General features: G+C 41.1%; 3 protein-coding genes, 1 long non-coding RNA gene and 1 other non-coding gene across 8 annotated transcripts; 1 reads left to right on the top strand and 4 right to left on the bottom strand.

Annotated features, from left to right (window-relative positions):
* Positions 1-132,007: 132,007 nt before the first annotated feature.
* Positions 132,008-135,798, bottom strand: LOC146768288 (uncharacterized). Its single transcript, XR_014952723.1, has 3 exons — positions 134,456-135,798; positions 133,541-133,703; positions 132,008-133,313 (listed from the first exon to the last, which is right to left on the bottom strand). It is a non-coding gene; the product is annotated as an uncharacterized LOC146768288 (long non-coding RNA).
* Positions 135,799-195,203: 59,405 nt separating this feature from the next.
* Positions 195,204-195,293, bottom strand: TRNAY-GUA (transfer RNA tyrosine (anticodon GUA)). The gene is given in 2 exon segments: positions 195,204-195,239; positions 195,257-195,293. It is a non-coding gene; the product is annotated as a tRNA-Tyr (tRNA).
* Positions 195,294-214,382: 19,089 nt separating this feature from the next.
* Positions 214,383-245,442, bottom strand: LOC146768287 (uncharacterized). Its single transcript, XM_085561344.1, has 3 exons — positions 245,431-245,442; positions 244,594-245,292; positions 214,383-231,725 (listed from the first exon to the last, which is right to left on the bottom strand). Exons 1-3 carry the CDS (start codon positions 245,440-245,442, stop codon positions 231,678-231,680), a joined length of 759 nt encoding a protein of 252 aa, XP_085417470.1. The 3' UTR covers positions 214,383-231,677.
* JARID2 (jumonji and AT-rich interaction domain containing 2) lies at positions 245,271-455,599 on the top strand. Of its 4 annotated transcripts, XM_085571501.1 has the most exons (19): positions 245,271-246,149; positions 287,509-287,579; positions 335,771-335,906; positions 364,675-364,816; positions 395,550-395,719; positions 409,720-409,896; positions 419,330-419,559; positions 427,393-428,410; positions 432,390-432,892; positions 437,996-438,088; positions 438,526-438,644; positions 438,777-438,847; positions 439,674-439,788; positions 443,104-443,209; positions 443,997-444,179; positions 448,995-449,125; positions 451,180-451,363; positions 452,829-452,936; positions 453,660-455,599. In XM_085571501.1, the coding sequence occupies exons 5-19, from the start codon at positions 395,623-395,625 to the stop codon at positions 453,834-453,836; spliced, it is 3,312 nt and encodes a 1,103-aa protein (XP_085427627.1). In that variant the 5' UTR covers positions 245,271-246,149; positions 287,509-287,579; positions 335,771-335,906; positions 364,675-364,816; positions 395,550-395,622; the 3' UTR covers positions 453,837-455,599. The 4 variants fall into 4 exon arrangements, with proteins under 4 accessions (XP_085427627.1, XP_021408905.2, XP_021408916.2 ...); XM_021553230.4 differs by lacking the exon at positions 287,509-287,579; XM_021553241.3 differs by lacking the exons at positions 245,271-246,149; positions 287,509-287,579 and adding an exon at positions 246,161-247,657.
* A 626-nt stretch (positions 455,600-456,225) lies between these two features.
* DTNBP1 (dystrobrevin binding protein 1) lies at positions 456,226-518,494 on the bottom strand. Its single transcript, XM_021553254.3, has 10 exons — positions 518,410-518,494; positions 515,619-515,669; positions 512,681-512,731; positions 511,928-511,988; positions 509,252-509,384; positions 502,829-502,961; positions 491,490-491,512; positions 461,501-461,656; positions 459,512-459,655; positions 456,226-457,124 (listed from the first exon to the last, which is right to left on the bottom strand). The coding sequence occupies exons 1-10, from the start codon at positions 518,463-518,465 to the stop codon at positions 456,877-456,879; spliced, it is 1,056 nt and encodes a 351-aa protein (XP_021408929.1). The 5' UTR covers positions 518,466-518,494; the 3' UTR covers positions 456,226-456,876.
* Positions 518,495-576,716: the final 58,222 nt, after the last annotated feature.

Raw genomic sequence — 576,716 nt, 5'->3', positions numbered from 1 at the left:
TAAACAGTGGAGTAATATAAGTAACTCTCACACAGAAGAAATACAATATATCAAGAGTAAGACCATCTGAACGAAAGATCCCAAATAATGGAAATGACCTGTTAGCTGGCCTATGAGCTCCACACATCTGTGCTCTCCTGAAGTGCAGGAGGGCCCTAGGATCAGCTCCAGTTTCTTGACTCCTAGGTTAACCCACATCATCTGCACAGACAAACCACAGAGGGAAATGAGCCAGGCAACTCTGCAGTGATCCTTCTGGCTGATATATGAGCTGGAGGAGTAGCCACTGAGCAGAGCTGAGTGACAATATTTTTGTTGGTCCCATTGGAATTGCTGTCATATTTAATATTTATCTCACCTCATAAAGGAATGGAAAAAAATCAAATCAACAAGCGAAAATTTGAGGACAGGAAAAAGGGAAAGAGATAAGTCAGATCTGCTGAATCAAAATGCTTGGGAGATTTCCAAGTGTTTCCCCTAAAGTATTACAAATTTGTTTTACTGTAAATTAATTTGGAATGTGAAATGGGAAGGCATTTCCAAATTGGAGAAGTAATGTTCAACTTAGCCTTTAAATGAGGCATGTGGTGGTTAAAAAAAAATTTACAACTTTTTCTTTATCGTCTGTTTTCCCTACGATTAGGAGAATTCAGTCCTTGGGATAAAGGGGAATTCAGCTGTGTATTTGGGATAGACTTGGTCTTTTCCTGTATCCAGACAAATTTCCAAAGAATTTCCAACGCTAAACACCTTTCAAGAGGTCTTGAAGCCACTGCAGTCTGCTGTCCCTTCACTTGCAGCATCCTGCCCTTTCCTCTCTGGCAACATGGGCCAGATGGGAACTTTCCATGGGCCATCTACAGCACTCTAAAGATGAGCCTTTGTGGCAGGCACTGCAGGATGCTGTCAAACCCATGGAGACTGACAGCTGCCTCTCCAACCTGAGAAGTGGCTGTGTTTGCAAAGATTGCTTCAGGGAACAGCTACTGTCCACAGAGAAGGGAAGAGAAATGCTTGAAAGAGGATGGACTGTCCTGGGCCCAGGGTAGGTCTTGGTGCCTGCAGATGACTGATAAAATATTTCACACGGTTTGGAAATGGAGAAACAAGACAACCAGATGTGAAAAATACCCAACCATTTGCATGTGTGTAGGAGACAAGAAAAGCTGTGGAATCCCTTATTCCTAACAAAAGATTGCATTATTCCTGTGGTGAGAGCATAGAGAGACCCAGTCCTGTGGGAGACACTGACTGTGAAAGTAACCTGAAAAGCAACACCAGTGGCCCTTCTGCCCTGGACCCTTCACTGGATGTGCCACAGTTGCCCTTGCAGTGGACCATGGGGCTGCACTGCAGCGAGCGCCCTGCATGGCTGGCCATTTCCATCCCATAGCACTTCCCCAAGCATGCAACCAGATGCAACAGCAACATGCCCTCCCACAACCTGGCATGTGTCACAAGATGTTGAGAAGCCTTTGTGCAGCCCCGGTCTGTCTTCATCTGTTAAAATCCAGAGCAAAATGTGCACAACAGCATTAACATCAAGTTAAAATAAATCAAAATCGGCATCATTTTCATCCTGCCTGGCTCATGTAGCAGCAACAAACTAACAAGTACGAACCCCAGAGCTGTGAACATTTTGTTGTTAGAACCACTGGTGATTTATAAAGAAACAAGAAAGACGTTGCTTGTGCTGGGAAGACTCAATGCAAAAACAGGAGATAAAACACATCAGTGTTATCCAGTACCACAGGAAGGGGTTGAGGGGGAAAGAAGATATTTTTGCATTGTGGTCATGCGAAAGGCAAATTTCACATGGATTTTCAGGCAGACTCATAAATCAATCCATGTTCCCTCTAAAGTTCATGGTCTTTCACAAACCTCCCAGTGAACCAGGGCTAAGCTTGGAGACTGTAAAGAAACCTGAAGCCAAGCAAGTTTCAACTAAATTTAAATTTTGCTCTGAATATTTTCTCAAGTCTAACTAGTTTGTTTAGGAGTTTAGGCAAGTACAACTGTGTCTTTCAGGAGTAAATAAAAGAAATAAAATAGAGATATCAACTACACCACACAAAAAATAAGTACAAAAAAATCTTTACAAAAATCTAAATTGTTCTCTGATTTGTGTTCACTGTATTATTTGCAAAGGTTTCAGTTAAGGTATGGATTCAGCTTTCGTTTTTATTTGTTCATGATTTTTCCACCTCAGGAAACTCAGTGCACTGGTCTTAGTTGTAGCATGGCCTGCTTGCTTTAGTTCAGGAAGGTATAATGGTTTCAGACCTATGTTAATAAAGCAGTCAGAGGAAAATCTTCTCTGCCTTAGCTGCAAAATAAAAATAAAATTATAAACTCACCTCGAGAGAACAATTTAAATACATCAGATCTTGCAAAAGTAGTCCTATGCTTTCTATGTTTGCCAGTGCTCACCTCATCCTTCTAGTCTTATAGTTACAGTGGGAGTGCTTTGAAGTAGGAGCTGATTTAAGGGTTTGACTCCATGGTGCTTAAAACACAAAAACACAGTCTGTACCCACATCTGAACTTCCAAGGCGGATTGCCATTAGGCTGAAGTTCCAGCAGCATTTAACTGGGCAGGTCTGTAAGGCCAGCACAGATGTCCCCAGGTGCAGCCCCGCTGCACTGCTGGCCCCGCTGCACAGGGGCAGGCTGCCACCTGCCTCCCTGCTGCAGCTGCAGTGCCTTTGGGGGGTTTGGGGTAAGCCTCAAGGCCAGGAGTTAATGAAGGGCAGGGAGCCAGTGTGTTTGCAGCTCTGGCATGCCCAGTGCTGTGGGCAGTGCAGTGGGATCACAGGTCCAGCTGCCTGCCTCATCACTGGCCTCCTTGCAGCCCCAGCGCTCAGGAAGTTTGTAGATGAAATATTGAAAGCAGTATCATAATGATAAAAGATTTTCCTCCTTTAGCAAGGAGGAAAAGCACTGACCTCACCACTAACACCCCAAACACACAGCCCTGGTCCCTGCACCTGCTGCCGAGGTGCGCACCAGGTTCCAGCTCTGCGGGATGCTGAGTGGGGCATATTGGGACAGGGAGACAAGGGAAATGGGTGATGCACAGCCTGTGCTCCTTCACCAGCTCCGACTCACAGCCCAGGCTTTCCTCCCACCCATCCTCGCAGCACCACATCCCTTTGGGCACCAGATGAGGATGGGGAGGGAGGTGGCCCTTGGCCCTGCTCTCCGGGCTCTGCTGAGATGGTGCTTTTGCCTGCTGAGTGCGATGATGAGTGGGTTTCCCCACACCTCCCGCAAAAGTTGTTTTTGCAAAGGCTGCTTTTATTAGCCCAGCCTTTAAAAGCAGAAGTTATCAGGGCATAAATCATCCTGTGACTTGTCGAGAAGGCTGCGAGAGGAGATAAAGGCAAGACAGTTTGACAAACCGTTGGGAGAGGGAGGAGGAGGAGGGGGCCAGGAGGGAAGGGGGAGGTGAAGGAGGGAGCCAGGCTGCCCCGACCGATTATGTCATAGGTCAGCCAAAAGGATGCAAAAAAGATCGAGGAGCTGTTTCCAAACTTTCTGAGCCTGGCTCTGACTGCACGTACCCACTACAGAGCTGGGTGTAAGAAATACCGCTCTCACAGAGAGGATTACATCACGTACAGGGAAAAGCCAGCAGATGAACTCACACCATAAACCCTTGACTTGGGACCTAGCCAAGCTCAAGCAGACAACCCCGTTATTACGGAGCTGACAGAGCTCTGCATGTTGCTGTGGCCTCACCCTTCCACTTCCTGCCACCTCCTCCAGCACAGCCAACACTTCCTCAGTCCCCTCTGTGCTGCTGCAGTCCATCCTGGGCACCCATAGCCAGCCATGCAGTGCAAAAGAGCAACAGCAAACCAAACATTTGGCAGATTTTAAAAACACTATCCTCTATTTCCAGCACAATTTCCTCACAGTCGCTCCAGTTTGTTTTTCTAGTTTTCCTAGTGAATTTGTCAACCAATAATGGCTCTAAAAGACAGAGTAAAATTTATAGGCAGAGATGGTCTGATTCTCTTTTAAATTAAAGCTCTCATATCTGTTGTGTAGCACTGACGTTTGTAAAGAGGGGCTAAATCTCACTTAGCAAACAAAATCCCTTTTACAGCAAAAGGAGGGTTGAGAGTTAAGTCCATATCTGATGCTTCTCCATGGAATTTCCCAATACCTTACAGGGGCAATGCTGTGAAATACTGTAACAGGGAAAAGTGGAGTGAGAGTCAGATCCCAGCACACCCAGTCCCTCTTTTCAGAGGCCTTGGTGAAGAGGAGAGGGACAGGAGCCCTTCCCACTACCTAGCCCACCAGCCCAGGAAGGTTGCTGCCAGCAAGCCTCAGCCCCATCACAGGGCTGCAGGCACTGCAGCTCTCATTCTAGTTCAGCCTCAACATCTTATGGTGCTGTGACATGGCCTTCTTTAGGGGTCTTCTGAAAAAAAGTGAAATATTGGGCTCTGGATGAGCCAAACTCGCCTGCTGGGGCCCTTTTTGTCTAATGTCTTCATTCTGTCAAAATTATACTTGATCAGGTTTCATTATTGTTGTTTTTAACTTTCACCTCTGCCTCAGCAATTCCATCTGGTAGGTCATATTCCTCTCTCTGATTGCTTTTTGGATAAAAACATGCTCACTGGGGCCTGCTTGGAATTAGTTTTTATTTCCACTAGCTGCTCAGCTCAACCCTATAGTTTTCCTGACTAAACACAGACAGGGTCAACCCACCTTTGCCTTCTTGGCACATGCATTTAAGTACTGATTCCCATGTGTTACAACAACCCCATTCCATTTCTAACAATCTCCAAGGGGGAGTCATTTACAGGGACTTGAACTGAAAAGCACAAGTTTCATATCATCTTCTTGCGTGTGCACTAGTGCAGATACTAAATCAGCTGTGATAAGAGGAAAAAAAATACTGTCTTGGCTATGTCCCCAGGACATTCTCAGAAGACTGATGATGTACATCTGCCTAAATGGTCTGGGTTTGAAATAATTAAAGACCACTATTCTTTCCCTCCCATTAATTTCACTGAGTATCTGGAAACACTTTTTTTAAAGTTTGAATTTTATGCCTGCTTTGTAAGAACACCATCCCCAATAACCTCACTAAGGTATAACAAGAGGCTGAAACGCTACTGGCCACTGCACCGCTGCTATTTACGCTCACTGGCACTTTATGTTAGGCCAGGGCGGAACAAAAGATTTCCCACCTTGACTGAAAGAAAGGCTTCTCTTTAAGGTTACATAACTGGCTTTCTCTTCATGTGGTTGCAACATTCAAAGGTCTGGAGCCTTTCCAGAAGGTGTACAGGCAGGGCAGCACTGCAAATTCTCCTCCAGTCATAAAGATGATAAACTGGCTTGAAGAAAGCAGGTCTTGGGCAACAAACCAGTTAAACAACCAGTCAACCAGTGGATGGGTTAACTACAGATGATAGACCTAGTAGCTTCTTAGAGCTTATAAGAAGGTAGAGGAAAACAAAACAAAGCAGGTGTTTTAAAGATGTTTTCAGCTACTTAGGTGATGTGTGACAACCAGGTGTCACAGTGGCAGACCCCAGGGAGACAAAACTCTCGCCTGTATGAGAGAGGGAACAACAGCTAGTGGGACCTGTGCAGCTCTGCATCTCCCTGAGTGATCTGGGGCCAAGCAATGCACTGGCAAAGTTACTGGGAAATAGGCCTGGACTCCAGCTGAGGTTAAAAGGTATTCTTGTGGAGATCTTAAAAAGATCCTTTTTCTGGTGGGAAACCAGAGAAAAGTGCAGTTTCCCTCTGATCTCTTCTGATTTTCACCTTGCATTCACTTCCTCTTTCCTCAGTCTTCTCTGTAATGGGTATTCCTATACCCATGATATAGGAAGAGATAACACAGAGATGAAGGACTAATGCTCACTGTGGTCCCAAAGACTGGAAAGGAAGACTGACCCTCAAATATAGATGCTGTCTTGGAGAAACAGCAACACGCCCCTTCCAACACCTAAAGCCTTCTGATTGAAAAACATTAACTCTTCTAGACAGGATGCTAGGTAAAAGTAGATTTTTTTCCAAGCAATAACCTGAAAAATAGCGATTCCCAGCCCATTTTTTATTTTGCCTAAGTTTTCTTTCCTTGCTTGTACATGTCAATATTTACAAGCTCTACCACTTCTTGGATTATTTATTTTCCCTGGTCTATTTCACTGAGTGAAAAATCTCTCCAGCTCAGGACTTGACAGTTTGTTGCTGATATCCATCTTTATTAACTTCACTGCTGCAAAAACCCAACAACAACCATATATAGTCATAAAAACCCCCCACCTCACCCAGGATAATGCTTAAGTAGGGGGGGGGGGGTGGTGGGGGGGGGGGCGGGATGGAGAAGGCAGAGCAGAATTCTCCAAAAATAGCCAGTGGTTTTCACACATTCATTTTTGTATGGATATCACTGAAAGTCACTTCTCCCTCCACTTCATTAGCAGTCAGTAAACTCACTGATAATCAGCAAGAGAGCTGCTGTCACCACACCTGGGGGGATGGCAGGAAAGGTGGCTTTTCTCACCTCCCTGCATCCCACCTTTTTCTGCTGAGGGGCAGATCTGAGAAAGCTCAGAGCTACCAAGCTCCTCATCAACCCCAGTGAGCTCTGAAACGCCAGAGCTGGGCAGACAGTAACTATCTTTCCAGATGGCTTTTAAATTTGGCCTTTGAATGACAATGAACTTCCCACTTTTAAAATATTCCCTGTAATTTAGGATGATGGAAAAGGGTTTTCCCTGTATATTAAATTGCCTGCAGCTCAGGCCCACCTCCATTTCACAGCTCGCCCCCAACAAAGGGCACTTCAGGATGATCTGGACTTCCAACAAGGTGTTTTCAGCATTTTCCAGCTGGCAATTGTTGCTCTCTAAGAGGACCTATTGGAACAACAGGCTGTGCTGGTGGGTCTATCCTCTTCAGCTCAACATCCACCATTTTGGCTTAAGCAGAGGATTTGGCAGAGCCTTGCTGCCTTTGCACCAAAATGAATCAGAGCCCACCCCCGTACTACATCTGCCACTCAAAACGTGGGCAGAGCCATCTTTAATCGATCTGGCTAGATCAAGCTCATCCTTTCACATTTTCCCTGTATTTTCAGAGCCAGAGCACAGGCAAGACAGTCTGGCATGCACAGACCTCTTTACACTGATTCTTTTCATCTCTCTGTCCAGACTTTACAGAGTAATCTAAAAAAAAAAACAAAGCCTCTTGCCCTGATAGTGGCAAAGATAACCTCCCTGCCCTGAGCCACCCCCCAGCCCACAGGGGTGGGTGCAGCTGGGCAGCAGAGAGGTTAGGGGAGGTAGAGGTGAGCTGGTTGCTGGGTGCAGACACCCCTCACAGTCTCCTCAAGACCCAGTGGGTCACAGGGCAGGGACCTGCCAAGCCCCTAATGTCACCAAGCATTGCATGCCATGAAAGAGTGGCATCAAACCATTCAGCTGCCTTGATATGAACAGGACTCAAAGACCTGTCTAATCCCAACAGGAGAGACCACCAGATGGTCAGCAAGCTGGGAGGCTGTAACACGCTCACAGAAACAGCATGATGGTTTGCTAGCACAGGTCAGCCTTAGCCTTGTGAAAGCAAGCACTCATTTCTCAGTGTGGGCACACTTGAGAGAGGGTTTGATTAAACCAGCTGGCATCCCATTAAGTCTTACCTTGCCGCTGTGTATTTTCTCTCTTGCCCACTTTTACTTAAGCTTTTTTGAAAGCAGAGACATGCCTGGATATTCAAAACTTTTCTGTGAGTTCCTGTACTATCCCTCCTTTGCAGCACTGTCTGCACTGTGAAGGACAAAAAGCCAAAGGGTCTGGCTTGCACCCCAGCAGCATGGCTCATGCAGACTGACAAGTCATAGCACAGTGTGTTTCCAAGTTTGGCAGACATTCACTCCAAAGGGGTTTCCAAATTTCCTCTCTAGCCTCCTGTGACAGCCTTGGATTAATTTTGTCTGGAACAAAAGATTTATTGCCTTTGAGTCATTGTGGTTCACTTATCTGCTCTACATCTTCAACCCAAAGTTCAGGTGGCATTTATCTATCACCCTTCTTATCTATTCGCTGTGGGAATACCCTTGTGAGACCCTCCTTCTTTCCACTCACTGCTCATTGCTTCTTGCCTGACTTTCAGCTGCAGCAATCCTACCGGGGAGCCCTTTCAATAGAACGACTGAGGCTATGTTGGCTGTAGGAGTTTAACAGTATGGGTGGTGAGATTCACAGCATCCCCAGTGCTTCCTCTGAGCATTTCACACATGCTAAGGCCAAACTATCAGAAAAAAACTCCAAGCTTTCAAATAAAATCAGCTTGATACCCAAGGGCCTGACTGCCCCAATGGCTTTAGCTCTGGTTTACAGCCAAAGTTTAGAAAAATCTGTTTTCCACTTCCCATTCAGATGCAGCTGAAATCCCACTAGCACGGTCCATCCTGGGAGCAGGCTGCGTCTCCACGCCCTGGGACCTGGCACCAGCCCAGATGGCAGGAGTGCTGTGAGAGAGGTTGTTCTTGTGCAATTCTCATCACTTTGGGCAGAGGTTAGTTCGTGGGATTTGGCATCTTCAGATCCAAGTCCAGGCAATTCAATTCAGACTTAAATATGTTGCCTAAACCCAGTTTGGATCTAATTGTAAATGTCTCTGGACAGCCCTGGAGAGCGTGGGAGATTTTATCCTTTCTCCCTGAGTACAGCTACTGCGAACATTGTGTTGTCAGGTAGCCCATACGTTTGTTTATTTGCCTGCTCACTTCTTCAGACCTGTTGTGATTAATTTCTCGATGGGTAGTTACGCCTGGCTTCTGACAGATCCTTCCCACCAGCAGCACTGTCTGGGGACACCCATAAGCTGCTCAGTGGGATGCGTGACTGCAGGAGGGGGAGGAAGGCAGCGACCTACAGCTCATCCTCCTTCGAGGCTGTCGAAGGCAGTGCGGGGCTGCGGAGGATTTTTCCGGTGAGCTGGGAAGTGTCCTCACGCTGCGGCACGGAGTCATCCCGGCAGCGCGCAGGGGAGGACCGCTGTGAGCCAGCGCTGCGCGGCGCGGAGCGGACCCGCGGGACCCTGCCTGGGCACAGCCTCGCTTGCAGCCGCGACACTCGCAATGGCAGGGCACTCGCAGGGGCTGAGGATGCGGCGGGTTGTGGTAACTTGTTATTTTAAATGGAGGGGTTATTTTGGGAGCTCAGTGTTTAATTTCCCATCCTTTATGACTCGTTAAGTCAGGTGAGCCACCTCTATTATTTACTTATACCTTTATATTTCAAGGGCAGGTCCTAAATTGATATTTGTATCAGTTGAGCACCTTCTGAGACCAAGCTCTCTCATTTATCTCTCTGCTTAGCTAGGGATTTATCTTGTGTTTATATGCATGCCTCCTCCTAAACAGCAGGTTTCTGGGAATTTGCTTCACAGCCAACATCTAGCTCCTGTGTTCTGTGCTTGCCTGTAACTATATAGAAAAGAAAACTTCCACATCTTGGTTAGCATCTTTGTTTAAAAAAACACAATTAGAAAAGGAAAAAATAATAGTAAAAAAAAATGTGAATCTTGGGGAGTGGAAATGTTGCCATGTGGCAGAAAAAGAGACATTGCTCATGCACTGAACAGCTGAGAACAGAGAAAACTACTGGACAAATATTTTTTTAAATCATAAGATCATGACAAAATGACGGCTAAATAAGACCAGCTAACCCCCACTTCAGTTTACACATTTCCTTCTCACAAAATCATTTGAGAGGAAAGAGGGGGTCTTCAGAGATTATATCCTCTCCCCTTCCCCTCCCCCAAGCATTTAATCAGAGATTTACAAACCAGTAAATCAAAAGGGACTGTGAAATTCCAGCCAGAGAAACGAACAGCAAGATTAAGTGGATTAGTCTACTGTACAAGAATCCAAGGAATGCAGCCCGCATGTGCTTTTGTTGTGGATTACTCAGCAGCAACATTATGGTTTTACATCTCCCAGAAACATATGGGCATGTGCACTTGTGCAAACCAACAAGAAATAGCAGTCCCCAACATGCTGCTTTGCTGTACCAGCTGTGCTGATTTCAGCAGATACGGCATTTTCCAGGGAAAGGAGGAGAGTGTTCAAACACTTTTTTGTTGTATTGGTTGAAAATTAAACAGCAAACAACCTACTTCCACCAGAAACAGGCAGATACATCCACTTACTTCACTGGCAAAGAATAGACATCTCCCTCTAACTATTGGCCATCTACCTGTTAATTGTCCAGTGAAATCTTGCAATTTAGATACTGCAAAACTTTCAGGAAAGTTGGGTCCTGATCAAAACCCAGCATCTCAGACTGATAATAGTTTCGATGTTGTTTTAATTTGGTCCAAAACCATACATGCATTCATAGGCTGAGCAGACTGCTGAAAGGGGGTAGGCAGAAACACAGGGAAGAAGCAGTAAGTGATGGATAAATGAACAAACTATTACTAGACAGAGTTAACAGTTTGTGTTAGCAGTCAGTAATAAATAATTAATATGGCCCTAGGAGATATAAAGCCATGGTATCTTGTGCTTGGCTCTAAATGGAACTCAAGATAACTTACTTTGAACAGTAATGTGTTCACAGTATGTGGGAATTAACTGCTCAATGTAATAAGTATTATTGAATTTCCCATCTCTGTACAGATAAAGGGCAACTGCCACCAAAAAACACAGTAATAACAGTAACCAAATGATAAAAAAAGCAAACAAACCTGCTTTTCATTACATCCTTAAAATGTTATAGGTTGAAATAATCTTAAAAGGGCTTAAAAAACAGCAATTAGATATTTCCATTTCTTGTTTTCCAAGACTGAAGCTGAGAAAACGAAAGAGGCCTAAGTGCCATACTGTGCTAGCCTTGCTAATAACTCTCTGTGAAAAATCTCATTAATTCAGTCTGGCTCTTCAGATCAGCCGCTAAGACCTTGTATTGTCAGTCATCCTCTGGCCTTTTCAGGATTTCCACAGCCTAACTAGCAGAGTCTCCATGGAAACCATGCAGTCATGCTTTGCACATCCCCAGAACTTTTTGTTCCTGACAAAGCTTGAAAAATCACATGCAGCATGGAGAGTTTAACACAGTGAACTAAACCCTGACCCACACTTATAAATGATAAACCCCAGCATACTAGCTTTATTATAAATGATTTCTTTACAAGATACTTAGCCAAGCTGGCAAAATGCTAAACCAGACGACATAGGAGGAACGCAGCTCCAGAAGAGAGGAAACAAACAAACCAAAGCAAAACACAGAGTTTGGGGCTAGTTCTTTCTCCTTTGAAAGTGCTGGAAGCACACAGGTGTGGAAACAAGCAGAGAGCAGGAGTGGGACTTTGAAGTTGCCTTTCCTCAAACCCAGCATCCCTGTAGCCCTCCTAGGAGGAGTCAGCTCTCTCATGACTGTGCATCACAGTGGTGCTGATTCACTTCTCTGGTTGTGCATCCCAGCTGGCAGAGGCAGCAGGATCTGGGTCTCAGCCCTGTGGCTGCCTGGTGCCCCTGACACCCTGCATGCACCTGGGATAGCCCAGGCACTGCTCACACCTCCAGCCCTGGAGCAAGTATTTGGATTGACACAGCAAAATTGATACCAAAAGCAGTACTGGCATTGTTCTCAAAATTGGAGTCTCTGGCTTGCAAGTGGGAACCAGCAGGTTTAGAGTGCATGAACATGTGTGAGGGAAGGCATAAAGTTGGCAACCCATTCAACCCATCCCTACCTGTCTTCCCCCCAAGCCTTGGTGCTTCTCACTGGGCTCTGCCAGGATGATCAGGCACAGTGGTCACTGGTTGCACTGACCCTACTCATCTCCACTGATGCATGGGAGAAGAACTCACACCAACAACATCAGTGCCCAATATAAAGTATTGATTAGAGCCAGCAGGGCAGGGGCAAACTGCCAGGCATTGTCTCCAGAAATGAATTCATGGAAAGCCCCACTGCATGGTCAGCATGTGGCTGTCACTTTTTCCTTGGCACTGCAAGAGCCCCACAGGATTTTCCTTCTCTCCTCTCAAGCATGGACTGTTGCTGGTCCATGCTTGGGGAAGCAGTTGCACAAAGATGCTCTACATAGGAGGACTAGCAAAAGTCAGGAAGGTCACATACAGAGAAGGAATCACGGCAGGCCAAACTCACTTTGCTGCAGTAAATTCTCAGCACTGGCGCAGATGAGCAACTGCCTGCTCTGTGCAGCGTCTGGGCTTGTGAGAAAAGAGGTGACTCATAGCTGAGGGTCATGCTGTAATCTGGGAGGACTGCCAGGGGAGGGAGAGACACACTCAGCCTCCATGGTGAGCTCACTCCTTTTGTGGGGCAGAAGACGCAATCCACCTCAAGAGGATCAGAGAGTCCTGAGTGGGCTGAATCAGTCATTTGGGAGCTGGCAGCCACATGCTTCCACCCCTGAGTTGCAAATAATGAGTTTAGGATTAGGAAGTCAGCCTCACATGGGATGGCTCAGGAGGCGTTTGGCACATGCAGTCCTTCCCCAGTGGGATTCAAGAGTTCAGAGAAGTCTTTGTTTCCATGAGGTTCCCCTGGCGTGTCACCACAATGGATGGAAAACATTTCCTCACCTTCTCCTCCCCCAGCAAGGAGTGGTACACAATCAACAGGAAGCCTTGGATCTCTGGGGCCTTTCAGAGGATAACCACAGGCATCAGAGCCAGCGTGGTGTGGGGCATGAAGGCCTGATGGATGTTGGCTGAGGTGGCCAGGGCCTCCTGGAGCTACAAGATAGCAGAACGACCGTGCCACTGCTGTTCTTGCACTTGCTGATGCTCTCTCTCACAGCCATTCACCACAAATGCCAGCCATCTGTGTCACTCACCACCCAAGCAGCTGCTGCTTTGCCACAGAACATATGAGCATCTTGGGTACCTGAACAGTGGATACAACAAGTCCTCATCCTCAGGTGAACATCCAGCCCACCCTTCCTGGTGAAGACCTTGCTGTGTCCTGCAGGCTGTTTGCAAGGCCAGAGGAAGCAGATGGTATTGGGCTGGAGCAGGCTGAGCTTGGAACAAATCAAGTCAAATTACAGCCATCATTTGTGACAGCTTCAGTTTATTTGTTTGACCATAAGAACTGAGAAGATCAGAGATTAGGAGACATCCTTGGATGATGATTTTATGCAAAAGCCTTGATTCCTCCTTGTCATGCTGTGAAATTGTACATGAGCTCACTTAAAAGCAATAAAGCATCTTGTTTGATTCTCTTGCTTTGATCTCTTATTTTCTTTGGCTTTGTCGGTCTTCTGGTCAGAGACCTTCTGGCAGCCCAGTAGCCATGGTAGCTTGAAGCACTGCCTTGAAGGCCTTAGGAATTATCATGTCTGTTTATCTGCTGAACACAGTGTAAAACACAGTTGTGACTTAAAGGGCCATATTATTAAAATACAACAAGGCAACCACATGTGTCCCTTCAAAACTCTGGAAGGTGTGGAGATGTGTAGAGAACAGGATTTGTTGCCATAATTGCTGAGGTGAAGCAGGTCCCAGTGAAGAAGTAAGACTGGTTCTTACCAGTCTCACTTGGCTCCAGTCCCTCTTCCTGCTCTGAGTATTGCCGAGTGAAGGAAGATGACACCTGAGCTCAGTAAATACTTCCTAGTCTCATTCTGTGGTGGCTGCAGATGATTCCCAACCCTGGATGGAGCAAGCTCACATAGCCACCTTCTTTCTGCTGTAGTCCACCTCGAAATGTGCAGTTCTCTTTCAACAAGAATACTCAAAATGTGTTATCATTTTCCCTTTCAGTCTGATAAATATCTTCTCTTTGCCATGTCAGTGGCCCTTCTCCCCTTGTGCAGTACAGAACAGTGATGGTTTGACATACTGGGAGAGGGTGTTCCCCAGAGGATTAGCTTTTTGTTTGCCATTAGTTCAAGGTAAAGTGGAGAAAAGTTGGTTACGGGCAATGCCAACCTGTCCTGGCATAGTCCCCAAAGACACAACAGGAGGTGGATCAGCCAATCCTGCTGCCTGCTGCTCTGGCTTTTCCATGTGACACCTGTGGCACACCAGGTCTACAAAAGCACCTTCAAATGCAAATTAGGGCATTCAAACCCATATGCCCTGGTCCCACTACTGCACAGTGTGTTTGGACAAACTGAGGTCCTGAACAAGAGCAACAAACTATGGCAGGCCAGCAGAGATCCCCACCATTCTTTTCAATATCTGGGAATGACAATTCATCATACTCAGCTGTAGCCCACTAATTAAGGGCTAATCAAGGTTCAACTGATGAGTGCTAAAAGGACAAGGGAAAGTCTGGAAGCTTGAAGTTACTGCATTAAAATTAGAATAAGCAACAACTGCTCTTTTGCTTTGCTACTGCAACTGCATTTACTTTCCTGAAACTGCATCCTGAGCCTGAAATGGGTACACCACCTGGGACAGGGCTGTAAAGCAGGAGTCCTTTGCCTTGGTCAGAGCTAACAACACTGAGCACTGCAAGGAGATTTCAGTCCCCAAGAAGGGCTAGCGTGGGGTGCTTCCTAGTCAGTGGTGGTTTTTGAGGAAGTTACTGGATCTTGCCAGCATACCACAGAAAGGATAAAAACTCCAGAGAGGAGACAGAGAAAACATTTGCTCTATCCAGGAGCTTGTTGCTCACCTAGTTTTAGCTTGTCCTTGCCCACCACTTTCAGCTTTTCAGGGGACACCTGTAGGAAAAAGCCCTTGCTTGTCAATCTCAGACCACTCCTCTGTGCTGGAAGTGGCAAAACATGTTCACGCAAAGGGGATATTTGCCTCTGGATCATCTTTCAGAAAGTACCTGCTTGCTATCCTGGTGTAGAGGGAAGCTTGTGGCAGAGAGGAGCAGTCCCAGAGTCATCCCCACTGCTCTCTACTTCCTTCTGCATTCAGCCCATGAACAGCCACAAACCTCACTGGTCTCTGCAGAAAAATAATGTGGCCAATCACATTACTTCAGGCACTAACAAGTCAAACTTTCTACATAAAACCCTTTTTCTATGAGGTCTTTTATTTTCACACAGGCCCAGTATGGATTGTGATAGACCAGGCAAAGGGACATCAGTCAGTTCTCAGAAGTTTTCTGACTTGGAGCTTCTAACTCTGTAATAACACCTGCTAAAACTCCTAAATATAGCAGAGATTACACAAAGTCTAGATGAAAATTACCTCCTTAGAATCTTTTCAGTAAATTTAAGCCAGGATCAAACACAAACCCCAGTCCATCAATTTTTGCCATAGAGCTCCTGTGGTTTTGATTTAGCAGTAGATACTCTACAATATTGCAGAAGCACAGCCCGGCGTTCCCTGTAGGTCTGGGCAGGCTATTTACCATTTCTTTGACTTCACTTTCTCCATATTGACAATGTTAATAGCAGATACTTTATCAAGCCTTTCATAAAAGATATTTATTGGTAACTCTCATGAAGAGCAATGTATGATGGCCATCTTCCTCCATTTTTGCCTGGAAGCAATAGCAACTGTCGATTTTCAAGTTAAAGTTTCATTGATGTTTAGATTCTGTGAGAGTTAAATATTATTCTGAATTGAACCAGCAGCTAAGCAAACAGATGATAAGCTTTTAGTGAACTCAGGAGTAGTATAGGAAAAAAACCTCCCATGAACTTTGGCTACAGGTGTGCAATGTTTATTCTCTTCCATTAAGTTGTAACTGAACTTTGCAGTTGTCTCCACAGTGTTTCAGTTGCCAAAAGATTTTGTCAGGGGTGCAGTCTGTCTCCTATTTGGCAATACGAGGGCCAAATAGACCAATGGAAAACCCACCTCTAGCTGTCTAGCTTTTCACTACTTCTCTTAGCAGTCAAAGCCTAGCTCATACTTAATTTTACAAAGTCCAGTGACAGCCATGCCTGGCCCACCTCTGTTATGAACAAAGTCTGAATAACTACTACCATTAAAAGAAAAATTCTTTTCCTCCTATGCCTTAGATACTTCACAGATATTATCATTAGAGATGAATGAAGAAAAACTCTTCACACTAGCCCCCAGGGGAGCCTTGGGGTCTTATATAACCCTTTGAGGCTCGAGATAATTTCCAAGTGCCTTCTGAAATACAAAGAATCGAAAATATGTCACAAGGTGACAGTGGGATGACAGATCTCATCCATCCCTCTCAGATACTGCCCTCCACCTGCCCTCAGCCTCATTAATGTGCATATATGAAGGAAGTCCACCCAGGAGACACAGACACTGCTGAGATATTGTTTAGGGTATATAGAAATCATATTTCCACACTGAAAAGAGAATTGCTTGTTTCTAAATATGATTGTTTCTAAATATATTATGGAGTGAAAATTCAGAAGCCAAGAATTAGTTTGCAGTCATCTAAAAATGCCATTAAAAAACAGCTCTCCTGAATCTAGGAAATATATTTTTCTTGTCTCTGAGGAAAGGCTGTAGGCCAGACAGAAAAATGGCTTTCTGGTAAGTTCATCTGTAACCATAAAATCCCTGTTCCTCCTTCTTCTGGTGCATGTTCCCTTCTCAGTATCGAACTAGGCATTCGGCTGGAAGATGCTGGCATGAATTTACCAAGGTTCTCCTTGAATGAATCTTCCAGCATGAATCCAGGCTGGAAGTTATTGCTAAGCATGCTCTGAGGAGGCTATGAAGTTTACATCCTGTAGCTGGCATGTTGGACTGATGGATGAAAATTTGGCCTCAGCATTCAGGCTCTCACCTCCTAAGCAAAAGTAACAGTCAGAAACTTTGGAGAGATTTCTGGTCTCCAGCCAGAAAAGGCCATCATCATAAAGAGGTGGGAGAAGTAAGGAAAAACAAACAAAAAGGAGGGAATCTTGAAAAATCACATATTCTTTTTGCATTTCACACAGAGAAGGTTTCTTGTGGATTTCAACACCCAGCTGCTTCCAGGAACAGAACAGACATGCACGTGCCTGCAAAGCAAAACACAGCTGGGGAGCTAATTTTAGGCCTAGAAGTGTTGGCAATGTCCCTTTAACAAATGAAGAATAAATTATTTTCATGCGTATGTAGGAACACCAAATTCTTACAGTTAATTTAGATGGTGGCTGACACAGTTTGGTCAGGTACCACCAGGTGTGCCTGTCTCCCTAAAGTATTTTACTTTTACCTCACTGGTAAGATTACCTCCTCCTATTCACAATGCACCTCCTATGTCTGAAAAACCCAGTAAAGAATCCCCCAGACAGCGGCTATGCCTCAGCAGGATGGAAGAGCTGGGTTTCACAAGTACTTTTCAGCTTAAATTACACTGACATTCATCCAGTGTAGGGCTGCCAAGTGATTAAATTTTTCCTTTAATTAAAAGAAAAGTGGTCTTCCTCTTTCCTTCAAGGAAGCAAATGCCAACACATTTGAGGAAAGGACTGGATTTCAGAAAGAACAAGACCAGCAAGTTACAGACAGGTTTTAGAAAGGCATTATCTTGCTAGTAAGAACTTCTCTTTCAGGTTCTGTTTGTAATACAGATACCAAGATTTATTTGGTCTCAAAACTCAAGAGTTCTCTGGATTTTTAACCATTTCCCTGATCTAACCCACACTGGAGACGCTTCAGAAGTTTTATGTTTTGCTTTCTAATTGTAAAACTAACTTTCCTTCAGAAGTGGCCAAATGTTCCAGTGCTTGGAATCATTAGGTTAGTACCAGGATTCAGAAGAAGAGGAAAACTTCCCATTTAACACCCATTTATGCCTCATTCTAATTTGTTGGTAGTTCCTGGCCCTGTCAATGCTCCCTTTCATTTCTCAGGAGTAGCAGTAACTTTGGTTTTCACAATAACCCCTTCTGAACTGGTTGTAATGGGACATGGCCTCAGGTACTGAAGGGCAGGTTCAGAGCATTCTGGCTGCAACCTCCCTGCACTACCCTCCACTGAAAAAGGACACCAAAAACATAATGCAAACCTTCCTTTGCACATCACTGAGGTTCTCTCAGAGACAGATCACCCCAGTCCCTCATCCATGCTGTCAAAACAAAAATGCAGACTTTATTTTCTCTATTGCCACTTGCCAATTCATCTAATATGGGTGACACCCCTTATTCACAGTAGTGGGGGCAAAGGTATAAGATTCATCAGCTTGTACCTGAAACATGGAGTAAGTCCAATAATACACTGAGCTGGGATCAAGGGCACTAAAAGTTACTCAGAACAGAAAATACAGTGCCTTTTGTCAGTCAACAGAAGATAAGCTAAGAAAGTTATTATGACAGGATGGATTTCTGTCCTAAGTGATTCATCTGCATTTTGAGAAAATGGGTAAAATCAAAAGCTGGATGTGCAGCTTCACTGTCTGCCCTGCTAGTTCCAGTTCAGACTTGTTCTAAATGTATTCATCAGACACTTCTGCAAACTCTTCTCAGACTGCTACGTAATAACTTGCATGACACTAAAGGTAATCTCAAATATATCTTTCCTTCCCTTTTTATCTTCCTTAACACCAGAGGCATCCATCCCATCATTTATACAAGAAACAGTCTGGATAATTTATGGAAACAAAAATAGTCTGAATTGAAATAAAATGCTTCAATATGTGGCAATAATAATGATTGAAATAAATCCTGTCATCACACAGACCTTGAGTTTTGAAAAAAATGTGTCCACACCCTGAGCAAATGAAAATATTAATTCCAGACAAAACTGCCTCCTCCATGAATGAGATAAGAGCAGACCCTTTTGACAGTCCATGTGTTAAAAGATTTCAGGATTAAGTAATGCCTTCATCCTTGTAAAAAGCTATTACCTAACTAACTTCTAATAGATAGGAGCATTTCACATAATAGCATGTCTCCATCAGGTAAAACAATGCTTGATATAGATGCATGCAGAGCAGTTGCATTTCAGCTGTTTCCAGCTAAACTAAACCCACAAAAACTGAAATTATTTCATGCTCATGGTCTGCACTTGTGGTCATTAATTTTACAATTTCCTAGATGCAGGGAATATTGAAAGTATCTCTTATTATTACCATTATTATCTGAGGTGAAATCTCCCAAACTTGATCCAACTTGCAATAGACACATTTCCTCTGAAAGGGAGTGTTAACACAGGGGTGCATACAAAACTTTCCTGCTAATCAGCTAGTCATAAACTATTCATCAAATCAGGCAGATTTCAAATTTTCATTCATAAATCTTATTAGCAAATATCTACTTTTTTCATATAAAATATCAAATCAGATCAACATGATGTGGCATTCTGGAGTCAGTGTGAACAGCTGGCAGCAGAATAAAATCTGCACCAGAACTACCTGTACAAGTTTAAAACAGAGGTCCAAAAATCAGATAAAAAATTTAAATATGACAGCTGCTTGGGTGCTTTTTCTTGATAGTTTGATCTAGGGAGAGAATTTATAAAACTAGTTGTGATGCATACTATGATCTCACACCTATTTTGTCCAACAGGGTGCAGAAAAGGGTACTGGCAGAGCTCAGCAAAGAATATATTTTTAAACTCAGGCGGGATGTTGAAGATGCAATGAAGAGGTAGCTAAGGCTGAACTTTTTGTTAATGAAAAGATTTTCTATTCATTTGACTGCAGTCATTTCACTCAAATCTAAACAAATTCTGCTACATTATTTGTTTTTTTTTTTAGTGCTTATTTTACAATAAAAATGCTGACTTCAAGATGAAAAAATAAACACTTCATTTCTACATATATAATAAATGTATAAGTAGGAAACAGTTCTATTTAAAACTGTTAAAATTAACATTTTTAAGTTATTATTAGGAGTCATGAGACTTCCTTTCCCTTCCCTGTTCTATCAGTAATGCAGCATGTCAATCCCTTCTGACAGGCAGACTCAGAGTCAGAGGGAGACAGCCAAGAGCACTGCTCTTACTTCAGGCATGTTTGCTCCAAATAATCACCCTGTTAGGGGCATTTCAAGGTACAGTTTGGTGCCAAATGATGCTGTCATTGTTAATTGTGTCCTTCCCCAAAAGCAGTAACTTTAACCGAGCAGCTTTACACAAATACAAACAAAACATGCCCAGCAGGATTCTGACCAAATAACTTCCAGATTTTGCTAATGTTACTGTTTTGATGCCTGTGCAGTGCAGTTTTGACCTGTGCTTGGAAGAGCACAAGGCTCCACAAAGATACATAAGAGGAGGAGAGATATCAGGGGAACTGAACTCTTCCAAAGCCAGACCCAATGATCCTTACAGGGATGCATCCTCAAGCTCTTATATATATCCCACCATATTATTACCCAAGAATTTGCTTTGGATCTCAGCCAAGCAGCTGAAGCACCTTTGGGCTTCTCAGGTTTTATGAGATGAAATTAAAGGACTCCATATATCCAAAGCAGGGCTCCAAGTGGGAGCCAAGCATAGGCCTGCACTATAGATGGATCCACAGTGTCAGAGGTAAGCATCACCCATGTATTTGCACAGATGGGTTATTAACTTCAAGCATCTAATTATGTCAATTTAAGTGTCAACATTGTTAATGATGTCACTGCCTGCTATTTTAAGAGAGGCACCCAGCTTCTATGACTTGGGAATTTGGGGTTGCATGTCTCTCATTTTTTGTCTTTGGTCCTAGAAGACAGACAAGATGCCTTTAGCTGCCAAAATCTCTAACTTCCATTTCTGGCTTTGGCTTTGCTCCACAATGAATTTTAATTTATTTCTGTATCTATTTGCCAGCCCACTGGAAATCATCAGTTTAGAGGCAACATAAAATTAGTGTCAAATTAATCAAGAAGGAAAGCTATACCATTTGTTTTTCTTCCTTCTCTACTCATTCAGTAAAGGAAGCCACACAGCTTATTATCTGCTGTCTTAGAGGATAACTTATCCCTGGACCTTACTGCAGAAAGCACTTTGTCACCAGGTAAAAGGGAAAATGTTGTTCTAACTTACAGAAATTCATAGTGAATTCTGGTCACGTCAGTAGGGATTTCTTTCCCAAATCTGTATTTTTTTAATGTGCATAATTTTTCCTTTTCCTGTGTTGTGGCTCAACCATTCTGTTTTTATAACCTGCAGGAAGCATATTTCAAACATATTTATTAGCTTATTAAATCAAATTACCCTTGCTCCTGCTGGACCAAGTTTTATAGAGTGCCTGCAAAAATCAAAGAGCCTATGCTAGTCTGACAATTTGTAGTCATGGCAGAGACAACTACTCCATAATATTTTTAATTAGCAACTGCAAATACTTCAATTTAATAAATCAGAAATTATTGGCAAGAATTACTCTGTCCCAGTTCTGTGGCTCAAAACTGGAAAAGTAAGCAGTTTTGTGGAAGATGGGCCAAAATGAATAAATGTATTTGTTGAAAGCTCCTAGTAAAAAGATGAACAATGAAACAGTTAAAGATATTGACCTGTAATTATGCTTCAAATTTTAAAAGCCATTGAGTAAATTAGACAATTTAATGTTTCTCTTTCTGCTGTTTCTTGTCTGCCTCTGGACTCAGTTTGGATAAGGAGAAATTTATCTCTTGAGATGCCTGCCACAGTGTACAACAGGGATCAGCTTCTTGTATGATCAGTTGCCTCCAACCCCAGCTACCCTCACAAGGCAGCTTAGCTATCACCCTGTGGTTTTATTTCACCACTATCGAATGTTTGTGTCATATTAGCCACCTCAACCTTTAAGCATCTTCTTTTTAAAGTTCAGATAAGTCCAGACTGCAACAGCAGATTATATGTGCAATGTAAATTGATTTTAAGATTAAAATTTATATGCGAAAAAGACGGAAAAAATATGCTGTAAGTCTGGGAAGAGACCATAAATCTTCAAGGTGCTGTTCAGTATTTTATATATACCATTTGTGCCTATATTTGTATATATATTTATATACATGAATATGAAGTCAAAGGATTTTCAGGAGTCCAGTACAACAGCAATAGGAAAAGCAAATTTGCTAACAGTGTAAATTTTGCACTTAGGTTCAGAATGCCAAAGTGTCTAGGAGAACGGTTCCTGAATGCTGGACCTTTGTTAAGCTGATTACAAGCAGACTCATCAGTTGCAAGATTAGAATTGATTTTAAAAAGGCTTACACCTACACAAACTTAGAATTTGGAAGAAATGAGATACGAACATACAAGTTCATATTTATCTGCAGCATTAAACCAAGATGATTTGGAGAGTTTCCTCCTGCTCTTTGCTTTGCCCCACTACTTAAGTTTTATATTATAAATTCAAGTGTTTCATGTCATCCCTGCAGGCATCCCTTGGTGCTCCATAAATAAAGATGGTTAAATAAAGTGTTTTGTGAACTTCTGAAAACTGAAACTTTGGGGTTTCAAAGAAACACTTCTTTCTTTTCATTTTCGTCACCCTTCCTGTAATTGTATTTCAGTATTTAGCTCCTTTATAACCCAATCTTAGATTACATTGTTGATTTTAAAATCCAACGGCTTCATAAGAAGCAGAAACAAAACCTCTCTTTAGGCGTTGCATGAAAAATAAGGATTTTAATTTCATCCCTGACTTTGCTCAACATTGCAACCATAGAGAAAGTCAAGATATTCCATGCCACACCTGAGTTAACGGTAATTTAACATAAGTAATTCAACATAAGGCTTGTGGCTGCGTGAGGGGGAGCTGCTGATCCCGCAGGGAGGACCAAAACAAGACATCAGTGCGTGGAGGGCAGCCTGCCTCACCTGCTGTCCCCTGGCCAGCCCACCCAATGCCACCAGCCAGCACACTGCCAAGATGACAGCCAGCCCTGCGAATCTGGGTAAAGCTGAAACTTGCTTGCCCCACCAAAAAAAAAAAAAAAAAAAAAAAAATTAAAAAAAAAAAATCACAGCAGACTCATTGGCATAAAATCTTATTCTGAATAAAACTTTGGGAGAGAGAGGGCTGAGCCCGCAGGTGGCTGATGCCCAGGCAGCTCCGTGCCCTGTGCCGGGCCCGGGCATTGGAGCAACAGCGGACATGAAGGTAAAAGCACCCGTGGGCAAAGGCCAAAGGGGGGAAAACAATTGTGTGTGTTCTGTGGCTGCTCTCGATGCTTTCCTGCCCACCCTTCCCGTGCCCACAAGCTGTTCCTTGTGCCACGGGTGCCTGGCGAGCAGGGAAGGATTCCTCCGGGCGCAGCCGGCACAGGAGGCCAAATCAAAGCAGACACCAAGCAGGCTGGTGTTCCAGCATCTGCATTCCTATCGATCTGGAGGCTTAGTCTGCATTCTGGCTTTATCAGCCAGTGGCATCACGACTGCCATCTCCTCTCTCTCATCCTTCTAACCTGGGAAACACTTCTGAGGGTGCTGAGAGACACTTATCAAAGACCCACTGCCTGAGAAAAGAGCAACATGCCTCAGAAGAAACAGCTGCCTGGCACCTTTGAAGAAAGTTTCATGACACTTTCTCTATTTAATTAAAAAAAAAATCCCCAATATATACATGATATTTCGCCTTGCAGATCATTTCAGAACAGCTTCTGACAGTGGTGGATAATAATGAACCTCTTATCAAGACATTGCCAGCTCGAGACAGACAATGTGTATCTGTATACACATAGATCTCAGTCTTGTTAACATCAGAGAGTGAAAGGGATGGTGTGCAGGAAGATTTATTGCAGGGAATTATCCACATACACAAAATAAAGCAAAACAAGACCGAATCTTTCGCATGGAGTTTTTTGCTCCTAATCAGTTTGTAAGCTGGGAGTGTTGACCCAAGGAGCAGAGTTGATGAAAGGGTGATCTGCCGAGATTTTGCTCCATTTGATTTAATTATACCTCTCCTATAACTGCCACCTTGAGGAATAAAATAAAATAAAATAAAATAAAATAAAATAAAATAAAATAAAATAAAATAAATAAAATAAAATAAAATAAAATAAAATAAAATAAAATAAAATAAAATAAAATAACAATGGAATAAAACCCCAATGACTATGTCAAAATGGACCAAGAGAGAGATTTCATTTTTCCACAGTGCTACTGTATTTCAGGAAGCATAACTACACCTTCATATGGGGAGTGAAGGTTTCAATAACAGTATCATATTCAAGCAAGAATAAAAATTATCCTGTACATTTTCATATAGCACATTGAGGCAAAAAGATACCCTGTTGAAGTTATCTAAACTATCTCACACACTGCTACAAGGTAAAACAGGAGCAGGCTCTTAAAACTGTGCTCTCACCCATAGCTTTTTACCAGGGTCTCAAAGAGAAGCTGTAATTAAGCTCAAAATCTTGAATATTTAACTTTTAAATCCAGGACCACAGAGCTCAACTCTGATGCTATCAAGGCTGGCATTTCATGGCAGAAGACATGGGACCACAGCTGTCATGCTACTATTATTCCTAATATTAATTCTTATTGAGGAGAATTGCTTACAAAGAAAGGTAAACCCCAGATATTTTCTGTGATTCTCACAACTGGTGGGTGAGTTGAGATAACACCAAAAAACAAGCAGTCTATGTATCAGTGAGGTTTTACCTAGTCAAATGTAAGCTACTTAGTTCAAGTCTAATATTTATGATAGGCTTAATCCAGTAAACAGATAAACTAGTAAAAGCGCAAAAAGACCACACAACAGCATGTAGGCAATGAAGACCACACACATACCTTTTTTCAGACTTTGGGCATTAAGAAAATAAGGATGCACCAACAAAAATTTAGACTATTGGCCTGAACAAATAAATTGTGTCATTAGAGTTGAATAATGGACCACAAATCCAAACAAATAGTTAAACTTACCAGGCAAAAGCTCCCACAGTTTATTTTAGCATTACTTTAACATCATTTTCATGCTAACATAACGGGTAAAATAGTAAGTACTTTCCAATCTATAGAAGGTTTTGTCATCGATTTCTCTGGGGCAAGAATTTGACCATATGATTTATAGGATACAAGATCTACAGCAGCTCTTCATAAACTTATGTGACATTACTCCAGAGCTGGACAAATACAACCCAAACAGAAGAAGCAGAACAGAAAAAGTCAAGTCCATATTAAATACACGAACTCCAAGAAAAAAAGGTCTAGCTTTAAGAAAAATTTGAATAATTGTGAGAGACCCATGCAGACATTGGAAGACATTCTTCTTTTGAAACCTTTCTGTTAGAAATATGGGGTTAAATCTTGCTGACATGAAAAGTATTCACTCAATAACAGAAGTTTACTTCAGAAATCAAGACAAAATACATTTCTGAATATCACATTGAAGTAAAATGGTTTTAAGCCCCTGTGAACTCTATGCGGTTAGTGAGAGATAAATGAGAAAAGCAAATCAATTATAAGAGAGCTTAAAATTTCCTCTTCCTGTGTCCATGCAGAGACCTTCTCCAAAGGTAAATAAATGGGGAGGAAAACAATTTGCAAGAGTACTATGGCTTATTACTCAGGCAGCCACATTAGATAATTCCAATGGTAATTTCTGGCCTCATCTTTTACAGATAGCACAGGCAGTGATATACTAGAACATATAAAATCCTACTGTTATTGCACTATTCCACATCTCTAATTAAAACTTATCTGCCTAAAATGCTCCTACATTACTGTATATATGTAAGTGAGCAATGTGGTATTTGCACAGAGCTTTGTAAATTCAAAAAGCTTTGCAAGCAGTAACGAAGTAAGCCTCACAAATACCGTGTGCAGGAAGAAGGGAAGTCAGACATCCCACTTTTACAGGTAAGGAAAGTGGAGCAAACACATGCTTATGTCTGTGCAAATATTCATAAAAGATGACTGAAGTTGTAAATTCACAGTGCAGTGCAATTCACACCAACTGCCCATCCCTCCTCTTAGCATTAAAACTGCTGCACCACAGCACAATGCTACATATTTTACTCAGATGTACAAAGGGGAAGAGGAGGGGCTAAAACCCTCTGTGACTTTGATGACCACATACAACAGCACTAATTACTTTTTAGTGTAGCACCTGGCCCACTTGTGTTATGCCCAATCAAGGTCTGTATTTTTTCAATTAACCAGCGATTTCTAATCACCTTTGGGTTCAGCTAAGCCAAACCTGGTACCAAGCCATATCTTCAGGGCTAGTTCTCAGCTCTTTCTCACAGGAACTCAGACCTCTTGAATCTTCAGGCAGGATATTCAAAAGCAGATGCATAAGAAACTTGGTAGGCTTGAAGCATAACTTTCCCAATGAAAGACAAACTTAAAAACTTCTTTCAATTATTGCTGACCGTCAGAGAAACTTTATGAAATTAAAAGAAGGTTTGCTTTCCTAATGAAATAACATTAACTTTCTCTATTCAAGTATCAATCATTTTCTCTTCGGTAATATCATCCACAGTATTACCAGCTCTCATGATGCAATTATACATCACAAGGTATTTGTGTCTTTGCTTTAGTTTTTATGTATCCTTGCAATTTTTACCCTACCTTGAGAATGGAAAATGCTCATTTTCCAAAATGGTTGACACCTCCTGAAAGGGCCAATGGGCAGAAAACATGAGCTGGCCTCACTGCCTAAACTGCTTTGTCCTTGTAACTGTTGTAAAGGGAAGCGACTCTGTCCTTTGGAAAGAGCATTTATAATTCATGCTGCAATAGTGCCTGGAGGAGCCCTTAGCAGATAGGGCTCAGGTTATAGCTGGCACTCCACATCCATGTAAACAAGACATACATCTCTGCTTAGCAAGTAAGCACATGGTTAAATACAACAGAGGAACAAAATACGTGGTAATGACACAAGCTTTTGGCTCCTCAGGGTGCTCCCTTACACCAAGCACCTAAGCCCAGTTACTTTGCAGGGTTTATGGTGTTCTGAGAAGAGGCAAGAGAGCTTCAGTGTGAAAGACTGACATAAGGAAAATCCAGGAGACTCTGCAGGTTATTATTTGGGGTTCCTTCTGACCCAAAGCCCAAGGCGGGGCCTTCACCAAAGGCCTTTGTTGAGGAGGAAAGTTAATGAAAATGTGATATAATCCAGCCTCCTGGACTGAGCAGCTTGCTCTTGGGCTGCAATGGGAGCAGGAAAAACACCCTAAGGGCACGCAGGGAGGGTGGGTCTCTGTTGGTTAAAGATGGAGGGTGTCAAGAGCAGAGAAGCAGCAGGTCTTTGAGCATAGCAGAACAGAAGAGGTAATGATGAGAAAATAGAGGCTGCTCTATGTGTGCACATGCACACCTGGGAGTACTTAAGATGAAAAAAACTGATCCAGAAAGCAACGTTCAACACCACATGTTTCAGTTCACTGGTATCTCAAAGTGACCACCTCACATAATTGACCACCTCACATAATTAACCACCTTTGGTTAAGAAATTTGGTGCCATAAGAAAGTCGAAGAGACTATTTGCTCCGACTCCTACAGGACAGCTGCTCTGGAGCCTCTTTCCAGAATGGTTGGGAAGCCTTTGTGAAGTTCCATCTGTATCTAGCTAATATCCATTAATCTTCAAAGTAGCACTGCCCTTTAACTCTTAGTCCTGCTGCTGCACCCTGTATCTTTGGAGACAAAAAGTAGCATTAAATAATCTTTTCCTAGATTGAATAAGTGCAACTCTTCTACCCTCCTCCTGGGACATAAACTTCCTATTTTCCCAATTGCCCTGTTTCTGCTATAGTCTGAGTTCAGCCTTTATCAGTGCAGATGGTCAGAACTAGACAAAGCCTTCTTAAATGGGAGCCTGGTGGAATACTATTCCCTAATATTCCCCTTTTCCTCGTCTTTGCTGAACATCATTGTCAGATACACTTTTGCACTCTTTACCTGTTTTTTTTTTTCCTGGCCACATCACTTCAGAGGTTCACAGACATTCTGTGATTGACTAATAGGCCAGTCTTGTCCTTCTCCTTCTCTGTCATTTACAATTGATGTATTCCCATTTAACCATAAATTCTTATTAGCCCCTAAGTGATTGCCTATGCCATTACATTCTATCACTCAGTTTCTCAAGATCTCATTTCACATAGCTGAAGGATATTCCATTAATTCCTTGCATTAAGAATGCATCCCAAATTTATCATTGGTAAAGGAAGAATACTTCTTTAAGTTATGAAATGATTATAAACACAGGTGCATGGCTTTAAAAACAAAACAAAACAACAATAAAAAAAAAAGCAAAGACGAGGTCACAAGAAAGGTGACACATTTAAAATCTTGTAGGCTGCCTGTATCTGGTCTTATTTTTTAGAGTGTTTGGTGACTTTGTTTCCCTCTCAATAGCCTAAATCCCTTTACTATGCTCGGCAAAAGATTCCTGTGTCAGTTCTGAGAGATCTTTCTGTCATCCTTTCTGTTCATCTCTTCCATCTCCTTCATCTGTGGAGAAAAGACAGACAGAAAGCTATTAAATGTTTTGGCCAAGGTTTCCTGAACAGGCAAGGGTTTCCTTAGGAAAAGGGTGCTTATGTATGAAGACCCTCCTTTCTCTAGAGAGACCCTTATTCCAGACCTGCTCCACTGAAAACTGACAGCTCCCCCCCTCTCTCTTTGCTCAACCTCTATTCAGTTTTGGCTCTCAATTAATCATGAGAGATATCTAGGCTTTAAAGGGTCAACCAGAAACAAATCTCCAAGTGTCCTTCAGCCTGGTGTGGGAGGAGGGCATGAATATTGTAGCAGATTCAAAGGAACAGCTTGAAAGCAGCTGGAAAGCTGTGCAAAAAAAACCCATACACAGAGCAGCTGCATAGAGGGTGCCATGCACAATATTAATTATAAGCATGTTATGGAAGACAACATTCAACATTTCCAGTGCAAAGCATTCAGCACAGGAGCAGCCAGTGACACTATTTCACACTCCCTAGCACACCTCCACTAGGACTTGATTTAACATTATAAAGTTCCAAGTCTGTCAAGCTGTGACAATTTGTATGAGTGAGATTTTGGGTATCTCACTGAAACACGCATTGCAAAAAAAAAAACCCAACCTCTTCATCACAATCCTGCCTGATTTCAAAGTCTGCCTTTAAAAATGAATAATAAAGAGTAAGAGAGTGTCCCTAAAACAAATCAAACTTGGCAGAGCTAACTTTCCTTGTAAAATTAATTTTTAGCATCTTCTCTCCAGCGGCCCTGCCTCAGCTGTCTCCCCCTGTGCATCGTTAATGATCTTGTTGAGCAGATAAACAATCTCTGGTTGATTTACAAGGTCTTTTATTGTCTTAACTGTCTATATTTTTTTTAATAGGGCTTCAGTTGATATTGCAGTAAAACAAGGTTCATTTTACATATTTAATGAAAAAATGAAAATAAGCCAATAAAGACACCAAAGGACCAATTTGCCAAACTGTTGTACACAGTATGAAATATCTTGCATGCCAAATATCTGTAAAGAAAATGCACAGGCTCTCAATACTAAATCTTAAGCCTAAAAAAAAGAGAAAACCTAATAGCATACTTAACACCTATTTCATGTCATGAATTGTTGATGTGTTTTCCCACTTATTATCCCTAACTACATTAAAAGGATTTGCTCCATTTCTGTTTCTAAGCAAATGGCAATATATATATGTATCTATTAGCAGGGTAGCGTGAAGATTTTAATTGTGCTCTGCTCCAAGGGCCCTACCTGATGGGAGCACAAAGTGTCGATACTCAAACGAATCCCCCTGAACTGATGTAACTCAGCACAATATACACCACACCAGGGAAGCAAGCACTGGGAGCTAGGTATTTTAAAGTGATTGATTACACACTGTGCAAGCACAAATGAAGTCAGTGCACAGGGAGTGCATGCATTCTCAGGCACAGTTAAGTCAGGTTTTCTGTTAGCACGAAGTAAAACACACAGGAGCTCAGAGAACCACTTGGTTATTTGTTACAAACCCCAGCATCATGCACCTGAGAAGGTGTTATTAAGAAAATATAAAGGCATATCAGTTCCTGATCCTTCATCAGCTTCCCCTTGGATGGAAGTTGCCCCAGAGGTGGGAGGCAACACGAGGTCTGCACCAGCCTGCAGGACCAGAGCTGGGGCTCACCCTCCTTGGCAGCCACGTGCCACACATGGCTCACACACGCATGCTGTCCCAATCCCTCCCAGGCTCTCTGTCATACTACATAGGAGCAACACACAAGACACCACACCTCAAATATATCAGATTCTGGCCAAGCATCTCAGACAAGTTTCTAATCATAAGAGCACAGCCGGAGCAGAGAGCTTCTAGCAAGCTGGTAAGGCTTTTCAGACAGGTCCTTGGAGCCAGCTTTTTCTCCCTGTCACCTCTGTGTTTTTAAGCTGCTGCACACTGTTGTTGCCTTATGGTGATTATTTTCACTGCCAGCACAGTCTTTTGCATATTAGCAGCCTTTAATCCATTGCATCAGCCAACTTAATTGGGGTAGGATGTTCTGATTTCCAACCTCTGTCCTCTGCTCCTTCCCCCTCTCCTACCCCATGATATTTAAGGGATGTACAAAATCTATAGTGTTTCTACATCTGAATGGAGCATATAAAGGGTATTTGGCCAGATCTGGTTAATTGGGAGGACTTGTGGTTTAGTGGTTAGGAATAGGCCTAATCAGGGATAGAGGAAGATGGAGAGGAGGAAGGAGGGGAGGGAGAGAGGGGGCTTCTTTTTTTATGAAAATGTGGACCTCCCTACAGTAATTCCCCTTCAGCTGCTGCCTCACAGATGGACCTTTTAATTGAATTTTCTTACAGGCCTGAGGGAGGGAGTTCATTTCAGGTCAGGTGAGGCAATTGAAGTGAATCTAATAGCTCTAGTTTCTTTTCATTGGGAGCAGAGGGAAGTGTGTTGCTTTGTTTTTTCCCCTTTCCCTCCCACCACCCCCACCTTTCAGCTCAGCTAAAAAGTTTCAATTAAAAATTGAAACACACACATGGTGATTTCCAAGGATTTGTTGTCTTCATTTTGGCACAAGTGGCAGCAAGGTCAGCAGTGGGAGAAATCTGAAGCAGTTTGCATCCTGTTCTGGTTTTGTTCCCCACACGAGGAGGAATGCAGCATGTACAGTGTCCACAAAAACAGCACTAAAGCATCCTCTTAACTTGTGCTGGCAAACATAAGAATCATCTTCCAGATCTAGAAACATGTTACGAACAAGTTACCAAATTACACATCCCTTTGTTTGTTTTAAATACTGTGACACTTTTTCAGGCCTCAGTGGGTTTGGTTTTAAACTAGAGAAAATTAAGAGGGAGCCATCATAAAGGAAGCTCTCTTGAGCACAACTTGCTATGTCTGTATTGGATAAGAAAGGTTGGGCTTAAAATTCAAGTTTTTTGAATGCAGTTTATAGCATCAAAAAGTCCTTCCCATGTTGATTTTTCATCTTCCAGAGATTTCCAGAGCCAAATTAGCCATACTAGCAAAAGAACATTTATTCTGACATCATATGTCTCTATTTGGGTATTTTTTTTTTTTTCCAGAGAAAAGCTGCAGAATTTTCTGGTGTGGGTCATGCCTTTAGCACATCAGACCATCAAGGGGATAGTCTCTACTAGCCCAGGGCAGGTACAACTCCATGTAGAGCCACAGACAGAGGAAGGGCAGCAGGTACACCCTACAAGTTGACCTTGTCCTCTGGGAAAATTGCTGCCAGAAGCAGAAGAGCCAGGATGGCTTCCAGGAATCTTGCCAGCAAAGGAGGCAGAATTTTCTCAACAGGCCATCTGGTCACCTATGGCTAGGGCAGACAGAAAGCAGGATGCCCCTCCAGGTCATTTGCAGGGAATGACAGGGTGTCTGCAGTGGGAAGGGTACTGAGATTCCGTGCAGCTGTCAGGACAGAGCCTAGGGGGTCCTAAGTGGCTTTCAGGGAAGGGAAGATGGGTGTATTATGGTCAGAGAGGTCTGGTCAAGGAGCAGTGCTTTCCCTTGGCTGAAAGGCTTTTGGCACATCACGAGCCCCAGCCTCATATATGTTTCATTAGCCAATGTACAAGGTTTTCAGATCTCCCTTCCTCCTTAGTCTCTGTGGCATCAGATGGGGGCTGGGAGGGCTGCTGGCCTTTCAAGGTGAAAAGCATCTTCCCATTGCTGCTCAGACAAATGCAACTTGAGCCAAATGAGAAGTGTGGAAGTGAATAGATCTCTGGGACTCGGCACCAGCCCAAAAAGCAAGCACAGCTGTTCCTAAAAGGAGACCCACCTTACCTGCAGCTGTGTTGCTGCTGGGACCAATTGTCCCTCCTCCTTCACTTCAACTTTAGACCTCTGGGGAGTGATAAACCACCTGCAAAACTGTGGGGCTACATGTGGAGCCTCTGAACAAACTCATTCCTACCAGCCAAAAATTCTCTGTGCAGCACTTTGCACCTTCACTAGAAAACTGAGGGATTTAGCACACTCAGAATGTTTGAAAAATGCTTCTTTAGGGATTGTTTGATGAAAAGATAGCATCCATGTTTGTTTTGTTGCTTTGAACCTAATATAAATGAGAAAATCAAGAAGTGCTAGTGGTTTTTAGATATGAAAGGGTGAACCTAGGCAAATATCAACCCACAGAGGAAGGGGACCCATTACCGCTATATGTGAGATAAATAGCATAGTGATATGAAAAGGGTAAAAATTGAGAGAGGGGAAATTTAGATTAGAGATTAGGAAGAATATTTTACTGTGAAGGTGGTGAGATCCTGGAACAGGTTCCCCAGGGAGGTTGTGGATTCCCCAAACCAGGCAGTGTTCAAAGATAGATTGAGCTTTGAGCATCCTATTTAGTGAGAGGTGTCCCTGCCCATGGCAGTGTGATTTGAAACTAGATGATTTTTCAGGTCCATTCTAAACCCTTGATTCTATGATTCTATGAAAAGCAGAGCACTAAGGCCACAGCCAAGCTAACAGAAAGATTGTCTGGGTTACTTCATAGCTTAATCTTGCTTCTCCTGAATTGCTTTGACCACAATTTATAACTAAAAATAAGTAAGACCCTGTGTCAACATTCATATGTTTCAATATTTCAAATGTTGCAATGATATTTCCTTTCTAAATGCAACTTGATTTAATTTTAAATTTCCAAATGCTAGAGCTGCAATGAAATTATTTTGAAACTTTTTTGAGGAGGAAGAGGAAAGGGAAGATCTTACTTGGCATAGATCTACTTGCAATATCAAATAGCAAATGTCTGTATCTGTGTAATGCAAATAGCAAATGTGTGTATCTGTGTAAAGGAAATAGCAAATGTCTGTATCTATGTAAATTTAAGCTAAACCACAGTTTAAAGAAGCTCCTTTTGCAGTTGGGTCTTTCATCTTAAACCATTCTGGGTGTTGTAAGACACGTGCACCTAGCATTTGGCTTCCCTGCTGGCTTTTCCAGCATCATCTCATTCACATGCTTCTGTATTTTAATTTTTTTTAAGACCTAGCAATGTACATAAAAGCAGCTTGGCCAGTGGGGTCTGGGCACAGATTAAATTTGGGGAGAGGGTCCAGCAGAAGCCTTGGTTCTTCCTTATTATTGTTCTCTTTATAGAGCCCCATTTAAAGGCCCCAAGTGGAAACAAAGGTAGCAAGCCATCCCAATCCTGCTGCCAGGAAAAAGGAAGGGTGGTTTAATCAACCATCCGTGTAGTGCTGTAGCAGAAGGGGCAAAAAAGCGCACATTTAGGACCAGATGCTTCTCCTTTAGATGAAAGGATGATTAAAGCACTTGTGCTGAGAACTGCAGCAATCCTTGCGTTATAAATACAGCAGTGCATGGCTGACCCTGCCCTTTCAAAGGCAGATTTTGTGGCTGTGGTAAAGGGATACAGAGGTGAGAGGGGAAGAAACAGCAGCGAGTAACATTCAGCTAAAAAGCTCAGCCCACATAGAAAAATGTAAGTGCTTCATTTGCTCCTCTATGGAAACTGGCTATAGTTTCAGAGCATACCATAGGTGCCCTAAAACTTTTCTAACCAGAAAGAAAGGGCACTGATTAAATCCCTGTGTGGGATTGACCATGGATAACATATTTGTATCTGTCTTGAGATGCCCACAGTTCCATGCATAACCAGAAAGATTTCTTTCAAATGCAAGGAAGAATTCTGAAAAAGCCACTGCTTATTACAAACAATCAGCTGAATGTTACAGGACAGCTGCTTCTGCACATGCAGGACACGATGCTGGGAAGCTATCACAGTTCTTGCTACAAGAAATGGGTTTTGTCTACAGCACCCCTTCAGCATCTCTAGCAGTGTGAAGAAAGCTTTAACATGCTGCATTAGAAATGCCTGCTGGACAAACATTGCACATAACCATTCTCTAATAAAACATTATTTTGAGGTATTATAATGTTAACTTTATATATCAAAAGGCTTTTTACTGCCCGGGCAGCTTTGGGAAAAAAAAAAAAAAGAGGACAGGTTGACAATAAAAGATGGCATTTCAGTCTTAAAAGGAAACAAAACACAAGCTTGGTTTTCCTCATTGTTCCCCCTATTGTGAAGCATCCACGCCCATAAAACTGCCTGGTACTGATAGAAAGGATTAAGTCTTTATGCATGAGATATTTCACATCTTTCTGGATCCTGAAACAACTATGATATCCAAGCCATTTCAAGCAAAGGACAGTAGCAGCAGTTTCTCAAAAACAGAAAGAGTTTGTAGAAGCAAAACAGAAGGCAAAGCTGTTTCCGGGCACGGCAATCCAGACATAAATGAAAGTACACAATGTGACATGCACTTCACTGTTCAGAGACTGACATAGCAGTCTGCTCAGTCCAGAAACTCTAAATGCTTCTGTCAAGTGAATTTCCCATATAATAATCTTGTAGAGATGCAAAGAACTAATTAAAGGAAACACCTAACAATGGGAAACATAAGCTTTAAAATTGTTAGTAGATAAAAGGCAGGGAGCTACAAGATGAAATATTTTGCATTGGGCATTTCTTTTTTTTTTTTAATTTCAGTGTGCAGGGATGAGAAAAATGGGTACAGTTTCCCTTTACATGACAAGAACAATAATTGAGTAGGATTATATGTCATCCATGAAAATACTATATTTATGCCTCATTGTAATCCATTCATTGGTTTATGGATCCAAAGTCCCACGGGTAGTGTCACAAATCCACATAATGTCCCTGAGTAGTGGATTTTGCATTTGGATCTGAGATGTAGCTGGCCGACACAGCAAATGACATGTAGCCAGACAGCTCCCAGGAGAGCGCACAGACGGGAATGCCAAACGTGACGGTCGCTCCCAGCTCAGGTGGGAAACACAACCTTTGGCTCCCCAGCCTGCCAGCTCCAGAGAGGTGCTCTAACATACAGACCATTTTCTCCCCAGTCATCAGAGATTTTACACATCTACCACTTACAAGTGTAAAAAGTGACTATCTCCTGTGTCATATGCAGCCATTTCTTCTTTTGCCAAAAGATGGCAGAAGCCTGACCCTGAGTATATCTCTTGGACTACCTAGAGATATCTCTATAGTCAAATTTCGTAAATGTGAGAACCATCATTATTTCTTTCTTCTGACATTAGGAGCAATCCTGAAGTAGCACAGTAATATGAGATAACCCTCCCTGTACAAGATTTCCCGTGTGGCTTTACACCAGATCTATACTCCAGCTTCCCCCTGGAAATTTAGGGGTTTTCTTTTTCCTGTCAGTGCTTTCCGTAGTAAGTCTGTTGGGTTGTCCATTTCCTGAGACAGATACCATTTTTTATTTCATGCCTGTGCCAGACTCAGCCAGGCTCCAGTTTCAGATGAAGATTTAAGGCAATATCATAACAGCAATTTAAAAAATTGCTATACAGTCTTTGACAAGACTGTATAGCCACTGTTTCTGTAGATTCCATGTGTCTGCTGGTAGAGGGAGGTGCACTTTGGTAAAAAGCTTTCCTCACAATTCATTAATTATGTATTTACAAATATCTCAGCTGCCAAACCTTTGAAGCTTCTCAGTCTTTCATGAAGAGGGGAGGAGCAGTTGAAGAAGTTGTCACATTTCCTTAGATGTGCATCTCAAGACAGTGATATTGGGTGTTAGTCCATATTGAAAGTTACAGCAGAGTAATAAAATTGTTCATTCAGATATACAGTAATGCTCTTGTCACACTGCAGCATTATTTCTGCAAACCCCCAGTGCCAGGGCAGAAGCAGCAAGATCTACCTACCAGACCACTGCAGCCAAACTGGCAAGATGCAGCTGCATGGTTTCTGTGATGGAGCACTTGAATCTCAGACTTTAAGTCAAAAACCAAATGGGTCATTTCAGACCAGAAGTCTTGAATGTAACATGGTTTCAAAGCACATTAAAACTTGTGCAACAATTATTCCAGCTGCTTGGGTGTCACTACCATGAAGGCCCTAGGACTGATCCAGAGTGTGGGCCTGACCAGTGTCAGTAGTAACACAGATAACTTTCTCCTGGCTATCTTGGCTAACCCTTTCATATAAGACTATTACACACCACATCTGACACTTGAGGCCTTCAATTCTTTTCCTGGTAATGAGAACCTGCAGAATAAAGTAGACAGATTGCTGTTCTGAAATAGGAGTCTACACAGAAAATGATTCCCCAGTTATGAGTGAAAAGACTGATGACCCAGAATTTAAACAACATCTCAATTTTCAAAGTCCCTTTGCTTTACCTTCTTCCAAAATTACATATTTTGCAAGATTTTACTATATAAGTGGGTTTACAGTCCTGGAACTTGCATTCCTAGTACACATTTGGCTCTGATTATACCCTTCCATTTCATTTGGGTCACATGATAGTTAACACATCATCTATTTCAGCCACTACAAAACTTGAAGAATCTAACCCTTCAAAAGGAGTTTTTTGACCTCAGCAACAGCTAGCACTGCACACATTCTGCAGCAGTATCAGTGAAGCAAGAGTGCAGGTTTTGGTCTCAGAACAATACTTAGGAAGAAGATCTCCACATTCCAAGATGCCTGCTTGCCTCTGGTGTGCCTCTTGCACAGAGTATTCCTTAAAGGACCAAGGATGATGTGAAGCAAGCCCATCTGAGGAGGAGGACCTTTTAGGAAAACATAGAAGTTTATTACTAGAATTGCATTGTATGTTTTCTCACAGTTACATCAGTGCTGGAGCTGCTAAGGAGGTTAATAAAGGAGAGCAGCCTTTCAGGTACCAACCTGCCTTTTGTAATTATTAAATCTACCAAGGAAGCAGATGAAAGAAATGTTGAAAATCTTACTCAAAAAAATGCATATATCAAATGGAGCTAGGGAAATTTTCTGTGTTACCTTGACCTTGCTGGCTCTCTTTGTTTAAAAAAAAAAAACATACCCCAATGAAATTTCATTAAGATTTTATGAAAAGTTATAAACATGAGTGTCTGTGTACCATGCAAACTGAAAAATAAATGGTAATACCTGTGGCCTTGCAGGATTTTGAGAATGTATTTAGACTTATTTAGGCTTGGACAGGAGCACTCTTCACTGGATTAGGAACTGGCTGGATGGATGGGCCCAGAGAGTGGTGGTGAGCGATGCTGCATCCAGCTGGGGACAGTCACCAGTGGTGTCCCTCAGGGGTCTGTGCTAAGACCAGTTCTATTTTAATATTTTTATAGACAACATGGATGAGGGCATTGAGTCCTTCATTAGTAAATTTGCAGATGACACTAAGCTGGGAACTTGTGTTGATCTATTGGAAAGAAAGAGGGCTGTGCAGAGAGAGACTTAGATTGGTTGGATGGATGGGCAGAGTCCAATAGCATGAAGTTTAATAAGTCTAAGTGGAGAGTTCTACATTTTGGCCACAAAAATCCCCTACAACGTTACAGGCTGGGGACAGCGTGACTGGACAGTGCCCAGGCAGAAAGGGACCTGGGGGCGCTGGTCGACAGCCAGCTGAATGTGAGCCAGCAATGTGCCCTGGTGGCCAAGAAGAACAGTGGCATCCTGGCCTGTGTCAGGAATGTTGTGGCCAGCAGGAGCAGGGAGGTCATTCTTCCCCTGCCTGGCACTGGTGAGGCCACACCTTGAGTGCTGTGTCCAGTTCTGGCCCCTCAGTTTAGGAAGGACATTGAGATGCTTGAGTGTGTCCAGAGGAGGGCAACGAGGTTGGTGAGGGGCTTGCAACACAAACCCTATGAGGAACATTTGAAGGAGCTGGGGTTGTTTAGCCTAGAGAAGAGGAGGCTTAGAGGTGACCTTATTGCTCTCTACAGCTTCCTGAAGGAAGGCTGTAGACAGGTGGGGGTCAGTCTCTTTCACCGGGCAGCACTGACAGAACAAGAGGACACAGTCTCAAGCTACATCAGGGAAGGTATAGTTGGATATTAGGAAAAAATTTTCACTGAAACAATAATAAAATATTGGAATTGTCTTCCCAGGGAGGTGGTAGAATCACCACCTCTGGATGTGTTTAAAAAAGGACTGGACATGGCACTTGGTGCTATAGCTTAATTGAGGTGTTAGGGCATAGGTTGGACTTGATGATCTTAGAGGTCTCTTCCAACCTCATTATTCTGTGATTCTGTGCTTATGTATGATGGTATTTTTCTCAACTGATTTCTACAGAGCTATCCTGAACACTAGAAACAGAAATGTGAATGGCTCAGTTGTGGATGGGTTCAAGGGTCCAACCTCCTCACCCTCAATTTTGTCTCAGGTCCAATCACAGCTTCAGTGTCTCCACCCTGGACACAAAACCTTGTGTGTCCTCCCCACGGCCTGAAGAAGGGCTTCTTTCCCTGCTTAGGTGGGTGCAGCCAGCAAGGAGCCAGCACTGCAAGGGTTAAAAAGCAGACTTTTCCACCCAGAAGGCTGAACTGACTCCTTTGAAGCCATTAGTCTTTTGTATAAACACCTCCCAGTTTTGAGGATTACAGAATAAATACATTGTAATGGCTCCATAGGAACCTGGCCCATGAGGTCACCCTGACTTTAGTTTGTGCATTATGTCCCAAGTGGCAAAAATCGAAGCACATTAAATGCTTCATGAATGTGAAATGTCCAGAGTTTTAATCTTGGGAGCTTTTCAGCCTTACAGTTTGTGTTGGATGTACCTAAATCCACTCTGCAGGCTGATTAGAGAGGAGCCGGCTTCAGCTGACACATTCACACCAGGCAAATTCAGACAGTTTCAGATTTAGAGCAATAATTGCTCTGTGTGTGTTGGGGTGGGACTTATCTAGTTTTATGCATTATAGCAGAGTTCATTCAGTATTTATGCAGAAAAAATTCTCTTCTATTAAAAGATACTCTTTAAAAAAGTAGGTTGGCCTAATAAGATACTTACAGACCCTTCATAGCTGAATGACACCAAATAACTACACAATTTCACTCCACTTGCCTTCAGGTGAGAAAGATATTAATGGAATTTACAAGCAAGGAGAATAACTTGCAAACTTATCCGACTCCGTTCAAGACTGTCACCTGACAAATTATCTTAAAACAAGTCTCCATTTTTGAGTAAAAAAAAAAAAAAAGAGATCCTTTCACTTTCCACCAACTAATGTAGGCAGTGGAAGTACAATTTCTGCAGCCTCCCTTAGACTCAGCTCTGCCTTGTTCTATTTCAATTTTTCTTTTTTTTCTTTTTTTTTTTGGTAAGCTAGCACAGCTTTGTGTCAACTTGAAACTGCCTTTGATAGGTAAATTCTGGCTGATTTATCTGCTGCTTAGCATACTCTGTCTTATTGTACTTTTCACTAGATATTTTGGTCAAGCAGGTTTTTGTTCTTGGCTTTTTTTAACAAGAGAATTTCCATTCCTGGCAAAGCCAGAGACCCCAGTAGCACTTACTGAAGAATGAAGGAGAAAAGGAATATAAGAGAATTGAAATGCTGCCATTTAGTATTTGAAATAGTTAATAGCAACTGAAAAATACTAACACTTTCACAGACACACAAACATATGCTACAGTATTTGGCTGTTTGCTTTAGCGGTTGTGTTGCATTTGCTAATCTTTTTAATAGAAGTATTCATAAAATTACTGTGATTTAAAAAAAAATATTTTTCCTTTGTTTTACTTATCCTCTAGAGAATTACCTGCTGCACTCTGTCTCATAAATGTAAGCCTTTGACATTTTGGAACAAACAAGCATATATTCTGTTAAATTACATTAGAAAAAAAAAAAAAACACAAAACACTTTAAAAGTTGAATTTCGCTTTTCATTGTGATACCAGGGCTTTTCTTTACTCCTCCTGAACTCCCTTTTATTTTAGAGAGTTTATAATTTTAAAGGCATTTTCTGAATTTATTCTCTATGGGTTTGCTGAAGAAAAACAAGTGTTTCTTCCCAAGCCAAAGATTTGCAAAATCATATGGCAGTGGATATTATCAGTCAGTCTGACATCTTCTTACAAGAGCATCATAACATAACCTTATCCCAGTGGGGATGGAAATGTGTCAGCACATTCTCTATCACCAGGATTCCCCCGCTTTGCCCGGATGAGTTTCAGTCCTTCTAATCTCTTTCACTCAAAGATCCCACGAAATAGCAACCTTGCTTGAAAAGAGGAGAAAATTATGTTGGTGTGCCCCAGTTTCTTGCACACCTGGTGGCACTGACACGATGCCCATGGGGCTGGGGCTGTACAAACGGGTAATGGCAGTACCCTCCTGCCATTACTGCTGCCCAGGGGCTGGGGAGAGGCTTTACAGATTGTTACCAGGTCTCAGGGTGTATCTCCCCTTGTGAAATGATGGAGAAAAGCCCAAGCAAGAGCCCAGGACTGGAAGCAGTGCAGCCACATTAGCGAGTAGCTCACCTGAGCACTCGGGCTTGGCTGTGCTGCTTTCTGAATCTCTGCTACCACCTTCACGTGGTACCACCCTGAGCTGCGTGCCATGTATTGTCACAGCTGCTGTGCAACTCAGCTGGGCTTGTAACCTGCAGCAATTCTCTTCAGCCATTCCTAAGGCTGGGATAAGCACCTCCCAGAGGTGCTGTGAGCTTTCTGTAAGCATGGGTAAGTGCTGAGGACTGCTCCTGTGCTGAACAATGAGTACCCAGCACACAGCTCCCTGAGCTCCTGCCACTGTGGGAATAAGGAGTCAAGCAAAGAGCAAAGAGCAGGGATCACAAGCCTCTCATGCTGCAGTGATTTAATTTCAATCCAGTGCCCTGTATCTCCTCTCCTTGCTATGGACAAGTCCATGTTTATTAAGGGACTCCATTAGGCTTCCCCTGTGATTCCACCTTTCTGCAAAATGTTTTTTTTCCCTCCAGGGCTATAGCAGCAGCTGGCACACTATTTCCTTCTGAGGTGTAGCCAAATAAGGGCCTTTTGGAGGGGGATATGTTTCATCTCTCTTCTCCATATGTTCCTTTCAATTGAGGGGTTTAATACACTCATTTTCACAGTAGCTATCTGGGTGTTTTTCCTTTTTTGTGTCTATTACTGAAATGAATAAATGTGCACAAGGCAATGAGGCACATGAGTCAGGTCAATATACTAGAGCTTTCTTTTGGGAGTAATTTTCCAGGAGACCTGGAGAGAGGAGGGGTTTGCCAGGGTTGGCCAGAAGTTGATCCTCTTGTGTGGGGCACAGGGACATTAGTCATGTTTATATGAGACAAGACAACATTCTCCTACAGTATATAGCTGCTTTTCCAAATGGATGCAGCATCCCTGGTCAATAGGACAGCATTTGTTGTAGTAAAACGACTTCTTTTGGGCTATGATTTTTTTACCAAGATGGACCTACAGCAAAGCAGATGTAGATAATTTTGCAAGCACTAGATATGCAAACAGATAGATAACTGGATAATGCTGGAAATTTCAAGGCAGGAGCAAATAATAAGCGAAGCCTGCAAATGAGTACAGCTGTGCTGTCAAAGCCCTCCTGTTGTAGCCTGGCCTAGGAGACCTATTACAGCTGAACCTGTTTCAATATAACTGGATCCATGCTCAGGGATATAATCTGTTTAAAATATACATCACTGCATTCAAATTGCTATGTATCTGTACATAAAGCCCAAAACCAAAGGAGCAAGTTAAGGAAATAAGAAATCTGAAAGAAGAGGTGGAGAAGCTGGCAGGGGATAGCAAAATGCACACTGCGTCCTCCCCTCACCTGCCAGCATTACAGCACCCCAATAACAGTGAACAGTTTGGGGGAACATGGAGCAAAGCAACCCAGGAAAGCCATCTTCTACTAAAGAATGTGACAGAATGGCACTTTGAGACTCTTTGCCTGGGAATTTGGGAAGGCAAGATGCAGGTGGCCAGGTAGCATCAGACCTCAGAAAAAGAAAAAACTGACAACCAAGCACTAGAACTAAGGAAGCCTGGGGTGCAAGAGCTGATTCCCTGGGGCACAAGTGATTCCCTTTTTGTTCCGTAACATCAGTAACACAGTTTCTCTCCTTCAGTTAAACACCTATTTCCACAACACCTATTTCCATAGAAGCATCTGATCTTGGAGACATCCACCATTGTGTCAAATTTCACTGAAATCATTAAGTGGCTTCAAAATTTAGCCAGATGTATAGCGGTGACATTATTTTCTAAGAAATTAAGACAGATAAGCCAAATGAATTTAAAAAGGACAGTGCAATAAAGAACAAGTAGCAAGGGCACTTGAATTTGATGTGAAGCATATAAATCATAGAAGGAGCTTGACATGGGAACAAGAGCAGATTTCAGAAGGTAAATCTTTGCAGTGATACAGTGATACTTTACCTGGAGGGAATGTGAAAGTTGAGGGGGCCAAAGAGAAGAATGAAGGTATGGAAATGAAGAATTGCAGGACTCTGCCTCTGCCCCCAGTGATGTGATCAAAATTAGCAGAGTTAGCTTTTACTTCAGGGAAGGAGGAAGGAAGTGCTTGCTAATCTGGCCAAAACTGCTGCTGCCCGTTCTGGCAAGACATTAAGGTGCTCACTGCCAAATGCCAGGTGTCCTGCTTTTCCTCTGCAGAATTGAGAATCACTAGATCTTTATTTATGGGCTGTACAAACAGATCAGTCAAAACAGCCCAAACAGGGAAAAAGCCCCAATTCATACCCTGCAGAATTTATAGCCTAGAGAGGGTACACATGAACGCACTTGAAAATATCTGAGGCATGCCAAGATGCATTTCTTACACCATTCAGAACTGACTTCACTGCTCAGTTTGCACTCCCTGCAGCATGGCTTGTGAAGAGAAAACAAATGGTATACCAGACCACACAGAGAAGCAATATGGTTACCAGCAAAACATTTATTAATTTAGGGAAAGAAACACAAAGGCTTCTTTTCAGAATTTCAACCTCTCCTTGCTATCCTCTCCTCTCATACATTATTTTCCTTGCCTGTACTGTTATTTACAGCTATATGCTGCATAAAGTTGCAGTTTATTTAAAGAAGCATTTTATAGTTAAATCCCACTCCCATTGTTTAAAAGCAACTATCCTAATTTTCAAAAGCAAGACAATAAATGCATGTCCAGAACAGGCTCTACCAATACCACAGGTTTTGAATTTATCTTAATCAGCAGAGGTCACCTCATCACTCAGAAGAACTGCACCCAAACAAAGACAAGGGGATGGCAAATAGAGCCACCCATGCCAAGAAACCATAAATTCAGCTTTCCTTGCAGTGCTATTACATATTTACCCCTCATAGTTCATACTTTTCATTTATATTCCTGCTGGGTGGACTTTTAATATTTCTCACTCTGAAGGTTCTTTAGACTTTCTTTTTGCTTTCTATCCAAACCTACCTGTTCTCTCTGTACCTTGTGCTCTCTCATTTAATCCTGTCCACCTCAGTCTCCCTCCCTCTTCCCATGTCTCTCCAGCTTCAGCAGTTCTTTCTCTTCTTCTGGCACATCATTGCAGGGTGGAAGCTGAATAATAAACATGCATAACACACTAAACCACTACTTAATCAGCATACATGCTGTCAGTACACTCACTGACTACCCAGCTATTTCCAGAGATCCCTAAAGAGCTAAGGAGGTTTGTGCTATTAATATACTCTGGAAAGAGGGAAAATTCCTACCAGAGGCCTTAAACAACTCCATGATGCTGCAGCCAACCATCAGCCCTTTCCAGCTTCCACAGCAGGGTTTGCATAGTTTTGCAGCTTGTCCAGGTATTACATTCAAGAGGAAGTTCTCAACCCCCGCTCTCTGTGCATGAGAGCAGTCTACAAGGAGCCTTCACAAACAGCAAACGTAATGCCAAGGAGGGAGAAGAATAACCAAGGAGACAACGCACTGCATTGGCTCCTCTGTTTCTCTGGCAGGACTCCCTGGCTTTGCTCAGAATATGACTGACTTTGTTGCTTTCAACATTTTCTTCCATTTCGAAATATTTTACTCATTAGCAATCCTCCTTATGCTCAGAACAGGAGATACCAATCAAGTTCTCCTCTTGCTAGCTGCTAAATGCCTCAATACCAGCTCTTGAAAAGCTGCCCTTTCCACCATGTTTATCTTCCCAGGATTTTTGCTCATCTTGTTTCATCCTCCCTGTTTGGTGAATCTCACCTGCCCTCAGATGTTTGCATACTGTTTCCCAGGCTGATGATTCATACATATAGTCTTATGCTGCTTTTGTACTTCCCCATCCTCAGCCCTGCCTCTATATCACACGTCTTCCCATCAGTTTTTACTTGCCTTCTTCATTCAACCCTTCCTGCTGCATCTTCCTCCAAATTAACTTTTGACTCACTCTGCTCTTTTTCTCCACAAAGTCTGCTCCTATCCCAAAGCCTGATGCTTCTTCAGTCTCAGCTTCATCTAAAAGCCATCCTTTGGGTTTCATGTTCATAAATGTGTCTCTCATTGGAACTTTAATTTTTCCTAACTTGCTCCTGAAGCACCATTTTGGCTCTTTCACTGGTACCACCATATTTCAATCCTGACTTTAGACAGCTGCCAGAACTGTTTCATTTGATCCTGTTAAAATTCCCTTCACTGAACCTCACTGCTCACTCCTATAACAAGCATAACATGACCGTCTAATTCTGAAATCCAAAGCCTTCTGGTTCAGATTCTCCTTGGTCATACCTCCCGGCACCCCTTCTCCACCAGCTACTTGAAAGGCAATCATTGCAGTGCACTGTGCTCTGTAAGGTCTCCTAAAATGAGAAGTCTGTACTTAAGTTTTTCCTGATACCCTGACTCTGCCATGCCCCAGTACAGCAATTGATTTGGTCCATGTAAGCTGTCCCTTTTAAGCCCTTCCTTAGCTCCCTCCTGGCATCTCCCATCTCATTTTCTTGATCCAGCTTGTGGCTGCATCTAGTGTTGTAATGGTCACAAGCACGTTAACACCATCAGCACCTCTAGACAGACATTGCAGTAATGATCCACCAAAACGAAGCCTACAGAAGTTAGGGGCACCTTCCCAAACCTACCACAAGCCAAACAGAAAAGTAACTTCTTACCACACTGAAGACCTCCAAAACCACAGTGAAGCCTCCAAGAAAAACTATTCAGTGGGCATGACTAAGGACAGGAGAATCCCTTTAGATGAAGACTAACTGGCAGCCCAAGGGAGACAGTCACTGTGCAGCAAGAACATCACACTGTGTCAGCTATCATGCTAAAAAGCCAACCTTCCTTCTCCTCTTCCAGGCAGTTTGATGGAAGACACAAAAAATATGTGGAAGAGATGCACATTAGAGTATTTGTGATGTTGGCTGGATGTAACTGTGGCAACTGAACTGCATGGCAATCCAAGGACACACAACAAAAAGTCAGGATCTGCCAATCATTTATTGAGTTTTCCAGTAAAAAAAAAAGGCAAAGGACCCCCCTCCTTCATCCCTGCTCCACAATCTCATGTGAGTGCTCTTGTAAAACAAATCACACAGAAAAACAGGATTTATAGGATCAGGCTGGCTTGTTTCCAAAACACATACTCAGTGCAGAAAGCTGCAAAAGAAAAGAATAGGTACTGAGAGGAATGTGATAGATTACTGCCCTGAAAAATCAACAACAGCACTATTTAATGGGGAAAAACCCTTGCTAAGCTACTTAGGGTAATTTATTAATATTATTTTCATAGTGATAATAAATAGATAAATGTATCCTATAGTAACTTAAATAAAACCAGGAACTCCAACCCAAGTGAAGCTATCAACAAAAAACCAATGCATCACAGTATCTCACTACCAACATCTCATTTCAAATATCAGAAAAATCCCACATAACTGACCAATCATTTCTGAAATGCAGTTTCAAAAAAGCAAACTTTGGAGCATTTTTGCTCTACTGGAATACAAAATAAATCTCCTTGAACTTCTCCTTTGACATATCTTTAGACATAGGTAACAAAAAATTAAGGGGCTTTCACATTTTGTTAAAGAAAACATTTAGGCTGAGAGTTTGCTTTTTGCTTTTTAACAGCCAGGTTTCAATGGAGAAGTAGTTTTTATAGACACTATCAAACCCTCTATAAACACAATGCTATCAAAGGAAGCAATAATAGATGTTGTCTTACAGTTGTAGTGAACACTATCATTTTGGGGGTGGCACTAAAGCCCCGAGACCCAGACAATGACCCAGACAGAAAGCATTTTAATCAGTGAACTGCTGATGGATAAGCCTCCTCTTCTCTCGTGGCACAGTAATCAACACATTGCTTCTCTCATCTCCCTTCTGAGTTTGACTCTTCATATGGGAGAAGGATGGCATCTAAGCTCTCTCCGACAGCAGCACTGTACCTCCAGGACTTGCGTGCCCACTAGCTCAGTGTGTTTACCCATCTCCATGGCCTGGCTTTTTTCCAGTGCCCCACAGAGCCATCCTTCTCCACACTGCTCCTCTGATGGCTCTCACGGACATGCAACCAAGGTGGCTGTTTAATGCTAACCTCTCTCTCACAAGGAGGGCAATTAAATTAGTTTACTGGAGGCAAAATCAATAGCAAGCATCTGGGGGGCACACTAGCTATTGCTAATTAGGGCTTTTAGACATTATTTGAATAAAATGCATGAGGTTGATCAACCAAGGTGGAAAAAATCCATAATGTCCCATGCCTGCCCTTGGTTTGTCAACCCCACTCACTTTGGAATTAGAAAAGGAATGAAATTCCTGAAGAAAAGGTAAGCTTTTCTAGACTGGGATAGATGCAGAGAGGGGTGGTGTTATTTATTACAGGGAAACGGATTTTTCTATGTCAGATCAGAGGTACAACACCGGGTTCTAGACAGTTAACTCAATTTGCAAAATATTCAGAAGCTGTTTTGCATGAATCTGATAAAAACCAGAGCCATATATTTTGAGTCTACTTTACTCTTAATGAATTATTTTAGTTACAGATATCTATTTTTAAAAGACATATTTAAAAATTGTAGAATTATATATGCAATGAACCTGCCATAATTCCATGAAAACATTTTGCCAAATTAGCCATTTATTTATATTCATTTAAATAGTTGGGGTTTTTTTAAATCTGCTACTACATTTAGCATGTAAATTCCTGTTATGATGCCTTCTTCATGCAGTAATTTTCAAGCCATATAATGAATTACTTTCATATCTTCAGATTAGGTTGCAATTGGATAATGTGTTCAAATGTGAACAATACATTTTCAGGGTAGCTTTCTTTGAGTACTCATCCATAGGACATTTTACTTGATAGGCATTTCCTCTGTAGACTATAGGAATTCTCATTTCAGGAAAGGATTATTTCTCCATGCAATGAAATATCTTTTCCTCAATATAGTGTTCTTAAGTAGTGACTTAAAGTATGGTAGGAAGATGAGCATAACGCCTTAAATATGAACAGGAGATGAGCATGTCATCTATAATATGCCTGAAAAATGTCTTTCTGAATCTCAGAATAATCAGAAATGTATAAAGATAGAAGATTGGTCTTATTTTAGATGTCTAAATAAATAAATGTTAAAAATAAATGCAACTATGTCTTCTAAGTAAAATTATAGAAAGCACAAGCATGTGAACACAACATAAAAGAGGTTTTTTTACTACAGAGGTAGAAGAAGGATTTATGTGTTTATTTAATTTTGGTGGGGGTAAATACAAAACAACAAACCAACACCCTCTGTTGGACCCCCCTATTCAATTCAGATTGTGCAGTTCACCACAACCAGTCTAAATTAGCCAAACACCTCAAAATTTTTTTTCTTAAACTATCTGTATCCAAACACATCCTTACAATATTTGAACTATAATGTAGTTAATTTTTAAGTAAAATTTCAGATTCTTAAGTTAATCATGTTTTGGTGAGGAAAAAGTAGAGGGAGAAGTGAGAGACTGGAGTCTTACTTGAGTCTCTGTATCCAGTGGATTGAAATCCAAGCCCAGAGACTGTTCTCCCCTGTTTGGATTAGGATTCAACAGCAATACATTTGTGAATGTACCTTAAATTTTGCTGTAAAACAGCAGAGACCAAACCCTGTCACATTGCCACCCTTGTGAATATTGAAAAATAAAGGCATTTGAGTGATATGAAGGAGCCTTAAAGGACCCCAAGCTAATGCTGCTATGTATAGCTTAAGTGTGGAAAAGCAATCAGGCGGACAACAAATTTCCTAATTCACTACAATTCTTTGCAGTTTTGGGTAGGCAGAAGCAAATGCCTGCCAGTGTGTGGGATGCTTGTCACCATTAGCTTAAAAAATATACTGAAAACATGTTTTGTTTAAACTGAAGATGGTTTTTCAGATCAGCCTCTGAGATCATACTGAGCCGTGGAGCAGTCCTCTCTCTCTCACAGGTACCACATTGTTGCTGGCCAGGGGGATGCTGCACTGCTGCACAAACAACAGCTGCATAGGGGCCTTCCACAGACCAAGGGATGGATTCACAGTCCCAGAGGTAGATGGAGGTCAGGGAAAGAAACACAGTGCTCCTGTCACATGCCATTCCCCATCTGCTGGGCCATCCTCTGTATCTAGGTACATGCAGTTTTTTCACTGGGATTTAACTTCTAAACTGTTTTTCCAATTCCTTTACCTTGCATGGCATCTTTTAGACTGTGGCACCTTTTCAGCTATTTGCAACAGCAATTTTTAGTAACACCTTCTTTCCTTTACAAAGCAGCAAATACTTTTGAATCACAAATGCAAATGCCAGTTTCAAGGTGGTTGAGCCCTTTTTGGCTCCTCACATACATCACCTCTCATAGGGATTTGGTACCAACTACAGGAACTTGAATGCCAGAGAAGAGTCAGGCTATTAACATTACACCATTACAAATGGCATCAGAAACATAATTTTATTTAAAAAACACATTTCCATATCTCCAGTAATGTGCTGTCTGCATATTCCATTTCTGTTTCATATTAGCTCCCTGAAATAGTACAGCACAGTAGTATGATTATTACTATATTTATGCCCTTTTCTTTGGCTGCATTATACCTAACAGCAGAGATCTTGGAGAAATTTATTTCCAAAAACTGAAGTATTTTATTGTTTGCCAGTGAAAGGGGTGGAAAGAATCTAATGTTAAAGATCAGAAAACAATGTCTATAATAGTTATATAGGGTTTACTCCCTACTGCAGCATCTTCAGCATTTACCACTGTATACATAATAAAAAACACTTTATTAGAGGACCTTCCTTGTCTGTTGGTAGCTGGACATACACAATTAAGAGCAAAGGTTCTGGATCTAATAACCAAGTGAAGCTTTCCATCTTCTAACTAAACCATTTATTTGTAAGAGACCAGAGTAAAGCACTGGAGCTTCTACATAACACTGGGGATCTTGCTTGAAATTTGGCAACTGAACTTGAGGGAACTTAAGCTTTTACCTTCAATTCAGTGAAACTCTCTTCATGAAATTCAGTCATCTCTCAAAACACTGGGACAGCAATACACAGAAAAACTCACTCATCTTGTAACCACTGACAATTCAACACATATATTTGAAATAAAACTACATAGAATTTCTCTAATTCAGTACAGGTATTAAATGCATTTATTTGACATTAGGATATAAATGATAATAAAAATCAAAACCCAGAGAAATTCTAAATAACTTCTTTAAGTCATAGCAAATATTTTAAAAGATAGCAAACAGAAAAAAAACCCACAACCAACCCACTCGAGGGTTTCACTTTGGTGGAAAACATCCAGAAACAGTTTTTGCATCCTGTAAGATCTTTCACATTGTCAGAACATTTACTGTGATAGGATGCTCTGAATTATGTTTGGTTCAGAGAAGAATGTAAATTTGCCTAATTGGGAAGGGTTGCAGTAGTAGCTGTTACACAACTCATATCCAATTGCAAAACAACAGTGATACCAGTTCAAAAACTATAACGACACTGTTCTTCCTTAAAAAATCCAGACCACTCTATTGTCTCATTCATCCAAAATATTTCAGCTGACAAACAGTCACCTTCTGATGAAAATCAATATGCTGAATATTTTTAGTTATGTTCTCCATAGGTTTACTATCCATCTTTCCTGAGGGCTTGCAGAGATAGAGCACTGTCTCTGAAATGAGACTACTGAAAAATCCAACCCGGACACATTTACTATCCTCTTTTGTCTTTCCTCCTTGTCTCTGGTGGTCTTAGCTTCTTATTTTAGACACCCCATGAAACCCTGTGTTATGCTACCTTGTTCAACCCCACAGCTGGGCCTGGGAGCAGATCTGAAGGGGATTCCCTAAAGATGACCCACATTTGTCTGTGGCAGGTAAAGGCTCTCAGGATATAATGTGCACTAGATGAAGTGTAACATTTTGAAACGAGCACCCTGCAATGGGGCTTAAATGTCTACCAAATATTAACAAGAACAGACTCAATAGAAATAGTGAGTTTTATAAGGTAATAATTTTTTCTTTTCCCACTAACCTCTGTCACAGGCTATAAATTACTTCTTTCCTCTGGTTTTCCCTTAGGAAGCAGCCACCTTACCACTGCTTTCTTTACTGGCATCCCCTCTGCTCCACAGGTGCCAACCACATTTTCTCTCAGACATTTTAGCTGATTAACATTTCCAGTTAATCTCAAAGCAACTGCTCTCAACCTGGATTTCTGTTTGATGTCTGCTGCTTCTCTGGTTTAGACCTGATTAAGAACTTCCATGTGCCAGAGAGCTGCTGCTTTCTCCTTAGAGAACCAAGCTGCCCTGAGGAAAGGTCCCAGCTCTCTGACAAACCCTGCCTTGCTCCCGTGCTAAACATCCGCCATCAACCCAAGATGGGGCTCAGGTGCAAAGGATTAATATGCCCCCTAAACCCTGCCATGTGAACGGCACAGAGGCTTTGCTGCAGCTTAATTGCTTGCTGGCTAACTACAAGTGGCTCGATGGCCGGCCACCGCACCGCTGCTGAGCTGCGCTGAAAGAGCGCGCTTCTCAGTGTGACTTAGAGCGTGTAGTTCAGGCAGTTCCCGTCATCCCTTTGTCCCTCATATGTCTGACATGTGCATGAAGCCTTCCCTATTGTGCCTTCTCTTTTCTGGGAGAACAAAGGGGAGCTGACAATGAAGTGGCTGCCAGCCCATTGCCACAGTCCATATATCCATGCAGCTGTCATTACATAGTCAAAGCAGACGTGCTAGCAGGAGAGAACAAGCGGCCTATGTGAAGCACAAGTGGGTTTGGCTAAAAAAGATATATTATCATCTACAATGCACATACTGCTATTAATATGCTATTAAAGGGAAGTAAAAAAAATCCCGACATACAACCCCATGACCTCAGAAAACTTTGGTTGCAAAGTGCACTTAAAGAGCAGGCTTGGAGTGATTCTCCTTCATGTCCTCTTGTCTCCAACTATCCTGAGCAGGCACCTAGCCCCTGCTCTAAAAATAAGCGAAAGCAATTGTGTCATTACTTAGGTATGCCTAACACCAGTTTTCCATTGAGGAATGCATCAGTTTAGTAAGGTAGCCAGGACTCCTCCTGTTGAGCGCTGACATGTCACATCAGTAGATTTCTTGTTTACAGAAGTGGCAGATTGTTAATGTGAAGGCAATTTCCTGCATTACAGCAAAATCCCATGATATATTTCAGTTGTTGAAAACCTGGAATGAAGCAACAGCTCTGTGATATGGAAATGCCACTGAGAGCTAAGTGGTAACTGGAACTAAATTTTATGAAGTAACTAAGCGAAAAAGAAGGAAAAAAAAAAAAAAGCAGCCCTCTGTATGAAATAAAGTCCCCTCTTGAACTACTCCTCACTTCCATCCCAGATGGTGAAGAGTATACAAGCCATGAGTTTGCTGTTCCTGGTTAAACTAAAGAACAGGCCAGCTGTTCAGGTTAGGGTGAAACCTCGAGAAACCTCTTGGAAAATTGCTTATATGACTTTCAATGCATATAGTTTGTGTTGTATATATAAATGCAAAAAAATAGGGAGGAATATAGATTGTAAGTGGTACTTAGGTCACTGGGACTTCTGATGGTGCTGTACAGACACTTCCCCACCTTGGGGAAGTCATCTCAGCATTGAGTGCCAGCTTCCATTTGTAAGATGAGAATAGTGATATTTCTCTTTGGATATCATCTCTTTGGATTGCCTTAACATTTACACAGTGGCTCTAACACCCTGGGCCCCCAGGGATCTGCCTGGAGCCTGGCCAAAACTAACCCAGTCACTCTCCAGCCTCACAGACAACGCTAGTTAGGCCAGGGGGAGGCTGGAATTGTGCATGCTGGACTACCTAGTCAGTGCTGTTCTGTGACCCACACAGCCACCCTGTAACCCTGGCTGGTTCAAGCAAGCCAAGCTGCCTGGCAACACTGGGTCCCCATCCCTCCAGGTGCTTCCCAAATGCTTAATTGCCAGAAACAATAAAAGTTGCTGTGTAAGCTCAGAAAGGGAAACAAAAACGCTTCATTAAAATAATGCTCAGACTGATCCTGAAAATTTCTGTATCTGGATGCGCCTTGGCACTGACACAGAAAGAAGTTGAGCAGGATACTGGGACCCTTCCAGAGTTCATGCTGTCTGGTGTGAATTGAACCCCTGAGTCTGATTTTGCATCATGCTTCCAGTAGAGAACTATGCCAAATGATCAAAAAAGATAAAAATGCATGTGAACTAGACACTAGCTTATCCAGCCCTTTGCTCTGGTCATGCTCCCTCCTTTCCCCTACAAAGCTCACTGTGCTCTCTGCATCTGAGTGGCTTCACAGAGATGGCTCATGGTGTCTTAGCTCCTTCCTCTCCATCTATGCTGTCCTATCTGTACACAAGCTAAGGGCCTAGGTTTATCACAGCACAATGCCATTCATCTGTATCTGTTTCTGACATCATCAGCTTCCCTGTGTATTCTTCCTTGTTCAAGCACCTCTTCAGGGCAGTGATGATGACAGGAAACTCCCCTGTCCCTCTGCTGATCTCAGGAGTCTTCAATTGCCATCACCTTCCCTGCCATTTCAAAGTCATGATCTCTTTGAGATTTTGGGTTGCTTCATGCCCACTCCCTATGTCTTTGAGTATGAGCCTACCACTGCACCCTCACCTACTCAGGGTGAAAGAACACCCTGCTTAAATCTCCCACAGTTCAGGCAGCTCTTATGCAACAGAGCTGTGCTACTTCTGCTTCTGTCATCACAAAAAATGTGTTTTCCTGCTTGTTTCTAGCACTTCTTGATTTGATTTCATTCTATTTAATTTTCCCTAATTATTCTTTACTGATAGTAGGTCATCTGAAAATTGTTAAGTCAATGTACATCGTGGGAAAGAATATTATCTTTCACTAATCAAGCTACTTCTTTGACAATGGAAAGACCCCTTTAGGTGTTTTTTTAGAAAGGATTTTTCCAAGCTCTCAAAGCAAGTATGAAGTCACTCCCACATCCCTAAAAGGAGGATTTAAAATTGTCCTGAGGAGATTAGCATCTCAGCTCATGTTTCAGACTTCTTATCAGGTTAAGTCTGTCTTCAAATGTGAGCTTCATTTTCCACACTAAACCCCTTTCTTCCCCCTTCCTCCTCCAGGCCCCTGCCACCCCTTTTTTTTTTTTTTTTGTCCAGGATGATCCCCAGTGATATAATATCTTTGTGGTTTCAGTAAACCCAAGAAAAGGCTTTATTTTCTTATACCAATCTACTTAAGATACACTGAAAGAGAAAATGCTTTGTGCAAGAATGTCACTCTGCCCTCCGCCAACCTCATCAAAACACACCAACACTGAGGTGATTTTCTTACCAGTTCTCATCTCTTTCTACAGAGATTTGCTAGCAAAACAAAGGCTGCTTCAGCAGCTTGGAATGGGGACTTCATAGGTTTTGTTTGAAGCATGAAAACTGAAGTGATTTTTTTTTCCTAACAGTTGCTCAGTAATATGAATTGAGGGTACCAGTACCTATTTGAGGATGAAGCACGGTGAGTCATTTAGCAGCCTGGACTTCCAGGGGCTCAGTACAACCAAGACAAAACCCTGAAACACAGACCAGTTTTCACGAACATTTCATAGTCTACTAAAAAAATGACACATTGCTTGGAGCCATGCCAATCTATACCAGCATTAGGAATGTTTCTGAGAAGAAGTCTCTTTGGGAGACGGAACCATTACTGGCGCCAGCAATTGCACTTGTGCAGTAACTAACACAACAGCGGTCTGCGTGCTGTGCTCAGCATGCAGCTGAGTCAGGTTAGGGATTTACCACCACCCAGAGAGAGATCTCACTCCTCTCTGCTCCCCTCCTCAGCTTTACCCCTCACCAGAGACCTCTGTGTGTGGAGCTCTCTGGCCCCACTGAGGACCACCTGGCTCTGTAGACCATCTCAGCTGGTGCAGGGTCCGAGAGAAGCCATGCTGCCAGGAGGTGGGAGTGGAGGGGTGCTGCCATTTACCTGTCCACAGCACCCAGTCTCTGGGCATTCACCCTCTCTCCTACGCTGGAGGAGAGGCAAATCTTCAGCCATGCACCGTGGGAGACGGGACTTGACTTTACCTGTAGTTTTTCCCAGAGATGAGCAAAGGGAAAAGAGAAGGAGGGATGTATTAATGAAAAAGAAAGCTTTTGAAAGCTTCTTACAGTTTCTGGGAAGAGACCTTGCCTCCACCTAGGTTTATTGGTTTTGAATTTGGGGTTGTTGCTGCTGTCATATTTGGTTTTTATTTGCTAGAGCAACACTTTAAAAGCCCAGAATCATACAGATTCAGCAGAGGTCAAACAAATTGTTTGCATTTTTGCTATAAAAGGGGCGTGCGGGAGAGTGAGACAGATGGTAAATTGGCTGCTAGGAAGCAAGGCTTGAACTTTTTCAATCATGTTTCCCTCTTAACTCACAGCTGGCAAAACTCTCAGTTCTGTGGCAGGTCTTTCACTGGGCAGATCAAATCCAGCAGCACAGAAAACAAAACTCACCAGGAGCCACACAGGGTGAGAAATTATTTCCTAATAAAACTACAAAGCCCAGAACAATAACTGGGCAACACTGACATGTATTGTTGGCCTTTATCACAATTCCTTTATAAGCCTGGGTTAAGAACAGAGATGCAGTTGTTCTTTGATGTCCTTGTTCAAAGGACTTTACACCCGCTTCCACCAGTGATAAGCCAGGGAAGGGGGAGAGGAGAGACTGAAACAGAGCAGAAAAGGCTTGGCAAATAAATAATTTGTCATACTTCTGTATTTCTGGAGACACTGCTGTAAAAGATACAGTCACAGAAATCGCAAGTCGGATGCCACTCAAGCAGAGCTGCTTATGCCTGCAATAGCTGCTTCAGAGCCAAGAGCTTCTTGGAAACTCACTTGCACTTCAACAAGGGAAATGGAGAGGTAAACTTAGCCTTGTTTGTGGGCATCAGGGTTAGCTCCACTTAGACCCTCCCTAGAACTGAATTTTTCCTTGTGTTACACCAGCACACGACTGGGGCTTCCCAAATCCTCTCTGGTGATTTCTCAGCTCCTGATGCCGAGCCTATTCACAGTGAGCTGTGGGAGAACTCACTTGTTCACAAACACAGCTCTAGCACTCTCACACCACTAAACACTTGCCAGACCTGGAGCAGAAGCAGCTCAGGGACAACACTTGAGCAAATCCCTAGTTTTTCACCACGGTGACCCCAAACTTCTGGGGATTGTGTGAACAGGAAGAGCATGGAACTGTCTCCACTAGGTTCACAGTGGGACACTTCTTAACACTGTGCTTTCTTCTTGCTCCACACCCCTGCTATGAGGCAGTAACTTTTGGCAGAGGTGCTAGAGGAGATAATGTTCTAAACAGTTAAATCTACCAAAGATCCTCTGTGAGAGCCCTAAATTCCGTTTTCAGGAGCAATGTAAACACTTAGCAGCCAAGAACCAGATGCTCTTGAAAATTCTGCTTCACATCATGCACTGCAAAAACCTAGCAATTGCAATACGACACACCAAAAGTAACCCCTCATTTGGAGTTTGCTGCTGCTGCTGCCAGAATTAAGAGAAATTCCAGCTTGGCTCCTGCTCTTGTTCACACCACAGTAACTCCATACAATAGAGCATTCAGCTGCATTTAGATCATAGAGACTTTTTCAGGTAACAAATTATCTGCCACAATCTGAAGAGTCAAATAATCAGTCTGATCCCAGGTATTACCACTGTCATTTTATTCCAGACACAAAAAGAGCATACAACTTAGCAAAGGTCAGATGTGAAGTATGTGCCAGACCTAAAAATTGAACCCATATGTTCCAAGCTCTAACCCTTCAGAGCAATCCCACCTCTCCTCAGGGAGTATGTTGGCCACAAAGATGTGGTCACAGTGTGTGAAGATGCTTCACATTTATTATCACGTCATGGTTGAAACCTGGTTTTGAAAGCTGTTCGTAAATAAGGTCAAGTTTCCCAACAACATAGGCCAAACAAACAGATGTCACAGTTGCTTAAGTGTTTTCAGCATGTCTAGACACCACGTGGTGATTAACACCAGCAGACCATGCTTCCATATGTGCTAGGAAGATCAGAGTCCAAGATGTGATAGATGTACAGTGGAAGAATTCTGGAAAATGCATATGAAGTTAGAGAGAGAACCAAGGGCTTTCTCACGTCTTGCAAATAACTGATCCTCAGCAGCACCCAATTAAGAAAACAATTAAGACTGAGATAGTCACCAACCACAACTCCTTTGTCAGAGTCATTGTGAAGGGTTGCCAAAACATTAGCCTCCCTTGATTTCAAGCACAGCCTGGCAAATGGCAAAAAGATGATTCCCAAGAGTAGCCACAGCAAGCGCTCCAGCTTCTGCAGGCTTTGGAGCACAATAGTTTGGAAATTGCATTAACGCCAAGAATGAGGGTTGTGAGCTAAAGCAGTAAAATATCGTACTTCCTAAACAACAAGCAGGAAGGGGAAACTGGATCCTAGAGGAGCTGTCAGAGGCAAAGAATGTGCTATCTAGTACTTCTGCTGCAACAAGCCCTGCTGAGACCCTGCTGGGAACAGCGTGGTTCCCCCTGAAAGCTGGGTACTTCATGCCAGCATTGACAGATATGGCATCAGTTCTGCTTATCCCACACTCTCCCGCTCCAAGAAGCATCCTCCTCTTGGAAGTCAGTTTCCCTCTTCAGTCAGCCATGAGTCTCACATGGTCAGACATGCACTGCAGATAGTGTTAGCTTTATGATTAGAGCTGTCTGCTGTGAGACACATTTTAAAATTCATGACCTTTCCCATCAGGGTTCAAAACCGAACTGGCCTGAAGATGAAAGGCTGGCTTAGACTCCTGCTGTAAGCTGCTTCCCTTCTTTCCTCCCCCCAGTATTTCTCCTTCAGCATTTACTTCCAATTATTTTTCAGACAGTCTTCCACTAACTGTGGGTTTAAAAATTGCTAATGAATCGAGATAAATTAAAGTTCATCAGTATCTGAACCAAGCATGTGTTTCAACTTTACAGTCATGCCTGACTATCAAAGGTATCTTCTTTGCTCAGGTAGAAGATGCTCTAGAAAGGCTGCAGCTGGCCAAAAGAGATAGAGATGAGTTTTGAAGGAAAAAAAACAAGAAGGAGAATGCTTATGTTGCCTGTGTAAGAGGTATTTGCAGAGGGATTTGCCATAATACCAGTAAGATGAAGGAGGGGTTGGAGGAGGGGAAGAAGAGAGGAGGAAATGCAAAACCAACCACAGCACACGCATTGGCACTTGCAGAGCACTGTAGACTTTGCCAATGGAAATTAGAGAGGAATGTGTTTGCTCCTTACCACAATTAGAAGCAACCAAACTGAAAAAAAAAATACTCCTCTCAGTGGGATTGTTGTCATGAATTGTATTTTGCCACTCTAACACACTCCCACTGCTGGCTTTTTCTCAAGGAAAATCCATGAGAATAAGAATGCAGTTTCATAATTTACACTCTGAAAACCAGGATGTTTCTGCCAGTTCCCAGCAACTGCATGAATCGTGTTTCCTAGTCAGGCTGGCCAGAAAACAACAATTCATTTCATGAGGCACTTGAGGACTGAAAACAAGGCCTTCTGAACACAAAAAGGGGATTCTCACTAAATCTAAACCACGTGGGACCACTCATCGCCAACCACCCAGCAGGGCAATGGCTGCAGACACCCGCCAGCCTTTGCAGAGCTCGCCAGGGCACATGGCTCAGCAACGAGGATGCCCTGAGCTGTGGGGAAGCTGCACACCCCCCGGACAGCACTGCTGCTTGCATATTCCTCCTCTCCTTCACTGTCACCTCAGCCCTGGAAAAAGTCCCCAGCCACTGCTGGGATGCCACTTGCCAGCTACCAACATGTGCCTTCCCAGTGCTGCCACTCCTCTCCCTTCCCTCTTGCCATTTGCAGGCAGTGCCACACAATAGCCTGGACCCACCTCAGGCACAGCATCTCCAGCTGACCCCTTCTTGGCCAATCCCTGGGACTGGGACCACAGTCACTGCTGCAGGGTGGGGGGCACCTCAGGGAGGCTGGGCAGGGGCAGTCACAGATGTGGTGCCCTCAGCGCCCCTGAATTAGCCACCATTGAGATGATGCAGTGTAGAGCCCCGCACAACCCACGCTACCAGCAGGTGAAGGGTGAAACTGCAGTAAATATCACTTTCACCGGGTTTACCTACTGCATGAAAGCCATTACACATGCACCTATCATTAGCTTCACCCTCTTCTTTGCTGATGATGAAGCAAGTCTTTACAGACAGCCTCCATTACCCTTCAGCAGTGGCAGCCGTGGGTGTGTCTACAGAGCCTATAGCAAGACACGTGGCCACCTAAGCTCTCCATCAGGGCTGCGTGGGGGAGAGCAGAGAAGTGTCTCCACACTGGCACTGGACCTATGGAGATTAGAAAAGCCATTGTGCTGCTAAGTAACGTGGAGGAAAACCATGGGCAGTCACCCCCATGAGAACCTAGGCCGACAAAAAGTGCCTGGTGCCTGACTTGCATGCTGCTTAGTTGCTCTGAATGCAACAAATTCTCACACATGTGTCTCCTGGCCTTGGTCACCAGTATTTGCAGATCCTGACAGCCTTGGAAGATAACCAACATTTTTTCAGCCCTGGGACTAATAGTTCTTCTTCCCTCTCATCCTTTAAAGCCCAGCCTTCATGATTTGCACTCCAGACCTCCAGAATTGCCAATAGGACATGCCTGGAGGATGAGAAGCCTAGGGCTTTTGTATGACACCAAGGAGAGCAAGCCTTTAAGCACAGCTCATCTATTGAAAGTGAACAGACATCACTGGTCCCTCTTCCCCCCAGGAAAGGGCAAGTTCTGCCAGTTGGTGCCAAGGGTGGCACTACTAATGCATAAGCTCAAAAGAGACACAGCTGAAAAAGGCAGAGGCTATCTGGAAGACCTGTGTCTCTCTAGTTCAGCATGACAAGGAAGGCTGGCAGCATTGCAAATCATTGTGCAGATGCTACACAATGAGAGATTGATTCATGTCAAACCAGGCCATGTGAAAGCCACTTCTTTATCTCAGCTGAGCAAGAATCCCCTTGCCTTTACTTTGCATAATGCAGAATGAATGTACAGACAGGGGCAGTGACTGATGCCACAACATGCAAGAAGCTTATTCTCCTGGAAAACATGGAAGGTAAGGGGTGTAGATTCACTTTGCGGAGTGGAAGTTCAAATTTATCACCCTTGATGTCTTGCCAGGGGTCCAGTGTTTGATTGATGAACAAACCCCCAGGGAACGGCAGAGGATGGACATGAAGGTCTCCTTTTGTGTGTAGTTCCGTGTGCCTTTTTCTTTTAATGAACAATGTTAATAACAGTGCCTGGTTTTGCTGTCTCAAACTTCCCATACCATAGGATGGTATGGAGAGAAAGACCTGAGCTTCCCAGAATAATTAAGTTCAGGGTGGACCACAGACCAAGGAAGCAGTGCACAGAGCTGTGTATCAAGAGAAGAAAAGCAGAAACTGTGATATAAGCCAGTGCCAGTCTATTTGACCCTTGGATTCGCACATCTGCAAAATCCAGGGCAAACTGGGGACATGACAAATGACAGATTAAGGGGCAACACTCTGCCTGGCTGCTGGTGCTCCTTAAAACTGTCAATAAAGCCTCTCAATTCCCAAATAAGATGCAACCAAAATAGGCAGGGATAGCTTGCATTGATATGTGACCCTGACCCTTCAATGTGTGACAGGTAGCAAAGAAACACCCACAAACCAGGCTCTTTCAGTTCCCAAGGCTTCTTTTCAAGTGCCTGTTACTTAAAAAGAGTCTGGATCCCAGGAACAGTGGGAATTCTCCTCTGTTCCTCAGAGCTTCTTGCAGTCCTTGAAGGTAAAAAAAAAAAAAGAAAAGAAAAGAAAAAAAAAAATCAGCCCTTAGATAAAGGGAATATCTGATTTCTGTCCTGTAAAATACATCCTCTAAAACAGCACAATGTTCCCATTTTGAGACATACCCAGTTTCTGCTACTGCTGTGTCCCAGCATTGTCCATTATTATTTTTGGCTTTCCTACTGGTCTACCACAGGGTGTGTTGTGACTACAGACACCTGCTTTTTCCATACAGTGCTGTCTGGCAGAGGACAAAGCTGCTGGGCTTTTCAGCTAGTGCCACTTTAAAAGTACTCCTCACCTGAGTAAGCCCAGGATCTATCCAAATTATGCTGCTGCAAACAATACCTAGAAAAAACTGTTTTCCTGTGCTCCTCAAGAATGGCTTTGGATTGAAACTTTACCATGTGCCTAGTTTGTCTTGGAAAAATTGAGTTGTTTTGTGTCAACATGGCTGACATCCAAAAGGGAGGTTCCTGACAGAGTAACTCCTCAGAAAGTGGATTTTCCTTCAGGATCCAACTAAAGAGAAATATAGGCAGAGCCCAGCCTGAACTCCTGGTAGCAAGCCTACAAAAGTGCAAGCACAGAAGTCACCCAACAGAATGGCAATTGTTGTCATCTCACAACTACTGATGAAGAAGGATATAAACATCTGACATCCATTAACTTGAAGAACAAAACTCAGAAAAGGAACAAGGAAGGATTAAAAATACCAGCCTGGACTATGTGAGAGTCAACAAGGCATGCCAGTCAGCCAGTGGGGAATACAGTAGCAAATTTCTATTGTGACTACAGCTGATATTCCCTTACCCTCAGAACACTTTTTAAACAAATTTGACACAATATCACCAAGATACTTGTCTCATATTGCTGAGGTGTTTCTAATGTGATCCTAGGTATCTTACCAGAGGTTTTATCCTAGCAGGAAATGTACATGTTATTCTACTGGTTAGGGTTCTGGCTTTTGATATTGGATACACAGGTTTGAAATCCTGTCTTGAATTGAATAGAGGGCACCAGGTGGAATACCCTCATTAAGCATCGCTATGAAAGTGAGATACTAAAAATACAGTAGTTTAAAAAAAAAAAAAAGACAAAAAAAACCCAAACAAAAAAACCCACAAACAAACAAAACAAACAAACAAACAAAAACCAACAAAAAAAACCCCAAAAAAACCCAACCCAAAACAAATCACACACAAGGGAAAAAAAAAAAAAAAAAAAAAACCAACAAAAAAACTTACCAAAAATCCCCAAAATTGTTCCAACACTAACTTGGACAGGCAAAATGACTGGCTTGTATTAGTAAACACAAGAAGTTTACACCAAAATCACTATTTGCATCCACTTCCACCTAGGCTGGACATGGTTCTAAGAATCTGAAGATCTTTCCAATGCAAGTAAAAAAGAGAAGCTTTATATTATTTAATCTCACATGTCCTTAACCCACTTGCTTTCATGCTACTATACTAGGAGATAATTATGTTTAAAAGGAAAAAAAAAAAATCAAGTCACCAAATGGAGAACAAAGATGTCACTGTATAGAGGTTTGAAAATAACCTAAAGAAATTCTGAACTCTGGAAGAGAGCTCTATTGTCTGCTAAACTCCACAGGGCAGTTTGAAAGCTCAGCAAAGAAGTTTGTGTCAGTCTCTCACAGAATTTACAGCAATTTTAATAGCCCCTATTTAATTACCATACCTCTCCACTTGTTTCTTCTTCATTGTATTCAATAAACGATTTTCAAATGGAATACCAGTATTTCATTGCTCTTTCATAAAATGGCAAATTGATTGTAAATTACATCTAAAAATTACATGTAAAATACATGATGGTTCTCCATTATGGATATTTGATTTACTAGCATTTACAGTACAAAACACCATTACCAAGGAAACTGTTGAATTTGGTCTGAAGGATATCAAATAAGGCTCAAAATATGGAAGCTCTGAGAAGGAAAACATTTTATACTTCTGTGCATACCAAAGCACACTGACATGACAGCCACAGGGCAAATTTCTTCTTCTCCTGTGCAGATGGGATGCACCAGATGCCTTGTGCATCTTGTTCCCTGTCCCTTGGAACAACTACAGCAGAGGCAGCTTTCTGATGCTCTTTGGTTAGAAGTCTTTGACCTAAACCCAAAAAGACCACTTCTAAAACCCAAAGACCATCCCACTGTCCCCAACGCCTCAGCAGGAAGGTTTTCCGCTCTGAAGCTAACTGGAGCATCGGTCAATGCTAACTGGGGTGGCTGGTGTAGGCACCTTCACTGTGAAGCAAATGAAGGTGAGCATTTATCAATCAAATAGCAAAATACATTATTTCACCCACTTCTTGTACAAAACAAAGATTTGAACCTAAATTTACTCTAGAAGGTAGGAAAAAACCATGAAGCATTCACTGCATCAGATACATGCCTCCTCAGCGCACGCGTATTTTTCAGGTCTCTGTTTCTTCTTTTAATGGAAACATTTAAATTTTCTTTAGAGACACACTGTTCATCTGTCTCCTCACCAGAGACTGAATTTGGGGAAATCTCAAACACCACCAGCATTGTCTTTCCAGACAGAATATCACTGGTGGCTTTTCCTGTGTTTGTAAGATTTCTCCCAGCATGTGTATTGATCACTCACAAGGGCTCATTTCAGCTCTTCTCTAACAAAAAGCCAGATGCATTCTGTGCTGAGTAAGAAAAAATGAGTGGCAGAGATTGTCTTTAGTGTAATCTGCTGTGTTTGCCATCACTTGAGCCTGTCAAGTCTTTTTTTCCACTCTGCCCTTGCCTCCTCTTGCACCTTTGAGTCTATTAACACCTCTAAGAGGAAGAAAAATGTCCAGCTGTTCTCTCAGATTGGAAGACACTTGACAAATACCTTCTACAAGCAATATTATACCATCCTCACAACCTTCTCAGAAAACAAATGTGTCAAATTCTGCTTGTTTAAAAAATTCTGCCCTCTCCTAATTTTATTAGCTAAACGTTAGCTCCCAAAGGACTTAATGAAGACCTAATGAAGACCAGGTTATCAGGGTTCCAGAGAGTGGAAAACAGGATTGGGGCACAGCAGCACTTGCTATTAAAAAATGTACAGGCTGTAGCCTTGTTCACGCTCCGGAGTTTTACAATTAATTACAGCAGAGTGAAAATGCAGTGTACATTAGCAAAAAGGTGCTCCAGTTGCAGCCAGTTTCCTGCACAGGATAAGCAAGAAGGCAATCGGTACCACTACAACCATTTCCTTTTTAGAGCCTTTCACATTTGTCATTGAGGCAGGGATGCTGCTCTCTAGTCTACATTGCTACTCAGGAAGTGGCTGGGAGCATATGATGAGTGCAGAGCAAGTCCAAAGCAGGCAGAGGGAACTGAGATGGACAGGGATATGGGGTGATGCCCAGTGACATTGAGCCAGCCTGCTAAAGCTAGAGATAGCAGAGTCTAGAATTTCTGAGCATCGTTTTGGAGGCACAACTGGGAAATTCTCACTCTCAGGACCAGACAGAGGGCCTGCAATGTATCAATAGGATAGTAAAGGGAAAGGATTGGGAAAAGAGGAAGGAAGAAATATCATTCCTGGGTACACATGGCCAGAGCATGAGTGGTACCCTATCTCTGGGCCCTGCATGGCTGGTACATGTGGGTGTGGTGCTTCAGACCCAGCTGTGCTCACCAGGGAGCCTGTGGTGCACTGGGGCAGCTGAGCACAAGCTCTGCTGAAGCCAGCACGGCGCTTCTCCCTGCTGTACACAACTGCTCTGCCCAAGCTGCATATTTCTGCTCCATTTCCTAAGTTTTAGCTTATGTCTGGCAGATAAAACAGCATCCATCAATCAAACGCAGCAAGGCTGTTATCTGCAAGAGCAATAAGTCTCTCTCCATACTCTCTCCTCCAACTGCCTTCTCAGCCAAACCAACTAAGCCAAACCAGCCTGGAGCTCTCAGGACAGGCCCATATGCCCAGCATCTGGAGAAGGCATGCAGAGAGCACAGCCTGTGCCTTGCCAGGGCCATGGTATCTGTTGGAGATTTTCTTCTCCAGCACAGTCTGATCTGGATCCAAATGCAAACCATCAAGGCAAGCAGACGGCAGCCACCTCTGGGTTCCTGCAGGAGCTCCCAGAAATCCTGGGACAACATGACAAATGCTGTCTGGAAAAGCATCTCTTCTCACTCTTTGCATAGAAAGGATCCCCAAGTGATGCATATCCTGAGATGACAGATAACATTGACTGTTGGAAACTCTCCTGAATGTTACTCTACTGGGATGTTAATATTAGCCATACTGTCTTGTATAATATACTTAACTGTATCCAAGAGAAAAAAGGAATACTTAGGGACTCTTGCTACTAAAACCTGTCAGAAAAATCATTAAGAGCAGTAAATTATGATAATGAGAGATAATTTTAAAAATGAAGGCCTGAAAATGTCTGTAACTTCATGTTATGTTGGAAAAAGTAACTGAAAATGAAAAATAAAATGTTCATAAACTTAAGTCACAGAAATGAAAGGCCACATGGAGATTAAAAAAATAATCATAATAATAATATACAGGGGGAAAATACATATGCACACAATTTTAGGAGTCACAGCTCCTATGAACAGGGTTAGCAAGATGCTTAGGTCAAGCAAGCAATTGCCTGCAAAATAGCCTTGCCCATCCTTCCTTTGCTGTGCCAGCACCTCAGAGCCAGGGAGGCATGTCAGCCCCCAGCCACTGTAGCTGCCTCACAGCTCCCTTTCCATGGCAGTGAGTCCATGGAGCCCCCACAGCAAGATCCATCTTTGTCCTGGCTGTGCCCACCTTCCCCTGCCTCCTCCAGGAGCTCCCTATCCAGGCCCCGCTCCAGCTCCCATCCCTCACTCCACATGGAAACATTCTATGTTGTCTTCACAGCTGAGGAGTTTGAGCAATTAACCATTGCTATTTCAGAAATAACATTTGTAGTGTCGGCAGGCCAAAATAAACCATACCTTCCAAACTGATTTACTGTCTTTAATTTTTTCTGGAGGAGAAGGGCAAAGCTGTGCCAATAGTGCATTACTCAGTGCTGAAATTACTGGTCTGGTCACCATGAGTCTTGTGCTCTTCCCATGGATTTGTTACCTTCTAACTTTGACCCCAACAGCCTATTTAATCTCTACATTTTAACAAACTCACATTTAAAAGGAATTGAACTATTCAAAAAAAGGGCTTTGCATTGTGGAGCTGAAGACATAGATTAAGTTAGTACAACTATGTAAAATTAATTTTTCACTTCAAAATGAAGGGGGCACTGACTTAGACAACTTACACAAAGGACTATGAATAAATACACACACTTAACACTCCACGTAAGATGCAATTTGTGCTTGAGTTGGAAAAAAAAAATGACAGTAAGAAGATCAACATAAAAGGGATTAGGAGAAGTTTGAAGAAGAGGTTTGAAAAAGAAATGTGATTGGCATGCTGAAGGTGGGCAGATTTTCCAGACACAGAAAACAGCATGGGGAAGACTTCCAGAGCCAAAGGAAACAAGATAAACAGCCTACCAAGCAAAGAAAAGTAAAAATGGGAGCTGTATTTCCAGCAAGATTGATGTCACTGTTGCTCCCACAAAATATGTGCAAGTAGTTTGCAATATCTGTTCTCATAATGTCACATTTCAGCAAGAATGGGCACTGCCCACATGTGTAAGAACCTAAGTGTGCATATTTGTATTTTTCATGGGCTCCTTGTGTTGGTGCAACTAGAAACTGATGTTTGAAAATTTGGCCCCAAATAGCTTCACTAGAAGCAGAATGCAGACAGATTTCTATGAATCTCAATGTGTTTTATTTTTATGGCACTATCTTTGCTGAATCCAGCAGAAATACCATTACCATGATAAGCGCTGTCATGTGGTGTGCCTAACCAACCAACATAAAAAGCAGGGAATCTTTATTTTATATTGCAGTTAATCCCTATATTATCAGACTGTATCCATCTATGTAGTTGAATATCAATATCTTAATCAAATGTGGTAGCAGGACTACCACTTCTTGAAGTTGCCATTGCATCAAGTGGGAATGCTGGCTGGTCGGCAGGGTGGGACAAGAAACCACATGGGGAATGGAGAAGAGGAGCAGGTAAAAAATGTATTTGCACAAGGAGCTCATGGGTCATATCTATAGCAAACCCTGAACAGTATCAAAAGAAATGGACTGAACTGGGATTTTGTTAGGCAGAGCAAGAGATTCTTATTTTCATGAGCATCTACTGTGCTCTCTCCATAGGATTTCTGCCTCAGCTGGCTATGAGACATTGAGAATGAATTAAAGCTCCTTGCATTGCTCCCATCTTGCCTGTTGTTGCCCTGAAACTGAAGATTACAGTAGGAGAAAGTTGAGCAGACAAATACCAACCTGGGGAGAGACATCTGCCTGTTGTAGGACTAAGTGAGTCTCTTTAGACCAAACAACTTGTGGGACTTAACCAGTGCAGTGCTCACACAGTGCTGCCTCTGAACTTGGCAGAACCATTCTCTGGGCAGCAGCAGCCAAAATGGAACTCAGTGGGCTGTATAAAATGCAGACATAGAAGTAAGGTGATAAACAGAATGTTGTCTGGAAAAAGAATTATTACGTGTCTAAACCTTGCATTCTCTTTGACCTTGATCCTGCACTCTTTGCTGTTGCTCGCAACTACAGTGTGAAAGCAATGCTCTTCCATCTTATGGTTACACTATGAAAATATATCCATTAATATTTTTAAAGCACTCAGGATACTGTCATGCTGAATGACAGCAAAAAACCCTCTGAGGAAATTAATAACTCTGTCTTCAGTGCAGTATCTGAATAGGATGTTGGAATTAAGGGATCAGCTACTCCCTCCTCTGCTAAAAAATTATGAAGAAAAACTACTGAATAGCTGCTTAGTGAATGAGCACTGTCAATCCCATGGCCTGGATGAGGTACCGTCCTGTGAAGCTTATCTGTAATTGTGTCCTTTAAGCCTGTGCCATAATTCACCTCTACAGGGCAGCCAAGTTGCACTGGCAGCTCCTCTCTGGATGCACTCCCAGCAGGGACTGGCAGGATGAAGGTCCACATGCACCCAGCAATGGGTGACCAACTAGGAAAAAAAACGTTCCCATCTCCAATTCTTTCATTCTCTAGATTGACTTCCAATGTAAAGTATTCTTACACATTTACAGCCTTACATTTACAAGGCAAAATGCCAGTAACAAAAACCACAGGGAAAAAGACAAAGCAATGGAGATGGAAGGGGCTGAATGACAACAGGTAACTCACCTGGCCAGTGGGGACCTCCCTGGGGAAGTAAAGGCAAGGGCAGGAAGCCCAAGGCACAGATGAGGAAGCCTAGAGGGAAGCAGGGAAGGGGATCTGAAGCAAAGGCAAGGACAGGCTGGGTAGGCCAGTGCTGGGGGAAGGAGATGGCAGAAGGGGTAACCAACAGTAGCCAAAGCAAACTGCACTCCATGGGAGCAAGATATGCAATTCAATCACATCTGAAAAAAAAATCTCTTAAAAGCCTAAAAGCTGTGACAGGCAGGGAGAGCAAGACATCTCCTGGGCAGTTTTTAAAAATTACTCCCATTAATGTCCAAACCATAAAACTCTACCAATTGATGCTAAAACCCTGCAAGGAAAGGCTATGAGGACTGAAATCCAGGTGAGAAGCAGAGGTTGTCACAAAGCTAAATCTTTCCCTGGCATTCTTGGGATCCTTGAGCTTCTCTCCAAAGGCATACATATTTCCCCTGCCTTGTCCTGCAGGCAATAGTGCAGGGACCTTGCACTTGGGGCAGGATGCCCAGCCAAGGCTGTCACAGAAGAAGTCAAACATCAGAAATTAGCACCCGTCATAAATAAACCACCACAAGCTGAACTGAAAGGAGCTGCGACCCTGAGCCTAAAAGCAGAAAGCTGTTGTTGTTTCAAGGGCTGGGTTTTTTTCCTATTGTGAGCATGGTAAATTTTTATATACAGATCTTCCTTTCAAAAATGCCAGCCCTTTCCTAGCCCTGCACTTTGAGGTGATTGTTGCTATTTGTGAATGACTTGGGAATTAATTAATGTAAAGCCAACTGGCTTATAAATGGTTGGCATTGTGAACAGCCCCAGAATCATGGGGAGTGCAGTTTATGTGGTCAGAGCCACATTCAGTGCTGTATGTCAAGGGAGAAGATTTATAATCACTGTAGGTCCATTTTCCAAAAGTTTGCAAGGGCTGTTTCATAATGAAGGGGCACTGTTCACAGCAGAGTCAGCACCTATTTTTTTCTGGGGTGTATTATAAATCCCAGCTAGGAAAATAAGGTGGGGGAGGGTTATTTAGCACTGAGGGCATGAAATCTGAGCATTGATAATATATTAACTAAGCAAAGAAAGACAGAAAAGAAAAACAGAAAAAAATACCCTTGTAAAGAAAAATTCAAAAGCATACAAAATATGTAAACTTATTTCTAATCTAATGACAAGAGTTAAACTCCCACATTATAGCTAATTAAACTGAATGAGTCTACAAAGCTGAATTAAACTGTATAAATATTTTTGGTCACTTGCCTCCCTCAGAAATTATCTTAGATTTAAAAATATCACAGAAAAATAACAAACAGATCCTAATAATTTAATAATTAGAATAATTATTAAATAACTTTATAATTAGAAGCAGAAGGAATGAAAGGCATATGTACTTTCATACAGAAAGCCAGCTGAGTGTTTTTAACTAAAAGGCAATCCTGAACAGACCAAGGTAAAATGGACAGTGTCAGCACCCAACTGAAACCTCCTCATTGATCTCCAAGGGAAGGAGCACAAGGAGCCTCTGCAGCTGTGATCAGCCTTACCATTGCTGTTCCCCCACAAAGAGGCTGTGGTGGCAAGGGGCAGCTCTCCTGTGCCACAAAGCTGCTGAAGCCAACACAGCTGGTACCCACATTACCCCTTTTCCCAGTCATCCCATTCCCTCCTCCAACCAGTGTTGCATCCTCCCTGCAACTGGGATGCTGTAAGGCTCAGGGACATCTGTCATGGGGTTTTACCCCATTATAGTCTTGAGTGATACACGGATCAAACAGGTCTTGATGACTGCGTATGCACAAAGGTATTTATAAGAAATATTCTGTGATTTGCCTGACAAATATTGCACCAGGAAAATATCTATAATTAATTCTCCCAGCTAAACTGCACGTGTTACAATCTTCTCCACCTCCCTATTGTCGTGCTTTCTAGAAAAGACAATCAGAAACTATGATGACAGCAATAAAAAATTATGATGCTGCATGTTCTCTTGCCTCTTAGAGCAAAAGAGCCATTTAATAATCATCCTGTATTTCTACATAGCTGGGAAGAAAATGAAAGGTAAAGTGAAAGAAGCCAGGGAAGTCCCATGAGGGAAACTTGAAAATTCATGCTTTTACCAAACCACAAGTGAGGAACCAGATAGCGTAATGTATATAAATGAGAGCAGCAGCTCTATTTCATGCTAGTTAGACCATCAGATGTAGAGACCATCATCACCAAGAACTCCCATGTAGTTAGTTTTAAAAAGAAATCTCATATATGATGAAGTAATTTTCTGAAAAGATGTTTTTTGAATCACTTGTCTAGTGGGTTTCCATAGAAGCCATCCTGTTCTCAGAGCAGCTTAAGAGTCACGTTAAGATCCTGACACCATTCATGATTGCCAGAAAATTCAGAAATTGAAGATACTGCTCGGTCCCTTGGTCACACCATGTGCTCATAGTTGTTTACATTCAAATACTATCTCACTTTAAAGGAGAATTCTGACAAAAGCTTTCCACCTCTCTCTGATAATGATAAGAAAATAGAAGGGAAAAGGCATAAACACTGTAGAGCTGAACAGCATGAAGGGCTTATCTCCTTCTTCAGACACTTTGAAATTTGTGAAATTTCCCTCACATTTCTAACAGGATTAAATGCAGCACTTGGAAAAAAAAAAACCACACACACACAAAAAAATCAAAACAAACAAAACTCCAAAAAGTCCCTGTCGTACTGCCATATATGTTTGCTTTCTTTGAGCTTTCTGACTGACTATAAAACTGCACATACCATGTCGATTATTTTTACCAGTGAAAACCATGGGTGATTCTTCTCCCCATCAGTGCAGAGGAGAGGCAAAGGGGTGTGCAATGACAGCCTTCAAAAACCATCAGATCCTCTGCTGCAAAGTCACCTCACACTAGAGAGAGGAGCAGAAATTTTAGCTTCAGTCTGCTCCTAAGCAGCAAGTTCAACCAGCTGCTCTCTTATTAAAAAAAAAAAAAAAAAAGGAAAAAAAAAAAAAAAAAAAACAACAAGAAAGAGAGGTTTAACTGGAGTATTATCAGAGATTTAAAGTATTAAGAGCCCATTCAGCTGTGCCCTTGCTAACAGGTGTCTCCAGCAGTGAAATGCAATTAATATGGAGAGGATTTCTGGGAACATGGGGATGGATAGGTCAGCCAAATAATCCAACAGTAAAATTAGTGGGTTGTTTATAGCAAGTAGCACAAAAAAATAATGATTAAAAAATACAACACTGAGGTAGCGCTGGGCTTGCTGAAAGGTTTTATAAAAAAATTATTTAGTTTTTGACACCAGAGTGGCACTGACATTTCTGTAAAACTCTGGAAAGGTTCCAGCAAAGCCAAAAATGCCCTGCTCCACAGCATTACATGCTAAAACACACTCTTTTCCTGACTACCCCACTCTCCATCACCTTCCTGGGCATCCTGGTCTTTACCCTCTCTCATTTTCTTTGATGTCATTCTCAAGAGAAGAACATCTGATCCCAGTAATCTCAAAAGAGCAACAACAGTGGGAGGCCTATTAAATCTCATTTTCAGCTTGTTCTGAGAAATTGAGAGGAGGGAGAGGACAAACAAGAGAATCCCAAGCATGGCAGTTGCTGTAAATAAGAGAAAACAGAGGGCACATCAAAAAGAGAAAAGGTTGTTGAAGGATCAGTGGTCCCAAACTAGAGATTATTAAAGGGGAAAGAGAGAGAGACACCCCAGCTGGTTTTCCACAAGCAGCAAATGTTTGTGGTGAGGGAAGCATGAAATAAAACACGGGGCAAAGTCGGCACTAATACGACATGAGGATTGCAAGTGTGAATGCAAAGAGGCCTTTGAGAGCCATCATTACACATCCTGTGTGTTAACACTGAAGTTGGACTAAAGAAGGAATTGGAAACCTGAGCCCTTTCAATTATATTCAGCTCTGAAGGCTCACAGACACACCTCCATCCCAGGGGCTTGGATGCCCTTAGTTCTTAACACAGAAGCTGCAGATTAAACACATTTCCACTTTGGATTCAAACATGAACAGATACAAGAGAATACCTTTGGCAAACTAGTTTTATTTTAAAACATTTTTTAGGAAATAACCTTGCAGAGCTAACTAGGTGCATTGGAGACACTATATAAGATTCCTGGGGGTGGAAAGGAGGTTGCAGTAAATTAATCCCTTTATACTGCAGTACTGAATACACCTATTTACTAAATGTTACAAAACTAAGCTATTGCTACCAAATTCAATAAATTCTATGCTTGAAGTTCTGATTCAGAGAAAGGGTTTTGTAGATTAGAAGAGACCACACAGATTACTTCTGATCTTCAAAGTAAGTTTGGAGCTCAGACAACCTACACATTTGGGATGAGCAATCCTGGGAGGAACATGACTCCATGCGCAGTCTTGGTGTGAGCTTGAAAAGCCACACGCCTGGGACCCCATCAGCACTTCCTCTCCTCCAGCACTGTGGTGGCAGCTGATGAGGCTCAGCAACCTCTAGTAATTAAACAGGTGGAATAACATCACACTATCACCCAGGAACTTAGCACGCTTCTTTTTCTGTTGCACTCGCACTCAGATGCTTTTCTTTTATTCCCCTCCTGCCCTCCCCCCGTCATCCATCATGAAAAGCTAATTTCCCTTTACTGGAGTTCACAGGCAGGAGGTGAAGTTAAAAATAAATAACTTACATGCATTCATTTGTACCAGGGAAAAAATCCAATAATTTCAGGCCTTAGTGCATCTGAAATTATGTAATCATGTCCACTAGTGGTGTGGAAACATTTTAGCTGGCCAACAGGGGTGCAGAGCAGGCATACCACTGGAAGCTTGAAATAGCAAGTGGCAGACACTCAAATAAAATAACCATAGTGAAATGTGTAAGATTAGAAGGGAAAAGGACACAAACCAGCTATGACTTGACCTTGGTTTCAGTTTACTCCAGATGAAATGACTGAGATACTTATAGCCCTAAGCCTCATCATTTAGTCAGGAATTGCCTGTGATGAAAGCAGTTGGAGGGAAACATTTTTACACACATTTGTCTGCTTTAATTTTTCTCCAGCTGCTGCCTTTCCAAATTTGATCTCCAGACAAAGAGCATTAAGACAGGTGATTTAACAGACCAAGCTAAACTGAAGATATTCTGGCAGCTAGCACACAAAAATTATATCCAGCTACCTGGAGTGAGGAGACTGTTCTGTGTCAGAGAACCGGGAAGGGAGATGATCCTTGGATCAGGAGACACTTTGGACAGTCTAAATCAGTCAGAAACACCATTAGGTGTTTCCTCATGGAAAACCATGGTTTCTCTCTCTGCCTTACCTGCTGCTCACCACCCACTCAGGTCCCCATGCCCACCTCACAGCTTTGGAGCCCCCAGGAAGTTCCCAAATGCCAGGATGCAGTGTCACAATCTGTAATGATCTGTTATGTCCATCCCAGGTAGAGCTGCTGAAAAACAAGATGGTCCTGCACCCCTTTCTCCCTGTTCTCTTCACCTGGTCTGCTTCTCTCCCCCATCACCTTCTCCTCATCACAGCTCCTTAGCAACACCCTACAGACACTGTGTCAGGGAGCCAAGGCATGGAAAACTGACCTTACCAGGACATAATATGTGACTTGGCCAACCTGTCACTTTAGCCCCCTAAACAAAGGACACAGCAGGAGAGCTGCATAGCGATGGGGGTGGGAGGGGACAAAATGCCCCTCAGATTAAGGCATCTGCACCCTTAACTTTCCCTAGGAGATGTCCTGTGTTCACCATGCAGCCATCACGGTTAGTACAGAGGCCATGGCAGGAATATGAACATTGCTTTCATCTGTGAGTGCTTTCACCTTCATCCTTTTTGTCTAAATAAGCACTGAAACTGAGCCAGAAAATAGACAAATCCCTGGTCTGAGAGCAAAGCCTACTCAGACTGAGGGTTGCCAGGCTGATGATTCCCACTCAAGCGAGCCAGCGGTGTTACATACACACACCATGCCATGAACAGCCACAGAGGCACTGGGCAGGAGGCAAGGGTCAGCCTCCATCACTTCCATAAGCCCAATATAAACTCAGGTTTCTCTCCCTATTCCTCCTGCCCCTCTGTAGCATCCCCTACTCTCCAGCAAAACTGTCTCCACACCTTGAAGCATTTGGGTATAAGCAAAGCCGTGCACGCTGGCAAGCAAATTCTTCCCATAGAGAGTCCCTTGGCTCTGGCAATGGCACATTTCTGTTTTGCTGAAAGGTACAAGCCGTGCTGTTTATCCCACGCTTGGTGGGAGCATGTTTACATTCTTAAGAGCAGTGGTGCAAGTCACTTTCCCTGGGTATTACCATAAAAAGCTAGGTTCCCCCCAATTGCTTTTCTGTTCTTCACAAGATTGCCACTTTGGGTTTTGTGCTGGGGCAGCAGGGGTGAGATTAGCTTCCCAAAGAGAATTAAATCCATAAAAGATGTAGAGGAGAGCCTGCTGATGCTATTCAGGGGCAGTGGGAAGATACACTCTTCTGCAGATGGAGCTTCAGAGCACAGCCCCCCTAACCTTTATTATTATTCTTTCACTGCTGGGGAATTTAATTGATCAAAGCAACCCAATTTTTGGCACAAGTGCTTGAAGCTGCAAATCTGTTCAGACCTTGAGCCTACAGCCAAAAACCCCCTAAAGTCACTAGCAGGTTTTGCACTCAGCTTCTTCAGGGAGCATGTGTCAGCACGGCAGTAAAGAGGTACTGAGAGAAAATGCTGAGAAAAAGGAAGGGAAACGGCTGATTAGACAAGCTCATAAGGATTTGATCTCAAGGAGGCCCACTAGGCTCAGAAAGTTTGGACAACTGGGATTTTCTCAGCCCTGCAAAGCAGGAAGCCAGAGATGGCATGGAGCACTGCTGTTTCCAGCACCTCCTGCCTGGCATCATCATTTTGTCACATTTGTTCTAGCACATGATGGGATGAGTCCTTACCTGGGATCCAAGGTCAGAACCACAAACATGGAGAAGATGGCTGCTTTGAAGATGCCTCTCACAAATGACTCAAAACCTTGGGAACAGGCACAAAACAAATAAATTGAGAAAAAAAATCCCATCTGGAGAAACATTGAGGACACAGGTCTGTACAGCAGCATTGCCAGGCAGGAAAGCAGATCCCAGGCAGTGCAGCCACTGCAAGGGTTTGATGTGGAGCCCTGGCCACCAAACACGCTTGTTGCCAGTGAGGGCAGATGGCAGCAGCAGCCACTGGTGGCTGGGGCGCTGCCACCAACCCGCGCTTGTTTCTGTTTCTGTGTCACCAGCGCCCACGGCCCTGCCAGGACATCCTGACTGGGCTGCTTTGATTGCTGCTTGGCTGTTGCTGGTATCTATAAAAACCACCCAAATTACAGCTCCCCTTAAAATACCAAACTAGTTACTAAAACAGCCTGAGACCAAGAGCATGGACCTGGCACCGACCTAGAAGCAATTGGCAGGGGCAGGCTTTTAAAATTATCTACCTAAATATGGATTTCTAAGAGAGAAACCAGAAATTAAAAGGGTCTAAACTGTTCTCATAAATATTTGAGTGAGAAGCAGCCTGGAACAAGAGTCTTTTGGTCTGTTAGCTGTAAGGATGCCTTTTACATTACCAAAACATCCTCTGTCACTCTCTTTCCCTGCCCGTTCATTGCTTCTGTGGCTTTTTCCAGACTGACTTTATATAGAGTTGATGGCATCAGAAAGGAAAGCTGCTTGTGTTTTATGCTTTCCTAATTTGCAAGAAAAACAAATGTAAATCACAGCTCACATTTGCTGCACTGCAAAAGAAAATGTTAGATTTAAGGCTCTGATATGTACAACAGCAGAATCAGAAAGTATAGTCACAGTGATTGGACACCAGACAAATTATTTTATATTTATTTTAAGGTCTGCTAGAGAAAGAGAAAGGCTTGAATATGAAATAGCATTTCCCCTTGACTCACTTAGTATTGTTTTGCATTAAAAAGGAAAAAGCCGCATGGTACAAAGCATGCAGCAAGCTGTGTGAGTGGAGCGCGTGTGTTACAGCAATGCACTCAGCATCAACGCTTATTTATTAAAATTCTGATACGAGGTGAAACTCAATTTAGTTGATGTCAGCAAGCCTCCTAATGAGGCCTCTTTTTATTTTTTTAATACTTTTATTATGAAAGGGCAGCTTTGTGCCTCCTCTAATCAGCCTGACAAAGGACATATAAAAATGCAAAGAGACATAAATATTACTGTAATTACCAGTGAGAAACACCACGGAAAAATACAGGAAGTAGCTGCAGATCTGCCTGCAGATGTAATGGGTGAATATTGTGGGTTACTTGTTCTGCCCTGTAAAAGACGGGCATTTTGTAAACCAATAGCCACTTTGATCAAAATCTAAAACCAGCCCCAAATTTGCAGCTTTTCCCCCAGACTCAGACGTATTCAGAAAGTACCTCTGACTAAGCATGATCTACTTTCCTGATGTCTAGTTTTGCAAACACTGATGTGTTTCAGTTTCTGAGCTTTCTGCTAGGCCCACACAGGGGCTTTCTCCTGATGTAGCAGGTGAGTAACACTGCCCTTTGGTCCCAAGCCCAGAGCTCAAACAGTCAACTCTACAAAGATCTTAGAGGTGGCAGCAGCAACATCAAAGGTAGATGTAAGGGAAGGTATCACTACAAACCTAAGGGTTGTTATGCAAATTAAATGATGCAATGTAAGGGTATGTTAATGCCTACATTAAGCCTCTGAACATGCCCAGTGTGAACCATTTCCAGAAGCCTAAGCAGATTCATTCTCAGCTGGAGGCTTGTATAATTAATAAAGGCACCGTGCCTTCTCTCCTGACCTAAGTGGCTAGGTACCAAACCATTTATAGCTTTATAGGTTAACACCAACATCCAAAAATGTATTGGCAGCTTGTGCAGATCCTGGCACATTAGTGTGATGTGTTCCCAGCATGAAACACTCCTTAATAAGCAGGTCACTGCATTTTGCATTAGCTTCAGTTTCTGAGTGGGCTCAACGTATAGCCCCATGTAGAGTGTATTATGGCAACCACATCTCAAAGGGACAAAGACATGGATAACTGCAGTAAAGTCCATTTGAAAAAGAAAAAGTAACCCTGTTCTCACTGAGGATACAGGCATTTTGAAAAGGGCACTGTCACTGTTCAGGCACTATGGAGCATCCTTCAATCTAACACACTGAAGAGTTTCACTTGTTAGAGGGAAAGGCGGTTGCTCCTTCACTTAACAGAACCCATATGGATTCAACCTACTCCTGCCATGGCCCCACTAACAACAATCCCAGTTTCACCCACATGAACGAGCAGCCTTGCTCATCCTCAATGCCAGTCCCAAAACAAGCTAGCCCATGGGCTGCTTTTGCACTGGGATAGAGGATTTGTAAGAGTAGATGTTATAGATGAAAATTTAATGTCTAATCTTCTGCCTGTTCTATCTCCTCACAGTTCGGGAATCCCTTGTTAATTACCCCATTTATACATCCACCCCTATGCCCAAACTGTATTCCCCTAGTTAACTCCCTAAGTCTCTGTACCTCTCCTGTTATAAGTATTTTGTTAAAAATCCCCTTATGAAGACCTTCTACTTACCGGGTGTGTTGTTGTTAGCAGTTTAAAAGCATTTTCTGACCCCTTGTCCCACTGCGTCGGGTAGTTCCAAAGCCGCTCCCAGAAAACCACTCCCAGAGGAGGCCTCCGATTTCCCAGAGGGCCAAGCGAGCGTTGACTAATAATTATCAGACTGCTACGCACAACAGAATGGACTCTGACAACGAGCCAAGGACAAAGAGGACCAAATAATCTACACGCACCTGTGGGGAAACCTTCAGAGGACTAGAGAAGACTCTTAAGAACTCTGAAGGTAATCGCCATGAACTTAAGAGAGCAGGAGTACAAAGAGACCCCTAGACCAGCGAGCTACGAACGAGTCTCGGGACGTATCCCGTGAGGGCGCAGACTCCGACCCTGCCGGAATCGACAGGCTCGCTGACCCCTCCTCTGGGACGTCGACTCGTCTGGGAGCAGCGGCGGCGTCGCGAACCCCGCACCCCCACCCCCATAGGCTTTCCTATTAAATAAAGGCCTGTCAAGAGAGGAGCACAAGGTCTCCTGGCCCTTTTATTTCCAACAATTTGGGGGCTCGTCCGGGATCGGCCACGCCTACGAGGACCGGAGAGGACTGGCCACCCTCCTCGAGCCTTCGTGGGACAGCTGGCCCCATCCGGACGACGAGGACAGCCTACGGAGGAGGAGCCGACGACCAACGAGCGCCGGACTGGTGAGACCCTCCGGCGGCGGGATACGGGAGACGAGCGAGTGTGTGTGTGAATGAGACGGGGGCCGGCAGCTCGGACCCCCGAAGCGAGTGGGACCCCCTAGTACCGCGGTTCCGGACTCCCGCGAGGGGGCCGGCCGGGAACGGGGGAAAGCGAAAGAGGTCCGGTTCGGGGCCCAGAGAGGCGAGTGAGACGTCTCCCTCCAGGGATAGCTGGGTGGCTTCCCTGTGTACGGTGTGAGGTGGAGGGAGGGAGGACCCCGGGCCCCCGCTAAGACCGAGCCTCACGGGAGGTACGGGGAGGGAGTAGGGGCCAGGGTGTGCCCCCGAGACCTCCGTTAGGACCCGGCCTCATAGGTCAGGACCCAGGAGCGGCCGAAAGGGGGTAGCGCTGACCCCGCTGGGATCGGGCTCTGGGTTTCTGGGAAGGGGGGTTGCGGACTGGGGGAGGGATTAGCCCGTTTGGACCCCACTCCAAAAACTTCCCGACCGAGGGGTAGCCGCTAGGACCCAGCCTGAGGAAAAGGGTGTGGGAAGGGACCCCTGGGTTTTATTTAAGTTCAGGCAGTGTTCTTGGGGAAGAGGCCCCGGGACGGGAGACTGCGGGTTTTTAGTTTCTGTGGACCGGTCAGTGATAGGCCACAGGAGGTAGACTTTTTTTCGTTGAATTTTAGTTATAAGAGGAATAAGTTTAGTTTGGTTTTTGTTTGTGTTGCCCGTCAGTTGTTTTGCGTTCGGGTAGGGGCACGTTAGATTTTCTTTCGATAAGATGGGACAGTGTGGGAGTAAGAAGTCTTCCCGTGGAAAGAGAGCTAAGAAGGTCAGGAACATTCCCCCGGATAGCCCCCTCGGGAGAATGTTAGATGAGTGGGAAAGGAATGAGTTGACACGGGATTTAGACAAGATTAAAATGATTCATTTCTGTATGGAAATATGGCCAAAATTAGGTATCGAGTGGCCGTGGTTCGGGTCAGCAGATGTTTGGATGTGCAATCAATTGAAGGAAGGATTGAGTAGCCAACCCGAACCAGATAGGGACCAACTAGTGTATGCGGAATGCTGGGTAAGGGAAAGACCTGGTGTGAGGTCAGCAAGAATGTGCAAATTGAAGGAACATAAGGAGGGAGAAGAAGGGGAAAGGGAGGAAAGAAGTAAAAACTGGGATCCTCTGGATCATTTGCCTCCTCCCCTCGAACCTCCCTCGCGACCCCGAAACCCCATTCCACTACCCCCTCCTCCGGACTCTACCCCCGTACCTTTGTCTCCACCCCAGATCCCACTCATAACCCATGTTTCTTCTTCACCCAATTTTTCACAGTCCCAGTCCGACCAGTCAATACCTGCTGTGCCGCCTCAGGCGATTCCTTCTGCTCCCCAGACGCCTCTTGCTCTAACTCTTGTCCCAATGTTCTCTTCCCCCTCTCAGGTTCCCCATCTTTTACCCCCACCACCTATCACTCCCATAACCTCTGTTCCCCTAACTCCTAAGGACCAGTCCCAAGTCCCAGCTTCCTCCCTAGTTACCGATTCTCTCTCTACCCCCGTCCTTCCCCCATATACCCCGAGTCCCTCAGTTTACTCTGGACACCTATCGACGAAATCGACCACGCAAATGTCTCAATCCCCCTCACCGAAGGTGGTCCCTAAGCCTCCCTTATTGTGGGAAAAAACTCAGCTGGTAGCAAATAACAGGATTGAACCAAAAGAGCCATTACCGCCCCAGACCTGTAGTGAAATCCCAGGAGAGAGTTTAGACAAGGGCCCGTATTGTAATACTCGATCTCGGACCCTACAGACCGACAGACTATTCCCTCTGAGAGAGGTACCCATGGGGGGAGTTCTTGGGGGAATAGGGTATGTAAATGCACCTCTAACCTCTTCAGAGGTAAGAAGTTTTAAAAAGGAGTTAAGTAACCTGGTAGAAGATCCGGTCGGGGTAGCACAGCAGGTTGACCAATTCCTGGGCCCCAATATCTACACCTGGGGGGAGCTCACCTCCATTTTAAGAATCCTGTTTAGTCCGGAAGAAGTAAAGTTAGTTCGGGCAGCAGCCGTGAAGATTTGGGACAGAGAGAATCAGACCGGGGTCGCTGCAGAGTATAAGCTACCAGTCAATGATCCAGGCTGGGACCCCAATAGGGAGCGGGACAGACGGAATATGGAGGAATATCGGACATTAATGATCAGGGGAATCAGGGAAGCTGTGCCAAAAGGAACCAACTCAAAGTTGGCATTCGATTGCTGCCAGGAAAAGGATGAGACCCCAGCGGCTTGGCTAGGGAGATTGAAAAGGAGTTTCCAGCAATATTCCACCATAGACCCAGAAAGTAGAGAAGGCCAAGTACTGCTAAAAGTTCAATTCGTGTCCAAGGCATGGCCGGATATCAGGAGGAAACTAGAAAAGTTAGAAGACTGGCAAGAGAAAGGGATTAATGAGTTGTTGAAGGAGGCTTTGAAAGTGTACTTGCGTAGAGAGGAGGAGAAGATGAGGAATAAGGCCCGTATGATGGTGGCGGTGGCAAGGGAAAGTGTGGGGACAAAGGAAAGTGTAGGGATGAAGAAGGAACCAGCAGGAGGAACGGGAAGTTCGAATCCACCTGGAGGACATAAAGCTTCAGCAGCACATGGCCATATGAAACCTAGGCAGCCCAGAGATCTAAAATGCTATTACTGTGGAGAGAGTGGACATTTTAGGAGGGAGTGTGAGAAAGCCGCCCGAGATGAGGTTATGATAAGAGAACAGGACGCCTTGGAAAAAGTGCTGAGGGGGGAAGATTAGGGGTGTCAGGGGCTCTACGTTCTGGGGGACCCCGTGTACCATCCTATAGAGCCCTTGATAACTTTAGAGGTAGGTCCCCACTTTCAAGAGTTTGAGTTTTTAGTTGACACTGGAGCAGATCGATCTAGCATAAATGCAGTTCCACGCGGAGTAAAAATTGGGGATAAAACATGTGAGCTCGTAGGGGCGGAAAGCAGACCTTTTTTTGCATCGGTATTGGAGAAAGTGCTGGTAAGAGGGAACTCCCAAATAAGCCGAGTAGACCTGGTCTACCTCCCAGATCTAGACACCAACCTGTTGGGGAGGGACATCCAAATCCAACTGGGAATAGGGATAATTCCCCAGGGAGGGAGAATGGTAGTGAAAATGTTTAAGCTGACTGAAGTGGAATTGAGGGAAATAGATCAAGGAGTCTGGGCTGAGACAGGGAAATATGGAAAATTAGACATTCCTCCCTTGAAAGTACAAATGACAGAAGGACCCCCCGTACAAGTCAAACAATATCCACTATCACTAGAAAGTAGAAGGGGGCTGGAGCCCATTATTCAATCCTTGCTGAGTGAAGGGATCCTGGAGCCTTGCATGTCACCCCATAACACTCCGATTCTGGCAGTCTGAAAGGCAGAGGGAAAATACCGATTGGTACAAGATCTTAGAGAGATCAACAAGAGGACCATCACAAAACACCCTACGGTACCAGACCCGTACACCCTCCTAAGTAAAATTCCTTGTTGCCACGCCTGGTTTACGGTGGTAGATCTGAAAGATGCTTTCTGGGCCTGCCCATTAGCCCTGGAGTGTCGGGATTGGTTTGCCTTCCAATGGGAAAACACCGAAGGGAGTAGGAGAATGCAGCTGAGATGGACTCGGTTGCCGCAGGGCTTCTGCGAGTCCCCTAACCTTTTTGGGCAAACTTTGGAAAAGATCTTGGAAGTATTTGCCCCAGAGGAAGGAGTCCAGATCCTACAATATGTAGATGACCTTCTGGTCTCTGGGGAGAATCAAGAACAAGTCCGAAGGACTAGCATAAAATTATTAAATTATTTGGGGGAAATTGGATTAAAAGTATCAAGAAATAAATTACAGTTTATGGAACCCCAGGTAATATATCTAGGACATATGATTGGACCAGGGTACAAGAAACTAAATCCTGAAAGGATATCAGGAATTACCTCCCTCCCACCCCCAAAAACAAAAAGGGACATCAGAAAATTATTAGGCCTATTTGGGTACTGCAAATTATGGATAGAAGGTTACACACAAAAAGTCAAATTTTTATATGAAAAGCTAGTTCTCCCGGACCCAGTAGGATGGACAAAAGAAGATAATGAAAAGCTAGAAGGGCTCAAGCAGGCACTCATTTCAGCGCCAGCCCTGGGACTGCCAGATCTGAAAAAAGAATTCCATCTATTTATCAATACAGAGGAAGGGATAGCCCATGGGGTATTAGCTCAGGATTGGGCGGGTTTTAAGAAGCCCATTGCTTATTTGTCAAAACTCCTAGATCCAGTAGCTCGGGGATGGCCCACTTGCCTCCAAGCCATTGCAGCCACGGCCCTTATTGTAGAAGAAGCCAACAAACTAACATTTCAAGGGAAAATTAAAGCATATACTCCCCATGACATCAAGGGAACCCTTAGCCAAGGGGCTCATAAGTGGCTCTCAGACGCCCGAATATTGAAGTATGAAATCATGCTGATGAGCTCAGACCACCTAGAGCTAACGACCACCAAGCTAATAAACCCGGCCCAGTTTTTGTCAGGTGAACCGGCATCAGGCTTTGAACATCAGTGCATGGAGGTGATTAGCCTGCAGACGAAAGTGAGGGCAGACTTAAGTGATATACCCCTAGAACGAGGGGAAATATATTTCAGTGATGGGTCATCAAGAGTAGTAGATGGAGCACGGAAATCAGGATATGCAATAGTGCAAGTATCTAGTAAAGGAGATCTAGAAGTTCTGGAAAAAGGGAAATTGCCAGCACAGTGGTCGGCACAGCTATGTGAAGTATATGCTCTAAAGAGAGGGTTAGAGCTCCTAGACAAGAAGTGTGGAACCATTTTTACCGATTCTCGGTACGCTTTTGGTATAGTCCACACCTTCGGAAAAATTTGGGAGGAAAGGGGTTATTTGAACTCCAAGGGAAGAGATTTAGTACACAGAGAAATGATCCAATCCCTCCTAGAAGCATTAAAAGGGCCTGAAGAAATTGCGGTAGTGCATGTGAGAGGACATAGGAAAGGTGATTCCTTAGAGGTAAGGGGGAACCGAGCGGCCGATTTAGCGGCAAAAAGAGTAGCTCAAGACCCAGAGGAGTCGATCAAAATCCTGAAACTAACCCGTGTAACTGAGACAAACAGGGAAGAGAATACTATGCAAGAAAAACTAATATTTACTGAGCAGGAACAAAAAGCAATAAAAGATCTAAAATTACAACAAGGGCCCCAAGGGGAGTGGGTACTTCCAGATGGGAGAAAGTTTATATGTAAGGCCCTGGCACGGAGACTCCTAGCTGAAATGCACCAACTTACCCATTGGGGGACCCAAGGGCTCTGTGATCATTTTTTGAGAAACTATGCGTGTAAAGGGATATATGACATCGCAAGAGCTGTCACCCAGGGCTGTATAACGTGCCAAAAAGTAAACCAGAAAGTAATGAGGAAACCTATAGCAGGCGGGAGAGAACTGGCCGAGAGGCCATTCCAGAATGTGCAAATTGACTTTACAGAGATGCCCCCAGCAAGGGGATATAAACACCTTTTGGTAATCGTAGATCATCTGACCCACTGGCCTGAGGTTTTCCCCACTCGCAACGAAACCTCAGGGACAGTGGTAAAAATATTATTAGAGAACCTTATCCCCCGATACGGGCTAATAAATAACATCGACTCCGACCAAGGCCCTCACTTCACAGCCCGCATTCTGCATGATATTACTGGAGCCCTGGGCATTCGATGGAGGCTACATACCCCGTGGCACCCCCAAAGCTCTGGCAAAGTTGAAAGAATGAATAAGACTATCAAAACCACTCTTACAAAACTAGCTCTAGAAACGGGCCTAGATTGGGTACAGTGCCTTCCTCTAGCGTTACTACAAATAAGAACCCGCCCTAGGGCAGACCTAGGAGTATCCCCCTATGAAATGTTGTTTGGCCTCCCATTTTTACTCTCCCCTTATAGTACTGCTCAATATGTAGAAGGGGAAGAAGCCTCTCGGAAGTACTTAGAAACTATTGTAAAAACGCTAGAACAACTTAGGAAAAAGGGGTACCTCCCTCAGACTCCTCCCTTAGAAGTATGCACCCATAACATTAATCCTGGTGACTGGGTTTTGATTAAATCATGGAATAATGCTCCTCTTACTCCCCGATTTGAAGGACCATATCAAGTCCTGCTCACCACTCATACCGCGGTTAGGACTCTGGAGAAGGGGTGGACACACATCTCGAGAGTCAAAGGGCCTGTGAAACCCCCGAGTGAGGACACCGATTCCACAGAAACCACCCCAACCTGGACTGCTTTTCCCGCTGGAGCTCTAAAGGTGAAACTGAGAAAAACCCCTAAGAACTGATAATAGCAAACCACGCCAGTAACCTCTGCTACCAGTATAATTTCTACAGACAGAACTAGTTATAAATAAGGAAGTTCGTAAGTTTTCCGAATATATTTTAACTGTTATTAGTGTTTAAAACCCCCAAGAAACAGCTGCACTTTCTTAGAAATATATCGCATACCTTTCCTGGGACAAGTACCCCTGAGGAGAAAACAAATTCCAAAAGAGGGAGAAACGGGAGGGAGGCAGGGAGGACAAGGTTCGGCTCCCCAGTACAAGACCCAGGAAATAATTCCAGGAGGCAAGACCGGGGGAGGTCGAAAATAATGGCTCCTACCGGACTCCTGAGAAAAAGGGGTCAACCCTCCGTGAAAACACTGATAATAGTAATGATGTGCTTATATGGCACGGGAGGAATAGACTCCTGTATCAAGTGCTACCATCCATTGTACGATGGGGAGAACCTGGAATCTCTGATTAGAGTACACAGCAACCTGAGCCCTTCCTGCTATAATCAGTCACAATTAGAGACCTGCCAAGAGGGAGGGAAGATCTATTGGATCACCAAGAATACAGCCTCGTTTAGGCAACGGATCCTAGGGGAGTGTCCCATGAAAGATACTTGGTTATGCTTTGAAAAGAGAGGAATAATAAAAGGAGAAATAGACATCATTAAAGAAAGAAAGGTGGATATGACAATTAGTAACAAAGAGTGGGAAGATTTAAGTGGTAAAAATCTATTCATTGACTTAATAGAGAAGATCAGTAAAGAACTAAATATTACCAGATGCTGGGTTTGTGGGAGTACACAAATGTCAGATGTATGGCCTTGGGAAGGCATAAGCCTTAAACCTCGGGAAATTTTAGGACTCCAACTATCAGGGGAGGGACAAATGGTGCCAGGCTATAGAAGAAAGGAAAAATGGGAATTGAAAGGCGAGGTGATCGGGGAAGAGTGTATCCTACGGACGGGAAACCAGTTTCGCACCTCAGTAGGCAGATTAGCCTGTAAAAGATACTTGCTAACAAAAGGAACACCTTTCCTTACTCGATGGGTCCCCCAAGAACCCAACAGATACTGGAGTTTAAATAAAAAGGAGAGAGGGTGCATATACCACGAAGGTTACCGTTTATTCGAATGTGCAGAAAAAGGAACAAATCCATTCAAGGGAATTCGCTCCATATCAAAATATTGGGAGCTTCCACACATAACTGATGAAAGTTTCTGGAGAGCTCCAGGGAACTTCTTCTGGATTTGCGGGAAAGCAGCTTATACCCAACTACCAGGGGATTGGACGGGCAGCTGCACAATGGGAGTTATAAAACCAGCTTTCTTCCTACTCCCCAAAGAGGCAGGTCCGGGGTTGGGAGTCCCTTTATATGATGATCTAGAAAATCATACAAAAAGAAAGAAAAGAAGTCTTATTAACCTAGGAGCAACCCAAGAATGGAAAGGAGAGACCTGGACGCCAGAGAAAATTATTAACACCTATGGGCCCGCTACTTGGGCACAAGACGGCTCGTGGGGGTATCGAACCCCTATATATCTGTTAAATCGTCTAATAAGACTACAAGCCGTGATAGAAACTATTTCAAATAGGACGGCCCTGGCCCTAGAACATGTCAGTGACCAACTCTCCCAGACTCGAACAGTAGTGTATCAGATAAGGCTCGCCGTTGATTACCTATTGGCTGATGAAGGGGGAATATGTGGAAAATTTAATACTACTGAGTGTTGCCTTGAGATAGATGATAAAAGTGAAGTCATCCGTAACATCTCCAAAGAAATTAGAAAAATTGCACATGTAGGAACCCAGGAGTGGACCCCACTAATTAATTCAGACTGGTGGGATAACTTTTGGTCTTGGAAAGGTAACTGGTGGAAAAAAGCAGCTTTCTTGGCTATAGCGGGATTAATTGGATTAATGTTTCTTCCTTGCCTCATACCCTGTTTAAGCAAAATAATTATATCAATGATCCGATCTAGCTATATAATTCCCACTACCCTAGGAACCTCTCAAAACAATAAGCAAACCAAAGTAATGATGCTAAAAAGTACAGAACAGGAAGCAGCAAAAGAAGCATATGAGCAATACCAGAGGGCTAAAAAGGTTCATGTTCAGGAGCCAAAAGTGGCTAATTGACGCGGGCTTACGCCCGGTCAAAATAAGAGAGGGGGGAATTGTTATAGATGAAAATTTAATGTCTAATCTTCTGCCTGTTCTATCTCCTCACAGTTCGGGAATCCCTTGTTAATTACCCCATTTATACATCCACCCCTATGCCCAAACTGTATTCCCCTAGTTAACTCCCTAAGTCTCTGTACCTCTCCTGTTATAAGTATTTTGTTAAAAATCCCCTTATGAAGACCTTCTACTTACCGGGTGTGTTGTTGTTAGCAGTTTAAAAGCATTTTCTGACCCCTTGTCCCACTGCGTCGGGTAGTTCCAAAGCCGCTCCCAGAAAACCACTCCCAGAGGAGGCCTCCGATTTCCCAGAGGGCCAAGCGAGCGTTGACTAATAATTATCAGACTGCTACGCACAACAGAATGGACTCTGACAACGAGCCAAGGACAAAGAGGACCAAATAATCTACACGCACCTGTGGGGAAACCTTCAGAGGACTAGAGAAGACTCTTAAGAACTCTGAAGGTAATCGCCATGAACTTAAGAGAGCAGGAGTACAAAGAGACCCCTAGACCAGCGAGCTACGAACGAGTCTCGGGACGTATCCCGTGAGGGCGCAGACTCCGACCCTGCCGGAATCGACAGGCTCGCTGACCCCTCCTCTGGGACGTCGACTCGTCTGGGAGCAGCGGCGGCGTCGCGAACCCCGCACCCCCACCCCCATAGGCTTTCCTATTAAATAAAGGCCTGTCAAGAGAGGAGCACAAGGTCTCCTGGCCCTTTTATTTCCAACAGTAGAGAAGTGATTTATGACCCTACTAGCCCTTCTTCCAACTGGAGATTGCTTGCTAGACAAGCAAAACTTTGTCTTGCATGAGTGTCCACAGTTGAGTGCAGAGTCAGCCCAGTTTTTTGTGGAGATGATCCAGTAAGAACCAAGCTGACTTTGCAGTGTGATGCATCAGAAAGCTCAAAAAATTAATTACTCAGCCAATCCTGTGCAGAAACCACTGCAGAATGTGCACAATGTTAAATGCTCATATTTATGCAGTGACACATTGGCAAATGGAAATGGTACCTACCAGCACAGCCCAGTATGCTCGAGTTCCCTGGGCCAGATAAAGTCATGAAATAAAGAAATGATCTATTGCACATGTAGTGCATTAGAGCTCTTCATTAACAGAGAGACTAATCAATTTATGGAACTCATGAATCAGTAAAGCTATTACTTATAATGATTATTGGCAAATTAACATATCACAGTGTGCTGACCCCGATTCATCTCCAGTGTACGCCTACCCATCCACAGCCAGTGAAGGGCTCAGCACTGTTTCCTGCCTTTCCACTGTACCCAGACTGACTGGGTCCACTCAACTCAGGGAGTAAAAAACCATAGCAGAGTCAGATTCCAAGGTTTCCACTTCAGTAATCATACACCTGTATTGTAGTAAAGTAAAAAAAAATGTTAAATGTATGGAAGAGTACAAGCCTTAGCCTCTGGGCACAAGTTCAAAATCCACTCAAGTGTTACATACTAGAAGACCCAGTGATGGGGCTCAACTCATGACAGAGAAAGAGGTCCCCTGACAAATTCTGATGCTGATCTCATTGCCCATTTAATGCTTGCTCCTGTTTTGGAGGTAATAATCCAACACATTAATTTGGATTCAGATTTTGCCCAACAAGGATCCTAAACAGAGGAAGATCACAAAAATCACAGGGCCAGGCTGCCTGTACCCCTATAGTCCAGAAGCCCTATAGACAAAATCAGCCAGACTGGGACATATGGAAAACCTCAATGCAAGATGAAAGAAAAAGAGAGGGGGAGAAAGGGAGAAATGGCATTATTCGACTTACTCTCAGTCACAGAGCTCAGTAGGGCACATGTATGAAATGATCCTTTATTAGTGATCCTGTGGCTTTAAACCAGAGGAGACATGGGCTTTGAAATCCTACAGACAGATGATCATTCCCTAGTTAATTCTACTAGGCTTTTTCACAGAAGCTTTTTACAGTCTAAACTGACATTCTTCTCTCTATTCATTACTGCATTCCTGGCCTAAAATCTGTATGACAAGGGAAAGGAAGTGGAAAATTAGGTTACAGCGCAAACAAACATACTGAAAACATTGCACATTTGAAAATAAATTAAGTTTAACTATACTTCCCAAAGGTTAACTTCATAGGTTTTATTATTAGAAAATATCAAAACATTGTTCATTTACTGCAGGGCTCTTCTGCCTGCTGCTTTGTTTCTGGGTCATGCAAGTGTCACAAAGGGTCAGCTCCACATTACTTACAAGCCACGCTTGCTTAACAAAGTAATCCACAATCTTTCCAACACTCATCCACTGTTAAGTGCTCATGCACAGGGTATCCTGGACACCAACAAAGCACTCATAGGTTCACCAAAAGAAGGAAGCTCCTATCAGCTGAATCATTGGCTTGCTGAACATAATCACAAAGGGCAGGACACTCCAGCCTGCCTTAAATCAACATTTCCTTGCTGAAGTCAATGGAAGCATGCTGCTCCAGGCCAGTGAAAAGCCCATCCTTGACATCACTCATATTGCTGTTTGCTGATTTAAGGTTTAATCCGAAGTTATCATTGCCTTTGTTAATTCATTATAGCTTATTTTTGTCGTCAAAGCAACAACCTCACCAATACAAAGAACAACCAAAACTGCATGATATTAGTTCAGAGCTCTGTACACTTTTCTGATCTATGAAGGTGAGTTTGGGGTTTTGGTTATGCCTGGATGCACCCTCAAGCTCTGCACTGATGCCACAGCACTGTGCAGTCATAGCTATGCTCCCTTGCTCTGCTTCAGCTTTCATGGGAAAGGAGTATAGGAGCCAGCAACACTTGCATGATTCATCCAGGTCCCTAGCCAGGGAGGTCAGGAGATGACAAACCTATCTCCACAGGTCATTTTAGAATCTTTGTGTCTCCACTTCCTACACCTTAAATTTGCACAAAAATACTTGAGACTGCATGTGCCTTAATGCGATGGGGGGAAAGCCCACGTTAGCAGTCTGGTTTGAGGCAATGCACCAGACAAGATGACATAATTGGAAAAAAAAGCTCAGTGTCTAGAGCTATGCTGGGTCTTAATGGGTTTCATCTTTGTGTGTGAGTTAATTGTCAGTCCCCTGTCCTGCTGCCATCACTCCACAGCTTCCTCTTGCTGAAAGCTGTCCAGTCTCTTGACTAGCACGACAAACATGCACGTCTTAATCATCACCATCTTAAATGGACTCTCCAGAGTAAACAACAGAAGCACAGCTGCAATATTTACTTTTCTACAATGAAAGGCCCCTAGGGGAAAAAAGAGGTGGGATGGGGAAGGGACACTTGTTTTCTTTCTTCTGAGCACTCAGTTTAATTACATTCCTAATGGGGAATTTGTGATATCTTATCTTGTGTGCAATGAATACTCTATGTGAGTCACCAGATTTGATATGACACTAAAAAGAAAGAGTGGCTCACAGTTCAGCAAAGCTGGAGAACTGGATGACCATGTTTTTTTCTGTCGCACCAACATTTCATCACCTTGAGGGCATTATTAAACTTGCCAACCCTTTTGCTCCTCTTATTGGTAAGACATTTCCTGGAGAACAGGAGAGGAGGAGGGGAAGAGGCACTAAAACATACTTTCTAAAGATTTGAAGACATTTGTCCATTTTATGACTCTTATTTGTTCTTGCTTTTTCTGTTCTTCCCATTGTGCTTCTCCCCATTTAGATCTTGTTAACATCACTCCTTTGTTATCATACTAAATGAGCTGCAATGAAGTTCTTTGAGCTACATATGCACACCTTATTTCTTCAGTTTTTGCTTCTCTGAACTGTCCCTATTCACTTTCCTTCACACCAGAGCCTCCCTTCTCCCAGTCCAAAACCTGCCTTCTAATCTGCTTTTCATTTGCTTCTTTTCACCTTTAGTTTCCCACTGGCCAATAGCTAGTGTACTTTACAAAATAAATTACTTTATAACTGATTCTCAGTGAAAAGTGATAGGTATATACATAGATAAAGCTGAGCATCTACAGCAGGGGCCATCTGAAATTTCAGTGCCCCAAAAGACAAGGACAAAGAGAGGAATCAAAAGGAGATAGCACAAAAAAGCCCTGAAGGAGCACTCATAATTTCTGGCGCGTGCAAACAAGTCTAAGGGATGTTTATAGACATAAAACCTGGACTGCAGATCATGTAGCTGTACCACAGCAGCCGGTCTGGCCACCTGACCATCACCCAACTAGACTGGAACCTGTTCTTTTGTAGAATCTTTTGTAATTGTGATATTTCACAGCACTTTACAGAATAATGAGTTGGCATACTACAGCTATTATGCACTTAGCAGTAGTGCACAGACAACCTTGCACATCTAGAATCAATTTTATTGAAAAACTGATGGGCAGGGCAGACAGGTTATTCTCTGGCTTTTTTTTATGAGAAGTGCCATGGATCTTGAGCTTGCCTCTTGCAAGGCAGCATAAAAACTGGCCTTTTATATATATGTTGAGGTTTTTTCAAAAGAAAAAGAAAAGTTGTGTTTTTACTGAGTGATAGCTTGCTTAAAGTATCCCAAGAACTGCCTCCTAGTCCCTATTAGGATGATAGGAATATTTTCAGGATTAGCTACTATGTCAACATGATTTTCATCATCCTGAATCTGCTTGAGAATTTTCTTCAAAAAGACACAAAGACAAAAAGTGGAACGATTCAAGTGGAAGATGAAGATGGCACTGTCCCTGAATGGCAAGTCCCAGAGGCAACAGCAGTTCCCTACACAGTCTATGATTTGTCTCACCCTATTAGCCACCTTGATGAATATTTACATATCATTCTTTTATGCATGACTGCACAATTGTACCCACAGGTAATGGCACATTGTGTGGCATGCACTATGAGCTTGTGACACTGGACTCATCCCCCCTTCTCCACTCTCTGCTCAGTGTAGGAGCAAAGCACACCACCATCCAGGATCTCTTTGGAAAGTGGCTTAGTGGTGAATCCCTCTCTTTTTCCCTTCCTCAACAAAGTAACTGACACACTGTCTTTGAGGATGGGCACAAATTCTACTCCTGGAATTGGTCTCAGCCTCACACATCTCCACTGTCTGAAAAATTAGATGAATCACCAGCAACTATGCCTTCCTGGCCACTGTCCTGTCCTGGTAAATCTGTGTAGGACCCAACCATCTGAAACATTTGTTTTGGTTGAAAGTTAACTCACAAAAAAACAAATTAAAACATAAACCACAACTTTCAGCACAGGCTCATAGTTGGACCCAGAACCTTTTTTTTTTTTTTTTTGGCTGAAGTTCTTCAATGTGTTTTTTCTTGCTTAAATGAAAGAAGAGATCAGTACTAACAGCATGCTACTTTTTAATTTCTTTTTTTTTCCCCAAATGTAGGCTGCATTCAGAATTTTTCTTATCACACCATTCCACAGTGGCTTTCTAATTCTCCTTGGTGTTTCCCAGGAGAGTCATAAATACCTTGCAAGACCCCAGCAATGTTTGTAACAGTGATTACTAGGAGGGGATCACAACTGCTAACATTAGATATTCTTTAATTTAGAAACAATTGACATCAGAAAGGCAACATGGCCCAGCAAGAGGGAGTTTGAGGGACTTACTCCTGTGTCTGTTCCTCTTCCTCTTACACTTTGTTTAGCTTATCCATTTAAATGCTGACCTCAGCAGAACAGTTGTCCTCTGTGTCTATGGAGACATAGAGGATGGAACATGTGGAAGCTCTTCTACAGAACATCAGAAGCCTTTATCCTGGTACAGTTATGTAGCCAGAGTGATGACAAATTTCCAGCCACACTGATAGTCCACTTTCAAAGGATGCATACTTCTTCCTATCTATGTTGGATTTCATGCGAGGAAGGTAACTCCAGCTTACATGTTTACAGCAAAACTTTAAAAATAAATACAGCACAGGAAGATGTTGTGACAAGTTACCTGCAAACCTGGAAGATAATAGCTCTCAGAGGTCAAACTACTCTGTTTATCCAAAAGAAGCATTAAATCTTACATCTGATAAGAATATCAATGTCACTATTCAATATATGACACATTCTCTTTGCAGAAATACAAAGACAATCCATTTGTCCATTGTCACAACAATTACTGGGATAGATGCATCAGGGAAACTCAATTGCTCTCATAGATTTTTCCAAGCATTACAGTTGTGCTTCCCTTAACTGCAAAGAAAGGGAGAGCATCCTTTTCTCATTATTTAAAATCTCCTATGCCGCACAAATTAGAAATCGCAGCCAATTTTCACAACTCCACGTGTGCAAAATTCCTCAGTAGTGCCAAGTATGTCCTTAAGGGAGCTGCAATCATTTGTGCCCAGTTTCAATACTACAGGTGTGAAGTCTTTCCACCACCTACCACAGACAGACATTTTCACACAGGTGACAGAGCAGCACCCTCAAAGTCTGTGCTGTTCGCACAGGTCTGCAGTCATTGCAAAAGCTGATCTCTGCTCAGGTCAGATAGTTTCTCAGTTCATGCATGGAACTACTAGGCCAAGTGAGAGGTGGATACACAGAACAGTAAAATGGTTTGGAGGGGCACTGGAGCTCTATTAGGTGTTTCTAATCCTGTTAGCCCCATTTTATGGTTTGGGAGTCATACTGAAACACCTCCAAGGGCCAAGGACTTTGACCAAACCAGCACTCCCTTACTGGCTCTGATGCAGTATCCTGGATCCATTAAATAAACATTCTTTATTAGCCTCTGGAGTTACAGATGACAGAATGCTGCAAGCAAGGCTAACACTGCTTTTCCAGGATTGGCAGATGTCAGAAACACTTGAAATCTGGTGAGAAACTTCCATCTCATGACACTTCTTCAGACCTGGGAGCTCTACATAACTTGTTTAACTTCTTCAAGCACAGCTCAGCTTTCAGGCCCTGACCTTGTCTGGAAAAAGGTACCACAAAGGCAAATATGAGACGTAGAATTTGAGAAGCAGCCAAAATTTTTCAGAGTGCAGAAATACTTTGCTCATTCTGAGTTTGCAGCTCAGGCCTCTGTTTTGCTCTATTTAGAACAGTTCACTAAATGAGGGAGGTCATATTTTACAGAAATACTGCAAAAGGACAGAAGTCAAGCTGGACTTGTCAATCTTTTCCATCCTATGCCCTCACAGGAGGACCACTCTCTGGAGAGCTTATTCCTATTTCAAAGGACAGGCTGTGATTCCTGAGCCGATTTCAGTCTGTATCATTTTGGTCCCAAGAGTGTTGGCACAGTTAACAAAAACACTCCCAGCAGCAAAGCAGCTCTGTTGCTAACACAGCACCGTGTGTATGTGAGGCACGCACATGCACATTAGTCACAGTGCTACACGGCACCCTGGGACCTTGCGTGCTTTGCTGGCACCAGGCGCACTCCTTTAGATTTTTGATGCTACTAAAATGACCTGAAAGATGCAGTTTCAGCTCGCTTGTGAGCTCCTCTGCTTGAGGAACAACTCCTGCTAGGCTCCCCACCCCATACACCCCCAGCCTTCTTTTTGATGATCAGGAGGGGATGGAAAACACATCAGAGACACTGGAATGATATCGTGCTTCTCATCCCACAGTCCAGTGACTCAAGCAATCTCCCAGGAGGCAGGAAACCCACCTCCAGTTCCCTCCTCTGGACCACCTTAGATGATCCCATTGCGGAGTACCCAGTAAGGCAGCGGGTACTTGAGGATGCAGATTTGGTGCGAACCACTCAAATTAGTGCCCACAATTTAGCATGGCAGCTGAACAGGGAACAACCACACAAGGTTCTGCAGAGCCCTGGTACTTGTACGTCACCTTGTCAAACACATTCGCCTAACTCTGAACTTAATTTTACCACCCGTTTATTAATCACTGACTTCCTAATCAAGCGGCAGCAAACAAGGCATTAAATAAACTGAGCAGCAGTACCAAGGCATTTGATAAACTAGAAATAACACATCAAAGGCTACAGTCTCATGGTAATACAAGTTCTAGTTAAAGGCCTCCCCATGCATATATGCCTTGATCTGTTAAGGTTATTAAAACGGCAAGCACAGCTGTATTTTTATTAAAATAATTAGCTCCTTCAGTCTGTTTTGAGTGATGTTTCTCATTTTAGATTCAATTTAAGCTCCATCCTATCCAAAGCAGCGTATGATTGCAAATTATCTCTATCACAAATGAAAGTTACAGTGGTATTTAAAACCTAATTATTAACTCAATATTGTAATGGCTTGAGCCTGTAAGGCGAAGAGTTCTTGAAGGCCCCTGTAATTCACAGGCATCAAGGTGCTATACAGCGTCCTACAAAAACCCACAAACGTGTCCCACTGCAGAAATGTTCCCAGAAATTTCCCATTTGAAAGCATTTGACAGTTCCTACAGACAGCAGGCAGCCATCTAGCACAAGTTTGTGAACTTCTCTGCAGCAGGGTTAGTTTAAGTAATAATAATATTTATATTCTAAAGAACACTGCTTAAATGCACCTCCCACACAATGAGATTTACTATTTTCAGATGGAAGATGTCTGCACATCAGAAAAATAGCAAAGATCAGAGCAGGGAGTTTGAAGTCAAACCTCCAGTTTTATGATTTTACTGGGGCTCAAGAAGGGAATGTTTGATTATAATTTTGTTTTAGCCATCTCTATTTTCTAATCATCTTTTACACAGAAGTCAGTAGAAATACTGAAACTCCAAGAGAACTTCATGAGGTCTGCCACAAGCACTCACCACTGTTGGGCCGAGCCTAAACTCCCTAAGTATCACATACTGAAAACTAGCCTATCTGTAATGTACATAAAACTCTTTGCATGATGGAAAAAGGACCAAATTGAAGTTCCTTCCTGCCACAGTGCCTAAGGGCAATGCTGCATCTTGCCTCACCAGTATGAATGTGGTGTTACCCTTGGCTCATCATTCAGCCCCACGCAGAGCTAGCGGGGCCTGGGGCATCACTACTTGGAAGCAGCCCCTGGCCTCTCCAGCTCTGCCATCCCACCTTTAGGGCAGACATGCCCTATTTTCTCAGGTCAGTACTGAAGCCATGGCCTTGCACAGCACTGGGAGGCTGTGGTGCTTCAGGCCAGATGGAGGAGCACAGCTGAGAGTGTTTCATGCAGGAGAGCTTGTGGTGCTGCCCTGCCCAGACACTGTCCAGAGGTGCCTTCCCATGCCAGATCCATCATCCCTGCACTGGGAAATATTATTTCTCACTGGTAGCACCATGCTTTCCTCCAGGCAAGTTGCCTCCCAGCTTTCAGGGACTGCCTTTCATGCTGGGAGGGAGGAAAAGAAGACATCGGAAGTCCCTACTAAGCCCACTTTCCAAATCTGGGACAAGTCATTAACTATTTTACAATAATAATGACAGAGAGTCAAAGATGACCAAAAAGCCTGCTGAAATCAGAGGGGTTTATCATAGGGGCAAAATGGAGGGGTATTTAGGATGTAATTGCAGTTAGATGTTCTTTGTTTCTGTTCTCCTTGATGGGGTTTTTTCCTGGCTTGTAGGTCACTGACCTTCCCCCATTCTTTGTAGGGATATATGGCCATCACTCTCATGTCTGTAATAAAACTCTGCACACAGGGTCTTAAACAAAAACAAACTTTCCACCTTGAGCACAGCAAGTAATCACTGCTGTTCGAGCACTTTTCACAATTGGCTATTTTTGCACTTTGGCAATTTTATTCTCTGAGTCCAAAAGAAAGTAATATCTTGGCCTGGATAATATATTGAGAAAGGTAAGGTGATTATAAAAATTGCTAAAACGGAAAAAGTGGCAGGTAATGGCATCAAAATGAAGGCACAAATTTCCTGCAGGTAGGACTTCAACAAAGAAAGGAAAATAGGCTTTTCAATGAATGTAAGCAATGAGAGAGACAAAGGCACAAAAAAAGTGCTCTTAAAAAATCTGAACCAGATTTCCAGAATTTCTGAGATACTGTTTATATTTACATGCTCATCTAAATTCACCTCAAAAGTGCTCTATACTGTAAGCAGCCTGCCAAGAAATAATAAAAGAATATATATATATTTCTCTCTATTTACTCTTTTCTGTCAGTATTTCACATCAACAGACCATAGGAGGGGGGTGGGGGGGGGGAAACACACACATGCATAAATAAAGTACTTGAATACTGAGCAATCCTTTAAGGTTTTTGGCGTCAAGATTTTTTGTAGCTGCCAAAAAAAAAAAAAAAAAAAAAAAGGCAAAATGTTTTCACTCAAGCAATCAAGCAGCACTTAAATCCTATTTAAACTCCAGTGACGGACTGCCAGTGAATGCTCTGTGCTAACACCAAAAAGATAGAAGACACACATAGACCATTTTTTTTACCCCACTTATCAGTGGTTTTACTCCACTGGTTAGTGTTTTCTCTTATCTTCTTATTTTCCACAGTTTCCTATGCACCAAGAGAGGTTTTATTGCTCCTTCACATGCTAACTGTGCTCAACTTTTACAGATTTCTGCACCCATGAAAACATGCACTGGTATTCAGCTGCTTCTCTGTTAGTTATCCCAAGTGAGCCTGCACTGGAAGTGATTTATTCCATCCCCTTTTATGCCATTTCCCTGCAGACAGGCTGCACACAGCCGTGCGGAGAACTCCCATTTTCCCTTGCTCACCCGGTCATCAAAACAGCTTCTCAGTTTGTCAGTGGGCACCACAGATCATATGCAATGGACTGGACCTGTCAAATAAGGGGAAATGCTGAAAAGATCAGCTTTCCCTCTATAATACAGCCCTGTCATATCAAACTATTGCTGTGATTAGCCTAGAGTCTTAGGACCATGACACATGGGCTCACCTCTGTATTTTACCACTTGGATCTTCTTGTGGTTATTCTTTTCATATCTCAACAAATGTAAATCCCCAGGAATAAAAAATACTAAGGGACTCATCCCTCTTGAGTTCATGAATGTTTCAGAAATGAAAAGACAACTCTGGTGTACAACTTCATCAGAAAAAAACACCTTCCTTTCGAAGGTTTCTGCATAGAACATTTTAGCAGAAGTATGTTGAGGTATTCAGGAAACATCACTTCTGTGATGTAAGACTTCAAAACAGAGAAATATATTCTATTTTTCTGAAGTTCTGCTCTGTGTATGTGTTTCCTCCCTCCTCCCAACTAAGCTGTTGCAGTTCAGTGCTGTCAGCTTTGTTTCATTCATGGGTCCTGGCCCAGCTCTAGAGAACAGGGCTCTTTCTGATAATGCTGGATACTTTTTTAGGAGATGTTAAAAAGCTCCATCAGGAACACAGTGGTCTAAAAGCTTGCCAAAAATCTGACTGACTTTATAAGCTCTATTAGTGGTCAGCCTCACTAGCAGAGTTTGTAAGCACTGCCAAGCTGCTCTGGCTGCAGTTTGACATGCTGTGCTGGCTGCAGCTGATGCAGGCTAAAAAGTGAGTCGTGAATACTCCACTCCCCCCAGGTTCTCCCCGAACATGTAACTACCTTCCTATCAAAATTTACCCTGGCTCATATCTGACAGAGCAGCTCCACAGGCAATCAGCCTCTCGGCCAGCTGTGTTCATACAGGCCAGGTTGAGAAATGCCATGGTTAGAAATGCTTCAGCTAACCAAGGTAATATAGCCAGGACTGGGGCAAGAGCAGCTACGAAGCAAGGCAAGGTTTGGGGACAGCAAGGAGCTCATCAGTGTCCTGTTTCAGGAAGACCTGAAAGGAGAGAGCTTCTCTCCTTGGAGTTTTCCAGCAGCTCCATCCAACAGAGCAAGCCTTCAACCTCTGCAAGGGACCCTGCTCTGATGTTTCCAATACATCAGCCAAAAATACACAGTCAAAAAGCTTCGCACAGAAAGGCAAAACTTCTTGTTATGTCCAGGCAATTTTGGACACCAGGAAGCCTGCATAAGTTTCTATTAATAGCAGTAACAGATTATCTAAAAGGAATGAAAGGCAGCTAATACTAAACTCAGTGCATGGGTCAGTCTGTAGACAAAACATGTTGCTTGCTTTGTGGTAACAGTTCTAGCATAAACACAAGATATTTAAAGAACAAACCCTGTCAGTGCATTTGGGTGGGATTTTTTATTTCCCTTTCCCCCTCTAAACATGTAGAGCTTCTCCACAAATTTCAGTCCTGCTGCTTCCCAAGAAATACAACTTGAGAGGAGAGGCTATGTATCACCCCATTGGCAGGGCCCCAGGCAGCATATGCCCTACACCTCTGTTTCGACAACAGGATGCAGTAAGAGTGACCAAAGTTGTCCAAAGGCCCCAGGGATATAAATCTACCACAGAAAGATGCCTTCTGTCCCCTTCTCCCTGTTGGGGTAGTTTTACAGAATTGGCTCTCAGTCTTAACTGTGACAGTGTTTTAATGGAAAAATATTGCTTGGATTGGCCATCTGTCTTAACTATTGGATCCTTAACAAGTAAAAAAAAAAAAAAAAAACAATAACAATAAAAACTACAATCAACCATAAAACACAAGGAAAACCCTAAATTTAGTGGAAGTTTTCTCCAGGACATCTTCCATTGCCTTCTTCAACACTGAAAAACTGAAACAGAATAAAAATCCAGCAATCTCTTGCCATTATGGCTCCCCAGAAGAGGGGCTGATGCCTGTAATTGTCAGAAAAAGGTGAAGATATTATACAGCGAATAAAGATGTCTGCTGCATGGAGAGACTCTTTCCCTGAAAGAACACCCCTGGGACCTCACCTGGCAGTGAGGCATAACCTGTTTTTATAGGACTTCTCACTGTAGAGCAGGAGCACGAGGTATGACTGGGACTGACACTCCCCAAGGGTACAGCACCCTACCAACCAACTCGCTCACTCTTCCAGGATCAGCAGCCTCCCTGATGGACAGTTTTGAGTGGAACACCTCTCTTCAGCAGGGAGATCACCAGCCATTAGCCCTCCCAGTTCTTCACCACCAGAATAAGGACAACACCTTCCTGGCTCACAGGAGAAAGGAGGGAGTCTTGCGATTTAAGGAAGTGAAATCATGGCAGTGCTGAGCCCTGTGGCGACATAAATCCCACAGATTTGTGGTTCTGGTGCTAGTGATGGTGCCCAATGTTTGTATGGCATGTATCAGCACATCCAGCTGTGTCTGGGATGCACTCAGAAACCAAACCTCTGTGAGCTGTGGACTGCTGTCCTCATCTCAAGATGATTCACTCAGATGCTAGAACTTTAAATGTCACTATTGTTAACCCACGGCTCAGCAGAACACGCAAGAAAGACTGGGGAGGGATGGATTAAGAAAGTCTGCATGATTAGCATGAGTCATAGCTCATTTTAGCACCACCAGCAAATAGGCCATGCACCCAGCACTTCATTGCCTTCAAGAATCTGAACCTCAAGGCAGACGGTCTGAACTCATAAAGGGCCTAGGCTTCAAAGCAAAGCCAAACCAAAGGAGCCAAGTAGAGCTCATGGGTGCATTCCAAGCCCACAGAAGGAGAGCTTAAAGTGCCTGAAAACACTTGCACAAGACAGTTTATCGTAAGAGAAACATATGATTTTCCAGCTGTAGCCATCTTCATGAAGGGGTATGGAGCCCTTGTTCACAAAAGGCTTCATTTCTGCTCCCCTGCAAGTCAGATACTTTTTACAGTCTTGTTTTTGCTGAGCTGATTTCTAACTGGACTATTCCCAGTGCATTTACTGCAGTGTATGCCCAACTCCAGTCTTCCTTGAACCAAATTTGCATCTTACATCAAAAAAAGAAGGTACAAGCTCAATACCCTCAATACTGGATGGAAGCTGAGTTTGCTAAGCTGACAGTGTGCCAAGCATGCATGGTTTTGCTGGGAAGCGGGCAACACAATGCCTGTTACTTTTTGTTGAGTGTGGGTGAAAATGCAGGGTGGAATCTCTATCAAGTACAATAGAAACTGAGATTTTGTGGCAATGAACAAGGAGGTTATTGCTGTAGGCCAGAGAGCAAAAATTCATACCAGGCAATGGATGCAGAGCAGAGCAAAGTGCATGGTTTGGAGAATATGAACAGAAGAAAATATTTTATGTTAACTGCAGGGCATGTCTTAGACGGGAGCATGTGGACAGGAAAAGCCCTCCTTTTTCAATTCAGGACTGCCGCAACAACAATACAATTTTGCTGAACACCATAGCTATATTACCAGAGGGGCTGAGAACTTGGAAAGCTTAGAAGCAGTACACCCATTCTCACATTTTGAAAGAGTCTTACCATGACCATAGGAGACTGTCAGTAAATAAATTTGGGATGGCATCAGTAGGTATGTCAAGGATGAAAGAAAATGGGGCAGGAGACAAATGAATGCATTTACCTCTGGTTTTCATCTAAGTTATCAAGGCTTCCAAAGGGAAAAGAGCCAGTTTTTCAACATCCTCACTATCTCTTTGTTCAGAAAATGTCACAGCACTGTTGTAGGAAGTGCAGTGCTCGTGAAGGTGTTATATTTATATACTGTATTTTCACAAGTCCAGAAGCAAATCAGTCTCATGTCCTTCCCAATGCTTCATTATCATTTGCTTTTATTCCAACTCCAGCTTCACAGCTAGAACAACTAGTCCATTCCACTTGCCCTACAATGGTACACAGCATTCCTGAAATGCAGCACAGTCATGGGACTGAGTCTGCAGGTTCGTGGAGACCTGAATCAGCCCAAGACAAGTTTGTGGCATGCTGGTGCTCATCCCACTCATGAATTCCCCCTTTCTCCTTCAGTGCTGGGGGTTATCTGCTACAGTGTCAGCCTGGCCTGCCACCCATTGCAGGAAACTCTGCTTTCTGGAGCAGCCCACTCTGCAACCACAGGAGCAACAGTGTGGATGCTAAGATGGAAGTTAGCTGGTCAATACTTCAGTTATGGTTCCAGAAGGAGGTGGCTCTGGAGTGGAGTCAACACTGTTTATATAACTCCAAAAATATACTTCCTAATAAAAAATAACTCTCATGTAATAAATTAATAAATAAATCAAAGCATTTACTCAGAAATATATTCCCCCAAAGCCTTTCCCCATCACTGAAGCATGATGTTTCATATTGTCCTTTGCTTTTTGATACGCTGGGAAGAAAGAATTTGGAGAAGAACATTTCCAACATGTTTCCTGTACAAAGTCATGCAAGCACTGTTGATATCTCTTGCAGATGTGCAAGTTATGTTTGGATGCAGATTCCAGTGCCTCACAGCTTTCAGTCATACAGACATTGACAAAGCCAGAGTCAAAATAGCTCATTTAATTTCCCACAGCCCCAGTGTCATTCACCCTAACACAGATGATCAGCATTTCCCCGATTCCCAGGCATCAGCAACAGTCTCACAGACCTGAACACTGTGTGTGACAACAGTGGAAGAGAGGATTTCCCAAAATCCTGTATGATGTTTGGGGGCTGCAAAGTCTCCATGTGTACCTGTCATCAATTTCTTTATCTTTAGCACAGCATAAGCAACCACCAAAAAGTTGCTGCTACCACTCTTTGCAAAGGGCTGTCTTTTTTTCTGCTATGCAGAACATCAACATGAGAGAGCAAGCCCCTGAGCAGGTGCAGACCAATGTTCCTTGTAAAGAAGACACCACCATCCCCCAGCATCTCTAAAGTTTGTGCACACAATAAGGAGCTGCTGTGCATTGGTAGGGGGTGAGGAAAGGCAGGAGGACATTTATTCGATGTTGTTAAGTCCTATAAAGGCATTGGTTAGGTTTATCAGCAATGGATGGATTTGGGGTAAGGATCATCAGGATAGGAGGATTTAGAGAGTCCCTTATTTCCAGTGTCCTTCCCCTTATTTATGGTGACCTTTTCTTTTTTTCCACAAATAAATTAAAAATGTTGCTGCAGTATTGCTGACCTCTTTCACACAGAGCATCAAATCTCCAAAGAATCCCTCAAAGCCCAGTCCTTTCCCAGTGCAGTATCCTATTAGTGCGCTGACCCTTTGTGCATCCAGCAGAGCTGCTAACCAAAAATGCCTTTGGAATCTGAAAACTGTGGCACAAAGGCAGTCCTTAGGTTTGAATAGGCCAGAGTGGAGGATTTATTCCTCCTTGGAGTGAGCTCTTCATGGCATGGGGGTTACAGCAGAGTAAGCAAGGAGAGAGTGAGGGCTCTTCAGCTAACATAATTCTCTTATTAAAAAGGAAACAAACTGGAGTTCATACCAAGGACTTCCTAAAACAGAGCTCTTACCAGCTGACTTCAGTTGCATAAGCAGCCTCAGATGTAGCCAACTTCCCAAGCCTAGGTCACCATGGGGAAAAAACCCTGGGAGAGAAAAAAATAAGAGTTTGAATATGGATCAGAAGAACAGCAGTCCAGTTGTGCATCACAGAAGGGCATCCCATTCAGAATTCAACAAAGGGAGTACTTGAAAAACAAAGCATCTTTCAGGTATCAGAGCTATGAAAGCTTTTCTGAAACATTCCTTGAACTTTAAAGATGGGAGCAAAGTGCCTAGGAGCTCCATCAAGCTAACTTTTAAATAAGTTGGTGTGAATTGGTATAGAAAACAGTTCCTTCTTTTATGCCTCCAAAAGTTTTGTGAAGGAGAAGGAGATGCAGAGGGCAAATAGGTATGGTAGATTATCTGGGACAGTCTCAAAATATTGTGACTACTCTCATGAGCATAGCTGACCCTCAGAAGAGAAGTCCAATGAAACAGGATCCCTCACTAATGAATTTGCTCTTACACCCTATCACAAATCAAAGGCACTGAGCTGAATTATTTCCACTACTACAGGGTAAGACTGATAAGACAGACACTGAACACACTCACCCATGCCAAATGCTTGTTTTTCTTTCCCTTCACCCACCCAACCAATGAATTCTATATGCAAGATTTTTTTTTTCTCAGGAAGAAATTTGGGATTACCATACTGTCATGAACAAGGGTTCACAAGAACATAGCTGCATTTAGCATTTCACTTGAAAGTTTTTGTATCTATAATTTTGCCACAATTACATTTGCCCTTTGTTCACAGATAATTTAAGACTTTTAATTTTTCTTATCCTTCAGTTCAGATACTTAAGACAGGCAATAAAGACTTAAAGATTGGATGAATACACATATTACAATACTTTCCATGATCTACCCTTCCCATTGTTATCATCACCTTCTTTCAACAGGTAAGCTGGGAAACTCTGCCAAATCTTCAGCCAAGTTACCAGGAGGCTTACAATGACACATCCATCACTACCACTTAAGTCAAAACAGAACCCTGTTTTTCCTCCTTTCTCCACCCCAACACTTATTTATGTATTTGACTAACCTACCCGGTTTACTGACTGTGTGCCTCAGAAAACAGAGATTTCAGTGTCTGGTCCCTTCCCTTGGTGAAGCCCAGAACAACCCTGGCTCACCTAATTCCTGAATCACCTTATGACAAATACTATGAAGCTAATACTGAAAACAGAACACTTAGAAGAGCACTTCAGGTACAGAGGCCTTGAATTTTCTGTAAAATATTTTTTAAATACTGAAAAAAAAAAAAAAGGATTCTTTAATATTTGACTTTGGCAACAATGTTTTATCTTCAAAATAAAACTTAAATATGAATGTTTAAGTGGATATTTACAGCTATTTGCTCCCATGTGTGCAAGGAAAATGAAGCAAAAATACATACTGTGGCCCCTATGTCATCTAAAAAATTTACTTTTTATTGGAAAGTTAACTGCTTTAAACAAAGACAGGAAAGAGATTGATAAAATAATATTGAAGGTAATAATGTGAAAATAATTGATGCTTTCCCTCCCTTCTAAGTATTTCTACTATCATCAAAAAGGGTAAACTTAAAAAAACAGACAGAAGGAGAATTAGATATGCCACTACTATTGCAAGTTTAATATCTTCACACAAAAATCTTTCCTTACTGCTCACTTGTTTCTCTCAGCAGCAGACCTGCCCTTACAGGAAAGGCCTGTCTTATCCACAGCTCTGTGCTCATGTAAAGCTTCTTTTAAACAGAAGGGCTGTGCTCCCTTAACTATTCTGGAGTGTTTCAAGAGTCAAAAAGAAAGCATTTGGACAGCAAGAGGAAGTGATGCATTTTCAGTCTCCCTTTCCTTTGGACTCTATTGCCTACATTAGTCAGCCTACATGCAGCATGCAACTCTCATATCATTAATAAAATAGTTTGCCCACATCCTTGGAGGCAGGAAAATAAACCTGGAGCATTGATTTCAAGCTTCAGCTGGAACAGGCACCCAGCATCAACTGCACAAAATGAAAGATGAAAGTCAAAGCCTTTGGCAAGCTGCACACAGCAGTGTCTCTAGCAGACAGCTCCCACCTGGTCCTGTTTGTTACCTGAGAACCACAGGACATCACACGTACTCCAAATTGACAACTCTAGTTCAACAAAATCTGTACCATAACCATAGCTGTCTTTGCCTACAAGCACAAATGCTGGCCCATCCTTCCCTTCCAGCCTCCCCTACTGCTAGCACACCTTCAGCAAACAATACAATTTCACAGCCACCCTGAGGGACCTAAAAGGCTATAATCACATTCAGCTGGGAGCATAAAGTTAAGAACTACAGCTAACAAAATTATCATGGAGATGTTTCACCCAGGACTGACACAAGTGGAATACAAGCTTCAGAAGTATTTTTTTTTTCCATTCTGTCTTCTTATTAGGCATTTAAATAATTGATGACCTAAACAGCAGAGAGCAAGCTCATCTCAAACTTACCTGCTCCTGTACCCTCTGTATAGCAACTTTTCTACTGCAGCTCACCTGATAGCATTTAGGCATTTCCTTCATGCTAGAAAACAGGCATAGGCATTTTTGTTGTTTCAAGGTAGGCAATGCACTTGTAGTAAACCTGATCTGAACATGGAAAGCAGAAAGGCAAAGTGAGGCCTTCACCAACATCCACACTGGCCCTAGCAGAGGGCTCCCACCTAACTGTATTTGTTACCCCAGAACCCTTTTTGCTTCATTTTCAGTGCAATCAGTTCATTTAGGTGAGCTGCAGAGAGGCAGCACTGACCTCACAGTAAAACTAGAGAGCTTTGTTGTTGTCCCTGTACCACAGGACAGGTAATATGCACCAGTTACTTTGGGGTTTAAAAAAAAAAAAAAATATATATATATATATATATGTTCTACATGTCTTGATTAAGAGCAAAGAGCCTACCCCAGAGCATTCTCTCCTTTCTAAGCTGTAGAAAAATAAAGGAAGGAAAAAAGCACAAGCAGAAGCCATAGAAAGGCTGCCAGCAGAGCACCTCAGTGATCAATGCAGGTGAAAAGGACGAGGCGGTTTTCATCACTTTATGGCAGAGCTGGCCGCTGCAATCAGCAGAGCGCTCCTCCGCCCGTCACTGTGAGAGGCCTTGTCTTTGACCCCCTTCCTGATAATTATCCCCTCAAACAGCTCACAGGTGTTCCAGTTGCACTCAGTCACCATCTTAGTGTACACATCTTATAAATTCTTCTGAGGACAAGCAGGGAGAAGCCAAAAATAGCTTCCTCATCTTATTTACACAACAATCATGAACACTATAATAAACAATTAAGCTCTGATGATGCTGCTTTATAAAATTACTTCAAATTTAAATATTTTATCTTCCACCAAGAGGGATAAGCAGAAGTGATAGCACTTTCTTTAGAACAACAACCAAAACAAAATAATATCTGCTCAATTGTTCATTTCTAATGTTTGTGTGAATATTGACAATAATCAGAAGCACAGAAAAATAATTTTTTGAGCTTTTTTCCCCCCCTTTAGTTCTTACTAAGAAGTCTCAATCAAATATATTTCATTCTTTCCCTAGCTGGCAAAACATATGCTTTAGTTCTACTGACATTACTAAAACTTAGGCAAGCACTTGCTTTAATCTTTTGATTGAAGTCTTACCCTCAAATCAGAGTGCATAGCCAAATGCAAAATCAAAGTGCAAAGAAGGCAAACTGCAACAGAAGCGTGATCCCAAGGGTGAAGTTGTCTCTTGTCGGATTTGCTCTCTGGTTTGTCCAGCAAGTCAGATCAATGAGCTAAAGGTCTGCAAGAGAGTGTATGCTGGAAAACTTCAATTTGCTTCTGCTGCTTGATACAACTTTATCAAGCTTCCACTTCAAGAAATTGATGGGCTTTATGACCAAAATTTTGGAAACAAGGGATAGAAATTCTCATATAAATTCTCATAGACATCTTGAATTCAGATGTCTGACTATGCATGGCAAAGATGACTGGCCTTACTCCATTGGCTAATTATCTTCTGATGTTGATGTGTTTGGTATCATGACTGTGGTGAGCAAGTTTCTGTAAAAGAGACACTCCTGCAGCTAGAGAAACCTCATACTTCACAGACACAGTGGAAATATCACACTAGCTTGGAAGGAGTATCAATATCTGATTGTTTGCCAAAAGGTGAGCAGTCACTAAAGCCAAACGACATCTGAAAGTAGCAGACAAACTTGTTGGAAGATCCTCATTTTATTTGTTGGTGGCACTATGAATGTCTTAGGGCCACCAACACTGAAGCCCCAATTTAAAGGAGACCAATTTGTTTCCTCTCCATGATGTACTCTAAAAGTGCAAGTGGACTGGTTGAAGGAGATTGTGGAGACTGTGTTTACATCAGCTTTGAGGTTTATGCCAGGGAGCAGACATGGAAGACTTCTTTTGGTGGAGCTTGCATGGAAATCTTCTACAAGAATCAGGTCCCAACAGTGGACTCAGGTTCACAAATCACAGAACCATTCATTTCCACTTCAAGTATTTCCTAAAATCTGAAAGACTCAGAAACTGAGCATTGCCTTTGCACATTTCTGTGCCAGCACAACACAACATATGCTTGACACATCTAGAAACATTATGGTGCTGCTCCCATTTCCTGCCAACTACTACAACTCTTTCTTTTCTTTCCTGATTGTAGGTTTTGGGAATTGTTTTAGTGAAGGAAGAGGAGGAACAGAAAAGCATTTCAGTACCTGGGAAAAGGAAGTGTTTCGAGGAAAGAGGCAAAGCATGTATTCTCAGGATCAGTTGGAGGCAGAAAATACCACAGAGCGTGACAGAAACTGAGAAAAGATTTTGTACTTGCTTTTCATTTGTTCCCACAACAGATGGGTGCTGGCCTGACTCAAATTCTCCATGAAGTAGCAGTCATTGCATATGCTTCCAGATCCGTGTCAGCCTAGCTGAAAGCAAACGCGCCACTAGCCAAGCATGAGTTGAAGAATCAGTGCAGTGGCTACAGCCATGATGGTTACCTATCCTCAGAGCCCCGAAAGGTCCTCTCCCAGTCTCTTAAAGGCTCAAATCACTTTTGGTTGTCTCTCCTACAAGAAGCACTCAGGTTTAGTAAATAGCAGTGTTGATAAACACTTGGTATGCAGTTTTAGGAAGACCACAAATGGAGGATCCACCCTTCAAACATGTTCAGATTTGGGAGACAGTCAAACATCTGAGATTTGATCCTTATCTAGGCAATTTGAAACATCTCAGGACCACCCAAGTCTGCACAAATGGACTGAAGCCCCTAGGGAAAGCCCTTTCTCATGAAATTTTGAGTATTTCCAAGCCTGGCTTGGGAGGAAATTAACATGAAAGCAGATTCCCCTGTGGTGTTTTGGTATTTCTGATTTCAAACAGACGAAAAAACAGAGCAAGAAAATTAATTTTGATGTATTATCTGAATTTTCAGACATGTAGTTTAACTTTTTTTTTCTGATGACAAACTCTCTAATACTTTTGAGCACAGGCCCCTTAATCTTGACCTATGCAATGGCTCCATTTTACTATCAGATTTAAAGCCTAACTCTAGGCATTTGAATTCTGGGTTATTTTAAAATTAAGGGCATCACCTCACAAGGCACCATCTCTTCCCTTCTTACAAAGAGTTAGCCCAGAACACTGACAGACCACTGCTCAGTGGGAGGTAACACTAAGACTCTACTACCTTTTTACAAGACATCCTCTGCCTTTTACCCTATTGGCAAAATAGATCTAGCAAGGGTTGGTGGAAAACCATGTACTCTCAAAGGCCATAGAGGGACTGTCATCCATAAATCTCAGAGCCAGTTTAAACAAAGTAATAAAGAGCATAGTGTCGCCTACTGAGGAAGTAAAAACAGCGTGATATTTCTCTGTAAAATATAACAAAGGTGCAAGCAACACCAGAGATTACCACACTCCTCCTGACTGGCTGTAAGGGAAAAGCCACATTTTGGAAAAGAATGAGGGAGGGTGTGTATTTATATCTAGCAGCTACAGGAACAAAAAAAAAATTGTATTTTACCCAGAGTCTGATCCCGGAAGAGGCCCAGAGTGGCAAAAATAGGATAACTGTAAAATAATAGCTCACAGTCTTCTCACACTTTTTTTTTCCATGCTGCTAAAAGCAATTCACTCAATCAGCAGTTGGCTATCATCAAAATTCCCTCCTTCATCTCTGTATTCCACTTAGGGAGTAGCAAATATAGGGCACTCGGCTCATAACTTTTGTTTCTTTCAAGCAAGGAAATTCTTATAAAAATGAAATAAGCCTCTGGTTTAATGGCCATCGACTGAGCACAATAGCTATGCTGGGAACAAGAGATCTTGAAGAAATTCCCTCCATGACTATAGGGTTGATTCTTTCATATTAAATGATCATGGCGTGATTCCAGATGCAGAAAAGCCAACTCCTTCAGGATGGTTTGTTCTTGGTTTTAGCTAATCCTCCCAGACTACAGAGTATTCTGTAATAAACCAATCAGCAAAGGGGCTCCCAGGGTGCAACACCCCACTTCTCAAAACTTGGATCTGTACCCAGTCACGCAAACTAGTCTAATCCTACACGAAGGCACATGTCTGTGCACCCACTGGTAATTTCCAGAAAGACTTTACCAAGGATGTTCTGGGAAAGCAGTTATCTTCCATCTGCAGTTTCTTTCTTCAGCTGGTCTTCATAATGAGTTGGCTTTCCCTGCACCCCTGTTGATCACAGCCACTATTTCTGCACAATATATAAGACTGCTTTAACCTGGCATGAGTCTGGATGTTTTCTACTTTTTCCACAGACTCCTTGACAAAAGGTCATTCCTCCCAAAATATACTAGGGTGACCCAGCCTCAGTATAATTCAGGACCCAACCATCTCATTAAAAACAAACAGGACTAGTTAAAAATAGGAAAAAAAAGTAATTTTTTTTTGGAGGGGGGGGGGGTTTTGGAGTTTTTTGGGTTTTTGGGGTTTTTTGTTTGTTTGTTTGTTTTTTGTTATAAACACACCCAAAAGACACATCTGTTAAATTGAGGTTAGAGAGATTCAGTTTGGGCCTATACAGCAAAAAGCTTCCTGCAATTACAAAGACCAGCTCTAGTATAGAAGTCATCATCTCTTCAGACACCCTGTCAAATAGGCAGTTTCACCTTTCTGAAGTTTCATTTTGTCTCATTGAAATAACTGTACTGCTACTATGCTCTCCTGCAGTTTCCATGGATCAGATATTCCTCCCCTCTTCTCAAAACATTCTGTGACATTATTATGCACAATTAGCATGTTGTGCTCTGTCTCAAAGTCAGCTGAGGTCTTTGAGGATTATGAAAAGATGCAAGGTAAATGTTAGATATGTTATTATTACTTTAATTACATGTCCTTCTGCTAACAGCTCCTCACTGAAAGCATGAATTTAAAACTGAATCCCACCAGCTTCTTGCTCCAAGCTGCCTGTCACCTTCCAGACATATGAGGAAATTAGCTGAAGTCTGGGGAAATGGGTGGCAGAGAAGGAATCTTTGACCACACAGCAAATACTAAAGCAGAGAAGAAAGGACCCTTTCCAGAAGCAGCATCCTGGTTTTCTGGATTCCACATATTTCATCTCTTAATGTACTCCCTCGTTCATTAAAAGCCCCAACAGCTGAAACACGTCTGAAACAAGGGATTCCTGGAATCAAGTCATTCTTCCCCCAACAGTCCCAAATACTTCCAGCACAACACACCAGGGTTGTCAACATTTTACCTTTCCTTCCCTATTCCCTCCATGACAGCCCACCAAAATAGAACTGTTTCTGAAATGCCACTGAAAGAGACCATGCCAATGGAGCAAAGGCCCTAACTTGAGCACCAGCCAACACTCTCAGAATTACCACCTGACCAAGCTGGCATGAATTTAATTTGAGCTAGCTAAGTTTACCCATAATTTGCAAACATTCTCAATTCATAAATCAGTAATTATTCAGAAGTGATTATTGCAGCATTACATCATTTTCTAAAAACAGCATCACAATGCAGCTGCTTGCTACATCTGTGAGTATTTTATGGATACTATCCACAAGTCAAGGAAAATATTTTCTGCCAGGACACACCAATTATTAACATGCTGAGAGAGTAAAGGTAAGCTAAACTGAGGTCTGCTTTACCCTTTACCTCTTATGAGTTACATTTCTCTCTTTTACAGCTCTGAGTGAAAGGAGCCTGGCACACCCTTTGAAACAGTTCATTTGAATTTCCATCCCCAAATCCATCCTTTCCAATTTGGCACAGTGGGAAGATTCTCTGTAGAGGTGCAATGCAAGTTGCTGCAAATCAGGACTCAGGTGCTTGGCAGGTATCTACATCCAAAGTTCAGATAACACCTGGCCGTATGGTCCTGCCTGTAGATAGAATGATGATTCTTTATCTATCATAAGTTTAAGAGAAGAAAAATGCAGATACCTAGATAAGAAGTAAACAGCAGATGCACAGAGGCCACTGGGTCTTGAAATCTTTTAGGAGGCAGAGAAGCAAGCAAGTCACATGGTGTGGCAATGAGCTAATGTATCTTGCACTCTTCTTGCTTTTGGATAATTTGGTTTTCCTATCAAATTTCTTAGTAGTCTTTTCTGAATGAAACATATGAGGTTTTAAGGATTTTGCTCTGACCTGTCATGTGATTTGTATGTCTTTTTGAGGTTTATCTATGTAATTCCCTTTGGCAATTTTTTGTTCTCTTTCATTCTAATACTTCTGGAGATGATATCAAAATTATGCTTGTACTTTTGATTATGTACAAAGCTGGCATTACACAACTGCAAGTCTGTAGCCAAGAGAAGAATGGAAATTCCCTTAACCAAAGATGATTTTAAAAATAAATTCCTTTCAATCATACAAGATCTGGTGCAGTTTAGGTTGCCTTTTTTCCACTTGGTCCTTCTGCTTTATGTCTATTCCCTGTGGACTGACACCCACACTCCACTGTTTGATCCTTGTACCTCTGCCCATATATTTAGGCTGCCATTAATATGTAAGAGACTAGCTGGAAGAGACACACTCTGAGGAAAGCAGAGCCAGAACATGCCCCTTCTCTGCAGCCAAGGGCACCATGCTGCCAGCACTTCTGTTCCCCACCAAGCCAGTGAGTGTCAAGGTTATTTTGGGACCTGCAACTACATGAGATGGTGGCACAGAGCACCAGGAGTATGAAATGCAGGGAGGACTACATAGTTGAAACCTGCAACTCAGGTACCAGCTAGCACCAAGACAACTAACCCCTGCAGAAACACAAAGCAAAAATGTAGTCAAGGACATGGGCCACCATGAAGTATTAGTCCCTGATACACTGAGGTGGAGAAAGCAGGCACAAAAAAACATAAGAAGGATGATGGGTGACACTACAAGGTCCTTCTGTCAATTTTGGCTGACACTACAAGGTCCTTCTGTCAATTTTGGCTGTGCCTTAATTGAGGCAAAGCTTCGAACAAGAAAACATGATGTGCAGGACTTCAGGCTGTTGAAGACCAGCTATGGAGGGATCCAGGGCTGACAGGCTTTGTCCCTCTCCCCAGCAGAGAGGTTGCAGGCACCTTGAAAGTTGCCTTTTCCTTGGGAGAACAAACAAAGCCTGCCACCAGGAGCTCATTTGACCCTCCAAGAGGGGCCTGGAAAGGGGGAGAGGAGCATGTGGTGCTGGGTATCAGCTAAAAGGTTTTGCACAAGGAGGGACAAGGAGAGCTCAGTATGGAGCAGCCATCCCGCAGGGAGGACACCCAGGCTGAGCAGTAGATGTCTGTTGCCTTCTGGCAGGCAGAAGGCCTGCTTTAAAACACCCACACTTTTGTTACTCTTTCTATCATTTATTTGCCATGGGGGTAGGGAAAGCTGTGGCCGGGCGCAGGTTTTGGGGAAGAGCCCATTCCTGGTGGGCACTCAGCCTCTGCACAGGGATTGACGTACACTCCGTGGTGAGGAGGGGCTGCTGCCCGAGTCCCTGTGGCAGCAAACACTACTGGGTCCCAGGCCCACGCACCTTTCTGCAACACTCCCAATTCCCCACCTGAGCACAGAGGTGTCTAGGGGTAGTAGATACCTCCATGTTCTCAAGCACCACAAACTCATCCCCATCCTCACAGTGACTGGCTGGTACAATTTGAGCTCTGTCTGCCAGCAGGGTCAGCACCTAGTAAAACAGAATGAAATGTGGCTTTGGAGGTGGGAAGGGAATTGCAGGGAGACATGTCAGAATGCCATGTCTGACAAATACTTAACCACCTCTCCAGACAGAAAAATGGGAATTCCAGGGAAAGTTTAGACTGGCTATTAGGGATGCTTTCTTCACCAACAGGGTTATCAAGCACTGGAACAGGTTGTCCAGAATGGCCATCCCTGGATGTATTTAAGAGATGTGTAGATGTGCTGGTTAGGGTCATGGTTTGTGGCCAATTCATGGTGGACAGTGCTAACATTCCAACTCAATGATCTCTGAGGTCTTTTCTGCTCACATTGATCTATGATTCTATGAGTTGCAGTAGTTAAAGCTGCAGGGGGCTTTGCTCCCTTCCTCCTAGAATTCTGCCCTGTCTCTTCCATGCCCAGAGAAGTGCCCATGGGCTCCAGGGCACACCTGGATATCTGCATAGTGACATAACCTTCACCTACAAGAACACAGCCCTCCCTTGATAGAAACCTTGTTCATTTATGGCCGGACATCCATCCCAGCAACAATGCTATGACTAGAATTATTTTGCTCATGGTGAAATCAGTAGAAACTACACTTAGGGAAACAAAGTAATGCAAATCCTGAAACATGAGTACCTTAAACTTTACTAAAGTTCAAGTCTCAGGCCCTTCTGCAAAACTTCACCAGCACATCAAGACACATGACCCAAGAAAAGTAAAAAGAGAAGATACCTAAGGAATAAAAATGCTCCTTTAGGATCCATCATCAACAGCTTTTCACATCCCTCAAATTTCCCTAAGGGCTACATCCCCAGCCAAGACCCTGCCTGCTGTGGGTGGCTGGAGTGAAAAGTGGAGGCAGCACCTGGCCAGGACCTAACCCTTGGACAAGACTTGGGGCATGCTGGTCTCCAGCCTGATTCCTCCAGGGAAAGCTTTGATTTTCCAGCAGGTGATATTTTAACAGCACATTGAAACTGTATGAAGAAAGCAAGTGTTCTGCACTGTTACTTGCCCAGATACTGAAAAACAGGCTCCCCCACGCCTCCCAAAAATATGTCAACAACAAAATAGTCCCGTGAAACCAACAAAACTTGCAATCCCCATGAAAACATGAACTGCTTTGGAAACTGTTTAAAACTGTAGTTTATATAATTACATAATGTTATTGGAGCCATTCTGTGCATCAAGATCAGATCAGATCACAGTACCTATCTGCTGCTGGATAGTCTGTGATTTATAGGTTACTGTTCTATGCTCACATAAAAATAAACACTAAGAAATTACTCAAATAAACTCTGGATTCTAAGTGTTTAAAATTTAGATGACAACCTAAATAAAGCCTTGATCTAGCATGAATTTATATCCAGTCTGTTGTCTGAATGGTCTTTCTGTTCATCATCTGAGCAGAAGTAGGTATTTCTTTGTTTTGTTTTTAAGTCATAGTCCAAAAGCATGCAAGTCACAGTTCCACCACTGCATCTTGGACTATAACAGTCTGTAAAATAAAATAGTTTCCATTTGTTTCCACTGGAGAAAGCATCCTTTCTTATTTTTTGCCAGTCTTCACACTCAGATATCAAATGGCTTATACAAGTATTACAGCAGCTGATTGACTAAGAATTATTTCCTAAAATATCCTGTCTCACTCAGTTGTTTATCACAGACTTACTTTTGTGGAAAGGAACACCTTTTAATATCCATTTAGAACCAAGACAAGCTGAGGTTCAAGGCAGGTGGCTCTACTAGGTTCTACTGCAATATGAACAGCTAACAGCATAAACCTCTACCAGCTGGCGTGTGCAAAAAGCAGGTATGTTACACTAACAAGTATCAGCTGGGGTCTTCAACCAGGGAAGTATGCCAGCTATTCACTCATTTTTCAAAAAATAAAAAGTGTTTTATCAGAAAGAGTTATTTATTAAAAAAACCTCGAAACCTATGTTATCCAAACTTAGAGGAATGGTGCTTAATTCTCACAGAATAAGCCTGTAACACAAAACCAGTTAAACCCTGCAAAGTCTCCTAGTAAGAACAGGGGTACAGCAAAACCACTGCACTTGACAGGACAGGAAACAAGCAGACAAAATTACTAAGACTGTTCCTTCACTCAGCTCTGATGAACTATCACAGGGGAGGTCAGGTCATCCTGTAGCCAACAGCGTGCCAATAATTTCAATTAAATTCCGGTGGAAAAACTTAACATCCGGGCAAAAAAACCCAGTTTCCTTCAGCTATTGTTTCCTTTCCAAAGATCACTCCTTCAGCTAGGGAAGAGGAAAGAAAGGGACTGGGTGAATAATGCTCCATGACTAATAGCCGTGATCTGACCAGTTTGAAACAGCTTCAAGTACCCATGACCTTTCAAAGAGCCACAAGTTAGACGCCAACAAAAACGCGTAACACAAACCCTCAACACCCCCTTCCTTTTATCAAATGGGCGTCGGGGTGAATAAGCTGACAAAAACAATGTGGAAGTAATCTGCTGAGTAATTCCCCTGATATTCCACCGTGGGCTGGCTCTGAGAGTTTGAGGCACACAGCTACAAAGGTGCTGTGCTGACTGTATTTCAGATGACAAATTCTCATTCATCACACACAAATACTACACATTGTTCCACAGCTTACACAAATGTTCTCCTGAAGAAGCACTCGAGTCATTAACAAATTGCTGAGCTCATCCGTGTATCTCATTATACAATCGCTCCAAGAGGACGTGAAGGCTCTCGCCCAACTACTCCACGCATCCCACTCCCTGTTGTCATCCTATGGGACTTCACTCAGTGCACGAACTCCCCATGTCTTTTAAAGGTCTTCAGGATAATTCTGCTCTCAGGAGGTGGCACACCAGTTAACTATTGAGGAGCTGTTTTGTGCGTCTCTTCTGTCAAGCAACACAAATCTGCCTCCAGCTGCAGCATCATTAGATCAAGCTTGGCAAAAGCAGATAACTGCAATGACATCCAAGCCTTGAAAGACTATTTTAGCACTTTTCAACAGCAGACTTCAAAGAAGGTCACCTAAACTGTACAGAGGGGTGCAATATCTTCTGTAGCTCTTCCCTTCAGATTCCCAGCCACATGAGAAGTCCCTCACATCTTTTATATTGCTGTTCCATGGAGAGATATTCCACTAAAGCAATACATTTCAGTCCTGTGTAAATGGAAATGTAGTAATTCTAGTGAGCATAATTTTTCAGTGAACAATAGACAAAAATCCATCATAAAATTGTACTGAAAAGGAAGAAATAGTTCTAAGGGCAAGCTTGAGTATTTTTCAACTCACAGAATATATAGCAGTCCTAGCTATTATTCCAAGACTTAGTTTAGCATTTAAAGTTTCATCTGTTTTTATTCCAAAATCACTTTTAAGACATTGAGTTTGACCTATTAATACCTACATTAAATGATCAGAATTACACAAAACACTGCCTTATTTCTTGAGTAAACAAGTACACAATTCTTGTACAAATACTGAATTTCACAGAAACATTTCTTGAAACAATAAATAGCAGAAAGCAATATGATGCATTCTACAAAGAAAACAAATACTATGCTGATTGCATTTTGAACACACACTTCCACATTTTCAAATAACTGCATGATTAGGAAAATAATGCATACAATAATTATACAAATACAAATAATTACAACTAGTTATCAAATGTAACTCAGTAAAACTTAATAGAAAGTGCCCAAAACTCCCACATACGTAATTTGCTAGCTGTACCAATTCACATATGAAGAGATTCCTAAGTATTATCTAACTAACACTGAAGCTGAGGACAAATATCTATCTTGGGGAAAAGTAGCTTGGGCTAAAGCAAGAATTGTAATGTGATATGATTGCCACTCAAACCTTTCGGGAAAGTCTGGCAGTGCACCCAAAGTTCAAACCTAGCACGTCTTGTGTAAATCAGAATCCTATAATCTGGATGTAACAACTAAAACATAAGGGAAATTCAGATTTCAGGCCATCCCTGTCTAGAGAGAAACTTGTTTATAATTGTGAGCAAAACTCATTTCCCTAAAACCATGGAAAGGCACTAATGTGAAATTCATGCAGCTACAGAATTAATTATAGAGCAACAAAGCAGATCTTGAAGGTACAGCCTGAGTGGTGAATACCAGAAGCCAAGACCACTCCAGTCCTGGGGAAAGTTGAAGCAACAAGCCTACCTGAAATAACAGGATGGCAGCAAAACAAACTGCAGGGACCCTCTCAATTGCAAACTCATGGACACGAATTAGAAGCCATGGATGAGAACAAAAGAGAGGCAATGAAATTAATGTCTTGGGCACTGACAATTCTGAAGATGAGAGGTGACAGGGAAGATTTTGAAGACAGAAGTAAACAGAGTGGAAGTCACAAACAGGAGAGCTGACAGCCAGAAACTGTTTGGATTTTAAATGAGCTCAGTGGACAGAGAGGGGAAAGATCATTGAACTGTTACACATGAATGACAAGGATGGAAGTGGAGCACTGTGAGAAAGAAGACATCCAGCATATTTGGCAGCAATAGCTTTAGGAGGGTCTTGAAAGGGGACAGAGTGGCAACTGATTCTGCTTAGTCTCTGACACGTATCAAAAAAGAGGGAGATGGGGATAAGTGGAAAATTGTCCATCCTAGCAGGAGAGATGAAGAAGAAAGAAGCACCAGAAAATTCAGCAAAGAAAAGAGAGGAAAAACCCTTGGGCATGTGCAGAATTGCTGATGAAGTGTTTACTGGTGAGTGGTGAAAGAATCTCATCATGTCAGCTCAGCGAGCTGGGAAAAGCACCTCAAGACTGAAAAGGGGCAGAAGCAGTCCCTAGCAGAAAGGCAGCAAAAATGAAAAAGGACCTCAATGCATTCTTCAGACAGCATTTTAGTACAGTATGGGGAAACTGACTGAGGGGGCATGTTGCAGAGTCCATAGGGAATACAGAACCAATTGCTTTTCTTCTGGTCTACAAAAGATAAGTTTCCTTTCCCATCCAGCCCAAATATCACCTTCTAAACGTAAGATCAAGCCTCTAAATGTTTTGGTAGGACATCAAGGATCTAGGGAATAACAGAACCTAAGAAAACTTGTGCAGTGTGGCTAAAAGCCTTTCTAGCTCTATGGAAAACATCTTGGCAAACATCAGCTAAAAAAAGCCAGCAATGGCCAGAAGCACATGCAGTGCTCCAGCTGACCCACTACGCAGTGTTTGCTGAAGTAATTTTTTACACACATTGTTCTCAGATAACATTTGCCAACAGATTTCACACTCCCTGTTTGTCCCCTCATGAGTAATTTCAAGGTGGTCCCCAGAGGACTGGATCTCAAACAGGAGGGCTGAGACCATTAGTTTCAGTTTTCACCATGGGTACTCTGACACATTTTGCAGAGGAAGATCCAGGAGGAGCCTCCTTCAGCTGCCACCAGGTCATTAGCTACAGCATGACCACACCAGCCCTTTGGGTTTTTTGAAGTGCATAAAGACTGTCCTGCTCTGGGCCTGTGCAGAGGATGCTACTTTTGTTAATTCTGGAACTTGCTTACCTAGGGCAGCACAGGAGGTTTTAAGCAGTCAGTGTGACAGGAAGGGCAGGGCTGAAAGGAAGAAAAGAAGTCTGGTTTCTCTAACAAGAATGCCTAGGTCTTAGCTGCTTCATACGAAAATTTGGCTCATGTCAGTTCACTGGGAAGGTCCAATGGCATCAAACAGGATAAGGCATCTGTAACCACAGCCATACTAAAAGGTCCGTGCTGAGGCACCTGAACATGCCACAAAAACTGCACTGACCTGTTGCAGTTAAGTTTTCTTCTATTCTGACCAAGTCTGCCAGCCTCTCATGGCACTCTGTGCTCACCAGTGGGCAGGAGCCATCTTCCTCACAAGCCAGCAGATCCTGAGCACCCCAGAGGGCTTGCCAGACACTGTGGGACAAGGTGCTCCATCCTCCTCCCCGTCACAGGGAATCCACACTTTGCTGAGCTAGGGAGAGCAGACACCTTTTCCATATATAATGAAACCTCTCAGCCTTATAGGCATTAGGGACCCTGTAAGAGGAGCACTGGAAAATGCAAGGTGGTATTGTATTGTATTAATGTCACTTAATGGTAACTGTCAATGATTGTGATGGAATAAATTTGGAAAAGGAAATTACTGTAATTGATTGACAGTCTGGAAGCTTCCACATATGATCTAATGAGAGAAGCCTGTGAGAAGCTGCTGCAGTAGAGGCTATTAATGCAAATCATATGCACCATGCCTGCTCTCTGAATTATGCAATGCCATGTGAATGTCTAATCCATTTCACCAGGCTTGTCTCTATCCAGAAGGAATATTCTACTGACATGCTGATTAGTATATTAGGGGAGGTTTAGAAGTTCAGTGCTAGAGTGAGGCCATCACAGTGCTATTAATTTAGTTCAGAACAAAACAAACAGGTCTGTAAAGCCATCAAAATCACTACATAGGTCTACAAGATAAGTTTGTCATGGCTGATAGGAATTTGCAGGAATTCCTTGTGATACATGGTAGGAATCAACAAATAGATAAGGAGAGTATCACTTTTCTAGGAAACTACTGTTAAGAACTCAAGAATTGAAGACAATGCAAAAAGCTTAACATAACTTTATGATATTTTGCATCTGGATTTCTAGAAAGAACATTGTGATAACAGAAAAAGGCCAGAAATTTGGAAGAGGTAGTTGGCATATTCATAGTGCAGTAGAGCTGTAGACACAAAAACTGGCATGCAAACATGTTTGAAGATGGAGTCTGTCCCCAGGTTTCTGGGCTAATGCCATTGTATTTTCCCTCTAAAAGGTATACTTAGATCAAATGCCATTTAGATCAATTCTGGAAATTATTTTGATGGAGTAATCTTGGTCCCTGGGGACCACTTGTTCTTCATGCAAAGCAGTAACACAATTAGCACTACAGCGTCTATTAGAGGGAAGCACAGGTCTGGACCACAAGAGACCTCACACAGTTTCAGATTAAGCTTGGGGATGTGAAGAAAGATTGCATACAGCCTCCTATGTCTGTGCTGGCTGTCTTTCCCACATTTCCACAAAAGTAAAAATCATACAACTTTACCAAGAAATTGAGAGAAGGATCTGTATAGGAGTCCTCACTACTTTCTAAAAATGGCCATTTTACAAGACTGCAACTTAAATAATAAAGCAGAAAATTAGCCCTGAGTCATTTACTCTCACTAAAATGAACAATTAGAGCAACCATTTTGCAACAATATTCTTTGCATCAAAGGTTCTAAAAAAGAGGTGGAGAACCTATGAATCTAGTGACAAAAGCTAAAAAAAAAAAAAAAAGAAAAAGAGCTTTGTCTGAAGACAAGTGTTGTTGTCTTATTATGCCAACAATGTCCTGATCCTGTGAGACACCTTGGCCTGTAATACCCACCTAAAGCCCGCCAGGAGACGGAATGGATTCATTTAGGACAACTGCAAGGACAAGGAAGGCCCAGGACAAAGCCAGGCTTTCCAGTGTTGAAGGCACTTGCCTCAACTCATGCAAGGTCAAGAAGAGCCTTGTCATGAGCCAAGTCACCTCTGAACCTCTTACATGGAAAACAGGACAAACACCAGGCAAGTGATCCTCGGGATCCTCTACACCTCTCCAGAGGTCCATACTGGATCACTGTTTTCCACCAGTTTGTCTGCAAAGCACAATAACAATAAACCTCCTCTTTCATGTGAGTGCTAAGATTTCATAGAGTTATTACTTGTGCAGGGACATTACAAAACAATGTCCTCATTACTGTCTAGGCATTATGGCACCTGGACATGCCTACAGATAGATGCTGAGAGCAGAGCCAAAGAGATCTTGAAAAAAAATACAAGAATCAAGGCAGGGTTTCATATTTGGTAAGTCAGCACTGGGGCAGCAGGGATCCTGGGGTCACTGTAACATTCCATATTCTTGTAGGGGAAAGCTGTCCACAGCCCCCCTGGATCCAGGCATTGGTACTGCGTGAGGGTTTTCACAGTGCCACAGCAAAGTCTCAGCCACATAAGTTGTGCAAGTACAGTAGAAGGCAATGAGACCTTGACCCAAGAGACCTGCAAATACCCCAATAGCCCCTCAGTAGAGGACACTCATTTTCTGAGCTGGGTGCAGTGATCAGTTCTGAGGATTTGAGTTTGGGCAATACTTTTGCAAGGAGATGAAAAGCTGCCTTCACCCATACAGGGAGCCCATGGGCAAGAAAGTTCTGAGCTAAAAACTGAGCATTTTGGGCTCAGCAGGGCCCTGGGTGCTGCCTGGGACTCAGCAGCACCATGGTGGCTTCACTCCCAACCCTAATGGACTGCAAGATGTGTCTTTGCAGGGAAATCTCAAATCTTCTCCCTTGAGATAAATGCATTTGGTGGTTTAAAATCCCTTCACAGTGATTTCAGAGAAGAAATAGTGTAAGTTTGTAAGCTCTAAAGAAATCACTACATTTTCCTGTCAGCTACACAATTCTTCAGGAGGATGCAGGCACCCTGGGACCTGCAGACTTCCATCTGGGACAGAAGCATCTACACTGGCACAAAGCATTTCCCTATTTTTTCCTCTTTTCCTTACTGCCTCACCTCAGAGATTGCTCTGACAAGGCAAAGATTAAGGACATTTTGATCAGACTTTCCTTACTAACAGAAAGGTTTAACTGTCCATGACATTTTGATGTTTTTAATTCTCACCACAAAAATTTATTAATTTTTCTTGGGAGGTTGAATTTGTCTGAAAGAGGCAAGAATGGGGAGGGTATTTGCAGGAAACAGAAGGCTTCTCTAGTTTTGGAGGAGTTTTTTTGCCATATTTTTGCAGAGATTGATATTTTCAACCTGTAGAAACACTCTGAGGGAGAAATCGTGTGCATTTTCAGCACTCATGATTTCACTATTTTACTTGCAGAACAGCCTGATCCTCTCTGAGCTCATTCAATGCAAAAAGTTTGCTTTTGGGCAGGAAAGGCAAAACCTATGTCCAGATTTCAATTGCTCCCAAAAGTGCAGGCACACGAGGTCTCAGACTGCTGTGCAGCAAGTAGCCAGCTGTGAATTAACACTTCTGACATTGCAGCATGCTAAGCTTCCAGGGGAAAACCAATCCTATACCTTAAACCACGTGGAACACCACTCCACAGAGTCTGGTAATGAAGGAGGATGGTATTAACATTCCAATCAAAACATCCAGGAGGAGGAAAAGGAGAACTGGTACTTCCAGTGTCAACTCCAATTAGGAGGAAATAGAAGCCACAGATGAGAAATAGGAAGCATCTGTATGTGAAAGCATATTTAGCTTTGAAGCTGGTGTGGGAATATTGGCTTAGTCCTTACTTTCCCCAAGTGTTATGTCATCTCATGTGTAATGTTGACACTTACAAGGATTACTTATTAAATAATTCCTTTACAAACAACAGGGAATAATTCTGGCCTTTGATATAGACAGATTATGATCTCAGATGCTACTATAAAGACCTTATATTCATCTTAACAGGCTAAGCACATTAAGAATCTGGGAAGAAAATACATGAATGCAAAATACGGAAAGCAAACCTAAGAACAGGAAAATCAGAAAAGCCATGCTGAGCCACAGGTTTTAGTACCTGAGAAAGGGAAATTATTAAGAGATTAAATCAGTCCACACCAGACTTCAATTAAGTAAAAATTGTATTCTATGCCAATCTGGGGGAAATGTCTCTTTTTTGGTTTTATTTTTTTGTTGTTGTTGTTTTGTTGGTTTGTTTTTTTTTTTAATATTAAATAGTCCTCCATTTTGGGACTGCAAAGGAAAAGGCTTTAAGAACAGCCTGCAGATGTCTAATTAACCTGACACTGCCCTCCGGTCAGGCACAGCCAGCTCGGAATTACCTGCAGGTGCTCTATCCAGGTTGTTGATGAAGCCTGGCAGGATGCAGAGACTCCCAGGCCTGCTCTGTATGGGTGCAATGCTCCACATGAACTGCTGTCCTGCTCCTCCTAGTCCTGGAGCACTTTAGACTGTTTCAAACAGCACAGACCCAGAGTTAATACGCTTTTTTGGGCTTGAACTGGCTCTCTGAGGAGCTGGCCTGGATGCTGCATAACCAGGAGCACTGGAGGAACTTGGCACCCATCACCACCTCAGGCTCCCAAGTGCTGTGAGCAGATCAGGGTTGCAGACCAGTGACTTCCCCGGAGCTGTTTGTCCCAGCAGAGCTCATTATTCAGGCAGAGGGATGGAGGGGCACAAGCCCACCAAGCTCAGACCCTGATATCCCACCCAGGTTGCTGTGTCCATCTGTGTGCTGCAGAGTGCTCAGCAACTTCCCCACCATCTGGGGCTTCCAGAACAGAAAATAAAGAGCTGGCCATTACCTGTGCCCCGAGTGCTGCAGTGTGTTACAATCAACTGAGTGCCACAAGCCAGATTACCACTGAAAGAAAGTCAGAATTACATGCTCAAATCGGGCCTGAAACAAAGCTGCATTTTCTGTGTCAGGATAATCTGGACCCAGTATCATGGTCTTTCTCTGGAAATCTTTCTGCCTGGAGCCCTGAATGGGCAGAATCAAGGGATCAAAGGATCCTCCCTGTTAACAATACACCTTGGCTTCAGGGAAATTGTACCGAGTCACCCGGGCATCTTTTTTTTTTTTTTTAACAAAAAAACAAACAAACAAAACAAAACAAAAAAAAACCACCCTAACATTTCATAGGACATTTTTTCAAGCTGTCCCCATTTGAGCATCTGCTGTAACATGCATTGGGGTGAATGAATCCTTTAGAAAAAAAGGTGAAATAGAAAAAAAAAAGAATACCACTAATTTAATTTGTTTTCTCAAATTGCAAATCCTTGTATTTGTAAGTGATGGAAGCAAATGAGCCATTAAAGCTGTGCAAATGCATCCAAGCCCTTCAGTAGCACTTCCTTCTGAGGAATGAGAATAGGAAAGCCCCTTTTCATACTATCCCGTTGTCCCAGACAGCCCTAGGTGTTCAGCCCTGGAGCTCCAACTAGCAGCATAGTGTGGGGTTACCCAGGGCAATGAACGACAAACAATTTAAAACTTTTCCATAAATCTGAAAAACAAAGAGGCTTTTTATCTCTGCACTGAAAAGAGTAAAGGAGCAGAGCCTCCATCCCCAGAGCCCACTGCACTGGTGTGATCAGAGCAATCAGGCTGATGGTCTGACAGCAGACCTGCAGCAGGCAGCCCTGTTCTTACAGCAAAGAGTAATCACTCAAGAAATCCTTCCCAGTTGCCTTCTACAAAAGGGAGGTCCTTCCCTCCGAATCCCAGTATCCTTCCTGCTGGCAAAAGCACGCTGTTGCTTCTCCTGCTAGTCACACCATCGAGAGGCACAGGTCCCTCAAACCCTAAAAAGCACAGCAACATGACAAAGGCAGAATAAGGCCTACTATTAGCCTCTTCCTAAGCATTAAGGAGCAGCTCTTGCTCTATAATAAAAGAAATCAAGCCAGAAACACTTTTTAAAGCAGTGAGTGGAATAGCAAAGCGAGAAGAACTTTTTTCAAACCTAGAGAGCGGCACAGAGGAGAGAATAGAGACTGAAATGACTGAAAGCCTGCAGAACATTTTATAAAACAGTTATTTTTCCCCCCAACAATGGTACTCTGTCCCTGACATGAATCAAAAATGTCACAAGGCAGTTTGGTGAGGCCGCATGTGAATGCTGGGTATTGAGCTGCAGCAGCTGCAGGCAGACTTTGTGGTTAACCCTGTGAGACTTTCACTGCTACAGCTGGCTTCGATTCTGTCGCCGCATCCAAGTGGCCACTCCTTCCCACTGCGCTGCTGTTAAAAATAATCACAGCCTTATCAGGGTCTGCATTTCATTCCACCGCAGGAATCACAGGACCAGCCCAATGGTGAAGATGTCAAATTAGGAGTGTTGTCTATATACATACTACATAGAGGCCTTCTGTCTTTTAAAGTCTTACATTTGGGCTGTTAGGTTTCTAAAACATACAAAGCATAAATGACCTGAACTCAGGCCTGTGCTTCCTCAGGAAGCATCAGTTCAGTCTACAAAATCTTCAAGAGAAGAATAAATCATCTTTGCCTAAGGAACACCTCTTCCTATGCTACTGGGAAGCCTTCTTTCTGACACCAATACTAAGAAATCTGTTGCCATTTCTTCACAATCCAAAGCACTAAGATGGGCTACTCACTTGCATTTTTATCCCCATGGTAACCAGCTCTACAACAGGACAATTTTCCTAAAACTTTCAGCATAAGTGATAAAAGCTCTCTGCTTCTGTGGTGCCAACAGTAGTGACAACAATGCAAGGCACTGAAGATCAATAAGCAAAAAACAAGTATTTTATGTCTCGAGTGTCATGAAAACTTCTGCAGTTTTTCAAGCTATTGTTAGAAGTCTAGATTATTTTCAGCTCACCGTACATAAATTTCTCTTCCTTACAACATGCTTTCCCTGCAGACAAACAGTAAGGAAAACAGAGCTGACAGGAGAGGTGCCATTATCAAGAAACAGAAGACTAATTGGCATTGAAAGTTTCAGTTCAGAAAGAAATAATCTTTTAAAAGGTTACTGTCTAGCAATCTGTAACCAGCTCCGATCGCCATATCTTTCCCAAGAAATCAGTTTGAATAGGATTCAAGTAGGATTCAAATTTGAAATAGAGGTCTTGACGAGTATCTTTAAATACATTCAGAATTGCTCTAGTGACTCTGAAGTAAGCACCTCATGGAAAAAAACAAAATACAGTTTTAACTGGTTTTAAAGTCTAATCAAAACAACTTGGTCTAGTGCAGTAAGTTGCATGCACTTCTATGCACCAGAACAAGTCTTTGCATAGTGATTATTGTCATTATAGTACAGGCTACTGCAAGTGTATTGGACCAGAGACTCCTGTATTTGATAGCTGGGGGTGGAGGGGGAAGAAAAGAAGAAAACTGAAAATCTTGCATTTCGTTGTGGATTTACACACACACAGGGATTTACTTACTGGGTCAACCTTTATGCACTTGCCTCAGCATAAGCCCACAGCCAGGTTAACTGAGTGAAAGATGTGTTCACTACCACAGAAGCATTTTAAAACAAAGGCCATATAATCCCCATCCTGAGATATTTGCAGGAAGTTCTGCTGTGGTCCTGCTTTCTGGTTGTGCGAATTTTTCCTTACAGAGCAGGCTCAGCCTTCCACAGAAGGGAGGCTGCAGTCCTAATAAATTTTCGGCAGCTTTTTGCCACTGTATGCATCAAAGTCCTCTCCCAGCTCTATCAATTTGCTGACACCTCCCCTCCCACTAAACCCCCTGTTCCCTGCAATCCAGCCCTTCACCAAGAGTTCTTTCCAGTACAACTATGCAACAGACAACTTTAAGAGCGAGGCACTAGAAGACGCACATCAACTCAAAGTAGAAGGCTTCTCAGATACAGCCTCCCAAAAAGACACCAAGGCATGTGAAAATGCATTAGTAACAGTCACCCCCACTGTCTTCTCAGAGTGTCTAACAACACAGGCAGGATAAACCAAAAAGGCAAATTCCAGTGCAATAAAACTGCTTGGAAGCACACCCTGTGTGTGCAGGATGGCAAGGCAGACGGGAGAGATCCTGCTTCCCTCCATCACCCTCTGCTCCATCTGACAGTGTCTTAGCCTGGAGCATACCTAAGGGCTACAGCACAAACTGCCCACAAGGAAAACAGCAACATGAAAAACTTCATTGCATCATTAGGTCACAATTTATGCTAATCCCCCAAATTCTGTGGGCAAATGTAAGCACCTAGAAAATAGTCTGCCTTTGAAGAGGAGAAGTCATGGCTGGATATATACCACCTGCCATCCTTTTCCTTTACTTAATCCCCATCCCTCAGCCCCATTTTCTTTACACTAGGAAAGAAAATTACAGCCCTCCTTCCCTAATACTAACGCAAGCCCCCTGATAGCAAGCAGCATTGTTTTAATAACCCAAGTCAGTTTTTAATCACACAGTTTAATCAATTTAAAAAGAGAGAGAGGAAAAACAGGAGAAAAGGGGACTCAGGGCTGCACAAAAGCAATCAAAAGTGGAACACAGTGCCATTGTAATCGTGGGGATCTCCTCATGCCAAAAACAACCTGTGGTGTCCACCAGGAGGTCCCAGGCTGGAGTCAACAAATAAAATCAAGAAGAGAGGAGTGGGCAGGAGAAGTTGCAGTGACAGAGTGGAGCCCCTCAGCATCTCACTGTTTCCCCTAAACCCTCACTCCTCCACTGCCTGCCAGGCACTGGACTATGCTCACAGCTCAAGCTGTAGCACTACCAGAGGATTTGTGGTGGATGTAAGTAACCCCTTCTTTTTCCCCTCCTGATTTTGGCTTGGTGAACAATCCTTTGCCATCCAGGAGTGGGGTTTTGTGCTGCAAGGCCCCTGCTTTTCACAGGAAAGGCAGAGTAGAGAGCTTATCTTTCTGTGGGCTGGAAGCCTCCCACAGCATGTGCTGAAGAGGAGGAAGGGTGTTTACCCTTTTGCCCTAGCCAAAATATGCTTTGATTAATAATATCTGGCAGAATAAGCACTCCTCCACTGCTGCAGACAGGCCTCTCCTCCTTGCCTTTAGCAAGAGATGCCACCCACCACTGCCTAGCCCAGGGAACAGAGGTGACCAGCATCACCTCCCCAGCACCTTGGGTGCACCCTAGAAGTAAAGAAAATATTCTGAATTGCCCAAAAGTTTTGTGGCTATTCTTGAAATTATCAGTCACCCAGAAGTTATCAGGAAGCAAGAGAAGGATCCCAAGAGTGAAAAGCAATTGGGTAACCCTTGAGCAGTACTGTTGAAATAAAATACCAGCATTCCCCTCAGCCTCCCCTCTCCTTAGGCACCAGCTCAGAGGCTTCTGCCTATATCTAAATTTTTCAGCTCTGATTTACCCTGTGAAATCAGTGAGGCCACTCATGAAAGTCAAGGCTAAACACTCACAGGACTACAAAAGTCAGCTGTGCAGCATCACTGGAGGAATTCAAGACAAGCATTATCTTTGCAGAAGTGTGTGTGCTCTGGGTTCACTCTCCACAAGGACAAGAGGTGCATATTGCATTAATTGACCAACAAATTACCTTAGTAGATGCAGAGAGACTTATATGTCTGTACAAAAGTCTGCAATTTTGTCCTCATTGTGACATGCACATTAGGGATACTTCAAAAATACTGTTAAATAAAAACTTACATTTAATGTAAGTACAACTATTTGTCAAATTGCACAGTCTCTGATTTTAAAAACAATTTTCTGCTGTAACATAACATTCCACAAGAGTCCAAACCCCATAAAACTTCTCACAAAAACTATCTTGGTCAGCTCAACACTGCCCAAAATGAAAACTACATCTCAGTGAAGAAAGGTTATCCTGTGACAGAGCTGTGCCAAATCTCTAAAGAGTTAAGATTCTGCTTTCTGAAAAATTATTTTGACACACAGGATTTTAGTCACCAGTACATTTTAACCCTTTTTTGACAGTGTAGATGATGAACAATCCATTTTTTTTCCAAATCTGTTCTGAAATCTCCCACATTTAGCACACTCTGCACAAAAACAAGTTACTGGACTCAGAAACAGTCTAGACCAATTATGTTCCAAAGGTTTCCTGCTGCAAGTTACAGGAAAAATACATTAGCCAGTCACATGTAAAGACTGTGCCTGAGAAGCAAGAAGTTCATCACTTCAAGTTGTAAAAGGGAAAAAAGAAGAAAAAATAAGTTGTTCAAACTCACACCATTGCAAAGTTCTACTTAAGTCTCTTTATGGTAATAGGAATTACCCAAATCCATTGATGCAGCTGATGAGTATCTGCTGAGATACCAATATCAGTAAAAACGGACCCTTGGACCTACTTCAGTTTTTTGACACACTTTTTGAGGAAACATTGCACAGCTTGCATTCAGAGCTCAACTGATAAGCAGTGCTTCTCCTTGCCTATTTTTAAAAATACCCAAGTGGGAAGTCTAAATGTGAATGTCCATCAATGTAAGCTCACATGTTTGTCCTGTAGGTGCCAAGTGCCTGGCATCATAAAGTTATGGTTGATAGACAGACCTCCTGGAAGGTGGGTAAGGAACAATTAAGAAAGCCCAGAAAGCCACTGAAACAAAGTTTTGCTATTGAATCAAAACAATGAAAGAAAAACTTAACAAAATCTGCATTTCAATGGATTTGAGATTCCACAGGAAATAATTTCTTGAGACTTGCTATATATTTCTCTTTCACTTAAGTTTACCAAACTCCAGAGATGGTATGACCAAGAAAAATACCCTCATACAATGAAAATCAACAAGGAAAATTTTCCTTGCTTAAATTATGCTTGAAAGGCAGGAGAGAGCATGTAATCTTTTTGCTTCTTGCTGCTTCAGATCAGAAGAAGCATACATTTGCTTTCTAGCAGTAGTCACACTCCTTGGACCCTCTTACAGTCAACAAGGGAAATGCCAGATCTCTACATCTCTACTCTGTTTCCTAAAGGTCCACATCAGCGACCCTTACAAAACCCTTGTTTTGTAAGAAAATAAGGGAAAAAAAAAAAAAAAAAGGCTTATTTCTTTACAGAGGTCTCACCCCAGAGCCCCAGATGCTCCCCTAGCACAAATTCTGCCAGTTCATCCTCAATCCTTCCCCACAGCTGGTACCTCACCCACCCAGAAAGGTCCTCCCCCATTCTCAGCTTCTTACAGCCAAGGGGCCTCAGTAGTCAGGGTGCTCCTAAAGGACCATAGCTGGTCCTGCAGCTCCAGCACACTCCCCCAGCTGGGAGACCTTAATCACAGTATTTCTTACTGGAATTACCTGGTAGCTGAATGAGCAAGAAAGCCGGAGTGAAATCTTTATCTGTTGCCACATCCTTCCTAAGCCTGGCCACTGTTGAGAGTTTGTTTCTCATTAGAATGAGCACATCCTGCCATCCATCCTCCAACCGGCCCTGCGCTTCCCTGGGCTGATGTAGGCAGATGAAAGGCAGATATGGGCAATGCCCAGCCTAAAATCCCACTGCTGCTCATTTACCAGCTGCTCAGCCACAACTTTACCCCAAAGACCACCGTGTTTATGGTGGCAGCCCAACCACCCAGTGTCCCTCTCTAACAGCCACCACACATCCCACTCATTGTCCCACTGCCATTGTCCCAGTTCTCCTTCTGCAGAACAGGTCGCAACAGCACTTTTCATCCCTGAAATGCACGGCACAAATGGGGAGCACAAGTCAAACAAAAGCTACAGCCGCTCTGTTTACTACGGAGAAAGATCAATGGCCTTCAATGAAAGGACAGGAAGCTGATGTTCTCACTGTAACTTGTTGGTAAAACAGTGAATAGTGCTATCGAGACTGACAAAAGCTCTTTTCTTCCTCCTCTTACTTTTTTTTTTAAATGAAGAATCCAATGGAGAGTGTTATCGTGTAGTTATCAACAGGCCATGAAATGGGGAACATCAGCAAGGGTATTCAACTCCTTTGTTTGCTCTTTGAGAGCGTTAAACAGAAGAATCAAAGTGCACACAGGAGGAAAAAAAAAAAAAACAAAAAAAAACAAGAAAAATCACACAAGCAAAAAAGACAAACTGCTAAGATTTTTTATAAATCCTAAAAATCCCACCAAACCACAACGGGAACATGGATCTCAAGCATTTGAAACCACATTTTTTTCAGTATCTTTCCTGTGTTCAGTCTGTATAGAGCATGCCAGTGGATTGGCAAGGAAGAACACGGCTGACCTAAGGAAACAGCCAACCTTTCCTTATATCCCTGCATGACCACTGCTATGGCAAACCAGCTCCTGGGGTCTACAGAAGCTCTACACCTGGTGTTGACATGATTAGACCTTCTTTCAGGTACATCCTGGTTGCTCGAAGTTCAGTCATTACCCAAATCGCAGCATTTACTGGGTACCACGAGATCCAAGCCTAGTCATAAGGAGTGTGTTGCCCTTCTAGAGATTAGGCCCCTTCTCTCTTACTCCAGCAGAGTAATCTTGCATCATTCTGCAGCTACTCTGGATTTCTTAAACAAGTTAATATGACTGACATCAAAAAGCACGCTGCTGGAAAACAGGCAAATGTGTGTGCAAATAACATATTTCTCAGCACATTCGAGCTATGGGAATCTGTCATACAGTCTAGATGTATGCTTTCTGCTTGTGCATTAAAAACAATACACCTGAATACTTAGGTATATCCCACATGTTGTGCCCATGACATGCATCACACATGTGCATAAATCTTCAATGCTGGTGAACAGTTAAAATGCTATCCACACAACTAATGCCAAGTGTCTCGCAAATATTTTTTGGTCTCCCAGGACTCCCTCACATTATCCTAAATATAAAATTTCAGGCTCCAAATTCAAAGCAAAGCTTTACACAGGGGAAATTGTGATTTTCCTTGAAGGCTCAAAGGAAACTTTAGGATTATATGAAAGACATGAGGTTAGTTATTAGCAATGTTGTTCTTCAAAGGACTATAGAAGCTGAGAGGACTGATGTCATGGGAAAGCCAAGTAATTGGTGAAAAGGTTTTCAAAGGTTAACCTTTTTTACTCCTTCTGAAGATCTGTAAAGAGACTCAATAAGATTTTCTTCCCACTTGTTTTGTGCTAGAAGTATGATCCCTTGGACCTACCGCTTGAAGTGAACCTGTTTCCCTACCGAAAGGTTCTCATTCCCATTTTATACACTGATATGAAGCTGTTTGTCCAGCACCCTGAACACAGCAGCACATCAGCCACAGCTGTCCTCCTCGCTGAGCACTCACTGTCTATTGCAAAGCCATCAGGAGCCTTCCAGGTCACACTAACCCCAGGGGTCCCTAACAGCCAGGGCTTTTGGAATACATAGGGCATGGCCACTCTTGCTCATGACATGGGAACACTACTTGCTGTCCTGAAGTTGGATTGAACCAGAAGCATGTGGATCCTGCACTGTATGGCCCTAACATGAAAAGCAGGTGGGACAAGTGCTGGCCCTCCCCCAGGCTATCCTCTGATGTTGCCTGCAGCCCACTGGTCTTGCACAAGATGTACATATAGGAAGGGATGCAAAGGGGGGTGCCTACATTCATCTTTGCCCAGCTCTGCCTCCTGTGTCAGACCAAAATGGAGCCAAAAGGAAAGGGAAACCATAGTGCTCCCTCAGAATTTGCAGCATGTGTCCATGCAAACAGGTAGCAGAACTTGCGCCTCTTTCCATTCCTTCTTCTAATGAAAATTGACAGGCCAGTGGGTCCATTACAGTGACTTGAATCAGAGATAGTGTGGATAGTGTGTAGCAGAGATTCACTCTAAATAAAAGACAATAATTTTATTTTACTTGATAAAAGCATTGCTTCTGCTAGCCTTAAATTTCAAATTCTCTACATTCCTTAGTATCATCCCAGTTACACATCACTTCAAATTTTTCACTAAATAATGACATAAATCAAAGCATTATCTTCCACATATAGTTAAGATTCATTTTGTATACATACAGAAATAGCATCAAAAATAGTTATCCCTTAACATCTCTGAATGCGAATGCTCCTTCTAGAATAGGAGTTTATTTAACAAGGTCTTTAGCAACATTTATTGCATTTTAAGTGTATATCCTGTCTTAATCCAACAGAACTTTCAGCTTTCTATTGGAAGCATAATAGTTGAATTGATCTTTTATGCAGGGGGACAAATTTAATTTTCCGGCTCCAATTTGGATAAGAATGCCTATTCAAGACAGCACTTAAGCCTCACAGAAGTCAATAGGACCTAAACACATGTTTACAATTAACCATTTGCTGAAGTGGTGGTCCAAACTGGGTGAATAAATGTGAAGTCAGTAGGCCTGCTTGCATATGAAGGAATTACCAGTCTGGAAGAGAATTACAGAATTTGGCTATAAGAGGTTGGAGGATTAGTAACAAATGTGTCATTCCTGTAAGTCATTTACTTAAACCAAAGCCATGGCAGAACTGTTTAAAATATGCACTCAGATTAATTTGAGGGGCAGACTTAAAACATAATTATCAACCAGGGACAACTGTAAAGTTTTAATAATACATGAGAATCACCAACTGATTTTCAAATGAAATCTACAGAACTGAACATCCTGCTCAGATTTAATGAGTTCCAGCCCATTCCAGAGCTAGGTTGTGACTTCACACAGAAAACTGAGTAACTAGCTATGTAGGCCAAAGTAGTAATTATGGCTCCAAAAAATGAAACCAAAGAGCATGTGTAAGAGTCTCCAAGCCTTCCAAAATTATTTTTGCAGTAGCAATTTATGAGAAAAATATGAGAAGCCATCAAGACATCTTAAGGGATTTAAGTTCCCAGGTTTCATTTACTGATAAGGGTCCTGTAGACTGTCAGACGTTTCTCTGGGTACTCTTAAGATACTTAACAGTGAGGATAAATCCCTTTATTGACCATATTTAAAGAAACATATTATGATTTGCAGGTAAGCTTATCACATACATCATTTACACTCTTTCTTCCCAGGCTTTCTCAGTATTTCTGATACATGAATGACTGCTATGTCCACATTTGATGAAGCTGGCACACTCCTACATTACATAGGAGAGGAAATGGATGCTCACGCAGATCCAGATGTCACTCCGGTCCTGTAAAATCAATCAGATTTTTAACAATTAAGAATACCTGGACCAAATAGCCCTTATTGGCAGGGGGTTTGTTTGTTTTTAAATCAGTGTTCCTATTGTACTTCTAATGCATTGCAGTCATAGCTGGCTATGGAACATGACCCTCCAAAGTAGACTGATACTGCTTTTTGCAATACAAGCAGCTAAAATCAACAACAAGAACTTGAAGAGCACACAAATGAATGTACCTCTCCATGGCAATGCAGGCCTTCAGCAGCTCCAGCTCAGCTCACTCCAGGGCAGCTGCATCCCACTGCCATAATGACAGAAGTCTACAACTCCCCACAGGACTCCAGGGCAGCAGTGAGAGCCATTGTATCAGGGTATTTCCCTCCTCTTCATCTTCAAGAGCTGCAGAAACAGCAGGCCAGGCATCTGTGCCAGCTTTCCCCTTTGCAACAGATGACACTGGTCTGCTTGTGCTCACAGAGTTGTGTGTGACCACTCTAGGGCTTGCAGGTAATAACCCAGCTCTGGAAGTTACCAGCTAATTCACTGCAGCTGCTCTGCCCTCTTCACTTACTGGCAACTAAGTCTGCTAAATGTGTGGGCTGTTGGGCTAAGAAGTGCAGGACTCTGAGGTGTGAGGAGGGATAGGCTACTTCCTCAATTTTTCCTCTACTCAGCTCAAGGTACAACTCTCCAGAGAGTCAACACATTAAAAAAAATATTCCTTCAGAAGCATGCCAAGTGCCTATTATACAAACAACAGCACATGTGAGCAGGGATGTCATTACTGCCACTGAAGTGATTTAGATGCTCCAGAGCTCTGGTAGGGCTGCTGCTGCTGCATTCACCATGCCCATGTGTCTCTGGTTTCCCTGGACTGCCTCCAGCACAGCATCATTCTTGGGACCCTCTGGAACACACTGCTGTCTGCCTGCAGACCCCAGCATGAAAAGGGGCCTGCCCAGCTGTCCTGGGCTCACAGGACAAGACCTCCAGTTATATAAAAGTTTTTTAGCCCCAGAATTTCAGTCTTACATACAGGAGAGATTACAGCTGGTCTCAGAAATACAAGAAAACTGAAGCAATTAACTTGCTTCTTGGCTTTTAACAGATTAAAAAATTCACCTATCTAAATAGTAACAATATACCAGTACCTGTTTATGTGCTGCCATTCCTTCATGACACTGAGATGCTTCTGAGGCATTGAAGACATTTTTTCCACAATACAGGTCTAATCCTACTGTTAAATCACTCAGCATCATACCCCCCTCTACAATCACTATGGTCCCTTTCCTGAAACATCTCCTAAGGAGCCTTTTTAAAGACATTTCAAATTCTGTTCCAGCTGACCCACATGACTGCCATTAATGGATGATCAAAGCCTGAGGCACATCATCTGTTGCTTAATTACCAGCATCTCAGTCTAGGAAAACAGGTCAGGACATCCCTTTACCCCAGCATGCTCTGCCCAGTGTATGATCATGGAAATGCCATGACCATCACTGGGGCTTTGGGACAGGTGCAGGATTTTCTGTGGCTGTTTGCTACAGAGTTTAGATCAACAGAGAGTCAAAAAGCAAAGAGAGAAGGAAGAGAAGGCCTGTGCTTAACCCTAGCTTTGTAATCTGACACAGATATACCCAGTTCAGTATCAACCTCCCCAGACAATTCCTCAGTTTGCCACACTGCATTCAGGACAAACCAGAATGCAATGAAGGCTCTGCATATACCCTCCTATTTTAGGGAGTCCTTGCTGTGCCAGGAGTGGACAGAGAGCAGTGTAAACCCCTCAATTTAAGGGCTGATCCACACATGAGGGTCTGTTTGCTCCCTGGGCATGGGATGCAAGCATGGAGCAGAACGTGAGCATGGAGCAAGACTCTGCCCTGCGCCAGCCCAACCTGCATGCTGCGACAGGCAGCAGTCACAGAGGAGCATACGCTCCAAAGCCTCTGGCTGGCTTTGGATACAGCAGATGTAGCTGGTCAGCAGGCTGATCAGCAGTATTTGGCACATGGTCTCCCAAAGCTGGAGAGAAACCACAGAGCAATGCTGGGAATATATGAGTTGTCAGCACCACAGCAGGAGAGAAAGAGACAGGGATGAATGGAGGCCTCTCAGCTGGTTAAGTCTGTGTCTGCAAGCACAACTCCTGCCAGAGGACAGACCAATATGGGCATGGAGAATGGGGCATGAGGGGTTGGGAAAGCTCAGCCCAGGACATTCAGTGAGTTGGTGGCACAGCTGGCCCAAGAATAACATGATGGAAGGCATTTAAGTATCCTGGGTTTGAGTCCCCTCTCCTTGTCCCCACAAAAAAACAGTCCCTGTGGCCATAGCATGGCTTTCCTAATTTTGCTTTCTCTGATCCTCATTGTAAGACAGGGCCCTGGCTTTCAAAATGCAGTATCTCTGCTCAGCCGATCCCATGCCATCGTTGCCTGCTGCCTCACAAAACTCCATGTGCCAGAACGCCGTGCTCGGCACGTCCTGCTGCCGCAGAAGTTGCTGCCGTCAGTGCTGGCTGTCACTCAGCACGAGCACCGAGTGCTGGTGGGCTTGTGGCAAGCAAGGGAAGGGAAAACAAAACAGGCTGAAGTGGCAGAGCAAGCCCCTCTGGGAAGAAGACTCTTTCTTTCATTGAGATGTGACATGTGGCACTGGCTGCAGCATATTTTAGAAGTAGCATAGGCTGTGCCAATATTGGAGGACCACTCATCACCCCAGAGTGGATCCTTGCAACTAGTATTCTTATTATTCTTTCCTTTTTTTCCCATTTTTCTTCTGCTTTTTGGGGAAGCAGACTTAATGACACTGGGCATAAAGTGAGCCAAGTCACTCCTGGCATGATCTGACACCTCCTAGACCTCCCCTGTCTGAGATGCTGTCACATATTCTGAACAGAAATACAGCCCATGCACTGTCCCACTTTCTGCTCTTGTGTTATGTAACTCTTCTGTACCCAGAATCTATCTGTAGGTTCTCCTGCAGGTGCATGGTACCAAGATGTTTTGTGTCTCCTTTGTCTCTCCCACAGCATCATTTTGGATACTTCATCCTTCTCCAGAAGATGGATGAAGCACTAACTCACATTGGGCATTAATGCTGGAGCAGGGAAACTCCTTGTCACGGGATGCTGTGAGCACCAGGGGCTGGTAGGGGTTCAAGAGGCAACCAGGGAAATCCATAGCCAAGATATGCAGGGCAAGCTACAAGTTACAATTATGTTGGTCCTTGGTCAGGCAGTCCTTGAGTCACAAATTGCTGGCCACTGAACTAAAGCTGTGCACAAGTGACAGGATCTGCTGGCCAAGTCCTCCAGCTGCATCCGTGCGAGCCGTGCAGAGACCGGACATTGAGCTAGGTGGACTGCTTCTCTCAGTGAGAAAAAGGGACTGGGCCCAGCATTTTTCCAGCCTCTTCTTGTTCCAGACAGGTGTCTTATCCCCCTGGGGGCCCTGGGAAGCAGGGGAACTTTGTAGTGCTGCCAGGGACCCAGTGCTGCCAGCACGAGACAGGGGAGAGCGTGCCCCTGCACACGTGTTCCTGCTGCACTGTGCATCCCCAGGGCAGCCAGGGATGCAGCTCCTGCAGCCCGCTGCTTGCTGGCAGGAGGATAATGTGGATGTGCAACACTAATGACTGGCTGGGGCAGTCAAAGCTCTTTTGAGGCAGCTCATGTCCTGTGAAGACAAAAGAGAGACTCAAGACATTAGATCACCAAATTCAGGCCCTGGCCCAAATTTTGAAATAAATTTTCATCCAAGTGAGAAAAGTAAGGGAATGACACAACTCTGTGCATGCACATACATGTGTGATCCAGGCAACCTTCTTTTGCTTCAAACCACCACCTCTCACAGGGCATCTTGATGTCCAGTAGGGTTAGGCACATTTGGAGGCTTCAGGATTTGTATCAGCAATTGGGGTGTTTTATGAAGCAGAATCAGTCAAATTTATGATGCAGCCCTGAGCTATTGGTCTGGTCCTTCCCCTGTTGATAGGGGGAGCTGGCAGGGTGAGAAGAGAGGCAGGAATGGAAAAGACCATAGAGAATGTACTGCCAGACACCTTTCTTTTGAGTTACTGCTGAGCACATTTAACACTGCAGCATTTAGAAAGTGTCCATGTGGCACATGCAGGCTGTTAGAGACATATAAGAGCAGTTTTCCGACCTGGTAGCAGTCACAGTGCCAGTGCTTTTATATAAAGTTAGTTAGTTAGTTAGTTAGTTAGGCTATTATTTACTTGTCTGTTCCATATCTGAATAGGATCTTCTTCCAACTAGCCATTTGCAATAACCCTGAAAGTCAGGAAATGGCATGTTCCCATGCTGCAGACTGACCATGACATCACACCAACTGATAGGAAACACTCCCTGCCCTGCCAGCACACACAGACCAGCTCACTCAGGCTCATCTGGACAATGAGGACCCTCTGGGGTCACACACTCCCTGCAGCCCTGACCAAGGAGACCTGGCAGTGTTTTGTACAGATGTGCATTTCTATGCCATGGTCAAAAGCAGTTGCAAGTTGTATGGCCTCAGCATCACCAGCAAAGGCTCCTGCTTCCCCTCCTGACCCCGAGGGAAAAAACACAGAGGTAGAGAATTTCATTTATCAGCCAACTTGTGCTGAAAAATCCTATATCCTCCCTGGTGGGTGAGCAGGTGCTAAGACAGCACAACTTAAGTCAGAAAAGAGGTATGTATGGGTGATGGAAATAGCCTGGAGAGCCTTTCACTGGTGAGGTTATTGTTCTGCAGCTGGACCTTATCAAGCATAGTCACCACATAGTACTTATTTCATGACCACGAGTTGGTTGTTAGGCTCTTCAGGTTACAGCTCTTTGCACTATTAAAAATACCACTGGCCATCTTAGCAGAGACACCAAGGATTTAATTGGAAAGGACACCTTAAATTTTCTCTTTTTGTCAGTCTAGATGATCTGCCTCGACCAGGCTTAAGGCATTTTGATGGAAAAGCTGCAACGACCCTACCCTCCACCTAAGAGTTGCTGGAGTGATGAAAGGAATGTATCGGTCTCAGGGAAGTATTTGTTTAAATGGTAAAGGATCCCCAGAAAATTACTAGCTAGCATCTGCTGAACTGCTGGCAGATTGATTTATCTCCCTGTTTAGAAAACTGTCTATTTAGAAAATAAAAGACATTTATATTTTAAAAAATTAAATTACAGCTGCTATGTCAAAATACTGGAGGGGCTTTGAGCAGCAAATCCTTGCTAGTGCTTTTTTATAATTATGCTGGCATAATTGTACAGCTCCTTCCCTAGCAAACCTGGAAGACTACTCCTCAAAGAAGCCTTGCTCTGGTAACAGTGAGAGCTAATATGTTTTTTCACTAGAGATTCATGTGAAGTAAGCTTCAGACTTACCTTATCTTTTGCAGTGTCTCCTACTCAGATGTCTATCTGGTCTTCCTGCTCTGGGGGAGGCCTTCACCTTTGGAAAAGAAACTGAAAATAGAGAATTGGGAGGTTAGTTTCAGAAGATTTTCTTAAGTTTTTGCCTCCCCTTCTTTCCTCACCTACCAGACAGAAAAATTCATGTTAATCCCTAAATGGCAATATGCCTCTCAGTCTTGATCAATTCTCTGCACTAAGGAAGTGGCCAGGATTTCATTTCAGAGAGTAAAGCTTTGAATGAATAAAATTTTCATTTCATTTCATTTCAAGGGCACATGGATGTAAAAAAGCACTCAGTGCTTGCTAGTGTTTGACTTCAGTAGTCAAAATATGAACATAAATACCTCATCTATAACAGACACTTTGCTCTACTCGAAGCTGTTCATCTTTACCCAGAATTTTAGAGTAATCCTGCAGTTCTGTTCCAGTTAGCTAGACTTTCAGTACTTTTCCACATATAAATATATTACAATAATATATATATTATAATGAAGCACATGTATCTAGTCTGTCTATATCAGACCATGTATATATTTAGTACCTGTATTCACATACTGTACATAAATATTGTTTTGTTTAGAAATGTAGTATATAAATACACTACATTGAGTTGCTCTTTCAGTCATGAGTATACGGAACTGCAGCTGTAGAAATAAGGGGAATAAAAGTCAATATTATGATGTGTCATCACTTACTTGTTTTCCTGTTTATCCAATAACTCACAGTGTCAGAAAGGTTATAAGGCATCCCCAGCTGTTAGTGTGAATTCACAAAGTTCCTCCTGTACACATTGACTTCACTTATACTTGTTCTTGCCTTGAGTTCTCAAAAATGTAGTGGCCAAGGATCTGAGCAAGATGGCTGGGAGTTTTCTCTCTACGGGAATAGCCCATAGCACCCAGGACACTGTCTGGACCCAAAGCTTGCCTTAGAAATCAGTAGAATCATTGCAGGACCAACATATCTTCACCTGGCACTCCCCATCTTCTGGCAAGGCTTCCTCACCCCCAGCCTTGGTCACCCACCTCTTCCACCAGCACCCATCAATCAACTCAGGACACCCCTCTGCTGCAAAACACCTCCTGGGGCACCAGCACTACCACAGTCCCTCCTTTTCAAGCCCAAAATTTGGGCAGGTACAGGGAAGTTGCATTTTTACCACACATGACATGGGCAAGGGTCACTCTGGTCATCTGGTGCAGACCAGGGCCAAGGTGCAAAGCTTTCCCCTCTGGTAAATTTGCACCCTTTGCCTAAAGGCACGGCCTGCATCCCATGTGTTTATAGTTGCTCTGCACAGTGGTGGTGGAAAAGAATATCTGTAGATTATTGCTTCTGACTTAGATCACTCCAGCTACAGAAGCTGTTTCTGGCCTGCATCTGCCTACGTGTGATGTGGAGAGGCTGAGCCTGGGTATGTGCTCTGTGCTCCCCTGCTACAGGGGCAAGCCTCAAAGTAATGTTTAGAGAGCATCTGTCCCTGACACTGAGTTGAGGCTAGTTATTAACCCTCAGTCCAGTCTTAGTGATATGTTCTACCTTGGGACAATTAATGGGCACAACACACCGTAAGGGAAGAAAACAGCAAAGAAAAGGCCTTAATCTTACTGTAAAACTAAGCCAGGCAAAGCTAACACTGTTCCTATGAAGGAGGAACACGTCCTTGTGGATGATAAGACAATTGAGACAAGCATTCTTAGGAAGATGACAACTTTGTGACGATTCTATTTTTCTGGGTTCTTTCAGGTTTTTTTCCTTCAGTCATGTGTTGCCTTTCCAAATGCTGAGGACTGAGCTGAGCAGAACCCAGCAGTAATTAACACACAGCATCGAGCTCTGCTTTTGAGATGAAGGTGAGGAAATGGGCTGGCTATTATGCAGAGCACAGGAGACAAGAGTCACACTAATGAAGACAGGAAGGATGAGGAGCTCAGACTCAGGAAAGTGAATAAAAAGCATCAGGCTGAAACTCAGCAGCAATTTTATTCTTGTTTATTCTGAAACCAAAATTGTGACTAAAACCATGTTTACAATTAATTACACCCCTCCTGCAACCCAGCAGTGCTCACATGGAGAAGAGATAGCAGGGCTAGGATTAGTCACCAGCAAAATAAGAAGCTGCAATGGATGGTAGAGCCTCACAGACCCTGCTCAAAGCAAACCCCATCAAGAAAGGGCAGAGGCATCATGTCCCAGACTGAGAGCTCTCCCTGAGCCTTATCATCAATAAAATGTAAGAACAATAAAAATCAGGACAGCAATTCACATGTTCAGCTTTTCATTCTGGCCATCAATATCACAGGGAAGTGACCAACAATCCCAGCCATAAAATATGACCCAAAAGGGAACTTTTGTCCTTTCTACTTTTTTCTCAGCTGAGACACCTACATGGAGAAATCACTTATCTCTGATGTTCCCTCTGCTCCAGCAAGCAAGAGCTGGCAATTCTTCTGTAGGCATTGAGGTCCTGATCTTGCTCCCAGCAAAGTCAAAGGCAAAATGCTCATTGTATAAAGGATCACAACTAATTTCCTGCAGGCTCAGTGAAGTTGTTCGAGTCAGTTCCCAAAACAAGCCAATGTATTTTTAAAACCACAGTTGGGGTTCTACTGTATTACAACATGACCCCAGAGAGGGTAGGAATTGCTTCGAGGTGAGTGCTCACAGCTATTGTTTTAGGCTGCTGACTCAGGCAGACAAGGCTGCTTTGTTTCACATCTGAAAGGACTTTTTTTTTATTTGTTTCAGGACCACACAGGCTAGAAATGGCTTGGAGTTGTTGGTTTGTGGGTGGAAGGAGGAGTGGGAGGTTTCCTCCATCAACACAGATACTGAGGAAAATCAGAGCACATGAGAAGTAGTTTTCCAGTGCCTCAGGAAGGTGGAGGGCCATCAGGGCTCCTGCCAGGGCTCCCCATGGGCAGCAAGGTTGGAAAACAGGGTTCCGGGGGGCAGGTGCAGCTGGTAAACTGCCCCCAGGACAGCAGGGTAGTGGGAGTGACCTTCTGGAGAAATGGGAACCAGATCAGAGGGCACTGCACAGGAAAATGCTGGGGCAGCCAAGCTAGGAGAAGAAGCTGGGGTTGCAGTAGGCATCATGCAATTCCTCCAAACCACTAATAAACGCCAAAGAGAAAGGGAGTTGAATCGGGATGCTGATTAAGGGCCCCCCTGCTCCCTGGAGGGCAGAGGAAGGAGTCAAATGATGCGCCCTTGATCTGTGAAGGTCTAGAAACATGGCAGCTGGTGAGGTCAAAGCCATAGTGTGCCACTGGCACAGCCCTCACCATGCTTTCTCCAGGTCCCCTTGGCATATGACCACCAGCAATTCACATGGAAGCAGGGAATGGTCAATTTACTGCAGGCACAACTGCAATCGTTGAGGAAGCTGTTGCCCGAGCCAGTTTGACTGGCCTTGAATTAGCCCCCTCTTAAACACATGGAGAAATAAAATAAGCCTATCACTTTCCTATCAGCAATTTATGGAACATTAGAGTTTGGACTGGCAAAAGTCCCACTTTGCTGAACGCAAGATCGGGCACTCGTGTGGCACTTTGTGTACAATTACTTTTAATTCAGCTCAGTTACCAGTGAACTATAATATCTGCAAGAATTTTTAAATTGATCATTTTGTCAGTTTTTCTCCTTACACTTGGTCTGCCTTAGACACTTGTCACCAATTTTATTTAATTAGCACCACAATTGTATTAACACTACTTTTTTTTTTTTAATTTAATTATGCTTCTGCAGTACCCCATCTTGTTTTGTGCAATTAGCGCTCTACTTTCATACAAATTAATCTCCCTGGAGAACAGCATCGAAAAGAGAGAAAAGAAGAGGCCTCATTTAATGAAAATAACAACATCAACTCACTATATATGTATATAGCCCTCATATGTTGCCAAACACAAAATTTGAGATTTGTTCCTCCCATACACATGAAATGATCAAGCAGTTTTCTCTGCAGTGAATTGAGTAATTTAATTTTGTCAAGAGCTTTCTTTCCTGGTCATAGCACAGAGTTAACTCTGTCTTTTGCTCTATCAGGCAATTTAATCTAAAGGGGACAAGAGGAAGACTGGTTCTTGTGTCTGGTAAACAGTTACTTTATCAGGGACTTTATGAGTGCCTCTAACAGCCCTTTCTCACTTTAACTGCAGCCACAGAGAATTTGAGCTGAATTTAGGGTATTTAAAGCCACTGAGAATTTAGAGTATTTAAAGCCACTGGCTGCTCAGTCTCCTTGATGGTCTTCCCATGCTGAGGCTTATTTAGTGTTTTGACTGCCTTCCACATAAATGGACATGAACGTGAACCACTAATTTGTATTCCATCTTGCTTATATGGGGAACAGCAAAACAGCTAATTCTTGAGGAGCGGAAAAAACAAGCCAATTTCACTCATTATCCATTTTTGTGCCATGGTACCAGAAGTGAGCAAGAAACATGGCTTAGCAAACAGTGTTTTGCCCAGCTATTTGCTTCAAACTTTTTAAACTTCTTTTATATTAATTTGCCATTCCCTGCACTTGAAAGTCTTTCATCAAACAGAAAAACTTGTGGAAAGCCTGTATGAGAGAAGTGTACAGGGCCAAAGGAGTGTTCATGCACATACATAGTCAAGTGAGTGGAATGGGATGAGATGGGATAATTTATCTGGAGTACCACAGCTGGGAGACCAACAGAGTATGTGGGGACAGTCTGCAATGCCAGTGTAATGAAAAAAATGGTTAGCATGATGGCATGGTGACCAACCAGGTAGCACCCATTCAGCACAACTCAAAAGCTATTTCTGAGTTTTATGAAAAAATCAGATAAATTTGACCTAGGGTGAATACTTGAGGCCATCACCAAAATCACCAGTAAATCCAAGATAGGATGCATTTTTGCATGTTTCTACCAGCTGGGTTTCATAGGAGCTGATGCCCTTGCCACTGCCCTCAAAGAAAGAGCACAGCAGCAAACTCTTCTAGCCCCCACAAATCTGTTAGGGTGGCAGAGTCACCTCATCTTCAAGCATCCCTCTTAGAGATCCCTCTGGAGCCCCAGCTTACTGCACAATGAACTGAGGGCCCACAGAGCAATCCAAGCAGGGTGTCTTGGCTGAAAGCTTTGTGGTGAAAGAGAGAGGGAGGAATTTGTACCTGAAGCATGTTTCCTCACACTCCTTTCAGCTCTGAAGCCATGGTGCTTTTCTGCCAGCCTTCAGCAGGATGTGTTTGAGGAATCCCATACTGAGTAGCTGTAAGAGGCTTCTCCTGCAAATGCTATCTGAAGTTACAGAGGACTGGAAATAACTGCAGAGAAGGGGAACTTCGAGCTGCTCAGATAGTATCCCAAAACCTTTTTGTCCTGAGGAATGGTACTAGAAATTTTGCACAAAGATGCATATACACTTGATCAGAAATACTACAAAAATACCCTTGCTATTATAGCTTTCTGCTTGCTCAAACTGTGATGGAGAACAGATACATTGAGAAAAAAAAGCACAAATGGAAAGCTGGTAAAAAAACTTGGGGATGAGTCAATCAGCTACACAGAGCTCAGAAGAGATCAAAGACTGTATCAATGATTAACAGGAGTATATCAGGGGTTTGGGGTTTTCAAAGCTGACTCTTAGCCAGTTTAAAGTGAAATGTGATGTGCTACAACCTTCTGTTGTGTTTTAGAGCAAAAGAAGGTCCTGCCTAACATACATCAGCAAACTACAGGCTCAGTATTTCTTTTCACATCTGCCCTCTTGTAACTTTACTCTTTAGACGGTCAAACAGGCTATTTTGAGTATCTGATAAGCCTGCCCTAACCACATCAAATTAACTGTCAAAGAAATTAAAGCCCAGACTTGGCTAAACATCTGTGCTGTGAAATAGCTGGACATTAAAACACTGCCAGAGTAACACTTGACATTGTTCCATTGCCACTAGCCTGTTTTTTGTTGGTTTGACATTTTTTGGTTTTAGGTATATAAGACAGAAGGAAATAGATTACTTGATGACAGAGGAGTTTAAAAAGGTAGGGAGACTTAGAGTCTTGTGGAAAAGCAACCAGAAGTTCAGGAAAAGTCTCTCTCACCATCCCATGATACTCGCTGGAGGAGACAGAAGCTGTGAAGAGCTTGGAGAGAACAAGCTCTGAGATAGACCAGCACTGTTCATACATGGATGAGCTGTGGGTTCTCCAGCACAGTCCTTACATGGGAGTTGCCCTGTGCCTGTGGCAGAGGCAGAGGGGCTGTTGGCTGCCCACCTTGGCAGAAACCGACATTCCTGAGCTGTTCTTATGGGCTTCAGAAGCAGGACATGTCTTGATGTGGGAAATCAGGAATGTTTTAAAACCACTTTTTCCTCTGTGTTCCTAACAGACTATGCTGCAATTTGACCTTAAATCAGTCGCCAGACCTTCTGTCTCTGTGACATCCACAATATCTGACATGGGCAGCTTCTCCCCTGTTTTACCATCCTCTCCCAGCCTGCAGCAGGTTTGCCATCATGCATATGTTAAAATGGCTTGTGCAGGGCTTTTCTGCTCCTGGCCAAGGTACAAACAAAGACCCCATTTTGTGGGGTCAGTGTGAAACGATTCCCGTGTTTCCTACTGCAGCAGTGTTGTCTTTCTAAACCTTGTTACCTAGTATGTTTGAGTAGTCCAGCGAAGGGCAGAGTGCTTGTGCCAGCGCTGCCCTCCCTCGGGATGCTTGGTGGAGGAGAGGTGGAATTTCATCCCTCTTCTCTGCTTGCCAAGCTGAGGAGGAGCACATTACCCCTCCATTCCAGGCAGCTAGCAAGCTAGAAAGCTCCCAAGCTTTCCTGAGTGCACCACGAGCACAAAAGGCTCTGGCAGTTAAACTGTAATTATTCCCAGGGGACAATTCTCCGGAAGGGCCTCATCTATCCTGGCCATCTGCCTTGGTCACAGCCAGCAATGCTCCCAGCAGCAGCAGCAGAGGACTTCAGCGCACAGACACAGCCGTGCCAGGGCTCCGTGGCTCATCTGGCCCGAGCAAAACTGTCAGGTTTGGAATTCCATGTCAGGGATCCCGGTGTAACGCATTATCGCAGCCCCTTCTTCCCCGACCCCGACCCTGGCAGGTGTTTGTGCTTCTGATTTCTGGGGAGGCTGTTTTGGATTAAAACTGTGAGCAGGAGGTTTCTGCCACCCTCACAGGGCTGGCATTCCACAGCTCGGGCACAAGCCTGGGTGATACCTCCAGCTACAGCCTTCTCCTTAGCACATTAAAGCCCCAGTGGCTAAAAGCCCCTTGTTAGCACTTGCTGCACGGAGCAGTTGATCACTTCAGCAGTAGAACATGTTACTTTGGAAATTAATGACACGCTCGTTCAGCTTTGTCCTTTCTATTTGTTAACTAGTTCCTTCTGCAAATAATAAATATGGAGGGGGGGGAAAAAATCCCAACCCTATTCTTCCAGAACACCACTGAGAGGAGACAGGATTAGAATGACATCAAGTGGCTTTCAGCGTGACTTTGTGCAGTGTCAGGGTAGACATTCATGCTGCAGCACAATTATTCAGTCAATCCCACTCCCTGTGAAGTCAATGGATACTGTGCCAGGGACTTCAAAGGAAGAAGGATCATGCCCTCCTGTGCATTTTAGGGCTTTAACAGAGGTTGCTAAAAGCAGTTTTTAAACAAAGTAATCCCATTTACTTTTTAAGAGAAGCATATAGAAACACTAGACTTGCTAGCTGCTAAGGGAATTCAATCTTTTTCCACTTAACTGTGCTCCTAAGCAAAACGAGAAAGAAAACTAAGATTTTTTTTTTTTAATATTCTGCAAAATGAAAATTTGAAAGACCACAAAGCTCAGTTTGGATCAATGAAAACCTTGTTTTCTAGTAACATCAAAATATCTGCTTCGTGAAAGATTATGTTTTGTCACAGAGCATGAAAAATGAGAATTTCAGTGATATTTTAGTTAAATGGGACACCAGAATGGTCCAGTCTGACAAGGTCTGTAAGGAATGTCTGGACCATATTTTCAAACTTTTCATTCTGATGTGTTTTATTTGTAAGTGAAATCCATAATTAATTGTCTTTTCATTCCCTTATACAGAAAAAAAATAATCTTTTGTGTAATTCTAACCATCATATACAAACTCACAGCTTGCCTTAAGGGAATGTTTATAAAGAATTAATAAATGAGCAACAGATACTACAGGCTTGCTACAGAGATGAATATTAGATATTATAAATGCTCATATGCACACAGGTATTACAGAAATTGAGAGAAGCCCATTGACCTCCTGTCCTCTATAGTAATTGATTAACCATATACCAGCCCATCTGTTTATTCTGTACTGACCATGGGCCCAGCTCACTCTATTGATAAAACCTACCTCTCACATAAAGAAAGGCCATTTATGTGAGAATTACTTTGCACCAGCACCCAGCGTGACATTTCAGATGTGAAGGCCAGATTCCACAAAGGCTTTTATAGGATCACTGAAAGGTTTGGATTGGAAGGGACCTTAAAATCCATCTCTTTCCAGCACCCCATGGCCATGGGGGCCATCCAGAGTAAAGTGCCCTGTGTGAGATGCCAAGTGCAGTACCAGGAGGTGTTTATACACCTGCTCACATCAGTCTGGGTATGACACTGGAGGAAATGACAAATGCAAAAGGGATGGGAGCAGTGGAGAGATTTATGTACACCAGGTCAGGAGGCTGGTAGTTCTCACATTGTCTAACTTAATGTACTGTTTAAAGGCCACTGCTTGAGCTTCATCTGTGAGATGCAGAGCTCTGATGAGAACCTGGGACATTGTTAATTATGTACTTCCAATACAAAGAGCCAGCTCCCCTCAAACCCCCTTTCAGATACTTCTCTTACAAAAATGGAAACAAAAGATGATTGCAAAGCCTGGGAAGCTGTCAGGGCTCTGCTGCTCAGAACAGCCATTTCCTACCCAGCAAGAAAAGGAGAGCCAGAGAGGGAGGGTGGCAGAGATAACACACAGTACAATTTACTGCCCCAAAACAACCTCCTCGACTAAAGGCACACTGTAATCATTGGGGTGAAAATACACTCCCTGCTAACATGTGAGTGTGATTTACAGCGTGGTTTCATTCTTAGCAGAAGGGCTTTTGGCAGTCAGGAACACTGGCACATCAGCTCTGAGCTGAAGCACATGGGGCTGTGTGTAGGTTAGAGGGGCATCTCACAGAAAGAGGGGTGCTTTCTCCTGACACTGCACAGCCACAACATTTCAAAATGCCTCCACTAAAACACAAATGCAATTATGATAACAGCAATGATCAACAGTGCACTGAAATAGTTTTAATTTTTGAGATGTCCCAATGAATGCTTCTGATTTACAGAAATCTTAAGAAGCTTATTGTATTAGTTCTGTTTCCTCAGTTAAACAAGATCAGCTTTCAATCACTCTTCCCCAAGAGAGGAAAATTGAAAGCATAGGTGGTGTATATTAGAGAAGCTCAGATTTTACCAAAATCAGTTTAAATTAACACTTAAATTTTACCACAAATATCTGCTTGCTGGTTTTAAATGGGGCTTATATCAGTTTAAATTGAGCTCTCATAGAGGTTTCCTTCAGTTATCACAGAACAAACTAGTCACATAGACTGCCATCTAGTCTAACAACGGCTAATGTTATTGTTACTTCCCAACAGAGCAAGATATGCCAGGCTCAGAGTTCGATCTGCTGCTGAAGATGTAAGATGTCTAATGTCATCTTTCAAATTTAAATACCAAAGGTATAAAGGTGGGTGTCTTGAGAAGGGATTGCAACACATGCAAAATTTAAGAAAGAGTCCCTGGCCAGATCTAATTCTACCAGACTTTAGCTTTCCTAACCCAGTCTCTGTCTGCTTGGACAATTTCTCTGGAATTCCTTTGTGCTGATTTTCAGGTGCTTTTCTGCTGACCTGTGATCCCTCTCCAGGCTCTATGCATCTACTGCTGGCACTGGCATCAAACTAGTAGAGATGGGATGCATTGAGGTTCCCCTGCCCCAAGAACTTTAAAGTCCTCCTCACCATCTTGGCAAGCCTGAGGCCAAAGCTGCCCCTCCCTTTCCCTGACATATGGACCCCATCAGCCCCCAGTAGCCCCGTGGTCTAAGAGGCAAACCCCTGGCACCATTCCTGTAAGCATTTGTTGATTCGCCAGATTCAACTGACCCTTTCAAACCTTTTCCCTTTGACTGGGAGGACCAATGAAAAAACTATCTGTGCTTCAGAGTCCTTTACATCACAGTACCATGAACTGTCAGAGTTCTTCATGAAATTTCATAGGCGGGTGTCTATACTTTTGCAAAAGCAACATGGCTCAGGTCAGTAAAAATAAAGCAACTACTCATAGCTTTGTTTAACAGAATGAGAAAAAATTTGCACAGAATAAAATAGGAGGTAAAGGGCAAGGTGGAGCTCCATATCCTAATTCTCACTAGTCCATACATAGGTCTCCATATATTCCCCTACAAAGATCTGTTGTATCCAAGTCAGTCCCTACTCTTTCTAGTTGTCCCTTATTTTCCTGCAAAATCATTCTCAGTTTTTCACAAAAAGGGAAACTAAGATTCAGAAAGACAAAAAAAGGGAAAAAGAGCCTTGCCTAAATTCCAGTGTTGCACTTCAATGAATAGATGGCATGCTTCCAGTCCTAGTGAACACAAACCTCATAAAAATTATCCATACGAGCTATTTCAGAATTTTAATGGCTGCCTGCTACTGTTATTATTAGTATGGAAACTAATTTACTGCCACAGGTAAGTAACAGCAGTGGCCCTGAAGTGCAGCATCAAGAGGCACCAAGCCAAATTTGCTAAGAGTGTGCAAAGAGTAGAGCCACAGCTCCATACCATACCACGCCACGCCACGCCACGCCACACCACGCCACGCCACGCCACGCCATGCCACGCCACGCCACGCCACGCCACGCCACGCCACGCCACACCACGCCACACCATACCATACCATACCATACCATACCATACCATACCATACCATACCATACCATACCATACCATATCATACCATACCATATTCTGGTCGAGTGTTCCCCATTCCGCTTGTTGCCTGTCTCTAGCTGTTTCCTACACAAATACAGTCATGTGTCATTTACCCCTGTCATGGTTTGACACTGGCACAATGCCAGTGCCCCCATGAAAATGCAATCTCCCAATTGAATGTTGTGAAATGCAATTGAGAACAGAGCAAAGCAGGCCCAAGCTTAATAACAGAAAAAAACTTTATTAAGCTATTACTATAAAAGAAAAAAAAAGAAAGGGAAAAAAACACACACACAAAGATCAAAATGAAAACCTTGCAAAGCATTCCTCCTCCTACCACCCAACTCCAACAAACCACAGTGAGACACAATCTGGACCCCAATCAGGTTTCCACCCTCCAGACAATTGATACCCAGTCCATTGAGGGAGAGAGGAGTCTCTCCTGTGCCACAGAGCCCAGGAAAAACAGCTGCCACATCCTGTGTTTCCATGTCACACATGGCACTGCCCGGAGAAAAAGTTTGCCATTGTGATCCTTCTCCTTTCCATGCACAGTTCTCTCACCACCAATGCATGGATGGACAGACTGCTTTTAGGATTTCCTTTCAAGGATGCCCTGCCAAGAGGGGGAAAAAAACAACAGTTCAGTTTTTCATTTTTGGGACCACAGTCCCTCCCATTTTCCCCTGTGGCCGAGGGTCCACGAACAGAGATCTTCTCTTCTTCTTTGAAGACAGGGGGCACCACCACAAACCCTCTAACTTTCCTCTGTTCACTCCACTTCTGTCTTTTCCCAGCTGAAGCAGGTCTCTTGGCTCACTGGCATCCTCCTAAAATACAGTCTCTCTTGAAGGAGAAAAATTGGTTCAGATTGTGGCCAACAAGGAAAAAGTCCAGCCAAAAAAGCCACTCCTCATCTCCTCCCACCTAGAATTCCTCCTTTTAACATTCCAGGGTCCAAGCCGTCTCTCTTCCTCTCTTTCAAACCGAGGAGGGGAAAAATTTCACAAAGCTTTCATTTCTCAGGAAGGGTTAAAAGTCCCGACTTCCAAGGATGGCTCTCTGCCCGGATTCTCCGGCTCCCACAGCAGCTGGGCACCTTGTGGCCCCCCTCACTCTTCTCCTTCCCCGTGGTGAACTGCTGATAAAAACTGCTGCTGCTGTCTCTTTCTCTCTTGAGAGAGAGAGAGACTCTGAGGGGAACGGAGACATCCCAGATTTCTTCACCCTTCCATCTGCAGGAGGTTCCAGTCCCTCCACCCTTGGGCCCACCTCAGTCAGGCCATGGGCCTTCCCCTCCCCACCAGCCACGGCCGGGCAGGGGAGAGGCTGCACTGCGGCTGACCGGAACCAGAGAGAGCGAGTTCTCCTGGGAATTCTGCTTTTAACCCCTCTGTGCTCTCAGAGGCGTGTCCACCTTCAATTGGTCAATATCCAAATTGACCTCTTCCTTCCATAAAAATTCTTTTTCCGTGTCAAACCACGACAACCCCGAAAGTACTTTTCTTCTATTGATCTATTTATCATTTGTCTTTCTTCATGAAAATATAAGGTGATTGGGTAATTCACAACTACTTTTAGAAACAGGTAATCATGCTGAATGAGTGAATTAGTGGTTTATTTGATGTTAATAAATCATCTGCTACTTCCTTGTATATGTCATGGGAGAAGCTTCAGAGATGCCTAGAGGGTTAAATTCCCTCATCAGTGGCAAAGATCCCAAAAAAGCTAGTTACGTTTGAAGGTCTGGGAGGTAGAGGAGGAAATTGTAAAGTTGGGTCATCATCCAGGGTCAGCTGTACTTAGAATGTGGAGAGCTCAAACCGATGTGTGCCACGTTGGTCCTGCAGGCAGCTGGCAAGGGAGGGAGGAGGAAGACACCTGTATGGCATGGCTGGGCTCCAGGAAGGTCCTGGTGCTTTCCTGCACCATTGGGAAGCACCACAAGAATCAAAGAGCCAAACACCAAAGTAAGCACATGCTGACTAGAGATTAATTGTGTCCACCAGAGATGAGTGGTCACATTAACTCGCGTGTTTCAAATTAATGAGGCATTTATTGGTTTCTACAATTCTTTAAAGAAGACGTTGCAGAAAATTAGGGAATTGCCTGAAAAATCAAAAAATCAAAACAGCGTTTTTTCTTCTGAATGAGACCATGTAAAGCAGGCAGGAATAGACAGATACCTTCTCATGAACAAGAAACTTCACTGAAGGTCTCAATGGACTAAAAAAAAAAGTGCTGACAAGAGCCCACTGGCGTATAAAATGTGCGCTATTCAAGACACCCAGATTGTTCTTCTTTTGCAGAACACTTAGCTCTTCTAAGGAGCCTTCAAAGAAGAAAGCAGAAAAAGAATAGACAAGAACCCCCTGCTACCATGGCTCCTTAAAAAAACATCTCTTGTATGATGCCAGCTAACTATGGTGGGCATGGCAGCAGTTGGACACCATCTTAACCACGCTGATCTGCCATGCAGCCAGGGAAACCAAATCCTCCTGGTGCTGCTTACGGAAGGAACAGGGCCTCTTCTTCCTGCTCACCAGTAAATTGATGCCTGCTGTTGGGAAGGCAGTGGGTGACTTACTAGAGGGTGAACCAGTCGTTTACTCAATCCTGCTGTGCTGCATAGGAGAGCAATGCTTATGTGTTTATACAAATGAAAGCTGCACTGCCTTGGATTGCTGCCGAAAATGAGGAAGATATTTCCACTCAACCTTTTAGACTAACTTTCTTTTTATGTTTTAATTCTGTTTGATGACCTAGTCCAGCCTGCAATTTCGTGTTCCTGGAGGTACTGTAAAAGTATAAAATAAAAAGACAGGCCCTATGTCAAGGAGTTTACAGTCTAAACACAAGTCAAAATGAGAACAGATGAACAGACTAAGTAGGGAGCACAGCTGAGATTAACCAGGGATAAGATACAATAGAGGAAGAAGTGAGGATAAAAGACTCAGCCCGATGAAACCCATACATAAGTTGGAGGAAGATAAGAAGGTCCTCCAAAGGACGTGGTGAAGGAGATTAAAGAGGTAGGAGGAGAGGCAGGAAATGATAGCACCATGGAAGCCAAAGCAGAAGAAGTTTTCCAGAGGAGCAGCAGTGACTGTCTGGACTGGGGACATTTTTCAGTGAAAGTTCAGGGGTATCTTTTGCTGTAAGCCATCAACAGGAAAGGGATTGTTGGTTTTGGGGTTTGGTTTTATTTTACTTATACAGGGATAGGGTTTGAGAGATTCCCTACAGCATACTCTCTTTATAATCCTTTTGGGATTAAATAACTCCAGACACATTTCCCCGAGGGCTGGATCCCCTTTCAGTTTGGCAGGCTGGATAGGCAGCTGCAACCTCTTCCCAAAGAGGGAGAGGATGTTAACTGTCTCCCTGCCACAGATTCCGTGGCATGCCTGGCTTCCCTTAGCCTGGGATCAACCTGAATTTTACTTCTAGGCCATCTTTGTCAAGCAGAACAGCAGAGGGTGTGCCATCATCCTGTGAGAAGACAAGGATCCAGTGGACTTTGGCACATCCAGATAGGAAGCAGAGGAACAAATGGCCAATGGAGCCTTATTTCCAAATGCCAAGTTGAATGCTGCAACCATGGCTGCTCCATAGAGAGTCAGTAAGGGAACAAGCAAGCAAAATATGTGTGTAGATGAACATTTCCTTCTGTAATACATGTATATTCAGGACATTTAGACTGTCCTAAATCTCTGGGCAAATGAGGCCTGTTTTATTGGGATGTGGAAGAGAGCAGAGGAATCTTCTCTCCTGCCCTGACAAGACAAAGCAATCATGAAAATGTAAAACCATACCATCTAATCAGATATGGAAGCTTATTAATTTACCCCAAATTACAAGTGTCCTGTTAGGGATGCTCTGCTGCATGGCACAAGTGCAGTCCAATCCCATGGATTTCACAATATATTTCATGATGAGTCAGTCTGGAGGAAGTGCATTGAAAGCTGAACTTCCCCAGCTCAGGGATCATCAGATTTATTTCTCTATTAAAAAAGAAAGCTTCTACTTGCCTCAGTGAGGAGAAATCTAGTCTAACCCAAGTTAAAATCTTCTCTGTATTATTTTAGTCTTTCTGTTAGCAGCTTTGTTTTACATCTCCTTTCAAGAAGCTCCAGTCTTACAACATACTCACTTACTTAGGTTAGTGAAAGTGTGTAGCTAGCAATGAACCTGTCCAATACCTGCTAGGAGAAGGGAAACATAACAAACCAGCAATGGTGATACACTGAATTTTGCAAGGATGCAATGGAATCACCTACCAAGACAGCAAGGGAGAATTGGAAAATGAACCTTGTGCTCCCTCAACATAATACCTTGAGGGGAGTAGCTAGGATAATAGTTTACACAAGTCACTAAACTTCATTAGTTGAGGAATAAGTAAGCGTTGGTAGAATCTGATCAGACCCTGCTCTTTTTGGTTTCATTCAGAGAGCTCAAAGTACTGGAAAACAACAGAGCAGAAGGCATGTTTTTCTGATCTGAACTGGAATGTCCCCACATGGGGACTCACATCTTTCTCCATTCTCAAGCCAAGCAGTGTGTGTGGGATCTCAGCTATCGCTGCTTCCCCTTTACTGCCAAGATGGGGGGAACCAGCTGTAAATTTACAAAAAACTTAAATTAAGGAAATAAATGTTTCAGCAATACCAGCCACACTGCATGAGGTGTCACGTGCCCATGGCCTAGCACATCAGTCATTTGACTGATGTTCCCCTTATAGAATGCAGGGAAAGTCAGCATAAGCCTCACACATCTGAAGCCATGGGGCTGTAGCTTCCTCCTGGTCCAGCCATGCTGACCAAAAAGGCTAGGATTCCTTTCCAGGGAGAGGTTTTCACCAGCTAGCTGATTCTGTCTGATGTGCATTTTGGGAGTCAGCGCACTGAGCCAAGAGGGGGAAAAGCTCTGCATGGGAGAAAGGACAGGCTGCACAAGGTGGTGAAGGTGGACAGTGCAGCCTCTATGGCACCCAAAGAGGACAGATGCCCACAGCTCAAGACATCTGGTTTGGTGTCTCACCAAATGTGAATGTGAATGCTCAAGGCCACAGTGCAGCCTTACTGCAACAGGGTATGCTCAGCCCTGCTCCATGTTACTGGATTCCTGCAAATAGCACAGTCTTGATGGAAATGGCAGATATATCTGTTTATCCTCTGCGGGCACAGGGTAAATCTAATTAAACTTGGAGGCTTCCAAAGTGCCATTAAGGCAAATTGGTGAAATGTATTAAATTACACTCCCCCCATTTTCCTGTGGTTTTGGCCTCCCCATCTGAGGGACAGGATTTTAGAACACATAAACTGATGGAAAGTTCCTCAATCTCCAAGGAAAGATGGGAGAACGAGTGGTCTGTTCATATTTTCCCATAAGTATCACAGTAGCAGTCTGTGAGGAAAGAGTTTATTTTAGGAAGAGCTATTTTGAAAACTAAAGTGTCACATCCTGGCTGGCTCTTCTCATGGTGTTACTATAATCATCCAGTTATGACAAGCTTAATGCAGAAAAAGCAACCTTTTTTTTTCTTTTTCTTTTTTTAGGGAAAAGAAACAATGTAGCAAGCATATTTTTGGACAAAGGCTGTCATTTAATTTCTTTTTTGGTACTCTCTTTACTTTTCCCTGTCATCTAAACCTATTTATAAAGCACCAGACACTAGATCTGGGAACTCTCTGTCCTTTTTGATGCAGAAGTCCATGCTGGCAGCTCTGCCTAGCTCTGCACGTTTGAGAGGATTTTCTGAGTCTAACACAGAAAGCACTTTTCTGGCTGGCACGTGCTCTCCTGAATTCCCCTGCTTTCACCCAGCTGTGGCTGAGAGTAGGAAACCACGGCTGATGAGAGCTCAACATCTCCACCATACAAGTTAGCAGTTTTCAGTGTTGAACGGATGTATCTAAAAATCAAAATCACCCCACAGGTACCTGTCACCCTCCCCAGGGCAGTGCAGCTAGGTGGGGAGATGTCTTGCTATGGAGTCTGAGCTGGAGGAGCCAAGTCTCAGCTTAGCAGGCATTGGAGCTGGGATGTGACCAGGCTGGCTGCTCCTGCCAGTGCCACATGCAGCAGCGGCCAGGTCTTACACCTCCCTCCTCTGCTCTGCTGTAGCTGAAGGCCAGAGTAGCTCAGAGCATGACTAAAAGACTGGGTGCTTTCATGAAATAAAATTATTTTTGCAGCTGGAGTTGAAGTACCATGGCTCATTCTGACTTAAACTGTATTTTCTATGTAGCAGACAGACAAACAAGGCAAACATAGATTGTGTCTCTTGCACTTAAGTAGCCCCTGCTTTGAATTCAAAGGGCATAAGTAGGAAATTGATATACTTTCTAATTTATTGGAGAGAAGATAACTCTCAGAAAACCAAGGAGACTGCTCTCAATTTATGGGAAGCGGGCGCTTTTAAACACTGATTGAGAAAATGTTGAAAAAGAGTCCTGCTTATAGAGCTTCATGCATTTAATATTCAGAAGACTCACAGGAGATGCTAAAGTGCCCTCAGCTCAGAAAATTAATAAAATATTATCTCATGAGTGAACTTCAAAAGCTTTGGCAGTTCCATTCATTCCACTTCAGATAAGCAGCCAAAATATTGCAATATCCTGCTAACCTGATGTGAAACATCCAGCTTTCCTTGGCCAGTAACATTAATCTGGAAATGTGTGAACAATCTTTATTATTAAATATTTAGCCATTTCATCTGCTGTGTTGTGTCTCTCTATGCATGGATCCAGTAATTCCTGTTTCTAAAGGTGGATCTAGGCCCAGATACTCAGCGGGGCTTTGATGAAACAGCAGGGATTTGAAGACACAGCATTTAAAGACTGCTTTTGGCACAACTTGCAGCTCTGTATTTAAGGGATGGCCTATCCAGAGATATCTCTCTCTCGGGGCGAAGGACCAGACTTGGTTGGTAGACAAAATAACCAATTCTGCAAAAGAAAAAGACATGACAAGAGAACACCATCTGAGCAGAGGACACTTTGGAGAGAACCTACTTTGGTGGCTTTGTGTTCCCAGGAGCAGCTAGGACAGCCTTGAAGCTGGGCTCTCAGTTATTTTATTCTCCCTTCGCAGTTTTGGGTTGGTTTTTCGATTGTTTTTTTCTTTCTTTCTTTTTCTTTTTTTGGTTTTTGTTTTGTTTTGTTTTTTTCCTCAGACTCTTCTTATCATAATAAATTATGAATGATGTTAGAATGTAAGTTATTGGTACAGGCTGAACCATTTGACTTTGAGCCATCAGATACCCTCAGGCCAATACAACAAGTCGGGTTCATGTTCCACAGCAGTGAGGCCCGATGCTTGCTGAAGATGCAGGCAGGGGGACTAACACTGAGATCCCAGATTCACCTGATGCCTGTGGGAGTCAACATGTACTAAAGTTTCTTTCTTCCCTGCTGCAGTAGCAACTCACCCAAGCAGCAGTGAGATGACACAACAGCCTACATGCAGGGTGTGTATCAGGAACAGTATGGGCAGCAGGACCAGGGCAGTGATTGTCCCCTGTACTTGGTGCTGGTGAGGCCACACCTCAAACCCTGTGTTCAGTTTTGGGCCACTCCAAGAAAGTCACTGAGGTGCTGGAGTGGATAGAAATGGAGCTGGTGAAGGGTCAGGAGCACAAGTCTGATAAGGAATGGCTGAGGAAGCTGGGGCTGTTTAGCCTGGAGAAAAGGAGGCTCGGGGGGACCTTACCACTCTACAACTGCGTGAAAGGAGGGTGTAGCCAGGTGGGGGTCGGCCTCTTCTCTCAAGCAACCTGAGTCAGGAGAAGAGGACATGGCCTCATGCTGTGCCAGAGGAAGTTCAGACTGGACATCAGGAGGACCTACTTAATGGAAAGGGTAGCTAAACATTGGGAGGGACTGTCCAGGGAGGTGGTGGAGTCACCATCCCTGGAGGTGTTCAAGTGAAAACTGGTACTTAGTGGTCTAGTTGGCAAGGTGGTGATCAAAGTTTGATCTTGACCTCAGAGGGCTTTTCCAACAGAAATGATTCTGTGATCCTGTGATCACCATTGAATGACAGTGTTATTCTGGTAGCGTAATCCCGGACAGAGAGAATCTGTGTTCCTCACCTCCTCTATGTCTCGGATGCCACTTCCCAGCAAACATAAGGAATGGCTACTTCCCTCCAATTTCTGCTGGAAAAGAATACAGTCTTAAACAATGGTGAACGCATTTACAGAAATTCCACTGCCCATGACTGGATGCTGCTTGGAAACAGAGATCCATTTCTACGCCACCAGTTCAACAAGAGGCAATAACAGCTGAGAACCAGCATAATCACAGGGCTGCCTGGTTATCCACTGCCATCAGTTGTCTCTGTTAGCCCAGATATTCGCTTCACCCCAGCCCAGACTGACACTCTCATCAGTGTAGTCTACAGGCAGAACAAAAATTTAATCCCTCCAGGATCTGACTCTCTTCTCATCTCTGCTGCCGGTCCCTCCACACAAGGAAGGGAGCCCAGGGGAAGAGTTATTAGTCTGTCGATGAACTTAAAATGATAGTGCTTGCAGTACTGTCAATCCAGCACAAGTAATGAGTTAAATATATAGATAGATAGATATATTTATATTTAATTGCCAATTCATCAGTAATTCCTGACAGATGGAATCCTTGCATTTCAGGTCAACTTGACATCACCAGCACTCAAAAGGTCCAAGTGAGCATTGCCAAATTTAATGAGCTGCAGTAACAATGTCTCCACATTATTGGACTAATTACTAGCTTCTGAAAAGAAAATAAAAGAGGAGAGGGGGAGGAAGAAGAAAAAAATCCTCTAAACAGATGAAACTTTAATTAACAGCATTTTGAGACATTACTTATTATGGAGCAAATGCCACTTCAAAGTGAAAATAGCCTCTAGGTGGATAATAGATCTAATGAGAGGTACAGTAGTCAATTTAGTACTAACTTGTTTCATATATACAGCTTTAAGTCTTCAGAATAACCAGACTTCATGGCAACAACCAGTGCACACTGCTTCTCGTGATGCAAAGTCTCCAAGTATATGTTTTCACCAACCAGGGACCATCCAGACAGGTTTGGCATCAAGGCAGCCTGCTGCAGGTAGAACCCATCTATCAAATCCAACTGGAACACACGGTCACTTCAGCTGGTGACCAGTGAGGCATAGGCCTGGCAACTAGAGAAGCATGTCTTGAATTTCCAATGCAAGATTGTTACAAAAAAGAAATTGTTCTCATTAAAAGTAGTGGTTACAGCCTTGGACTTCCAGGTTGAATGTACATGTTTCATTAAAGACAGTGCAAAAGTTTCATGTTAAATTTGTGAAATTAATAATAGAATTCAGCCTCAACTGAAGTAAATGCAAAACTAATTTCTTCAAATCAACTTTCAGCAACTTCCATTCCTCTCATACATACACACAACACATACACTCATTCACTTATCTAAACAGACATGGGAAAAAAACCCTAAAAATCCCAGCCTTCAAACCAGTCAAAATATTTTTCCTGTGAACTGAGCAGGAAGAAAAGGAAGAGGTTTATTGCTATTTCTATTTCCAAATGCTGAGCATTGCTCAGATCTGCCATGATGAGGGGCCATGTCAAATTGCCTAGATCAGGTAACAGCAGGCTGGAAAAACCTTCCCTTATTCCATAGAGACCTTCATGAATCTATTCATACCTTGCCCACTTCACTCACCACATTTATGAACCCCACTGATAGGAACTGCAACCACAGCAGCTCAGGGCAGGCTGTCACCTCCCTGCAATAAATTCCAATGATCCAGGAAGTGTAAATCACACGGTTTTGTGCTGGGAGAGCTCAGCTGATATAACCATACTTGCATGCATTTAGGTGCATTTCCCAGACAGGGACCTACAGAGTGGAATTCAGCACTCGCTGCCGTCCTGTGCAATCCTGCAGGATTCAACCAGCCTATTGCTGCCTTCCAGGCAGGAGGCAGGGGATGATAAAACTTGGCATTGTCTGGATGTACAGAATGCAGGCTTGAATATTGCTGGGAGGCGGGGAAGGGGGGAAGGGGGGAGGAGAGGCATCAGATTTGTTTAGGCATAAGGACATATCTCAATTTACTCCTTGGTTTTCTTCCCACTCCTACCCTGGTAGGCCCATTATTTCCCACTTCAGAATTAGCACATTTGCCAGCAGAACATAAAGGCAATGACTAAGGAAAGCTGCAGTCTCTGCCCTTGGAGCATTTTCTGCCCTTAGGAAGGGACCTTAGTTGAAGCCATTTGGAAACAAAACAGCAAGCGCTCTGCTGACAGTGAGTGGAAACACGGGGGACTCTGTGAATCCGTGTTTCCCAGGATGCTGCCAAGGCACAGGCTGGCAGGGTGAGTGAATTCCCCATCCCCAGACCATGCTCTCCTGCTCACTTTCAGTGTTGCCTCTGGTAGCACTGCTCTTACTGCCTTAGAGTAGCCCTAGTCATGCATCACATGTTCTTACCTTGTTTTTTTCCTTGCACAAAGCTCTGTCCTTCCAGAACAGCATGTATTGTGTCCCAGCAAGCACCAAATCAGCAAAATTTTTGCACTTTGGTAAAGATCCAAGACCACACCTACAAACAGGCTAGTCAGAATCCAGAAATTTAATAGCCTAATGGAGAGTTCACTTTCACCTCTCCCACCTCTTCCCTCCAACCAAAACTTTTTAGAAAAAGAGGCAGCAGCTAAGAAAGAAGCTGGTGGCTACATTTAGCTGGAACAGGATTTGAGATTTTGAGGGAAAACCCCTGGCTGCAAAGCACTTGGCTGATGCAACCTGAGAAAGAAATAGGCTTCTACCTATCAGAAGAGGGATCCTGACATCAGTGGGTCTGCAGCAGCTCAGTTACTGAGAGGAGGAGGATCACAGGATGCACAGGCAAGGTGTGCAGTAGGAGAATACACCCCAAGGCCTGACTGTCTTGCAGGGATGCCTTGTTGGTGGCTTCCATGAGCTGCACTTGGCTCACAGGGTACTGTGGCTGTCATGGTCATGCTCTGCCTTAGCCTCCAAAATAGGTCTTGACTAGGTCCTAGTCCTTAAGCTGTGATTTTCTATCTAGCAACCTAATGATGACAGCCAACATTTAGCGATGTTTGACTTGACTCCAAGCTCAGCCCAAACCTCTCACTCATGCCATGCCAGCCCAGATTTCACATATGAACCCAAGGTTCCCTTCACTGCTGGGCTGCTGGCTTTCATGAGTGTTCTTGCCAGTGCTTTTGTGTACATGGGAGCTGGTTCCTCTTCCAGCCATCACAGTCTCTTCCAGCACCCTCTACTTAATTTTGCCCATGACTTTTAGGACACCATGACCGCCAGAATAGAAGCTTGCATGGCAGCCAGTGGGGTCCTAGCAGCTGTCAGGTTTCCAGGCTTGTGGTTGCCATCTTTTGTTACAGGAAACACCCTAATTATTTGGGAATGCACTGCACTAATCTGACAAGCACCTAACTTCAGGCCTGTTGGCTTTTTCAAGTCTTTTTTTTTTTTTTTTTTTTAAACCAACAAAAAAAAAAAAAAAGAACCCAAAAAAAAAAAACCACCCACTGACTGCAGACTGCAAATACCTTTCCCAGTGCAGCACTCCTTGCTCACAGCTGAAGGAAGTGCGTGAAGATTCTGCACAAGGAGGAGTGGGTTTGAGTGGAGAGCAGGGCATGGGGCTGGTATCTCCTACAGCTTTTCAACCAGGCCAGACAGTTGTATCTACATTGGCCATTACCTTTCCCTGACCAAGAGCTGGTGGGAAGTAGGGGACTCTGGATGGGGAGATCTGTGGGGTGTCCTGGCGGTCCCTTAAAACACCCATGCAAAACCTCCACTACTGAGGCACTTTCTCTGCAAAGAGAGGAGGTCAAAACTCACCTGGAAGGAGCACTGAGTCAAGCAGGCAGATTATGTGTTTTAGCAGGTATAAGCAGAGGCACTGCCAAATAACCAGGCAGACTTTAAGCCCTGGGATAATTAAGAGTCCTGTACTCTTACCCTAACTTGCAGATTTCTTGTATTTTTTTCTCCCCTGGCCACATTCAGATACAAACTTTTCACAGCACAGAAAAACAACACATGAACAGCCTTCTTTTATTCTCCTGCTTGATCCTTTAAAGCAAAAATAAAATTCAAATTACTCTCCCTCACCCAAGAGAGAATGAGAGAGATCTCCAGTACAAAGAGTTTCTCCCAGTCCTCTGGTATCTGTGAGGCACAGTCCTGCCACCGGGATGTGAGGTTTGGCAGCTGTTTGCAAAGTTTCCCCCTGGACCATGGTTCATATTTCAAGCACCTCTCAGAGACCACGGGTCTGAGACATGGTCTTGAATCTTGTCTAGTTAGCTTTTAAGTCTGAATTGTTATGAAGAAGGGTGACGGAAAAGATGGATCAAACAGATGACCTTGACAAAGGAGGTGCCTGCTCCTTGGTTTACTTCAAATCCTTGAAAGACTGTTATTGAATGTAAAAAACATGCCTTAAAACTCAAAAAAACCCCAGTAATAAAAAGCAGCTAATGTATCCAATTTTTCTGGCCAAAAAATAAGGCACTTGAAGGCAGGCTTTTTAATGGCTATCATTTCTCCTGTGTTATTTGAAGATCCCCTTGTAAACGGGAATCCTGGGTCTGTTTTGCCATCTGTTCCCTCCACTCCTGCCTGGGAATCCTGAAAGGGTATTTATTGTATATGCAGGTTCAGTGAGGCCCACTTACTATAAACAAATACTGCATGAAATATGGTGGGGCCAGCTTTTTCTGCAGTGCCTGTATTTATAAGGAAACAGTATAAAAACAAATATGTAATCTGGAAATAAACCTGTTAAATGAATAAAAAGTCCTATGGAGCAAAACATAATGATTAGCAGAGCCATTGAGGGAAAGACACTGTTAAGGGAACACATCTGCTGTCATCCACTTTGCTTTTCCCCCCTGATAAAAATCCATTTAGAAGCAGCCATCAGAAAATCACGGGGGAAGGGACGGCAAGAAGGAGGAGATGATCCAACCTAAAAGCTACAAAACTGACCATGGCACTTTTGCTGGTTCTTGAAATGCCTCTTGAGTCCTGCACCCTGCTGTCCACCAAATATAATCTATGTTATTTACAGCATGTACTTGGTACAGATTATAGTCACTCAGCTGAAGGGGGACAAAACGGGAACTAGAAGTAATAATAAAATTGCAAAAAAAAAAAAAGAGCAGGAAAGCAACTGAAGGCCAGCATCATGTGCTGAACAAAGATTCAAATAAGGAACTTGCAGTGCAGCATGTTTGTGCACACATGCATAGAAAATCATATTTTGCTTTTGACCAATTGCACAGAGTGAAAATACAGAAGTTATGTAGAAAAGCAGCACAAAATAAACCTGCTGTAGAAATGTAGCTCAATCATGACCTCTGATTGCCAGCTTCTCCCTTATGCAGCATCGCTGACTCAGAGGCAGGAAGTGCTATTCTAGCTACCTGTTCCTACCCACTCTGTATTTACAGACCTCAAGTAAAATCACAACCTGCCCTGCACCCACTTCACCCCACCCACATAGCCAAAGCCAGCTACAGATTGGCACCGAGTAGCGCTTGCTGTCACGCTCCCTCCCCATGGTTTACATTTGCTCCAAGATCTTCTGGGTATTTCCCATCCCAGTTTCTGCTTTCCACTGTGGGTTAACTCCCCATGGAATGAGTTATTAATACTCCAGTCTCTACCAACAGCACAAACAAAGCAGGTACGAGCTGATGCAACCCTGGAAAGTGGTGCACCAAACACTGATGCAACCTCTCGGAGAGCTGCAATTACTCCCCCGGAGTGCGTGGGATGAGGATGCCCTGCTTACTCTCGTCTTGACTCTTGCTTTCACCTTTGCCTGCCAGCACAAAACCTGGCGTCACTCTGTAGCTCACATCTTCCCAGTCTGTGGTTCTGGTTGTGCCCTCTCGCCAAATGTTCCCAGGCAGAATTATTGCTGACAATGTGCTTTTCCTCCGTCACGCGTGTGACTTCACTGGCAAACTGAAGTGCCTTGCCTTGCTCCTGTTTTTAGCATCGGGGTCCTTTTGCCTCTCGTCCATCAATCAAAGTAAAGCAATAAAACCTTCACCCTCGTAGCAAGGGACAACGCCAGTGCATTGACTGAAGAGATGAGTAGCAGATGATGGGCCTGTGGCTTCCTTTCCCCATCCAAAGCATGGAGTAAGGTGTCACGTAGCATAATTTGAGTACTAATTGGCAAAACAGGCATAATAATTTGCTTGAATATGCACTATGATGCTGATGTATTGTTTGCAAATTATTAACCAGCATTGACTTGCTGTCTTCAGTGTATGTGAGCTGTGCCTAAATGCTTAATGCATTTATATCACTACAGTTACTACTACTGCTCACTGACACACTTTAGTATTTTCATTGCTTTTTCATAGCTGACATGATTCTGATGGTATGTAATTAAATATTTTACAAAGATAGGGTCTGATCCGACAACCTTTATGCACATGAATAACTTAATTATATTCAGTGCCTCTACACATGTACCCAAAGCAGTCAGGCTGGGTTCCTACTGCTACAAAAATAATTTTTTCCCCTTCTGTATTCCTCTTCTAGGATTTTGATTGAATTAATAAGGGTGGAAGAAAAAAGACCCTTAAAACTCCTTCACATTTATTTTGTGTATTGAAACCTTCACCTAGGATTTAAATAAACTACAAGAACACTGTTGTGGCAGTTATGTTTGGCCAGGGATAGAAAGGAGTAAGAGTTTTTGTTTTGTCAGAGACTGAAAGACATATTGCTTTTTTGCCAGCCTATATCTCAGTGGGGTTTCTTGGGACTGATTAGGAGTTAGAAGGGGAGACTTGTTTTTCAAGAATTTATGACTCACTATAAAATGTGGTAGATTTCAGGCATGAGGGTGTTTGCCCAAATGGTTTTTTCTTTATATTACCAGCAAAACATGTCACAGTCATATGCTTCCTTCAAATTGATACACATGTAAAATGCTGATGCACCAGTATCTTACAGGCTGGGAATGTCCTGTTCCCCACTGACATATTTACATGTTCACAGGAACGTTTTACTTGGCTCCTGCAAGAAGCAAATCTGACCCAAAGCTAGACTGGGAATTGAAGACCTTACTTTGTCATAAAACCAGCTTTTCAAGTTTGGATTCGTATCTTCAGCCTACAGGCAGACTTGTCCCAGCTGCATTGTCATTCTGGCACCTGGTGCAACACATTGCTACTTATCTAGAATAGCCAAAACAGTCAGGCTGGAGGAAAAAGGCGACAGCGGATCTTGGGATTTGAAGGCTTGGATTCATTTAAGAGAGACATAAATAAAATATTGCAGCCATAACCAAAGCATAAGCAAAAAGTGAGTGCATCTGGGCCACTGTGAATCCCAGGTAAAACACAACCCTTAACAAAACTTGGCACTTCGCAATACCTCTGCAGCTGAATTAAGGTATTTTTCTGGTTTTCCCACAGCAGGGAATGCGGGAAGGCTCTGAACTCAGCCAGCAAGAACCTCTGGTCATTTTATGCACACACCCTTACTTTACTACCTCATGGACCCCTGAAAAAGCCTCTCTTCCATCTTTGGGCAAAAAGGTAACCAAGTACAAATTTCTGAAAACAAACAGGCCCTTTAAATTAAAGTCTACAAAATTATTAGCTTTGTATGAAAGCCAATATATTGCATAGTTACACCTATGTGTAACCATGCAATATATTGGCTAGTCACCTAGTCACCTAATTTGTGCCTGGGAAAGATTAACCCCAACCACAGCCCAGCCCAACCAGGGCAAGGACAGCCAACCTGGCTTTTGGGAGCTCTGCTGGATGGGCAACTTTGAGTGTCACTGAAATACAAGCCATGACACGAGGTGAAACCTTTATGGCACACAGACTGCAGGAGACCTTTGGTATCTGGCCAGGAGTACAAAGACCTTTACTGGTCCTGTTTCCACAGCAGGGGTCACACCACAGGTAAATCCCATTACCAGTCCAACCTAAATTCCACTCATGGTAGCAATCACAAATGTGTTTTGAGACTAAGTTTTTGAGCAAACGGAAAGAAAAAGTTTCTTATAAATGATGTGATGCAGCAGTTCCAGCCTGCCAGCTATACAGTAAGAGAGCATTAACCTGCCCATCAGTTAAGCCCAGAAAGGGGATGCTCCTTTTGAAATTCATCATCCTATAACAGTTGGGCTCTCTTCCTCCACCATCAACTGTTTTTCCAGGATCTGTTTAGAAAAACCACATCTATCATTCCCCTTCCATCTTGCCCATCTCTTTATTTTGCTTCGTGTGCGAAAACAAGGCTGTCAGACCTGCACCTCCTCTCCTTCCCTCCCTTCTGGATAGAGTGCAGGTTTGGGTTTCAAGTCTGCTTCTCTTGGACTGACATGCTCTGCCAAGTTGCCATCAGGGACAAAATCAAGAGCACTGAAAAGGGAGGAAAAAGTTGATCCCACATGCACATGGGGGAAAGCAACACACATCAAGGCCTCTGGAAAACAGACTCCTTCCTGGCTTTCCAGCTATGTGCACATTTATGAGGTTTGACTAAAATTCAGCTGAAGCATGCATGCCAACGACTGCTTGTCCAAAATGAACTCAATTGCTGGACTTTTGTCCATTTAAGAGTCACCTGATCCCTCTCTGTGCTGCCTAGGTTAAGCCCTGACAACATCTGAAATGCCTCAGGTAGCATTAACCCTTTTGATGGCACTGCAATGCTAGATGAACTTTTAAAAAAACTTTTTAAAGCATGATAAAAACACAGATCAAGACAATCCATTGACCCCAGCACATGGATGGGTTACAGCCCTTTGACTAGTCAGGAATGGCACTTAAGAGAAGCGGAAGCAGGCAGTTAATGAGACACAAGGTTCACTTGCCCATGTGCACCTATGAATATGAACATATGGATTTCTTTATGTCTTGACCCCAGAGAAGGGGCATCAGACTAGAAAGCTGCCACCTGGTTTCTGTGATTATTTCTCCATTTAGGGATTAAACAACATCCCAACCTCTCTGCATGTATTTTTATGTTGCAAATAGGGAGCACAGACCTTTGCAAAGCAAGGAGAGGGGTGTGAGAGACAGGATTTCTAGTGACCTAGGGGAAAAGAAATAAAGGGATGAGTTTGGGCCTGCCAAACAGCTGGTTAAACTTCAGACCTCAGTTTAAGACTGTTTTGAGGCTTGTCTACCCACAGCAGAAAAAGCACTTTCTCCTTTGCCTGCCTTTGTTTTTGCACAGTTCTCCCAATACCACAGGCCATAAACTGCTCCATGCAGCAAGATCAAGACTTGTCTCCTCACCTGAGTGAAAAAACAATGTGTTTATAAACACTTGGCTTAGGAGAGAGGTACAGGCGCCTGGTCAGACAAGCGCTCAAATGCTTTTAATGTGTTGCCACTCCTTTTTTTTCAGCTGTTGCCGGCTACTCCCATCCCCCTGAGCCTGTACACGCTGCTAACCCATTGCGGTGCAACCTGTGGTGAGGCTGTTGAGCCCATCTCGGCACGGCGCCAACCCACCACTGCCTTCACCTTGGCTGGGATACTGAGAAGAGGCTGCAATACCTATTAATCATAAACCCTGGTGATTAAATCCATATAGCTATTTCACTCAGCTACAAGCAGGGGCAAGAGCTGTCCTGGAAGCAGCTCTGTCCTGCTGTCCAGCTGCCTGGCCATGCACACAAAGCCAAGGAAAAAACTGGGTCTTCATCTCTGTTTAACTTGTTGCTGGTCGTGGGATTTCCACCATGGTATAACATTGCCAAGTGTGAGATTTCAGGATGACAGAAGAAGCTAAAAATGTCCATCAAGCCTGCTAAAACCTTCACTGAACATAGGCAGGGGTGAATGAAGAAGGATGGACCCTGTTCCTGTGCTGCAGACACCCTGCTTCACGCCCTGGGAAGAGGGTATGTCAGGATCGCAAGCACAAGTCCAGAACTGTTTAGAAAATGAAAACCAAAGCTCCCTTGAACATCTTTGTTTCTATTCCTAACCACAATTTCATTTGCATTGATGTTTCCTGACCAATTCTCTCCTCAAAATAATTGATGGGAAAAAGATCAAGAGATGTAATTAAAAGAGAAACAAACAGAAAACAAAGGGAAGAGGGTAAATGGGCATGTGACTTTGGGTCAGGGAAGGAAGAGGAGCAGGTGGTAGAACTGATGAGGGAGATTTAATGAACTGCAATTGACTTCAAATAACAAAGGAGGAGGAACCTAATCCTACCGTTGGATCTGTACACATATGGACTTATCATAACAAATGGTAATCAATCCATCAGCCTTAAATTAAAGATAAGGTGGGCAGGAAGGAAGGGATGGAATTTATTCTCTCCTTCCCATCCCTCCCCCACCAAACAAAATCTGTTTGCATGTGTCCATGTCTTTGTTGTCATAATTAGCATCTGCCATCTCTCCACTCTCAATGAAAGCAGTCACCTTCCTGTGCTTCACTATGCCACTGAGGCAGGCCCCTTTAGAAGCTTCCCCTGGAATTCAGACTCCTGGTTACCCTGATTCTGCAGTGTGTTTCACTTGACACCGATCAAGGCTCAGCGGCCTCAGAAATATGCTTGTAGGACTCTGCGTGTAAACGCTCGCTGAGCTTTAATCAAATGCACATCACAGAGAGTCCTGCGTGACAGAAAGCAGAACCACCACTCCTCAGACCTGCCAAGAAGAGCCTCATCTGCAATACAAGCACTTTTCCTCTTCTGTATCATTTTGGCCCTCACTTTCTCATTCTAGTACAAGCTGCAGAAATATTCTAGGGTTTATATGTTATCTCCTTGTTTCAAGCTGAAGACAAGTTCACTATGCTTTCTAAATATATACGCAGGTTTTATGAATCCTCATTAAGTTTTCTAGGATAAACTTTCTATTTTAAGGCTTGGATCATCCAAAGAGAGCAACAAAGTTGGACACCCCTTTCCCACATATTCAGGCAAGCATGTCCGTGCACATGGGTTTTTTTGCAGGATTTGCCTTGCATTTGGCCTGGCAGGAAGTTTCTCCCAAATAAAATGCTTCTAACGTGGTGTCTTCATGGTCAGCAACTAGTACTTATTTCTCCTTGAGCTATAGCAGCAAATGCATGAGCAATTCATGAAGATCATTGATACATGTTTTAAAGAGTAAAAGTTTGTTAATTACAGGGTAATATCAGTGACTAGGAAACACAATTTTCTGTTCTTGCCCTAACTTTACTATGTAATTTCCCAGCATGTTTCCTACTTCAGTATAATTCAGTTATTCCAGGAGGACACTCCCAGTTGAGCTGAGAGGTGGCAGGGAAGAGATGCTCAGACATGCAGAGTGGGACCTATATAAAGCTGCATTGTGGAGACAAGGGCTGGATGACCAGGAGAGTCCAGAGCTGGTAGAAGGAACATGTGGGCCACTTCATTTCCAGAGGCATTTCCAACACAGCTACTATTTGAACAAAGCATTTATCAATTCAAAAATTTCAATCGCATCTCCTAAGGAAAAGACAGTACAGGCACAGATGTACAAGCACTTAATGTTGAGCCATGACACATCAAATTGGGAAAGGGGGAAGAAGCAAGATAACAGAAATTTGTGAAACAAACACCCACCAAACTTCAGTTCTGCTCCCAATTTACAGCTCTGCAAGAGGACTGGGAGGGACACAATCCAAGCACCACTTTAACTATCTTTCACATTTCCCTGTTGGCTCAGGTCCTCTTAACCCACACATCGATGCCCTGATGGTCCAGCTTCACAGCAGCTGAGAAGCTTCCACCAGAAGCACCACTGGTGTTGCCAAAGCAGAGAGAAGCATCCCTCACCCACAGCAAGCACTCAGCCCTCTCAGTGGGGACTTCCCAGCCTGAGAAATCCCCCATGTTGAGCTATTCCTACCTGGCCATCAGAAGAGGGACTCAGCCTGTTTGGTGGGAGTCATGGGAATTTGGGATACTGCAGGCACACACCAAGGAAGCACAGTCAAACACCCAGCACAACAACACGGTTATATCTGGACAATCTAGCTTTTGCAGGGTTGTCCATCACTGTTTTTGTTCTCTCAGACCTGGGGACAGGGAACACCAGTGACAGAGAGCACCTGCCATCTTCACAGAATCAGCTGAGTTGGAAGGGACCCACAAGGATCATTGAGCCAAACTCCCAGCCCTGCACAGCACCATCCCCAAGAGTCACATCATATGGCCAAGAATATTGTCCAAAATGCTTCTTTAACTCTATCAGGCATCTTGTCTTTGTGTTAGGAATAACCTGAGTGTGTTGCTGCCAAGCAGCAGGATCTGCCATCTTGTTTTAGCTTTGGCAGCTACAGGGGACTGAGTTGAACACTTTCTATGTGTAAACCACCTTTTCTTTTTGTGTACTTCTGTTGCTAATATTGTTGCTATGCATTTCTTATTCTAGTGCTGTTTGCTTTCAGTAAATTCTTACCTCAACCCTGCCTTTGTCCCTCTCTCACCAGAAGGAGGCAGGACAAAACGGGCAGTGACTGGGGTTTAATTCCCAGCCGTCTTTTTAAACCACCTCACCTGTTCCAGATGGCACTGCAACTGGAGCATGGATTTGCACTGCCTGGGTGTGTTCACTGCTCTTCAGATACCATGTGGGCTGATGGGGAGCTGATATGGCACAACCCATAAAGCCTTCCAGCAGAGCATGACTACCAGAGGGCTGCCTGCCCTGTGCTGCAGCCTGCCACATTCCGAGCTCATTTTGCCTCCACCAAAGGCATGGATCCCCTCAGCCCACTGAAATGTGACCACAGAGCATCCCAAGAAGTATCACTTATCACCACCGGCTCTTAAGAAGACAGACATTTTCCAATAATGCATCACTCTGCTGCTCCCACAGGAACCAACACCAGGGTTCCTGGAGGAGCCATCAGACACATGTCCCCCCACACACATTAGTAATTCAGCACCTCACCACCCTCTGCTTTCTTCTGTTGGTGACTACAGTTTTACTCAGACTTTTTGCTAAAGGGCTTCTTCTCTTGCTTATTATTCCATGGGAGCCTGAAGAAAAGTGTGTCAATGGCAAAGGAGGAGGGAGGAGGTCGAAGTGAAGCTTGGTGGTACACAATTCCCCTCTCAGTCTGGCAGTTTTGGGATCTCTCTCATCTTCTTTTCACCTATGAAAACCTGGCTGCTGGCCACAGCATAATATAGCAATGGGGGAAAGAGAGGAAGAAGGCTTAACTTTTATTTATTTTAGTGTGATCATTAGGATTATGTCAGGGGGAAAAAGCATTAATACATAATCTTTTCCCTGTGCTATACAACACTGGCTGCTTTTAATTTAGAATTAAATTGAAACACTCACTCAGAACAGCTTTGAACAGCAGCCAAGGCCTTCTCTTGTATTGTGTGAGCAGCTGGGTAGCCTTTCCACTCTCTTTTTTTGGTTCACGGTGCCCTTTTTTGAGACCTGTGCTGAGGGTTGATCACTGAAGATATTTCTCACCCTTGCTCAAGTGTCAAGGGTCCCCCTGGCTTGGAGCTGGCACACCAGTCACAGGCAGAGGGGGAGGCCCAAAGCACGTGACAGAAGCCCCCAGGAGACCAAACTTCAGCAAATAAAGCTGCACAGCTACAAGTATTTCACAAATTAAAGCAAGAAGGGACAGAAGGGACCTATCAGAAAGCACACCGAAAAGCACATTTAAAAAAAAGCTAACTAGCAGTGATTTATGGTTTTTTTTTTCTCAGTGGTGCACATTATTTTGTATGCTTTGTCGCACACGATGGGGCAAGTTCACACAAGGAGGTTTGGAGGTATAAACAGGACAGACAAGGCTGGGTGGGGTAAAGCCAAATTTAGTTAAGTGAACTGGTCATCCTGTTTTGCTCATACAATAAACCTGCTCCAGAAAGTTCTCACCAAGCTGATGAGAAATGTACCCTGGTTCATTCCCTGTTCATTTTAATCTATATAAATACTAGGTTTTGTCAGGCTAAAGAATCCAGTGCAGACTCAAGCGCTTTCCTTAATTATTGGTATTCACGGAAAGAAAGAGTAAGTTTAAAGGAGGGGGAGGAAAAAGATTGCCACCCTTTCAGTGCTGCTGTGAAGGGAGCTCTGCTTATCACAACAGGTGCAAAGGCCACTCACAAAAACAGAAGCAGTTCAACACTGAAAGGCTAAGAAATTACTTATTCTCTTTGTCAGCTGCTCATAGAATGCAGGGTAAAGGCTACTTGGAAGGAAAGAAAGAGGGTAAAAAGAAGGGTTAATAAAGAAGGAAAGAAAGAGAAAAAGAAAAAGAAAAAAATATGAAGTACACAAGCTCGCAGGTTTTCAGGAGACTCTGAAAGATATATTGACCTTAAAAATATATATTAAAAAAAAAAAAAAAAGGCAGAAACAAAACTACATCCCCTGATAGAGCAGGAATGAGCAGCACCGGCAGGCTGGGGACTGGGGGAAATTTTAACAGTCTACCACTCCATCTGAATGGTGAGAGGAACAAAGCCGGCTGAAAGCACAGCATTCCTGCCCTTGCACCCCCGCAGAAAGGGGCTGTGCAGGTTTTCTGATGGCTCTCTCTAATTGCACGTTCCTGTGTATGGCAATTCATGGCCAGTTCTGAGAACGTCCTCATTCCTTGTCAGAAGGGTGATTGTATACCACACCTAGAGAGTCAACATATTGAGGAAAAAAGTTATGTTAAAAAAAAAAAAGAAAGCAAGCTCCTCTGATGTGAAGACCACGGTTTTCAGGGTTACTGTTATCCCTTGGGTTCTTAACCAAGTTTTATTTATTCCACCTTTTCCCTTTCAAAATAAGGCATCAGACTCAAAGGAAACCAGGATTTCATTTTGTAACACCCCTCCATTAATCCCTAGATCTCTCTCAAGTGCTGCATAAATTTCATCCTCCCTTTCCGGAGCTCACAAAGGTTGTTTAACACCTGGTGCATCTTATTTTCCAAGCACGATTGTTGTGTTTATTTTAACCCAGCCTGGGATGATGTGCAAACCAGCCACGACTGTTAGATGCTGAATGTTCCCAGAACCAGATGGTCAAGCCTTCCTCTTTTAAGACAGCTGACTCAAAACCATAAAAGAAAAAACCAAAAATGAAAACAATCATCAATGACAACATCAAAAAACACCCTATGGTGGGGAATAAAATATTTCAATGCTGGCACCGTGAGACAGAAAGAAACTCAGAGGAAAGAGAGAGTGTGTGATTTCCAAACCCTGAATGTTAAGCATGCAAAAGAGGGAACTCGCTCATCAGGAAATTTCCACTGATGGAAGGTAACAGGAATTCCCTAGTTTAAATATGACAGATGTTCATACCTCTGCTACCCAGAAGCAGTAAAAACCCCCTGTGGCTATTCTGACTGCCCTGCTAAATGAATGGCAAGTTAAGAGTACTAATAAAGCACAGCAATGCAAGCTGCCACTGCTTGCACCTGCAGCTTCTCCAGTACCCATTTCTTGCTTCACAATTTACAGCCAAATGCAAAGCACTTTATTTCAGCACCATGAATTGTCTCTTGCCCTCCTCGTGGTTCTCCTCTCCTTCCCAGGGCTCTTCCATTCACAACTAGTCCTAATTTAGTTGGGCTGCCTGCTCTAAGCCACTGAGGGGGCTTTGCTGGCAAATGCTACACCTTTTGCACAACCAAACTTGCCAGTGGCAGGTGTGAGGCAGTGCAGGACTTCTGTTCATAAAGCTGCTTCAGCCTAACTCAGCTGAGAAATTCTACACTGAAGGTTAAATCAGTCCAACATCAAGTTTCAAGAAGTCCTGTTTATATACAGTCAATAGGTTTGTTCTGGTTTAACAGAACCAATTCTTCCCCTCCTTGACTTGCAAAAGAAAAAAATTTAAAAATCAATGTACATTTTCACACCACTGTAACTAAAATGAAAAATAATTTTAAAAAAAATCCACATCTGGTTATGGGCAGAAACAAACATGGTGACAAGATGCCACAAAACAGCTTGTGAAATTCACACATGAAGGTGTAAATGCAGAGTACAGAGAATCATAAAATGTTAAGGAATTAGAAGGGACCTTAAAGATCATCTAGTCCCACCCACCCTGCCATGGGCAGGGACATGTCCGTCCCACTAGACCAGGATGCTTTTTATCCAACCTTGCATTGAACACTGTCAGGGTTAAGGCATCCACAATCTACCTGAGCAACATGTTCCAGTGTCTCACCTCTAACCTAAATTTCCCCTCTTTCAATTTGTACCCATTAGTCATGTCCTATCACTACAGTTCCTGACAAAGAACCCCTCTTTGGCTTCCCTGTAGACCCACTGCAAATACTGGAAGGCTGTTGTGGGGTCTCCACAAAACCTTATCTTCTCCAGGCTGTGCAGCCCCAACATTCTCAGCCTCTCTCTGTAGGGCTATGGCTGGCATGCAGGCTTTCATCCTGGTAGACATGAAGTAGCTTTTCCTTCTTCCACTATCTCTCACCTCTTCAGAGGAAAACAGACACACAAACTGCCTAAGGACCCTGAAAAACCAATAATTTCTTGTTAACCATCAAAAGAAACAGAGAGCCATGCAAAAATAAGAAATGCCTGTATGCTTTCCACCAAATACTTTTCCTTAACTTTACTACTAATATTCTATAAGAAGCATATAATCCTGACATTTCAAGAAAGACAGAAAGCCCATTTCAAACATTACAAGGAGATGGGGGGCTTCAGCCTTTTTCAGAGTTTCTCATGCATTCTTTTTTTTCTCATGCAACTTTTTCAGAGTTTCTCATACCATATAAAAATGGTAAATTCATAGTTAAAGGATATGTGATCTGTAAAATCATAGAAGCATTTAGGTTGGACAAGACTTCTAAGATGAAATCCAACAATTAACCCAGAACTGCCAAGTCCATGATTAAACCATGTCCTTAAGAACCACATCAACACGTCTTTTAAATTTCTCCAGGGATGGTGGCTCCAAAACATCTCTGGGCAGCCAGTTCTTCCACTCCTGTATCCAGACTATTGCAAGCTTAATCCAAACATAGGACTAGATGTAACAGGAAAGATCAAAGCTGTTTGTACTTGAGCTAAAATCACAGTTTGAACTTAGTTAAACTGCAAAGACAAAAAGCACAGCCAAGGCCTCAGTCCCTTATGGCACTAGGTTGTAGGAGACTTTCCAGTCACATCAAGGAGTTTTGTTTAAAGCTGTTAAGACTCACTTCTGCTCACAGTTATGGGGCACTACAGGTATAAAACCTGAGTTCTACACCTCCTTCTGCAAGTAAGCATTCATAGATGGTCACAGCAGAAATAAATAATTTCATACCCTTGTGATGTATCTCAAGACGCATCATCATTTCAAAACAAGACTGCCAGTGCACGTCAGGAAAACAACACAACACAAAATATTTAGTAGACCATGCTGCTGAAGATGTAATGTCTGCTCTGGACTGGAGATGTTCTTGAGGTTGGCAAATTCCCCTGGACAACAGGACTATAAGCTTCTTGCCACCTCTAGACACTGACACAACGTAGATGTTTAATGCCACGTGCCTGGTGCACACAGCATTCATTCATCAATGTCCCATATGCTGAAAAATACTTTCTGTGCTAATTCCCAATGATGGCTGTTAATCCGCCATCCCTTACAAACCTCGTCAAAATCCACTTAGCTTGGAGTCAGGCATGTTTCAGAAAGTATTTGTCCTTTACATTGGGATTGAGAGAGACATACAAGGGAAGGGGTGACAGAGATGCTGGAAGTCTTGCAGGGCTTGGGTAAAACCTCAGAAATCCTATAAGGACGTAGAAGAAGCCACAAGCTTCTAAGGAGAGCAACTGGTAATTAAAACCTTGATACAGCAAGTCATTTGAGTTTATTTAAATAGGTACTTAAAGATAAACGCAAAGCATTTTGCTCAAACATTTTGAGGAATATGATCCTTAAGGAAGATTAACAAGTCTTTAATAACACTTGTGTTATGAAATGTCATTATAATCAAGCAGTAAATCAATAGTACAGTAGCACATGCTGCAGATCACAAGGGCTGTGTTTTGCAGAACAAAAGAGAGGGCAACCTTCTCATCTTCTATGACAATGATACGCATTTTATATACCTACACCTTTCAAACAGTGACATTTTTGGTGCTTCTAGTCACCCATGAGGCCATCTGTCCTCATGGGAAGGGGTAGTAGCAATTTTTTGCTTTGACTTACACAACCTTCCAAGCAGGTTAAATGCAGGACTCATCTCTGCTAAAGGCAGCCTACACCACTGCACTCTTGCTTCACATTCCAGCTCCCCTGGCCTCCTCCCCATGCAGCAGCAGGATCAGACCTGGCTTAAGGCTGCCTGGACTGCTCAGGGGGCAGATGAGCCACAGATGCTCCCCCAGCTCAGAGCTGCAAGGGCCAGCTGTGCCCATGCCAAAGAGCTGGAGCAAGGATGCCCGGCCAGGGCCAGGGGAGAGGGGTGAGGGCAGAAATACAGGAGCAGAGTTTTAGCCTAAACTGGAGCTGTCAGAGCTACATCCTGGTGAGTGAAATAATACATGCATTTCCCTTGCCTGGCCCAGACTGAATTAGAACATCTGGGGCCCACATTTATTGCTGCTTTGGAGCACCTCTGCCATTAACACTAAAAACACATCCTGGAGGACATCAGGGCTTGAGATGAAGGAGGTGAGAGGGGAAATAAGACACCTTGCCTCCCCCTTCACCTTGTTTATCCCTCCTCCCACATGGCTTTGAAACACTTTGCAACTTGAATGCTGTCAGTCTCTGTATGGAAGAAATGTATTTATAGAAACCCCATTGCTGTGGCTCAATATTTTTATGGGACCAGATGTTGAAAGACATGAAGTTGATAAAATAGAGCACAGCCCAAACAAAGGGTCAAGATTATCTGCTGCTAGCAGTAAGAATTACTGCTTTTCCAAACTCCATGGAGCAGTGCCAGTTGACCTCAGTGAGAGGTGGGGTTGGCAAGCAGGTACAGATGTGAATAATTATGCTGAGTAAGCTGTTCAACCAAGAAGACCTCTACCATTCACAGGAGAGATTTTTCTAGAAAGGGTTAATGCCTTCTGCTTTGAAATACCACATGGCAGCTGCAGATGACATCAGATTTTCTGCCATACTGTTTTATATTAGCATATACGAAGCATCCAGGGAAGACTAAGCACTGCTTGAAGCTGTAATCAGAGCAATGGTCAGCATTATCACAATAAATTACATCATTTAAAGATTTCTTGATCTTATGGTTGCATTTAAAAATAGGGATATCTTCAAAATATCAGGGTATATGCAGATGGAGCAAGAGAACCAAGGGTTCAGACACCTTTCTGCTAATCAACCCACAAGAAACACATAGATTTTAGGTACACATGTGGAACCACCTGCTTTCAACTAAAGCCAGCAGCTCAGGAAGATTCCAGGGTATGTACCCAAAGGATCCATAAAGATATATTTTGATGCTATGCAGCAAAGCTGAGGAGAAGTAGGTTAATTAAAATTAGTGTGTCATTTCCATTTCCTCTGCATGTCTACAGGACTGTTTATTCTCACCATCTGAAAGAGATTCTCACCATCTGAAAGAGATATTAATTGCTGCTCTTGGTTTGTGAGAATAAACACTACAAGAGATCAAGTTCCCTAGTGAAGCCTTCTCAGTTTTGCTTTTAAACCCCAATGTAACAGCTTGAAAGGGCTGCTTTTATCTGCACAGGAATTGGCTTAGGATGATAGGCCTAGGGTGAAGTCCATTACCAGGTGTCCACCAAGATTCTGTTGACAAAGACTACATCAGCATTTGCTGCCCATTTCTATCAGTCACAGCTCAGTGTAGTAAGAAGATTTTGTCCATAGATTAGCTTTAGGCTATTTGCTTCAAATAATCCCCTTTCTTCACCTCTTGTGCCAGCACTGTGGTAGCTGAAGTGATCAGGAGCAGGTAGGATCCCAAAACAGGGTCTTGCACACAACCAGGAGAGACACAGCATGGAGAGAACACACGTTAGCTCATCAGTATTTCAACATTGAAGCACCATTAATGCTGACAAGGGGCCTAACAGACTGTGCAGCTGCACAGCTCATGGTGCATCTTGGGGATTGATTACCTCCTGCCAGGATCACACCTTGTAGTAAAAGAGGGCACACAGTTTGGTGGTGATTTCTACCCCCGTGCCAGAGATCACTGGGTGTTGCAGCCAGTGCCAGCCCAAAGCTAGCATAGTACCCTGACTGGTTTGATGTCAGCATCACTTCCATTGTGTCTGTAGGTGTGTTCTTTAAGTCCTGGGTGCTTAGACTTGTAAAGCCTGACAGTGTCTGTGATGTGAATGTTTCCCCTTTGCCAACATCACTTCTTTCCAGGGCTTCAAAGCAACTACAGCAAAAACCAATGAAGTGTTTCAGCTGGATGGGCAATGTCAGTCCCTGAGCTCTGGGAACATGAGGCCAACAAAACTGGACAAAATACAAAACAAGGTGCAAGCTGCCTACTGTCAGACCCCAATCCACCTTACAAAGATGGGGAAGTTCATTGGAGTCTGGATGGAAATGGTAGGACTGGGGCATGGAATAATACACCCACAGATTTCACTGATCCTGGCAGAGGGCAGATCTGCAGACCTGTGTTGCACTGCTGAAAAAAATACAACAGGAAAAATTAGTGTCCATGGCAAAGTGAGATGCTGTAGTGAAATACAATTCCTGTAAGTTTTAACCAGCCCAAGGAAGTACTATGTGTGTGCTAATGAACCATCCAGCTGACTGCAGCAGAGAGACTATATACAACAGGCAAAAAAAGTTAGGTTACACTATTCATAGACCATTGTGTTTCGCAGAGACTTAACAAAGAACACCCATATTATGGAACATGTAGCAGCAGGTGATGAAGGAGACTAGATAGTCCTTCAGCAGCAGAATGAAGGTTAGACAAAAGAAACCAGACTGTTCTGCTCATGCAGGAGAGTAAGGAAGTGCCAGCAAGTGTACATCTTTGACAGGTCTTTCAGCTCCTGGAAGAATTTTGGGCTGTAGACCAGGCTTATATTATTTTCAAAAATGAAACATCACTACCAAATAGTTGGCAGAAGTGCATGAAAAACAAGCAAAATATATTTTTAAAATTCCACTGACATTTGCTATAAAAATTCAAGAGTTGCTTGTGCAGTACCTGTTGCCATCTGAGTTACATGTGGTGTGGATGGAATGGATTTCAACTAAGCATAAAGAAGAGGAATTACTGCAGCATACTTTCAGCCAAAATTTCTAGAAAAGTGACAGAGACTATACATAATGAATTTCTAATAAGAGACAGTGTGAGAATACTTCTAGGTTAACAGTATTTCTTTTGTCTCTCAACCAGTTATTCACCTGAACACTTTAGTTCTCAAGAGACCTAAAGTGATGCAAAAAACCTACCTCTCTTGCAGCATCTGTTTACAAAAGCTGTACCGGCTGCAGAGGCATCACAACAAAACTAATTTGGCTTCAGTGCTAATTTGCTCACAGTAAGTGTCACTTGAGACAAAAGCTAGCTAGACCTAGATGGCAATCTCCATAAATGTATCCAAACAAAATACTTCAGCAACACTGAAAGGCTGTGAAAACTGATGAGAAAACACAGAAGTTAGAGTATCATCTTTTGGGCATTTCTGCGTGAGTCAAGGTATATTCAGGATCTTTTCTCTTCCTATTCTTTGGGGTACATAAATACATTCATTTTATGCACAGCCCAAATGTTAGACTGCTGCTTTACAAGCCACACTTATTTTCTTGCATGTATTGCTTTTCTACTACTGCAAAAATACTAGGCTGACTTGATCGGGTGAGGAAACAGTACTTTGTACCCACCTCTGACCCACAAGAAGTGAACAAGATTTTTGCCACTGATTTAGAGACAGTGGGACGACACTCTAACCGAGAAATAAAGATATACATTATATTTAGGCACATGTACCTCTGTTACACCGGCAGTGTAAATTGTTGCAAGTCTCCTGGGTCTATTTCTAATACAAACCACTTAAGCCAGAACTATCAAGTGCAAACAATGACAATTAAAAAACCCTAATAAATCCTTGGCAAAGTAAAGGAGAGTAAAAGACAGCACATCAGTGATTTGCTAATTAACTCACAGACCCCCTTGTGAAATGCTAGGGTATCTCCAGAAACTCATCATGTATACTTCAATTTTCCCCAAAATGTTTTGGCTATATGATACGTTGAGAATGTGTAACATATTTATCCCTACCCCTTACAACATTGCAACTGCCATTACTGGCAGCACAGTAATCGGATACTAAATCCTATCCATTTTGAAATGTCACTCTAATACCAGCATGACAGCTCCAATGCACAGCCTCCCCTGGAGATACTCTAGCCCTTGTACAAACAGGTATTTCAAAAACCCACTTCTGAAAATTCCACTTCACCACTTGACCTCAAGGCAAACTGGTCTTCATTTATTATTATATTTAGAGTATTACAGATGGTTGTACTTTTCTCTTTTTTTAACCATGACACCTTTGTGCTCTAGAAATGATCATGCTCAGAGTTATCCCAGTCCACAGAGAGGGTGGTCACCTGGAAGCCAAAGGAGACAGGATATTTCCAGAGTCCCTTCTCCTACAATTTCTGATTGATGAGCACAGTTACTTACAGGACTGCAAGGCATGCTGCAACAAAACATATTTCCCCCTTGACCAGTGAAACACCTGGGCTTGTCCCCAGGTGTCTGTAGACACCCATCAGAGCAATATTGTATGCATGGCAAAACTCCAACAAAGAGCACCAGGAACAAGGTTAAATATCAGTCAGGGAGGTGCAACACCAAATAAAAGGTGAGATCCAGTGGGAGGAGAAAGATTACAGCAGTGCAGGATCCTGGGGTGCTTCTGTTACACACACATCCTGAGAGCTCCTCCGTGCTTTTGGTTCTAATTAGCATTTGTTAACATATGGAGATATTTACCCAGAAGGAAGGTCGCTGGAGCAGTTAGCAGAAACAGCCTCTCTCCCTTTCCCCCATCCCCTTCCCACTGGGGCACGGGGGCCAGTGCTCCAGCTGGTATAAATCTGTGGTACTCTGCTGATTTACACCAGCTGAGCATCTGGCATCAAGACATTTCCGATTGTTTATAAAAAGAAGAGCAATGTGGTGTGCTACTTATAAATCTCTCTCCTGAGCCAAGGTTGTGGTCCTCACCTGTGTCCTGCTGAGCCATGTTGCCTCATCCCATTGACACAACCAGGCCTGCTCCTGGCCACTGTCACCTGGAGAAAACAAGTACAGGATCCTATCTCACATCAAACCCATACAAAATGGAGGTGGGAGACAAGAGAAAAATCCCTGCTCCTTCCCCCAGCCACACAGGGAAGATTAGTTAGCCAGTGTTTATAAATTGCCCTGAAGGGGTCAAGTGCAGGAGTGATTGGTGTCAGCTTCTCAGCACTAAGTTGATCAGTCAAACAAGGGTTACTTTTAATTTCTCTTAATAACTGAACAAATGGGACCAGGTGTCCAGCCTTCAGCTTGCAAGTGCAAGGCTTGGACCTCTGCTGCCATCCCCTATGGTGCAGGAGGCATCACCCAGTTCTAGACAGGTCCTGGCAAGAGGCAGCACAGCCCCAGCTTCCAGCTTAGCTCTGCTGTACCCCACCTCACCCTGAGCTTGCTCAGCTTTCTGGCCTCTTACTTAATGCAGGGGGATGTCTTTTCCCCTGAGCCTGGTGGGACTGGTGTGTACAGGCACTTGGGCTGGCTCTTCCCAGTCCTCACCACCTCCCATGGCTCAGGCCATGTGCCCACCACAGCCATTTCATTTCCATTCCTGCGTGCCCTTCTTGTTAGCATTTTCCCCAGGGACAAGTGGCAGGAAGGTGGGCCATCCGCTTTGCTTTCTTGCAAACCATACTTGTGCCTTTGCACTAATGTTGCTCCCAATCTTCACCTTGTTTTATTGAAGAAAAAGTTATTCCCTTTATAGCAGCTAAGAAATGTTCTTTGAAATTGTCCAGCACTCATATCTTCAGTCTAATTGAGCTTCTAAACTGATTTGAATTCCTTTTCTTGTCTGTCCTTTTATAAGGAAAATCTGAAATTTATACTATACATATTTCAGTTATATTTAAAACTGCATTAGTTTCAAATATAGTTTTGGTGGGAAGGAAATTAAAATAAAATTTGGTACCATAGACATATTTTTGCATTGTGGAAATATTTTGCTGGTCTGTCTGCACTCTTGTAACAAAAATTACTTAGCCAGTATAACATAATATCACCCTTGTGGCAGCAACTGCTGCCTCTGGAGACAAAAGAAGATGAATCGTCTTAGGTGAGAGCAATGAAAGAACAACAATTTACTTGGCCACAGCAGAAACGGTCAGCCTGGATGGTGCCACAGCCAACCACGGGGCCAGGAGATAGCCTCTGTCACAGTGGGTGGCAGATCTTGCCATGGGTAAATCTGGGAAAGAATGAGAACCTGACCTGCAGCCACCTCATCTTCTCCAAGGCAACCAGAGCAGCTTTGTGGAGCTCTCGTGTGGACAGAAAGCCGAAGTATTACCTTCCCTCTGGATCCCAAAATACTGGGGCAGCTACACTGCCAAAGGTGCCATCACAATGCTCACCACATCACTTTAGCAGTCTTGCTTCCTCAGAGAGGCAGCAAGGTATTTGGCTTTAAAGCACATAATAGCGCAGCCTCAGCCCTGTTTCTCCTGATGTCCTTGGGAGTTTTGCTGCTGGCTTTAACAACCAGGCAGTCAGGGGGGTCACTGTGTGGTGCTTAAGCAGCCCCTCTGGAATCACAGCCCTAGACTGCAATTAGTGCTGATTTATTCTGGGTGATTACAGTTCAACACAGACCAGTACTGGTCTGGCTGCCACAACTCATCCTTGAGATTTGCCAGTAAAGGCAGAGATTCTTTTGATCTTCCTAATAGAGAAAATTGGAGAGCATACAATCAGCCTCTCTTTCTTCCCCACTACCATTTGGATATGACTGCAAGTAGTCTGAGGGGAAGTTCTGCTTGGAGCAGCCTGCTCCTACAGTCCTGCTGACCACAAAAAGTCAGAGGATTTAAGTGCTCCCAACTCCACCCCTGAACTTGTCAGACATGTAGGGAAAAAGATCTTGAAATAAGAGCGAGGGTATTGCCTGAGGCAGAAAGGATGGAGCGATGGGGGAACTCGTAGTATCATTTGACTGTAAAGCAAATTGTTTTACATAGATAGCGCAGCTCAGTCTAGCAGGAATCAAGGTGTGACTGAAATTATTGTCTGTGATCAAGCACACAGCAGGGTGAGCAAAGAGCCCAAATCTGTCTTTCCAGTTCCTTTTGCTTGGAGCTGCTTGTTGGCTGCTCCTCCTATGCAGATCCGAGGGGGCCATGGCTGGGCTGTACTACACCAGCTCTGGGCAAACACAGCAGCAAGTACTCAGCAGGATACAAAGAACATTGTCTTCAGGAAAGGAGGGGTATCCAGGCCATGTATCTTGTACAAAGGATCCACTGAGATCCTGGTCATTTATTCAGGCTCTCCATTTCCTTTGAGGTGTTCTCTGTGTGCCCCTAAGCACTCATTCCATCTGCAGACAAGATGTGACCAGCATAACTACAGTCACTGTAATGACAACTCTTCTAGACTGAGAATGAGGGATCACAAGGCCCTTCTGAAGAGGGACAGGTGGAAAGAAAAGCCACCATCCCAAGCAGGGGGTAGGGCAGTGAGGTTTGAACAGAAGCACAACCACAGGAGCGGGGCGTGAGCAAACTCACAGCAAATCGGTCCTGTCCTCCCACCCCCCAATATGGTCATGATTATTGAAAAGCAGGGGAATACCAGCCATGACATCTGTACAAACACGCCACAGGAAGCCAAATTGCAAAGACATCAGCAATCAAGACCAGACTCTTGCTTTGTTTGTTCAGATATCAATATCCACTAAAGACAGCCCCGATCACGGCTGTAATTGGCACAGCAGCAAAGGCTCCCAGGGCAGCAGGGAAGGTGAATAGGCCAAGGTGGGCAAAGAGCAAACCTGGTCCCTCTGGGATACTCTGCTGTTTCAAGAACAACTTGTAAACTGTTGTGGAACAGGGCATAACTAAATTAGTCTGGGGAAGAGAAGTGTCACACAAACATGTCCTGATCAGTGTCATTCACTGGCATTTTCACTTGACATTCATCCTGAAGTTCAAGCCAGGAAGTTGCCAGAGAAACCATTCAGCTACAAGCTCTTCTCTCGCCTCCTGAAAACATCAAATAACCAAAAAATTACTTGCAACCAGAACTGTGCCAGCTGCTCCTTGTGAGTCATGCAAAAGTATAAGGCACACTTTTCCCACCAACAACGATGAAAGGTTGTTTTGTTTGTTTGTCCATTTGCCTCAATGTTTAAACATTTATCCTATAGGAGATTTCTTTTTTGGAGGTTAAAATAATGAAAGAGACCAGAATTTTTTAACAGTTCACCTAACATGGATCAAATGCTCTGTTCTTGAATCTTGGATGGCAGTTAAACATCATACCTACAATAAAACACTCAGTTATAATGCAAACATTAGCATTTAGCACACATTTACTCAGAAAAAACAAGCCCATGCAAACTACAAATATATTAACTTCAAAAAATCTAGGAATCCTCTTTTAAAAACCTCCAGGAGGAGACTTTCTTTAATGACCTGAGTACCTTAAAGTGATTCACAAATTAACAAGCAGATAGTATGAATAAACTGAATAGCTTAAGAGGTGCATGTGGCCCACCCTCATGGGAACAGGGGGGGAAAGAACTCTGACTTACTGCATTAGAAGACTATGCAGAAAAAAATCCCCAAACAACAAGGCTGCAGCATAATTTCCTTCAGGGGTCTTCCACTTTACCAGACATCCTAAAAATAAGGGGAAAATTCTGTTTTTTCTTTTTTCATCCACAGAGAAGAAAATCCATCTCTTCTGTATACTGTATGCCTCTATAATGCATCAAGAATTAGCACATACAGGCATGAAATACATTATAAGATTAATAATAAAAATACGCATTTGCTGCTAGAATGCATTCTTTTGCATCAAGACCTCAAGTAAGTTCATCACTTCAGCAAATATTTAACAACATCCTGGAGACAATGGAACTTGGGTGCTTGCCTCACTGGGCCCTCAAGATGTAAATACGAGCTTTTATTTTATTAGCTCCCAAAGTCAAGACAGTAGTGAGCAAATGCAGAATTCATCAGATTTCATCAGATTCCACTACACTAGAAACAGGGACACTCACTGAAACCAGCAAGAGATTAAAACAGAGAGGAAAAACTAGGTTTTTTACACAGTAGGTAATGAATTTCTGGAATATGTCCCTGCCTTGTCTTCTTTCCTACCTCTCCAGGATAGAAGAAATGCTGCTTATCTGTTCATCTTTCACAAACCTCAGCTATCATCATTCTCCAAAGTAAGGAAACTTGTACAGCCAAAGAAGGAAATCTACCTTCCGCAGAGAGAAATGTGGAAAGCTCAGTCACTTAAAGAACTAAATAAAAATAGTGAAAAATAGATAAAATAATATTTCTCTCCTGTTTTGGATGCAGGGGAAGGAACCTAAAAATAACAACATCAACAAACCCTAAAACCAGTTTGCTCTAGTTATGATAATCCAGGCATAACATTTATATGAGAACATAAAATACAGCACACAGCTGTAAGTAAAACAATATGTGTGTTCCTGAATAATGGGAAAATAACTTGCCAATAAGGATATATTTTGAGCAAATGAAAGATGACCTGAAATTGACTCTAGAGTAACAACTTGGTTACTTATAAAAATAGGAGGTAGGGGAAGAGAAAAAAGTAGAGGAAGCAGTGGTTGGGAAGAGCTTATGTTATGTAGTATTTGATGTATTTACTTTGAAAAGTTTCCTTTTGATGAATAATAAAAACAATGCTGTAACAGCCATCTTCATGCCAAAAAATAAGATTGGCTAGGGATTTTACAGCTAATGTGGCTCTACTCACCCAGATTCTTTATGTCAGAAGGCCACATTTAAGCTCAGATGGTGAAACTGAAGCAAAGGGGATTGAATAAGGAATGACTGTGGAAGTGAAGGGAGAGAAGAGCATGTGGCACAGCTCCTTGAGAGAGGGCTTACTGCCTCTCCAGCCTGCAAATTGTTTCCATGCTGGTGTGCACAGAAACACACTAGTGTGCCTTGGAAGAAAGCCAACATGCTTCCCAGCTAATGCATATTTTTCCTTCAATATCCAAGGTGAACTTAGTGTTCATAAAAGCAGAAGATTACCAGGCTTGTTTGGCTGAAGCAATCCACCACCACCTGTGAGGCATTTACCCTCCAGGCCCTAGGTCCTGGCAGAGCTGCCAAATATGTGGAAAGGGAAGAGTGGGGACAATGCAACCCCATACCAGGTTATTGCTGGGAAAGCTTGGTCTGTACACTTGAAAAATATGTAGGAGGAGTGTTGTGATGTAGGGCCCTGGAAAAAGCCATAGGTGAACAGCAGCACATTCCTCTGTATCTACTCAAGTGATTAATTGCAAGACTCCCCCTACCTTGTTTGAGTTCTTCAGGGCTAAGAATGTCTCTGTGACTCCCTAGATTCTTGTCTTTCTGCTGCTGCCAAATGCAATGGTAATTTCTGGAATAGAACTGGTATAAGGCAAGAGAAAGAAGTAGAATCAATGGACTTTACACTAATTTTGAGCCTCTTACAGTTAAAAAAAAAAACCTTTTTGTTGGCTTCTTTCAAGCTGCACTTGTACATTGTGATTTTACCCCTGTGAAATAAACACCACTCTTATCCTTGTTCCTCTTCTCCTTTCCCATATGTGTGACCTTTTCCATTTGCTGGTGCTCTCCACTTCTGTGTCTTTGCCCATCTCTTTCTCTCTAGCTCTCTCTTATCCTTCTGGGACATTTTCTAAAACTTAAATATCAGCCTAAAATCTTCCTCTTTAGTTGCTGAAGAACACAGTATTGAGGTCGTATGTAATGTATTTCTGCCTAGCTCAAAAGCTGAGGGACTTTCTTGAAAAATACCACTCACAATTGCTTTCATTGCAATGAGGGAGAAAACTTCAGGCCTTGTCCTCGTTTCCAAGCTAATCTAAGCTTACATGAAAGCCCCCTGTGACGCACAAATAAATATTTACTATATAAATTTGAGCAACGTTTCCTGCTTTGCAAAAACAAAGTTAGTGTTTGAGCTGGGCTTTCTGTCCAGTAGGTTTCTGATATACAGTTCTTGTCATGGCATCCTGGCAGGTTTCTTCTTCACTTTCTCAGCAGCACCTGTTCACAGGAAACAGGAGTACCCATATTTATATACTTAAAGCAGCATTTTGTTGCTTTACATGAGTAGTTCAACAAGGGTCAAGCAGTGAGAAGCAAAGGATGGAAGAGCAAGTATAGAGGCAACACAATGAAGTGAATCCGATTAACTTTTCTTTTGGAAATACTAGAGAGAGGATTGCTTTCCTTGGAGAACATGCGCTTGTTAACAGAAACATTGCCATCATTACTGGGATGACTAAAATATGGAGTGCAACTACTTCATCTTTTATACAGCTCTGTGTCCACAGAGGGAAAAGCTTTTAGAAAGCAATAAGGCAGCAGAAAGTCATAGTTATTAATCTGAGGTATTTTATCTCTTTTCTCCAGCTACAACTATTAGCTGTGCGTGTGAGTCTTTAAACAAAAGCCTTTCTTGTGTCCACTTCTTCTGCACCCCTCCTTTGTTCTTTTATTGGTTTAAGCTGTAACTTACGGGGTCAAGAAAATAATTCCCATTTTTACTACAAGTCTATAAATAATAAGTCGTACATATGTGAGGAGTAAGAACGAGAAGCGATTCTTTGCCAAGGTCTGTCCTTCCTCGCAAAGAAAAAGCATCCATCAATTGTGTAGGTTTTTTTTAGTAAAGTAGGTATCATCATGTGCACTGAGGAGAGAAAGGCCTCATCATAAAAAAAAAAAACAACAAATGGGAAGGAACCTGTGGTACCTTGGCTTCAGAAAAGCCATATTTCAGGGTTTTTTTCACCAGTAATTACTGTGGTGTGGGGAAAGGGCTCCAAGTTCCTTGTTCTCAAATCACCAAAGATCCCTTATCATTCCCCTTGACATTGGGCTTTTTTGTTGTTTTATAAGAGGATATGGGATTTCCTTATAATTCATTCCAGAGGTCTACTGGCACACCCCTTGAAAGAGGGTAGTTTATGACCAAAAAAAAAACCCTGAAAGAGAAATACAACTCACATTAAAACGTAGATTTTCTTTCCAGTCCCTGCATACACAGGTAAGAGCTTGGTACCAGTAGCATTCACACAACATCTGTCCCTGGGAGCAGCATGCATCAGTCTCCTCAGCGGAGTCTTTGCTGTCTTTGCTGCTATCTTCTTCCCTTTTCCCACCTACAAGGCTGAAAAGGAACTGCTTAGTTTCATGAACTACTCCAATCTTCAGGATGTCAGAAAGCACTCTTCCTTTCCTGAGTCAGAACCTATTTAAGCCATCTACTCTAACATGGTTTGCCATTTCGGCTGTGAGCTTTTCTCTTTATTCTGCCCATTGGGCACCTTGTGGGGATGGGGACCAATGGGAACTGCAAAGATATGTCGAAGTAGATCTTTGTCTTTTCAAATATAAGTTTCTCTTATCAGCTGGCGTTTCCTATGCTTCCATGGAATACACAGGTCACACAGTTTCCATACAGAAACACCCAGCATGTCTCACCAGCATTGCACCATTGCCTTTTTATTTTTGATTTCTCTTTTTGTTAAATTTTATATCATTTTACAACACATACATTGCTGCTACACTGTGGCAAGCTTTCAACTAGTAAGGAAGAAGCTTTTATAACTGCGTTTCTGAAAAGGCTCCAATTTATTCTTCATAAAGATCCTTGGGATAAAAAGCAGATTAACATTCAGAAGTAAGTTAAATGAAAAACTGAGGCTGCTCAGAGGGAGATATTAAAGGCTGATTGGCACAAAAGGGTACTTTCTGGCAAACTTCTTGAAGCACTAAAAGAAAAGGGTCAAGAGTCATCTGCTTAAGTAATGATCTCCAAGGCAAAAATATTGGCTGGCCCATCCCATAACTACAATGGACTATTATATGCATGTTCTATAGGCTGAATGCATCAATTATACTCATCATGTGGCTTCTTGAACATGCTTAACTTGCTATTTCCTTTTATTCAATGTGATAGCACATAAATTAATACATGAGAGTATTTTATACCTTTTCTCCTCTGTTTTAAATTTTGAGAATCAGCGGTTTCACTATGAATAATTTAGAGGGAAAAACTTTCAAAACTGAGGGGGCTGGTAGGACATGTCTGTGTCTGTGAACTAAATTCTGTCCACTAACCACACTTATGCAGGATGGGAAACAGCTTTGCCGATCAATAGAGCATCATAATTCGCCTTGTAACAGGAAATGAGGACTCTGCAATAATGCAGTTTTAATTTTAATGCAATTTAAAAGAAAAAAACCACCCAGTACCAGATGCTCATCAGAAGACCATTAAATGTTATTACTCTATGCTACTTCCCTTAGGAACTCTCATGGTTAAAAATCAACAATTAGAAGCAGCCTATATCCTTTACAGTGAATCTCTTCAGCTGCAGTTCAGCTGAGAGCTCTGAGAGGTCACAAGGTTCATCACAAGTTTGAGATTTCTCAAAAGGTAAGATGAGATGAGGGTAATGGCTATATTTTTAGAGACCTTTTCACCACAAAGCCACTCATGCTGTCCTTCCTTCAGTCTGATGAGAAGTGGCTCAAACACAGCTTTGTGTCCTCTCTGCTTTTTTCACTGTCCTTTCCTAGGTGTATGTGCTGTTTCATTTCTCACCAAGGACCAAGCACTGGCCGATCCACATACAGGTGTCTTCCTGCAGGAAAGCAATGGTATGTCGGATGGATGGATGGATGGATGGATGGATGGATGGATGGATGGATGGATCTCCAAGCAGGGCTCCTGCACCAGCAACCCTCCTTGGCTGACACCACTCTTCTCCTTCCCCATTAGATGACAGCAGGAGCATTCCCTTCCACCATACACCACTGTGCTCTTCTGGCACAGAGTCAGTGCTGGAAAACTGGTTGTGTCAATGGTCCAAGATTTAATACAGCAATATACTCCTAGTTTCATTCACTGGTAGTTCCATAGTTTTCTGGGAGAATGAACCAAGGAGATCATTTTGCCTGAAAAGCTGTTGCTAACTCAAATAACGGGAAAACTCGGTGCTGGGTTCTCAGAGAGTTGAGTCAATGGTTTACCAAGAGTTAGGAATTGAGAATTAGTACTCAAGTACAAGAGTTAGGAATTCCTTATTGAGAAATAAGGAAAGGAGGTCAAGACACAAAGCAGCCAAATCCTCAGAAATTTCAGGTGACTTTTCCTGCTCTACTGCAGCTGTTTAGGACTCATCACTCAACTGCAGCAATCCTAGGGACTAACAGTGTTACATGAAAAAAGGAATAGGTACCTCTCCATGTCACCAAATCTATTCTGTAACAGAGGGATGTAAGGATGGATACACTAAAGTTTGTGTGGAATTCAAAACATAGTTATCTCCCTAAAAAAACCTTATACTGGCATAAAATTATCAGTGTATTTTTTAGCTCCACATACTCATAAAAAAAGGCAATATGGAAGAACCAACCTCTCAACTCTGAGTTTTAAGAGATCCTTAATTCACAAATACAGATCTTCTCAAGCTTCTGTAAGGTTTGAGGGACTTAGAAGCAATCATGAAAACAAAAACAAAACAAAAAAACAAAACCAACCAAAAAAAAAAAAAAACCCAAACTAAAAAACCCCCAAAAAACCACCAAACAAAACCAAAACCAAAACCTCACAATTTATTTTCTTCAGCCTTCAAATAAATATGCAACTCATGGACCCAACAGTCAGCAGTAACTTTCTTCCCATAGTTCCTGAGAAATGGAAGGGTAGTATACTGCTGGAAAAGGGAATGTTAAAACGTCTTGATATTCAGAAAAAAAAGAAAAAGAAGGGGCCAGAATTCTTAGCATAAAAGCACAGATATACAGACAAAGACTCTCTTCTTAGGAACTGGCAGCAACACAGTGCACCCAGCTCACAAACTGGACAGACAGAATTGCTTTGCAGTGCTGAAGAATCACCTGGCACTGCTTTCTATGAGGAGGCTGATGTTCTAGTAGCACCAGCTTCATTTTCACAGCAGACATCTTTAAGTAGTCAGGTAAGTAATCCTAGTGCTGCAGGGAGAATGCTGAGAATCTTCTAGGAAATTAGGCCAAATAGCTACAGCACCTCTGCACTAAGGAGTAATTGAACACTTTGATATGATAATTGATTATAGTGCATTGATTAAAGATGACAAGAAAGCATACACTCTCCAGATGACTTTCAAATTGCAAAGCCACAAACTTCAAAGCTTATTTGGACTCACACAACAGAATAGATTTTGTTATTTACAATGTAAAAAAAAATGTACCCTCTTAAATGAGGCAAGAATTTTAAATCAGTAAATGGTAAAATGGCTGAACCTGAAATAAGGAAGTAATCAATGCTATCAAATGGCTTCAATCTGTCCTGAGAACTCTAATCATATCCAGATGATAGCATGGGACTGATTGGGTGTCTCTGGCAGCAATTCCTATCAAGGCCTGATTATAACAACGACAATAGGAAAAAGAAAAATTGTTAGAGGGCGGTTAAGAAGGCCTGAAGAAATGTGCAAACAGTTGCTTAGTTTGCTGTAAATCTATGTGGTATGGTGGATGCAAGTAAAGGAAGAAACTACTGTTGGTCATTTCCAGCCACGATGAGATGCTTTTCATAAATTCAGCTAAATACACACTGGAGGAGAGTTTTACTTGGTGGTAAAAGCAAACCAATTTGCAACCACTTGCAATTTCTACAAACTAGCAAATCATCAGCAAAGCATCTTGACTTGCTTCCTGAATTTAAAAGCTTTTTCAAGCTCTCCTTAATTGCACATTACTTTAATTGCCATGATTCTACCTCTAGAGCTGTAAGAGAATTGTGCAGTTGTTGCTATTGATTTATATTATTATTCCAGACAGGAATCAGGACTGTGTTTTCTTTGCCATAATAAAAAACTTTACAAAGATATGACCCTGTACAGAGAGCTTTATCTAAATCTGCATGACCAGAGGCAACAGGTGGCTACAAGTGAGCAATGACAGCAGAAAAATGTTGCAGACCTCAAAGGAAAGCAGTGGGCTCAGGACAAAATTAAGGCTTCAGTCCTATCACTGATGCAGTGCTACATTTCTGGTCTGAAACCTGATACCAGAGTATGCAGTTCACATCCAAAATTTGGAAACTACCCAGCATCCTCTGAAATTTCTTTAAGGTTAATCAAATTTCCCTAGGCAGACCCTGCTTTGCTCAGTAGTTTCACATTGTGTCTGAATAAGCAATCCCCTCAACAAGCTTTGGTTCAACCAGGTGAAAACAGGTGTCTAGAGAGAAGCTGGGATTCATTTGTATGGGAAAACCGAAACAAAGCTCAAGACGCACAAAGTCATTTGATTCCAGTACAACCGAGAACCTGCAGTTATGCCAGTGCCAAAACTGCCTTTTTAATTTTTAACAAAAAGTCACTTTAGGGATGAGCACAGAGGAGACCAGTCATAAACCATGAAACCCTGCTTAGCGAAAATGCAAAACACCCACGTAAGAAGAATTGTGGGTGCAGACAACTGGACCAAACTCACCAAGCTGTCCTGGGGCAGGGAGTGCCAGCATTGCTCCTTCCTCGGGGGAGAAAGTACAGGTATTTTGCAACATGTTTATGCCAACTGTGTGAGCTTCAATTTCTTCACTACGCAGTGTGGGTGCCCTGCTTCTAAACTAGGTGATAGGTTAAAGGTTTGATTAGGGACAAGAAGACACGGAGAAAAGTGTTTAGGAAAGGAAAGTCCCACTCATCCCACTGATAACAAACACTAACTTGTCTAATGGGAGTGTACTACTGCTGGTCTATCATGTCCCCAGCTGGTTACATCTTTGTTTCAGAGGTTTGACCTGTGGAGTGCCATTCCTCGGACAAGGACACAGCAACCTTCACAATGTCTGATGAATCAGAGGTGTTTGGGTCAAGATTAAAGGAAAAGCTGAAGCTCATAATCAAAAAAGACAAAACAATTTTTAAATGCTTCCCACCGCACATGTGAGAAAAATACCAGAACTTTATTTAAATTCACATTTCTGGCTTGATGGCTACAATTGCTGGAACTAACCTTGCATGAATGTTATTGAAGAGAAAGAGACAGTGAGTGTTGTCACTGCATCTGTATGGGGGGCAGCCCTGGCAGCTGAAACACCAGGCAATGGAACAGCCATGGGATAACAGAAGCTGACCACATCAGGTGCTATTCTCCACAGGCCTCAGCTATCCACTGGTGTGCAGCAATATGCAGGTGAATCCATACTGGAACAATTTGCCCTCTTCAACCACAAAAGGAACACCATTTGCAATGAAAATCTGCTTCTAACTAATCCTTTCTCCCTTCATTCCTGTTTCAATCATACCTTGTGCACACCAGACTGAAATACTAAGTCAGGAAAGATCTGCACATCAACAAAATACCTGTGAGGCAGCCTGACTGCCCATCAGTCACTGCCATTCCTCAGTCTCAGGAAAAGCATTGGTCTCTTCCCTTATATGAGTACAAGGATTTCTATGGCATGATTATTGGCAGCTTTCAGGCTTATTGTAGCAATTAAAGGCATGAATCACGGAAAGGTTCCTTCTTTGCTCACCAAGACCATAAAAGGCACATTGTAAGGAGAGAATCTGTCCCAGGTGCCTTGGGACAGATTTCTAATCAAGGTTAGTTAAAAATATACCCGAGTTCCTCCTGTGGCATCACCCAGGCTCATACCCCTCTCTGCCTCCTCATATAAACTACCTGCCAGATTCCCACTGCAAACAATGCTGTGTATCCTCCTCCCTAGGAGTCCTAGCAGGACTGCAAAGGAATCTGCTTGCCTCTCTCACCCCTGCTTTTACAGCCCCATCCCGCTATAGGAGGACCTATGACGGAATAAAGGAATGACCTGCCCACCCCACCCCCAGGACCTGATGAGCAGTTTTGTCCTTGGGAGGAGAGGCAGAACTGCCTCCTCCTGTCCTGTGCCTCCCTGTGCCAAAAACCCATTGTGGTCATGAGGCTGTAAGTCTGTACTGCTTTGCAAGCTGAAGGAGAATTAATGCAGCTGGATTTGGAAGGACAAAGAAAACCAGTGTTGTACTGTGATTGATGGTCATTGATCTGACGCTAATTAATAAAAAAAAAAAAAACAAAACCTTTTAGAATATTGGAATTACATATAATTGCTTGATTATTCATTCTAGCTGGTTTCTTGATGTATTTGGCTCCAACTACTAGCAAATATTTTTTACTAGGCACAATGAAAGGTAAGCAACTGAACAAAATTGCCATCTCTTCTACCTTTGTTCAGCTTAGTACTGCACTTTGCATGAGGAGTTGCTTTGCATGAGAAGCTTTGCATGAGCTTTGGGATTTAGATCCCTAATGTCATCTTGTCTAATGTAAACATATAAAACCCTCTAATCTTTTCTTTAATAAAGCTTCTTACAGACATCTCAGAACTCATTGTGTCTTGTGAAAGTGAGTCAGTTTCCTGTGTGAAACAAAATTTTAACAGGTAGCAGTGTCCTGTTTTCTAATCTCTGAGAGTTTCTGTATGAATGACTCCTTAAAATTCCTTCTTAACCTGGCCTCTGGTGCTCTTTCTTAACCATTTCCTTTGTACCAGCATCAACCTTTACAATTCTCCACTGAAATGGACAGTTCTTGGAAATTATATACCTCAGGATAGCATGCCCAGTGGTATTCACAACCCTTTCAGGAGGCTGATGATTATTGTCACATGTAGCCACTGTCTCAGACGGGTATCAGGACCTGAGTGATCCTAGTGTTCCCATTTTTCTTCCCCTCTCTTAGCTCCCCACTGCCCCACTCAAAGCCTCAGAAATTCAAAGTAAAAGAATGAGATAAGAAAAGGGGTGAAAACAGCAACAAGGGTGCTCCAATAGCTGGACCTGACCCCATTTTCCACACTCCAGTCAGGTAAAAGAGGCTTTGCAAGTTCTGCACCATGTGTCTGCTCCAGTTCTTGAGGGTATGTAGGTTTTGAGCCCCTGCAGGAACGGAATCTCTTATGATGGCCATCAACTGATTAGCTAGATTTCACTGAATATTCTGAGTAGGAAGGGACTCACAAGGACCACTGAGTCCAAATCCTGAATGAATGGTTCATAGAGTGGTGACAATGGTCACAGCACCACAGCTCTAACAACCATCTAAATCAGATAAGGAAAACAGACTAAAATTCTCACAGGGTATAGAGTGGTTGGAAGGGGATGTTCTGCAAAGCTGTAAACTCTGGGAAAAAGGTGGAACACAAAACTGAGAACAAACCTCAAAAATCTTTCCTTTGAGCCGGAGTTGAACCAGCGACCTAAGGATTACTTTTCAGAGACAGCCTACAGTCCTCCGCTCTACCAGCTGAGCTATCAAAGGAAGGTAAAGGAGTGCCAAGAATGAGTCAAGACGGCATCAACAATAGCCTTAGGCTCTCATGGGCCTCCATATGTATTGCTTTTCACAACAGCAAAACAGTATCCAAAAAAAGGCACAAAGATAACTATCCTGCAAAATTGGATTTTGGTTACAAAACTGCCAGTTTCCTTTGCCAAATAGTTTATAGCTCTTGTAATACTGTTGGTGGTGGTAGCATTAAGGTTGGAGACCTTCTCATGACTCATATGAAATCAGTCTACGACTTGACAAAGAAATTTGCCCACTCTTTGGTGACCTTGCCACAGTTCCCAAGTTGAACAAGGAATAGAGGGAGACCTCCCATCCACACAATTCTCCACAATAATTCTCCAGCCAAATCCAATAACAAAATAGCAAATGAAACAGTAAACCCCTCCCTGTCAGCTTCTATAGTGAATGTAGAGGAACAGAAAAGGACAGAAAGGAATAACCACTGTGGTTTAAATTCAGATCCCACCAACTCCCTCAGCGCATCTCAGACCCCTCGAACACGGATGAGGTTGCAATGTCTGGCATTGCAACCAGTGGCCTCCCCAGCCCCTGGGCCTGGAAGGCTAAACCCTTTGTGAATCATCTGAGCACTGCAGCTCACAGCTGTTGCAATTGAAAGCAAACTACACTCTTTTTGAATTATAGTGATTCACCAGCATTTGTCTGTCTGAGCAGCAGGGTGGGGCACAAAGCTGTGAGTAGACACCCTGTTTGCCGAAACCATGCCGTCCTACTTGTGATGGGAGTGTGTGCAGCAGCGTTACCTCGCTGCCCTACAGCATATCCATCCTTAACCCATGCTTACCTCCACCTGTTCCTTGTGACTCAACCCCACACACGGGGCTCTTGCAGAAAGTATGTAGCCAGCAGGTTGGAGGAAGTGATTATTCTTACATTATCAGTGCTTATGAGCTTGAATTGGGAATGCTGTTGCCCACCTTGGCTCCTCGGTATAAGGCAGGCATGGGCATCATGGAGCAAGTCCGGTGGAGGGACACCAAGATGGTGAGGGGGCTAGAGCACAGGGTGGAGGAGGGAAGGCAGAGAGAGCTGGACCCATTCAGCCTGCAGAAGAGATGGATGAAGGGGGATCATCCTGCAGTCTGCAACTCCCAAATGGGAGAGTTTGGGGAAGGCAGGGTCAGGCTCTGCTTGGAGGTGCACAGGGAGAGGTGATAGGCACAAGCTGTCACCAGAGAAATCTTGTTGAGATACAAAGGGAGAAAAATATCATGAAAACAAAAATTTCACCATTGCAAAGTCTGTGCAGAGGATGGAATTTCCAAAGCTTGACTTAGACAGCCTTGAGTGTAAGGCTGTGTAAGCCTTAATTTTAAAGTCTACTCTGCCTGAAGCAAGAGGTTGGATCAGCTGCTCTTCAGAGGTCTTTAGCAAACAAACACAACAGCAGTGTCCATGTCAGGAGGTGAACTCCACAGACCAGATGGACTCTCAGCAAAACTATCACCATGTACATCTCTGTTTAAAAATACAGTTATTTGACTTAACAACCAAACATGCACACACATTGTATTTATTTTCATACTAACAGACATCTTAATGCTCCTTCACTGCTAAAACCAACACACATCTCCAAACAAATGCCTGGGTTTGTTCCTGGGAATATAGGAAGGTCAGGAAATACTTCACTTATCTACAAGGTAGTATTGCAGTTTCTCAGAGGCCTGGGACCTGTGATGTGTCATGACAGTCACTTACCCACCAGCAACATATCAGCTGATGCTGTAAAGAAAAGCATATGGTAGAGAGAAAGAGAAAAGAGAACTGCTGTTTGCCTGAAGGGGCAATATTTGCACTCTCTGGGGTCAGATGGCCTAGGTGGAAAGAGGACCCCTATGAAAGAATGTGGGGTTAATCTTGCACTGGAAAAAGAATGGCACAACAGATAACAAGGACCCAAACTCTTAAATCAGAGCAGATAGCATAGCCCCCGGGGATGTAATCTTTTCCAGTTTGCAATCCCCACAGCATATTCGTGGGGCACTTCAGGCTCCTTTCAAGCCAATTTAAACCCATTGTCATGAGTTTGCCTTATCTGAGTTACCTTTCACAGACCCTTAAAAATAATCCACTGATTCTCACCCACACATTCAAGGACCCCAATCCTGAAAATTAATGCTCTACCCAGTTTAAGTCTTTAGCACTGACATCTAATCCAAGGTAACAAACACAGACATTTTAGGTCTAGTATCGCCATCTCTTTGCTGTCAGAAGTTGTTACTGGTGAAGATAACCCTAAACAATTTGCACTCTCTTGTAAGAAATCAGTCTTGGTTGAAGTCAAGATAAAAATTCAAATGGATCAGATAAAAAGTAGATGCTGTTACTATCTATGCATGAACAAATGGGATGCAGAAACCACAGTGTTGCCTTGACAATAAAAAGCATTGGAGATGTCTTTTTGTGCAACTTGCTAGCAGTGATATATGGGTGATTTGTGAAAGATATTCTAAACTACAAATGTACCCTCCAGGGCAGCTTTTCAAAGTAGATATTCCTAGGAAAAATTAATTAATTTTTTCTTGATTTTTTTTATTTGGTAAGCTTTGAATGCTTAACAGAATTAAAATTTGGCATGGAGTCCATGAAAGATCTCTGATTATTTCGATTCTTTTAACTGATTAAATGAAGATACCAAGCTTTGAAAGCCATGTGACTGGAGCCCTGAGCTATATAAAAGGAACAGCTCACCTGTTTCATGTGGTGTAGAATAAGATGAAAGGAAAGGATGTAGTTTGAAAGCAGGATGGAGAACAGCCAGAGGTAAAGCTACTAATAGCTGGACTGTATAATTACACTTGGTAATGCTGTGTGTTTTGTTAAGCTCAGATTTGCATATGATGGTCTCCAGTGTTTTGTATACTTACAGAGTGACTTTCTAAGGTGGCCTTAAATGGTTTAAAGGTTTTTAGTTTGGTTTTGGTTTTGTTTTGTTTTTTGGGTTTTTTTCCCAGTGAAAAGATTTTTAAAATCTGATTTATTCTGAGGGACTTGCAGGAATTGTTTTCTCTCCTTTTGAGGTGGAAATACACACATGCTCTGAATAGGAGCATTAGGCTGGACTTCCAATAAATTTGTGAAATCTCCGCGTTCTCTTTATTCCTTTCTGGTGTGTGTTACATGCCACTGGTTGACTGCTGTGGTTTCTGCACCACCAGCTAGGGATGATTTCAGGGTATCTCAATTTGGCAGCTTTGTGCTGTTACTCCTATAAGAGAAGAGGAGGTTTTCCTAAAGACTGCTACTCACAGTAACTTGAATTGAATCTGAAGCATGAGGGAAACAATCATCTCCCTCTGGTCTACCTGTTAAAATTCAATATAGAAATCTCTCTGGGCCAGAGACTACCTTGGTACTTAAAGGCTGAATAGCAGCTGGCACAACAGACCCCCAGCCCTTCCCCCAGGCTCCGTTGTGATGTAAATAATATGTAGGACTTCTTGGGCCAGCTTCAGAGACAACTCTAATAATGCCAGTGTGAATGAATGCCAAGGGGCAGGAAGGTGGGAATGAAGAAGGAAAAGAATTGGGACAGTACATGAAGGTTTCATATAAAGGAAGTTTGATTGCATCCTCACAGTATGAGCTGCATTTCAGAAACTCACAGTTTATAGGACATTACTTACAGATACCTGTTTTCGTTGTGCTCAGTGAATCCATTTAATACTTCTGATGCTGCTCTGTTATCAGCAAGACATTCAGAGAGAAGTATCCTTTGGGTATTCAACACCTGAGGTGTATATGCTGAATTTTTGCTACATAACAACTTTATAGGTCTGGGGTGGCTCTTAATAAAAAGAATATTTTATATTTTTATATTTTCTCTTATCAGACAAATTTTTAATTCCCTTTTATTCCTATGTATGGCCGGTTCCATAAGCAATTAATGCACAGAAGTTGAAGTCCCGGGGCAGTACCCAGATAATAGATCCAGATTGCACAACCCAGTAGGGACGATTCAAGTGCCTGAGAGCTCACCCCATCAGCAGGCATGGAAAGAAGCACCTTCCATGTAGTTAGCAAACTATTCTTCAACATGATAAACATTCAGCCATGTTAAGCCAAGTTAAAATATGCAGTGAGCAGCATTCCTCTCTCCCACAAAGGGTTCCGAGTCTTGCCCTTCTCCTGGTGAAAGACAAGACTAATAATGAGCGAGCTTTTCTTCGATGATGATCAGCTCGGATAGTTTTGATTCTTGGGTGGTGATTAACCACAGCTGGGACATGGCATTACACAGATACAATGTACTAACTCCTAGCTGCTGCAAATTGTACATCAGAGAGCCTCACCCCTATATAGGTTAGCTTAGTTTCCATCCAACAAGTACCACGGTACACTTTTTGTCTGTTTATTTAAGCAGCTTTTCCCTCTCTGTGTCCTTACTGCTTTATCACAGCAGTTGTAAAGGCTGTGGCCTCACTGGAAGCTTCAGTGGCAGCAAAACCGTGCATCACCTGAGGGAGGGCAGCAGTGCAGAGCACAAAAGTGGCACTATTTGGGACACGGGAGAGCCCCCCCACCTCCTGTGACTGCTTCCCTTCGGGTGGCCCTGCTTCCATCCAGCCACTTCCCTTTCCCTGCCCATCAGGCCTCTCAAAGTATAAAAGCCCTAATGAAAATGAAACATGCCTGCCATATACAACGAGGAAAGGCTCAACTGCTGGCAAAAAAAAAAAAAAAAAAAAAAAAAAAAAAAAAAAAAAAAAAAAAATAGTGTGAAATTATAGTATCAGTGTGAGAAGGAGAGATATGAGCCCTCAGTCCCCAGGAGAGAATTTGAAAGTGCATAATTTTCTCCATTCACAAGTGGCATTTAAGGGGCAGCTTTTGGAAGCTGAGAGGAAAACCCAGAAGGAAAAGAGCACTTACAAGTGGAGTGAATATTTCTGTCCTAAATATTTGGGACTTTTTTTGATACATAGGCTTTGGTTTAGCACTGGGAGTTGTGCATGCACAGCCCTGATGAACTGGTATGGTTCCTAATGTGTTTTTCTACCCACAGCTAATGCTTTATCTAGCCTTTCTGAAGACTCAACACCAAATACTTTAAGGGTTACAAAAACAAAACAAAACAAAACAAAACAAAAAACTAGGATACAACTCTTCAACTCTTTGGCTGGTTTTTCTCTTCATGGAAGAATTTAGCAGTTCAGGGTAAGGCAAAGACTTGCTTGTGTCAGGTCTGGTTGTGGTAGGTGATATGTGTTTCTCACACTCATGAGAATATAATTTATTTTTAAAGAGCACTTTAATATAGCATAACAATATTATCACACATCTTGCTTAACCAAAGATTTTTTCCAGTCTATATTCAGTGCTGGTTAGAGTGACTATAAATTGAGTTACTGTACCTTAAATTTCAGGCTTGGCTTTAGTGATAGGAAGTTAATTAGACAAACTCTGACCATGTCTTCTTGATCCAAATCCGCATTACTTGGACATCTAAGAATTACCAGCTGCATGAGAGCTCATGTTTCTGGAAGGAGCTGGACTTAAAGGATTAATAACAGGTAAAGGAGTGGAGAAAGATGGCCACTGTGGGGCCCAAACCAGTGAAGCAGCAGCATTTAAGCTTTTTTCCAGCTAAACTTCAACACCTCACAGTGGAACCAGAACATGTTAGATGCATGTCTGAAGCATGATTGCTGGCTCAGACCACATGTAAAGCAAAGCTCTAAACACAGTTTGACTTTTTCAAGTTATTCTTAATTTTGGAGAGCAGCGAATTGGTGCCAACTGCACACACTAATTGTGATGGAGCAAACCATACATCTCACAGCCCATGAGGTTACTGACTGCCTTGACCCTGGCAAACTCTGCTGGGCCATAACAGACCTGGACCTACTGGGATTCAGCAGGCCAGGCAACAGCAGTTTCAAACCTGGGCTTCACCTCTGCCATCAGAAGCAAAACCTTTGGTCAGTGTTTTCTAATGCCTCTTTTGCAAAGATCAGAATTTCTGGGAAATTATTATTGAGAACTACTGTGATCTTAAAAAAAAAATCTGTTGTATTCCCACTTCCTTGTCAGGAGTTGGGTTACAAACTATGCTCAAATAGTATATGGTCCTCTTTTCTGGTATTCCTACTTTTACAAAGTCAGAGCCAAACATTCCAGATATCACTAAGCATCAAACAAGGAGTAGGGCAGTATTAATATCAAATTCAATTTCAAGTCAAAATATCCTTTCTGAAAGGGATGAGCAAACTTCAATAAGTAAGAACAAACACCTAAAGTAACAGTTACATCCCTACAAACTGTATAATCCTTAATTTTTCTTAGTTTAAGCTTGGATACAGCACTGAGAAAGGCTCTGGGCTAAGGGATCTTATTGCTACTACTTTGTGTGTGTTATTTGTATTGCTACAGGACTCTGGGACCCCAAATGGGGATGAGGGTCCCATTGAACTAGGCACTATAAAAACAAACACCACACAGACAGTTCTCTGCCCCTGGGAGCTAATATCTGGCCACTTCTCTGCAGCACCTGGGAATAGGGCAGGGAACAAGGAAGTGTATTAGGGTATACAGCATATATGCTGCAATGTTATACCATAAAATTGCAGCATATATGGACTGCAAATAATCTTATTTCTGTAACCCTTGTCCTTTCTTATCCTACTGCCTCACTTCTGTTTGCTAATCTGTCTTACCATCTCAGTTTAAATTTAGTTTGTGACCTTCTTGGGCAAAACTCTTTGTGTCTTTTCATTTATGTTTATTGTGGTTTTTTTTTCCTTTTTGTATGGTTTTGAGACACAAAAATAATATGCATTATTGAAAACATGAAAAAAAATATTCCTTCCCTCCGTAACAAAATAAATGGATATGATCTATTTAAATGTGCCTCTCTGAAGTGTTACGATTTTATACCTCTATAGAGCCTAATGTAAAGCCTGTGGAACAATGAGTTGAACAACTGGTATGGCAATACAAATAAAGAAATCTGGTCTACATATATATATACACCAAATACTTCTCCAGATGATATGCACACAAAGGAGGTATAGCAGCAAAATAATTCCTGGTTAAATACAAAAAAATAATTCCTGGTTAAATACAAAAAAAAGCTGCTGGTATACTGCATTGTGATTGATAAATTTGCAGGACCCCATAAAGATAAAGTAATGTGACAGAGTTAAGGGAATACAATCTCAGCATCTCCAGGACCTGGAACGAAATGTGGATGCTTTCCCACCTCTATGACCATTCCTTCTAGGCCAGCCTCATGCCTGCAGCATCCTCTTCCCCACCCACAGCCACAGCACCTTCAGCCTCAGTCATACCAAGGGACTATTTTGTGGGAAAGGGAGGCGTTGGGGCATTGGCAGTTTCTGACATTCCCTAGGGAAGAGACTGCCTGGCCAGAAGAGGCTGCAAGGCAATAGTTACAGCAACACAGTAGGCCAAATAACTCTGTCTCTCCAGAGTCTTACATAACTTCTGCATGCCCTAGAAGAGGAAAAGAAAGAGGCGTTTGTTAAAACCTTGTTTAAAAGGCTGTGCTGAAGAACTATAAACAATACAGTGTGTTAGTTTACAGGGATGGAGTAAGGAAGAGGGTACAGACAGTTTAATGGTGCAATTCACTCCTGCTTCCCTTCCAGACCACACAAATCTGCCCAACTCCCATCTCTAAACACCGACTCACCGCTGGCGTGCAAACCTCAGATTTACTCTGTCCAAGGCAGCGGAGGGTGTGATAGAGTCTCCAAAGGGACCAAGACTTGCCTCAGACTTCACTCTGCTTCTTCTCACAAGCAGCAGAGAAAGGTGTGGAGCTTTTGGAGGTGTATTTTCCAGCAGTGCAGACCTTGTGAGCGTGGCCTGTCCCACCAGCGGAGCAGGAGGTCAAGGGAGCCCCTTCACAGCTCCACAGCCAAGGCTATTTGGATTAGATGAGGAATTTCAAGTGGAAACCATCAGCATGTGTGTGAGCGCCTGTGTGAAGCTGAACTATGTTTAAAGAAAACAAATGGCTTCTTAGAGTACCTCTGCAAGGTCCCGTTCTAAAATGGGGCATAAGTAACTCTTGTTTTTCCTGCCACCGCAAACTTAAATGGGATCATGGGGTGGGGGAGGTCCTGAAAGCAGAAAATCAGAAAAAAACCATGACAGCAACTGTATGAATAAATTGGCAAGAAACGCTGTAAATAGCTCAAATGCTGAACAAAAATAAAACAAAAAAAATCGTATTGCAGCCATTTTAAGATTTCTGCTTCCTTCTTCACCCCTGCCACTAAGCAGACTTCTTCAACATGTGACAAGAAGAATTCAGAGGGATGCTTGCCAAGTGTTTTCTGACCCAAATCCTAGAGGTATCCTCCATCTGCAGCAACAGACAGCTTGCTGTGGTCTGTCATTACCTTCTGTTTGGTTTTCAACACCAGCTACCCTAGTTAATGAAAGAAGATGCAACCACCAAAGAAATTGAACAAACTTTAGCAGCATTTCTGGGAAGCTTAGAGGAAGACTTCTCGAATCTTGAAAAGGCCACAATGCCAGACAATAATGGCTGAGGCATGCATATGTAAGTGCATTTCTAATAGCAATATTAGGAAAACAGGCTACATAATGCCAGGTAAAGAGAACTTAAGGACAAGAAATGAAAGGCAGAGCTAACCATTCAGTTTCTGTCACAGCATCTGACCTACCTATTTGGCCTCTATCTGCAGGCAATAAATGTCATAGCTTGAAAGAGCCAGGCTGTCAGAAATATTTTTTCCTGCAAGAATTAGACCCAGCTACACATCCACAAAGTTCTTCTATGCAAATGTTTGCATGTGGCCCTTCACATCTAAGGTTTGTAGCAATGCATGGTATTTAGCAAAATGCCATTCCCCTAAAGGGCAGCATATTTTTATTCTTATAATTTTGCATGGAAATTAAAACGAACATATTTTAACATGGGAAAAGAAAACACTTTTCCCCCCAGCTAGGTACTGCTGTTCACTGTACTGCTGCTGCTGATGGTGGCCTGATATTTTTCTCTGCATATTCAGAAACAATTCAAATGTAACAAACGGCCATTTACCTACCACATAAACACGAGGTACTTAAAATGCTTGTCTTTGATAAACCATTCTCCCCTTCCAGGATCCATTAGGCCCAACATGAATGAAGCCTAAAAAGCTATTTAAAGCTTTTGGAGAATTCTCTGGATTTTCAGCTTCACATTTCAGTTACTGTGATGTTTGCATTAAGATGCTTGTCTGAGTTCTGCCCTGCAGGATTCAGAAAAAGAAAAATGTTCCATTTGTATTGAACACAACCGGTAGGTATTTAACTATTTTTTGTGTATTATGACAGTACCATCTGGCATTCATCTGCCGTATACCTCGGGAGAATGTCCCCTTCCTACTTGCCTGTATGATGCTGGACAAAATGACAGAGTACACCAAAGGTTAACTTCCTGTAATTCGGTCCCTTGGCTTATCTTGAGGAAGACAGTAGCTCCTTTATATTCCTAACTTTGCATTTCACATGTTCTCCTGCCTGCCTGGAAAACAGGGTCATAGGAGATTCTTATGGGTCAGACACCTCCTAATGTGAAGTCAGGGTAATCCTAACAAACTTAGTAACAATAATCTATAAGGCCAGTTGGCACTGCACATGCAGAAGGAAATGTGAAATTGAAATGCAAACTTGCCCAGTTAGGTTTCCTCTGTTCCACTGGAAAGCTTTGTACAGTGGAAGCATAAACAAACCACTGCTCTTGGAAGTCATGGTTCACCTGCTGACTCAAACACTCATGTCTGTCAGCCAGCATGAGAGAGGCCAAGGGGACTATCTGTTTGGGTTTCTCTTTTGGTCTCAGCCTAATTTATCTTGTCATTTCCAAGATCTCCATTCCTTTCTTGAAAGGACTATAAAAGAAGTTTGGCTTAGCTGTGCCCTCCAATTATTTTATTATTTTTAAGCAAACAAACAAGAACTTCTCATGGACCAGTTCAGATTGCCTAGTTTAGCTCCTGAGTAACTCTTAAAGCTATTTTCATCCTAGCCCCTTCCTCAAACGGCAGTTCCTTCATCCCTTTGAGGATATATACTTTAATACTCCCAACCTGCTTCTTGCAAACAGCCTTTTCAAGGGAAACAAGCCAGTCTTGAGCAATTAAGACCTATAGATCTCCCTTCACTTCCTTCAAAGCCATTGTGGAGGTGCAGCTGAAACCCATTAAGTTCAATTGAGCCCAAATGGCCCATAAGTCATATGGAAACTTCCTCTGGGCTTTTAACAAAGAGCCTTCCTTTAAATTCCAAATTACAAACAAATTCAGTGTGTTCAGCTTTCACTTAAAACATAAAAATTAAAGAAAACATACAGAGGAAAAGTTGCATCAAATCACAGGGAGCACTATAAGAAAGCACAAGCAGCTATTCTTGTTCTGAAGTTAAATTCTTCGGTAAAAAATGTCATATTAATTCATGGCAATATTTTCTTTATTAGTCTGGACTGGGAGCATGCTTACTCCGTGTGTGACTAAGAAAAACCGGTGGAATTCTTGATCCTATTCTCTCCTGTGACTTTTCCTAACACTGGCTAATATATATATATATTCACATATATACACATTATTTGATGTGTATAAATGTATAATTATATTTTATCACATATAGCTACCAGACTAATCTCAAGTTCCTCTATAATAAGTAGATAATAAACATTTATAGAGTATATATACTCAACATTAAGTATTGCTTTATTGTGGGTCAGTTTTTTATCAAATTTATTAATGTGGCTTTATATTAGAACTCTCGATCTGTCTAATATTAGGGATCAGTATATGTACTGCAGGATCATGTCAGCTAAACACTGAAAAGATACAGGCAGATACTGAACTTGAAAATTATACAGCAAAATTATTCCATAATACATCTTTATTCAGACCCACCCCCCCCCCCCCCCCCCGCCCCCCATGGGACTGGCATGCTGTAAAAGCCTTAAAAGAGCCTCTGCTTGAGGGTTAATTTTGCCCTAAGGGCTCTAGGAATAACTGGAGGCCCAGATCTTTATGGCTTTGTATCAATTAATGTTTTTTATATTCTTTTTAACAAGAACTTGATGAAAAATATCCTGCTCTACCTATTCCATTTGGCACCCAAGTTACAAGTCATTAGAAGTATCTGAATCAGTTTTAAAAGCGCTATTTTATAAGTGGAGCGATATTTTCTGAAGGTAATGGCTCTGAGAACGCAGACGCGCACATGTTCCCGAGGCACGTGAAATTGAAACGAAAAGCAGCAGTGGCTTTTGCTGTCACGGCTAATCATTTTTGTGTGATTAGCCATGATCATTTTTGTGTGAGCAGTGCCAAGCACTGCTCCAAGATGTACGGGCTTGGCCGTGGCTTTCCGTGCAGATCCGGCGCCTTTGTCACGGTGGGACAGAGGGGTCCAGGCTCCTCTGGCTGGTGATGGACTCTGCACCACCATGGCAGGTGGGTCAGGGCACTGACACACAGACTTTGCCTCCTCCCCGTGTCCCTGTGGCAAATCCTTTCAGCCAGCTTTGCACAGACCCACTGGCAAGGGCAGTTAAGATTATGGCAATGAAACAGCAAGCTCTGCTTCTCCCATCCCTCCTCCTGCTCCTCTCCTTCCCCTCTAGCCCCCTCTCCCAACCTCCCTCTGTGGCAGCCCAGCACCACTTCAACCCACTGAACTCAGCCAAAGCAAACACTTCAACAGAGCCTCCTTCGACAAGCAAGAGGGAGGCAGTGCAAGGAAGGTACGACTGTGAAACCAGGAGCAGGACTGAATTGTGGCAACACTTGTGGACCCACATCCGAAAGGCATCAAGTCTGTTAAATTAGCAAGAGAAAAGGACAGCTGAAACGCATCCCCTTGCATGTAAAAAAAATAAAATAGAAAATAGGTCAGCATAGTATATTTTTATATACACAATGTACTATCTTTCGTGTATTATATATATTTTATATATGTAGCAGCTTTAGTCTCACACCATTCCTTTCTCAACATCTCCCAAAATTCATTGGTATTTAAATCTCACTCCTGGCACAGTGCTAAGAGAAACTATAGAGCTTCTAAGACGGCTACTGAGGTCTGGAAATATTAAACACTTCACAACAATGAATTAAGTACAACTTATTAGGAAAGTTTTAGGGGTGGCAGAAAGTGGGAAGGAGAGGAACAACCGAAAACATAGAAATGAAAAATGATGCTGAAAAATTATACCTGCCTGAAGGAAGTATTTTCTATGGTTTATGTTTTCTCGATTGCCCTGAACTGCATATTCCACAGGAACACTGTAAATCAGAAGAATTGTGGACAGGACATATTGAATTTTGAGTAAGAGGGAAAAGGAGAGGGGATTCATTCACTCTCTGCTGATTCCCCACTGTCAAGCAATAGCAAATCAGGACTGTCTGAGAAACCAAGCAAGCTGAAATCTTCTCTTCTGGTGGATAAAAGTTATCTGAGGGCAAATTCATCCCCATAGATATAACAGGGTTACCCTAAGCTTCACAACCCTGAAATTGCAAGAATTTAAGTAATAATAAAATCCCTCCAAAAACAAAAGTCAATATTCTAGCCATATGGAAGGAAATAGTCCAGTATGATTCAAGTGATGTTTGAGGGAAAAAAGAGGAAATCTCAGGATGGGTCTGCAGCATTCAACACACCAACAACACAGAATGCAGAGATGCCTGTAGAGCCAACACATCCCCATCTCAAGCCCAGCTCTGACCCAATTTGTCTTGGTCTGGCCCAAATACAGAAAAACATGGGCAGCTGTCAGTCACTGTCAGGATACTTTTGTTTACAAGCTAATTCACGAGTGCTTTCCAAAACACTATTTTTTTTTCTGAACAAAACCCATGACTTCTAATTTGAAAGGGGATTTAAAAATTGTTGTGATTCACAGGGATTTATGGATGTTTCCCAGGGAGTTTCTGCCTGTACTTTCTTCCCACAGCTCCCAGGAAATGCAGCTAAAAGTCTCCCATAGGTTGTTAGTTCAGCGTGTTTGGACTGGTAGTGAGGAACAACCACCTGGCAACCTCTCTCCCAAGGAGCAATCACCTGGCAGCCTCCATCCCAACACCTGCATGGGGCAGAACCCTTACAGATGCTATCCAAGGCTGTGCCCAAAACTATTCCCCAATGTGGTTGGGACCAGCATTGACTTGGACAACAATTACGTGTCATTTCCATTTCTGCATGTTGCTAATTTATAAAGAAACGGGATATGACTGGAGGCCAGCAGAACAAATTGGGAAAGAGTGGGGGGATGCTCACTTAGGGAAATGAACCTTAGGAGATTTCTTAAGCAGAAAGCACTTTGAGGGCACCGTTCTTTTTAACCTAGGGACTATTTTGCATTAATCCTGATTTAGCCATTGGGGTTTCAGCTCCAGCTGGTTACAGTAAATAATGCCCTGGAAAGCCCTGGGTGAGGCTTTCTCACCCATCTGCCTCACACAGGACTCACTTCCAAGAGGTCTTTAAATGTCAGCCCTTGAGTGATGGGTTTCATACATCAGAGCCTGTTGCCTTGCACAATTTGAAGGGAGAATTTTCGTGTTTTACTTTCCAGCTTTGCTATTCACCCTGAACATTGCCTTCAGTGATAAAGCTAAACAACTCCACCCTTGCTTGTTATCCTGACAATATTTAATTCTGACAGCACATTCAGTATGCTTCATGAAATATGCAACCCTGTGACTAATGAGGTATTTGCACGTAAGAGCCATATACAGTAAATTGCAGGGCAATAAAAGTAAAGAAAAACCATGAACTGATCAGCCAGCTGTTAAAATGATGCAAAGTCTGCCTTATTAAATGTGTTATGCTATACCCAGATGCTGACTAGAACTCTGCTGTGGCTCCCTCAGTAAAGCTTCACCTTAAAAAAACTATAGGTCTCCATTTCTATTACCACACATTAGGTTTCTGCTTTTCAAATACTGATGGAAGTTCACCTCTCTGCTGTCTCCCTCCTTTCAACTCATCATGTAAGGAAGCACTATTTTGATTTTATGTGCGAGATTGAGTCTGCTCCAGTGCTAAGCATCCTATCAGCATATGACCAACTAGCAAAGCTGACATTTTTGCCATGATTATCCACGAAAAGTGTTTCCTACCTCTGATTTACAAGAGCCCTATTCATGAGAAATGATTAATAGCTCACTAGTGCTGCCAAAAAGCACATAAATCTAGACATCCTCTGTGCTCCTGACATGCCACTCATCTTGTAGATATGTTCAGATCTCTCTCTTCCTCTCTCCCGCTTATCTATGTCTGATCCCCAATGGGCACACGCTCATGCTGATTAGGCAATACAGTTGCTGACTGGGACAATTTTAGGCTTATATTACTGATGGCACCCAATTAGAGGCTGCAGAAAGTAGTGTCCTTCCTGGCTTGTACTAGACAACCATGATTAAGTGTTAAATGCCTTCTAAATTAACAGGCAGTATCACCCATGTGTCTGTTACAACTTATCAGGGTAAGAAACCAGCTCCACTGCCAAGTTTTCTCTGTTCGCAGTTAAGTCTCCCAGGCTGTAGAGTAACGGAGCTAAGAAGAGGGCAAGCTGCACACAAGCATACACCTGACTCAGCTGAGGCTTAACTTACTCAACAAGTTTCACAGTCTTGGCATTAAACACACCTCGCCTCCAAGCACCCGACTCAGATGTGATAGATTTAAACAAGCACTGCCTGAAACCAGGGCCCACGGTATCATTCTCCATCCTCCCACCACCCCACCCCCTGGCCTAATAAAAGCTATTTCACAGTTCTTGAGCATCCTTCTTCTGAAGATCCTAGAGTGTTTTGCAATTACTAAAAAACGTGCCTACCCATTTTATTCCGTAATTTCAGCAGGGCTCCTAGCACAACAAGACACACACATAACACACACAAAAAGTAGCTCGTTGTACCTAGTGTGTGAAGAGACTATCAAGGTTGCAGTGCTTTCCCTACGTGTATCCACTATGACACAATTGTTCAATCATGTTCTGCTTTACAAATAATACAGAGTACAACATGCCTTTTCCTCACTGACTTTGGTGCAGGCAGGTTACAGCTTGCTGCTGGGTTTTATTTCCATATTCACAATGTTCACTGTGGTTGCAATCCAGTGCATTTTTAATTTAATATATTAGCATCACACCTCAGAATCATGCACAACTCCCACTGACATCTTTGGCAACCCCAGCTATTATCCCAGCTGTAATAATAATAATAATAATAATAATAATAATAATAATAATAAATTTAAGAATCAATGTTATTATTTAAAAAATATATAAAGTAGCAAATTTTTTCCTAGGTATGTTTTAATAAGAATACTGGCAGCCATGTTCTGCTCAGTTTTTTCCTTCTTAACTTCCTCATGTGTAATTTCTGGTCCAAGCTTACAAGCAGCTATCATCTTTTGAGTGTGCTCACCCTGAATTTTGCTGGATCACACATTTTCAACTGATCCTATTTGCAGTCATTGGGCTTTAGTACTACACAAACTACTTCTCAAGTAGATACCTGGAAAGAATTGCAGCAATGCAAAGGGATGTCTTTGCAGCAATGCAAAGTGTAAATGCTGCTCCATTCTCCATATACCTGATCTCCAAGCTATTTGGTCCTTTTCCTACATAACAAATGCACTTTCATCAAAGTTTCTCAACTGCTTCCTTAAAGAGAGAAGAGAGGCCTCTGTTATCTTCATACCTGTGCCAAGGATAATCAAGTTATTTGTGTTGCTTCTCTGGCCATTGGATCTCAAATCTTTCAGAAACAGAACATTTTGTCACTCAAAATGATTTGCCATGACCTGGTGGCAGACCTGTATGCTGTCAGGCTGTTTGTGCAGCTCTAGCCACAGGCTAAGTCCCTGAGAAGGAAGCAGATGATGACATGAACAGGTGTTCATTGCAGCTGTATTTTGTGCAATGCTTTTTGGAAAGGATATGATTGCAAAAAGTAAAAAAAAAAAAAAAAAAAGCCATTTTTGTTGCTCAGCATGCCCAAGCCGCCCTGGCAAGTGAGTAATAAGAGCCAAAGAGACTTGACTCTCCCCTTTCTCCTAAGCCATGCTTGCAGCTTCTTACCTGACATTTCTTCTGCTGCATTTGGAATAGGTCTCTCAGACTGAGTAGCTGAATTCTGCTCAGCTTTCACTTTGCTTTATTATTGCCTTCCTACAAGCAGCTAAAGACATGTTTAAATATTCCTATCATTTAGCCTGAAGGAAAACTGTTTAGCACATTTAACATCTCTACCCAGAACCCAGACTTTCCATAGATTTAAGAACCATCTGATGGCAGCCACTAACACTTTAAAAAAATAATCTTCTAAAAGAACAGCTACATGCAAAGTAAATAGAGAATTCTTCTATACAACAACATGACTTGCTGCCCCAAGTGCAAAAGGAGATGTTTAAAAGTGTAAGTTAAAAATAGTGAAAGATATTTTTCACTCTCATTTCTGTGATGTGTGCAAAGCAGACCAGTAAGGACAAGGTGCTAATATTAACATCTTCCAAAAGGCACAATCAAAGCAAATGCAAACTGTGATGAAAATCCCATCTACTGGGTATATACCCACCTCTCAGCTTTCCAGATAGCACAAAACCTTTATTCTTTACAATGGTGCTCAATAACCTAGAATTGAATACAACACACACAGACTCATCCCAGAAGCTTTCCATGTGTTTTTTTTACCTGTCCATATATTTTCTTGGCCATTTCATTGGGAGAACGACTTCTCTAAGGTAACACCCTTTGCTAGTGCAGGTAGGAAATGTTATCTGTTGGGGTTGGCTGCATTATCTAATTAAGAATCTCCTGACAGCTCATCTTCACTAAGTTTCATAATTACGTGAGTGAGCGTCAGCGATCCTCACTCAGCAGTTCCATGGAAGCTTTCTCAGTAGACACCATTTATTCTATTTATTTTACTGTCATCCTTATTTCGCCATTTGCAGTACTCAGAATGGTTTTCAGATACACTTTTTCCACAAAAGATGTTGTTTGCTGCTTTGGGGACTCATACTGAAAGCAGAGCAGAGAGGAATAAATGACATTTGGGGTATTTCATTATAGCCATAACCTCAAAGGGAGGAGGAAAAAAAGAGAGGTGTTTAAAATAACTTTTGTTCCTCTCATTCACAAAAACATACTGACAAATTACATGTTTGTATTCTGGTAGTAGACAACATATTTACAAGAGCTCTTCTGCTTGTCTCCTTTTGTATAATAAAATGCTCTTACTCAAGGTTCAGGCTATTTCAAGGATTGTTCAATGCAGACTTATTTTATGGCTAACATATTCATGATTTAACCAAGGAACAAGAGTAGGAATCAACATTCAGCTTGACCTTACCCTCCTTTGGCAGGTGCTGTACTTTCACAGACACAAATACAGAGCTAGAACAGCTCTCAGGGAAAGGGAAAAAAAAAAAAAAAAAAGAGAAGGAAATTATTTTCATGGATCATTTACCCTAACTTTTCAAACTCATTTCCTATGTATTTATGAAAATAAGTATAACACATCATTTAAATTCAAATTAGCGACATAAAGAACCATGATACACTGAAGTTTCTTATGGTACTGTGCATGTTCTGGATGCTGTTTTGGTCCTTCTTAAATCAAAAGAGCAATCTGTCTAGTTGAAGTTCATGATGCCATTTTGTGAATAAAGAAATTAATGGATATCAGCACCCAGTAAGACTTGAAGTGTAGGAAGCAACTTTCTCTGCTGCTCATTTTTCAAAAGCATGTGTTTAAACTTCAAACACTTCATGGGAGCAGTGAATACTCTCATCTGCTTGGCATAGCAAAATGATACCAAATAAATCGTGACATGTTTTGGGAGAATTTTATCACTAAATATTATGCACACACAGTCTTGATCCTTACACAGTTTGATGAAAAAAACTCACACGGGTAACATAAAAGGGTTTTTTTTTTTCCTAAGCTAAGAGAATCTTGCATGACCTAAGCTCCATTTTCTTTACTTAAATAAAAAAACTGAAAATCCAAATCATGACCTTTCTGAATAAATTAATGCTAATTAAGTAAAGAAAATAAAAGTTGTGTGGTTCTAGCACCAGCAGAATCAAAGCGCATCCTATTATTGAGCTAATACAAGCAATTTCGTTAAACAAACTATACCTTTGTTCTGTAAATATTGGAAGTCAGGCTTCGGACAGATGTTCCCTGCTGTATACAGACATGCTAGGGAAAGGTTAGAGCCCCAGCTGTTGATCATCACTTCTTTGCAGAGGTTACTGCCCCCTCACATTTGTTGGCAGAGCTTGCTTATAGAAACACTCCCGCAGCCACTTGAAGTTAAAGTGAGTGGCACTACTATTTAGACAGTTTAAGCTAACTAGCACGGTTGCTGAAAGAGTTCATGCCTCACTGTACCTTTAAACTTCCACTGTTCACAAGACTGCAAGTTCTCACAACTTCTTGTCAGGGCAGAAGCTTTTCTCACCTTTTTGTGTAGCACCGGAGATCAAATCCCCAAAGCCATGCTTGTATATTTAACCTTAAGTGCCTCCTAATTAAACAGTGACAATTGTGTTAAATGTGCTAGCCAGCTACAGTCCTGTTTCTCCTCCATCCTTCTGCTTTGATTAGCTTTCAAATCACTTTTGCAAGTCTGTGCTCTTCCAAACAACAATCAAAATTCGTGTAGTTTCACTGTGCCAGGGAATCCTGCAGACCTGTTTTACACGTGTAAGTATACACCATCTCAGGATACACAAAAGGCCACTCTGATGCAGTGATATTGGGATGCAGCAGGCTATGGACAGAACACGGTATGTTAGACATGCTATGATGCTCTACACAAGCGCCTCACCTTTCTCCACTATTTTCTCACCTACAAAAGAGTGAAACTTTTGCAGTGTTCTCTGAAATGAGTGAAAAGTGCCATGTGTCTGCGTATGATAACTGTTGTTAAGAATATAGATCCACTATTCTTTGGCTAGTTAAAACAAGAAAATGCATAATTCAAGAATTTCAACAGAAAATGAATAACAGTCTATGAATAGTTATGATAGTAGTATAAAGCAAGGTTTATTTTCTCACTCTTTTAAAAGTAATATGTATCTATGAGTAAATTACAACATATCACCAAGTGATGCATTGAATTTACAGCTGGTTTTTGAGGGATTTTTTTCTGGTTTTTCTGTTTGTTTTTTTTTTATTCATGGCATCCTAGGATATTGACTAAGCTGCAGAAAGTAGCATTCACAGCACGCTATTTTCATGCATTTGTCTACCTCCTCTACTGCTTGAGTTACAGATAATACCAAGCAGCAAGTACGCCAATAACCATATTAAAAGAACATTAGTGATACAAAGTCAATCTCTCAAAACTTACAACCTTACAAGATTTCCCAGACAATTGCATTTGAGGCCCCTTGGCGTACACATTGCACACAGGACTGTGGATGACAAGACTATTTTTTCCCAAAGCCATTTCCACCATTCAGTGAACAGACTAGATGCTAATTTTTACATATGGGAATGTTCAGAGTATTTTTTTTTTATTCTTACTGTTCTCCATGAAACAGATATTTACTGAGCTGTACTCAAGACTTGCTACAATGGCAGACTTCTGGTTGTTGACTTTTCTTTCATGCCATCCTTGCACTACTCGAGTGTTTTGCAAGCAAGAAATCACCCATATATGATTCTGTGAATAGGATGAGCTCCCCTTCATTTTCACAGGTGAAAAGATTATATCATGACAACCCGGAATACATATAGGTATGAAGTAGTTTCCCTTAAATCTCCACAAATACATAACTTTCCACCACATCCCTTCTATGTTTTAACAGTTCTCAAATTCTTCTTGCATGTGCCCTAGGTAATTTGGAAAGCCAGGACAACACTGGGACTCATTGCTTCTGAAGCGATATGCGGAATAAATAAATAGACTCCACAACTTGGGGTAGTAATGAAGTGGGTATGCATTGTCAGTGCTCACACAAGTGAGATAGCTCTCCAAAAAACCTTGTGTGCTGAGCTTCAGTCTGACTCACACTTTTATTTAGAAAGGTGTTCCAGATGCAGTACATTGCACAACTTCACCATGCATATTCAACCCTTGGCCTTGCATGTCATGCTAAATAGGTCTACGCCCTTCTAGGCATGCATGGCTTGCTGTGCTGGTCCTGCCGGTGTCTCTGGTGGTCTCTTGAGGCTGAAGATCATGGTCTTCTTCATGGTTGAACTTTTGAACTCTTCCTCTCTGCGCCTGTGCTTTCTCGGTCCTTCAGTCTGTCAGTCTTGATAGGCTTGAAGACAGCAAAGCTTCTTTATCTGGTTTCTTTGCATTCTGAGGCATTGTTCTTTGTTCAATAAGCTTCAGAAATTTGCATTTTCTTATGGCCTTTTGTACTTATGGCAAGGTTTTCTTAAGTAAAAGGTTAAAATTTAACACATAACTCTACAAGCTAGAATATGAATGCTTAATTCATTTTGTTAACTTAAGTGAACTCCAAAAATCTCTGTTTCACTTCTACCTCCCAAGTAGTGAATTCTTTCTCCAAATCATTGGTTATAGATTTATTTTTAAGAAAAGCAAAAAAGCAACACATTTTCCTTAAACTTGTTCTCAGGAAAAAAAACATACATTTTTTGGGTAGATTTAGATATTCCTCCAGATGCAGTCTCCAGTCTGTACATTTTCAGTCCAAATAATATACATTTGACAAATCTATAAGCAACTGAAAACTGGGTCTTGTGATGAAAAGTGTCAAGCAAGTTTAACTATAGGTGGCATTCACAGCTTCACCTGTAATTGGTATCTTCTAAAATTAGCCTTCTGGTAATCCAGATGAGGCCTCAGCACAACAGCTCTCTGCATACCTACACAAAAGACTGAGGCTGTGCTAAGAGGTCTCATTCATTCATCTGATGATCTGAAACAAACAAGCATCAAATTATTTTTATCATGCAATTACTGTTCACAGCCTCAGCAGAATACCTGAATACAGCACAGAAGCACAAATGAGCATCTTAAAGCACAAATGAGTATCTAAACCCCTTTCTTGACATTCCTACATAGGAACCAGTAAACTGGTGAATTATTACCATATAAGAAAGCCAGAATGGAAAACTTCACTTTCAAATAAACCGCTTCTAGCTGGCTTGGAAGAAATATGTGACTGTGATCTCGCCAGTTCTTACCCTGGTGAGTCGTGGCTACCTCTGTCCCAATATGGCCAGCAGTCATTACCCAACGTGTCTTCTCATGGTCGACACTATTCCGTAAAGGAAAATGTAAGTACAGAAAAGGCCTCGTGCCTAATAAACCTGGCTCTGTGTCATTGTAAGTAGCACCTTAAAATGTGACTGACATCTGCATTCCCCCCCTTGTCTTACTCTGCTAGTGTTTCTAGAGCCAGCTTTTCTCAAGCTCAGTTTTTATGTGTGTCTATGGACTACAGGAATAAATTGTTGCTCTATCACAGCTCATTTACTCAACGTACTACAAAGTATTGTAGTCCCATAAAGGGCTAAGAAATCCTTGAAGATTTAAAACCCTGTAGTATGCTACTCCACTTAGCAGAATCACTAAATAATAGCAAAATACAATCTGTCATTAACTGAATAATTCTTTCATTTCCCCCCCGTGGAAGTTGAAGGAAACATATAAACAGTTGATGTTGTTTTATGGAAATTAAAACTAACACATTCAACTAACTAGGGGGTGGTTTCTGTGGTGGTGTGTTTTTATAGGATTTTACAGTGTTTTGTTTTAAGAGTTAGGCATTTAATGTTAGGTAGTTGCAGTTCCTTGTACCTGTGCTGCCCACCTCCCCTGTCTGTCATTGTAGCCACCGCATTTGGTTCTTGAAAGTTCCCTGTCTATTGCCCCTTCCCTAGTATCTCCTTGGATTGTTAAGCCTGCTCCCTCCCCTGGATTGCCCTCATTGGACTGCCACAGTTGTGCTCTCCTCTCCTAATGCTTCCCCCATTGGACATGAGTTGTTTCCACCCCTCAAACCCTTCCCTCTTCATAATGTGCTGCCACCCTCATTCCTGTGCCTAATTGTGCCGGAGCCCTCCTAGGTAATGAAATACCTTGGAATTCACACAGGTGGCCCCTCTCTATTTTTTTGCCTCAGTCCTTCATTTCTGCTTGGGAGCTGTGATACCCACACCACAGCCAGGCACAGGGAGCTGCCAACCCTTGTGGGCATTGCCACCCTGGAGGTCTGGGAAGAGATCTGGGGGCAGCCACTCCTGTTGTGTCCTCGGCCACAGGGAGCGTGCCAGCTGGGAGACCTCCACACTGTGGCCGCAACTGGGCGGCAACAGTGTCCCCCTTTTTTTAAATCAGAAAAATATTTTTCAGCACGTATTTATGTTTTCAAGATTGTCTTGACATCTGGTCTTAAAAAGCACAATGAAAGGCTTTTAACTACAAACACTGATAAAATATGGTAATGCTCTGTTTTCCCTTGCTGCAGAACTGCCAAGTAATAAGGATTTGCATGACTAAGCTTCTATTACGCTGACATATGCAAAACTGAAGAATAATCATTCCTTCTGTTTTGACAACATTTAGAAGGCAAACACTCCTTTTACTCTCCTCTAGGACATGTTGGGCTCCAGACAAGATGAACAGCATTATTCAACCAAATCAATTTTTAAATGGACCTTTAAATGCTGAGTTCTCTTAAGCAGAGACACTTGGATAGCAACTTTATTATGTAAGCTAAAGGGCACTAGGGGTTTGACTGACACTTGCAAACATAGAGGATTTCATTTGACATGCCTCTACATATGTCTCTGCCACACCATCCAGAATCTGCTTCCTAGACCTTAAATAAATGTTCAGTTAAGCTTCTTGAAACTCCTTTGGAAAACTCCTGAATTTGTGATCAGTATACTGGAAAACAATATCCAGCTAAAGGATATAAGTGTTAATAAATGTTTTCAAACTAAGGTGCCAAAGGTTATTTTCACACCAGTAACTTCCATTGGCCAGCTTTCCTTTGGAAACAGCATCTGCAGGTCCAATTGACTTGGAAGTGACTTGTCAGGTCCTCAGTTGCCCAGAAGAATATGATTTACCCTCTTTCAGAATTAAATTTCTCCCTATTTACTCACTACCTTCCATTGTACTATACAGTATATCACAACTTAGATTTCAACAAAAATCACAACAAATTGCAAATAAAATGTAGTTCTGGGCTAAGGTACTCGGGATAGTGAGGTACCATTTCTTTTCTAGACATCTATTGCCTACCACAACTTCCAGCATACATCTCCTTGAATGGCAATGTATCAGTGTGTATCTCCAGCCTACCTAGAGCATCTAGATACCACACACAAAATAGGACATATCCTTACCATTTCTGCTAAAAAAAAAGATGGTGTATTTCTGAAGATAAAACTGTCAGCTGCAACATGTCCAGAAACTGACTAATGGGGTACAATTATTATGCCAATTCTTACTATAACTATCTCCCAGACAGGGTGAATAGCCTGTGTAAGTCCATGAGAAAGAAGCACTTCAATACTTTCATAGGGTGCCCACATTTGTAAAGATGCAGAAAGAGAGCTTGGATTCAACACACATCAATCTCAGCCTCCTGCATGAATTCAATGGACTTTGAATGGTGAGTCCATCTTGGCCAGCAATTACAACTTTTAACAGGTAGATACTGAAAGTTACTAGAATGGTGATTAAAGTGGGAAAGTGGGAGGAAGAGGCCACTACCACAGATCCTGAATGCATCAATGTTGTCACTGCACCTTTGACATTTCATTGCTGCCTTCTGGATAAACTTTCATTAATGGTAATCACCATCAGTCATCTTCAGCTTAGTTTTGCACATAATGAAGCTTGAATCATTGTGTTAGCTGCCTTTTTCCATCTGTGTTTACCTCTTCCCACTCCCTCCCCCTCCCTTCCTCACAGAAAACTTTCTGAGCTGTTGGCCAATCCAAATCAGTGATTGCATTTTGTACATACCCACTGATAGCACTGATCCTGTCAGAGCAGAACAGGTGGAAATACCCTAATGAGAAGACACTATCTTCTAGTGACCTGTTGGTGGTCACCTGGGGCAAAAGAAAGATTGAGATGACTAACATGAGAAATAGAAAACAAATTTAATAATTATACAGTAAGGAAGTAAGCCTAAATGTCTTTCTTACATAACTGTATATGTACAAACAAAATTAGGATACTTTCCTGCTTACTGTTTTTTCAGCAACTCACCAAGTATTATCACATGGCAAGAATTATAATTTCCATTAAAATTTATCAGTAGGCAGCAAGTGTCCTGAAGGTGTACATTTCCTTCCTTTCTGTTTTTTCCCTTCCAGAACCACTCTCCTCAAGCAGGTAGTCTTTTTTACCAGGATTTAAGCTGAGAAATGCCACACTCACAATCACAGGAAAATCAGATAAATAAGTATATGGAATTAACACCTGATTTAATTATTTGGAAATGCTGTCCTCCTGATTAATGCCTCCTTTGGATTATCTGATGAATTCTGCAGTTAACTAACTCTTCTTTTGATCCTCCTACTGGGAAATATAGAAAGGATGAGATGGTGGGGGTGGATAATTATGCTCAAGAAGAAGAGAGTATCTGATCCATACTAGGAATGCTAAACTCAAGTAGTTCCTTCTCAAACTCCTGCTGCAAACTAGAGATGCCAGTGTGAAGCCGTTTAGCCAGTTTCAAATTGCTAGATGTTCTCATGTTCTTGCGACACCTGGCATATGGTGAATGCACTGAGACCTGTAAAAAAATAGCTGTGATTCATGGTTAATCATTCAGAAAACAGACAGAGATTGATGGTAACCTTGTATTTCTGGAAAAGTACAACTACACCCCAATTTTTTATCTGTTTTATGAGACAGAAACGGCAGGCGGGGTTGAGAACAGAATCTGAATCCTGATTTGTTTTACAGAATTTTGGGGAGTGAGCTGTGTAGATTCAAGGAGTGACCTCACAGTTAGGAGATTGGTATGAACTGTGCACTTTTCAATGATGGGCTCAGTCTTGCACGAGCAGCTTCATCCCTGGGTCAAGTCAGATCTATTGTAATGGCTGGATTATAACCAACTAGTTTAACACTATTTCTTTTCACAAAACATGCACACTCCACATGAGCCTACTCCAAGAAAATATTGATTTGTCTTTGCATAAGGAATATTTTAAGTAACTTTCTAATCAAAAACTTGCCATTTCATTCTACTGCCTGTGATTTTCCATAGTTAAATCTCAGGGTCTGAATCCTCACTTTGATCTCCAACAGAAAGGCATGTTAATTACTTGTCTTGTTTAAAATCACTGCAGTGCTGCTCCAAGCTTAGCAGGAGAGATGCTCAGATTCAGCAGTACCTGCTTCTTCCTTCCTCCCTGTCTCACCAAAAGTGAAGGGATCCCATGGAACACAGCATGTAGAGTATAGGTGGTTTGAGGAGGCAGTTGAGCAGGTCTTGGTGAGCTGAGATAGAGGCCAGTATGAAGAGCAAGGATGTGAAACCATGCATAGCTGTGTAGTGGGAGGCCAAAGCAGGTGAAGGATGAGCCAAAATGTCCATTCTTGGACCTCTGAAGCAGAGAACCTGTCCTGCTCTGAGTAACACAGACCAATGCTCCAGGCCCTAGGCTGTTCGCTCCATCCTGCAAAAGCAGAACATTTCAGCATCAAATGATCGGTGCAGCCAAGGAACAGCTGCCAGGCTGCCCTTGGGAGCAAATGCAATAGCACCTGGGACTCCTTTCATCAGGTGCTATCCCTGCCATGGGAAAAAATTAACTCCTAAGAGACTGCATGTCCAGTGTGGCAGATAGAAAATGTACAGCTGAGCATTATAAAGTCTTGGATCAAGCTGGGTAAACCCTCGTGAATTCTGGGCAATCTGTGGATTTGAAACCAAACCTCACTGGGCCCGGGCTCAGTTCTGCTGTAAATCAAAATGGGCAAGCATCACCAATGGATAAACAACATCATAAATCCTATTGTTTGGCTCCTCTTTACATTGCAGCACAATGCATGTGGTGCCCCAGTCACTGAATAAAAATGTACCCAAAAAAAGGGTAATAATCTTTAAAATTGTACTCCTCTCTGTTCATCAATTACATTAATAACACACTCAATATGCCAGCAGACAGAGCTTTCTTGAAGTAGAGAAGACCTAAGTCTGTTTTCAACAAATTAAAGCATACAAATAAATTAAGGTATCCTACTGGGGCCAACTGTAAATTTCATCTAAAACAGTAAAAGTGCTAGTAACCAGGAGTAAATTCAGCCTCTATGTGAGGAGCACTGCCTGCGCATTTTTGTACTTTGCTAACAATGCAAAATATTGATGTTTTTATTTAAACATATTTTCCAAAGAATATGGGAACCAGTGGAAAATCAACAGATAAAATATGTGATAGGGAAGAAGTTTACGCTTAGATCTTTTAGTTACATTGCACCTCCAGGTTCCCTGGAAAATGTAAAAAGCAGGCAAGTGAGTTACATGGGGCAAGACAACAAGGAGCATATAAGCCTGGGTTTGTTGAAAAGTGCTTTCACAAAAGAAAACAGCTATATAGCTATCCACTCCAGCTTTACATCTGCTTCCAATTTCATAGTCTTCTATGTCTTTGATGAAAACCCAGTTTTTCCCAAAAGGAATTGCAGCACAGTTGAGTAAAGAAAGGTCTATTGATAAATCTAATGCATCTTTTACAGAGTGTGATGCTTCAGGGGTTTGGTGGTGGTGGGGAAAAGGGTTTTGTCTCATAATATTTTGCTGCATGTCTAAAGCTCCCTTTACATGTCACCACCTTCTAACCTAAGAGGCAGTCTATTTCAAGCAAGACTGAACTGCCTCCTTTTTTTTATCAGGATCCCTAGGCATCTTAGACACTTGCCTCCATCTAAGCAGATAGTCTGAGATTTTTTTTTTAGCTCACATTTTTAAGCAATGTGCAGCAGCACAGTTCAAATCCACTTGACACTAACACGTCCTTTTGACACTCTCTCCAAAGAGAGCAGTAAAAAAAAAAGAATACATCAACAATAAATAATGCTTATTTTATTCTGTTTCTTTCACAGAAGCTCAAGAAAATTACTTATCCTTCTAAGAGCACTGCTCAGATAGTTCTTACAGTAATGCTAGCCCTAGCTATGGGCTAGTTCACATTCTAGCTACTTGTATTAAGTTCTTGGCCCTTTCAAAATTAACAGAAATCAACAGGGACAAGACACACTGGTCATGTTTCAAGGCACACAAAAACTTTGGGGTCTTGTCTGTCATCAGCCCACTATTTTCTGCTCTGCAGCCTTGTTGTCAAAAACAGTCCCCTGGCTATGCAGGACACATAGCTTTTCAGGGAACATGAAAGCTACTATAAATTGTTATCCGACACAATTGAGCCTGAAATCTGACTTGTATAAGGATGCAAAATTCCACTGAAGTCAGAGGGCCTGTGCTTATTAATGTCAAGGCTTCATTTCACCCATTAAAAAGTGAACTGTCAGCTCAGCTATGCTCTGTGAACTCTTGTGGGATTTCCTGCCTTCTTAAGTTATGTGTTTCCAGTTGCTTGGAGTCCTGTTAAATGTATGAATTTAAAAGAAATGCATTTCAAGGGACATAGGATAGTCTGCCTATATTACATGATGCTTCCAATGTAAAAAAAAAAAACCACAGAAATAGAATGCATTTAGTGTAAGAGCACACCTATCCTCCTAACAAATTTGAGCGCAGGAAAGGTGGAATATTCCTACATGAGACAGGAAGGTCAGGTCAACTACAGGACAAAGGCCTTAGTGCTGATCTGGACTTTTTTGCAGAGTCAGTACCAGTTAACCTGCTGCTCAGACAGATGAAAAAAAACCAAATCAAAACAAACAAAAAATTAATTAAAAAGAAACCACAAAAACCCAACCACCCAAACCAAATAACCCCCCCACCAAAAAAAAAAAAAAACAAAAAAAAACAAAAGACAAAAAAAACCCCACAAAAAAAACCCAAAACAAACCAACAATAAAAACAAGCAAATAACCACCCCCCCAAAAAAACGCAAACCAACGACAAAAATAAGCCATCAAAAAACCCTAAACAATCCCAAAAAAAACCCCACCCCAATAACTTTTTCCTTTCCTACAGCCAAGATGCAATAGGAGAGCTAATTTACTTAACATAGTTTCTTATTTCAGCACCTGTCTGGGGGTCTGTGAAAGCATTGGGACTGGCTAATCCACCGAATGATCTTTAATCAGACAGTAATATTAGGTGCTAATAGCTCTGATAAAGGGGCTGTTTAACCCAACTGTTAACACAAAGGCGTGCCTGCCACAACGACTATTTCAACAATGCATTTGCCACTCATATTAATTAAAACCAATTCCTTGCAGGCCACAGAAGGCAGAGAATAAACCCACACGGAAAATGTCTAGATTCTACCATGACAAATCACATTAAAGGAAAAAAAAAAAAAAGAAAATTATCCTAAGGCAATGAAATTTGTCTCAGAAAATAGACTCTCTTGGAAATACTCAAATTGTAAATCCATGGCAAAGCCGAAAAGGCCTTTAATAGACCCTTCTGAATGTATAACTATACATCTTTGGCTCGGTCCTGTGACTTCATAGAAGTCATTAAAAGATTCTTGTAACTCAAATAAAAAGCATTGAGCCTTCCTAAAGGTCCTGAGGAGACTGTCATTTATGTGTCATTTAGACGACTCTGGTTTAAGTGAAGCAGCAGAGTTAAGTCTCCTAGATAGGTTAGCTGTATTTTATCTTTTTCTGTTTCTAGGGAGTTTAAATAAATTTTAAAAATATGTTTATCAGGCTATGAAAGGGTAAATTCTTAGCTCTCTGCATACAAATTTCATGTATAAAACTTATAACAAGTTCATCTGCAAAATCTTAGGATAATATAAATGATGGCTTATTCTTTAGAAGTATTTAGTCTGCAGAAAAGTGTTTATCTATCCAAAAGTCACACAATACTAATACTAACAGGAATACACAATTTAAAGGCTTCAGAATTCAAATTAATCCCCAAGGATATTTTGGTTAAGAGGTAAAATGCATCCAAGTTAACTCCCCAACTCTTTCTTCTACACTCTGTTAATGGAGAGACAGTCAGTGAGCAAAAGGAGAAGCTGTTATCAATGTGAATGTACAGCCCCAAAGCTGTACTCAGCTGTGATAACATCTGCCAGGACCTGTAGGAGCCATAACCTGGGAGGACAGAGGAGTGTTATGAAAAACCACACTCCAGAAATCTGTGCAATGCTCAAGCACTCCTTTATTAAAATGGGAGCAGCGGACATAAGCTTCCAATATTGATGTGTTAAAGTTTCCTTGCTAGCAGATCAGTGCCAAGTTATGTGTATCTATCTCCGGGGCAAAGAAGATTAAAAGCCATCTGGACTTAATCCTGGGCAATCTGCTCTAGGTGACCCTTCTTGAACAGGTAGCTTAGACAAGATGACTATCAGAGACCACTTCTAGCCCCAATCTTCCAGTCATGAAACTAAAAAGAAAAAAAAAAAAATCCATTAACACCTACTCAACCATCTCACTGAGAAGTTAACAGGAAAGGAGTACTAGCTTTTTTTTCTTTGAAAGTGATGCTGCAGTGTTTCTGGAACTCTCTTCACTTTCAGCAGTTAGTAAGGAATGTGAGAAAGTTTTCCTTTACCGGATTTTTGCAAACCTTTCGCATTATCTAAATGCAGTTTTGTTAAGTGAATTATTTATTAACTTGATACTCTCATTAATTCACATAGGGAACTCCCACAAAACCAATCAATCGGGCTGCTGAATGCAAATCAATAGTAAGCATTTAAAGGGATATTTTTCCTTTTATGCACATAGGAAATTCCCATGAAACAATGCAGGAAGGATACAAAGGCTTATCTTGCTAAAAATTATGCGGGATAAAGACAACTTTTTACTACCTCTGTTTTGGTGCTGCTTTGAGGCTTTGTTTTTAACCCGATTTACATTATGCATTACTGAAAGTTAGCCTGGACTCTGTTTTAGCTTTCTCACAAAATATAATTTGTTCTCTGACTGGCATTACCAAGCTCTTCTACAGTTCATTTGAAAGTACATTTATTCTGGAATCACCCCTCATTTTATAAAAAATAGTATCTGTTATAGGATTTAAGCATAATCTCTATTTTGAAATAAAACATCTGTACAAGACACTGTTTTGCAAAATACTTTGTCCCATAATAGCTGTGTCAATTAGTTTCAGCGTTTGGATATGTTCTGAGCTTAACTGGGCAGAATTTAAAATTTGCATAAACAGAACGCCAGGCTTTATTGTTTTATTAAGGTTTACAAGCCAGTCACTTCCTGGTTCTTAGTAAATTTACAGCCCAATATTCAACGGACTGTAAATTGCTAAATAGACTTATGTTTGCCAGGTACTGGTTTGAGCTATTTTGTTGTTTGTAAGGCAGATTCATTTTGTTCTGGGGTAGATGTTTTTTCCTCCAACAAAATGCATTGAAGCTACTGGAACTGAGAATTAAAAGAACTCTTGTATCTGTCAATAAGCCTGTGCAAATGTTGATGCTTTATGGAAGTAACTTGTGTTAGAAAGGCTGCTGTCATACATTAGAAAGAAATAGTACCTTAGAAACTTAAAAAGCATCCAAATTTTCCAGAGTACTTTTACTCAAGAGATGTCAAATTACTTTGCACTTTTTCTTGATACCAGCACAATGCTGGTGAATCATGGCTATAATCATCATGTGGCCACAAACAATTCTCTATCATGATAAAATATTTCAAATAACAAAGGACAGACAGCTGCTAATCACCATGGCAGAAGGTTTTAGACAAAGGGCATTTCTTTCACAATTATTTGCACTATGGCACTTAAACAGGTGCCCATTTTCTTTGTCACTTTATCCTTGACTTGATCAGCATTCCACATCCTGTGCGGAATATGTATGGAGCCCAGCAATAGCTAGATCAAAAACATTAAACGAAAATCCACTTAATTTATTGCAACAAGAGTGGCTTTGGGTGTAGGCTTTGCATCCAGTAATTTATTCTCTCCCCGCGTGTGTGTAAGACTTTGCTGTTTAGAACAAGAATCTCTTGGGTATCTCCTCATTTTCTACAACTGTTGTTAATGAGTGAACTGCCATTCTCACGTAGACATCGGCATCAGTAAATATGATCACAGATCATCTTTTTCAATAAATATATCCATTCCACTGCCCCCACCAAAAAAGGGGTGCAACACTGAGGAGAACCAAAAAGATGATGAGATGTTTGGAACATTTCCTATGAGGAAAGGCTAAGAGAGTTGGGATTGTTCAGGCAGGAGAAGAAAAGGCTCCAGGGAAACATTATTGTGGTCTTTCAGTACCTAAAGGAGGCCTACAGAAAAGAATGGGAAAAAACTTTTTATCACAGCCTGTTGTGACAGGTCAAGCTTGGGGATGATGTTTTTAAAAAGAAAGATTTAGATTAGAAATAAGGAAGAAATTTTTGGGTTTTTTTACAATTAAGGTAGTGAAAAACTGGGACAAGTTGCCCAGAGATGGTGGTGGATGCCCCCTCTCTGGAAACATTGGAAGCCAGGCTGGATGGGGCGCTGAGCAACCTGATCCAGTTGAAGATGTCCCTGCTTATTACAGAGGAATTGGACTACATGACCTTCGAAGGCCCCTTCCAAACCAAACCCAAAATATGATCTTGGCTGACGAAAATGCAGACACACACAGGAGACCTTTTTTAAGACAGCATTCATATTCTTCTGGGATCACCAGTGAATTAGCCCTGTCTTTAGACTGGCACAACCCACAACCCCTTGTTCCTTCCTCTGTGGCACAGAACAGCCTGCTGTCTAAGGCCATCTGGACAATTTTGCTGAACTTTGGCTAGTGAAGAAACTTATTTATCATGCTGACCTTCCTTGTTGCCTTATGCTTATGCTATGTACTATTGATCCCAAGCTTTCTGAAGGGTTCTCAGAAATGACTTTTGCCCACATAGAGAAAGTGTCAGAGGGCAGATTTTCTCTGTACCCTTCTGGAATAAACAGTGTACTTATAATCAACAACAACTGGCAGAACCCAAACTGCAAGACTGACTCTTACCTTTTTCTGCCAGCATAAATATTTTCTGGGCATATCAACCATATCTCTTTGTTTAATGGCATGTTTCAACATTGTGGTAGAGATGGAAGTAGTCATCTTTGTTTTACAAATAAAAGCCACTATTTAATGGCATTGAATCCTCATTTTAAGGGCTATTCTGTTTCACGGATTATTGACCTGTTAGAAATTTCTATCTGGTGGTGAAGAAGGCAGAGACCAATGTGGGAAGATGGGAACACATTGGAGATTTCCTGTTTGTAGCATGAGCCTCTGGACCATGACTTTCAGAATACAAACTGAAGAAGCTATTATGGGAAAAAAGAGCTTCTTTGGAAGTGAACAAAAGTGATGCGAATTTCTCTTACTAAGATTCTCCACATCTTGTGCAAACCACATTATGGCACTACATCCCAGAAACTGATTAGAAGCAAGGAAAAAGGTATACAACTTTTCACAAGCAAGTATATCTATAAAAAGAAGGAGAAGGAAGAAAACTTGACTGGTCAACTTAAGAGTCCTGCTTCTAGATTCTGCAAGCAGGAGCATTGACAAATTTTCTAATAGAATGATTTCCCATCAAAACATTCTGGACAGAGACTAAGGATGACAGGCTTCCTGGTTCTTCTGGCTTTATCTTGCCAGGTGGGCAAGTGGAGGTTGCATTTCATGTATTAAAATTGTGAAAAAATGCCAGGTGTGTAAATGGTTGCATTTTTAGCAGTTTATGCATTAGAGAATGTAACAATAGAGGAAGTTATTCCAGAGTGTGCTTTTCCCCAGCCCACATTGAAAACGTTTGCTAATGACTTAGGAAAAGTCATTACAGCATATGCTGATGGACAGTCTTCTCAAAAGAAAAGTTCCATTGACTGCAACAATTGGAAATTGCACCAGTAATTTCATGTTGTGAAAGGCAACATTTCCAATCCTGCTAAATTCCATTGTCTTTGTGACTTCCTGGGCTTTTATCCCTCTAGCTAAGGGAGTCCCAAAGGTTCAGGGGGAGACAAAGGCAAGGTGCTCATGGTCAAGCACTGCCATTGTGCTAACAACTCTAAGGTAACAAATGAATGCTTTATCTTAACTCGTGGCTTCCTTGGGAGGGTTGGCTGTATGGATGACTCCTCTTCCAAGGAGGCCTCAATCAAGTTAAATCAACATATTCTTAGAATTAATGAACAAAATCTAGGAAAACACGAGGTATTCTTACATTATACCCACACTTCAGTAGATGATACCGTCTTTTGTATTAAAAAACCCGGACTCTTACAGTGTGAATGACAGAGGTGGTGAGCTCATGATCTAAGCACACCCATGTACTCATGCCCCCTTTGATTTCCAAGATGTGATTTTCATATCTCTGTATACAAATGTATGTGTGAATAGTTATTACAAACACGTAAATGTTGTGGTGAAAGCTGTCATACTGTTTTTATGAGAGTATATTATGAAAGCAATTGGTTTTTTTCACATCCTAGCAAGAAAAAATATACATACATATATGGGTCAACATCTTAGCACAATTCAGCTGCTCTCTACCACTCCTTTGTTATTTGTTTCAATGAAAGATAAATTATGAGATCCTTGTATGTATTTTGGAAAAAAAAGACTATAAATATTTGACACAAAAATACCTACAGTGATACTGCGTGGTAACTGGAGATTTTGAAGTTCTCCAGTTATTTCATACTGCAAGATATTTCTGCCAAATGTGTATCCTGACTGTGGCAGTAATTCTGAAGTTTTTTGTAATCTGTTGATGAGAAAGAGTCTATTTGTAGCCTAATTTTGTATTCCTACTGATGACAGTGGATATATTCTCCAAAATACACTGATAAATATTCCAGCATTGTTTGTTTCATCAGACTGTAAAGTGCAAATGAAACATGGATAGGTTAGAGATAAATGTAAGGATCCCTAAAGAAGGCTTTTTTCTGTTTTAGCACTTTTGTGATATCTCAGCTTGTTGTAAGACTCTTCGAGATCAGGGTCTTTGCCCTGCCTCTCCCTTTTCTTTTACGGTGTGACTGCCTTATACAAAGTGATATTCGTATGCCAGAAGGTAGTATGTGTATGTAGCAGTTATCCAGACCTGACAAGTACTGTAGTGTATTTCTTCTGAAAATTGCCCAAGGTGGGGTTATTTCGCCTGCTTTGACAAATTCTAAGCGCACTATCCGCATTACGCTGTCACATCCACCTTAGGTTCATCAACATCTTATTACCGATGCCGTTGTTTTCAACTCTAAATACATTATGGAGAATGCAAGGAAGCACACAAACAAACCTATCTGAGCAATCCTTTTAAAAACAAAGCCTTAAGCAATGACACTGTGCAATAGCCTTGAGTGAGTTTTTGTTTTGTTTTGGGTTGGTTCGTTTTTGTTTTGTTTTGGTTTTTTTTTTTTTTTTTTAATAGCTGTGTTCCAATTCTTCAGAGAACAGAAAGGGGAGCTTTGAAAAGGTGCTAATAGACCATGAATTTGCAGCAGTGTAGTTCACAGCTAACTAAGCACACTCCCTTTTCTCCCTTTGGAGAAAAAATGAGGGCAGCACAGAAGTGAATTAAAAATCATGCTACAGTCCCAGCAACAACCAGGGCAGTAGCAGCTTATGAGATCAGCCTCGTCTGGCAGCGTGCCCGTCACACCATGACCTAAGAGCGCCAGGGCAAGAGGATATCTCATGCCTTGAAAAAAGAGGATGGCGTGGGGTGCCAGGGAGAGGGATGGGAGCATAACAAACATCTTTTAGGCCTACGTTGAATTAACTTGTTTTACAGAACACTGAGAGCAAACTTCTATGTCTTTTCACTTTGCTTGGAGAGTTCTTTATTTTATTCTGTAGACAAATATTCTCTCTGGATCAGCTGTCCTACTGGGAGAGATTACTATCGCAATGCCCCTCCTCCTGCCTGGGGATATTGTCCTCTCAAATCACCCAGAGATGCTCCTGTGCCTTCTCCAAACATAGCCGTGGTTCCATGACAGTCTAATCCGATGTAAACTGCCACAGTCCCTCCTTCCCCAGCTGCTGCCCGTTCCTGTGCCAACAGGGATGCTTGTCTGGTCTCACACTGAACTGATTCAGAGAAGACACAACTAACTTCAAAAAAATCTTAACACTGCCGTGTTAGTTCAGCTCCCCGTGGAGTCAGACAAGCACCAGCGCTGGTGCAATCCATGGGGTGGGGATATGGATGATTCAAAGCCAGGCAGCCGCTGCTCCGGTTTGGATCAGCTTACTCCATCTTGGACCCGCACTCCAGGAGGAGCCACCCCAAGCCGGCTATTTAAACTGCTTGTGATGATCCAGTTCTTTCTGCCGGGCCCAAGTGGGTGAGTGCTCCTAAAAAGAGCTTCCTCATCAGCTCAGAAAGGGTGGGCAGCCTCCCCTTGCTCTCAGCAGCCCTCTCCTCAGACACACCTGCACACTTGTGTGATCCCTGAAGCCCACAGGGAGTTCCTGCATTCCTGTGGCAGGACAGGCACTGATGAGCAGTCCTCTGTGTTAAATCAGGAGAAGCTCAGGTCAGGGTCAAAGCCAACCTCCCAGGAGCCCTCCAGCTAGGGCATTCTGGGCAGCTGCAATGAACCACCAGGATCCACGCCTCATGTTACAGATTACTTGAATGTACAGATGCAAATGTACAAGGAAAGATGGGTAGAGACACACCAAAGTCTCTCTGGAATATAAAATGATATAATTTATTTTTTCTTTTTTTCTCCCTTTCTGAAGTTTACAATTTTTAAAATCACATCCTGAGTAATAAGGCAGTAAGGAAAGTGGTTTAAAACTCCTGACATTTGCACACATAATTGCATCTGATGTGTGCATACTGGTGAGGAACATGCAATAGCAAACAACAAATACATAATTAAGACAGTTTTACTATTTCCAAAGGTCACCTGCTTCTTTACAGTAGTAGCTGTAGAACAGTTTAGAGCCAAAACTCTGGAGGGCAAAATCAAGGATACAAAAATTAGCCACTAGAGAGGGAGAATATCCTACAAGATATATTGTGTCTTTACTTGAAAGGTGAGTTTAATTGCCAACTCTTTCATGGTCTTCCCCCACCACCTTAGTTTGATGAATATTTAGTTCTGCTGTACCCACATATATCTGTGAAGAGTACATTGTCTAAACGATCGTGGTGATAGATAATAGGAAATGAAGATGCTCAGACAGCAGAGCGATGAGGATGAGCGATGATACAAAGTCATCAAGAGAGAAGAAGCCCTTAACTTCCAGAAATGAGAGAGGACGGACTGGGAAAGACCATGCGCTTCTGAAAAAACAAAGGGAAGAATCAGTTAAGTTAGAAGAAAAGCCTGAATCCACTTTTTAGATACCAAACCTGGTACTGGGAAGCATGTCTAAACCTGCAACTTGCCAGCCTGTTTTTTACTTACAGCAGGGCATCTGAATGGGTGAGTGATGTAGCTTGGGAAAGGAGCAGGAGTAACATTGCTCAGATTTCAAATAGGAGAATATCTTAATAGTCTGAAATTACTGCAACATTTTCTGGGGGCGGGGGGAATGGGGAGGGAAGCGAATAGAAAACATACAGGGAAAGGAAAGAAGGTAATTTCAGTAAGGCAAAAAGTCTAACCTATATGGCTGCAGAACGGTGTACTGGTCTGAAGACACTAGAACTCAAATGTACTTACTTTTAAAGTAGGTAAAACTGTTCAGCTTATTGTCAAACACCCACCTGTTTATTGGCAATTGTTTGATTGTCAGATGTTAATTTGCACCCTAAATGTCTTTGGGCTGAGATCACTGCTTAGTTCCGGAGGTAATCCTGTGGCCAGCAGAGAACTATCCCTTAGGTGCAGTTCATTTGTAACACAATGGAGATTTGCATGCTCTGTATTGAGAGAAGGACTCCAAACTGTAGCAATACTCAGTAAATAATGTTATCTGTGCCCTCCCCCACACCCTTCGAAAAAAACTGCTTTTTCACTGATTCTCAGGAGAAATATAAAGATCTTCTCTGCCAGTTGCAGATGTGTTCTATTTTTTTCCTACATCAGATTATGAATCACTCTAAACAGTAAGGAAAGGCTATTCATCCCAAATGGGGAAGATCTCACACACTATGTGATGATAAAGCATTTCACCCATTTGCAATTAAAAAAAAAAAAAAAAAAAAAAAAGGAGAAAACACTACCCACAGAACTGCAACATCACATCATCTGCACTTTGCTGAATGTTCACAGAACAACACTGGAAGTCATTGAAGTGTCAGATAGTGATTTCATCATGTGTCAGGCCTCCCACTAATAAATGATTCATCTTTCTCAGTACTGACACCTCAAAGAAAGAAGAAAGAAATTAATAAACTTTAAACTGAGAAGTACTCTACTGATATTATACTTCCCAAGTAAACAGAAGCTTATGCACATACAAAGAATGTGTGCATCAATAGAATTTAACCTTCCATTTATCTGAAGTATACTTTTAAGTTTTAGAAGTGAATCTCTTACAGAATAAAAAAAAGATATCATGGAATTCTATGTGTATACAAATTGAACAAAATTGTTCAATTTACAAATATGATTTTTCACAGAGCTCACTACCCAGAGCTGTGTACTGATACGGGATTTGGGAAGAAATCTTTTCTAGTTGACATGTAAGTGATTAATAGTACACTGGTGACAATAAAACAGCCCCCACCTCTTAATTCCTTTACAGTTGTAAAAGAAATCTAATTCCTCTTGAAGGTGATGAGGAACTTACTTTTGACTCAAATGAAAATGGAACTGGAAAGAAAATCTGTCATTTTAATAGGAATTTGCATAATAATTATTTGATGCTTCATAAAGCCAGAACATCTTCCACTGATCACAGTAGCTCCACTGGATGAGCAGGACTAACTAGAAAGCCAAACATACGTCTCCCATCTCCCAGAAGACATGAACTTAAATACAAACCAAAATTGGGCAATGTACTTAACAAGATATTACCATTATTGCTTGGCTTGCTACAACACTGAAGTTTGGAAAGTCACACACTGAGTTTCCAGGCTTTTTTTTTTTTTTTTAATCTATTTTAACAAAATGCAATAGATACACAGAACACTCAAATTTCCACATTCTTTGTAAAAAATAAATAAGGGTAAGGGTAAGAAAGCAATTCTACAAGCATCATAGGTGGAAGAAAAAAAAAGCTAAAACATGAATTTAAACCTTATGAAGCATTAAAGAATCCACATGGGAAAGAGACCTAACAAATGACCCCTCTGTAGGAAAAAGGAGACAATTGCAATTCACTATGAAGCCATGAGGCAACAACCTACAGAAAACCAGGCTTTGCTGGTTCTGCCACTAATAGAGCTCCTTTGACTGTAGGAGATTTTTTTTCCCCTCGTCAAAACAGCATCTATTATAAACAAAACACTTCAATCAGTAGACTCAAAGCTGGATAGCATAAAGATACAGAATTTATCCCACTTGATTCCTCTCTCCTGGAGCGGGGAAAAGAATTAGATGAAGATGATAAAGTTTAGACTTGGACTTGGAGACCCATTCTCAGCAGAAATAATTAGGCTGGTAGGAAAACTGCTGGGGACAGAAAAAAGCCACAGACCTCTAAGGTCTCACATCCTACCTAAGCAAGTACTTATTTCTTTGTCTCACTCTGAATATGTATACCAGAGTTAGCAATATGATTAATAGAGTTCTTAAAAGCAGTAATACAGAAAAGCAAATGATTCTTTGCTGTTACCCCACCTCTGTTCTGGGAGAACTAATCTGGGCATTCAGGGTAAAGATGATGTCCAGTTTCTCCATCAGTCTGATTAAGCATGACCTCTTCACTGTCAGCAGAGGAATGTAAAAGATGGCAATGAACATTTGTATGTAAAAAAATTTACATGGCTGTGGGGCAGGATGCCTGGATGATCAAAAAGCAAAGAAAATACTAAATACTTAAAACACTTCACCATGAAATCGTTTTCTTCCCTTTCCCCCACCCTCCCCCCCCCCCCACATGTTAAATCAGGTAGAAAAGTGTGATAATATTAAGGCTTAATCCAATTTAAATAAATTATTTTCTTGTAAATGTTAAAACAATCATTACATGCATCATTTACCCCCTCTTCTGCCCATAGTCTTAAATTATGCTCCATTATATCCAGATGGAAAAAATATGCAGAAAATGTTTCTTAAATATTGGAAATTTTGTTGTTGATTATACTCAGAGGTAAAAGTCATTAAGGAGTTCTAGCAAAAAAAATCTTAAAAATCATGATGGGATTTTGTGTAGAAAACTTAATTAAGAAATTTCTTTGCTAGGTAACCAACAATATTTTATTACAAGCTTAAGGTATAAGATCATTATAGCTCTCTGTCGTGCTTGGCAGCAAAGAAAGAACACATGCAAAGAACGATCTTGTTCCTACAATTAATTACAAATGTACAAATGAGTGATATATCAGGCCCTGTCTACACTGCACAGTCGTGCATTTATAACCATTTCACCATACACAGTTATTAAATTCATGCTTTGCATCTACAGTAGCTAGATACCACATCAGAGCCAGGGGTAATTATGTTTATTCATGCACAGCTACCACCAGCCAGAATTGTATGTATGTGTCAGTCCATTTTAGCAAAATCTACATCAAATAACCAGTAGTGCAGGTCTCTTCAGCTAGCTTTTTTCCTTTTGAAGCAAGCAGACTAGAAGCACGATAGGAGAAGGCAAATCAGAAAAGAATGGGTGGCAAAGAGCAGGTGGTGACATCCAGCAGGCTTCACCCACGGCCATTCTGGGTCAGTTGATATGGTGACAATCAGCCAACTCAGAATCCCTTAGCAACCCATCCTGTTTATCTCACAAATCCTTACTGTCCCAAAAAGGGTCTGCCGCAGAAGAGGCGAGAAATTCTCTCTCCCCACCGGCAACATAAATGGCAGAGGAGGAAACTCCCGAGCACTGGGAAGTGCCTGGCTGCTGGTGGGGACCTCCACCTGTGGTCTGAGGATTGCCAGTGGAAGAGTCCTGGAGGAAGGCTTCTTCAGCACATGGGACAATGAGCAACGGGACAATGATGAATTCTCCTCAGTAGAGGAGTCCATCCTAAACCCTCCCCTCATAAAATTTCAGTTGATCCAGCTGAGCTACTGGATCACAGTGCAGTGCCAAGTCTGGGTGTCCAACAGGAGCAGAATACAGATAGCTACAGAAGAAGGCGGTTCAGAGTGTGTCCATTTAAAGACTGAACCAAGTCACAAACCAAGCAGAAATCCCTGCTGTGACTATGAGGACACAGCACCTACACACACTTCAGACACAGACCTAACCACATTGCTCAAGGCTTTTAACACTGATCTCGCAGGCAGGATTTAAAAATCACCACTCTTGCAATTCTCTTCCAAGGCTAGCAAAGATATTTTTCTTTAACCTCAAGCCTTCAGTTCATGCTTCTCCTTTGGAACATTTGTTTCACTCAGCTTTCCAAAGTCAGTCCTAGCCAGAAAACTGAATAACATCAGTCTCACTGAGAAGTGTGTCAACAAACCCAAACCACTGCAGCTCTGAGCACGTCAACTCAACAGACAGATTACTGGTTTATACAGGGAATTCCAGTCTTTGACTCACTGCTCCATAACAGTGTTCCCACGCCATTCCCTCATCCAGACAATTCCCTCATCCAGAATAGTTCGCTAAGAAAGACTGAGATTATTTGTGTTATGTTCCATGCAGAGAAACTACAACATACAAACATATAATTACATAGTGATGAGATGCTCCAGTTCCAAAAGCCATAAATTCTGAACAAGATTAGCTTGGGTTTAAAATTAATCTTCCTAGGCTCACAAGAGGAACCATCTCATATCCCAGATAGGCAAGCTGACATATTAGTTTATGTAACCATAGCACACACTTACTAGAAAGGGCTGCTAGGGCTGTTGCCCATACTTTTTGTGGGCAGCTGCAGGTGTAATATTCTCTTGTCAACTGATGAAAGAATGGCATAGGAACTCAAGATGACAAACAGGGTTTTTAAAAATATACTAGCTGTTTCAAAACTTTAAAATAATGAACACAACTGACATGCACGGCGCAAAGCTGGCTAAACTGTCTTGGCTACTAGAGGCAGACTTGGCTTTCTGTATTAATTTACCATCTCATGTTAATTTACCTTCCGAGGGTAAACAATTATGCCTTTTAGTGGTATAAATGAGCACATCCAGACCCTTCTACTTCATCAGCTAGACTGCCAGAGGCACTCAGATTGGCTTGTTTAAAGCTAGCTTTGGTGCCCCTTCAATCTGCAGTACAGATCTAGCCTCTGTTTATCAGAAATGACACAGGTGGAGCAACTCCCACATCCCTGTCCCCCCCTGTAGAGATGCAGGGAGTGATGACTACAGCAGATCCATCAGAGTTCAAGTGGAAGAGGGAAGAACGAAGGTGCTGGGACACTGCCCACAAGGATCTGTAGAACTGCCTGTGTACTTCTGATCCTGGGGAAGCGATAACCTGATAGTGCTCTATCCTGTTCCCTTGGCAATACACAGGCTTCAAAAAATATGTTTCTATTGTTACCAGATATTCACTTTAATAAACAAACTTTAATAAAACAAACAATTTAAAAGAAAGGCCAAATCCTCTCACACAGCATTCCTCACAAGCCTGTTATGGAGAACCACTCTCCTGGGCCAATGAGCAATCTCTTCCCAGGCCAGGCGCTGAGCAGAAATGGAGCCGGCTGCAGCTGCTAGGCAGGAAGGGTTGGGCCCACTGGGGCTTTGAAATAAAACAAACAGCTTGTTTGGCAGATAGCTATTTCTTCATGGACTGGTCAGCAGGAGGGATGGTGGAAGCTGGCTGGCTGCTGGTGTGTTGCATCCATGTCAGAGAAGAAGGCAAGTATTCGGTTGTACCCAAATCCCTTAAGAATTACAGTGATGTGTGGCTGACACTTGGTTGGGTTATCTTTTCTCTATTGTTGTTGTTGTTGCTGGTATTTAAAACCTAAGTCAGCTTTTACCATGACTAATTTGTACATAATATCATTAATCTACAAATACTCAAGGATGATAATTCAGCTTTATTACCCATATTCCCTGAACCCACATTTCATAAAGCATAAGCACACTCAAGAAAGAATGATTTCTGAAATAGCCAGACATGTACATTTCTACCTTCTCTTCAGGAAAGGAGTTCAAAAACATAGTCCCTTGTAACACTTAAAATTGGTAACCTGAGCCTCTGGATAACAGCAGGCGATATCTTAAGAAACAGCTGGGGTTTTATCTTAGCCTCTCACACCAACTTACTACATACCATCAACCCTGCTTACACAGGCACTGAACTGATAGAAGACATGGCATGAGCCAAACAGGGCACAAATTCCATCTCACATCAGCAGAAGACTGAAACCGTACATCCAAAGCCAGAACATATTACAAATTCAATAAAAACAGAGACCACCACTGAAGTTATTAAACTATCTGTCACAAATAAGAAGTATATATACCCCTGTTTTTGGGCAATAAAAGCTATTCCAAAGAACAAGCAATCTGTTCTCATACTTCATTTCCTACACTCTGCTTAATCATTTCATGGTGTTGACTCTGTGCATTGCAAGGGTACCTCAAAAACTGGTCAAAAATCAAAAGCAATTGAGAGCATCCAGCAATGTAGGATCAGGCCTTTTCTATACTGCTACTGAATGGTCTGATAACCTTCCTTATGACTCCAGCAACTTGCTGCTTCTGCCTTTTAGTAGGAGCTATCACTGTATGTGTTACTCGATTAGTTACAAATATGGCCTTTTATTAAAAACACAGCTTTCACCATGCTCAAAATTAATTCTGCTTGGCTGTTATGCAAATGGTGTTTCAAATGTCTGAAATTTACGGTCAGTTACAAGGCAAAATGATGGCTAATTTTTGGCTAGTAAATTGGACGCCAGCAGCACAGACCCTGCCAGCACTGGAGCCAAACTCAATGCCTGATTCACCACTTTTCCATGCTATTCATTGGCTGGAATCAGCTCTGGGCAACTGAGCTGGGTGTTTTTCCCAACAGGAAAATTGAGTGTGTCCTGTGCTTGGGAGGAGCATCAATACCTTGCAGATGGGCTTCAGCATGCAGCGTATCATCTCAGAGCCCTATGTGGAGCCTTCTCTTTGCAAATTAAGCCCTGGAAGACAGGCTCTGCCCAGACAGCTGATGTGCAGACAGGAAAAGCAGACACGCAAATAACAGATTTATGGAATGGTATACTGGCTGAACTGGGAGTCTCTAGAGCCTCCGGTCCACCCTGGAGCACCAAAATCTTTGCTACCTCTTCCCTTCCTCCCACAGAATTACCGGATTCAACTTCTACAGCAAAACCAGCCTTTGCCCCTTTTCATCTATTTACTCCCTGCCCTGTTGCCCAGTCCTTCTTCCTTCTCACAACCTACCTGCTTCTGCACTCCAGTCCCACCCTCTACTTTCTCCTCTCAATTCTTCCCCCATTCCCGTACCACTTTTCACCAATGAAATACTGGCAAGGCAGTCATCTTTTCCTCCCCTGCTCCAGCACTGCCCCATGTGTCTTGGCAACAGAGAGGATCTCCCCTTGCCCATCCACATTGTCCTCTGATCACAACTTTGAGAGTATTAGTCACACAAGCCTGATCTTCCCCATGTCTCAAAGTAAGCATCATACTCTTCATAAGGCAGAGGGAGAGAAGGGAGGAAGAAAGACAGACTTTCAAACGAGCATAGTGAAGTAAGAAGAAGAGGAGGAAGAAGGATGGAGTGATTCTCTCCACCCCCTCTTCCTTTCACTAAGACACTCCTGTTCCCCTTCTTCCTCTCAGAGCTCTTATCTGCATGTAAAAGCCTCTTACTTCAATTCAATGAAATGGTTTAAACTACTAACTCAATGACAACAGTTCACATTCATGCAAGATTAGAGTTTATGCAGCAATTTGCACTGAAACAAAATCAGAAATTCATATCAATTTGACAATTTTTGTTCAAGTTTGTGTACTCTTAAGGATTTTGTTCCAGCTTCTGTGCCTTAGGGGTTACTGTCCCAGAATGCTACATCTCAACAGACGCGGGGCAACTGAACAAACTGCAGTAAATGCTGAACAATGTGACAGGGACAAGCAATCTTACATTGCTAGCTGTCAAAGGGAGTGAAATAAAATTCAAAGAAGAGAAAAGTTGACAAAGTACTAAAGTACTAAATTCAATAGAGAAAAGGCAGACAAAGAGCCAAATGAAGAGATTTGTGGTGCTTTTTCTGTGGTGCTTGCTCCCGGAACATCATGACAATCCACAAGCAATGTTTCCATCAGTTCTGTGTGCTAAAGGAATGCATCAATTCTGTTTTAATTCCAGTCTGTAAACTGAGGCAGTCAGAAAATAAGATCTGAAGAGTTTCAAAATACCTAAAATCCAGGTCTTGCTAGCATTAAGCACTGCATATTCTGTATTCAAAGGATACAGCTTCCAGCAGCCTTTGGTGCAGATGCACATGTGTAGTCCTAAGAGAACCCATAAAATGAGGAATGATGCAAGAGCTACAACAGGAACACTTTAGCAACCATAGACATACTTATTTCCCATCTCCCCTTCTATGTTTTCAAGTGGGAGAACAAAGTATCCTGCACACTACAAGATTTGGATCCAAGAGCTATGATAGTCACAAGCCACAACTCATCACCCACCTGACAACTGTAGCTATTTATGTACAAATTAGTAGTGCTGACCTGGCCACTATTAAAAGATTGATGTAAATGGCTTACCCAGCATCACACCCCTTGGCAGAGGATCAACTTCTCCAAAGCAACATTCAGCTGCCTTAACAATGAGATTATGTCTTCCCTTCTTACACTCAGAGGAACACAGAAGGGTAAGAGTTCAACAGACAACACTCTCTCCTTCAGCATGTACTCTAATTCATCCCCAGAGTAGACTCACTTAATACACAAATAAAACCCAATCATTCTATGGAGAAGGTGGGGGGGGGGAAGGTATGTCATCTATTTTAAGATTATTACAAAGCAATATATAGACGCACGGATAGAATTAATACTGCATAAGCATTTCCCCAGTTCTGGCATTTTGTAATTTTTGAGTGCTTAACTTAGCCACTTTAATATCCTTTCACTCTGACCATCTGTATAGTGTCTGCCTGCACGTGCATGTGTGGCTGCTTCAAGGATCCTGGAGATGCTAGGCACCATGCCTCAGTTACCCAGAGGACTTTAAATCATGTGCATAAATCCATGGTGTGTGAATCCACCCTCTGTGCATGGGATGCAGAATCTACTACAGATGTAGAGCCTATGTGCATGCTGGAAGCTGCCTGTTGGGAAACCCTTAGGCCCAGATGCAGAGGCAACACCTTGCATGTTCACCAGCTCTCTGTGTTGCACGGTCATTATGTTTGCATTTTACATAAATATTTAACAAACATATATTTTCACATATATTTAACCAGTAAAAGAGGTTGGGAGGAAGTTGCCAAACTGATTACAGGTAACTGGCTATTTGTACCTCCATTTCCCTGTGGGAACAAATAAAAGAAAATTCCACTTCCCTCTTCCCCAAGGGATTCACTCACTGCAGTAGCTGCTTTTCTCTTAAACAAGTATTGCGATGCTATTTTTAATATTCTACTCCAATATTACTGCAATGTGTTACAGAGCTTTAAAGACCAAAGCAAAACAATAAGGCAGACTATGAGTACAGGACAGCTAAGGATGTAAAGCATGACAGGAAGTGGAGGGGAACCCCAGTTAGGAAATGTGGCAACCAGAATGTTGGGACTAGGCATCATCAACTCAAGCCAGTGGCAAGGGATCTATAGGTAGAGGCCTCTCTCTGATGGCCTCCACATCCTTTTTAGTTGCTAGAAGGAAGAGCTGTCTGCCTGCAGTAAAGTTCCTTCTCAAACATGAAAAATATGCTGTACATAAATGCTGTCATTGCTTGTTGCATAAAATGCTACAGGAATGTGTATTGATTTGACAAACCTGGGGGTCCACTTTCAAAGTCTCTTTTACCTACTTCACCAAGCTTCCAAGAAGCGATTCAAACCACAAAAAAAATCCTGAGAATTCCTCACACATCTCTGCACATGGCCAACAAGATTATAGGTCTAGAAGCAAGTTCTGTCTCTAGCAGCACACAGCTACCAACCCTCTCTCACTCTCATCCTTCTCAATTTAAAAAAAAAAAATTTTTTGCTTTTATCCACACAAGAAACAAGGTCTCAGAATTGAAAGCTGCATCACTTTCAATTGTAGAAAACCTGTTCAACACTAGAGAATTCAGTCTTGTCTTTTCTGAGGCATAATTCAGATAAATAGGAGTTGAAGAAAAGGTATCCAGAAGTGATTTTATGAACTGGTAAGCAGCCATCTGTCCACAAAGAATCACAACCTGCCCCCAAGACAAGGCTCTTTTATGGCCAAACTTGTCTGGCATCATGTCCTTTGTTTGCTGACTGGTGAATTGTGGCTCATGAATTCACCCCATGTTCATTCTGCCTTCCCCGTACTGCTCGTGCCTATTGTTTTATCTGTTTGACCAATAAGAAGAGATAAGAACCAAAAAACTTTGAAAATTATATAATTTTTATTATGAACTACATATTCTTTTTTATTAATTTTTACCTGTTTTGGCCAGCACCCATAGCAGAACCTTCCACATTAACTTACTAAAACTCTTGCCCCAGAATTCTGAGGATGCCACAAACCAATCTGCACATAGATCTGCCTTCCAAGTCCAAAAGTGCCAAAAGCAGTAGTCCCTAATTAAAAGTTAAAAAAAAAAAAATAGTCATAGGTAAGTCAGCCATGATGAATGTTCTTTTCCTATAACCTCAGAAGGATTTTATCTTCATTGAGATGTGAACTAGGCAAGTATTATGAAAACTCTAGTAGCTGGAGAGGTATCACCAACGTTCCTTTTGAATGAAGTTTCCTTTCACTTTTCACTGAATTGTGTGCTGGAAAGTTGTGTTATATGCCAGAAAGTGACCATGTTTCACCTCTTGCTCAGAGATAACTGCAACTAGGATGCTTAGTATGCACAAATCCAAATGAACAATGTATAAAATATGTTATGCTCATGCAAAGAAATAATCCATAATATCCTCACCCCCCAAAAAAAAACGATCCTAAACAAACCATGCAAACCAAGAAATTCCCCCTTCCCACCCAAAACAAAAAACCCCAACAAACCCAAAGAAACAAAAAATCCCCAAAATTTTTTGTACAATAGTATTATACTCAGACCACTGAGGCTATTGGACAGATTGACACTGGACAGTGACTAAAAACTAGTTGTAGAAGACATAAATCCAGTTTCGTAGCTTCTTTGCAAATTCCTGTAATTCCTGTAAAAATATTCCTGTAAAATAACTCCTGTAAAAATATTATTTACAATGAAGAAATGAATGAGATGGAAACAAGGAAAAAAAGGAACAAGGAATCTCTATCCCGCTAACAGTAGTCACTTCTCAAACATCTTCAAGCAGAGCTACAGTTGGAAGCGACCATGATGAAAGTCACAATGAAACTAGAAGAAAAGCAATCAAATGTAATTGCAAACACTGACATCAATAGCAGTTAACCTATGATATACTAAGTGCTATTGTACCAGCATTTAATTAATTTTGCAAATCAGTCCAGCATCAGTATTTAAAAGGTCAGTCCCCAAAATGTACACAGGCTAGAACTGAAAGGCAAGACCCACGGCCGGATACACGATACCCAGCATGTGCACAATACAATGCTCTGTGTAACAGAACACAAATGTAAATAGAGCCATGGATCTATGGGAAAGGTTTCTGCCACCCAGCCTCGAGAAGAAAATGCATTAGTTTGCACTGACAGAAAGCTCTTGTTCAACACATGGCACAAAAGCCAGTAGCAAACATAGCAACACTGAGACTTTTAAGACTACTCAGGAAGTAATCTCTGTGGTCTCATGGTGAAGACTCAAGGCTAGGTACTAGTGAGTGAGGTTCTGGCAAGTTCTGTGTCCTGCTCTCCCGTCTTTGAACACTGCCACTCAAGAGTCTTGCACGAAAAATTTCATTCCTATGGGGCAAATATAATACACTCCAGAAGGGAACTGAACATAAAAACTGCATGTGGAAGACGGTGAAAAGCCCGTAAAGCATCACCCAAGTGTAGTCATTAGCATAAAAGTAAACCAGCTCAGTTTGTGGTGAGTCCTACAGAAAAGCACAAACACAAACTGGGTTCAGTGATACCTCAATACCAAGGGAGATCATTAATGACACTTTTCCCTCCCATTTCCTAGAGGAGAGGTCATTACACAATCATAGAATATTAGGGGTTGGAAGAAACCTTAAAGATCACTTAGTTATAGCTCCCGCTGTCCTGGGAAAGGACAATTCCCACTAGATTAGGATGCTCAAAGGCCTTCTCCAACCTGGCTTTGAACAATATGGTCTCCACACAGTATTTTCTTTTCCAGGCTGAACAGCCCCAAACATTCCCTGTAGGGAAGGTGCTTTAGTCCCCTATCAACCTCGTGACTCTCCTCTCTGCTTGCTCCAGCACCTTAATCCACCATTAAACCATTGCTGGGCTTTTGGCGAAGAAGGACATTCCACTTCCATAACGGTTTCCTTTCTTTATGTTTCAATGAAAGAAAAAAATACACTTTGAATTACTCGAGAATTGGAACTTGGGGATTTCACACCGACGCCCGGTCCAGCGGCAGAGCCCGCCGGGGATGGGGCAGGCGGGCAGGGCGAGGACCGGCCGCTGCTGCCGGGAAGCAGATTTGAGAGCACACCTCCACCCGCACAGAAAGGTTATTCCCGGGCGCGACCTCGGACACCCTGGAGACACCGAGCGGGTCTCGCACGGCGCAGTGTGTCCCGAGCTGACACCGCCCGCCCGGCAGCCACTCAGTCCGTCCGTCCGTCTGTCTGTCCGGCAGACCCAGACCACCGCCTCCTCGGCGGGCGCAGCACACAGACACGAAGTTTTCGGGCCGCCACTTCCCAGCCCAACCCAGACACATTAATCCCTGCGCTCTCCCTGCAGCCTCCCGCGGCGCCTGCCCGCCTCCCTCCTCCCCGTCAGCGATTCCCAATAAACTTCCCCCGCGCCCTCCTCCTCCTCCTCCTCCTCCTCCCCCTCCTGCCGTACCTCTGCCCCCCCGCTCCCAGCCGCTACCACCGAGCGCCGCGGAAGGGGGGAAGTTGGGGCAGACAAGCGGGAGGGGGGAAACCAAAGGGAGGGGGGGCGGGTTGGGGAAGGACGAGCGTGGCGAAGGGGGGGGGGGGGGGTTCCTTGTCCAGCAGCCAATCGGCCGCCGGGCGCGCGGCGCACGCCGGGAGGCGTAGTTCTGCGCCGTTCGCCATTTTGTGGCGAGGGAACTACAACTTTCCCCACGAGCAAGGACAGTTCTGGGGGCCTGCGCGGCCAAACGTGGCTTTCAGGTGCTGCCTGCGCGGCGGGCCCCCCGTGCCTGTCGAAGCCGGGGGAGACGCGGCGGGCGCAAGGGCGGAGAGGAAGGACAGCCCTTGGCAGGCGGGAGGAGAGAGGAGGCTGCAGCGGGGCGGGGAGGGGGGCAGGGCACGGCGACAGAGCGTGCTGCGCTCTTGAGGGACCGTCGTCAAACTCCCCGCTCGGGTTTCGGCGTGGGGCTCGCGGCGACCTTGGCTGCCGTGTGGCCACGCTGAAATGCCGAAAGAAGGGAGGTGGGAAGAGTGGTGGGCTGTGGGAGAGGGAAGCGCGTGAGGCTTGAGCCGCATGGAGCGTGTAGCGGGGCCTGTTGCATGCGCTGAGCGCGGCGAGAGGCCGGGCGCTGCGGTTGCTGCCCCGGTTGGGAATTAAGGGCGAGCCCTAGGCGGTGTATGCATGTATGTGTGTGTGCGCCGTGTGTCCGTGTGTGTATATATATATACACACACACACGCATACATACATATATATATATACACACACACACACAGAGGTACACGCACGCGCGCGCACACGCACGCACGCAGACATAGATATTAACAACAGAGGAGGGGAGGAAAAAGGAGAAAAAAAAAAAAAAAAAGAGCCAGGTCCATTTAAAGTTGCTGGCGGAGAGCTGCTCTCATTGGCTAGGGGGGAGCTGGAGGAGCGGAGACACACACGGTGCGTGCAGCCCTCGCTGCCGCCGCCGCTGCTGCCGCCGGAGCCGCCGCTGCTGGAGTTGTCCCTGCCGCTTTCCCTGCTGCAGCGGCACAAACGTGACTTCCAACGTCCCGATTATTTATCTTCTCCTCCCGGCCCCTTTCCTCCTCCAAGATGTAACTACAGCTCTGACACTAAGGACCTGCAGATCGCTTAGGCGGCTTGAGAAAGAGAAAAGGGGATATCAAGGGCGTCGTTTTTTGTGTTTAGGGGGAAATTTTCCATTATAATGCTTCACTAAAGTGATTTTTTTGTTTGTTTCCTTCGCATTCGTCTTTTTTTTTTTTTTTTTTTTCTTCCGTCCCCCATTTCTCGGATTTATTGCTAGGAGAATCACATTGTGAGGAAAGAAAGTCGGATTACAAGATACCACTACAAACAACCCCCTCCCCCCTGGATTTTTTCGGTATTTTTTAATTTTTTTTTTAATTGTCTCGGCTTTAATTCATGAAGCAATTGTCCCCTTTTGCAATCAGAATTTGGATACCAGAATGAGCAAAGAAAGACCCAAGAGGAATATAATTCAAAAGAAATACGTAAGTGTTCATAACATACATCGTTTGACTCCCCGTTTTAGGAAATGGCAGTGAATGTCAAGTTTATAGCTAATCTTTCAGCTCTAAGGCTTTGGGAACAAATGTGATGCTGAATTTGATTTTTCTGTGGTGTGGTGGGGGAGTTTCAGAGGCCCCTTTTAATGGGGAAGCCTGCTATCCAGTTCGGTTATAAAACCAGATTTGTGTAGCGATTCCTCCAGTGAATAAATGTATTGACCTCAAATGACACAATCATAATCTAGTTTTAGATGAAACGCGAGGAGCTCGGGGGGCTGCCACGATAGTGTCACCGAACTGCATTTTCAAGCGATTTTCTTAATTCTGTGCTTTTGCATGCTAAAATAGGTTTATTGTTGGGGGTTTTTTTGGGTTTGGTGGTTTTTTTGGTTGGGGTTGGGTTTTTTCTTTTTCTTTTTTTTTTTTTTTTTTTTTTTAATTATCTACGTGTGTCTATCCTCGTCTGGTGAAGCGGCGGCGGTGGTTGTTGGAAGCCCTTTAAGTTGAAACCGAGTGTCTGGTTATGGCGAGCTGGGCTGGTTTCTCGCAGTACCACATCCCCTTCTCCTGTGTGCGATCCTCGGCTGCTCTGCCTTGCGATAGACACCGGAGCAGCCGGGGATCGCCTTACGGGCAGCGCGTTCCTCGGGATTGACTGAAATAATGAGGAAAATGGCTCGGTGCCGTTTTAAAAATAATTCATTATGTGGCTCGAAAATTTGGGCTAATCCAGCGCAGCCTGGGCTGTATTTCTGCCTCTCTTTATTCAGCCGCTTAACCAATCCCTCGTAATTGTCTAATCCTTTAAACATATAAATGTGGATGGGTAGTTGGATTTTTGTTCGTGCTCCAGTTACGTTTTGATTGGCACAGGACAGTTTTTCCCTACGTTTGGAAAAGCAGAGGGGATTATCCGTATATGCAGTAGAGCGAATAATGATTTTTATCTCCATGTTTAAACAAAAAAAAAACCACAGCACCAAATTTTGGGGGGGCGGATATGGGGAGAAATATATATAAATCCTCGCTTTTGGGCGTGTTTGATGCGAGGCTTTAAAAGTTGTAGTTTATATAGCTTCTTGTCGTCTGCGCCGATTTCTTTCAGCGGAGGGTGTCCCTTGGCAGGGAGGGTGACCTTCGGGACACTTTGCCTCGGTATTCTATAGATTTGGTAAAAACTGCAGTTGACTCCAGCTGACTGCCGCTATCGATTGCCTGCCCGGCTGCAGGGCTGCCCGGGGGAGGTGGTGGAACGATGTGTGTGTGTGGTTTTGGGGATGAAGGGGAGGGGGGGGGCCTGCGCGCTATGTCGAAGCTGCCCCTCTTCTCCTTTCCACCCCCTCCCGCACCCCCCTAAATTTCCGAATTAAAATACATCCGCATTGCAGAGGAGAGGGGAGCCCGGGGCCGGCGAGTTTAAAGTATGGCATCGAAACGGGAACGGCGGGTGGAAAGTCTGGCTAAACACGCGAGGCGTCCACGTTTCCCAGGCAGGCAGACAAAAGCGGGGTGGGGGGGAAGGAAACCGCGGTGTTATTAATTAAAGAAGGGGGGCGGCGAGAGGAGAAGGGGGAGAGATCACCCCAAAGCCCGGCTTCTCCGGGGCGAACAATGCGGCGCCGCTCCCGCACCGCCGGGCAGGGGCCGAGAGCGCGACTCCCGGGGGAGGAAGGCAGGAGAGACGAGGGCGGACAATGTGCAGGGGTGCTCGCTCTCCCGCTCACAACTTCGCGGCGGCGCTTTTATTTAACCCTTTCCGCCCTCTCCTCTTTTCCCCCGCAGTCCCTCCCCATGTTCGTTTTTTGCAGGGGGCGGCGGTGCCGGCGGGGCGCGCTGGCAGCGGCGGCGGCAGCAACAGGTTGCCGGGGCTGTGACGGAGCCCGCGGGCCGCCGGCCACGCCGCCGCCCGGCCAGGTTCGCCCCGCTCCCCGTGACGTCACAAAGGGACGGGCCTGCGCGCCGCGGAACCTTCGGCCCCCCCGTCCCTCCGTGACGTCAGAGCCGAGGCGGGGCGGGGGCGGGAGGAGCCCCCGGGGCAGCGCTCGGCGGCGCCGCGGGGGAGGGAGGCAGGGACGGAGCCGGGGGCGGCCCGGGCCAGGTGAGCAGGTGCGGGGCCGCCCTGCCGCCTTCGGGGCGGGAGGAGAGCGCCGGTCACGTCGCCCTGTGGTGACACGCGTGTTGGCACGTCTGCGGCCCGTGACCTTCGGGCGCTACGGCAGCCCGGCGGAGCGCGCCGCCGCCTCCTCTTCCTCCTCCTCACCGGTGCCGGCACAAGCTTCGCCTGCACCTGGAACAATGCTCCCGGTGTCCGGCCCTGTTGCCCACCCCGAGTCCCTGGTTCCCCTAGGCCGGAGGTGATGCTCTGCCGAGAGGAGCAAGGGCAGAACTGTCGCACGAGCACCAAGTTCGTGGCCCCACTCCTCGTGTCACTGCGAGTTGTCACAGAATCACAGAACGGTTTGGGCTGGAAGGGGACCTTGAAGTTCACCTGGTTCCAACCCCCCTGCCGTGGGCAGGGACACCTTCCACTACATCAGGTTGCTCAGAGCCCCGTCCAACCTCTGCTTAGACTGGCCTTGTGGTCAGGAGTGAAGCCTGTTCAGGTTGCTGCTTCTGCTATTTTTTTCTTTTCAGCATTTGCGGAATGAATTCTGAAAACAAGAAGGTAGTGAGAACAATGGAGTAAAACCTCCGTGTTGTGGGCTGCCGTAGCAGGGCTTGGCTCCCTGCTCCGTAAGTGCTCGCAATTGAAAGTTCTCTTAAACTTAGGGAGGGAGTGTTATCTTTTGCGATTGGTAACCCAGGAATGAGGAAATCGGAGTATGCATCTTTTCTTCCTGTGGTTTAAAAATGCTATCACTTATTTTTAAAAGATCTATGGCTGACTCATACAACTCTTTCTTTTCACTTTATCCTCCTCCTTCTCTAACATCTTTACATATCAAATATTGCCTTTTGGCTCCAGCCTCACAAAACTGACAGCTTTGTAAAGCATCCACCAAGAAGCCAGACTGCATTCAGTATGCGTTTGGAATTAATAGTTCTTGATTCAAAAGCTTTGATGTCTTGAATGTAATTTCACAGGTGCGTTTTTCTGACCATTTTTGTGATGCTCAAATAGCAAATCTTCTGTTCTTGCTAGTTTAAGTTTCAGAGTATCAGACCTGGATTACCACCTTAAAATACCTGCACAGTTCTGCCACAGTAGCAGATGGTGAAGTATAATTAAGGGGTAATGTCAGTACTGTCACCTTGTGTGATTTGTTTCCTTGTCCTTGCAGAAGTAAAAGTGCTGTAGTCTGCCATGAGGTGACACGCTTCACCTACGGATAGCCTGGTAAGCCCCTCAGACAGAGGGCCAGCAAGGCCTGGCCAGGATTAGCACACTGCAGACATCTGAGAGCTCCTGTGCCTGCTGCAGCCTTTGATACAATGCTCTTTATTTAAGTATGCTTGATGTGGGCTCAGGGAGTTTTGCAGGGTGGGGTGGGGGTGATAACTCTGCAGCATCACCACCACCTTCTGCACCACGGGCATTTGTGCAGGAGCTTGACCCTGGGCACTCCAGGGCTTCAGCCTGTCCTGCTTATTTTCCTGTGAGCGGTTACCATTTCTTTCCCGATCCTTACAACTGATGACAGGCTCTAAGTTTGTCCACTTCCTACAAGAAATAATGTAAATAGGCTGCTGGCAGCAGGGATAGTATTCAGTGTAAGTTGCATATTCGTTCACATCACTTTTTGGGGCTTTTTTCTGTTGAGTGTATCTCACACTTGTAATAAGAATTTCAGCAGCATAGCTGCTCAAGCTTTTCTTTTCCTGTAGGAAAAACTTAAAGATGCTAGCTGCACTCAAGACCTACTTTTGGGTCCCTCTTAAATCTCCTTCTGGTCTCTTGAAACTACAGCATTATGTTGTAAGTGGCTATAGGATAGTACATAAGTAGAAACTAATAATTAAAATACTTTTTTTCTTTAAATGAATATTTTACTATCAACAGATGCTTTGCCCTGAAATGCTAATGGACTTCTGCTCACTCTGATGGTCTGCAAGCCAGGAGCAGTAAGATGCTGCACAGAGTGAATTAGAGTGAATAAAGGCCCCTGTGAAGAGTTTCTAATATTCATTAAGCACTTTCACCTTCTCTTGTGAGGCCTACTCAGCCAGCATTAAAAACATATTACCCCTTCCTTTTCTGTAGTAATAGCTAATGTTATGCATATGCTAAAGTGTGGTATAAACGTCAGCTGATTCTGTAAGGCAGTAGCATTCCCTTCATTTTATTGTTTGAGATGAAAAAGGAAGAAGTCTAAATTACTTGCCTGAAGCTACGTGCTGTAACAGTGGCAGAGTTGGAACTAATCTGTATTTCTGCTGCCTTCTCCAATATTCTATCCTGTAGCTTACAGGCTGTTGCTACAAGGCATGGCATCTACATTATAAGAGACTACTTTATGTAGTTTCAACTTTCTTCAAAATTTTCTCCCTCCCCAGTTAGAGTCTGGGCTGTTAGATTAACGTTATATTCTTAACATAATAAAAAAGGCATTTCAGTATGGATGCTTCTACTTTTTCTTAAGAGATGATCATACCCTGCCGCTGATAGAGACCAGTTGATACTGTGATGACTCAGCTGTGGGTGTATTACATAAAGTAGGTCAGTTTTTAAATCTCAAAGTCTGAAGCTAAAGAGAATCCACGTTAAAATTTATGTTTTGTTTGTACACATTACTGTTATTTCCTGGCTTGAACGTAAGTGAAAACTCTTGAGGAGGCAGGACATGTTTCTGGGGGTTGATTTGGGATTTGCTTTAGCCCATTTTTATTGTATAGTGACTGAATTCAATCCACTTGATGGTAGGGGAAAGACCAGCTGCTTTCATTTCTAAAGTTTCCAGTTTGCAGCAGTCAAGTGAAAGAAAAGCTTTAAAGGCAATTTTAAAGTAGGGAAATGAAAAGTAGAGACACATTTATTATTTTTTATTACAAGCACCCAGCTTTTGTGTGATCTAGCAGATGTGGAATTTGCAGAGGAATACTCGATTCTTCAAAATCCAAATTTGCATTTAAAACATTCTGGTTTCTCCCCCTTAGTCTTTTGCATGGCTTGCTTCCCAACTATAAATGTAAACCAAGTGTAAATGATGCATTGTTTGCCTTAGTGGGCAGACAGTCTGAAAACAATAGTGCTGATGGATTTGAGTGCCTCTGTGTAAGATTAACGGGACATTAAAATTCAAGTCTATTAATGCAAATTTCAGTGTTGCCAAACCTGAACTTCCCTTAAGTGTTTCCTGGTGCTGATGGCTCTAAATGTCCCTACCCCACAGGCCAAAACTTCAGCTTGACAGTTTTAAACCTGTTGTTAGGACTTTAGAGAAAAGGGTAAAGTGTACCTGCAGTTTAATGTTCACATTGAATAATGGCACATAGTACACATAGACTTTATGTTCTTAACCACCATTTTTTATTTAAAGCATTTTAAAGTGGTAAGAAGCCACCAGGAAACTTAAAATCTACAAATCGCTTGTAAAATTCAGGTCTAGTATGTGAGGATTACTTGGCGCTGAAATTCAGATACAGGAAATAATGTGATTGCCAAAATCTATTTGGTGTTCTCTTAGATCTTTGATGGGTTGGCTGTTTTGCTGGCTTATTACTTCTGGGACTATTGGATGCAATCCTTCTTGGTTTTTAACAGGCAGGTTTTATTTGGGAGCTCTTGGTTTTCATTTGGATGGGTGAGTTTATTTCAGTCAGTCACAAAAACGTTTCCTCAGTGAAGCAGTAGGTAGAAGGCTTAAAACCATTTGCTGTTTCACTTGCTCGGGTTTCACACTTTCCCTTGTGTAATGACATCCTGTTCTGAAGTTGTTCCTTCAGTAATCTGACAGAGGCATGGTATTTCCAGTGTGGGCTGTGGGAAAGGAATAAACCCTTTAATTATAGCAATGAGGTCTTGTTTGAAAATATGCTAGCTCTCCTTCCTCTCTGCATGTCCTGTCTTTTTGTCTGACTCTTCCCTATGCAGAAAAGGGATCTGAAGCTGTAAAATGCTGCTGTTGATGTTGCTCTGCAAGGGTGGTCATAATGAGTGGCAAAGCTGAGCAGTGGCTGGGAGCATTGCCACACCGAGCCCTGCGTCTCCAGGCTCGGGATCACGGCTCCTTGCTCTGTGAGCAGACCGATGCAGATGGGGGACTGCACCCCATCTGCTCCTGTGCCAAGTTTATTGGCTTAATTTATGCTTCTGCAGGAAGCCATTCGGTGTGACCAGCCTGGCCGAGCACAGAAGAGGCACACACAGGTGGAAATCATTGTTTCACTGGTACACATAGGGAAGATATAAAGCTGCTTCAGCATTTGTGCAGCAAATGTCTCATCCTGTACTATTGTTTGATGCATCACAAACAATGTTCCCTATTTTAAACTGAGAGACAAAAACCTCCTTTAGTGGGTATAAAAATGGGATTGTGTGATTAAAAATACACTGAAGATGAAGTGAGAAAGATAAACTAAGGTCTCTGTATACTTTCTGCATCTAGGTCAGGCCTTTGGAGCTCATGTAGTTTCTGTTCAGGTTCAGTTTAGTGCCTGTAGAATTGCTACAGGCGGAATTGGACATTTTGACACTGCTAAAATCAGTTCAGCAGAAATGTGATGATGCCCCAGAAGTGTTCATAATTGCATCACTTGAGGGGCATGATTTAATCCTTTCTAAATGTCTCTCCTCTGTAGTCTGCTTCGTCTTTTCTGCATGGCTTCTTGCCATCTTTTCTGCCAGGTTCCTTCCCTTGATTTGCTCTGCAAAAAAGACAGCCTTGGGATCTGTGACTGAGAAGAAATGCAAATAATAGGAAGCTGAGAAACTGTGGCCTGCTGCTGTACTCCAGGAGGGTTTGTGGTATTTGAGTCCCTGGTGCTCTGCTTTCAGTTCTTTAAGCTCGCCTTTGTGGTCTGACATCTTTTGGATGACGTGATAGTTGCAGGAGATTAGCGTATTTTGGCACACACATGCTATGATGACTGGCTAACGATATTTACAGCATTCAAAAATAAACCATGGGAGCTCATTCTGACATAATCTACTAATCTTAGTTTTGCACTTTGATACTGTGTTGTCTGAGCCAAGTTAGGATAACTATATACTGCAAGCAATTCATTTTTAGCTTTGCTTGCAGATGAGTGTTGAGGCAGTGCATGCTTTTCAATTAAAAATGATAGGAGAGAATTTGGAGAAATTATCAGCTCTTTCAAGTATATGCTTATTCTGTGCCTATTTTTGAAACAGTTTTATGTGAGTGGGTAAGGGATACATGCTCCACGATATTTCTGGATATGTTGTGTACTGGCATTTTGATGAGGTTAGTTTTTTCCTTCACTGCCCACAAGAATGGGACGGTCTTCTCTGCCCTTTCCCACATTTGTATGTTATGGGAAGGACTTTATTTTCTCTTTGAGGATTGTACTTTATTCTTTTTCTGGTTAACAAAAAAATCTATTACTGCCTTGGGTAAACTTTAGTCTTGTGCTAGGCATCTTGCTAGTTATGTTGCATTTGGGGGAGTCCAGCCAAGAGAGTAAGCTTTTGAGGCTCCCAGGGGGCAGGAATTCAATTTGCCCTGGACCTTGACAACTCCATTGAAATGGCTAAATTACAGTATTCTAGCCACATTTTGGAATGGCCTGCATGTTTAAGAATTGTTGTTAGGAACTTGGTGATGTAAAGCCTGTGAATCAAGTCAATGGCAATGTACAAATATTTTTTCAGGTTGCTACTATTGAAGTGGACAGAAACCATGAGTCTTGGACAGAAGTCTGTTCAATCTCTCACTCTTTGAGATGCTTATCATTATTTTTATTAGTTGTTATATTTAGCATATAGTTTCCTGTGCTGTTCTAAAACTAGGAGTCTTTTTGTTCACATAGTTCATTGCATTCAGATTTTTAAGGTGCTGCAGGCTACTATCTCATGTTTATAGCTTTTTTTTTCTTTTTATAAGGTACCCATTAGAAAGTCTGAGGGTGACTTAGAGAAGGGATATGTTTCCTTCTTTCTCACCTTTTTTATTTTATGGGTATTACTTTCAGCCACTTTGTCCTACAGTTCTTTTTGGTACATTGAAGTTGTAAGCCAAGTCTCTCAGCTGCAGCATGCATGTTAAAACCCCTAAAACACAAATTTTGAACCCTGCACATAATGTCAGCTGAATTAGGTTTTTAACTCATCTTGAGCTGAAAAAACCCTAAAATCCAACCTACTTTTGTTTTGATTTCAGCCCTAGAAAACTTGATTCAGACTTTTGAGTTCACAAAACTCAAAGCCAAGTGAAAAGAAGGCTTTCTGTTACTGTTTTTTAAGTTGACTGGTAACTAAGCTGGTGTTATATGAGGTTCCTTTTTGGGTGGGTTCCAGGTGACCAGCCTTAATTTGAGTGTATTTCACATGTGGATGACCTAGATGGGCACCTGAGATGTGGTTTTCTGATTGATAGTCACTTTTTTACCCGCTCCTGAAGTGTAGTGATAATGATGATAATTCTCATGGCCTGTTGCCACCTTGCAGACTGATAACAGCTTTTCTTTAGATTAAGGTTCCAGCAGCAGCAGAAAGACTGCCTTTTTCTTACAGTCTTGTTTGGGTATAGTAGAGCTTTTAATAAATTATTAGAAGAAGTACTACTCCAACTAACTTCTGCTTTATAGCCACAACTGAAAGGGACGTTCTCTGGTCTCAGAAAGCCAATGTTAATTTTTTTGTTGTAGTTATTCACTTTATAATGGAGACATAGTAATATCACTTTGTATGGCAAGCAACTTCATGTAACTTAAAAGCTGGACTTGTGGCATGTTATAGTAATTGTAACTCGTGAATTATTTATAATTTGGAAGAAATAATGATTATCCTAATGGCAAATAATTTTGAAGCAGCTTTTTATTTTCCAAATCTGTATTGCCTTGAACCAGTAAAAACAACAAAATAAGAAATAGCTGTCAAGAGAAGCTGTCCTTGCCTGTTCTACTCTCTTTCTTCCTAATCTATGGTTGGATGTCCTGTGTTACACTTAAGTTTTTTGCCTTCAGTCACAGTGTTTTGAATGTGGAGACTAGTGAGGTGCCTAGTGCTGTGATTCTGTGGTTATTCTGAGCCTGCACTGCACTGGAAGAAGTGGTTCAGCCTTCCCTCTGGCTGCTTGTTCCCCTTCTCTTCTGCAGGCTGAAGTGTGCCAGGTGATCGCTCCCACCTCAGATTGGGGACTTTGCAGGTAAAAACTGAACTGACAAAGTGTGGTTGATTTTTAATGTGGTTTTATTTAATATTGCAGTTTGTGATGTAGCTGGAAAAATACTTGGTCTTGGGAAAATGTTACAGGGACACCCAGTAAAGTGGCAAGGGAGGGGTAGGATTGCATCTGTTAGCAATAGAGTGAGTTTAAATGGACTGTGAAATTATGACCAAATAGGAATCAAGATACATGTTTTATTTCATAGCAAGCAAAATTAGCTGACCTTGTCTGTTTTAAGGGTTGTTCAGATTTAGACTTTGCTGTACTGCCTACTGCTGGAAGCATGGTGAATATTAAACAACATTGAAACGAAGTTAGGCCTCACAGGTGAAAATGAAGCTAAAGGTATTTGTGCCTGTGGTGATGGCAGTGCTATAATCATTTCCAAAGTGCTAAAATCAGTTAAAATAGAATCAAAAATATTATACTATTATATGTTGTGCTTGCTTAGGTAGGATTTGAACAATTTTGTACTTCAACGAGAGAAATAAAAAGAGGAAGAAAAGAAAATTAAAATAGCTATGCTACTGGAGGCTAAGTTCCACTGCAAAATGTGGTAGAAGAACTGCTTTTTCAGCCACACACACCCATCCCATATGCAAGAGCTCTGCTGTGGAATTGAAGCCAGTGTACTGTTCTATTTTCTACATCTTAGGATAAGAACCTGCTTACATGAGGGAAGTAATCCAGGAATTTCCTATGGCTTTGTTTTATTTTGTACCCCTGAATAATAAGTTCAGATAGCTTCTCATGTTAAAACTACTCATGTCTATTGAATGTGCACACGAACCAAAGTGCTGATGTATTTTTGCCCTGGGTTCCCAAGTAGTGTGAGAAGGCCAAGCCATGTCAAATCAAAAAGCTACAAAAACCAAGGCTTCCTTTAATTATAGAAACAGCAGGATGTGGCATCACATGCTTTTTTCTCACCATTGAAGCCAGCAGTGGTGACTCTGTGAATCATTACTTCATGGTATGGTGCTTTGGCCATATCAATACAGCCAAAGAGCTGCATTTGAAATAGGGTCACTGAAATTGTGAGACTTAAAGAGTTATTCCCAAGCTCTTTTTTCTTCCACCTTCTCATCTTTAAGTGGTCTGGTTTCAGTGCAAGCCTGCAGGACTTTTTAGTGGCACAGTTAAGGGAGCAGCAAGGCACAAGGACCTCTTTGGCTTTGCTGTGGATTAAAAAGACGTGGAATTGGCACCCTCAGTTTCGATCCAGCAAGGCACTGAAGCCACGTGCCAGTTTCAAATGTATGAATACTCTTACTGACGTCAATTGAAGTACTTGGAGCTTATGAGTTAAGCACATGCCGAAGTGGTTTTCAGGGCTTGAGATTTTGTTGTTCCCGTGTAAGAGTGTGTGCAAGTGTTTGCAAGCAGGAATGTTAGTTTTCTAAAAGGTTGTTAGCCATTTAATGGTTTTAATGGCTTTACTAAATGTAATACTGCCTGTTTCAGGTTTTTTTTCTGAAATGTTTCAGGTTTTTTTTCTTTTTCAGCCTCTTAATGTTTTATTTAAAGGTAATTGTTATTTTTCTTTGCTTACTCTTCATTATAGTGTGCATGTGTGCATAGTGCTGGCATTTTTACAGTTCACTCACCCCTATGTTCTTGCCTTCCACTGCTGTGCTTTTCTCTCTCACTTCTGTGTAATCTTGACTGAGGTCCTCTATCTATTTTGTCCTTGTCTAAGAAAATCAGCTCTTACAAAGTTCCTTCCATCTCTTGGCAAGAAAGCAAAATGGACTGTCATTGCAGTATTTTCTTTTCCCGAAGGCTGGACAGGGAGATGAGGCAAGGTTCATGCAGCTCATTTGGGGGACCAGATCATAGGAAGCACTTTGGAAGGGGAGGGATTGTACTGTTAATACTTGTCTCTCAAGCCTGTGTGCAGAATTTCAGTGTTGTTTATATAAAATGCTGGCTATGTGTTTGTTTTGCAAGGCTTAACAAACTGTTAATGCACAAATACTGTGGAGGAAAGTAGAATGTGGCCCTGCGCTTTCATTTTTTACAGTCCTTTTATGAACTTTTGGGAAATCAAATCCTGCTGATGTGAGCATTCAGGGAAAGCTAATTTCATGTTTTGTGTAAATTAAAGGCTTTTATTTATAAGCCATTAATATTCATGCTCTTTCAGTCAAGAGCAGCATTTTGTGACACAACTGACCAATTATAAAAGCCACTGCATAGCTTTCATTATTGAAAGGGGGTCTACAATCTTTGTTTGAATATGATCTTCCAAAATAACTAACAATGGTCAGATTTCTTGCAGCCTGCGTGACAGACCACGTATAATAATTTCTGGACCATGTTGCTTTGGAGAGCAGGAAAATGATTTTCACCAGAAATATGCTATGAAGAATATGATCTCCTGAAGTCTTTTGAGTAATGTAATTTCTTGATCTCATACTTAGCATTTCATTATCATACTACTTGAGTGGGCTTCTGTGAAAGCTGGTTATCTATTGTGCAAAAGATGGAAATGTGTTTATCATGTAAGTAATTATGTGTGTCCCCATATCTCTCTCCCTCCCCCCCCCCCCCCCCCCATATTTTCTTATATACTTGTTGATTCCTTTTCCTTTCTTGGTGTAATTTTATGGCCTTTACTCTTTGCAGTCAGGGATTCAGCAAGATTAATTCCCTGTAGGCATTTTGGAAATTAGTGGTTCTCTAATTTAGATGGAGGAAAGTGAAGGGGTAAACTATTATTTATTTTTCTTTATGCTAGCTTTGCTCAGATCCTGCCAGTGGTGAGCCTGTCATTTCTTCCCCCTGCAGATTCCCATCTCCTAAGGGAATATAACTACTGCTGTCCTCATGCCTGGCGACTCAGGCCAGTCCTCGCTAGGCTCTGCCTCCTGGCCCAAATGCAGCATTCCTGCATGCATGCCTATCTGTGTGTGTCCTGCTTTCCTCTCTGCAGTAGTATCGAGTTTGCCACAGGGATTACTTAGCAAAGTAGTCAGAGATGTTTTTGGCATTTTGGAACATTTTTTTCTGGATATGCCTCTGTCTCTTACTTTTTTTCTCTCCTTTTTGTGTCCCTGTTCACCTTGCTGAACCACAAATAGATGGTGCTGACTGAAGGACTGCCTTGTTATCAGAAATCTCAGAATTTGTCTGCTTCACTTGAGGCCATTTCAGAGGTGCTTCAAATCTCTGTCAGTTTATTGCTTGCACTCTACAAGCATGCCTGTAGCTTCATCTTGGGCTGTGTTGGGAGCAGGAGTACATTCAGCTCTGGAGAGCTAACCTGCTCTCCAGCACAGTTTGTGAAACCAAGGCTAGTATAATGTCATAAAAATGGCCAAGATATTTATCAGTGGTTGGAGTCCTGCTCATGTGGAGGAGGGCTTGCCCTGAGTTCTGGTCCTGAGATCCTACCACTGTCCCTGTCTTTAGCCATCTTTGTGGTATTTTTGCTGCTTTTACTTGTGTGTTCTCCCTCTGCATTGTGTTGTGGTCTTGTCTTCAGAGGGTCAGCTATGGCTTGTCTGATGGTCACGATAGCGTTGGAGGGAAATGCTTCTCTATCTTTTACAATGGAAGAATATATACGAGTACACTATGCTATTGCCTTTGGAATATGACTTTGAAGGTGTCTGTTCTGTCATGCTTTTGGAGGTGTTCTGAAATTCGTCCCAGCCATCCTCTGCACAGGTGATTTATCACTATTCGTCTGTTCTCTTGGAGCAGTAAATCGCATCTTGGGTAAAACGTTATCCTTTCTTCTTAAAAGACTTCATGGTGCTGTACTGCTTCTTCCTTAATTTCATGCTCTCCAAATGTCCAGGTATTTTTCCCCTGAGAAGAGAAGAACCTAGTATTTTAGTCAGGAAACCCATGACGTGTTAGAGAGCTGAAGCAACACAGTGTAGCACTTCCACTTTGAAAGGTCACTCCTCTGAGAAGAATGCCATTAAGAGAGTTTCAGCTAGTTTCCAAATTTCCAATCCATTGACTTTCTCAGTGATTAGATCATCTTCAATAAAAGCAAGGATCTGCAGGTGATCTGGGGGATTTAATACATAGTTTAATTTCAACATATGTGAATAATGTTAAGCCTGTGCATAAACTAGTCTAGTTAAGAAGAACAAAATAATAGGTGATCTCTTGAGGCAATCCTTTGAAACAAGAAGTAGTATCTTATAAATTTTTAAATACAGAAGAAGGAAGATTGAATAGCTGTCATTATTTGAGACAAAGACTGTAAGAACAATGCTAATACTGGCTGACTGATCTACCATTCAGCTTAGAAAGTAGGACAACATCTAGTAAGGGAAATCTCAGTTATAGTGGACTTCTTATCAGGGCTCCTAATCCTGTCACAGATAAGAGAATATAAAACTGTCAAAAATGGGGTTTTAAATCTGCATCTCCCAGGTTGCTGTACTTGCATGCCTGCTTACCTTTTTTTTTTCTCTCCTTTTCTTTCTTTCCCCTCCCCCCCGCACCCCTCCCCCCACCCCCCTTTTTGTAAATTGGTTTGATTGATTGTTCATACAGGAAGTCCCTAGAGAGAAATCAAGAGAATTTCCACAGGGACGTGGCCTTTAGGTTCTTGTAAGTGTCTGTTCTCAGGGTTGCCTATCTCAAAACTTTGTCTTCTTACATTGATGTATTTCATATTTGGTTCATGCCACAGCATGAGAAAGTTCTCTGGAGCAAAGTGTAATGCTATATTGCCTCATTTCATACATTTTTCCAGTGCCTGGAATGTCTTAATGCCCATTGAAATAAACGTGCACAGTTATTGTGTTGGCAGGGTTGGTAATCTCACAGCTCTTGTTGTAGAAGAGTCATGTGTCTGGCTCTTCCAGGACTAGTGGTAAAGCTGCTTTATTGTCACTTCTGAAAAATGGTTCTGCCCATGTTTTCTCAATACAGGGAGTCTCCTTGTTATTGTCAGTTTCTGACTTTCTTGTGTGGAAGACCAATGCAAATATTACCAGGGTTTAATAACAGCCTACCTTTGGATGAGTATAACTGTTGTGATAAAAATGATAGGAGGTTGGTTGCTCATTGATTTGTGCTTTTTGGCCATTTTCCAGGATGAAACTAACTTCATTACGCAAGAGTTTCAGAACACTGCAGAGTTGTTCATTTATTTCCTTTGACTGCTATTGAGCTGACAGCTTGCCTTTGGAGGGTCATATGTTCAAAAGCTACCAATTGGATCTTGCTTCATTTTAGCCAAATGTGGCAGAGTCTGAAGTGCATTTCATCCCTGATATCCCCCCCCTTCTTTTTTTTACCCCCCTTAACTTTTTTACCTTTTGCTCTCTATTCCTTTTCCCTCAGTTCCTCCTCCTAAAAATAAAAATTATCTGGAAACAGAGGCAATGCCACAAATAAAAGGAATTAAGTTTTTTGTTGTTGCTGCCTGTAATTTTGGTTTCTCTTAATAAGACTTTAGTTTCTCTGGTTAGATCTGCGTTGTAAAGAAATGCATGCATTTAAAAAATGGTAAATGGAAGGTATTTTTCATCTTGCTATTTTTACTAACCATATTCTTACCTCTAAGTTGGCTGCTTATTTCCAAATTGTTCCCTGTGACTTTTTTTTTCTCCTCCTGCTTCATCAGTGCTCTTTTCTCTTTGGGTACCTTTCCTTGGAAAGCCTGTATGAAGTTGGCACTGGAGAGTATATGCACTCGTCTGAGTAATCCTCTAGATGAAGGAGAAATGGGGGGGAAGACAAATGATGTGTAATACCTGCCTATGTACTACATGAAATCAGAAAGTGTATTTCTGTTGTGGGGCCCAGAGACATGGTTTCCTCACATTGAGCAGTTGTGAGGACAGGCATTAATTTTTTTCATGTCAGTAGGGTAACACCTTAAATTCTTCTAAGTGTTTCATACAAATTAGCTTAGTTTTTTTAATGTCTCTATGCATACCTAAAAAACAGATGGTTTTGTGGTTCAGTCTTAAAAAAGTGTTCTTAATAACTAAGCACGATGAGTTGAATAGTCTATTTTATAAAGTAGGCAACTTTTATATTGATTTTTCTGGCCTCTTAAATACAATGTTAAATGCAATGGAAGAATAGAGTTTCAGTTTTGAACAAATGTATTCTGTCTGTTAAATTTTTTTTACATAAATTACTTTTTTAAATTTGTTTTCCTGAGTTATTCTTGACTTTTTTGTTACATATTTATGTCCTTGTAAAGTGGAAAAATGCTACCTAAGTATTATTGCTTTAGACCTGAAAGAAACCCTTAAGATTTCTGTTAGATAAAAGCAAGCGTATGTCCATTTCCTCTAAGATTTTGTCTCAAGTTCCTTCTCATTTCAAGGCTTGTAATTTTGATAGTTATTTTAAATTCACCCATATGTTTATACATTTATTTTATAAAAGTTTGTAATGTATTTTATACTTTAATGTGGTTTATTTCTTAATTTTTGCCTTGTTTCCTGCTTAAGTAGTATTCTGTAATTACCTGATTCACTCTGGTTGTGGGTGAATGAAACTATGAAATTTGTTGTCAATTAGCAATCAATGTGGTATCCATATTTTTAAATGTTATAAATTGCCTATTAAAGCTAATTTTCCAGGGCATCTCTATCTCCGTTCTTAATGTAATGCAGAATATTTTACAATAATGCCTAGGTTAACAATGACAGTCTTGCTGTATTGTGCAAAAAAGGCTTCTGTGCAGACCCAGCTGGGTTTCAGGCTTAATTCATTGCTCTATGGTGGGATCACCACAGCTGCTGTGGGGCCTTTACAAATGCAAAAAAGCTGTCAGTGTTTGTTTCATCAGATGCATAAATGATGAGGCCAAGTTGAGGAATCCATTCCAGCGCGCGCAGTGTGCATGCTGCAGGCATTATTGTTTATAGAATTAGTATCTTAATGCTTTAAAATACATGGTGCGTGTTTTACCTTAGAGCAAAATATTTTAGGAGTAAGATGGTTTAAGCATCCTCTGCAATTTAGTCCTTGCTTCTAACAGCGTTTGTCCTGACTTGTGTAAATGTGCATCTGAATTACTGCACTAGTACCTGCCTTGGTCACGAGTAATTCAGTTCTCCTGTCTTGTGCGTCATTTTTGCTAGTACTTTGACTATTGTAAGGAGTCACAATTAAATAACTGCACAGCTTTAATGCAGATTTTTGCCCCCCCTTAGCTGTCAGCCGCAGGAGTTGTGCTGTCTCCTATGGTCACCAGAAGTCAGAGTACTTCTTTTGGCTGTCAAGGCTTGAGCGAGGTTCCTTCCAGCCAATTAGCAAGTAACGATGATTAGTTTCAGAGAGGGCTGCTTAAGAATGCAAAGCATGCCTCTGCGCTGGGGCTGAGCACACAGTTCCTCTACCAATTCTCCTTTCCTTTGCTTGCAGCTCTAGGAATGTAACATGAAGTAGAGCTTTTACTTACACGACACCAGACTGGCTTTTGGGAGGCAAGGGTTACAGGGTTCGGGTCTTAAATTGTTTTTTCTGTGGGAGCACTCATGTGATGTTTCAGTCTTTGTTGCAGTCTGTTGGCTGCGTGTGTGAGGTTTCATTAGGGCACGCCACCTTTCCCATATCATGTAACTCCACCGATAATAGGCATTGCAGGAATTTTAAGTAATGTGCTGTTTAAGGCATTGTCGCTATGATTTTATTAAATGTGCTTGCAGCGTGGAATTTTGCTAATGCTGTAGAGTGATCTGTTATGCAAATTGAATGTAAGAACGGGCTAGTGGGGATTTGTTGTCTGTATGTTAGAGACCTGTCTTGTGCATTTGGAAATGAAAGGAGCTAAATAGTGTCGATGCAGACTGCAGCCGAAATGTTCAGGCAGCCTTTGCTTTCCTGCTTGGGGGTGTGATACTGTCACCCCAGAGGCCAAATTCAGTTTTTAGGGAAGGGTGATGCTGCAAGCATTCTTGCTGCTGGTACGTGCTGGCCATGTATGGATGAGTTGAACAATGTGAATGCAGGATACCTTAGATATCCTTACAGTCGTATACAAATTAGATATGAGATTTATTCTGGCTGGTCGACATGGCGAGTCAAAGCTGTGTTCTTGTTTAAGCTCTTCTGCCATAATGCAGGCAGATTCCTCTGCTGGAGCAAATGATGTTTTAGTTCAGTGCACGACTGGTGGTATCCATGTTTGGTGGCTAAATTGTTGGCCTGTGGCTATAACAGTACTTCTCCAGGTGTGATGTGTGACAAGGATACTCTTGAGTCCTGCCGGGTAAAGTGGGAAGGCAGGGAGTTCAGCTTCTTTTCCAGATTTGCTGCTTCACTGAGGCACATGAGTTGCTGTAACCCCAGCAGATGAGAAAGAGTCACCTCCTCCCTGCGCTGCTCTCGTGGCCTCTATTATCTCTCGACTCGGGCTCAAAAGGCGACCAGCCTTCTCATGCTGTTCCAGGGAGCAAGTTGTTTGCAGCTTTCCCTCTGTCAGCACTTTGTAGCTAGAAAAGCAGCAGCAGCAGCCAAAAGAAATCCCTACCTGGCAGACGGTGCCCTATGTCCCTCCCTTTCCTGCTCCTCATTCACAGTGGCCGTAAGTGCTGCCATTTATATCCCTTGGAATCTCTATTTTATTATTTGCTGCTGGCTGGGGGACTGGCAGCAGCGTGGGAGGCTGAGCTGGGGTGTAGCGGCAGCAGGTGCTTAGGCAGGACCTGGAAGAGCTGTGCTGGCTCTGTCCCTGTGGCACATAGATCAAGGGAAGAAGGGCAGTGGGCTTTGACTACGGCTAAAGTGTCCTCAGCATAGTGTTTTATCTAAACAGTAGTGGAAATGCACCGAATGTTTTTTTAAAGAGGCAGTTTTAGGCAAAAACAAAACTTCTTGCAAAGGTCTGTCCTTTTTATAATGCATAGGCCCTTAAACCTTGCTTGGCTTCATGGTGCAGTAGTTTGGCTGTGAAATGTGGACAGAAATACAGGGAACACATCATGGGGCATTTGTATTTTGGAGGCATGGCGCATTTATGAGCAGCCTTTGGTGATGCCTGCCTGGAAAAGGCTGAGCTGGGAAGCTGCTTTCTTGGTGTGGGCATGGTGTGCTGGATGGGCAGCTACTCTTATCCCCCAGTCGGAGAAACGTTGTTTTTTGAGAGACAGGGAGTCTTGTCAGGCAGAAGAAGGTGTTGCAGCACCAGGAGGTCAGGTTTGTACCCGTGATGCAGTTGCTCCTGTGCCTCATCCCTGCATGGAACAGACCAAAGTCACAGTCATGCAGGGATGCAAATTCTGTGCTGTGGATGGTCCTAGTGAGAGGCCAGATTCTGTCCTGCATGCTGCAGTACTCTGTGAGGAGATAGGAGTCCTGCAAATTTGTCTTCTAAGGTCTTCCTCCCATTTTCCTCAGATTCCCTGGTGTTTTATAGGTCATGTGTCAGAAAGAAGGAAATTATTATTAAATTCAAAAGGGGGAAGGAGCAGAAAGGGAATGTGACTTTTTCCTTTTGTCCCAAGGCAGGCTTGTTAGCGGCCTACATTGCTTGTTCCAGGAGCAGCTGCTTCTGCATCCCTGTCCACCACAGCATCCTTCCTTCAGCTCTGAGTCCCATCTGACCCATGAGTTCAAGCTTAGAGATAGAGCTGCTTCATGGGAATATTTTAGAAGTTAAACCAAATTATGTACACTATAATTCTTCTTTTCTTTTTTTCATGTTTTTTAAAAACAAGCATTGTTGTAGAACCAAGCTTTAGGAAAACGCAGATTTTGAGCTAAATCATCTTTGTGGTTTCCTGTTGCCCTTTGGGTTGCTGGTAACATGCCAGGTCATGTTGGTAAAGAAAACACTTTAGTAGTTACATAAAAACTTGGATACATTTAGCTGTCTTGAAAAATGTAGTAGCAATGTTTTAGATGTAATAAGCATTTTTATTATTCTTACTAAGTTTGCTCCCCCTACTCTTATGTGTTAAGCCACTAATAAGGAAGTAATGGAAACTGGGATTTTTATTTTGACTTATAAATGCATCGGCTTTGGAAATAGTCTTGCAGTGCTAATGGGAATGTTTTCTCTACCAGTGTCAGCAATGTTTTTCATGATAGGAGGCTGTGTTAAGCAATTGTCTCCTTCCTGATGAATTGGCTCTTGATAGATATTCAGAAGAGCTTATTTTAATTAGGCTTTGTTGGAAAACATGGCTCAATTTACTAACTGAGGTAGCTGCTACTTGCCCATGGACTTTTCATGGTGTTAATGCAAAATTCCAGGATACTTGCTGTTTAGGCATGATTCTTCTAATACTGTTTCTATGAGAAAATGACAACTGTTCAATGAAAACATCGTATTTTGTATTAGGAAATGAAAAAAAGGATTAAAATCAGTGTTTCAGAACGTTCTGCTGTGAAGTTGGATTTTGGAAGAGGAATGTGGAGGTAATGTGCTGTTACTAACAAAGCTGCTAGGCTTTGGAAGCAACACATTTGCCTTGGGAAGGCAGTGGTGAGTACTGAAAACCCTGACACGCACTCTCTGTGGAGACACGGCTTCTCTCACTTGATACCCAGCCTCACTAGCGTACTGAGCTCTTCCTGTGGCAATTGTAAAGCAGGGGAGGGAGAGCTGCTTTCGTGCTTCGGTTGGCAGAAGGCATGTTAATATGTGGCTGCCCTGTCTGCTTTTCTCTTAAATAGATTAGCTGTCGTTCAAGGCTGAGGGAAGTGCAAAACAAACTCGGAAAATATTTCAGATGCTTTAATTAAAAGTAGTGGAAGTGGAGAATTAGAGCTGCTTCTGTGTTAGGACGGCTTATTCAAACATGCAGCTTAACCAGTTAGACTGCAAGGTGGAAAATGCTAGAGATTGTGTATCTGAATTAAGCAATTTTAATTTGGCCTTTCATCTCTGTCATTACCGAGGGATATCCTGCAGGCTGGTTTAATGAACTCAATCTAGAGGTGTGTAGAGGCACATCTCTTTGCTTGACAGCAGCAAGATGGCATGCTATGACTGGCAGACATATCTTCAGCTTGTGTAATTGTCTGCTCTTGTCATATGATGACAAATGGAGCGATGATCATATTAAACAACAAAAAAGTTCAAAGTAACACGAAGGCTCTGAATAAACTCTTGAAATCAAAGAGATTCTCACATGACAGCATGTCAGCATGGGTATTTTTAGCCTGAATTAATGCAGCTATAGGAAATTCCCCTCCCCCAGAGAAGTATTACGATGTGAAGTTAAATGTCAGTCAGAATTTTTAGGTTAAATTCTCCACTTCCTACAGGTGTGGGTGCTTGTCTTGTTAGCGCTCAGTCTGTTGCACACACAGGCAAGCAGAAAAGTGTCTCAGGTCAGGAGTTTAAAAAAAATAGATAAAGTAGTAACTAGAGTTTGTCTGTAGACTGACAAAGCTGAGATTTTTGAATGAGTGTCTTCCAAATCCAGATGCTATAAGGATGAGATCATATAGAAAAAAATCATCAGGAACAGAGCATAGTTAGGAGTTCTGGCATTTATGTTAGAGGATAATATATATTCCCTTCTTCCCCTTGTCTTTATCCAGTTTTTCATCCCATCCTGGGTGAAAGCTAATGCACTTCTGTGCATTATAGTACAAAGTTTTAGGTTTTGCAGAAGAAACTGTCTTTCTGATAAAGTCTGAAGTCATGTATCATTTTTCCTTTTGTGAATAAGAGGATTATGCAGAAGTGAACTACCATTCTGAAAAACCAGGGAAGTTGATTTAAAACAAAATGCAGTATTAGAGCATTAGGAAACGGGACCTAAGGGGACAGAAGCTTCTCTGTGTGGCTCCTTCTCCCAGCACCCTGCTTCCCCCTCAGCACCCCCCCCACCTTTCCCATTACAACTGGAACTGAATGTAGTTTACCACAGTGGAAAATGAATGATACAGATTTTCAATGTTATTAAATTCTTGGTGCTTATAGTTTTTCATTTTGGTTGGTATCTCTGTCACAGTTTTAATTAAGCTTTCTTCCCCCCTCCCCTTTTGTTTTTTTCCTTCCCCCTAATCTTTTTTCTTCTGATGGAAAAAAAAAACAATTTCAGCATTTAAAAAAACACATATGCTCTCACACATGGCCAGATTAAAACTTTCCTCCTCTGAATGCTTTATTCATAAACATAATAGAAAATTGCTTTACTTCTGGATTGCCATTCTTTTGTGGTATCCCAGCCCTATAAGCACATTTTAAATGCTGTTTTCCAAAATGGCTTTTTTAGCAGCTGCCCTGGAGCTGGGTTTTGTTGCCAGGGTGGATGTGGAGAAGTACAGAGTACTCAGCCCAGAATTCAGCAGTACTTATGTCAGAATGGGTCTGAAATACATCTTTTTTTCTTATGTGTAAAAAGCCTTTTTCACTTGCTAGTTGAATCAGTAAAGTATCAGGAAAATGTTTTTTCTTTGTGATATCTGAAATATCCTTAGTTTAGTTTTGAATTAGACATTTTTTACCATGGTGGTCCTGTTGTAGTTTAATTTTAATGAGAATAGAGCTTTGCACATGTAGGCCTCAATTCTCAATTTCATCAATAAAATAATCTTAGTCAAAAGAGTGCCTTTGTAAAAATAGCCCTGTAGAACTCATCAGTTAAACCTTGTGTGAAATATGTCATTTAACAAAATCTCTGTGTGTCAAGTCTATTAACTGCATTGATGGAGCTTATTTTTATTAGCTGTTTTATTCTTAACATCATGCGATTTCCACCTCCTGCAGAAACTACATGTAGCTACTGCTTTGGTACATGTATGAGTAAGGGCATATTTATATCAAGAAAATGTGCAATGTTAAAAAGCTCAGGTATAATTCTGTTCCTGGTTTTGGATGCATTTTCTTTTCCATTTATTAAAATGTGCTAGTGGAGTATTTTCCCATACAGATGAGACAGATAGGAGTATTCTTTTTTGACTAGTACACATTTAAGCATCGAATAAGCATGGATCTTAAGAGTTGCTTCAGGAAAACCAGTTGTACTTGCAGTCTGCAGAGCTGCACAAAAATAATTTTATTGTTTTTGTACTTGTATGTTTAGATGTAAGGAGCCACGGAGAGCCGTCAAACATGGACTCCACGTTGCTGCCGAAGCTTCCTTCTGAGTGTAAACATACCTTAAGAAGTACTGCCTTAACCCTGTTCTCCTTCTAATAGAGATTAAAATTCAAGGGTAGAGTTGATGTAGCTTAAAAAAGGAATAAAGCTAATTGGGCCTATTTGCTTGTTTTATGGCTTGAAAAATAGGCAGTAGATTAATCAGAGGTGTGATTCAACATCTGGACTGTTCATGCAAAGATGACAAGGAAGATGGAGATAGATTGTAGAGGGCTTTTAAGTGTGAAACAGCAGAGAAAAGGGAATTAGTTGAGAAATGTAAAGATAGAAGTGACTGAGCCAACACAGTATTTATAAAAATTATTTCTGTGAAATAATATGATGGGTTTCATCACTGCAGAGTAAAAGAATATTGCAGTAATGGGGGAAGAAAAGAGTGAGAGTCTTTCACAAAGCGTTTTGGCACTGAGGAAGATTTGTGTCTCTGTGACATTTTGCAGGAAGAATTGGCAAGATTTGTCCCTGATACGAGCACTAGTGCCTGCAGAGGGGTGTGAAACACTTGATAGCCATATTGTATTTTGAGTGACGGTTAGTCAGGCAGCAAGTAGCAGCCTTTTACAAAACTATTCATGCAGTTGTGTACAGAAAGGTGGGAGCTGGTTCTGTTTTGAGTCTCTCCAACAGTAAGGGGAAGAGACTGTAGACTCTTGAAACATCTGTCTTCTTTTACACTACAAAAAGTAAATGTTTGGAAGTGATACAGGCAGCATCTTTAGGAGCACTAGAAAATAGCCTGCTTATTGTGGTAAATAGACTCACATCTCAATGACCATTTCCATGTTGGTTTTAATCTGGGATTCCTTTATTTGCAAACTGATGGTTTACATGTGGTGGATGCTATTGTTGACTGGCTTGCCAGTATGCAGTCAAATGCTTGATTAGCACCAGTCATCAGCAACCTCTGTAATTGCCATGGGTTGAGTAAAATGATTACTTAGTATTTTTAAGTTGGGCAGAATAAATCTGGGTTTAGCTGTGCTGGAAAGAATGCATCTTCTCTGATCAGCCTCTCCTTTCTCCTGTTTCTGTTACTAGTAGAGTGTGTATGAGTGGATCTTGCTGATCCTGAAGCCGTGTATGTAGACCAGGGTGATGTCAGTATTTGGTGGAGAATCCATTTTGTAGGCAGCTTTACTTAATCAGAATCTCAGTAACTGGTATGAAGTGGCAGGATTAGTCCTTGCTGTAGCCTACAGTGGAGAAATTGAGTGCCTGGAGGATGTAAGCAGTACAGCCTAAATGCTTCTGCTACCTACGCCAGTGTCATTTATAGAATTTTGAACTGTATACTAAGGAAGAATAAAGTGAATGTAAATGTATTATTGTTCCTATTATAACACTTCAGTAGGATAAAAAGAGAGGGAAAAACTTCAATAGCTCTGATGATAGCCTGCCAGAATAAATGTTGGCTCAGAAGCAACTGTGGTAATGTAGCTTTTTTTCTCAATCCATTTGAGTTAAATGAGAGTGGGGCCAAGCTGAGAAATTAGTTTCTAAGTAGTGCTGGCTCTGATGCTTCCAGTGCGCTCCAGATCTGCCATTTCCCTGTCCTTTCCATTCCTCCCCTGGTCTTAGCAGAGTTGAGTGGGTCAGATCAGGGCTCATCAGCACCAACAGGGTTTATGCTGTGCATGACACTGAAGGGAATAAGTGGCATCTGAGCAGGTGTGATTTTGCATTTAAATGTGAAGCTTACTAGTAGCATGGTAAAATAATTTTAATTTAAAAAATATATGGTGTGAAGAATGCAGATTGGAATGGGTGTCTGATTCTTTGGTATCTGACTCTGGCTTTCCTTCTGAGTTCATGGGCACAAGTTCAGCTTACATCTGGTCTTACAGCTAAGACAGGCCTGTATGAATAGAGGAGTTGTTTATAGGCAGCTTCTAAAATACACGGGGAGAAGACCATTTTTAGAATTCTGAATTTGAAATCCATATAGATGTGACTTAAAATATTAGCCATTTAGTCTCTTTTGGGATTAGAGGGAGAGAAATGCCTGTAATAAAGGCAAAGGGCTGACTTCAGACTGGAGAAAGATATTCTTACTGCTTGTGGCTGTGGTGATGGCTTTACCCTCACTGGGCTGGAGGTTTGCTGTTGCTTTGCAGTTCCTTTAAACTTATGGCCAAGGAGGTTTGCGCTAGTCTTAAAAAATGCTTAGAGCCAGTTTTCCTACGTCATAGGTATTAGGTAGGGGAGGGTGTAGTTGGATGAAGAAACTTTCCCCAAGAGGCTGTCAAATATGAAGGTAAATGTGAGACTGTTTGGTTTTGGGTTAAATATTGTGATTGTTCTAGAAAACGCTCTGGTTGTCTCTATCTATTTGTACTTAGCAACGAAAACACGCTTTGGACATCAACCAGTTACAAACCCAAGCATCTGATTAAAAACAAAAAATTGTAGTAGGCCTTTTAAGTGTAGACCTATAGATTTTGCATTGGGCTTGACCTGATCCTGACTAGAAATAAAATGCCAACAGAAATATCAAAGATGCCTTTGATCTTGCATCAACGTTTGAAAATTATGTCTGTTATTTCCTAATGTGTAAGCATAGTAAAGCTGCAAGAACCACAGATGTTGTAGTCGTGCTCCATTGTAGTTTTGGTGCACATTTCTGTCTTAATCCCACTCAAACTTCAGGTAACTGGGAGGTGAGATCTTAATCTGATAGAAACTGGCAATTGAATTTTAATGGATCTCTGCTGAGTACATTCCTCCTCATTGGAGTCTTTGCTTTTAGTTCCCTGTACCATAATATATACCCAATGCTGCAACATAATTTTGGAGGGGAGGGAGGAGAAGAATAACAATGAAATGGGCAGCTGAGAGTTGCACGTGCATTAAAAAATATGACTTACATTGTGGACTATTTAAGTTGAAGGATACTAAGTAAATATAGAAAATTAGATAATTTACCTTAGCATCACAGAATGTTGCTGTTTAAGATTTAGTTGTAGCAGAGATGATTTGTTGGGGCTGTGCTGTTGTGGCATTGTTTAATTTATATATGCTCCTTTGTAATAAAATGTATCAGTACCATTGTATGTTGGTTTGGTTTCCTGCCTCTCTCTTTCTCTCTACAGTATTCTAGTTGGAGACAGGATTACAGTCTTGGGAACCTCTGTTTTGCACATGTCTCAGCACTGCTCACAAAGAAGCAATCACTGTAACTCATAAATATGTGCACTCATCCTCCAAAGACATATAAAACATGTTTGAGCTATAAGGCTATACAAACACGGAGCAATGCTGATGACGACATGCAAACCACAAGGGGGAAGCTTGACTGGCTCGATCTTTTTAGAACCTGGAAATATTTGCATAGCCTTGTTGCTTGGCTGTGTTTCTTCCTTCGTAGATAGATGGGTAGGTGGGTATCAAAGACTTGAGTGAAAGGCTTTTTCTTCAGCTGTGTGATATGTTAAATCCTATCCTGTTGTCCAACTTTTTAGCCTAAAGTCTGATTTCCTAGTTTCTTTCCTTTTGCTTCTTATGGCTGCAAAAAAAACCCCAAATGTAATGACCCAAGGACTAGAACTCAGAATCTGATTCTTGGTCTGCAGTAGTACTCCTGTTGGACAGTGTGTCAGAGGAGCTGTGTAGCCTGGAAGAGATACTTCTGTATTATGTAGTGCAAGTCACATGCAATTTTATAATCAGTGCATTCCTGCACCAGAAACAGTTTCAGGAATGTTGGATCATGTGTGGAGTGAAGCTGGACATGATTATGGCCAGGAAATTATTGCTGTGCTGTAAGGAAGACACTAAACAATTTGCTGTTAAAAAAAAAAAAAAAGTATTTTATTTCCTTTTATGTGATTTACTTTCTCAGATTCACTTTCTCAGGACAAAAGAGGGCAGAAGTTGTTCTGGTGTCTTTCATACCTTTTCTTTCTATTTTGCATGTCAAAGCAATTCAGTAATACTTCAACTGCAAACAGCTTTTAAAATTTTTATTTGTTGTTTTCCTCCCCCTACCCCCTCTCCCATGACTGCAGTAGAAATTTTACTTTGAAAGTGCTACTTTCCCTGCCTGGTGATTCTGGTCTTCTGGTGGTGATGGAAAAATTGGTTTTGCATAGCCATGACTTCACATGAGTCCAATGCAGCAGGAAATATCACCTCAAAATTTTATACATTTGGGATTGTGCATCTTGAGGCTGAGGGGTGTGGTGGGGCCAAGGACTAATAGACTATTTTTTGGACAAAATGTGTGTCATTGAGGCAGAATGTGATTTGACTGTGTTGTTTCTATGACCTGTCAGAAATGACATATATGTAGGTGCTAGTATGTTATCAATTAATGTATGATTAAATAGAGGATTTGAGAGCATATGTTTGATTATGTGTGATTTCCTGTGGTAAGGATGCCAAAATTCATGTTACATACAACAGCCAGATGGAGTTAAGGTTGGTCCTTACTATGCCTAAGGTATAAGCCTCTTTCTCAGAAAAATAAAACTGTGGATATTTCCAAATGGCTACTGGTGTCTGGGTCTACAATGGGTGTAGAAGGAGAGGCTTTAAAAAGAATTCCACCATGTGCTATACAATGAGGCATGACAAGTGTCACAGGTTGGCAAAAATAGTTTACTTGTTTTTGTGATATGTAAAGGCAGGATGATTCTATTTTCTGTGAGTTTGGAACATCACTTGATCTGTTCGTCCTTTCTGAGTCTTGCAGGAGAGTGTGACCGTATCTTTAATTTCCCCTGAGTGATTGCCAGAAATTACTTGTGTAGCACTCCAGCACTGGAGCTGCCCCTCTAACCCACTTCCTTGCTCTGCCAGGCTGTATCGAGTGTTGTCTGTCTTGGCTTTCCAAAGGAGATGCAGTGGCAGTGATATCTGAACCATAATTCACCTCTCTTCTCAGTGACCACGAGTCTTCTTGGATGATGGGCTGGCCTGTCAGCTCTGGTGTTTCTCTCATAATGATATTTCATAGAGTATTTATTACATTGTTCTGTCCCATCTTGTATTTACAAACAGATGAAGCACTGCTTGCATGCTTCACTTGACAGACCTGTTGAATGTCTTAGAATTGATTGCAGATTCATTTGGAAGTGGTTTTGCTTTTGACAGTGTTCATCATGATCTGGTATGGGGTAAAGATGTCTCATTAATTTCTGCTGAGGATGTTACGTGACTTTCTGTAAGTGTTGAAAGAGAGAGCAGAGACAAAATAGCACCAAAAATTGCCAGAACTAGTCAACTGGAGTTGTGAGAAAAGTTAAGTTGACACTTGCTGTGTGCATTTACTGTTTTGGTTGACTTTCTATGGATGAAATTGAGCATTACAGGGGCTGTTTCTTTCTGTAAGACCTGTACCATAACAAAACTTTTCCTGTTGGCACCTAGCATTGCTGAGTACCTGCACCTTACTGACAGGAAACTGGGTTCCATCCCTGCCAGACTTGTACCTAAAGACCTCAGAGCATGGCTCTGTTCATGCATGTGGCATTTGTAAAATCAGGTTTGGGTAAAAAAAGCTATGGCTTTGCTAACACCTTACTTTGATTTAAAGTCAAAAATGTTTAAAAGGAAAGTATGCTTTATTGTAACAGCTGGATTTGAAAAAAAATTATTTTACATTGTTCATTTACATTTTGTTTCTCCGTATACTGTGAAACATGTACTAAGTTTTGAGTGCAAGCCTGTGTTAGGGAAAATTTTGCTTCGTGTCACATCCTGTAAATTCAGTCTAGAGAGTCCCTTAAGCAAATAATGGGTAGATTTAAGTGACTAAAACTATGTGCTGTTGAACTGAGGCCTGTTGATCTTAAAATACAAAGAATTAATTCCGCAGTCTCTAAAAAGAAGTACAACATTTGCTCTTTCCAACTTGGCAGCTAAATGAAGGTGGTGCAGTCAAAAGGAAGTGGCTACAAATAGATGAAACATATTGGTTGTGAATCTGCCAAAGGTGGCCAGCTGTATTGCTATTTTCAGCTAATTCTGTGCACTTAATCAGAGTTTTTGCGTAATTTAAAGACTAAAGGTATATTTAGTGATTATTAGGCTCTCCTGTAGAAGAGCTTGTTCTGTGGTTTAATAATGGGGATGACAGAGAAACAGAAGGTAGCTGGCTAACCATTATTGTCTCTTTTTCTATGCTAAAATATATCAGATCTCTGTGATCCTTATAGGTTTTAATTTGTACTTTGATATAAATGCCACTTTTGCTATTGTCACATCATTCAGATTCTTGACTTTTCACTTTGATGGGATGATTTCAGAGAGGGTGAGCCATAAACAACACTGTACAAAAGCTGCTGTGAAAACTCCTGCTACCACATGAGCTAAATTGAGCTAAATACCCTGCCTTGCTCACCCTTTTAAGTGTGAGCAAGGCAGCGACTACATCATGTTGGCACCAGTGGGGATGTTTCAGAGCACCCTAACCCAGGAGAATGAACTAACACCTTTTTGGCAATACCTTTGCATCATTCCTGCTGCTCTGCAGTGGATGGGCTGTCCGTAGCATTGGGGTTTGCTTTTGACTTCATTCCTGCAAGAGCATGCAAAAAAACACCTCCCCCATGCAGCAGCATAATAAATATCCTGGAAGGTCTCACTCCATAAACCCTGTTATAATATTGCAATTTATGATTATATTGTTATTTGTCAAGAAAACCATGAACAAATCTTTTGTAAAGGAATGCAAGGCACTAAATAGGGAAACTCAAAGGCACTGGTGCATTTCAGAAGGAATTTTTTAGGAGGTTCATATTGATCGCCTTGCACCAGAAGTTGAAATGGGTGATCCGTGGTGTGCTGGAAGCGTGACTGAGAGCGTTTGAGCTCTGCTGATTTATTCTGCAGAGGTGCAGGTTTGGTTAGCATGGCCTTAGCGCTGCTACAGGCTGTTGTGGTGTGCTACCTTCTTAGTAAGAGGACTTAGTAAGTCCTCAAGATTGCTCCCCGATTCAGTGGGGCTGGAGAGATGGCCCATGCATTGTGAGACAGGACTGTGGGAATGGTTTGACCTGTGAGTGTTTGTGCATTGATGCTCAGTGAGGCTGTCATTTGCTAAACAAACACACATCTCTCACCCACATTTTCGATTACAGATAACATCCCTTGAGGAAATATAGGCTTTTGACAGCCCTGCCAGGAGAATTAATGTTGTTGGGGTAGTAGTGGATAAACCTTTGCAGAACAGATGTGCTGAACTACTTAAAATGAGTGAATAAACTGCATGTATATTCATTTTAACTTAGGATATTATTGTGTCATACTAGAATTGTGTTAGACAGTTTGGCATTCTCTAATAGTTGATTAGCAATGTCTTTTCCTCCCATCAAAAATATTTTTCCAGTTGGATCACCCTCTGTTTATTTGTTTGCTTGTATTGTGATCTTGAAAGACAAAATAGCTGTTTGCACACAGCAAAATAGCTGGGTATGGTTTCTTGAAACGTGTGCTTAGAGGGTGGTGTATCTGTCACTTGAAGTATTTCCTGAGGTTAAAGCATACTGGTAACAAAACTTCTCTTGACCTGGGCACGGCAGAGTCTGTGAACAAACTCGTGTGGAGCCAGAGGTGGCTCAGGGACGAACATCCTGTGAGGCAGCACTTGGAGCAAGATGGGTTTTCTTCCCTTAATGCAGCAACTGGAACTGAAATTAATTTTAAACGGCTCCCTTGCCTTTCAAATGTGTGATGTGTCTGTCTTTACTTGGAAGATCTGAGAAAGCAGGCTTTAGAAAACAAAAAGCATTGTTCCCTTTAACGAACCGTCAATTGGTCCATTATGGTTTTCAGTTGTATTCGTGATTATGCTTGTGAAAGAGATTAAAATACTTCTCTTTTATTATCAGCAACGTGAATTCCATTACTAACAAAGAGTACCTGGCCCAGCTCTGCTCTGCCTTGGGCTTCTCTTCTGTTCCCCACTGCTTATTCCTGTTCGGACTGGTGTATCTGTGACAAGATCAGATCAAATTCAGTATCTTTATGGTGGGTTTAAATTTGCAGATTTCTCACTACTTCTAGACTCGCTATAATTGTAAGGAAAGCTTAAGAAGAACTCTGCTTCTGTGTTTATCTATGTTTTTTGAGTATTCTTCACATTAGTTAAAGCCACAGAGCCTATCAGTGAAACCATGTCCTGAAATACATTTTAACCCAAATGGGTTTGGATTTTTTTGTGGTTTTGGTTTGCTTGTTTTCTTGTTGTTGCTGTTGTTAATGCATTTCTTCTATCTACTCTATGAACATGACTCTGGTCAGGAATGCTTATTGTTTCATATTTGGATCTGTCTTTTGGTTCTCTAAAGAGGCCCTTTCTGGTGTTGTGGTACAGTAGGTGACTGGGTTTTATCACATACGTATTTCTCATCTATCACCTATATTTTGTATCTGCAAGTCTATTTGAAGGTAAAATACAGACCTATTGTCACTTTTTAAATTATTTTGATATACTTACTGCCTATGGTGTAAGCTTATTCCCAAACTACAAAACTGATGTGCATAGCTTATTGAAAACAAGGACTGTGCACATTTTACATTACTGATTAATTTGTAATTGATCCAGGAATCCCACATTTGAGCAACCCATTTTGAAGAGATGCTGGCTGCATTTCTCTTGGATAGAACCATAAACTCTCCTAATCAGGAGACCCAGCATGATGCTCTCCTTAACTGTGTGCAGTGAGAAAAGTTATATTTAAAATACAGATAGATTGGTTTGATGCTTTCCTGTTTCAAGTTAGGGACAAAATTTATGAACCATATACGGGATGGAGGAGCCTGCCTGTCCCTGCTGGGGGTCAGAGGGATGATGTTGGGGGATGCAAGGTTCTCCCAGCTCCTGGTGGAGGTGTTACCCCAGCATCATGTCAGCACCTGGGAATCATCTGGCAGTGCCTCCTGTAATTAACAGCACAAGGTCCACATTCTCCACTTGGGACAATTTTGAGGAGAGGTTAATGCTGCCCAGACCTGTAAAGTTCTTGCTAATGAACTGTTTGCAGTAACACAACAAGCAGTTTAAGTGTGTAGGTTCAGCAAACAAAGTGCAGTGTAAAGTTTATGTAATTAGTGTTAATGTTTGCTACAAAACACCCCATCGACAGTATCAGCTGATGTATCTCATTTAGAGGTATAGCTGTTTCAGGAATTTAATAAAAAATGAATTTTTAAGACAGGTAGTGAGAGTAAGAGGAAAGCATGAAATAAGATTAGAGCCTATAAACATAAACTCTGGCTTCTCTGCCTCTATCCAAAGCAGCATCTGGGCTTGTCTTTCACAGCAAGCATTGGCTTTATATTTGAACAGTAAGGGCCAGGACACTGTCGGTCTGGGAAAGTCCTTCTATCAGTCCCTTACAGAGAGGAGGGTTTTTTCAATTTCCTTTACTGAGATCTGGAGTTTCTGACTCAGCTGTAGTGAAAGGTTTAACCATGCTATTACTTAGTGTTATGAAATCCTGAGAATCCTGCTCTGGAAGGATAAGTGTTGTTCCGATCTCCTCTGCTTCCATAACATGTTTCCATGATACATGCTATGACTGTGTGGTCGCTGTCTCCATCTTCCTCTGTCTTGTATTGGAAGGCAAAAGGTCATCTGTGGAAAAGAGGGGGAAATGATAAGTGCTGACAACTGCAGCAGTAAGAAGCAAACCTTGGTTTGTAGAAGGATGAGGAAAGTCCAGCAGTCTTAACTTGCTCTGGGTGCAGCTGTGACTTTGGCAGGGTGAGGGATAGGCTGCAGTGTGAACCTGAGCTGCACCATGTCATTCAAGCTGGTGGTGAAAGGGGTGACTTCCAGGTGGCAGCCAGGCAGAACTGAGTTGTGGGCAACACTTGTTAATTTCCTGACTCCAGTGAAATTTAAAATCCTTCTTGAAACAACACTTTTTAAAAAACTGTATTTTTTATTTAGAAAGTGAATAAAACTTCAGGGAGATTAAGCACATTCCTGGAAGAAATTGAGTAACTTGAACATGAAATAAAATTGATGTTAGGGCACAGGGTTGGTAAGCAGGAAGAAGGGCTGGGGCTAGTTTCTGCGCTCATCAGAGCCTTTAAACAAGGCAAGAATGAACATGCTGTAGAGTTATATGATGTCTGAGGTTACCTGCTGTGAAAGAGCAGATTAGCATGCTGTGGTATTTTGTTTGAGGTTTCAAGAAATTATCATATCCGGATAGCAAATCCTTGTATAGAAATATACTGCTGTTTCTTCCTGAGATAGTTTCCTTTATCCTGAGGCATTTTATCCTCCCCAAGATGGAGTTTACTGAAATTGTCTTCATTCAGAAAGTGAAGACATTTATGGTATGATTTTTTTTTTAAGCAGCCCCATAGTCTGTAAATGTGATGTTTTCACAACAGGAGGATTGACAGATGACTAACTGGATTTTCCTTTTGCTTTTTACTTTTCATAAATGTTGAATAATTTCCATAGCATGAATAGTTTTCATGCTGGTGAGGAGTTCAAGTGGAAAAATGCCAGGTATCAGTAACCTACCTACACAGTGCCTCAAAGTATCTTTAGTTATATTAATCTAAATACTGTAGGCCAGTCATCATCTTGACAGTCCTGGCTGTCCCTTTTGCCATGCAAATACCTGCAAACACTCTCTTAATTCTTACAACCCCGTGTGTCTTCAGCATGGAACTGGAGGCAGTAACCTCCATGTTTATCCTACCTTACTCCAAAGTGCTGTGAGAAGGACTTGCCCCTTCAAACCCAGCGTGACAATGTACTTGAGCTGGGATGATGCCTTTAGCTGCCTAGCGTATTATGAAATAAAACTTCTTTTGCTTATTTGGAAAAAAATTAAGTGTTCTAAATTTTGCAGAGAAATCTATATGAATTTTAGATTATCTTTTAGTTTTGCTGAAGTTCTTTGTTATATTCTTCAACAGAATGATTCATTGTTTTATTCATGATACATCATCTATGCAGAAATGTCTTGATTGCATTTCATAAACCCAGTAAATTTGCCTCACAATGGGAGAGAGTTAGTTTCTCCTCATTAGTGATGTAGACCCTCAGCAGCTGGGGCATTTTTGTTACTACATCAGCAGCAACATTGCAGTGGCATGGTAGTGCTCTGTGTTATGTGTGGAGAACATGCAGAGAAACTTTCATTTTCTCCTCTGCCAGTACTTGGCTAGAGGGAATAACAGACAGTTTGTTTGCCACATGTTGCTAGTAGTTGCTAGCTAGCTTTTGTGCTCAGTGCTTTTCTCCTGTGGGTGTAGGTAGTCTTGGAGGATGCTGACAGTCAAAAAAATGCTCCTAGGGTAGGGATACCCATAGTAACTGAAGGTGGAAATACAAACACAAGGCACAATTGTAGCTGGTCGAGCATCATCCCTGCTGTGTTTTGTAGAGGTAAGGGAAGGATTGTATGTGCACATCTATTTGTTTGCTTTTTAGCACTTGGGTTTTCTAAATGTGTCACGATGAGAAGATTAAATATGTTAAGTTTGGGGTTAGCTTTATATTTTAATTTCAAAATCTTATGTTACTGAGTGGAAGTTAAATAAGTTATTGTGTTTTGGAATATTTGGTAAGCATCATATGTACTGTAGAGCCTCCAGGGCTTTAGGAATAAGCTACTTTCCAGGACCTCTGATGACATCCAGATAATACATGATATTGGCCAGAGGTAAAGCTGCTTATTTTTAATAAACTGTTGCAAATTTCCACTACTTGCCTTGGAGAAAACCTGTCTTTTGGGAAATGGAAATTTATTTGGGACTTATTCCAAGATAAGGTTATGTTCAAACCTTAAGTCTGGAACGAAACACAGACAAGAAGAATATAATTCTAATGAATACAAGATGCCTGCGAAGTGCTGCTCTGAGTTCATCAGTAAATGAACTGTCCTAACCCCAAGAGCAGTATTTGGTGGTTTTGGCTCAGTTGAAGGTTTGTGTGGGACCAGGAGGTTTTCTGCTGGATAAATGTGCTGAAGTGGCTGAGGGCAGGAGCCAGGGAGGGTGCACAGGTGAGAGTTTGGCTGCTGTTGGGGAAGATGTGATGATTTGATGTATGTTGCTGCTATGAGAATGGGTGGTGTCGGTCAGATTAATCAATTGGTTTGGTCCACAGAGATGTCTGGTGAGATCAGTCAGCAGAGGAGAGGTGGGATGCGTGGCATGACTCTGGGGCTCTCAGTGGAAGGGGAAGCAGAGAGAGGAAAAGGGTAAGAGCAAGCAGAGGAGTGAACCTCCCCATTTGGCAGCAGGGTGTTATGGCCTTGATGAGCTCCATCTTAGGGCTTTTTCCAAGCCTGAAGTCTGTTTGCTTATCAGGTCCCTCAGTTTGAGGGTGCTCACTGGGTTTGGTAGACAGCCCATGGTTGTGTCCTTGCATGTCAGCTCTTCCTGAAATCCCTGCTACATCCTGCAGCCTGAGGGGCAGGAGGGGAAAGAATGCCATGGGAGCACTAGCCACTTCCAGTTGTTGGTAGGAAAGATAAGCAGATTGAGGGGGGGGGGGAAGTAAAGCAAATTTTTTGTTGTCACCTGCTCGCATCAATGAGAGGGATTGTGAGGTGTCCGTGTATGAGTTTAGATTTTGCTAAGCCAACTGATCTGTAAAAGCAGAGAATAAATCCATTTTCCCCCCACTACTTTAGTAATTGGCAGAAGGCAGAAAGTCATTGTTGACTGAGAATAAACAGATTTCAGGCATTCCTCGACTGAGAAACCTGCTTAGCTTTCTAAAATCGGTCTCCCTGGTGCTCTGCTAAAAGCTTAATTGGCTGACATTTTGTATGTGAGAGATTTGCTCTGCTGGCCTAAATTGAGTTATTTTGTGTAAATGTTTTTGTGGGGTTTATAAAATACTCTCCTCAGAACATACATGTGTGTAAACTCTGGACTGTTTCTTTTGAAAGAGTAATAACGAGTACTAGATGTTGTGGCTTTGGCATACAGGGGATAATTTAACATGGAATTCAGTTTACACTTCCAGTTAACCTTGTGAGGGATAAATATCTGCTTTTTTTCCCCCTGCAAAACCAGCTGCTAAGATACAGTCTTCCTGTAATTATGAAAAATTATGGCTGTGCTGGTCATGCCAAATACTGGGGATGGATAGCCACTCTTTTTAAGCATTCCTTTCTTAACTGTGTCAGTGCTGCAGTTTCATCATAACAGGTACAACACAAAGCTTTGCAAGCACTTGAATCCTCTACAAGTTGCCAGGTCTCATTAGGAAGGAGTTAAATGTTGTGGCAGGGCCACTCTTGCTGCATGTCTCTTGGCTTCAGCAGTGACCAAACTGTCTCCTCCTCTCTTCCTTATAGTGCTCGAAAGTCATCTCGCACACTTCCTTGCTCTGTTTTTAGTACATTGTAATTAGTATTTTCATTCAAGCTTTAAAATTCCTTGGAGATTTGCCTAGGAGAGGGCTGTGCACTTTTAACCCAGCTGCAGAAAAGGGATCTGCATCGTATTAACCGTGAAATTTGCAGGTCAGCATTGGAATTTCAATATTTGGTGTTTATAACTTGCTGCCTGGTTTGGTCTTTTTTATTTCGCATTAATTTCCACCTCTGTGCTCCCAAATGTGACTGTGTTTCTCTCCTTTTTTAATATTTTTTTTCCCATTGGAATCAAGTGCTTACTCCATCCAAATATTTGATGAACTTTCTTGGCAGGGATCAGCAGAGCTGCAGAGTTGCTACTTGGGGCTTTCTTTGTTGGAGATCTGGAATGAGTTTAAACATTAAAGTTTGTTTAGTTTGGGATATGACAAAGGCTTCCCTTGAACCTTTTTTTTTGCATGCTGTTAGTACAGTAAACATGTGTAGTACAATAAACACCTTCACCCCCAATTTAGGTGTCCAGCAGTTGGTGCTGGCGATGGATAATCCTAATTTCTTAGGGAAACAGTGTATGTACAGTAGCTTTGTTTCTGTCGTCTTGCTCTGAAAACTTGTCTTCCAGTTCCTAACCAGAAGAGGATTAGGAGTATTTTGAATAATTTGCTGATTGTATTATTTTAACATGGAAGTGAGCTGGAGTGATTCTGAACTGGTGGCCCTGTGAGCAGAAAGATAGGCAAAGCTCAGCAGTTGTCTCTGTGTTGCAATGTGTCCGTGCCTCAGGCCCTGTCTGTGCCCCTCCCAGAGGCTGGGAGAGCTGGCAGGGGTGGAGGAAAAAATGTCATTGCTGCAGCCAGATGAGCAGAAGATCTTTGGGAGTAAAGGCCATGCAGCCAGGGAAGAACCCCACTCTTCCCATACCACAACTCCAGCTCAGTTCTCTCTTTCTGTTCCCCTGCTATTAAACTTCGACTGGACTTTATTCAGATGTCCTGGTCAGAGGGATTGGAAACAAAAGGCATGGTTGAAATGCTAAAGATTGAAACTATTTTAGGAAAATGCTAACGTCTGGGAAATTGTTGAAGGTGCCAGCTGTGTGAAAGAGGGCTGGTTGAGTCAGAGAGGCTGGGCTGCCGTGCAGCCCCAGGGGAAGGAGGGTGAGGAAAAGGCTCTGGTGCATCATCCGTGAGGGGAAAGGAAGAGCTTCAGCCAAAGGTTGTTTCACTGCAAGTTGTGGTTGTGTGTGCATTAAGAAGGTGGCTACAACAGGTGCTTTTAATAAACATTAAATGGAGAGGTATTCACTCTCTCTGTGTGTTGGTCTGTGCCCTAGCAGGGTGTGCTGGTCTCCCACGCCTTCAGCTACATCTCAGCCCCAGAGTGATACTGCAAGTCTGTGTGACTCGGTTGTGTCAGGAAATGCTCTGATGTTGCAATGTGCAGGAAAAAAGGAATCCTGAACACAGTCCTTCCTTGTCTGCCACAGGAGCACCAAGACAGCATCTGAGAGTTTTTGTGTGGCACTGGTTTTCCTGCTTTGTTGTAGAACAGTCCTATAGTGCCTACCTTGCATGGTAGCCACCTCTGGAGTAGGTGATCGTGAACGTTGTGAATTTGTGGATGCTGTCACTTAGATCAGAAAATAACACGTGTGCCTAAACCAGTTAATATTCTGGGGTGTATACTGTATTATTCACTCCAAAAGCTTAGTAATTGGAAATACAGTTTTTGAAGTTAAGTGGTATGGTCTGAGCCAGATGGGTAGCTTACTTCTGCATAAAGGGGTGTCATTCTTCCTCCTCTTTTCCGAATCAGCTTCCAGTTGCTGGCTTCTGCTCTGCCCTTTGTATCATATGAGCTTTTCATCTGTTTGCAGAGCAAACATCATCAATTTTCTGATTTGTTAGACACCTGATTAAAAAAAAAAAGTGATGAGGGAGGAGTGGGAATGGAGAGGAGGGTGTCGGACTGGCCAGCAAGGGCAGGAGCTTGCTCAATCACATTGTCTGACCACACCCTTGGACAAACACTGGCTCTCTGGCTGCCAGAAATCATCCATTGGCCTTTCACTGTAAAGGCAGCAGAGCCCTTGTGAGAAGCAGTGGGCAAATGAGCTGACTGGAAGCAGGGAATGCCGCCAAAGTGAAACTCTGCCTTGCTTTGACACTGATGCATGGCACTGTGTGCGCAAACGTGATTTTACCCAGTTTTCCTTTCCAGACTCTTAGGATAAGCTGTGGCTGTGTTGCAGCTTCAGGGACTGGGCATCAAACTCAACAACCTGGATGAGCCAGAGGTGTGAAGGTGAAATCTGTCCCAGATTTGCTGTTGCTCTGTAGGTGTTACAAAGGTGAGAAGTATATAGCAGAGAATATTATCAACCTGATGTAGTAGAGAATATAATTTATTCTAGAACTGATAGTCAGATATTTGCCATCAAAACTAGATGTGTTTTATATTATGGAAATAATGCCAAAGTCTGAAGACTAAACTATGTTCATCCTGTAAAAAATGCAACATTTTGTATTGTTTCCTAGAGCATATTTTGACAAGGGTTATGTTCAGTGAGAGCAAATGGGAGTAGACAGCGTCGACTGAGCTGATCAGTGAAGAGTCTGAGAAAGTGCTGTTGAATCTTTGACAGCCTTTCCATGTCAGGAATTGGTTGACCTAAGTGCAGGCTAGGGAAGAGTCTAAGGGAAGGTTTGAGGACTGACCTAACCGGTTGCTAATGTGGTGTTACTGTAGTTGATATAAGGGCTTCCTTTGTATCAGAAAGTACAGCTTGTGTAGGTACATTTTGATAACATGCTACTTAAGAAAATGAGTGAGCTGGGATTTTGCCAATGTGAGCAGGCTTATTTTCTTGATAAGCTCCTAGAAGCAGTAACTGCATAGAAAAGAGAAAAACAGGAAAAGTTTATAGCAGAAGAAAGCCTTTACTCCATTCACATGATGTTGAGAAGCTTTAAAAACTTTATTCTTCAAATTTATTTTTTTTGTCGCTTTACAGAGCTTGTGTTGCATTGTGAGACCAGTATAAACCCACTGTAAGTGCTCTGGTGCCCATTTTATGGTAGGCAGACCCATAAGCTGGGCAGCCTGAGGTTGGTATTTGCATCAAGGACTTTGCTTATTTGGGAGGGATGGCAACAGTAAATGAAAATTGCAGAATACTTCAGGTGCCCTTGAGTGTGTGGGTCGACGTGCCTGTACTTTGGTGCTGAGGGCCCAGCAGGAGTGGTCTTTTCCAGATAAGATGTATAGGGACAACAGTTTACTTGTTACTACCTGTCTTGGAGGGCTTTTTGCTTGTGATGGTGGTGGTGGGAATGGTGGGTGCCAAGAACAGGCTCCCACCGCCACAGCAAATTACGTGGCTGGCAGCCTGCTCCTAGCCCTTTACAAGAGATACCCGGGGCAAGGGAGCAGCCAAAAAAGTAAGAGATTTAGTTATTCTGGCAGCATGATTTTCCCTTGGCTGGCTGGTACCCAAAGGGATCTGTGGGTGGGTGGGAACTTATTTTGTATCTGCGAAAAACAAAAAATCTGTGGTTTATGTGCCACCTAAGTGATGCTCCCAGCACATCCACGCACATCTACGTGCGTAGGTTTGGTGGGGTGGGTGGGCATGGTGAGCTGGGTGGCTCCTCATCACCAAAGTAAGGTCCTAGAGCCTGCCAGAGGGCGGACTCAGTAGGTATAAGGATTAACTAGTTCTTGTTTGGTTTAGCATTTTGAACTGAATGGTTTCTGCCAGCTCCTCCCTTCAGAGTGTTCAAAACTTTGTTCTTATGCAATGTCTGCCATGAAAAGATATTCAAGGGTTTTGCAGACATTTACGTCCTTCTTCCACAAATATTGTCAGGCAGGAAAGAGGGGGACCATGTTTCTGTAAATAAGTAGTACTGCATGCACAGCAGCTTGCTGGGAGTTGTATGCAAACAAGGCAAGAAGTTTTCCTGGACCTTATTTTTTGCTCCTGGGTTTTTCATGCAGGACTTTCTCCTCCAGTAGTCCTCTTACGTGACCCATTTACGCCCGTAGTTCTCTTCTGGGCAGAGTCAGCTGGCTGCGTATGCTGGCTTTTGAAATACAAAGTGTTTTCCTTCCTTGCACAGTTGACAGGCCCTGTTGCAAGTACCAGACCTATCATGGCAGTCCTGCTATCCCCACCCTGTTCAGCATGCACTGAGATGGAGGATGCTTGGGGGAAATACTTTCTGTTCACTCAATGCCGTGTATTAATCATATGTGGCGATGTCACAGTAGCTAACAAATTAGATGCATCCTCCTTCTACTTCCTCCATGGTTCCTGGAATAGCTTCTGAATGGTGTCTTGTCTCAAACTGCGGTAAATCAGCCCGGAACAAAGGCGTTATGAACAGGACTACCCACAGATGTCATGGGAAGAAACGAAAAATTGTAAGGCTTTACTTTTGTGCTATTGTCACAGAACTTCTTCTTTTTCCCTTTTCTTCGTAAATGATTCAAAGCTCTAAGGAGGGTAACATCCTCTTTTTAAAACCTGCTGTCAAAACAGAAAGGAAATGTACAATGCAAACAAAAAAACCAAATTCTGTTTAGGTAACAATGACCTGTATAAGCTGTCCACAGTGTGTGGTCCAGAGAGCCGAAGTAACTTCTGTTTAATTTATAATATATACGTGCTCTGCAGAGTGCATCAGAAAAAAGAAGTGAAAAAAAATAAAAATAAAAAAACCCACTCTTCTGGAAGAGGGGGGATTAGAAGCAAACTGACAGACTGTTTATTACACAGCATATAACTTACCAAATGGCTTCATTTTTCTTAGTGGTCCAGACTTGTCACTTCCATTTGGCAAACTCCAACGCTGCAAATTCTGAAAGCAGCTATTATTGGCTTCTGCCCGAACTGTGCTCAGCTCATATAAATTTGGTGTCTGATCTTTTATATTGAGATTAATAAATATTTATTTAAGCAGACCAAATATCACCAGGCCTTTCCTACAAAATGGGAATTTGAATGCAGTGCAAGATTTTCAGGTAGGCATGTGATTTCTTAAATATGTGTAATTTAGCTTCACACATTTATACCTTCTTTTTCCTGCCTCAGTACCTCTCTGTTCTGCAGTGCTATATGTAAAATGTGTAGCCAAACATATAGGCAGGGACTGTTATTAGATAATTATATTAAGAATGTGCAAAACTGTGTGGTTTAACATGGAGGAGAACAGACAAAGTAACTCTTGTTCAGCACAGCATGTGCCTTTTTCTTAGTTAGGACCATTACTCCGGTATATTAGGTGTATTAAGAGTTTATATTATCTGTATGGAACTTGGATGATCCTGCAGAATTGGTCTAAAGAGCCTTCTTTTATTTCAAATTCATATTCTCCTTTTGATCAGCCATCACACAGTATGGTATCATCATTTTACCAGAAAGCATGTGCAGAAAAGACTTTCAGGGTGCTCTTGGAGGGGCATTGTGCTTTTTGGGTTGCTCTCATGCTCTGTCAACTTCCAATTCTCATATTTAGGATTGGCTCCCATCATTTTATGTGTGCAGAAGCACCTGGGAAGTAACTGAGATACTACCTGACAGCCATCTGTGCAGTCAAGCTTGGGGCTTTTTTTTCCAAGGGTATTTGGTGTGGCAGGCTGGAAAAATGTCCTGTGTGGGGTCTGCTGCCCCTCTGACCAGTCAATCCTATCTCCTGCAGCCCACCTCAGTGGCCTGTCCAGTCCTTCTCCTCACCGGAGATGTTACCACTGCTTGGTTTAAAAAAGGAAGGTAAGTGTGAAAGATGTGTGTATTGTCATAGAAATAGGGAAAAATACTTTGGATCTTCAGAGGTCATTGAGTATTGAGCTGCATTTTGCTTACAGTTTTCTTCTGCCTTCCAGGAGATTGCAATTAACCCTGTGCCCTTTGCCATTAACCTCCTAAGGCCATTCCACCTCATTCCCAGCTGTGTCTTCCTGGCGCTTGTTCACTGAGTTTTGGGCAAATGCAGGGTTGGAGACACACTGTTTGTGGAAAGACTGTGTGCCTCATTCTCTCTGTAGAGCACCTCAGGTTGGAGTTTGGGAGCAGAGGTTGGGAAGGGAGCACATGCACCATCCTACTTTTCCCAGGCTCCCGTCCAGCCTGTCTTGATGGAGGTTTCAGCAGCTGGTGAATCACATAATTGCTTAATACCTGAGAAGCTGAAATTTTCTGCTGCCAGTTTTCAGGTATCTGTCAGCCTGGTTGATTGATTCATCTGTCCTGCATAATGGCTGGAGACATTTATATGATTTTCCCCCATGTTACTATCAGAATTAGCAGGGAGATTTAGAGTGTACTGAGCAAATTAATAATTTGCCATTCTTTTTTTATTTCTTGCTTTTAAGATACCTGTCCCATTGCCTGATAAGGGAATCTATCTGCCACACCATTTCGCTCTGTATTCATAGTTTTCCTCTGTGGTTATCCCCTGTTGCTTGTGAAATTTCAAAGATTTTCCTTTGAAGTCCAAGAAAGCTTTTATTTTAAAAATTCTCTGAAGAGCTCAGAAAGGCTGAACCTTATGGTCCACATTCATAGGCTATTGAAACTTGTCCCTTATACCTTGTGTAGAAAGACTTTATTTTGATCTTCTGTACACCATTCTCCCTTGTATCTGATGATAAGGGAGTAATATTTGGCTTTTTCCTTTAGTTTTCCCTAGGGGGGGAAAAAAAGAAGAGCTGATGAACAACAACACAAAATAGTCCCCAAAACCAAGTCACACAGATTTTTCATTAGTTTTGCTTCAGAAAATTGTGGTAGGAACTTAAATGTGTATTGAAACCACTCAAATATTTTATGATAGTGAGTGGGATATGGAGCCATCAGTGAAGGCATTCATACTCCTACGCCTTCATCAGTCACCAGTGGAGGGGGAAAAAGAAGCACAGCTGTAGAGTAAACTCTTCTCTCCTAGTTCCTGCAGCTTTAGTACCACAGCATAGGCTGCCTGTTCTGCACTTTGTAAATCACCAGGAGCCTTTTAGGGAGAACAAGCCCTCACATTTTGTGTATACTTAAACACAAATCTGCTCTTCAAATTTTCTTGACAAGGTTTCTTTGTGTATTGCAGAGAAACAAAGGGCATAATTTAATTTTTCTGTAGATGCTGCCAATTTTCTTTTTCTGTACATGCTACCTTAAAGGCAGATTTAGAGGGAAGGCATTTTGGCATCAGTCAGGTGGGTCAGCGAACCTTTCCATCGATTTACAAGTTGTGACAAAACCTGCTTTTCAGACAGCGCTTTTGATGCACTCCAGGGCTCTGGTAAAGTGGATTTTGTTCTGTCTGGCCATCTCTGTCATTAGATGAACCTGTTGGGAGAAAGAGGTTTTTCTGTTGCTTCAGGACAAAATGCAAAGCTGGCTTCTTTAATTCGTCTCTGTAGATAATGTGGAAGTTCAAACTGACCCAGGACATTTCTTCCATTTTTATTTCTTCAATTCTGGGTGAGCATGGTGTCTTTGCAAAGCAGGATTTACATAATCTGGATATTAGGACAGATGTAAATTTTTTTAGAATGTAACTTTAAAGAATGGGAATAACAGAATGTTCTTTCCTCTGTTTCAGAGCTAAAAATATTTATTGCATCTTGGGTTGTTTTTTTTTTTTTTTAATGAAATCAGAATATTTAATCTTTTGGTTGGCAGTGCTCTTGGCATTACTGGAGACAATTTGATCAAATGCATGTTCAGTCTAGGTCAGAAAAGAGTTTTGTGCAGCATAACAGCTGTTACCTGCCATTTATTCACTGAATACAGGAGATTGATGTTCTTTATTGGGCCAGCACAGCTCTTGATTGCAATGTCCTTTAAGTTACTTTTCACAGAATTTGATTTAAAATATGCATAACTAATAAAAGAGCTCTTGGAACAGGGTATGTATTTAAAACCCCATAATAATTTATGTTGGAATGAAAGCACCTGGCTTGTTTATTATGACCCATTACTGGCTGACATTCCCTCAGTGGTGGGTATGATGTGCAGGACCAGGGAAGCAATTCTGGGAGGAGTGGAAAAAGTTTTAAATTCTGTCCTCCGAGTCCTGATTTCTTTTTTGCTAATGCTTGTTGCAAAAGGGAGGCTGCAGTGTGATTACAGAGGATTTGATTCTGTACAAGTATCTTCATGAGTTTCTGTTTGATTTTGAATTTCTGTTAACTAATGTGCAACTAATGGAGAAACCATCTTTTGTCATTTGGAGGAACTGTATGGACATTTTTTTCTTGTGGTATGAATAATAGAATTAGGACAGACTTTCCCCCCTTTTTTCCATCTATTTCTAGTTGTGCCGACTGGATACATACTCTTTTAAAAATCCCTTTGCACTGGAAACATCCATGTTTTGCAACAATTCAGAAAAAAATATCCTTGCTCTTGCACTTCTGTGTCCTGGCATGTTCTGTGTCTTAGGGACCAGAAAATGGCCTTTCAACTGCTGTAACTGGGGGCAGCGTTGCTGTTTCTAAGCTCGGTACAGAAATCCAGAACTTTGGAGCAGATGCATTGGCATTGCTTGGCTGTCTGGCTGCCCTGGCAGCCCACTCTTAATTCTACCACTCAAGCTGGAAAATACTTACCTTTTGGGAAAACTACATCTCTGGCCATAGTAGCAACTCACACCCTGTCTCTGACATTTGCTCCCCGTGCAGGTCTGGTGTCTGGAGTGGCAGTAGCTGCCCTGGGCAAGGCTGCTCTGCAGTTCTGGTGTCAATTAAAAGTCATAGGTAACACAGACAGGGTGGATGCAGGGCATGGTGTGCAGTGGCTGTGGAGATGGTGGTGGGCAGAGCAGGAGTGCATATTGTCATAGAGAGCTGTATGGATCTTTTCACTTCATTGTGAATCAGAGGAAAAGAAAAAAGCAGCAATTCTAATACCAAGATGGTGTCATGATCATCCCAAGACAGAGCTGTGCTTTCAGTTGCTTTTAGGAAGTCTGGGCCCTTGCTGGTGCAGGTGGATTTGAGGAAGAAGTGTGTGGGTTTGACAGCTGGATATGGCTTAGTCTCAATCTTTAAACTTTCTATTTTAAATTTAAAATACTGACCTTCAATAATCAACCTTTTAGGCTTGTTCTCTTGAACTAATGGAAAGAATAAATTGTTAAAGCAAATTTAAAAGAAGACAAGGACCATGCACATTAGCCAGACACAGTGCTTCTTTCTTTGCTGACTTTAAGCAATGCTTTCCCATGGTAGAGCTGGATTTGTAGCCGTTGGCTCCAAGTTTCTATTGTATTCATTTTAATTTTTAAGCAACTTGTTTTCACCACAAGTCTGTTTCTGGAGCAGCTTGTATGTCAGAGTGGGAGACTTTTTTTATGGAAAGGTATGAGCTGTCCTTTCTACATGCTGTGAGGTGTGGAAATAAAATTATTAGTGTTTACACAGGAGGAAGTGGAAGCACGGAGCCATTCTGTGTGAGGCTGGCCAGGAGAGCCAGCACAGACTTGGATGAGAAACATCAGCACCCAGTGCACCTCTCAGGCCCTTGGGAATGGCTTGGCATGTCATGCTGGGCTGGCTGTCTTGGTGGGGAGACAGAGGGAATACAAAGGTGACTGGGACAGAGCACATTTGGTCAGAAATTGCTATTGTTCAGAATCGGTGGCATAATTTATTTAATGCATTATTTCAGTTCAGTGTGGGTCCCATTTTCTTTTTGCAAAGGCACTACAGAGGAAGTTTGTAGATGTGCGAGATTGCATCATTGCTGCATCAAACCAAATTTACCTGAAATCAAAGGCATCACCCCAGTTTTAAAAGTCTGTGTACATAGAGTTTTTAATGTTCAAGCAGTTACTAACTTTAATGCTGAGAAACCTCAGCCTGAAAGGAAACCTTTTTATAGTCACCATGTGAAGGAGTATAAATAGATCTGTAGATTGAAGGGCTCTTTCATCCCCTGTCTGGAGCAGCCAGGACAGCGGCTGTTTGTGGCTGTGGAGTCGGTGGGTTTTCAGATTCTTTGGGATCTGCAAAAGCAGATTAAGAGAAAAGTAGTTGGTGCTTTAAAGTATGATGCAGTATATAAGTTTTCAGATGCCTGCTTCCTTCCCCAACACTTTTTTTTGGTAGTTCAATGAACAAGTTCCACACTTTCAACAAATTCATCTCCATTGTCCTTTTTTTGTTTTGCCTTTTTTTTTTAGTGGAAACTGTGACTCATAAAATATTTTAATCTCTGTTACTGAGCATCATTAAAATGAAGATTGTTCCCCAACAGTGTGTTTTTGATTTAAGAACTCTTCATGCTGTGAGTGCTCTCTGCATTGAAGAATGACATGTAATAAGTTGATGAAATTAAAAGTTTTATAAGACATAGTAATCATAACTTTCTTATGTAAAGTAGCATACTTTGTGGTTTTTAATTCTCTTTGCTTTTATATGTGCAGGCACATCTTACTTGAAAATATATGAAGCACATTAAGCTACTAGTTAAGGTAGAAAAAAGGGGCTCAGAAAAACAAATTACATTTTTGAAAAGTAAAATTGTCTTTTGGAAAGTGTCCAGTGCTTACAAGCAGATAGGATGAGGAAAATGTATTTCGGGAAGACTATGGGGATGCTCCTTAGTCTCTCTGCCTAATGTATTCTTGTTAAAAGGGGACAGATGAACATTGAGCTCTTACATATGTTCAATAGGTGTGGTGCAGGGATCATGGGCTGGGAGGGGGTTGGTGTCTTTGGGCTTTGGTGCCGTGTCCCAGCCTTTAGCCAGAAGCCTGCATTGGGCTGGCCCTGCCTTTGAGCACAGGTTTGTGCTCTTGGTTGTGGGATTCTCTGCTTTGCAGGACACAGCAAAGGAAGAGAAATGTGGTGTGCACATGGCTTGTTAACACCTGCACGCTGTATTTTGGGAAATTTCTTTCACTGTTTCTTCCAGGGGACTACTTAGTATGTGCATATCCTCCTTCCTTCCTTTCTTCCCTTATGGGTCATGTCATTTAACAGTGACAGGAATAATAGTGGCATTAAATTTTTAAATACAGGTTGTGAAAGAAAGAAAACAAAAACACAAAAAAAGGAGAGGAGGAAAGAAAGTGCAAATAAAGCAGATGCTTGCAACATCCTGTGCATTTACCCAACACTTAATTTTTAAAGGGTTTTTTCCTTACCCATAAATGCCTCTTCCATTAAAGAGAACTACTTTAGAAGCTGCACACTCACACATACTGGACACATCACTGGGAAATGAAGATAGACCATAAAATACATAACAGCATAAATCCTACAAGTTAGTAATTAAAAAAAACGGCAGGCATTTTTTTTTTTTTTAACCTTTTCATGCACTACCATTTTGCGTGCTTCAGATGGCAAAATTTTTCTTAATTTCTTCTAAAATTGTGTGTGGGGGACTCCTTGGCTCACCGTGGCTATAAACTCATAAAGGGTAGAGGTTTCATTTAGAAACCATCCAATTTAAAAGGGAACTGGGCGGGAGGTAGGAAACAATGCTGAGTGGGATGCTTAAATTGCTCAGGATGTTGTAAATAGAGCTGCTGCCTTTTGATCTTGTGAAGGGCTGCAGAGATGCCTTTGCTTTGACCAAAGGATGTTGGAAGCAAGTGGCAAGAAATCACCCACCTTCCATCCTGTTTTCCACGGTTGTTACTTGGCTTAGGGCTGGTGTTATTAAGGAGGTGTAAGGAAGCAGCTCAGACAAGGCTTCCCTTTAGGGTCTTGTTGCGGCTTGGAGAATTAGAGAGCGTGTTTGTTTCTGGTCTGCTCAGATGTTTTATGGCAGCCCGTTGTTGCTCACTGCCTGCTCAGGCTGGCTACTGGCTCTCATTAGGAGTAACATGAAGCTGCTGCTTAGGAAGGAAAAAAGAGATGAAAGCTCCTGCATAACTGGTGAGAGAGCCTGAATGAAAAGTTAATATTGGGAGATTGCCCGTATGTTGTGGAGAGAAGAAAGTAACTCGCATGTAAAGACCTTGCATAGCTGAAGTGGGAACACTTACGTGTGTAGATATATATATATATATATAGTAACAAAATATAATATGTGCACAGAATTCTTTTTTTAAAGAAATACTTTCAATTTCCCCCTTTTTTAAAAAAAAAAGTAAGGATTTAGAGGGAGGAAGTGTTTCAAGGATGTAAATTGGCTGAAGCCTGAGAGACAGAGGCATCTCTGGCTTTTGATGAAGAAATTTAGCGGTGAACAAAGAGGACCGTGTCTCAGCATGCTGCTGCATGCTGTGCACTGGGGAGGCAGAAGTGGCTTTCTAATGTCACCCATACATACAGCCTTGCCCTGTGAAGAAACTGTGGCTTCCCCAGTCTCATTGGCTAGTCCTTTCTTCTTCAGCCTCTTGTTCCACTGGAGGAGAGCACCTTCAATAAACTAAAGGACCTTTGCTGCTGGATGGTTATCTGCCTCATGTCACAGCAGTTTGAAACCACAGCCTGTGCATTCTCTGAGAAGCAAAGGCAGCCAATTTTGATTGATTCAGCTGGGGACAAGTGGCTTCTCAAAATGCAGTGCTGCAATCATTCAAAGGTGCTTTTAATTGTCATAAATTAGAATTGCTGTCTCTTGCCTTATGCAGCTCAATGTCAGTGCTGGTAGATAGACAATTAGTTGTTTGGATGTTTCTTTTATACATTTCCTGCATTATTTAGACAACTGGATATGGGGGAATTAGTTTATGAAAAACTACGCCTTCCTGTAGAGATAATATCATGTCTTTACAGCAAATATAGTAAACCGGTTTCTTAAACATTCCTGGTTATTTACAGAAGCAATCTTTCCAGGTATCAGGGAGGTTGTAAACTAGAAGACCTAATGCTAACCTGCACTAAATCCCAGTGAAGTAAGCTTTTAGTAGAAAGATACATATTGTATGTGAATAATTGCATTCTAATAATAATCATGGTTTTTGCAAGCTACTGTATTTTGACTTGTCTGGGGTCCATTATGGTGCGGTTCATAGACAAGATTAAACTATGTGGCTAATAACATGAAATGTTTCCTACTTTGATCTAATCAGCCTGTCTCAAGCTGGTGGTTTAGATCTTCATCAGAGGAGAGGAGGATGTCGGAAATAAGTCCTTTGGAGTGTTTCTCTCTTGGCAGTTAGTCACAGGAGCTCCATTATTACTTTTTGCCTGGATCAAATAAGGTCAATAGCATGAGCTTCCTGCATGAGATCTTTCTTAGAAGCAGCAGCAGATGGTTACTGTGAACATCTCCATCCTGCAGGTCTGTGTCCCTACAGCAGCCACAGAATCAGTCTAGAACCCCTCAGAGGGAGGGGTAGGAAAAGCAGAGAAATTACTGTGGGGCCTCTGAGCAAAACAGCAAAAATTGCACCACCTTAAGATAATAGTCACGCCTTTCAGAAAGTTCTGATGATGATGGGAAAAGAAGACTTGCATGCATGGAGGCATGCTCACTTCAGGATTTAACATCACAGTAGCAACCACGTGAAATTCAACTTAATTTGTACTGTGCCATTTTAAGGAAAACTGCTTCAATATTGATTAAAAAATGAATGCATTAAAAGCAGTGTCTCCATGCATGTATGCAAACATACAAATACAAGGTTTTTTCTTCTACCTCACGATGAATTTCATATGAAATTTTGAATAACATGAATAATATTAATTTCACTACATTTTTATGAATAAAAAAACCCTAGGTTTGTAATATTAATGGTGAATTTGTGTGTAGAATATTCCCTTGAAGTGTCTGTAGGAGTTCCCATGGCACCAGACAATGTCCTGGTGAGGGATCATAGTCAGATGAATAAGCCACTGTCATCTTTGGCAAATGTATTTGTTCAATTTTAGTAGTGGTGTAATTCATTTTAGTGGTGTAATTTTTCTCTCGCTCTAGAATAAACAGTAGAAATAAGAAAATTGTATATTTGATAATGAACCCTGCGACCATGCGGTTTCTGCTATGGAGTATAATTAAGTTGCCTTGTCAAGTGAGGAAATAGTCTTATTTAAAAATAATCCTCAAATATGCAAATACTTTTTGTGATAATAAACAGTGAACTTCATGAGTATGTCTACAAATAATTTGATTTGTTGAGAGTATTTTGGGGTTTCTTTGGGTATTTTTGTAGAACTTCCTGATTGAGCTTGAGTGAGTCCATACATTGAGTCTTTCCCTCCCAAATTGAAGTGCATTTAATGACAAAAGTGAGTTGAGTGTTTCAACTTCAAAAACCAGAGTTTTTAATTTGTGTGGTTCTTTCTGGATCTGGGACATACTAATCAAAATTCTCTCCTGACAGTGACAGCACTGTCTTTGCTAAATGCAGCTGGAGACAGGCATTTGGATCTCTGGCATATCCTCTAACGTGGTACATTCCTGTCCAGTTAGATTGCATAAATGGTTTTATTGGCCTTTATTCCTTTTCTTCCCAAAGAGAGATGTGCCCTGCTGCAGTGGCTCAGGAGTAGATCCTGGAGTTTCTCTTAAGTGCAACAGATGTGCCCTGGGATGCGGGAGAGGCTAGCAAAGAAAGATAGGGTGTAACTGAGAGAATTCCTCAGACCTGGCACCCACCCTTGCACCTTGGTACACTCTAACCAGGTTTTTCTGGGCAGAGGCAAAATTGCTTAGTGGGAATACACAGTTTCCAGCGATTTGCATGGTATTTGTGTGGATGTTTTTAGAATCTGGATTCTAAAACTATTCACTTACATGGGGAAATCAGCATTACCTGATTTTGTGGTTGTAGAGAGAAGTTTGGAAAATGTTAACTGACAAAATGTGGCTGAACAAAATGGTGGAAAAAACAACACACACAGAGCAGAGCCCAGAATATTTTCAGTTTTTTTGTCTTTGTGAAATGTGGAGATACAGTATTAGTTTGTGAACCTTGTCCATAGTTAAAGAATTCTTTGCACAGGGTAACTGGTGTAATGAAAAAACATTGAAAAAAGAAAGGTGGAGAAATCCACCTGAGAAATGTACAATAATATCTCAGTGGGGCAATAAAATTACTTCAGTCTTTCAGTACGCTGATGCTGGTGGCTAAAGATAATCTAACACTTGTTGCCGAGGAGTGTGGTTTTCTGATGAGCCGATTTTAAGAAATGAGGATATGAAATACTTAGAGGATATTGTCTTCTGTCTCTGAAAGGAAAGATACCATCTCACTCATATAGTCTGGTTGAAATTTTAATTAAACTCGAGCCAAAAAGCATTGCTGAATAGACAAAAGCAAATTCATTTAGAGACTGAAGAGACTGAGGGTGAGGGATTTCTATGTGAGAAAGATAAGGAAACACTATTTAATATGTTTATGCCATGTCCATAGTCGAAATATTTCTATGTCAAAACCTTTCAGTAAAAATTGGGTTTCAATTGGGATGTCCTTGTCAGGGATGTAGGATGCAAAAGAGTCGGAAGGCTGGGAAGGAACATGGTCGCGATGGGAAGGAAAATACTCGTGAAGGGAAGAAGAATAATTGTCTCTCCTCCTGTCATGCCTTGTTTTCCTCCTGCTCCTTCAGCTGACGGAGTTGGCAGACATGAACAAGCAAATGCTCTTTAATTTTTGTTTTGGTAATCCCTCCTCCCCACCCACGGTTTTCTGTCATAGATGGTTCCTGCCTCTGATGGATACTGCAAGGCAGGCTCTGGGAGGGGAGCGTAGTGGCTGGCACTGGCCAGGCTCAGCGGAGCACAGGATGGAGCGTGGTGGTTCTGGGAGCGGCGCCTCCCAGATAGGCATTAGAGGGATAACTGACAGCCTGCCTGCTCCAGTACAAAGAACAACGTTTAGGCATGGTTGTGATGATGTGTTGAAGTAAACTATGTTATGATTATACTGCTACATTCTTGGCAGGCTTACCGTAAACCATAGTGTGCTTTTTGGTGTGTACGTGGCTTTTTTTTTTCCCTTTCGTATGGGTAAGCAGATTAGTTAATGCCTGCCTTTCATGAGTGTAGGCTTTCATCCTTAATGCTGGGGTTAAACTGCATTCAAGCTCTCTATAGCCTGTGAAGGTCACACTACCATTTTGATTTCCTCTCCCCATGTTACGAGCCGGTGTGGAAGGGTCACGGAGCCCCGATGCAAAGGCTGAGCCTGACCCCACTCCTCCTGCTCTGCTCAAGGGATACTCTTGTACTCTTAAGTGCTTTTTCAGAATGAGCAAGTTTTTTTTTTTTTTTTTCTTTTTCTCAAAACCACCCTCGTCCCCTTCATTGTACTTACCTGTATGTCATTAAATACTCAGCGATAAAGGCACCAACTCAGAAGTAGGACATGCATTTCTCTCCTCACTTTAAGATCTTGTGGCTTGGCTCTAACAGGCAGCCAACTCCCACTTTGGCATGTCTGAGTGAAATTGATTGCCCTGAAACAGGCTTCTGCTCCAAGGTTTTGTGCTCAGGAGGACACAGCTTCCTTCAGCCTATCCATTTTTACATATGCCCAGTCTGGACAAGGCTACCTTTCTGATTCCCTTCCCTGTCACAGTATCGCTGCTGTCTCACCCACTGACTGCCTGAACATCCACCATCTGGTCCTAAAAACCAAATGAGAGCGGTGTGTTGTTTTAATTATTTTCTACTTGTGTGGTCAGGAGGTTATTTGGTCTGGTGAGCTCCACTTCAGGCAGGCCCTTGCTCTCATTAATACCACCTTGCATACATCCTGCATGAGTACAGGAATGGCTGAGTTATCCACTTGTGTGGCCAGCTCTTGATACAACACAGTGGCCAGTATTTACAATTGTAAGAGGAAGCTGTTAGATGTGGATTATCCTGTATTTTTCTCCAGTGATGGTAATTATCCACATAAATTTCAATTTAATCCCAGGACTGAAGTCTTGCTAAAAATTTACGCATAAAAATTATCCAGAAATAAATTTAGCTCATTTAGATTTTGAAATTGTATTTATTAAAGAGCCCCTTTTATGATTTGGAGGAATCCTGCACAAGTAAAACACAACAGGCTTATGAAAAGGTGTAAAACTTGATGGGAGAGCAAAAGCTACAAACATGAAAAATAATACTTTCACTGTCTAACTATTGATACACACTTCACTGCAGTAGCTTGGTATGGTGCAGAAAGAGGGCTGGACAAGGTTTTGTTTCAGTCTGGTTCTCATTGTATTTCTTGATTTCGGAAAAACAAACCCTAAGGGGATGTAGCTGGAGGAAAACAGTGGTAATTAGGAGCACTGTGCACTGAATTTGAGTGGGGCTGTTGAAGCTGCCTTTACTTCCAGCTGCTGCTGCAACAGAGACAGCTCCTTTTGTTCATGCTGGGGATCATAAAGGACTTGTTGCACCTTGAGAGCAAGAATAGTTGCTCACGTTGTCGCAAAATTAAGCTGACATGCCTCCAAGTCACTGCAGGGCTTCTGAGTCACTGTTTAGATGGTATGTTAAGTGAAGGCCCTTTCAAAAGGAATAAATCCTCTGGCTGTGTCTATGAGAGTTCAGTATTGTCAAATTACAATTTGAAATGGTGGAGATTTCTTTTATCTCTTGGGACGCTAAATAGCTTAAATTCCTGGGGCTTCTTTAATGAAGATAATGTAAATTTTTATATTTACTTTCATTTTTTATTTAATAGCAGAGGACTTCTCAAATATGCTGTTTATATGTCCCATATTCAGAAATATGGAAGGGGGGAAAAAGTGAAAAGAATGCAATATCTCTACATGTAAAAAGGAATGTTCTCCACATCATCAGCATGTTACAGAGCCCTTGGACATTTTGTGGTTGATGATAGGACACAAAGGAAATTCAGACTTCTGCATCTGAGTTTGGCAGCCTGGGTTCACAGTGAGCTAATACACAGCTACTCCTGTGAGAACTGTGTGAATGGTGTAATGCACAAATCTGTGTTACAAGGAAACTCCAAAACATGTTCTCAGTAAATTAATGAGGAGGTTTAGTGTAGGCTTCAGCATGCTTCATTTCAGAAAAAAACCCCACCCATACAAAAGTGTTTGTGGTTTCTGAATTCTCTCACACCGCCTCTGCAATTCCCTGTGATGCAAACCAGGTTTTGGTGAATTAATCTTCCTTCTGTCCATGTGTTCGCCACCTCATTCAGAAACAGGGCACAGCTGAGGAAGAGGGGCTGTGCCTGAAGGGAATGATGAGTAAATAGGTGGGGGGTAATGAATAATTGTTATTTCCCATAGAATAATTCAGGTGTGGTTTTGGATGAAAAGGGTATTTCATGGCAGTTCTTGAGTTGATATAAGTCATATATGTATCATTATGTTGAGGGTCCTCATTTGTGTTTTTGTTTGTTGGTTTGGTCTTTTTGTTTGGGGTTTGTTTTAGAGCATTTTTAGGTGAGTTTTTTGTTATTTGTTTGAAATACTGCAACTTGAACGCATGCTTCCTGTTGTGCAATTTTTCACTGAACTCAGCAGAAACTACCTCCTGCCATTTCCCTTTGAAACCGATATAATTGACAAATCTTTCTCCAATTTTCTCCAACCAGCTTAATTTTTAACTTTTCTTTTTTTTCCTGTGTAAGAGGCTGCATAAAGTAATTTTAAAAGGCCTTGAATTGTCTCATTTTGAGAGAACTCTTACAACTTGTTCATGACCTTGTGTATAGGCTCCAGACCTCTGACTTCAGTAGCTGGTACAAGTGTGTACTGATTGGCAGGAGAAATACTTGGAAAGAAGCATTTTGAGTATTTCAGAAATATCCTTATGTATGGTGCTAGATAACTGTTAAATGGGGAAGTTTTGTGTCCTCAGTAAATTCCTCTTTTTAAATTAAAATATTTGATAAATCTGACATATAAATCCTGCATTTTGTTTTGTCCAAACAAGGCAAATGTTTCCACTTTTCAAGTATTTTAAAAGAAAACTATGAAAACAGCATCGATTACCTCATCTTATTATACCAGATGATATTTTTAATATTTCTTGAAATATTGCTCGTTTGTTCTCTTGTATCTTTCCAGATGGACTAAAAATACTGTTTTTCCTTTTCAACAGTTTGCTACTGGCCAAGTATTCTAGTATCACAACAGCTGATCTGCAGGTTTAGCCTCCAATGAAAATAGTTACATTTCAAAATTAAACATTTTACTATCCTTAAACCTTAATTTTGGCATCAGATTTCAGCTCTGAAAATATTGTAGCAACTGTAGTAAAGTTAAGTAGTGAAGACTTGGGCATTCAGAAAAGGTAGTAAGGATTATTAATTTCTTTTTTTTTTTTTTTTTTTTTTGAATTGGGAAATATTTATTCCTGGCTTCCCTGAAGCATCATTGCTGGATGCACTGTGGTGTGAAATTGTGAACAATGTGCTTGACATGGAATATAGCCCTGAAAATACAAATTTTATAAGGGGAATATTGGCCAAACACAAACTTTATTAATACTTGTGGTTAATCTACTCTAGTGTTTAAAATCCCTAGTTTCCATGTTACTTTGTAAATACAGCTTTGCTTAGTTCACATGAAGAGTAGTGATCCTTTGTGACTTTTGGATTTGTGTACACTTCTACTATCACTCAGGCTTTTCTCTCCTAATGAAAACTTGGGGACATTTTCTAAGATTTGAGATGAGAAGTGCTGGTTTTGCTTTGTCCAAGGAGAATTTGGATGTATAGTAAGACAGCCCTAAAAGAGCTTTTGTTTTTAATCTCTTCAATAAGTAGAGACAGCATTTGCAAGTCAGTCTTGGCAGGAGACAAGACGCTGAAACACCTGACACTTGAATTCATCTCTGTTGAAAAAGTACTATGTATTTTGAAAGGTACAGCTTGTCATTAAGGTGCTGTGTTCTGGTTGTAAATACTGTCTGGGGCACAGGTAGGGAGATGGTCTGGCTGCACTGGTCCCCGCTGGAAGAGTTGTGCACTGCTCCTGGCAGCTCCTGCATCAGAAGGTGTGGAGGTGTTAGTAGGCCGACTCACTCAAGAGCAAAAGGTTAGTAAGGGCTCATGCCCAGGGCATCCGAGGTGATGTCTTTCACTCTTTATTGGATATGAGTGAATCGACATACCTGTATTTCTCTGTGCTTTAAGTTTTCAAGTAAATTGGACTCTTGGTGATACTAACCCCAGTTGATGGCACAGTGTTGGGGATACTCTTGCCTTTGCTCTCACTCAAATATGTTGCTTTCTGTTCTGCTGGAGGATGCCTTCAGTGTAAGGTCAAGCCTACATTTTATCTTTTAAGTCCTCCTTCCCTTCAGGGTATCATCAGACATTCAACTTACAAATCCTCTAAGTCTTCTGAGGTGTTTTCTTATGTGTGTTTTAAAAAGTTTACGTAATCTCAGTGAAGAGCTGCTTCTACTAAGCTGGCACACCTTATATTTGATTAAACCTTTGTTTTGTGCTTGAAGGACAGCTTGGCTTGCTTCACAAATCCACTGGGTTTCCCTATTGGAGACACAACAGTCAGCTAGAGTGATTTTTTTTTTCCCCACCTGATTTACGGTTTAGGGGAAAAGGAATTGCAATGTATGTGTCGGAGAGGGCAGGTCATGCCCTCTGTCTCTAGCTGATTGCAGAAAGTAATTTTGGCAGAGCATTTGGTAACATCTGCCATTTGACATGTCGTCAGTGTTCCTATTTTTTACTTTTCTTTATTTTGCCTTCTTACTTAGCCAAACAGCTTATGCCTAATAATCCTTACTTTAGAAACCCAGGCCACTTTTGGTACAGTTTTACATCCTTGAAGCAATACATCAGTTCATATCTCAGTATTTACCTGCAGGTACATTCCTTCTGACTGCAAAATGGTTTGGCTTCTTTCTTCTGTCCCTCTCTTGGACTCTCCAGGGGCTGCATCTCTCCAGCATGGGTTTCCCCCCCCCATCTTTCTTGTGGCTTGGAGATTTGGCATTTGTCTCTAGTTGCTTTACCAAGCCCTATTCAGGCTACCAAGTCCTATTCTGTCCTCTTTTGTGTTAGACATCTGGGATTTTATGGGCTAATAAGTGGTGGTGTTAACTGCTCTGATTAGGAGGTGGTCAGGGGATGGTGCTTCCCTCATTGACTTGGTGAAACCCAAGGCAGAAACTCTGGAGCTTCAATCCTATATGGGCATAAGTCCATGCTGAACAGGCTTTGGGGTCAGTATCCAATTTGCACAGCTTGATCTCACTTAAATGTGGTTTATTTTGTGTGGACTGCAATGCTACTCCAAAATGGATATTGTCTTTTTTCCAAGGAGCCATCCCATGAAGTTTGTGTTGAAGTGCTGGTGGTTTGGCCCACCCCTTCTTCCAGTTAGGCAGTGAAAGAACTCCTGCATCGTGTCTTAGGTATTGCAAAAGTAAAGCAACTTGTGTTTGGTCCCTGCACTGTCTGGTGAAGCACTGGCCTAGAGGGAATGAAATACAGGACAATCTACAGGTTTTTTTGCATGTTGCATGTTTTAATGCAGAGGAAGGTAATGGAAATACCGTAGAACCAACATGTTGGCTTCTGTGCATGGACTTCATAATTGATTTTTGCAGTCATATCCTTTGAAATTCATATTAGAAATTATTTTTGGTCTCATCCATAAAATCACCTTTTGGAAACTAAAGTTTGACGTGTAGTTAGGAGGAATTTATTCACCACTGAGTAATTTTAAAATTGTGAGTTACATTTTTGATTCTCATGGCAAAGAAATCTGCTTGTTTTTTGTGTCCACAAAATGTGGAAAAGTTTGAGTTTAAAATCTGGATAGATATTTTAATTCCTACTCTGCTGTTGATGAAAACGTTGATAGCAGGCTGCAGTTATTTTCCCCCATAATCTGAAAGAGAGCCTGTTGGAGCAGATAACTGTATGTATATACAGGCATTTTGAGAGAGAAGTTTTCAGACAAATCTGCACATGCTTCTTCTTTGTCAGCTTTTTCTCAGTTACGTGGTTCTGCAACTCATGTCCAGCCTCCCAGATTTCTTCTTTTGACAGGATGCCCCTGCAGGATGGGTCAGCTGGAAGAATGCTGCCCGCCCCACGTACTCCAGCTCTAGAATTTCCCATGTGCTGCTTTCCCTGCATGATTGCAGGTTATGAAAGCTGAGGCCTTGAAAAAACACTTGTGCCTTTTTGGCAGTTTGGTACTGGGGAATTGACCTACAAAACATCTGCCTGCTGCTGGCGATAAAATAAGCAGAGGCAGCATGGAGGTGCTGTATGAGTTGATTGGAATTTCATTTTGGTTGGGGCATGGATGGGGGAATCAAAGGGAAGAGGTGCAAGGATTGTGGTTTAGGATTTGGCATGTGATATCCCAGTTTATGTATGCTAGCTTGAGATCTGCTTCTCCCCTCCTCACTTGCAGTTTGTCCTCCTTCCTGTGTTCAGCATTTGGCTACAGATAAATGTAGGGATATTTCAGTGGAGAGCAGGAGTGCCCCTGTCACCAACAGCCTGCTTTTTGATCAGCTTAAGTGAAGCATGAAACCATAACCATAAGTTTTAGCATCCCTGGAAGCTTTCCTTCCAAAGGTGTTTATGTAAATGAATGAATTAATGGGGGAAAAAAAAAAAACACAGCTGCAAGCAACAATTGTAAACAAGTGGATTTTAAGCTTGTTGATTTCTGGAAGGCTATTTGGTATTTTGTTCTATTAATTAGTGGGGGTGGCTAGTTGAACTGATAGAGAGGACTTGATAAGAGCTAAGGACACTCATAAGACAGAGGGCGAACAATGCATAAAAATGCTGATCCCTCTTAAATTTATCCATGAGTATTTGGGAATTGGTATATGCTCAGTGAGAGGACCTAATTGGGCTAATGTTTATGTGACCCAAAGAACAAAGCTTGTGTGTTGGTGAAGTTCTTTAAAGATGGATTATTTGCATTCACATTGCAGCCAGGTGAGTGTTTTCTACTGATACACTCCAGTAATGTGAGGTTCGTGTTATCTAGAGGTCCAGACTGTAAAGAACCTAGGAGTTACAGGGAATTTTATGTCTGTTCTGCAGAATGTTGTAGATCTCTTGTTTTTACATTTCACTGATAGCATTGCTGGCAATAGAAGGGCTTTTTTCTATGTGTTATATTTTTGGGGTTCCCCCTGCCCTAGTTTTTTTTACTGATCTTGAAAATGGTGTTTCATCTGTCCCTTTAAATGATGGCATTTGGGAGTCAAACTTTATGCCTTGTTTTTCGTTTGTCCCTCCAATATTGAGCAGATGTTTCTAAGAGTTAATGTCGCTTCTCAGTTATCTCTTGACAGAAGTAGAGTCTGCTCTCCATCAGAGAGTTTAGACTAATGCACACTGATCTTGGGAAGGAGAACACAGGCTCCTTGAGCTCACTAGGCAGTACAGGCCTGCAAATTATTGTATTAACAAGCCAATTAATTAATAAGCAAGAAACTGATGTAAACCCTGAGGCAGTATGTACTGATACTATATTCTTAGGTTTTGAAAAATAGATGTTGCTTTAATACATAACATGAAGCATTCTCCATGCCTTTAAGGTCCAAGTGGGGAAAAGCTTTTAATATTTCTTTTCAAACCAAACTCCTTTGACAGTTGTCACTGCCAAAAATTGCTCTCCCTGTGCTTTTCCTCCTCTTTCAGCTCTGCATATTTTTCCAAGGAAGCAAGTGGAGGAGATAAGATCGTTTACCTGCTAAGTGGAGTGGTATAATGGGCTATTTCTCTGCAGCTTAACTACTTGCTGCCGTTTAACAGACTTGTATAGGTTTAAGTTTGCTGCTTTATAGATGAAGCACAGGCAGCTGCACAGAGGTTTCCAGGTGTGCTGAGGGTGAGTGCATTTAGATGAGTTGCCCTTTGTGAAGCAGAGTCCATGCCATGCCATAGCTGGGACAGGCAGAGAGGTTTCTTTCTCTCTGGCTTGAGACATAACAATACTTGGGTGGAAGAGAGAGCAAAACATCAGATTTGGGGTTGAGTTCATTTATGTTTCTCATCAGTGACTTTGTACACCACAGGAATGTGTTGCATTGATCTAATCTGGTTTTCATTCAGTAGCTTAAAACCTCCTCTGTGCTATTCATTTCTTGATGGGCACTATGCATCTGTAAGAAGTAAAACTCAGGTTGTGCTGCACCTTGAATTTAAGACTATTTCTCTGTAAACGGCTCATATGCCTCAGGAAAAATTGATCCACAGCATTAAGGAAGCAAATGTAAATCTCACACACTTCAAAAATAAATCACCCGAGTTTATAAATGAGGTTAATTTCTACAGTCTTGGTAACTAGATTTGACAGAGTAAAATAAACGTTAGTATTTAGACTGCATAGGTTGTTACATACCCGTCCAAAGGAAATTAACATTTGTTTGCAGTTGGCTGTTCTTTTCATTGTTTTAACCTGCTATCCCAAAATTTTGTATGCCCAATTTAGTAAATTACTTTTCTAAGGAATAAGGTATAATTTTTCTCTGAGAAAGAGTGATGTGCAGATGATTAATATTTTTTCTCTTTGAGACCAAAACAAAGTGACGAGGCAGGAGGAGTAAGAGCACTCCGTGTTGCGTGTTGCAACTGTGACTTCTATCACCTTGCTATTGACCAGTGTTTGCAAGATGGGTTTGGGTTTTTTTCTGGAAGGTTTAATGTGGAAAGCCAGACTCTTGGCACATGCATCTCTCCAGGCTGATTCTGCCTTCAAAGCACTGCAGAGATGCCACATTCAGCATGATTTCCCCCCTCCCCCCCACCCCCCCAATCAGGATATCACTTGCTGTGCTTCCTCCCTTTTCCATGGTTCTGGTGGTAAATTGCAAATTCTAAATTAAAGGCAGGTTTTGATACAAGGAAGTGCATGGTTGTGTGCAAAGGACTTTGGTGTCTCCCCAAGTCCCCAAGGTTAGGTGGGTAACATCTGTCTGTCTGTCCGTGTCCATCCAGCCCTGGGTCTGCTGCTTCCCACTTATGCCCACAAATTACTTCTTGGGCTGCTCTGTGGAACAAAGCATTGCATTGGCCTGCCTTAAAAAGAACTATTGGAAAGAAAAAAGCCCCTCAGAGCAAGAAGTGTTGTGGGGAGGAGGAGGGAAAAAACCCCTGACCTGCAGGTGTGCAGAGAGCTAGCTTCTCTGGTATTACAGTCTGAAGGTGGGCTGGGATTTCCCAATCTCCCTTCCCGGGCTGTGCCTAAAACAGTGAGACAGGGAAGAGTCATCTTAAATAACTGGGGTTTGAGACTGAAAGTCAGCAGTATGTGCTGGACCACATCAGAAACATCTTAAATAGAAGGTGGCTTTATGAATTAATTTTGGAGCCAGCCTAGATGAAAAAGAAACCAAATTTCTTATTCTGCTGAAATGATGGGGAACCACCTTATAGTTAACACTGGTGATAAATGTCAGACTGGTTTGTATTAAAAATGCTTTAATCTGATTTGGCCCCATTAATTTTTAAACTAGAAAAGGAGGTCATTAAATCACAAGTCCCTTTTTTGTTATAAATGCTTGCACCTCCGTGTTCCCTCTACTTCCACGGATTCTGCTTCTAATTAAAGTGGCAATGTGGTTCATGGCTTGTCAAGCAGATTAATGTGCTTTTCAAATCTGTTTCCCCTCCCCCCCATATTGCATGTTTTCCTGATGGCTTTTTTGGGAGGGTGTTGCTACTGCACCTGTATACAAAGCCTACAAAAAGGTTTTGGCTCTTACTGTGTGGGCTTGGGTGAAGCATTGAAGAGCCAGGGGTGGGGAGGTGAGGAGCTCAAGAGAAATCTGCTCATCACAGAATGACACGTTCAGTCTTGTTGTTCCCTTGCATTCGAGTGACATGCATTCTTTTTCCGATGGCGTGGATGTGCCGTGTTCAGAGGTTTTGAAACCTGCAGTCCCTCCTGTTTGCGTCCTCCCCTGGATAGGACCATCATGCTTGCCTTCTCATGACTAAACTCAAAAGTGGCAGGTCACATCCCATCAGTGATGTGGAATTTGCTGTACCAGTGGCTGAGCTGAACTGGCACCTCGCCAGCAGCCTGAGGGTTGCACTTAATTTGCATATAAATTTACATAGGAGTTTAATTGGAGATAAATGCACATGGTTTTTATTTATAGAGCTGTGCAAGTGTATACACAGATTTACTTTTAAAAATTAACTAAAAAAACAACACACCAAGCTCACCTGCTTTAAAGCTGAGTGGTATTAAGGTTATAAATGGGGCTTGGACCCCATCACATCGACAAATCCCTGACAGCTTGTGGCCCGTTTGGCTAGGGGCTCTTCATCTGTGAGGCTCCTGCCAGCCTGCAGCCCCATCTCCGCAGTGTGCCTTCCTCCATCCCTGCTTCCACCAAAAAGGCATGGAGGGACTATAAAGCTTGCTTGTTTCAGAGTGGCTTTGGCGCACACTCCACTCTTCTTATCTCCAGCAGCCTGTGCTGTTGCTGGATTCTGTGGACATGCAGTTGAGACCAAATAAGTGTCTTCCTTCCTCTCCCTCCTGTGTAATATACAGCCCCAGCAGGCTCTGTGGGCAGCTTGCTGGAAGATAAAATTAATTTTTGAGTAATGCACGTTGGAAAGAATAATCTGAACGAGACATGCATGTTACTGGGTTATAAATTAACTGTAACTACTGAAGAAAAAATACATGGGCATCACTGAGCCCGGCTCTCACAAACCTTTTCATGTTCTGTTAAAGCGTGACAATAGTTAGGCAGAAATAAAATAAAACAGTGCAGAACAGAATGAAATACAATTACGAAACTTCTCTGTTGTTCTTGCAGAATTCGGTGGTCTGATGTCAGCTCTAAAACTGTTTAATTTTGCTCATCTCAGAACACTGATGGAATAAAAAGCTGGCTGGAAATGAATCATGCAATGAATAGAGGGATGGATTTTTTTTTTTTTTAAGTAGTTGGCGAGGTGGAATTGAAGCAATTGAGATGAAAAGGTAAAATGCTTGCAAAGTGTAGGCAGGTGGGTTTAATGAAGGAATGCGTAAGCCACTTACGTATGGGTAGAAATTAAATGACAGAAGTGTCCAACATAATAAGCAGCAGTGAAGTAAATGGAGCACTGCTGTTTTTAACCTTGCTGTGCAATAGGTCGTCCTGCTTCTCTCATGGCTCCAGCAAGACTTCTGACATGATCCTTTAACCAGGGCAGGGGCAAATGCCACACAGTGAGACATTTAAGTCAAATGAAAGGGCCGTGATTGAAATGGTTCAAGGGAATTCTGTTTTCACAGTGAATAATTAAACTGGGAACTGATTGCCTTCTGTGCAGAAACATCCGTGTATCTTTACAAATCAGCTTTCATCTCCAGCAATGCATTGTTCATTAAAATAGACAAACAAAAGCTCATAAGGCATGTTAACCCATTTTTTTCTAAATCAGGTTCCCTGTTTTGGGATTTTTTTAAAGCTCTGTTCTTGGATTTTCTGCTGTCTAAAATGGCTGTTGATAACTCCATGATCTTGTGCACTGAGCTGTTAATGGGCAGCAGACGCTCTCACCGAGAAATTTAGTATGGCTGAGAGTGTGCAGAAGAAAAGGATGATGAAAATGTTGAGTCTGAAAATGTTTGATGTATATAATGCTTAAGTAGATAGATTAGAATCTAAATAATATGAAGGCTTTGACAGTGCAATGTGCTTTTAAATGTATTTTTTTTTGAGTTTATGTTTATGGATTTATCAACTAAATTACCTTAATCTTCATCAGAGGACTCTGAAAAATGTTCACTCTGACAATCCACATATGTGACTGTAATAACTGCATGCGAATCACTAACAGTATGGAATCTTAGGTTAAAAAAAAAAATTAATTTGCCAGATCAGAGGTAAAAAAGAGAGAACAAACCTGCAGCACAAACTGATTTTGGCTGATCTTGCCTCTCCTGTCAGGTTTCTGATGCAGGGCTGATGTGTCTGTGTGGGTTAGAGCAATGTACAATGTCTGATGGCCCAATATAAGGTAGAAACTGCAGAAATCTAATGAGCAAAAACTGAACAAAGCCTTGCCTTCAGGAGAATTTTTAAAACTGCAATAAAAGGTCCAGCAGCAGCTTTATGAAATATTTCTCTGTCATCATGGCCAGTTTGACTCATGTTTGGCTACAGATACTTCCCTCCCTTGCACTCTTACTTTTCTTTTAAAATCTCTGAAGTACTTTCCCCAACCCCTTTTTTCTGTCAAAAAAGGAGGGAGGGTTGGGGGAGGGAGCAGGAAAATTAGTTCTTTCTAAAGCAACCACTCTGTGTAACCCAATTTTGGAGCACAAACATTGTCTGTCTGTTGTGTAGCTGACCCTGGAGAGGAGGGACCAGTGTCATGGGGCTTCTCTGGCTCTCCTGAAGCTCACTGGGAGACTGTGCTGCCCTTATGTGGCTCCAAATCTTAGCCTGGAAATGCAGGCTGCCAGGCAGTGCCCAGGTACTCTGTGTGCGTGTTGTGTCATCCTGTTTCAGCACAGGTGAGGGATGGCAAGACCCTTGGGAAAAAGGATGACCTGTCCTCCTTCTTTGGGAGAAGCACAGCCAAACAATTCCTTTTGGCAAGCCATCTCTCTCTGTGTCTCAATAGATGTCTTCTGTAGGCAGTCTGGGATGTCTGCCTGCCATTCGCCTGTTTGACTTACGATAGAACTGATATTTTTTTTTTTGTTCTTTCTTTAAGATGCCAGATCATGCAAGCTGCTTTATGGTTTTGATTTTCAAAGGTGTTTCTTCTTTGGCTTGTGCTATGCTGTGGTTTGCTGGCACTGTGAGATGCCCCTGTGCTGTCAGGACTGGTTTTGTTCTGCTCTGTGAAATATTGACATTCCCGGTGCTGGCTTTTGCTGGTGTTAGCACGCATAGAAAAAATGCCTGATTAAAGGTTTGCCACATGTTGCTCATCTGTGTGAGTTTTCTTTGTTCTGTGACTTTGGGCAATCCTGTGTATCTGGCAGTATTTCTGGTGTGTGAGAACAAGATCTGTCTGTCTTTCTTGATTCTCTTGGAAATGTGTGTGGTTTCTTTAATGTAGTAATTTTATTGAACAATTTTAAATGCAGTTCATACGTGTATATTATATATGTATACTTGTTAAAAAGAAAAAAAAAAAGTAGTAATTTGTTCCAGAAGGGGAAAGAAATAGGAAGAGCACATTCAACTGTGAAATACTGTTTTCCCAAGGGATTTTCATAGCTGTTGAAGTAATTCTTTCTTTGTGTTTTCTCTCTGTGTAATGTACATTGCCTTCTTTAATTTAACTCCAAAATGTAAATTGCTGCCATTATGATCTGTATTCCATAAGATTCTTGAAACATTTTTCTCAACTTAAATGCTAAGAGCCCTATAGCCTCTAAAGCCTAGCAGAAATTGTGGCTGTTTCCCCCAACTTTTTAGGCATTATTTTCAGATGCAGTCATTTTTTGGCTGTATTTGATCTAAGTACATTTTAGCAACATTAACCATGTAGTGAATTTTCCATCACAGAGGCTCACTGAGAATGAATAAATTTGATAATAATTTTAAAAATTGCCCATGGCTGCTCCCTGTTACTTGGTAAATCTAGAAATTGCCTGATAAAGTTCTGCAGTCTTTTAACCTCTTAAGGCAGAAATTTTGGTCTTGCAAATTTGTAAAATTCTATCAAGAGCTATTCATCAGTCAGTGTGTTGCAAGAAATATATAAAGGATCATTCCTGTCTGGTGTTTTATATCTACTGGAAAAAAAAAATCGCAAACCCCTCTGCTAAAAAATAAATATTTCTAAGCTTTTCCAGACATGAACATCATGTTGCAGCTCTGAGGAAAGTACAGCTGGAGTGATAAGAGAAGCAGCTGTGCTGAAAAGAAAATGAAGTGGAAATGTCTAACATCATTAATCAGGGTGAAAGGGTTTTTTTGGACTTAAAAGACAGAGTTGACCACTTTCAGATTGAGTGAAAAGTAGTCATCTACAGAGTATATCTCTTTGGGAATGGAAAAATAATCTCAAGTATATGTGTCATAGACAGATGCAATGATGTGAATATTTAAAGCAAGTTTTTGTAGAAAACAAAAAAAATATTTTTAAGTGGAAAAAGTATGTATGATCCTAAGGGGTCCCTTTCAGCTGGATATACTTTACAATTCTGTGATCCCCAAGGTTTTTCTAGTAATAAATTGATTATATTTGTCCTGCTTGTTTCATGGGCTGCTAAGTAAAACTAACCCTGTCAAAGAGGGTACATACTGTGGTGCCCCAAATGAGTAACCTTTCTGGTTGGCTGGGTCTGGCTGGGGGTTGTAAACTGTGAATAATTAGATTGTAATTAAAATCTATTTATCACCTTTTTCTTTCCAACTGATTTAGGCAGTGATGTTAGGTTGATTATTTTGTTCCTTCTGGTGTCAAAAGTACAATGTGCCAGTTGCAAATACTGCAGGGTTTTTTAAATGCTCCCTCCATGCAATGATAACAATTATGTTACCTATGTATATATGTATATATACATATTTTTCTGTGTTTTCTGTTTCACAAATGAGTTATGAAAGTATTTGTAAAAATCAAAACTAGCCAGTCTTTTCAGAGGAAATACATTCTCTACTGGGATTTCCCCCAGTACATGCTGTGATCTGGCTTGGGGGACAGTGACACATCCATGTGACAGTCCCAGCCTCCCGGCTGGAACATGGAGTAGTGCCACTGCTTCCCAACCTGCCTGTTGGGATCTCTGATCCTACACAGTTACTGACCCCCTGACCAGCTGACAGAAACATTTTGAGTGGGACTTCCCAGCAGCCTTCTTGTGGCATTGTGCATAAAACTCTTGATGGAAGATAAAGACATTTGAGGATTGATTTGTACTCTTTTTAATAAAGCAGTGTCTGAAGTTACTGAAGCCTTAGGGGAAATTTAGAATACTTCTGGAAGAACCAGACTGATTCCAGATGTCTTTCCTTTTAAACCGGATCTCTAGCTGACCATGCTTTTCTGGTTAATTCCTCATAATAAGCTACCTAATTTGGTGGATTTGTGAGGAAAGGCCCTGAGAGGAAATGTATCCTTTTTAGAAATCAGAAATCCTTACCTGTTTCAAGCAAATAGCCTTATGTAAAGATAGGCTTAAAAAAAAAAAAAAAGTAAGAAGAGTAAAGTTGTCATAGAAATAAAGCAGTATTCTGGCACCAATTGTATTTAGAAGTGTAGTTGGAAAAGTTTATAGGTCTTGGCTTGTCAGACCTAAGTATCTCCTGTGGAACAGCTGAATGAGAGGAAGGATGCCATAAAGGGAAATAAGGCCCGAGAAGAAAATGCCAACACTTCTCACCGCCCCCCCCCCCCCCCCCAAACCCCATGCAGACAGGAGTTCTGGATCAGCTAAACAAAGGGGGAAAAATATGCAAGGGACTCAAAAGAAGCATTTTTCAAACTTCCAGGTCTGGTTTTAATCTTGTGCATCCTTCTGTGTTTCCTTGCCAACACCTAGAGGCCTCACAAGTGCTAAAGCGTACGGGATTTCCAGTGGCAGTAATCATATGTAACGAAGTTCACTTGATGAAGTCACACTTGCCAAGGCAAAAAAAGCTTTGACAGCTTCTCCTGAGCTGAACTCCTCCGTGCCAGTCTTGCTTCTCAGGCAGACCTAGGGAAATGCTGCCCTGGTATGTGAACACTGTACAGCCATAGGATAGACATCCTCAGGGATCATGAAGGTGCAGTGTGTAGGAATCAGTGTGCTGTCCTGGTTAGGTGTGCAGACTCCTTGGAGCTGCCTGGCTGAGGAGAGAGCTGGCCAGACTGCCTTCTGCAACAACTTCTTCTGAATGCAGCATTTGTAATAGGCTGTTCCCTACCAGTTTGGTTACTGGGCAGATAAAATGCATTTGATATCTTCTTAATTCATTGGTGCTTTGAAATTTGTTTTAAAGTCAGGTTTATTGCTTCTGAGGAGCAAGTGTATAGTAAGAGGAGTATAATTTTTTCACTTTCCCTGCTTCTCTTCAGCCTGACTTCCTGCTGAACTACTTAAATATAACCACCGTATTTGCTTCTTTTGACTTCATGGCAATGTTATATATGCTTCTCAGTGAAATCCCAAACAGATGAAAATCTCTTTGACATCTGCTTTTGACTTCCAAAAAAATCTATCATTTTATACTGTGCATTTTTGGATGTATATGCCTTCAATTTTACAAAAGTGAAAAACATCTTCTCCCACCCCCAGCCATTAAGGTGATTAATGTGTATGTGGTGTTTGGTGTGTCTGTGAGTTTTTTAATTTTACACCACATGTAAGGATTTGCAGATGAATTGAAGTGTAACAACACAAAATTCATTCTACTCTGCTTTATGGACTTCTGTTTTTATCTGTCTGTTCTAGCAGTGCCAATGATAATTCAGCAGTAAGATAGAAGATTGTCATAACTACACTGTAAAACCCCTAAATAGATTCTCAACTTTCAGGCTCCTCCATTGTTCTTAACCATGTTGTTTCCACAGTAAGAAATCTCTTTGCATTGCTATTCCCAGGAGCAGGAACATTAATCAGATTAGCAAATATGTGTCTACCTCCGTCAGTTTTCTTGCCACTCCTGTGGCTCTGGCTCCTCTGTTGAATACCTTGGTGCATCTTGAACGTTTCTGTGGCCCATCTGGTTTTCACATGCTTGTGAGAAGCAGCCTTTGTGCTGCAGCCATTGTGCCAGGGCTGGAGAGTTCCCAGTCTGCACGGAACCATGGTTCCAGGCAAGCCCTAGATGTGATCATAAAAAAAGTTTTCTCAAACATGAGGTGGATTACAGGGGCTGATTTACACTTCTGTTTACATGAGGGGTTGGGCTGTTGTGCCTTCATTGCCAGACTTGATTGCATTTGTAATGATGTGTGCCTGTGTGGTAACAGGAAGGTGTGATTTTAGCTCAGGTTGGTGTTGCCCACTCTGGCTTCAGGCGACCAGCAGAGGTGTAAAGACGTAAAAGAAAATAAAATGCATGAAGATGCAGCAGCATGGGTTTGAGCCTTGGTGAGCAACTGGAATATGAGCCTTCTGGGTACACCCAAAACATGTCATGGTGGTTTGGTAGCTAAAATTCAAGACTGTGCTGTCACATCCTTAATGCCACTTTTACTTAAATTTGTTAAAAACCTTTATAAAATCAGACAGACACAGTAAGGGTCTGTTTCAAAGGTTCTTTTAGTTAGGAGCATGAGGCACTAGTTCATGTATGTTTATAGTAAGAGAATTTTTCCAAACATTTGGGTCTGAAGGGAGCTCATGCTGTATCTAGAAGAGAAATTGACTCTGCTCTCAGCCCCTGCATGGAGATAAGACTCAATTTTCAGGTTAGATTGGATGATGATCTGCATTTTCTTACAATAGATTGGAATGATGATCTGCAATTTCTTACAAATTCCTTCTTTTAATATGGAAGGAAAAAAATGTTTGCCATGAACTTCTCCGAGTTCTGTCAGGAGTAGCAGAATGGAATCAGTTTTAGTACTTCCTTATTTAACAAAAATACCCAAAAAAACCCCAAACAATGAAGCCCCCAGAGTTGCTGTTCGGGATCAGCTGAAGCAAAGGGTTGGGAACTGGGGACAGAAGGAAAGGAGATCTTCAGACAGATTATTTTTAACTTCTGTCTGGCCTTGATAGATGCCCTTATTTCCCCAGATTTTTTACTTCTCTCCCCAGTCACACTAACCAGTTGATTCCTGATCTTGTTGTCCAGCTATTAATATTGCTCAAGGCTGTTAATGCCTAAGCTGTGCTGTTTACCTGTTATGATGAATTTTGGGGAGGGGGGAGGCAATTTTTAGGTTATTTGAATAATTTATTCTTGGTAAAATGATTTGGAATCTGAATTACGCAAATAAAACCTTACATTTCCGCTAGACATGGTGGTTCTTGATTTAAGTTATCATTCAATAATTTAAAAAATCTTTTTTATATACTTAAAGTGCACCTTTGGAAACAGTAAGTTTTTACAGAATGGAAAATACTTATTTTTAGATAACTGGTTGTTTACTTGCTTGAGTTTTTAGTAAATAATTCCTGATGAATTTGCAGTGTTTGTTGTTGAATGTCAAATTGCTAGTATGACTGCTTGAGATGTCGCTCCCTACATTTGCAGTGTTGCGGAAATGAAATCTGTTTGGACCTGTCATAACTGAAAGATGAATCCTGGTTTTGTTACAAAGGCCTTCAGAATTTCCACAGTGCCTATGGGAAGGCACTGTGGAAATTTATTAAATCGTGGTAGGTGCTGGAAAGCAGGTAATGAGCTCTGCACACTGATTCTGATGTCACTTGTCACTCTTCTGATCAGTGCACTGAAAGCAGCCCCCCATGTATCCTCCCTTTTGGAGACCACAATTTGATGAAAGCTGTTTATTTTATATTTCCTTATAGAAGTTGTTTTCATCTGTGTTACGCACGCACATTGTTCAGTTTTGTGTTAGTTGACTTTCTTGGATAATCCTGTCCAGAAACTGTCTTGTCACAACAGCTCTGAAATCTTAAAAAAAATTATGAAAAGTAATATGACTGTGATAGTTGTCACAAGACAGAAAGGACATCAGATCCTTTATGTATAGTATTTATGAACTCCACCTTACAGATATCCTGGTATTTTGATTTACTTGTCCACTTCATCCAGATTCAAGAATAAGAGCTCCCTCTCTATAACTGACCAGTTTCTTTGACCTCAGCACTGTGATGCATTTTAAAGTGGATATCATTGTTGTGGATTTTTTTGTGTGTTCATTTTATTAAGGACTATATAAGCATGTGCCCTCTTAGATAGACTAAGATGCCTCTAATACTTTGCACTTTTGTCCATAAAGGTGAGTCAGGTGATACAGAATATGTAGGAAACATTGGAAAAAGGAGCACTGGTTTTCAAGTACTTGATTTGTAGGATTAGGTCACCTTACTCATAAACTTAGGGCAATATTTCAAATGTTGTATTCTCCCCTTCTGTTGAGAAGGAAAAAAAAAGTTGGACTTGACACAAGCTGAAACTAAAATAGCAACAGACATAAATTGCATTTAGACAGGTATACACCAAAAAGATGGTGAAGTTATTGGAAATTTGTGGCTTCCATTAATAAAATTGTAAGATTTTTATTTTAGTTTGCAGACATTTGTAAGAGTACACAGTTGCAAGTATTGTTTGCAGTTGTGCTGTTGGATTATTTTGGGCTGGACCAAGAGTCTGTTCTGTAGGGGAGAGATAATACTGAGATCAGATGAGCTGATGTAGTTTCATTGGTTTTGTGAGCTTTCTAGCAATTGCATGCTTTTCCTTTCTTCATTTCCTCCTCCTTCTGGAGGTGTAATCCTGGTAGATGCCTGCCAAGCGTTTGGAAGAAAATCTGGGAAAATTACGACAAAGTGTAAGCTGCTTCACAGACACCTTGAACGTTGTTTTCAGTGGAGACTGAAAGTACATGAACAGAAATCCAGTGTGCTCTGTTAGCAAGGAGGAAAGCTGGTGAAGGGGCTGAGGAGATGACAGCCAGCATGAGGCTGGCTGAATGCATGGAGCCACGTGGAATGCATGGAGCAGTAAGGCAAGGGTTCCATGAAGGAAGAGGGCAGCATGTGTGGGGAGCAGACGGGCATGTTCCCATCACCCTTCTGCCCTTCACCAGCCAGTGTGCAATCTTTCAGCAGATGCCCAGGAAATTGCACAAAGGGGCAGGATTCATGAAGGTAACTCCTGCAAGTGGTGTAGCTGAACTGAGGAGTGGGAGGAAGGAAGGCTGGCAGCCCTTCCTGGCCACCGGGTGCTGTGTGCTGGCCAGCAGCAAGCACAGTACTGGAGAAGCTCAGCACAGGAGTCCACATGCAGTGAATTCTCATTAATTCAGCTGCTTAGAAAGCAATTTGTTTGAGTAGTTCAGATTTATGTCTGTGAACACAAGTGCATACGATGAATTTTTTACTTGGGTTTCACTTGGTGTGGCAGCTGGGGAAGCCATTCTGATAGTATCATCCTGTCTTTTCCCTGATAGTGAATGGAAGAGTGCCCATGCTTCCAGAGCAGTGCCCAAACTTGATTCTGATAAATGAGTAATTACGCAGCAGCACCTTTATTTCTTAAATGAAGCAGCTGGACCCTTTAAGATGCTTGGCTAAAATGGAGACGTGGTGGTTCCGTTTACAAATTGATTTTGCGTTTGAACTCCCTTTATTGCCTATGTGTGGCCATAGAGATATGAGGGAGAGTAGGGGAAAACAAAGTAAAAATCAAGTGAAGCCATTTTGTCTCCTCCTTTCCGAGTTGGTTTCCCCCGTACAAGTTTGAACTTCTCTGCAGGGGGGTGCTTGCGTGCATAGGGCAAGTTTTTGTGAGTCTCCCTCCCTTGACAGCACATGCCTCAGTAGGGTGGGTGCCCTGCCTCTCCTTGCCCCACATGACTGGGCTTGGGAGCAGAGCAGTGGCGGGCTTGGGCAATGGGGTTGGTTTCTAGCACTCAGACACAGTGGCCTTTCAGACATGGTGGCCCTTGGGACTGCGTGCTGCAGAGTTCGTGTGGAGGCACACCTTTGTTTGAAGGGATAAGAAAGTCTCTGTCCCTGAGAAGTGAAATTTCACTACCCTGGTCCCAAGGTGATATGGCACCTTGAGGTACTGCTCAAGCAGAAACATGTCTTTTTCTCTCTTCCATGTAAGAGAAATGCCATAACCTAAATTTGAGGGAATTAACCAATTTGAGGTGTTTGAGATGCACTGTAGAGAAAAATGGTGAAAACATTTTCTGCATGTATCTCCTTCTTCTCTATATCCCTCTGTATTTTATGTCTTTCCATTCTGCCCAGGGCCACTGCTGTGGCCACAGCCTCACCACATTCTGTACCCAGTCCTGAGGACAGTTTGGGAGCCTTTTCTGTATTCCCATTTCAATGTCCTTCCTTCTGTCCTTCCTTCCTTGGCACTGAACAGTATGAACAAACAAAAGCAGTCATGCCAACTACCTCCAGCTGTGCCAGTGTCTGTTATGAACTCATCCCACTGCCTGGGTGGCTGCTGGTCCCTCCTGAGCTTGGCCCATTTGCCCCCGACTCAGTGTGCAGGGTCCTCTTGTGCAGGTGCCAGTGCCTGCAGGTGCAATGTTTGGGTCTCTCTCCCCGAGCATCTCCTCACAGCAATCTCCTCACAGTTCAGGATCTTAAAACTGTTTCCTAAATTAAAATAAGATTTATTATGGAAACAGGTCATGGTGCCATATGCATCATAGATGGTTCTGTGTCTTTGAGTGCTTATCCTAGGCCAGCCATGTTTCTAGTAGGGCACATCTGCAGTGCAAAGAAAAGGACTAATTTAAGCACGAGCAGACAAGCATGCATTACTTTCTGGAAATTCCACGTAAAAATTATTTATTTGTGGGTGAAACGACATGGCGTTCAGCAGTGGCGTGCTGTATGCAACTTTGCAGTATTAAATGCTTTGAGGTTTGTGATGCTTCATTTTTTAGGCTTACTTCTGCACACTCAGACATATGCTGAGGATTTCCCAACACTGCCCTGGCCTTTCACCCAGCGTTACTTTCCCACTCTTCCCCTCTCCGTGGGTCTCCACTTACAGCACACTGTACAGCAAAGACTGATTATTGCCCAGAGGTAAAAATTGTTCCTCAGGTTGATGTCTTGCATAAAGTAAAGACTCTGGTCAGCCTTCTCTCACTGCCAGGTTTTTTTTCTTATTTCTTTTTTTTCCTATTTCTCTTAACTGTATTTTTAAAATTAGTATTTAATGTTTTTTACCTGACTGAAGCAAAATAAATTTTTTTTTTGCACCAGTAACTGTATGTTTGTTTTGCTCCTACTGCCCTTCTCAGTCCTTCTGGATATGAATTTTGAGATTTTTGTTTTCCCTGTCCATTTTCCAAGTTCCAGTAGTTTTCAGCTCAGAACCTATTCTGCAATATAAATAAGAAGGTTTATTATTATAGGAAGTAGGCGGGTTTTTTTGTGAGAATTTTACCAGATTGGCATCCCTGGCAAGTGTTACAGACCAAAAACACAGAAAAAAAGTGTAAGTGGAATGGTTGCTTTTAAACTTTGTGATTTATGACTTTTTTATTCTCATTTTCCTTGCCTTGGTCTTTGTGTATATTTTTGGTCATGAATCCAAATTTTTACCCAGTGAAGTTTGCTGTAAATTGCACTAGGTTGTTTAACTGTTAAGTAACTTTCACAACATTTTGATTTGCTACCTTTTTAATTTACATTTCAAAATATTTCCAATCTGTAAATCTCTTTCTACCTCCTCATACTTTTGGCACCATACATTTTTGGTGAGGTAGCTGGAGCAAAAAGATCTCTAACCTGAGAAGTAATTATTTTCTCATTCTGAGCTTTATTCTTGCATGGTTGGGGTTTTTCCCCCTGCTATCCAAGACTGGCTGTAGAAGGTAAACACTGAGGGAGCTAAATGAGATTACAGCATCCCTTTGGTAACCTTCCTTAGTGAATAGGCAGATGATCTGTCCATAATGCAAAGCACTTAATGTATAGAAGCATCTAAGATAGAAAGCTACTACTTCACCACTCAGGGTTCAATATCGGAATAATAACATTTATTTGTAAGGAAAAAAGTTAGTTCTGAGATGGCAAAGTAGATATTGTGATGCAAAGCATTGTCTTTTTACTAACCTTTTTATTAACCAGATTTATATGGTTAAGTAATTGTTGTATTAGTAGCATTTCTTGACGGGTACGGTGGAAAATAAAAGGACAGATGTGCACAATGTGCTCCTTGTTTTTTTATCTGTTGTAGGCTGAGGCAAGAGAATAGGCCCACTGTCAGGGGGCTGTGAGCAGCAGAAAGCTTCAGCTCTGCTGGCTGAGGCTTGAGACCCAGCAGCTCATGGGCAACACGTGTCATGTACTTCTTTGTGTGCATGTCTGTCTGTCCTTTCCTGTGCCTAGCACAAGGTAGGGGAAAGGCTTGTGTGAAAGTGACAGGTACTGAATTTGGGTTTCCTTGAATAAGCCAGTTTACAAACAACTGTTGCTTTCCACAGTTTGTTTGTGTATGTGCCTGTGACTCTCTGTGGAAGTAGAGCATATTTCTCCAGAACAGAAATGCACATATAATGACTGAATGCATGGCTTGGTGGTAACACATACAGAATGCTTGGAGGTACTGCATTTTTCTTAGTATGATACTGCTCAGATTTTGGAGATAAGGAAAATTCTTCTGATATATCCTTTTCTACTTTGTTATTCCAATTTCCATAACACTTTAAATTAGAAATGTCATAAATTTGGTCTGAAACTAAAAGCTTGTTACTAAGAAAGACGAGAAAATATTGGTAAAAGGAAAAATATTTAACCTATCTTCTTCCTGGCCATTTTCTTAAACCTGAAGTAAACAAGGTGAAATTGAGTGAATTTCTATTAAGCAGACTCCTCTGCTTTCGAGTCACGTAGGGAACAGACAATTGATGGCATATTTCCAGCTGGCAGAGCTGTTGAAAGGTAGCATGCAACTTCAATACAATTTTTTTTTCCTTTTCAACATATGATTGTGCAAGTCTACCTAAGTTCATCAGAGAGTAAATATTCCTTCAGTGTGTAAAATAAAGAATAAATCTGTGAGTTGGATTCAGTGAGTAAACAGATTATTACCATACTACAGGTTTTTCTTCAATACTGTGAGTGCTTTAGACACTCAGGTTTTTCAAAGATGATGTGATGATCAATTTAATATCAGCTGTTGGAGTTAATATGAAGTCCCACAAGTTTTCTTTTACTTTTAGTTTTTTTTGTGGGGGAGAAGGAGAGGGACAGGATAAGGGGTTTATGCAGTATTTCCTAAAGCTTTTTTGGAATACCAGGCCATTTAAATCTGTCATCTTTTTCAGAAATAGAAAAAAAAAACTTCACCATATTTTGGTGGCTGTTATTTTTTCCACATAAGGTACTTTGAGACTAATAATGGTGTTTGCATTTGCTGTTGGTTGTGTGTTGATCATATTTTGCCAAGCATTAACTGCTTCTCTGAGCTTTAGCAGCTTTTCATGGCCTTCCCCTCTTGAGAAATAGTGGGAGGTGATACTCTGACCCGAACAAATAAGTGACAAACTCTGCTTGCTTCCATGTGTGACTGGTGGCTGAAATCCTGTGGTACAGTACCCCAGGGACTATTTTGGAGCCTGAGGACATTGTAGCATCCTGGGAGCACCTTACAGGGCTGAAGTGACTGTAGCAGGGCTGTGGATGTAAGGTCAGTGGGCACCAGCAGCTTCCCAATTTTGAGCAGAGACTCTGTGTTGGGAGTACATAGCTCTCAGTGTAGGCTGTGCTGGTTGCATCATGTTTTAAGAGCAAGGTGCATTTCTGCAATGCTTTCCCTGGGAGCATTGTTGCCTAGTGAAAACAGTTAACGTCAACCCAAACCAAGCCACGTGATTGCCTATGGTTTAATTTGGTCACACAACAGAGACAGAAAATCATTGAATTGCTCTTTCTTGACAAGTACTCCTTCAATGGAGTTGGTGTAAATTTAGTCAGTTCACTTTGTTGAGTATCGAGAGCAGTGTGATATGTAAATAAAGCTTTATCAGACGAGATAGATTTAAAATTCCACAGTTGGTGAGGAAGCATTAGCAGTATAATATAATACAAATATTTACACACTAACTTCTAAGTCTTCAATAAGTGCTTAATATTTGAAATATGTGTTGTGAAAACATTGACTGATTAAGCCATACCATTGCTGCTACATCTGTATGCAGCGATTGCGATGGCTAGGATGCAGGAGTCACAGAGAGGAATAGGTCATCCAGCGATTCAAAGGCATTTAAACAAGTTACACTTTTTATTTTTTTTTAATTTCATTAGTATTCCGCATGATCTGCTCTCCCAGGGCACACATTGCTCTATCCTTATATCCGGTTGGAGCTGCTGCTCTCAAAGGGTGTTGCATTCATGTAACATGACTGGATGTGATCACGTGCCCAATGCATCTGAGACTGCTCCAGTAGGAAAATCAAGATACCAAATTTGTGCCTGTCCACAACATGGAGTGTAATTATCACTAGTCTGTTACTCCTCCTTGTATCTGTCATGGTCTTTTGATAAGGAATAGCAGTGGGCTGGAATTACAGGTGGTTAATCTTTTGCCTGCTCACAGTGTCACAGGAACGCTCTGCTTGTTATACAGGGAGCAGAGGCTGGTAGCCAAGGAGGTTCCCTCTTTGGGTAGATATATCTGCTTTGCCCAGTCTATCATTGCATTCAGCCTCCAGTTCCACCATTACTCTTGAATGAGCTAACAAAACAGTAGACTCAGCAGACTGCAAATTAAAATAAACAGAACCATGGCTCCTAAACTTGCCTGGATGATTCTCTGTTGCCACCTCATTTGCCAAGAGACTGCAAGAGTTGGTCTACACCTAAAAATATAGTGCTTCTCTAATCCAGTCTTAATTTTTTTCCTGCTGTTTTCTGGCTACCCTGTTTTGCCTTCTGCAAGCACACAGCAAAGCTGAAAACCAGAGTGGTTTGTTGTGTGCTTAAAGTGTGAAGTTAGGGTTGAGTTTATTATCAGTACTGTGGGTAATGGTCAAATCACAGACTCAATTGCAAATGGTCTCCATAACCATCACTTTGGTGTTGCTAGATACAACTGAGCCAGTTCCTGCAATGTTTTGGCAGAAGCCTGTTTTTGATAAGCCCTGCTTTGTCTAGACGCCCATGACAATTTCATTCCACTAAAACTATCCTTTTCCACAGAGAAGCAACAGACAGCTTCCATCAAGGCCACAGTCTTTTTTCCCTTGGCAGGGTTGAAATGATGTGGCTGGTCATGCAGGAAATCCAGCCCATATAATAAAGTGCCCCCTCTTTTGCTACAGCACCTGATGATGATGATGTGTGGGGAGATGTATATCAGTCTGTGCTTCTGCCCACTCCCTGGGCAGCTACAGTGGTGCCTGGCTCAGCCTTTGGGAAGGCTGGAGGTAGGCATTGCTGTGTGGGGCCCTACAGCGTTGTCCCAAAATCTCGACTTTGCATTTACTCCTGTTCCAGTTGCAGAAGGTTTTTCATGTCTGGATCAGCTGTGGTGGGAACATGCAAAACTAGATTTTGCAAAAGAAATGTGAAGTACCAGATGATTTCATCAGAAGCTGATGTTGGGGATAGTGCTGTGGATGGTTTAGCAGGCAGGTGATGTGTTGTGAAAATCACCTGTAAAGGTCTTTCTCTGAGGTAAGGCTGTAACAGTTGCCCATCCCTTAGTTTGATGCAGATGAAGGGTTGGAGAGTTTGCAGAGAAATGATGCAATTCTTGTACCGCTTATGACATTTTTGCAAGAGTAAGAGCAAATAATCTTGAAATGAGCTGGCAGCTTTATGATTGGGTTTTATGAGTTTTTACGATGTTTATAATCTGGCATTGAACTTGCAGTTTAAGAGGTGAAAGGTTTAAAGGAACACAGTAGCAAAGGTGTACTGCTGAATTTCTTCTGGGTGTAATTTTAACATACATCTTAGATGCTTCCCTGATGTGGCATGTTTGTTGAAGTATGGCATGTACAGTTCATAGTGAGCATGTCATTGAGTAAAATGGACTCCATCCATATCACATGTTCCACAGAGGGAAGAATTGAATGGAAAATGTGATTTTTGCTCCTTTAAGGAAGGACTTGGATTTGAGGCAACTGCCTTGTGTAGTGTAACTGCCTTGTGTGGTCTAGGGCTCCAAAATGCAGCTTTTGCCATTTCCATTTAAATTCCAGCCTCAGAAATACTGTACATTGTCCATGCCCACTTCTTTTCTTTGTTGCTTTTCTGCTACCAGTAAGAATGTAAAGTCCCCTGCAGTCTTTAAACTGGAATTCTTAAATTATGGCCTTCCTCTGTGGTACTTTTGGAGAAAATGAATACTTTTTTTCCTACTCCTTTTCTTGTGATTCTGCATCCACTTCTTTTGATGGATGTGTGCTTCAGAGATCCTGCCTGCAGATGTTTGCATACGTGCAGCACAAGCCTGTTCTTACTTAGCTATCCATTTCTGGTTTTATGTGTTATCTCATACTGATCCGCAGGGCTCAGTGAGCAGCAGGTTTGCTGCTGGCTAGCTTTTTGAGGTTTCTCTTATGCACAGTACTGTATTTGTCTCCTGGTTCTTTGATTTGTAATGTTTTGCCTTTGATTGCTGCAGAAGGTATAAACAAGGCTGTCAAAAGCCTTGTTTAGCATGCAGATTCTGTGGGGGTGGCTGGCAGCCTCAGACCCTAAAATAGATCTAGCAATGAACTGAACGGCTTAAAACCCTGGGAATTTAATTTGATCTTTCTTGTTGCCTTAAATATTGGGACTGAATGAGAATTTCTCTAACAGAACAGAAGGTGAACATGTTGGTATGTGACAGTAATAGAAGAAGGGTCCAGACCTGCTCTCATTGAGATGCTCTTCTGTAATCAGAGGCTGGGCTTGTCTGTGGGTAGCGGCTTGTCTGCAGTAAGTCAGCACACCTGGGGAGGGGAGTGCTATATCCTCTGATTTTACAGCATCCATGAGGACAGTTGTTCTGAAATGCTTCCCTGGATCCTGTTGTAGGATAGTCATTGCAGGAGAACCTAAAGCAGTTTCCATGGATTTAGCATCTGTTTTATGCTGGCTTTGTGAAGGAAAAAAAAAAAAGGAGCTGCAAAATTACACAGGGGTTCCTTTTTTCCATCTTCTTTTTCATGTAGCACCATGCAGTTAGTAATATCATAGTTGGGGTTTTCAGTTGTGGTGGTGCGAAGGTAACAATGATTTGGCTTCAACGTGCTGCAACAGCTGAAAAAATCATTGGAGTTTAGAAGCCTGTGAGTTATAGCTGTGATGCCATTTACAGCTTTTATGGAAGAGCTCTTAAATTTGTGAAATGTGTTACTTTTTGAAGTGTATTATATTTGTAATTTGAATTCTCAAAAATCCTGTCTGAGGGGAAAAAATAGCTTTGAAAATCCCTCTCTACCCTCTAAAAACACAAGGAACTCTTACCAGGCAGGGTATCAAGTCTTTTAAATTGAATGATAGAACACATAGATGGATTTGTAAGTGCTAAAATGTCAATTAGTGCACTTAAAAGCTTAATGGTTGTCTTTGATGTACTTCTAATATCTCCAGTAAAGTTTGACTGTTGCCATTGATCAGGGAGTGGAGGAAGGATGAGGGGATTGAATGCCAACTCCAACAGGTCTCATGGAGCTTGCGAGTGGCAAAGCAGCACTTTGGTGTTGCTCAGTCTGAAATCCGTGACTTGTTTGCTGGGTAATATTTTGGAACCTAGATGTATTTAATACTGAAGAGTGAGCTTGGAGTGTAGATGGCCTCTGCTTATACAGCTTATCTTTGTGCAGAAAATATACTGATATAACTACACTGACCTGAACATACATGTAGAGTAGCTTTAGAGTCTCCTCATATGTGCCCTTTAATTAGCTTAGAAGCAAATATATAGGTTTAATTTTACATCTCCCAGTTTCAATGGATACTTCCCTCCTAGCTTTAAAGGATATTCTTCCAGTTGTAAACATAAACAAGGACAAAATTATTCTAATAGAAGTCTCCCTTTTTGGGTAGTACATCAAGTAAAATCAACATGTCGCACTTCTAGTACAATATCAGTTTGTCCCAGGAGCCTGTGTCAGTTCAGCTGATTTGGTTCCCCATCAGGGTCAGTAAATTTGATTCAGGCAGCAGTATCCTGAAGCTTCCCAGCCATAGGTTCAGCATATTTGACTGTCATTATCCCTCCCTGGGTTAAAAGATTGACCAGTTTTTTTTTTCCCCTTTAAATTTATTTTTAAACCTGATGATTGCCTGAAGTACAGACATCCTGTAGACTGATGTGAAAGGGGAAGAAATCAAGTTAAGCATTTCCAAGCTAAGACAAGGGACTCATTGCACCACCCAGACCTGCTTTGGGTCACATTTATGCAAACTTGCAGGTCCATCACAGTGCAAGTTACTTTGTAGGTCGAATTTGCCACAGCCCAGCTTTGGCAGTACCATGCTCTTCACTGCTAGTCATGGTCTTCTTGCAGGGCTTCCGTGGTGGAGCTAGTCATGTAGGCAGGAGCTGCTACGGTGCCATCAAAGTGAGTCAGATGAGCCAAAATTTCCTCTTTGGTTCTTTTAAACCGGAAATGTTTAAAAGGGGGTGAGTATAGTCATCCAGCAGAGATATGGTATCCTTCCCAGATTTTCACGGTGTCTTCTTCCACTCGCAACCTCAAGGCTAGAAGGTATTTGGTTCCTGGTGGGCACAGATCTATTAAACAATGTGTCTAAACTATATAGGCTTTATAGGTGTACTTATTTCACTGAAGGAGCAGTCTGAGTAATGTGTTTGCAGATGCACATTTTTGCTTACAGATATTTGTACACACACACATACACACACACACACACACACACACACACACACACACACACCCCTATAGTCCTAGAAAGCAGATAGATGAGCAGATCTTTTCCTGTGTCATAGGCAAGGCTTCAGCATCCAGGTAACACAGTCCTACGAGAGAAATGTTGTAAACATTGACTTCCTGTTGTATGTGTGAGGATAGATGCTAAACACATCAACAGTTCTTCAGCTTCTCTAAAATATTGATACCACTGACCAACCTTTCAAACACTGTGAGACACCAAAAAATTGGATATCTTTAAATTCCCATCTAAATACTGAAGACAAATTTATAACACACATGTTTTATCTTTCTCTCTTCCCTACTACCTATACACTATTTTGGCATGCAAGAGTGATTAGTATTTTTCAAGTTGAGGATCAGGCTTTCTAGTTGAGGGTGGAAAAAAGTCTTAATATAATTAGAAATATGCAGCAGGATTGGATTAGTCATAGATATCTGTAGGTCTTATTAGCAGACATTTAAACTGCAGAAAATGCTTTTTATTGGACTGTGTTCATATGACTGCATTCTAGAGTTTGAACACCTTTATAAAAATACGAACTGAATCAAAACGAAATTAATTAGAAAGAATATATTTGAATTTAATTATCTTGAGCTGCTGAATACTCTTTGCATACATGGTTTTATGTGTCTATCTGAAGTGTACTTGGTGGAGAGTTTTAATTAGGACTGGAAACAGAGTAAAAATATTTGGAATGTGAAATTTATAAATGGCAGTGATTTTCAGCTAGGTGTATAGACATTTTTGGAGCTTGCTACCTTTCTTGCTTCTCTTTTCTCCCTCTTCTTAAGCTACTTTTATGTTCAAATTAATACCAGCTCATGAAAAAGAAGAAGTCCTGTTGTGGCTCTTGGTCCTCTGCAGCATGATCAGAGTTGTCAGATCTGCAGCTGCAAGAGATTTTTTTTACCTTTGTGTGTTTAATGGCTCATATTTCTCTGTTCTTTGACAGTACCATTTAACCATAAAAGTGCAGGCCTGTGGATGGCACGGGACATGTGGCTGCCGTGACTACTGTCTCAGATGTCAGACATGCCAAGACTCAAAGAGCTGATTTGGCAGCTGCCCAGCAAATTTTTATAAAGCCTCAGTTGGTGGCCAGAAACCCAGGCTGTCAGAGTTGTGTTATGCAATAAATTGTTTTTCAGCAGAAGTTTCTAATCCAATTTCAGCTGTATTTTCATTTTTTCTTTTTTTTTCTTCTTTTTTTTTTTTTTGTACCATGTCATCAAAGATAAATATACATTATTTCATGGTGTTTCAGAGAAGTGAAGATGTGTAACGTAAACATAACACATCAGGTTTGTTTGTTTGTTTGTTTTTCTTTTAAGAAAAATTTAGACCAGTTCACCAACACAGGAAATGATGCTTAAATTATTTTTGGTTTCTGCCTGGGAGGGATGTATTTGTATACAGCATACCTTTTCAAAGATCATTCAACGTATGTTTAAGGAGGTGTTCCCTTCATTTGGAGAAACCAGTAAGTAAGAACTTATTCATCAGTCTGAGCTTTTGCTCAGGCATAAATTGTCTACAAATGATGGTCAGACGGAAAATTGTACCATGTCAGGGTGTGACCTACCTGAATCATTGCAGGCCCTGCCCTTGTAACAGATGCCCTGTGACCCCTTTATATTTCTCTTTCATTTCTCTAAAGTATATAATCCATTCCTAAAAAAGTGGGTAAGGTTCATCAGAACACATTGGGATATTTGGGGCTCACAGTAGTTCTGTTTCAACAAGGTTGCTTTCATTTCCTGAATACCTGTGATTCCTGAAAGTCTGTGATTCCCTCCCTTCTCATGGTTGTCATGTTTCAGTGTCATGATGGGATTGCATCCCTCCAAGTGTGAGTTGCTGTGCAAAGGGACAATCACTTTTTTCTCTGCCCTAGAAGTAGTCACCATTTGGTCATGTGGTTAGGAATAAGTGACCTGATCTGGATCATAATTTTGCTTGTATTGGGATGAGCTTTTCACTCTTCTGATCAAACTAGTCAAATAGGCACTTAAGGGCTAATGCTGGCATTGGGTTTGGAGCAGGTGCATCCAATATGATGAATTTAGCTGGTTATCAAAACCACTCTTTCAGTCTGAATAATTCACTTCCATACCTCTTTCCACCATCACACTACCACTCTTGGTTCATGTCAGGTCCCAAAGCTCAGATGCTTTGGGTGCAAAATTATTGTTTAGATTCCTGTTGTGGCCTAAGAAAGTCATAGCTGTGGAGTCAGTGCTATCAGTGAGATGGTTCGAGTTGAAGTTGTACTTTAGGTCGATAAATTAAGAAACTTTAGACCTGTCTTTACTCTGGATTTGTTTTTCCTTCTAATACTTTTTTTTTTGTGTTTATCTTGGCAGACCAATATGGGAAACAGTTGACAGCTTGTAAGCTTTCACTAGTTTCATACTGAGTAATAGTTTTCTAGAGGTGCAGAAACATCATCAAGGCCTCTTAAGTTTATGTAAAAGAAACAACTAACATATAAACCAACTGCTCTTAATTGTTTCATTATTAGGCCTAAGATAAATTTAGGAACTATATTTTATGCCTCAGTTCTGGGAATGACTTGTATTTGAGATTTTGACTGTAATCTTCTACCATAATGTATTTTTGCATGAGCAAGTTGAAGCTAACTGGGCTTAAAAGTGCCCAAGGCCTTTAGTGACCCAAAAAACAGAGTGTTTCTCTCTCATGCTGCTCTTCAGAATTCATCTGAAAGGAGGAAATGAAGTCCCTGGTGCAGCAGAAGGCAGTGAAAGAGTGTAGACCAATAGGAGATTGAAAGCTGTAGAAGTGCTAAGGCAGGAAGGAGAGAGATTTTTGTTTTCTTCCACTTTTTCTTTGCCATGATAACATTGGTCCTTCAAGTCAAGAGCTGTAATATAATGTGAGTTCTTTGGGGAAGTTTTCTGGAAGTACCAGTGGAAAAAGTAGCTATAATTACCAGATAAACTTAAATGCTAAAACAGAGTCATTAATAAAGGAAATTTCCCCTTTCTTCATGTTAGTTAGCACATTTTTAAAACATGACCTATTTTCCTAAACTAGACAGAACAGATTACATTTTCCAGAAGGCATGAGTCACTCCACTATAAAGTCTCCAAGCTGTATCAATCTTCATCAACTTAAGCCATTCATGAGGTTTTATTTTTTCTCACTGAATATAAGCAGTTTGTTTTAAATGAGAAACTGCTACATCCTCTCTGGATAGTTAAACTTGATTAAAAGGTTAAATATTAAATAAGTGTGAACTTTATTCTGAGAGAAGGGAGTGGAGGGACCTTGATAGTAAGCAAAAGACTACAAGGATATTACTGTGGATATATATGAGTATAACTAGTTTGCACCATGCTCTGCTTGGCTGTAAGAAGTCCAAGCAGTGTGATTACTGCCAGAAGGAGCCAGATATCTTTATTTATGGATCTTCAGTTGAATATATTACAGTCTGGTTTCAAATTGTTACCCTGGAAGTTCAAACTTTTGCTAGGAGTTTGTGCCAAGAAGAGCTTCCGCTGTCTGGTGGTGGAACAGCCCCCTGGGTCCTGCAGGTTATCAGCGAGGGAGGTTACACTGATGGGCCAGCAGTGGGGTTTCCCTCTGTGATGTGTTTGGGGTGCTGAGGAGACTGATGGAATTTTGTGATACCGTGGAGACCTCTGCTAGCACAGCAGCAGGGGAAGTATGTGTGTTCATACAGCAGTAAGACTTGGCACATCCTCATGAGGTTCGTTCTGTGCCATACACATACCGAGAAATTAGGCTTTGTAAATGAGTATGGTAATTGCTAATAAGTGCTAATCACGCTTAGCAGCAGTAACTGTCTCAAGACTGCACGGAATGATCGCTCTTAGCCTCTGAAGGTGAATCTGAGTTTTCCACCAATTCCTCCTTGGTCTGACTTTTAGAGAAAAACAGGTATAATTGTTTTCCATTGATAATATACAGCCAAAAGGAAAAAATCTGTTGCAAGTCTTAATCTAGTAAACAAACATTTCCATCTCGGTCCTTTAGCTGAAAGGTGATTTGTATGATCTATGAAAATGTGTTGTCTGTTTTTCATGCAAAAGACATATTTTTTTAATGTTGCTATAAATGCAGTAAAAACCACCCTTTGAAATAGTTCTCCTTCAAAAATATCCTTGAGGAAAGGGTAGAAACTCGTGGTTTATTTTTCCCATTGCTTCAAAATGACCTTCTTACATCTGCAGGAAAGGCTCTCTGGGGCCTGTTGAACCATGAAAGCATATTCATTTAGGGCATTGGGTGCCACAGTGATTTTAACCAAGTGTTGAATGCAGTGCTGGAAAAAGAAAAAAGAAGGAGCTTGTGTTTTTGTTGTTTTGCTTTTTTGCAACCTGGCATGAAGAATGAGGTCAGGAGATGCTTGGGAAAGACCCAAAGAGAGAGCTGGAAGCATGCCAGCCTCACTGAGTCATAACACACATGCTTATAAGTATCTTTGTACCTTACAAAGTCCTGACTTTTTAAATAAAAACATCACTGCTGTAAAAGTATTTACATAAAAATTAAAGCAAATAACATGGAGTGCTGCATGCATTCTCCCTTGCTCCAGCTTTGTTTTACCCTGTGAACTGTGACTCCTGTTTGCTTAAGGCAAGGCTGGGCCAGGCTGAAGAATGCTGTATCTGCAATGAATGAAGGGAGAAGTTTGAGTTGTGCTGCTGCTGCTGTCACTGCCCAAGGAGCTCAGCCGTGCTCATGATTTCAGGATGACATTTCACCTGCCCAGGAGGTGGTGTTAAGCCTGCCTCTTGCTTTTGCTGTTTAAAAATTAATCTTTAAGTATAATTTTGGAAATAGGAAGGCTGTGTGCAGGCCACATGTGCACACCAGGCAGCTGGACTGGCAGGGAACAAGCACCTAAGGTGTAGGTGAATGGTGAAAGGTACAGGTGGTGTGCATTTTGATTTCTTTGCAAATATATACGCATTATGTATTGATGTGCGTGTGTGTGTGTATATATATATATATATATATATATATATATATATATATAATTACTATATATTGATTAAACATGTATTATGGTCGCTGAAGTTCAGACATATAAGTACAGTGTATGGTTCCCTGGAATGGTATAACCAAGAAGGTGGCATGATTTTTTTTTTTAACTTTAATTTAAAGGAAATTATACGGTTGTGTTTCTTAATTCTGCCCCAGGGTTCCCTGGCTGTTTGCGTCTGTTAGTTTTATTCTGAGTTTATAGGATAATCTTATTGTCATACTGGGAGGCAGAAATCATCTCAGCTAACCTGCACAGTGAAGGTTGTGGGCTTGTGGTGATGAACCCACAGTTTATGATGTTATTCGGTCCTTTTTTTGGTCTGAGTCAATAATGGACAATCCATTAGTTCCCCATAAGTCGTTTCAATGGCTAATTACTTGCACAGTTGCAGAAATTGTTCTTTAATTCTGTCTTACATTTTTCTGAATTGAGTTCCAGCTGTTGGACTGTGTTATAGCCATCTCTGCCAGCCTTGAGAACCATCTATTAACAAATCTCTACTCCCTGTGGAAATATTTAAAGGCAGCAATTGAGTCAGTCCTTTTGAGCTTGAGGTGGGGGTGGCGGGGTGGTGTTGAGAAGTTACATAGATTAAATTCCTCAAGGCTTTCACTTGACCATATTTCTAAACAGTTTTGGGTGTGTGTATGTTTTGCTAAAGTGAGATAACTCTTGCAGTTGGTGGTGGTGTGAGTGCAGAGCAGGCACACGAACACACAACAACTCTCCCTCCACTGGGGTGATGAAGCAGAGGTGATCTGAACCATGTAATTATGGTTAAATGTATCAGGAGCTGGAGCTGTGGCTCAGCTGTGCTCTGAGTCAGCTGCTCTCCAGCATTCGGCTGCTTTTGTGCCATAGGCTCCAGGGAAGATGCGCTTGGTGATTGTGAAACCTTTTTATTGCTTTTGCAATACAGAACCATGTGAATACAGGTGTTGGCAGCAGCGTAGCCCCTTATTTTGTTGACCTTGGATAGCACACGGTGTTGGAGAGCTTGAGGACTCTTCTGCAAGCTGGGTGGTGTGTGCAGGGGAAGCCCACTGCAGAGCAGTGAACGGAGGTCAGTGGGTGCCACTTGACAGACTGGGCTGGTGGGGGCTCTGGTGGGGAGAGAGTCTCCATGTGCATTTCTAGAGGCAGCACTACTGTCTCACGGGGCAGATGAAGCCAGTATGGTTCATCTGGAGTTTTACAGCTCCAGGAATTTTGTGAAGTTTCTTCAGGGAATGCAGAGGTCTTAGTTCCCACCATCTGGGCCCCATCTCTTGGCTGGTGGCACTAATGCTCAGGCAGCCCCCAGGCTGGTGGGACCATGTTCTGCATGTTGCTGGTACCAGGGAGACACATTGGCTGCCAGAAAATTTGGTATCAGGTTGTGCGACATCCTTTGCCTCCTTTGCCTCCGACATATTGCCTGGGAGATCCAACACATTGTCTGGGAGATGACTTCAAAGGAGGGTGGCCTAGACCAGACTGGTGTGCAGTGGTGAGTGCCTTCCCTTCCACAGGAGGGACTGTGGTGGCCTCCTTCCCTTCCACAGGAGGGACTGTAGCCAGCTGGTGCCCAGGCACAGGTTCTGTGCTCAGTAGATGCTGATTTAAAGACCAGTCCTATCAGCAGGTTTCACCCTGTCTCTGTTGAAGCAACAAATTATGCCATGTGCTCCTTGCAGGGAGACGTTGTGACAGAATGGATTTAATTTCTTTAGTTGGTGGGGTTTTTGGTGTTTTTTAGTTTTATTGGATTTTTACCAGGGTAAAAGAGCCAGTGAGATCAGGAACCAATGGGTGGTTTTGTGCAGCTTCCATTATTAATGCCAGTGAAGGGAGTGAGTAGTGTCCACAGGCCTATGTCCATACCATGGACACGGTTGGAGGTGCTTATGACTGTTTTCTAACTGAGCCTGACTCTCTTAAGGATTTAAGTAGTTCTGTGAGCATGATGTCGCATTGGGCCTTTCGTGGAGGGAATATAAATGAGGGCATCCTTGGTCAAGCTTTGTTAAAATTGGGCTGCAGCCCTCTCTGTTTAGTGTTGCTTCTGGTTAGGGCTGAAACTGTGTTGGCAGCAAAATGGTAAGCCAGAGTTGTTTGTGTAAACCTTTGTTGACAAAATAACTGGATGTACTACTCCTTTTAAAATGCTTGCTGAGAGATTTTTTTTGTCTTTTTTTGGTTGCTGTGGGTGTTGGGTTACAAAGTTTGATTTCTTGGCCCAGAGCTGCCTGTACTCTAAAACTCTCTGGGCATAGCTCAGCCTTCTTCAAAGTGTAGTAGCTTGTCCCTCGTGCGAAATGCACATCCTGCTGCCAAAATGCTGGCTGCTTTCACTGCACTCATTGTGTTGCTTTTTTTGTTGTTGGGGTTTTTTTTGTTTTGTTTTGTTTTGTTTTTTAACCCCTGCCAAGTAATTTGTCCTAGAATTTTTTTGGGGGGAGTGTGAGGGGTGGAAATGTTTTTGATCACAATTCAGCAGCTGAATGCCAATATGTCACTAGAAGAGCAAAGAAAAAGCTATTGCTGGTCACCCTAAACTATGCTTATTTTTTTGGGAGTTGGCAGAGTCAGTCTTTTCTTTGGCACATGGATGGTCTTAAGCTCTCCTGCCTCCTGGTGGGGATTGCTGATGGGGCTTGTGGAGTTTTCAGTGTGAGGTGACAGTAACAGTACGCTGTTGTACACTTACTGCTTAAGGTCTGCCTAGAAATGATAATCTTTTGCTTTGGCAATGATGTAGCCCCTGAGGAATTGAAGGGCAAGAATGCTCTAATAGTGATTTCCAAAGACCCCAAGACAATTACGGGGCTTATGAAAATATGATGACTTACCTATGTCACTTATGTCTTTTTATCAATTTGCTGACTTAATTAATTTGAATGCTAAAGGCTTTAGGGAAATGCTTTTCCAGGGAGTTAATATTTTAACTAAAGTGAGTACTAAATTTGACATAGACTAGTATTCCTTTTGATAAACTAGCATTTGTCTCCTAAAAATAAAGTAGAAAACATATGCCCCATGAGCCAAATTCCACTTGGCTTTATGCTGAGATAAATTCAGAATAACTTCACTGTTGTCAATATAGAACATCATTATAACACTCTAGTTAATGCAAAACACTAAACTGGAAAGAAAAATAACCTGAGCCAAGAGACGCCAACTAAGGCCACAATGGCAACAAGAGAAGTTGGTTCACCAAACTTGCCTCTTCAATTTCTGCATCACCCATTTTAGTGTTTTGTTGGGGCTTTTTCCCCTCCTCTTAATTACCTGGGAGAACACTTCCTGGCTGTGATAAATTTCTCCGTGAGGGATTCATGATAAGGACTTTAACAATTAAGTTTTACCTCCTACCTAACACCTGGTACATGTCTACTGCTGTTTGCTGAATAAAAGATTAGAGGGACTAATGCTCTGACTTGATATTACTTACATTTCTGGTCTCTGTTAGAGCTGATCAGGTTGCATTTTCTTACAGAGTATTTTCAGATTTTCTTATTTTTTTTTCTCTTTCACTGAATTAAAAATAATCTGTATAGCCTTAGGCTTTGAGGTTTTATTTGCTTTTGTTTGGATTTTTATTTTGTTTCAGGTGCATGCAACTAACGTCTCCTTTCTTTTTCCATCTCCTTTAGGATGACAGTGATGGGATTCCCTGGTCAGAGGAGAGGGTGGTGCGGAAGGTCCTTTATTTATCACTGAAGGAGTTCAAGAATGCACAGAAGCGGCAGCACAGCGATGGCATTAGTGGGAGCCTCAAGGCAGTGAACGGTGAGACACCTCTGTGGTACTGCTGGAAGGAGTCAGTCCTTCTTCCATGTTGTACCAGGGAGGCAGACCATTGTACCATCTGGCATACACTGTGCCCTTTTGATCTGCACGGAGGAACTTCTTTCTGGAATGCTTGAAATGTCCGAGTAGAAGAATCTGTATGTTTTGTTTTTTGGCTAACTGATTTAGATGGGGATCAGGGGGAAGGGGAGGTTGGAGGACTGCGACAGGCTACCAATCCAGAGAAAAGGAGCCCTTCTAGTCAGTCTGCTTCCTGATGTACTGACTATGTCAGGTAACCATTTAGAGGTGATTGGCTTCAGTTGCCTTGGGGATGTACACTTGGACAGAATTTACGTACTGTCACTTAGATGTAAGAAACTGGCTTGCTAGCATCTATCTCTGGAGTGATCCAAGTCCACAGGTGAAGTGGCACAGGATCTACATACAGAGTTAAAGGGCTAAGAGTACACAAGCTCTGTGACATTGGACTCCCCTAGTTTAGTAGCTCACAGAGCAGTTGTTTAAAGGTATGAAAAGGAGATCCAGATAAATTTATATGACAGGAGCTTGAAAGGACTTGAATTTTATTTCTTTAATGCTCTAGTCAGTTATTATCTGTTGCTTCCCCTTCCCTTAAAGCTTGCTTTAAAAATCTGTGGTATCCTGAGAGGTGAATATAAAGTGTGTCTCTTTCAGATTCACTTAGACCCTTACTTGAAAAGGCTTTGTCATGCTAGCTTGAGCCTTGAAAGTGATGACTAGCAGGATTCAGATTTCTGGGCAGGCTTACAGTTTTTACTCACAAGAGCTTATTTGTTTCTTTATGGAGGTTTATGGCAGTTCCTTTTAGGCATGTGCATAACTATACATGTGCTAATGCATTAAAACAGCAGCTGGGTGCTTGCTTGGTAGGTTATTCATATTTATATGTAGCTTGTGTTGTTGACATGGGGAGTCAGATTCCACTGAGTGTTACTGCCAACAAGGCAAAAAGGTAGGGGACTGGCTAACTGGATAACTACAGGCAGCATGACAAAGTCACTGTATTGCGTAAGAAATTGCAAACTCCTTAATGTGATTAAAGAAGACCTCAGACTTCCCAGTTCAGTAATAATATCAAACGCTGATCTGATGGGAAGGGGCATCTAGGTTTAAGAGCAAGCCATTTATAAGCTTGGAGGTGTACACAAAACAGCAATGGCTTTTTTCCTTCCAACACCTCTGCATCATTGATCTTCTGTCAAACACAATTTCTCTTGGAAACTTTCTTATTCCATTGTGGGAGTTTGTTTAGTCAAAGGAAAAAAAGTCCAAAAGCATGAAGCACAGTAATTGTGTGTTAGGAGGCTTTGATGATGTGCCAGGTTACGGGATGACTGAGGTTTTCATGGTGTCTAGTTTCTCCAAAGGCAGCTTAGATAAAAAGTGAGTTAGCTGGGAATGATGTGTCCATGCAGGTACCAGACATGGAGTATGCCACTGGCTTCCCCTGGCAGCAGCAGAGCTCACATCTTCAGAGCTTTGCTCCTTCACAGGAATAGATGACCAGTTATTTGAGGGTTAGGGTTTTGTATTTGAGCCAGAATGTTATTCCATGTTGCTCTTTCTGTTTGCTAAATGATTTTTTAAAAGTCCTGTCTTGGCATTGTTCTGTTTCAACATCTCTGTCCAAAAGTAATTTTTTTAACATTGATATTTAGAAGAATGTTTCATTATGCAGAGAAAAGTGAGCAAAAGGAAGGAGGATTGATATTGTGCAGTGACATCAAGAAAATCTATTTGAAAATGCAATTTGTTCATTACATTAAAAAAAAAAAAGTAAAAAATTCAAATCCCTGTGTCTCTATGGACTGGGAAAAAGGCAGGTCATCCTGAGAAATTACTGAGCTGTTTTGAATTCAGGGAAATGTGTAGTATTTTAAGGATGAGTCTTAGTTCTGAAATTTCATACTATTGGGAAGAAAAAATGTTTTCTTGTATGTGTCCTTTGTTCGACTTTCAGGCCACATCCATTGTTTTTTGCGTGTTGCTCCAAAGGGTAGCATGTGGTTAAATACAGTTTTATGTGAGCGACCCATTTTTAAATTTGTTTATTTATATGACTGTTAAAAATCAAATAGGTCACCTTTCAGTGCCTGGCCAATGTAACCATTTTCAAAAGTGGAAAGGAAAGGTTCAGGCTCTCTGAACTCCCTGCTCTGTGCAGGAATATGGATTGGTCTTGTGTGCTTCTAGTAGCTGAGGGGACTGCAAACAGCTGGGTAGGATTTCATCTTCGTGCCACCATCTGTAGTGCAGAGAGGCTTTCTCTGGTCTAGTTTTATAACTGCCATTCCTTACATTTACTCATTCATATACTTGCAATCTGTTCTAGTAGAAAGTATTTATTTGTAGCAATAGAGGAAGGTAAAAGGTGCACCAGTTCCTTGCAACCTGTGTCTTTAGGAAATTTTTATGCATTTGGAGCAGCTGAAGTTTGATCAACATGCTACAAAAGCTCCTTTGCCAGTGTTTGTGAAGCTGCAGCTAAACTTCTATGAAAATGATGGTCAATTGTATTTCATCTGGTGAGTTCAGTACTATCATTAATGATTTGGTAGCTGGAATAATGGTGCCTCTTTGATAGTGTGAAAAGCAAATTAATTTTAAATGTGGAAGATGAACCTATTAACAGCAATCTTTTCTGTATTAAAGTTTCTGCAAACTCTGATGTGCTGGTGGTGGCGCAGAGACAATTAACTTCTGTGCCTCTGAATAATAAAAATTAAATTTAAAATAAATAAGAATTGAAATTGCTTCTGGCAATTTTATGTATGATAATACCATAGCTGTCTCTGTCTCAGTATTAAATCTACTTGTTATCCTGAAAATAACCCGACATAATTTGTATCTGAAACTCCATTACTTAAATGGTTCTGATTAAAGGGAAAGGCAAGTGGGTATATTTTGGTTGTTGTATCAGTGGATACATTCCATGTGTGTTCATGTTGACTCTGAATATTTCCAGAGTATAGATGAACACCATACAGTATGCCTTTGTTTCCTACATGTTCCTCTTCAGCCCTTGGGAATATAAAATTTGAAGGAGGTGCTTGTGCTGGTTGTCAAGAAACTCTCTGCAGCCCTAAAAGGGATACTGGAACTCTGATTATGGAAACAAGGTCATGCGCTGGAAAAACCCAGTGGGATTTCTTTAGTGATTTTGATTACTGCTGGTTGTCATTTGCGTTAGGATTTTAAGAATAGGGATTGGTGTTCATAGTAGTGATACCAGTTTTCAAAGATCCTCATCTAAAAGGAGAACTAAATCCTTTGGGAAATTGTTTTCTTCTTGTGCAGCTTAAAATGTGAGATAGGGGTATAAAAAAGGCAACGGAAGATGTAATAATGGCTTGCATTCTGTTGATGAGAGTAAAAGCAGTACCCTCAAAAGACTATATCATAAAGCAAACTTTTATTACCTAAGACTTAAAGTGCTGTTTTTCAGGACTTGCAGTAAAGAAATCTCTGATGCAGAAATGCATTTCTTGAATGGAAAAAGCGACAAAGTTTCCTTATTTGTTAAGATGGTTAGTTAATGTACAGAGATGACAAACCAGACGTTATAATTATTCAAGCAGATAGTTTGTTTTCACCAGCTATACTTTGTCCTAGAAAGGTGTCATGGCAGTTTCCAAACATGTCATCTAGGTTAAGCTGACAGCACGTATAATCTGTTTGGGAAATCAAATGTATGTGAGGGAACACTTTGGTTCAGGGTAGAAGTTGAAGTCTTGTTCATTAAGTAAATTAAGAGATTAGTAAAAAAATGTAATTTTGCTATTCTGAGAGATTTCACTTTACATTAAGATTGTTGAAGGAACTTACTTATTTTATGTATGTTCTTTAAGTAGAGTGGGAATCATGTAGACACATGGATGGAGGTGGTGGTTGGACCACCACCTCTATCCATGTGCTTACAAAGTCTCTGGTGCCCCTTTCTCCCATCACAGAATCATTTTGGTTGGAAAAGACTTCCAGCCTTTGTCTGATCACTACCTTGTCAGCTAGACCACAGCAGTTAAGTACTACATCCATTTGTACTTGATCGCCTCCAGGGATGGGGACTGCACCACTTTGTACTGGTCTGCTTCTGCCCTCAGCCATTCCCACATGAAAGTTCCCATGACTTTTGTTGGAGAGTTGTTTTTTTCCACAATGATACATCTCCACACTGAGAGGCAGCAGTTTCTGAGACAGTTACTGGTGGGACCGTGGTGCCAGACCCAGTGGCAGCACCAACCTCTTGATTCCTGGGATCTGCCCATCCCTTGGCTTCCGCACTGGCTGTTCAAGCCAGCTGGGACAACCAGCAGTGCTGTCTGAAAATAGCTCTTTTTGTAATTGATGTGTGCATTTTCAAATGTTTTCTCCTCACTGCATGGCGGTTTCTATCCCCCATGAGCCCATGTGAGCTCCCTAGTAAGACATGTTGAAAGGAAGGTGCCCAGTGAGAGGGTGGCATGAGAGGTCAGTCTTCACCTGACTTCAGCTTGTTGGTGAAACCTGTTTTCCCTGGCTGTGTAGATGGTACTCTGGGCGTGGCATGAAAATCGCAACAGATGTGGTAGAAATGCCTGAACACTGCTGAGCCGAGTGCTTCAGCTCAATGCCATGTATTATCTGCCAAAAGCTAGCTAAGAGAGGATGGCAGCAGCTGCCAGCTGGGCAATCATGTCTTCCCTTAGACACGTCTCTTCTGACTCCTGTAGATGAAAACACAGCAGCCCTTAGGTAAGTGCTGTTGTTTCAGCTGTGCCTCTGTGTGCTTAGAGTGATGTGTGTCTCCTTCCCTAGCTGGGTTGCTTCAGTTTTGAACAAGAAAACAGCCTTCTTCATTCACTGTGATGGTTCAGATATACCGATAACTTTATCTCTCTTATTTCTGAAGGCTGCAATTAAGTACGGCAAGAAGGTTTTATGCTAACGTTTGTCTAGGGAGCTTTTCGCTCCATCAGTGATGTGAGATTGCATTTGTTGACAGTGGGTAATGTCTGTCTGTCTCCTAACCTTAATAGAAGATTGTAACTGTGCCAAGGACCCTTGTCTGTAAGTGGATTTAAAAAATGCATTTACAGAAACAGAAATACCTCTTTCAACTTTGCAGTATTTTCCCTTTACATGCAGAGTAAACAGCTTTTTTGGCTAGTTTTAAACTGTGATTAAATATAGATGTTTTCAGCTAAAAGGTTCAGAAAATAAGCATTTGAGCAAATTTGTCATGGCACTCAACATTGCTTTCACTTTGGTGCTTGCTGTCAAGTGAATTTAAAGATTAACAAATAAATAAAAGGATGTTTGAGTTGGGCTTCATTGAAAATTTCTAAATCTGTTTTCCTTTCTTTGTTTTCTAGAATAGAATTAATTTTGAGTCTGCCAGGGACTTGCTTGTTCATTGGCTGACACAGAGGTTCTTCTTTGCTTCTTCCATCATCACTATTTATAAAAAATTTTGCAAGCCAAATTATGCCCTCAGTAATGTCAACTGAATTTGATTATGTCCATCGAAATTGTGCTTCTATCTTAATAAAATTTCAGTGTTTAGCAAGACTGATAGATAATTTTCTTTCACAGGACACCCATATTCCTTTGCCTCTCAAATGTAACATGGATGGTTATTTCTTTAACCTGTGAAACAGAGAAATTGTATAATTAATTTTGTTAAAATTTATTTCACGACTGTCCTAAAAGAGCTTCTGTTGCTTCTAAGTGCATTTCTAAGCAAACAAATTCTAAAAATAATCTTGTCTCCTTGCGTATTGCTAATCAGAAGTCATAGAAAATGAAAATGGCAATGAAGAATCTGCAGATGCGTGTGCATTATCTGTAGCAGACTTATTGTAGGCCTAAAATAAATAAGTTAAGGAAAGGTGACAAAGAGTTAAGCAGTAGCTGACAAGTCTGGCCCCCCCTCCTTTCACCTCATACCTTCTGCTGGCTCTACCATTTTTCTGCTCATGCAGTTCAGCCAGACCAGATTACTAACGTGGCAGAAAACTAGCCCAGAAAATAAATATTTTTTAAAAGTAATTTCTTTTCTAGTTTAATGAGCTACACATGTTCATTAAGAGGTTAGGTGAGCACCATGTGCTCATTTGGTGGAAATGGAGTACCTTGACTGAAAGTTGGAGGAAGAGGATATCAGACTCCTCATCCTTTCTGATAGTAGCAAGCTGCTTGACTTGGTGTATTCATCTTGTCTAACCACAGCCTTAGGATTGGCACAGTCATCTCGTCTAACTACAACCTCAGATGCTAGAAGGGACAACCGTTGCCAGGAATATGAGTAAAAAAAGTTTCAGCTTAAAAGTTCATTGACAAGTTCTTCACAAGTGTAGGTGTTAGGTCTATGTTTCTCTTAAAAGCAAAACAAAAATCAACCCAATGCCAGCTGGTCTAGGGACATGATTGTCCCACTCTGCACTGCTGCAGCCTCAGGTCAAGTCCTGTGTGCAGCTTTGGATACCACAATATAAGAAATATATAAAGTTGTTAGAGAGTCCAAAGGAAACTACGAAGGTGGTGAGGGGCCTTGAGGGGAAGCTTTGTGAGGAGCAGCTGGGGTCACTTGGTCTGTTCAGCCTGGAGAAGGGGTGACCTCATGGCAGAATGCGACTTCCTCATGAGGGGAAGAGCAGGGTCAGACACTGATCTCTTTCCTCTGGAGTCCAGTGACAGGATTCAATGCAATGGCCTGAAGATGCGTCAGGGAAGGTTTAGGCTGAATATTTGAAAAAGGTTTTTTACCCAGAGGGTGCTTGGGCACTGGAACAGGCTCCCAAAGAAGTGATCATAGGACCAAGCCTGACAGAGTTTGAGAAGTGTTTGGACAATGCTTCCAGGAACGGTGTGACTTTTGGGGGATGGTGCTGTGCAGGGCTGAGAGGTGGACTTGATGATCCTCATGGGTCCCTTTTAACTCAGGATATTTTATGATTCTATCAACCATCTCCAGCAGCCCCACAACCCCACAAACAAATGCACCAAGAAAGCCCACCCAAAAAAAAGAACCTAAACTCACCACTTACACAGTGGTGAAATTTGTTGCGTTGACTCTCCATGAGAAAAAACTTGGCCTGAATATCAACAGAGAAAATTTTGTTTTCCTTGACTCAGGGTAATTCTGCATAGTTGCTGCCTTGGGTTTTCTGTATCAGCAGCCTGGAAAGCACCCTTGAGTGTGGACAGACAAACTGTTTCATTCTCTTTATCAGCTGTAAAATCTCCAGCCTAAATTTGCACCATGGCATCTTTTTGGCTGGTATTTACAACCAAAAGAGTGGGGGTGGTTTTATGTTACAGGATTGCCAGCTCTGTCAAAAATTTTACTTTTTTCAATTCTAGTTTGCCTGTTTGGGAAATGAGAGTAAAACATACTACTGAATCTGTCATTAAAATAGCATACTCAATTTTATTAAGAAAATAGGAATGTAATGGGAAATAAAATGAGCTTTACAAGTAAGTGCAGAGAAAAGTTTCACTCATACACACAGACTGTGTAATGCAGTTTACTGTAGTGAATCCTAGGGGTTCATATTTTCTGAAACTGTCTCTGCTTGGCTTTGAATTAGGCCTTTGCTAATTATTTTTATACTACAGCTTTGAGCTTTTAGTGCAAGACTACATTTGTGGAGTGCTTTCAGAGTATTAGAGAGAATACGTTTTCAGGCTGTCTTGTGTCCTAGAACCTCCACAGCAGTTTTTATTGGTGTGGGGGCATTTTAGAAATGACTTTCTGTTTTAAAGTGTTTGAGAACTATTTGCTCCAGCAGGACATTTCTAAGGCCATTAGGCTGTGTTTAATTGGAGCAGGTGTCATGTGTGCTGTAAGCCCTATTGTGTTAACCCTGGCAGTAAAGTGGTTTTGGAAGAAAAAGCAGAGATTCTGTAATTGCTGATGGGCACAGTAGCCAATTCAGCAAGTTGCCTGACACAGCTGCCAATGTACCATACTTTTCACCTCAAATGCCCTACTGTGTTCAGAGGCCTTGACTTGTTAAGAATATGGGATAACAATCAAAATGGGTTTAGGGATCCTTGTAGTGATGTGGAGTAAACTGAAAGCACCAGTAGAGTGGTGTTACATTATTTTAAGTGTCATTGATCCACATCCGAATGTAGAATTTTGAATGTAAAAAGCAAGAAAACCAGTCCCTTTTTTAGAGCAATGAAACTCTTCAGGAATTAGTCGCATTTGTTTCACGGCTCATAACAGCCTGGGAGATTGGTCTGTGCTCTGTGTGCATGCCTCCACATTTCAGTTTGGTTTCATTTGGATCTTTTTGCTTTAAAAGCTGCGAGGAACCATTCTGAAATAACTGCTCTCTTTAAGTAACTGATGATGATGAGAGGTTCATCACATAGCAGATCCGTTCCAGAGCTTGTGGGTGAATGTCTTCCAAAAAACAAATATAGCCTAGTACATATACTGTTAAGTTATAGCAGATTGCTTTCCATAATAATAAACATGCCTGCATTTCTAAATCTTTGTGTGTATGTGCGTGTCTAAATAGCACAGATTTATTACAAGCAGTTAAGGTGATGTTGTATTCAGAATTAGTTGCATACATATTTTCAATAACATGCCTTTGATGTCCTTTGTTTCCCAGTTTAAATGAATTTAATACTGGGGTCGTTGTTGATCGAGTCAGAGGTATAGATACAGAAGCCTTGGGCATAGGGCAAGAAGGGGTAACAGTGACAAGCTTTACTCATAAGTGTTTTTTCTGGTACCTCTGGAGGAATTTCCATCTCTGAGTGCTGAAATTCCCAACCTTATCCATCCTGTTTTCTCCCTTTTTGAGACTGTTAGTGAGCTTTGCAATCGTAGTCAGGACCATGTGATGTTCAGATCTGTCCACTAAGAGGCTAACTCATTCCAGATAAGCTCTGAATAGACAACATTCATTTTTTACTTTGCTCAGAATTTCCTGTGCTTTGTTCTGCATCTGTTTGTGAAAGACTGCGTTATCTTTGAAAGCCTTCATCTTGTTTTCTTTATTCAAGCTATACGCTAAAATGGAAAAAAGGGAAGGGCTGGAAGGAGCCCAGCTGGAGCAATCTGCCAGAGATCCCACAGAGGGATGGAGCTGGCAAACTCCTGAAACCTCATCAGCTGACCTCTGGTACAATTAGGGAAGCCAGGAGATAAGCCACTTTTCCTGCTAAAGGTTTGGCAGCTTCAGCCAGCCATTCCAAGTAATGCCTAAAGACCGCACCAGAATTTAATTGCATTTTTCTTCTCCTTCTTTCATCCCTCACTCAGCTTTAGTAGCGGTTGACCTCAAAAATATTTCAGTTCTGCCTCTTCTTAAGTCTTTGTGTGCATGTATGTAAACAGACATTTTAGAGCTAAATTGCATCTTGACATGCTCTCTTCCAGCCAGATTGTCTCAAAAGCAGGTTTCCCCTAAAATATCTCCTTCAGACAGTGGTTGTCGTCTCTGGTGCTGTGAAAGGTGAGAGTGTTCCATGGCCAACTGTTTTTAAAGATGCCCTGCAAGCACCCCATTTTTTTAAAGTTACACCTCCTGTGTATGTGTATGGATAGAAAGAAGCTTGCAAGTGATGAAAGTGGCACAGAAGGAGTACAATTTTCCCTGTTCTTCACAATGTGGGAAATTTCTTTCTGTTCAGGGTGGAAATGCTGTCACAGTGTTATCAAGAGGGTGCAATGATAGAAGTGTGTCCTTTCCTATCTATGTATTTTCTCATTGAGAAGAGGCATCTGGGTTGTACTGCCACATATACATACAGGTGTATCGGATGGAGGTGGCTGAAGAGGAATTTCATCCCCTTTTATTTTTTCCTGACCCCTGTTCCCTTGCTGGGGTGTCGAGGTCTTGTTTCAAAGCCTCAGGCACTCTCTCAGTCTGTGGCTCCATATGCCAGAAGGAAATTACAAGATTCCATGGAGCTACAAACCTGAGGCTTGGTGCAGGAGTGGGCTGGGGCTGGGGAGAAGCATATTCCTGTTACGCAGTCTGCATGCAGGACTTAAATTTCCCTCCTCTTGGTTCCAGTGGTCTAGAAACCACAGGTTCTGTGTCAGTCTAGAAAAACGCTGTTTCTCTTCCAAGGAGAAGACACCTAACCTTTCTCTTTAATGTGACAATCTGTTTGATGGGGCAGTAAGCAAATAAGTCTGTTTTGCCAAGATAATAAAATCTGGTGCTTTCTAGAGTAGTTGTTCTGCCTCTTAGCATCTTGGGAGGTCAGCAGCAATTACATTCAGGTGGAAGTCATGAATAAGGGATAGAAGTACAGGAATGTGGCTTGAATTCCAGATCTTCTTGAAGCATGGGTTTTTGCTGCTCTTCTCCCCCTCCCCAAAATCAATTGAAGATGGCCTTTTGTGCAACAATGAGGTCTGTGGTTAGGGACTAGTTGTCAAGTTTTATTTAGATGGAAACCTGTCCCAGAAGCAGTAGCTCATCTCATTGTCCTGCAGGGATGAACTTCAAATGACAGTTTACATTTGCCTGGAACTGACCTTCTCTAATTGAAATGAACAAGGCTGTCTTATCTAAGTAGATAAACACAGCTCATTTGCAATTGTAGATCTAAATGCTCTCTTTCATAGATTACCTTGGAACAGTATGGTGCTGTCCTTGAATATTTAAAGTCTCATTAACAAGAGACCAGAATTGAAGAGTAAATGTTCTTTGTGAAAAAGAGGTTTTTGAGCTGCAAACTGATGCTGATCTCTGCTAGGCTAGAGGAAGACTGTTTGGTACAAAGTCCCCTTTATGCCAGCATGGAAGGTGCTCCAATAAAACTGGCATGCAAAGTCATGAAGGTTGATTAACATCCACAGCATTACACAGGGTTATATACAAGTACTCTGCTCATAAAGTAGAATAAATGGGCCATTAGTTAAGGCATTGCTTAGCACAGAAAACCACCTTTCTTTCTGATGTTCATCTAGGCTTCTGCCATTAACAGCCTGGAAAGCAGACCTTTTTGAAATAGCTGACTGATTAGAAAAATGGGTTTAAAAACTTCCTGCAAACTTGAATATTGGGGTTTGTGGGGAAAGTTTTGCAGGCTTTCTCTGTCATAACTAGATATCGAGATGGTACTGAATTGCCATCTGGCTGGATCAAAATTCTAACTGCTCAGTTATTTTCTATTTAAACCCTTTCAAATAATTTTGGACTCACTGGGGATAGTCTTGTGAAAACTAGATTTGCAGGGAAACGTAGAAACTCTCTCTCTCTTGTGAGAAAGAGTCTGCTCTTCAGTCTGTGCTTTCCTTCTTCCAGGAGAGATTCTGCCAGGACAGGGAAAGGGCTCAGAAATCATACCAAGGTTTTAGGAAAACAACTTTTCAGGGTTTTTTTTGTGGCTGATGTCCCTCCTGACCTTTGAGGGATCTCACTGAGCTTTTGGTTGGTGTGTCTATTTGCTTTAAAGTTGAATGCTGTTCTGCAGCTCGAAGGAGGAAGTTCTCAGTCCCAAGGTTTAGGACCAGGTAGTAGTGGCAATTTTCAGCAGGATTTGGGGAATTCTTGCAGGATGAGAAGCGGAGAGATGCCCTCTATAAGGGGCAGATTTTGTCCTGATGTGGCCTTTTAAGTGCAGAAGATTTTTTGGTAGGTAGTACTGCTTACACAGGTCTTGCTCTAAAACCACGCCAGGATATGCAAAATAAAAATATGACTTCAGCAGAATTAATTTGCTGTTTTAAAAATGCACACTTTTTTCCTGCCCCTGCTACCCTCACTCCAAAGCTTGCAGCTCAACTGACTGTAGATACTGTTCTGAGGAAAAACTGGGGTATGGTCCATCTGATTGACACCTAAACACAGAGCTCATCTGAGAACTCATATGCTCTCTTAGTCTGAAACTACAGTGAAGAACAAAGGGAAAGCTGCTGGAACCTCATGGATTGCAAGGGTTTCCCACAATACACATTTTGTCTCTCAAAATTCACTACATTACGATGGATGTTTAAGTCTAAACTTAATTTTAAGTTGCAGTTTTGCTGTACTTACAAACCAGCTATGTGCAGCACCATGTTGCTAGACACATTTGTGCTGTCTCTAAAAACAGAGCATCCAGAACCTGTGTAGGTCCCTGAAACACTGATGCATGGCTTCCTTCAGAATTGCAGAGAAACTGTTCCTGGCCCAAATCTAGCAGCGTCTGCTGCCGGTGCCTGTTGTGAGAGTTATTCCTATTTATACCCCTTGCTCTCTGTGAAATGTAGGTCAGGATTTTTAGCTTATGACTGCTCATAGGACAAATAATTTTCAGATACTTCCCCTGTTAATACCGGACAATTAGGAGTATTCTCTCTCTGTTTATCTGAGGTCTTCATATTTGTTGACAACTTTTTTTCCTTCTTTTTAATTGGAAGGAGGAAAAAGTGTTTTGCTGTTTCTCAGTGAACTTTGCCTCTACAGCTACTTTTGTTTTTTACTCTGTCTTTATCCTTTTATTTTCTGGGCTCCCTTTGAAGTGTGAGGGTCTGTTCCTGTGCCATGCCATGCCAGCAACTCCAGGCTGCTTGCTGCAGGCTCAGTGTTACAGCCATGGAGATTTCTTTTTTCATTTCCCCCACCCCAACTCCTGGGCCATCCAGCCTAATGTGAGAACAGATTGGCCTTAGTATTTGGAGAAAAGATCTATAATAAGCACTGGGGGCATGCTGGTAAAAAGCATCAGCATGGTATACCAGCTCTGTTGGAGTACTGACTGTACATTAATTCTCTAACTTATAATTAGCTATATTAAATTCCAATTTTCTGAAAGGCACCATTATCAAATAACACTCTGTTTGAAATCTCAAAGAAACATAAGGAATGAAAGCTTAGTCCTCTCATGCTTTCATCTTTCAGAAGCAATCCCTATCTCAACATCTTGACCTACATTTTCTTTTTACCCTCTCCAAGAAACATTGTGTGGATTTAATGTCTCAGAAGAGAGGTAAGGTTTTTTTTAAAATGTGTGTGTATGTGTTGACATATAAAGTTTGGTCAAAACAATGAGGCCTTCATGTCCCCGATGACTTTTTTTTTTAAGGCTTGAAAGTATTTTCTATAGTATCTCTGAGGCAGATTTTAGTGTCAGAAAGCAATTAAATGTAGAAAGTCCAACCTATTATATTATGGTCCACTTACAGAGATCTTGCTTCTGACAAAGCCTTTCCTGACTATACATGGCAGTAGAAAAATAAATTGGCCTTTCGTTCCTTTTTGCATCCTACTCTCCATTTTCATCTAGTCATACATTTTCTTTTAATGGATTAAATGGGATGGTTTTTATGTTTGTTTGTTTGTTTTGTTTTGTGGGGATGGTATGTTTAAAATACTGGCTTTGTTCCCATTGGTTCTCACCCTTACTGTGTAGCTAACTGTTTGGTGTTACTAATAAACAGTTTTCATGGGAATTAGCTTTAATCCCGGTGTCCTGAGCATGTACAGAAGCAAAGGCTGTCAGTGCTGTTTTTCCATTAGATTGGTCCATTGTTCCCTGTTCAAAATGTATTTCCAGTACTCAGAGTGTGCTCGATGCCATCCTCTCTGCTTCATCCCACCACATGGGGCTATGTCCTGTCTTCTCCAATTGCAGGATGAATGTTGCTATAGTATTACCCCAGGTGGGAACAGGGAGAAATCTTCTGCCTTTTGTTCAGTGGGGTTTTTCTTGGTTTTTGGGGGAGGCTGGTCTGTATGTGTGTGTGTGCCTGTTACCACTCTGAACACATAAAGTGCTAAATGCTTGCTTAACATTAACACTATTTAATAGTCCTTGAAGCTTGAAAAACATTGTAGGGTGGGAATATTCTAACTCCAGGAAGACTGTTTTTGAATTGTTTCAGTTTAATGTCTCTAGCTTTTTATTCAAAGGGTACTGCGAATGTACAGAGAGATTCCATTTGTCTTTTTTCCTCCTCCAATATTGTCACATCATATTGAAATAGAGTTAGGCAGAGTTTTGACTATCAATAATGCACTTCTGGCCCTAGATCAGGAATTTTTTTTTTTTTATTATAGTGATACAATGGTAAACTTCAGCATACATACAGCCTCTTGGGTATATTTTGAAAGCTCATTTACGTCTTTAACATATGTTTCTATGCTCTTCCATTGCATGTACCTCCCACCCCCTCAGTCCCATTTCTCTGATGCTATACTTAAAACAAGAAATATGCTAATGTGTGTTAGCCTTCAATTACACCAATGCATGAAATGAACATTCTGTGTAATGAGTTCTTGGTTCATGGAGGAGGAAACAGTATTCTTTAAAAATTGCAAGATAGTACTTTATCTCATTTGCTTATTTGGAAAGATAAAATCATTAAATGCACTTCAGAGTATAGTCTTGACTATGTAAGTGTGTGTTGATGGTTGTTCCAAGGTTTCTATTAAGTCAGGAAGCAGCTAATGCTGTTTCACTTCCTCTTCTGATGCCCTGAAACATGAGCAAAAAAAGCTGTTTAATAGCAGCAGAATGTTTTGTGGTGGTGGAATTTAACTCCTCTGGGGGCTGGTTTGTCGGGAAGTCTCCTTAACATTTCAGAAGCCTTCTCTCCAGCATCAGGTTTTCAAGTGGCTGCCCCCCTACCCCAGCTCTCATCTCTTCCCCCTGTGGTTTGCCTATAGAGCTCACAAAAGGGAGGTGAAAGTAAGGTTAAGCTGCTGGTCTCAAGAGCTGCAAATAGAGATGGAAATTGCTTGGCTTGTGAGGAGCCTTTCCTTAAAGGCTGTTACAGCACTGATGCTTCAGAGATCTGCAGAGATAATGCTGGCAAGAATCAGTTGTTGTCCCTGCAATTAAAATGGGAATGCTCTCCATGTACAGTGTGTCAGGTGGCTGAAGCTGGCGTTACCTATGCCTGTGGCCTGCAGTGCGCCATTCCTGCAGTGAGATCCTCGGAGCTCAGCTGACGGCTGAGCACAGGATCCTCCTGCTTTATCCCCTCGCCTGCTCCCCAGTCGCTGCAGTGCTGGATCTGGTCTGGGAGGGGAGAGATTTCTCCTAAGTATCGTCCACTACGGATTTATTTCCGGGAGCGTACTTTTCCATGGCACGCTCCCAGCAGGTGGGCTGCTGCCGTGCATCACAGAGACGTCTGCCAGCTTCTGTGACTGCTGCCAGCAATGCATCAGAGTGGGCTGGAATCCCTACCTTAGGCAAGGGCTCAGTCCTCAAATAGAGGTGAAATGTCATCGCTGGCGTGCACACCCATAGCAGAGCAATTTATTCATTTTTGTCAGGCTTTCCTATTGCACTTGTGCTTTCAGTTTGCTGCAGTTGGTCTCAATGTTTTACTGTCACAAGCCTCCTCTCCTCTGACAATAACCCTGCAAACAGATTACCGGGGACTGAGTGCAACAGCAGAGCAGTTCTTCATCCCGAGGATGGAGTGTACTTCTCTGACCTTTAATTTTAAAAAGTGAGGAAATGATACTACTCACTTGCCCGCCCCTACAAGGAAAAAAAAATAGGGAAAAAAAATGCCTTCCCCTGAGAAGAGAAAAATACAGATATGTGGCAGATTTCACAGTAAGATAGGTGGATTTTTTTTAATTTGTATTTTTTTAAAGCATCCTGGTTTTGTAAATACCTTTACTTAACTGTATGGTTAAAAAAAAAAAATCTTTCTATGACTACATTGCTGTTTCATGTGTTAGAACCATGTCAAGTGTTTCAAAGAGTATAATTTTATAATCAATTTAGCAAGCTAGGTGAGAAACCATTGACAAGGAGGAATGCACCCTGAAAGATCAAAGGCTGGGTTTTGGGAGCTTTCCAGGTAGTTGAATTTTTATGTTGCCTTACAGTACATTGTAGATACTTTCTGTGAAGGAAAGGAAATAAATGCTGGGTTGATGGTACCAAGGGGAAGAGTTCTTTGCTAGGAAAAGCAGCTCTGGTTTTCCCCTGAAGAGAGCTCCCTTTCCTTATTGGCAGCGAGGTGCTGAGCATCATGGATGACATTTAGGGTTACAGATAGAAGCCTTTGAAACCAACAGCTTAAAAAACATATTTGAGAATTGCTCAGGCAGCTTTCTCCCCTCCCTCTTTCTGGGATGTCACAGGACCTTATGCTGGCCTGGTTGTCAAGTCTATGTTAAAGCTCTGAACAGACACGTGAGCACTCAGGCTGGTAGGGAATTTGAGATCTGGCTACAGGCAGTGCCGACGCATTCCTGGCAAAGCCTTCCTCCCTGCCTGCAGTCCAACCAGACTGCCCTGGCCTCCTGCACCAGGGGAGGGCTGTCTGGCATGGTGCTGAAGAGGCTAGGGTGTTAGGTTAGAAGTGTCTGTGACCTATTTTTTTTTAAGTCAGTGGATATTTAATTGCTGTGAACTCAAAGATCATAATTCAAGTGCTTAGTAGAAGGAGGTGACATGCCAGAGGAAAAAAAAAAATCTTTGTCAGCAAAAGAGGTTGACAGCTTCACTCCTGGAGCTGACTGATGGATGATCTGAGAGTTAGGGAGGGCACATTCACTAAAAAGTTATTGAAAATGTGGAGCAAAAGTAATTAAAGTGGTTTAATTCAAATATCTGTCATATGTAACTTGAGCTTATGTAGATTACGTAGCATTTAGCTCGATCAGTTTGTCCCAGGACAGGATGAGGACATTTTCTGTCCTTTTCTTTGACTGAAAGTTTAGAGTACCTCCAGTGAAGGGAGGGCTGAATCCATGCTTGTATCTGCTGGCTGCATGGGACAATCACTGTCACTCCATCGACAGGCTGTGCGTTCTTAACAGCAAACGGGATCCTCATTGCTCGTGGCATGTTGAGGGGAAAAGATTTTCTATGTGTCTGGAGGGCTGCCCATGCTCCTGGCAAAAGCAATGAAAGGCAAATCCTCAATGACATGCATTTAAAATATCAAATGGGACTATGCAATTAGAAGTATGTCATTCAACGTTTGCTTTTCACAGCTTTTGTCACAGAGGCGCAGAATTAGAGACAATTAAGCAGAGGATAACCTCCCCAAAAGGGCTTTCTGGCAGTTCTTGTCTTTTCCCCATCCTTTTTCTTAGAACACACTACTGTGCTGGAACCCTTCTACTCTTTCAGAATCTGCTGTTTTGTTAACTTTTGAGATGTGTGTAGATGCCAAGCCATACATTTATGTCTCTGATAATTTTATTTTTATTATTAATTTGGTTTACTTGAGAAGGAAGTAACTTGGGCTCTCTTGTTCTTGCTGCTTCCTATTTGCAAATGGAGGAGGGCTGTCTCAGTCCATCAGGGGAGTGTGGATGCTACATAAGAGCTATGCTGCATTCTTAGCTTCTGCTACCAGCTCTTCAGGCTTTTCCAAAGACTGCAGTAGAGGGCTGGCCTGGCCCCTGCCTGCTGCTGCTTTCTCAGGGAAAGGTGCTGGTTGTCCAGGACACCAGTTCCAGAAATGGGCTTTTCTTCATCTCCATCAGGCCAGATTGTAAGCCCAGCCTGTTTGTGTGATCCCTTACCATAGATATTGGGAACTGTGCTTCATTAGAGGAAAAGCACGTAGCAAGTGTTCATCAAGACGCTGCTTTGCTGTTGTTCCCAGTTTCATGCACATATGCAGTTTTCAAATTACACAATCCATAAGGGTTTCCTAGAAATCCTAACAAATATAGCCAAGCATTGCTAAGCCTCTGGGTTTTAGCAGCGCATTTCTTCCTTTTCAGGCTCACAAGTATTCATTGTTACTGAGACACTGCATGTCTTTTTATTTCCCTTGTTGTTTTATTTGCCCATTCATAGGTTGTATTTTCTTCCAATTAGCAGGCTCTTCCTTGCTTCACTGTGTTTGCCTTCACCTTCTTTCTTCCTCCTTCTGTTATACTCTGTGGAGACACAATTGCTAATTTTTACTTTCCAGTGTAGAATAGCTGTTGTCTAGAGACATGCTCTTGGCATAGCTTTCTTTCTCATGTTACTTAAAATATCAGAATGTCTTTTTCTAAATTTTCTTTTTCATCTTTACTAATCTGTCTACTCCCTAGATGCCAAGGTATGGATATTTTTGAAGTGTAGATTTATTGTTCCTTTGTCCATCCATAGCTAGTGGAAGCTTAACTCTGAAACTGGATGAGTCTAAAAGCATAGCCCTGTGATGCTGGGGTAGGGGGAAATGACTGAAAAATGGGGCTTCTGTGGTATATTACAGTTAAACTAGCTCTGTCAAAGTGCTTCAGGAGGGAAAGGAATTGCCCTCACCTATTGACATATGTAACAAAGACCTGAAATACTGATTAGCTTGCTTTACTTAATTCTTATTTAGTAGTGTCATCCATGTTCTTTCCCTCACATGGGGGGTATTTATGAAAAACAAGTAAAAATACTTTGGAAATAGAGTCAGTAAATTTTCTCCAAATAGCTCTCAAATGGATAAAACAAAAGAAAATGGTGGGAGAGCAAAAGGAAAACAAAACATTTAAAAGTTAAATTATTTCTTTCACAGCTATATTGCAGTATTTCTTTACTGTCTCCCATAGGGCATCACTCCACTGGTTTTCCATTCAGCTATAAGATTCCCCAGGAAAGGCAGGATAAACAAGACATGATGGTTTTGGCATAAAAACCAAAGAAGACTTTATTTGTGCCTCACTGATAATTTTGTTAATACCTAAAAACTTAGACTTTTCTTTCTCTTAGTGGTTATGCTGGTATTTCAGTTGCTGATATTCTTGAACTAAATGGAGATAAATTTATTTTTTGTGGAGCTGCTTGTGTCTTTAAGTTCTCATAAAATGCATGTTTAACTCTCTGTCCAGGCTGCATATGAGAGAAGGTGTCTTATAGGATAGATGCAAATCTAAGGGCACTTTACTCAAGAAATAAAGTCACTCTGTCCAACACCAAATTCTACGCAAAATCTCACACCACTGAGGGGTGTGAATAACACTAGTCCTGCATCTCAGGTCATGGTTACTGTCTATACCCCTCCCTGTGTTTCGCTGTGGAAGCTGAACTCCCCACCTTTATGTTACAGCTGGGTGAGCTGAGGTGTGTGGAGAGGTGGTCCACTCTTCAGGGCCACCTGCTTGGTGATGGCTGCATCTGGACAGAGTCCAGATCCCTGCATCCTAACCAAGCTCTCTTCCTGGTGTCAGTGTTCCTGGTTTTCTGCTGAAGGCTTCATGCCTTTTCTGACTACATATCTGGACATCAAAGCTTGCATTGTAGCTTGCATTTTGAGTCTACTTATTCCTTTGAAGCTTTCTGACTGCAGTCAAAGGAGGCTGTGGGACTCAGGTGGATTTGAGTTGTGTGCATCAAATAGTGTGATTCCTTGTCAGAATACAGGAAGAGTATATGGTACTTATTTCCCTGGTGCTAAAACAGAGTGTTTATGGTACCATAAAATTGACTCTGTTTGTTTGTCAAAACTTAATAGTCTTTTCACAGCCTGGCACCAACTTACCCTTATTATACAGCTCCAGGGGCAATTGGTAGGAGCTCAGTAGCACAATGGTACAATATAGCACATGGTAAGCAGCTGGGAGGGTGGTGATCATCAGCTTTCTTTCCTCTTCTCTGTTCTGCATTGTTCAGGACAGCTCTGGCTTTTGGGTTTAAGGACAATTATTCCTTAGGTTTCCATGCCCCCAGCCTCCCTCTGTAAAATTAAGAAAAATATTGGGAAAATCGAAGAGTAGCCATTTGTAATTTTAAGGTATGACTTAGTTGTTTGCATTTGTAGTAAGGGAGTTTAAGAGAGATGAGCTTATTCCCTCAACTTTTTTTGGGTCAGCATTACTGCTACTATCTCCTTCACCAATCGATGAACACCTACTTTTCTGCTCAGCCTGTTCGTTAATCTTGTTCCCTCCCTTATCCAGGCCACATCGTCATGGAGTCCAGGTTATTGCCTGCATTCTGCCCTCTTATATGTAAAGTGCCAGAAGAGATCATGTTTTTACTTGGAGGAATGAGAGGTTCAGAGTTTTCATTGTATCCTTACAAGTGGAGAAATGTCTTTAATCAGAGAAGTGTGTCTTTTGAATACTTAAAAAAACCCCCAAACCTAAAATAACAGAAGTGTGAACAAGTATCAGGTGAGGGTTTTCTCTATTTATACAGTGTAGACACTGGGAGGCATTTTTTGGGTGCTTTATTGATTTCTTTTGTTTTAAATTTCTTTCAGGTGTACATTTCATAAATCAAACTGGGGCTTGAACCATGTAATATGGCCTGGAGTAGTTTCCTGACAGAATTAAATTACGTTCATTTTTGACTGTTGTATTCCTGTTTCTATGAGTTTAATAGCATCCCAACCTCAATTCAAGCTCCCCCAAATGAAAACAAAATACCCTAGAAAGTGTTGTGTGGAAACAGCAGAACAGTTAATTTCAATTAACACGGGTAATGGACTAATATGCAGGACACAAAGTCACAAAATATCTTTGCTGAATAGTGGTTTTGGATGGAGCTGTAATGGGAGTAAGGAGCTTCTTTCAACCTGTATTATTTAATCAGTTTTCTTTGGTGATCTGGTCTTTTAACAGACTGACAAACACATCTTGTACTGTAACGTCATTCATGCTTGGCTTCCATAGTAATGATTTATATCTACATATAAAAGCACCCTTTAAGTCAGTTATGAAGACTGTACAAGCTATTTGCTAACAGTCTTTGGCATAGTGGTACTGCTTTATGCATATGCTATGTTATGTACCACAATCAACCTAATGTCCAGTGGCTTGTCATCTGAAAAGCCCACGTACTGTTAATTACCATCATGGTGGCAGCACAGAGCATTGTGTGGCATAAACGATGATGGCTTCATGCTGTGGCTTTTTTATTTAGAGACAAAAAATTGTTGTGATTTTGCATTGCCAAATTAGATGAAAATAGCCTTTATGACAACTATCCTAAAAAAAAGTGGACAGGGAATTAATATCTCTTATCCCAGAGAAAAATGTGGTTTGTTTGGTTTTTAAATTATGTTACTATCATGAAAACCCCATTCTTTAGTCTCTGAGACAACCAGAGCATGAAAATAGGCCTTATTTTTGAAGCATGTTGTCTGTTTAATATGTAATGTGATACCTTGTCATGCTGTGACAATGTGACAGATGGCATTTGCACTATAAAACTAAATTATCTTTTGTGCATAGCTATACAACAGCTAAATACAGTAACTCAGTACAGTGTGCTGATTAATGCAGACTGCAGATGTTTTAGAGATACCGGTGTGTTTAAACTTAGCATCAAACGATTAATGTAATTATTTAACATGTCTACCAAGATTTGGGTTGTGTTTCAGCATACGATCTAGTGTGTAAAGGGTGGTTTTGGTAGAAGGCAAATTTAGGATTACAGGCAATGCAATGTAGATTTGTATTGCATTGCAGCTGGTTGTCTGTTACTTAGAAAAAATGGTGAAAACAGTTAATTAATTGTGCTATGCAAATAAACTTTTATATAAAGATACAGCTTATAAGAAACTGTAGCTCCCTGTAGTTCAAAATTGTTTGGGTTGGAAATAACTTCCAAGGTAATCAAGTTGAAGTGTTAACCCAGCACGGCCAAGTCCACCACTAAACCATGTTCCAAAGTGTTACATATACACATCTTTTAAATACCTTCAGGAATGCTCCTTCAACCACTTCTCTGAGGTTGACCAGTGCTTGACCCCTCTACCATGAACAAATTTTTCCAAATATCCCTCTAAACATCCCCTGGCACAACTTGAGGCTATTTCCTTTTGTCATATTACTTGTTGCCTAGGAGAAGAGACTAACTCCTACCTGGCTATGCTCTCCTTTCAGGCAGTTGTAGAACACGATAAGGTCACCCCTGAACCCCATTTTTTTCCAGGTTCAACTGCCCCAGCTCCCTCAGCTGCTCCTCATCAGATCTATGCTCCAGACTCTTCCCCAGCTCCATTCCCCTTCTCTAGACACATTCCAGCCCATCAATGTATTTCTTGTGGTGAGGGGCCCAAAACTGAGCACAGCACTCAAGATGTGTCCTCAACAGTGCTGTGTACAGGGGGACAATCACTGCTCTGGTCCTGCTGGCCACACTATACACACACAGGTATCATCCTGGCTGATACAGGCCAGGGTGCTCTTTTGGCCACCTGGGCACAGACTGGCTCTTGTTCAGCCAGGCGCCAACCAGCACCCCCAGGTTCTTCTCTGCTTGGCAGCTGTCCTCTCCAGATCCCTCTGCAGAGCCTTTCTACCCTCAGCAGGTCAATATTCTGCCCAACTTGGTGTTGTGTGTGAAGTGACTGAGGGTGTTCTCAATCCCCTTGCCCAGGTCATAGGTGAAGATGTTGAGCAGGACTGGCCCTAGCACTGAGCCCCAGGGAACACCACGGGTGACCAGCTGCCAGCTGGATGTAACTCCACTCACCAACCACTCTCTGGGCCCAGCCGTCCTGACAATTTTTTACCCAGCAAAGAGTGCACCTATCCAAGCCTTGAGCAGCCTGTTTCTTCAGCAAAATGTGTGCGAAATGGTGTGAAAGACTATACTAAAGTCTAGGTAGGCAATATCTACAAGATTGAAGGAAAGCAAGAGGTGTATGTGAGACACCAGTCTATTGCTGGTTTTGATTTCTGTATAGAGTATGTGTGAAACATTCTGTACCTCTGTGAAACAGGTGGCCAGAGTAGATATTTAAAGAGATTAAGATAGTAATTTCCCCCCTAACGTTAATCATAGAATTCACGTTGGTGGTCTTCCATAACAGTGGAAGCATACAGTGCAGTTATGCTCAAGAGTTTGTCCATGTTCAGGTGGTGCTATACTTCCAGACCATGGTGTGGGATGGTTAACCTTCAGACTTTATAACACTGCACTTAAACCCTTTGCTTTGTAACTTTTTTTGTCAGCTCTCCTATATGGGATGTTGCACAAAGAAAAAAATCATTAATATTTTAAAACAAAACTTCCCTGTACAACTCCAAAGACTGCACAGCTGAAGTTTGAACAGGCATGTTACTCCATAAGGGAACAGAGCTTTAGCTCCATGCCTATATAATCCCTGCCATTTATTACATGCTGTCATAAGGAACATTGTCATCCTAGCATGGTGAGACTGCTGTCTTGAGTAAATCCCTTTTTTAACTTACTGTAACTTGTGTTTGTTTTGTTGCTTGCCCTGGAAACTGGACTTTCTACCAGCCCATAGCGATTCAGTTTGCAGGGATCAGGGTGGAATGCAGAGAAAGGGTTGCCAGGGGGAAACCAACCCAGAATCTGTTGGCAGTGGGAAGAGAGTGTCCCTGTATAGTCAAGAAACACCCAGGAGCAGAGTTACACATTTCACATATTGCTGAGATCTGCAGGATGGCTCCTCTGGACTGTAGACCCTCTGATGTTATCTGATATAGAAAGCTGTGAATATGGTCATGTTGAAATTGTCTTTGTTTAGGTCATTTAATGGTTTTGATATCTTTGGCTTGTGTTTGTGGGGTGTTGACTGTTGATTTTCCTAACATAATGGCTTTGCGGGTTGCCTCTGACTGTGGAAACTGACTGGAAATACAATTGAATGCATTTTTTTTTTCCTAAGCTGCCTTAGCACTGGGAAACAGTGAGCTAAAATAGGTGTTGCTCTATTGTAAGAACATGGAAATGTTCATGCTGAGATGCCTTGTTGGCATTAGAGTAAGTGATGTGGAAATAGTGTTTTGGAAACATTGTGAAAGTCTCTTTGCTCAACCACTTAGTTAACTAACCACATGATGCTGAAGTTTGCTCAGATGCTCTCCTTTGGTTTCCTGATTATTCAGTAACTTTAATAATGAAGAACGTACCAGTAATTGCATCTCATCTATTTTTAAAACAAACTAACTCCAAACCCTCCCTTACATTTTTGCTATCTTCTCTTATGTTGCTGCTTTCTGCTCCTCCCTTCCCCATCAGTTTTCCTTCTGTGCATTTATAGTTAACATCTTGTTTTATTGTATGGTGTGTTCCAAGGTATTGAGATTTTGCATCACATCTTCAGATGATCCCAAGACCTGTCCTGTATGTGCCTGTTCATCTCTCCAGATGACCAGAGATAAGTTAGATCATAAGAAGAGTTGAGAAGAATTGTAGAGAGCTGCTAAAAGTGTGTGTGTATCACCAAAAACCAGAAAGGTCAGCAAATGTGTACCAGTGTAAATGAAGCCCTGCCTGTGCTGGAATAGTTGTCTTACTTGCTAGGCTCTTTTGAGAAGCAATCCACTTGAGTCAGCACAAGCCCCCTGTAATAAGCTAATTTAAGCAGATTTAACTATTATTTACACACTGTTTTTGGTGAGCAGAACGTTCCAGTTGCTGGGGTAGGCTCAGCAAGCCCTCTGCTCGGATGGCAACTACAGCCAAGAAGCAAAGGGGGTGGTAAGTTGCAGTGGGAGCAGGAGGGAGCATGCTGTGTGCAGGTTGTACAGCCATAATATCCGTATTCTCTGTGGATCACCCTAGAAGATACGGCTCAGTTCTCATAGCAGAGCCCTTCCTGCATGTGAAAAAAAATAAACTTGTAGCCACAGACAGATTGGAAAACATTCAGTGTGGAAGGCAAATAAATCAGAGGCGATAGAAGTCTCTGTAATAATGACTAGTATGCAGAAAGGGCTTTTGTGTTTTCTCTAGCTTGTAACAGAGTAGATGAAAAAGTGACATTTGCTGGTTTTTATCAATACTGAGAAGTTAATTTTTTTTTTTTAAGCAGCCTGTATCTAAAACTGTGATTTGGTATTGCAGCATTTGTGGAAGTTTAAAAACAAATTCAGCAGAACTGTGAAGTTGACATTTATGTGAGTAAGATACATTTTAGAGAGGATGTTAAGATCTCCATGGTTTAGTTTTAAGCTACTCTTTTTAATTATTAGGAATTAGTAACTGGCCTTTCTCTGATGGCATCTAGTCTTGGTCAGTCAGAACCAGAACAGTGTGTTTAAGGGTTTGTAGATTTCATTTGATACGCAAGTTCCTGTATTGTGACTTAATTAAATAATTCATTATTACTGACTTAATTAAGGCAGTGTTTACTCAGTGACTTTGAACCGTTCAGTGTTTCAGTTATTTTTAAATTTTGGCAGCAAATATGCACTGATTCTCTGTATATAGAAATTATTATTTCATGTAAGTCATTTTAATATATGAAATCCTACACTGACTTATAATGCAAGTTGTTGTGCTTTCAAATTTAATTTTAATGAGGTTTAGTTTTTTTTTTTTTTCCTGAATCTAATTTGACTTTTAAAACAAACATTTTCTACTTCAGGAATAACATCTTATTTTTATCAGCCCTGGTTTATTCTGCCTAGTTATTCAGGTCTGGTGGTTGGTCATGAGTCCAGCTGCCAGGGGAGAAGGCAGTGAGAACTGGGGCTGAGATGAGCCTAGTGGGTAAGGGACGGGCAGCCTCTGCCAGCTCTTCAGCAGCTGAGAATGTCATGGACTTTGACAGGAGCCAGGGCTTGCTGGCATCATGGCTTAGAGGTTGAAAGGTACAACCATAGAAAAGCAGTAGAGGAAGTGTTTGTCCCTTTGATTTGTTTTGGCTCTTGAGGACTTGGTGATTCCTTAACTGTTGCTGAGTGCTCTCAAGTAGCCACTCCTTGGAGTGGTTCAGCTTTCCAGACTATGCAAAAGAGTGTTTTCTCACTGAACTGCTTTTCTCTCTTTATATACATACACAATTGTAGTACTCAGCGTTTAAGAAATAAGAATGCCTGCTGCTTCATATAGTGTGATTGGTTGGTGTTGGAGAGTCAAACCCACATGAGTTGATGTTCCTTAAGTCAAGCAGACCTGTATGTCCTGTCCACTGCACTGGCACCAACTCATTAATGGTGATAGGAGTGCCTGAGTGTCACTTGACAAAGCTGCGGGGTCCCAGTCCTGTCCTGGGGCCTCCAGACCTTTCATAGCTCCCAACTGATGCACAGCAGTAAAGAATGTGGCTTATTGCAGTTAGAGATAACAGGAATGGCATTTGAAGGAAAAGGTATCTGGGGGCAAGCTGAATGCATTTGATATAAAAATGATTGAGTGGCAATAAACTTTATAACAGCCTGCTTCTGCGTGTACTTTCTCTCCAGTGCTTGAAAGGAAGCTTTGGGTTGTGCCTTTCATCACTTCAGAGTGGATTTTGCAATTATGCTGACCCTGAAAACCTGTAGAACATGACACCCATTCCCAGTATTTATCAGTATCTCTCATTTGTAGTTTTATGCCTCTCTTTTAGGGCACTTGTTTCAGTTGGTTCCAGCGGACGATAGCTAACATCAGTTATCACCAATATTACTGCGTCTTGGAACGGTGCTGGTTATGATGAATAATGGTTGGCAAACCAATACTTTTTTTTCCTTGAGAAACACAAATCATGCTTGTCTCCCAAGTGAGCTGATGGTTTGGCAGGGTGAAGGGATGAATAAAAATTGCCTTCTAAGTGCATGCAAGTTGACAGCCTGAAAGGTGATTTTCTTGACTCATATACTTCAGGTTCCTGGGTTTTACATATGGCAAGTCTCCAGAACAAATATTGCTTTTGGAAAACCTAATCAAATTCTGCCATAAGAGTTAAGTTACTGAGTGTCAGGCCTCAAATGATATGCTTGATTTAGACTTCTCTAGAGTTCAAAAATTGCAAATTTTATCAGCAGTGGTTTCATGGAAAAATGCAAAGCACAAGTTGAAACTTTTGTAAGAGTAAACATAGGCACTAGGGCTTTTAGAGGGGGTGAGTTCAGCATAGAAGTATAATCTGTTCAGTGTTTTTTCAAAGTTTGCCTTCATTTCCTTGGGAATGCTTTGAAGGGGATGCTGTCACCCCACGTCATATTGTGTTCTTATACAACAAACCCTTTTGTAGTATCATGTACTGATACTGAAATTTGTTTTATTTGGTGGGTCACAGTTTGAGATCCCTTTAATGAAAAGGAAATAGCAAAAGAATAGAGAGAAAATGTAAATTGAGTAATTTTACTTCTCCCTCATAGTCTTATGCTGGCTAGAAGAGACAATTGAATGCAAAAATTGGTGTGTAGTTTCAACTTGTGCTTTGTGGGCTGTGTGTTAGGAAAAAAAATTGAGTTACCAGTTCACCAACTCTTCTCCAGAAGAAAACTGGAACATGTTTTTGCTTTGTAGGTGGAGTTTTTAAAACACTGCATACAAAATCTGTAGCATGTGGCCCACATAGCCCAAGTCTAGAGAAATCTGGTGTAGTTCAGAATTAATATGAGCAAATTTTGTTTGGGAAAAGAAGAGAGAGATATGATGCAGGCTTTGGATTAGAATTTAAAAATGGGCAACCAGAGCGAATAGATTGGAACTGGGGAGGTTCAGAACCTGCTGGTACTCATAATGCCAAGTGAGCAGTGAATAAATGGCCTTGTGGGGAAGGAAGATTTGACTTCAGCTGTGACCAAGGTTCCAGGACTTAGAGGCAGCAGCTCACTGGGGGAGGTGTCTTTGCTCTGGCTCTGGTTATGCTTTGGTGTCCCTTTCAAGCTGAGCTTGGTTGAATGCTTGGTTATGCAATGAGTAAGTGCATTGGTGGTGCTGGATGGTGATTTTCCTGAAAACTGGGTTCTGAAATGGTGTGGCACTGATACAGTGCTGATGGAAACTTTTAAACTGCAATTCTTAGTAAGTGTTTTCAGTGCAGTACGCTGACCAGCCTCACTGCCTGGCTCATCTTGGAAGGGGCAATACAGCCCCCACCCCCCCAGCCACCTTCCTCACCACATTTTCTTTTCTAAGGTGCAATTACAGAGACTGAAATGCTAAGCAAGGGAAGTCCTATCAGCATTTCTCTGAGGAAATACTGCAGTGAAACAAAAATTTCTTATGTTATATCTGAAACCATTTGGGTAGAGAAACGAGAAAGCATTCTCCTCGATTAAATTGCAACTCTTCTGGTAATAAGCTCTTATAACATTGAGTAAATAGTGAGCTAATAAAATTGTTTCCTGCCTCTCATCCTAGAGGCCGCTGAAGAATATGTTACTATTTTAATTCTTCCTTAAGTATGAGTGGTTTCATTGCTGATCAGCTGTTGTTCATAAGAGTCATATTATATTGTAGTTACTTGGTGGCACAGAATACACAAAATTTGTTAAATGTTATGTTTGTAGAGGTCCAGCGCTGTTTTCCATCTGTGTGACTGTGGGACTCGTTGTATTATTGCTCCAGGAGAGAAAAGTCACAAAAGGGAAGGCAGCTGTGGCCTGTAAACCTTTGTTGCCCTGTGTACTTTTTCTGGCAGTCTGGAGTTTCTGTAGTTTAGTGACACTTGGCCAGAAGAATCAGGTCAGGAAATAGACATTTGATGTTCACTTCTTTGAGATTTAGGATTTTTTTTTCAAAGGAGCATAAATTGCAGTAGTTGGAAGCACCAGAATGAAGAGCAAGATGATGCAAAATTGAACCAAATGGCAGCTTAATTTTATATCAGTCCACAGATAAATGTAAAATACTTTCACCTATGCTAATCATAGGAATTCTGTAAAACAAGGATGAATTTGACTAAGCTGTGTCCCTTTCTTGAATATGACAAGATTAAAAACACTATTACAAACACTCATAGATATTTGAGATCGGTTTGTCAGAGTCAGCCAAATCAGAAACAGGGAAGCTGGCACATTTTTATTGAAGTACCTCCATGCAAAATCAGTGTTATCAGTCTATCTCTTTGCAAGACAGTTGCTTTGGGCATCAGCTCTCTATTGTAAGTGTCACATGTGAATTTTTGTAAAATCAATACAGGTCTTGAATATTGTGTACTCCTTTGTCATGTTTGCAGGACTTCTCAATAATGGCCAATCTAAAGGATTAGGACCAGGATCAGAACAGCTGGAGAATGAGAAGGACGATGCATCGCAAGTGTCTTCAACAAGCAACGATGTTAGTTCTTCAGATTTTGAAGAAGGGCCTTCAAGGAAAAGGTCAGTAGTGAATTATGATTAAAGTAGAGCCTTTCATCTTTGTCCCTGTTGTCTTAGACTGTTTTTTATTTTATCAGAAGGGTATGGTTGCACTTACTGCCCTACCATAAATGGACTTTCCAGCATAGATTCCTTCTATGAACAGCAGACTGTGCTTCTCCCATTGGTAGAGATGGTTCTTGGTGCTGTTTTGGAAAGCATGGAAAAACAGTTGTTATTTTACAGTGGATAAAGCTAATTTAGATGCCTTAAGACTTTCTCCTCTCCTGGCTTTTGCCTCTCAGGCCATGTCAATATGTATGTGTGTGCAATTACAAGGAAAGCATCACTAAAGTAGTTACTGTTACTGTTGTTATTTTTAGTTTTCAGTGAATTAAACCGTCTAAAGTTAAAAAGGTAGAAAAGGACAGAACAGATACTGCTGAGAAGAGGAACTGCATAGTAATGTAATACAGCGGCTATTGGCTGCAAAGAACTGCTTTGAGATACTGCTGCAGCAAGCTGCCTTCTCTTTCCTAGAAGTCACTGTATGTGCAAAATGTGGGTTAAAATCATAGACCTCAAGCCAGTCAATTACAGAAAATATGCTGAGAATGCAGGCAGCTGGGAGTTGTCCTATCTGTGAAGTAGGAACGAAAGCAGGCTGTCTAGAAAATGACACTTAAAAGAGAGTTAGAAATGCTTCCTCAACCTGTTTTCCTCCTCACTTCTCACATCCTAGTTCCAAACCAAAAATGAACTATATAGTAATAATAATAATAATAGTAATAATAATCATACCACCACCAGTTATCTTTCAAACAAAAAAAGTTTGAATCCCTGTTTTCTGTATGACCTTATAATTCCACTGAGAAGCCTGATGGGGTGAGGAGGACACCCTTCTTTTCCTGTTCCAGTGTTTCCCATCCCTTGTTCCCACAATCTTTTCTGGAATAAACTCAAAACTCTAACCAATGCACCCACTTAGCTAATCAGGCATATCAGAATATTAATTTATATTATTTTATATTTATATTGTTCTATATTTATATATAAATAAAAAATTCATGTTCTCTTCCATACTGGTAGAAATTTTGCAAAGCTTATTGCATCTTGCTGCTGCTCAGGGCAAAGATAGTTGTGTTCTGATTTTCAGTTTTGTGTGATACAACAGAGGATTGAAAATTATTTCTGCTGGGCTGTTTAGGTGACCTCTACTATTGGCGTGATCCTGGGAGACCATGGTCATTATTTCATGGCCAGCCTGTTGTTTGCACATTGTCTTAAAGAATTTCTGCTTCCCTTTACACTTAGTTTGTCCCCTCATTCCTCAGCTGTGCTGACATAATGACTTGCAGGGTCACACCATGAGTAGCTTCAAGAAGCTGGTTGAGATTAAAATAGTGAGAAGAAGATGAATTGAGGCTTTTTGACAGGTTTTTACATATCTAACCTGCATGAGACTTATATCTCCTGTTCAGAGTATGGTTGTAGGAGCAGCTACTGGTGCAACCAGGGGGGACATCCTCTTCCTCTTCTGGGGCTAGCAAAGGGCAGGAGGGCTTGTCCTTTACACTGTACCTGCTCCTGGTGCCCTGCATAGTCCAGCTTCAGGAATGTGTAGAGTTTCTACATTACCAGTGTTCAGAAACTGTACTTGAGTTCTCTGGATGAAACGTTTTTGGAAGAGTATTTGGTAGGTTTGGGCTGGGTGAATTCAGACCCTTGAGAGGCAGCTAGGTGGTTCAGACATAGTAGGTAGCTCAGTGCCTTTGGTACTTTTCAGATTAAAATCAACAAAAAAACCAGCCTCAACACAGACCCAAGATGAAAACTTTTTCTGGCTTTCATGGAAGGCAAAGCATAATTTCACTACTTCTTCAAGCATCATGAACTGTTGAAATAATACTACAGTTGTTGGTTCTGTTGCTGTGAAGGAGTTCGTTCTTGTTTTGTTTCCATTTACACCCAACACAGACTTTTGCCTATTTTTTCTTCCTCCTTGAGCTTCCTCTTTGCAGACAGACCTTTCTGGGTTCCTTCTCTTAAGCTGTAGTGGAGCATGTTGAGTGTTTTTATGTTGTCTTCTTATTTCCTTTTAGGCTTTTTGTTTTGTTTAGCTGAATATGCAATGTTTCTTCAATCCAGGTTATTTTGCAATCCCAAAAAGAGTTGTGTTGGGAATATTGGTAAACAAAGGATGTGCAGGAAGATGATGAGGGGGCAAACAGGACTGACATGGAATCTCTAGGTTGACTGCCTCAACTTTTGCCAAGTTTTTGCCAAATTTTGAGAAGTTATGTCCTCCTTGTCTTCCCCCAGGATTTCTCAAAATCAAACTTTACAGTTGTCTGTTCAGCTGCATGTATAACTAAAGACACTCTTGTAATAAAATACACCTTTAAAGACTGTAGCTTTAGGAATGTACTCTGAACCAACCATTATATGTAAGTTACTTTTATTTCTTGATAGCTTGTGGGGTTTTGTTGGGATTTTGATTTTTTTGTTTGGTTTGGTGTTTTTTTTTTTTGGTTCATGACAGGAATGGTTTTTCAGAAGCTTGAACCTGTCAAATTCTAGAGGAATAAGTCACCTTTATTTCACACTCACATTGGAAAGAGGTGCTAAGCAAATAAGTATAGTAAATATGGGAATCTGTTGTAAAGGGCTGCAGTTTCTTTAGTGATTTAAAACTCTGGTTTCAACTTTCAGTTCTTCAGTGTAGTGGCAGGCTGGTACTGTGGAGGCAATATTTTCCCAGTTTCTTCTTGCTGCCTTTTCCCAGCTGCTGTGTCTGGCAGTCTTCTGGCCCCTGTTCATCCGTTCAGGGACTAACCTGGCAGCATTTCCTCCCCCTGCATGGAGCAGGTCACCTTTTAGAAAGGGAATAGGGATTCATGCATGTATGCAGCATGTGTATGATTTTAGTTTGCATTTATAGTTGATTCAAACTCCTCCAGTTTCAGAGACAATTTGCACAAGAGCCTGGATGAGCAGTAAGTGTAAATTATTTTAGCAAACTGAGTGGAGGGTGAATTTCCTAGCAGTGAACATTGCTTTCTGGTCTCACTGTGCCAATCATGGGTCAAAACTAGGTAGTGGATGCTCCCAGTGAGTTTCTGAACTTAGCTGTAGATAGGTAGGTTCTGGCATCTGTGGGGGCAGTAAATCCTTACCAGCCTGACTGCAGACCAGTGACAAGTATGTCTTATTTCACATGGAGATGCCAAACAGAATAACGCAAAAGTAGAACCCCCAGCCAAGCACATCTTAAGGTTTATCAATCTATTTATTTTCTGGTTTCAACCCCTTTTCTAGTAGCATAGCTTGATTGAAGAACCATAAGAGCACTGTGGTGGTGTTACAGTGAAAGTGTGCAGATTTGATATAATACTGCAGATTTTGTTTGGAAGCTCACTTGGATGAGCTTGTTTGATGGAGCAGGGTTTTTGAATGCAGTGGCCTGACACTGTTAAGCTTCAAATGGTTCCAATTAGTCAGCGTGTAGTCAGTAATTAATACCTTTGCTGTCTAGGGACTGGAGGAATCTTCTTACACAACCAGGTTTGGTTCTGATGCAAAAATTCCCCATCTCCATTTCTTTTTTTACATGTATAATTTTCTACTGTAATAGTATTTGTGGCACTGCAGATTTCAGCTGCTGGTGGTGGTGGTAAAGAGGAAAAGGAGTACATGTATAGCTTTGCCCCTTCACAGGCTCCAGATAAGTCCAAAAACTGTAAGCCCTTCTTACAGAGTAAATGGAGTTTGGGGGGGATTGGTACTGGCAGTAGGGGCAAGCTCAGTACTTCAGAATATTTACATTTGTTTGAGTTTACACTCAAAAGGATGGAAAACGCTTCGATCTGGGCTGTGTGTGTTGCTAGTGGCCAAGTCTGAGGGGAAGCAGCGGGGTAATGCTAATTAGTAAATACGATTTTCAGCCAGTAAAGGTGAAAAGTGCCAGCATTATTCCAACATGTGGCAAAAGCTAAGCATTGACATGTTACACTGAATCTGTTGTGCAATGGGTTCCTGTCTAGTTGCTGTGTAAATGAGAGAAGTTCCTGGTTTGTTCAATGCTTTGAGGAGAGATTAACAAAACTGTTGTTATATGGGCTTGATAAACTACCAGATTGGGTGGTCTTCACCATGTAAAGATCACACATTTTTCAAAACCTACGAACAAAAGGTTATTGCTGAAGGAGGAGTGTAGCTTCCATGTAGCTGCGTGTTATTGTTGTGAATCTCCAGTTTCCAACTATGATTCTCAATTGAAAAAATTAATAGGTAACTGGCCAAAGGTGTTTGGTGTTTGTGCTGGATGCTTGTACATTTTTATGGGCAACTCCAAAGACTACAACCATTGGCAATTAATAACAGTGTGCAGAGACAGCTGTAGGTTTTCTAGCAATGAGTTGCTCATCTTACTCAGTTTAGTGGTTTTGGTTTATTAATTTGAGATGTTGAGGAAGAGATATGCAGAGCAGACTTGATGTGATAGCATGTTTATTGTTGGTGGTAAGAGGCTATAGCTTGCTTCCTGTTACTAATCAGGTGGCTACTCATTTACATGGCCCCCTTCCCAGAAATTCACAGGGGGAATTGCCAAATGCATTTCTCTTTTATTATAAAGTTGTGTTAATAGAGGGCTGTGCGAGGCAGGAAGAGGTTGACTGATTTTAGTAACTGTTAAACTTCTAAGTGGGGATTTTAAAAATTTTAATGCTAGAATATTCTCTGTGTTAAGGGGAAAAAATATTAGCTTAGTTTAGGAAAAAAATAGGGTTAGGGAAATTTCCTCAATGGAGTTGATGGACAATGCCCACTGGGCCAAGGGTGTGCAGAGCTCCTGGGAGAAGACACTTTGTCCAGTTCTTTTGCAAGAAAGGCAAGTTGGCTGCAGGAGAAAGGAACAACTCACTGGGGAGCAGTAGCATTTTAAGCTGTCACAGCTAGATTGGCCAGAAATTGCTTATTAGGAACCTTCTGAGGCCTTTAATTAATACAGCAGCTTTCTGCTAACGGCCTCAAGCATGTGACAGTCAGAAGTGTGATTGTGCACTACAGCAAGGCCAGCCCATGGGATGTGCTCCTGCTCTTTGCCTTGTGCTGCCTCCCTGCTGCCTCCTCCTTTTTCCTGTTTGTCTTAAGTTTTTATTTTTAGATGCCAGTTTCACTCCCTGAACTGGCTCATTGGGGAGCTACAGGAGGGTTAAGGTTTATCAAATGAAAAGGTGGTGGGAGTATGTGTCCAAGGAGGGGGAGACAAGCATGCTGATCTCCCTTGGCTGGTGGTTGCACAGCTGCTAGGCTGGCAGAGCTGTTTTGCACTCTCAGCACAAAAAAAAGCCAGTCAAGGGTAGGAAAGCTTTTGCATATTAGGCAAGCTGCTAATTTAAGTGGTTTCTTTAATGATACATCCTTTCAACTTGATTTGCAAAGGACTTTCTTGCAGTAGAGCTGTCAAAAGGTTGAGGGGACTTAGGGATGGGGGGGGGGGTGGGGTTCCCCTTTTTTTTTTTCCTTTTTTCTCTTTGTCAAATTGTTTTTATAGTTAATAATGAATCTCTTTAGCACTAGACTTAGCACCTTTCATGCAAGATGTAAAACAAGGTCAATTCTGTTCCCACATTTGTAAGTTTGTGAGGGATTTCTGCTTGGTATTGTAGGTTATGGAGTGAGCAATGTATTATGACTTGGGTGTGAAAGCAGGAGACTGCTCGTAATATCAAAGTGTTTTTCCAAGACCTTTTTAGTGAATAGTCTTTTCACTAATTGGAACAGTATATAATGTATTTGTGTTCAGCTGTTGCCTGCTACAATACAATGTAGGCCCACTTACCAACCAGGTGCTTCTGTTATTTTTTTCTAATTTCAGTTGGCAGTGAAAATCTGCACTAGTTGTTTGCGTATGAAGAACTGCATTAATCCACAATAAAACCAAAATGGCAGTGAGATTTATGTGTAATATTTTTTTAACACCCCCCTGCCCCCCTTCTGGGAATGCTGATATGATTGGAATATATTTTCAGTGCTGCACATTTATATTTAAATAACAAGCCTTATAAACAAAGCAATAATAGTGCATTGGAGTGGATTTGCAGAGGAATAGTAAAAAGACAGATTACCTGCTTTATAATGCAAGTCAAGAAAATCATTGTATTTAGTTTGAAAAGGAAGAAATGGGGTGATTAATGTTCTTTCAGTATTTTCATAAGGAGCAAACAGAAGTTGTGACATGAATTCTTCTATCTGACATGCAAAAGTATAACAAGGTACAATAATCTGGGAACACTTGAACTTTGTGGGTAGGAAGCTATGTAAACAACTTGTTTGAGTTGTGATTTAATAATTATGAAGATATGATTTATAGCAACCTGAGACATGTTACACCATGTCCAATTACCACTTGCTTGTTGTCACCCGCCACCTTCTTTTCAGACATCAGAATTGTGGGGAAAGTCTTAATGACCTTGAGTTTGGACTCATTCACTGAGGGATCAAGGAAGCTTCCAAATCAGATGGGATAAGTGGAGTTGTTTCTGTTCTGTCTATGGCAAACACTCCTTCAGCTGCCTGATAACCTATCCTGAACTATGATTGACATAATTCACATCTCACCTCTGTGTATGACAGGCCAGATGTTGATTGCTTTAATACCACTGAGAAGTTGCTCTAAAATGATAAAGGAAATAGTTGATAAAGACACTTTTTAAAGCAAATTTGTTTGCCAATGGAAAATTAAATTTTTTAATGCAAATACACCATTGTTGGTATAAAACTAGCCTGATGTTTAGGCTAACATAAGTCTTTGCTACATCTGTTGTGGTCCTATATGCTGTGCAAAGATAATGATACTAAAAAAGAGAGCGCCATTCCAATATTTTAAAGTGGAAGTGAGTTTAAGAGTATTGGTGGTAGGTTGTTTTGGTTTGGTTTTTGGGTTTGTTGGTTTGGTTGGTTTTTTTTTTTTTTTTTTAATAAGCATTTGAAGATTATATTCATACTTTATGCTGGTTTGGCATACACTGAACTATAGAAAATTCTGCTCAGTATTTATTCCAGAGCAGGAATATATGTGGGTCATATGGACAATATATAAGTGATAGGAATATATTCACAACATGTTCCTTGCAAATGACAGCATAAATGTGGGCTACCGCTGATTCACCAGCAGTCTGGGTATTAATGTTTTTTACGGGTCAAATCAAGGTTCCAGGTAAGGATGTGAGTCTTGAGACTCTCCAGTGGATGACAGAGGCTTGGAGTTGTAAAAATACTGCTTAGAAATAGGTCAGCCCATGGCACTAGCATCTCAGAGCGGGATTGCAGGAGTTTTCTAAGTCTGGACTGAATTTGAGGAATATAAATCTCCATATTGTAAATATCTTCTAGAATCTTCTCAGGTCTCTTGTGTTGGATAGAATAATAACAGGAATTTTACAAATGTCACCTAGTTTATGCTTATGTGGTGCTTTTCCTTTCTCTTCTTCCATTGTATCATCCAGTAGCACAGAATTTCCTGAGGGAAACTAATTGTTTTTTTCTTCTTAGCCTGAACATTTGTATATTTAGTTTTTTTAGCAGTATGTTTATTGTTAAGTAATTTGTACAGTAATAGTCATGTCAGCATTATGTTTTGATTTTATGCTTTTTTTATTTGCTTTTCTCTCTTGGTATTTGTTCTTGGCTCTGATTAAATAAACTAAAGCTTAAGGGACCTTTGACCGTGTGGAAAATTATTTGGAAGTTTCTTTTTTTTTTCCCAGTTATATTACAGTCTATTTTCTCCAGTAGCATCCTTCTTTCAGCTTTCAAACAAGTTCTCCCCTGAGTTTCATAGTTGTAGTTACTATGGAGATATCTGTCCATTCTTCGTTTTCTCCTCCCTTGCCCTTCTCCTTTCCTAGGAGCTCCTGCAGCTGTTATTTATCTTTTCAATAAAGTCAGTAGACTTTGTACTGACTTGGTTTCTAATATCTCTTCTGTTGCAACATGTCATTTGCCTGTAATGCTTTCATTTTCATGATATCCTGTAGGTATTTGTTTATATAAATGAAAAATCTGGCATGTGAGTAGGAAGTGAGGAGGTCCCTAGTTAAAAGGGTCACTTCTGGAGCTATTATCTGACTTGATCTTTCTTCACAGTTGAAGAGCTGTTCATTGAAGTCATAATTCTGTAAAATGAATTAACTGGTAACATTTGTGTGTATGTATGCTGAGTGTCAAGGACAGTTTTTAGAATTCATTTATGTTAAATGGCAGGTTTTGGAATTTAATATAAACATATTCTGGTGCAAGCTAAAATTTCTCGGGTGAAGAAATGAAAACTTGAGACAACACATCATTAGCCTTTTAAGTCAGAGAGACTTTTCTTTGCACCTCATCATAATTTTGATAGCTCTTTATATACAGCTTTATATATTCCAGCTTAACAGAGAAACACGGATGTTTGGGTAGTCAGCTATTCTGCAACAGATCTTTTCCTTTGCATATGTGCTGTTGTATTTCTAACCCCCTTCCTTTGGGAAAGCATTGTTTCTCTTGCTGTTTGTGGTTTGATATCACTGCTTTGTTGAATGACTTAGATTTTAAATGGGCTCTCCAACCAAGAAGTTCTACCACAACTGCCTGCCTGAGCAGACATCCCACCTGGAAAGCCAGTATATTTGCACTGCTCTTTCGATGGATGTGTTTCTTATGCATATTCAGAGGTTTTTCCCCTCTTTCTTTGGAGACATCTTGCCCTAGGTGATTATTAAAATGTTCCTGTTTTCCTTTGGCCTGCTGAGCACTGTACCCTGTCACCTGCGGCTTTGCACAATCAGGAGCCTACTGAGAAGACCCTCTGTTTTACAACTGTATAAATTGCCTACTTTGGGCTCTTGGTCAGATAATGCAAATCTCTTTGCCTCCCACTGAGAGTGTTGGGTTGAAACTGCAGCCTGAAAACCCACGGGTGATACATAATAAGGAAGCATGTCCTTCCCTTGACCTCACTTGTTCTGGGTCTGGCTTGGTTTGTCACCTGGCCAAAGCAAAGGTAGGTGATTTTTGGTGGGGTCCATGGAACTGGTATTGAACAGATTCCCTGGGCACCATAGGGAGCACAGTAGAGGTGGCTTTGGGGAAAAACATGAACAGGAACAACTGGCTGGGTACCCTGATCAACTCAGCCCCCCAGGATAACATTGGTCTCAGTTTATCCTAAACAGGCAAGCAATGTTTCCTTTGGCCATTCCTATTCCTTGTGAGGCAAGGGAGAGACTTTGAAACCCTTTACTTTTTGTCTCCTGTGCTCTTTTATTATGCTTTAGATTATTCCTGGCCTGCTGACAATTTGTTCTGCAAGTTGTCAAGCAAAATGTGCATTTTAAAATAAATTACTCTAAAATTTTAATCAACTCTTTTTTTAGAAAGGAGTCTCATGTTTTTCTTTTGCATACGTCTAGTTTGCTGTTAAAGTAAGCAGCTGGGACTTTCTTGATTACTTCTATTTTTAGTGACATCTTCTTTACACCTGCACATTGAAAATCATGAGGTTTTCTAACAGACTAAGAAATCTTTCAGCCTCCCTGATTCTTGGGTCAGAAGCCTGAAATCAAACTGGCCCTTTAAATGCAGTGTCGTGGTGTGGTTGGACTTCTTATGTTTGTCTTACACTAGAAAAATTGACCACTATTGATTTTCCTTGAAAGTTAGTTCATCCTACCTGGTTAATTTGTAACAGAACAAGAAGACAAACTAGGGTTGCACAATTTCTGATACTCACCTTCACATCTCTAGGCCTGTGAAATCCTCTCATTACGTGTAAATTAAAGTATTAAGTAATACCTGGCCAAATGTTACCACGCAATCAAGGTTTGATTTTTAAGCATTTTACTTAATTTCTCTTATACAGAAACCCTGTTGTTAAATTCACTTTTGATACACGTGCTATATGCCATCTCAGATTAAGAGTATTTAATTCCTTCCAGTTTCCAGATGGACTGCAGAATAAACTTTAAAAGGTGAATCAGATGAGAAATGGAAATAGAGGGGAATAGCATTTGAGTAAAGGTCACACACTTCTTATCAGAATAATCAATTTAAGTAATTCAGAAAAAAAAACCCATATGAAAAAAAGTTTGGTTTTTCCTTGAAGCCTTTTGTTGCAGGACCCTCCTAAAACATAAATTCAAACATTTGTTCTTCTTTGGGCAGTACAACCCACAGTATCTCTAGGTAGCCTAGGTACCAGATAGCCTTCTGTTCAGACTCTTGCCTGGATTGGCGTAGTGCTTAATGGCTTTATGTCTCTTAATTTTCAAGTATAATTGGCAGAGTTTTAAGAAGTTTAAGATTGGAGTAATAGTTTATTGTTTTCAAGGGCAAAGTATAAGTAAATTATATTGTTTATATCTGTTTTGAATATGTGTCTGTTTTGGGCTTTATATATTGCTCTTCCTTTTTCTGGTATTCAATTAACATAGATATTCATAAATAAACAAAAAATAAATTCTCTCCCAAAGGAGGATTTTGACAGTACTTTATCAGCAAAACTGCATTCAAATCCATTTTTAAATAACAAGAGTTAATTCCTGCATCCACTGAAAGTGCTTATTTATTATTGATTTCAGTGGATTGGACATTTTCCTAAGATGTCTGTTGGCTGAAGAAAGCTATAAATTAAGTGCCTGTGGTTTTGACTGTACTTGGAGTAGCCCTTCAAAGAGTCTTGTTTATTTTCTTTTTCAATTATCATTCTCTGTGTATGCCTGCTGGCGTTTTACACCACAGAACAAACCATCAGAAATGATGCTGTGTACCGTCTGCCATGTACTTCCCCAAGCTCATACCTGGCTCATGTCATCTTGCTGCCTCTGCTCAAGGTGGTCAGTGTGAAGTGTGAGAAAGTGTTCATTGACTGGATGGATGCTGGCCTGGGTTTCAGACTCATTGGGTGCTTGATTATTTCAGTGGCATAGGAAGGCATCCTCCTCTTCACCCACAGGATTGCTCATTTGAAGCCTTCTGTGCAGAGTCTGCGCTGTGTTGCATCGTTTGCCCCAAAGCTGCAGCTATGCAAGGTTACTAATTCAGTGGGACTACAAAGAGAATATTCAATTCACAGTAAAAAATGGAATAATCTCTTCTTTATTCATTCATCTAGTGTTATGGGGTAATTCACTGAAATTATTTCAATATTTTGTAATAAAATTATCCCATTGTATCCTAAGCCATCCTGTGTTCCTCTTATTTCAAGTCATAGAAACTTCTCATTATGGAACTTTACTTCAAATTATGGTCATTGTTTTCAGCTTCTTAGTTGCATCTTCTTTAGCACTGGTTCCCAGCCCCTTATTTGGAACTTCTTAGTTTCAGGAAACTTAGCAGCTTTTGCTGTTTGGTGTGGGTGTGTGTGTGTGTGATTACATGGTGTTACCTGCTGTCTGAAGTTCAAGGCTTCAGATTGATTTGCTTCTCTATCAGGTTTTTACGTGCAATTAAAAGCCCTCTGCCAGCCTGGAGATGCAGCTGTATGCTAATTTCCCAGTTTGAACAAAACACTCATAGGTCAGTACCAAAGTACTTGGTCTTCTTGATACAGAGGGAGGAAGTTTCTGGTCTGGGATGGATGAGAAAGGCAGGGTCTGGGTCTGTTGCTGTTTCTTGTTTCTTCTCAGCTCTGGGAGATGAAGTTTCTTTTCCTGAGATGGAGCTCTGATGTTAGAAATGCAACTCTGTCAGATCATTATTTCTAATTTTTAACATTAAAAAGGCAAGTTGAAAAGGAATTTGTTACAGCTTCTTGTTACTCTTGACTTCAGAAAGGAAGTGTGAACGTAATCTTCACATATCATATAATGATTTTTAAAGGGCCTTTAGTCTAAAGTAGTGTTTGTCATGAGGACAGGCAACAGTATTTCAGTATCTGGGCAGATTTCCAGACCCTGATACGATGTGCTTATTTTGACCTATCCTTTCCTCTAGGTCTTCTTTTTCCCCAAGACTTCTCACTGCACAGGGGACATGTCTTTTACAACTTGACATTCCCAGCTTAAAAAGCAAACTGACAGAAATTTCTTTAAGTTGAGGCTTGAGGACACACACACATATTCAGGAATATTTTTTTCCCATTACAACCAGAATATCCTATTGAGTTAGACACCTTTCTTAGAGAGGAGAGGGGAGGACAAAATTGTGGAGAGCATTCTAGCAAGATGCTTCAAGGAGGTAGATCAAGAAGGCAGGTGCTGAAGACGTAGGGGGTTTTATTCATGATTCTAAATAAAATCTAGGAAGAAGAAAGTCTTCTCTTATCTTCCTGGACACCCCACACCCTCCTACCCAAGTTACTAATAAGGGTAGCAGAATCCCTCTTTGCTGTTCTCACTCAGGTTAATTTTTTTTAGTGTAGTGTGAGGAATGTTTTGCTCTTCTGAGGTGACCTTTTCTGACAGTTTGCTGGGTTTTGTATGAAAAGGACAGAACCCTTAAGTCCTTAAAACTGCTGGTTTTTGTATGAAAAGCACAGAACGCTTAAGTCCTTAAAATGGAAATAATTTTTTTTGTTTATGCTCCTCTCTGTACTTCTTTACTGATCGTTAGTCAGTCCAGGATGCATGAATTAGTTGATGACTTTTTGCTTTGTTTTCTTCCTTGTTCTTTGCTGTGCTGTTTCTCTGGACCATCCCAACCTTTTCTAGTGAAGTGTTTTTCTGCTAGGTTTTATTCAACGTGGTTTCCCACTATGAGCCTTAATGAAAACAAATGTTTACGGCATTTTCTGAGCATTAGGTGAGCTGCTATCTTTAATTACGAAGGGCTTGGAGATTGAGGAGGAAACCCACTTACTGGCCACAAAGGGCTCTAGGACTGTTTGTGCTTGGTTCATTCATCTCCCTCTGCTTCACAGACAAGTGAGACTTTCTGAGCATTTGAATACAGTTTATTCTATCAATTAAAAAAGAACAAAACAAAACCTGTCTCTTACACTGCTTAAATACCTATTAAGCCCATGAACGGAATACTAATTTCACTGGTTCCGTATAATGAGCTCTAAATTTCTGAGTCATGTCAGCCATGGAACCCCTTACTAAGAACATGGAAAACCCCACCCAAAAAAAAACCCAACAAAAAAGCCACCAAAAAAACCAGACACCCCCCCCCCCCCGCAAAAAAAAAAAAAAAAACAACAACAAAAAAAATCCTACAAACCCTAATGTCAGTCTCAGTTCCTTAATTATTTTGATGAGTGTGCAAATGAAAAGCTCCAAAGCATTGTGTCACAGCGGTTATTTTCCAGATTGAATATAACGGGGGATTTATGAAGATTTTCTGCTCTGTTACTGGGGTGGATGAAACGCAGATCAAGAAGGTCTGAGCACTGGCAATACTCAATGCCAGCAGCACACCTCATCAGCTGACAAGCCCTTGAAAGTTCTTAAGTGGGATGAGATATGAGATTAGATGGAGTTTTATGTTTCTTTCCTTTTTGCCCTCCCCTCCCTCTGTATGAATGCCAGCACATATAAATCATGGTGCTTAGCTGGTGCAGAAAGCAGATGTCGCAGTGCAGAGCAATGTTCTACCACCTCTACCATAGGAAGGCAGAGGTGGTATCTGAGATGCACGTGTGAGAGTTCTTTACCTCTGGATGGGTGTTGCCTTGACTTCCTGTGGATTTTAATTAGGCAGTGCAGTGCTGCTGGGCGCTACCTGCATTTCAAAACATAGATATTACATGAATGTCATTTATTCTTCCTTTTAATACACCTACAGGTAACTTGGTTCAGCTGCACAATCCCTGTAGAAGAGGCTGCAGAGTGCACAGTGACAGCTTGTATGCTCCCTGTGCATCACAGAAAGTGCTCTGCTCATTCCTCTGGAAAATGTTGTTATATAATGCAGCACAGTGCTTTGCCGTGTCTGCTGGGGGATCACCCTCTATTAGGAGGGTTGCATTGTCAAGTTGGGTGTTTTAAGGAAAGAATTCAACATTGCTTAATGATATGTGAAATGTAACTTAATGCATTTATCACTGTTTTAAATTTTCTGGCCTTGCACAATGAACATCCCACAGTGGGAGCTTCATTTTTCTCCTTAGACTGTATTATTTGTATTATTGGCAAATGTGCTCATTTATACTAGGAAGAGAAAAATAAAGGCAGGGAACCTTGAGAAATGCCAACTAATAAAAAATAAGACAGTTGTGTTTTCTAATAAACAATGAACATAGTAAAACTGGTGATGCTACAGGCATCTTGTGTTATTGATGAAAACAAACTGCTTACTGACATCTGCAACAACCAGCCCTTGAGTGGTGGCATCCCAGAGCCCCTCAGTTCCATGTGTTAGGCAGAATTGCTGGAATTCATGGTGTGAGACTTTGAAGGAGTTTGATTTATTTGGTTTTCCCCTCAGGCCTTATTTTTCCTTGAAGATTTATATTTCTTCTACAACAGGAAATATAAATAAGATAAATATAATAAATAATATAAATAAGAATAAGGGAATAGCTGCTCTTTTCTTGGAGATGGTGTGAAAAGCCATAGGTATTTCTTTTGGACAGCTGACTACTTTAACTTTCTGAAGTCCCCATTGTTAACAGTTACAATCCATCAGTACTGCTCTGGAATAACATTTCACATGCTGTAGACTCTTCACGGCTTCTCCTGAATAATTCCTTCTCTCTGCTGCATCCCACCACCTGACACAGGAAAGACACATTTCTGCAGGTTGTGAGCATCCTTTGCTTCACGAGCAAATTCACTTAAGTACCACAGCTTCTGCATCAAGTTGCTCTTAGCATGAGGAAATTTGGGTTCAGCATATATAACTGCTGTAACCCTGCTGTATTATGAAGCTGATTATTTAAATTTTCTTATTTATAATGCCACTTGTACAGTATTTGTAGATTGATCCCCCCCAAGTTGTTTCTGAGATTGTGTAAATTGAGGTGCCATAGTTTTTATTCATATTTCTTTTCTAGAAGCATGTAAGTCGATGGAGGGGAGAGTACCACCTTGTTCTGTAGTAGAATTCAAATTATTCATTTAAATAACAATAAACCCTGATTTTTGATGTGTCTCACTTTTCATGGCATCTCTCTAGATGGGGGAGGCTGATGTTCTGTGTCAGCTGTAGCTGTTCCAAAGACAGATCCTTGAGCATGATTTTCCTCCATTAAGTGGAATGCAGAACATTAAAACCTTGCCAAGAAATACTTTTAGAGAATTGCCTCTTATGTGGTGAGAGAGGGGTGTAGAGGAAGAGCTGTCTTGACTTGTTATTTGTTCACTGACTCAGGGAACCTCATGGTCACTGTGGTGGGGATTGACTCCACAGATCATCTCTGCTGCATTTGGCTTGTAGATGATAAAGCTCAGTATTCTTATTTTCTTTCTTCCTCCTCCTCCCCCCGCCTTCTGGTTTTCCCCCTAAAACCTCCTTTCTTCAGGGAAATGGTTGTATGTAATAATTGTCTGCTGAATCCTTCTAAAGGAGCTGCTCAGTAAAACTGAGTAGTCATTAATTTAACACTCCAGTGCTGAGCGAATATGTGAGCTACAACAGCTGCTTTGCTTTGCATCTGCACTTTGAGAGTGCACTGGTTTCTTTTGGATTTAGAAAACCTTCCTTAAAGGGCTAAAGCCAGAAATGATGTGAAACTCTTGAGTTCTCTCAGACCCATGTTTTGTAGGTATTATGGTGTTTGGCTCACCAATTGTGGTAGCATGGGTCCCTAAATCTGGAGGAGTGTTTAGTTTTGATTTTTGATTGCTTTTAAAGCCTTTCTTTTCCCTTGGGGAAGGGGAAAGGTATGTAAAATGCAGTTAATTATGACAGTTTATTATCTCATTAAATTTTGAAATACTTTCTGCTAAGCTTATTATAGTAATCTAAAAATCAGCTATTCATATTTCTGATGTTTGTCTCCAATCATGGCTTTTCACTGCAGATAACATGCATATGTATATGTATGTATAAAACATTGAATAAGTAAAACTTACCTATATAGTTTAATTTTTTGTAGCTTAAAGCATTGACATCAGTCATGTCAGGCTGTCTAAGGTCACTCAAGGAAGAGAGATTCTGTTAGTGACCCAGTTATTTCTAGTGTTACCTTCTGATCTTGCAGATTTGTGTAAAAATGATGCATGGAAGTGCTGGAACACATTTGAAGCTGCCTGGCTGTGAGGAGTCCCTTGTGGGTAGAGAGAGAGCCCAGGTGGATGCACAAAAATATAGATTAGAATGTTTGGCAAAATTCTTACTTAGATTTTGAACCCTGTATTAGGTCAGGGATGTTTCCTTTTGGTATGGCTTTAATACTGCCCACATAGAAAATGTGAAGTTGGAGTCATTACCTTTTCCAAAGTATAGTATTTGAATATTTGGAGATGGAATTGCAGCTTAAATTTCTTCTAAAGGCAAAATTTCCCTCTATCTGCAGTAGGAAACCACCACAGAAAATAGCAGGTTGTGGGATAGGTTGGCTGGAATCTGGTACAGCTTTGAAAGGGATTTTGGATTTCCTGATCCAGAGTCATTCGAGTTTTAGTGGTGGTGCTTTGCTGAGATTTTTAGACGGCTTATGTTAAAATAAATTAGGATGCAGCTTTTAAATTAATGAAGTTAAATTGGCACAAGAGGCTGTATGGACAGGCTGTCTTTTTGATTTATCTGTCAACAAGGCACAGGTTTAACCTGCTCTTAACCCATAACAGTCCACGTGGATTTGAAGTGATTTAACAAAAATTAAATTGGGGCAGTCTTGTGTTGCCAGCAAGGCCTCAGGAGAAGCATCTCTAGTTCTGCCTTTTGGCATTGTCTTCCCTTGGTAATGGTGTGATAAAAGATGCATTTATTTTATTTCTTGACTTTGTTGACTTAATTCTCACCTTCAAGCTAGTAAGATTTCCTCAGTGCTAAGGGCAGTCACTCACACAACCCGTTGTGGTTGCATTTGTTTGTTATTTTGAACAGTATCCCAAGCTACTGAGCCTGTATTTAATATAATTTTAAATCAAGAAAATACTCGAGGGGTTTGTGAAATCCTCCACATATTTGTTTACCTGTGGCACAGTGGTTGGCTGGGTATGAAAAGGATTGCATATTGTGTCAGATTTCTGCAGTTTTCTGATCAGGATTGTTGTGGCTGCATTGCCATTTCTCTCCTCAGTCATCTGGTCCTTACAGGATTTCCATTTTATTTTTGGTCAACTTCCACTTTTCCTGAACATACCGACAGAATGTTTTACTTTCTCAATTGCTCCTGCCCATATTGCCTTGTTTTTTCTTGCTGCCCAACCATTCTTTCCAATTTTCACTTCTTTCGTTCTTCTCAGTGTGGAGTTTTGCATGACATTCTCACCAGTTATCTTTCAGGTGCCGTTGAAAACTACATGAACTGGTGTCGAGTTCATGAAAAGCTCACTGGTGGTCCCAGCTGAAGTAATTGCCAATTTCTTGCTGCTCCTGCAGTGTGGGAGCACTCTTGCCACGACCTTTTGTATGGCCATGTGGCAAATTGACTTCAAGCCCTCATCTGATTCAAGCAGGCATGGGTGTGCACATACTGGTTTTCATAGGATTTTATTCCTTCTGCCTGCCCTCTTTTATTTAATGTCTAATTTCAGCCTGGAAAAGGGATAGAAAAGTTATTTGCCTGAGTACTGCTAGTAGATCAGTGACCAGATATTGGCTCAATGCAGTTGAGGAGGAAGAGAAGGTGCCAGGAAGCATCCCAGGATTTTGGGGATTTTGAGACAGATTTACTGTGCTTAGCTGTTGCTCCGGTGGTTTATCATGATCAGCAACCACACCTCAGGGATACTTCCAGAGGAGCACAGTGCCAGCCAGTGGACTTTTCCCATGGGGCACCCATAAAGTGCTCACTGCACTTTTATGCAGTGTCACTGTCAGTGTAGACAGCATCTGGTATACCACTCTCTCCATTCTATTTTAAATGTTTGTAAGCTGGGGCTTTGCTTATGATGATACAGGGAAAAGTAGTGGGTGATCTGCTCATGGGGACAGAAGTGATGGAAATCAGACCTTTTCATTACTTCAAAAAAAACCTCTTAAAAAAACCCCCAAGGTTATCAAGTTAAAAAGCCCACCCAAATTTGTCTTCCTTGCTTGTCTTGGTGGAAAGTAGGGTCCTTGTTGCAGAAAGGTTGACAGTGAAAGGGCCCTCACTGGCATTGCTGCTAGGAACATTTTCTGTTAAAATTTTACAGTTCAATAGCTAATGTGTTTCTTAGTCAGCTTAGGGTGATCTTAAATGTGAGCTGCTGGTGGAAAAGGGAGTCCTGTTCTTCCCTCTAGTGTGTTTGTGCCACCGCTTTTGTGCCAGCGCCAGCACTTCTGTGCTTATGAAACCCAACCTGAAAAAGGAAAAAGACCTAACCTAGAAATTAATTTTCAGCTTGACGGACTTCCTCAGCTAGCTGATTATAGGGTCTCAGGAGCTCTAGGGCTGGCATAAGCAGGAGCATGTGGCTGGAGGTGAAGGGAAGAACATATACCACACCTTTTTTCTGAAGCAGCCTCTCAGTTTTAACCAAACTGAACTCATTCAGGGGAAGAGGATGCAGGTGAGGCAATGCAGCAGTTGCTGCCCCAGAAGGGTGTGGTCCCACTCCCTTTGTCCTCCCCATTCTGGGACTGTGCCCTCCCATTACTTCCTGGTCAGAGTGCACAATGGGATGCAGAACTAGAAGGAACATGACTTTCTCCTTCCACTATCAGCAAGCTCCTAGTTTATCTGAGTTGTATCATCAGTTATCAGGTGTTCTGCTGCTCACATACCACTGTGTATCCTAAAAGTAAAATTAAGAAGGGTGTTAGGGGAAAAAGCACTGATTAATCTCAGTCTTCTGTGAACAAAGTCTTCTCAGAGGGACTGTATTTTGTCACTTCCTGGACAGATGTGTGGTGTGTATGCACAATTAGTGTGTGTCTGTGCGGGTTTTTTACTGCGATTACCTGGTACTGAAATGAACTCGATATGCACCATATCTTTTTACTGGAGTCTCCAGGGGCAGGGGAATGTGACACACGTGACAAGAAGCAAGAGAGTATTGAATACTTACTACTGCAGGTAAAGAAAGAGTCTGCAGGGAAGGTAATAGATTGTAGTGGCACAGGAATTGTTACCATAGTTTCCATTCATATCATTAGTTCCCAACTACTTCTGGCATTCAGGAGGAAGAGAAAGACAGCATGCTCTGGCAGTCCAGCCAGCCCCCTCTCATAGGATTTAGCATCTATGCAAAGAAGAGGTTTGAGGTGAATGGCCCCTTTCCTTTTCAGGCCAGTTTGACTGGTAGCAGGATGTGGCATGGCTTGAAAGAAGGCATGAACAGAGTTACTGGGACAATTGACTGCATCTGCCTGATTGACTTGCAAGAATAGGCTGTTTGACTCCTGGGGAGGAAGCCTGGAGAGGGTCGTGGTTTGATTCCAAGAGAAACTCAATGCAAAAAAGTACAATGATGAGGGAAAAGACACGAAAAAGTAGAGACAGCACCTGCTGAAGTTCGTGTTTTATCTTCAGAGTTATATAAGAATAGCATAGATTTAACATAATAGAATTCTGTATTATATAAGAATATCACAGGATTAGGATAATGGAATATACCGATTTTTATTTTATTTTCTTCCCCTGATAGCTCACTTGCATGTTTCTATTTACTAATCCTTTTTGGCAAGAAAGTAAATGTGTCTGATGGGTGTTCTGTGCAAAAGTGATCACTTTGCTGCTTATCAGAATAAAGTCTGTGTAGCAGATATAGGATGTCTTGTGTCTCTCTTTTTTTTTTTTTTTTTTTTTTTTCTTGCTGCATGTCTAAACGTTGTAGTTTTTACAAGAGAAATGTTGAGTTCCTGGTAATAGCCAGATGGTAGAGGAGCATTCTAAAGTACACTTCCCTGTGGGAAGTGCAGATACATGGTTTCAGGTGTGGTTAAATTGCAAGCTGCAACCTTTGCAAGAGGTTAAAATGTCCACAACCTATTGACTTTTATCACTTCCTGCCAGTAGATGGAAAATTTTATTCAAATGTTAGGGATTAATGCAGGGCTTAATTGAACAGGAAGTTTCTCAGCCATTCAGATGATGGCTAGAATGATCCATATACTGTTATTTCTGACATTTCTGCCAGCAGTAATCTGTGGCTTTCTGGGTAGTGCAAGTTGCTTTTAGGGCAAAGGTGAACGATTGCTAGAGTTGAGGTATGTGTGTTTTTCTGAGATTGGAAAACAAGAATGAAATGGTCTGTAAAACAACTTTTTTTTAAAGGACAATTGTGGAGAAAAGGCTACTCAAAGTGAAAAGATAATTTTCCTTCAGTCTCATGGCTTTGATCTTGCATCCTCTTGAGTTTTCGCAGCTGATCAAATTACTAGGGAGGGATCTGCTGCTATGTTTGGAATTATTTGGTTTATCATAGGGAACAAAGAGCAGCCCTGAACTGATCAGAGACCAGGGTTTTGGGTAGTGCCTAGACATCTCATGAGCAAGGAAGTGGGAAGCTCTGCCATCTGAACCGTGCTGGTTTTGTTTAATGCCCCTTGCTTCGGAACTGGGAACTGAACAGGTTTTGCAGATGTTCCTCAAATGCCTGAGAACACTGAAAATAATACTAGAATAATATTGAAGCTGCACAGTGTGTTGTGCTAGAAGTAATTGTGACCTCTCTGTAATTAAACGGAGGGGCAGTGCTCAAGTTTTCTCAAAATGGACAGGTTTTAACATTCTGTAGGCTGTCTTCAGTAGGGTGGGAAATATTTTTGTAGGGATCAAAAACATTTTTGAAAATGATCCAAGCCTGCGTTGGTAATAAACAATATCAAAGTTAACAAAGTTGCTTGCAATTCCACGCAGACAGCAGCATGGTGTTGCAGAGAAGTGAAGTGGAAGGGGGAGACCGTTTTGGGCCCCTAGGCTTTCCCACACTGGCTTTACCTGAATATCAGAAGAGTTGTGAAGGTTGCTTCATTCTTCCACCTTCAGTGAGTGCCTGCAGCAGGTCCTTGACAGGTTCCTTGCCAGTAGGTGGAGATCGTGCAAGTGAACTGGAAGTTGCATTCTCCTTCCAGTGAGGAAGGTGCCCATTAGCGTGGAGTTCAACCTTGTTTACTTCTAGCACAAGGGACAGGGTTTAATGTGAAAAAATAACTTTGTTCTTGTGGTTTTTTTCTTGAAAAGAAGTTTGTAGACATAGTACATGCTCAGACATCTGGTAGTGATTATTAGAAACCAAGCAAATGTAAATGAGTTCCTTAATTTTTTTTTTTTTGCTGCTGCGGTTTTGCATTTTAACTTTCTAGCATGTGGTGATGCTCTTCTCTGTGCAGCAGCACAGCATAAAATGGCATACTTGTCCTAAATTTACTCCTTGATGATGTTCTTCTTGCTTTTTGGTGCAGCGTGGTGGTTCTGGCTCAAGCTGAAAAGTAGGCATCTTGGGTCACACTGCTAGAACACAGGGGCAGCCCTCATTTCTGGATGCAGGAACTGGAAACCCTAGTTTCCATCTGCCAAGTACTTTTGTAGATAGCTGGGCTCCGCTGTGCTTGGTAGGCAGCTTGCAGAGCGCTCTGGTGAAGAGAACCAAGTAGCAGCCTGAGATGAGGAGTGCTGCAGAAAAGGAATCCTCCAGAACATGGGTGCAGGAGCAGAAGTAAGCTGTGCACAGGTGGGAGTGTGGGGAGGAGTCAGAAATTATTGTAGCTTTTATGGTACTGCTGAGCCAGTGGTCATCAGCTGGTGCTTGGCACTGCTTCACACCATAGCTTATGCAAGTATCATAAGCTAGGGTGCAATCTCTGTAGTATGCATAGCCCAAAGAACAGGAGGGATAGGACACAGCCCCCTCTAAAATGGATTTCTGGAATACATTCTTGTTCCTTCTGAATGAGGCTGGTTTTGCATTACTGTGCACCTTTGTAGCTTCTGTGGGCATATTTAAGCTGGCTCAGCTGAATGCTGTTGGCTGTGGTGTTTAGGGTGTCAGCAATAACCAGGACTTTGGGAGGAGCATTTGTAGGACTCACAGTCTGCAACACTGTTATTAGATTGATTTCCATGTAGACTGATAAATTTGAAAGCTTTATGCAGTGTGCAGTATGGTACAGTGTAGACACAGCTGGAGTACAACTTGGAGCAGTCAAAGGTTGAAGCACCAGTGCTTATGTTCTTAGACTAGAAATGAAGCCACTCCAGAATGGGAATTTTTAAGAACTGTTGCAGGACAAAGGAAGGGTGGCACCACCTGTCTCCAGTATTCAGAAGGATCTCTTCTGCCATCTATTGCCATGTACAGCTCACCACATGTCTGTATGGAGAGCAAAAATTTTTGTCCAATCTCAGGTGTTACAGCCCTGGAGAAAGTAGACTTAAAAGAGTCATTGTCTTTCTGATTGTCCACATCCTACGCTTACAGAGGAATAAGGCTTTGGTCCTGGATTTATGGAGAAGTCTCTAGGACAGTTGCTGTATTGTGATGTGATGACAAAGGCTGTAAGAAAACTGCTTATTGGGAGCCTCATTCAGCTGCCATATCCTCATTTGTTCACACTCACACTGCTGCTTCTCTCTGGACAGCAGCTAAGAAACCCTCCTGTACTTGCCACAGCCACTGGCACATGGGACAGGTGTGGAAGGGTTTGAGTATTTGATGGTCTTTAATGTATTTCAGTCTAAATCAGCCTTTATCCAGCTGCTAGAGTCTGAGCTGGAAGCATGTAATTGTTGAGATATTTGAAGGTGGATGTGTGATTTTGTAATTGTGTTGTGCTGGAGTTGCACCTTTGTAACTGAAAGTTAAGTTTTGGTTTAAGTACGATAAGAGGTTGTGACCCTGCCTACAGTGCTGCAGTGATGCAAATTGTGTGCTATAAGCATGGACTGTTCTTTCATCAAGTCCAGTATATACCAGTTGCAGCAGTAAGGTGAGAGGGGACCCATTCTCCTGCAACTTTGACTAATTACACTTTTGGTTTTTTGGATCATTTCTTGTTCCTCTTTGCATCCCTGTATCCTGAAGTCCATGAAGGCCACTCAAGTTCACACTGGGAAATCCTACTGCTACATAAGAGTAGTGTCAAAATTCCCTGACCACTGTGGATGTTTCAGGGCAAAAACACAGAGCATTTAGTACCCAGTGTAATTTAGCCCTCTCAAGGTTATCTAGACCACTGAAACACTTGTACTTCCTGGATCCACAGGTGAAACCTGAAGGCAGTGTTAGTTTTCTACAACTCCTGTAAACTGCCTAGTATGGGCCTCAGCCTAGCAGGCAAGCTCTCCATACCTATGTCATTGTGACTGTTTATATAGGCACTGTGGAATATGTACAAGGCTCATTATGGCTGGAGTTATCCAGTTCCTCCTAACACAGTTAAAGTGGTGGGGAATGGTAACAGGGCCCAGCAGCTTCTAAGGACTCCCACTTTGCCCAATGCTATTTTCCCCTTAGTAGGTATAAGTGTTTCTACTAAACTGAATGACATGAGGAGGGTTTGGAGACTGCAAGTACCTTCTTGTAATCAGTAAGCATTGCCAGGAAAAACAGGCGGTTCCAAAATTAATGATAACTGAAGCAGTTTTTAGCAGAAGAAAAGTTTGTGTCTAGCTGTACTTTGAACTAGTCATGAAGCATATGGGTTATCTCAATTATTGTTCATTAAATGCCATTCCCAAACACCTTTCTATTGTTAACATGAGAGGAGGTTCTCAGAAACCAACTGTTTCCCATTTAAAAAAAACACACATGCACAAAAAGAAACAAAAACAAAACAACAAAAAAACCCAAAAAACCCCCCAAAAACCACAAAAAACTCAAAGGAAAATGTGCATCCATTCATTATGGCTAAAGTTTTACAGCAGTAAGTGTTTTTTAAAGAAATGTGCCCTGTTAGGCTCAACAATCAAAGACTAAATGGGCTGAATATTGTGCTTTTATTGGATCATCTGAAAATTTAAATCTAGTTTAAAATTGTTTAATTTAGGCCCAATTTTGATTACTGGGCCCAAGAAAGTAAAAAGGATTGCGTGAATAAAGGTCTTAGTAAAAATAGCTTCTGAAAATGGTTGCATTCAACCTTTCTGGAATGTTTAATTTACTGAAAAGTAGCCAAGGTTGTTTTAATCATATGACAGGGTAAAGAATTACACTCTTACCTGGTAGTACAGGTCTAGGTTGTGTCTTGGATTACATTAACTTGAAAATTATTTTGAAGGAGCCATATCTGAGAGTGACTCCATGCTTTGCAACAGTTACCTGCACTTGATATCTGTATGGATGGGAGCAACTAGGTCTCTTTACTTCTAGTCCCTTCCTGGTACACCACCACACCCGGTACACCCCACACCTGCTAACCAGTGTGGGGACACAGATGCCCATTGAATCTCCGTTTCCACTACTGTGGACTTGCTGGCAGTAGTGACAGTGGGCAAAAGGTACCACTGATATGGGCAGAAAATACTATCCCAGTAGCTGTGGGGCATGCAGGAGAGGAAATGCAATTCAAAGGACTCCTTCACACACAGGCTTTCTTGCTCTTGGTGTGGTGCTGTTGATTGACCTGACAGGGTAGCTTGGGACACAGTGGTGGCAGAGGTGTGTGAGTACAGATAGAAACACTGCCTAGTGCCACCAGCTCCAAGAACAGCCAACAAGATCTTGTGTTCTGAGGGGAATTTTTTTCCCACTGCATTTTTTTGAGTATCCAAATATTAACCATCACAGTTTCAGGGGGAAAAAAAAAATGTTTCATATAAGTTTTGGCATTATAGTCCTAGAAAACTTGTTGAAGTTTGGAGCCCATTTCACATGAACTGGTGGTCTTCTAGAAGATCACTGTTGGGAGGTCTTTGGCTTACTCTGAGGATTGAAAGGGTAAAATGTAGCTTAGCCATGCTTCCTGCTGGCACAAGATTTCCTTCTTGTCCCATGAAGAATGATACCTCCAGCATCAAGTTTTGCATGCTCATCTTGGGCTTGCCTAGAAGTTGCCTGGTCAACTTTGAGGTGGAAATTATGCGCTTGATAATCATCTGATTTCTAGAAGACACCTGGCTATTAAAGCCTAAATTACATTTTTATTTTATTTTTAAATGAGGGCAGAATGTTTCTACAGCCTGTCACATTCAAGTAAGTTTACCTTACTGAACAAAGCTGTGCACACAAGTGAATGTTTCTGTACAGACATGCTGTGTACCAGAGTGCCACGTTGTATGGTGCAGTTACACAATTTACATACTTGGTTTATCACCTCCAATGAGATCAAAAGATGGTGCACTTCAGACCTCATCGAGATCAGGGGCACAGAGCCAAGCAAACCTCAGAGGTAAGTTTTTCACCATGCCAGCAAAATGTCACAGCAAGGAAGTAAATAACCCAGGTATTCAGCAGAGGGGAAGCTATAATGATGTTAGCATGGAGTGGTCAGAACAGAATCTGTGAGGTAGAGTGCCCAGCCGTGCCAGAGCCTTCCCTTAATTGTTAAGTGAAAAGCACTTTGCACTGAGAAGGAAAATGGGAATTAGTCACAAAACTGTACCACTCAAGCAGCTGCTTCAGCTATGGTTCCTATAGTGTTTGGAAACCTAACTCCTGGTCCTGCTGTTATCAAGAAAAAGGATATATCAGGCTACAGAAAAGCAGGAAAAGACAAAAGAAAAAGTGGAGTTTAAGGAGTAAGTGAAAGGTAATGAGACCAAACAGCAAGGACTTACAGTAGCACATACTAAGCAGGAAGTTTGGTGGAAACCTGCAGATTGCTGGAGATTAGAGAACGTTTGCAAAAGATTGTTTTGCAAATCTTCTCCCAGTTGAGATGTTTAGGCATGAGAATAGCCTCTCAAACCCAGAATTTTCTATAAATAGTTTGGTATGTATGCAGATATATTACACATCTGTACATATTTGGATTTGCGTCTGTTTTGTTGTACTTACACTATGTTTTTGCTTAGGAGTTATGGAATTATAAACTGAAAAGAGTAAGATTTTTGTGCTGGTGTACAACAAAATCTCACACACTGATAGTTTAATATTTGATTTGTGGCTAGCACAACATGCACTATTGTCTAGAATGTTAATGTTTACTACATTTAACACAGACTACTACTACTAACCTGAACTTTGCTTTGTGAAGAAAAGACTGTCTTTGTGTATTAAGTGTTTTTTTCCTAAATGTGAACTTTCTAAAGGAATGGTGCTAGGATATGCTTTTTTAAAAGACATTCTGAAGCACTTTTAGTTAACACTAACTGTAGTGTTTTAATTAACAAGAATACAATTTGCTTAAAATATCCAACTAAAAATAAGTTCTACTCTAAAAAAAAAAACTTCAAAATGCATATTTTGCAAGACATAAATGTTTTGTAGCCTAGTCTGACTTTTTGCAGTTAGAATATTTTTGTTGGGGTGTTTTAGTCTCTGGCTGAAATTTACTTCCTTAGACCTAAAAAGCCAATTCCATAGAAGAGAAGCATACCCAAAGGAGCTGAGACTTCCTCAGGCTGAGGCTTTTTTGAACTTTGTGTCATAGGTATGTGTTTAAACTCTCTCAAAAGAAGTAGAAGGAAAATAATATTCTGTTGAGAGAAGGTGGTTTACTGTTTATTTTTAAATAGTCTAGATATTTCTGGCTGCATGTTGGGTGTTCGCATGATGATTAGATGTGGGATTATTTTAAGTTCTTTCCTCATCCTTTTCTGCCTCGCAAAGTTTCTTCTGTTTGTGTATTTATAAACCTTACACAGTGTGTACCCTTTCAGTGAGGACAAAGTGAGCAATTTATTTGGAGGATAAAAAACAGGAATTTTTTTTTTTTTTTTTTTTTTTTTTTTTGCTGCTCATGCCAATCTGTCTGTTGTTGCCAAATGCATGCTAAATAGGTCATTCCAGCCGAAACCCTTGCATTAAGAAGCAAAGAGCAAAGCCATGTTGGTGGTGTTATGCATTTAAACAATTATGGATTCATTTAGGTTGGAAAAGACCTTTAAAATCATTGACTTCAACCATTAACCCTGCACTGCCAAGTCCACCTGTATCCTTAAGTGGCACGTTCATGTGTCTTTTTAAATGCCTCCAGGGATGGTGACTCAATCACTTCTCTGGGCAGACTATTCCAATGCTTTGCAGCCCTTTCTGTAAAGAAACTTTTCCTCATACCCAATCTAAACATCTCCTGGCACAACCTGAGACCTTTACCTCTGGTCCTGTCACTTGTTCTGTGGGAGAACAGACTGACCCCCACCTGGCTACACCTTCCTTTCAGGTGGTTGTGGAGAGCAATGAGATTCCCCCTGAGCGTCCTTTTCTCCAGTCTCAACACCCCCAGCTTTCTCACTCACTTCTCGTAGGGCTTGTGCTCCTGATGCTTCACCAGCTGCATTTTCATCTCCACCACTCAATGTCTTTCTCATGGTGAAGGGCCCAAAACTGAATGCAGGATTTGAGTTGTGGCCCCACCAGTGCTGAGTACAAGGGGACAATCACTGCCTCAGTCCTGCTAGCTGCACTGTTTCTCTCTAAATTTTAGATAGACACCATCATACACTGAGCACTTTTATCATTTCTGTTCTTCCTTGTTCAGAAGTGGTGAGTATGACTTGATAACGCTTCATCTGATGCAACTGTAGTGAAGAAGGAGGGTACAATCCTTCTTTGGCAGCCACTTCACACTTAGATTGGATTAAGTGTAATGTGAAACCATACCTGAAATAATTGGTTTTATGCTGCTGGAGGTTTTCATAGGGACATACAAGTTTATTGAGGTACATACATGCCTTCACAAGAAAACAGTCTTAGTTGCTGCCAATGTTTTGAAATATGTGTGTTTTTTCTTTGGTGGCCTGCCTTTGAAACTTGTCATGTTTACATAAATCTGAAGCAAGGGCTACTTAAGAACGCATCTTTTGCTTCCTAATCTTGATTCCTCATCCCTGTAAGCTGTAGCTACAGAATAGTTTTATTTCTTGCTCACAGCTCATTCTGTATGCACTCTCAGGCACTGAAGTAGAAGCCTGTGGAGTACATTCGTATTCATGCAAGGAACAGTAGTTGCACAAACCTAAAGGATGCTGCAGTCATAAAAGAGTGCTTTCATTTACTAGTGTTTATAAATTGAATCAATGATTTTTGCACCCTGTAACTGCTCGTGGTTTTAATAAAAGATTGATATTTCATAAGGGGTTCTGGTTTTGTGTCACTGGTGAGGTCAAACTGAGTGGATGGAAGTACAGCCATCTTTCAACTCTGGTTTGAGAAGTATCTCAGACACATATTACCATATAGCAACAAGTCTCCACAGTCTCCCTGGGAGAAGCATCAAAAGCTCATGGTTGAGGGAATACATGGAATTTTCTCTATCCTTCCTGAAATCAAGGGCCCTCATGGGTAGTGAAGAGCCTGTGATGCTGCCAGGCTAGGCTCCATAGGGATTGTTTTGTCCCAGAAAAGAACGTTAGCAGACAGCGTACTTTCAAACACAGAACCAAAAGTACTTTCGGTTCACTCATTAATTTCACATCTATGCCAAACTTGCAAGTTATTCTCTAATCCTGTTTCAGTGCTCTGGAGACTGATAATCAGGATACTGCAAACTAGCATGGATGATTCTTGCTGCAAAGGGTTAATTTTGACCCATAAAACAGTCTTGTGCTATGTGGCATAGTACTCCTTGCTTATCGCTGATCACATGAGATTTGAGCAGGTACAGAGATGCAGAGAGTGGGTGTGTTTATGTTTTTAACAGCCTGGCTGATGAAGCACATCAATGGGAAAAAAAATTGCTGTGCAGAAAGCCAGGATGCTCGCTAACCTTTATAGTCTGCTTTTTGCCGAGAGAGCATATGTTTTGTGCAGAACAGAAGCCAACACAAAGCATTTTTCTCTGGCTGCGTGTATGGTTTTGGTGATAGAAATGTAGTTGCTTGAAATTAAAATACCATTCATTCTGCACGGGAGTCCTTAGTCTGCTTGAAGAGATGGGACTTTGCAAAACAATCTGAGTAATTTTTGGAGATACAGGCATATCTATATGAGACCTTCATTCTGGAAAGATAATTGTTCATAGATATGAGGAAATATATGTGCTAAATTGTCTTTTAGTCCCAGTTCACAAATTATAAGCACCATGATAAAAAAATTGTAAACAGCAGGTTTACAATTAAAAAAAAGCAGTAAGAATGGCTGGTATGTTTTGTTGTTCAGGGCAATGGGGATTGGATAGTGAGGACAAGGACAACTTTATGCATAGTTCAGGGAGAAAACTGCTGAAAGTTACATTTGCTCTCTGTTGTCATTAGGGGACGTGTATATTCATACAAACACTGCTGAGATTTCCAATACTTTTTTGTTATCTTAGCGACAAGATTGCAGAAGTTTGAAATATAGTAACAAACCTATTGTTACCCAAATATTTAAGGTTATACCCCTGAAAAACAAAAGGTTTGCCAATTGTGTTTCATTCCTACTGAATGATAACTGTGCTTTCCTTAAGTCACAACTGGAGAGCTTTCCATGGAGTGACAAGACCTGGGCTTCCCTTCAGTGTTATTTAATATGTTTCACTTTGACATTATGTAAATACTCTGCTATTAGGGAATAAAATGACATAAAATTGCATCCTTTCTCAACAAGGTTTTAAGTTCTTTCTGTAGCTTCTTTCCTTTTTGAAGCTGTAATAAAGATCATAATTAGAATCCCAGTTGCTTAAGTGAAAAATTAACATGTTCTTACATGGGGAACTGAGCCAGGTTCCCAGTGAGACCCCCTCCGGATATCTGTCCTGCCCCAAAATGCTCTCCCTAATACCAATTTATGTTCTAGACATATTAACGAAAATCATATTCATTGCTGCATAGCAGTTAATCAGACCCTTCAGATAGGTTTGAAATAATTTGCAGCCAAGTGCCAAAATCATTTGCAGCCACTCATTTCCTGCAGCCGTATCTGCGCATGTTTTAAAACTAATCAGAGAGTGTCAGTCCATTGCCCACTACCAGGACTGAACAAATTCATTCCACACATGTCCTTCAAGCGTACAAATTTATCCCAAATCCTGCTTAACCCCACTGCTGACCTCCCTGCTTACTGTCTTCTGGGCTGTGGCCAAGCAAACAAAAATCTAAAGGTTTTGACCTGATGTTCTCCCTGTCAAAAATATCTTCTCTTAAAGGTTTTGTTTTTTTTTTTTTTTTAGAACTGGATACAAATATATATATCTTATCTATTAATATATATTTTACTATGAAAATAAGATTCTAGCAGATTGGAATAAATTAAAACCTTAATGGGGCTAAAATAAACCTAATTTGTAATTTAATTAAAAACAGAAAGCAATAAGCACTAACACTTAACAAAAAAAAAAAAAAAGACATTTTCATGGTGCAAAATACAGATTTAATTTCCAAATAAATGAATGGTAAACTGTAATTGTATCATGTGCAAGAAGGCACTCAGAACATATGAAACAGTAGTCACAGATTTTGCAATCAAGATGTTCCCTTTCTGGTTTTCCAAATTGTAGCAGAAGATACCAAAAGGTAAAACAAATAAAATGCTGTCTTCATTATTGACCCAGGTAGGAATTTGGTATTGGTAGGAGATGGATTCAGATCGATCTCTCTCTCTTCCCCCCGCCCCCCCCCCTTCCCCCCCACCCCCCTTATATGGTGAATTTTTATGTTTTCACACATCCAGCAAGTCCTGCCTAACATGTTTTTGATGTGCTCTTGTTTCCACAGGCCAAGGCTGCAAGCACAAAGGAAGTTTGCTCAGTCCCAGCCAAACAGTCCCAGCACAACTCCAATAAAGATAATGGAGCCGTTGTTACCCCCTCCTGCCACTCAGATTTCTGACCTCTCCAAAAGGAAGCCCAAGACAGAAGATTTTCTCACTTTCCTCTGTCTTCGAGGTAGGTATTGGCAGCAGCGCTGGGGCAGAGTCTCATTCACAGAAGGAGCAGTAGCGCTGCACACCAAGTCAGCAGCCAGACAGATGTACTGGAGCTGTACTTGAAGGTATTGTGTGCATTTCAGCTCTCAGCAATTTGACTGTATCTGCAGCAGGAGCATTCAAGTTCATGGTTCTAAAGAACATAAAATGAGGCTGGTAATAGTGCAAAAAGAAATTTCTTTTATGCTTGGCTCTCTGTTACCCTGAATGGGTTTTTGTCTAGCTCTCTTAAGTCCTCCCCATCCTCCTTTGTTTCGTCTGACTATAAACTGAAGAAGTGCTTAACTTGCCTGAGTACTTGTTCCTGCAAGAGGAGAAATCTGCTTGGAAATTCCCCTTCTCTACCTACTCACTGTCCTGTATTGTTCAATCTGAGTGAGGTTTTTCATCTGACAGTGGGTGGAGGGTTTGCCATTGTTCTTGTCTGCCTCAGGAACTGGGTTGTTCCCGTGGTGATAATTAAAACTGGTGAGCTCCTCCTCTTAGCAATCCAAGTACAAAGGAGGCCTCTGAAATTGTGGAGTGAAATACTTGAATTACCTCGCAGTAACAGGTGCTCGAGCCTGGCCGCAGCTGTGTGGTGTGCCAGGGATCCACAGGCTGTGTGTCTGCAAGCCCGAATGTCAGACTTGGGGGGCCTGAGCGTGAGGTACAGCTCACCCTCTAGATTAGGCTAGAGAAGGAGATGTTACTCGAGTGGTCATTTTTCTTAAGACTTTCCATGGCCCTGTGTCCCAAGTCATGTGCTGAAGATAGCATCTTTCAGTTAAGCCCCCAATTGTCATGTTATCTTTTGCTGTATGTTTCTCCGCAGGTGCGTCCCCAGTCTCATTAGTCTGTGCTGGAATGATGCCTCTTGCTGTTGTTTTGTCCCATTACCTGCTGAAAGGGTGTGCATTTGTTATAGATAGAGCTGCTCTGCAAAAGTCTTACCTAGTGCGTTGAATCTTTCAGAGCTTGCTTTGAGTTCCCCTTTCTTAGGTCTCCGCTGCATCTGTGGACAGCAGTGATCAACACCACCCATAGCTTCCTGGTTGAGGCTTTCTCACTTTAGTGTGAAAGTGTGGTTTGATTTCTTTTTTCTTATCTTCTGTAAGATTTTAGGCTAGTGGTTCCTTCAGACTGGTTGCTAATTTATCCATCTTATTTTACATCCAGTATGGAGCCTCCATCCTGTTGGGACCTCTGGTAAAGTGGGTGGGTGGAGGGGATAGCAGAGGGTGATTTGCTAGCTTTTGTGTTTGTTTAAAGGATGGAGAGGAGGAGAATCTAATGGAGTTTAAAGTGGCATAACAGTCCTCTGAAATTTAATCTGTGGAAATGTATTTCTAATTTAGTGTGCTGTGAGGTTGATCAGTCTGTTGGCAGCGTGTCACTGCTGTGATCTGGGCCAACTGCCACAGTTGTTGGTGGGAAGAGTCAGATGAGGGTTGTGTGTGTCTGTGTGTGAGCACACATGGCTGCATTCACACACTTGTTTCCACTGCTTGCTAACCAAGCATGTGTTATTTATAGCTTTGAAGGCACTTGCACTTACATAAAGGCAACCTGTGTGGGGGTGTCACTTATCTCCACTTGTATTTCCTACTTTCTTAGCATTCTCTTAGTGTTCTGGTTTAACAATGCAAATGGGAAGCATGGGTACTTTAGTCCTATTCCAGTGCTTCATGTTGTTGTTGTTTTTTTATTTTTTTTAAATTTAAATCAATGGGTGTTTAGCTCTTGCACCTGTAATTTTCTCCTTTGTTATTCATCTGTGGCATAATTGATGTTTTGTACTGTCAATTAAGAACTTGCAATTCATTCCTAATTTCTTCAGTATGCAGGAGTACTCTAACATTTCTGACAACACATGCATTCAGACTGCAAGATCACAATTACAATTATGTTAAAAACCACGAGGGAGAGTCTGCTCTGAGTTTCACACATGGCATGTTCTTAGTCTACTTAAACAGTCTGAAGAAAAACTGTGAAAGGGAGAGCTGTCAACTTTGTGTTTCAGCACCCCCACAAGCTTATTACTGCATCACCCCTGTATAAAGCATGAAAAGAGGCAGGAGAATCTTCTTGGACACCTGCTACCTGGGTGCTTCTCTCTGGAGGAGCAGGAGAGTGCTGTGGCTTGGAGGGAGGAGTGGGTTGTTCAGACTTGTATTAGTATGGTTCTGGCTTCTGTGCCTGAACTGCTGCATCCTTCAAGAGGTCCTGGCAGCCTAAGGTGTTGTCCATTTGGCCTCTGGGAATGTTTAGCTCCAGGTGGTTGTCTCTTTTGATGAGTCCATTTCAAAACAAGGAGATGGAAGCTGGTAGGGAGTTCATGTAGCAGCGTGCTGGTACATCCAGCTCCAGAAAGATCCCACAAGTGACTCACTCTCCAGGACACTGGCAGGCTTAGTTTGGTGCTACTCTTCTGGTGCTACCTAGTGAGCTTGGAGAGGGAAGAGCCAGAAGCTTACTAAGACCCTGCATAGGGAAGGAAGACTTGGGATATTTTGGAAGGGGTTATTTTGATTTGGAACCTCCATGCTTTTATTTATTGAAGTGTTGAGGGTTTCAGAATTGTTTGCATGGTGGGACAAGCAGCTGTTCTGACTTCTGTCCAGCTGTATGTGTCCAGCCTTGGCTCTTTGTGCTTTCACCATGAAATGTGACATGCAGTTGCATGGAAATAAGAGCACACTCACAGGGTTGAATTTCAACACTTGAAAAATCTTAAGTGTAGTAGTGGTAATATTCAGGACAGTAAATCCCTGTATTTGTTTAATTAAAAAAAAAATAATAAAGTAGGACTATCTGAGGTCCTAGTCCTTCAAAATGATCTGGTGATGTAATCCCTGGATTCATGATCAAAGCCTTTTTTTGGGCAAAGAAGTCTTTCCCAGGATTGGTGGGAATGCAGCTGAGTGGTCTTCTCTGCCCTTGTCCCACCACACCCAGCAGTGGTGTCAGAAGCACAGCGTAAATTTGTCACACCATAGAATCAAGAATCACTAAGGGCGGAAAACGCCTTCAAGATCACAAAGTCCAACCTTCGACTGAATTCCACCATGAATTCACATGTCAGTGTGTACTTTTCATTTTCTGTTTTTAATCAGAGAAATTTAAGCATCTTGTCACCACTACATGTTCGCTCTTCATTGTTCTTGTGAGGTTTATTTGAGTGGGAGCTGAATTCTGTCAGTGAAGGAGCAATACTATCATGATACAGTGTGGAAAAAAGGCCTTTGACATGTATGAGATCTCATACTTAGGAGAAGAAGTCCTATTTACCTGTCCTGCTGTGTGTAAGAAAATCTAATGATTCAAATAATTTTGCTTCCCCCCTACTCCATTAGCACCCTGTAATTTCAAAGGGAAATAATTTAACCAAGATGACCTGCTTAGTTTCATTATCCAGAACACAAAGGCTTTAGACATATTTTAATTAGTTTGTTTTTAAAATTCTTGATTTGATAATACACTGTACTAATTACTTCTTAAAAGGTAAGTGGACTACAATGAAAAAGCTGTAACAGTTGATGAATATCTGAGACCTAGAATACATGTCTAGACTGACCAAACTTGGCAAGGCTCCTCTGCTTTCTATTTTTTTTAAATCCTCCTTTTAAAAAGGTTGGTGGTTTTGAAAAATTTTATTAAATTGTGACCTAGAATTTTCAACACGAGGAGGGGAAATAGTCCAGATACCTCCAAAGTGTTTGTCTGCAGTGTTCTTATCTTTAAATAGCTTCTTTGAAGAAGCCTGTATGCCCTTTGCCAGAGACATAATTAGTATCTTTCAGCAGCATGTAGATACGAGTGTGTCATCTCCGTGTGGTTGTACAACAGCTCTCACTTTTACTGTGTTTTCTGTCTCTGATCATATTTTTCTTAATAGCTTGTTACACTGCATTTAAGTTACCTCTGCTCCCTGTAATTATTTACAGGTTAAAATATTGTGAGTCAAATATCAGGCTAAAGGAAAGAGAAACAACTCCCTGTGAGCAATAGATCTTTGGCAAAAGGTGATAACAGGAAGGCTGTGATTAGAGGAGTACATTTTAAGAAGTTTTCCCATGATCAATTTTCTAATTAAGCTGAGCCTCTGGGAGTTACATGCTAGAGAATTTCAGGGATTTCAAAATATAAATTGTTTAATTGAGATCTCACAAATTGAGTTTTCAGGCTCTTCTGCAAAATGGGTGATTGTTCTTTTTCCTTGAGTGCTGTGCTGACTTAATAATCTGATGATTTATTACAATTGGGCAAAATCAAAACAGAAAATTTCACTATGTGAAATATTTGTCTGAAATCTGCATGTTTGTCTGAAGTTCAGTAACTTCTAAATTTTATTGCAGTGTGCTCTTTAGCAGGCTTTTTATTCTTTTAAACACTTGTATTTGAGTGGTAAAAAGGATCAGGGGCCTTTGATCCAAGTCTTCTCTTTTGAGTTCTGATAGGAGAAGCTGACTATGTCAGTTCATACCTGCAGAGATTTCCGATTACAATGGGAGAGCCCCCAGAACCAAAATTTGGGAGTTCTTAATCTTGGACATGTTAGAAAACAACTGTTAATTTGTCCATCTTTTCAGTAGGGCAAAAGTTATGTTTGCCTTGTTAGTTTGGTGTCAGTAGGCTCTGTAGTCCAACATGTGCTGTACTTGGAGAGTTGCTGCCTTACGTCAGTCATATTCTTGAAGTGCCAGCCATTGGCACTGTGGAGATTTGCTCACCACATCAGAGTAAGCAGATTGAATAGCACAGCAACTTGATTAGGCCGGAAGCAAAGCAATGAAATGCTGACACCGTCCAAAAGTATGAGCTTCTTTGCAGTCTGGGTTAGTTTCTATAATTCCAAAATAATATTAAAACACACAGATACATAATAATTTGTTCAAAATACTGGAAGAAATTTTTTTTTTTATTTTGTTATTATATCATTTAGTATTTGAAATTAAAATTTTAGGATGGATTGAAAATTCAAGAATAAACTTCAGGGTGTTGAATTTCAAATGCACAAACCATTTAATAAAAATAAGTTTGCATTTAGTAATTGTAACCTAAAAATTTCTAAGTTCTGTTTTAAAGTTAGGAGTAACATTGAAATGTAGAATACAAGCTATTTCTTATATATGCAACCATTTAGGCCACCTATGGAATATGAGCACTAAGCAACTCCTGTGGTAGTTTAGGACAAGAGCAATTTAATCAGCATTGGCGGGGAGAAATGGTTACACAGTCTCAGAGTGAACAACACTTGCATGAAGTACAGAGAGAGAAGAGAGCCTGGTGACCACCACCATGGTATTGTTCCTTCCCAGGGGAACGGAGTGTTGCTGGAGTGCCAAAACTCCAGGCATCCAGTGGAAGATGCAATTTCATGTCAGTGTGTGCCTACTGGGAAATTTAAGAGATGGGAAGAAGTGCTGAAATAAGATGAAGTATCCTCTGTGTAGTACTGCAGCTGAAGGAAAGTTTTTTCTTGCTCTTCCAGTTTTTGGGCTCTTTCTGATGTTAATGATTCTAATATCTACCCCTGCAAAAAGCTACAGGATACAGTTAACTGATTGAAGTGGGAGACTGATCTTGAGGTTTAACTCTTGCATTTGCCAGACTCAATCTGAGTCCCTCAGTGAGCTGCTTAGTTTTTTGTGAAATGAGGATAGATCTTTTACTCATATATAGGCATCAGAATAGCTGGATATTGATGGTGGATGAGCTACTGGCATAAAATCTGCGTGCTGTGATGGCAGCAGCAATTCAAAGCCTTGCTGCCCAGGGGGGCAATGTGAAGTATTCTGGCAACAGCAATTCCTGCCCTTCATCCCATCCAAAAACCTCTGAGCCTACTTCTCTAACCCATGAATGTGCCATAGCTTCAGTGTTATCCAAATGACTGATTTTGTGCTAGGGGTGGGAGCCAGGATCTCTTGGGACCCATCCCTAGCCTGGCACAGCCTGGCAGCTTGTTGGGAATGTCATCGCAGTGGTTTGAAACTTCCGCACTAGTTTTGTTCTTGGTGGGAGGGAACATAAAGTTGGGGATTGAAGTGCAACTGGAAAGGGTTGGTTTTGAGGTTCACTGTAAAATCCAGTCAGGCCGGTGGAGTTAAATTGCTTTGAGATTGTCAGATACGAATTGAAGATGTAGGAAGCATTCCTTCTTTTTTTTTTTTTTTTTTTTGAGTACTGTATTACTCTGGAGTGTTTTGCTAAGTTTGGAAAGTAGACCTTTTCTTTTTTTCCTGCACTCATGCATTTCCCCACCCTTGCTCCATTTCTGTAGAAAAGGAAAAATTTTCTTCAAGCTTTTGGGTTTAGCTCTACTACTTAAAAGAACAGGCTGAGGAGAAAATGGGGGGTACGTTGCTATACTAGTTGATAAATTAACTATAACACCAAGCACCTTGTGATTTGTACAATGGCAGCAGAGGGAGGAGTTGGAGCTCAGTTTTATTTCTGTATTTGAGATGGCTTTTTCCTTCCTCCCTCTTGCTCAGGCATGGGGAAGCTCCCTCTGGGACCATTCCTGCAGGTGGAGTCAGACAACTGAGTACAATTGCTCTTTCATATAGAGTTTATGCAGTTTGTGCTCCTTTAGCCTGGCTTGGTAAAACAGCCATAAGGTGCAGGCATAAATTACATGTATTTGCACTTCAGGGATTTGGCATTGTCCTGCCGAAACATATTAAGTGGGACATATAATAAATGAGAAGCAGGCCCTAAATGTTAAGCATTGAGATGCCAGCACATCAGGAGCATTTGAGAGGCAAGGTTTTTCCACCTGCTTACAGCCACAAAATGGGCCTGTGTGTCAGAGGAGAAGCCAAACCTCTGGATGTGGCTCACTGAGGGGCTTGGCAAGCCATGTGCTTTTTTGAGGCAGGCTGAAGTCCTACATACCTTGACCTGCCCTGTGTGTAAATCATTCTAATGTTTTAAATTGTTTTAAGATTTTTCCAAAGCACATCTGGGTTGTGTTTAATTGTTAGGGGGAAAAACAGAGGAGCTAGAGGGAGAATTGGTGTAAATAATTCATGGAGAAGAATCCTCCAATTTTGCAGAAACCACAGCCCAAATTACAGAGAAGGCTTTTGGACTGAGATGATTTTTGTTGTGGTTGTAACATACCAGGGTTTGAATCCTGTCCAGATGAAAACATTTGGTTTGTACTTCAGTAAATACTGCAGAAGCACTGCCAGCTTATTCTGAAGAGTAATGAAATAGTATTTTTGGCAAAGCACATGCACTTTCCATACTTCTGATTCTACTCTTCAGATCCAAATTCAGAGGGTTTTTTAAACATGTTTAACTAGTCCAAGACAAAAGTTAATGTAATTTAATGAGAAAAAACCATAACTGTAACTTAGGAGAGAGAACTACACATTTGCAAAAAAAAAAAAAAAAAAAGCAATAACCTCATTAGTCAAATAAAATGGCTGAAAAAGAGTATAGTTTATTCTATTAATCAGGGACTTGCTGCGGAGGTCAACACATCTGTATGTAGAGGTTGCAAAAGCATCAATTCTGCCTACTGTTAGCAGTGAGCCTGAATTTTGCACATGGTGACAAGGGTGACATCTTTTCTAGAAAATTGCTAAAAGCATCACCATAACTTAAACCCCCTATATTTTACTTTGTACTTATTGTTGTACAAGCACCAAATTATTGTAAAAGAGGGCATGAAATACATTTGTCATTCTTTCATATGCATTAGGCCACACTTAGTTGTAGTAATAATTTTTTCCTATATTGTTAGGCTTTCTTTTGTGTTGCTCTCAAAATAGCAGGGAAAACAAAATACTCAAGAGAATTTCAATAATGAAACTGAAGATAGTGATAGAAGCAGTTACCAAACATACTTCATATCTAATTTTTTTTAAACGAGATGACTGTCCTCCCTTTCTGTAATAATTCATAGCTCATTGTTACCTTGATGAGTGATTTTTAAAAAAGCAACTCATCATTAATGATTTTTTTCAAAATTTGCTACACGCAGTAGTATCTGATCCTAGAAACTCCTACTGGTGAGGAGACGGTACCTGGCGTTGTGTCGGCTGTCTGAAATTCCTATGTGGCTTGCAATCCTTTAAGCATGGAAATTTTTTTAGGCTTTCAAAATCTCACTGTGAGGTCTAGCTTTCCCCTAATGTTTTGGAGGAGGGGGAGAAAGCTGGGAAGTTGCCTCCAAGTTGCTGCCTGATTTTGGCAATGGCTTTTCTGCTCTCAGCTGTGAGACTTGTTTGTTAAGCAGGAAGAAGTGAGTGGTGCATCTCTGGACGAGGGCAGCAGGTTGACTGCACTATCAGATGGATACCTTGTATTGAGCCAGCCTTAGCTGCAATGTCCTTCATACTTGACTATATTTGTTACTATTTCATGTCAGTAATCCCTTCCGTATCTCCCTTTTTCCATTGTTCCTGCAATTTGTGTCGATTTGCTAGCGTACCTCTCACCACTCACCTTTCCCCAGTTCCAGCACATCTGGGTTCCTCCCTTCTGCTCTGCTGCTGCTGCACTTCACAGCCTTTTTTATAGTTTACTTCTTCTGCCATGGCTTCTCCTTCCTTCCCAATATGTTGCAATTGCCCCATCCAGGTCTTTGGTGACAGCATATGCTTTTATGCAAATATTTCTGCAAAACAAATCAGCTGTCTTGATGGGGAGAGGAGGAAAAGCATTTAGGAATTGTGGGCTTAGACATCATCAGGACACAATGTAAAATGTGCAGCACCTACACGAGATTGGAAACATACTACATTTAATGTTTTGTTTAATAACATAAAGTGATATATTACACTACATGTTCATGTGCATAGAAATTTTCCAAATCTTTTCTTGAGAGCTTGTAACATTACATTACAGTTAGAGCATTTATTAATGGATTTTAATTTCCTTAGCCTGGGATTTTAATCTGAATCAGTTCCCTGATCTGATTCACCACATGGCCTCACAAAAAAATTGGACTGCCACAGTTGAGGAGGTGGCACAGGTATAATAAGAAGAGGCCAGATGGAGGTAGATATTCTGTAGGCCATTTTTGATGCCAAGAAAAATGTCCATACAGCCACCAACACTCTATATGGTTCCTTGCATGAAATGTCTTCTGTAATGAGTGGTAAGAAGTCAAGTCTAATTTCTAGGCTGTCATCAGATTTGCTGAGTGAGCAGGCTTTTCAGGCACCTGCTAATGGGGTGGGTGGCAGGCTGGGTTTCTCAGGGTGTAGAACTGCTCATGTGCTTTCCCCAGGCTCTGGAGGGCTGCTTCCTGCTCTGCCCCTTCATCTGCTCTAGTGCCCATGGTAGCAGCAGCCTGCATAATGTGGGGGCTCCCAGCACAGAAGGAGACTTGTAAAATTGAATACAGCCACAGGCTCTCATAACTCTCACTCACTTGCTCTTTCTCTCACTCTCTCAGATTTTTCTGCTGTTTTCTTGGGGATGGAAAATGAGGAATTGAGGAATTGTATACCTAGAGTGCTGGGACCTGGCAGGCACCACGTCCTAGACATGGATATTGCCCTTTATTCATGGCATTGCTACTCTTCTTTTTTGCTGTTGGTTATTATTTCCAATGTCCCTCTTTATATCACCCTTGGTAGGCTTTGAGAATCACACTTTGATGCTGGGTAGGGCAAGAGGAAGAGGAAGGGTGATTGCTCATTTTTATTTACTCTTACTGCCTGGCTGGGAAATATGTGTAAGAGGGAACCAGCATCGCTGCCCCATGGGTTTCTGTTGCTGAGTGTGTCCAGGAAGAAATAAACACTCTGAATTTTACATATCAAGGAAGCCCATACAACACCGTGTTCTGTGAATGTGTGCATACAGATGTGTCTGATGAACCTACATTTTTACTTATTCTCATGCCATTTTAGAGGGCTTTTATCATCTTGCTGTCATACATAATTTTCATGGTAAATATCTGTTACATATGGAGTAACCTGAGAGCAACAACTCTCAACAAAGTCTGTCTGTCTGTAAGGAAAACCACCATGGTCTTAACTTACAGTGAAGACCAGACAGATTTTTGAGGAAGGGCAATATATTTTATTTGACCAACTGATACAGCTGGAAAAAACCAAATAGCTCTTAAGCGTGCTTTCTTCTTCAGATTTCCAATTATCTAGAACGTTTATAGCTACAGTAATGCTTCTTAATATTGTTTATATAAATCAGTAGCTTTGAACAACAAATGGGGTCCCCTTTTAGAGGTAGGCTGTGGCATCACATACACAGCCCTATCTGATCTCAGAGAGAATGAGGGATATTTAGGACAGGAATTATTATTACACAATATTGAAAAAGGTGAGTGATTACATAGCTTCTACTCTTCAGCGTTCAGTTTCATTCATATGAGTTTTGTTATTTCATCAGTTGTGAGAAGTCTTGAGTATTATTTCCACAAGAAGAGTCTTAGGGGGAGTTGCTTAGCTCTTTGCTTGGTGTAAACCAGCAGTGCACGTAAACCACTCACACGTTAGGTGTTGTTTAATAAGCATAATTGTCATTCTTTCAGCTTGAATGAAATCACAGTGTACTTACAGGCATATCTTCCCTTCAGTTTGCTCCAAAAGGGAATTTGCACTGTCTTGAGCTTGGCCAGCCTGTTTCAATATTTTAGGACCAGTGTTTTCTCATCCTTTTTGACATGTTTAGCTACATAGGCTTAAAGCGAAAGAGGTTTTTACCAGTTCAACACATATTTGTGAACAAATTATTTGAGGCTATTCCAGAACTGAAGTAGTATTATAAAATATGAGGATAAAAATAGTTCCAATATAAAAATTAAGCAAGAAAACGCAGAGCTTTTAAATTTCTTTCAGAATCTTCCATCCATAGCAATGCTTAAATAGAACAAAAATGTGCAAGTCCAGATTTTTTTTTTTTTTCTTTCTTTCTGTTTGGCAAGTCAAGTTTAATAAATATGTAGGAAAACCTGGAGGGAAGGGGGGAGGAGACCCAGACTGAACGCCAGCTTTTCTCCAAGGTCTCATATTGCAGAGCACTTAGATCAATAAAGTGAACGTTAGCAGGACTCTCCTGTATTATTGGATGTTGCTAGTCTAATTTCTCTGGAAATGTACTTCCCAAACAGTCCCAGCTGTCCCAGGAATGCAGTTTAACCATTGTTGTTCATAGTTCTCGATTGGAAAGAATTAAAAACTGTCATTCTGACAGGAGATTTACGGACTGAGATTACAGTGATTGAATACCAGGAGTTAGGTGAAGTTTGGGCCTGCTCTCAGACTTGGGTAAGACTCTCCCTCCTTTCTAAAGAGACTGTGCTTTATTCTCTGCTTTAAGAAGAAAGAAGAAAAAGGATTGCTACTGTAATAACATTTGCATTGCAGATGATACATTTTTGTTGGTTGTTGTTTATAGCGGCTGCCAAAAAAGGCTCAGAGATGTGGAATTTAAGGAAGATGAAGCTGAGAGAACAGACACTATATCTAGATCCCTATTAGTATCTCAGAAGGATAAATTTTCTGACTGTTTCTCTAATTATAATAGGGGAATTTCAGTCTGTGTTTGAATCTAAGTTTGAGGGTTCCAAACAGTACGATTCTTTATCGCCATCATTTGTCAATGCACAATGGTGTCAGATGGTGTCAGACTTTAGATTCTGATATGAACTCATGCACTTGCATCGTTTCTCAATCCATACTACACATTTGAGTACTTAGATGGAAGAAAAAGGCAATTTATTTTTCAGGCAGCACTGTCCTAGGAATAACTATTTTAGAGTCTTCTAGTTAGTTGCTGTTGAGACTTAAAACTCCCCTACGAGCAGAAGAATTAATGTGCCTCTCAGCACCTCTTACCTACTATGTTTGATTGCTTAGACTGTGCCAGAAAGTTCTGGGCTTGCATTAAAAATGTGAAGTTTTTTGTTTCTGTAAGTTGCTACAGCTTCCATGCTGTGAAATATGTCAGCAGTTTTAATTTGATCATTAGTCTATATAAATATGAAAACTGTGGTGTGCAAAAGCCCTTTCCTCTAGGATAACCATATGTGTCCATACGTTTCTGTGTAGGTTGGATGCAAAAATGCACAATTTCAGGGGGGAAGAATCATCATGCCCTCAGTGCTGCTGTAGTGTTTATCCTGGCTGCCCTAGGGCTACCACTCACACATAGCACAGGATGCTGGTGAAAAGTTTTTCTCTGCTTTTCCCCAAGGCAGCCACAGTTCCAAAGGGGCTGTTGCAGAGGCCAAAAGCCAACATCTTTTCAGGTGAGGGCTGAGCCTTCAGTGAGATGGAGAAGAGAATTGGAATGGTCAGTTTTCAGTAAGAAAGCTCTTGGATTGAGATAAAGGCAGTTTATTAGGGAAAGCAAAGCTGAAAGTAAAGTGAATAAAGGAATTTATTTGCTACTCACTTTTGGCAGATGGTGTTTAACCATCCCCAGATTGAAGGGCTCCATCACATAAAATGGTTACCCAGAAATACAAATGGTGTAGCACTGAATGTCCCCATCTTCCTCCTCCTTCCCCCAGCTCTTATTGCTGAGAACAGTCCTATGGTCTGGAATATCCCTTTGGCCAGTTGTCCTGTCTGTGTCCCCTCTAGCTCCTTGTGCACCCCATCCTGCTTGCTGATAGAGCAGCATCAAAAACAGGGGCAAAAAATGCCCTGACACTGTGCAAGCACTACTCAGCAATGGCTAAAACATCCCAGTGTTATGAACCCTGCTTCCAGCACAAATCTAAAGCCCCGTTCCAGCTACTATGGAGAAAATTAACTCCATCCCAATCAAAACCAATATATTTAAGAATGGATTATTCATTGCAGAAACAGCCTATCCCAGTTTTTGTGCCATATTTAGGTAATTCTTTCATTAAAAAGTAATTTTTATAGTTAGAAGAGTATTTTGTACAACTCTGGTGTAAGCAGAAAAATGCAGTCAAAAAATAAGTTAGTTAGTTGTTGGCAGTGGCAACACCAACAGCTCAAAAGCAAACCAAACACAGAATTGCAGTTCTGAAGAGCTTGAAGCCAGAAGTGCTTCCTTAAGGAAGCACCAGTCAAATAGCCACTACCTTGTGTTGGTCTCTAGCCCAGTTCTCATTGTCCTTTTGTTTATTTAGCTGCAGGAAAATAAATAAGGTTGATATTATCCAAGTGTTTTGACTACACTTTTTTCCTTTTCTTTGCAATAAATTTTTCTTTGGGAATAACTAGAAGGCTCCTAGGGCAGGGGATGGACAGGAGACTCATGTTGAAGTAGAAAGTGATACTGAGCTCGTGGGAGGGTGCTCATTAGTTGTCAGCAGTATTTGTACATTTAAAAATAATAGGAGCATCATGGGAGGTAATCAAGAGACGAGAAGCAACATCCTCAAGAGGATCACACAGGGAATCAGGTCTTTCCTCTTTTTTCTCCTTTGCCAGGAATCCTCCATGCAAATAAGCTTCTGAATGTCTTGTCTTTTCTCTTTATTTCTTACTGCAGAATTCTGCAAAATATTGTGTACCTCTCCAAAATACTGTATAGGTCTGCAAAGTATTGTGAACTTTAAATGCTTTATTGCAATCGTAACGTAGAAATATCACTGCAGTGAAGACTGTTTTTTTTGCTCTTTTTTCTTCTGTTTGGAAAAGCTGTAAGCTTCTAGTTGTGTGTTAAGATTTCAGCAAGGCACTTGAGCACGCATTTGAAATTAAGCATGTGCATTAGTCCTTTTCTGAATACACAGAGTTATTAATTAGGGCTTGTAGCAAGACTGATTGTCTGAAGTATGAATAGAATGTGCTTGAGGGAGGGGAGAACCCTGCTTTTCAAGATCATGCATATCCTGTTGGTAAAAACTAATAAATAAAAACCCTCTAGTTAGTCATGCACAGGTCTGACCTCCCAGATCTGAGTCCCGCTCTCCCCTTGCTGTGGAGGACACTGAAGTAGGTTATGATCAATATGGTCAGTGCAGTAAGTGAATGTAATGATGCTAATGAGCCATTTCTTTATAATAATCAGGTTCTCCAGCCCTGCCCAGCAACATGGTATATTTTGGAAGCTCTCAGGATGATGAGGATGAAGAAGAGGAGGAGGAGGAGACAGAGGACACAAAAACAGCCACAAACAATGCTTCATCATCATGCCAGTCAACACCTAGGAAAGGAAAAACGCATAAACATGTACCAAATGGGCAAGGTAGGTCCTAAGTAGTGCTGTTCTCCTGTAGCCCTAGTAAAGAAATCTATGAGCTGAATGTGCTCAGTCCTTGTCCGTCTTTCTAGGTCTGATTGAAGAAGTGGTGGAGTAAGGTGCAGTTTCAGCATCTTGTGCTTTAACCTCTTTCTTCTGACAGTCTGAACTCTGTTGCAGAACTACTGCAGGGCTGGAATTACATACATAAATATATGTACATACTGACATGGGGGTCAGTTTCTTCTCCATATAACAAGCAATAGGACCAGAGGAAATGGCCTCAAGTTACATCAGGAAAGGTTTAAATTGAGCATTAAGAAGAATTTCTTCACTTAAAGGGTTGTCAAGTCTGCCCAGGGAAGTGGTTGAGTCTCTGTCCCTGAAAGTATTTAAAAGTCATGTAGATGTGGCACTTAGGGACATGTTTTAGTGGTGAATTTAGCTATGTTAGGTTTGTGGTTGTATTCAATGATCTTAAAGGTCTTTTCCAACCTAAAAAAAATCCTGTGATTCTATGAGATATATTTATCTATGTACACACATACACATGTATAGACACAGTCATGCTCTCTGGCTTTTGAGACTGATGTTTAATTTAGAATGACTTTATTTTATCAAAGTTAAATATAAGTATTTATAAGTGTTATCACGCCCGGGCAACACTTGATTCCTTTCATGCAGTATTGAGACCACACTTGCAGTAGGTTAATACCACATTCATATTGTTGATTGAAAAATTTTATGGAAGAAACTTTTTAAAGTCAGTTATTTCAATGCAAATCAGCAAAAGCTGCATTAATTGCACAGTAATTGTGTCACGCTGTCCTTGTGCCATATCTTGAAAAATTGATCCACATATATTGCAACATTACCTACCGTATAATGGAAGATTTAAAGCCGTGCTGAAAATTTCTGGAGCCTGCTGTAATGCTCCCCTGCTATCATCTTGTGTGATGTGGTTCTTTTTCCAGCAGGAGCTCTTGTTTCATAACTGTGCTATCTCTGTCTGACATAGTTTCAAAATGTAGCCTATGCTCTCTGTTCCCTTCCTCACTATTAGTTTTCCATGAGAATCTTCCTGGTGACTGCCCCTTCAGCTCTTCTTTTAGTAGGAGGATGGAGAGGAAAGTCTCTTCACAGTGCACTTTTTGAGAGGTGACCTGTGCCTCCTCTGTTCTTTCATGCTACCTTGCTCCAAAGAGGAGATTAGTAGATCCCAATTACTTCACTGTGCTGATCCTCATCTCTGCCTTTCAAAAGGGAATTTGCTATAAAGGATGCCTTTGTTACATATGCCAATTTTTTTTTTTCATTACTGCATCTGAATCTGTTTATATTGCACACCCAAGCTCAAAAACTCACTTTTTTGTGAATGATTTGTGGATAATTGCAAGGGGATGTTATGCCTAATAGCATTTAAACTGTCAGCTGTGACCAGGAGCTTTAACACTTTACCAGCCATAGATCAAAACTTGGCACTTAGGATTGATTTCTAAGTAATCCCCCCAAAATAAGAGGCACAAAACTCTGCATATGGAAAATGAGGCTGCACGTAACAGAACTGCTCCCTTAGAGTTTTAAATGTGATATATCACTGCAAAAGGAGCTGAATGTGTTCTATGAGAATGTATGTCCCAGATGGCAGCCACTTTGAAATTAGCTCAAAACCAGAGACACCTGAAATCTTAATTGGGGGTAAGTAAAGGCAAACATAATGAGCCATATAATGGCTTCATAATCTTTATCAATATAGATCAGAGAGAGTGTAAATGAAGCTGCTGCTTTAACAGAGCTGCAAAAGACCTTTATAAAATACATAGGAGACAATGTGAGATGTTTTGACAAAGGTGAAGAAATAGGAATTCCCAGAGAAGGCAGCTGCTTCTTCTTCGTCATTGTAATTTCTTTTTTTTTTCTTCTCTTTTTTTTTTTTTTTTTTTTAATTAAAATTTCCTTACCCAGGGGTATTCCCATTCTTCAGTGTCTGTTATGTTGGTTGACAGCCAGTAGTATTTTTGTTTCATGTGAATAAAGTAGGTTCTGGTTCCTCTGTGTCTGTTTTAAATGAGACCACACACAAAGGCAGACCAGGGACGGGTGCAGCAAATGAACTTAATCTAGCGTGAGAGTCTATTTTTAATGAATTAAAGTCTTTTGTTTTTAATATACAATGTCTAGTCAAGCACTTTGGACCTGAAAATGCTAAGCATTTGCTATGACATACAACAACAAAAGTTCAGAGCTTGATTAATGTCATTAGACAGTGTCAAATGATTGCTTTCTGCTCAGTGAGGGCCAACAATTTTTCTGGGCGAAGTAATTTGTCAATATCCTCTTCTGATGCCAATATGGGGTATTATTAAGGTTGCACACCAAACTATTTGTTATAACTGGGCTTGTTGAGCCACCTTTTGGAGAGCTAACTCAGTCAAGAACGTCTGAGTGTGAATGGGAAGCACGTATAGCACGTGGCATAGCTTGCTGCACAAGCTGAAATAATTAGCTCAACTGACTTGTTGCCTTCCAACCTTACTGCTTACACAGATACATTTAAAACATCAAATTGTTACCTTTTATCCTCCTTTCATAGTGCTACTGATGTGCTGCGCACACATCCATCTGTAAGACAGCAAAGTGAAATGTTCAGCAGGAGAAGTGTTAATCCCCTGCATTTATGGAAGTGTGTAAATGGGAGTGTGCAAGTCTTTCCAGGGAGATATTTGGCCTAAATTGCATCTCCCCGCTGCTCAGAGGAAATTCCAAGTTGTAGGTAAGAGGGTAGGCTTAGGTCTTTGTTCCTTTAAACCTAATTCTTTGAATTCCTTGCAACTAAATAAATTCTAGTTTGAGTTCATTCTATGGCACAATGGAAGGTTTTCTCTGTAAGCGCCTGAAGAAAAATGTTTGCAGGTGCCAAGTGTATTGCTAGGCAGGCTGTGATAAGAGAGCTGGAAGGTGGAGCTGGGGAGTTGTTGGGTTATCGGTCCCATCTCAGGAGCAAAGGAGGATAGGTATTACTCTACTTGAAAGGGCTTGTGGGCTGGAAAAGTGCCTCAGGAGGAGCAGCATACACAGATACAGTTGTGTAGACAACTTAGATATTGCATGCAGCAGGCTACAGTTCCTCTAATAATGGTTGGCTAATTTTCTCAGGAAGAATGATTGGGGAATTAGATATCTCTCACACCAGCACAACAGGTCAAGGGCGGAGAGGAGTGCACATCTGGGCCAGCATACCTGGGAATGTCCTGTTGTCTCTGGATGCCAGAGACAGGCAATTAAATTCTAATTTACTTTTAGGAAAACAGAATTAACCATCATTATTTGTGACCAAACTCCTTCATGAAGGGTGAGTCTGGTGTCCTTAGCAGGAATAAACCAGCTTCCGTGTGCCAGCAAAACCTGCAGGGTCAGAAATGGTTGCTGGATCATGCTGTGTTTTGTTAGAATGACAAGATAAAAACTGCTCTGTATGCCTTTTGCTGAAAATGAGCAGGGGAGAAAATGGTATAGATGTGGGGTTTTTTGTTTTGCTTTTTTTGTTTGTTTGTTCTTTTTCTCTTGGGGCTCAAATTTCAAAACAGACCGGGCAGTGGTGCATAGTAAGCAGGCATTGCTAGAAGCAGTATACTTTGCTTCAGTGGTGTCCTACTCGCTTACCAGAAACACAAAACATTTCACTTCTCAATTTGCAATGGATAATTTAGCAGAGTAATTTCCTTACATGTGTAGTAGTATAAAGATGATGCAGGAAAAGATTGTAGATAGCTTTTTTCTTATTTCAGGGTATAGTTCAATGCGGCATTTGTGTATCTTGGGCATGAATGGCATATCTTTTACATACATTACTATTTGGTGTGCTGTGAGAAAATTCTGATTTATGGTTTCTTTATTTAGTTTTGGTTTTAACTAAATTTAGTATTTGTGGGTGGGTACATGAGACAGAGCCTTAGGCTTGTACATCATTTTTAGTGAAAGTAATCCTGAAGAGGTAAACATTTGCAAGGAAAATATATTTTAAAGAATGAGAAAATTTCAGGCAGAGTGCTGCAATAGTTAATGGGTATGCAATTATTTTGATGATTTACAGCCTTTTGTTGAAAGACCATGGAACCAGTAATTGTTGCAATAAACATTTTTGCACATTTAATTTTTCTGCAAAAATATGTAACATGAAAATTACCCGGTTTGCAGTAATTTGCATACTTAAATATGCAAATCAGGCACAACACATTTGGGGATTTGCGGATTTTCAGTAGCGAGATGTATGACCTGTGGAGAAGAATAGGGGAGCTGGAAGTTGCTCAAAAAAAAAAAAAAAAAAAAAAGAATTGTTATCTTGGTGCAAGACTTGTGATAACAGACAGACACTTCTTGTACGGACTTGCTGCTTAGTGAGTGACCCTTTTGATGTTGTTTGTGTCATAATGGTTAGGTGAGAGTAATGAATTTGTGCTGAGACGAGACACTTGGTATTGAATTTTTGCAAGTGGTGGTGCAGTGTCTCATGCCAATAACACTTCTCTCAGTGGCCCAGTATATTCCTGTGCATGCAGGGCTTGAGCTGTGTTACTGATGGTGTCAAAAAACGAATTCAGTGTTACCCCTCTGCCATGGCTTTCCTGTATGACTCCTGCTAGCATGCAGCTATGGAAATTTTGTTTGGTGTTGTCCACTCAGAAATTGAGTGGTGTTGCATTAGGGCTTGGGAAGTGTGGAAACAGTAATACCATATGTTTTCATATGGTGTGGTGTCAGCCATTTCTTCTGAAGTACGCCTTTGCTCCTGACTGAGTAGGCAGAGCATGCTGGGGGGCTCCAGAAGACAGCTTCTATCCCTGGAAATGATTTATGGAAGTCAGAACATAGCCAACATTTAAGGAAAACAATTGGCAGTGTTAAAATACTGTGTTTTATGGAAGTATAAGGTTGTTCTAGTTCCTCTGGGAAGGGAAAAGAATTATTGCCTGGGTCCTTTAACGTAGTTTGAGAGCCACGTAAATATTTTCGCAGTGACTTAGAACTGAATTAAAGCCAGAGCAAGAATGTTTTCGTACAGTAAGGGATACTCCATGCCAGAAAGTTGATTAATACTACATGTCTTCCCAAACATGATGTATGTGACAACATGAGGCTTGCACTGGAATAGCTGGCTCGGGTTCACAATATTGGCAAAGTTCCCTTTTCTCCTTCTAAAAACAAAACTTCTCCCTTTCACTTCTATCTTCCCTCTGTTTTCTGGATGGTTTTATGAATGCGCAATCACTTGCTTTATGCAGTGCAAGCTCTGCAACATGCAGCACGTGTGTATGTGTATGGTCCATGCCTTCATTCATCTCCCAGCCACTGGCACACAGCAAAAGGGTTTTGTACTCCGCAGTCCATATTAAACCTCCCCAGTTATCTCAAGTATAAAGCATATCAGGTGCAGGAATAATGTCCAGGAGGGCTTGGGAAAGAAAGCTTTGTCCATGGAGTCAATAGCTGACTGAACCCAGTCCAGTAATTCTGCTGCCTCCACAGTGAAAGCCTGATTATTGTGCATATTATAAATTAGCTTCTGAATGGCTGGCTGGCTGTATTCGGTGAAGTGTTTGTGTGCAAATTAATCTGTAGGAATACTTCTGAAAATTGCTGAAAACACATTATGTTTATTGCCCACTACAGTGTCAATTCCTGTAGTAAATGCTTAGTTAATCTGTAGTAATTGAGCACATCTGTGGCTTTACTTGACCAAAAAAATTTTTTTAGACGTCATTATAGCTGCACCTAATAGAGGCACAATTTGCGCAGTTTGCATTGGTTTATGTAGGGATTCTTTATCACAGTTTCAAATGAGATACCTCAAAGTCCCAGTATGGGATCCTGGGTGAATATTGGTGCCTGAGGTCTAGTCCCCCTGATGCAGGAAGCACTATGAGGCATCTGTGAGGATCACGCCTGCCATAAGGTTTTGCTCTGCTGCCATAAATTATATCAGTGGTTTAAAAACCCCAGTGCTTGTGAGTTTTGAATGTAGTGGTTCAGTTTCTTTGCATTTGATCATCTCTGCTAACCAAAAGACCCACAAGTATTTCACTGTGGGACTCTTATTGTTTCAATTTAATAATAGTAATAGCTTTGGAAGACACAGCATTTTGAGAACAAGCATTCAAACAGATGCACGCATAATGATACCCATTTATTCTATCTGGAGTGTCTGAACACTAATAATTTACTTACACTTTTAATTACTTGTTAGTAGTGCTTCTTACCTTTAACTAAAAGCTGTTCTGGAAATGCAGAGCAAGATAGCATAAAATAATCGTAATTCAAGACTACACATCATTTCTGCTTCAGGAATCTAAGTTTCACCACTCATGTAGGTTGGGCTTGGTTTTTTGCCTTTCTGTCTTTTAGTGAAATTATTGCTTCAAGGGTGATACCTTTATTGACTACTCTTTAGCAAGGAACTAAAGTGAATGGGAACAGAACATTGGATATTGGCATGTCAGACTTATTTCTAACATGGGAGATTTTCCTGGAACACAGATGTTTGGGTTCATAAAGCACAACGTATACCTTTCCTGATTTTCTGAGTGCATCAGAAATATTTAGGAGCTGGCAGACATGAAGGAGAATGCCGTTTGCTGCATAAGAAGGCACAAAAGAATTAGTAATAGTTTCATTGTTTAATCAAATTTGGTCTCAGTAATATTTACTGCAGAGGTTTTTGGGGTTATTGTTTTCTTTCCTTTGAGAAGTGGGTGTTGCTGGCTTATTATCAATTACTCTTAAACAACAAGATTCTGAGGGGTGGGGTTGGTCTTTGTTTGGTGATACATTTTTTTCTCTGAACTGACTTACTAGCTGTTGGGGCCAGAGTTTAATTATGTATTGTACTAAATAAATTTATGGTGTAAATAACTTGCTTCAACGTTTTTAGTGAGACCGGAGAAAAATCATAGTCTCAGAGATTTTTTCCACCCCTAAATGCTTGGCTTGCAATTGCATTTTGTAATTAATCAAGTTAATATTTTGATAGTTGCTCACATAGTATATTTGTGAATTTTCCAGAACTTAATATTGTGGAAAGGTTTCATAGCTGGATATAAAATAGCTGGATATAACAGTAATCTAGGTGTTACAAGAAACAAATACTGATTTTTATATAAACTGATACCATCTACTGTTTAACTAGAAGACAGTGTGGTAAAAACTGTTTTGCATCTACATCTCCCTTTGTTGTATTTTCAGACACTAGCTTTTTAAGCTTTTCCTGTGAGACTGAACATTTTTTTCCTCCTGTATCTCTCTTCCCCCTTTCAAGAATCTTACAAATTAAGACAAAAGATAATTACTCAGAGGGTAAAACTGGCAGCGTTCCCACGACACTTAAATTTAATGAGCTGTTGCATATAAAATATACCTTGTCTTATGTTTGCTTCCTTTTTTTAAAAAAATTTTTTGTGAACCTGAGAAGTGCACAATTTGACTTTTTGGCTGTGTTTTCTGTTTTGGTAATCTTCTATATTTAAAGTAGCAACTGATTACAGAAATTTAATCTCTCTGACTTGAATGTTTCCGTAGGAGCAGATCAGTAAATACGATTTGTTCCCTTCAAAGGAAGATACCACTCTAAATTATAAAATACATATTAACAAAGCTGCCATTGGTTGTTTGTGCTATGTCTTATTAAAAATAGTTGTGCTTTGTGCATCTGATGTGAGAATTCCTTACAAAGGAGGATGAATGTATTGTCATGAACTTCCTGAGTGGGGTTTGCAGTTACTATCAGTTCCATCACTGGAAATGAGACACAAAGGATTATGCGATTTTCACAGAAACCACTGAGAAGTCCTTGGCTGGCTGGGGCAGCACCAGTTGCTCCTGAGCTCAGGAGTGACAGAACCATGGGGAAGTTCATGGTGACTCCACTGCTGACAGCTTTTCTCTCATTCTTACTACATTTATGCAGGTGGGAAGGGAGAGAGGAGGAAAAGCAATTGCAGTTTTTTTCTTTTTTGAGTAATCTGCTTCAACACTTATGACTGTCTAAATATGATAAGGGAACTGAAAATACAAGTGACTGGAAAATCAAATTTGTCGATATCCTGCTGGGGTTCTGGCTGCAGGAAGCTGAATAGCTGCTTGGGAAGGTTTGGAGGTAGAATCTGCCCAAAAGCAGCTTAGCTGCCCCTCTTCTGTCCAGCAGGATTGTTTGGTTTTTGTTACTACTCTTACTGTTGCTCCTACTGTTAATACTGTACATCAGTAGAGACAGCTAAGCTTCAGAACTTAGATAAGAAGATATGTGTTGTAGGAATATCACCTTTAGTGACAAAATAAAGCTTTAATTTCACAAGAGAACAGTAACTTTGTGCATTTAGTTACTATTCCCAAACAGATGGTGTGTGTTGTGTGTAATAAATAAGATTTTTACATAGTTGTGCTATTAAGTATTTATGAAGTTTCTTGTTTGCATCCTTTCCTAAACTGTGTCAAAGAAAGACAGGGGTAGAAATCAAGAGTAAAAGGCAGAAGGGCATTTGCCATTGTGGATGCTGGATCACAAGTCTTGGGGATCTCTGTCAAGTGCTCCACTGAAGAGGGTGCATCACTGACATTAATTCAGCGCATTTTTGATTAACAAACAGAGAAATGTGATTTTTTTTTGTCTGTTTTAGCTTCAGCTTTTCATGTTCCATGACAACAGAAGAGCAGTGACTCTTCTTAAATAAATTCAGCAGAGAGACAGAGCAAAACTTGTTTGTATACATTTGCATAATATTTACTGTACAAAAAGTAAAGGTGTCTGTTCCACACTTTCTTATCCCTTAATTTAAAGGTTACAGTGCTCAGCATAGGTCCCAGTGTTACTTCATGTCCCAGGTTCCAAAATGGTTTTAGTATTCTCCTTTTTTTTGCAGAAGTACCTTTTTCTATTTGCAGCTTGTCTGCTATAGGCAAACTGCTGTCAGTTTGATTCAGCAGTTTGGGTATTGATGAAAACAAAACATGCTTTTTCATGGAATGTTTCCTTTCTTCTACATTGGTATAAAAATAAATCTTTTTTCTGTTTAGGTTATGTTTAGAATTCCCTCACTGCCAGAGCAAAAAAAATATAATTAAAACTGTCATAAGTAAAAATCAAACTCATAATTCTAAATCTAGGTCAGTCAAAACAGTAATATACCTTATATGTTTTAATTTGGATATTGAAGATAATGTGTGCTAACAAGCAGAGGAAATAGTTTAGTAAATCTGTTCATCTAAAGAAATATGCAAAATAGTGCTATTTCTAGATTGATTTAACTTTAGATGTAAGAAAGCATTCTCTAAATATCCAACACTGAGAGCAGAGAAAATTGTGATGTTTTGAATGAAGTGTTTGGTCTTGCATACTTTTTCTTTTCTTTTTTTTTCCCCTTAATAACCTGATTTTCTCTCTTCTCAGTTTTCAATGGGTCCAGCAAATCATCGAAGGAGAAAGAACCTGCTCAGAAACACAAAAGCAAAGAGGCCACCCCAGGGAAGGAGAGGAACAGCGAACATAAGGCTGAGAGTCGAAAAGACCAGGCTGCTGCTAATCACCACGCTACTACAAACACTGGCTCCTCTACGAAAGGGCTCACGGCTAACAACCACCACCCTCTTCACAGATCGGCTCAGGACTTAAGGAAACAGGTAAGAAGTTGTACTCTGCTGTGGACACACAGGAAACAGAGGCTTTTAAGGTTCTAAGCTCCTTTCTCCACCGCTTGGTGTAGATTGAATGTGGACATCCTCAAAAGCATCCATTGGAGCAAGGGGATGTTAATTTTCAATGCTTAAAAAAAAAAAAGGAAAAAAGGAAAATATATATGTGGGAAGTCAGTATGATAAAGTGTGCTTTGCAACCCTGTCTTTTTATTATCTGGTATATTCATATGAAAGAGTAAAGTTCACATTGCTGTTTATGAAACCTTTCTGAGTGGTACTCTGCTGACAGTGCCACATGGAAGAAGGAGCTGGTCTGTGTGGCTTATCTCAAGGGCTCACTGGTGCTCTGGAGAGCCTGACATTGCACTTAGGTGCCTTGGTTTGCACATGGGCAGCACAAACGTCAGAGTCTAGGAAAAAATGTTTCATCTGATGCATAAACAAGATGCTCCAAAATATTGCCTCCTTCACGATGGAGGTGGGAGACATTTTTAGAGTTACATGTTACTTGGTTGAAAGCTAGCAAAAAAATTCAGCAAGAGATTTGTTTCAACATAACTTGAATTCAGGTGTAAAAGTTTAGCATATCAGTTTTCAGTCCTTGCGATTGTCCTTATTCAGGCTGAGGCTGGGCTAGCAGAGCAGCTGCACCAGGGCAGTGCAATACAGAACACTTGCTGCACTTAAGCCTTTCTGGGGTGGGGTGGGGAGAGGTGGGGGTGGAATATGTTGATTTGGTTGGTGGCGAGTGGTTTTTTTTTTTTTTTTGTTTGTTTGGTTTTTTTTTTTTAACTTTTTTGTTGTTGTTTTGGTTGGTTTGGGTTTTTTGGGTTGTTTTTTGTTTTGGTTTTAGTTTTTTGTTGTTGTTTTTTTGTTTTGGTTTGGGTTTTTTTGTTGATTGGTTGCTTGTTTTGCAGTGATGAATTTTCAACAGGCTGATTGGAGACAGTCTTTACTTGCTGACACCTAAAGATTTTTCTTCTAAGTAGGCTGACCTAGTCTTCAGTGGAGCTGGAATTGCCATCTTGTAGAGGGCTGTCAAGGCCTTTAAATGGCACCTCTGAGTCACAGGCTTGGAAATTAAAAATGGCTAAAAGAAAAGCAGTGTTCTTGCTGAGGAAATCTTTAATGCTGTGTATTTCAGTGGTGGTTTAAGTTCTGAAATGCCTCCACCGAATTTGTACTACCTTCTAAATCAGATTTGAGACCCTGAAGGCTATTTACAGTGTGTCTCTACCTCTCTAAGACTTAAATTCTTTTTTCCACGTGGCAGTTTGCCCTTATCTAAGGGCAAAGTGTGAATGTCTGCCTTCTTTTGCATCCTTTTGGATTTCTTTTTTGTGATTACCAGTATCTTATGGTCCTTGCTGTGACATGCTCTGTCATAAGCTCATGGTGTTGAGCAAATTTCCCAAAATATAAGAATGCAGTTCTTAATTCTTTTAACCTAATGGAACACTTCTTTTAACCTAATGGGAAATGCTTTAAAGTTGTATCATCAGAGTTTGGTTGGTTAAAACTTTTGAGAAAGTCAACTGCTGCCACTTCTGAAGGTAGTTTTGAAAGAAAAAGACAACAGTAGAACAGTTCTGTCCATAATCCAAGTGGTTTTGCTTCATAGAGTATTAAATGTTCTTGATTGTGCTACACACAGTGCAGAAAAATTTAAAGGGATGCAGTACAACCAGCAGTCACACTACATGGACACATCAGCAAGGGTGGTCCCCAGGCTTCACAAAATGGAGGGGGGGGGGTGGTTAAGTCAAGATGATTTGGGTTTTCTTTTTTTTGTCTTCCTAAGACACTGTTAGGCACCTAAATTTTCTTCTGCAACCCTCAGTATCATAAGTACTTAATTACAAATCTTAATGAAAATGTGACTCTTGCTAATTAAATGTGGATTATATGTTTTGCCTGACAGAAAGCCTTAGTTTTGTACACGACCATAGACTTACCAGTTATTGGACATTGCTATATTTCTTGCTGTTGTCCTGAGTCTTTGACTTTCTCAGTATTTTCCAAAAGGAGATTTTTCTCCCAGGATGCCAGCCACATGTTCTTCCTTCTTCCACAGGGCACTAGAAAATACCAGAGATTTTATTTTTTTCCTCTCTTTTTCTTTTTTTTTGGTTTGGTTTGGTTTTTGTTTGTTTGTTTGTTTGTTTGTTTGGTTTTGTTTGGTTTTTTGTTTTTTTGTTTAGTGGTTGTGTTGTGGGTTTTTTTTTTGGTGGTTTTTTTTTTTGTTTTTTTTTTTTGTTTTTTTGTCTGTTATCTTCTGGTGTGTCCTTGCACTTATTACAGGTTCCTTGTCTCTTTTGGTTTCTCCTTTGCCATCTTCCAGTGTCTTCCTACTTTAAAGGGTTGTGAGCAAAGGAAATGTAGTTCTATGGGGCCCTCTCTTGGCCTAATATAGTAATTTACTTCTGCACTACTCATAAGCACACAACTATTTTTATGAATGAATTCAAGATCAGTCTCATAACTTGGTTTTGTTTGGGACCAAAACTGTTGTCAGTGTTGCTAATGTTGCTCTAACCACTGTGGTTGCTATCTAGCAGGTTGGGTTTTTTTGTGTATGGTTTTGGAGGCTGAATCCTAGGTGCTGTGCAGAGGTGTGTATATAGTTCAAATCTAGCAAACCAATTGCTGCAAGACAGTGCTGGTCCCAGTTTTTTTTTATAAAGACAAGAAAATTAAAAATTTATCATGCTATGTTTTACTGCAGGACAACTGTTCAGTAAGGAAGAGTGGTCTGAAGATGATTATAAAACTAGGAACATAGCTGAAAAGCAAAGATTATTCATATCCCTAGTTTCACCTTTGGCTCAAGACTTTGGATCATGTACTGCTAATGTCAGTCACTTTATTCCTACTAGATGACCCACTTAGTTGATGAATGAAAGGCTGTGGATGTTTTCCCCCTGATTTCAGTAAAGCCTTTGATACCACCACCCACACGATCCTCCTGGAGAAATAGGTTACTCAAGGCTTGGGTGGATGTTAACTAGGTTAAAAACTGTCTAGATGGCTGGGCCCAGAGCGTGGTGGTGAGTGGAGTTACATCCAGCTGGCAGCTGGTCACCCGTGGTGTTCCCCGGGGCTCAGTGCTAGGGCCAGTCCTGCTCAACATCTTCACCTATGACCTGGGCAAGGGGATTGAGAACACCCTCAGTCACTTCACACACAGAATATTGACCTGCTGAGGGTAGAAAGGCTCTGCCGAGGGATCTGGAGAGGTGGGAAAGCTGCCCAGCAGGAAAAGACCTGGGGTTGCTAGTTGACAGTGGCTTAAGAGCAGGCGGCAGTGCCCAGGTGGCCAAATGGCCAAGGGCACCCTGGCCTGTATCAGCAATGGTGTGGCCAGCAGGAGCAGGGCAGTGATTGTCCCCCTGGACTCAGCACTGGTGAGGCCACAAGTATCGATTACTGGGCTCAGTTTTGGGCCCCCCACCATAAGACATTAAGGGGCTGGGGCGTGTCCAGAGAGGGGGAACAGAGTTGGAGAAGGGTCTGTAGCTCAAGCCTGATGAGGAGGAGCAGCTGAGGGAGCTGGGGCTGTTGAACCTGGAGAAAACAGGGTTCAGGGGTGACCTTACCGCTTTCTACAACTGCTTGAAAGGAGGGTTGTAGCCAGGTGGGGGGTGGGGGTCAACCTCTTCCTCTTGATGACAAGAAATAGGACCAGAGAAAATTGCCTCAAGTTGTGCCAGGGTAGGTTTAGACTTGGTATTAGGATAAGTTTCTTTGCTGAAAATGGCAGGGGTCAGGTATTAGAACAGCCTGCCCAGGGAAGTGATGAGTCTCCATCCCTGGAGGTATTTAAGAGGCCACTTGGTGTGGCACTTACAGACATGATTTAGTGGTAGACTTGGCAGTACTGAGTTAATGGTTAGACTCCATGATAAGTTTGAATAAAAATTCCAAATATTGTTCTTACCATCTAGGATTGGAGGTTCTGTCTTAAAGCTGATGGTGCTCATGACATACTTTGCTGTGAATAGAAGCTGTGAGGGTATTTGCCTTTTTCCCATGAGCACTTTACTGTGTTCTGTTCTCAGCCCCTGTGTTACACTCCTGCAGCCCTTGCTGCAGGAGTGCCCCAGGTGGTTCTTCAGACTACTGGTCACAACTTCCTCAGAAAAAGTCATCAGCAGGCTGGAGTGACAAGTTGCCTCCATGCAGCCTTACTGCTCACACTGAGGTTTTGTCTTCATTATACTTGACAGCACAGTAATACAGCTCTAGCCTCCTGAAATCTTCTGAAAACCTCCTGTAGAGGAGACTCCACAATGTCCATTGACAGCTTCTTTCAGTGTTTTCCTTTTCAACTAATGAGCAAGTTTTCCTAGTTGTGCCTCATCATTGTAGACATTTAACGAGATTTTTTCCCTCCTGCTTTTCCCAGTGAACATGGAGAGAGCATTTACTGTCTCTTTTCAGAAGAACTCCTGCTGCATCAGAAGACTGTTAAAGAGTTGTCCCATAGTAATCTCTTTCAGAGTAAGACCAGCTCTCTTGGCTTTTCAGCAACAGTCTTATTTTCCAAATACCTGAGCAGTTTATGTTCTTTTGGACTTGCTCCTCTATCTAAACTTTTCTCAGCGTGGCCCCAGTGCTGGGTCCAGCTCTCCTTAGGAAAGCCTGTGCTCCTACCCTTTGCTTTCAACATCCTTAATAATAGGTCTCAGAAAGTGATTTGTGCGCTTTGTATTGCCATTGCATTTTGCAGCTCACTGCAGTCCCCAAATGTTGTTCTTCCCCTATGTGTATATGATTTGCACCTCCTAAATATAGAACTTCCTCTTACTGTAGAAATGTTCTGAAATAGGTTCTTCAAGAGTGCCTATAACTTTGATCTTGTCCTATGTGATTACAGCCTCTTCCTTCCAGGTGTGTTACACTATTTTACAATCATGAAAATACTTGGTAGAACCAAGGCAAAGCCCAGTGCCTGCAGAAATAACGTGAAGTGCCCTCCCAGGACAACAGTAAACTATAAGAATGAAAACTTATCCTTGAGGATGACTTTCTTTAGTCCCTTGTGATGCCACTTTAGATTAAGTATGTCTCAGGAGTTTGATGGAATGTCCCAGGACCGGAATCCTGCTGCAGCAGCGGTGCTTTTTTAACTGCTCAGCCAGGTGTCTGTCAGAAGATTATTAAATTTGATTGATTTGCTATTTTGGCAAAAACCTGGGTAGGTTTTGTTGTTTTGTTCTAAATGTTACTTTGTAGTAATTTGTGTTTGCAAATTAGCTGTTTGGTGATTTGTTCCAGAATTATTTTAGGATTGGAAATTAGGTAGGCTCTGTCTGCCCCCTGCATATTTCCAGGAGCCATGCACTAAGTCATTCACATACCTTCTACTTTACTGGGGTTGCTATCCTACCCTTTTTGCTGAATGGGTTATGTTCTGTACCTGAAAAATATTTAGTCAGTGGCACTTTTAGTGAAGGTTAATGCAAAAGAAGTAGGAACACTTTAATCAGGCTATTTGTTCTCCTTCCTTGTGTGGTGCTTTATCTCTTCCATTGTTTGTTATCTTGTATTTTTAAGGTATTTATATTTTTCCTTCTGTTTTAGATTCTTACTAACTGAAGTTTCTTTAGCTCCTTGGTATTTCTGATGGTAATATGTGCCTTTCCTTTTCCTATATAGTTGCCCTTAGTCTCATAATTGTGTTACCACTTTTTACTGTGATCATTTTCTAATTTTCCAGTCGTTAGAGAACTTTGTGAACAGCCATAATGGCCTGGGCTTTATGCCTTTTCTTTGAGTGGAAATTGCTTTGGTTTGGATTTTTTCAGGTGGATTTTTCTTTGCTTTTGTTTTGTTTCTGGGGGCTTTTTGTTATTTTTTTTTTTAAGTCTGCTGTCCTTTCTCTACTGTTGTCACATCTTAGAAATACTAAAACCCATTTCATGATCACTGTCACCTAGATTACCTTCCCCTTCCAGTTCTCAATCAATTCTTCTTTATTAGTCTAGGTGAAATCCGTAATCAATATTCCTAGCTATTTGTAAATCCAGGGATGTTCAAGGCTTGTTGTGACTGCTGCAGGCAAGAAGCCATGTCTCAGCAGCTCTCTACCCATATCTGTTCTGCAGCATGAAGAAGTGTTGTAAAAGTTAAATCCAGGCCTGCATTTGAAATATGGAGTACTGCTTAAATTTCAAGGGAAATGGGTAAATGCATTTCTGTTTGCAAGTGTTTGCTTTCCAGACGATACCTCATACATCTTTGAAAAGCTCAAGGTAAAACCTCATGTCATCAGTTAACTGGATTTTCCTTAAGTGTTTCTACCTTGCAAGCACAGGAAGGACAAGAATATGGATGTTTTTTAAAAGATCATTACTCCTGTTCCAGTTTCTGGAGTACAGAGGAGAAAATGTGCATGAACACACTCACAAAGCCATGTGTGTATGTATGTGTGTGTTTGCAGAATCCTCAGGTTCCAGTTTCCCTTCCACAAGCCACTGCATGCAAGAGCATAGCACAGTATTTTCAGCCTCTATTTGGTCCTTATTTTCTATCATCCTTATTATATAAGAGACTGCAGTTCTTGCATTTATTTGAGAGAAGCTGCCATGCCTTGCCATGATTTGGCAAGGATTTCAAAATCCCACAGGAGAAAGTATTACAACTCTGCAGGAAATGGTTTTACTCACCTGAGTGCTGATAAGGGGTGATTGTACTGTATGCTTTCACTTTGAGCACTTTTATCAATGTTTCTGACTTCTGGATGTGTTTTTCTGTGCTCACAGTCATTTAAAGAGGTGAGGAGTCAATGTTTAAAGTTGTGTAAATGCTGAAATTTGTTTGAGTTTTGAACTTTGTTTTTATTAGTAGTGTGGTTTAGCTTTGGCAGTGTTGAGCTGTCTCAATTCCCTTTGTAAATGGGGATTGCTTTTGGTCCTTAACACATCTTGTAGTTAAAATACAAATTCTAGTCTCATAACTGGGTTTAAATGTCTGACAGAAAGCAGCAGAGTCCAGCAATTGACACAATATGCATTGACACAATATGATCTAACAGAATATGTGTCAGCAACATTGCCCAGATACCAAACTTAAAAAAAAAATTCCATTGGACTACTGTATACATTTTTTAAATTTCAAAATAGCTACTTCAGCAACAACATGCTGCCCAATATTTAGTATGTATGACAGACTGGATCCTTCATGACCATGCTGATCTATTGGGTGCATAATGTGTTCCACTTCTCTTTTTGTATGTATGCATAAATAGAAAGTAAATTGATTTGAATCTCGGTGTGTTTTTTGAAAATGTGCAGATGCCAGTTAGAGTAGATAATATATGCTGCCTATTTTGTCTGCTAAGAAGTGGTGAAATGCGTGTGCATGTAAAGGAGGTTGGGTGGGGGGTGGAGAGACAGTCTTGAGGGACAGGAAAAGAGGTAATGAAGGTATTAGTTTGTAAATCAGACTATCTGTGTTTCGTAATCCCATAACAGTTTTCTGGTAGATAAGGACGGGAGTAGTGCAAGCAAGGGACCTCACCCTTCCTAATGTCAGAGGCTTAGTACCCTCTGAAAGCAAGACTGGGGGCTTTCTGGTAAATTTTTTTTAAAAACCCAGTATTTTTTGGTTTTTTTATTATTATCAATGCCTTGTCCTCTCTCTTGCCTGTGTGCAAACCATTATATTAAGATTGTATGACGAGGCCAGGAGTCAGGACTGCAGAATATGGTTGTCCAGCAAATGGGAAACTGGGGCTGAGTGGTCACACTATTAATTTGCTTTTCTGTTTTGTGTTTCCTTCCTTCTGCTCCTCCTACAACACTTCTGGCATTTCAGGTTTCTAAAGTCAACGGGGTCACTCGAATGTCATCTCCGAGTGCAAATGCAGCCAGTGCCAAAAAGATGAGAGAAGTCAGACCTTCACCGTCCAAAACTGTGAAGTACACTGCAACAGTGACAAAGGGAACTGTCACATACACCAAAGCCAAGAAAGAACTGGTCAAGGAAACCAAACTAAATCACCACAAACCCAGTTCACCTGTCAACCACACAATCTCAGGGAAAATAGAAAGTAGCAATGCAAAAACCCGCAAACAGGTGCTATCCCTTGGAGCATCCAAGTCTAACAATACCGCTGTTAATGGTGTAAAAGTCAATGGCAAGTTGAACCAAAAGACATGCACTAAGGAGGTGGGGAGACAGTTAAGGGAGGGGCTGCGCAACTCAAAGAGGAGGCTGGAAGAGACGAATCACATAGACAAAATACAGTCGCCCACCAAGAGAATGAAAGGGGCCGTCAACTTGGCAGAAGCTGTCAGCAAAAAGGCAGCAGTAGAAAAGCCTTTGCTGAATGGACATCTTAGAAAGGAAGTGCCAGAGAAGAGTTTGGAAAGAAATAGGCCGAAAAGAGCCACTGCTGGAAAGAGTATGCCAGGGAAACAAGCACATGGCAAAACTGAAAATGCCTCCTGTGAAAATCGTTCTACCTCTCAAGCGGAGTCCTTGCACAAGCCACAAGACTCAATGGGAAAGCACGAAAAGGGCAGTAGTAAGTCTGGGTGGGGGATGCTGGGGGAGATTCCCATCCTTAGGCCCTCCACCAAGGAATTTCATGACCCACTGATATACATTGAGTCAGTCCGAGCTCAGGTAGAGAAGTATGGGATGTGCAGGGTGATTCCTCCTCCAGACTGGAGACCTGAGTGCAAGCTAAATGATGAAATGCGGTTTGTGACACAGATTCAGCACATACACAAGCTAGGCAGGCGCTGGGGACCCAACGTGCAGCGGCTGGCCTGTATCAAGAAGCACCTCAAATCTCAGGGCATTACCATGGATGAACTCCCACTCATAGGTAAGAGCTGTGATTCCTTGGCTTTTGGCCGCTGCTTGCAAGTGTGCATATACGACTTTATGCTCTTTTTGCCTTTATGCTTAATCAAACCCCTGTTCTGCAGAGAACTGCAGAGTTCTGACTCTCTCTCTTTTTCCACTGGCCAGGCATGATGCAGGTAGGTTGTCAGGAAGCTTTCCAGGTCAACTTCATATCACCATTTTCATCCCTGTTTGACCCAGGGTAAAAGGAAACTGCTCCATGGGACCTTGGTGTGCAGATTTTAAAATTTTCTTCTTTCCCTGCTGTTTATTTATGTGGGTAGTATGACTGTGTATAGTGATAGCCTTGTTTTAAAGGTTGTTTCAGAATATTTTTTGGACCTTTCCAAAGATGCTGTCCTAACAGGTTGCAATGCTGCCAGGCTTTAATACATTTTTCTCCCCGCCTCTTCCTTTAAAAACATTTAACTAAAGGGGAAAGAAAATATCTCAGAACTGACTTGTGTTTGGGTACTCAGACACTTAAAATCACAAATTTGCAGTGACCTGCTGACATTTAACAACCATTAAGTGTCAAGAATAGGCAGTAAAACGTAGTTGATTGCAAAATGGAGGTTTCATTATTTCTCCCAGCAGGTGTCTGCCAGGGCTAATGCCTGAGTGAGAATCACTTATTTAACAGAATTCTTGGTTTATGGTCTGCTGTCAGATATGACACGTGACAAAAATGTGACAATAGTTTGTAAAAACATGACAACAGCAGCATACAAATGAACTATTGGATGAGCTACCTCCATCTCTACTGCCTTTGCAGACACTACATTGTAAGAAACCTGTGTTTTTGATTTTTGTAAGTTTTTCCATTTGTTTTTGAGGTGTTTTGAGACACAAGCTAGCATGACCTGCGTATTGCAACTCAAAGCTTGAGTTTTGCCTTTGAGGCATTATCTGACCCAAGGCAGCTTTCAGCACTGGTTGGATTAAAGGACATGCTTTTCTGTTTAAACAATTCACAACACTTCTTTCCCCCACCTCCTTCTTTTTAAACTTTGTTTTATATCACATATGGCAAGTGAGGGAAAATGCATAAAAGCATACAAAATTATTGCAGCCTTTATGGTGAACTGATGCAGGGCACAGCAGAGACATAACAAAATTTCAAGGAGGAGGAACGACGGGTTAGTACTTCGTTGCAATAGCCATGCAAAAATGTTCAAGGAAATCTGAAAATTAAAATCACTCAAGCAGCAATAAATGAACATTCTGTATGCCTAATGTATGCAATGGTTGTATGCTAATGGAAAAGAATAATGAATTACATTTACATTGGCAAGAGAGAGAAGAAAATGTGCAAGACAGCTCGATTAACGCTCCTGGAACAATGTTAACTTTTAATGAAATACCTTAACTTGGCATTAAGATGGCATTACTGTTAATTATTTGTATTATTTAAGCACCTAAGAGCCTAATGAATAGGCAAGGATTCTATTCTGTTGGGTGCCATATAACCAGAGCAAACAGTGATCTCTTACAAATTTGCATCCTATGTATGCTTTCTGCAGTTAGTTTCCTACCTATCCTGTGTTTAAAATCAAAAACAAAATGGAGAAAAGAAGCTGAAGATCATCAGTGCACAAAGAGGAAAAATCTGTTGGTTCAATCAGGAAACATATAAAATAATCTGTGGTGATAAATGTACACTTATTTAAGTAGACATGCATACCTAACCCTTCTCTCCAGGCCAAATCACATTTCCATTGAAGTAAGTGGGACTTTTGCCAATGGCTTGTGTAGTGCCAACATTTGGTATTAAGTGCATACCTGAAGAATTAAAATTTTTGTTTTTAAAATGAGCTTGCTCACTAAGCAATTTAAAAATATTCCTAACTTAGGGAAATTAAGGCAATTAAAAATAAATAATGTTAAACACTGCTTCTGCATAATGTGCCAGATCTCCTATTTAAGCCTTTTTGCTATAGGTGCTTTTAAAGAACTCCTTTTTGTTGTTGTTGTTGTTGGGTTTTTCCCCTTCTTTTTGTTTTTTTGTTTTGGTTTTTTTTTTTTCTTTTTTTTTTTTTTTTTTTTCTCTTCAGTCTTTCAAGGAAAGTTTAAGCAGCAAGCATAGGTCAATCCTGGACTGAGATATAAATGTTTCCAAAAGTTATGACTGTGTGAAATGGAATTATAATTGAGAGCATTTTGCAAACCTTAGCTGTAGGCTCTGGTTGAATGAAATGCTACTCAAGCTCTAATATTGCAGAGTGATTATGAGTGATCATTCCATGATGCAGGATAAAATTGAATTTTCAACAGTGCTGAAATTAGGACCTTAAACTGAGTATGTGTTGGAGAAAACATATAATGGTAAATCTGGGTCACACTTCTTTCTAAGTTTGGGAGTATGTTACCCAACTTTATGCAGATTGCTGAATCTGCTGGCATGGAAAGTCATCTCTTGAGTTATGCCTTCAGCTTATTGTGGCCTGCACGTAGAAACCACTGACCACTGACCACTGACAAAAGAAGTAACCAAAAAGGAGCCATCTCGAAAGTTACGTTTACATTGTGTTATGTAAGGAAGATAAAAGAGGAAAGAAAGAAATCTTTCCGAACTCATTTTGTTTTTTCTCCCAATGGTGTTCACTTTTTCTCAGCTTCAAGACCTTTTTAAAATCTCCCCCACCCTATTCCCAAATGTACTAAATAGAATAAATCTGTTACCTCGTGGTCCTATCTCCACCTATATCATATTCTACTCAAAGCCTTATGCTTGGTTTTGTCTGCAGCCAAACACCTTTGCCTTGTGTTGTGTGGGCAGTATAAATGCAGCACAGGGTAGTTTGAAAAAGTAATATGGCAAGATGATATGAGTTAAGATGATGTAGCTGTGCATCCTACAGTAAATATTTACAATAATGTTGCTTCTTGCCCTCCTCTGTTGCAGTAGCATTTCTGAGTGCTCTGAAATGGCTATGGCATGATGATTCTTTACTCTTCTCAGAGACAAAGGCAAAGGGGAGACAGTGTGGCGGCAAGAGATGTTGACGCTGGTTTTGTATTAATTCTCTTTTTTCCTTGAACAGCGCCTTGTTGAATTGTAGGTGGTCTTTGGGCTGTTTCTTCACTCTTTCCACTGATTATTTATTTCTGTGCTTTCAGAGTATTTATGATTCTTTTATTGTTCCTCATCCATTTGGCTGCTTTTTATGCTGCAGTTTGTATAATCTTTTTTTAAAATTTTTTTTTTTAATTTTATTTTTGGACTGGAGTGTGAAATGTGCTAGTCATCTTAAAACATACAAAACCAGAATGGAGTATAAAATATGGATGGCCTCAGACTGGAAGAATAATGTGTCTGGAACTTTTTATGCAGTTGCAGGCTCCAACCCCAAACAACCCCTTGCCTCCCTTTGATTTTTATATGGATTTTATTACCTGTAGTGAAATTAATATTGTGCTCCTTTTAAATACTAACTTCATTCAAGGTGTTGTGCAGATATTAGATAATTGTTATTTCACCTCCAGAAGGGATAGGTATTTGTCTTTCTGATGACCAGTACCCCAGCTTGACCGTGGTTTTGTTTATTCCTGGTATGAGCCAGATGTGGGACTGGTGATGGGTGAGGGTGTGTGGGCTTTTACAGAGACGGGCAGCCCTCATCTGCCCAGCCAGTGGTAATGACCAGGGCACGCATGCACGTCAAGGAAATAGCTTGGGGTGAAAAGAAGGGCATGAAACTCAAGGAGGAGAGGAAACTGGATCATAGGGAAGACTGTTGCAAGTAGCAGAATGCGGCCTGTGAATGAATTAAGCTGGCAAAACAGTGGTGTGTGCCTCTCTTTAGCAGGAGGCACATAGGTACCTGGAGCCGTCACATCCCCTGTGTGCCCAGCCTGGTAGCACATTTGACATGAGCTGCCCACAGCTAATCTAATCCTAATCTACTCCTGTGTTTCCCTTTTCCCTTCCTCTGCTGCCTGGCACATGTGAACCCCAGGAGGCTGCGAGCTCGACCTGGCCTGCTTCGTCCAGCTGATCAACGAGATGGGGGGGATGCAGCAAGTGACTGACCTCAAGAAATGGAACAAGCTGGCAGACATGCTGCGCATCCCCAAAACTGCACAGGACAGGCTGGCCAAGCTACAAGAAGCCTACTGCCAGTACTTGCTCTCCTATGACTCCCTCTCCCCTGAGGAGCACAAGAAACTGGAGAAGGAGGTCTTGCTGGAAAAGGAAATCCTGGAGAAGAGGAAAGGACCTTTGGAGGGACATTCAGAGAATGCCTACAAGTTCCATTCCTTGCCCCGGTTTGAGCCCAAAAATGGACTCATCAATGGCGTGGTTCACAAAAATGGCTTCCGCAACAAGTTAAAAGAGGTCGATGTCCCACTGAAGACGGGCAGGCGGCGGCTCTTTGCTCAGGAAAAGGAGACCACGAAGGAGGACGAGGAGGATGAGGAGGAGGGAGTTCTTAGCGACTTACACAAGTGTATATACAAGGTAATGAGGCTGGCCCTGCCCACTCTGTTCTGTAGAGCCGATGATGCTGCTGTGTGGGTGGTGTCTGGGTGCATACCCAGCTGGCTGAGGGGAGCTGATGGGTTGCAGTGCCATCCCTGAGGCAGCAGTTGTCCTGATTCTCATGGCCAGGCAGTCTGGTGGCTTTGTCCTGATATGCCTGGCTCTTGCAGGATGTCTGGAAAAGCTGGGAGGCATTATTGTCACAACAAGATGCACTGGGCTCTGCCCCCCTTCAGCTCCTTGTAAGAGGCTCCCTGAATACCTCTGCCCAATTATCCTTGCAGACACAGATTTTATTTTTATTTTCATTTTCTAGTGACATTTAATGTTCTGCTTTCTCATTCCTGCTTCTTGCAAATATCTTGTTGAGTGAAGTAGTGCTGCACATCAGAATGAACATCACTAGAACTACTACATTTAGAAAGGGTAAATTGAAATGCAAACAGTATTTTCATCCACGATGCCAGACGTTGCTCAGCACTAACAGTCACATATCAAGTACATCCATTTACAAAGGAATGCTGACTCTTTCACTGTATTTTATTTGGCAGTCTCCTGCTCTGGAGCAGGACTTGGCGCTGCAGCTCACAGTGTAATTTTGAGTTGAGTTGAATGGTGTAGCCACACTCTGAGAGAAATATAGCATTGAGTGTCCGTGCCCAGTAAAGAAATATGCTGTTCTTCCCCTTCCAATCTCACTTCCATCACCAGGAAATGAAGCCAAATAGCCCAAAGTGACTTATTGTTAAGCTATTTAGGACTGCATGAGCTCACAATTTGGGCTTTAAAAGCTTGCTTCAGTTTTATTTTGCAGCCTGTTATGATTTGTCAGCCCAAAAATTATTTTTACTGGGAACTCTGGCCTCAATCCCACCTTTGAAAAGCAATCTCTTTGCCATCCTGCCCTTGGAGAGAAGCTTTTCTAATGACTGCAGCTTTTGTGAATAGTGAAGTGTCACTTCTGTGCTTAATATCCTGTGCTTAATGACAGTTAAATGAATAACTTGATAAACCTTACCCTGACTCTGCTGCATGAACAACCTCAAACTTAGTGGGAGAATGCTTTTTTCTTTTTTCTGGTGCAAGTCCCACTTCAAAGTTCAGTAGATACAAAGTCACTCAAAAAGGAAGATTGAGATTTGTGAGCAGTATCCTAGTTGGATTTAGGAAGTAAAAAAAAAGCAAGCAAGCAAGCAAAGTGTAGCTGGTATAACCGTCCGAGTTTGCTGAGTACCAGGCCTTTACCCCAAAAGGCAGAAAGCTCCCAGAATTTCTGCCTGGTCACCCAAAAAAGCACTGGAAGTACGGGCAGCATCAGACTCTGTCTGAGTCTGGCAATACCAGGTAGAAATACTTTTGTCCTGAGCATAGAGGCTGTTAGGGAGGAGCATCACTGAGCCCATGGGCTGGGGCTCTCCCCCCACACCACCAAAGCAGCTGCAACACATGGAGCCACTCAGAGAATGCCTTGGGTTGTCCACTGTGGTTCCAGCAGCTTCCCAAACACTGGGGCTTGCCTGTTCTGATCCCATCCCATGTTCTCTGTAGTGCAGAGACTAGGAACTGCTGTCACAGATAATGGACTGGGGAGAAGGCAGGGGGAAGAAAATCTCTGGTGGATTTCTGGAGGGATCAGTGCCGTGGAGCGCCCTGTGGGATACCTGGTCAGCCTGAGTGCAGAGAGAGGAATGAAGCTTCATTTTCACAGCTCTCAGGATGAAGCCATGTAAGAGGATTTGGTGCATTAGCACTGGTTATGTCACTTAGAGCAAGCCTCAAGACACAGAAATTATGCATCAAGCTTGATGCACCAAGGTAGCCCACCAGGTGTAAAATTGCTGTAGTTCATCACTAGCCTTTAAAAGACAGGGAGTGTGGTTCTGGCATCAGTTGTAAGCAGAGAGTGCTTCGTGACATTTAATGAAACAAGGCTTTTAATCCCGTGTGTGTGGATGGGGGGGAGTGTTCTCTACCTAATAACATGTTCCTCAGAAAATCTGAATTTCATTAACAGAACCTGTCCTCATGTTACAATTTCCACATATGATGGGATTGTAATAGTTTCTTTTTAAAGCACATTGCTACTTCTAATTAAAAATGAAAAACACACATAAACAAAAAAAATCCCAACAAACACATGTCTGTGAAAAATGCCCAGATCAATATCTTGAGGGCCAGAGGGAGCACATCGTAATCATATGGCTGTAGTCCAGTTTAGTCCACAAAGTCTGTTCTTCAGACTATGAAGAGGCCATACATTGAGGATTTCTCACAAGTCAGCACATGCTTGAGTTGTTTTTAGCAAGAGACATCCAGTCTTCCAGGAGCAGTTACCACCATATCACATGTCAAGGTTAAAGTAAATCTCCTTTGTATTAGGCTGACTTTCTGCTAGGACTCCCAAATTATTTTCAGTGTCTCTCCTTCGCAGGCTGTGAGGCCTGCTGTGCTTTTAACCATGTGCTGCAGGCTGCTGTGCTTGCTTGCTTTACTCCTAAATAAGTGGTTTTTCTACCTGACCATTAAAATGTTGTTATTTCTAAGTGTCTGAAGTAAACTGCTGACATCAAAGCAGGATCTGATACAAGATTTTTCACACTTCTTTCCCCAGTTTTAGCTCTGAAAATATTTTAAAAAATTGTTACTGGTGCTGACTGAAAGCAGCATTTGTTTCCATACAGAACAAACTGAAGGCATATTAGCAGACTCATTAGAGGGACACACAGAAGAAATCACAAGACAAGTTTTGCCAGCCCTTCCATGAACAGCCATGGAAATCCTGTGCTGAGCTCTCTTCATCCAGAGACACTTGGCATTTTCATACTCCACTTAATAGGAGCCCCTCCTTTCCACCCGTGGCTATTGTGAAATCTCTGGTTTCAGCTCATATTTATGTTTGCTTTAATCTCTTTAACATTCATAGCTTTGCAGTGTCCTTCTCTTTGCCTTCCCTCCAGGATTGGTGGTGGTGGTGGTGGTGATGCTCCCCCTGGGTTGTCCCCTGCATCAGATGTGAGAAGAATCCGGGGAGGAAATAGGAATTTCTTTTCTTAAACCTTCCTTTATTCTTGTCACAGCAACAGAGACTCTGCTTTGTAGCTTGAAGCTCCTAGGACAGTTGTCAAACTGCTGAGATACTTTTCAGGGTGTTGGAAAGGGTATTTTTCTCCCCTGCAATTCATTTTGTGTTCTGGTTAGAATGCTCCATTAAAGCATTTTAAATTATTTTCTGTGTTGTCATCAGAAAATGTTACAGGATTCCTCAGATTAAAAAAAACAACCAAACAGCACAGACAACCCTCAGCCATTTAATTTGTTCTACAGTTTTTAGAAGACTAAAAAGACACTAAATTCTTGGCAGAGGAAGAAATGTGTATATACAATTTTAAAGGGTTAAACTGTTCCAGTTTTCCACTTTCTTTTTTCTTGCTTGCTGTATGCTTCTACTTTATTTCTTGTCTATTTGAAAAATGGAAAGACAAGGCTAATCTTGGAATATGAGGCCTTAATTTTGTTTTTTTGAATAAGATGAGAGGAAGAGGCAAGTGACTGAGAGGAGGCGGCTGCTGCACTGTTGGTTTGCCCCCGGTGGCGGCTGCGCCCAAGCGCGGTGACTTGGTGCGGGCCCGGCGCTTTACGAGAGGTTTTGTTGTAAAAGGCTGCCACAATAAACCATTCGCGAGGGCATTAAAAGATGAAGGAAATTGCTTGTTGGATCACAGAGAATCCAGCTCTGAAGTTTATGGGAATCAGAGTGCCCCAGGCACTGGGCATTTCACAAACTTTTTCTGCTAAAGCTAATTATGCAGCATTCAGTTTAAAAAGTGACAACGTTACAACCATATGAGCAGAGTGATAGACTTGGCCTGTGGGGGAAAGCTGCTTTTATAGATCTTTCTAGTTTATTCTTGGACATAGTTATTAAATAAATTAAACACAAGAAAAGGCTGAGGTGGTTTGGCAGATCTGTTTCATAATTGAAAAACTAGAAAGGTAGCAGTCCAAATAATAAAACTAATTTATGTAGAGTTCTTAAGTGTCTGGTTTCTCAGATGAGCGGTCAGGGGGCGCAGTGGGAGGGAGCAGTGGATCTGGTGAGGGGGTGAAGACATTTTATACTCCCTGTTTGCAGGGTGCTGCTGGTCCCTCAGCCCTGGTGTGGTGCCTGCCAGCTCTCGTGGCATGCAGCTTCCCAGCATCCTCCTTCTGCCCTGGAGCACAGGAGGCAACAGAGGTGTTCCTGTCCAGGCACATCACAGTGTCAGGGCTGAAAGGAGCACATGGGTTCACATGCTCTTGCCTCCAAAGCCATTGGACAATGCTTCCTAGAGCTTCTGGTGGGTGTAGATGTGCAGGAAAGCAGCTGCCTGGAAACTTTGTCTAACTCAAGCAGAAAACCAAGTCAGAGCCTTTTCTTGTACAGCTCTTGCAGCAGTGCCAAGAATGAAGGCACTTATTCAGCAATTTTACTGTGTTATCCTTTTCCTAACTTTGTAATAACAGGACTTGGTTCCTTGGCATTTGAACTGCTTTTATTGAATTGAGCATAACTAGTTTTTGAAAGCAAGTGATTACAGTAATCCTCACAAACTCTGCTTTTTGTGACACTCTCCCACCATATACAACATTTGATACTGAGCATTTCTGTGAATTTTCTAAGTCTTTTTTCACCTGCTTCTTGTACATAGAGAGCATGGCCACGTGGTCCCTGGATAATGTATTGGATAATGAAAATTACTGTGCATTACTGGATAATGTAAATTTTGACTGGCTGCCTACTGGGTTTGTTGCAACGTGTCATAGGGGCCATGTCCATCCTCTGTATTTATCAGACACCGAGCATTGTGCTGAACAAAGCAGTATTCCTTCTGGGAACATTCGGTTGGCCTTTTTACATGGGAAGTTCATGTGATTGAATTTCTGTATCTTCTGAGGTATTTTCTCATACCTCTTCTGGAGACTTCTTTGTCCTTCACTCTATTGACACCTGGGATTGAGCCTGTAAGGAAAAGAGAGAGGACCTGGGGGAATGTAAGCGTGTTTTTTCATTTTCACTTTTAATTTTATTTTATTTTTCCACAGGGTAGGTCTGTTTCTTTAACAACCTTCTACCGAACAGCAAGAAACATCATGAACATGTGCTTTACAAAGGAGCCTACAGTAGCTGAAGTAGAGGTGAGGCTAGCACAAGGGGTGGTAAAGGTTTTTGTTTCAGGGCACTAAGTATGGGGATTCAGGATAGTTGATTTTCAAGCATTTCTCTAATCAGTTTAAGACTGCGTAGTTTAGAATTTTTAAAAAATGGTTAAATAGACATGGTGAATTCTTCCTATTTAAAATTTTTTGAACATTTTAAATAAAGATATTGACGAACTGAGGAAGAGAAAGTATTCTCAATCTGACATGTGCTGAAACACAGAAACCAAGAGAATCTAAATTTTGCCTGCCTTATTGTGACTTTCAATTATTTATATTTTTATTTTACGCAATAGTTTATGTTGAATTACAGGGAGGCTGTGAAAGCCTTGTAAATTTCCAAGGTTTATATTTTAATGAGAGATTAAAGATTGTTCAGTGAATTTAAAATGCATTACTGCTTTCTCCTACCACAGCAAGAATACTGGCGGATAGTGGAACAGAAAGATTGCCATGTAGCAGTGCATTGTGGAAAAGTAGATACCAACACCCACGGGAGTGGTTTTCCTGTGGGAAAATCTGAACCATTTTCAAGGTAAGATTCCCAGATCCATCTTCTTTGTTGCCTCACTCCTGAGCAGAGCCCAGCAGGGTAGCTTGTCACTGGGAGTGTTGGCATTGGCAATGTGCATTGACTGTGTCTGTGTCTGTGTCACCCCTCAAACAGGCATGGGTGGAACCTCACAGTCCTTCCTAATAATACAGGATCCATCCTGCGACATCTTGGTGCTGTGCCTGGTAAGCAAGTCCCTCCTCTGTGTTTTCAGCCAGTGTCAGTGTCCTCTGAATGTGGTGCTGTGGGCACCAAATGCTTCTCCCTCTTCCAGGTCCCCCTGTTCTGACTGAGCAGACGTGCAGTTTTATGTAGCAGGTGCCACTTAAAGGGGTGAAGGTAGCCATGCAGATAAAGGATTAATGAACAGTTGAGACCCTGTTCCTGGGAGGAACCAGTTGTACCTGCAGTATCCCTCGCTGTTCTTGCCAGCCTGTCAGTGTTCTTGTGTGTTAGGACAGAACTGTGCTAATGCCACACTTGCAAGATGTAGTCTGTAGCACTGGGAAAAGCAGCACACACATTTTCTAAATGAATTGACACAAATTCTCCAGCTGCCTATCCACTGTTGCAGTTTACTGGTAAGAAACATTGGAAGCACAGTGAAATGTCCTGTTGAGATCAGGTGTGGAGCCTGAAGAAAACAGCTGGGAAACCTGTTGAATAGTTATATGTACGCTTGACAACATGAAGTGACCTCCTCTGATCAGTGGCAGTGAGCTTTAATTACAGGTATTTGTAAATTCTCCTAAGAAGAAAAGTTTTATACAGCTATTAGAAAGCAAGCATGTTCAAGGGTACTGCAGTTTGCTGGTAGATATTTTCTTAGTGGAAAATGCTGAATTTATTAAATTACTCCCTGTGAATTATTTAGTCTGATAGGAAGACTGATAACATCAAGAGTCAGCTAACAAGGAGAGTAAGATTTTTGATTTAAATGCCCTCTCAAACTGTCTTTTACTGAACAAACTAAAGTTACTCAAAACTCATTTTTCAATCTCTTTGTTTTAGGAGTGACAATTCCTTGGCTAAATATTGGCATGGTCTTTTCTACCTCATGCTGGTCTCGAGACCAAAATCACCTTCCATACATTGACTACTTACACACTGGTGCTGATTGCATTTGGTAGGTATTCCTGTGGTTTTTCTTCACTTTCCCTGCAGTGGCTGCCTGTAGGCTGGCGTTAATAGCAACTGGTGTAACACTTTTGCATGAGGGAATCTCACCTAGAGAGTCCAGTGTGTGTGTGTGTGTGTGTGTGTGTGTGTCTGTTGGGGGTCTTCCAGTTTTAATGGGAAAATGTGGTACAAACTTAGGAGATGAAAACCCTTTTCCTGAGAGAAAAGTTTCACTTGGTTTTCTGTGGTCTATTCTGGTGTCCCCATGGTGGCAGTGGCATCATGGACTGCTCTTTATGCACATGCAAAGTGCACTCTCACACATTTCTCAGAAGCTGCTGATGTCCAGGGTGCTGGTCCAGCTGTCACTGGGAAAGCACATGGCCCAAGAAAAAGCATTTGAGATCTGGTGAAAACCATTAAAGCAGGATCTCCTCCCTCTCTAAATGTGTTAAGTTGAAGAGATGTTCTGTATGTGATTCTTTCAAGGGGTAAAGGTGTAACTTGTGGATTATGCTGCAGACCTGGGAGTTTGTCAGTTTCTGTCATGGGCATTTTATGGCTCTTCTCCCTGTTCTGTGAATCAGGAATCTGTAATCTCTTATAATAGTATACTGTCAGGACAGATCACTGAGCAAACTATGTTGTCCTCAACCTTAGGTGAGTCTGTTTCTCTCTAAAACATTAATCTAGTGTTAAATGACAGTAAATTCCAAACAGAATTCAAAAATTCCCTAATTAAGTTCTGAGGTCACTCTTCATGCTGTGTGTCAAAACATGTGACTCTTGGGATTGAACAGGCTTGCCTGCAGACAGCTCAAATTTTAGGAAAGACTACTGTTTCTGTTTTTCGAATCCAAGAAGAATAAAAGTAAAGAAGCCATTTACTTTATCTTGATGAACTTATAGAGATGATTACATAACTTAAGGCATCTTTGTGATGATAGCCTTGATGAAACAGTCATTGTAGGCAGGAATAACTCACAAGAAGGAAGTGAAACTCCTTTGTCTGCTGAAGCTATTCTTCAGCAAGGCTGCCAGCCTGAAGTGTCAGGCTAGTATTCATTAGCTCATTACAACTTTTAATAGTGCAATAAAGCATCCATCTGTGTTAGGAGAAGATGAATTTAATATCTGCGGTTCTGGCGTGGAGTAGCCCTGATAGCGTTGCCTTTAGTCACTGCTGTGGGGACAACAAGGTGGCCAGTGGGCTCCAAACATCTCCTCCCTCTTGCCAAGTCCCTCTACCACCCAGAAATCTTCTTCTCCAAGGACAGATCCTGTGCTACTCAAACTACTTCGCTTACCTGCAGATTGCTCAGCTCACTCTCTTACCTCTCAGGTTTTACGTCTTGGAGATTAAACAAGGGAGAACTCAATTTTCATGCAGGGCAGAGGTCAGTGAATTAACCTTTTTATTCTGGAGGGATCCTCAGTGCCCATTAAAAGAGAGGAGGAAATCTTGTTCTGCCAAGACATTCAGAAGTCTACACTGGCTGCTCACTTCCCATTTTTATAGGTACATCAGGAATTGCAGATGAGTGCAATTGCAGCATACACCAGTTGCAAAGGATCTCATTCCCCTCTATGCCCTAGGTACTCAGTTCCATGCACTTCTGTGCTGCCCTTTCTCTTCACACAACTTTCCCAAGCATTTTCCTGTGCCTGTCTTGTGAGGGACTGTGTGCTTGAATCTTCTGTCTGTTCCAGCCATATTTTCTGACTCTAAAAGAGATGAGTGGGTTCTGCCATGATCTGGGTTCAAATTTAAAATATTTTTATCCATGTAACTAGACTGATACACCACACCTGTGGAGCTGTACTGAAGCTGTCACTGTTAGCAACAAAATATTTGAGACATGGCACACTTTTAAAATTGCTGTTCGGACTTGATCCTTACTTGATCCAAGATGAAGTTCTTCTACTTCACCTCTCTATAACCCTGGGAGTTCTTAGCAAGGTCCTGATCATTGTCAATATATATGTAAGGAGTTGGTCTTTGTACAGCTGGGCAACCAGCTCAATAATACTCTTACTGTGGCTACAATTAGCCACAGCAGATAATGTCATGTCTTCTGCCACTTGGCTTGAAGATCAACAAACACAAAGCAAAGTCATCATCAGTAGAGTGAACAGTGGGGAGGTGTTCAGAGTATAGGAAGTGCAGCTTCCTACAGACTCTTCAGTCCGAATAACCCTCTGCGATGCACACAGAGTTATGTTACTAGCAAGTACCCTGTGTCAGGTGTGTAAGGTCAGCAGAACACTTCATAAAGTTGCTGGAGAGATCAGATGAATGGCAGGAAGACTGTACCAGTTCCCCAAAATCTTTCCAGCTTCATTGTCTTGTTCCAAGTTTGGAAAAACGACTCTGTGTGTGTATGCGTGTGTGTGTGTGCGTTTCTGGTGTGGGACTCCAGCTTGAGGTCTCATTGCCTAAAGGGAAAGGGTAAGTCATGGTAAAGCTGGAGATGCTTTTGACTTGGCTGAGCATCACCCCTTGGATAGGCTGCAGGCAAGAGCAGTGACCAATTGTCACCATATCACCTCCCTGCATCCAGAATAACAGCAGTTCTCTGGATGTGTGGCTCTAAGACTCAAGACTCCTGTGTTACTTCTTGTCATTCTGCTGAGGGAGCAGTGCTGGCAGTGAGCACAAGAGGACAGCTGCTTCCTTGGCTTCTAAAGAGAAGAGGATGTGCAACTTGGCAGATTCCCAGCTGAGTTTGAAACCTCTCCTGCCACTTTGGCTGCTTTTAGTCAGGTCTTCTGTTGCAAGGGAGAGGAGGGATGTGGGATTTGTTAAGTAAGCAAGGCAAGAAGGTCTTGGGCAACTTCATGCACTGAGTAGAGGGAATTTGTGATTTCTTGACTGTTACAAACAGAAAATGTTACTAAATATTACTAAATGTGAAGATCCTTTGGTTGATAATAAATACAATCTTTTATGGTAAAGATAACAACATACATTGGTGCACACAAGATGCAAGCTTTTGTCCATAATTAGCTGGTTTGGTGCTGTTAAAATGACCATCAATCGATTGCTGGTTTCTCTCATCCAACTCTACAGAGGACTGAGTTTTCACATTTCTGTTTTGGGGATTTTTTTGTCTTCTGATACTTACTGAACATGATCAGACTGAGTCTGAATAAACAACTTCCCTTCAATCCTCAGTTTTACCAAAAGAACTGTGTGTGAAACCCTGTATTGAATTTCTTTCTTCTAATCAATGTGTTGGTCTGAATTGTCTGTTATTGTGTAGCTGTGGACCATTATTTACTCCACAGTAAATATTTCTCTTTTCCTCTGACAAAACAACAGGTATTGCATTCCTGCTGCAGAGGAGAACAAACTTGATGATGTGGTACATACCCTGCTGCAAGCCAATGGCACTCCAGGGCTGGAAATGCTTGAAAGTAATGTAATGGTAGGTTAACACTGGGAGAGATGTTCCCATTTGAGAACCCTAGGCTAATCAGGAGGCTGGTTGGTTGGGGATTTATTTTGGTTTTGTTTTGCACTGCAGTGATGCAGCAGGGGCTACTTTCTGTGTGCAATGCTTACCCACATGGTATTTTTCTAACAAGGCTGTTACTATGTATTCATATAAAAACAAACACATAAATACAATAAATGTCCATTTTTAATACTGTGTGTAGCCTCACAAAGGGAGTGGGATCTAATCAGTTCACCTGCCATGACTGACATTTTATGATGCCAGCATAGATAGGAGAAATCGAATACTTACGTATTTTTGCCTCCTTTGTTTATCTTTTGGATAACAATCTTATTTTTGTGTACATTTAAGTGCAAATTGGGGAGCTCATAACAAAACACCCTGCCTTGTTAGCATGGGCTACCCATGTTAGGCTACCCATGTTAGCATCTCACAGAAGTGCAGTAGCACAATGGATTTAATGCCAAGTCGGAAAAGATCAGGTGGAAAGCTGAATGATCCACATTGCTTTCCGTAGGAGCAGACCGTGTTCTGTCCTTGGGCATGTGGGAGTTTAAACCGTTGGTTTGAGGAGAGGCATTTCTGCAGTTGTCACTCCCAACGCTGAGGTTCGGAATAGGAGAGGGAGAGCCACCGGAGCGGAGCTGTTTGCAGAGCCCAGCTTTGCTCCGCAAGCAGGAGCGTGTGGCAGCACCCAGCCAGGAAGAAAGTTCCCATTGACTGCTTTTCTCTCTCTTTTTTTTCTGTTTCTTTCCAGATCTCCCCAGAGGTCTTGTGTAAGGAGGGGATCAGGGTGCACCGTACTGTACAGCAGAGTGGGCAGTTTGTTGTCTGTTTTCCTGGATCCTTTGTGTCCAAAGTATGTTGTGGCTATAGTGTTTCCGAATCGGTGCACTTTGCTACCACCCAGTGGACAAGTATGGGCTTTAAAACAGCCAAGGTAAGGAGAAAAGGAGTTAAAATGGATTCACGGCCCTGCCCTCTAAAAGGACAGCAGACATTCCAGGATTGGTAGCATTATGACAGTAGTGCTACTACGTCTGTTTTCCTGGATTAATAAATAAAGAAAGGAAAAAATTCTGCAAGGCATAAGATGATCCAGTGTTGTCAGAAAAGTGACTGAGTTGTTAACTGACAGTTAAAGACTTGTGTATATATAAAAAAATTCAGAAGATTGTTGTGCCTGCAGACCAGTTTGCAAGGAAGCTTTTCAAAAATCCCTTCAGAGCTAATGATTATACATGGTATTATGCTTACTAATTGTTTTTTTTAAGTGATGTTTTCTAGAATCATTAGAATCTCAGGTGCAAATATCTAAATAACTGTGCTCGTTAGCTCTTATGGTAGGCAGAGTCACTTAATACTCACAGCTGTATTGCTTGTTTTTCTCTGCCCCTTCATTCAGGAAAAGCTGTTGATCAGGGCAATTTCAATTTTAATTAACTTGAAAATCCTTAGGTTCACTGACCAGCCCATCCAATACTAGATGTAAATAAATAACCTTCCCATTCCCTTCTCACACAACTGACGAAGGCACGTTGCCTGCAGAAACAGGTGATTTGTCCAGTCATCATCATTCTGGCTACATTTCTGTGTTCTTGGACAAAGAATACACATTACTAACTGTGTTCCCAACCTTCTGAAATACACTCTGGGTTACAGATAATATTTTGGTAGTGTTTTATAGCTAAGCCACTAGTAAATTGTCCTTTACAGCTTCAGACCAAGTTACTAAGTAATTAACTGTAATATTTCCACAGTTAGGGATTGCTTCTTTTGGGTAAATGGAATTCTTCCAGCCTGGTTATACTAATTGTATATTAACTTAGTTTGAAATAAAAGGTTATTTTATTATATATTTATTTTGGGGGAACGTGGGAATTGTGTATATCTATAAGTAAGGCATAAGAATCCTGAGCTGACCTTTCCTGTCGGAACGTACATGATTATATTAACTCCATGTCCTGTATTTATCTCTCTACTGAACACGTGCTTGATATCGTGAAAATGCTACTCCTGTAAGAGACAGAAATCACTATGCAGCAATTAAACAGCTCTTGGTGCCTCAAATTTTGAAGAACAGTTTCTTTTGATTAATTTTTAAGAGCTTTGCACTGGGTAAATATAAGATGGCTGAATATCCATCGATTACAGTCTGTGATAATCTACCTTGGAAATTGAAGTCACAGCTCTCACAAACTTCACAAGAACCACTTGAACTTACACTTTTGAAACATCTACTGTGTTGTTCTTTTATTTCATTTTTTTTCCCCTTCCCTTTCCGTCTTCAAACTGTCATATGTTCTTAATTCCCTTTAATTTTGGAAATTTTTCTTTGGTTCCTCCACTTTGCCAAGGCACATTGCCATCTTTGCTACAATGCCGGCCAGGACTGTGCTTTCCAGAGGTGGTGAGACATTGTGTGTAATGGGCAAGATCCCCCTTTTGGACTGTTAAATGAACTCTCTGGTAAACAACTGAACCTTCTGTCTATTCGTTCTCCACAGCAATACTGACAGTTTTTAGCATTTGATAAATTAACTTTGTTTTCATCCTGTGATACTGTGACCTGATTTTTTTATAGTGACTCTCTTTATATTACTGAAATGATGTTGTTTCATTTTTGTATTGAATGACTGCTCCATCTCCTTTAATACATGCAAAAATGAAATTCTACATCAGAAATTGCATTGATTTCAGTCTTACAAGCACTTTGGAAAAAATGTTGGAATAAAAGGGTTTATATAAACACCTGTGTAAAGGGACAGTGAGGTTTAAACTAGGCCATATTTGGAACAAAGTTGCTGGTTTTAAAAAGCACCCTAAGAGCTCTTGAAATTTTAAGGTAAGGATAAGAAGATTTAGAGTTGTGGTGGAAGAGTGTGTGCTTGGAGTGGCAAAGGGATAGCTCCATAGCTTCAAATAAGGCATTGGGCAAAGTCAGTGAAACTAATTTAGGAAACTGAAGTACAGAATGCTGGACTAAATGAAGGCACTCTGGGTTAGAGGTTTGGAAACAAGAGGGAATGTCTGGTTTTAGAGGAGGCTTTGGTGCTAGGGCCTACCAGAAATTAGGTGGGAAGAGATTCAGCTGGTAATACAAGAGGAAGAACTACAGAGGAGAGATGGAGTTAAGTATTCCAGCTGGAGCAGCACTGCTGCACACACTGGAAAGCTTACAGTCCATAAACCAGGTTTAACTCTGATACCAGTGACACAATCCTTGTGCACCTGATCTCCCAAATAGGAAAGCTGTGGTATTAGCAGAGTACTCCCTGGAAGATGCTGGCAGGGGCTGGACATGTATTTCCCCAGCTCCAGTTTAAGAACATGAAGAACATGAAGAACATGCCTTTAAAATGCCACAGGTTTCCCACTCCTTGGCACCTGTCACAGAGCTGTCCCACCCTGAGCTCCTTCAGATGAAACCAAAGGGAAAGTGATCCTACAGAAGTGTACCTGATATCCTCACTAGAAAAGAGCTGGGCTGTGGTGGAGAGCGGAGAGTAGGATCCTTGGAAAAGCAGTAAAACGCAATATAACCACTGCTGTGGAAGTAAATGTACAAAAAAATGAGAACAGGGCAACCACCATGATGGCTTTTGCAGCAAGGTCATGGCATCCAGGCCGTAAAACTTTTGGAAGTAGGTAAGGACAAGAGTTGCAGCTGAGAGAGTCTGTGAGCATTTTTAGGAGAAAAGGCTTATAAATAAATTGAAAGGTGCAGTTCACATACCAAAAAACCAAAACTGATTTAAAGAAAAGCAGAGGATAGGTCAGTTTTTATCATGAATGTAGACAGTCTTTTTCTGCATTCCTCAGGAGTTTGTACAAGCACAGTTTAAAGTATCCCTAAATAACCTAGTAAGGGAAGTTCCATAGCAAAACAAATCCTTCATGCTGAGGGTATTAATGGTAATGGCAGCAAAAATTAAAGCTATGACGTGTTACAGAAAGATTTCCTGATATTGAGTGATGCAAGTGAGAAAATGGAAGATTAAGTTCAGTGTTGGTAAATGTTAAATTTAAAAACATAATCATAATGTGACAAATACAGAGATGGGCTCTTGCTATTGAGAGAAGAGGTCTTTGGATTCCTATGGAGCTGTCAGTCAAGTGCTCTGCATAACAAAAATACATTGAATGTTAAGAATTAGAAGGAGAGAATAGGTAACAAAGCAGAAACTGCTCTGGCACTTTTTAGTCTTGGTGGTTTGTGCAATTCAGATCCCCTAATTACAGAAGGAATGTAGAGGAACTAGAAAAAGCACAGCAGAGATCAATGGTTAAAATTATTAATTAGCTTCTGCATTAAATAGAAGAGTACTGGGAAAGGAATTACCAAGAGATGTATGAGAGCAAGAGAGATCACAAGTGCCAGACTGATGATAATTATAATGTGAATGTTCACTGACTTTCATGACATTGAAAAATGCATCACAAGAAATAATCAGGCAGGCACTAAAAGAAATAATGAGTACAAGTCTGTTGTAAAATACTTACCTGTGTATTTCTCTGTATGGATGAGAAAAATGCACATAGGTTCAGAAATTCAGATAAATGCAGAGATACAGCAAGTTGTGCTAAACCCTGCTCTGGCTCAGGGTGTCCCTGAGCTGTCACCCAGCTGGAGCTGACCTTGCTTTCTTGTCCAGCCACCCACCATGGCTGTGTATGTTGCCTGTGCAGGATTCTTCCCTAGACTGGAGTCTGTTCTTGTGTACACAGCCTCAGACTAAGCAAACCTAACATGGAAAAATCTTCCCACACCAATCCTAACCATGCAGCTGTTCCAACCACACACAGGGTCTAGCAGAGCAAATAGCTTCTGAAGAATACTTTTCTTACCTCTGAACCCCTTTTGAACCCATTTTGGTCAGCAAAGGCTGCTGTTCCATTTTACGTGATAGTTATCACTTGAATGCACACAATTGGTGCTACTAAAAATTATTGATTTTATTATAAATCCATTTGTTGTGAAAAAAAGAAATAGCCAGAGCATATAATTACAGTTATAGAACAGGGTAAAAAAAATAATGTAACAAATAAAATCTTTGGGATTGTGTGTGCTGAGTAGGTATTTGGCAGGTTTAACCACTAACCAGAAATGTCACCCTCACATTATAGTCCAGTGTTAGCTTGTTTTGAACTCCCTGACTCTACATAAGCCAAAACAGACCTCTAGAGGTACTGTGAAAGTGGTACACTTTTCCCACCTGCACATTACATCAAGGAATTTGCCTACTTAAGAATTATCAAAAGGGTTTCAGATACCAAAATAATTCAGTTTGTATTGAGTGAAAAACATAACTTTAAAGCTTTCACAGAGAGGAATCTGTAACAGGCAGAACTGAACCCCCCTCTTTTGCCTTTTGTCTCTTTTCCCTAGCATCTGCCTGTTCTGCTAGGTTTGTTTTAAAAGATGTGAAGTAACACTAGTCCTGGGTTTCAAGTATGTCATATGTATAGATCTTACACTGTTTGTACTCTGAGCCATCCAGTATTACTGAACTTGAATGATGGTGTTGCTCCTCTTGGCCTCCACAGAAAAAATTTTTAGGGAGAGAATTTTGAGGTGCCTGGAACATAAACTGGGACTATGGAAAGATTTTACTTGTGGTTGTTTCAAAAGGCTACTTTTTGCTTCAGCTTATTAGTATCAATAATTTAATTAACTAATATTGAATTAATTCTTGGTAACATTTTATTTTCAAATTTGTTCAGGAACTAATGTGGCAAATTTCTCCTGTCCCAGGAAATGAAGCGACGCCGTATAGCCAAACCATTTTCAATGGAAAAGTTACTTTATCAGATTGCAACAGCAGAAGCAAAAAAAGAAAACGGACCGACTCTGAGTACGATATCATCGCTCCTGGGAGAGCTCAGGTAATGGATTGGGGGCTTGCTTACCTCTTTTGTTTCCATTGACAGACTCCAGAGGTGGATGACGTGACGTAAGTAACCCTTTCAGACACACTTTGTCCCTAATTATCCAAGCCAAAGCCCAGCAGATGTACCTGAAGACAGGCACATATGGAAGAAGCAGCTTCCTTGGTTGTAGCTGATGTGACAGTGTCCATGTTAGGATGTCTGAATTCTAAAAATTCCCTACTTTAGACATCTTATAAAAATTGAAACTGCAGTTTGCACTAGGTTTTTATTTTGTTAATTCTTGGTGCTGAGAGTTGAGATTTCCTGATGCATTATGTGAACTATGTGGTGCCAAGTGGTTAAATACCTTCCTTGAATTTTTCAGCCTCTTGCCATCAGTAGTCACTGTCAATCCATGTCTGTAGTGGGTTTTGCACCAGGAACCCTTGTCTTCAGTATCAAGACTGTTATACTATAGGTGCAAAAGGTCCTTTGTATGCAGAAAGTTGTCTTGGTTTTAAATAGTAAGAGAGCAATTGTGCATGCATGGTAACGCATCTGGCATTAGAACTCCAGTGTTTTAAAGAGTAAAAGCGTCACACTCCTTTTTCTCTCCAGTATTAAGGACAGATATTAAGGGTTTCTCTTAAGATTGGTGAGAAAAGAAAATACAATGTTGCCTGGCTTCCTGTGTAATGATCTTCTCTTTTGTTCCCTACCATGTAGTTGCTACCTATCTTTCAAGTTTGTGACAACTGATACTCGAGATGTCAAGAAAGTTTTGATGAATGGAGTCTACAAACTGTATTTAACTAACTAGCATGTTCATTTGGAAAATTTCCAGTGACATATTGAAGGGGAAAACAGCCCATGTGTTGTTTAGTGTTCAGAAAGAAATGCAAAGAGGTGTGCTGACTGCTTTACCTGCAGGTGGCTCTCCTGTGGGAATAACCACTTTCAAGTGCCTTTTTTTTCCCCTTGAAGAGGAAGTCTGCAAGTACAAAAGGCGAAATGTTGGTGCTTGCTCTTAGACCATCACATCGACCTTTATCAGAGTGGTTCTCAAACTTGTTCTTATACATAGGTTGGAATTCACTGGAGGATACGGATCCTTCCTGTGGCTGGTTATAGGAAACAAAAGCCCAGACAACAAAATCTAAAAAAAAAGGAGAAAAAAAAAAAAAGACATCTGAAGTGGAACACTGTACCATATTTTTTTTTTCCTTTGTTTTGTTTTGCTTGTTTGTTGTGTCTCTTGCTGCCTCTTCTCCTGATATGCCTTGGTTGCTCAGTTTGCCCGTGCCATTTGCTTAGCTTGGCTCTCCACTCATCTTCAGCTGTGTCTGGTGGTGCATTTTTTTATCCTCCCCTTCCATCTGCTCAGCTCACTCTACACTTGCTGTCTTCCACTCAGCTCCAACCCAACCTGCTCTCCTAAAGCTGAAGAGTTCAGCACAGGAGGTATTGTCCGCCTTAGAGATGCCATGGGTGAAGGGCGGCCGGAGGGCTTGGTGGTTGTCCTTTATTGACATCTCCTTCTTTTTCCCTGGGTGTACAGCAAGATCCTCGTCTTTTGGCATAGTCACTTGCCCTGCTCCCCCTTTCCTGCCTGAAGCACCTTATGGCAGCAGGTCCTTGGTTCATCTCTGCCTCCTGATGAAGGGGCTGTTACTCCTGACGGCCACGGCTCCTCTTCCTCAAGGTGGCTTTTGGCAACTTCAGGAATGACAGTCATGTTAACCACAGCTCCTGACTCTCCACATGGCTCGAGCAACCATCGACCTCCAGGAAGTCCTCGGCAGTCCCCACTTCTCTGTGGAGCAGTTTGAGAACCATTGGCTTGATACAGTGGTCGCTGTTAAAATCCGGAGATAGCTTTTGCAATTAGGCAGCGTTTCCCGGGCGCTGGCTGTGTCTGCCATGCTTAGGGAATGGCACCAACCTCCAACAACACTCAGGGCTTTGCGTGTGGAGCTCAGGTTTCAGTGAGGAGTGGGGTAAAGGGGTGACTGTGTGGCTCTGTGGTGGCTGGAGGCAGTGCCAGTGTCTGATTGTGCCCCCGTTCACAGGGACACGGAGCTGAGGCAGCGGCGGCAGCTGTACGAGGCCGGTCTCCACTCCTCGGCGCGCTACGGCAGCCACGACACCAGCAGCACCAGCGTGGATGGCAAGAAAAAGCCTCGAAAGTGGTTGCAGTTAGAAACGTCAGAGAGGAGGTGTCAGATCTGTCAGCACCTGTGCTACCTTTCCATGGTGGGTACAGTCCTTTGCCACTCCTGGGGTACTGTGCCCTTCCACTAGCATTCCAGGGATCTACAGGTATTTAAGAGACAGCAGGTGGCCATGGAGCCATGTCCTGCACTCCATGCAAGACACAGAGGTGGCGTGGCATTTACTGCCTTGGCCAGTGGTGACAGAAGACAACAGTGTTAGCTGGCTTCCCACCCTGCCAGAAGGGATGAACCAGTGCCTTCAGACACCTAAGAGATGTTTGCACTGTACTAGGAGGGCTAACAAAGACACCTGTGGGTTGCCAGCAGCAGTAAGTTGTGACAGAGCAGGTCTCAGGATGAGCTACAGCTCAGACACATGTCATGAGTCAGGCATGCAGCCACGGCCCATGCTGAGACTCTCCCTGCAAGCCGAGTTGCAGGGGAGATGTATCCCATCCATCAAACTGTTTGCCAGCCTGTCCAAAAACAGCCCATAAACCTTCTCTCTGTTAAGAGGGAAATGCCTGCTGGCTTTTGAAGGTGTGCTGACCACTGCAGTGACACTTCTAGGCTTAGAGCTGTATCCAGAACAGAACCTACAAACACAGCAATGTCATTAAAAATACCAGAAGCCCCTCCCACAACATTATATACCGTTTTAATCCCAGGAACAAGTATTCAGATGAACATAATGCAGTGCATGTGAGTCCATAGTTAGTCCTTTCAGTTTGGGAGTTCTTTTTCCTCTGGGATTTTCTTGGTTATAGATGCTAGATTTTTAATGGAAATGAAATATAACTGCATATAATCAGATGTAGCTGTTTCCCTCCCTAGGATAAAATATGTTTTTATACATGTCTTTAGACCGCTTTTCAAGTAGCATTAGTTTGAAGTAACTTTAAAATTAGTTTATTTAAAAAAAAAAACCAAAAACAAAATAGTAACCGGAACCTGTTAATTCTGGTCCATTTGCTCTGGAGTAAGTTTAATCATGGGAAGGATTCTTCCATATCACTCTTTAACAGTAGTCGTGGATAAAAATACCCAACTTGGTTGTTAAATTCCAAGCTGAGTGTGCAGGCCTGGCAGGCAGCCAGCTGAGCAAATGTCACCTCTGCTGAACAAGACAGTATTTGAGGAATCCTGTGGCTACGCTTATTACATCCTTGTTCAAGGTAGCATTTTAAGTAATAGGAAACTATTCCTTTCAGGAGATCTTTAGGACTGCATAGAAGATGCCAATAAATGCATTATCTGTTTGGATTTAGCCCTCATTATTATTGGTGGAGGTTTTTTTAAAATTATGTATTTATTAGCACTCTTTTAGAGTTTTTTTTCTTTCTACCTATTGCACATCCTGAATGATTGCACAATGTGCCTCACACCTTGTACTAAAATCCAGGTGTAATTCAGGCCATAATTGAGTATTGTGTGGAAAACACAGCTACAGTTTGGAGCTTAACTGCACTTCTTCCCCTCTCCCCCTCCTCTGCTCTTTCATGTAGGTTGTACAGGAGAATGAAAATGTTGTCTTCTGCTTGGAGTGTGCCCTGCGGCACGTGGAGAAGCAGAAGTCGTGCCGGGGGCTGAAGATGATGTACCGCTACGATGAGGTGAGCACGACACCGCACCAGGGCCGGGCTACCCAACACCTGGGAGGACACTGAACTCTGCCTTTGTCTCACTGAGGCCTCAGGAAAGTGTCTTAGGTTTGGGGGCTTGTCTTGGTTTTGTTTTTTGATGTGAGAAGAAGGTGCTTTATTATGATTTAAGTAAAAAAAACCCAAAAAAACAAAGGGAACATGATGACACAGATGAAACTTGAAGCACAAATTCCATAAATATGTGCCACAGAATTTAAGAAGCCACTTAATGCTTTGGGATGAAACATGAGGCTTTGCTATCTCTGTTTATGTTGTGGTAACTTCTGTACTTTGGAATACCTTCCCTCTGTTGGTAACTGGAAGTTCAGCAGACTTATTCCAGTCCAGCATGAGCATCCTTGCAGAGCATGTGCAGATGAGAGGTGCAGCAATGACTCCAAGCAAATGTGATGATGAATAACCCCTGAACTCAAGATGGGGACTTAGGACTGTGCCTGGGTTCTGGGCTGAGGCTCCATGTCTTTAGCTGTGAGGGGACTTGGCCCCAAAGGTAAAGAGCAGAGCAGTGGGAGAAATGACACGTTAGGTCTTGGAGAGCAGCACTGGGTATAAACAGCCTTTTAAGATGGGGCTTCCCAGCATTTCTGAGCACTCCATTGCACTCCTGTTTAAGTGACTCTGGAGGAAGAGCAGATACTAATTTGTGTTTTGTTTTTCCCACTTCCTGAACAGGAACAAATAATCAGTCTTGTCAATCAAATCTGTGGAAAAGTATCTGGTAAAAATGGCAGCATTGAGAACTGTATCAGCAAGCCTACACCAAAAAGAGGACCTCGTAAGAGAGCGACAGTGGACGTGCCATCATCTAGGCTTTCATCCTCCAGTTCATCCAAAAGTGCTTCAAGTTAATCCTGAAGATGCCAACACTCTCATTTTGTCAATTTATATATATTTTTTGTAATTATTATACCATAGTTTGGAGTACTTGCTGTAGAATACAAGCTGTCTTTGCACTAGCTCTAAAGAAGATTTTCTTCTGGTTTTAGAGAACTAATTTTGTTTTAGCATTAAACTGTTGAAATTTTTTTTTTTTGTACTTAGACTAGATAGATACAGCAGTCTGATTTTTTTAAACTGCCGTATGTTCACTGTTTTAAAACTGGCAAGGGGCTGATAAAATATTAATTTGTATTGTCCCTATGGCTGAAAAAATAAAAAGCCTTTTTGGTAACTGTGAAGAAAGGCTTTTAACCCAGTTTTTGAATAGGTTAAAGTTTGATGTGTTTTATAATTTGTTCTCCGGTCATGTGAGCAGATTTTTCTAGAGAGAAAAGGGATAGGAGACAAAAACTTGAAAGAAATTGCTTTACTTTGGCTGTCTTTTATTCTGTCACAGCAAGATGAGTTTTGTAATTTTTTAAATTGGAGAATACACACTTTCTTTGGGAGGTTATGGCAGCTGAAGATGGACTTTGTTTCCTAACTGTAGGCAAAAGGAGGAGATTTGGAGTATGTTCTCTTTTACCAGCACATCACTATGCATCTGTTTTGAGGGGAAAAAATAATAAAAAAAAAAAATTTAAAAATGAAAAAAAAATTAAAAAAAGGAGGAAAAAAGACTGCCTGCCTTGAGGAGTTATGTGAGGGAAAACTGTGCCTGATTTCATTAGGAAATCCATTCTGTTATTTTTTGGTGCTGTTGGCTACTTTATCAAAAACCCTTCAATAGCATCCTTAAAAAAAAAAAAGGAGATAAAAAAAAGAAAAAAGTGATTGAAGCCATAAGTGCTTCTTTTGTCATAGACGTGCAATCTTTCTAACATTCCATTTCCATTCCACTGCTGTTTTTCACACCTTTACACAGTCAAGCATTAATTTTGTTTTGAATTTTTTTCATTATATGATCACATTTAGAGCCACTAGCAAGTCTGCATATTTCTTTTGAATGTGAAAATGCATTTGCTTTCATCTTGTCTATTTTTTCTCTTCATGTTGTAACAAAAAAAATCACACCTTTTGTACATATGCCTGTAAATTTTTTTAAATACTTGAGCCTTTTCTTGGGGTGGGGGGAGGGATGGCAGAGAGACAAGATGAAGAAAAGCCTTACGTTTCACTTTCTTCATCGGTTGGATTGGATGCTTACAGGGTTTTTCTTGTAACATTTATAAGTGCTGCTTACATCACTGAACAACAACAAAAAATAATAATGGAGTAGCTGTTGCCCTTTTCTGGTTGTGTGTACAGTATGTGTGGAATAAAAAAGGGAAAATGTTTTCACAAACTGTTTTGTTTCGTAATTGAATTCAACAATACCGTAGCTACCCATATTGCACTGAGCTTGCCAGTGGTGACTGTCAGGAAAGTCCTATAATACAATTTGTTGATTGTTGTTGCAGAAGACTGAACTGTTTTGGAATATTTAACAATAACATAAACAGAGTCAAGTGTTTTCAAATGTGGTTGTCTGGTTTTTATGGCCTTGCTGTGTACTTTTCCCTCTTGACAGTAAACTTCTGACTATGGCTTACAGTTTGACATTTAATTTATTAGCGCTGCTCTGCTCTCTTTCCTTGTTAGGAAAGACTTCATGTTGTTTATTGCCAGTTTTTTGTTTACTTTCCAGGTTTGTACTACGAGGTTTAATAAAAAAAACAAAACTTTTTTGGACATTTTGTCTGTCTTCTGGAAAGCGAGAGAGTAAAGGGAGGAAATTTAAAAGATAAATTTCTTTCAAAAGCTGCCTTGTTGAATAGTAAATCTCTAATTGTAGGTAGGAAGCTTCCAGCCTTCCTTTCCCAGACAGGGATCAGGAAACACTTTGTCAGCTAACAGGAGAATCCTTAAGGAAATTGGCTACTGCCCATCTGGCAAGCAGCAAGGAGACAGCCCCCTTCCCAGCATTGGCTTTGTCAGGGTAGGTCTTTGGAAGGGATCTACATCACAGCTCATCCTTTTACTTACACTGTTTCTGATTACATTCCTTCCCTCCGTGCAGAAGAGCAGGAGCCAGGAGCCTTCTCAAAGGAGAGCAGATCCCTGAAAATAGAGCATGAGACTTGACAAGCAAGAGGCATTAGACATGGTCAGACCTCGAGTTCAGAGAGAAAAACAACTGCAGAAAAAACGGGAATGAGATGATGGCTATAGGTCCTGAGGTTTCTAGAATACATGCACTTAGATGTTACCATGGAAAAGCACATTACATTGGTGCTCCTCATCATTTTTTTTCCTGGGTTAGGCTCCTCTATTCACTTGTCATCAATAAAATACCTAGGTAGTCAAGTAAAAGACATGGTTGGGATAGAAATTCTTTATTTTATCTTGAAAGAGGAGTAAGTACACAATGCTAAGATACCTGCTCCACAAGGAGTGCAATATTTCCATATGCATCTCTCCTCCTTCTTGGTTTCTTATTTTTTCCGTAACACCTATAACTAAGTTGGTCCTGAATAAGAAGTGTGAGAACAGTAGACACTGCTGCGTTAGTAGACAAAGGCAGGAGGCAGACAGTAGGTAGTAAAGAGTAGAAAATAACTTTTCATTTTGGTTTGAATCCTAAATCTTCAGTTGCAGCAGCTGAAAACATGCAAGGAACAATTTGGGTTCAGTATTACACGTCAACTCTTAAGTACTTCCAATCAGCCATATAAAGGTTAGTGGTCAAAGTAACTTCTACCTTTCCCCTTAAATTCTCTTATACATAGTATATACAACAGTTTTACTGCTCCCCTGAGCCCCAAGACTACTGTTAAAGTGTGTGTGCTTTAGGCATAATTTTTTCTTTAAAAACTAACCTCCACATGACTGGCAATTTTGTAAAAAGGCAGTATTACTAAGTAAAAAGATCTGGCTGTTACACTTGGTTAGCAAATTGTTACACAGGCAAGCTCTTCATTCACTTGTTCATTCATTCAGAAGTCATTCTTAAAGGATATGGTTTTAAGATTCAAATAGTTTGAGAGTCACTTTCATCACTGCCATCTGAAGCACCCTTTCTCTCAGTTACAGCAGCAAGGGCAGTGTCCACTTGAACCTCCTCTTCATCCGACTGAACAACAGGGGACTCTCCTTCACTCGCATCCTGGCTGGCGGAGTCGGTGCAGGTTGAGGACAGGGAACAGAGTTTCTGCCGTAACTCCGACTGGCTTGGCACCTGGAGACTGATCTCGTTCACGTAGGTGTTGGAGTCGGGCCCTGAAAGTTGGGAAAACAGCAACAGCAACAACAGTCAAACTGTGGCTCAGCAAGGGGATTGAGAAGTCAGTGCATTAACATCAGCTTGGCGCTGGTTAAGGAGCCACTTTCAGGCTGTTTTCCTTCTTTCGCAAGATACCAAGAGGAAAACCTCTCAATAAACTCAGTGAAATAAAACTACACAGATTGGAAATACGAAACCAAACAAATAACTAGGAAGCAGGCAATAACAATCATCACCCATTTTGACTAAAAATGAAGATGTAAAGGCAAACCAAATTTAATTCAGCATGAAAACAATACTTTGGTAGAGCTGTGCCACAGCTCAAGTGCACAGGAGTGGGATTTTGAGACTCTGCTTCTTCCATATCCTATGTAGAAAAGACTTTTAAGCAAGTTGAGCATAACAGTGTTTGCTTGCAGTTCGAAAGCTCAGGTTTCACAATTAGATCCTCTTCCCTGGGCAGTTCCTGATAGGAAAATGTTAAAATAATGAAATACCTAAATATTTTCTGTGTCATCTGCCAAAGAAAGCCCTTTATTCCTTATCTCCTATATATGGACAAAAAGCGTTCTCCATAGTCAGAGCAGCCAGCTTCAGCTGATGAGTAACTTTAGTGAGAAAATTCTCTTAAAAATTTTATTAAGAAGTTTTTCAGAAGGGTCAGATGGATGTAAGCTACACCTTATCTCTGCTCAGACTGTTTGCAGAGCAGTTCAAACTACACTGTCTATGCCTGCCCCTCAAGTATCTGAGTTACATTTTAACACTAGAAATTTCAGAGAACCTGCCTTGTGATGTGCACCAGCATGCATTAGATCAATTTAGACAACACACAGAGGAGGAGTTTTCAGGAATGATAGCACTAACTCAATTTTGCAGTTTAACTTACTGCCATGAAATGTTGTGAAGCCAATGTCCAAAAGCTGACAATGCTTATAGCAAGGCAAATTTGAAAACATTTCAATGTCTTGAGCTGATTCTCATTTTTACAAGCTATTAAAATAACTTACCTTTTTTTTGTGGCGTTCAGCCCAGTTGTCAAACAAACCTTGCCCTGCCAACCTAGTTCTTCACTGACAGCAAAATAAAGGGTTACCTTTAAGCCAATCTAATTTTTCTGCTTTGATACTGGGGTGCCAAGTTCTTAAGACAAGCACAAAAAGCCCTTAATCAGAGGGAATTAAAATATCTGGAACCACAAAAGCAAGACTCATGAGACTTAACACTGCAGTAACGTTGCAGTGCTGGAACATTATTACAGCACATGTACAGTATATTGCAGTGTATGTCCACATTTAGATGCTGTATATATATGCTGTAATATTTAGATTACAGCATAAAATAATGTTGGTTTTTTTTTTCAAAAGCTAATGCATTTATCTACTTAGTTTAAAAACTAGTTTCTGCCCTTCCTTAGATAATCCAAATGAGACTGCTGTTAAGACACAAAGCTTGGTCCAACAAGCATCTGCCAAACAGCCAGCAAAGGGAAAACAGTCCTAGATTCTGCAATTACTGGCAAGCTCAAATGATGATCAGCTTACGTAATGCATGAAGTGGATGCCTATCCAAAACCACCTATCTCAATTAAGGTTTTGCAATGAAACACAAAACCCTAAACCTTTAGTAGTCAAGTGTGCCTTGACCATTTATGTTCACAGCAGCTGTTAATCACCTTTACAAAGGGAATACTGTTAGTACTTCCATAAAAATATTTCAATCTATATTTTCAGAAGAAATGAAAAGGACCTCTAAAGGAGCTTCATCATCTCCCACAAGAAAAATCATTTCGGCTCTTTTGAGGAAAGGCCTTTTAGCACTTAAGTTTTTAACTAAGAAAACGCTTCCATGGTAGGTAAAAGATCTGGTATTGTGACACTAATTCCCAGTGTATATGTAAACTGCTGGATTGAACTTTGTCTCTCAGTATCTCTCACTGAAGATCTTGCATTACACAACTGGTCCAAATTTGACCAGCAACATTCTGGACAAGCTTTAAGAAATCAATATTAACAATAAAAACCTAATACTGCAAGCTTTCTGTTTATGTTTGTCTAAACGTCCTCTATTAACTGTGTATTGGAAAAAATGCCCCTCAAGCCAGTATGTAACACACCACCTACCCTACACACCACCACCAGACTGTGATGAATACAACAGGGAGCTGCAGTACGACAGATGAGATTGTCTAGAAATATCACATAGTTTTGCAGCAACTCCCTTGTACAGCAACTAAATGTTAATGTTTCGAGAAGCACTAATGAAGAACAGTCAAAGTGCATCAAGTGTGATGTTTTATGAGATAACATCGCCCATTACAGATGAGAGCAGTTCTGGTGGTTTATCACTGTGTCTAAGCAGGCTGTCACTACAAGTACCATACCCAGCATGGGAGAGAGCACATTATTGTCTTCGCTTCCTGAGTTTAAAAAGACATCAAGTGCTTCCTGGTCAGACATGTCCATTAGGTCCATCTGCTCCAGCATGTCCACGTTCACCTCCATGGAAGACATACTTCCAATCGGTTCTGCAGGAGAAACAGCACAATGAGCGAACAGACCATCAGCTACACGAGGTTCTTGCCTACCAAGGCTCCAGAGGCTGCTCTAATTGTCTGCAGCAGCAATAATTACACTCTAGGAATGGAAAGGAGCCCACCCACAGGAGCTGCTCAGCAGCAACCTCAGCCCAAATCCAAGAGCACTCTGTGCAATCTTTGTTGTGAAAGTAACATCCATTACTGCTTTTGTAAACCAAAACATTTTTAGCAGCAGTATTTATAGCAATAACTTTCTCAGAAATAAGCTGAGATGGGACTCAGGTGCAAGGATTGAAACTTTCCATTTCGGAACACTCCTTTCAAATTTCTCAACCAGAAGTCTTTTTAGAGAAAAACAAACATATTTAAGCACACAGCCACTAAATGTCAATATATAAGGGACACAGAAATTCAGAAACTAGGATTAATGTTAACAGAGAGCAGCTGTTCTTCTCTCAGTTAATCTAAGAAATTACAGCAGTCTCTAAAACCCAGGCTCATGCCCAGTATCTTCTCTCAGCATGGGTAATTCACATTACTAATTACTCAAGCATATTACTTATTACTGTTGATACAGTACTGACAATTTGCATGGGAAGCAATTACTTAGATTAGCATATTCTTCTTTGAACAGCAAAACATATGAACAGGAAACAAGTAAGTTCAGGGTCACTCAGATTTAAATCCAGCTGCTGCATAATATCAAATTATTACAATGAACAGTTTACTTGTTTATCTAAACATAACAATTACATTATTGAAAGCCTTAATAGGTGAACTGAGATGAAATTCTGGAATTTGACCGGGGGAATTTTTTTCAAATATGCTACAGATCCAAAACTTTAATTAAACAGTTTCTTTGATACACTTGGGCTCCACAACATCCTAAAAAAATGAAGTTCCAAATGTTAGGCAGCATAACACACTAAAAGAGCTGTGTGTCCAGTACCAGCCCAGGACAATGTCCACTTTTAGTCTAAAAGACAACATATTACAGAAAGCAGGGGACTCAAACACAGTTCCTTCCTTGACCAAATTTACATATCCCACCTCTCCTTAGCCACCTATGCAGAGCAACTTGTAGATGAGTATTTATAGCTCTCATGCAGAGAAATGGAAACCCTGGATTGTATTCCCCACTCTGACATTACAAATTATAGCAGAATTGCACTTGGAGCAAGGACAGAATATCTACACTTTTTCCTGCCACATGAATGCTTAATTTCTCACTGGCTACCTTACCAGTCCAACAATCCCTGCATTTTGGCCTAACAGATGGAAATCTTCCACACAGAATTCCCTGTCATCTCTGACATTCTTGTGCTTTAACCAGTCCAGAGATGCCAGACTTGTGCCATTTCTTAATCAGGAGAACACTTAATGTGACCTCCTCTGTCCCAGTCACACCCAGTGGACATAGCTGCCACCTGGGAACTACTCAGAAATGCTACTGAACTTTTCTCTGCACTTCACAAAATATTCTGAGGCATCTCCCTGGCAATCCCAGGTTTTGGAACTCCAGTGGACAAAGCAGCTGCCTCCATCCATATTTTTACATATATGCACTCTTCAGCTGCAGAGAAAAATGTTGTTCCACATGTAGTTCAGTGCTCTGCGTTTTCTCAGACAAGAAGCAGAGCCTGACTAATCTTCTAAGGTATCCAGTACCCCTGGGACACAAAGTTTGTTTGAAAGGCTTATCTGAAGTTCCAGTTCTACTGGGGAAGAATCTGGACATTTTTGCTGTGCTTCCTCTGTAAGCACTGCTGGCTCTGCCCGCTCAACAATGCTCTCCCAGCTGGGAGTTTGTGCAAAAGGTATTTTACAACTTGCCTCTCCTCTCTGCTATCTGCAAGTAGCCCGTGGAAAGGTATTGCTCCATGTCCTGCTGGAAGGCTTCTTCGAAGAACTTCTGGCGCTCCTTTAGCTTCATCTGCTGCGTGTGCTCCATGTCCAAAACCTTCTGTGCATGTTCAGCATCAAGTTCAGCTGAGCATAAAACAAACAGACAAATCAAATATTGAAGGTGTATCCCCCCCACCTCAGAATTTAAAACCTACAGAACCAATTCAGTAAATTCTGACAGACTGTTACTTAAATAACAGAAGCTCCCTGTGCTTTGCAACTGCATTTTAAACCAGGATGGGAATACTGTATTAGATAGCATAACCTTCACATTAAAGTGATGTTGGAACCTTTTTATCTTGAGGCAAGATGCACATTTCCTGAGCTGTATAAACAGGAACACCTGAGAACACTGTCCATCAGCAACTGGGATTTCAGAATTCTGCCAAAAACACCTGAGGTAATGATGCTTCTGCAGTCATATGCACCTAATGCACACAAAAACAACACTTTTCATTTGAATAGTGCTGCACATGTCCACCACAATGCAGGTGGCAAGATACATATATATACATACATATAAATACACATACATAACATATGTGTGTGTGCATGTGTGCCTGACATTCTGGCTTTGTCAGCCTCCAGACAGAATGGAAAAATTCCTTGAAGAATCCTACATGTACGTGCAGCAAAGGAAATATTAGACAGAATTAGGAAATGTTGGACAGAATATCATTAGAGGAACTCCTTCCCCTCTGTTTTACTCTACACTGGACAGAAGGGAAAAGAATTGTGTTGTTTATTGCAGAATAACATCTTCTACGATAAAAATACGTAGTTGCTATTGAAGCACTGACTGCAGCCAGACTGTTAGAACATGCTTCAAAACAATTGTTTTTTAGTAGGAATATATAACCTGGAACCCTTTTCCCAGAGTTCTCTGTTCACTTTTCTGGTGTCATGAGTGCTCTGCTTACAACAAAAAAGGAATTTTCCAGCTGAGCTACTGATGGAAGGGACAGGGGTTGCAAGAAGAGATACTGGTCTGTTCTGTCCTGCCCATTAGCGAAAGCTCCAACAAATACTGCTGGGTGAAAAATGTCCAAGTTTTCACATGCCAGACAGACACAGCTGGAATATGGCATCCACATGGATAAATGCTGAGGGAGCATAAGGTTTTCTAGGACAAGCATTGTGTCAGCCTTCCAGGAAAAACGTTATGTTTAGTGATATTCTACAACACGGACATTCATTAAAAGCATTTACTATTATGGAGATTATTGCCCAAATGCAGAACATGTTTTATTAAACCAGGCAAAACATCAGAGAGCAGTTAATTTACGCTGTTGTCTGCATCAAGGTCACAGACCATACACAGAAGCAACTGAACTGTGGCTGATGCCAAAAGAAGCCAGGAAACTGGACTGACACACCAAATAGTCATTAAAGTATCAGTAAATAAGCAGCAATCTCTTTTTTAAAGGAGATTTCAGAAGTAAAACATCAGTGTATAAAAGGAATGCATCTTCCCTGAAGGCAGCATGTCTTTATTATCAATTACACTGTGGTGTACGATGACTCCATGTCCCCTGGAGCAAATCCTTTACTGCAGTCCTGGATGATGAGCAATTATTAATAAGATGGTCTATGATGCAGAAATGCTATTCAATTGTAATAATAAAAGCCAGCAGCTCTCACTGACAATAAGAATTTTCTGTCTCTCTCATAATATATTCTGACAGTTTTGCACTCTAGATTGGTAATTTGGGTTATTTTTAGCCCCAAAACATCGATGGCATCCAAGTAGCATGAGACTGATACAATCTCTTTCTTGACATTTAGCTCTTTGTTTTTAACTTTAGACTAAAACATCCTGTAAACTGTTGAAATTGTCACTGGCCAGAGCTGAATGCCAACAGCTGCCTGCTGTGCTGGCAGGTTCCACAGCAAACTGTAACTACATGAGCTGAAGAGCTGTCACAGACTTGTTCTCCAAAGTCAGATAGAGAGTTAACATCTAGAACCTTGCTGCACGATTTCACGCCCTGCCAGGTGTAGTAAGAAGTGCTTGGCTAAGCAAAACCAAACTGCTGCATTTCAGTTTTCTGTTTGTTGTCAGAAATGCTAAGGATGGGAGGTGAAGCCAACCATCAAACATGAAACCGAAGAAAACAGGTGTACTGTTTCTTTCACAGAGATACTCAGAATTACATTTTCCCTAAGCCAAGTGTAGTTTATAAAACTGAATAGACACAGAACCAAAGGAGTTCCAAGAAAGACAAGAGTATCATCCATATGCCATCATACACTGCTCATACAAATTCCTCCCAGGAGGCAAACTGAGACTTGGCACACTTAAAATAGTATTGTATTTTTCCTTTCACCCTAAAACTGTACTTTTCAATTAGCAATGGCACCTATTTCTCTATCACACTGTGCACAGAAAAGAAAAAAAGACTACACAGAAAATGCTAATTCAAAATTAGATGCAGGCATACAGGAATAGCCACAATAACCCAAATAAAAGATGACTAATTCCCCACCAGCTATGACTTTTAAGAGAGCAGACACTAAAAGTAGGCATTTTTTTTTCTGAAAAAGTGAACACTTGAGTGCTGAGCCTTCTGCACCACACCCAGAACAGCCCCACGGCTCATCCTGCTCACCTCAGGGTACAACCCACAGCCTGACACCCTGCCCCATATCTTCAGTGTTTGAACCAGACACCAGGAGAATCCAAACTCCAAAGGAACAAATGACAATAGCTTGTAACCAGTGTACAAGTGTAACAAGTGTACAGGACACCATTGCCTGGTATCACTCCTAGGCCTGGCTGCCACTTCCTACAAATACAAATTCTGGCACAGTACAGTTGCAAGTTTTCATGCAACCAACAAAGTGACCATTTAATGCTTTAATCTAAAACATTTTCCAGCTATGCACAACCGATTTCCCAAATAAGTTGGAAGACTGACAAAAAAATTAAAATTAAAAAAAAAAAAAAAAAGCCAGCAACAGAAAACACTGGCTGTTTACATGGCTAGCACATTCCTTAGTCCCAACATGAAAGATGTCAAGTTATCCAAATGGATGGCTTTCTGGTGCTTTCATACACAACCAATCTACTTCCCTTCAATTAATTTATTATGTAACTTCACATCTCATGTGATGTAGAACTCATAAATGCATCTGGTCCACAGAGAGAAAGACACAGAGAACACAAAAAAATGCCCCTTTTCCCTCCCTCTACAGTTCATTTGCTTTTTGTAGACTCATCCAACCAGACCATTAAAATGCGTACACGTATTCTTTATGTTTTTGGTTTTTTTTGCTTTTGCTACATATATCAAACCTTCAAGCAGTCCTTCCCTGAACCCACTGCTGGTTTTTGATGTTCCTCCTGTGCTGGGAGAGCTTGAAACTGGACACAGCATGAAGACATGCTGTGTAGAGGATAATCCCTTTCCCTGAACTCCTGGCCACATTCCCACTCACATGGCCCAGGGTGCTGTGGCCTTCCCTGCTGCCTGATGTGCTGCAGGCTGGCACCTCTGGCATGCTGCCCATGGGACCCCCAGGCTTTTCCACAGAGCCAGGGTCATCTCCCTCAGTGCCAGAACCCTCCATCTCCTCCTCTGGGATAGAGCTCTGGCTTTGCTCCCATCCCCCAGGTAGGGATGACCCACAAAGCACCACCCTCCCACCCAGCCGGTCATTTGCCCACCCTGCTGAGCATCCATCCAGACTGGAACATCATCACTCCGCTGCGGGAGCACCGTGTGAGACCGTCAAAACCTATCACTGGGCTGGCTGCTCACTGAATGACCAAAATCCTTCAAAAATCAGAACAATAAAATCATACAAACAGACAATGAAAGGCAGACAGCCAAGCAGCTTTCTGAGTGCCTTATGACTTAGCAACTTATACTGCAAACTGCCTCGTTACAGACCTTTTCAACTAAAAATATCAAAGGAAGACAAGACACCAGGGAGTGCTTCAAAGGATGCAGTTTCCCTGAAAAATGTTTAAATTATTCTTGACAGAATTTAGAATACATGTTGATGCTAAAAGGGAGGATGTGCAGGGCACTCTTGCACTGTAGTTTGCTGACAGGTGGGGAGAGTGTGTTGGCAAAACCTGGGGGGAAAAAAAGTAGAATAAGTGATCTAGGAGCACACAGTCTTTCTTCCACAGAAGAGTGAAAGGAAAACAAGTGAAAACTATCAGTCCTAGATGTTTTTAAACTCTTATTTAACAGTCTCTTTACAAAACAATTTGTTTTTACTAACGACATATTAAAGTAATTACAATAAAAAATTAAGTCCTGATTCACTAGAATGTGAAGTCAGTATTTCACTCAATGATAGAAAGATCATGTGTTTGAAAAAAATCCCACTGTTCCAAATGAGATTTACTGTCTGCCAACTCTCAAAAGCCTGCACTTTCATGAATAAATGTTTTATTAAAAGTAAGATTATATAAAAAATTAGTCATTAAAAATGACTGTATGTACTTCTTGGTAATACCTAACTAGGGTTTTTATAGATTGCATCAGAATTTGAAAACTCCAAGTAGCCCACAAACCATCTAGTCAAGAAGAAAAGCAGAGGTTTTACCAGCGCAGAAAGATAATTTTTAACATTTCTCAGAAAGCAGTTTCAACAAGTTGGCTTACCTTAAAAATTCTCTTTGAACAAAAAAAAAAAGCTTACTTGAAATCCTTGGAATATAAAGGATAAGCTTAAATAAATATCAGAACAACCAACAGACAATAGGTGTCTGTGTGCAACAGGATTCCAGTTACTAATGCAGCACCTGGAGGAAGAGGCAGCTTTCAACCAATGTGACAGGAAACAGCTTGGGAAAAGGTTTCCACAGAACTCCAAACTTTATCTGGCTACCAGGAAATCATCACAGTTAAGAGACACTAAAAATACACTCCACCAAAGAGCAAATGCACAAACTGAGTCCTAAAAATGTAAATACACCTAGGATAAAAAAAAAAAATAAATTTGCATTTGTGATTAAAAATACACCAGGCTGAGGGGACTGCCCTGCAAGGCAGCCCACAGCATCACAATGGAGTCTTATTTTAGAACTAGATCTGCTGCGGTTCAGAAATTTTTGCCCAGTTCATTTGTCACTAAAAATATCCCTAAACTTGTTTGCCTATTTCTCAAGTTTTTAAAAAAATTAGAAGCAGACAAATTTTTATGCCTGCAAATGTGGTTTTAACTATAGCCAAAATCACCACAGATATACTGTTCTATGGCAGATTAAGGGTGGGGTTTTTCCACACTTGCTTCATGTCATGCAAAGCATGGAAATGTTACAGCAAAAGCTTTGGAGGGGGATTCTCTCCTTCAGGCACACGCCTGACTCCTCCTGGGTTAACAAATCTGCAATCCACCATCTCCCACTTTTCTTGTACAATGTCCTTTATGATCATTGGTGTTCAATGACAACATGTGTCTTTGTAGAAGACAGAATCTAGCAAGGGGACTTCAGTGGAATATGAGCACCACGAGCTTACACCAGGACAGGCTCTGTCAGCAACAGGGTCTTCTACCTCCCTGATTTATCCTTTATTCAGATAAGTGAAAGAGAATAAAAAGTGACTTGCAAGGGAAGGAGGGAAGGATAACATTAAGCTGAACCTTAGTGCAGAAAGTAACAAAAAAAATAGGAAAAAAAAGCAAGCATCTGAGTTCACACCCTTGTCTCCTGCCTCCCTATAAACCCACCATCTAAAATATGTAAGAACAATAATTCAGTTAGTGAGCTGCAAAGTATGCATTTCCACTATAAATAAAACTTACAATGTCATATGTACCTTCAGTACATTTATTTGTGAAGATGATCTTGCTTTAAAATTTAGCCACACACTGTTGAAAAATCCCACTATTACAGAAATTGTACCTGAAAACAGCTCAAATGATTCAGCACAATTCTACTGTCATGAAATGCAGTATTTAATGCATATGCTCTCCAATTACTGCTTTTCCAGCCTTACCTCAAAAATACTAATTTTCAAATGGAAAAATTAATCGATTGCAAATCTAAACCCGAAGTACTTAAAATGCAAACCACAGCACTGCAGCATTCTATTCATGTTTCCAAATGTCCATGCATCTGTCCCAAATAAGACTAATAACATCACATCATCCGAGTACAAATTGATCTATTGAACAATTTAATGACTATTTTCCATTCCAAAAAGATAACCACTCTTGCTTTGGAATTAGAAGACTTTCAAAGACAGTCAAGTAGCTTCTGCTGCTACAAGAATAATGCCAATCTTAACCTTTGCACAGCTGTGAGCTATTTGCCTTCCAGATCAAATTATGTGCATGTGCAGACACGTAAATTAAAGATGAGATACTGTTCTGCTGTCACAACACATTGTGCACAGGTTGAAAACACAGGTTCCACGACATGGCAAATCAGTTGGCAGGTATCAGTTTTCACTTGTCCCTAAGAATAACACCCAGCTCCAAACTCCTGCTGCAGTGGAACTACTCTTCACCTAAACTCTACTCATTTCAGAGACTCAGAACAACACCACTGAGTGCTGAACTAAATCTTGCCTCAAAAAGTGAAGGCGAAACAATGTCTGCCTTCTTTCCCAATAACTAAAACAAAATAAGAATTTCACTCCATAAACTGCTTTCAAAATAACCAGTTTTCTCACTGAACATGTAATTTCTACCTCTCTCTTCAGAGGGAGGGGCAGATCCTGTCAAACAGTCCTAAAGGCCTTCAGAGACAAAAGGAATGAGCTGTAGATTTATAGTCTCAATACAATTCAGTCTAACCTCCCTTTACATTGGCAGTGTAATATTTTAGACCTGAGGAGGGATTTTGGTTTTTTGGAAGACATATTTTAGTACAAGTTTTAGGTTTACATGACCAATAAATCCGAAGGGGGGAAGAATGCGATTGTTTTGTATACTACCTTATACAAAACAATCATATAACTAATTAAAAGAACATTTGATTTTTTCACATGCTTGGTAAAGCATTCTATATTTATTATGTAGATATTTGGTAACAGATCATAAAAACATATCACAGAATCATAGAATGAATTCTAGATAAAATGATTGAGTGGAAGGGACCTCAGACATCATCTAGTTACAATGCTGTGCCGTGACCTTCCACTGGACCAGGTTACTCAGAGTTCAATCAAACCTGGCCTTGAACACTTCCAAGGAATAGGCATTTGCAACTTTCCTGGGCAACCTGTTCCAGCATCTCACCACCCTTGCAGTAAAGAATTTTTCCCTAATATCAAATCTAAACCTACTCTCTGTCAGTTTGGATCCATTACTCCTTGCCCTGTCACTACATGCTCTTGGTAAAAAGTCACTCCTCATCTTTCTTGACTTGTCTTTCCTGCAGGCTCCCTCCAGGTTCTGGAAGGCCACAATTAGGTCATCCCAAAAGCCTTCTCTTTTCTCAGCTGCAAAATCCCAATTCTGTCTTTCCTATTAGGTGAGGTGCTCCATCCCTCTAATCTTGGTGGCCACCTCTGGACTTGTACTTTCTTTCTTTCTATTTTAAGCTAATTCACAGGTGAGAAACTGTACAAATTAAACTAAATATTCACAGTCAAAACTGCAGGACCACCAGTGAAGTAACACTCCCACAGGTAGAAGCAGCCTTATTTGTTTATGCCAACATTTCATATGTAGTAATATTTTTAACATACCATAAGCCAATCATTTTATCAGTAGTGCACACAACATGCTTGAAGTATTTATTTTTCTTGACAACTCAGTTTATTTCCTATTCAATTTCTGTCAAAACAATTTCTCCAATGCAAGCAAAAAATTTGCTCTTCCTTCCTGCAATTAATGCTGTGTTTATTTCTTAGAAATAGAACCATTAGATTACAAACCTAGTCCAGTTCAACACTGTCTGATTAACAGCCCAAATGAATCACCCTACAGATTTTCTTTAGAAATCCTAGTGATGAGCAAACACTTCTGTTTGATATCAATAGTGAAACAATATCTGAAATAGCATTTCCTCTAACAAATCTGCATCCAGGAGCATTCAAACACAAGAGGACTTACTTGCTAACAGACAGCTATTAGAGAAGTGTTATCAGCTGAGGAATTTTAAATTACATGCAGTCTTCCATATTCATTACACAAGGAGTACAAACTATGACAGACCAGGTTATTTTAAAAATCCATATTTATTCTCCAATGCAAAGCAAAAATGCCCTCATTCTTTTTAAAAAAGGAACATGTACCAGTGTGATTTGCTAGTAAAGCCAATATGCAATATTAGCAATGGCATGTCTTTTCCATACTTTTTATAACACCATAAGACAGATCTCTTCAAGCTACATTATAATAGTCGCTTATGAAAGTGTTTTTCAATCAATGGGTTGTTTTTAAATTCAGCCAATTGGACAGTAACAATTATATAGGCAAAATAAAAGGAAGACCAAAAAAATTGTACTACATTTCAAACAGAACAATTTGGTTGTGCATAAAGCCATATTTTCAGAATACACTATATTTTCACAGTTATAATTCCTCATTTTCTGCTATGGGAAGGCATTATATAGCAGAAAACAGGGCATCTGACATTAAGTGCAGAAATATACACAGTGTGTTTTTTCCACTGAACATTTGTATCTTTAAAATTAAAATGTGACAAACAGTTTAGTTGGGGTCTGATTCAGAGGTAAGGCAATATTCAGTGTGTAAGTTCTACGGAAAGGACATTGAGTTTTAAATTTTTAACTTTTAAACTTTCTTCTACACATCTAGTTTTCATATACTCATAGCCAATTCCACTTGCTTCTTCGTTTTTCACAGAATATTAAATGGTCTATAGCTGAGAAATAACAGACCATAACAAAAAAAGCAGCCCTGACAGAATTTCCAACTTGCAAAATATTAGCTGTCATTAAATAGATCAATTAAAAGAAAAAATTTCTTTTGATAAACTTGAAAAATATTTGAGACAAATCTTTTGAAAGAAAAAAAGTCTTGAAAGATGATCTGCTCCCACTGGCTTGCTGACTTATTTCTGTGCCATCTTCCAAGGCGTTCAAACTTGCAACACTGAAGGTACACTAAAGGTCATATTTATCTACAGTGCCAAAGCCCTTCCATATTTTTACTGCCAATTCAGAACAGTGTCTGCAACTTTGACATGTCTGTTTGCTGTCTAAAAGATTTAAGGGCAAACCTAGAGGAGCAAACCATACAACATGGGCACACGGGAAGAAAACCAAAACCCTTCCTTCTTCACAGTTTATAAATTACAACAGGAAAGTGCATGGCTGCATTCACTTTCTTCTTTTGTTCAACCCTGAGGAATGATCTAGATCTCCCAGGATTTCATGTGGTAGCCAACGTTTGCTACTAAGAAGAAGGGAAGCTACCAGGTCTCAACATATCAGTAGTTTTCAGATTTTTTCCTCTGACATGCAAGTTTTACCATGATTTGTCTTTAAAGACAACCAGATGAAACTAGTGCAACAATGTTGGCAAAGTGAAGGCAGATCACCACTCAACCAAACAGCAAACTTGATTTTTTGGTACTAGATCAAACTGGCACAGCCACACTTAAGACGCACTGGTGTCTGGGAACAAAACCAATTCTTCTAGATCCAACAGTTATGAAAAAGAAACCCTTCTGGAGGGGTGTATTTGAGTGTTTTTATGGAGGATCAGCCATCATGTGTCCTCCTGAAGCTGGCACAGAAGTGATATCAGGTGTAAAACCAACAGCCACCACATTGTCAGGTCCAGCTAAAGCCCCAGTTGCAACCGTGTTCACTCAAAACTATTTTTGCTGTTTAGTCATTAATTCATCAATGGCAGCACTAGGCACAAATCAACAGTGCAATTTTAACCTTGTGCTTATTCTGGTTTAGTTTGGAGTAACAGATAAATTGATTATAAAATTTGCTATTCAAATCAAACTGATCTTAAAAAGCACGTCATTAATATTTCAAGTACTGGAGTAGGCTGGTTTAAAGGTAGTACAAAAACTAGCAGGTCTTTTCTCACATGCCTTATCCAAGATCTTATCATTAGGTTAAGAGATTGTTTTAAACAAATAATTTAATACATAGAAATAAACAGACTAATGGAAACAATCAGAGTAATTTATTAGGATTAAATACATCTAGACAAGTTCTACTCGTTAACATGACTAACGAGGTCACCTGTACCCTCAAAGGAAGAGCACAATTAATAGCTAAGATTGTTGTCTTATTTGATGTTCGGTTTTACACCTGCTTTTCATTGGGAGGAATTGTTACCACTAAAACAGGACAAAAATTCCTGTATCTCTCAGTTGCTTGACCTGACACCTCAATGAATATATGCAACAAAAAGAAAGACACCCATAAAGCAAGGGAGAGGGTGGGGCAGGTGGGTGATGTTACTGATGCTTCAGTGGAGCATGAAACACAAGAAATATGAAAGGAAAGGAGATACAAAGGAAGAGAAATTATGATGGGGCAGAGGGAGACAAGAAGGGCAACCAACAAACTGTTCAAAAGAGATAACAAATGAGATATGATCCTTCATCCTGGATTTCTCCAGCCTGGTAGAGATTAAACAAGTTGTGGGGAGAAAAAACAATACTAACTAGGAGGAAGACATTTAATAGAGACAGAGAAGACTTTGCCTTATCAAAACCAAACACCACAAACAAAAAGCCAGTACAATAAAACTGAACCTACTAAAGCTTCTCTGACAGACAAAATCCCAAGAGGCTGCAGGAACAATTTGGTTCGAGTGAGGAAGCACATCCTGCTTTGTGACCATCAGTGACTAAACCCTATGCCTACAGTGAAAATGACCTGACAGATGACACCTAGGATACAGTATCTTATTTGAGCAAACAAAGAAAATCCACCTAAAGGATGCATAGACATCAACGTGACAGTGAAGAGTGAATAAAAAGCAGAAATTCAGGAAGCTGATAAAAGCACTTGCAAGGGGGAAGGGAAAAAAGGAGGGGGCTGACTGAAGAGGGAAGTCAGTGTAATTAGGACTGTGAAACCTGTAAAATACACTTCCTATGAGACGATTCTTTTCAATATACACAGCTGTATGAAATCTCTCTCTCAGCTTTTCCTCCCCCTACCTTCTTTTCTTCTAGCACAGGGATGCCACACAAGTCTTCAACATCTGCCACACCTTGAGACAGCAAGCACTGACTTGTGCCTGTGCTGCAATACAGTATAAAATGAGGAATTAATTTCCCTGATATCTGTATCAATCAACTTCTGACATTTGTAAGCACTTTAAGAACATTCACCTTCAGGCCAGCTAAAAATACAGAACACTTAATTTATAATATTTTCCTTAACTCCTGAATATGTATAAGGCCTTGCTAACCTAATTTTTGATTTTGTTCTTCAGATTAATTTAGCACTAATTAGTCACAAGTACCTTAAACCTTACAAAGTGCCTGCACATTTTCTCCACAGGGCAAACATGCAGCTGATTTCTGAAAAAGTTAAATTTCCTAACTCCCACTGTCTTTCTCTAAACAGCACCTCTCTACTAGGTATCATTCTCCATAGCACAAAAATCACACATTGAATCTCTCTAACATATACAGCCACCCACACCTGGACCAATTCAAAGAGCCCCTGCTACATACTGATTCCAAAATATGAAGTGGAAATGCTAATTTGTGAAGCATTAGAATAAACTATAAGCAGAAGTGAACTGATCCTACTCAGTGTCCAATTTTTCCTCTTTCACATCTAAGCTGGAATAACATGCTGCTTTGAAATCTGAACATCAACTAATTTTAGAGGAGGGTATCATTAGAACACAGTATGACCTTTATTAAATATGAATTATTTGTTCACAATACATTTGGCATGACAGTGAGAAAAAAACATTGCCTTCAGGCCACCATTATATCTGCCCTGTTTCCTTCTCTTTCTTCCTGTCATCCTACATCTGCTTTGTCAGCCCCAACAGTATCCAACTTCCATGGCAAAAGACATTTGCTGCCTCCTTTTAAAGCAACCAAAGGTATTCTTATTCAATACTAACACAGAAATAAAATTACAGATTTTAAGACCTCAGCTTTCAAATGTTTTAGGCAGAATATTTGTCATCTCTTCACTGCTGCTGTAGATTACAACAGATGACACATTTGATTTCATTGGCTTCATGCAGGGAAAATTTCATTCACACTCATTAGGACCAAAAAATTTTAAGTAAAACATAAAGCTTAATGGAAGTGGGTTACAAACAGTACCAGAGAGTCTGAACATTTGATGCCCAGAGACTTTGGAATGCCTTTTAAAACACAAAAGAGACAGGCAAAGTGAAGAGAATTTAAAGAAAAAAATGAAGAGAATTTAAAGAAAAAACTCCTCACAAGACTAACACTGAAACCATCTAATCTGTCCTGGGGCTTGGGTAACAACAAACCCAGTGGAATATGACAAACAGACAGTGAGGTATTTCAAGACAGGGACAAATACACCAGAACAGCATCTAGCAAATCACCTCAATATTAGTTCCTAAACATACCTGAAATTATAAACAAAGCTTGAGATGGAGATGGGAATGAACCAAGAACGTTCCTGTTCAGTTGGAACACATTTTCTCTCTAGGTTGGAATGAATGCTATACCAAGGTGTTCAGTAAACAGTGAACTTCAACCTATTGTTGTTCTCTTATAAACGATTAAATCTGTTTCTAACAGTGACTATCTAAGGCTAATGAGAACTGAAGCATGCATAAGGAATCAAAGTAACATCATTACTATAATTTCATGCTCTATAAAACTGTAGACATTTGGTTAAAAAGGCTCCTATTTTGAAACATCCTTGCTGATATTATTCATTCTAAATTATTTTTCATCTGTGCCTTATGTATTAAAGAAGTTCCCTTGACAATACGTGTGTTTCTATATAGATCAAACAGTGGCTGCATCAAAGACAGATCTAACCATAACAAGCCTAAAATCTTGGAAGGAAGAAGACAGAACACTGGCACTTGATAATACATCAATACTGTATTTTTGAAATAAGACTGTTAAATACAGAATCACAGACTTGTTAAGGTTGGAAAAGACCTCTAAGACCCTCAAGTCCAACCATCAACCCAGCACCACCCCCGTGTTCACCACTAAACCAAGTTCTCAAGTGCCATAGCCGCGTTTTTGAGTGCTTCCAGGGATGCATTCACAAACATGTGGAAGATGACTCAACCACTTCCCTGGGCAATCTTTGCACAAATAAACTTTTCCCAACAGCCAATTTAAACCTCCCCTAGTACAACTTGAAGCCATTTCCTTTTTTCTTGTCACCTGTTACCTGGCAGTAGAAACTGACTCCCACCTCACCACAACCTTTCAGGCAGTTGTGGGGAGCAATAGGACCCCTCCAAGCCTCTTTTCCTCCAGGCTAAATACAAATGCATTGTGCTCAATATAGTACAAATAATTTAATATATGAACATATGAAGTATTAAAGGGCTAGAACACATTGCATTTTGATTATGAAGTTTACAAGGTAGGAGTTTCCATTTACTATTCAAAATAGGTCAGACATTATATACTTGCATACTGCTATTATAATCCACTTTTAAAAGTGAAAACAGAAATCACATCAGCACCTATTAAAGTCTGATGGTCTGCTTTTTCTAATACCTGTCTAATGCTTTCTAAATAGCAAACCAAATGAGGATATTCAGCCTAGGAAAAAAAAATAATAAAGACTGGAAGAGATTTCATTTTATAAGCATGTATAGCATGTATATATAAAATAAAACAAGTTATTCTTAAACCTGCAAGTTAAAATTAAGGACATAAATTTACAGTAAGGTAGCCTATAATAATATAGGTCACATCTGATGATTTTCTATTTGGAAAGACCCCATTTCAAAGTCTAATTTACAGAACACATTAACTTCTTTTTAAAATATTCTTTAAAGGTTCTAAACAGTTGACCATATTTCACCCTTCATTTTTATTAACCTATGGGAACAAGGCAGCAGCCAACTAGTTAAAACAGGAGTACTGGAAGCATAATGTGCACCCACTGAGTCACCAAGGTTATATAAAGTGACACAGCAAATGAATAGCACTGCTTTCCTGCCTCCCGAAATACAAACCACTCAGCTACTCAGCCATTACAAATGGTATCTGTGTTTCACTGCTGGGAGGAGAGCAACTGTCAGAGCCCAGAAACTGAGCTACCTGCTCGTTCAAGAAGAGATCTGGAGGTCAGATCCAAGGTGTGTTAACACCTGCACTGCCCCCACTTCACACGTCTAAGGATGAACAAGGAAGCCAAGACTTTGCAGATCATTCTAGGATATTTGTGTAGTGATGGAAGTCCTGTAGGAAATCAGTTCTCAGGTGTTTAACAGGCTGGATTGCACCTACCCAAGAGGTAACAGGGCAAAAGAACACTATGAAGTAGCTCAGCTATAAAATATGGAAGAGCTATGATCAGATGTACTCTGAAAAATACTTCTCTAGGTACACACACTTTTTGACTTGTAGAATTTAACAGTCTGTAAGAACTTGGGAGCCTCCAGAAGTGTAAGACTCCTAAGAGAAACAAAATACCTGTTCAGTAAAACCTTAAAAAAGTCAAAGCACAAAGAATTCTTAAAATAGAAGCTTGCAGAGCACATTATATTGTCAGAGCAAATCTGTCTCCATCCCACCAAAGATGCTGGCGCGGTGATCCGCATGTAACTCCACCTATCTTTTAAGGCAAAAACTGTCCTAGTACCACTGCTTGTGGGCTTTAATGCAAAGTTCTGGCAATCATCCAGAACTCCAGAAGGGAGAGAAAGCAGCCTTTCAAGTTTTCTTTTCAGGTCATGACATTAGAGATATGTCACTGATGGCCACTAATGCAGAGGGAAGTCAGCAACTTGTAATTAAAGAAAAAAGGAAGGCACTTCTAAAAAAAATGCTACATTCTACAGTAACTTCATGCTTACAAAATTATCTAACACTTTCCCCAGAGCTCAGTAAAACATAAACCAGAAAATATCACATACAACATGGAACTGAAAAACAATGGCGAACCAGTGCATTTTTGTCCACAGCAAATAGGCAATGCTAACAGTGATGTTTTTAAACTTAAGTTTTAAGAGAAATGAAGAAAACCCCAAACATTTAAATAAACTTTTATCCTGTCCCCTATGCTCAGAAGATGAAAAGGTATGCACGTTCATCACTGAAATGACCAGACTAAATTTGAGATCAGCTCGCTTTTAACATTAGTTAGTGCTATTTAGAGCTTCTATCTTCTGTGAAGAAATCCCAATTGTACTGGTGCTCAAAATGTGGTTAAGTCTTCAGGCAATGATAAAATCAAAAACCTTCCCCACTCTTTTCTCAGTCTTGCCCTTTTAAGCAAAGTTAATGGTTCCATACAATTCTTTGGCTTTATACAGAACTCTTTACAGGAGCCTTTGCCAGCAAGACAGATGCCACATTGCCTTCTATATCAAAATAGCAACTAAGAATGATAACTGAGGACATCACTGGAACATGGATCCAATTAGCAGAATATGGCAAAATTGACATTTATATAACAAAGTTTCAGGTTAGTCATCGATGACTAAATTTATACCACAGAGCTATGAATTCTCACCCTCTGTAGACAGAAGAGCAGCAAATTACAAGAATCAGAAAACCAACAGACTTCAGTAGAATCACAGAATGACTGGGGTTGGAAGGGACGTCTGGAGACCATCCAGTCCAACCCCTTGCCAAAGTGGGGTCACCTAGAACAGATGACATAGTAACATATCCTGGTGGTTTTGAGTATCTTCAGAGAGGGAGACTCCACAACCTCCCTGAGCAGCCTATTCCAGTACTCTGCCATCTTCAGTGTAAAGAAGTTCTTCCTCATGTTGAGGTGGAAGTTCCTGTGTTTCAGTTTATGGCCATTGCTCCTCATCTTGTTGCTGAGCACCACTGAAAAGACTCTGGCACTATCCTCTTGGCACCTGCCTTCAAGATATTTGTATGCATTAATGAGATCTTCTCTCAGTCTTCTTTTCTCCAGACTAAACAGGCCCAGCTCCCTCAGTCTCTCCTCATAAGAGAGATGCTCCAGACCTCTAACTTATCTTTGTGATCATCCACTGGATCCTCTTCAGGAGCTGCTTGTCTTTCTTCTTCTGAGAAGACCAGACTGGACACAGCACTCCAGATGTATTGTTCAAAACTCCTGTGTTCCTCTTTCTCAGTAACTTGGCAACTCTGGTAGGGCAAAAAGCAACTGATGCCAGACAAAAAACTGAGCAGTATCACAATACAGGCAGACAGTACTTTCATGCCTATTGGATTTAAGGAAACATCTTTGCTAAATTAATACTGGAACAATTAATGCAATTAACAATTAGCTGTAGGCAACTAGTTACTACAAAACAACCTCCCCAGCTCTCCCCAGTCCAACTCACCCTGGCCTTTCAGGAATTTTTCCTGATATTAACTGCCTCAATACGTTTACATATAGAAGTCTCCATGTCCCCTGTTCTGTCAAGCAAGCCAAGTCTCCTAGAATCTTGTGAAATAAGCTCTCTTCTTATAACTCAGTTGTTTCTCTAACATCTCATTTGCAGCTCTCCACTGGAAATCTCATGATTGATCCATCCCTGAATGTTCCCCTGTTCACAGTTGAATTAAACCTAATAGTTCATTTCTCAATTCATAACTGAGATTGTTCTCCTCCTAAATCATTCTCACTCAATAACCTATCACTTGCCGAACTTTTTGGTACGCTATTTATTATTTTTGTCAGTGCTAGATAAAATCTTTTCTATTTTTCTCTTCTGTTCTAGAGTTAATCCATAACTCCTTCACATACCAAATTAGTTTTCACTCCATATATTTTATTAGATTGAATAATCAGTAGTATGCAGGAGAAAACTTCATTGGTACAAAAGCACCTTGAACTCTACACAGGAACAGAGCATGCATGAGAAAGGGAGACAGATGTACCTCTGCCAGACTTCTACCCTGCAACTAGTGGACATATTCACAGCCATGATGGCTTCCCAAATGTGCTGAAAATCAAGGACTTGACTTTCTATTCTGTAAGCTTTCCTACAGCTTTGCATTGGAAACACACTCAATTGTAATAAGAACCAGACACTTAATGACTGGCAGCATAACCTTCTAAATATACGTACCAACAAGCAAAAAGGAGAAAAATATATATGTCACCCAAATCCATAATGTGGATAGATTGCCTCTGGTCACACAGTTTTTTGGGGACAGAAGCTGAAGCTGCAGGCCCTGCTTGAGGACCCTTGCTCTCCATCAAGAGACAGAAACTGTCCCACACCTGAGAGTAACCACATGGACAATGGTGGTCTTTAAAACAAAGGCTTAGGACATTGTGTCAGCAAAATGGCAATTCCCACATCACTGGTGACCTGCAAACCCTGAGCCTATCAAGCACCACCAGTTTCACTTCCTACCCTTATAAACATACAAGGTAACAGAAAATAAATTGTGTAGTGTTTAGTGCCGTCTTCTCCACGAGGCATGGGCTTCCAGCTTAATGCTCAATAACCAGAGAGAATAAACCTATGAGGATTTACCATTATGATCAAGGAAAAACCCTCCTGAGCCAATGGAAATGCTGGTGTGCAAGGTCTGGAGTGATTACATAATCATCCAATTAAGACAGAAACGTATTCCTATAAATGGCACCATTCCTGTTTGATTTAAAATGAGACACAGCCAGCTACATTTTGATCAAGTCTCACTTATGCAACATCAACATAGCACTAGCTGCCTTCTATGTAAAAGGAAAAAAAGGGCTGAGTGACATCTCCACAAGATTCTTACTTCACCCTAATCCAGAGTAAACCAAGTGATTAAAAATGAAACAATGTGTAAATCAAATCTGCCTCAACCTCTTTTGGTGTTAACTCGCACACTCTATTAGAAAAATGCAATCTAGAAATATTATGTACATATAAAAATGTGTTGCTGATTTTTAAAACTGGCTCACATTTTAAATATCTATTTTTATTACACAATATTTCACCCGTGAAAGCAGATACATCCTGAAAAAAGACACCACTCAAGCTACAATACCAAGGACTTATGTTTGTACAGTTTCAGCTCCACTGCCTTGATACAATTTCACATTACATACCTAACACTCAAATAAAATGGGCAGAATAGTTTACCAAAATACCCACATTTTTGTTCCATTTACTGAAAAGAGAAGAGAAGCATTCAGAATTCCTACATGCTCACATGCACACCTCAGCCATCCACACACATCATTAGAACCCGAACAGAAAAAGTAGTTTAATGACACACTGCTGGGAAAGGCGGGGCTCAGATTTATGTAAGAACATGCTATAAGGAAGGAATAAATTATTTCTACTGCAGCTTTTAGAAGAATTTTACTATTTTTGGACACTGTAAGAACCAGAATAGTATCATATTTAGAATACCACTACAGAAAGAAATGGCATAATTTGGAGAAACATAAAACGTGTATACTCTATTGAGGTAGATTTATTTAGTTACAAATCAAACTGATGAAATGTCTGCACTTACAGTTACAGTTCTAACATAAAATAGAAGCAGCATGCCAAAAGAAAGTATACTGTCATTATAAAACTGTCCAAAAATTCATTTGCACCATGATAAAGTCACAGGCAGCAAGAGCCTAGAGCATTTGGTCTTTCAGCACCCCAAAAAGTACTACAGCTGGTCTTGTTAGAGAGTTTAAAAGTAGGTATATGAGTATTTTTAACCTGTCATTAGCCACAGCCTTCATAGGTGGTAAGCAAAGAGATTGACAACAAATATGTCTTGCATTACTTTTTTTCTGTCACAAAGCTAGAGATGAAAATGTGATTAAAAAAATAGAATAATCCTGGTTACCATAGAGGTGTTAACCTTTGCAATATTAATGTTCATACTAAGGCTTCTACTTTCTGCTACCTCTTCCCAGAAGTACTCGGAGTAATATTGCTAAGGCTTAGATTTCAATCTATTCTCCAATCTCATATTCTAGTCCTTATATAATTCCAAGGTTGGCCCCCACCCCACACACAAAAAAGCTGTTCTATTGTCCAAGATATGATAGTAAATAAGGAAAAAAATAAATACTTGCAGCTGTACTCCTTTTTGCCCTTACTTCCACTGCAAGAACAAAAAACAAGTAAACAAGAACAAGAAAAGAGGGATAACTTTTGCCAATATACACCAAATAGTTAAGAATACAAAATGGATTATACCAGCAGTATGTATATACATACAGCTTACAACACTACACAATTTTGAGTGCACAGTAGTCACACTGCATTTAGCAGAACAGAGGGTAAATTTTACCATCTTTAAGTAAGCAACCAATTGATCTGACTAGACCTATGGAAAACAAGTATTTTTACAAGTATTTCTAATCAACATAAATGTAAAGAGTTCTCCCATATCAGATGAATTGCTTAAAACAAAATATTCAATTTTAAATAATTATTCAATGCAAATATCAACTTTAGTGGTCAAAATTATATATATCATAGGTAGAGCCTTGATAAAGGCATGCTCCAACAGGTTATTAAAATAGCAATAGTAAATAGTTCCCTTTACTCTTATCTTTCAGTCCTGGACATCCACTGAAAAAAAAATCCACGTGAATTGTAACAGGAAAAAAACTCTTCTAGCGGTTATGTAAAAGAATGTAAAAAGAATCGGAGTAGAAATTTACATTTTATTTCTACTTCAATTAGTGCACAGTTCTAAACAACATTACTTACAAATTAACAGCATAAAAATGTTATTGGTTGCATGATTAAGAACATGGTTTCATATGATTAAGGGGGCTTATATGGATGTAAATAGCATTAGCTGCTTCATTAAAAATACACCTTTAAAATGTACTTATTGTTTTATTTATATATAATTAGCATGACTATCTATGCTAACATTCACTGCTCTATTTTTTTATTCTTGGTTTTATCTTCAGATAATTCTCTGTCTCCTCTCATCATCTGGTGTCACCCCACCCTTAGACACGCCTGCTTGAATTTTAGCTAACAAGATATCTGCGTATTTGAATTCTTTTATTAATTCCAATTAATAGTATCTTGACAATAAAGCAAAGCGACAGACAAAAGAAAAGCAATAAACAAAAGCCCTGAAAAAAAGACATTAAGTCACCATTTATTTTCAATTTGCTAAATCAAGTTGATAATTAACCTGTCATTTACAGCACACCCTTTGCAAATCGGGCAATGGTGGTAACTGAGGAAATTAATTAAGCTAACTGTAATTTCATTTTGCATTTTACATTAGCTTGGCAAGTTAAGGTGACAAAGAACAAAGATGATAATAAAGTTCCACCTACGTGAATTCTTCTGAGTATTCTCAGTGCCTCCCGGAGATGACATGGCAGTAAGAATTAAGCAAGTAAAAAGAAACCCAGCACTGGTCAAGTGAAAGCTCCAGTTACCAAGCGGCCCCAGTGGTGTGCATCTTCAGTGATGCAGAACAAAGACCTTTGCCAGAAGGCTGCTTTTTCAAAGCAGCGGTACCGCGACGGGCAGTTTCCGATGGGCCGCTCGCACGCAGATGCAGCTGCACACACATGGATACTTCAACCCAGCACCTCCCCAGAACCTGAGCACAAGCTCCCAGCAGCTGGGCTCCACCAGAAATGCAGGCATGTATTTGGGAAGATACCACACGCTGCTGAACCGAGGGGTGCTGCGCAGACTGAAATCTTCCCAGCGGGATATAATCGGATGACACGCAGCTACAGCATGTGTTTATTTGGCAGAGAGCTGGAAGCATCCGCAAATGATTCAGAAGCAAGGGGAAAGGTACAGAAGGGTTCTGAATTCTTTTTTTAATTAGGCACTGTTCACGAGGCTCACCCCTTAAAGTGCCTTTCCTTAACATGGCTTAGCTCAGATACCCCACAAACCAGACTACATACTATTCTTACTTCACACATAAAATATTAAAAAGACTTGGATGAAATTTTAAAATAAATTAGAACAGTATTCTCCACTGAAAACTGTATTTTCTGTATTATATATCCAGGTTACATTTTCAACAAAAACTGAAAGAAAAAAAAGGCTATGCAGTTGAGAAAAAAAATACAGCAACAGCATATGACTGAGAATCTTTGGCTCTGCTGATGCTGCAGTTACACAACAGTGTATTTATGTTCAAAAACTGTAAGGCATTCCTTAGAATTGGGAACACTGGCACATGTTGCCTCTTCAGTTTAGGAGGGTGCACAGTGTTGCCAGAAACCAGGATAGCCATAGCAATTCCTTTATTTAAAAAGAGCACATTTAGCAAACCTTCCCTGTGACAATTATCAAAATACAGAGTAGGGACAAAAGGCAATTATATCACAAATACTTCTCCAAGCAACATCATTAAAAATAAAAATATCTAGAATGTTTGGCCTACAAAACTTGGATTTAACTAGTGAAAACAACACCAAAAATATCTATGTGAAAGATTAAAAGAATAATAATAATCATGAGATAATCCCGCTTCAGTCAGGACTTTGGTAATTAAAGGATGAATTCAAGTTAGAACTGTAGACAGAACCGACTTATATTTTTTCCACATCAGTCATTTAAGCATTAGAGACAATTAAAATATTACACCTTTAAATATTTTCTGTTCTACATAAACTGAGTATGACAGGACTTACGTTCCCATGAAATTGTTTCCTATTATCTACAGAGTTTGCTATTCACCCCGGCAATGGCTGAAGAAAATCCCTATGGTTACCCTGGCCTCCTCCACTCCTCACAAAACCAGGATTCTGCAAGGCTGATTCCAGCACAGAGTAAACTTCCACCACAGCCAACAGGAGCTGCATCTGCACACCCATGAGGCATCTTATTTTAAGCTGCAGTGATGCCAAATTTGTCATGATACATCTGACCTCTGAAAGGCTTTTGACTTAGTGCAATACTAGATTACAAAGAGTGTAGGAATCAAGGAAAAAAATAGAGAACTAAATAAATGCATCACTATTAATATTTGTTAGGAGGATAAAGCAGCCCCCTCAAAATGCAATGCAAAGACATGATGAGAGGGCATATGAGTGTCTCATGAAATAAAACCCACAAGATTCTCTAAAACTATATGTAGACGAAGCAGAATTTAATAGAAAGGAAGGTTCCTGCTCTTCACTCTTACCTAGCCAGAATTAGCATTAAAAAAGCCCTGATAAACACAAGGTTTCAGAAGTATCAGTAATGTCAGCACTCTATGGGTTATGCTAATTCATTGTCTGAATAGTACTTTCAGGTGACAGCCAACACCCAAAATCCTGAAATCTAGTTGAGTATGGAGGCTACAAACTGCACTATCGAATCTGCAACACAAAAAGTTACATTACAGCTAAACACACAACAAACAAAAAACCAAAAATAAATAAATAGAAAGGCATTTAAAACATTAAACCAGAAGTGGTTTAGGATAGAAGTAACAAAACCAAAACTTATCTTTGATCAGCCAAGCTACAACAGGACACACTATGTATTCCAAGGAAATCTATCTAGTTTGCCCATAAATAATCTGGTCCCTCTCTAGCAGCCTTTTGAAACTTCCTCTAGAAACTCTACTCCCTATTTACAGCTTTGAAATTTCAGGCCTTTTTCCAATATATCCACGCAAGGCTGTATTGACACTACCAAAAAAAGCTTTTTGTTTTCACCTCACCAGTTGACAACTAATAAAAAATGAGCAGAAGGAAACATATCAAATTATTAAGAGCTGAGGTTTTTCAGTCTGGAGAAAAAGATGACTTTGGAGAGACTTCACTGTGGCCTTAAGGGGGCTTTATAAAAAGGAGGGAGAGGGAATTTTTTTATGGGCAGATAGTGACAGGATAAGGGCCAATGGATTTAAAATGAAAGAGTGCAGGTTTAGATTAGATGTTAGGAAGAAATTCCTTACTTACTGCCAGTGGGTGGTGAGGTACTGGCACAGGTTGGCCAGAAATGCTGTGGATGCCGCATCCCTGGAAGTGTTCAAGGCCAGGTTGGTTGAGGCTCTGAGCAACCTGGTTTAGTGAGTGGCACCCTAGCCATAGCAGGGGGGTTGGAAATAGATGATCTTCAAGGTCCCTTTCAGCCCAAACCATTATATAGTGAGTTAGTTGACAATGCAGCCTCCTTTGAGCAAAGCACCATGGAAATGGGCTTTCTGATGTAGTAATTAAAGGCAGAATTGTAGATAATTTCATTTCTACAGTTGAAATATGCCAAACCTCCCCTACTTTTCTTCTTCTATTGAAATGTAAATTCTATTTCTTGTATAGAAAATATTATCTGTCCTGAAGATTCTATGCTTATTAACATATTAGATAAATTTCTTTCCAGTCATCTGCAAAATAAATGCGTACAAAAGATATTATCCATTGTAGTTTGCTTCACTCCCAGTCTTAATACTTAATCCAGCAAATGTTTTGATGCCTTGGCAAAGTCAGCTAATACATTTTCAATTACACCTCATGCTCAATTTGTGTTGCCAATTGAGAACAAAAAAGTCATGTTCAAAGGGTCAGTGCGAGGCAATCAATTGCATTTGTGTATTATCCCAGGAAACTGAAAGTTTCCCCTGCTCCTGTGTATGCATTCACAGATAGGACAAGCTCTTAAAGTATGCCATTAAGTTGGATAACTCAGCCAAACAGAATCAGACGTGTGCAACTCGTCACCATCCAGCTGTGGGCTACAGAAATGTACATCTGAAAGCTCATACATATATTTCAGTGTTGGTAATATCTGCCCAGATGTATAAAGATTCAATTAGTTACTGGGGAGGACTGAAACCAGTCAAAGACCAAGAGTGAACCTTTGTTAAATTCCTCTGTTTAAAAGGATTTTAAAACAAAATCACTATTTTTTTAAAAGGCTTGATTTTAAGGCCATACCATTTAAAGGAAGGCAAAAAATGAGCAAAAATAGAAGATACAGAAAGCTAGATACAGACCTAGAAACTGTAAAAATATTCAATAGATGCAAGAGTCTGCAAACTTGAAAACAAAAAGTAAAATGAAAAGCAAGTTAACTGTATGGACACTTCAGAATCTTGTTTCCTCCTCCATCTGTCTCATCTTATTACACTAAAATGGAAGACTTAAGTAGTTAAACCATATTTGCCTTTCACTAAAGATTTGACCAGAAGAGCCCAAGACCCAAGTCTTTCTGTTCCCTAGAGAATGGTTATCATATATAAGATTTTTGGTCCATTCTTGCTACAAACAACACAGAGCATCCAAAGTTGCAAGTCTCCTTCCACAGCCTGGATGGGAAAGAAGCTAGTAAAACACAGTATTAGCTAGAAATCTACCAGGGTATTTTCACCTCATAGCAAAATAATGAGGAAAAGCCCAGATATCTGAATATCAACCTGCAATTCTAATTCCATTTTAGCTTTATTAAAAAAGAATTAAGCAATCCTCTCCCAACTGTTTTCTGGAATGACAAAGCAAGAGCTGCCTGTGCTACAAGGTTTAAATATTGAAATTTTGGACCACAGAAATGTTACAGTAATTGAACTCAGTGTGGCTGGAATTAATTTCTACCACAATGTCACCTTACTCTTGCTCAGAAGCAACATACAGGATTACGTTCTCAAAATGACAGCTCAACTTCAAGAGTAGCTACGTCATTGAATTTATGAGCTTTGTCAACCATGAGCTGTAAAGACCTCCACTGCATATTACTCATGCACCTGGAAGGCCATATGAAGAGTAGGAAAAAGGAGTTTTATTCTGGCAGCCATCAGAACACAGCATAATAAAGAGGATTCCTAGACTGGGTGAAAAAAAAAATCAGTTTGACATACTATTTATTCAAGTGAGTAGGCTTCAAAAAAATGGCAAACAAAGAGATGGAGTCAACACACTGCTCCCATTGTTGTGTGCTCTTAGAAGAGGGAACAGTGAAAGTCCGGAAATTAAAGTTTGGATATAAACATATTTAAGCTCCTGATAAAAGGACTGGAAAACTGCAATCTCAACAGCAGCATCTTAGATGCATGAATAGGGATGCCAAAAAATGTGCGTAACAAATGTGACCTAATGACTTAACCTTGAAGGAAAAAACAAGAACACCTCTTTACTTCACAGGTCAGTTTCCCAAGGAATATTTTGACAAAGCTCTTAAAACTTATCAGGCCTTGTTTGGGAGAGACCTCTGATTCAAAAGGCTGAAAACATATTTTGTTGTGTTGTAAACAAAAGTGCTGAAAATGGTCATATGATCTGTTTCCCTGAGCTTGAATCAAACTAATCCTGTTAAAGCTCAGAAATATGCATGACTCAGTAGCCAAAGCCATGCATGTATTTGCCCTTGCACAGCTGCTTCCACCTTTCATTGTCCAAAAGTGCTGTGTTGCTGATCTCCAAACAGCCTCTAGTGCTTTAGTCCTCTTTCCAGAAATGAATTCAAAACATTGCATCCTGAACTTTTTATTAAAAGGGACTTCTGAAAACAATTTTGAAATCGAACATGTATATAGTTCCTATTTGGATAAATTAGAAGTAAACTCAACAGCTTAAGTTATTACCATTGTGCAATTCTATTACTTTTAAAACTTTTATTTTTCCCTACTCTCTCACTGATGATTACCTACTCCATTTTCTGCTCCAGTCTTCCATCTTCTAATGAGCTTAACAGTATTCTGTAAACATTTACTACAAAATCCTGGCTAATCTGGAACTAATGGAATGTTAATTCAAAAAAGAAAAAAAAAATTAAAAATGGTATGATGTGCTTAGAAGGATGATGGAATGATTTGAAATCTCAGTGCAGTCCTAAATGCACTAGGTTTCAAGTATCAGGAGCAAATAACCACATATGTGCTATCAAATTTCCAGTTTCTCAGCTGCAAAATGAAAATGATACCTTCCTAAACAATGCAAGAGCACAATCCCTCAACTATTAAAATCAAAACCACACACAAATATCAACTAAAATAAACTTTACTATTGCAAGAAATTCCCAAGATTCAGAACAGAACACTTTTTTTTTTTAGCATCTTTGTAAGTATCAGCCAAGGCTGGACAGCACAGAGCATAAGCTATTTCCTACAAGCAGGTCTCCCAAGACTGATATTGGAGCAAGCTAGAAAGAAACTTGCAGGCCACTACATATGGCACACCAATGTTTTCCAATTCATAAAACAATCATCTTTTATAGCAAAGACCTCTGTAAGATAAAGTACTAGAAAAAGATAAGGAACTGGACAACCTTTGATATGTTCTGCCCTCATACTTCACATACACAAATGCCAGTGCTGCAGCAGTGTCGACAAAGACTTCACATACTCCATCACATACTCGTTCCTTGCCTGCTTCAGAGAGAGATGTTTAACACAAAAAGCAGGAAAGCTTGTAACCTTCACTTTCTCAGCATCACACATTATTAAATAATAATCAATTTCAATTACTCTGTAATAGAAAACCCTTGTGGTTGAAAGAAGAGAGACTGGAAAGGTTTGTCCTCCTTCTGCACACTGTGGGTGAAGCAAACAACAAAGGAGAATGTCTGGTCCTGTAAAAATAAGCCTTAAAGCAAAAGGAGGAATAGTAAAATCTATTCCTCACAATGAAATGGAGTTCAATCTGCAATACCAACATGAAAATGGCAGAAAAAATATTCTAAAACATTGAAAAATACAAAAACAATTCATAATTTCTTAAACTAGTATAACAGTCTTATTTATTCTTATGCTCCTTAAAGGTACTAATATCAATGAGCAAGAGAGTTAGTGGATTCTCAACACCTTTCAATGCTGCAACCTGGCATTTATACATTCCTTGCTAGGGTCCCTTCTGGATGACCCCTGGTATCTTCAAAAATATACTTAAAAGATCAATGAATTACCATTTTGTACCTTGGCACACAGTGGGAAGTTGTAAATGAAACCAGGAACAATTCAATTTCTCAGTTGTGTAGATTTTTGCTTCAATATTAAAATAAATAAATACGAGGTATATATGAGGGCACTTAAAATGTTTTTAAGGTTACAAACATTTGAAGATTACACAAATTTACAGACTATACCTGTGCAGCTATTTGTATTTACACATCCACAAAATTCCAGTGAAGTAAAGTTTTAAAACAGATGTGAGAAGTCTGTGAAGCTACTCAGCAGCCTTACGAGTCACAGCTGTACTCTCAAGGTCAGTGCCAACATAAAATTTGCATTTTTTTCTGTATTCATTGTGCAATTGATAGGATGCATCACAACACTCAAGTTTCTAGTGCTGTGCTAATTTGAATTTCAGACTAGACCATTCAGTTTCTTAAGTCCAGTAAAACTTACTTTCTATCCTGAGCAAGGCATAAGAACTCATCACTGGTGAAAGTTGCATCTGGAAACTGAAAAAAGTGCATACAACTCTCTTTTAACCCTTCTAGCAAACACATTGAAGGAAGTTTTTGTGGTACTTTAATTCCTGCATATCCAGAAAGAATGATCTTGTATCTTTATGAAAGATATTTTTATGCAAGACATTTACCATCCTTATATCTTGGAAGCTATTACTTTTTAGCATATGGTATTCAAATTTACAAATAACAAGTTACTATTATAAAAAAATGGCATTTCGGGTTTTTCCTTTGGAACAGATTTTAAAGTACAATGATTTCAAGTGCAAATGCATTAAAAGATGCAAGTGTATAGGAAGATATTTTAAACAGTTCTTTTTCAGACCCTGCACTTGTTATTTAATGAACAGAATGCTGAGGAAGACATTTCACTCTGGACAGTTATGCAAAGATAAATCTGTTGAGGACGTAGTCTATACTTGCAACAAACATTTATTAAAACATAAAGAACCATCTACTCAACTACTTAACGTGTTTCAGTTGGAACCAACTTTTCCCACCTCCTTTTGCTTTTTACAGCATTAGGCTGTTAACTTAGGACACACTGCTTGCCTTTGCTGCTGCCTTTTTCCTCCCTCTGTGACAGGATTCCTATGGATATCCACAGAGTTATCGCAGTGTGCTTCATCAACGGGAACTAAAGCCAACCAAGTGACAGATCATTTTTGCCAAAATCTAGTGAGCTCTGGAATTATCTCAAGCCAGAAAACTCAAGTAGGAGCCTGGAGTTCGACTGGGCAAAGCTGTCCTAGAACCAAAATATCTGCCATTATGTAAAGAATCCTTCACAACTAGGAAGGATTTCCCTATTTCCAGCTGATGAAAGATATGCCAGATACTAATGTAAGATCCAAAAGGCCAGAAAAAGACTGACTGAAGCCAATATAATGAACACCTCTACTTCTCAATCCAGGCTGACAAATAAAATTCCAAGATCTGAGAACTTTGTAAGTCAGAAACCCAAGAATATTTCTTCCAAGAATGTATTTTCAATCAATTGTACTCCTGGATTTTCAGTAGTTTAATCCAAATCTCCTGAGAAATGTCAGACAAAAGAATGAAAGTTGTTGCCAAAATCAAAACACTGAATCTACTGTTTATTTTAAACTTTCTTGTTGTCATCTTCTAGAAAGGAATTAGGCTTGCTTGACAAGACCATTCTTGAAATTTTCTTAGCTATTACTCCCCCTTCTCTTCTGTCAGGTACAAGCTTGTCCACCAGTTCACTGTACAAAAACCCACACAAATTAGGCTGACAGATGTTTAATATCCATTTTCCACGATGCACCCTCTACACTTATCTAGCCTTCTCTTGGCTACTAAGACCAATATTTCATAACCAGTATTGGAAATCTGTATCCATTACAGAACCAGTTGCTTCGTTTGGTGTAAATTTCAAGGTCAACACACAGCTAGCATGTTCCTCTTCCATCAAAATAATTGTCTTTGTAAAATACCTACTGTCAAGTAACGTTAAAGTCTCTATTGAAACAAGGGGCATAGAGTGAAATTACTTTGGAAACCAATCTTCTGGCTTCTGTAAACTCACTTAAAACACCTGATCAATCTAAACAGAAAGCCAGAATTCACTGTTCTCAAAAGCACCAGGTACTACCTGGTAGCTGCCTTGCTTCGGATCAGAAGAAGCCTGGCATTACCTTCCATTTTGTATTGAGTTGCTTTATGTTAAAAGCTGTCAAATCAATCAACAAAAGGGTTGGTTTGGTAAGTTACAGAGAAAGTGACATTTTACATAATCTGTGTTGCTTATCTGTTACTGTAACTGTTATTTTCCTTTTGCAGTATCACAAACATGAGACAGTAATGAACTGAAAAGGCAAAGGAATGCAGCTGATAGAAATTTCCATCCCTCCTTTCAATTTCAAGACACAATTGATTGACAGAAGTCAATGCACCCAACTTCATTCTCATAAATACTAGTCACAAACCAACAGTCACATCCTACCCAAAGAAAGAGATAATAGCAATTTCAAACTGATCAAGCATTAACGTCTGTAGGTAGCGTAAGCCTCAGTTTAGGATTTACTGAAAATGGGACTGTGTTCCATCTATGTACCACAGACAAAGCAATAGTACATGACAGAGTTTCCACCCATTACGTCATATATTGGACAAATATTTGTATATATCATCAAGTATCTCCAACAAGTTGAACTACAAAAATTAAATTTGCATAATACTGTGAAAATTCCCTGGAAACAGCGAGACAAAAACCTTACATGTAACAGCCTGCAACACACGCCAAAAATATATCAGTGCTGAAAAAGACAAACTAGTTGAAGACAAAACCCTTAAAAATTGAACACCAAAGGAAAGGCTTGAATTAGGTACAGGAATCTCTGAAACCTAGATAAGACAACAAAGTATCTGTGTTCTCCCTACACTTAGGACTCTCTCAAAGAAAACTGTAGCAAGAAGAAGTAAAATGAAAAATACACAGCCTGCTGGGTCAACATAAAATTAACACTAAAAAATGTAGAAGGGCAAAAGTTCCTTCCTAGATTCACTTAATACACAAATTACCATAACTCTTTCAAACATTTAAGTAGAAAATAAAAATAGAATTTACCTTTGAATGTCTCCAGTTCCTTCCTGTTGGAGAAGAGCAGAATTTAAAAAATAATTAGAAATTCACATGCAGAACTACAGGATTTATTTTACATGCTTTAAGACTCACTAAAAGACAAAAATCAAAGAATTTGACTGTCACCATATATAAGGGCAATATTACTATATGTGTTTATCTAAAGCAAAGTCAACTTGTTTATAAATTAGGCCACCATCTCTTTATAAAAATGTACAATTATACAAATATTGCACATTTATATCTAGCTACATAATTTCCACATACACTGCTCCAAAAATAACCAAGTCTTCTTAAGGCTTTAGTTACTAAAGCATCCTTTTCTTAGAGAGATTTACCAATTTACAGTACCATGAATAACAATTTGTGTCCCATTTTCATCAATGCTATTCAAATAAATCTTGGCAACAATGAAGCAGAAACATTTGACAATATCACTCACTTAAAACAGAATGACAGGCAAAGAGATATACAGTGACATTCCTCAGAGGAGAGGATTTTCAAGTATGGAATATGACAGATAACCCAGAAAGCCAAGATGCATCAGAAAGCTAAGAAATGAAGAAAAAAAATATCATTTTTGCCTTCATATCAGGCCACTTTCCATTTTTAGTGGTTATGCAATTGTGAATGCAGAGGCTATAAAATGAACAGAAATATCTTCTCTGTTTTAAAGAAATTGCAAAATGCTCCAATTGTCATTACTACAAGGTAGTGATTCATCATTAATTTAAAGGCTAAAGAAGAATCAATGTAATAACTGACATAAGGCAGAATGCTGGCCTTAAAAAATACTCATTTACATAAAATATTTTTTCAGTCTGCGCCTCACAGAATGCCTAGTTAAATTCTGAAGCAAAAGAGACTGTAAGAAAAATAAAGACTGAATTCACAGTTGTTCAGATAAATTATTCTATTCTCTATCCACTGACTAAAGCACTCTTCAGTCACCTACCAGAGACACTGTTTCACAATACAGATGCTATACCATAATAACTCCCTTTACCCCTTAACAGATTTAGCAATTCAGCATATATTCTTGCCTCAAGTACAGATAAAACTCACTCAAAGTTGAAATAATTTATTCTCTAAGCAGGCCAAAATATTCTATAAGAAGCAAGAGAATGAATTTACCTCCACATTTTCAGAGAACATCCCACTTTTGTCACCAAATGTTAAATACAGGTTTTTGAAAGAATGGGTACTTTACCAGGAAATAAGCTAGAGTGTGATTCACAGTAAAGAATTCTATTAGTTGCATACTTCCTGTGAGTATCTATTTCCTTTCCTGCTTCTCCTCCATCCCTTTCCCAAGCTAGTTTCTCCCTTTTATACCAGAGAAAAAAGCTACTTTAAAATACCTGTGATTTGCAGGCTCATACCCCAAAAAATTTCTCCTACCCTGTATACTCTAACATAGAGTTACAAAATTCTTAAAGTTACACAATTCTCACAAGCTGCCCTCATTTTTAAATAATGGCACAGTAGTTGAGGAAACAACAATCACAGGAAATGCTTGTTTTCCATGGACTGAAACAAAACCTTACTGGAGGAAACATCTTGTGAAAGTAAGAGGGGAAAAACTACATTATTTGCACCTAAAATCAGGAGATTTACTTGTCTACAAAAAAGATGAAACAATTACTGCCATTGTGTTGAAAGAGGTTAGTAAACAAGATGGTAATACAATAACCAAGTAGCAAACACTCATTATGTCTAATACCCCAGAATTTTCCTTTTCAAAATCCGTCAATATTTTTAGGGTTGAGATGCACTAAAATATTGTCCCTATATCCATATACATCATTACCATTCATTAAGAAAATTGGAAAGTAGTATCTGACAAAAATTTTTTCTCTCTGAAAAATGAGAAGTATCTGTGATTAGCATACACTAAAAATACAGGTTTGAAATTTCAGGATCTGTACTTCCTAGTATCCTCATACCAATTCAGACCCAAACATAGAAGATTTCATATTTTATATGGCATTAATTAATCATCTCTTGTGGTTTCTCACAAGACTTCCAATAAAACTTCCATTTAGAAATATATACTAAAGTACATGCTTATTGAAACCATGTTCAGCATCACCAGCATGAAAGATTTTTTAAAATTTATTAAATCAAATTATCCAAATAAAAACTTGGAATTTTAAACATTTTAATCTTTAATCTCATTTATCAGCAGCTTTGGTAAAAACATGACACTAAACTGAGAAGTGGAAAGGAAAATTACTTCTGATGACATTGGAAAAACAAACAGCTTAAAAGTATATCAGTACATTTTGTAGTTGGGTAATTAAGATCTGGCACTGATGCACAGAGAAAAACATATAATAGAGTATTACACTTCTCCCCTTTACAAGTAAATAAATGTTTTTGTATTTACTGATAAGCTGCCAGAAGGAAGATGCCTCCTGTGTCTTCTCTAAGAGTCTGGAGACAAAAAGGTCATCTGCAGAATACACTGACCGCACATTAACAATTGAACTTCATATTTGTAACACAGACAATGTAAAGAAACAGCGATTTGTGAGAGTAATTAAAATGAAAAGGATTAAATTGAAAGCAGTTTTAGAAAAGTGGCCTTCAAAGCAAGGTTAATAGACAAGCAGGAGGAAACATGTAAGGCAATTGAAAGTGCTCCATAGGGAAATGCTCCTGGATTTTAAGGAGTTTTCATCCAAGTGAACATTCATGCACTTCACAGATGGATGAGATAACCCTTTCCACTACTATCAGAAGGAAAACACACACCTGCCTTGCATCTGGCTTCGCTACACATGAAGGCTCTTGAAGCCCAATGTGAGCTGCTCAGCATCTGTCCAGGATTAAAGGAGCTCCCATGCTGAGTCCGACCACTGAGCAGTACAACTACCTGGCATCTGACTATATGCTCTTCAGCTACTAAATTTTAGGTTACTGACAAAAAAACCTGGCTAGTTACTCATATAAGAATACACTTTACCTTTTCATAGTTAACAGTAAGCTTTCAGAAGAAAGGACTGAATTAGGAGGCACATTATAATATAAATAGCTCTTTTCAGTGAAAGACAAAGTTCAGCACCTCTGAGCAAGAAAAAAAAGGCTAAAATAACAGACTAAAGCCTAAAATAATCGGACTATAAAGGCATGGAGATAATTCAAAAGTAATCTCATTCTGTATACAGAGCAATTTACAAATCCCAGATTCTTTCCTGAGAGGCAAGAGGCAGTACAGGCTTCACTGACACTGAAGTTTTATGTCCATGAAAATTACGTTGACACACATACAGGCAATAGTGTTAATCCCTACCTTTCCAGTTGCTTGTTTTCATAAAATATATGGGGGGGAGGGGGGCAGGGAGGGGTGGGATTTAACTGTTCTGTGAATTTCTGTACATGTCAAACTCAGTTACCAGTTTTTAGGATACCTGGAATGTTCTAACGATGATGCTGTCAGTGGTCTCCACTTCTTCATTTACAGAAAAGTTAAGATTCAGGGCTTGTGGTGAGAAAACGTAATTGTGGAGACAACAGGTGAAACAAACCATCTACAATATATGACTTGTCCCACAGGGTAACTGACACGACCAGTTAAGAGTTACAATCTAGTTAGAAGGCAGATACAAATTCCCAGGGACTTTGTCATACCCCTCAGGTTTTTCATTGCATTTTTGGATTAACCCTGCTCTAGCCACTGTATCTTGCAAAAGGCTGTAACATTAAGATCAATTTCCTAAGTGTAACTAAACATCAAGGAATCCAGTTAAATACCTAGGAGACTACAGGAACACCACATTCCTTACAAAGATGCCACCAGCCAGAATTGACCAAATTTCATACCTGATCTTCAGGAAGAAAATAAGCAGATAAGAAAGTAACAAATTCCTAAATTAATGTCAGGAACAATTTTATAACACAAGCTCTAAGAGTAACAGTCAGTAAACTCCAACTACTAGACTTATATATAAACAAAAGGCAATATTAAGGCAGCATATGAATGCTAAAAATTTAGGATTAAATTTGAAAGATTTTACAATTACACATGTTAATAAATGGTGAGCTGTAAATACTATTTACAGATAACATATTTAAAGAAAGTATACATGCTTATCAGCAAATTAATCTAAAAAAAAATATGGCACCTAACATGATCCAACTCAGAAACTGAAAAATGCTGCATTTCCTCTGCTATGTCTGGTATAGTTAAGTTTTCAAAATTATGGATTAAAAAAAAAGTCCTTCCATAGCCTGACTCAAGCTTTAGCAAGGTAAAAAGCCATAAGATCTCCCCTTAGGACTTTCCTCTGGATGTCATCAGAAGTAAAAGCCAAAAAATGGAGAACTCAAAACCTATGTCACTTGTACAGTGTGCAGAAATAATTCAAGTACTTTTTTTTTTTTTTTTTTTTTTTTGTAGTTAGGATTAGCACTTCTGTCAATCCTGACACAAAACTGTTTTCCCGGTCCCTGAGACTGGTTGAGCACCCCTTGGAGATACTTAGGCCAATTACTACTTTGAAATACACTTGACAATGAAGCAATGAAAAGCCTTTGAGTAGAGAAAAATTAGTAAAAAACAACACCATTACTAAACAACTGCTAGAATTGAACTGCAGGCAAGGGTTTCTATTAATCTGACAAAACACTGAAGACAGGTCAGAATTCTCCATAATCAAAACTGATATTTTAACCACTAAAAGAGAAGAGCAGAGAACTAAGGCATTTCAGTAATACCACAATGGAGATTTTTTTGCTTCCATACTCATGCAGATACAGAAGTAGCTGGAGTCTGTTTTCCAGCACAACTTCTATCTTAATTTCAATCCAGAAGATGGAACTGATCCCAGCAAATTTTTGCAGCAATCACAAACATTAACTAGTAATCAAGTTAAAAAAATACAACCAAAAACAAGCACTGCCCTAATATATTCAGCAGTTCCAGGGTTCATTGAAAGCATTTCTGTTTTGATGTTTCAAAAAAACCCCAACAAAGCTTAAGAACATGGGAAACCAATTTTCAGGCACTATTACTCAAAAGAACAGTAAACTATAAGGGAGATGGCCTTAAAATCACAAGAAAATAGTAGAAGTGAAATTATTAAAGGCAAGTTTTGTCCTCTCCTATGAGATTGACACAGGGCACTTGCCATTAGAACCACTCCAAAGTGGAATCTGAAATGTGGAAAAAATGCTTAGCTACCTCTAAAAGCTCATGCCTTCAGGTGTAGGATTTTGCACAGGACACTAGTTACTAATGCTTTTGCTTTCATCCTGTTGTTATTCAAAAAGCCCAACAGTGTTTACTTTTTTTTTTTCATTTTGTATTAGTATGCAACATCACTGGATCACTAAAACATACATGTATCAACACAGTTTGATTTTATCATACAACCAAAATTTTACGAACCAAAGTTGAAAGCTGAAATCTGAGAATAGAAAATTAAGCTACAATTTGAGAAATTAGAAAGAATGTAAGAGAAGGTGAAGTTTAAGAGAAGGTACAAACAATCCACCATCAAAGGTCACCTCCACCATCAACTCCACCATTTTTTTCTAGAAAGAAAAGGAGTTCCTGCAAACCTGTTTTTGGTAAACAACCATACAAGAAACTGCAGACCCTCTTTTAACCTGGCCATCAACTTCCATAAGCAAAAAGATGACAGTATTCAAGAACTGGCCAAGCTTTATTCAGTAAGCAACATATGGCAAAACCCCAATTCACAGAAACAAGTAAAAGGAGCTTGTGACTCCATGTACAGTCTTCATCTAAAATGCTGAATGTGGTTCCACACAGCATGAATGCAGTTGTGTCACAGAGAAGTTACAACCTGAATATCTTCAGGCATCCTCAATATGTCCCTTTGATGCAGGAATGTGAAATCTCCCTCACAGAACCATTGTCAATGAATGCATTTAATACTTCTTTTTTAAACTCTTTTAAATGAATTAGTTTTCAACGTAAGTGGAAAGGAGTTATTAAAGATCTCAGGAAATAATCCAGAGCAAAGAAACACAATTTATCAGGAGACATAGCAAAAAGAATGAGTTTTAGTGTGGTAATGACAAGCATCTAAGTCCTGTTCTTCTGCCACTAGCCACAATGAATTAATTACACACATAAATAATGCATTTTTGAAGAGAGGGAGGGTACAAAATGATGATTAAGGCAGTCCTAAACCATCTGTTCCTATTATTGCTACAGTAAGTCTGGACAAAGAATGCCTGGTATTAACAGCTTGACAGGATTTGCAGATTATGCCCACTAACAAACACCACATAAAGGTAGAGATAAATTATGCAGGATTGACATACTGTTTAAACATTTTCTAGATAACATTATTAGAAGGTGCTGTAGGATACACAGGATCCAACACAAACATTCAGTCTTTAACCACAGGTCACAAAAGCCAAATAAAAAAGCCTTTTATTTGCCTATTTGAAAAAAAACAAGACTATAAGAAGGTAAGAAGTAAATCTCTTTGCAAAAAATGTCATTGGCTCTCTGTATCAAGCAAAGATCACCAGAGAAAGGGCAAAATTACATCAACTTAAAAGTGACATAAATTATACCATATATTCACACTTTGCAAATAAGAGAAAAAACTGCCAAAACCCCTGCAATCTTCAAATCTGCTGTGTGCTCAGTCTTGCCCAATGTTTCCAAATACTGGGAGCACTGAGGGGAATAAAAGTCACTAATATGAAGCAGCATACTCCTTTGGGCTTGGCATATGCAGAATACTGTAATGCAAGATTTCTTGCAAACAAAAAGTTCAGAGCTTTCAAATTACAAAAAAAAAAGGAAGCAGAATTATCCATTAAACTCTTCCAAAGCTTGTGCAAGTCTCTTCAGGAGCAATAGAATTTTCATTCCATGTGTCTGTCCAAAGAAGTACAACAATTGATGGAAATAAAATTAATTCCAGCCAGTTATCACCATGAAAACAGTTGCTGCTGGTTGTGCTGTACTCGAACTCATGAAACAAGACAGAAAACATCTTTGCAATGCGAGTGCAGAAACTGATACAGCGTCTAATGAAAACTCAAAGCCAGTCATCCAGTGCACATCTGCCATGAAAACTCCAGAAGATAACAGAAGTTCTGTATCCAATTTTTCAAAAGTATTTATTTAAGTACCCACCTACAAAGAGGTATAGCAGCTCCAAATCTATACCACTAGGCGACTGATCAAAAAGAGCATGGCATGAAAATTTACACTGGTGAAAACTTTGATGAGGACTATGAAACATATAGCTGAGGTCTCACTAATAATTCACAGTACACTTAAGGTCAAAAGGAAAAATATACTTGCTTAAAACATTGCAACGAAGGGGCATATACACTTTTTTAGATATAAAAAGTAAATTTTATAAATTACATGTAAAGCTTGAGAGGGTTATGAAGGCAAAATTTAAATGTATCACAGGGAATCACCATTGAGGATGCTGTACAGTACAGAGTACTGTCCCAGCCTGTCACTTGAGGAATGCTATGGGATCTAAACAAGAGCTATAGATATCAAAGGTCTTCTGTACCTATTTTTCAAATGTTTATGTTGTTAAGGCCTCAAATAAGTCACCATATCTACATTCAACAGCTCTTACTGTTCCTTTTGTTCCCAAAGCAATTAAAAAGAGGGATAAAGTCTACAGAAAAAACAACAGTAACCAAGACATTGTCTCACACACATCTCTAATCTACACAATGCAATTGCCATAAATTTTTTACCCTTCTGAAAGAAAAAGTAAATCAAGCATTCTTCTGCCCCAGAAGCACAAAAGCACCATCATGGCATGGCAATGCATCCAGCAAAAACTATGAAAATCTGTCCAACTCCTCACCTACTGCACTAATTATGAAAGCATGAGGTTACACTAAAAATAACCTATAAAATTCAAAAATTATGAATAAACACAAATTTAAAGAATTTATTTTTCCTTCAAGTAAAGCATTTGCTTAAATAACGTCAAAAAGGAAAAAACAGTCGCACTAAGGTTTGTATTTTAGATTTTTAAATTTATTTTCCTTCTATGTTAGCTCTCAAAGCTGACAAATACTGAAAAACAGAATGGGTTCTTAAAAATGACATCCTAAAAAATTATCATTCAGACAATTATGTTTTCAGTCAAGTAACATACAGTAAAATCTATCCACTCATTTCCAGTGACAAGGACCTTGCTATTCCCAATGTATTCCTACAAAATGCTGCACTTGGGCAGCTCCTTTTAATTGACACAATATTCAGGAGCTGCTATTTTTCAAAATGTGGTGATCTCCCTGAAATGGATACAAATGGTACCACAAGCTTCATGGCAAGTACAGCTTCAGGTCAGAAACATTTTATCTTACACCACAAGGCTGCCATTCAGGGCACATTAATAGATGACACAAAAGTGAGCTCCTGACAGTGATTCCTAAAGGACACTGTGCATTTAGGAAAGCAAAAATTGCCACATGAGACTAAGGGGACACAAAGTTTTCTGCAATCAGAATATCCACAGTAGGAGAATGAATGAAATGGAAGAAGAATTGTGTTTAATTGAAAAAAGACAGGAAACAAAATTACATGGTTTAATGCTAACATATATCCAAATGATTGCAGAGACACTAACCAGAGAAAACAAGGGTGGAATCTAGACTTCATACAACAGTACTGGTACCCTGATCAATGGATTTAAACACAAAAAAGATAATATTAAAATTTTAGAGATAAGCTCACAAAAAAACCCCAAAATCCAAAACCTATCTCCCCAAATACCAGCCTTTTAAATAGTTTGGAAAAGATGCATATTGATGAATCTACCTTGAAAATAGCACTCAAGACAATGACAGAAAGCAAAAAATTGATCTGTTTGAACTGAAATGAAGTTGCTCTATTTAATAGGGAGACCTATTTCTTAAAATAACTTCCCATAGTTACCATAAGCTGCATTTCATAGGTTTGATGTTGACCTAAAGCACCTTCTTCTAAGTCTTTCTATAGGATTTTTTTTAAAAGACTTGAAATACATGAGTTTCAAGCCTAAGCTCTACAGTGACTTTATAACAAAATTACGTTTTGTTACATGCTTAAAATAATCAGTTTGTAGTACTCAAATTCACCTTAGTTTTCACCCCAATATTGTCAAAATACATGAAATATTTTTTTTTTTCAATCACAAAAGCACTTACTCCCTGAAAATAATTTCTGTGCTAAAGAGAGAGCATAGACTCCTGACCCCTTCCCCCCTCCTTGATTCTTTCAGCTTTCTGCTGGTATCACAGTAAAAACCTCAAGCACTAAAGAAAGAAAGACAGGATACGAGTCCCAAACATATACCACACATCACACTCACATCAAGTTAATCAGCTGCTCGCTCTTCAAGCGCCTACACTGGCAAGTGTCCTTCCTGTAATGAGCTAGCAGTTAATTTCTTACCTAAATAAATACAGTGGTAATGGTCAACCAGAAATTACCTGCATTTTTCCTGTTTTGTCAGGTCTGACCAAATGTAATCAGCTTACAATTACACTAAGTAGCTTGCTTAGCATTCTATTTATAAAACTGATTAGATGCTGCTAAGCAGAGCAGACAATGTTTTAACACTTTGATACTGAAAGCATTGGAGAAAGGGAGCAAGGATGGCAGAGAACAAAATCCATTCAGAAAACTGTAGAAAGATAATTATACGGGGCCAAATCTGTTGCTTTATACACACTTAAAAATTTTGTCATTATAGCAGATATTTAGAATTTTGGAATTATTGCTCTTAGACATTTAGATTACTCAAGCAGGTCTGAACAAGTGAATACTCAGCCATTCTGACTGCTGTTGACTGTTCCTGGAGAGAGAATATGGAATTGCCCTGACCTGGGAAAGAGAAAATCCAGGCTGCAGGAAAATTACAGACCATTGCTGAGGCCCTGGCCTGAGGTTAAGACAACTGAACAGGATGTGAAAAACTAAAGGGGCATGACATGAGAAATTGTCAGATGTGACAGATTACAAAATAAGATACTGACAAAAGCCACAGATAGGACCATGACGGATGACTGGATTTCACAAGCATTTAAAGGGGAGTTAGGTAAGAAACAGCCAAATTTCACAGAAAACTGAAGGGGGATCTTTAAGGTATTGGAAAACTTTTGGGAGGTAGAACCTGCAATATCAGCACTCCTTCTGGATCTGTAACACCATTGAAGCCTAGGATTCCTTATATGGTAACTTCAAACCAGAAGGGAAAAAGTAATCAGGGGTGAATAGATCTTCTGGGAAGAGACTGGGATTTTAAGAAACCATACAAATAGATAAGGAGGATGAACACAGATAAGCTGCGGAAAATGTAGCCAGTACTGTCTGGCACAATCTTACCCTCATTCACCATATCCTCATCAGAATTGTGAAAGAACCACTTATTCTGATCTTACCACAAGTATCAAACTTGCTTCCACAATCAAGGAGGCAAGGAGGATGCCAGGGTGCTTCCCCTGGCTAACAGCAGGACTCCTGCCTGGACAGATCGAGTAACCTGGTTATCCCCATGTCAGCCAAGATCCACATCCACCCTCCCTCCCTAAAAGGCTGTCAGACACTGTTTTTGACAAACTGCTTCAATTCAACTCCTCAATTCCTAATTTATATAATGAATGTAATACTGCTTTTCTTATCTCCTTTTATTAGGTTGTTTTTTGGCACTGGTGGCAACAAAAATCAAGGAAGTCAAAAGTTCCAGTTATTTAAGGGCCTAATATTTTCTCTTGCTACTTTATCTTTTAGGTAAAACTGAAGCTCATAAGTTCAAAGTTCTGAATTTTCATACATATTGCTGTAAGTTGAAGTCTGATTCCAATAATCAATGCCCTGCTTTTACAAGTAAGAGAATGGCAGGAGATTAATACCTTTCATACAGAGTAAAAGGTACTTATGGGATTGGATACTGATAGAGCTGAAAGGAAAATGGAGGAGAATTCAGTTCCTAACCTGACAGGTACTTGGGGAAAACAAACAAAAAAAAACAAAAAAGAAAGGAATCCATAAACCAGGGCAAGGGATTAAAAGAAACAGCAGTTTATCTCTGCTTATTAACAACAGCCCTTATTCCAATTCTTTGTGGAGAATAATAAACATGACTTAATCTTAACAACAATGTTATGATAATTTTCCAAACACATGTACTCTTTGTTCATTACTAAGACATTCCATGAATCTACTACAAATTTGCAACATCCTGTCAAAGACTATTGTTTCTTTAAAAGAGGAAAATAAAAGGGATTATATTATATATAATGGAGGGGAGGGGTTAATTACAAAATGCTTATATTGTATGCTAATTTATATTTATAGCAAGTGTTTTATTTACCTTTTTGTTTTCTTGTAGTTTTCCAGCTGTAATGTCTGCATACATTTGTATCTTTCCAATTCACACTGCTCACATAGTTCCTCAAGACACAACAGATGATTCTCCATTTCCTCAAAGTTTGCCTCTAGCTGGGCTGTAAGAAAGACTTGTATGGTTATCAAATTGCATCAACAGACAGACAACTCACCTGAACAGAAACAGGATTTTGTAAATAATTAACATGGTGATAATTACACACATATAAATGGCTCCAAAACATAAACAAATCTCAGCCCAAGTCCCACAGTCAAGAGTGGCAGCAGAGGCACGTTAAAGGGAGATCTCTCTGAGGTTCCCTTGTAGCAAGATGCTGAACCATTCTGTTTGTCCCAGCATTGTGGTGACACAGGCTCCTGGCCTGTATTTGAGGAAGAGAAGCACTCAGGACTCATACTTTTCCTTCTTGAGCAGACTGCCAGTTTAGCACTTCCTGCACAGTACTAATCCGAAAAATAAAGCTGTGCTGGCCAAAGGCAGGTCAAATCATCATTTATTCAAATGAAGCAAAAATAAAGCATATGGTGAGAATTTTAACTTTCACATGATGCCATGGTAATATAAAAGAACTTACATTTATGTCTCTGAAGACAGACCCTTTACTGATACCTAAACAGAGATTTACCAATTTTACATACACATGTAAATTTGACAATTAAATCTACCTATTTTACATATGCATCTCTTAATCTTGTCTTTAAATATAATTGTTCAGTCTCAACTTCAAATAGATCTTGTCTATGACATGTCCTGGGAAAACTGATCTCATCTAATAGCTCACATTGCTTTGAGTAGAAATTTGGACTAGACAATTCCTGAGGTCTCTTCTCATCTGAATTAACCCATGTGAACCTTGTATCAAAGGATCACTTTCCCTGACAGTGAGTAATGCTAAATTTCATGTCTCTCCTCTGGATTTCACTAGTTTCCCAAATCCTAACCAGCTGGTCACTCTGGGATGAAACTGTGTGAACTACAGGAATATTATTCATCTTTTTGCCAGGCCTTCTCCTATACCAGAGGGAAGGCAAATTGCAGAATAATTCACATTTTTACAAATAGCAGCCAGAGTTAATGTAGTTCAGACGCTCAAAAAAAGGAAACAGTTAAGCTGAAGGCATCAGTCAAATCCTCCATTCGGGCCTGGCCATTCTACTTGAAGCCTATCTTGGACAATAAATAATTTCAACTTTCTTAGCCATTGCTTCATTATAAATAGCCATCCTTGTGGTTCCCCTAAAAAAGCAAAAGTTAAGACTTCATAAGCAAATTTCCTAGGATGGCTAGTCATATGTTTGGCATCACTTCACCATTTTTTAGTCCCTAACAAAGAAGATCCACAACAGGAAAGGGAAACATGAATCATCTAATCAGTAAAAATTTCCCTAAATTATTTTTCTGTATACAGATCACTGAGCGGAACGGGGAGGGATTGGCAAAAAACAAACAAAAATAAAGAAAGGCAGTTGACAATTAATGCAGAAACAAGTCTGGGGGGAAAAAATGTTTTCAGTTCTATGTATTATGATGTAGAGCATTCATCATTTACCACATACTCAATTTTCTCTCACAAAATTCAGAAGTATGATTACAATTATGATTGGTTGGCCCATTCTCTTTAAGAAATGGACTTCTCTGAGTGCATTAAAATCCAAATACCTGTATTGTGCTAACTTGCTTTTCAGAATAATTGCTCCCTTATTAATCTGCAAAATTCTCAAACACAGCAGGACGGAAAATAATTTACTAAGGTACCTATCAACCACTGTTTTTCTACTTAAAAACGCCCACCACCTGCTTTGCTGTATTTGCTGTTGAAATAATATTAAAAGACAACAACAAAGGACAGGAAAATAAAGTGGATAAAGAAAAATGAATTTTAGAGAACAACTGATTTCTAGCACTTGCATTTGAGCAGCCTCTAGTGGGAATTGCAGAAAACACTATGCTCCTGAAGAACAAGAATGAACACTAGAGATCTCTCCGGGAGACAACAATCTGCTTTACTGCAGCAGAGGTTTCAGAAGTTCTTTTCCTTTCTGAAGTGAAAGAAAAATTGCTTTGCACAAAAAAAAGTTGAAGATAAGCTCTGTTGCACCAACTACAGCTGAGAATTGACATCTCTCTTACCCAAAAGTGAATATATGCACTGTGCATATAAAGTCAGTGCCAAACAAAACTACAGATTTAATTATTTTGAAACTTAGGTTGTAAAAACCCCATCTCCTCTCAATTTTTTTCATATTTAAAAAAATATATATACCTTTAGATTAAGAATTTTCATGTATAGCAATATTTCTACTATTTGGTAGAAATTTTATTAGATAACTGAAAATAAAAACCTTCTTCTTTGGGTCACATCATTCCAATTATAGCAGATTGGGCTGTATTTCTTACATTACCACAAACCTTAATTCTTAGTTTTAATTATATTGAAGTATGTTTAAAGTTTGGTCAGGTGACATTACATTGCATTATCTTCCATCAGTGTACACTGTTTTCCATAGTTTACCAGCTATCAGATATTAAAGTATTCACCTAGAACTCTACAACCACAGATTTTTTTCTTTCAGAAAACAATTTCTTTCTAAAGTGTGTACCTAACTTAAATTTACCACATAATTTTTCTAACTGAAACCTATATTATCTGTAGTTCTGTATAAGTACAAAATTTGTTAAAATAGCTAAATCACAGCTGTATGTCAGAAAATGGGTTTCCACTAACTTGAGAGGTAGCTTTCCTGCACTGTCCCAGCCATTCAAACAACAGAAACAATGCAGTAGTATTAAAGACATTTCTACAAAGCTCATTTACATTCTAACTAAAAGTCAAAAAGCAGAAAGGATGGAAGCAATTATATCAAAGATACTTCCTCTACCTCCAGGCCACACAGGGGCAGAGATTATTAAAAGTTTAAAATGAGCAGTGAAAGGCATATATGAACAGGAAGAGATCAATTCAGGTGCAACAACGACAACAAAAAAAAAAAAAAAAAAAAAAAAACAAACAAACAAACAAACAAAAAAACTTTATATAGTCACAGTTCTACTACCGCTCAATTTTAACCTGTTTTTACAGAAAGGATCTTAAACCCAGCTAGTATTATACCACTTACATGAAGTTAAAGCAGCTTCTTGGCTGAAACTACATAGCAAGTATACTAGGATCCTTTCCCTTGTGTATTCCATCCTCAGACACTTCCAAGTTCACAGCACCAAACTATGCCTTTTATCCCTACCTAATACAACCCCCTCTGCTGAAGTGTTGTGCCCTAGACCCTATGGAGAAAAATTCCCTGTTGAACATAGCTGTCTACGCAATATTTTTCAAATTCTCTGGTTTTACATAGATCTTCTCAATCTATTCTCTGATTTTTTCAATAAAAGATAAATGCAAATTCTGAAAAAATTAGACAAATTCTGCAAAGCTAGAGAATGGCAACTTTCATATTTGATACATAATCGGAAATAAAAAAGAGTGACCTTTTACTCAAGATACAAACAAGGATACTTCTAAGCAATGCAAAAGGTTCTGTTTCCCCAATGAATTCTCACACCCATCTAGTCCTCACTTAAAAAAACAAACAAACAAACAAAAAAAACCCCCTACGGCTAAGAAGCAAAGGCTTTTATCCCTGTGACTGCATGCCCAGCCTTATTTTCTTCCCAGTCCCACCAGTAAAACATTTTCAACCTATGTTGGATCTGTCACCTATGTACAAGATCAGTCTTTCTGAAACCAGTATCAAGCTGATCTTTAAAAGAAAAAAAAAAAAAAAAAAAGGAGAAAAACTGGATTTGGATCAATGTTTGTGTGTACAGATTTGCTGAAATCAAAACTGATGTTTGAGCAAAATGCCTCTGCTCAAACATGAAAACATATTTCATACTAAGAATGCCAGATACCAGCAAGAAGATATTTTCTACAACATCTCAACTAAAACGTGGCTTTAGACTCCAGTTCTGCACCTTGAAAGGGCAGTAACTGTCCTTTTCACTTTTACATGAGAGTAATTTTTTCCTCAAAGTTCTCAGTAGCAGCTACAAGACATTGCATAATACAATAAATTTATCAAATGAAGACAGACTTTCCACTCCAAGTGAGGGATGACTGATAATGTGAAACCTAAGCTAAAGAACTTTATAGAATTGCTAATGAAAACGTGTCTTGTAATACATAGCAAAAGCTGAAGAATCTGTATATGAGTCAATTTTAAGTAGATCACAAAAAAGGCTCATTTCCATAATCTGAAATTTCTTTCACCAAAAGCAGCCAGGATCCTCTACCTACTTTCAGAATGAAAGCATTAATAGATTTATTAGAAACATAGGATGTCAGAAGAAACAACTATTTTGTTGAAATGATGAAGGTTAGCCAAATTACATCTTGGGTACATAACCCAGCACTTTGTGAGTCTATTTTCACTTTTTTTTTCAACAGAGCATTTCACTCATATTGAAAATTTACAGTCAGAGTAATAGTCATCTCTTGGAAAACTGAATACAGTTTATATTTATATGAAGCAGTTAGTTAAGAGCTATAAAAACTAAAAACAAAGAGCAGAGTATTGCAGTAAACTTCTGTTAAATCACCTTCAAAAGGTTAGATAATTTGTACCAAATTCAACATCTATCTGTTCAAATAGACTCCATAAAAATTATTAGAAGAAAAAATAAAACCCAAAATAATTTAAAAAACTGACAGATGCTAGAAGGAATTAATAAGAAACTTTAGATAAATTATTTAATATCTGACACAAAAGGTAAAGCTAGAAGGTTTGGTTCAAATCTCAGAACCTTAGCAGTACACCTCAAAATTCATTAGCTTCCCTGAACAGGCTTCTGAATGCTTCCTAAAATCCTACATTTGCAGTATCAACAAATTACCTAGAGACATACCTATCCAAGAAATTCTACAATTGGAGTGAGATTAATTCTAGTTCATAAAACTGTATTAGGAATCAGAAAGTAGCCCAAATTAATCAGGATTTACAGCATTTGCAGCATTATGAACTATAAAGGCAATTCCATTAGCTTTCTATTATATTGTTTTTCTTTGGGCTACCAGTGGACTGCATAGTAATATTAAACCCAGTGTTTTAATAAATCACTACTTGAACTTTTATTTCCTTAGAATTTTTTTTTCAAACAGCCAATATTAAATAGTTAGCACAGATGATAAAACCTTATTAAACAAGATGGTATAAGAAAATCATAATTAAAAAGTAGAATACATTCCCTGGTTCAGGAGTAAATAGCAAAGTTATCATCAGCCTACCTAGGAACAAAAACTGATTTGTGCATGTCCACTGACCATAGCAGAATGAGAAATTAGCCCCTGTAGACATAAAAGAACCCTCCTTTTCTTCACATTGTGTCAGCACACAAATCCAGCCCACCCCACAAAAACACAGAGCTGCATCACATGAGGAATTTCTGCATACTTCCCAGCTGCTGTAAGAAAGAGAAGTGCAGGCACAGTCCCTGGGGAACTCAGCTGCCTAAAATCCATGTGCAGACAGCAATTTTTCAAAGCTTTAATTTCATACACCCCATATAAATTTTCATGGAAGCATCAGGAGACGTACTGTGGACAGACAGGGTTGCCGCTTGTCAAATGCTACCTGCCCATTTCAAGGCTCAGCAATAGCAGAGATTTTCAGAGACTAAGAGTCTCCAACATTTTTTCTTAATTTAATTTTCAACAGTGGATCAACAGCTTTGTATGAGAGGTTCCAAAATTAGTCCACCAAAGTATTCATCTTTTAAATAAAATGAACAGGTTAATCTTTGGTAAAGTTTTAAAAATTGCAACCCACCTAACAAACTGAGGTGTTTGCTAATCTTAATAGGCAGCATTGATATTCACCTATAGAAAAGCTGGGTATCACTTCAGAATATCTTAACCCTGTACATTAATTCAAACTATGGAAGTTATCTTTGGAACCAACAATTATTCAAAACCAAAAATTTCTGCCATTTCTGCCTTGAAAGTGTCCCTAGACAGGTAAATTTCCCACCATCCCACCCCAAATAGTAATTTTAAACATTATTATGTAAATTACACAGACTCCAAAAGAAGCAGCTATATACATGAGTGTTCATACTATCAAAAATCTAAACAATGTAGTAAGACTTCAAAAATAGCATTTTTCACCTGTTCAAACATTTGTCAAATTTTTTTTCAAATAGCAACATATACAAAATTTCAACTGCTGGGAGAGCAACCACTGCTACTTGTCAATCTTTTTTAAAAAGTAGTTTAAGAACTACAGTTTTACTACAGAAAGCAAAATTAAATTTTATAATCACAACATTCACAACAGCTGAACTTCAGTCTAATCCTCTGTACTGATCTAAATGCTTGTTATGTCTATCAGAACTTACCTAGGCTTGCTGTGAGGCATTCCAGATCTGCTAAGAACCCAGGTATTTGCTGAAGCTGATCCTGCAGTTCCACCAGACTGCTCCTTTTCTTCTCCCAGTGTGCAGAAAGCATCACAACTTCACTGTCGACCAGCTGCAACAGAGGTCTTTTAATTACTGTTCATGAGCGTCTTGACTAATTTTTATAATTAATACATTTGGAAGCATAAGGTCAGCACAGCAACCCTACAACACTGCCACTTGTGTACTCCTCAAGTAAATAAACAACATGCTCAAAAAAATCCCCCTTAATATGGAATATTTATATCAAAATGCACTGAACAAAAATATGGCAAAAAGTTATTTCTCAATGTACTAATCAATGCAGGAAGTATTTTACAGATGTTATTAACTGTAAGCAAGATGTACCTGAAATTTTGGCAGCCATGTTGCATTGGTGCACAATAACAACATCGCTGTGCTGCAATTTTGGGTATATTTATATCAATAGTTTAATGTTGCCAGTCATACCAATTTCATCTTAACAATAAAAATGAAAATTCTGGACATGCAAAGTAGTCTAGAAGATAAAGTAAAAGGAATGACATTTTAAAAAAGTTGCGTTTATAACATTACTGCTCGTCTGCTTTTGTGATAAACTGCAGTAGTGCCAAGTGTTTATGAACACATTTCTACATTACTTCAATTCTTGTTGTTCCATTCTTCTTAACTTTTATTATATAATGATACCCTACTTCCAAGTTTCACTTATATTTTCTATGAAAAACACCAAGATCAAGAGATCTTGGGTAACAAATGTTTCCATTATATATATTTGAGATGATTCTATTATTGTTTCCCTGTTCTTAATTCCATTACCCATTCTTCCTCTTGCACACAACTACAACCTGTGGCTGTATCTGCATTCTGAATTCCTCAATTTCTATAGTCTTTATAGGCAGAAACTGAAAAAGCCTGAGGCAAAGGAGCTCTCAAATTTACAATTCTACCCACTTTATATCAATTATTTTAAAATAACAACTTCTATCTTTTGCAAATTCCTCTAGCTACCTATCCCTGTTAAGAAAACATCCTGTTTCACCAGACAAGTTTTGAAAACTTATTCCAAAGCCCAGTGAGAAATGGAACACTTCAAAAGACCTAACAGTCTTAAATAAAGCCAGGTCTATTTCTGAGACTGGGATATGTTATTTATGTCTGTGAAACAGTAAAGCAAACAAAAAAAAAAAAAAAAAAATCAAAACCACTATGAGATGGGGACAAACACCACAAATATTTCAGTCCTGAGATAACTGAATGCAGCTGAAATGACAGCCATCTAAAAGGACAATTTTTTACATGGAACTGGTAGTTAACATCTACCATTTAGCATGGTAAGACTCTATGCTGCAATTAAAGCTTGAAATTTTCACTTTACTCAACATTTATAAATAAGACAGCACAAGTAACCAGAAATATAATACTGGACAAGTGGACCTTTAGGTCTCCTACAGTACCATCAATCTTCTGTGCTTACAGAGTTTTTATTTTCCCCTTTTATAAAAATATAACAAACAAAACTCTGCAAGCAATTCATACACACTGAGTTGTGTGTAAAGTAAATATCTGAATTTAATGGAAAATTTAAGTCTTTTTGGAAGTTTTTAATTCTCATTTTCCCAAGCAGCCATAACATGTGAGATTAGGTTATATTAGTTAAATATATATGAAACCTCACATTGTTTTCAAAATTACAATTTTTAAAGCAAACTGTAACACATATAATAAAATTGTGACCACATCATTTATGAGATTTCCTAGGAAAAAAAGATCATTATGAGCAGTAAAACATGCCAAACTGGCAAGGAGAACTCCATCTCCAGTGCCTGAAGGTTTTCACTGAACTACAGGGAAAAGCAGGGCTATACCATTAGGCAAGAGAAAAAAAAAAATGTAAGAGACCTTCTTTCTTACTGTAAATATTCATCCACTCTAAAAAGGTATAGAGAAGTCCCTAAGTGAAGAGAAGAGCCAGGAAGGATGCACTCAGCCAAAGTGAAGTGTTCAGCCAGGACAGAGAACCTCACAGTTCAGTCCTTTTTTGCATCATGGCCACCCAGATTACACTGTCTGCCCCTTACCCGTGGCTTCAAACTGAAAATCTGGCCTGAGTAAGGCATCAGCAACACTCACTGGAAGTTTCCTTTCCCTTCATTCCACAAATAAACCACACAACTTGTCACTTTGCTTCCAGAGCAGGAATAGTGAATGAAATCAGGGGAAACCACAAATACTTCCCAAATCTTTTCTACTGGCCAAGTCAATCTTGCTGTCTCTTGTGCACTGTGAGTGGGCAGCAGTGCCACAGCCCTGCCCTGATACAAACCACTAAGGTGCCTCAACCCCAAATACATTCTGTACCTTCCCAGCTATGCCCCACTGCTTTTAAAGATCTACAGCAATAACACACAACATCATCTTTGTAACTGTTTACATCGCATCACGTTATTTGTTATTTCACATTTGTATTACATTGTTGTTTACATTACTGTGAGAGTGAACAAAGCTGTGTGGATGTTTACCTGGAGTTTACCTGTGGGCCAAGGTTAACTCAGTAGGCTGGTACTAAAAATTTTAGTTTAAAATTATTTACACATTTTAAAATATTTAATGCATGGCATTGTTATTTTTTCTTACCTCTCCAGCTTTTGCACAATCTTTGGCTCCTTTATGAAGGGCAGCCCAAGCATCTTCATATCTGAACAGAAGACAAATTACTATTCTTACTGCACTCTCATTACAAGGGAAAACATGGATGTCACTGTGCTCATATTTGCAGGTACTACCAGAAATTACAGCTTAAAAAGCTGTGTAATTCTTTCCAGTACTTACTGGTCTGCTAAGACCAATGAGAGATAGTATCTTCTGAAGAAAAAGTGATTTTATGTTTTTTAACCTACTAACTGACATTAAAAGCTAAGTGGACCCAACAATACTTAAAAGACAACTCACTGCCTTAAACGTCACTTGGAACTCAGTCAAGAAAATGAAAAAAAACCCACAAGATTGTAATCATACATAAACTGCTTCCAATAAAAAAAAAAAAAGACAGAAGGAAATTATATCAAATATCTTTAAGTTATGACCCACAGACTGTGGCTCAGTGCTGGAGCTCAGTCCTTCACCCTTCTGCATTAGTATATGGACTAGAATAATCTTTTAAATGCAGCTTTTCCTCCAGAACTTCAGTTTCATTAATATGACAGTACTTCAGAATTGGGCAAGCTTTAAACACATTTATCATTTGGTAACACTCCCACAATACTAACTCCAGAACAACCATAAACCTATTAGCAACTTAGATTTTCTTCTCCAATTTCTTTCTTAAGAAATTAGATTTTTTAATCTAATATAGGAAGCAAACACTAATAAAGAAAAGGAAGGTCATACCTGCTTAGTAATTCCAGTCCAGCAGAAAACTCTGGCAAACACTGAACAGTTCTATAAAACAAATTGCAAATGTACAAAATGGTTAAAGAAAAAAATATTATAAAAAATGTGTGCACATACATCTGACAGATATGCTGAGCACAGAAATGTTTCCTCCTGCTTCTATTTTCACAAACATTTTTCCAATTTTGGTTTAAAATGCATTACATGGTGTATCTTACAAGAATATTCCAAATATAGGATTACTTTTACTCCTTGTTGTTTTATGACAGCCTAGTCTTACCCCTTTTCAACCATGTCAATTAAAAAACAAGTTTTGTTGAATAATTTCTAAGTCCAGTTAACAAAGATATAGGATGAACATAATTTTAACCTAAAAAAGGGCACGGAACCATTCTGAAAAAAGACTACTACACAAGTTCATGTCCCTCAATACAAATATTCCACTTAATATATTCTACACTAAAAATAATTTTAATGCTCTAATGATCTCCTATTCGATGAATACACTTCCATTAATAACAGTTTGAAGTATAAAGACATCTTAAGTTATAGAAAATTAACAATACAGTACTTCTAAGGATGTGAAAATCTTGATATTATCCAAAAATTGTCTCTTGGAAGATTACCCAAATAGAATGTTCTGCACTAGCATCTAAGCAATTTGAATGGGAAAAAACAAATACAAACAAACCACCATAAATTAAATATTCTTGTCCTTAAGGCAAGGGAAATATGACAGTATCAGTGAGGTGAAAAGGGACCTCAGGAAGTTTCTTTTCCAATCCCCTGTTAAAACCTGTTTAAAAGCAGATTTCTCAGGAAGCTTTTCTCAGCTTTTTCTGTCTGATCATCTCTTGTTTCAACTTAGGCCTATCACCTTTTGAGTTCCCACCACAAACCAGTTTCCTCAATAACCACTTCAGGTGTAATGACAGGCTGCTGCTAGGTCTCCCAGAAGTCACCTATTCTCCAGGCTGAACAGCTGCCCATCTCAGCCTTTCCTCATACACAAAGTTCCTGCCCCAACCATTTTGGTGGCCCTCCACTAATTGCTCCAGAATATTAACACCTTTCTCAAACTCGGGACCAAACTGGACAGGATAGTGATCTAAGGTGTGCTGAATGCAGGGGACAATCACTTTCCTCAATCCTATTGTCTGGGTATTGTTGGCAGCCTCATTAGCTGTTGTCCTTCCCTGCTACAAGGCATGTCCTGGGTTCACATTCCGCCTGCTGTCTGTCAAGAACTTCAGGGTCGTTTTAGCAAAGTTACTTCCCAGATACAACCCCTGTCTGTATTGTTGCAGGGCATACTTTCTTCCCAGGGAAACATGGAATTTGTACCTCTTGATTTTCATGAGGTACCTCTTGGCCCATACAGACTTAGGAGCTTTTATGGATTGAATATCTTCAATCACTACTGGTCAGTATCCTTGACCCCCTTCACTAAGCACAAGGCACTGAAGCCACAAAGGCATTAAATAACTAAACAATCTCTACATTTGCTGTAATTTACCCCATTCATCACCAATCCCATGTTTTCTTCCAGCCTTTTATGAGCAGTGCAGGGCTAGCCGCTCTTCTTGTCCTTAACATCTCTTGTAAATGTCAGTTCCAGGTGAGCTCTGGCTTTCCTAAGGCTATTCCAGCATGCCAAAGAAGTTATGAAGAGGCATCAAGAAATTATCCTTGACACCTTCACAGGGAACTTCTTGATTGCATACTAACAGGCTGTCCTTTCAGGAGCTGGAAGCTGAAGGCTCCCAGAAGAATAGGGGTTTGATGATACAGAGGACTCCTCAAGCTGTTTGGAGAAAACATAATTTTCTCCCTTGTCAGAGGGTCAGTGACAAACTCCCAGTGCAACACCACCCTTAGTGGCCTTTCCTTGGTTCCCATTCATGTGCCCTCAGCCATCCTGACAACCAAGCTAAGCTGTGTTTGTCCCTGAACTTTATTAGCAAAGCAGAAGCCACCCCAACATTCCCGTGTTTCTGCTGATTCAATTGGTTCACCCAGTGCTTTTCTCAAAAAGCAATGGATATTTATTACAGTACTCCAGAAGAACCAAAATACTGAGGACTGGAAACACACAGAGAAGGCAGTTGCCTAAAATAGTTTTATTCACACCTTCACCAATACTTAGTTTAGCCTCCATGCCTTGTCCATACAACAGGTCCTCTATTAAAAAAAAATTATCTAAAACATCAGGACTCCAAACTTAGGACAATTTATTTCAGCTGCTTTATTTTTAGCACTTGGCTTGTTTTTATACTAATTAGTGTCTACACAGTATGCTTTAACAAGAACATGTTTACACTAAAGCATATCTGAACTGATTTTAAGAAGTAACTCACAGATGTCATTTACAGACATCAAGTCTTTCCCTGTAGCTCACATAGGTTGAAAGAATGAGCAAAGAACTAAAATGTACAGGACTAAAAATATCCCCAAAACAATGAAAGAAAGAAAACCAAATCAGCACAATTCTCAAAACTTCTTGGAACAGAAAACTGAAGTATTTCATTACACACATATTTTCCACAGTAAAAAGGCTCCTATTTATGTTTTTACATTAAGAAATCCCCTGAGTTACAATTTTAAGACATGAGATTCACAGAGATTGTAAACAATTACATTTCAGTGTACTGCAACCTGAATCTTCTATGAGGTACTACAATAACACTGCATATTCATTTAATTTACATAGTAATTTATAAACTGATTGACAGCCATTAGAAATTATTTAGGCCTATCAATGAAGGCTGTATTAAGCAAAGCATTTGCTTTTGTTATGCTTCTGTTGTCAAAATAGTATTTTGTAAAATCATAAGCAAATGTTCTTGTAATTGGCTCATATACATGAGCCACTTCAAATATTTCATTAACAAGAGTATCTTATATTAACGCTATATATTAAGGCATTCAGAAGTACCTTTGCCTACTTTTCTTTGCATCTCTTGATTTGTCGCCCAAAGTCTTCAACCTACAAATCAAAACAAATCCATGAGACATTTACAACACCAAAAACAGAGAACAAATTGTTTGAGCACATAATGCACATCCAGTCTATTACAGTTAATTTTGTTTCAGCTTGTTTCACAAATATATCAAATTTCCCTCAGTTTTGTGGATGCCATCATATGAATTTATTTCCACTGACACTTCTGCTAAATCTTGAGATTTTTTGCAGAAGGGCATCAGACAAGCCCTTTGTGGCCACAAAAAAGTTTTATTGCCCAGGACAGTAAGAAATAAATGGCACAGACATAAGCAAGATGGAAATTAACTATGAGAGCCAAAGATATCCGCAGACGTGACAGAGACATTTGTAATCCTGAGTGACCCAGAGACTGAGAAACAACCTAATATAGAGACAGATATTCAGGCTGTTTTGAGGGGTAGTCAAATCACTCACCCAGTCTTGATCACTGTTTTCCAGGAACTCAAAGAAACATCAAAGCTCTACAGCACACCAGGTGGTTGACATTTTGAGAAAAGACATGCTAAGGCAGGTCTCCACTCCCTCTCAGAGAGCTGTTTGTAACAGCCAAACCAAGTAGCAACAACTGAGGAAGAACCCACTGCTGAGAGAAGCTGTGAAATTTGCCCTTCTCCACTCTTCTGCATCCCTTTTGGTTGTTTTTCCTCTTCCTGCAAGTCTTGCTAACAGGTGAATGGGTCAAAATTTAGTTTACGTCGCTCACAGGACACACAGAATTAAGCAGATATAAGGAAGAGGCCACAGAAATAGCTAATAACTCTAAGCTGGTCTTTTTAAACCACACAACCCAGATTTAATCTTTTTTCAGCAATACATACATGTTCCCATACTCCTTGGGAAGTGGTATTATCTTCTTAGAAGCCCTGGAAAACCTTCCCCCTCACAATTTTATGAAATTCAACTTGTTCTACTTTGCAAGCATCTACGTGTAGTTAACAAGTTGGCCACAATTTGACACCAAAAATACTTTCTTTGGCTTTTGAGAATTATACAATTTTAAGCTAAAGTCTCAGCATCACAAAATGACTTCTTTTACCACTTTGAAGGGGTGCAGGACAGAGTAATCCAGAACACCAAGAAATTAGGTTGAACGGTCTACGAAGGAAGAGGAGGCAAACCAGGTCAACTTGTGTTCTAGCTACATGGGGATACTAAAGGAAAAAAACAACAACAAAAAAAAGCCTTCCACAGCCTCTGCTGCTGTGGTTCTGAGATACAGGCTCCCAATGACAAAAAAAAAAACCCAAACCAAAAACAAATCAAAAAAAACCCAAGAAAAACAAACAAAAAAAGCAAAAAAAAAAAACCCAAAGAACAACACAAAAACCCCCCACCAACTAAAAACACCAAGACATTACACCACAGATGAAAATACTACTTGAAGACAGGATACTGGGAAAAGGACACATTAATGGAGCTGCCAAAACACAAAGATGGACATTATGAAATCTGGGACTGTTGTCAGAACAAAACTTTGCAACACCAGGAAGAAAGCAAAATGGAAGTATATTAACTCCACTGCATTAAATATAGAAAACACAAATATGGAACCACAGAGTTAAATGACCATCAGATCTGGCATGTTGTGATCTTTCTGTTGTTTTCTTTCACCATGTGAAAAACACCCTTTTCAAAAGAGCCTTACACTGTGCTGAGATATCAACTCCTCTGAGAAGCAAAAGACAAAGTTAGACAAAGCAAACAAAGCAATGCTTTTGTGTGTATTTTTTAGAGTTTAATATTCAGTTTCTGTTTGGTAAGATGAGGCAGATAACATGCAAGCAATTTATCTGTTTGACTGGCAGCCTCTTCTATCAGTTTCTCTTGACCATCATACACCAGCACAAGTAACTAATGATAAACTGCTTATTTTAAGTTACTGGGGTACACAGACATACCATAGGGGTATTATAAGGCAGCCTTAGCATTGCCAAAGACTACAGAGTTTTTAAACGTAAACTATTGCAACACGATAGTTTCCTGTGGCTCACCATGAGCCATCAGCTCTGCAGCACAGGCATGACTTTGTCCTCCGGCCACTCGCTGGCTTCCAGTGACACTCACCTGGGCCACCTGCTTGTACTAAAAACACCATCGACACGGGGCCTACCCACATAAACCTTGTGAGACAACGTAGGAAGAAGATCTTCCTACATTTTAGCGCAAGCATGGGGCTGTTCCATCTGCGCTTCTTTTCCTCAAGTGACAGTAACTCATCTTCCAAGAAAAAGCAAGTTTCTCCACACGCCAAGTGGCGCCCAGAAATGTTCTTTAAGGGATTACGCTCACCCATGAAACCTTGAAGGTCGGTAACTTCATAAAAAATTCAAGCGCGTTAAGTGACCCCATTCGCATCGTGTCTCACAACAGCGGTGTGCCTGTCCTCCTGCGCCCTTCCCCTGACCGCAGCTGCTTCCCGGGCACCGCGGCTCCTCCTCCTGCTCCCCAGCGCTGCCCGCAGCGCCGCAGGGCGCCCGGCCCGCCGGGACACGGCGGGACTCGGCACCCGGAGCCGTGCTCCAGCCTGCCCCCGCACTCAGGGCACCCCGTGGGACAGACCGGCCCCGGCAGTGCCTCCCGTCTGCGCAATCCCCTCCTCTTCCTCCCTCCGGTGCCAGCCCACGCCTCCCCGGCCGCCGGTCACCTGCTTTCCCCCCGCCCGGCCGGGCCGCGGGCCTCTCCCGCTGCCCCGCCAGCCCCAGGCGCCGCAGGCGATACCCACCCGGCGGTGAGGTCCTGCTGGACGCTCAGCAGCCGCTCCCGCAGCGTCTCCAGCATCTTCCCGGCCTTTCCCGGCTGCGAAGGCCAGCGCCGGAGGGCGGGGCGCGGGCGGGGCGCCGCTGAGCTCCTGCCCCCGGTGCCGCCTCCCCTCGGCCCGCCCCGCCCCTCCCGTCCGGGCACTGGGGTTGGGAGCGCGGCTTCGCCGGGGAGAGCCGAGCCCCTCGCTCTGCGTCCTCCGCGGTGCGAGGGTAGAGCTAAGCTTAAAGCCCGGGCGGTGCCAAGGACAGATCTTGAGCAGCGTGCGAATCCCTGAAGTTGCGGCTTTTTTAAAGACCGCAGGAAAGCACCTTGGAAGGTTGGGACCCTCGCCAGAGGGATTTTGACTTCAGCGTTGGTAGCGTAGGAGTGACCTCCTTAGCGATACAAAGTTGATCAAGGGACTGGAACATCTCTTTTAGGAGGAAAGGCTGAGGGAGCTGGGCCTGTTCAGCCTCGAGAAGAGGCAACTGAGGGGGACCATATAAATGTCTGTAAGTGTGCGAAGGGAAGGTGACAAGAGGATGTAACCAGGCCCTTCTTGGCGGTGCCAAGCAATGGGACAAGAGGCAGCAGGTGTAAACCGATGCCCAGGAAGCTCCACCAGAATATGAGGAAGAACTTGACTGTGTGGCTGACCAAGCACTGGAACAGGTTGCCCAGAGAGGTTGCGGTTTCCCTATTTGGAGATATTCAGGATCCATCTGGATGCAGTCCTGTGCCATGTGCTCTAGGATGACTCTGTTTGAGCAGGGAGGTTGGACCAGGTGACCCACTGTGGTCTATTCCAACCTGACCTATCCTGTGAACTCAGGGAGTCGGGTTCTGTGATAAAATCTAAAAAGTACGGAAAGCAAAACCATTGGGTGTCCCTAGAGTTGACAGGGTCTTGGAGTAAGGGATAGACAATAACCTTTCAAAGTCCTTGCAAAGCAGGTAGTTGAATTGTCTATGTGTCCCTCCACTATTTGCTTTGGAGATGGTTTTATAGATACTAGTGATTCTTACAAACAATGAGCGAAAAGAAAAAAGGCTGTTCTTACAAATAGTAAATAATCCAGTGAAAAGTTCAAATTAGATTTCTAGGTACTGTCTGCTCAAATAATAACTGTTAGGAGTAATTCAGCAAATCTTTAGACAGTTTAAGTGGAATCAAGACCTTTTCAGAACAATTTGCCAGTCTTTCTGGGTGGCTGTATTTACAATTACAGTAACAGTCTCCTACCCTGTGTGTTTTCAATTAATGTTTGAGTGACATGGACATAGGATTTAGGTGGATTTGGAACTTCCATTTAATTGAGACTTCAACTTTTAGAAAAAGATGAGATTTCAAAGTGAAAATATTTTCTAACCAATTCAATTTTGGTTGAAAGTTCCAAAAATATAAAGAGCAGAGCACTGAAATAATCTGTTACAAGGAGAATGTATGCAGCGAGCTGCTGCTGGATGTGTCATTTGATACTGCAGAAGTATATTCAGGAGTGGTTGGAGGTAATTTGAATCAACTGGAAAATTGACACCATAATCCAAGACAGCTTGTGTGCTTTTCAAAGTGTATATGACCTATAGATTGTTTCTGCTTTGGTGTTTTGAAAAAAAAGTATTGCCCTGTGGCATAAATTCAAATTAAAAGCTAAACGCTTGCTAAAAGAAAAATGGTTGGGTTGATATTCCAAACATTGAAATGGATACAGCTTGCCTTATCTTGAGGTCAGAAAGACAATTTTCATGGCAGACTGCATATAAAATTCTGTAAAAAAAGTATGATATTTAGAAGGTATTTTTCTCATGCTTGACCTAACAACAATTTCTGAAAATAGAGACTTCCTACTTGCCTGTATAGTTAGTCCTTCAGAGAAGGAGGGGAAGGCCTTGAATCAAGTGTTTTCTCATGTATTCACCGACATGCATTGCAAATGCTGACAAAAGCCTTGCAATCTGGCCTTATGTAATATATGATGTTACAGGAATTAAAGTGCTCAGAAGACAAGGGAGGGGTTTTAACCTTTAATTTTCAGTTTTCCTTTGAGAAATCATATTAATTTCTTCAGTGTTACATATTTTCAATTTCCTTGTGACTGGTTTTTGTCAGTGGTGGCCCTGCTAATTCACAGTGAATAAGCACTTTGAGATTCCATTGCTTCTTTTGCAGTTAGAAAAACTATTCATAAACTGCTGTACAGTTTTGTTTCACATGTCTGTGTAGGATTTGGGAGAAGAAATGTGTTGAGATAGTATTAACAGCCACTAATTCTAGAAGTACAAGACTGGAAAAAACTTCTAAAAGCACATCCCCTGCTCAAGGGCTGTGATGAATTATAAATACACTGTGTAAACTTTGTTTAATTGGTTCTTAGGAATTTAAAATTAAGGAGATTCTGCAAGCTCCTTATCAGCTCACATGTTTAGCTTTATCTTCTTTTTTGTTTATAGAGTGAATAGGCCTGTTTTTTTTTTTTTTTTTCCCTTTTAGTCACTTTCCAAGCTTCTTTTCTGGGTTGGTCCGATCAAGAGATTCCCCAGTTTGTCCAGAAAGTGCAGAGCTATAGCATTTCCATCACTAAAGCAGAATTACATGGTTTCATTTTGAACACAAGTTACATATTGATACTAATTTATTAATATTTATGTACATAAGCAATTAATTTAAATTGCTAAACAAACAGAGCAAAACAGCTCTGAGACAGATCCTTCAGGTGTTAATTCAGCACAGTGCCATCTAAAATTCTGCCAGGGGCTTTGGGTCAAGTTTTCTAGAGATAAAATTAGTGCTAAATAAATTTTTAGTATCAATGACCTGTTCTACTCATTTAGTAATTAAGTAGTTTGGGGCTGGTTATTTGATATAAATTCTGACCTGAATTTGAGCTAGGACTTCCTAGTTTATTCTTCTGCTTCCCTGATACAAGCACATGTAGTATCTTCTGCAAATTCTGCAAATTGACTATATTGGTCTGTACAAAAAATGCATAGGCATTCTGTGCTTTGCTCATCTATAAAGAACAGTGATAAAAGTCAGTAGCAATAAATCTTTAGAGCAAAACACAGAAATGCATTTGACTGTATAACCCATGTGTCAAATGAAGATTTCTTTTCTAGATCAGCCTCCCTTAGAGGCATAAATTAGGCTACATTTCTGTAATAGATTTTGCAGCACAAAGTCATGTCTAGTCATGCCTTTCTATAATTCCACCTTTTCCTAGGCTTTAGTGACCCCATTTAGATTGACTTCTAGATTAAGACTGTTCTGAAAGAGTGATGCTGCAGACACCAGGCTCATGCCTGTTAAGCTTTTCGGTGAAAGATGATTTTAAATACTTTCCCATTATACTGATATGATGTGAAATGTAGTTTGTTTAGGTATCTATCCAGTTTATGTCTCGGTCTCTTCTTTTGAGTGCAGTCAGCTTGATAACCTTCAATATGACATTCTCAAACTAACTAGAATTAGTGAACAAAACTCTCAGCCCTTTCAGAATCTCTCAGATTTGTAGAAGTAATTTTTGTCCTCTTCTGCTTAAATCTTGCTGATAGTATGGTTTAACAAACTTCATAGCTTGGGTGAAATTTAAGACTTTTTTGTTTTAATAATCTGTAGAATATGATTAAAAATTCAACTAGTAGATATTATAACTCTTCAATTCTATACATATTTTGTTTAGCTAACTGGATATGTACTGATATAAAGCTTAAATACTGTTAGAAATACCTGAAACAAACTTTCATTCTAAAAATCTACTACTACCATTGTAATTGATAAAGACTTTAATGAAAGTGTCTAAAGATCTGATTCAACATTTCTGGTAGGAATTCCACTGCATGCTGAAAAGAAAGGATGGCACTTATCAGAAAGTTTTATATGCCCAAAACTTCTGCAGGTTTACATTATATCAGTGGAAGCTAAATTTAAACATTACATCCTAAGAACTATCTGTCATAGTCTCACTTATCCTGAGGCCTCAACAGCATTTCTAGTAGCTTCTATGAGCTTCCTTTTACAAATTAACCTTTATAGCTTTCTAATAAGAGTTAATTTCTGCTCTTATCTGTACTAACTCTTGGTGTTTAGCTATGTAATAGTCTCTGCAGCTGACACAAAGTTTTTATGTTTAATGAATAGAGAATATTTTTATCTCAATAAAGGAAGTTGTAAAGGAAGGGTTTTTTTTGTTTGTGTGGTTGGGATTTTAATTTTTTTCCCCTGTAACTAGCAGAAGAAGAAATGGTCAGTAATCATTCCCAATCCTAAAGAGAACTGGAAGAATAATTTATGCTTACCAAGTAAAAATATTCTTAATTCAGTTCACACGAGAACAGGTATGGGACTTAATCTCCAGGCTAATATAGGTTCAAAGACCTGGTTTAGATGTTCACTTTTTAATGGACTACATTTTGACAGCATGGAAGTGAATTACAATTCTCAAATAATAATCAAAACATATCTTGATTCATATGTTATCAACAATAATATAATAACAATAAACTCATATCTTGAAACAGTTTCACAGTTTCTAAGAAAAAGATTGGGGGGAGGCACATTGTAGCAATAGATAAAAATAATGGTGAAATTCCTTGGTGGTCACCTCCCGCTCTACTTACATTGTATCTAGTGAATGAAGACGTGATGAATTCCTACCTTTCTGAACTGTAGGGAAAAACTGGGGCTGGAGGGAAACAGTGGCTAAGCAGAATTAGGAAGCTAAGCAGGCATTAGGATCCTCCTTCTGCAGGACCTTAATTGCTGTTGGGGAGAGGACAGGAAGAGCACGTATCTTGGGACAGACAGATTCCAAGGGCAGCCAACAGTTATACCTGACTGGATGAGGTGGCAAAACATGTCCTGATGTGATGGGAGTGACCATTTTAACATGGCTGCTGTAACTGTCCTAATTCAGTGCGAGGATTTTGTGTTTTCTTAATTTGCAGTCACAGCTGAAAATGGAGTCATGGAATTGCTGATAAAAATTTTGCTGTCACCACTGAAGCTGGCAGATACTGAAAACTATTTAGAAAGCAGAATATGGGCTCCCATTATCTTTCGCCTCATTTTCTTTCCTGCCTTCACTTTATTCCTAGTCTTTAGTATTTTTACAACATGAGACTCTGAGCTCTAAGTGTTTCTCCACCAGTCGGCTTGCAAGTGGGAGTTGGGCCTGAAACTGTAATTTCAACTGTTACTGAAGTTTTCTGACATTTTTATGTGCTTTTGCTATGAAAGTATTGGAAGAGGTCAGCAGTGGTCACAAATTACTTCAGTTCCTTTTGTCTCTTCCTAGATTAGTTGACTTGACTTTGACATTGTGTAAAAGACCACAAAGCAGGATTATTTTTATATCAAAAGAACAGCTAATAGGAAGGCTCAAAAATGAGGACTTTATTTGAAACTTTATCATTTGGATTCTCTCAGTGTCTTGAAACTTCTGTACAACTAAGTTATTAAATTTAATAATAGAGCAGCTTCCAAAAAGAAAGTGAGGATCATAACTCCTACTGAATGTAGTTCAGAGTGTGCTGATTTTGAGAAAAGGAAAAAACACTCAGCAAACCAGCCAGTTCCACTAGAGGGCATGGCTGTGCATAGAAAAGCAAAATAGAAATGTGGTAGTATTTCTTTTTCTCCAAGGGCATGTACCACAGATGAGCAAAATTTTACCAGTTAATACATTAAGTTCATGGCTGATTTCATCTCACAAAGACACCTTAAAAACCGTCACTCGTTTGAGTGGGACCAAGCTCAAGTGTTTAGTGGCCAGCCGGCATTTGAGGTAGTCTCAGGGTTGTTTACATAAGCTCCTTTCTCCTGGCTAAGCTAGGTGGGGAGATCTGTGTTACACTGTCTCACTTGGTATTTTAAGGACCGTGTGGACAATCCTCACGAGCCAAAGTAGACGCCAGAGTCTCATGTCCCTGCCCCTCCTAGCAGAATACTAGTTTATGCCATTTCCAGTGACTCTCACACTGGCACTTCTGTGGAAATGATCTGAGGGGCTGCTTGGTAGCAACTGGCTTAAGAAAACACACTTATGTAGACTGCATAGCTTGTGTAACTAACCTTGACCAGGATGTCAAGGAAATTAAAAATATGTATTAAGCATGAATGAATGCCATACAATGGTATTTGTGCCTGCTATTTTTATTGCACTTGTAAGTAATTTTGCTAGAGTAGGCATTGTATGATTAGATGTTCCCCATGGCTATAAAGCATAATTGGTTGGTTTGAGGGCAAAGTCGTGTGTTTTCTGTGTCATTGCAGTGCCAGAAAATGCTGATGTGGCTTTAGGTTTACAGGGACACTGGGGTGGGAAAGAACCTTAGCAGAACCTGTGTGTTTTGGAGCTGTTCTGGGAGGGACCCCCAATTCCACTGCTGTATTCCCAGTCTGCAGTAATAGGCTCTACTGGAGTCTCTGTGCTGGTGTAAGGAAAGCACAGAAATGCTGATGGCAGAGAAGGGACTGCAAATGTGTAGGAAACTGCTGTGAGTGGGTGGGATGTGTCATGAAGCACAAGGGGCTTTTAGTCAAATAAAATATACATTTCCCCAGTGCTTACTGCTCTGTTTAAGTTCTTCTGTGTTACTTCCAATTTTCTATGAATGTGACCAATTTCTGTTCCCCTGGATGTCAGAAGCATGGTTTGAGGGAAGTGGAATGATACCCAGACTGAGATTCTTGAAGGACAATTGTATTATGTGTCAGTTTTATTGATCAGAGGCAATTAGCTCAGCCAAACCCAATTAGGACACAGTTTTAGTTTTAGGCACACAGACATTAATCACTCATTATCCAAGTGAACTCTAAAGGGAATTACAACAGACTAAGAGAATAAAATGGCTGTCCCTTTGCTGTTAATGGAGGAGTTTTCTAGATTTGTATTTGGTAATATACTGATTGTTTGACTGACTTGCTCTTACATTAAATCTGCTTTTGTTTTTTGCACTTTTTTCCATCAACAAGATCTTAATCATCTGTCATTCTGGCCTTTCTGGTGACAAATATCATCCCATGAGTGATTTTAATGGATTTTTCCCCCTGTTATTTTTTTCCCTGTTAACTCCTCCCCTTGGTTGCTGCTCTTGCTTAAGGCAATTTTTGTTGAAGACTTCTGGCTGACTGCCTAGCATTTGGCTAATAACTCTGTGCAATTGTCAACTTCATACTGTTTTAGCGTTTGAAATCAAATTCTCTCTCCTCATTTTATATGGGTCTGCTGTTTACTAGTTCATTATGCATAGAATCTAATCCACTTATGTTGTAAGTAGCCTGGAGACAGAGCTGGGATTTTTTTTTTATCATCATGTTGTATTTTATTTATTGAGCATAATTCAGTTTGAATGAAATGAAGTTAAATAGTCAGAATGGTTCTTGTACTTCTGCAGAACTTTCTTATCACAGTACATTTTGCCAGTTTGATTTATTTTATCTGTCTATTTACAGTTGTTGTGACAACCCAGATTTGCTTTACTAGCTACAGTAAAAGTATCTCATCCTCTTGGAAAGTACTTCATATTTCAAATTACATAGCTTCAGGCTGGACCTGAGAATTGCACAGGCGAGTTTTGATTTAAAGTGTTGTCTGCTGGCTCTCTCTCAGTTTTCTTTTGCTTTTATTTTTTTTTAGGTATGCTTTTTGCTTGGAAAGTAGCTATCATTGCTGAATATCAAGGTCCATTAGACATAGACAAATACTGTTTATATGAAAAACAGTGAGACAAAGATGCCAAATGCTCATATTTAGGTGCCTGATTTATGACATGGGCTTTTGAAATCATTAAAAGTGGGATGTGCCCATTCTGCAACATCTGAAAATAAAAACATTTAAATGCCAAATTTAAGCTGCTTTGTTTTGTCATTCTGACCTGTATAACCCAGCACACAAAATGGAAAAACTGGATTGGACCTGTCTGTTGATGCTATACTGCTGTGAGATATAGTATTGGCTTTCTGTAGAAAGTCTTCATTGTATGGGCTTTCCAGGAATGAGAGAGTGTGAGGCTGATGTTGTTCAGACCAAGGCTCTGACACAGAATGCATGGGAGGCTTAAAGAGCCTTCCGCAAAATATGCGTACTAAAATGAGAAAGAGGAAATACATTGTCTTGAGAGATGCATCTGAAACCTTGCCTTTTCCCAGTAGCAGGGTAAGGGAACTCTGTAGCATGTGAGAATATTATTTTTATTCTCTGAAGAGTTATAAATGTTATTCATAACCAGAAAGCTTTACTAGTATATATACTTTAAAGATAGTCCTGGCCTTCAGATGTATCATACATCCTTTCTATTGGGAAATGACAATAAAAATAAACATAGAGTATTTCCAGCATGGCCTTGCAACAAGGAATTTTACTTCTTTCAGAAAGTATTTAAGTTCTTTCATTACAGTGTATCAAACATTGTTATTCATGTAATTCATGTATTTGACTTTTAACTTTATAATGTTAATATTGCTATATTTTTTTTACATAGCAATAATATTCATGTCTAGTAGTCAAACATCCAGTTGTTCTCATAGAGCAATTCTGTGCCATTCAGCATGGTTTTATTGTACACATTCATTCTGTACTCAAGCAGTATGACAGGGAGGTAAAAGAACTCTGAACTCCTCTCAGGTTTTAACTAAAAACAGGTTTCACCTCAAAGATATGTATTCAAGATCTAGCTTTAAGTCTAGCTTAGAGCCCTTTGCTCTTCCATCTCCGAATCTTTTGTTAGCGTCACAAAATACTAAGTTTTTATTTATTCTTTTCCTAGCTATATCCTGCATCCCATAGCTTCCACTAGGAAATTGTTTTTACTGAGTAAACAGTAAACAGATCTAAATGATGCTGTTCATATTGGCACTGTCTGTACATATTAAAAAGACTTTGCTCACATTTGCCTTGATGTTGCAAAATCACCCTATGTGTTTAAACAGTTGAACAGGAAGAAAATACATTTTATGGCTATAACTGCATGTGGTGAGTCCTGAGCCAACAATGTACTCTTGTGGCAAAGGAGGTTATTGGAACCCTGTACTGCACTAGGAGGATGCACAGCAGGTCAAAGGAGGTAATCTGTCCTCTCTTTTTAGCAGTAGTCAGATGTCGCCTTGATTCTTAAGATTTTCTAAAGCCTTCTGAGTTTACATTCCCACACATTTTCTATAATCACCATATTGTTTTGCATTCCTTCGTGGGGGTGGAGGAAGTTGATGTAAATACTGGTGGTTTGTCCAATGTCTTTGGAGAGGTGGCCTATTCACTCTCCAATCCACTGTCACCTTTGGAAAAGTATAAAAGTTGGAATCAGAAAATAAACCTTTTCCACCTTGCCATCGCAGTGGCTCATGTTGTGCTTTCTCGTGTCCTATAGCAACAGTCAGGCCACACCTGGAGTGCTATATCTGGTTCTGGGATCCCCAGTACAAGGGAGATACACCCATACAGAGAGAGTCCGGTGAACAGCCACGGAGATGATCAGGGAACTTGGGAATCCTCCCAGTGAAGAAAGGCTGAGGTAGCTGGGGCACTTTCACCTAGAAAAGATAAAGTTCATTGAAGATGTTATGAAATTCTTAACAGGTATCAAATACCTGAAGGGAGACTGAGAGCCAGGCTCTTTTCATTGGTGCCCAGTGACAGGACCAAAGACAACAGGCACAAACTGAAACATGGGACATTCCCTCTGAACATCAAGAAATGCTTCTGCACTGCAGGAGTGGCCAAACACTGGCCAAGGCTTGCAAGGGCAAACGCTTGCCCAGAAAGGCATTGGACTCTCCCTCCTTCGAGATACTCAAAAGCCATCTGGGCATGGTCCTGGGTAACTGGCTCTAGGTGACCCTGCTTGGGTAGGAGAGCTTGGGCAAGGTGGACTCCAGAGGCCAAAACCAACCCTTCTGTTATTCTCTGTGTCCTGGGTTGTAAAATAAGCTTGTATTCTATTTGCCATCTGTTGAAGGCAAACCTGTCGGACAGGTTTTGTTATCTCTCTCAGAGACAATGGTTTGCCCCGTAGAGGCAATGGTTTGTTTATACACTATTGACTGACTCACTGCCGGGCTGGTAAATGTAACACCGTGAGGGGTCCCACCCAGAGGGGGAAGCCAAGCACTCTATTGTTGTTTAAAGGGGTAGCTTTTTGGGGAGAGGAGGCAGCTCTCTGGGCGGGACTCCAAGAGAAGCAGCTCGCTCTCTCTTCGCGGGATTCCCAGAGAAGCAGCTCGCTCTCTCTCTCTCTTCGGCGGCACTCGCAGCGAAGCAGCCGGCGCGCGCTGAGGCGACGGCAGCGGAGCTCAGAGGCAACCCCGGCGCAGAGGAAGACCGGCCCCACTGCCACCAGATCTTCAGAGGAAAACCATACCCTTCTAAAGATCACCACTTCAGCTGCAATTCATCAACCATTGCAAGGGAAGCAATTGTCCCAGCAGAACTGATACTGGCACCCCGACTCCTCAGGTTCTGGACTTTTTCACTGGTTTTGTTTGTACCGATTGCATTTGCCTTTTTAAATTGTTGTCTAGTTTTCTCCTAGTAAAGAATTGTTACTCCCATTCCCACATCTTTGCCTGAGAGCCTTTTAATTTAAAGATCCTGGTAATTCAGAGGGAGGGGGGTTTGCCGTTCTCCATTGCACAGGAGGCTTTGTCCTCTTCCACAGACTCCTGTCTTGTCGAACCAAGACAGATATTGGCGCCCAACGTGAGGCCCGAGGGCATTGAGAGGGAAAAAGGATTAACAGTTCTTAAGTAATTTGGTTTTTTGTTGTGTGTAAAAACATCTTCAGCATCACAATGTGGTCTAGTTTACCTTGGTTTGGGTGGCACGTGATCGTAGCTATACTTTTCCCATTTGCAGACCCTTATCTAAAAATGGGTCCTATAACTAAGGCTACGGTGTCTGTTATCAAGTTTGGCTTCTGGGTTAATTGGGTGAGGAATTCATGGATCTTTAATTTCCTCTGGAAGGCAGGTACATGGATTCATAGCTATCACACGTTAACTGTATGTTTTTGGGGTTACTTTAATAGCGGTACCTACTGCGAGGAAATAGCACCTGGGCAAACTTTCTCCCAACCTTTTAACCATCTTTTTGGGTCTGCTCCACCAGTTCTCAAAGGGTTAAGATCCTTTCTAAGTGCTAATGATACCATACAATGGGTGGTGTTGCTGATAGTCCTGTTATATTTAGCATTCAGAGATAAGGGAAGATTAACCTGGGTAACTACCCTCACACCTACACCACAGACTCGAGATGCTGCTGCTCCAGAGCCTGACCCTGCCCCACAGCCCACCTCAGAAATGAACCGCCCAGATTGGGTGAGGGTTCTGGTTAAGGAGATACGAGAGATGCTGAAGGAGTGCATTTCCCCAGCTGGTGAGAAACCGGCCCTTTGCCTTGAGGAAGGACAGTCTAATAGTACAGCTGTGGAACCCACAGATGTTACAACTGTCCAGGTTCCAGCTGAACCACAAAGGCAGTCACGGTCAGCAGCAGTGGCCCCGGTAGAAACAAGAAAGTCTAAGGTGAAAGCAGAGCACCCTGCAGATAGGGACAGGAATGGAGGAACCTCACAACCCACAGGGGAGCCAGAGATTGCTATCATCACCGAGTCCCTGACGTACGAAAGTCTTCGTAATCTGCATAAAGACATTGTGCGACGAGGGCGTGAGGCTTATGCTACCTGGCTACTCCGGGTTTGGGATCTTATGGGTACAGGCGTGCAGCTGGACGGTGGTGAGGCAAGGAACTTGGGACCCTTGACCCAGGACTCGGGTATAAATCAGGTTTTTGTAAGGGAACCAGGATCCCTTTCTCTCTGGGAGCGGCTCTTAATGAGTGTCAGGGAGAGGTTTGTCCACAGAGAGAGAATGCAAGAGCACCATCATAGAATGCGCTGGAAGACCCTCGAGGAAGGGATCCAACAGCTGAGGGAAGTGGCAGTATTGGAGGTACTCTTTGGGAGGGATGGACGACACAATAATGACCCTGACAAGGTCAGGTGTACGGGACAAATGCTGTGGAGTCTGGCAAATCTTGGGCCATCTCAATACACCACCTTCATTGCAACAATCAATGCTGACGCCCACTGGGAGACAATAGGTTCTGTTGCCAACAAACTTAGGAATTATGAGAGTATGATTAATGGCCCAATGCAGGCTCATATCTCAGCTGTGATTAAGGAGTTTAAAGAGGAGATGAGGGAGGAGATAAGGAAGGTTAATACAGCACCCGTGAGAGTCACAGGCCCCAGAATCAGCGCCCAACAATCCCCAGCTAGAGAGAGAGGGTACACCCCAAGGGCTAATCTGTGGTTCTTCCTGCGTGACCATGGGGAAGACATGGGGAGGTGGGATGGGAAACCCACTTCTGTCCTGGCAGCACGGGTCCGTCAACTCAAGGAGGGAAACTCTAACCGGGGGAGTTCCACCAAAGTGAAGGTAGCCTCAACCTCCCGTGACCAAGCTTGTGGGTACGATCTGTCAGACCCCCTTGAAGGGACCTCTAGTATGTATGCCCAGGGAAGGAATGATAACCAGTGTTAGAGGGGCCCTGTCTCTAGCCAGGGAGAGGCACGGGAAAACCGGATCTTCTGGACAGTGTGGATCCGATGGCCTGGCACATCAGAGCCACAAAAATATGATGCTTTAGTTGATACTGGTGCACAGTGTACTCTGATACCATCGGGACATGTGGGGGCAGAGCCTGTTTCCATTGCTGGTGTGACAGGGGGATCACAACAATTGACTCTGGTGGAAGCCGAGGTGAGCCTGACTGGGAAGGAGTGGAAGAAACATCCTATAGTGACTGGCCCAGATGCTCCGTGTATCCTAGGCATAGACTTCCTCCGGAACGGATATTACAAAGACCCAAAGGGACTCAGGTGGGCTTTTGGAATAGCCGCTGTAGAGGCAGAAGACATTAAGCAATTGAACACCTTGCCTGGACTGTCAGAAAACCCCTCTGCAGTAGGACTCCTAAGGGTGGAAGAACAACGCGTGCCAATTGCGACCTCGACAGTGCACCGCCGGCAGTATCGGACGGATCGAGATGCCGTGATCCCCATCCACAAAATGATTCGGGAGCTGGAGAGCCAAGGGGTGGTCAGCAAAACCCACTCATCCTTCAACAGCCCCATCTGGCCTGTGCGCAAATCTGACAAAGAATGGAGATTGACTGTGGACTATCGTGGCTTAAATGAAGTGACTCCACCACTGAGCGCTGCTGTGCCAGACATGCTGGAACTCCAGTACGAGCTGGAGTCCAAGGCAGCAAAGTGGTATGCCACCATTGATATTGCTAATGCGTTTTTCTCCATTCCTCTGGCAGCAGAATGCAGGCCTCAGTTTGCTTTCACCTGGAGGGGCGTGCAGTACACCTGGAACCGACTGCCCCAGGGGTGGAAACACAGCCCCACCATCTGCCATGGACTGATCCAGGCTGCACTAGAAAAGGGTGAGGCTCCAGAACACCTGCAATACATTGATGACATCATTGTGTGGGGGAGCACAGTGGCAGAAGTGTTTGAGAAAGGTGAGAGGATCGTCCAGATACTACTAGAAGCTGGCTTTGCCATCAAGAAGAGCAAAGTCAAGGGACCTGCCCGAGAGATCCAGTTCCTGGGAGTGAAATGGCAAGATGGACGGCGCCAGATTCCCACTGAGGTCATCAACAAGATCACAGCTATGTCCCCACCAACCAGCAAAAAGGAAACGCAAGCTTTCCTGGGTGCCATAGGTTTCTGGAGAATGCACATTCCTGAGTATAGCCAGATTGTGAGCCCTCTTTATCTGGTTACCCGAAAGAAGAATGATTTCCACTGGGGCCCTGAGCAGCAACAAGCCTTCACCCAGATCAAGCAGGAGATCGCTCATGCTGTAGCCCTTGGCCCAGTCAGAACGGGACCAGAGGTCAAGAATGTGCTCTACTCTGCAGCCGGGAACCATGGGTTGTCCTGGAGCCTTTGGCAGAAAGTGCCTGGGGAGACTCGAGGCCGACCACTGGGATTCTGGAGCCGAAGTTACAGAGGGTCTGAATCCAACTACACTCCCACAGAGAAGGAAATCTTGGCTGCCTTTGAAGGAGTTCAAGCCGCCTCGGAGGTAATTGACACAGAAACACAACTCCTCCTGGCACCCCGACTACCGGTGCTGGGGTGGATGTTTAAAGGAAAGGTTCCTACTACCCACCATGCCACTGACGCCACATGGAGCAAATGGATTGCCCTCATCACTCAACGCGCCCGTATTGGAAACCTGAATCGCCCTGGGATTTTGGAGATAATTACGAACTGGCCAGAAGGTGAAAACTTTAGTCTCACCGATGATGAGGAGCAGGTACAAGTGACAAGGGCTGAAGAGGCTCCACCATACAACCAACTACCAGCAGAAGAGACCTGCTACGCTCTTTTCACTGACGGTTCCTGTCGCATCGTAGGGATGAACCGGAAGTGGAAAGCAGCCATATGGAGCCCCACACACCAAGTTGCACAAGCTACCGAAGGAGAAGGTGGATCGAGCCAACTCGCCGAACTCAAGGCCGTTCAGCTGGCTCTGGACATTGCTGAAAGGGAGAAGTGGCCAAAGCTCTACCTTTATACTGATTCATGGATGGTAGCCAATGCTCTGTGGGGCTGGCTGGGAAGGTGGAGGAAGGCCAACTGGCAACGTAGAGGAAAGCCAATCTGGGCTGCTGATATATGGAAAGACATTGCCTCTCGGGTGGAAAAGCTGATGGTGAAAGTCCGTCATGTAGATGCCCATGTCCCCAAAAGTCGGGCTAATGAGGAGCACCGAAACAACGAGCAGGTAGATCAGGCAGCAAAAATAGAGGTGTCAAAGATAGACTTAGATTGGCACCATAAGGGGGAGTTGTTCCTGGCTCGATGGGCTCATGATGCCTCAGGTCATCAGGGCAGAGATGCCACCTACAAGTGGGCACGAGACCGAGGGGTGGATCTAACCATGGACAGTGTTTCCCAGGTTATCCATGACTGTGAGACGTGTGCTGCCATCAAACAGGCCAAGAGAGTGAAGCCCCTATGGTATGGTGGGCGGTGGTCCAAGTACAAGTATGGGGAGGCCTGGCAGATTGACTACATCACACTGCCCCAGACACGCCAAGGCAAGCGCTACGTGCTGACCATGGTGAAAGCCACCACTGGATGGCTGGAGACTTTCCCTGTACCTCATGCCACTGCCCGGAACACCATCTTAGGCTTGGAAAAGCAAGTCCTGTGGAGACACGGCACCCCTGAGAGAATTGAGTCTGACAACGGCACCCATTTCAAAAACAGCCTTATCAACACCTGGGCCAGAGAACATGGTATCGAATGGATATATCATATTCCCTATCATGCTCCAGCTGCCGGCAAAGTTGAACAGTGCAACGGACTCCTTAAGACTACCCTAAAGGCACTTGGTGGGGGAACATTTAGAAACTGGGAAATTAACCTGGCAAAAGCAACCTGGATGGTCAACACCCGGGGGTCTGTCAATCGAGCTGGCCCTGCTCAGTCAGAACCCTTACACGCAGTAGATGGAGATAAGGTCCCTGTAGTACATATGAAAGGTATTTTAGGGAAAACTGTTTGGATTAATCCCACCTCAGGCAAAGACCAACCCATTTGTGGGATTGTCTTTGCTCAAGGACCTGGTTACACTTGGTGGGTAATGCAGAAAGATGGGGAGACCCGCTGTGTACCACAGGGAAACTTGGTCTTAAGAGAGAACTGGGTGTAAGATTTCATGGTGTGCAGATGGAAATAGAATAAGGGGTGGATAATGTCCTGGGTTGTAAAATAAGCTTGTATTCTATTTGCCATCTGTTGAAGGCAAACCTGTCGGACAGGTTTTGTTATCTCTCTCAGAGACAATGGTTTGCCCCGTAGAGGCAATGGTTTGTTTATACACTATTGACTGACTCACTGCCGGGCTGGTAAATGTAACACCGTGAGGGGTCCCACCCAGAGGGGGAAGCCAAGCACTCTATTGTTGTTTAAAGGGGTAGCTTTTTGGGGAGAGGAGGCAGCTCTCTGGGCGGGACTCCAAGAGAAGCAGCTCGCTCTCTCTTCGCGGGATTCCCGGAGAAGCAGCTCTCTTCGGCGGCACTCGCAGCGAAGCAGCCGGCGCGCGCTGAGGCGACAGCGGAGGAGCTCAGAGGCAACCCCGGCGCAGAGGAAGACCGGCCCCACTGCCACCAGATCTTCAGAGGAAAACCATACCCTTCTAAAGATCACTACTTCAGCTGCAATTCATCAACCATTGCAAGGGAAGCAATTGTCCCAGCAGAACTGATACTGGCACCCCGACTCCTCAGGTTCTGGACTTTTTCACTGGTTTTGTTTGTACCGATTGCATTTGCCTTTTTAAATTGTTGTCTAGTTTTCTCCTAGTAAAGAATTGTTACTCCCATTCCCACATCTTTGCCTGAGAGCCTTTTAATTTAAAGATCCTGGTAATTCAGAGGGAGGGGGGTTTGCCGTTCTCCATTGCACAGGAGGCTTTGTCCTCTTCCACAGACTCCTGTCTTGTCGAACCAAGACACTCTGATATCTGTAAAATCTTGTTTTCTTGGAACACCATATTAAGTTTTTTGTTTATAACTGTTTATTGATTCATCGGTACTTCCTTCTTACTTATACATACAACTTTTGGAAGTAACCTGTAACTGAAGACACAGATCTTTGAAAATAGAAATTTCCTTAAATTTTATGGGGAAGGCTGAGCTAAAATGGGGATTCTTTGATTCTTGCTGTAATGAGTTTACTGTATTGCTTTAATCAACCAGTGGTATGTTTTTTGCTTCCAATTAATCATCAGTATCTAGGAGTGATTCAGTAATTTCAAATTAGCTCATTTGATACTAAGAGTTCTCAAGATGCTTTCTGAATATCAGTAAATGAAGATTCAAATATATACAAACATGCAAGATTTAAATATTCAGCAGTTACTTCTGGAATTGTTGTATAATTAGAAGTCAGGTCGCATCAAGATTATTAGCCTTATATATTTATGTTAGTCCAGCAACTCATTTCAGCATGAGGTTCCCCACACTTTTTTTTTAGTATGACAAGTGTAAATATGACTAGGAAAAAGAAATGTAATATACATAATGTTTTATCTATGTAGGTATGCATGTGTGCACATTTATGATTTCATGTAATGGCTGTAATACTTCCATTTTGCAATAACAGAGGAAAATATTGGATATCTAATTTGTATCAGACAATTTTATTTTTTTAAAAAAGTTGCTTTATTTTGAGTAGACCATTCGGTGTCTTCAAATTGTCAGCTAGGCTGAAGAACACACATTGAAACATGAAGAGCAATCCAGCTTTTTTAAACTAAAATTTAGTTTAAAAAACTACATTCTTCTATTGAATTCATATTATTTCAATTTACATAGAGGTATTGATGATTCCATTAGTCCATTCTGTCATTGTCAGAATAAGAATGCATCACCTTCATTCTCCTGTTAGAAAATCCTTTTCAACAGCTCTCACTTTACTTTTCCTTTGTACTGTAGAAGAGAACAACCTGGTTTTCATGCTATTCACAAATGAAACATAGGCTCTCATAAAATGCATCTTATTATAAATATATCATTACCTAAAGAAATACAGACTAAAAGGCAGAATCCATATGTCTTTCACATAAGAGACTCATACATTTCTTTATTCAAGAAAACATGTGCAGTTTTAAGATAACAAAGTTAAGTTGTTCTGTGAGCAGTGGAACTAATGAAGTTTTTAAAACTATTTTTGTCTTCCACATTCCTTAGTCCTTCCCATTCTCAGTGCTCAAGTACTTCTTCCAGCTCCTTCTCATGTCTTTTGCCAGTTTGGCTGAGAATGTGGCAACATATGCCACTGCTGAAATAAGCGTGTGCCGATTGCCTGTTCATTATATCCATGGTGATTGGCCAACTGGCTGATCTGCAACTGGCTTTTCCTTAGTGGGAGCACTAATTTCAATCCATCTCCAGCAATCAATTTTCACAAAATGTATGGGAATTTGCTTTCTTTGAGAACTGAAGTTTGAAATGCTCAATGGAGTCACAGGTTTAGGAAGGGGAGGCCTTGCACTACAGTGCCTTGTGATCTTCCTTCTTCATGTCCTTGGGAAAACAGATCCAAAGTTACTGTCCCATTATCACATCTCAGAAAAAAAAAGAATCTCAAAGTCTGTCAAAGATAATAAAATTATCAGAATTGTTAGATCTAGGTAAAATTACTCAAGGCAACAGAATGTCTTTTAATTTTGTAGTGTTGTTGGAGGGAGAACCATTTACAGGAGGTTACATGACTGTAACTTAATGGAATATTTTAAAGTTTTAAAAGTTTTTAAATACTATTATGCTGTCTCTTCCAGAACAAGTGAAAGATGAATCCTGATGAAGAAAAGCAAAATGCTCAGATTATAAAATGACTCTATAGCTATATCTCAAAAAAGGAATTTTGTAGTCCCATGAGGTTAAAAACACAGGTAGTGGACGATCAGATCCACTGAAATACAGGCACAAGGCAGACTCTCCCATTTTTCTGAACAGAACTCTTTTCTTCAAGGATGCCTTGACCTGAAATGTCAAAGCAGTACATATTTTTGTCTAAGGCCAGCTTGTATCTAGAGAGTCTTTATATCTCTAAGGCAGGATTATTATTTTCACAGTACAGCATTTGTGTTAAATGATTTCAAGGTTCTGCATTCCAGACATTGCAGAAGGATTTCTCACTGCCTCAGTGACCTAGAAATCCAAAGCTCACAGACTTCAGACATGGAAGTCCTCCTCATCTTCCCTGGAGCATGGGAGCTGTCTAACAGAAATTCCTCGGCCTGCAGAGTCTGACAGGTGAACAAGGTTCCTGCTGAGCAATTTCAGTGAGTAGATGCATTCTTCCATCAATTATCTTCTGTCAAATTGGCATTTGTCATCTGAAACCTGTTTTTCAAGAATTTTTCAAGCCAGCTCTTGCAAAAAGAAAGAGTGGAGTTGAATATTAATATTCCTTAATTTGCTTATTTGTCGTGGTGCCTTCTTTTAAAAAATGAATTTTTCATTTCCTCCTCTTCATACAGCTTACAGCTTGGTTAAGTTCATTCCATTTATCAACTGTTAAAAGTTATTTGATATAAGAAGCAATATTCTCAAATGAATAAATTTACCTTATTGCCTATAAACTGTAGCAGTGATCTGTGGCATACTGAAACATTTCCCTGTTGATAGTGGGAAAATTATGCTTTGTCTTGCCTAAAGATTGCTTTCATCAAAGCAATATTAAGGTGCAGTAACTATTACAAAAGCTTTTCAAAAACACATTGGAGCTGAAGTAACAGATTCCTGCTGACTTTTGGGATTAAAGAGGTTTAATAATGTGTTTCTGTGGTGGGTTAATTGTAGATAAGGATCAAATTTCTACCCATCTTCTCTCTTACTCCCAACTCCTCAGCAGGACAAAGGGAGAAAATAAGAACAACAACAGTCACAGGAAAGTTACGGGTCAAGATAAAGACAGAAAATTTACTTACCATTTACTATTATGGGCAAAATATACTTGGTGAAAATTAATTTAATTTATTCCCAATTTAAATATATTTGGCTAGTGAGAAAGAAATGTTACAACACCTTTCCTCCCCATTTCCCATGCTGAGTTTCACTCCCTTATACCAGACTCCTCTGCCGTGTTCTGGAGGGACATAGGTAAGCATGGGTGTGTGCATTACAGCCAGTATACAGTTATTTCTCCTTGACACTCATCAAATCATAGAATCATAGAGTAGTTTGGATTAGAAAGGACCTTTAGAGGTCGTCTAGTCTAGTTTCCATGCAATGAGCAGAGACATCTTCAAATTGCTCAGAGCCCTATCCAACCTGACCTTGAATATTTCCATTTGCCACCTCTCTGGACAGCCTGTTCCAGTGTCTCACCACCTTCACAGTAAAGAATTTCTTCTGTGTACCTAATTTTAAGCTCTATTTTAGTTTAAAATCTTTATCTTTTGTACTATCCCAACAGGCCCTGCTAAAAACTTTACATCAAATACAATTTCTTATTCTCTTCCTTCCTCCGATACTAAAATACTGGTAAATTGAACAGTATGTAAGAATAGTAACTTCATCAGAATAATCTCAGTGTTACACAGGATATTTCCAAGACTCAGTTTTTAACATTACAGGTTGACACTCACAACTGACATAAAGAGGATTCCTAGTTCCTGGTCTCTCCTTCTCTGTGAGAAGGACTTAGCATGAGATTCCTTTTTAAAGATAAAACCCAACCACAAGCTGTGGTCAGTTCCCTGCTCTACCAGTTCATGTCTTTAGCAAGTTTAAAACCAACTGATCAGTCACTATGTAAGTGATCCCTTTCCCTCCCACAGACTCAAAGAATTCTTTGAGGAGTTCAGGGAGATTACATGCTCACAGTCACAGACATAGCTGTCTTCAAGGAGAGCTGTGATAGTGAAAACCCATCAGGCCACTGCCTGCATCTCAGAGATTTGATGAACTGTACTTTCCCCCAACCCACATTGCTGTTTGACACTGGTGATATCCTGGTACATGTAGTGGGAGCTTATGTGCTTCCAAACTTCCTAGTTTATTACAGGTTGCAGGAAAAGGCTATGGGCTTTCTGGGCCGAGATGAGCTGTTCAGTGTGCCATTGCAATAGTGGCACCTAAAAAGCCACATGCCCTGGCCACCCAGGCCACCCCATGTCATAATTGACATCCTGACTGTCCCACTTAATGCAAAAAATTAAAGCTTGAAAAGGCCAGATAGGTAGTTATTAACTAAACCTAAACTTTCCATCTAGATGAAGAAACAATCTCACTAGCATCCAAAATGAAATTATTCCTCTTCTTTTGAAAAATGTGCAATTTGTAATGCCTATTTTTCATGAAATTCGTCTTTGCTAATAAGATCTATAATTATAAAGCAGGAAGGCATGAGGAGATTGGCTGATTATAATGCAGGGAGCATAGATGAGTATTTCTAATTCTCCAGAGGATGAATCTTTCTGGTGATGGTGCTAGCATGCTTAGAACTGTTAAACTGCTGTTTCTAAACATCTTTATTTTGAAAGAATTGTGTTTCAAGAGATTAAATTAGTTTGGAATGCTCAGCAGCTTTTATTGTAGCTGCCATTCACTTTCTTTTTGTCTTAATTTCTGTCTCTAACAGAAGTACCACAATCTAGTAACAGAGACTCTTGGTGGAATATCTGTGGTACAGCTCCACTCCTGTGGCTGTAATCTGTGGACCAAATCCGGCACTTATGTAATGCTGTCACTATTTAGATTTGTTTTAATATGGTAGTTTATTTGAATAAGAAAGGCATTGATGGGTGCCCTGAAGCAATTTTTTCATTTCTCTCTGTCTTCATATGTGTGAAATTGAGATTATATTACGGATTTTCAGTTGCTTTCACATAGGATTCCCAGTATGTATCCCAGGTGCTTTGAGCCGAAGATTGGGATAAAGAGCAACGTCTTGTACAGTGGATGTTGTCCTCAGTTCTGAACTGATGTCCAGCTGATGGGAAGTTGGCAACCTACTTCTCTCACCTGGCTCCTTAAGGTAGATACCCTGTGCAAATTCACTTCCTTGCCCATCTCCTTAGCAACGTGCTGACATTCAAATGGGTATATAGTATCTATAGCTTATCTAAGGGTTGCTGTCTTTCCTATGCTAAGCACTGCCTAATTTTTTCTTCCTTCCTCCTTATTGCTGCGTGGAGGTCTTTGCATTTTAATGTTAAAAGAAGTTGTCCCTGAAGTTTTGAAGGGCTGACTGGTACCACGATGAACTAAAACAGATGGCTGTACTTGCTGAGTGGAAGGTGCCAAGTACACAGCATGCAAAACTCCATGATCAGTGGACTTCTCAGCAAGCAGAATTTAGAAAGACTGTCAGTCCCATGTTGGGGAGAGGTTAATGATATCCGGCCCCACAGGGTAAGATTGTATCTCAGGGTAACAGATCAAAGAAATCAGAAATATAATGTATTTCCATGTTTTATCTGTCACCACCTGCTAAAGTTAAGACTGCCCAGGTAGCTTCAAGAAAACAGCCTCAAAGCAAACAAACTTGGGAACTGCTTCAAAAGGAAAGAGAATATCTGGGACATTGCCTCTCTCCATTCTAAAGGCATAGGGTAAAGTGCATTCCTCTCCCAAGTGTGTTATCAATATGTCTGTTGATTCCTCTGGGCTTAGCAGGTAGATACTGAAAGATCAATTTAGCGTGGACAGTTCAGAGCAGGGCCACACTATCAGATGTTGTACAACACTGACACTTTCACTTTTAATTTTACCCACATGATTATTAAAAGGATCTATTTTTACAAGAATAAGGAAGGCAATGATTAACCTTTTTAAATGGAGTTTATTCTATCTCATGTTTTAGTCCAATTTTCCCAACTCCCAGTAATCAATAATGTTTTTTCAAGTTTCTGTGGAGACAGAGATACCACCCACTTGTTTAATCTAGACTACTAATGTTTTTCCCTACCCTAGAGCAATTGTAAAGCAAAACAGTTTTAGAAGCCTATTGTAAATTGGACATTATCATTTAATAGCAATAAAAAAAAGCAACAAAAATTCAAAAATTTAAAATATCTGAAATTACTGGAATTTTAGCAGTTTTAAAATGACAGCTAGGTATATTCTAACCTGCAAGCATGGGAATCAGGTCTCCTTCTCTTGCAAGATTTCACTGTCCTTTACAGATTTCTTCCAAAAAAGGAATAGGAGTCAAGTTCATGGAAATACTTCAGTGTTTGTGGTATTTCACTGGGTATGTGGACTGCAACGCAGAATTCCAAGCTGCATGGCAGCTTGGTTTACATGGCAATGAGACAACAAAGCCGAGCTGAAAATAATTCCTTGGATCTTTTAGCCTTGCAAAACAGAAGGACTAGAAATATTACAACCTGCTGAACTCTTTGACAAAGAGATTAGAATTGTGACAGTAACGATCAGGACAAAGAGCTTTAAACAAAACTCTAAGATAGTGAAACACCTTTCCTGCTCAGCACAGCATGAGGCTGAAGTGTCTGAGCAGCTGTTGTGTTCTCCCAGAATATAGGCAGAGAGCAGCCATCCAGGAATATTCCTAGAGTGCATTGACCTGAATGGCACTGGACATTCTGAAGACTCTAATGTGGCTACTTTCAGCTCCAAGTTGGTTATCTTTCTATGCCACAACCTCACATTGTGTGCACACAAATCCTAAGGAAAGCAATTTTTCTACACTGTAATTTCTGTTGGGTGAAGTAGGAAGAACATGTGCAATCTAGTAGATTTTACTTCAAGTGTTTGTCAAGTCAATGTTTGTGTTTTGATTTAATTGCTAAGTTGCATTGGATGAAGCTAAAATAGTGAGGACAAAGGCTTATTCTAGGGAAAAAAAAGATATGTTTTTCTCATTCTACTGAAAACACACATGCTATTTGTAGAAGTCTGTAGAATTTAATACTTGCAGAATTCTCTTTGCTAAGTTCATAAGTTTCAGGGTTGCTTTATATATTTAACAGTATTTTGAGCCAGGCTGGGTTTTTGCTTTTCTGCAATCCATGCACCAAAGAAACTACTTTTGGGTGGCTTCACACCAGTGGACTATTTGTGACATAAAGCAATATTATAGCTGCTTTGGAGAAGATGATATTGCTATTGACAGTGTATTCCTTTTGTTTTATCTACCTCTTCTTCCCTACCTCGGTCCTTCAGAGTTTTTTTCACTTATTGTCTCCTGGCTTTAATCAATTTCTTTCTAGAAGGTGCATTCATTTATCCAGGCTTCATCACTAAAAGCAGTTGTCAAATCCAATATTGAAGCCTTTAACACCAAAGATTCTGTGTGTCTTCAAAACTGCAAGTTGTTTGATACAAAAGGAGGAAGGGATAATAGTACTTCTTTGGGAGAGGATTAAATATGAAGAAGTATGCCCATGGTAGAGTCAGTCTGGGAACAGGTATTGGCCTGTTTTTGTACATCTAAGTCTCCCATTTCATGTCTACTTCACCAGCCTTTCTATCAACTGTTAGAGTTGGGGAAGTATGGACAAAGTTCTTGAAACAACACTGGAAAAAATGGTTCAAATCTCCTAAAAGGATTCTTTAGACAACAAAAATTTCTGTTGGTGGAAGCTCGTGAATGCACCCAGTGATCTTTAAAGAATAGCAGCTGCACTGATTGAGCTAAATCATGTTATGTTAATATCCATGTTACTAGGGATAGAGTACTACATTCAGAGCCTCAGGAGTGTTCACTGAAAACTGATTATTCTCCCTTTTACAAGAGAAATATATTTCTTTTGTAATAAGGTACAAATCCTGATTTACATGGGTTTATTCCATCTTTTATTTTATTAGAGTTTACAAAACTGTCCAGACTTTCTTATAGATTAAGATTCCATGTGTCATTTTCTTCATAAGCTGATTCTACTCAGCTGGCTTTGACTCTATGTCAAAATTTTCTGGCAAAATATTACATGTCAAGGAGCTTTGAAAAATCAAGAGACTAAAGACATTTTGTAATCTCTTCATGTGTGTAAAATGTATTTGATGAAATCAAATAGAGCTACTTTTTAAAATTCTTTCTAGCCCAAGTAAAAGTTTCACCATCTGTTACAGCTTCACAAAATTCTCATAAAATATCCCTGATGACAAATCACTTTGTATACATAATGGACTTGTGATTTCTTTCACTGAACTTGTCTTTTTAGAGCTTCTAAATGATTTACTAAGTTTGCTACAAAATAAAGTGGTAGTGAAATGTAAATTCAAAAAACCCAGTTAAGTGTACCTTTCCATGACTGACATTAGTCTTTAAAATGAAATACAGTTAGCACTACAATTTTTTAAATTACTTCCCCTCTGTAGGGGCTTATTAACTAATTATATATTAATATGAGCAGGATGATCAAGTTTTATGTAGTTTTCTAACTTCCTGAAGATACATTTGATTGACATAATTGGGCTTTTGGTTACAGAACAGCATCTGCTTCCCATCTCAATTATATCAGTGTAAATCCAGAGAAATGTATGTTTTTTCGGTTTAGACACTTGCCTGTGAAAATGTTTCATAATCTAAACTTTAATGTTTTATTTTAGTCCAGAACAAGTAAGAACTTTTACTATTATTGTTATTACATGAAAAGTACTTCTTATTAAAAAGCAAACAAAAAGAGAAATGGAGAAAAATGTCATTAGCTTTTGAGAGGTGGAAAATACTGTATTATATAGGAGGAGAATGGGGATGAAGGTATGGGGCAAAACACAGCTATATATTTATTTTTCAAAGTTATTTTATCAGGGTGTGTTCACTGAAGCAGTGTTTTACTGTAATTCTACCTTTGTTTTTCCTCATCGCAGCTCATAATTTTAACAATGAGATCAGTCTGGCAAGAATGCATATTTGACATGAAGCAAAATTTGGAGATAGAAAGAAATGCAATATCGAGATTGGCAATTTTGTTGCCTGACTTCCTACATCAGTCCTTAGAGAACACCTTTACAAGAATTAGTCGTATATCTGGATGTTGGTGCATTTTGATTCCATTTAACATGCCAATTCAAATGCCCTTTAACAACACTTTAGGAAGTACTGCATTTATAATGCAATTTGCTCTCTTTGAGGTTTTCCCTACATATAATAATTTGTTACATTGGCTGAAATCTGCATTTATTTCAGAAACTAAAAAATGGCTACAATCTTCAATTTATTTTTGGAAAAGTATTTGTTTGATGATTTAATAAAAGTCATTTCTTTTGTCTTCTTGCCAGAGGCATGAAAAGTTTATGCAAATGGTAATATGAATGCTGGCTGTGATTTAATAACAGGGGGATGGTCTCAGCTTAGAGTGAAATAACTGGAAGGCATTAGTAATATAACAATTTACAAAAAAGAAATGCCAGTTATTACTGTGTTCTTGCCTGAAGGAATTAAATGTGGTTAATATTTTATAGATAGAATTACTCTTTATTCTGCCCATCATAATTAGAAAACAAACAAATCTCAGCAATCTAACAATTACAGTTTTAAATTAATAACCTGCTTTAGCTTTGGGTTCTAGAAAATGCTTCCCACCTGGTGTACAATTGTCTTCAGACATTGTCTGTCTGTCTGTCTGTCTCAGATGGTCCTTCTGAATCTCCAAAAAATGAAGGAAAAGCCAACTATTGACATACAAGCCTTTACCAAAGTGCCTGCTATAGGGCAACTTTTTCTGCTGAATAACCAGAAATTACTTATCTCTGCTGGAAAATTTATTTTAAAGTCTTTCTAATGCTTTTTGCCCTCTTTCCTTAAAATCAGCACAAAATAAAGTTTCTGTAAATAGCCATTCTGTTTAACAACAGGATCAAGGCAAGAATTAATTAAGAATAAATAGGCCAACTCAAGGCATAGTAGAGACACATGTTCACTAATTAGAAAATGAACTTTTTAGTCAGGCATTGGATATCTGCTCACTGGCAGGAATGGAGAGATCTCATAAATGCATAAGTGATTATCTCTGTAGCATCAAAAAGTATCACCATGTTACATGGTTGTATGAATTCCTGAAGGATATTAGCTATATATTTTTCTGAATTAAGTGGCACAATATAATATTACACCTCCTTCCATAGAGAAAAGTGGCATCAAAGTGGACTACTTTATTGAGAGGTGATTCCTCAGTAGTTGTTAATTTTTTTCTGATTCTGGTTTGAATGCTCCATTTGGTCAGATCATTTTCTGGCCTTATCAACAAAGGAGCAAAACTACAGAACTTTCCCACGTAGGCTGGGATTAATGGAGATGAAACCCAAATCCTGTCTATGCTTTCTGGGTCAAATTTGAGATTGTACATAATGACTGCAAGTTATTCCAGCCACCAGTGAGCATTGAACTTTGGAACCTGGTTACATATAAGCCAGATGCACATACTGCAGGGTGTCAGGTCTCAGCACCCACCACTTGGCTGCTTGGCTGTTTAAATCTGCTCCTGCTGCACATCACTGTTTGCTAATGTGTCATGTTTTGGCCTCTTCATACCAGATTTGTGAAGAAAAGAGTTTATGGGCAGCACTGTATTGGTAAAACTGCAGCCATGTGTTGTAAGGTGGGCAGTGTAATAACAGCTTCCCAGAATTTCATTGCCAGTGGAATTGATCAAAAAACATCACCTGACTGAAGGGAATGCAAAGCAGGACTGCATTTTTTTCCCCAGTTTGCTTCATTTATTCCTAGATGCTGTTTTTTGTGCATTACAACATGGATTGTTTTTTCCAGATGCAGGTTCTTCTATTATTTTCTGCGATCAAGCAGTTCATTGAACTCCTCTCTCAAGGCGACAGATTGTGTTGTGAAGTTCTTTTAGGGTAATATCAGAATCATCTTGCCATATGACCTCCCCCTGATGCTGTGCTTGCTTGTATCCTAAATGCCCATACATAATAGCCTTTTCCTGCTGGCTGTAATAATAAGAAACTCCCTTGTTATGAGATATTGCACTTGTTTTTATTCACACCATCAGCTTTACTCCCTTTTCCATGCACCCAGCATAAAATACTGTGTTTACTTTTTTTAAGTATGTGTCAGTAGAATTCTCTGGTTTTTTTTCCCCAGAGACTAAGGTCTGCAGCAATAAAATTTCCAGGATCTTGTGGGTCTTATCTTCAGTGTAATTTGTTTGCCATGTAACCTAAGTAGTGTTCCTGATAATGCTTGCAGGAATCTGAGCCTGCATTTCTATGTTCATTTTAGGGGAGCCAAGAGCATAGCTCTGAGGTTTCAATATATTTTAGATTCAGGTTTTATGTGACTGATTTTTCTTTCAACTGAGGTACTTCTAATTTCACAGAGCAGAGAATCAGGCCTCGAAGCTAGGGACTGCCTCCAAATACAACTGCTTTATGTCGTAGGAACCGTAAAAGATATATAGTAAATACTGCACCAAAGTGCTGTTTTAGGATAGAGCTGCAATGCAGAATAATTCTTTCTATGTCGTTTTTACTTTACATGTACTTTTTGTTTGTGATAGAATAAGTGTTGCATTTCTTGACAAAAATGTGTACTGCTCTTCTTAATTGTGTAGACACTATCTGTGGCCTATCTCTTTCCTAAGCAAATTGCATAGTAGTGGGTTACCTTTTATTTATGTCAATTTACACCACTCTGACAGTGTTAGGGGTCTAAGATAGTTTAAACAATTATAAATATTTGAGTATTCAAATTCTGGTCTGTGCAGTTGCAGTAACTCATGCATATAAATTAGCTGGTATTAGTAGTAAAACACTGTTGATGTCATCACCATGGCCTCTTAAATAAGGCCTTACATGTCTTCTGATAAATAACTTGCTTTGTTCTTTAAAGAAAGGAACAATGGAGAAATATCTGCACCTAATTTTCCCTGGTCTGTTCTCTAACTGCTGTTTTTATTCCTTTATACCACTGTTTCTCTAAATTATGTTTTTTATAGTCTAGCACATGAACTTTCTACTGCTGATAAGAAAACATTGGGACTGCACTAGCCATTTCACAGTTGGGTGATTATTTATCACCGTCAAGAAGTCTGGGAGAAGTGGCATCTCACCTAGAAAGGAGTATATAGTCTCCATTACTTGATACACAGGAACACCTTTTAGAAATTCTTACGTTTCTCAGTAATTTGGGATGGTCTTTAAGAGTCATGTTCTTGCATGTTGTGAATGTACCAGTTTCCTTTGCTAAGGTTGCCAGTGGTTACTCATGGCAGATTTTGGTTGACACCTCAGTCAGAGCTTGAGCTATGTCCTCTCATACCACCTCTTTGCAGTGTATCTGTATCTGTCCTGTGAGTGGCGGCTACCTGTATCTGTAGGTGATTTGTATCTGTCCTGTGGAGGCTATCTGTATCTGTCCTGTGAGTGGAGGCTACCCCAGGCACTTCCCCATCCTCCCTGCTCAGAACAGGGATCACCTGGCTTCTCACTTAGTGCTATCCCTTGGTCATTCCAAATATTTTCCCTTATGCATCACCATTTATAAGCCAGTTTCCCTATTTTTTTCTCTTCTAAACCATGAAACCCTGCATCTTCTAAAACCATGAAACGAACCACATGCCCATCCCTGCAGTCAGTGTAGTTTCCTGAGGGTAAGACCTATTTCATCCTAATGACTTCAGCAAGTGTATTTCAAAGTGCTTTTGAAGGAACTTTTTAAGTCTGACTTGAAGTTTGGTCTGATATAATGAATTATCTCAGGCATTCTCCTATCCTACACACAGTATGTGTGTGTGTATATATATGTTGTGGCAGAAACATGCTCCAGCAGTGACTTCCAGGAATTAGTTGTCACACATGAAGGATACAGACACAGCAGACAGCAGCTGTGTCTGTATCCTGTATGTCAAAAGATTTAATGGGCAGTTATCAGCAGCCTGTTACTGTCAGTGACAAGCTTCTGTTAAACAACAAGTTTGTTGTGGTGAAAGCATCCTCTAGGAATTTGTATTTGTATGGTGACTGCTATTTAGCCAAACCAGTCACATCTGTTATTGTTCATTGCAATTCTAGGTGTCTCTGTAAAGCAGTATTTGTTTTTCAACAAATTCTTGCACACTGGGATTAGAAGCAACATGTATCAAAATATATATGTAAGCTTCTGAAAGCATATTGTCAATTTATTGACAAAGCAAATTATTCAAATGTGCTCTGCTGTAATGGTAGTACACATGGGAATTGAAATAATAAGTTGAAATAAGTTGAAAGTCTTGTATATGGCACTGCCGTAGTAGTCTTTTGGCGTGAGTGAACATCACCTGGGTAAACAAAGCTAGTACCAGCCTTTCCTGGTGAGACTGAATCACAGAATGGTTAAGATCAGGGAAATCTGGTCAAGCATCCCCACTCAAGCAGGACTACGTAGAATCACTTGCACAGAACTATATCCTTGTGGCTTTTGAATATCTCCAAGGAGGGAGAGCCCACATCTTCCCTGGCAGCCTGTTCCAGTTTCCAGCATGTGGTAGAGACTGTCACAACAGGGGTATGATGCAAGAAAAAAAGTCTTTTAAATACTTATAAAAAACCCCTCAACTCTGTGGAAGAAATTCCATTTGCTTGCTTTAAACACAGGAGAAAATGTCTTTTTTTAAAGTAATGATTTTTCTAACTTTGAGTTGTAACTTTTGGCAGTGTGGAGATGGTACCAAATTGAACCTCAGTCCTACCAGGTGAGCCCTATTGCTTCAAAACCATTGCTTGTCATTGATGGGGAAGTATTTTATTCTGGCTGCGAAGTGTTTCCAATTTTTCTACCTGTGAAAATGCCTTTTGTGCCTTTTGAAGATTTCTGTATAACCTCACAGGGAATATTCTTTGGGCAAACCTGCTAAAATTAACAGCAATCCAGTCAATAGGAAAACTGCAACAACTTCACTGGGACAAAAATAATTGTTTTATAAAAGAAGAAAAATTAATATTTTTTAGGTATAATATGAATCTTTATGCAGCAAATCAGTCAATAGTATTTGTGGTTCTTCCCAGTATATCAAAGCCTCCCTTTCTTTCCTCTTCCTAGGTAACTTCAGGAAAATAGACACCTCTATGAACAGGCCAAATGCACATCCCTGTAGTTGGTGTAGTTTTGTAAGGGTAAAACCCATTTCATCCTAATGACTTCAGAAAGTTATTTCTGTTAAAGAACTGGAAAATATTCTTTCCTCTTAACTAGCAGAACAGAATGACTCTTTCCGATATCTATAATTCCAGCTGCTCTCATCACCAATCCACTTAGAAAAGGAGTCCTGAATCTGTGATGGTGGATTAAATTTCTTTGTCTGTGCCATGACTTTGAGGAGGGCTTGTGCTCCCAAATCATCTAAAGTGCAGTTGCAAATGCCACACCACTCACACAACTCCGCTGTAAGGAACCTCTGTTCCTAAACAGCCTTATTTGCCATTTTGGTTTTGGAGTGAAACACAGTAAATCACAGCAGCTGCTATAGAGTGGATACAGATTATTGACAGAATAATTACCATATATTTGAAATTTTGAAAAGCTTGGTTTTTTTTCCCAGAAGATGTGGAGAACTTGGGGAATTTTTATTATTTATTTACCACAGAGTATGTTTCAGCGTTGGTTTGACAAAGTGTATCAGGCATACCTGCATGTGTGGGCTTCTGCCCCTGGTTTCCTTGTGAAATGAATCATACCATCTTATTTCTGTGTCTCAGTTTTTAAGCTCTGTGTGGATCATTTATATAATGCTATGGTGTTTGACATGAATAGCAGTTTTCCTTTTTCTGTTAAATTGAGGTTAAGAGTACTGCCATTTATGCTGTAAATTATAGTCCTCTATGTGGCATTTTTGTGTGCCTAGAACAGATGGGAGTTTGCTTTCAAAACTCTTACAAATTGTTTGTTTATATTATGTTTCCATCCCTTTATCTCAGTAATAGTAGTACTTCCAGAATTTCATTTTTGTGCTGCAGACTGTTTCCACCCATCCTCTCTCTGTTTCTGAGAAACTGTTCGGCTGAGATGAATAGTCTGAAGATATGTGCTAGAAAGATGGGATACTGTACCATTTTGGAAACGTATTAAAGAATCTTCAGGATGTTCTCCAGTGTCTAGGAATTGGGATTGTATAACATGGATAGATACATACATTTGGTATAACCCACTGTTACAGGAACAGGGTCATGGTACTCTTATCTCTCTTTACTTGTTTCACTGCTTTCTCCCCCCATTCCATTAGGAGTGTGGCTTAATGCACCCATCTGTTCTGCATTCACTCATTCCCATGACCCAAGTACAAATAGTTAGAAATTGTGAAGTAGAAAATTCTCAGGTAATAAAAGATGTGGGGAAGTGCAATGACTTTTCAAAAGTACCTTCTGGTCTAAATATTATGAGACTGTTTGCATTCTTAATTTTTGACTTCCTCATTGCGTCAATGGCCATTCATTTGGAGGACCAAGGGCAGATGTCCTCTAGCATGTTTTGTCTTTCTATGTGGAATATCCCTACCAACTTTGTTCATATGTTTGCTTTCCTATTCTTCTCTCTTGTTTTAGTCCCTGCCATAAGGAGATGGAGAGAAAACTTGCATTTCACTTGCCATTCACAGCATGGAAACCAGATGAAGAGAGTATTTGCAAAAAGTAGTCAATAAACATCACCTTTCCCTAAGCTAAAATATATTTTGAACCATTCTGAATGGTGGAAGAAATGTAAAATAAAAGTGTCTCAGCATTTGCCAGCCTCTTTGGCCATTGGATTTTTCTAAGTTCCAAAAGCTAAGGAAGTCTAAAATACATACCTATCTGCCTGCAGGAAATTCAACAATCACTTAATTGTTTCGTCTTCTGAAAACAAAGCCATGAAAAACAAGTGCCTTTCTAAAGAGTTCCAACTCTTTTCATGAACACGTATTTCATCCAAATAAATCAAAATACTCTGAAATGCCTTCTGGCACATGATGTATTGTGTTATAATATGATAGATTTGCAAGCAGAAGAAAAGACACATGATGGTGTGAATGATAAGAAGTGAGCCTACTGAGCCTCTCTTCAGTAGAGATTACCCTGCATAGTGGAAGGGCTGTCTGTCTGTTGAACACTTCCAGACACCAAACAGTCCATATTTGTCAGTGTCCATAGTGCCATGTTGATCAATACTCTCTGTGAGCCACAGCTCTCCCAGCAGGGATGTGGAATCATGTAACTCTGGGAGTAAGAGTGGGAGTAGATGGGAAAATAGAACTGAAATGGCAAGTGAAAATATTCTTTTGAGCTCATCTATTAAAAATTGTGTCCCTGGAAATGGTAATTGATGCCAGTGAATTAAGAGAACTTTAAACTAAAACCAAACAGGAGCACTAGAAACATGGTGTGGTTATTTTGCATGTGCTAACAGAGAGTCCTCATCTAGAAGACTTGTTCTGAACTTAATTATGTATGCAAACATACACAGATCTTTGTTAAACCTTGTTAAATCAGTCTCTTTCTTCTATAAAAGAAAAGACTACAGGGTAAAGATACTCCCAGTGGATACACATAATTCCTATAAAAATAAAAAATGAAAGGGAAATCACATGGTTTAGGTTCTATGTATATATCTGATATGGACTCTGTGGCAAAACTGCATAACTTTGCCTCAAAGTTTCTGTGGCATCTCAGAAAACCCTGATCTACAAATGTGAACTCTCTTTGCTACTCAAATCTGTATTAAATCACAGACTCTATTTTGTATACTAAGCATTAATTGCACATATTACAGCTTCGCCTTTATAGATGTAGGCTGGGAATGCCAAGATAAATTGATATGCTCTGCAGAAGCCCATCAGTGAATCTGTTGGGCCTTGAAGATTAATTATTCAAATGAGAGTAGACAAAATACGGGCTATTGCTAGAGGGAAATCACTTTTTGAAGTCTATATTTTACATGGCCAAGAACCACCAAGAAAGAAAGCTGTGAGAAAGGGTCAGGGAGGCTATCTGATTTAAGGGTGGAAAATTTATGATTGAAATAGCCTTTAAGAAGAGGAATTGGATCCTGAGGAATAACTGTTTGGGAAAGCAATGGAGACTCAGGGGTTTTCACTTTCTGTAGAACAGTTTCCACACTTTCCCCACTTCTTCCTCAAGCTCCCAAAGATAGGGAGCTGCTTTCTCATGCTGTGTGATCCATACTCTTCTCCCTCCTTCCTCAAGTATTGTTCACTTGCAGATTGTAGAAACATAAATCTTCTGTGTTTCTATGACAATAAATACTGTCTTGAAAAGAAAATAAGCAAAACAAATTAAGACAATTTTTTGTCAAATTTTTGCCAAATAGGGTTTTCCCACAGTCAGCCCACAGCTGCAGACAGTTTTGCTGTACCCCATCTTGTGTGTGCTTTGAGCTACATGGTATGAAACACTGCTAAATGCATAGTTATTTTCTACCTGAAAACAACATAACATGAAAAGACAAACTTTATGCATTATGTGATGTGTGTTATGTATTTGATTGAAACTCAAACATTGTATGTACTGCTGAGCAACATCATCTAGTGGAAGCTGCCCCTTCCTGTAGCAGGGGACTTGGAACAAGGATGGTCTTTAAGGTCTCTTCCAACCTTGCCCATTTTATGGCTCTGAAACTCTTTCATCAAACAGGGGAGTAAACAATTTTTAAAGTTTTTTAAAACTTTTATATTATAAGAAAGACATCATTGTCATCCAATAGAGAGAAAAGAGGTGTGTGGGAATGTATTAATATAATAGTGCCTCTCACTTTTTCAGGTTATTGACCAAAAGTTAGTAGAGTAGCTATTTGCTGTCACAGACTCACATCATTCATGTGTCAACCACCACCATATCACAGGTGATATGGCAAACTAAGAGTAGAAGAAAAACAGATATATTTATCTCTTTTGTCTAAAGCATTTCAAAAAAGCTTGCCTAAAAGCATTATCTAAATCATAGCTATCTAATTTATCTAAAGCAAGGTGAGTAGGGATTATTTTCTTTCATTTTGAGAAACATTTACAGTAGTCTTCAGGACCTGTTAGGTTTTCTTCTATTGCCTATCTTTTCTCCACACTGCACATACATTGATGTCTGCTTTTCCTTTTCCCTGCTTTTTGCTCAGCTGTCTGACCTTATTGTCTCTATTAAGTATGCTGTGGCCTGATTTCTTTTTTTTTTTTTCCTGCTTTGATTTTCTTATCTTCCCTCTTCTGCTTTCTTCTCTGAGAATGTATTCCTGAAAGATTACTGCCAGGGAGGATGACCTAGAATAGTAGTACTTAGTTTATCAGTTACTATGCTACAGGCATGATTAAATCCAGTAAAATATAAATGCAGTTATCCAAATTTTTTGTAATTCTTAAGCTTTCTATGAAAAAATTAAATTGGATTAATTAATTCAGAAACTAGTGAGTAAAATTCTATTCCCATGTCAATTTGAGTGTGGGCAAAAGCAGTGTGTACACTTTCTCTGGGATGGTATTTTCAAAGTCTGTGCAATTTATTGACATATTGGGATTGACCGTGAATTTGTCAGCATGCAGCAGGTACCAGTGGCTCCCTAAGGGATACAATTTAACTTTTCCATCTTAAACTTTGGATTTGCTTTTTGTCCTTTGTCTCTGCAAAGACACCACTTGTGAGGCTGTGTTCAGTAAAAATTGGAGTTGCACCTACAGTAAATTTGCTCATGAAATTAAGCAGAGAGCTCTTATAATAACTTCACAAGTCTTACTTATTTAACTTGGTAAAAATATCTTGTTTTTACATGAAATGAGTACTACCCTTCACATGATCCAAATACTTGAAAGAAAACATTAATTTAGTATGCTTTAAAGCAGTTGATTAATTGATTCTATTGTTCAGTCATGATATGCAGTCTTTCTTTTCAGCTCATAACTTTGTTATAGGTAAGACTGATTTATTGGCAGACCACAGGATTACTAATGTGCTCTGTTTACAGAAAATGTCATAAATAATACAGCCTGAAATGTCCCTCACACATACAGAGGATTGTAAATTACAGAAAGTCTTTGTGTAAGGGCATTCTACAGTGAGCTAATTAAGGCATTCAGGCATAAAGCTGATAACATAATGAAAAAAATTAAAATATACAGCATAGTGAAAAAAAATCTATGCTTTTGATTGAGATTTGAAAAGAGAGAATGAAATGATGAAGCAGAGAGAAAGAGGCAATCTGTTTCAGATGGCATGTTACAGATGAGAAGGTGTTTACAGCAAGCACAGTAAGTGTGAAGGAACAGGAAGAAGCCAGGCTCTAAACTGCAAGAGAAACAGAAGAGGGGAAAGAAGTGTGGTGAACTAGAGAAAATCCATGGGTTTGGAAAGTAAGAAAAAGAGAAGGCATCTGTCCTGATCATATACTGCATGGAAAGCTTAGGTGAGCCAGATTTGAAGAATTAAAGTAGTGGTGAAGAAAAGAATAGGAGATAGGGTAAGTCTGCAAAGGGACTATCGCAAAAGGATGACATTCAAAGGTGTGCTTGTGGGGCAATGATGTGCAGGCTTGTGCACTGGCAATTGAATCCTGTCACGTGTTGTGCTATTGCACATCAACAGCAAAGGCTGCCCAGTCTATCCCTTCAAATATCTTAACCACATAGGCAACTGAGTAGAATATTTTCTTATTGCCCAGGAACATCCTGGCTGGGAAGACTGACCAAGGCAGAACTTACTCACTGTATGTAAGGTGCAATTGTCTGTGAGTAATAACCAGGCTGTAGGTAGAGAGGCAGAGAGCCCTGCTCTGCCACTGTTCTCTTCCTTCCTCACCTTGGATGCTGCACTTGCAGAACACCTCTCCTCCACTGGTGCTGTGACGTACCTGCATAAGCACCTGAATGGGTGCAGCGATGTCTTTTCTATCTCTTAGGCTGTCTTACAGGGTTAAGAGCTGGGATACCTGGAAGAGGGAGGCAGTAGATTTTAAGATACAGGATTTTCACTAAGGGAGTGAAACTTCTCCCCAACAGATCAGCAAGGTAGTTGCATGCCACACCAAGTCATACCATGATCACAGAATCACAGAATAGATTGAGTTGGAAGGGACTTTGGAGACCATCTAATTCACCCCACTGTCATGGGTAGGGACACCTCCCACTAGAACAGGTTGCTCAAAGCCCCAGCCAGCCTGACCCTGAACACTTCCAGCAATGAGGCATTTGAAACTTCTCTGGATAACCTGTTCCAGTGCCTCACCACCCTCATAGTAAACAGTTTCTTCCTTGTGTCTAATACAAACCTACTTTCCTTCAGTTTGAAGCCATTGCACCTGTCTATACCTGCTCTTGTAAGTAATCTCTCTCCGTCTTTCTCTTAGACTCCCTTCAGGTACTGGTAGGCTGGAATTCTCTTTTCCAGGCTGAACAATCCCAGTTCTCTCAGTCTTTTCTCGTAGGAGAGATGCTCCACCCCTCTAAACAACAAGGTGGCCTCCTCTGGACTCATTCCAGCAGGTCCATGTCCTTCCTGTGCTAGGACCCCAGAGCTGGATGCAGCACTGCAGATGGGGTCTCACCAGAGCAGAGCAGAGCAGAGGGGCAGAATCACCTCCCTCACCCTGCTGCCCACACTGTTTTTGCTGCAGCTCAGGACACAATCAGCTTTGTGGGCTGGAAGCACACACTGCTGACTCGTGTCCAGCCTCTCATCCAACACTATATTTTTAGGCAATATGTTTGCAGAAGTTGGTTCCTGCAGGGCAGTGAAGAAATTAGTGTTGTCTGAAAATATTCGATGTTTATGAAGCTTTAGCAAAGAAAGTTATGATCCTTTTCAAGAAGAATGACTTAATCTGTGTTAAAAAAAAAAAAAAAAAAAAAGAAAAAGAAAGAAAAAAAGAAAAAGAGAAACACAAACTGAAAGTTCCTGCTAGCATCGCCACATGGTCTGGAACAGATTTCCATAGAAGTGTGTTATTTCTGGATGTGAGTACTGTGTCTTTGAATAACATGTTGAAAAACAGTATGGGTATGCTCCTTGTGCACATTTCCAGAAAGATAAAGCTGATTACAAAAAAAAAATTAGCTCAAATAATAAGTAGTTTAAAATTTTAATGGAATAAGAGAGGCCAAGCAGAACCAGTCTGTCAGTCAATTACAAATAAATGAAAGTAGACACATAAGAAGTCATTTATGTCATGTTCTCTCTGGAAGTCAAAACCTTTTCATTCATAATGGAATGAGGCTCTACTTGAGCACAGCTCCTAGTCAGATCCCAGTTTGGCTTTTTTTCCCCCCTAAAGATCTCATTTACAGCACTCTTTTCAACATTTTTTTTTCAATAATTATTTAAACTTTAAATTCAGAAAATTTTTATTACTGGATGTCTCAGTATTTGTTTCTTAAACTTCAGTGAACACATAAAAAGTAGAAGGGTCATTGTAACACAGATTAATTAGAATATTTTTCAGTGGTGGTCTTGCTTGTTCCAATAAAAGAAGATTGCCATGCAGAAGTCAGAAGAATAGAAATGTACCATTGGCACCTGTTCTTTCTGACAACTGCAGATTTCCCCTACACTAGGGAGTGGTGGCAACAAGGGAGGTAGTAGAACAACTTCTATTTCAAATTTTTCACAACTCCTAAAAGCAAAAAAAAGCCTGTAAATCAAATTTGTTCTATATTTTATGCAACAGGCAGCAGTCTCTGTTTGCCTATAAACCAGTAAATTGAGCAGTAGGAGAATAGTTCTCTCAAGTACTACCACCTTACTAGATGGTAACAGCACTTCATTGTTCAGGTTCCCATAATAAATATTCATGCTTTTATGGGCTCCTGTATCTGAAAAATCTGATGAGGTATGCAGACAGTCTTCTTTATCTATTTCATTTTCTTAGGAAAAAATGTTTTGAGATTGGTAGATGAGTAATTGTGGCCTCTATCAGCCTGACACTTTGTGAAGCTGGTGGCTAAAGAGTATATCCATAAAGCTATCATCATGCACATTTGGAGTTTTTTAGTAAAATTGGCTGGCAGATGGCTCATTCACTTAACTTAAACAGAGGTTTCCTTCAGATACATCTACCACTATGAGTGTTTTTTGTACCTCACAGTTCTGATCGTGAGGTAAGTGGAAGCCTTTGCCTTGAAATTGTGCATAAGTTTTGGGTGAGGCAGAGTCAATTAACATTTATATATATAGAAAGCTTCAAAGACTTGAGTGTGATGGAGAATATGGCTGTAGAAAACAAAGATTATGCATTTGGATGGAGGCTAGAAACATTATGCTCCTTAACAGTGAGTGTGCTGTAGGATTTCAACACTTAAGTGTTCTAAAACAGGCAAAAAAATTAACTTCTCACTGATTATATTCTGCACTTGAAACAGCAAACAAACATTACAATGGGAAAAATATGCTTTGTAAGTAGGCAGTAGTGACTTTCTCACTGAGGCTGCTTTTGTATAGCAGAAAGAAAAAAAAGCTAAGCTTTCATTTTAATAATTATTTGAAGTTTTGGTTTAAATGGATGAAGTTTCCTGCTAAGCACATCATATTATTTTTCTTTTCAACCTTGTTTGCATGACAGATGAATTTGGAGCCAAATAAGAGCTGAAGAAAGAAACCTGAAATATTGCAATTCTGACTGGCAGGGTCAGTTACACTGTCTTGATCTGAAGAATTGAGAAAGTTCAATGAAAAAAAGTTGTAGGTCTGAGAAAGTGGCCATGATAAGGATCCCATCCTGTCTCTGGACTGCCATAAACTGCTTCCATCCATGGGACCAGGCATGTGAGTCTCTAAAATTTCCAGGAAATCTCTCTAACTTGTTGTTTCAGGTGGAAGTGACACGTATTTGGGCAAGATACTGCATTAAAAGTGCCAGTGACATCATCCATCCTGTGGGATATTGACAGCACTGCAGGAGATAAAAGGACCTGGACAGCTGAAAGCACAGCCCAGTTCATACTGTTCATGCATACAGCTTTGCATGACATACGCCTCTGGGATGAGAAAAGATAGAGTCATGGAAGCTGTACTGTCCTCAGGCACCCCAGGAATTCAGTTGAATAGGCAAGATTTAAGTAGGAAGCCAAACCTGCTGCAGTAGTTTGTCATGTAATCTTTAACTGGGTCTTACTCTGCGTACGTGCAATTTTGTGGCATCTATTTACAGGAACAGAACTTCTTTGCTGGCTCTCCTCTACCTTCCTCTCTTGGCAGGCTGAGTGCTTCCATAGCATTAGCCTGGTGCAGTGACCAGTGTGTTTTCTTCATTCTCTTCTGCAAGCAGGAAGATTTTTGTGTGTGCTATCTGTGTACATATTTGGATGTCTGGCTGTAAAGGGAAAGAACACCACATATCTGCATGCTTATAAAAAGTGATTTTTTTACTTCTCTAGTTTTTGAGCTCCCTGAGGTGAGTCCTCTTATGCAGTGCTGTCAGTGCCACTTTGCCTAGGGAGGTACCACATCTGGTCCATGCTGGATTGCTACTGATCATTCAGGCAGCACAGGTGCTTTTTTGCGTTGTGATGGACTGTCCTGTCAATATGCAGATCTTTTGCTCTGGGCTTTTTCTGTTATGTGTAGTATGACCTCATTTCACAGCAGTTTTCTATTTAATAGGGGACGGTTCTCAGAAAAAGGGGGGTGTCAAAGGTACAGGAACTCTCACAATAGGTAAAGTACTGAATAAGACACAACTCGCAAAGTCATAATGATAATAGAAACAGCAGTGACAATGTCGTGGGTCAGTGCTTTATGTGCATATGTTTCAAATTCATGCAAGGAATCCTATTAGAGCTTTAAAATAATTTGCTTTGCCTCAGCAAGTTTTTGTGCTCATTTAAACCCCTGGTTTATCATTATGAAGTGTGTTAACATTCCCATGTTCAGTGCTTATTTCTATCCTGAGAGAAATAAACAAATAATACTTTTCAAATGTGTTTCTTGGGAAAGGAGGATAAGCAGCAGCAGGGTATCATTTGCACTCAGAGCTGATTGCTTTAAAAAGCTTCTCAAGAGTTCAAAAGGTTAAAAAACAGACTTGGTGAACATGTGCATATTACTTATATTTTCCTTTTTTTGCTCAGAATGGATTTACAGAGCTGTCTTTTGACAGGCATGAAGCAGTGCCAGTTACTCAAGTCTTGGATGAAAGAGGAGAAAGAACTAAGTCGTATTTGCACAGTAATTCTGAGAGACTGCTAGCCTCAAGTGTAGGCTGCTCCCTGCTGCTGCTACTATATATACCCCATGAAAGACTGGCTTAAAGTGTAATGATACCACAGTGGGAAAAGATGTTTTCCTTTTCCACAAGTATTTGGAAACAAATAAGCATCTTTTGAAACAGTAATATCGCCCTGGTAAAAGACAGGCATGCAAATGCCCACAGCAAAGGTTCATGTAAGGCCATTTAGAAATGGGCATTGCAGAAGGGAATGGAGCTCAGAGGGTGTTGTTTGAGTGGAAAGGTACGTGGAAGTAATGGAAGAAGAAAGTAGGAGTTCGTTGAGAGTGTGATCCTGAACCAAGAACATTGTGCTGTCAGGCCTTGGAATGGCAAAAAGAGATGTTGTCTCTTGCTGTGCAATGGTGTATTCCGGAAACAGAACTTTGTCAATAAGGAGGAATGCACCAGGGATATTTCGTTTCAGCTCTGATTTATTTTTCTGAAGTAACTAACGTCTAATATGGAAATGCTTTTCATTTTCAATGAACAGTAAGATTCAGAAATTATTTCATGCTTTCCTTCTGAACATTTACTGCCCCTGGATACAGTTAGAATTCAGACTTAATTTCTCCTAATCACCTACTGTCAATTGCAATTCTTTTTGGAAAAGTACATATTGATTTTTATAAAGTAGGGACATTCAGTTGAGGACTTAAACAAAGACCATCACATTTCATGTGATGTAATCCATTTTTCAAGTGGAAAGACTAGTATATAATTTGACAGTGTTTTAATAGTGAAATTAACTGAATATGCAAATATTGAAAACTGCTCAGTCAAACCAGTTCTTAATATCTTGGAGCCTGTTTCTTGGGATTTAAATAGAAGTGGCTTGGCTTTTCAAATAGCTCAATACTTGCATCACCCCTTGGCTTAATAAGCACATCTTCTGTGACACGATCACAGCACAACTAATTTATAAATCTGTCATTATAACATCTGTGGAATTTGCTTGTTATAGAAATGTGTTGTGGCAGCAGGTGATGGAAAGGTTAAAAAAATGTATTATAGCTAGAGATTTGAATCACTGTCAGGTTTTATACTAAAATTGCCTTGTAGGAGGTACAGCAATTCTGAACAAAGACTGTACAATTTATAAATGGAAACTTTTACACTACAGCACTTTCTTCATGCCTGGTTAGGCTTCTTTAGAAGAAAAAAAAAAAGACAGAATGATGCAATGCTAACACTTATGAGTAATGCATGATTGATGATCTCCTAAAGGCAATGAGAGAGAAAATTACCTCCTTCTCTCATTTAAGGACACTATTAGAAGACTCAATGAGTTCAAAGCTCAGGAAATTATGTTAAGAGGACTGAATCAGTCTTAAAAAAAATCAGGATAAATTATTTTTCTCAGCAGTTTCAGGCTAGGATTTCTTTTAGCATACTGTAAAAGAATATTTTGACACACTCTTACATGGTTCTCTTAAAAAGTATCTGTCACCACATTTGTGATTTACTTGAACACGTACAATTCTCTTCATGTGCTAAATGTGCTGCAATCTTCAACCATTCAAATGAATACACTTTAAATGCTATTTATCTCCTAGTACCTCAGAGCAGGAAGTAAAGGAATCCTTCTTTTGGCTGAGCAGGTAATATGGTACACTGGGAAAGAACAGAAGGAGATAACACCATTTAAAACACCAGGAGTGTTTTCTCTTGCAGGGTTTATGAGTGAGACTGAGCATCAGCTAGCAATGTACACTTCTACTGCTAGAGACAGGGAAAAGGGAAATAGTGCTAAAGAGATTTAAGGATACTTTTTTCTCTTTTCTATTTTTTTTTCATTTTTTGCCTTGAACCTTCTGTAATAAGTCGTCTCATGGCATTGCTGTAGCGTCTGTCAGGAGCCAGTGAGAGGTGTGCTGCAGCTGATCAGAGGAACATGAGACTGGGTCTGTCCTGTCAGAATCCTACTGGGGCATGGCAGCACCTTTTGAGCTAGTTTCAGAAGATAACAAGACTTAGACAGTGTCAGTGTGTCTGTCTGATCTGAGCCTACTGACTTTAGCAGAAGTTGTCTGAATGATTAAACATTTGGGAGAGGTAGTTGTCTCAAATGCCTTATGCTCTACACAGTGTTCAGCAGGCAGAGAAGAGGCAGTTTGAGCAGCCTTGTAAAAGGAGTGCCCATTATAACAGCAACTCCACCCTTATGAGGCACAGGGGAGTCTATATGGGACAGTCTATATGTTGCAGGCACCTCAAATGGGAAGACTGTCAGCTGGGATTGACCCTGTGTGAGGTGTTAGCAAACCCAGTCGCAAGAGACATCCTTACTAAGTCAGTTTTCGTAGTTCTAGTCACTTCTGAATTTTGTAAAAGCATCTGTTCCTCAGATGGACAAAACGTAAGATCTTTATTCCAAACATGGCATGTTTTAACACAGCCTTTAAATTAGGGGGACATTTCACTACCTACAAAATGCAAAATGTGTCTTGTGTGAGGTTCTAACCAAAATCCCCTATGGGAGGGCCTCCAAGAATGACACAACTTATATCAGCATTCATTAATGTTATGCTGCAAAACTCTGTATATTCAAAGCATAAACACCTTTCTAATTTAAAGAGGATCACATGAGTGTAACATGCCTCTATCCTGTCACAGTGTAACATGCCTCTATCCTAATGTCTTAATGTGGGTTTTTAGATGTATTTCTTGGGATATCGGAACAATTTTGTGACTTCTCCTATCGAGTAAGAGAGAAAAATGATTCCTGATCTACCTCCAGGCAGGAAGGTAATTGGCAATTTTCCTACCTCAGAACCTTTATTTTCTGTAATATAGAAATTTTACACTAAAATTCCACATTATCACCTTAATACAGCAGTTTATTACAAATAAGCAGAAATGGTATATTAATATTTTCTGTCAGGCTAAAAGAGCTGAGGTTGTTCAGCCTGGAGAAGAGAAGGCTCTGGAGAAACCACATTGCCTTATACAAAATAGGGAGAGTGACTTTTTACACAGGCAGGTAGCATTAGAACAAGGGGAAATGGTTTTAAACTAAAAGAGGAGAGATTTAGATTACATATCAGGAAGAAATTCTTTACTGTGAGGGTGATGAGGCACCAGAACAGGTTGCACAGAGAAGTTATGGATGCTCCATCCCTGGAAGTGTTTAAGGCCAGGCTGGATGGAACCGAGCAATTCAGTCTAGTGGAAGGTGTTCCTGACCATGGCAGGGTGGTTGGAACTAGGTGGTCTTTAAGGTCCCTTCCAACACAAGTCATTCTATGATTCTATGATTCTCTGATTAATAATAGACCATCTAATTTACTTCTGTCTATACCAGCTTTAAGGGTACAAAAAGGTAAAAAGCAAGACTTTAAAGGTAAAAGCAACACTTGAAAGGCAAGGGAAGTAAATAAATTAACATTATCTTTTCGTTGCCTTTTGAGTAACTTAATACCTGTCCTGTTATTTGGCCTAACATCTTCCCTTTGAGCTCTTGAGATTACTTCACCAACTCAGACAAATTATCTGCATTTTAATAGTCACTTAGAAATGACATGGGAATCAATTCTCTGAAGTCTTGGTCAAGACTAATGCTTTCCTAACACCACAGCATTGTAAAATAATTTCAGTGAATTTCAATGAGTTTCTTGAATCTACCAGACAGGGTTAACATTCCTGTTTTCCCTTTGCTGTTTGGAAATAGATGAGTTTTTCTAAACACAAAAAAAGAAATCCATTATTTTTCAGACTGTCAATATCAAGATATATAAAAGTGATAAATAAAAAAATAATAACAGTAATGTATCTGTGTTAAAATTGCTCTCTTATTACATTGCATCAATTGCTCTCATAAAATAGCAGTTGCCTCACAGCTACCATCACAGAAGAACAGAAACTACCCTTCATTGCAAGTGCAGCAGACAGGAAAATGGTAAAATGGTATTGGCTGTGTCTAGATTAGCTGAGCCAGAGGCAGTTCTCAGCTCGTTTGTGTTAAGCTGCTAGACATTTTGTGACATGTCCATGAGAGACTCCTTTCCTGTCCTCCTTCAGATTTGTGGTTTATTTGTGAATTAAGCAGGTGTGTACGTGTGAAGGGTCACATTTGCTGCCTGAATGAAGCCTGCTGGTGGGGCAGTCGAGGAGCATGTTTTTGATAAACAAGTTAAATTTAACCAGTATCTACATACCTTCACATAGCTGAACATGCCAATAAAAGCATGAACAGGCTTACTGAAAATTTAGTTTAAAAAGTTTAACACAAACCATTAAAGTGCTGGCTTCATCATAATTAAAAACTAATCAGGCCCATCACTGCTGAAACATCAGCTTCTCTTGTTTGTATACAGAGTACATCATTAATATATTTAAATGTCAGCAACAGACTTCATCAAGGTTCTCTCTATACATGATGTGAAGTTATTGCAGCCATCCACTTCAGTTGGTTCAGCACAGTGTAATTCAGACATGGTCTTGGACACATCCTTTAAAGTCTTTGATGCTCAAGTGTCACAGACTGTTCACTGGTGACTTATCGCTTTTATACCAGGAGTGCTTTTTCAGGATATTTACAGCTTTTCTGCCCACTGGGACTAAGAATAGCATCCTCTTCTATTCTGCCACAACTTATTTCCCTGGCTTCCTAGATGATCTGAAATTTCATGAGTGCCTGATGGTTGTTTTGTTGAAAGGAATTTTTTGACACAAGCTACATTTTAGATAAAAGATGCAGATCATACAGTTAGCATGAGAAGAAAAAAAGTCCCCGAAAGCATCAGATCCTTAAAAATTTAGGAAATTGAGTGTATTAACTTTAACGTCTGCATAATGAGATGTGCTTGATGTGTTGCATTTATGCATTAGCCTTTCATCCTAGCAACCTGTGTTCAAAACCAGAATCAAGCAGAAATTAATTTGTTAACCCGATACAATTATCTTTTGAACATTAATTCACCTTATACAAGTCAGAGCATAGTCTGATCTGCCTGGATGCTAAAGAGCAGGCACCTGAAACAGCATGGAACACAGCCAGCTCTCTTCTGAGCACCTACAGAACAGTCAGGCCTTGTTGGTCCAATGCTTTCCCTTCAGTAAAGTTGCTGCTGCTGTAGGTTTTCCCATTGTTCAGCTGACTTCTGTGCTGCCAGTATATATGAGTTGAAAATACGCCCCTGTGGTTTTGCAATGTTAAAGTAATAGTTTTCTACTTAGATTTAATCTAATTAAGACACAAAGAAAAGTCATCTTGCCTAATTATTTTAAGATTACATGCTCTGAAAGAAAAGAGATCGAGAAGCACACTGCTTCAGTGGCCAAAAATATATAAGCTGTGAAAAGAGGAGCCTTATTAGGGTTGCTGTTTTTCATCACTGTGCTCCATTACATTATGTCAAAATCAAATTTCATTAGGCTAGCAGAGCACCAGCTGACATGCACATTCAATCAGGGCTTTCTAAAGCACGCTCCCATTTTATTATATGCATTGTAGGCAGTACTTAAATATTAACTGAGCACAAATTCCACTTAGAAGCATTTTAAAAATAACTCTTGATGCATTCTTTTTCATGCTTTTAACAGCCTGAGGCTTTGGGTAAGGAGAGGAGACAGCTACCCAAAGTGCTCTATTTCTCAACTATGCTGAACCAGTAAGAATCAACAAGAATTCAGTACAAAATCCTTATTGTTCAGGTCCTTAAAGTATAAAGACATTGGGACAGTTAAATGTAAGCATCTAATTCAGGTTTAGACCTTCCGACACAGGTATATATTTTTTTTTAAATCCCAAACACAGATATTTTAATTTGCATGATAGGAGTGTACATTTATGTGTTTGTGAGCTAAGGACAAACAGTCCTTCTCCTTTTCATATATAATCTCTCTAAAAATATGTCTGCATGCTTGTGCAATCATACAAGTTGTAAGAGGTATTCCTGGATTTGACTGATATTTGCCAGCGTGACTATCAGAACAGCACCTACCTTGGATCTGCTGTAAAGTGGAAGTGTGAGCTTGCTTTTCTTTCACTGATGAATTCTTGGGTTATGTTTTGTTCTTACTCGCTGAGGTGCATTGTCGCCCCCCAGGTGAGGCTGGGAGTAAAAAAATCCCAAAGAGTGTGTTTCTGCTGTTTTTGGTGTGCTTGTGGCACTCTGGCATCCATCCTTGTATCACAAAACAGAGATCTATGTTCTTCCTTCCCACCTTGTAGTGGGGGACCCTTTCCAAAATGTCAGACTCCCTCTTGGTAGCTGGCAGTTTAGACACCTCAGTGTCACATCTCTAAAATGGGAAGTGGAAGGTGCTCCACAACTTTTACACAATGTGGACATTTCCTGTGGAGTTGAAGGAAATATGGTTGAGACCCTGGCACTAAAGGAGAGATACACAGCAGAGCTCTCATTTCCTGAGCAAGGTCAATGATTTATGGGCAATCAGTTATGGAGACGCTGTCTTCTCATTATGACACATGTGAGTTTTGGAAAGTACTTAACCTAAGAAGAGGGATGAAGTAATTAAACATGGAGCTCTAAGACAGACACCTGACCTGGAGAGAATGAGAGTCCACATGCAACTTCTGATGCCTCACCTATTCTCTTCAGCCTGCTGCAGTTGTGTTCCCAATTTTAGTAGTACCTGTGGTATTCTTTTGTGTTTCGCCTTCAGCCTTAAGGTATCCTTCCCATGAAAAAGCTACAAAACTTTGTTTCATTTACAAGTGGTTCAAGTAATCTCCATAAACTCTAACACACCTCTTGCAACAGGGTAATGCAATACTGAAGCTGCAACCCAGCAGTAAGCACATCATAGCCCTTTCAGCAAGCTCAGATTTCTCATCATGCCTCTGCGTGGGAAGTTGTAGTGCAGCAGTGTGGAATGTCATGCAGATATGATGTGCATATCTTGCCTTCCAAACTGCTTTCTTTTTGTCTTTAATTCTTAAAAAGGGGTGTTGGAGATGCCTTCTGAAGTGATGGCATTGCAGTGGTCAAAGAGCAATCACTAGTTCATGTCAGTGTAATGCCATACACTGCTAGAAGTTAAAATCCAGCCTTCCTCTAATGTCAGTTTACTCTGAAGTGAACATCTGTACATCTGTAATAAGGGAAACATTTTCCCATGAAACATTTTCCTATCAATCCTGGCATTTCAGTTCTTTACACTTCCATTATTCTTGACTAAGAAATGCAACAGGAGGATTCCAGAGGCTACCCAGTGGAATAAAGAACAGCCCTTATAAATGCAAAGATGATAAATAGGCAGGTTGATAAGAGCTGGGTATCTGTCAATTTAAATGGCATTCAGCAAGTGAACTTTTAATTGAGATGAAGCATTGTGGCACAATGTATTCCATGTATTACTTTTCATTAACTTTCATGTGACCTATTTCTCTATCTCTTGACAGGTTCATCCTGAGAACTTCACAGACAAAATGATATTTTCCTTTTCTGTCTGCTCAACTGTAATCTCAGTTTGAAGCATTGCTTAGCATTCACTGCTAAAAGAAATAATGCCAAAGGCATTAAACAGTGCTTCATACTCCCCCTCCTGTTGTTTAATTTTCCTCCTGTTTTTTTACCTTACTTCTCTTATAGTCTGGAAAAAAATATTTGGTGAGCAATCTTCATGGTTTTCTTTTTTGACCAATTGAAATGAGACAAATGTTTTGCAGTTCTTGATCTCATGAAATAACAGGAAACAAGAAATGCTAGAAACTATGGTTAACCTTAGTCGTTAAACAAATTACAGGCATATGTTAAAGAAGTGATTAGTAATTATGATCACAGTCACCAACTTTGCATTCATAGGAGTATTTTTATCTCCAGTTTCTCTCTGTGTTTACTTGATTCTTACTATAAAGGCAGCAAGAATGTAATTTCAGTGGTTTTGAGTATAAATACAGATTTCTCTTAGATCTTACTATGTTCTTGCTGAATTTCATTTTCCTGAAGTGAGTGGGGATTCTAATATGAATTCTGCCTGGTGAAAATCCCTTCCAGTTTCAGCTAAATAGTGGTTACTCTGTACCTCCATTTTTAAAATTCTAAATTATTTCAAGTCCTACTTTAAAAACTAGTGATACAATAACAGAGAGTCTATGAGCATATTAGTTCCTGGGGACACTAGCATCCAACTAAAATGAGTTGAGACAACTAAAATCCAACTAAGCAGCATCAGGAAAAGGATCTATACATCCATGAGGAAAAGGAGAAAACAAAGGTCTTTCCTTTCTAACCCATGTACCCAAATCCAGTATTGAAGGTGCTTATGATCAGCCTAATTTTAAAGCCAGTTTTGAAGAAGTGGTGCTGAAATATTTTCAGATGTTCATACTAGCTTACAGAATGTATAGGGTAAGTAACATTCACATAAGGCATGTTCCTTGTATGAAATAAGTATCTGTTAAGAAGAAATGTCACTAGAATGTTCTAAAAATATTTTTAAATATTTGAAGCATGAAAAATTAAAATGGTCATTTATGTGTAGGAATATAGTAATTATTTACTGCTGAGAGTGATACTTGGAAAGTATAAATGCAGATTTGGCTAAGCATGAAAATAATTTCTAGTGTATGATTAATTAGAAAAGTTATCTTATTGTGTTCAATTTGCTTAAATAATTTTATTATTTGCTGAAAACATTTGTTTGGTTTAACTCAGTAAAACTTATTTAAATCTGCTCCAGTGTGCCATCCAGAAAATAGCACACCTGCTTTAGGCAGCATCCCTTCTACATAAACTGGAGATTGCTGTAAATTTTATGTCCAGATGCTCATTAAGAGACAAGCAGGCTGTTTACCTTGGGTTGGATAGTTCCCAAGAGCTAACATGAGGATTAACACTGGTACATCAAATACTGGAGAGTGAATTCCCAGCCTCTAACATGCTCTGCATGAAAGATTATCTGCATCCTCTGTAACCTTTTAATCTGCAACCCAGGAAGTAATCAGTTTAAATTCCTGTATTGAAATAAGCCAACAAATACTGACATTTGCTTGCTATCTGATTTATGTTATATTTACTTAGCTTTTGTTTCCTAAAAATCCCCTCTTCTTTCCCCAGTCACATAATATAGCAGCTCTTGAGAGCAAAAAATCACATGCAATTTTCTTACTCCAACAGCTTTGCTTGGTTTTGTTGCAGGGTTACTTATTTCATCCTGAGTTGTAAAAGGAATAAGGCTGAATGCTAACATTTTGATTTCTTGAGAAGAGGGTCAGAGCCTAATGGTTTTGTTCCTGTCCCCACACTTGAGCACGTGGTGTAGGTAAGGTGTTATTGGAACAAACACAGGACCTTCATTTCTCATAAAAGATTAGAAGTGCTGTGGGAATGGAGCACCTTTGAATGCTCAAGAAGAATCTGCTTCTTGCCCCTGAGCTGCTGTGCAGCAGGGAGTAAATGGAAGCTTGATTTGCTGTATTGTCAAGGCTGAGGGACTGGTATTGAGAATGATCCTGTGGGAAGAAGCTGGTAGTCCATTAAAACAGCAAACTATTCATTTTTCAGGAAAACATAGAGTCAAGTTAAATGATTTCTCATGGATATTTTTGCTCCTCTGAGGCCTGTAACCCCTTCACTGAAAATGCAACATCCAAAACATCCTATTAGATCATACCTAGATCTAAATATTATTCAGAAAATTAAAGAGGAGGCATGGACTGTGATGTGTGTTTTGGGGCTGCTTGCTTGACAGATACTAGAATACAGGAGGGAGATATTGGGTTGGTGGCTAAAAGATTTGGAGGTGGAAGCACTGCTGAAGGTGACTGCATTATACCAACAATTATTTTTTTAGTTTGCTGCCTAGAGACTTTGCTAAATGCCACTGGTCTCAAATATGAAAGCAGAAGCTACTGCTTTATCAAGGTTGTTGCTTAATCCTTTCTAAATGGCAAAAAAGATCACAGCCTTTTCTTCTAGAATAAAAGTTTAAGAAGGCATTTATGCAAGCTTTGTTATTGAGTTTCTTATTTAATAATTTGTTAACTCCAAGGCAAACAAAACTGAAGTGGGATCATAGAGGCATAGAACCCCAAATGTTATTTCACAGTGCGTTATTGCATGCATTGATAGGTGTTATACATGAATTGTTTCCCTCTGTTTGGATTGTGTCCTATGCAGATTAGAATATAATTTCTCAGACAATTCAAGTTCCTATTATTGTGCTCATTATTCCAATTTATTTAGCTGTGCTTAAACATCTACCAAAATCGTGAAGTAAAGTATGAGACAAATTGAAATTTACTGCTAAATAATTTTTAAGAAAAGAGAACTGCCTAACATAATCTCAAAGTAAACCTTTGTAGTAGAGCTGTGGCAATCTGATTAAATAGCTAGTGAGTTCTTTTTTGCTATCATTAACATATTTGTAGTTAACAAACAAAATTTCATCTCCCACCTTCTCCAATTGACTTATAGTGTTGAATACTCTGGCTTGAAAGCACCTTTGAAATTCAGGTCTTCTTCACAAGAGTCCTACAAATGCTTGTATTTTGCCACTACTTCTCACATATTTCGTATTCCAGGTACCATCTGTAACTCTCACACTTACGTCAACAATGTGCACTTTCTCACCAGGTGTGAAAAGTATTACTATTAATGTTCTTTATCTTCTTAAGTACATCTTGCCCTTCTCCTTGCTCTGCCTCAGGTATCTTAAGTATTAATAACTTCACAGTCACTTGTGCCAATGTGAGCTTGGCTGTCCACTTACCTCTCTATGTCTTGGTTTGACAAGACAGGAGTCTGTGAAGAAGGGCAAAAGCCTCCTGTGCAATGGAGAAGGTAAATCCCCTCCCTCCGAATTACCAGGATTTTTAAATTAAAAGGCTCTCAGGCAAAGATAAGGGAATGGGAGTAACAATTCTTTACTAGGAGAAAACTAGATAACAATTTAAAAAGGCAAATGCAATTGGTACAAACAAAGCTAGTGATAAAGTCCACAACCTGAGGATTCGGGGTGTTGGTAGCAGTCCAGTTGCAATGATAGCTGCTCCTCTTGCAGTGGATGATGAATTGCAGCTGTAGTGCTGATCTTTAGAAGGGTGTAGTTTTCTCTGAAGATCTGGTGGCAGTGGGGCCGGTCTTCCTCTGCGCCGGGGCCGCCTCCGAGCTCCGCGCTCCGGCTGCTTCTCTGCGCCGGGGCTGAAGGAGTTGCTTCTCTGGGAAATCCTGCAAAGAGAGCGAGCTGCTCTGTCTCCCCAAAAGGTACCACTTTATACAATAAAAGAGTGCTTGGCTTCCCCCTCTGGGTGGAGCATCTCACAATGGGATGGTGTTACGTTACCAGCCCTGCAGTAAATCAGTCAATGGCCCATTAACAAACCATTACCTCTTCGGAGCAAACCATTGTTCTTGAGAGATAACAAACCTGCCCAACCTCCAACAGATGGCAAATAGAATACAAGCTTATCTTACAAACCAGGACACACTATCATCAACAACAATAAAAAAAAGCATTGATTACATATTTTAAAGCAGACTGTCTTGCTGGCTCTTCACTGTGAGACTGCTTTTTCAAATATCTGCAAACCAATCTCAATCTTCTGTTCTTTTCCTCTCTTCATGCATCTTTTGCTGTATTAACTTGTCCAGTAGGTATATTATTTATAAACTGACTTGTAGTCTCTCTGGAACAGCTTTTTATTTAATCTCCAGACTCATTTTATCTCATTAAACTTGTATCACATTTTCTTCTTTTGGAAATAACCATAATTCCATCTGTTATTCACTGAAATATTGCTGGGAAGCCTTCAGTTTGTACTCTTTTCCCATAGCAGAGCAATTTCAAGATAGTTAAATTTAGGAAAAAAGGAGAAAGAGACTTTTCTGAGCTACCTAAGCTGTTGCAATTTGGTGACACCATTAGAAGTAAGTAGAGGTGACAGCATGACTCATTTCATTATACTGAGTACTGATGCAGCACTGGAGAGATGAGATCTCCCTATTAAACTGAATTGGCTGGAGTCTGCTTTTAGGGTAGGAGTGTTGGTTTCTTATCTTTACTGCCCCCAAGAGGCTTGAAATTATTCAGAGCAGACAGAGTGTTTACCTGGCAGTTCTCACACAAGCATGCTGATCCTTGGCAGAAAATGACCTGGGGGTGCAGGCCGACAGCCGGCTGAAGAAGAGCCAGCGTGTGCCCACATGGCCAAGAAGGCCAATGGCATCCTGGCCTGTATCAGCAATGGTGTGGCCAGCAGGAGCAGGACAGTGATTGTCCCTCTGTACTCAGCACTGATGAGGCCACACCTCAAATCCTGTGTTCAGTTCTGGGCCCTTCACCACAAGAAAGACGTTGAAGGGTTGGAGTCTGTCCAGATTATGGGGACAGTGTTGGAAAACGGTCTGGAGCACAAGTCTGATGAGGAGCAGCTGAGAGAGCTGGGGGTGTTTATCCTGGAGAAAAGGAGGCTCAAGGAGGGGACCTTATCATTCTTTACAATCACCTGAAACGAGGGTGTAGTGAGCTGGGGGTTTCTTCTCCCAGGTAACAAGTGACTGAGAGGAAATGGCCTCAACTTGTGCAAGGGCATATTTAGATCAGATATCAGGAAAAATTTTCATAATGGGAAGGGTAGTCAAGCATAGGAACAAGATACCCAGGGAAATGATGGAGTCACCGTCCCTGGAGGGGAGGTAAAAAGGGTAAAAAGGACATGTGGATCTGGCACTTGGGGACACTGGAAAAATCCAGTGGTAGACTTGGCAGTGCTGGGTTAATGGTTGAACTCAATGATCTTAGAGAGATTTTCCAACCTTAAAAATTTTATGGTTCTATACCCCTATTACTGTGTTAACATTAGTAAAGAGTACCCTAGGTATTGCTAAGGACTATCACTTCTCTAGCTTTTCTTTTGCTGCTCAACTTTTAACAGAATGTATTTTATCAGCTTTATGGAAGCCTTCTACACCTAACAGTGTGCTGCAATATTCCTGCTAGGTCAAGAAGAGAGCATTGCACTTCAAGGATAAAATGAAACTTAAAAGTCTGTTGGGAGATAGCAATGAGAATAAGCACAAGTCTACAACACATGACCTTCAAAGAAAGACCAAGTGAATTGGTATTTCTGAGAGCAAGCAACAGAAGACTGAACACACTTGAATTAACAGTCTTTAGGAGTATAAAAGGCTGCTTCAGAAAGAAAAAGGATGATCTGTTCTCTGTCCATGGTGATTAAGTAAAGGAACACTGAGCTAAAGCTGCAGCAAGAAGATTTGCTCTAAGTCCTTGTATGAACTTGGCATACATAAGAAATCAATTATTACCTGCTCTCTATTGGCTCAGCCATTCTAGCCAGGTTCTTTAGGGTCTGTAGGCTGGTTCTGTGAAATACATTACTATAGCAGTTATATTTTATTATTTTGATTTTGAAAATTCTTTGGCCTTTTAATCCAATTATGACCTTGTTTTATTATAAATATAAAAATAGTCTCTGCCCTGATGTGACAACTCAGAGTGTTAGCAACCACTGTCTTTGATGCTTTGCTTTGTGGTAGGACTTGAAAACACCAGACATAACTTAAGCCCCTGTGTGCAAGACAGAGTGTACGGACCTGATCAGGACAGCTATCCAAGATTATTACAGCTAAAAGGCCTTCTGCTCTGTAATGCTATGGAACAAGGTCTCTTCAGGTTCTCAAGCAACCATTGCTCATGATGGGGCAGTATAATTGCAGTAGCTGGTGATCCTATTTTTGGCTTTATTTTACATAAAGTGTTAAATTAAGTAATCTTTTACTTTGGAAGGCCCTGTGAAAAATAGATTGGTTACAACATAATTCATGCAACAAGAATAAGTCTCCACTCTGTTGCCACTCAGAATGGAAAAGATGCAAAATTTAAAACTACACAAACCCACTCATAACTTCAGTATCTTCTTCAGATGCTTCTCACCATTTCTTGACATCTGCTTGGTTATATTTCTGCAAAATGTTGAAGATTCACAGTGAAAATTATTTGTTTTTTGTCTCAGGGGAGAAAATTTAATCTGAAAAAGTTTTAATTTTGTAAATATGGAATTTTACTATATAGATGATTGAACAGGTTACCAAGTGCTTCAGCTAAGAAATTGAGTGAAGAATAGTATTAAGTCATCATTGTTGAGATACTAAAACAAAAATTATTGTCATCATGCTTTCCACTTATGCAGCATCTCTCATTTAAATCTTGTAATGCTGAAAAAATATTCCAGAAGTCCTGCAAGAATACAGAGACACAAAATATATTCTAACAATATATTCTTACTTGAAGAGAACTTGCAGAGACAGAACAGAGAGAAATTCTTACTCGTGTTCTTAAAAGTGAAGAACACAAGATCCAGTAAGGTTTCTTGCTTGTATTCTTAAACTCCCATTTTTCTGACTTTTCTTTCAGAATCATGGTTACTGTTCTACTACTTTATGAAACTCTATCTAAAACATATAACATTCTTTCTAGCCAGCTTGATGGAGAGAATTTGTAATTTGCTGTATAAGTATAAAGAAATAAAATAATTTATTTCCCAAGTCAAGTGTATTTACCATGAAGAGAAGAGCTACTTCTTTAAAGTTTGGTATTAAAAAAGATAAAAAAGTCTTTGAACTATGGACTAAAATTTCTTCCCCATTGCAGGCTCTTGTTATCTAATCCACTCCCAAATGATTCCTGCACCAGGACAATCTGTGTCTTGAAAGTAAGTTTTAAGGATACTTTTGCAAAATATGGATGCATTTAAATTCTGCAGACCTGAAAGTCATGGGTTAGATTTACAATACAGATGCTGTATGCAGAAGATTGAGTGAGGAAATAACAGGCTTTCTGCTTCATTTATTCTGAGAAAGCAACTGATTTCTGCTGTAAATCTGTTTTTGTATGACTGATGTTTAAATTGACTAGTGCTCTGTGGGAGTCCAGGGCATCCTTCTGGCTGCCCTGGAAGGTCTGGGACGCTGGCAGGGGGTCAGGAACCCCCCTGTACAGAGCCCCGAGAGACATTGTCTCTGATCTCTGTCCATGGAAAAGAGTTTTCAATCTTACAGGATGAATTACAAGCTCTGAGTGTTTGATATAAGTAATAATTAAGTGTGGCATGGGTGCAAAAGTAATATTTTAGGATTCTAGATTAGGGGTTCAAAGGGGACAAGATGGAGGAAATTGGGTGTGTCTTGTCCTTTTTCTCCTTTTTCATGCCCTCCATGTTTCACTGTAGTGTTGGCATTTTTCTATTGGTTTAGGCTGGGAACACACTGTTCAACGTAGGTGACAGATATTGGCACATTATTGTAAATATAGCACAGGTAGTTTCTGGTATATAATGTTTGTAACATCCCACTGAGGGGCAGAGCCCCACACGCTGCCCTGCAGGACAGACCTGCAGCAGGGCAGCAGAACATGTTAGAGATAAACAGAAAAAACAACCTTGAAACCAGCACAGAAAAATTATGACTTCTTCTTTGATAGCGGGGCTGACAGAGACTTTCTACAAGCTCAGCATCATCTCAGTACTACAGATTCCAACAGTGCTCAAAGAGAAATACATGTCATTTGCTCCTGACATTAACTCAGTTTGGCTTTAGAATGAAGTGAATGATTTTTAACTGCAACAAACAAGTGCTTAACGAGCAAAAGAATGAAAAAAACTATATTTCTAGATTTCAAGTTTGAGCTGGTTTGACTGCAATTCCTAAGAAAGCAGTGACTCAACTTTGAAGATTTTTAGTTTGTCTTTGCATTTATAAGTTGTCCATATTGATGCAGATGATTTTGTCACAGGCCTTTACACTAGGATGGAAACTGCATTTATTCCATTTGCAGATAACACAGTGCTAAGAGAGACCACAAAGAACTAAGAGGGAAGATGAGAATTTGGAGAGGTCGTGACAAAACACTGAGTGACATGAAAGTGTGGGATGTGTTTGAGTAAGGATGAGTAAAGGTTCTGTTCTTATACAAGAAGAATCAGCTACACAAGCACAGGATAGATTTCAACATTAGTAACAGCTCTTCAGAAAAGGACCTGGCATATGTAGTAGATCACAAGCTGAACATGAGGTAACAGTTGCAAAAAAAGAAAATGCTCTAGTACAGCGTTCAAAGAGCCTGCCTGAGAAGGCACATCAGGTGCTCTTTGTGGTCTACTCCACACCCAGGACCTGGGAAGTGGAATAGGATCTCTACTGAGATTGCTTTTGGTTCTTTTCTATGATTCAGGTTGTCATTGTACCTGAATGGACTTACGGGTTCTTCATTACAGTGGTAGAGGTATGTTATGGCCAACATTTTCAAATATAGGTATTTAATCTGAGGTGCGTATGTAACAATGTTCTCATCAGCCACGTGCACGATTTAATTCTCACTGCTTGTTTTTAAGTTTTGCACAGGCTATGGGTAGAGAAGAACATAAATACCAACATGACTTCAGTTCCCTGACTGACTGCAGCAGATGCTCCAATACAGATTCCTGAGATCCTAAATTAAGCAGTGATAGGATAATCTGCTACTAATACCTAGTAGCTAAGATTGGCTTAAAATCCGAAGCATGCAGTTTAGTGTTTCTTCCAGCTTCTGTATTAATTGCAATAGCTTAAATTCCAGATGGTATTGTTATCCTTTTAAATGTTCAGTCACTTCTTGTGTCATTTTCTGAACTGTAGCCACAGTCTCCACAGTTCAATTGCATGTGGTGTGAAAAATAGTTCTAATAGTTTTTAGAAGTGTCCAGAAGAACTAGTGAATACTTTTGTGGTGTTTGTTAACACTGACAATCTTAACAAAACTGTACGGTTGTCATAAAAACCTCTCAGGTACAGACTGAATTTTCTGGAAACAAGCAGCCCCATCTCATAGCAGCCAGTAAGCCAGAGGCTAACATGGTCATCTAAATTAACACTGCATGAAAACCTGGGTTTTGTACTTCCCAGGTGTATTTCATAATTGCTGGCAGTCCATTTAAAAACCAACAGCAGATATTCCACAGTGCATTGCATGTTCATTATGGTAGAGATGTCTTCTACATCATGGCATTTGAGGAACTGGGCTGGAGTATGTGAGGCAAAGGCTTGGGTCTTAGGTGCAAGCCACATGCCAGAAATAAATTTTCTGTTTTATAGGTGAGCACCTGAACACTCAATATCTTAGCATTTCTAGATGGCTTTCTCTGTTAAGTGTTGCCCTCTTTTTTCTGCCAGGTGAATTATGAAACATGAACTCATGTAAGAAACTTTTTTTGCCTTTTGCAACAGAAAGCTGTTTTTTAAATCAATAAATGCAATTGTTTTACCTGTCAGTGGTAGGATATGGTACACCACTCCAGATATTGTTGCACGCTTTGTTTTAAGTTTTTGTACTGTTGTTTACTCCCTATTCCCATTTCTCTGTATTCTTTTCCTTTTTTCCCTTCTACTCTAGCCTTTTCTTGTATGAAGATGGGAAGCCACCATCTTCCATGCAACTTGCCAGCAAGTCCCATTCTCAAAGGCTTGAGTTGACTGGTATCAGCAGGGTAAGCAGTTCACCTCCCCCACCCTCTCATATATATTGGTCTGCATGTAGCAGACCAACTGGAGTTCATTTCCCACCTTGCCATCTACCAGAAGGCCCAGGGATGGAGTACTTTTCCATTTCGTTTCCATCCTATGTTGGTACAAGGATGCCACTACAAGCAGCTATTGAAGAGAT

The sequence above is a fragment of the Lonchura striata genome, chromosome 2 (assembly GCF_050655825.1).
Source record: "Lonchura striata isolate lonStrDom1 chromosome 2, ASM5065582v1, whole genome shotgun sequence".
Lineage (NCBI taxonomy): Eukaryota > Metazoa > Chordata > Aves > Passeriformes > Estrildidae > Lonchura > Lonchura striata.
This window is presented reverse-complemented; position numbering and strand designations above follow the sequence as displayed.

Bases quoted from the DNA above. Each gene is read 5' to 3' on its own strand.
- LOC146768287 (XM_085561344.1), bottom strand. The intron at 231,726-244,593 runs GTACGGCAGGAG...TTGTTTTTTCAG, and splicing joins CTGGGAGCGGGGGGGCAGAG to AAGCGCATGGTCTTTCCCAG.
- JARID2 (XM_021553230.4), top strand. From the start codon at position 246,105: ATGAGCAAAGAAAGACCCAAGAGGAATATAATTCAAAAGAAATAC. The intron at 432,893-437,995 runs GTAATGAGGCTG...ATTTTTCCACAG, and splicing joins TACACAAGTGTATATACAAG to GGTAGGTCTGTTTCTTTAAC. The intron at 439,789-443,103 runs GTAGGTATTCCT...ACAAAACAACAG, and splicing joins ACTGGTGCTGATTGCATTTG to GTATTGCATTCCTGCTGCAG.
- DTNBP1 (XM_021553254.3), bottom strand. From the start codon at position 518,465: ATGCTGGAGACGCTGCGGGAGCGGCTGCTGAGCGTCCAGCAGGACCTC. The intron at 511,989-512,680 runs GTATGACCTTCC...TCTTCTGTTCAG, and splicing joins GGACTGGAATTACTAAGCAG to ATATGAAGATGCTTGGGCTG. The intron at 491,513-502,828 runs GTAAATAAAACA...CTTCTCCAACAG, and splicing joins AACTACAAGAAAACAAAAAG to GAAGGAACTGGAGACATTCA.